At 39.3% G+C, this 571,991-nt stretch overlaps 8 protein-coding genes and 1 long non-coding RNA gene across 26 annotated transcripts; 6 read left to right on the top strand and 3 right to left on the bottom strand.

Annotated features, from left to right (window-relative positions):
• Nucleotides 1-121,985: 121,985 nt before the first annotated feature.
• PRAG1 (PEAK1 related, kinase-activating pseudokinase 1) lies at nucleotides 121,986-162,474 on the top strand. 4 transcript variants are annotated; one of them, XM_058171632.1, is made up of 8 exons: nucleotides 121,986-122,195; nucleotides 131,146-131,213; nucleotides 140,934-141,346; nucleotides 142,732-142,839; nucleotides 143,110-144,317; nucleotides 153,194-153,312; nucleotides 155,082-155,824; nucleotides 160,113-162,474. In XM_058171632.1, exons 3-8 carry the CDS (start codon nucleotides 141,029-141,031, stop codon nucleotides 161,130-161,132), a joined length of 3,516 nt encoding a protein of 1,171 aa, XP_058027615.1. In that variant the 5' UTR covers nucleotides 121,986-122,195; nucleotides 131,146-131,213; nucleotides 140,934-141,028; the 3' UTR covers nucleotides 161,133-162,474. The 4 variants fall into 4 exon arrangements, with proteins under 4 accessions (XP_058027615.1, XP_058027614.1, XP_058027617.1 ...); XM_058171633.1 differs by lacking the exon at nucleotides 121,986-122,195 and adding an exon at nucleotides 130,330-130,593; XM_058171631.1 differs by lacking the exon at nucleotides 131,146-131,213 and having other exon boundaries at nucleotides 160,113-162,473.
• An 11,707-nt stretch (nucleotides 162,475-174,181) lies between these two features.
• On the top strand, nucleotides 174,182-181,999 carry DCTN6 (dynactin subunit 6). The gene is made up of 7 exons (XM_058172763.1): nucleotides 174,182-174,273; nucleotides 176,142-176,206; nucleotides 176,866-176,971; nucleotides 178,123-178,211; nucleotides 178,912-178,959; nucleotides 180,329-180,471; nucleotides 181,724-181,999. Exons 1-7 carry the CDS (start codon nucleotides 174,251-174,253, stop codon nucleotides 181,820-181,822), a joined length of 573 nt encoding a protein of 190 aa, XP_058028746.1. The 5' UTR covers nucleotides 174,182-174,250; the 3' UTR covers nucleotides 181,823-181,999.
• A 23,190-nt stretch (nucleotides 182,000-205,189) lies between these two features.
• Nucleotides 205,190-314,492, top strand: RBPMS (RNA binding protein, mRNA processing factor). 3 transcript variants are annotated; one of them, XM_058173226.1, is made up of 9 exons: nucleotides 205,625-205,688; nucleotides 251,308-251,385; nucleotides 254,925-254,963; nucleotides 262,813-262,875; nucleotides 281,014-281,167; nucleotides 288,143-288,273; nucleotides 306,245-306,314; nucleotides 311,224-311,330; nucleotides 311,988-314,492. In XM_058173226.1, the coding sequence occupies exons 1-7, from the start codon at nucleotides 205,626-205,628 to the stop codon at nucleotides 306,305-306,307; spliced, it is 591 nt and encodes a 196-aa protein (XP_058029209.1). In that variant the 5' UTR covers nucleotide 205,625; the 3' UTR covers nucleotides 306,308-306,314; nucleotides 311,224-311,330; nucleotides 311,988-314,492. The 3 variants fall into 3 exon arrangements, with proteins under 3 accessions (XP_058029208.1, XP_058029207.1, XP_058029209.1); XM_058173225.1 differs by lacking the exons at nucleotides 251,308-251,385; nucleotides 254,925-254,963 and having other exon boundaries at nucleotides 205,190-205,688; XM_058173224.1 differs by lacking the exons at nucleotides 251,308-251,385; nucleotides 254,925-254,963; nucleotides 306,245-306,314; nucleotides 311,224-311,330; nucleotides 311,988-314,492 and adding an exon at nucleotides 290,076-291,117 and having other exon boundaries at nucleotides 205,190-205,688.
• A 4,450-nt stretch (nucleotides 314,493-318,942) lies between these two features.
• GTF2E2 (general transcription factor IIE subunit 2) lies at nucleotides 318,943-364,323 on the bottom strand. The gene is made up of 8 exons (XM_058173223.1): nucleotides 364,169-364,323; nucleotides 360,944-361,110; nucleotides 344,446-344,537; nucleotides 343,394-343,501; nucleotides 342,305-342,487; nucleotides 336,363-336,456; nucleotides 322,427-322,542; nucleotides 318,943-320,269 (listed from the first exon to the last, which is right to left on the bottom strand). Exons 2-8 carry the CDS (start codon nucleotides 361,104-361,106, stop codon nucleotides 320,153-320,155), a joined length of 873 nt encoding a protein of 290 aa, XP_058029206.1. The 5' UTR covers nucleotides 361,107-361,110; nucleotides 364,169-364,323; the 3' UTR covers nucleotides 318,943-320,152.
• On the top strand, nucleotides 349,475-356,270 carry SMIM18 (small integral membrane protein 18). The gene is made up of 2 exons (XM_058173227.1): nucleotides 349,475-349,524; nucleotides 355,871-356,270. The coding sequence occupies exon 2, from the start codon at nucleotides 355,898-355,900 to the stop codon at nucleotides 356,189-356,191; it is 294 nt and encodes a 97-aa protein (XP_058029210.1). The 5' UTR covers nucleotides 349,475-349,524; nucleotides 355,871-355,897; the 3' UTR covers nucleotides 356,192-356,270.
• Nucleotides 364,324-367,352: 3,029 nt separating the features above from the next.
• Nucleotides 367,353-457,158, bottom strand: WRN (WRN RecQ like helicase). Of its 8 annotated transcripts, none has more exons than XM_058173214.1 (35): nucleotides 457,097-457,152; nucleotides 456,441-456,617; nucleotides 449,573-449,684; nucleotides 448,245-448,363; nucleotides 444,988-445,133; nucleotides 442,333-442,481; nucleotides 440,835-440,984; nucleotides 433,752-433,824; nucleotides 432,586-432,700; nucleotides 430,764-431,121; nucleotides 429,078-429,152; nucleotides 427,907-428,027; nucleotides 426,871-426,946; nucleotides 425,763-425,830; nucleotides 415,500-415,608; nucleotides 405,085-405,153; nucleotides 404,785-404,867; nucleotides 402,840-402,946; nucleotides 401,441-401,628; nucleotides 398,665-398,839; nucleotides 396,570-396,751; nucleotides 394,935-395,036; nucleotides 394,559-394,651; nucleotides 392,946-393,093; nucleotides 389,340-389,510; nucleotides 389,165-389,259; nucleotides 385,969-386,041; nucleotides 384,676-384,752; nucleotides 383,672-383,756; nucleotides 382,756-382,868; nucleotides 381,360-381,474; nucleotides 380,536-380,670; nucleotides 370,423-370,515; nucleotides 369,033-369,173; nucleotides 367,353-368,421 (listed from the first exon to the last, which is right to left on the bottom strand). In XM_058173214.1, the coding sequence occupies exons 3-35, from the start codon at nucleotides 449,645-449,647 to the stop codon at nucleotides 368,302-368,304; spliced, it is 3,999 nt and encodes a 1,332-aa protein (XP_058029197.1). In that variant the 5' UTR covers nucleotides 449,648-449,684; nucleotides 456,441-456,617; nucleotides 457,097-457,152; the 3' UTR covers nucleotides 367,353-368,301. The 8 variants fall into 8 exon arrangements, with proteins under 8 accessions (XP_058029197.1, XP_058029202.1, XP_058029199.1 ...); XM_058173219.1 differs by having other exon boundaries at nucleotides 448,245-448,360; XM_058173216.1 differs by lacking the exon at nucleotides 456,441-456,617 and having other exon boundaries at nucleotides 457,097-457,158.
• A 160-nt stretch (nucleotides 457,159-457,318) lies between these two features.
• On the top strand, nucleotides 457,319-469,766 carry PURG (purine rich element binding protein G). 2 transcript variants are annotated; one of them, XM_058166976.1, is made up of 2 exons: nucleotides 457,319-457,723; nucleotides 458,760-469,766. In XM_058166976.1, exon 2 carries the CDS (start codon nucleotides 458,769-458,771, stop codon nucleotides 459,657-459,659), a length of 891 nt encoding a protein of 296 aa, XP_058022959.1. In that variant the 5' UTR covers nucleotides 457,319-457,723; nucleotides 458,760-458,768; the 3' UTR covers nucleotides 459,660-469,766. The 2 variants fall into 2 exon arrangements, with proteins under 2 accessions (XP_058022959.1, XP_058022958.1); XM_058166975.1 differs by having other exon boundaries at nucleotides 457,320-457,723; nucleotides 458,633-469,766.
• Nucleotides 469,767-482,220: 12,454 nt separating this feature from the next.
• Nucleotides 482,221-547,830, top strand: TEX15 (testis expressed 15, meiosis and synapsis associated). Of its 5 annotated transcripts, none has more exons than XM_058171131.1 (9): nucleotides 482,221-482,427; nucleotides 490,734-490,857; nucleotides 496,782-496,947; nucleotides 500,124-500,367; nucleotides 503,165-503,311; nucleotides 504,864-505,026; nucleotides 509,646-515,482; nucleotides 519,369-519,430; nucleotides 547,703-547,830. In XM_058171131.1, exons 2-9 carry the CDS (start codon nucleotides 490,752-490,754, stop codon nucleotides 547,746-547,748), a joined length of 6,771 nt encoding a protein of 2,256 aa, XP_058027114.1. In that variant the 5' UTR covers nucleotides 482,221-482,427; nucleotides 490,734-490,751; the 3' UTR covers nucleotides 547,749-547,830. The 5 variants fall into 5 exon arrangements, with proteins under 5 accessions (XP_058027114.1, XP_058027113.1, XP_058027111.1 ...); XM_058171130.1 differs by lacking the exon at nucleotides 547,703-547,830 and adding an exon at nucleotides 541,458-541,847; XM_058171128.1 differs by lacking the exon at nucleotides 547,703-547,830 and adding an exon at nucleotides 523,594-525,382.
• Nucleotides 544,695-550,481, bottom strand: LOC131192203 (uncharacterized). The gene is made up of 8 exons (XR_009153669.1): nucleotides 550,281-550,481; nucleotides 550,061-550,150; nucleotides 549,675-549,723; nucleotides 549,232-549,293; nucleotides 548,877-549,050; nucleotides 545,886-548,599; nucleotides 545,718-545,776; nucleotides 544,695-545,624 (listed from the first exon to the last, which is right to left on the bottom strand). It is a non-coding gene; the product is annotated as an uncharacterized LOC131192203 (long non-coding RNA).
• Between the last annotated feature and the right edge of the window lie 21,510 nt (nucleotides 550,482-571,991).

Here is a 571,991-nt window from a genome sequence, read left to right as displayed (position 1 = left end):
CGCGCGGGGCTGGCTTAAATTTTATTGGTTTTAAATTTCTATTATTAATTTTAAGGGGTTTTTTAGTTTTATAAATTTTAAAGTTTTTAGGCCAACTATATAATAAGTTTTTTAATTTGTATTTTAATTGTATATTGTTCCGTTTTGTTTTATCTTGGCTGTACACCGCCCTGAGTCCTTCGGGAGAAGGGCGGTATAAAAATTGAATAAATAATAATAATAATAATAATAATAAAGTATTGCCGTACTTCAGGAAACAAAGCAAAGGCAAAATGTAGAGACTGGCACAACCAGATTGAGAAAATCTTTAGAATCTGCATATAGTTTCTAGATCAGAGAAAGTTTCCTTTTTCCCAACATAAGCTGGATCACAGCAAAGCCTTTGAGTTCAGCTCAGCCCTTGGTGACTTCATGAGTCCTACATGAAACTTCATGTAGGGTGGTGTTGTTGTTTTTTGGCAAGTGTACAGAGGTGACCTGCCTTTACCTTCTCCCTGGATGGTTTTGACTTTCCCAGTCTAGCCTACAACCCAGCATTTCATGATGAATGACTCCCATCTAAATACTAATTTAGGTACTAATCCACCCTTGCTTAGGGTCTCTGGATCAGGGGTCTCCAACCTTGGCAACTTTAAGCCTGGAGGACTTCAACTCCCAGTATGCCCCAGCCAGCTTTGCTGGCTGGGGCTTTCTGGGAGTTGAAGTCCACCAGGCTTAAAGTTGCCAAGGTGGAGACCCCTGATCTAGATCAGCCAGATACTGTCACCTAATTAGCACAAGCCCCCATAATTCATCTTAAGGCTGTCATTGGTACTATTCTGCCCGGTTGCTGAAACCGTTGCTAATTTATCCCAACGGGGGTCTTTGTCTGCTAACAGCAATGTGATAAGCAAAAATTAAACATAAACATCATTTCCATCATTTTCATTTCTTTTGCCAAACAAACAAACAAACAAACAAACAAACCCAGAGTCTACTATTAATTGCCTGGGATTGCCAGTCTGGGATTGCCAGTCGAGTTATAATCTAAAATATTTCTATTTTATGTTTTAATCTGCATAATAATAAGCAGTTCTCCCAGCACTAATTCTGTCTCCAAAGTTTAATTGACAGGAACAATATATTGGGGTAGACAGTAGCATTTGTTGACAATTATGGCAAGCGCTGGAACACTGGAAATGGCCTCCAAATACTAAGTTGCTAAGCTTGTGTGTGTTTATTTTATATGGCTCCATCTATATCATATGAAACACTTGCATATATAATACTTGGAAGAAGTGTGTACAGTTGGGTTGAAATCACCCAAAATTAATTACGTGGAAAAAAACGCTGTAGAAAGTTAGCATCCACCCCTCTTCTACAAGAGTGAAATATTCTGAGAAATATTTAAAAAGGCAGAATGTTATATTTCCCTGGATGAGAAATGGAGAAACATGCTCTTAGAAAGCATACTACCCCCACCTTCCTTAATAGCCCTCAGCAGATGTCAGCACTTAAGAGAGAAAGGGATAGCTAGCTCTATCCATAAGCAAATACCCTCACCCAAGATCCAACAAAGGTAGGATTAGCTCCCAGCCATAATAGGAATTGCCCAACATCCTTTCAGAAGACAAGCCTCTTCATTGCACCATCTCAGTTGCATCACCCCCAGCGAACCTCAATCAAACGTAGCTCAGACAAACTCCTGCGATTTGTACATGGCCCCATGGGGAGTCTGACAACAGCCAAGAGAATGCATGTTCTTGCACAGGAACAGGAAGCTCAAGTGCAAGAGAAGGTATAAATACCTCCCACTCTCAACTCCATGTGGTCAGCTGCCCAGAACCACCCATGTGGCTCTGCTTCATCATTAAACCTTCTTTCCAATCAGCCTCCATGTTTCCAGTGTCTTTCTCCAGGCTTGGAACTGAACCAGATGGATATTTTTTCCAACACTCCAAATAGTTCATATTTCTATCATGGTCAGAAGCAGATTAAGCGCATTTAGATGAAAAATCATCCCATCTCTCCTTGCCTTAACTTTGGCTAAATGCCTCTATTTCATTCATGTCTGACTTCTTGTCGCCCAGACACTGAGCTTTCAACACCTCTATTCATTCTTTTTGCTACAGGAAGGAAATTCAGAACGATTTGGGATTAATGGTTGCAATGCTGCATTTTGGGGAGGAGTGAAATCCACTTACCTTTGCTACCAGTTTGCAAATGTGAGAGCGCGCCTCCTCCACCCATGCGCAGAGCCTTCTGGGCATGCGCAGAGGGTCAAAAAGGGGACGTGATGATGTCCGGGCAGGTGGGCGGAGCATCCTGCCACCGGCACTACTGGTTCGTCCGAGCCGGGTAGAACCGGCTGTATTTCACCACTGGGACATGTATAAATAATGTTTATGGTGGATAATGTGGCAGCCTGACCAGTGGTGGGTTTCAATTTTTTTTACTACCGGTTCTGTGGGGGTGGCTTGGTGGGCGTGGCATGATTTGGTGGGCGTGGAAGGGGAAGGATACTGTAAAATCTCCATTCCCACCCCAATCCAGGGGAAGGTTACTGCAAAATCCCCATTTCTTCCCTGGGACTCGGGAGGCAGAGAATAGATTGGGGGGCAGGCAGTCAGAATTTTTACTACCGGTTCTCCGAACTACTCAAAATTTCCGCTACCGGTTCTCCAGAACTGGTCAGAACCTGCTGAAACCCATCTCTGATCCTGACACGAAACCTTTTTCTTTTCTTTTTTTGGCTTCTTCAAGTTTCTGCACTGGTCAGCAGAGGGCAGCAACTGCTGGTAAATAAACAAGGGTGTGGTTGGGCAGTGAGGGAAAGGACAAGAAATAATTTGGGCCAAGTCATCAGGCAAGTATAAACACTGCCCCTGCTTTTCCTCTCCATAGTCACAGCGCTGTTCAGTACAGTATTTCTGTACCTGGAATGTGTACCTGTTGCTAAAGATCAGAGCAACCGATTAGAAACTAGCATGCTTGTGCAGGAAAATTATATTTTTCAAGTAAATACTTGCTTGAAAATATTGACTTTCTTGGTAAATGCACACCTAATTCCTCATCACGTATTCCCGCCTTCTCCAGGCATGTATGTTTGTACGTACGTGTGTGTATTTGTGGTGCAATGTATGCACTACAGATCAGAGGTGGGTTTCAGCAGATTTTGACCAGTTTTGGAGAACCGGTAGCGAAAATTTTGAGTAGTTCAGAGAACAGGTAGTAAAAATTCACCCCCATCTTTTCTCTGCCTCCCGAGTCCCAGCTGATCAGGAGGAAATGGGGATTTTGCAGTAACCTTTCTCTGGACTGGGGAGAAAATGGAGATTTTACCGTATCCTTCCCCTGGAGTGGGGTGGGAATGGAGATTTTATAGTATTTCCCCTGCCACGCCCACCAAGCCACACCCACAAAGCCATGCCACGCCCACCAAGCCACACCCACAGAACCGGTAATAAAAAAATTTGAAACCCACCACTGCTACAGATTGTAATAACACATTTCTGCTTATGATTAGGTAGTTGCCGGGCCCCCAATGCTCTATGTGAATTTTCAGATGTCTTTGCATGTGTGCATATAGTACCGCCTCTCTTCACTGTAGAAAAATACATAACATTATGAAAATAGAATTAGAGACAAAAGCTTATTTTCACAACTCTTAAACTAGATACATTTTGACTCCACCACCACCTAGTGGTTAAATTGTGTAATGTTTCTGTATGCACATAACCCACAGCCTCCCACTACAGCAGTGTTTGTCAACCTTGGCAACTTTCAGACGTGTGTTCTTCAACACCCAGAATTTCCCAGCCAGCATGTGCAATTTTATTTATTTATTAAATTTGTTTGCTGCCCATCTCACTGTCCAAGGTGACTATGGGCTCTAATAGGCAAATTCCCCAGCCAGCATATGCAAATGGCACATAGACATCATTTAGATGTCACATATATATAAATATAAATAAATAAATAAATATTTATATAAAATTTAAAATATATATATATATGCTGGCACATAGACATCATTTAGATGTCTACGTGCGGCTGGAAGTCAATGAAAAAGAGATTATGGCCACGTCAGAACCATATTTCAGTTATGATCAGGCTGCTTCCTTATGCTCAGTAAAGGCATATTCTTCTGTTCCTCAGCTTAAGAAAGAAAATCAAAAAGAAGAAAAAGAAATTAGAAAATGCATCCACTCTCGTTGTAGAAATGTATCATTGAATTAAAACAAAAACTGCAATCCCTGTTGGGTTCCCTTGTGCGACACTTTCTTAAATATCTGTTTTTTTTCCCTAACCTATTGTGTTTAATTTTTTATTGCGATCACAGATTGCATTAGCCATCCTGTTTTGACTAAGTCGCACATTGTTTGGTTCGCTTTCCAAAAGGCTGTGCCTTAAATCATGGCAAATAAATCATTAAACGGCTTAGTGCAAAATGTGACCGGAATCAAGGCCTAAACATGCATTCAAGGAATGCCTTCTGAAACCCTTCAAGGGTATCAAGTATAGCACAGAGCTATATATCAGATGTTCCTCTTCATGGCTTTTGTAGTCTTAAGGAGGATGTTTTCCTACTGTCTCCTACAACAGCCCACTGGATGCCCCTACCTAGGATGTGTTGTCGCCTGTCATATTCTGAGGAAATGCAAAGGCAGCATAAATAAATAAATAAACAAACAAACAAACAAACAAACAAAACTGCAGAAGGCAGCATTCAACTTGTAAAAAGTTTCAGGTTGGTTTGGTTTTAAATAGCAACTCTCTGCTTCGAACTGGAGCAACTTCGACAAGGGGAGAAATCTGGAGAACTAAAAGGGGTTGAGTCTCAGCGTGGCTGCAATTTGTTCATCTGTTAATGTTTTATTATGCGGTTGTCTGTGCAACGTCGTCGTCTTCTCGACTTGCTTTCCATTATTGCTCTGGGAGAAAGAGAAGAGAAACAATTTGATCATTTACTCATTACTTCGGATATTTCACACGGTGAACAGAATGTGACCCAAGAGAAAAACCAACACTTATTAACAATCAAAGGATGGGTTTACAGAACTCCTTGTCTTGCTGGGAGGTTTCTGGGGAAACTGTATCAATTATACAACATTAATTTAAAAAAAAAAAACCACGACATTGGTTGGCTTCTAAAACTGATACAAATCACACAGGTCCACTTTTTCTTTTCATAGAATTTGGGTCATTTTAGTGCAGAACATCTGTTGTTTAGAGGCACCAAATACCCACAATCTCGTGTTCTGTTTTGGAACATGAGAATTAAATGTAAAAGTTTAACAGCAATAGAGAGATTTCATCTTCTGTTCATTCATTTCATTCTTTTTCACACAGAAGTATCTTTCTGCTCTCTAAATCTGCTCTCATATTCAAAAGTTTTGTTCTGCTTTTTAAAAAAATTCTCCCAGAAGCAAAGCCTTGCCATTGTCTTGGTTCATGAACATCTTCATTCTTCTGCAACTTAAAGGATGAATTGAAAATGGCAATTCAAGTTTAACAGGCGTTAATGCCAAGAGAATCTATGAGGATGTCCAAACATGATCTGACGGTTATCCTATGTTGGATTAAGAATTAATTAATAAAAAAGATAATTCTTTTTGTCATTTATTCAGTGAAACATTTTGGTAGGCTGCAGCAAAACCCCTATGGCTTGTTGATGGTATTCATTAAATTAAATGTTCAGTGATTACCAGCAATATCAATCAAATTTTTTATTTCTGGTGCCAAGAAACTTGAGTGGGAATCAAGCCAAGATTATTCGTGTTTGCAATCATGGAATTAACTTGAGGATGGATAGAAGGAAGGGAATGAATGTTGGGTGTCTGGATCTTGATTGATTAAACCAGGGGGTTGGACTATAAGACCTCCAAGGTCCTTTCCAAATCTGTTATTCTGATTTCCTAGGCTCAGGGGAACCAGGAATCTTCTGACCTTGAGAAAAAGATCAGTACCAGCTCCTTTTTAGCCTGAGTCTGTGAGCCCCCTTCCCAATTTATGACATTTTATGGCTGTCCAGCTAGAAGCAAGAGGATATGATCCTGATTGGGGGCGAACAGTTCCAATTCATTTTGAGTTTTATATTCAGATCCGATAACAGCTGAGCAAAGAGTTATAAGTATTTTAGTGACCCTCTCTCCAACCCCAAGTATTGCAAGCAAATTAGCTTATCAGTTCCTATAAAATCTTCCTTTCTCTTTCTCTCCTTCTCTCTTTTCTGGCTTTCGACTTTTCAAAGTCCCAGGAATCCAAGGGCTCGTGTGCAACCTCATCACTGGACAGCTAACATCAAAAACATCATCAAAAAAGCACAACAAAGACTGTTCTTTCTGCGCCAACTCAGAAAGCTCAAACTGCCCAAGGAGCTGCTGATCCAGTTCTACAGAGGAATTATTGAGTCTGTCATCTGCACCTCTATAACTGTCTGGTTTGTTTCTGCAACCCAACAAGAAAGACACAGACTTCAGAGGATAATTAGAACTGCAGAAAAAATAATTGCTACCAACCTGCCTTCCATTGAGGACCTGTATACTGCACGAATCAAAAAGAGGGCTGTGAAAATACTTACAGACCCCTCGCATCCTGGACATAGACCATTTCAACTCCTACCCTCAAAACGACGCTATAGAGCACTGCACACCAGAACAACTAGACACAAGAACAGTTTTTTCCCGAAGGCCATCACTCTGCTAAACAAATAATTCCCTCAACATTGTCAAACTCTTACCAAATCTGCACTACTATTAATCTTCTCATCATTCCCATCACCCATCTCCTTCCACTTATGACTGTATGACTGTAACTTTGTTGCTTGTATCCTTATGATTTATATTGTTTCCTGATTGCTTATTTTTTCCCTATGACTATCATTAAATGTTGTATCATTGTGTTAAATTTGTACCCTATGACTGTCATTAAGTGTTGTACCTTAGAATCCTTGATTAACATATCTTTTCTTTTATGTACACTGAGAGCATATGCACCAAGACAAATTCCTTGTGTATCCAATCACACCTGGCCAATAAAAAATTCTATTCTATTCTATCATACCCTTTAATTATTGGCAGTGATTTTGAAACTCTTCAAAATCTTGGAGTTCTTGGAATCTTGCAAATCACAGAATTCTTTCTCAATAAATCCTCCCTCCCTCCCCCCCCCTCTCGTTTCTCAGCTATGGCTCGATTTCTGTTATCATGTACTGATCAAGAGTTCCAGTTTGGCCAGGACTGCCTCATTTTTTTCAAGATGCAGATCTGATGCAAAAGCACGTCTTGAATCAATCCTGAAACTTCAGGGTCACTACATCCATCTTCTCTGTGCTATGATGAGACACACAGATACCCCTTTAAAAGAAAAACAAAACTTAGCCTTCCCTCTTTTTTTTTTAATTGAAAAAGTTTTAAAAAACAAAAATATTTTTCCCCCTTTTCCCCCCCCTCCCCCCTCAAAACCCCCTTCCCCTCGCTCCCCCCCACCCTGCTTCCCGGGTCAATCACAAGGTATTGTTATACATAAACCAAACATAGAGTAAAATTTTCCCTTCTAATCCAATTAACCTCATCCGAATCTTTTCATTTCCTAACCTCCCCCATTACATTCTAAAATAATACATCCTAATTATTCAAAGCAATCTGATATCTCTTAATCTGATATCTGTTTTGTAAATAATCAATCCATTTTTTCCATTCAATTAAATATCCTTCCTGCGTATTGTCTTTCAAAAAGGCTGAGATTTTAGCCATCTCAGCCAAGTTAGTAACTTTCAGTATCCATTCTTCTATTGTAGGTAATTCTTTTTTCTTCCAATATTGTCCAATCAACAGCCTTGCTGCTGTTATTAAGTTCAAAATCAATTTAATCTCAGTCACTGTACAATCCGTTATAATTCCCAAAAGGAAAAATTGCGGCAGGAACTTTATCTTCTTCTTCAAGACATTTTGAATAATCCACCAAATTCTTATCCAAAAGGCCTTAATTTTCTTGCAAGTCCACCAAATATGAAAATATGTCGCGTCATCACCTTCCCTCTTAAATCACAATATGAGAAGCAGAAAACCAGCCATTTGGTCTGAATGGCCCATTCAGTTGATTCCTCCCCTCTCTCTCCAGGAAAACATAGGGGGAAATGATTGGGTGAGAAACGGTTGGCCCTGCAGGACAATGGGAGTGGCCATGTTAAAAGAGTCAGTTTGGTCTCCTGGTGAAGGCACCAGGCTAGAAAGCAGCTCTGAGTTCTAATCCTTCTTAGGCCCGCAATTTTTTTTTTTTTTTTTTATTCAAAAAGTTTTACAAAATTTTTTTTCCCCCTTTCCCCCCCTCCTCCCCCCTCCCTTCGCAACCCCCCTCCCCCCCCGGCTTCCCGGAACGAGCACAAGGTATAGTTAAAAGAAAACAAACATATGCTAAAAAGTTTTCGTCCCAACTTAATTATACCCCTACAATCATCAATTCCTAACTTCCCCCAAAAGCAATCAAAAATAATACATCATAATCATTCAAAAACAGTCTGATCTCCTTTACTTCTCGTATTTTATCCAATAATGGTTCTAGAGTTAAAATAAACAATAATGGTGATAAAGGACATCCCTGTCTTGTTCCTTTCGCAATCTTAAAAGGTTCTGTTAAGCTACCATTAATTATAATCTGTGCTGTTTGCTCTCCATAAATTGCCCTAATTATTCTTAAAAAACCATCTCCAAATTGCATCTTTTCTATTAATTTAAATAAAAAATCCCAATGCAATCGATCAAAAGCTTTCTCTGCATCGAGAAAAATAAATGCTGCTGGAATAAAATTTTTCTTTTCTAAGTACTCCAGTAAATTAATAATCTGCCTAACATTATTCCTCATCTGTCTCCCTTTTATAAATCCAGATTGATCATTATGAATTCTTCGCTGCAGAATCAACATTAATCTATTAGCTATTATTTTAACAAAAATCTTATAATCATTATTTAAAAGTGAGATTGGCCTATAATTCCCAGGTTTAGAACAATCCTGTTCCTCTTTTGGTATCAATGAAATAAAGAGGTTCTCCATGAGGGGAATTCCTCCTAGTTGTATCTGATTAAATAATTCCTTAAGTGGACCTAACATCTCATCCTGTAAATTCCTATAATAACTAACTGTAAGCCCATCCGTACCAGGAGTTTTCCCCATTTTAATTGTTTAATTACCAAAATAATTTCTTCCGAGGTTATAGGCCGATTCAATTCATCCGTTTGTTCTAAAGTTAAATTTTAACCTTATATTCCTTCAAATAATTATCAATATCCCTATTCAATATATTATCTTTAAGATATAAATTTGTATAATATTCTAAAAAGCTTTTTAATTTTATCCTGTTGATATCTCTCTTGCCTTTGTATTCTATTTTTCTATAGTACGTTGTTTTGTCTTTTCCTTAAAGTGTATGCTAACCACCTACCAGGTCTATTTGCATTACAAAAGTATTATGTTTGGCATATTGTATATTTGTTGCCACCTGATCAGCCATTATCATATTAAATTGATTCTGTAGTAACTTTATTGCATCTTTAAGTTTTTGATCATGTGAGTTATGTATTAATAATTGTTGTTTCTTATAAATTTCCTCTTCTAAATACCTCGCTGTCTTTGTTGCTTATTTCTCTGTCTATTATTAAGATATATTAATACACCTCTCATAAAAGCTTTACTGCAGTCCCAAACCATTTCTATCGATGTTTCATTATTCAAATTATAATCAAAAAATTCTTTCATCTGCTTTTTACATTGATTTACATTATCCTGATATCTAAACAAATTTTCATTTAATCTCCAAGTTCTTCTACCCTCTTTTCCATATTGCAATTCCATCCAAACAGGACTATGATCAGACAAACATCTTGGAAATATCTTAGTTTTCTTCACCCTAAAAAGCAAATCATTAGAAATTAAAATAAAATCAATACGTGAGAAGGATTGATGCCTATCAGAGAAAAAGTATAGTCTCTTTCCTCCAAATTCCAGTCTCCATACATCTCTTAACTCAAAATCTTCTATCATATCAAAAAAGGATTTAGGCAGCTTTGCATGTGCAGGTATCTTCTTGGAAGAAGTTCTCTTGTCCTTTCGTGTATCTATTCCTCCATTCCAATCTCCCAGTATAATCCACGATTTATAATCCCATAGGATCAACTTATCATATAACATTCTATAAAATTTTTCTTGTTGCTGGTTGGGTGCATATATACCAAGCAAGAGAGTCCTTTTTGTTTCTATTGTAAGTTCAATAGCAATATATCTTCCATAAATATCTGCCTCTATTAACTTGGCTGGTATATCTTTTCTCAAATAAACCACTATGCCATGTTTTTCTCCAAAGCTGAAGCAACAAAATGTTTACCTAACTTTGAGTTTATTAGGTACTTTTGATCTGATAATTTAATATGCTTCTTGTAAGCAAATAACATCATTTTAATTGTTTCAAATAATGAAATATTTTTCTTCTTCTGAGCTGAGTTCAAACCATTGACATTCCAAGTCAAGATTTTATTTGCCATTACTGGGCTGCTGAAGCCTTTGGGCAATCAACTGAAGATCGTCCTCCGTATCTTCGGCCGTGCTCCTCCCACCGCTTCTGTAGCAGAGTCCTGAACTTTACTTTGAGTTTGTTGCTCCTTTTCTTTACGCTTAAGGGCTCCCTCGTCAGTCTTTGTTCTTGTGGTTGTTCCTCTGATGGTAACATCACTGGAATCACCTCAGCTTCCACACCCATTTGAGTCTCTTGAATTCTTTTTCTATTATTTCTATTTCAAATTTCAGCACTGTAGAAAGAAAATCTTTGGCCTTAAGCACTGTGTCAATACGATATCTTCTTCCTGATAATACACTGTCAAGCCAACTGGAACCTCCCATCTAAATTGAATCTGGTATTTCTTAAGTTCTTGTGTAAAAATGTAAAGTCCTTTCTATCCCTTAACATCTTGGGAGGATCTCTTTCAAAACCTTCAACTCCTGTTCCCTATTTTCAAGTTTTTCTGAAAAGCAACTTGCAAAATTTGATTCCTCACTGTTCTTTTCAAAAAATAAACCACAATGTCTCTAGGAAGTTTCTTTTGCCTAGCAATCCAAGAATTAACTCTATAAATTTTGTCAATTTGATAAGCAACCTCTTGTGGATCAAGTTCAATAAATTCAGCCAGAGCTTCTGATAAAATTTTTAAATCTTCCCTTTGTCTTCATTCAAACCTCTAATTCTCAGAGCTCCTTCCATCATTCTATACTGCATCACCACCACTTGATCTTCATTTTTATCCAATTTGATTTGCATTCCCCATTCTATTTTCTATTTGTTGATTTGACTGAACAATTTCTTGCACCTCCTCCTCCACCACCTCCAGTCTTTTGCCAAACCTTGAAAAGCCATTAAGATATCTTCTCTTATTTTTTATTATTCTCTTTTATTTCTTCTCTTATTTTCTCATTATTATCCATAATCTCCTTAAACCTTTCTTCAGACACTTTCCTTGCTCTTTAATCAGATCTTCTAAAGCTGGTTCAGAACCCTTCTGCCCCCAGTCTTAGGTGGTTTAGTAGCCATTTCAGTTTTAAAATTCACAAAATATAAGTCTAGAAACTTCTCTTTCCCCTTTAAGTATAGGAGAGCTCAGTTCACTTCATTAAAATCCACACATAACATTTCTTATCTTCTTAGTTGCACAGACTGTTTAAAATTCCATTCGTCATTTCACTCCCGTTCAGGCGCCATCTTAGAGTCAATTAGAACAAAGGAAAAAAAATTCTCTTTTTTAAAAGGTAGAAGTCCGGAAATCAAAAATACTTGCAATCCAATAATCGTCCGCTTGCACTCATTCCGTCTGCTTAAAGAGATCCATAAAGATAAGACAATTAGCAGAGATGGACACCTTCTTTTCCTGCTTTTGCAGACACGCACTGAAGTCGGAGATGGCAGGAATATTTATGGGACCCGTCGACCCTTCGAGGCTCTGCTTAATTAAAACAAAGCCTCTGGGGAGGTCTACCAACATTCCTGCGCTCTTATCTTTCCTCTTTCATCCAGAGAAAAAGATTAAAGCCGGCTTTTCCTGGCTTTTACGATGTTCAGTGCGGAGCCCCTTTAATTAGGGCTCAGCGAAGAGGTGGAGCCACCCGGAAGCCCCTTAGGCCCGCAATTTTAACTCAGTCACTCTCTCTCAGCCCGATGCACCTCACAGGATTGTTATGGAGAAAGTAGGAGGAGGGAGAAGTACAGGTAGTCCTAAACTTACAATCACAATTGAGCCCAAAATTTGTATTGTTAAGTGAGACATTTGTTAAGTAAATTTTGCCCCATTTTACGACATTTCTTGCCAGAATTGTTAAGTGAATCTCTGCAGTTGATAAAATTAGTAACCTGGCTGTTAAGTGAATCGGGCTTCCCCACTGACTTTGCTTGTCAGAAGGTCGCAAAAGGTGATCACATGACTCTGGGATGCTGCAACGGTCATAAATATGAACCAGTTGCCAGGCATCTGAATTTTGATCCCATGATCATGGGGATGCTGCAAAGGTTGTAACTGTAAAAATCAGATATAAGTTATTTTTTTCAGTGCTGTTGTAATTCTAAACGGTCACTAAGTGAACTGTTGTAAATCGAGGACTATCTGTATTAGTATGTACACTGCATTGATTATTTATAAAAATAATAAAGGCAGGTATAAATAAATAAAAGGCATGAATGAACGGAACGTACAACATAGGTTTTCACATTGTGTTGTGCCTCGCTCGCTCCCCCCGCCGCAGCCGGGCCCCTCTTATCTCCTGCCAGATGCTGATAGTACAGAAGAATGTCCTGGCATGCCTCCAGCCCCCAGCCCTGGCACCATGCCCGGACAAACCGAACAAACAAACCTCCCTCCGATAGCATGTGCACCTGAAGCCAGCCACAAGCTGGGATTACCAACAGCTGGAGACGAAACGATGCAATGGATAGATCCACGCTTCCGGAGAATGGAGAGGCGATGTCAGCAAAAGGAAGGGAGGGGCAGGCCTGGATAAGTGCTGAGTCATGGAGCCACACCCCATGGCCTATATAAAGGATCTGCTTTCTGGCATTCTCTGAGTCAGGCAAAGTCTAATCTGGATTGCTGAAGTCACACCTTGGATTCCTGCCTGCCCTGAGGACTCTGATAGGACTTTGGCAGAGCTGCAGAGGCACGCTTGATACGGACTTTCCCGACCCGGCTGTCGGAGGAGGAATGGGACACGACACATTGTGTTCTAGAGAACTTGATGGGATTCCAGAGACATTAAGGGCTTAGATAGAAATAGATATAGATATACAGATAGATGTAGATGATGATAGATAGATAGATAGATAGATAGATAGATAGATAGATAGATAGATAGATAGATAGATAGATAGATAGATAGATAGAAAAAGAAAGGAAGGAAGGAAGGAAGGAGGGAAGGAAGGAAGGAAGGAGGGAAGGAGGGAAGGAAGGAAGGAAGGAAGGAAGGAAAGAAGAAAGTTAACTTGGAACACAGCCAATTTTCTATCATTAGAATTTTGCCCCTTGGCTGGGGACTTTTTTTAATCTACCGTAATTGGTTCTATAGCCTGGAAATATTTGAAAAACTCTTGCTGTAGAGTATGGATGGATAGTTATAAGCAAAAGAAAATTCCCTGAGTGCATCTCTTAAAACCAGCAATTTAAAAAAAACAAAAACAGTATTCCATTTTATGTAATTGATGGATGAAGCCTGCTTACATAAGACTCATTTATTATTTATTCTGGTATTGGGCAAGAAATAGATATACCATTTTCTTTTAATAATTAAAATGTATGTCAAATGAAACTTTATGACAATAAAACTTTTATGACTTCATATGTAAAATAAAATTTTCATGGGCGGAGCTGAATCCAATAAATCACAAAAGCATATATAAAAACTTAAGCAGTTACAACATTCCAAAGAGGAAGCCTACAGAAAAGGTGATAAAATGCTGTACAATCAGGCCAGAAATGCACTAACAAGGGAGATCAGAGCAGCAAAAAGAAGCTACTCTGAAAAGCTAAAGAATCAGTTTTCAGCAAATGAACCAGCAAACATGTGGAAAACTGTTAAAAATATCACCGGCTATGGCAAACCTCCTTCCCAGGCTGAAGGTAATCAACAACTGGCAGATGACCTGAATGAGTTTTACTGCAGGTTTGAAAGGAAACTACAGCCACCTATCTCCACAACCCCCATCTCAGACACACCAACAACAGCCAAGCCTCCTACAACTGACCCCATTTCATTGGGTTCACAACCCCTAGTGATCACAGAAAAGGAAGTGCAGGACCTATTTCACAGACAAAAGCCAGGAAAAGCTCCAGGCCCAGACAAGATAACTCCTTCTTGCTTAAAAGTCTGTGCTGACCAATTGGCCCCCATCTTCACCCATATTTTCAATAAATCACTAGAGATGTGTTATGTTCCTTCTTGCTTCAAACGCTCTACCATCATCCCAGTACCGAAGAAGCCCACCATCAAGGAACTGAATGACTACAGACCAGTTGCTTTAACATCTGTAGTCATGAAAACCTTTGAAAGGCTAGTGCTTTCCTACCTGAAAACCATCACGGATCCGCTGTTAGACCCCTTGCAATTTGCATACCGAGCAAATAGATCAACAGATGATGCTGTTAATATGGCTCTGCACTACATCCTTCAACATCTTGTGTCTCCAAAGACCTATGCAAGGGTCCTTTTTGTAGACTTTAGTTCAGCATTCAATACCATCATTCCAGACATTCTTCTAATAAGCTAAACCAGCTACAGGTACCGGAACAGACTTGTAAGTGGATCACAAGCTTCCTAACAAACAGGAAGCAGCAGGTGAAGCTAAGCAAGATCACATCAAATACCTGTACAATTAGCACAGGGCCCCCCCAAGGCTGTATGCTCTCCCCACTTCTCTTCTCTCTGTATACCAATGACTGCATCTCCAATTATCCATCTGTTAAGCTACTGAAGTTCACAGATGACAGTGATTGGTCTCATTCGAGATAATGACGAATCCACATATAGACGAGAGGTCGAACGACTAGCCTTGTGGTGCAACCAAAACAATCTGGAACTGAACACACTCAAAACTGTAGAAATGGTGGTAGACTTTAGGAGAAACCCTTCCGTACTTCCACCTCTCACAATACTAGACAACACAGTATCAACAGTAGAAACCTTCAAATTTCTAGGTTCTATCATATCGCAAGATCTAAAATGGACAGCTAACATCAAAAACATCATTAAAAAAGGACAACAAAGAATGTTCTTTCTGCGCCAACTCAGAAAGTTCAAACTGCCCAAGGAGCTGCTGATTCAGTTCTACAGAGGAATTATTGAATCTATCATTTGCACCTCTATAACTGTCTGGTTCGGTTCTGCAACCCAACAAGAAAAACACAGACTTCAGAGGATAATTAGAACTGCAGAAAAAACAATTGCTACCAACCTGCCTTCCATTGAGGACCTGTATACTGCTCGAATCAAGAAGAAGGCCGTGAAAATATTTGCAGATCCCTCGCATCCTGGACATAAACTGTTTCAACTCCTACCCTCAAAACGATGCTATAGAGCACTGCACACCAGAACAACTAGACACAAAAACAGTTTTTTCCCGAAGGCCATCACTCTGCTAAACAAATAATTCCATCAACACTGTCAGACTATTTACTGAATCTGCACTACTATTAATCGTCTCATAGTTCCCATCACCAATCTCTTTCCACTTATGACTGTATGACTATAACTTGTTGCTGGCAATCCTTACGATTTATATTGATATATTGATCATCAATTGTGTTGTAAATGTTGTACCTTGATGAACGTATCTTTTCTTTTATGTACACTGCACCAAGACAAATTCCTTGTGTGTCCAATCACACTTGGCCAATAAAATTCTATTCTATTCTATTCTATTCTATTCTATTCTATTCTATTCTATTCTAAGAGCTTGCTTGTTTCTATATACTGTAATTTGTGAACTCTCTACAAGTCAGCTATTTTCATTCATTAAAGTCAGGAAAAATCAAAAGAAAAGTTTCCTTGCCTTTAAAACAGCTTCTCTGGAAATGCTGCAGCCTGCAAAACACTTGGTTTGCTGCAAGTTGCTATTGACCCCCCTCCTTCCTCTCCCTCCATTGTAATTCTATCTTTTCCTTTAAAAGACAGTGGGAGGGAGGGAGGGAGAGAGAGAGAGAGAGAGAGAGAGAGAGAGAGAATGAATGGTCCCTTATGTTTCTTACAGAGCTGTAGATCTGGGGTCTCCAAACTTGGCAGCTTTAAGACTTGTGGACTTCAACTCCCAGAATTCTTCAGCCAGCCATTCTGCTTTAAAAGGCAGGAGGTTAAGCAAAAGAGAAAGACCACTCAGGTTTCTTACAGAGGTCTAGACCAGGGTTCTCAACTCCCAGAATTCCCCAACCAGCATGCTCTAGAGCAGGGGTCTCCAATCTTGGCAACTTTAAGTCTGGAGGACTTCAACTCCCAGAATTCCTGGCTGAGGAATTCTGGGAGTTGAAGTCCTCCAGGCTTAAAGTTGCCAAGGTTGGAGACACTTGCTCTAAAGTCTAGACTCATACTACTTTGTGTTTAGTAGAGGTGTGCATCAAACTGGTAATCCTATTGAAAGGGACATGTGTGAGGAAGGCACTCCATGGCAATGCTTCCTCTGTTGTCTCATGACCCCACTTGTCCAAAAGAATATTTTATTCCACTGTCGTTGTTAGATTCGGGCAATAAAGAGGCAGGAGACCAGTGAGTGACAACAGCTCTTCAGTTTATAGTGAACCCAGCGAAAGACATCCGGCAAAACCCCTCTTTATATACAGTTTTGGCTGAGGCTTCAACCAATCAGCAACGTGCTTGTTCCCGCCCAAATTTCCCTCCAAAACTTTAAAGATACATTACACTCCTTCCCTCCCAGAACGCATTGTACCCACATTTACATAAAATTAGCATCTTATTTCTCTACGTAGTCACGCAAGTAGACAGGGCGTCTCCTAACTCTTTCGGACCTGCGCAATTCATTTTCTGGGAGTGAGTCGAGCTGGCCGGAGGGACTGTTAGTTCCTCCCAGCTCCTCCTCTAGGCCATCCGGCCCTGGATTATTGGCAGAGTCGTCCCTGCTGTCTTCAGGAGGAACCGGTTGGCGTCGCTGGACTTCATCGGACTCAGATAAGTCCCCCGTTCGCCCCGGGTTTGAGTCAGCTGTAAATTCAAACATTTGGTAGTCAGGGCCTGGCTGCTTTGTTTCTGTTTTACTTGCTATTCGTTTTCTTATTTGGTCTATGTCGCTTCCAAACCCGGCCATCCTCCATATCTACTAGATATGATTTGCCCGTTATTCCAAGAATTGTCCTTTTAACCATGTTGGGCCCTCGCTATAGTTGTGCCCACACTGGGTCACCACTGTCATTTCTCTAGTTTTACCGTGCCCCTTGTACCCATCTGGGGTGTAGGTTGGGTTTAGGGTCTAACGGCACCTGAGCTTCCTCATCAATAGTTCCGCTGGCTGCGCCAGTTGTCACACAGGGGTTCTATGTTGGACTGCTAAAAAGGTATCGATTTTGTTTGCCAATCTCTGGCCTAATCCTCGATAGCTTCTTTGCGCTCCGAACGAAACGTTCTGCAAGTCCGTTCGCGGGTGGAAAGGCGCCGAGAGGACATGTCTGATGCCCTCCTCTGCCAAGTACCCCTCAAACTGGGTTGCCGTGAATTGCGGGCCGTTGTCGGAAACTAGGGTGTCGGGCAACCCATGGGTTACAAATAGGTGCCTCAGGACTGAGATGACTGCCTCGGCTGTCATGGATCTCATGAGGATGATTTCTAGCCATTTTGAGTAGGCATCTACTACTATTAACAAGGTTTGCCCGTGGAATGGCCCGCAAAATCGATGTGAATCCTAGACCATGGCCCTGGGGTTTCTCCCACTCTAATTGGGGCTGTGGGGGTAGTGGCCTTGACTCTTGGCAGGATTGGCATTTCCCTACCCTGTCGCTAATTTCCTTGTCCATCAAGGGCCACACACATAGCTCCTCGCTAAACCCTTCATTCTCACGATCCCGGGTGGCCCATGCAGAAGTTCCAATACATTTTCCGTAATTTCTCCGGGATCACCACCCTATCCCCCATAACAGACACCCCTTGAACCGATAGTTCTGCTCGTTTTTCACAAAGTCTTTGAACGCTCGCCCGGTAGCGGCCATCCCCTTTGTACCCAACCAATTACAGTCCTTATTGTAATGTCCTTGTAAGATGCCCTAGCCACCTCCTTGGATGTGACTGGGCCAGAGTCCAAAGAGTCAATTAGCAGGACGGGTGTCCCCGGGTGGGTCTTGATAGTCTCTGGTAGCGGGCATCTGCTCAGGCGTCCGCATGCCTAAGTCCTTTCCTGGGCGGTGAAGCAATTTGTAAGAGTATGCCGCTAGGAAGATAGTCCATCGGGTCAGTCTGGGCGAAAGTGCAACGGGTGTTGGGCGATCGCCCGCCAATAGGCCCAGTAGGGGTCTATGGTCCGTGACTATTTCGAAATCTCGTCCGAATACATATTCGTGGAATTTCTTAACCGCGGAGACTATAGCCAATGCTTCCCTATCTAGCTGGCTATAGTTCCTCTCGGCCGAGGACATTGTTCGGGAATAATATGCTATAGGGGCTTCTGTTCCATTTGGCAATCTGTGGCTGAGCACAGCCCCCACCCCATAGGGAGATGCATCACAAACTAGAACTAATGGCAACGTGCCATTGTATTGAATAAGGAGGCTATCGCTGGACAAAAGGTTTTTCACCCCTTCAAATGCCTTAGCTTCTGCCTTCCCCCAGGACCAAACAGCGTTCTTTGCTAGTAATTTGTGTAGCGGTTCGGCTATAGTTGCCTTGTTCTTTAAGAATACCGCATAGAAGTTGACAAGTCCTAAGAAAGCCTGTAACTCCGTTTTATTTTGGGGAGCTGGGGCCTTCCTGATGGCCCGTACCTTGCTCTCAGTGGGGTGAATCCCTTCCCTATCTATTCGGTAGCCCAGGAATTCTACAGATCCTACCCCGATCTGGCATTTGTTCAGCTTAACTTTAAGCCCGGCAGACCTGAAAATGCCCAAAACCTTCCTTAGTCTTACCCCTAGTTCCTCTAAATTTTCAGCTGATACCAATACATCGTCCAAATATGGTACCACCCTCGGTAGACCCTGCAATAGTCACTCCATTAGGTTCTGAAATAACCACGGAGCCACACTAACTCTGAACTGTAACGGGTGCATTTAAAAGCCCCGTGCGTGACAATTGTCTGCGCTCGCTGTGCTGCTATCTACGGTAACTGCTGATAGGCTTGAGCCAAATCGAGTTTGGCGAAAACCTGTTCTTGTCAGAGTGCAGCAAGTGTTGCACTACTGGGACGGGGTATGCACTCTTCTGCAATGCTTTGTTGAGCGTTGCCTTGTAGTCAGCGCAAATCCGGACCGATCCGTCCGGTTTGACTGGGGTGACTATAGGTGTCTCCCATTTTGCATGGTCAACGGGCACTAGTATTCCCTGGCTTACTAGTTTGTCCAATTCCAGGTCAATCTTGGGCTTTAGGCAATGGAACCCTCCAAGCCTTTAACCTGATAGGGGCAACTTGTGGGTCTAGATTGAAAGAAATAGGGGTCCCCTCGTACTTGCCCAGGCAGTCTTTGAAGACGTCCTCGAACTCCTTCATCAGTTCATCCTTGAGGTCGACTTCATTTCTGAAGACCCCGGTCACTCCCATGCCCAAAGCTCGGAACCAGTCCAGTCCTAGCAAACTCGGTAAGGTTCCATCCACTATGGTGATTGGCAGGGTTTTCTTGAACTGTCCATACTTGACTTGGACGGACGTTACCCCTCGAACAGGGATTCGATTCCCTTGGTAGTCCTGCACTCTCAGCTTCTGGGTTTGTAGCTTGCGCTTCGTGACGGCTGGCAAGTCTCTCACGAGGGTGGCCCAGGACATAATTGTGATTGATGAGCCGGTGTCCACTTCCAGTTGGCACGGCACCCTTCAATGTAAGTCTTGGTAAAATCTTTTTCTAGTCGCGTCGTCGTGGCCCACTCTCACGGTGGTCTGGTTTAACTTCGCGCCCTTTTTGAATGGACCAATCCCGGGCCGCTTCGCTGCTCCCGCACTCTGATTGGTCGGTTTGAATTTTTGGCGGGAAGGTTGGGGGGCTCGACAGGCCTGCGCTATGTGACCTTTCTTTTCGCACCGCCGACAAACCACGTCCTTAAACTTGCAGTGTTGTCGTTGGTGTTGGCCCCCGCAACTCACGCATTCGCTCCGGTCCCCTCTCTCCGGCCTCCCGGTGTGGAAAACCTCTTCCTCTTCCTCACCTTCCGACTCGGCCTGGACTTCCTCATTGTGGACCGGTGTTGTTTTCGCTCCGGCCCCTGGTGCGTTCAGCTTTTGCAGGGTTTCTGCCGCTTTGGTAGACATCTCGTGAGCCCTGGCCTCGTCCAAGGCTATTGCCAACGTCAGGTTGCTTCTAGACAGCAGCCGCCTTTGCAATCGGATGTCCCTGACCCCACAAATGAGTTGTTCGAGTAAGGAGTCCTCCAAATCTCTGTACTCACAGTGGTTTGCGGCTTTTCTCAATGCCGCCATGTACACACTTATCGATTCGCCCTCACGCTGTACCCGCTGCCTCAACTCGAACCGTTGGACGAACTTTGAGGGTACCGGTGCGTAGTGCGCTCGAAGTGCCGTTTGTAGTGTTTGCCATGGTACCGACTGTACTGGCGTTGGCTCTGAAAGTGACTCCGCAGTATCGAAAACTTCTGGACCGCAGTGGCTCAGGAAGTACGCTCGCTTCTGATTATCCGAAACCCCTTGTAGTTCGTTTGCTTCGAGGAAACACTCGAAATGAGCCATGTACGACCCCCATTTCTCCTTTGCTGGGTCAAATGGCGCTGGCGGCGTGTAGCTGGACATCGCTACTTTCCGCCCCTTACTGACTGGGTTCGCAAATTCCTGGTTACTTCAGCTCTTTCTTTTAATCTCGCTGCCTCGATATCCCACCTTCGTCGCCAATGTTAGATTCGGGCAATAAAGAGGCAGGAGACCAGTGAGTGACAACAGCTCTTCAGTTTATAGTGAACCCAGTGAAAGACATCCGGCAAAACCCCTCTTTATATACAGTTTTGGCTGAGGCTTCAACCAATCAGCAACGTGCTTGTTCCCGCCCAAATTTCCCTCCAAAACTTTAAAGATACATTACAGTCGTCTTATTAACATTTTACAGAAATGTAAACCCAAGCAACCATGTCGTGAAACTATATACAGATCTTCATTTCTGCAGAAACCAGCAGATTTATAAAGCTATCCAGGAATATGTGCTTTCTCTAAATTGCTTAACTTTTTAATGTCCCAGCATAGATTCATAATGTAAAAAGAGGCATATAAGAGAAAATGGGGAAGTTGTGCCTTCAAGTCAATCTTGACTTCTGGTAACTTGCCTGGAATAGACGTGATGTTTTCTTGGCAAATTTTCAGGAGTAATTTGCCATTCCCTGCTTCCTGGGCTGAGAAAGAAGGACTGGCCCAAAGTCACCCAGCTACTTTCATTCCAAAGCAAGGATTAGAACTCATAGTTTCTAGTTTTGTACCTTGAACCACTGCACCCAACTGATTGTAGATATCATAATGACAGATTTAAGAAAAGGTAAAACGTTTAAACCAGGGGTCTCCAACCTTGGTCCCTTTGCTTTGCTGGCTGAGGGACTCTGGGAGTTGAAGTCCACAAGGCTTAAAGGGACCAAGGTTGGAGACCCCTGGTTTAAACTATACTGAAGCATTAATGAACTTGACCAGTGACTCTCTGCAGAATGACTGTTTCAGCATTAGTTGACTGTTAGATTGATCTGCAGTATAATTTGCCATTTGTGAATGAAAGTCTCAAAGTAAAGCAATAGGAAATATGGATGAGGAGGCACAACAGCTGGGTATTATCCCAAAAGGAATTAGTGCAAAAGTTCCTGTTATTTAAAAAAAATGCTTTTAATTGAGTTTAATAGTCATTGAACCTTTGTCATGGTCAGATCACTCTCTCCTTCGCCTGGACTTTCTGACCGCTACCCAACACCGCAGGGAGACGGAACCATTACGTTGGTACCGTCCCAGGCGCCTGATGGACCCTGAGAGGTTCCGGACGGAGCTTGGGCCATTTCCTGAGGGTCTGGCTCACGGCACGGCGGAGGAACTAGCTGCAGCCTGGGAACGGGCTGCGGCTGGGGCTTTAGACCGTGTCGTGCCTTTGCGGCCTCTGACCCGGCGTAGACCCCAACCGGCTCCTTGGTTCTCCGAGGAGCTGAGGGGGATGAAACGCCGGAGAAGACGCCTAGAGAGCTCCTGGAGGTCCAGCCGTTCAGAGGCTGATCGGACACTAGTTAGATCCTATACTAGACCTACCTAGTGGCACTGAGGGAAGCGAGGCGCCACGCCTCCTCATTGCATCGGCAGATAACCGCCCAGCTGCCCTGTTTGGGTGACCGCTCCCTCCTTCACCAGGGGAGCGGGATGACCCGTTGCAGGGACGTGCTGAGGAGTTTAACGTTATCTATACGATAAAATCGCTCAGCTGGGACGGTCTGGACCAAGATTGTAGTGATTCGGACGGGATGTCTGAGGCGGTCTTGGTGATGTTGTGTGGGATGAGTTTGACCCTGTGACTGAGGACATGGACAGGTTGCTGGGTAGACTGAATGCCACCACATGTTTACTGGACCCGTGCCTCCTGGCTGGTGCTGGCCACTCAGGAGGTGACACGAGGCTGGCTCCAGGGGATTACGAGTGCTTCCTTGTTGGAGGAGTCTTCCGGCCGCCTTGAAAGAGGCGGTGGTGAGGCCCTCCTCAAGAAGCCTTCCTGACCCGCTGTTTTAGGTAATTATCGCCCAGTCTCCAACCCGCTCGCGAAGGTTGTAGAGAGTATGGTGGCATATCAGTTCCCCTGCACTTGGAGGAAACTGTCTATCTGGACCTGCTCCAGTCCGGCTTCCGCCCGTTACAGCACTGAGACGGCTTTGGTCGCAGGATGATCTCTGAGGGCCAGGGATAGGGGTTGTTCTTCTGCCCTGGTCCTATTAGACCTCTCAGCGGCTTTCGATACCATCGACCATGGTATCCTGCTGCGCCGGTTGGAGGGATTGGGAGTGGAGGCACCGCTTATCGGTGGTTCTCCTCCTATCTCCGACCGTCGCAGACGGTGTTGACGGGGGCAGAGGTCACCCCGAGGCGCCTCACTTGTGGGTGCCGCAGGGGTCGATTCTCTCGCCTTCTGTTCAACATCTATATGAAGCCGCTGGGTGAGATCATCAGTGGCTTCGTGTGAGGTACCAGCTGTACGCTGATGACACCCAGCTGTACTTTTCCACACCGGCCACCCCAATGAAGCTATCAAGTGCTGTCCCGGTGTTTGGAAGCCGACGGGTCTGGATGGGGAGAAACAGGCTCAAGCTCAATCCTCCAAGACGGAGTGGCTGTGGATGCCGGCATCCCGGTACAGTCAGCTGAGTCCGCGGCTGACTGTCGGGCGCGAGGCACTGGCCCCCATGGAGAGGGTGCGCAATTTGGGCGTCTCCTGGATGAACGGCTGTCTTTGAAGACCACCTGACGGCCGCCTCCAGGAGAGCTTTCCACCAGGTTCGCCTGGTGCGCCAGTTGCGCCTTTCTAGACCGGGATGCCTGTGCACAGTCACTCACGCCTTGTGACGTCTCGCCTGGATTACTGCAATGCTCTCACATGGGGCTCCCTTGAGGGGCATCCGGAGGCTACAGTTAGTCCAGAATGCAGCTGCGGGTGATTGAGGGAGCCCTCGTGGCTCCCGAGTGACACCTATCCTGCGCAGGCTGCACTGGCTACCTGTGGCCTTCGGGTGCGCTTCAAGGTGCTGGTGAACGCTTTAAAGCGCCCATGGCATAGGGCCGGGTTACTTACGGGACCGCCTGCTGCTACCGAATACCTCTCACCGACCTGCGCCTCACAGAGAGGGACTCTCAGGGTGCCGTCGGCGACAGTGTCGTCTGGCGACACCCAGGAAGGGCCTTCTCTGTGGGGGCTCGCCTCTGGAACGAACTCCCCAGGACTTCGTCAACTTCCGGACCTCAACCTTTCGTCATGAGCTTAAAACTCATTTATTCATCTGCGCTGGACTGGGTTAGTTTTTTAGTTTATGGGTTTTTTATGGGTTTTAGTTCTAAATTTTAATTCTGGCCAATTTAATAAGGTTTTTAAATTGTATTTTAATTGTATTTATTGTGTATTTTTTACTTGGCTGTGAACCGCCCTGAGTCCTACGGGAGAAGGGCGGTATACAAATTTAATAAATAAATAAAATAAATAAACTGCAACTGACAGGGGTAACAAACTTACCTGCGTATTTGTAACCTTGGGGATTCCAAGGGTTCAGTTAGGAGTCATTTTCTTGATAGCCCTTCAGTTTGGCATGAGGATGATGGAAACATTGCAGGCTGTTTGAAAAAATACCCCCGATTCAGGTTTCAGCTTTGAGAATTGTGTGGCTTGGGATCTCAGCAATACCTCTGGAAGGGCTGGCAATCCTCCAATGGGATTTTTTTACAAAAGAAAGCAACTGGTGAGAAATTGGATGGTCCCGGCTGTGCATGCCATTGAGCACATCTGCAGCTGAATATGAGGCAAAGGCTCTTTCCTTTGATCTACATACTTCTCTGGTAAATCGCTGTTATCATTTGGGGAGGGGGGAAGGGCCAAAAGAAAAGAACTTTTCAAAGGCAACATTTCATTTTGTAACGAACCAGTCAGGAGGTCTTTCAGCCTGCTGTAGCTTGCTGGATAATCATGTCTTGCAAACTTGAAAGGAACCTAAATATCTGAGATAGAACTGATGTTTCATAACTCACTCACTAATGAGGCACAAAATTTAGAAAGCAGGTGATCTAAATATGCAATCTGTAACCTGAAAGAATAAATTAGCAGATACATTCAAGTATTCAGTTATATAAACAACATGCTCTGATTTTGTGTGAATTATATATCCCTATTTGAGAAGTTTGAATGAATTTGCTTAGGTGGGAAACTTTGATTCACAGAATCTTGCCATGATAAAACCACCAAGGAAGACTCCAAAGATAGACCAAGAATTCTTTGTAGAATAGGTTGCATTGCAGCTGCTCAACAGCTGCATCTTGATAGTTATCTGAAATTCTCCAGTTACATATTAAAATGTGGAAATTTATCGCAATATCTTGCTGTACGTGAAAGAAAATATCCCATTCCATGAAAATAGCCCCAGTGTGATCTATTCTATAGTGAGATAAATTCTGAGCTATTCATTGGCAGAAAATATTTAATATTTCAGAGCCAACAACTGGTTTTATGTGGAGTTCATGTGTTTTAAAAAGTTCACAGACATACCTATCGTGTACAGGTAGTCTTCAACTTACAACCATTCACTTAGTGACCATTCAAAATTACAATGGCACTGAAAAAGTGACTTATGACCATTGCATCATCCCCATGTAATCAAAATATGGGCGCTTGGCAACTGGCATGTTTTTAGGATGATTGCAGTGTCCTACCTACGTGTGATCACTTTTTGTGACCTTCTGAAAAGAAAAGTCAATGGGGAGGCCAGATTTAGTTAACAACTATGATAATTGTTAACAACTGCAATGATTCACTTAGCAACTGTGACAAGTATGGTCATAAATTGGGGCAAAACTCACTTAACAACTGCCTTGCTTAGCAACGGAAAGGTTGAGCTCATTTGTGGTCGTAAGTCAAGGATTACCTGTACGTTGAGGAAGTGAGTAAGAATTTATTTTTAACGTCCATTATCCAAACTGCAAGATATCATTTCCAACTCTGCCTATTTTAAAAACATGTTTCCCGCATAACCGTGTATTTAGAAAGGTTCTTTTCAGCATGGTTAAAAATAATACAACAGCTCTTAAGGGAAGTTCAGTAGAAGAATGTTCTATAGCTAGAATATATGTAGAATACATGGGTATTAGAAACAATTTTTGTGCAATGGTGATATGAACTACAATTCTACTGAATCATCATCAGCCACTGATTTAGTCCACAATATAATCTGCAATATATAGAAACTTGCCAAGAATGAAATAAATTTCAAGAGTTTGGAGGGACTGCTCAATGCTCAAAAGAAGAAAAGTGAAACATGTAGAAAAAATGAGATATACAAAAATTATCACTTCAGTTAATACTCAGCTTGGTAACCTTTAGCATGAATTACGGGCTTACAACATCTTCCCATGGAGTGAACCAAGTCTTTCAGTTCTGCAGCTGTTATAATGTGAAACCAAGGTTGAATGATTGCATCTATTAACTGGGTTTTATTGCTGGGTCGCTTCTGACTAACAAGTTTCTTTAGTCGGCTCCATAGATTTCCAATTGGGTTAAGGTCTGGGCTATTCCCAGGCCATTCCAGCTGTGGAATATGATTATCTTCAAACTCCAAAAAAAGAGGTGTTATTAGCCATCAAACCTCAAAAATACACTTTTCCCTTTTGGTTTCCACAATTCTGGCCACTACTGTATATTTCAGTACTGCAAAATTGCAATGGTTATACATTTATCTGAATCATGATGGTACATAAGAATAATATTCAACTCAACTCACTTCATTTTCTTTTAATTACATAACAACTAGCACAGTATTATTTTTCTAAGATTAAAACGAGAAAAAGATCCAAAACAGAAAATGCACTTGGCTTAATGATGCCCAGTATCACACAGTGAGATGGACAAAAAATGATAGGCTCAGCTAAAATATAGTCAACTATTTTCCATCCTCCTCTACTAAAAGAATTTCTTATTTCTGAAACTAAAAAAGCACTTGCAACAATGTGAAGCATTTTTAAGCCTTTCAAAATGAAAAACCATGGTGTAAGGTTCATATCATGTGGACAGGTTGCAAAAATTATGATTGTTTGCCAGTCCCTGCTTACTTTCACCCTAATGGTTGAAACTTGGCAATAAAAAGAAATAATATACAGCAAATGTGTTTTGTATATATTTCATATCGCATATACTTTGATCTTTGGTTGGACCAAGCTGGTGTATGCTTGAGTATCATTCATACCTACTATAGTTCCAAGAATTATGCAGTGTTTTTAGAAGAAAAGCCAGCCTAAAGATTACTTAATAGTATTTGTTCTCCTATGAAAAGCAGATTTGCAGGCCAGACTTTGGACTCTGTTCTTGATTCATTCAGCACAAAGTCTGAGTAGCAAAAGATGGGGGAATAATGGGAGTACTGAGTCCTTGTATTCACGACAGGTAAACTTGATGACCTGTGTCAAAAGATCTCTACTTCCATTCTGAATTTCCTGTGAAGGTCAGAAGTGCTGTTATGTTCCATGCTTTCATGCTCCATGCTTTCATGTTCCATGCTTTCATAATATCTCATTGTTTTATGGAGTCGCCTTCTTGGCAGGCTTTATGTTACAATTATTTAAAAAAATATAATTATTTGTTAAGTACACAGGAGAGCACATCCTTTTTTATATAAATAAGAAAGGTCAAACATCTCCGTTACATCCAGAAATTAAGAACTTTTGGGAAAAACTGGGCAGCCGGCTTGAATATGAAGGAAAATAAAGCTGGAATGTGTCACTGCCCAAGTTGGTGAGGAATTGTCATATTGTCTTTCAGGTGGCAAAATGGGTAGGGTCGACGCAGTTCAGTTGTGCTTTCAAATCCTGCCCTGCTCCTATGCTTTAGTAGCCACCTGAAGTGGCTGGGTTCAAAGACTATTTTAAAAAAAACATGGCTGATTGGCTGTGCCTAAAAATTCATCTAGTAGGCAGCATGCTAAATTATGTATTCAATGACCCGGAACAATGTAATTCAAGAAACCACAAATAGTCCCCATTCATTAAAGACCAGCCATCCTTATGCTTGTGGTTCTCAGAAGGTTCTGCTTTTTGGAGCAACTCCAGATGATGAAATGGTATAAGAGATACCAGAATATTGCTGAAGAGGAACGAAGAGTGAATCCAACCAAGCAGGGATATGAGCCTTCCTTAAGGTCCACTTCATGACAATAAGGCAGCAAAGCACACTTATTTTTCCTTGCTTCCTTCCTTATGGGTGGCTACATAAATCATATAAACACTTACATAAAAAAGTGTTGGATAATACGTCAATCATCGTTGAGATCTTCGTCATATTTGGCAACCTGTTACTTGCTTCCCCACCCCCACATTTTCCCGCACTCTATAACATTTTTTAAAAAGTGCTCCATAATTTGAACAGGATGGGATTCCTCTCAAATGTAATGAAGGGAATTTTCCATTTTTTTCTGTGCTACTTCTGTCTCCAATTTACCTCCATATAGGGCTATGCAAAAAGTAAAGGGAAACAGAGACAGTAGACTGGCACAGACTCATTTAAAAGATACTCAATTTTTTTTCTTGTGTTTGGAAGCCAAAAGGGAAAATTAACTTTAAAATAACCTTTCCTTTCACATCTGCTGCATATATGGAAGCGGCATAGATAAGTTAACTGATAACAAGTTTTTAGTTGCTATGCCAAGATTTGAGTTCAAATAACCCAGAGGTGGGTTTCAGCAGGTTCTGACCAGTTCTGGAGAACCAGTAGTGGAAATTTTGAGGAGTTCGGAGAACCGGTAGTAAAAATTCTTACTGGCCCTGCCCCCATCTATTCTCTGCCTCCCGAGTCCCAGCTGATCAGGAGGAAATGGGGATTTTGCAGTAACCTTCCCCTGGAGTGGGGAAGGAATGGAGATTTTGCAGTATTCTTCCCCTGTCACGCCCACCAAGCCACACCCACAGAACTGGTAGTAAAAAAATTTGAAACCCACCACTGAAATAACCTGTAAGGTCTTCCAGCTAGCTGTCAGTTAAGTAGCATTCAGTCTAAGAAATGTACTACAAAATCCTCATATCATCAACAGGAATTTTGTTCAATGTCTCAGCATCTTCAGAGATTATTCACAATTATTCCCAGATACTTTTCAAGCTTTTCTAGCACCTGACATCAACTATGATATCAAGAGAAGGGAACAGGAAATCTCTTCCCTGGATTTATGAAAGCAGCATTGCTTTTACTTTGCTTCTTTATTTTTTGTTTCACCCCGTCTTTATATTATGACTGTTTTATTCCCAAGTCTAAATGTAACCATGTATTTTATAAAGCAGTAGCCCAGTGGTTAGAGTGCAGTACTGCAGGCTACTTCTGCTGACTGACATCTGCCTGCAATTTGGCAGTTCAAATCTCACCAGGCTCAAGGTTGACTCAACCTTCCATCATTCCGAGGTGGGTAAAATGAGGATCCAGATTGTTGGGGGCAATCGGCTGACTCTGTAAACCACTTAGAGAGGGCTGTAAAGCACTGTGAAGTGGTATATACAGTAAGTGCTATTTTTGTTATAGTAAGCATCTGACTAATCACCATAAAGTAACCTCCCTTCTCCTAACTGCCTATCTTTCTGGGAAACAGATAATGATTAATCCCAAAGGTGCTTTTTTTTCAAGAGGCAACTGGACTTTCTGATTTTTCTTTGAAGACCTTTCGCTTCTCATCCAAGAAGCTTCTTCAGCTCTGACTGGATGGGGGGGAATGGAAGGAATATAAATCCTTCCATTCTCCACCATCTAGTCAGACTGAAGTAGCTTCTTGGATGAGAAGTGAAACATCTTCAAAAAAAACCCAGAAAGTCCAGTTGCCTCCTGAAAAATGCACCTTTGGGACAACCATGACCTGGAGGACTGAGAATCTCCATGGACATAATGATTAACGTTAAGATCTGTATTTTATAAAGCAACATGTGTCCAGTAAAACATAAGTTTTGTTTAGAATAAGGGTTAGTCCCAGCTAAAAGTATATAGCATGACAATCTTATTTCCTACAATATTTATTTGTGAGATGTGTCTACTACCTGAAACTAGGAAGCAAGGTGACTTATAGAACTTACATATAAAATGCAAAATGAATCAATGTACAATGAATAAATAATGGCACAAATGATAACTTATGTTTATTGAACATGGTGCTGTTCAGGGATGAAATTCACTTACCTTTCCCTACCAATTTGCAAATGTGAGTGCACGCCCCTCCTCCACGCATGCGCAGAGGGTCAAAAAATCTACTATTGACCTCACCCCATTCCTAAGAGGTCTATAAGGAGCATGCATAAGAGCACAAGAGTGCCTACCATTCCTGTCCTATTGTTTCCTTTCTTTATATTCAATTAACTTAGTTATTACATACTCATATATATACTTATATACTGTATAGTTATTTCATGCTTACGCTCATATATAATGTGTGACAAAATAAACAAACAAACAAACAAACAAATAAATAAATAAAGGACATAATGATATCCGGGTGGGTGGGCGAGTCTCCCACCACTGGCGCTACCGGATTGGGTGATCCTAATAGATCTGGCTGAATTTTACCACTGGTGCTGTTGGTTATAATTCACCAGATAAAGCTACAACTAGCACCTAACCAATGTTTCTGTGCAGAGCCCTCCCAGTCACAGTTCTTTACCTGTTATTTTCAACAGAAGCTATAAATCCAGGAGAACCCCCATACTCTAAGCATAACCAACCCCCCCCCGAGTCAAAGATGGTACTTTTACAGATTCAGTCCAGAGGTGGGTTTCAGCAGGTTCTGACCAGTTCTGGAGAACCAGTAGTGGAAGTTTTGAATAGTTCAGAGAACTGGTAGTAAAAATTCTGTCTGGCCCCACTTCCATCTATTCTCTGCCTCCTGAGTCCCAGCTGATCAGGAGGAAATGGGGATTTTGCTGTAACCTTCCCCTGGATTGGGGAGGGAATGGAGGTTTTACAGTATCCTTCCCCTGCCGTGCCCACTAAGCCATGCCCACCAAGCCATGCCACGCCCACCAAGCCCATTCCTTAGAACTAAGGAGAAATTTCCTGACAGTTAGAACAATCAATAAGTGGAACAACTTGCCTGCAGAAGTTGTGAATGCTCCAACACTGGAAATTTTTAAGAAAATGTTGGATAGCCATTTGTCTGAAATGGTGTAGGGTTTCCTGCCTCGGCAGGGGGTTGGACTAGAAGACCTCCGAGGTCCCTTCCAACTCTGTTATTATGTTATGTTAAGCCACACCCGCAGAACTGGTAGTAAAAAATTTAGAAACCCACCACTGGTCTGACCTCACTCCGCTAGCCACCCTTTAGATTTACCTGTTCAAGTAGGAATAGAACCACCATAATATCATAATACAGTTCTGTGGGTGCTATGCATCTGGTTCCCAAAAGGGATTTCAGAACACACAAGAGCAGAAAGATAGTACTTGCCTAGAACTCTTTAAAGTGTCTTTTCCTGGGATTCCAGAGTTGCCCTTCTCAGCTTCTCTAAGGTCTTTGGAAAAGAATTATCTATTTTAAAGAGTTGAACATCTATAATTGCCTGGACTGAAATCAGTAGGTTTTTTAATGAGATAAAAGGCTATCCCAGTTAATTGTCTTTCCAGTCTGAGACTGGGTTCATACAATATGCTGATCAATGGTTTGCTTCATTTAATTCACCCAGTCAAAACTAAACAAATCACATTATGGCTTATTGTAATGTTTAAACCAGGTGTCAATCATGCCGAAAACAATACATTTTAAAATTAGCATAGTTTTCTTGGAGTTCTAGAATATAGTTTACTTTGTGTTACAGCTATATATTTTTAAAAATCAAGATATAGGCCATACTGCCCCAGTTTAGAACTTCTAAAGTAGATGAATGTAAAATAATGAAATTCATAAGGAGAATATACAGAGAAAATGTTATATCCCTCTTTTATATCACTAATTGGGTAAAATGGAATGACATCTCCAGAGTTTTGCCGCCCAGTCCAGATCTGAAAGTTAAGTAGAGCAACTATTCAGAAGCTGGGTGCCTTTGCATGTTATACATTGAGATGGGTATATAGGCAGTTGCAATCTTTTCTGGCTTGTTGCTGAGAGAAACTAGATAGAAAGATCTGGTCTTTTCCCCAGAGCAAGCAGTTATTGCTGTGTTGACTTAAGTTTCACCTTTCCATTGTTTACCAAAATAATATGAAGTCTGTAACCTTTCCAGCAACCCATTTACTAACTTCCTGATTTGTTGTGCTTTGTGGGGGTTTTTTACTTGAAAGATTAGTTGTGCAGAGTGGCATGTGGGGGAAAATATTTGAGCAGGACTTTGCACTTTGTCGTTCCTGTTAATGGTTCTCCTAAATCCCAGGGACTGTTCCTGGTCAATAGCAGGGATACAACAGAGAATATCTCCAGGGAGTGGAGATCTTGGTTGTAGAACTAAAGCCAGCTTGGTATGAAGCACTCTTGTGTTGATCAACAATAAGTTGAGTAGAAGACTCTTTAGAGGTTGGTCAAGATGTTTGATCCACTGTGGAAAAGGGGGGTTGGTGTGTGAATATGAACATTTATATTTATCGAATTCCTCACTAACTCATTCATTTTAATCACAGGTAGTCCTCAAGTTACGACCACAATTAAGCCCAACATTTCTGTTGTGTTAAGTGAATTTTGCCTCACTTTACGACCTGTCTTGCCACAGTTGTTAAGTGAATAACTGCAGTCATTAAGTTAGTAATATGGTTGTTAAGTGAATCTGGCTTCCCCATTGACTTTTCTTGTCAGAAGATTATAAAAAGTGATCATATGACCCCAGGACACTCTGTCATAAATATGAGTCAGTTGCAAAGCATCTGAATTTCGATCTTGTGACCATGCTGCAATGGTTCTAAGTGTGAAAAATGGTTATAAGTCACTTTTTTCAGTGCTGTTGTAACTTTGAACAGTCACTAAATGAACTGTTGTAAGTCAAGGACTACCTGTATTTGAAAAAAATACCTCTGAAATGGTTCTCCCATCAAGGAATTCTCTTTGAAGGATTTTCAGGAGCTGTATCTCTCTTTTTAGGTTGCAGCATCTTCTAAAGCAGTGTTTCCCAACCTCAGCAATTTTAATTGAATAGAATTTTATTGGCCAAGTGTGATTGGACACACAAGGAATTTGTCTTGGTGCATATGCTCTCAGTGTACATAAAAGATAAGATACCTTCATCAAGGTACAACATTTACAACACAAATGATGGTCAATATATCAATATAAATCATAAGGATTGCCAGCAACAGGTTATAGTCATACAGTCATAAGTGGAAAGAGATTGGTGATGGGAACTATGAGACGATTAATAGTAGTGCAGATTCAGTAAATAGTTTGACAGTGTTGATGGAATTATTTGTTTAGCAGAGTGATGGCCTTCGGGAAAAAACTGTTCTTGTGTCTAGTTGTTCTGGTGTGCAGTGCTCTATAGTGTCATTTTGAGGGTAGGAGTTGAAACAGTTTATGTCCAGGATGTGAGGGGTCTGTAAATATTTTCATGGCCCTCTTCTTGATTCGTGCAGTATACAGGTCCTCAATGGAAGGCAGGTTGGTAGCAATTATTTTTTCTGCAGTTCTAATTATCCTCTGAAGTCTGTGTCTTTCTTGTTGGGTTGCAGAACCGAACCAGACAGTTATAGAGGTGCAAATGACAGACTCAATAATTCCTCTGTAGAACTGAATCAGCAGCTCCTTGGGCAGTTTGAGCTTACTGAGTTGGCGCAGAAAGAACATTCTTTGTTGTCCTTTTTTAATGATGTTTTTGATGTTAGCTGTCCATTTTAGATCTTGCGATATGATAGAACCTAGAAATTTGAAGGTTTCTACTGTTGATACTGTGTTGTCTAGTATTGTGAGAGGTGGAAGTATGGAAGGGTTTCTCCTAAAGTCTACCACCATTTCTACGGTTTTGAGTGTGTTCAGTTCCAGATTGTTTTGGTTGCACCACAAGGCTAGTCATTCGACCTCTCGTCTATATGCGGATTCGTCATTGTCTCGAATGAGACCAATCACTGTTGTGTCATCTGCGAACTTCAGTAGCTTAACAGATGGATCATTGGAGATGCAGTCATTGGTATACAGAGAGAAGAGAAGTGGGGAGAGCACACAGCCTTGGGGGGCCCCTCTGCTAATTGTACAGGTATTTGATGTGATCTTGCTTAGCTTCACCTGCTGCTTCCTGTTTGTTAGGAAGCTTGTGATCCAGTGTGGATTTCAGTGTGGATTTCAATTCCCAGAATTCTCCACCTGTTATTCTGAAAGTTGAAACCCAGCACTTTGTTGAGAAACACTGCTGTAAAGGACCTCAATCCTAGTCCAGTTTAAGAATGAAGAACAGTAAGGAGGGAACACGGAGCCATTGATTTTTGTGTAGCTCATGATAAACATCCCTGAGACATAATCATACTCAACAATGAGAAACATTTTGGATCTCTAATTAAATGATAATATTTGTTTTCCTAAATCTTCTCACTGTTCATCACTAACAGAGATTCTTGGACATTTTCAATACAATTAAGTTTGTTTCTCCTTGGGGACCACTTTTGGACTTTGTGCTTGAGGTGGAAAAAAAATAAAACTTTGATTTTAGGTTTTATTGATTAGACAGATGGTTGTAGACATGGCGAGTATATATTATTATGTAAAACTAAAAAGTTGAGGTTGTATGTTATTACCTGCACCAAAAAGAGTTGGAAGTCATGCTTTTCTTTCTTCTTCTCCCTTTTACACTACACTTTTTCCTCTTCCCCAATTCCCTCCCTATTTTCCCATAATTTTCATTTTTCTTTGCCTCTATTTATTTTATAAATACATATATACTGAGATACTTCTTGAACATTTTCATTTCAGTAATGTGGAAATGATTATGTTGCCTTCAGATTATATTTCCAACATATTTGTTCTTTCAAAATTTCCAACAATTGATCACAAAGCTGCTAAAGCCATGTTTACTTGCAGAGGAATTTAACGGAACTGAGAAGAGGTACTATTGGTTGCTTTCAGAAAAGGGGTGAAGAGTGGAAATCAGGCCTCAAACCTTTACCTCAGAAGAGGATGGTTAAAAAAGGATGGCTGTTTCTCCTTGTGCAATATTGGTACATTTGCTTTTCTTCCCATTTTCACAAACAGTAAGAGGAGTTGCCAGGAGCTGATCTTATTCTCTGAAAAGAAGAAGAGAAATGGCTTTTCATCAGTTATGGATGGCTGAATGTAGCTTTGGAGTAACTGGAGCACAGGGCCTGCAGGCTGAAAGAAGTGCTTGTTACCAGTAGGCAAATACTTATAGCTGGGGATGGCTTTTTTCTGCAGCAGACATCCTTGATGGGTTTATGCATGCTGAGAACTCTTCTGCTTAGAAACACACAATGGAATGCCTGCTATTTATAATCCTAAAATAAAACAAGGAAGTTAAGGCAGGGGGAGGTAACAGAATGCTGGCATCCACTTTGGAATGTGGAAGTTTGGGTTTCAGCAATAGCAGGAAGACAAGAATAATTGGGGTTTCCTGACAAAGTGCAACCTGGTCATTTGGTGTGTTTTCAGGAACTCATAGATTTCACTGTGACGGCCATGGAATTTCATAAACATTTCAATTTGGAGACATCTGGGAGCATTTCAGTGTGGTACCTCTTGTACTCCCCAATAATAAATAAAATAAATCGCTACCGCCCTCCAATCTACAATTTGATGACCTATTTTGTGCCTTTGGTTGTTTGTAGACAATGCCGTGTCCTTATAAGACCTGCCTGGCTGTAAAGTTGTCATGTTTCTGTGTTGAAGATTATTCTTCTTTTCCTAAGCCCATCCAAGCAAAACAGCGGACAACAGTGGTTGTGAGGAGGAGAGAGATAACTCTGAACATCTAAAATACCCCCTCGCCACCCAGTTGTGGGCTGCTGCCAGTTCAGACCAGTTGGGGGAAACCGATAGTTCTGACGATCAGCTGGCCCTGCCCGCCCATCCCTGCCCTATCCTGTCCTATATTTCCTTCTTTCTGGCTCAGCTTATTTGTGTGGCACAGCTGATATCCATGCCTCCACTGTTCTACTTACCAGGGCTGCCTTAGAAGGTAAGCAGCTGAGCTTCAAATTGCTGTATTTTGAATGCTGCGTGCAAACACATTAGCAAAGCGCACACTGACAGAACCGGTTGTTAAACTGGTTGCAGCCCACCACTTCCCCCACCATTCACTTCCCACGTAAGGAAAAGAAAGGAAATGGCTCATAAGGCAATAACTGTCGTGTCCCACTCCTCCGCTGATGGCTGGGTCAGGGAAATCCGAATCAGGTGTGCCTCTGCAGCTCTGCCAAAGTCCTAGCAAAGTCCTCAGGGCAGGCAGGAGACCAGAAAGTGACTTCCGCAAGGTATGTTTAGACTTTGCCTGACTCAGAGAATGCCAGAAAGCAGATCCTTTATATAGGCCATGGGGTGTGGCTCCATGACTCAGCACTTATCCAGGCCTGCCCCTCCCTTCCTTCTGTTGCCTCCGCCTATCAAGTCTTCTGACGCGAGGGTCACTCCAGTCGGCAGCTGTTGGTAATTGACCTCCCTCAGGCTCACAAGCTGTGGAGGAGAGGGAGGGGTCTAGTTGCTCTGTTTGCCTGGGCATGGAGCCAGAGCTGGGGGCTGGAGGCATTTCTTCCTCTTCAGCCTGTCTGGGCATGGAGCCAGGGCTGGGGCCGGGAGTCATACTAGAACATTCCTCCGTGTTCGGAAGCAGATAAGAAGACCCCGGCTGAGGTGAGATCGGACGAGACACAACAATAACTTGAAGAAAACCCAAAGAGCATGGTTGGTTTTCTTTAATGGAATCTGACTCTGTGCAAAACACATAGAGATGAATGGCTGCTGTGAAGAAGCTCTGGCAAGACATGAAGTCACCTTTCCTCTTAATACATCAGAGAACAGAATGCAAGGACAACGGAAGCCTGCTAATGGAGCCAGAGTTCTCAGCAATGGAAAACAAAGCATCCAGAACATGAAATGCTTCAGCTTTGCAGAGATTCCTTTCTCCTGGTTTGGGTTCTACTACAGATGGACCAGAAATAAAGTATCTGATGAATGAACATAAAAACATGTGACAGGAGAGAATTGCAAAGGTGATCATGGAGCAAAAAGGCTCAGATTCTACATATAAGCTGAAAGGCCTTATCTTGAAGAGCTCTGAAATCTAAGAGGTGTGTTGATAAGGATACAAAGTGAAAATATAACCTGTGGTAATTTCCCAGATGTCTCATAAGAAATTCTTATCAATTGAAAATACTAGAATTACATTCATTTGAAGATCTTTATTGCAATTCTATTATTTACTGATGAATATAACCTATTCCACATGTTTCTGCATGAATAACTCTTCTGAGGATAGAAGAAGATTGGCTTAGCCTTAAAACCATATATCTTGCAGAAAGAAAATGATGGCGAGTCATCTTCAGATTGAGTCATTGCACTCTGCCAGTAAGGATACATAGGGAACATCTGTCTCCAGAAGAGGTTAAAGGCAAAGCTACATCAATGACCCAAACCAAAACACTGTACAGTAGGTACGTTGTTTTGCAAAGATCAACAGTATGTTTCCATATTGGTTCTCCATGGTGTTATCTTGAGTCCATTATTCCATCATCTAACAAAGCAAGACAAAATGTGCTGAGCATGTCTAAGACCATTCATAGCATTTCTTACACTCATTGCATGGTTTCTACTCTGCACATAGAAATGACTGAAGGCACCTGCTTTATGCTGTATGTAATGTATCCTTCCATATTCATGTTTATTACAGAGGCCTTCTAGGAGCTTATGGCAGGACCTAATTAGGGTGGATATGAGGGCATCTTGCATAGTGAAATAATTTTGAACCAACATTTCCAAAGCCATTTCTACAGGCAAAATGTTGAACTTATAGATCATGCAGCAAGTACTCTGACCCAAAACAATTTGGATCTGACTGTTAGGGACATTGAAGGAGGCCATTTTAACTATGTCTTGTCCATCATACATTATTTTGCTGAAGACTCAGGCTTGCTGAGAAATAAAAACAGGATACAAACTACATTGTTGGAGTCTATCGCCTTCCTGCACTGTCTGTTGCCTTTCACACACTCACTTCCTTCCGTTACATAGTATGCCTTTTGTGCATGATTTTGAATGGGGTGCATTAAGACCCTAACAAGGGTCATTTATTAGTGGTTTGGCATCTCTTCACATAAATTAACAGAACAGACAAATAGAGTCTCTCCAGTTGGATTTCCACAGATAAGGTCATCTTCTGGAATGCAATTGAAAGCTTCTGGCCGATGATTTAAAAGTCAGTCTGGCAATTTAAGAATCAGGTGCCATTATAAAAAAAAACGTATATATGGTTTTCTCTTTAACCATACACAAAATATTTGTTCACCATTTTTGGAGTTGTTATGATTCTAGTATCATTGGTCTCAGAGAAGTGAAAAAAACTTGGTCTTATTATTTGGTCAATAGCAATGATAACCACTCTACCTCATCTGGCAAATTCCTGAATATCATGAATTTTAAAATCATATGTTTCTAATGCCTTTTTTATGCAGACAGTATAATGCCTTGCATAATCCTCATGTAACTGTTCCTCAGACTCAATGGATCCTCACTAATTGATTCTCTCCATGTGCCTGAATGTGGTAGAATTGCCTACAATACATCGAGATGGCTTATCCATGTGTTTCTGTGTTGTTCCTCTTAATCTTAATGTCAGGAAGTAAATGATAAAAACAGCAGAGGGTGAAGTGGTTTCAGGTTGCATTTGGGACTCTCACAGCTGCCGGGTTGAAGAAACAAAAAATAAGATTGTCCCCACCCCCCTTCTCATTCTCAGCTTTATATCTTGCTTGAAGAAGAATTCTGGAGAACCAGGAAAATTCTCTTTTATGATCTTGAATTCACATGTTAAAGGTATCTAAGTTGGGTTCCAAAAATCCAGATGAACACTAAAAGACAGCAAAGGATACAGACAACCACTCAGTTATCACTCTTTGATAGAGTGAATGAAATTTTATATGTGATTTGTATTACAGTCTTATAAATAAGGGATTAAATTGCTGAGTATTGAATTTATGTTTTAACGAACAAATACTAAAACTGCAGCTGACATACCTCCCAAGCACAGAGTGACAGAATATGTAACAGCATTGTTGGGATTTTTATGTCAAAGGAATATCACATGTTTTTAATGCAAACAGCTTCTTTTTGTATGAATGTTATTGCCAATCTTGCAAGTGTTCATAACTATCTTCAGCTTGTTCAAACTCTAATTTTTATTCCATTCTTTTATTCATAGCTTATGTATAGGGATTTACAGAATGAACGGCACAAATGTTATTTTATTATTATTATTTTCAAAACATACAGGCCATTTTAATGAGTAAAACAGCTTCCAAATACCAGTGAGGCAAACTTTTAATGTAATTAAATAATAATGCAATAATTAAAATAAGCAAAGAAAACAAAAATGATACTATTTCTACTTGGCATCCCAGCAAGCCACTTCAGGAGAAACCATTCAAAACAGATACATTTTAAAGGAGGCATATCAAATAATAATAAGAAAGCAACAGCAACCAATGGTATCAAAACATTGAATTAAATGCATAAAATTCTTTCCTAACAATAAAGGAGCTACTGATGAAAACACACTGTTCTTTCTATCTGTAAAGTCAAATTGGAAATAGCAAAGCTAAAATTTCATCCTAAAATTATCATGGACCTATAATTCAGTTCAAAGGCTGCAATCAGTAAATAAACCGCAGAAATAAATATCTTCAAATATTAGAAATCCAACAGGGAACATGACAGCCCGTTCCATGTATGGTTATGAAGACCCATGTACAACTTTGGGCAAACTTCTAAATTAGTGTTTGTCAATACTGGCTGATTCAAGACATGTGGACTTCAACTCCCAGAATTCCCAGCCAGCATGATGGCATCCCCATCTGGTGCATACACGTAAGACTGGAAACATGAGGAATGAGACAATTTCTCCGATTTCCAGTGCATCAAGTTCAACTTTCTTTTTTCTGGACTCTTAATTTCTATCTGGTTAGGAGTTAGCAATATAATTGTGAGTGAATTGTGTAGATGTTAAAGAGTTGATTCAGTTGAACTGGAGGAGTCATACTGCATGTGGATATGATCGCAATAATTGGGGAAGAACAACAAGGATAAAATCAGCAGGACCTGCAAGCAATTATCTATATCCTCCCTACTTATGTATATATCATTGAAAAGCCAGTCTGGTATAATAATTAAGATGTTGGGTGGGATCAAGGAGACCCAAGTTCAATTCCCATGGGATTTTGGTGTTTACTGAGGGATTCCTAGCCAGACAGCCTCTGCCCAGGTTTGTTATTGTTTGGATACAATGAAGAGAGATTCTCATATGTGCCTTAAGTTCTCAGAGGAAAGCTAGGCTTAAAAGACAATAAATGTAGCATGTAACGCATAAAGTCAGATCATTGGTTATCTCTGGAAGGCAGTACTTTGTAATGTGATTGCTGGCGGTTTCAGCAGAGATCAGCTCAGCTTAAGGTCCTTTGTGGGTGGGCAACTCTTTATGTCTTTTCCCTTAATTTTTTTTTAAACGTCCAAGCACTGTAGAGGATATTGCTGTGCTATAATGACAGTATCTCAACGCTTAGAGCTAAGGGGTGAGTACAAAATAAGTGCATGAAACCCGTGAGAAAATAAATGCAGGTAGTCCTCAACGTACGACCACAATTGAGCCCAAAATGTATGTTGTTAACTGAGAAATTTGTTAAGTGAGTTTTGCCCCATTTTATGACTTTTCCTGCCACATTTGTTAAGTGAATCACCACAGTTGCTAAACAAACAACTGTAACGCGGTTGTTAAGTGAATCTGGCTTCCCCATTGACTTTGCTGGTCAAGAGGTCGCAAAAGGGGATCACATGACCCTGAGACACTGCAACCATCATAAATGTGAGTCAGCTGTCAAGCATCCAAATCACATGACCATGGGGATGCTATAATGGTCATAAGTGTGAAAAATGGTCGTAAGTCACTTTTTCCAGTGCCGCTGTAACTTTGAACGGTCACTAAATGAACGCTTGTAAGTTGAGGACTACTGTTGTGTCTCGCCCAATCTCACCACAGCTGGGGCCTGCTTATCTGCTTCCAAACACGGAGGAATGTTCTAGTATGCCTCTCGGCCCCAGCCCTGGCTCCATGCCCAGACAGGCTGAAGAAGAGCAAGTATCTCCAGCCCCCAGCTCTGGCTCCATGCCCAGGCAAACGGAGCAACTAGACCCCTCCCCTTCCTCCACAGCATGTGAGCCTGAGGGAGGTCTATTGCGAACAGCTGCCGACTGGAGTGACCCTTGCGTCAGAAGACTTGATAGGCGGAGGCAACAGAAGGAAGGGAGGGGCAGGCCTGGATAAGTGCTGAGTCATGGAGCCACACCCCATGGCTTATATAAAGGACCTGCTTTCTGGCATTCTCTGAGTCAGGCAAAGTCTAAACATATCTTGCTGAAGTCACTTTCTGGTCTCCTGCCTGCCCTGAGGACTTTGCTAGGACTTTGGCAGAGCTGCAGAGGCACGTCTGATTCGGATTTCCCTGACCCGGCCGTCAGCGGAGGAGTGGGACACGACAACTACCTGTACATTCAGAAATAGGCAATTTTGCCACTATGTTGCAGTGAAGCTGTTTGGGAGGACTCTAGACAGTGGTGAACTGGTAGTGGTGACCTGCGTGGCGACTTGCGGGTGGTCACCACTACCAGTTCACCACCTGCCCCAGTGCTATGCTGTCCTATTTAGCCACATTTTCTAAGCCCCATGCATGCGTGCAAGCTGCGCACAGGAGCAAAGCGCATGCGCAGAAGGCACATGTGCCACGAGCGAAGTGAGTGTGCGTGCACATGCTCACATTTTTGGGTGCACGGCGAACCGGTGGTAAAATTATGTGAAACCCACCTCTGATTCTAGGAGCTGAAAAAATAGAGGCCGCCTCTTGCTCATGGACTACACTTTCCTTACTTCTGCTGTGGGAGTGCTTTAGTGCTGGAAAAGATCAAGGCGATCACGAGATAGGAGGAAGAAGCTGTTGAATTCCAGAATGAGGTAAGCCAAACAGATGTGTGTGCAGAATATGGTTTAAAAAGTCGAGTTAGCAACCATAATGGTATAATTGAAACTCCACACCCATTTTTATGTGCAACCTTTCTAAAAACCAAGCCGAGCTTTGATTGCACTGTTGTGGTCACCATTTTGCCTTTTTCTACCACATTCTGCGGGTTCTCATGAACCCATTTATCGGCCTTGTGAGGAAATTCCAAAGCTCTCTGCAACAAATTATTGATATTCTCTCATCTCTGCTAAGCACCAGGGTTCTTTTTCCAGAACTTGTTTGAAGCAATTGAGAAGGGCAAATCCAACACCTTAGAGGTCATTTCTACTGACTCCAGAAGAAACTCAGTCTTCAGAACATGCTTTCCTACAATGTATATTTTCTTTCAGATTTGTGTTCTAGGCTGTTCCAGCCTTTATTTTAAAAACTGTCCAGCCAAATAGACGGATTTTAGAGAAATTATATAAGTTATTTCAGTTATCCTGAAGTTCATTCTTTAAAAGCAATTTTTTTTCTCTAACAAGTAAGGTTTACTTTATCAGTATTGGTACAATAAAATAACAAGGCAGGGATATTGCCAATGATAAATTGTATTTTGCTTTGATCGTTTTATTGTTCTTATGCTTTTTCTAACTTCTGTAACCATAATAAAATTTTGTTGTTGCTACTGGAGATGTCAGACCTTGAACCTAACACCATGTACATATGCAGGATTATTGAATTGTGGGTGTTCTCTGCCCTAGTAGGCAGGACTGTTTAACTGGATCATAGGGAAGTTAGTATGTTGTATGAACAGAAAAACAAAGTCAAACAATCCAGGTAATCCCATTAAGATGGGGGCATTTAGAGTCAAAACTTGCTCTTCTTAAAAATCACATCTCCCAAAGCCTGGGCAATTGTGTGAACTGCTACCAAAGGTTTAGCTAATCTGGATGAAGATGTAGAGAGGGGCCACCAATAATGGGACTTTGTAGGAACTCTGCATAGTCATTTTGGTCCTCATTCCAATCCTCATGGCTCCATACAGGAGGAGTAGAAATAGATGACACCACCCAGATTTGAAAATTGTTCTTGCAGAAAGATTAAACTGCCAGGAAATGATAAGGGTTTGGAAGGTTGGAAAAGAAGGTTGTGTGAACAAAACCTTTGTGTGTGACTCATTTTTTTTCTTCATGAGATGCTTAAGTCTTTATCAGAGAGCAGAGACAGGACAGAATATCTCTGGTAATATTTTTTATTTTTTTATTTTATTTATTTGTCAAACACAACAGTATATGTAAGTATAAGCATGAAATAACCATACGAATTGGATACAATCAAAGGGAACATTAGGACAGGAACGGTAGGCACGCTAGTGCTCTTATGCACGCCCCTTATAGACTTCTTAAGAATGGGGTGAGGTCAATAGTAGATAGTCTTTGGTTAAAGCTTTGGGGATTTTGGGAAGAGACCACAGAGTCAGGTAGTGCATTCCAGGCATTAACAACTCTGTTACTGAAGTCATATTTTCTACAATCAAGATTGGAGCGGTTCACATTGTTTATTAAGTAATATATCTGAAAAAAACCCCACAAAGCACATCTGCACTGATCCTACCATTTTTCTTCTGTCCTTCGCTTTGCTTGCTTGATATTAAAATAGTATAACATTGTTCAGTTTGCTTTTATTGGACCATACTCTTAAGGATACATTCCTCTGGTATCCCAGCCATGAAATAAAAAGGATCCAATATTCTAAAACCAATACAACCAAGTCATGGGGAATCAAGGCCAGCTATTAAACAAATTTCACACAGTTCACTACAAGAACGCATGGGGCCTTTTGTTTAGAATAATAATATAATTGGCAAGCATCATTTACAAAAGAGAATCCCCTCCTGGGGTATAATGTATCCTACCAAGCCCATTTCCTGCTGCCTTCATAACTTAATCTTGTGAACTGTACATGTTTTCTGAGAATGTGGTGTTTGGCAAAGGAACATAGCAATGAAAACAGATTTCTACCTAAAGGAGTTTTCAATCATTGATGATAGAATTTGTAAACTGAGGGTGGCTGGGGTGATTCAACAGAGGCAATTGGTTATCAGCAGGTTATCAAAGATGTTGTATAGACTTATTTCCTTTTTATTTCTTTTATTTCATAAATTTATATCCTGCCTTTCGGTCAGGAACTCAAGGAAGTGTATATGTAGTGCTTCTTCCTCCATTTTTTCCCTATCATAGTGACCCTGGGAGGAAGGTTGAGCTGAGAGACAGTAACTGATCCAAATGTCACCCAGTGAGCTTCTAACACTGTAGATGGACCTGAATTCAGGCTTCCCCATCCTAGTCCAACGTCACCAACCACTACCCCACATTGTACACAATTGGTGGACACAACTAATCCATCTAGCACTAGAAATCAGTTGCCTGGTAGAGATATTGGGTTTTGATATGATCCAAGCTTCCTATATCCTCAGGATTTTCTTGGCATGAGTTGATAGCTAAACTTTCAACCTTTGTGTTGAGCAGAACAACCACTCAGTTTGGCATGATTAACTGTGAGGAAACAGTAGAAAAATGGACAACTTACAGCCAATACCTTTCTAGGTCTATGTGCTCAATAGCAAGTTTTTCTTAGCTTTAGCTCTAGTTCTTCAGCACAGTAATATCAAGGGTAATTTTCCCTTTTATCTTCCCAGAACTGGTGGAGAGATCATCATCATCATCAGGACTGGTGGAGAGAAGGAAAAGCTGAACCTGAATGCTGTTCTAGATTAGCACAGATCAAACCTGCAGAACATATTGCTTAACCAATCCAAGTAAAAATCAACCTTTCCCTGTTCTTTGCTGGATAAAGTCTCCAAATCCTGACTCTGATTCCTTCTCAGAAATTGCATAGCTTCTGAAGCAGACCAAAGGTCATTGTAGCTCGTTTTGAAACTGCTATTTATTTATTTATTTATTTATTTATTTATTTATTTATTTATTTATTTATTTATTTTGTCACAACAATATATGTAGGTATCATACAAAAAGATTATATAGCATATAAACACATATATGAGTAAATATTAGGAGGTATAAGCATATATATATATATAGGAAGAAGAAAAGAAAAACAATAGGACAGGAACGGTAGGCACGTTTGTGCGCTTATGCACGCCCCTTATGGTCCTCTTAGGAATGGGGTGAGGTCAATAGTAGAAAGTTTTTGGTTAAAGCTTTTAGGATTATGAGAAGAGACCACAGAGTCAGGTAAAGTATTCCAAGCACTGATGATTCTGTTACAGAAGTCATATTTTACATATGTTACAGAAGTCATATTGCTGGCCAGGTCTCCTAGACAGATCTAAAGTGACCTCTACCATCATCCCAGTGCCGAAGAAGCCCACCATCAAGGAACTGAATGACTACAGACCAGTTGCTCTAACATCTGTAGTCATGAAAACCTTTGAGAGGCTAGTGCTTTCCTACCTGAAAACCATCACGGATCCGCTGTTAGACCCCTTGCAATTTGCATACTGAGCAAATAGATCAACAGATGATGCTGTTAATATGGCTCTGCACTACATCCTTCAACATCTTGAGTCTCCAAAGACCTATGCAAGGGTCCTTTTTGTAGACTTTAGTTCAGCATTCAATACCATCATTCCAGACATTCTTCTAACTAAGCTAAACCAGCTACAGGTACCGGAACAGACTTGTAAGTGGATCACAAGCTTCTTAACAAACAGGAAGCAGCAGGTGAAGCTAAGCAAGATCACATCAAATACCTGTACAATTAGCACAGGGGCCCCCCAAGGCTGTGTGCTCTCCCCACTTCTCTTCTCTCTGTATACCAATGACTGCATCTCCAATGATCCATTTGTTAAGCTACTGAAGTTCGCAGATGACACAACAGTGATTGGTCTCATTCGAGACAATGACGAATCCATATAGGCGAGAGGTCGAGCGACTAGCCTTGTGGTGCAACCAAAACAATCTGGAACTGAACACACTCAAAACCGTAGAAATGGTGGTAGACTTTAGGAAAAACCCTTCCATACTTCCACCTCTCACAATACTTGACAACACAGTTTCAACAGTAGAAACCTTCAAATTTCTGGGTTCTATCATATCGCAAGATCTCAAATGGACAGCTAACATCAAAAACATCATTAAAAAGGACAACAAAGAATGTTCTTTCTGCGCCAACTCAGTAAGCTCAAACTGCCCAAGGAGCTGCTGATCCAATTCTACAGAGGAATTATTGAGTCTGTCATTTGCACCTCTATAACTGTCTGGTTCGGTTCTGCAACCCAACAAGAAAAACACAGACTTCAGAGGATAATTAGAACTGCAGAAAAATAATTGCTACCAACTTGCCTTCCATTGAGGACCTGTATACTGCACGAATCAAGAAGAGGGCCGTGAAAATATTTGCAGATCCCTCGCATCCTGGACATAAACTGTTTCAACTCCTACCCTCAAAACGACGCTATAGAGCACTGCACACCAGAACAACTAGACACAAGAACAGTTTTTTCCCGAAGGCCATCACTCTGCTAAACAAATAATTCCCTCAACACTGTCAGACTATTTACTGAATCTGCACTACTATTAATCGTTTCATAGTTCCCATCACCAATCTCTTTCCACTTATGACTGTATGACTATAACTTGTTGCTGGCAATCCTTATGATTTATATTGATATATTGATCATCAATTGTGTTGTAAATGTTGTACCTTGATGAACATATCTTTTCTTTTATGTACACTGAGAGCATATGCACCAAGACAAATTCCTTGTGTGTCCAATCACACTTGGCCAATAAAAATTCTATTCTATTCTATTCTTTTTCTTCTTGCTCTCATTCCTCCATTGCTTGTTACCTCCTGGATACACAAAGAGTAGCAGCCAAAGAGATAAGAGCATCCACAATAGCAAGATTCCTGGCACAGAGGAAATGGCTTTATAGGTCGCCTAGGAATGATGTGGAAGAATGGTTAGGATAGATGGTGATAGCTTGTGAGAAAACTGCCTTCTCTCCTTGTCTGAATGCAGATCTATGGAAAAACAGTGGGGGTGTTGATGGGAGGAATGGCAGGAGAGGAGACTGTGTTATGCCTCCTGTGGAGATCACCAAGGATGAATTCTGAAGAAAATTGTCGCTATCAAAGATAGCTTTCATCACTGGCATAAAAGGAAAAAAGTGAACACAGGAATGTTAATTTCAGGGACTCTTCATAAGTTTCCCAGAAGCATTTGGCAGGTCCTGCAAGAAGCAGGATGCTTAATCAGATCACCCCTTCATTGGCCTCATTTTGTGGGACTCCTTTGATGTTCCCAATTTGTTCAGATTCCCAGGGACTAAAGCAGGTGATTTTGCTTTTATCTTTACTTCAACTGCCTTCGTTGCAACTTGACCCACACATATCTGTGTTGTTCCTCTGAGCATTGACCTAAACCTTCTTCCACTTAAGAAGTAGCAGAATTATAGCTGTTTTCCAAAATGTAATTGCTACTCATTAGGGACATGACAAATAGAATGGCCTAATATCTGTTGTGTTTATAAGGTAAGCACAAAGTGCACAGTTCATCACTGCAAGGAATTAGGTGGCCCTTGAGAGATAATATTTTTGGCTATAAATAGCAGGCAATATTTGCTCTTTATGTATTCTTTTTATTTTTCCAGTTTACTATTCTGATTGCCATTGTACACAAGTCCCTTCCTTACTGCAGAGTTAACCTTGGATTTTAAATTAAATACAGAAATTGTTTCCTAATCAAGCATTTCTTGAGCTGATGGGAGCCGTAAACTGGGCATCCCCTATTTCCTGCAAGGGCCGTTTTTGGCAAGTTACCCATTCTATAATTAATTTCACAGTTTTCTCAGTCATTTTTCCTCTTAATGAATTTCTACTAAATTTCATTTGGTTCCAACCAGTTTCAAATGCCTACAGAAAACTGACAGGTCAAGGTGTGTGTGTGTGTCCCCCCAATACATGCACTTTTTAAAAAGAAAAACTTGCATCTTCCTTTGTGGAAGTATTCCATAAATAAATCTGAGAGGGTTGCAATTTTTAAATAGGTTGCATTTGGCTAGCAGTCAGAAATTGGGTAAAAAATGGGGATTTTTGAGAAAATATTGTTATATCAGTGGTGAAATCCAATTTTTTTTACTACTGGTTCTGTGGGCGTGGCTTGGTGGGTGTGGCAGGGGACGGATACTGCAAAATCTCCATTCCCACCCCATTCCAGGGAAAGGATACTGCAAAATCCCCATTCCCTTCCCACTCCTGGAGGAAGGATATTGCAAAATCTCCATTCCCACCACAATCTGGAGCCAGCCAGAGGTGGAATTCTCCAAACTACTCAAAATTTCCACTGTTCTCCAGAACCTGTCAGAACCTGCTGGATTTCACCCCTGTGTTATATCAGTGTTCTGCAAATAAAGAAATCAGCTTCAATCGCAACAATACACGAGCACACAATAGATTTAAGCTTAATGTGGACCGCTCCAATCTTGATTGCAGAAAATATGACTTCAGTAACAGAATTGTTAATGCCTGGAATGCACTACCTGACTCTGTGGTCTCTTCCCAAAATCCCCAAAGCTTTAACCAAAAACTATCTACTATTGACCTCACCCCATTCCTAAGAGGTCTGTAAGGGGCGTGCATAAGAGCACAAACGTTCCTACCGTTCCTGTCCTAATGTTCCCTTTGATTGTATCCAATTTCTTATAGTTATTACATACTTATGCTTATATATATGCTTATATATCGTTTAGTTATTTCATGCTTATGCTTATATATACTGTTGTGACAAATAAAAATAAATAAAAAATAAAAATAAAAAATAAAGACATTTAACACGTTAAGGGAAAATAATATGTGTTCCTTTCCTTTGTCTTCCCAGGCAACACAACATAAGTACCAGCCTAGAGTGAAATGAGAGCTAGTAGAAGATGATGTAAAAAGAGGGCTCTCCACTGTATCACACCATGTACTCATCTATTTTGTTCTAATCTAACCATTCTTTTTTTGATGCACATTCTGCCTTTCATTCAGGACTTCAAGGTGTACCTTCTTCCTGCTTTCTCTATAACCCTGTGAAGTAGGTTGGACTGAGAGAGAATGATTGGTCCAAAGTTACCCAATGAGCTTTTGTGGCTGAGAGGTTGAGGGGGGAACTTGTATTTCTCCCTCAACACCCCCCCCCCAGCTCCTAGCCTGACACCTTGGTTGCTGTAGCACCCTGGCTCCCCATTTTCCTGCCTAGTCATTTCTCTTTCCCTTCCTCTAGCAGCAGGGCAGAAAAACTTTCCTGAATTTTGAACCAAGATAATTCTCACATTAGCTGGATGAAAATCAGGCAGGTTCCTGCTTGACAGTCTGAGTATTTTGGTGGCCTGCTCTTAAAAGAGCTATGTGTGTTCTTTTTTTCCCCCCAGTAATACAAACAAGGTCTACCCTCTTGTGCCTTTTGCCCTGAAGTATCACAATGCCCGTTAGTGTTGGCAAAAAGCATGTAAGCCACACATCGCTATGGGTAAAAGATTACTCTTGGTACCTGGCAATAAATTTTGAAAGCATTATGCTTTCCTTTTCAATATGGCTCATTTAGGGGGTATGTGTGGAACCAAGTGTACTTAGACTGTAACTAGTGCAATTCCAGCTACAATCCCACCAGGAAATCTTTAGCCCTGAAAGTCCTGGAGCCCTATCTTAAATTCTGTAAAGTTTGGAGAAATAAAGAGAGAATCCTGGAAAATAACATTTTATCAATATAGATTTTTAAGGATTTCCCACTTCCTCTCCCCCTATTTTTCATTTTATTTGATATTTGAAAACACAACCAAGAAGAGGAGGAAAGTAAAAAGAAATTATAGCATGAAATAAAATTTTCAAAGCGACATTAGTATACTTCTGCCTTTTAGATCCTCTTCCATCAACTTAGAAATTTACATTATTATTAATATTTTATTTATTTATTTATTTATTTATTTATTTAAATTTTTATACCGCCCTTCTCCCGAAGGACTCGGGAGAAGGGCGGTGTACAGCCAAAGATAAAAACAATAAGATATACAAAGTTAAAATATCAGTTTAAAATACATATTCAATAATGGCCGAATTAAAACCGTCAATTGACCCAACCTAAAAATACCCCATATAAAATTACAAGATTAAAATTTAAAAATTTAAAAATCAGGCCAGTATCAATATACAATAATTCACAATAACCAGTAATAGTAGTGATTGTAATTCAACATGAGAAAATGCAGGTGATCTAAGTAATCTAATCTAAGGTTTCTAGCAGTTTAGCAAATAAAAACAAAAAATTAAGATCATACACGCATTCAATCCAAAATTTGGTTGCAGCACAAGCCAATAGATGGAATTACATTCCAAAAATTAGTTTTGATTTTTTTTTTTTTAAGATTTATTGAATGTAGATGTTTTGTGCGAGTGACCGAGAAAAACAATTTATCTCTGTCTCTGTTACACCATGAGAACCGAGTGCTTCTGAGCATGCAAGGAATGTTCTGGCTCATACTTAGATCAGTGGAATGAGACACTTGGCATCTGAAGAATTGACTCCTGCCTTATTAAAAACAAAAGAGGAACACCACTGTGGCTGGACGCGTAACCATGGCAGGAGAAGGAATGTTACTGGGTCAGTTGTCTGACTAGGGACTGTAGACTGGTAATTCAATCATGTTCCAACCACACACGCATGCATGCACACACACAACACACATGCTAGGGTAGCAGAAGAAAGGAACAATTCACCTTACAGCTGCTTTCTAAAGTATCTTGCCTTATTCAAGTGTTGGTAAGATGTATCTGCGCAACTCTAGCTTCAGATGTCACAAATCAGGGAATGCAGCCAACTTCAGAATGGTTTTGATCTTAGGACCTTGAGATAAAGAATTAGAATCTACTTGTATCACAACATTTATTTTGGAATTAATTTAATATGATTGAGCTGTAACCAGCACATGTTTTACAAGTGGGAGGTTATATGCAATCCTCAGATGAAGTCTCAATGGGTCAGCAAAAAACTCCCAGCTGCAACAGGAATCCCTAACCAATTTTTCTCAGTCAGATGATGGCATGATCATTGGCCAACAGCAAACATACAGATGAATTCCTATTATTGTTAGCAACAATAATAGGAATAAGCATTTTGTTCATACTGACAGGAAACTTACCTGCTGTTTTTCTACTAGTGACTTAACTGGCCTGGTTCATTAACTGGTGGGACACAAGTCAATGCTTTTCCATTGGTAATGGCACCAACGTTTATCTTTTTCTTTTTGGTTCTTATTTTTTATTGATTTTTTTTTGAGGGCCTATGCATTTTAGGATCCATCTCTCCAAACATTTATTGCTGTTTACAATTTACTGAATGTACCTGCCTTTGCAAATCATTCCTTCAAATAATGCATTTTTGCAAATTATTTTTCTAAATATATGAATGTTACAGAGATTCTAATGCACATTTCTTTATAAAAATGACAACTGGTTGGCAAAATTAAGAGAGCTTCAACTTTCCAGTGATGATTATATTTCTGTTTGCATATTAGTTTGTGTATTTGAAAATATTGAAAATACAAAACATTGTAAAGTAACTTTGGATTTAAATACTAATTAGCAATTCCACCCAGCTAACCACCCCCTCCCCAGATCACCCTGCATCTATTTCTAATCTCCATCAGATTTGTTGGGGAGAAAAAAAACAAGCCTCATTGATCAAAGTTCAAAATGGAGAAAAGCTTCATCATGCGCAACCCCTATGATGCTGCTCAGAATTAAAAAAAATTGTATTTTGTTTGCTAGTTTTCTGCTGCTGTTATTTATGGGATATAGAGACAGTGATCACAAATACTGGGTTGTTGTTGTTTTTTTCATCTGAGATGGCTGCAGAGATGTGGGCATGTATAGCCATGATGCAAGCCATGATGAAGGTTTTGGTGCAAGCCATGATGATGTCACACATATCATGAATTATTGGCATCATTTGCACTGAGACATCATTGCCCACATGATCTCTCTTACTCTGTCCCCTTGTCCTCCATAGGTAGAATCATGCACGTTCAACTCATCTAAGTCACATTTTGACTCAGGAGAGAAAGAACGGCATGAAAAATATTTCATACAATCTTGAGAGTTATTATCTTTGAATCATATGCTTTCCTACTCAGTTACTGCAGCTCTCTCGTCTCACACTGTAACTTCCATCAAATCTATTGAAATCCTGCCTTCTGAACCAGAAAATGTTAACTGTTTCAAATTCAGATGACAAATTAAGCCACTGATCAGTTGAATTGCAGAAGCATCTGTAATCCTGTGCACATGCTTGTAAATTCAGCATTTTAGCTTCCTGTGTTGTGCAAACACTCTTTGTGAGATGGAGTAAAGAAAAAGTGCACTTGAGAAGGACTTCAAGCTGCATCCTATAAAAACCAGGGCTTCTTGAAGTGAGAAAACAAAATCTTTAAAGCTTCGTGAGAAGTTGCTTCTTCCCATGACAGCTGAAAGAGCATATGCAAGCTAAGAAAAATGGCAAGGATTGAAGAATTTGGCACCCTCTTTGACTGATTTTGAAGATGAGTGTTATGTCTCAGATATATTTTCCAACATATCTCTTCAAAACAACCATGGATTATAGCTAGCAAGGCATCCTGCCCGTTATATGACTGACTCTGTAGTTTCTTCCCCAAACTCCCAAAATTTTAGCCTTAAAACTATCTCCTGTTGACCTCACCCCATTCCTAAGAGCTCTGTAAGGGGCATGCATAAGTGCACCAGCGTGCCTGCTCTTCCTGTCCTAATATTTTTTTTTACTTACTCTTTTCATGTATTCAAATTATGTTTATACTTTTACCTGTTATCTTATATATGCTTGACAAAATAAATAAATAAATGAATAAAATATCATTGAATCGAAATTGATAAGGATTTAATGAAAAAAGTGTGGGCACATCTGCTTGTATTAGAAATTTCAAGTTCATTTATAAGTTATCATCCTCCCATAAAATTTATCCTACAGTAACCTATCTATCCCTCATGTTCAGCTCTTTATCTCACTGTTTGGGCTGCTTGGAAGCTGTCAAGATATGTTGTCTCCAACTTGCTAGAGCTGAATCTAAACAGTTCTTACTGTATTCACACACTCCCACAAACAAGTATGGCAGGAATTCATATTGCCAAGGTTAACTTACTAGCTAAAATGAAGGAAAATAACCTTGGAGTTACAAGAAACTGCATTGGGAGAAGGGTTTGGGTCAAAGAAAGGAGAACATTAACTTTATTGTCTTTTTGTTTCCTCTCCTTGTAGTCACCCATATTTTTCTCCCACGCAGACACCCCCAAGCAGACACACATACATAACTCAACTACACATTCCAGCATGAACTTACTTTGTTTCATTTATTCATTCATGCAAAACGTTTATGCAACTTTTAAAGCCAAGCAAGCCTTTACAAAATAGTGTGTCACAATGTCACAACCATCAGCTAGATGTACTATTTTAAGATGGAGAAAAAAGCATCATATGTGTATTACACAGTGAAACTTCACAGTTCTTCGTATTAGAGGGAAGAGGGGGGGAAAGACAGCTTTTTTTTTAAAAAAAAGAAATCTATATCAACAGGAAAAATGTTCCAGAATTCAGTCTCCACCACTATGAAGTTCCTGCATGTATAGCAGAAAAATGGGAGAAATTCCTGCTTCATCCGTATATATTCCATTCTCTTTTCCTAGAGGGAAAAGGTTGGATCCCCTTTGTGGACCTACTAAACCACTTATCTGAATATTCAGTATTAATTTTAATAAGTAATTCTTAATTCCTTTTATTATGGGGAAACAAATATGTAGGTAGTGTTCTGCCAAATTGTTAAGTAACCATGTCAGTCTTTATCTTCCTTTAAATCATCCACATTCCCCACCCCCAAGGTTAACTCAACCTACATTCATTTGGTTAAGAGAGGTTCACCCATTGAAACCCACATTTTCTGCTGAATCTTTATGTAATCATTCAGAACAGCTAATAGGTGTGCCACTTTCTCCTACTGCAGTTTACAATACTTATGGAGATAGTTAGATGTTTTATCCTACTTTTATTTTTAGTTATGTCAATACAGTGTATATACCAGGGGTGAAATGCTACCGGTTCGCACCGGTTCGGGTGAACTGATAGCGGTAGCGCGTGGTTCGGAGAATTGGTAGCGGTGGCAGCATGAGGCTCTGCCTACCCGCCCAGACGTCATTACTTCCCGGTTTTAACCAGGAAGTAACCTGTTTTTGATCCTCTGCATATGCGCAGAACTTTGTGCATGCGCAGAGGGTCCAAAAGCGCATGTGACGTGCACACGCTTCCGAATCGGTAGGGAAGGTAAGTAGATTTCACCCAGTGGTGGGATTCAGCCAGTTCGCACCACTTCGGGAGAACCGGTTGTTAACTTTCTGAGCAGTTTGGCAAACTGGTTGTTGGAAGAAATCATTAGGGCAGAGAACCGGTTGTTAAATTACTTGAATCCCACCACTGATTTCACCCCTCGTATATACCTAATGCTCTCCTCTTCTGTTTCCCGTAACCACTCAGTGAGCAAATTGGGAGAAAGAGAATGACTGACCCAAAGTTACCCGGTCAGTTGACCCTGAGAGGACTCATGGTCTTATGTTTTCTAGCCCAGCACTTCAGCCAGTATAGCAAACTGGGAGTTGGCATTAACCCCCTCTACAGTCAAGAGGCTTCTGAGAACTGAGAAACTGATTACCAGCCGTTTCTATTAAAAAGAACTTTTCAAGCTAGAACTTGTTTGAAAAACAGCCTTGTGGTTTTTCTTCTTGGGTGTTTTTACTTTTATCGAAGCCTATCCCAATCCTTTTGAGGTTGCAAAAGGAAAGTGCCTTCCCAGGAGAATCGGATGAACTTTTGACATCTGAGGGAGATACTTCTTGGTTTTGAAATAGTTGGACTGGTGTCTTGAGAAAAAACAGAAGGCTCATGAATGTGCCTGTTAGAGACGATGGAAAGGGAGGGGTGACTTGTAGATCTTTTATTGATCCATTGCAAGAACCAGTGATGCTGCCCTGGAGGGATGAGCGGTACTGCTCCTTCCAAATTTCTACCAAATTGCTGTGATTCCTTTCCCTGATCTGGCCATTGGTCCCCTCCCTCCCACAAACACATTCAAACTGTGAAACCTTTTTCTCTCCAATACCCTCAGCATGTGCGAGTGAGGCTGCCATGGGAACAGCTTGAAGACTCTTCTGTTCTCCTGGTATTAGAAATACACACACACAAGAAAAACAACCTTATGTATCCCGACTCAGACCACTGATGCATCTAATGTTTACATTGATTGTCAGCATCTGAAGGAGGGTTCAGCTTCCCCAACTTTACCTGAAGAAGACAAGAATTAAACTTCATCCATCCAACTTTACATTCAAGTAGTTCTTTAAAAGATGTAGGGTTTTCCGTATCCATACATGCTGGAGAAATCTTGAGGCTCGTCTTTGGCAAGGGCGCTTTGGCTTTTTCCGACCCTGATCCCCGGGGTGGGCATAGGAGGTTCGGTAAGGCCAGCCACCTTTTCCCGCTGCCCTGAGCTTCTTTACTTCTCAAGCTGAGCAGTGCTGGCGGCGGCATTGAAGTGTGAATGGCCTGGCCCTGCAGTGCTTCCTCACTCAGGTGAGGGCTTCATTCATAAGGCTGGCCATGGAATCGGAATTGGCCGGGTGCAGGAACCAATGCCGTCCGTGGCCCTGATCTGCTGCTCGCTTACATGTGCCAGCCTTACATGTGCCAGCCTGTTGTGTCTCACCCAATCTCACCACAGCCGGGGCCTTCTTATCTGCTTCCGAACACGGAGGAATGTTCTAGTATGCCTCCCGGCCCCAGCCCTGGCTCCATGCCCAGACAGGCTGAAGAGGAGGAAATATCTCCAGCCCCCAGCTCTGGCTCCATGCCCAGGCAAACGGAGCAACTAGACCCCTCCCCCTCCTCCACAGCATGTGAGCCTGAGGGAGGTCTATTGCCAACAGCTGCCGACTGGAGTGACCCTCACGTCAGAAGAATTGATAGGCGGAGGCAACAGAAGGAAAGGAGGGGCAGGCCTGGATAAGTGCTGAGTCATGGAGCCACACCCCATGGCCTATATAAAGGATCTGCTTTCTGGCATTCTCTGAGTCAGGCAAAGTTTAAACATATCTTGCTGAAGTCACTTTCTGGTCTCCTGCCTGCCCTGTGGACTTTGCTAGGACTTTGGCAGAGCTGCAGAGGCACGCCTGATTCGGATTTCCCTGACCCGGCCGTCAGCGGAGGAGTGGGACACGACACAGCCTTACTGTTTGAAGGCTGAACAAAGCGTTCAACAGAGTGAGGAAGCACTGTGGGGCCAGGCCCTTCACACTCACATCCAGCCTGCCAGAGTTCGCTGTGCTGGGGCAGGAATGAGAGCAGGGGTGGGTTCTAATTACCTTTACTACCAGTTTGCAGCGGGATTGCATGCATGCGCTTGCTTTGATCGCGCGTGGGAGCTTGCTTCTGCATGTGCGCAGAAGCTTTTGCACATGCTCAGAAGCTTCCTGATGATGTCGGGGTCGGTGGGAGGAGCCTCCCCCTGGTTTTACTACTGGTTCGCAAGAACCGGTCCAAACCAGGGGCAACCCACCACTGAATGAGACCCTGTCCCACAGAGCCTGCCACTGCTTGAGTTGGGAGGACGAGGAGAAAAACAGCTGCTCAGTTGGCTCCCCCCCCCCGCCCCGTGTTGCCAGCAGCTTCAGCGCCCCAACTAAAGAAGGGATCATGCTCTCTCTCTCTCTCATACATACACACACACACCAGGGGTGAAATGCTCCCGGATTGGATGGGATTGCGCGATCCGGTAGCGATGGAGGCTGCTGGTTGGGAGGACCGGTAGCAAAAATCCCTGGCCCCGCCCCCCTGCCTCTGCTGAGCCGCACCATCTGCAGAGTTATTTTTTTTTTTTTACTTTTAAAAGCTGGTTTTGCTTCAGCTGAAACAGGCCTTTAAAAGTAAAAAACAGCAGAACCTTACTTGTACTCTTACTTGTAGAAAACATGTTTTCTACAAGTAAGAAAACATGTTTTCTACAAGTAAGAGTAGAGATTCTAAGGCACTTACCTGATTACTGAGGAACGCATGGCTCTTTTTCCAGCCCGAAAGCAGTTTCAGTTTCAGCCAGACAGAATCAATCGCTCAGCTAATCTATTTCCTCGGTGATCAACTGGCTGGCTTTGCTGGCTGAGGAACTCTGGGATTTGAAGTCCACAATAAAATAAAATAAAATAATAAAATAAAATATTTGTGCAGCTTTCTGAGATTTGGTGTGTTTCTGTAGTGTTTCACTCTAACTACACAAACACACAAAATCTCAGAAAGCTGTATGTGGCATATTGTGTGTGTGTGTGTTAGTTGTGTGTGTGTAAAGTGTGAAAGTTGGTTTTTGAGCTTTTTGTGGCTGTGTGAAGTGTGAAGTGCAGCTGCTTTTACATTGTGTGTGAGTCAGTTGTGTTGTGTTGTGTGTGTGTAAAGTGTTAAAGTTGGTTTTTGAGCTTTTTGTGGCTGTGTGAAGTGTGAAGTGCAGCTGCTTTTACATTGTGTGTGAGTCAGTTGTGTTGTGTTGTGTTGTGTTGTGTGTGTGTAAAGTGTGAAAGTTGGTTTTTGGTACCTCTTATTGTTTTTTTTATACTTTGTTTATTATTTTTATTATTTGTTATTATTGGCCACGCCCACCAAGCCATATGACCACCAAGCCACGCCCACCAATTAAGCCACGCCCACAGAACCGGTAGGGCAAATTTTAGCTTTCACCCCTGAAACACACACACAGTTTGGAGAGCCCCCCTCCTCTCTTTCTGTCTCATTGCAACAGTAGTTGTGGCGCTTCAGTGTCTGGCTGGCAGGGCGCTCAGGAAGCCGGTGAGGGGCATTGGGGGGGCAGCTCTGCACCCCTTCGCCTTGCTTTGTACTTAACACACACATACACCTCCTCGCTGCTCAGGTGTCACCTGTGCCATTGCCAGCAGTTTGGGTGCCCTGGCTGAAGTACGGATTGCTCTCTCTTCCATACACATGCACACTAACACAATTGGATTGCTCTCTTGCTCTCTCTCTCTCTGTCTTGCCCCATTTGCATGCAAGCTTGCTCTGTGGGAGGTCTCATTAAGTAGTTAAGTGGAAAGTAGTTGTGAGGGGAGGGGAGGGCCAGGAGCCCGGAAAACACTTTTCCTACCGAGAATAAAAGTTTCTGGGACCCTGACTCTCTGCAAAAGAGGATGGATGCATGAATCTGCACAATATAGCACCCAGCATTTTCCAGCCAACTCTCCTTTCCCTTCCTCAAAGGCAAAGAAACAGAGAAACAAGACAGGAGGCAGATGTTTGCAAGCTAAATGAGTCCTTGTGGCAGGAAGGGAGGGAGAAGCATGAGGTATCTTAGTGGGTCAGGGAGGCCTTGAGGGCCTGTTCTATCTCTAGGCCCCCCCATGGCCTTCCCCACCCTGAGATACTTCATGTACACATTGATATTCTTGAGTTATGAGCTCTTAGGAAAGTATCTTCCTTGTGTGTTGCAAACACCTATCTCCAGTGGGGAAAACAGGACAAAGCAAGAGGGGAAAAATAGTTTCCTTTGCTATGTTGGAAGAAATGTCCATCTGGGTTTAGTTCCAAGTGGGGAAAAAGACACTGGAAATATGGAGACTGCTTAGAAAGATGGTTTAATGGTGGACAGGATCACATGGTTTGAGTTCCTGAACAGAAAAGGGATGAGATGCTGAGCGTGCCTTGGTTTTATGCTTTCTCTGAGCTTTGAACTTCCTGGGGCACAGGAAGAGTATCCTGATTGGTTGTCAGACTCCCAGGGGGTGGGGGTCTTAGCTAGCCTTGCTGGCTGATGTAATCTTCCCAGGTGCCATGTGGTGAGTTTCTGTTGCTAGATGGGTCCTATTGTGTTGCAGATGATGGTCCATTGACAAAGGTGGGGGTAATGAGTTTCTGTCTCTGGCCCATTGACAAAGGTGGGGGGAGGCAAGAAGCTGCAGGGAGCTGCTTTGTCCTTAAAACATGTTTCTCCATTTCTCATCCAGGGAAATATAATATTCTGCCCTTTTTAATATTTTCTAAAATATTTCATTCTTCTAGGAGAGGGGTGAGTGCTAATTTCCTACAGCTATATGTCCAGTCTGAATTAGACCATGGCAGGGTCCCAACAGAAGAGCCCTTTTAAGGATTATTTATTCATAGAAAAGCAACTAACTTACCTCTGTTCTTAAATGCTAAAGCTGATGCACATAAAAAACAGAGGAGCTCAGAGCCATCATTTTGACAGTTTTGCTGTACTGTAGTCTGTGGAAGCCCCCATGAAATGCAAGCATGGTTTGTTCTCAGTCTCTCAAGTGGCCACAAACTACTAGCAAAAGTGGCATTTGATCACAAGGCGAGGAGGCATCGAGAAATGTTTCCCCTTTTGCATTTGAGCATCCAAGAAGGGACAGGAATGACAAAGAAAAAAAAGGAAAGAGGGGAAGAGAGCAAGGAAGCAAAAAGAAGGAAAGAGGGGAAGGAAGAAGAAAGAATGAAGAGGGAAACAAAAAGAAGGGAAGGAGGTTTTTTTTTCTATCTGTATTTTTTCGAACCAGCTTAACCCTAATTTTTCAATAATTTCTTTATTCCTCCTTTCATTTTCTAAAACTTTTACCGTATATACTCGAGTATAAGCCGAGTTTTTCGGCACGTTTTTTGTGCTGAAAAACGCCCCCTCGGCTTATACTCGAGTCTACCCTTGCAGAGCCGACCCAGGGAGAGGGTTTTTTGCCCTCGGGAACAGCTGGGCGGCAGGGCGAGCAAATGCTGCCGGCATGCTTTGCCAGCTCGGCCGGCTCGTTTTGGGCGGCGGCTGGCCTCGGCGTTTTCTTCGCCGCTTTTGATGGCGGCGGCGGTGGTCGGCGGAGGGGCGGGGCGGAGGGGGCGTTCGACATTTTCGCCCCCCCTCTCACTCGTCCTCCTCTTGCCCGCGGTGGGGGCGGAGGCGTTGTCACTCGCCTCCTCTCCAGCCGAAATTGAGTGCGGCGGCAGTGGGGGTGGGTGGGTGGGGGAGGCCGCGTGAAGTGCTGGCTGGGGGCCGGGGCCAATCCCGGGCTCCCCAGCCGGCACTTCACGGCGGCCTCCTGCCGCCGCACTCAATTTCGCCGGAGAGGAGGGCGAGGTGACAACGCCTCCGCTGGCGAGTGACAAACAAATAGAGTTCTTCTCGCTTGGCGTTTGTCACTCGCCTCCTCTCCAGCCGAAATTGAGTGCGGCGGCAGTGGGGGTGGGTGGGGGAGGCCGCGTGAAGTGCCGGCTGGGGAGCCCGGGATTGGCTCCTGGGCTCCCCAGCCGGCACTTCACGGCGGCCTCCTGCCGCCGCACTCAATTTCGCCGGAGAGGAGGGCGAGGTGACAACGCCTCCGCCCCCACCGCGGGCAAGAGGAGGACGAGTGAGAGGCGAAATGTCGAACGCCCCTCCGCCCCTCCGCCGACCACCGCCGCCGCCATCAAAAGCGGCGGAAGAAAACGCCGAGGCCAGCCGCCGCCCAAACGAGCCGGCCGAGCTGGCAAAGCATGCCGGCACTTCAATCCCGGCTCCCCAGCCGGCACTTCACGGCGGCCTCCCCACCCACCCACCCACCCCACTGCCGCCGCACTCAATTTCGGCTGGAGAGGACGGCGAGTGTGTCAAACGCCAAGGCGAGAAGAACTCTCTTTATTTGTTTGTCACTCGCCTCCTCTTACTCATCCTCCTCTCGCCTCGGAGGCGGAGGCGGAGGGGCGTTGTCACGAATACATCCCAATAAAATGCAAAGGTTTCAAAGCATGTTTTGGAAAAGCAGCGAGGATGGGGAGAATGCTGCCTTGAATGTGAAAGAAACGTGGAAAACTCCAACTACAGTATAAAAAAACATTTGCACTCAGTACTTTTTATTTTATTTTATTTTTGCCAAGTTTTCCCCAGGGTTTTTCCCCCCTATGGAAATTGGGGAGGTGGGGAGAAAGAGGTGAAAAAGAAAAGCCTCTTGGAAAGCGGAGAAATACGGCAAGAACAAACAATTTCTCCCCCCGAGAGGGGGGCAGGAGGAGGAGGAGGAGGAGAGATGGGGGCATTGCAAGCTAGGGTGGGAAGAAGGAGGAGGAAGAAGAAGGGAGGCAAAAGAAACCGACCCTCGCGCAGATCAGCAAATTAGCTTTCCTTCTCCAAACCAATTTTTTAAAAAAAAAACCCGTTCTACCCAGAGCAAATGGCAAATAAGCAGCCCGTTTTGAGTCTGATTATTGTTTCATGTGGTTGCCCTCTCTGATCTCCTTGTACATGACAAGGCACCTCTAACCCAGCGCTTTGTGTTTGTTATTGGTAATTCTCCTCTCCTTCTTCCATTGAGTCCTCTCCTTCCTTTCGAGCAGGCGGGCGATTTACCTTCTCTGCCTCTTTTATTTTCCTGGAGGTGGAGGTGTATTCCTAAGGATGCCTTCAGTGCTGGGGAAGGAGCCGATCCATGGAGGGAGGGGCGGCGCTGCCGAGCCGCTGCTTACAGAGGCGAAAGAGCCAGGAGACCTTGGCATAGGTGGGCGGCTGGTGTAGGCAGGGCAGAACCTTCGACCGCAAGGATCCCGGAGGTGGGGGACGAAGAGAGGCAGAGAAGGAGGAGGAGGAAGGAAAAGAAAGAAAAGGGGAGTGAAAATAAGAGCAGTCCGAGCAATAAATAAATATTGCTGGGCTGCTTTCCAAAAATCCTCAGCACGGAACTAAAAGTTGCAAGTGTTTTGTGAGTTCAAACAGTCCCTTCCAGACTAACACGTTTCATTAAAAGATACAAAGTTTGGTAAACTGAAGCTCGCTCTGTCCAATGCAAAAAAATCATCATCATCATATAATAATAATAATAATAATAATAATAATAATAATAATAATAATAATAATAATAATAATAATAATAATGATGATGATGATGATGATGATGATGATAATGATAATAATGATAATGATAATGATAATAATAATAATAATAATAATAATGATAATGATAATGATAATAGTGATGATAATAATAATAATAATAATGATGATGATGATAATGATAATAATGATAATGATAATAATAATAATAATAATAATAATAATGATGATGATAATAATGATAATAATGATAATGATAATAATAATAATAATAATGATGATGATGATGATGATAATGATAATGATAATAATAATAATAATAATAATAATAATAATAATAATAATAATAATAATAATAATAATAATATTCAGCCGTGCTTCGCTTTGATGGCAGCCTGACGTAAAATGGGGGGCAGGGGGATACATACACGGTTAGGGAAAAATAACAAAACAATGTTTTGGGCTCAATTGCAGTCTTAAATTGAGGACTACCGGTACTTGCAATTTGAACCTTATTGGACACTTCATTCCTGGAGGGTTTTTAAAGAACAGACTGGACAATCCTTTGTCTGAAACAGTATAGGATCTCTTGCTTGAGGAGTGGGGACTGGACTAGAAGATCACTGTTAGTTTGGGATATGTTCAGAGCCCACACATCTGATGACATAAAAAAATTGGCAAAGTCATCTCAAGTCACTTTGGCCGTTATTCCAGGTGGGCTTACATCTGTATTGCAGCCCCTAGATGTCAGTTTAAATAAACCTTTCAAGGACCATGTGCGAAGGATGTGGCATGAATGGATGACATCTGGTCAAGCTCGTCTGACAAAAGTTGGAAATCTGAGAAAGCCAGACATAGAACTAATAGCACAGTGGGTTCGTGATGCATGGGAAGATATTCCAGAGGACATGGTGCAACGTGCCTTCAAGAAATGTGGCATTAGTAATGCTATGGATGGCAGTGAAGACAGCGCATTGTATGAGAGTGACAGCAGTGATGATGACGACTGTGAACTCAGTGATGACGACAACGTATATGCGGATAACATCACAGAAGCTGAAGTAGCTGAAGCTCTGTTTGGACAAACAGATGATGAGGAGGAGAACTCCAGTTTTGAGGGATTTTAGCTCTCGTTAGCTTGGTTGCTGTTACTTTTAAAGATACTGTATTTTTGATACCATATTCTTTTTGGGGACCCCCTTTTGCACTTTTATTGTTTTTCGTTCAAATAAATATTCATGTTATTTTACTTGGCTCTATCTTTATTTTTTACATTGACCAGTAGCTGCCTCATTTCCCACCCTCGGCTTATACTCGAGTCAATAGTTTTTCCCAGTTTTTGTGGTAAAATTAGGTACCTCGGCTTATATTCGGATCGGCTTATACTCGAGTATATACGGTAACCAATCTCTAATAGTTTCTATATTTTCATCTTTAATCACTTCATTACATCTTATATTATTTTTAATCGGCCAATTTTCAATTGTCTTCCCCAAAAAGATTATATCCAGAATTAAAATTTTAACAAATTTATTCCACATTTTACTTAATCCCTTTAACCAATAACTTCTAATTACACATTTTAAGTTTGCTTTATCTAAAAACCACCTTGATCCAAATTTCTCTATATCCCTTAACTCTAAGTCTCTCCAATGATTATCTTCACCTTTAAGTATTTTTACCACTATCCGGATACCATATGCACAGTAATAATTAAATAATTTGGGGATTCCTAATCCACCTTCCTTTTGATTTTGATACCACATTTTCTTCACTAATCTAGGTCTTTTCCCACCATTGCAAAATTTGTCCAATTTTTTCTGATATCCTTCAATATCTTTCTCTGTCAAATTTAACGGTAGCATCTCGAATAAAAAGTTAAACTTGGGCAGCAACATCATCTTACACATTGCAATTCTACCAAACCAAGACAACTTTAACATTTTATATTTATCTATCTTCTTCTCAATTTCATTCATCACCACATCATAATTAAGTTTTTTCAATTCTTTAACCTTGAGTGAGAGCACTATACCCAAATATTTCAATGTATTTTTAATCCTTATCCCAAATTGCTCTTGCATATTCTCACACTCATTACCATTATTATCCATCAATAATTCTGATTTTGACCAATTTACTTTCAAACCTGTCATTTCTTCAAATTCAAAAAAATTAAGGGAAAACTATTCGATAAATAGATGTGAAACTGAATTTGAATATTTAGTATCTCGGATTATGAAAGATGAAATTGGGCTAAAGGGACTCGTTAGTAGGGTTTATAAGATTATAAACTCTGATGAAAAATTACAAAGAGTGATGAGGACAAATTGGGAAAAAGATCTTAATATTGAAATACCAGAGTCAGATTGGAATGTGAATTGGAATAGTAGAATTATGAGAACCTTATCTATAAGGATTAAAGAGCATAATTATAAAGTTGTTTGGAAATGGTATTTGACTCCAGTAAGATTGTCACAAATGGATAAAAAAATTAGTAAAAAATGTTGGAGATGTGAAATGGAATTGGGGACTTATGAACATATGTGGTATAAATGTGATAAGGTTAAAAAGTTTTGGCAACAATTGGAGAAAATGATATTTGAAATGATGGGGAAAGTAATAATATTGAGAGTGGAAACTATATTATTGTTGGTAATTAAGGAAATAGAATTAACAAAATATGAAAAAGAATTGATTAGAATTATGATTATAATAGGTAGAATTATAATAGCTAGATATTGGAAACTAGATGTGATTTTTAGAATAGAAGAGTGGAATTCTGAAATGTGGAAATTAGCTTTAAATGATAAAATGACATGTGATATTAAAATTAGAAGTGGTGTGTATAAAGAAGATATTTTCTGGAAGACTTGGAAACCATTTGTGGACTTTGCGCTTGGAACATTGGACGCTTCCGTACCTGTACCTCGAGAACGTGGATTTTGGCAATCATGAGGATATATCCGAAGACCCAAATCTTCCTTTTTTTTCTTTTTTTTATGTATAGCACAAGGGTGGAAAATGTATTTTTTTTTTGTAACGTTAATAAAAAAAATTAAAAAAAAAAAGAAGGGAAGGAGGGAAGGAGATTATAATGAGAGAGAGAGAGGGTCTGAGATAAATCTTGCCCTAGCACTTGACCACCAGAAGCCCTGCTGCCTTTTGCCATCCCCTTGTCCCCTCTTCCTGACCTCTCCTGGTGGTCTCCCATCCTATCACTGAGGATGCTTTGGTTACAAAGCCAGGTCTCCTTATAAGGAGAGAGAGTGGGCCTCCCTCTGACCCACATACTTTGCCCTCCCACACACACCATGAGCAACATGGCCAAGGAGAGCCAGCACAGCTGGCCATACCCACCATGGCCACACCCACCATGGGCCCCAAAGTCAGCCACAATCCTGGTGCAGCCCTCATTGAAATTGAGTTTGACACCGCTGGAGTAACAGATGACCTGAGTGCTGCATGTGTTGCTCTCAAATTTACAAAGTATGAGCCAAAGTTAGGAAAATTATCAGCGTGCATACAACAGCAGAAGTCACATTAATCAAAAGCATGCCAAATGCAAACTTTTACTTTCAAACCTGTCATTTCTTCAAATTCAAAAAAATTAAGGGAAAACTATTCGATAAATAGATGTGAAACTGAATTTGAATATTTAGTATCTCGGATTATGAAAGATGAAATTGGGCTAAAGGGACTCGTTAGTAGGGTTTATAAGATTATAAACTCTGATGAAAAATTACAAAGAGTGATGAGGACAAATTGGGAAAAAGATCTTAATATTGAAATACCAGAGTCAGATTGGAATGTGAATTGGAATAGTAGAATTATGAGAACCTTATCTATAAGGATTAAAGAGCATAATTATAAAGTTGTTTGGAAATGGTATTTGACTCCAGTAAGATTGTCACAAATGGATAAAAAAATTAGTAAAAAATGTTGGAGATGTGAAATGGAATTGGGGACTTATGAACATATGTGGTATAAATGTGATAAGGTTAAAAAGTTTTGGCAACAATTGGAGAAAATGATATTTGAAATGATGGGGAAAGTAATAATATTGAGAGTGGAAACTATATTATTGTTGGTAATTAAGGAAATAGAATTAACAAAATATGAAAAAGAATTGATTAGAATTATGATTATAATAGGTAGAATTATAATAGCTAGATATTGGAAACTAGATGTGATTTTTAGAATAGAAGAGTGGAATTCTGAAATGTGGAAATTAGCTTTAAATGATAAAATGACATGTGATATTAAAATTAGAAGTGGTGTGTATAAAGAAGATATTTTCTGGAAGACTTGGAAACCATTTGTGGACTTTGCGCTTGGAACATTGGACGCTTCGGTACCTGTACCTCGAGAACGTGGATTTTGGCAATCATGAGGATATATCTGAAGACCCAAATCTTCCTTTTTTTTTTTATATGTATAGCACAAGGGTGGAAAATGTATTTTTTTTTTGTAACGTTAATAAAAAAAATTAAAAAAAAAAAGAAGGGAAGGAGGGAAGGAGATTATAATGAGAGAGAGAGAGGGTCTGAGATAAATCTTGCCCTAGCACTTGACCACCAGAAGCCCTGCTGCCTTTTGCCATCCCCTTGTCCCCTCTTCCTGACCTCTCCTGGTGGTCTCCCATCCTATCACTGAGGATGCTTTGGTTACAAAGCCAGGTCTCCTTATAAGGAGAGAGAGTGGGCCTCCCTCTGACCCACATACTTTGCCCTCCCACACACACCATGAGCAACATGGCCAAGGAGAGCCAGCACAGCTGGCCATACCCACCATGGCCACACCCACCATGGGCCCCAAAGTCAGCCACAATCCTGGTGCAGCCCTCATTGAAATTGAGTTTGACACCGCTGGAGTAACAGATGACCTGAGTGCTGCATGTGTTGCTCTCAAATTTACAAAGTATGAGCCAAAGTTAGGAAAATTATCAGCGTGCATACAACAGCAGAAGTCACATTAATCAAAAGCATGCCAAATGCAAACTTTTACTTTTCAATAAAAAAATGTTTGATTCATTGAAACCTCTGTTATTGTGGGTTTCTTTTTTCAGAGAAAAGACGTTAATCATGTATGAGTTGTTTTTTTAAAAACTAAAACCTCATTATTCAGATTAAATTGCTGTGTTGGCACTTTGCGATAAATAAGTGGGTTTTAGGTTGCAGTCTGGGCCCTCAGTCTCTAAAAGGTTTGACATCACTATTCTAGATGGACCACTTTCAAACCTGGGACGTCTCCTGTACTTGATGGAAGGCCAGGAGAGGGAGATTTTCTATGACAGAAAAAAGAGCCAAAAGTGGGAGATAAAACAGTTAGTATCTTTGCAAGGATCAACTTACACCAACCTTTTCCTTGGCTACCAAATGAGGGAGAAGATTTCGGTAGGAGGGGCCTCACCTAGCTTGGAGAAGTTGGTTTTTATATGGCCCAGGTTAGGCCCATTGTCCAAAGCTTCCCTGTGCCCACAAGAGAAAATTTCACAATATGTTGTCCTGCTCTGCCTGTCCTGCTCTCTTAAATTACATTTATATTTATATTAAGAGGTATAAATCAGGTCATATTCCTGATAAATACGTACCTCATGAAATAAATCTGGAGTTGCTAGAAAATTCATTGATGTCATGCTTTGTCAGAATTAGTTCAAGTGATTCAGGTACATGTCTTTAGGATTGAGTTATAATTATATCCTTTAGAATGTTTTTTCTATGGTTCTTTCTATATTCTGGATCCTTGACTAATATAAATGTAACATTTTTAATACGTTCATTTTGGACTCCACTCCTTAAGAAAAATGAGGCTGCAGCTAACGCAAATAAGCAAGGTTGCTTGTCCTAGTCATACTCAATACTCACTGTTTTTAAAAAAACATGACAATATAAAATAGGGCATTTAGAATTGAATGCCTTCTTCACACAACTCAAATATTGAAAGTGCAAGTCCAACAAAAAAAAATTCTGAAAAATGCATATAATGCTCTTTCTCCATTCTGGTGCACTTAGGGGTATGTTGGGACTACAACTCCCTGAATTCCCAGTCAGTATTGGTGAATTCTGGACATTGAATCTCATCTATTTCATAAGGCTGTCCTCATAACCATTCTGAAATTTGTTGCAGTATCTTCCATGTGTTTTATATGGACCTAAAAAGACTCAGGGATGATCTCATCAAGCCTTCACATTTAAGATAAGCCTTATGTACCTTTAGCTAGATACAGATCCCATAGATCTGAATATCACATTTTTGTGTTGCACTGTATTTGAAGGCATTTCCAAACTTGAAATAGCAACTTATATTTATGCTTATATTTGGCCCAAATTTACTGTAATCTACTGCAAGAAATATGCATTCACTAATTTGTACACTTCATGTACTTCCCTTATTTTACCTTAAGATTTTTGACATTTTCATTTCATTCTGAATGTGGACATTTAATGTAAATGTCGTCATTTAAATTTTTATTAGGGAACATACAAGCGTAACGCTGAACCTGCTTAACTTTCCACTGAATATCTGAGAATTTTGAGAGTTTGGGTCCAATCGTTTGGAGGCCTTCAGTAGGCAGGATAGGTTTATCTTTTGTGGAATCTTTGTCATTAAAAGGAAGTAGCTAAGATGTCTAGTATTCAGCACCTTTGGACAGATACTGGAAAGATACTGGCTAAGGGGAAATAAGATAATGGCAATTTGGACAGAAGTTGACAGTTCTGTAATATCAGAACAATCAGTGGAGCATGTCACTAATCCTTTAATCGAGGTTAGTTGAGCCATGTTCATCTGTGCCAATGGATGAAATAAAAAGCAAATAATAAAACACATATTTCTTGCAAAATAAATTCCATGTGCAGGAGAATAAGATAAGCCTGAAACAAAACAAGGCCTGTGCTGGGCAAATCTGTTCTGAAAATATTTCATCACCATCCTCCATGATTTACAAGATTGATTTGTTACTGACTTAGACTGCATTTGGTTTTGCAAACATAGCTGTCACCACAGCTGGGGCTCTGAAAGGTATGCTTCGCTTCAGGCAAGATTTGGATGATGGTAATGTCTACTTCCTATTATTTTTTTCTAAAAACATAGGATAATTATATATTTTTTATTGGCTTCTTCAATTGGCACAGAAGGAAGTGGAAAAGGATCCACAGATTTAAGGAGAGAGAGAGACAATCTTCCATTGATTTTAGATGGCTACTCCTCTCAATGATGAGAAAGGGAGGCATAGATAGATTCATGGATAATTGAGTAGATAGAGAACAGCAATTGACAGCATGCCATCTTCTCATTATACTTAGAATCACTACATCACTTGTAAACCTCCATCTCAAAAGCATGTAAATTATGTCCCTCATCTGAATTCTTGCAGGAAAGAAATCAATTTACAGATAGTGGAACAACAGCAGCAGATATATTGTTCAGAGGAATATTATTTTAAAATGGAACAAGATCAGCCTTTTAAGAATATTGAGGAAGCATTTCACCCCAGCTTCTGCAGCTTCTAGTCTGTCCTCCCTCATCCTCCCTTGGGAATGGGACAACTTCAGAATAGAATAGAATAGAATAGAATAGAATAGAATAGAATAGAATAGAATAGAATAGAATAGAATAGAATAGAATTTTTATTGGCTGAATGTGATTGGACACACAAGGAATTTGTCTTGGTGCATATGCTCTCAGTGTACATAAAAGACAAGATACATTCATCAAGAATCATAGAGTACAACACTTAAGGATAGTCATAGGGTATAAATAAGCAATCAGGAAACAATCAATATCAATATAAATCATAAGGATACAAGCAACAAAGTTACAATCATACAGTCATAAGTGGAAGGAGATGAGTAGTGGGAACAATGAGAAGATTAATAGTGGTGCAGACTTAGTAAATAGTTTGACAGTTGTTGAGGGAATTATTTGTTTAGCAGAGTGATGGCATTCGGGGAAAACCTGTACTTGTGTCTAGTTGTTCTGGTGTGCAGTGCTCTATAGGGTCGTTTTGAGGGTAGGAGTTGAAACAGTTTATGTCCAGGATGTGAGGAGTCTGTAAATATTTTCCCAGCCCTCTTTTTGACTGGTGCAAACAACTTGCTGCAGCCAATCTGCCATGGCCAACTTGCTACAGCCAACTCGCCATTTGCTTTTGTTTATTTGCCAATTTTCCTGTATTTGCCAGTTTCAACTGCTTCTCTTTTCTCTTCTTCTTCTCTTCCTCTCCCCTTGGAGGGAGGTTAAGCAGTTAGTTAGTTTCAGTTATCCCACACTAGAGGAACTAGCTATTCATATCCTGGACATAAATTGTTTCAACACCTATCCTTAAAACGACACTACAGAGCACTGCACACCAAAATAACTAGACACAAGAACAGTTTTTTCCCAAACACCATCATTCTGCTAAACAAATAATTCTCTCAGCATTGTCAAACTGTTCAGTAAGTCTTCATTACTATTACTATTAGTCTTCTCATCGCTCCTATCACCCATCTCCTCCCACTTATGACTGCATGACTGTAATTTTGTTGCTTGTATCCTTACAATTTATACTGATATTGTTTCCTAGTGTGATTGGTACCCTATGACTATCATTAAGTGTTGTACCTTATGATTCTTGACAAATATATCTTGTCTTTTTATGTACCCTGAGAGCATATGCATCAAAGACAAATTCCTTGTGTGTCCAATCACACTTGGCCAATAAAGAATTCTATTCTATTCTATTCTATTCTATTCTATTCTATTCTATTCTATTCTATTCTATTCTAATCAAGGCGCCTTTCAGCAATGCCTCTGATCTGCCTAATAGAGGTAGGGTAAGACTTGGCTTTGGGGACGGCACATTTTAGGCTGGCATTGTTAAGTGCTGACTCAGAGGTTGGATAACACTTTAATTTAGTCATGGCTTTCCATAAAGGAAAGCTTTACTTGCTCCTCACACTGAGAATTCACCCCCCCTCGAGAACCAAAACTGGGATCATTTCCTCTGACCTAACTCCTAGTTCTTAGAGGCTTAAAGAAACTCCATCCACTACAAAGTACTTGCATTTTAAATCAGGAAATCATTATAAGAAGATGGAGATTTCCACCCTGTTTAGACAGGGTTTCTTGGAGACTTTTAGATATAGAAAAGAGCACTCAGGAACTTGAAATTAGACTTCCCTGTTTCTTGAGTTCTAAAATATTTCCGCATCCTCTAACATGCCATGCAAAAGTTTAGAGAGAAATCAGAGAACCTAAATAAAGGCATGTTAGGGTGTCCTCAATAACCAGGTAGCCATTGGGTTTTGTTTTTTTGTTTTTTTTGCTGTATTTCTGGAGACTTTTTTCCTTTCCTCAGAGCCATAGCCCACTTTGTGACTACTTGATGGAAGCCCCTGTTGTTCATTATGAAATCAAATAACCAGGCTGCTAATCTACTACTTGATATCACAACCATCCTCCTCTCCTTCCTCCCTACCAATCTTCATGCATTGGGAGAATCGGAGGAGAAGTTGCCTATCATTATGGAAGCTCTTCCATTTTTTAATTGTTAGATAAAATAAGCAACAAAAGCTAAGAAATGTGTGTGTGTGTATGTGCATATATACGTAAAATAAACTTTATACCAGAGCAAATGTTGAAATAAAAATGTGAAAAAAGGTTTTTTTTAAAAAATTGAAAACAAACAAAAGGGGAAAGTACATAGGAAAAAGCATTCTAGTAGTCTTACCCTCTCCCCCCAACCCACTCCCCAACTCCTATTGCAACTTAAACATTTCTATGCTATGTTTTGGAAGTCTGCAGTATTCTTTGTTTCTATTTGGAGTGTTTTAATTATTTTTTTAAACAAAGTCTCCTTTCCCCCCCAAACCTGTATTTTAAGTATTATAGTTTGCCTTGATGTGTAACATAGTTAAGGGAAGTTTCTTATTTGAATTTGGCAGACTTCTTTTGTGACTTTATGCAATTAATTCATCTACTGTCATATATTCTTTAGTTTTAGCCTCCTACTTTTGTATTGTTGGCAAAGTTTCTCTTTTCCCATGTTGTGCTAAGTTAATTCTTGTCACTCGCAGCATATAAATTAATAACTTGTGGTACTTTTTATTTATGTCCTCTGGAATTGTACCTAGTGAAAATATTGGTGGTTTTAATTCGGATTTTATTTTTAGAATTTTATGGATCTTTTATGTATTTATTTCCAGTACTTTGGAGTCTTTTAACATTACCATCACATATGGTAAAATGTTCCTTCTTTGCTGTGGTATTTCTAACATTTCATGTATAAATTGTCCACCCTGGCAATCATTGATAGGGTTATATATCATCTATAGGACATTTAGTACCAATTTAGCCTCAAACTGTAGATTGGTGTAAATTTTTATTGATTTTTCCATAGTTCTTATGGTTCCATTGTTATCACTTCCTTAAAATTTGACATCTGAAGCTCTTTATAAAATCAGACAGTCTGTTAAGACTATGTTCCCCAGTTGCATGGAAGATTACTCTGTGTTACCTTACAATGCTAATACTGTAGCATTGCTCAGTAGTTAGAACTTGGGTTGAAGCCACTATGTAAATCACCAAGCTGAATATGGGACCAATTACATGCGTTTCCATCCTGTTTCACAAATAAGGAGAACAATGGGGCACAGCCAATATTTCTGTCTCGTCTCCACTTGTCATTGGATGATGGGTCCCAATACTTCTGTTTTTTGTGGAAATTGACATTTCAGCAGGTGTAGTTTTTTCTAACCCTGAACAAATATGTACACCTATTCAAATGTGAAATTTTGCACAGCTGTTTAAGATACAGGAGCTTTGCCTCTGTTGTTCACCTTACTAAGACTTGAGCCTTTAAGAACCTAGATAGTCTGCCTGCCAATAAATAAATACTTCTGGTAGCCTGGTTGAGTAAAGGGTCAAAGTGGTTTAAGAAAGTAATTTAGGTTAATATTTTACAGATGCCTGTTTGTGAGTCTGGAATTTAGCAAGCTCTTTATCAGCTTTTTAGCAATTTCATGGATGAACCTGTTGGTGTTTTTAGATTTCCTTCTCTGCCAACTTCAAGGTTCTCCCATCCTCTGCAAAACTATTTGCTGTTTACTGAGTTGAAATGCCTCTGATACCCACTGTCAAGTTATTTCATCTGCGGAATGGGGAAAAGATGGAAGAAGGAAGGTAACATAGGAGATAAGATGTCAAGAAACACCCATCAGCTATAAATTGCTTATCTCTTAGATTAGAGTTACTTTTTTGAGTTCTGCTCTGCTGCCTACCTATTATACTCTGGGTTTTTGTAACTCAGACCTGGTCTGATCTGGTCACCAACTAAGAGAGAAGAAAAGAGGTTATTTTCCTTTATCACCTACAGGGTTTGTTCACAATGACATGCTTATCCTTGGCTAACTTTCTCTTCGTCACTCAAAGTAACAGACCCAAAAGTGGGCTTATAATTATAATAGTCTATGGTTCATATATTATATTGAATAACTAAATCATAATTGGAAGAAATAGGAACCAAAAGGTAACCATCCTCATGGTGTCTATATTCTAAGAAAGATATAGAAAGACAGAAAGAATGGAAAGTTGAAGAAAGAGCCCAAAGGAAGAAGATTAATATTGAAAAACACAAAACAAGTTTTGCTTTAAATTGGGCTGCTAATTGGGCTGCTGAGATTGATGATTTTACTATAGGCAAATGCAGCTGAGCAAGCAGTAAAAACTGATCCAGGGTGGAGGTAGGAACTTCAAGAATGAGAAATATTCAGTTGGAAGCCAGCTTTGTAGGCTAATAGGAAAGTCTGGAAAGTGACCAATCAACTTCTGTCCTTTAACAGTCTGAAGTACAAGTCCTTTGCTGAAGCCACTGATCGTGGGAGAATACTTTTCTGTTTGTAGAAAACACCCAAACAGCTTCTCAGTTCTTTATCAGAAACATTTCTAAGAGGCTTAATTAAACACGGTAAGTACAGAAAAAGCAAGCATTGGCAAGCCTAGATGTTTCCTAACAGAATGGGGGGGCTAGATAGATAATACGGATACTTCACTAGGAAAAAAAAATCACTCTCCATATTACCTGCTGAAACACTGTTCAGGGGGAACAGGAATCCATGCTGTTCACTTTATTTGCCGTTGGAAAATTGCTACCATGAAGCCCAATGGTACATGGTGGGTTTCACATTTTTTTACTACCGGTTCTGTGGGCATGGCATGGCTTGGTGGGCGTGGCAGGGGAAGGATACTGTAAAATCTCCATTCCCACCCCACTCCAGGGGAAGGTTACTGCAAAATCCCCATTTCCTCCCAATCAGCTGGGACTTGGGAGGCAGAGAATAGATGGGGGCGGGGCCAGTCGGAATTTTTACTATTGGTTCTCCGAACTAATCAAAATTTCCACTACTGGTTCTCCAGAACTGGTCAGAAGCTGCTGAAACCCACCTCTGCAATGGTAGTCCTGGCTCTTGCCCTGACGAAAAGAGGCTGCAGGACACATAAACTCAGGACTGTTCCGTGGCGCAGAGCCAAAGTGCCACTATTGTCATGTACAATAGCTACTATTTTTCTTTGAAAGCTTAATGTGCAACTCTACTTGCACTGAAGATGGTATACAAGATTGGACCAGGAGTTTTAATATTCTGTAACACATTAATTGACGACTTTATTTGGATTTCACAAATTCTTCAGTCCTTTAAACAGAGTTGGAATACACAAAAGGGGGTGGGATTAGAACATGAATTATGAACCTGGGCACCCATTAACTGTTTTGGACCTATCCCCTTTAAAATCACATTGAATCCTGAAATTCAGCATATTTGTAAAACTTAGGCTGTTGAGCTTCTATGTGTTTTGGCAATCAACCAGCGCCGAGTCTATTTGCTGTGAAAACAAACATGATATCTACAAGCAAAGCTGATTACAGCTTTTTAATTTTCTGAAATGTAAAAACAAGTGAAAAAAGCTACATTGATCCCATGTGCAAATGGACATGGCTATAAGTGACACCCTTTCAGATGTTGTTAAAAAATTTCAGAAAATGGAAAGGATGCATTTCAAAGGAAAAGCCTAAGATATTTTGGTTCAGATAGGCATGCATTTGATGGATACCATGATTAAAGGCCAATGATTGATATCTTAAAAAGTGAAATGACATCATATTGTCACCAGTTGTGCTACCTTTATATCTTCCTCTTCCCACGGTACTACCTGTTACAATCAGGTTTCTTGTTTTTCTTGATAAGAAAGTGTCCTTGTTCCCTTGTTCAAGTACTCTCCAATATCTAAGAAGGTTTCTTGGCTCTCTTTCTTTCTTTTGCTATTGCCATCGAATTACTCCTTTAAATCATTCAAGTAACTTTGCAAAGTCCATATCTGAAGGCGCTATAAAGATTACATGTATGAAGATAATTTATTTTAAACTGGTGTGAGCTTAAATGGACTCCAGAGGATGGTAGAGGACAGGAAGGCCTGGAGGAACATCGTCCATGGGGTCATGATGGGTCAGACATGACTTCACAACTAACAACAACAACAAAACATTTATAGAACATTGACAAATGAGTTACAACTACGATGACCATATTTTCCTGCACAAAACAAAGGACAAACCTGTGAAAGTGGCAAATCTGAAAGAAATTCATAAGGATAAAAAAAAATCTAATTGCTTATGTTTATAACTTTACTTAGGAAAATTCACGAGTAAAACCAAAGAAAATATTACCAAAATGCATACTGAAATAAAAAAGATCTACAGTCAATTATTTTATGCAAATTTACTCAAGAAAGATAATTCATTTTTCATGTTCTTCACATGAATATGAAAGATTATGTGTTAAATTACAATATGGTAAAAGATCTAAATAAAATACAAATACTGAGTTTTTGAAAAATAAATCTAAAGGACTGCTTTCTGAAATATAATTGTTTTGATCATTCACTTTTTGCAGACAATACAGATAATGCTCTTTTTCAATATTTCTCCACTATTTATTTTCGTCTTGCAGAACAACAAAGCAACTGGGAAGAACTGAGAATCCTACTCTTTCTAATAAGTACCATTTTAACATGATACGGTAACAGATGAACTTATATCCATATAGCTACTTTAGTGATCTATATATAACTTTGGTAGCACTTTGGAGTAAGTTAAACATTCGTAACATAAATATAGTTCCCATGATAGTTTCTATTCTATATAGAATGTACACACCTGGGAAACATTTTCAAAAACTCAATATACCATTCTGTAAATTGTGATGAGTACTTCAGTTCTGAAGATAGTACTGTGTTTCCCCAAAAACAAGACTGGGTCTTATATTAATTTTTGCTCCAAAAGACTCATTAGGTCTTATTTTGGGGAAAATATAGTACTAAATGTGTCCATCTGGCTGACATCTTACTGGGGCTTATTTTGGGGTAGGGCTTATATTATGAGGATCCTGAAAAATCATGCTAAGGCTTATTTTCTGGTCGGATCTTATTTTCAGGGAAACACAGTATATCTTTAAAAAGTTAAAGCAGGTGGGGCATGTTTTGTTTGCACAAAGAATTCTAACATTACACATAGCTTTTGACTCAAACTGAATTTTGGATGGTTTCACTTACTATAAATTCTCCTCTCTGGGCCCTTTTTAAATATTTGCACATGCCACCTTTAGTTAATTTGAACTATTTCAGGTTTAAGATATAAAAGGTTAGACTTATCTCATGTCACGATTATACCAGTTCAAAAATTATGGCACACTATTTTTTTGAAAACTGCATTTTGATCTTTTTCATACTAAACTGCTGCTGTGGAGTGATCCAGACCTTTAAACTATTTTAAATGTCTCTTATTTGGGAGATTTGGAAGGATATTAAGACGATTACTTTGTTTTATTATTTTATTATTATTTTGCTTTGTATAATTGAATTATAATGAGTTTTTCAAATTTTATCTATTAGAGGATTGATTTTCTGTTGCTGTCCACTGGAAGGATTTATAATTACAGCATTTGTTAATGTCTCAATTTAAACAAGCGTCATTTGCAGCCTCCGAGACACTTACATTATTAGAAGTGATAACTGCGTTTTATAACCCAGAACATCTCATTCACCTCATGTGAAACCTGTAAGGAAGCCTCAGTACAGCCATAACATAATGAAACAGACTGATTCCAGGTTGGCAAAGGTCACTCCTGACAAGATTGTGTACATATCTAAATTCAAATTCAAATCTTTATTGTCAGTGCACAACATACGTACAATGATATTGGTTGAGCTCCCTCAGTGCATTCCCCCCAACACAATATAACTCACAGTGAAGACAGAAAATCCCTAACTCAATAAATCATATTAACAAAACACCCAGTCCTATTGCACCAGTGTGAACATGTTTCACGTTGCACCAGCCCTGCAGTCCATCATACTACATAGTTATGATGTTATTTCTCATTCAGGAGTCTGACAGCCCACGGATAAAAACTGTTCTTCAGCCTGTATGTGCGGCTGGCTATACTTCTATATCTCCTTCCCGATGGTAGGAGGGTAAAGAAATGATGACCAGGGTGAGAATCATCCCTGAGAATTTTCCTCACTCTTCTAAGGCAATGAGCCCTAACAATCTCATCTAGTGGTATCAGGGGACAGCCCATGATGTTTTGTACTGTACTCACCACCCTCTGTAATGTTTTTCTATCTGCGGCTGTCAGACCAGTATGCCATACTGTGATGCTATAAGTGAGGACGCTTTTTATTGTGGACCAGTAAAAGGAGGTATCAATGTTTGTTCCACCCTGTTTTTACACAAGACCCTAAGGAAATGGAGTCTCTGTTGGGCCTTCCTGACCACCTGGATCGTGTTGTTTTTCCAGGTGAGGTCTTTGCTGAGATGGACTCCCAGGAATTTAAAGGAAGAAACTGTCTCTACACAGCCTCCCTCAATGTAACGTGAGGCAGGTTCCTCTCTCTTCCTCTGGAAGTCCAACACCATCTCCTTGGTCTTGCTGATGTTCAGGTGCAGGTTGTTTTTTAAGCACTATGTGGAAAGTTTTTGAACCTCCCCCCATACGCTGTTTTGTCTCCACCTAATAAGACCCAGTATAATGGTATCATCTGCAAACTTATTGATCACAGTAGATGGGTCTGACGGTACACAATCATGTGTGTACAGTGAATACAGGTAGGGACTGAGCGCGCAGCCCTGTGGGAAGCCAGTGCTTACTTCACAGGGGTGGATATGACAGACCAAATCCTCACTGTTTGTAGCTGGTCTCTCAGAAAGTCTTTGATCCAGTCACAGATGGAAGAAGGAAAATCCAAGTCAGTCAGCTTTTTGATAAGGATGCTCAGCAGAATGGTGTTGAAGGCCAAATTATAGTCTATGAAAAGCATCTTGGGTTTCTCCAGATGGCTCCAGATGGCTCGCTACAGAATATAAAGCAGTAGCTATGGCATCATCTGTCGACCTATTCCCCATGTAGGCAAACTGATATTTGTCGAAGTCCGGTGGGAGGCATGTGTTTTTTTTTTATTATTTACATTTATATCCCGCCCTTCTCCGAAGACTCAGGGCGGCTTACAGTGTATAAGGCAATAGTCTCATTCTATTTGTATATTTACAAAGTCAACTTATTGCCCCCCCAACAATCTGGGTCCTCATTTTACCTACCTTATAAAGGATGGAAGGCTGAGTCAACCTTGGGCCGGGCTTGAACCTGCAGTAATTGCAGGCTGCTGTGTTCTAATAACAGGCTTCTTACCAGCCTGAGCTATCACGAGCACTTCATCACTACAGACATTAATGCGATAGGTCCAGTGGTGGGATTCAGCCAGTTCGCACCACTTTGGGAGAACCGGTTGTTAACTTTCTGAGCAGTTTGGTAAACTGGTTGTTGGAAGAAATCATTACGGCAGAGAACCGGTTGTTAAATTACTCGAATCCCACCACTGGATAGGTCTGTAGTCATTTAGGCAGTAGTCCCTTACTTATTTAACCTGTAAACTGAACACATATTAATGGAAGCTGGATTGAAAGAAGAAGAGGATGTTTATAAAATTGGAGGAAAATATTTGAAAGATTCTTTGGAAATTTAATGTTGGAGAAAACTTCTGAGTATATAAGTCTGTAGAGATTCTCAGTCATCCAGGTCATGGTTGTCCCAAAGGTGCTTTTTCAGGAAGCAACTGGACTTTCTTGTTTTTTCTTTTGAAGACGTTTTGTTTCTCATCCAAGAAGCTTCTTCAGCTCTGACAGGATCTGACAGGATCTGACAGGATCCTTCCATTCCCCACTATCCTGTCATAGCTGAAGAAGCTTCTTGAATGAGAAGCAAAAAAACGAAAAAGTCCAGTTGCCTCCTGAAAAAGCACCTTTGGGACTTCTGAGTAGACACCATGGGTAGCCAAGGAAAAAAACGGAAAAAGATCATTGAAGAAATTAACCCAAATTATCACTTGATCCACTCCCTGGATCAGCATTCTCCATGCCCTTCTGTCTTGCACAGCCTCCTTCAGATCTGCCATAGTCATCTCAGTGTCATCCTTTATTTATAGTATTCACCCAATGGGTACAAGTGCGACCCTTTCTCCTTTTTCTGCTGATCACTCCCAGCATGACTGACTTTTCAAGTGAATCAGCTTGCATGACATGGCCAAATTATAATAGCTTTTGTCTGACAATCTTGCCTTCAAGTGATATTTTTGGTGAGGTTTGGTCTAGGACCATGATGGCGAACCTATGGCACAGGTGCTGGAAGTGGCATGCAGAGCCATCTCTTCGGGCACGCGAGCCGTCACCCGTTGCTCTTCCGGGTTTTGGTGCGCCAGGTGGCTACTCTTCCAGTTTCCAGCATGCGCATGTGCACTGGCCAGCTGGTTTTTGGGCGCACATGTATGCCCAAAACCGAAATACCAGGTGGCCAGTGTGCATGTGCATGCCAGAAACCGGAAGAGCATCTTCCTGGCACATGCATGCACACCAGGTGACTGCTCTTCCAGTTTCCAGCACGCACACACGCGGTCCCGTTTCAGCACCCTGTGCCGAAAAGGTTTGCCAACACTGGTCTAGGACTTCTTTGTGATATATATATATATATTTTTTGCAGTCCATGGGCAAGAGTCACCTCCAGCACCACAATGCCAGCATCACCACTTCTGCTACTACCTTGCCATAAATCAGAAAAATATTCCCCTGCAAACTGCGGTACATTATATTCATTGCTAGAAATGGAATATATGAGAGCAGAGAGAACCATCTCCTTTCAAATGTGGTCAGGCCATTTGAAATCTCTCCCCTGGGAGAATAGCTATCTGCATTATTTTTGTAAAAGAAAAGGAAGCTTATGTTTGTTTTTAAACTCCAGGGTTTGTACCTCTTCGGGTTCATTGTTTATGTTCTCAGCAGAGAGAGAAAAGGATGCATGTTTTTATTATGTTTATCAACACAATTAGCTTCTCCGCTAAGATATACCAGTATAAACTGAAAGTGTAAAACTTGTATTTCCAATGGATACCTATCCAAAACAAATATATTGGTCCAATAGTTGTACCTGACTCAAGAACATAAGAAGCATCCTATTGGGTCAGACTCCTGCCCACTTAGTCCAGCAGTCTGTTCTCAAAGCGGACAGCCACCTGCACAAGGAAGCCCATTTGTCTCCTAGCAGATAGTTTTCAGTCACACTGCTAACAAGGCTAATGGCTGTTGTTCCCCTTGACTTCTATGAATTGGTCCAACCTTGTTTGAAGCCAGCTAAGGTGGCAGACAGCACCACATCTTGTGGTAGCAAATGTCAAAGTTAAATTGTGTGTTGTAAAACAACATTTGCAGTTGGCCTGATTTTTCCAGGATTGCGGGATTCAATTGCCTTGGATTACCTCTGATTTAATATCAGGAGAAAGGGAAAACAAGTTCTCCTTGTTTACTTTATTTACACTTTGCAAACAACTCAATCTTGTCTCCATTCACAAGCCTCCTTTGTAGACTAAAAACATGGCAACCAACATAGCAACCTTTTTTCACAGGAAAGCTGTTTGAAAGCCTTTGATCCTCTTAGTTGCTCTCCTCTGAACCTCCTCTGACTCCTCTACAATTTTTTGAGGTCCAGGTACAGTTGGATCTTAAATTTATACCTTGATACGTTCTCTATGGCTTTCACAATGTCCTAAATTATGTGTTTGATGACAGTCTTTGGACTTAGGACAGTAATTAATAGAGGAATGGGAACCCCTGGCAGTAGCTAGACTTTTTTTCTCAATGGGCATTTTATCAGTGGTAACTTTTTTCCATTGGATGTACAGAGCCACAGGGACCTCTCTGGATAACAAGGTCAATCAACAGGAAGGAAACAAGTTTAAACCTGAAAATTTGGGCACGGCATCAGTGTAGAACAGGGTTGATGCCAGGAAAGCATTTTGAGTAATGGCTTTAGATGCTGGGTGCAGATGCTGGAGCAAGGCGGCAGCTTGATTACCTGGGCTGGATCCCAGTTAAGCAAGAACAAAAAAGAGAAATGCAAGCTTAGCTGTAGCCTTCAAAACAAAAAGTACAAAGAGCCCAATTGCTCTCAGGTTGGATGAAGATGAAACAAAGAACTGTGATGATTTGCCTTTGGGAATTTAAAAAGGCCCATAGGAGCATTCCTGTGTGCCTGAGTTTAATCTGGTTTCATGAACGCTGAAAAGCTGTATTATGGAAGAGCATAAAAGAGAGATGAAAAATTAAAGACACTCTCCCATCTGATATCTTGACTGCCTTATTCTGCAGGGATTGCTACAGGATGTTGCTATATTTGCCCACCAAGTTTCCAGACTGCCCAGTTTACGTCCTCAACATACAACCCTTTGTTTAGTGAATTTTCGAAGTTACAACAGCACTGAAAAAAGGGACATGACCATTCTTCACACCAATGAATGTTGCAGCATCACATGATCCAAATTTGGAAGCTTGGCAACTGGCATGTATTTATGACAGTTGCGGCGCCCTAGGCTCATGTGATCACCTTTTGCCGCTTTCTGACAAGCAAAATCAACGGGGAAGCCAGATCCACTTAACAACCATGTTACTAACTTAACAACTGCAGGGATTCACTTAACAGCTGTGGCAAGAAAGGTCATAAAGCGGGGCAAAGTTCACTTAACAACTGTCTTGCTTAATGACAGAAATGTTGGGCTTGATTGTGGTCGTACATCAAGGACTACTTGCATTTATAGTGTTGATTTCTGGTATTTAAACATATATATATATATGTGTGTGTGTGTGTAGGTCTTTGGTTATTCGGGTTTTCTCCCACGTAAAATTGGAGGTGTCTTGGCGACGTTTCGACGAAATCTCATTCGTCATCTTCAGGCTTGAGCTTCGCGCTTCTGGGAGCAATGTGTGATTGCAGCTGTTTCTTCCTTTTTAACTGCTAGTGGGGGTTTGAACTGATTGGGTGGGAGCTTGGCTGTGCTCTGATTGGATGGGGGGTTTTTTGTGCTCTGATTGGATGGGGGTGTGTCCTGTTTGGGTGGGGGCTTGGTTGTGCTCAGATTAGTCTGAGTTGCAGGGGGATTTGAGCTGGTGAGCTGCATTGCTGTTGTTTGGCTTCGTGGTCGTGCTACATCTTCATAGTGGGTGTCAGTCTGCTGCATGTATGGATTGGAGGGGTTTGAAATGGCTAATGTTGCAGCTGCGGTCTGGCTTCTGGTCCTTGGTCGTGCTTCATGATCAGTGTGGGTTTGGGTCTGCTTTCTGGGTGGATGTGTGGTGGTGACATCCTGTGTGAACCTCGTGAGTGTGGGTCTGGTGTCATTCCTCATGTTAGGGACTCGTTTGTCAATAAGGCCGGGTTTTCAAATGGCTGGTAGGCGGGAGGTATCATCTCGTTTGTTCATGCTGTGTGGGCGTTTTTCTATCTCAATGGCTTCTCTGATTATTCTGTTGTTAAAGTGTTCAGTTTTGGCGATAGTTCTGGTCTTTTTAAAGTCAATATCGTGTCCTGTGGCTTTAAGTGTTGGACCAGGGAAGAAGTTGGTTCCTCTTTTTTGACTGAGTTCTTGTGTTCTTCAATGCGTGCACTTATTCTTCTGTTGGTTTGTCCGATGTATGTGGTGGGGCAGGTGGGGCATGGGATTTCATATACTCCTTGATTTTCTAACTCAATTTTGTCTTTGGGGTTTCTTAGGATGGTGGATATTTTTTGGTTTGTGCAGAATGCTGTCTTGATGTTGTGTTTGTGGAGGATCTTGCTGATTCTGTCTGTGGTGCCTTTTATATATGGGAGGAGGGCTATGCCGTTTTCTTGTTCTCTGTCTTGGATTTTAGTGGGGGGCTCTTTTTGGATTAGTTTGGTAATCTTATTTCTCTGGAATCCATTGGCTGTTAGTACGTTAGTGAGAGTGTGTAGTTCGGTTTTTAGGTGTTGTTCGTCAGCTAAGCGTTTTGTTCTGGAGATGAGTGTCTTGGCTACGGAGTTGATCTGTGCTGGGTGATGGTGTGAGAGTGCGTGCAGATAGCAGTTTGTGTGTGTTTTCTTCTGGTAGATGGTGTGTCCTAGGGAGCCATTGGATTTCCTGTAGACTAAGACATCTAGTCTACAGGACATAAGACAAACTAATAAGACATAAGACAAGGAATGACACCAGACCCACACTCACGAGGTTCACACAGGATGTCACCACCACACATCCACCCAGAAAGCAGACCCAAACTCACACTGATCATGAAGCACAACCAAGGACTAGAAGCCAGACCGCAGCTGCAACATTAGCCATTTCAAACCCCTCCAATCCATACATGCAGCAGACTGACACCCACTATGAAGATGTAGCACGACCATGAAGCCAAACAACAGCAATGCAGCTCACCAGCTCAAATCCCCCTGCAACTCAGACTAATCTGAGCACAACCAAGCCCTCACCCAAACAGGACACACCCCCAGCCAATCAGAGCACAAAAAAAACCCCATCCAATCAGAGCACAGCCAAGCTCCCACCCAATCAGTTCAAACTCCCACTAGCAGTTAAAAAGGAAGAAACAGCTGCAATCACACATTGCTCCCAGAAGCACGAAGCTCAAGCCTGAAGATGACGAATGAGACTTCGTCGAAACGTCGCCAAGACACTTCCAATTTTACGCAGGAGAAAACCCGAATAACCAAAGACCTACATACAAACACCCGTGAAAACCTCAGAAAACATGTGTGTGTGTGTGTGTGTGTGTGTGTGTGTGTGTGTGTGTGTGTGTTTTGATGCTTTTAAAAGACTTTATTGTACAATTCCCAGGGTCTATTAAAGGTATAAATATTGTTTAAATAAATAACAATATCAAATAAAAATACAAAGCACTTGACATGCATATAGAAAGCTATCAGACAGGGTCGCTCTGTAAACCTTTCCCCACACATACACCACTACTACAGTTAACTCTAGAACCAGAATATCTTGGGACACCTTGGCTGGATGAACTATCTTGAGATATTTAGAGTTTAGGTCTCATAACCTGGTACAAAATTTTATCAGATTGTATTCCATGGGGCCTCTAGATTCTAGCAGAAGCTAATTGGGTTTTTTGGAAGTTTAAGGGTGGTAGGAAAGGAGTACAATCATTTAAACACAGGCAATTTCCTATCAGTGATGCTTTGTCTCCTAATCAGTGATTCCAACAATTTTTGTCTTAACTACTAGGCTCTATGACCTGAAAAAGAGTGGAATCTTTTGGCCCAGTGCAGCCTGTTTTTTGTTTTTTTTTACTAAGACAGTTGGAATGAAATGATATGTGTAATTATTGCTCATTATTTCAACAAAAAGGAGTACACACCCAGATTGTTTTAATACATATTTTGAAGAAAAACCCAGTAATTAAGATATATGTAGTACACACAAAGAACGTGTTTCTCTCTCTCCTATCACCATAAATATTGTTGTGTCTTTCAAACTTCTCCTTGGCAGCAGATGACATTTCAGAAGATCTGCCCATAAGATGGAAATAACATTTCCTCTTCCCTTCAGACCCACTCAGAGTATAATGTTAATCAAATGACAAAGAATTTGAAAGAATGCAACCACTTTTATTCTTCCCCTTGGCTGCCCATATAAAGCGTTTCATGCATCTTGCTGCCCCATGATGAATAAAATCAAGGGGAAATACCCTCTTTGAAGCTTTTGTGTTGCATTAAAAAAGACCATAAGGCAGAAGTGATTAGTCTTCAAAGAAGAAAAGCTAACTGGATCTAAAAAGCATCCTTTTTCTCTTATACACGCTAGATTTTACTGGTGAGGTCGACTACAAATGGGCTTCTAAGGAGTATCACATTTTCAGTGTGGCTGCCTGTACAACATAGAACAAATGTGTGCCAAAGATGCTGATTGGTTAATTCTTAACCCTTAGCCTGACAAGTGTCCAGAAATGAGACCCATAACCCAAAACATGATTGGCTATTTAAAATCTACAGGTGAGCTTCATTCGGTTTCGGCTTCTGAGGTCAACACGGATCCACTCTGCTCACTCTTCCTTCAGTTCCATCCAACATACATTTTCTCATATTGAGTCTTCTGATTTACTGGGCTCTCTTCCTCTTCCTCCAGATTTGTAGTTACCTGCTTCTTCTATCCCTCAGCCAATGGCATCCAAAGTTCCCTTGCAATTTCCAGGATTTATTTTATGGAAGTACAGCTCACATTATTTTCCCCTCAGGCTCAGGCTCAGACTCAGTGGAAGCTGCCCAAATAGGTAACATGCTACGGATAGACAAGAGGGTTTATTGTGTACTATGATGAAGCCACTCAGTAGAATTGAGTGCCTTCTGTCAACATGGAATGGAGACCCATGGTATAGCATTTCTATAAAGGGTGTACAGCATTTCTTTTTCCTACTTTTCTCACAGTTTAACAGATATTTAGCACTTGTTGGCTGTTGACATGAGTGACATTTCTGCCCTAAGCAGCTGTAGCTGCCAGTGCAGTTTCCACAGTTCAAAATCAGACTAGCTGCCTTCTTTACACCGGAATGAGGGAAGGGCATCATTTTGTTCTTTGCCTAGAGCGTCAAAATGTCGTCAGCTGACAGGCTGGAAAAAAGATATTTATTTATTTATTTTATTTTATTATTTATTTATTTGCATTTATACCCCGCCCTTCTCCGAAGACTCAGGGCGGCTTACACTCTGTTAAGCAATAGTCTTCATCCATTTGTATATTATATACAAAGTCAACTTATTGCCCCCCCCAACAATCTGGGTCCTCATTTTACCTACCTTATAAAGGATGGAAGGCTGAGTCAACCTTGGGCCTGGTGGGACTTGAACCTGCAGTAATTGCAGGCAGCTGTGTTAATAACAGACTGTCTTAGCAGTCTGAGCCACCAGAGGCTCAGACTGTGAACTTAAAGACTGTGAAAGTGTGAACTTAATAGGATTATGCAAAGATTTGATGAACTATGTCAAGACTTACAAAGACTTATAAAGCAACAATATCAGTTAGTGTAGTAAATAGGAAAGGCCCATTCATTCATTCATCTGATGCAGGTAGGTAAAGCAGGCAAATCCAGTTCTCCACACTCATTCAGTCATGTCTAATAATTTGAATCTTATTCAGACAGGAAAGCAACGTCTTTGCTTCCCAAGTAAAAAGATGCCCCATAGCCCATACACTTTTAGCTGCAGGGAATAAATGTTTAGTCATTTTGGAATCCTCTCCTCAAAAAGGGAGGGAAAAGACAAGAGGCTTGCCTGGGCAAGTTCAGGAAGAGATTTCCCCAGTCTCCTATTTCTGGTTCAAAAGTCTTGAATTTGAGGCTGAGGGGAGGGGTTTTTTGAGATCACTGAAAGACCTAAGTGGAAAAAGAAAAGCAGGAAATGGTTGGAGCAGGCTGGATGGATGAGAGAGCTGGACGACACGGCTTTGAAAAATATAGGGTAGTGCTCCAGGGATGTGAAGCTGCTTTCTCTAGACTAGAGCAATGCTTTTCAACCTTGGCAACTTTAATAATAATAATAATAATAGTAATAATAATAATAGTAATAATAATAATAATAATAATAATAATAATAATAATAATAATAATAATAATAATAATAATAGTAATAGTAGTAGTAGTAGTAGTAATAATAATAATAATAATAATAATAATAATAATAATAATAATAATAATAATAATTTAATTTTTATACCGCCCTTCTCCCGAAGGACTCAGGGCGGTGAACAGGCAGATAAAATAATACAATACATTACAATAAAAACACTACTTAAAAAACTTATTCAATAAAGCCTAAATTTAAAATACAATACAAAATATAAAATAAACCCCAATAAAATCCATGTTTAAAAACCCTATTAAGCCAGTCCTGCTCGGAAGAATAGATATGTTTTAAGCTCGCGGCGAAAGGTCCGGAGGTCAGGAAGTTGTCGAAGTCCTGGGGGAAGCTCATTCCAGAGGGTAGGTGCCCCCACAGAGAAGGCTCTCCCCCTGGGGGTCGCCAGCCTACACTGTTTGGCTGACGGCACCCTGAGAAGACCCTCTCTATGGGAGCGTACCGGCCGGTGGGAGGCATGTGGTAACAGAAGGCGGTCCCGAAGATATCCCGGTCCTATGCCATGGAGCGCTTTAAAGGTGGTAACCAACACCTTGAAGTGCACTCGGAAAATCACAGGTAGCCAGTGCAGTCTGCGCAGGATCGGTGTTATATGGGAGCCACGAGTGGCTCCCTCTATCACCCGCGCAGCTGCATTCTGAACTAACTGAAGTCTCCGGGCGCACCTCAAGGGGAGCCCCATGTAGAGAGCGTTACAGAAGTCCAGGCGAGAAGTGATGAGGGCGTGAGTGACCGTGCATAAGGCATCCCGGTCTAGAAACTTTAAGATGTATGCTTGAAGAATTCTGGTTGAAGTCCACACATCTTAAAGTTGCCAAGGTTGAAAAACACTGCACCAGGGAATGGAGAAGAAGGGAAATCTGGATAGACCTCCAGAAGCCTCTGGGAGACAAAGGAATTGAACTAAATTGTTCCATGGTCTCCGAGTTAAAGTCGCAATCTACTTGAATCAGGGATTATCCAGGAACAGCAAACAGAGAAAGTATGCTGAGGTTAACCTTCAATGCCAAGGATGTGTTAGGCAAGGCTCTGTTCTTTGTTTTAAGTTGGTCTGCTTTATTGACTTTGATATCTTGTTTCTGACAACTGTGCCTACTGAGTAACCTTAGTATCTGAGAAATATTGTATTGTGTAAAGCAGGGGTCTCCAACCTTGGCAACTTTAAGACTTGTGGACTTCAACTCCCAGAGTTCCTCAGCCGGCAAAGCTGGCTGGGGAATTCCGGGAGTTGAAATCCACAAGTCCTAAAGTTGCCAAGGTTGGAGACCCCGAGTGTAAAGCAAACTCAGTTCTTAGTACTTTAGTACTTTGTGAGGTCTATGATTTTTGCCTTATTCTGCCCACCCTAATTAGTTTTTCAAGTGACTACCTTAAAGTTCAAAAGAAGTTTTACATTTTCCCTTTTATTGTTTTTCACAATGTCGTATTTTTAATTATACATTGTGTTTTGGTTTGAACTGTTCAACAAAAGACATAGGGAGGACCTGTTTTCTCTGATGACCTATACCTGTGGAGTACAAGGGTCAAGAGGTGATGCTGTGGAGTTTATTTTCTTTTTTATTGTTGTTGTTGCTGCTGCTGCTATTATTCCCAGTTACTGGAAAGTAAGAGTGACCAGATGGTGAGATCCTTTGTCTGTTTCAGGGACAACTGTTAAGGAAGAAGAGGCCAAGGCAAGGATTCTCCTGAATATTAGTGATGGCAGAAGAAAGAATAGTACTGATCGTTGCACCAAGGTAGGAAGATAGCTGGAGTCATCTTCTTGCCAAAGGACCTTCCTTCTGGATGGGAAGATTGAGATCTTCCACCTTTCACCCTATGGGTTCAGCTTTGCTGCTACAGGAACTGCTACTTTCTTGTTGATCAGTTTTTTAAAAAAATGTAAATGATTTCCTCTGTTTCTGAATAGATTTTTTTATACACTGCATTTAAATAACAGCAAGAACAAAGCCGAGCTCAGTCATAAAGAGATGTGATCTTTCACGGTTTCGTTGCATCACGTCAAGGTCAACCCAAACCCACAAATTTTGCATGGATTATGGAACACATTAACTCTGCCAATGTCTGCTGGAAAGTATCAGCTACTAAAATCTGCAGGTATCTTTGTTATCTGGGTGTTATCTATACATAGATACCCTCATCGCAAATATACCCTTAGATCAATTCACTACTGTAGTCACGGACCAGCATAATGTAACCCCAGAAAATTTTAGAGATGGGGGAAAAGTAGCCTCAGAAATGTAAATCGAGACATTTGGAAATTTCAAGGTCAGCTCAGTATGTTAAATTGAAGGGCAACCATGCAGCAGCATAACACAGGCTCATCACGACCTTACCTATGGTAACTAAATTTGGAAAGTTTCTTTCTTTCTCCCTCCTTCCCTGCCTCCTTTGAACAAGCAATTTCAGATGGGACCAATTTACAAAGAACAAATTTCCCTTACCTGCAATTTGCCTTTTTGAGATTGTTTCCTATCAAAACAGTTTTCCTGGAGTAAAGAGGGGGCTCCTGAGACACCAGTAAATCTGTACCAAAGATAGACAGCGGCAGCAGCCCACAACCTTGAAAATAGTCTGATTTAATGCTGAGGTAAGAGAGAGAGAGCAGTCAGTACAGAAACTCAGAAACAGAATTTTTGCTGCTGGATAGCAATTCTCATTTGCCCTCACAACCACTTTCCAGTGGCAAAATCCTATTTATAAAAAGAATTTCATCTTCTAATTAGTATGTGCCTCATCTTTCCCTGTGACGAAAGGGTTGACCGATGTTACCATATTTTAGCAGGCATTTTCTTCATATCCTTCCCCCTCTTAATTTTTGCTCTTCTGTCTTGTTCACTCCGACATCTCAAACATTATGGTTACTTCTGGCTGAAGAGCATCTGTATGAAAAATTTCATGATTGTGCCTTGTTTTTTACAATATATAAAGTGGAAAGACAACAAATATGTAGAAAATAAAAGTAACGTAGATAACTATTAATCGGGGAAAATTCATCTTAGGACTTTGAGATTGCTAAAATTTAGTCTGAGGTCTTTGGTAAATACGTATTTTCTTCTAACTATAGGAATGGGTTTGCACTGTTTATCAGTGTAGACATTATTAGAACTTCAATTACCGGATAGATCTCCGAATGAAGTTCCAAGATTAATTAAAAGTCCCGTTCCTGACATGAGCATCCCTGGCGAGAGGGAGATGTCAAAGAAGTCAGGATGACAGCACAACCGTGCTATCAAAGAACCAGCCTCTTTTTTTTTTTTTTACATGCCACTTAAAAAGAGGTGTGGATATGATTGCCACAATCTTGACTTTTTGACACTCCTGCCCTAGCTGTCATCTTGCTTCCAAACCACTGATAAATGCAGCTACTATACATACCTGACATTTCAAGCAATCCAGCCCCGCTGTCACCATCTCAGGTCTAAATGGTTTTGGTTATTAATGTCTAGCATACTGAGGCTGCTACAGTTCTGGGTAAAGAATCTGCTCCATTATTAATCTCACTGTGGAGAATCACTTAATAAAATACTTTCCTTTTGCTGGTTATACCTAAAACATGCCACTATTTTTTGCAAAGTGTATTCACAATAGAGCCAGCCCTTCCTTTTTTTCCCCCTATGTATTGTTTAATATCATTATTTATATCCTGCCTTCATTATTTATGATTGACATTAACACTCTGAAATAAAAACACCAAAAATACTTTTTAGTAGGGTTTCTCAATTTGGCAACTTTAAACTGGTTGGGGAATTCTGGGAATTGAAGTCCATCCAATTTAAAGTTGTCACAATTAACAAATGCTGGTTTATAGGACAGAAATAATCCTTTTGGGATCATTCTCAAAGGGCAATTGGTAGGGTGGATAGAAGTTGAGGTGGCCTTGTAAAACGGTCCTGGACTTTTTCCTTTTCCTTTTTCCTTTTTGTGTCTTGATGCCTTTCTTTTGCTATTTGCAAGTGTGGCCTTTTGCTGAAGTAGCTCATTAGATGCCTGCTGTGCAGAAGTTGTTGATGTTGTTAGCATATCTGCAGAAGGAGTACTTAAACTGGATTAGATGTCTTTCCTACTAACAGTCCACAGGCTGATCTCAGCGTGGGGAATTATCAGGCCCTGTTTTCCCACAAGGGGATCCCATCATTTGATATGTTGATCCAAACTTATTCAGAGACAGTTCCCACCTCATCTTTAATCTCTTGAAGACAACAAGCTCAAGGATCGGAAATAAAAAAAACAAGGAAAGGATAGTTTCTTTGAGGACACAAAAAATATGTGAAGAGTCTGTATTTCCCTGCAAACTGTCTTTATGCAATAAACCTCTCAAACAATTCAGCATAGTTGCACACCACAAAGGGGCAATTATAACTTTCCAATATCAAATGTTGATTCTATACATTTTCATAGTGTACATGTGGCATCAGTAGATGAGAAATTGTTAGTGTGTTTCCGTTACTTGAGTCTGCCCAATAATCCGGAAAGCAGATCAAAAAATACTGAGTGCTTAAACAGCCATCTTTTAGCAAGAAGATATCAGTATGTGTGCCTGTACATGGCAAGCCATTTATTTGTTAGATCTTTGTTAGATCTCACTTTTCCTACCAGAGCTGAAACGCCATCTTCCCAGTTTTCTCTACTACATAATCTCGGGGGATGGGGTGTAGGTTGGATTGAGAATGACTGGTTCAAGTCATCCAGGTAGTTTTTATGGATGTGGATCAGTGGTGGGTTTCAAATTTTTTTTACTACGGGTTCTGTGGGTGTGGCTTGGTGGGCGTGGCATGACATGGCTTGGTGGGCGTGGCATGGCTTGGTGGGCATGGCAGGGGAAGGATCAGTGGTGGGATTCAAATAATTTAACAACTGGTTCTCTGCCCTAATGACTTCTTCTAACAACCAGTTCATCAAACTGCTCAGAAAGTTAACAACCGGTTCTCCCAAAGTGGTGCAAACTGGCTGAATCTCACCACTGGGAAGGATACTGCAAAATCTCCATTTCTTTCCCATCAGCTGGGACTTGGGAGGCAGAGAATAGATGGGGGTGGGGCCAGTCAGAATTTCTACTACCGGTTCTCTGAACTACCCAAATTTCCGCTACCAGTTCTCCAGAACTGGTCAGAACCTGCTGAAACCCACCTCTGATGTGGATGAATGTTAACCTGGGGCCAGTCCAACACCTTCATCATCATGCCAGAATGCAGTTTGTTTGGTTCTAGCTTAAAGTCAGTGCTAGAGGAAAGATCAGTTTCACAAGTCAATGCTATATACGTATACCTTTATCGAGCCGCTATAGGAACAGAATATTTCAAATCTGCATGTGCCTCTCTCCTTCATCATTTTATTTTCATTTGAATTTGGGAGGGTCCTATCAGAGGCATATTCTTACATTCGTTTCTTGGAATGGGCTCAAGCCACATTTTTCTGATCATAACAAAAGCAACAGCAATAGCACTTAAGAGACTTATATACCGCTTTACAATACTCTCTGAGTGGTTTACAGAGTCAGCATATTTTCCCCAACAATCTGGGTTCTCATTTTACCAACCTTGGAAGAATGGAAGGCTAAGTCAACCTTCAGCCCCATCGGGGATCGAACTACAGGCTATGGGCAGAGTTTGCCTGCAATACTGCATTCTAACCGCTGCGCCACCAGGGCTCCTTTGCCTTGGTAATAGTCCTTGGCTTGCAATAATTCATTTAGTGACCATTGGAATTTACAATGGCAAAATACAGGGTATTACATCTAACAATTATACGCTAGACTACACTAATTAATCATAATTAGAACTGCAGAAAAAATAATTGCTACCAACCTGCCTTCCATTGAGGACCTGTATACTGCACGAATCAAGAAGAGGGCCGTGAAAATATTTGCAGATCCCTCGCATCCTGGACATAAACTGTTTCAACTCCTACCCTCAAAACGACGCTATAGAGCACTGCACACCAGAACAACTAGACACAAGAACAGTTTTTTCCCGAAGGCCATCACTCTGCTAAACAAATAATTCCATCAACACTGTCAGACTATTTACTGAATCTGCACTACTATTAATCGTTTCATAGTTCCCATCACCAATCTCTTTCCACTTATGACTGTATGACTATAACTTGTTGCTGGCAATCCTTATGATTTATATTGATATATTGACCATCAATTGTGTTGTAAATGTTGTACCTTGATGAACGTATCTTTTCTTTTCTGTACACTGAGAGCATATGCACCAAGACAAATTCCTTGTGTGTCCAATCACACTTGGCCAATAAAAATTCTATTCTATTCTATTCTATAAACTCCCATCCCCCCTTTGGAAACTTTCCGGGGGAGGGGGAAGGGTGAATGGGAGGGGGGAAGGGAGAGGGTGGAGGGTGGAGGGTAGAAGGAGGAGGGGGGGAAATGTTTGTCAAAATGTTTGTAAAACTTTTCTAAAAAAAAAAGTTACAATGGCACTGGAAAAAGTGATTTATGACTGCTTTTCACACTTACGACCATTGCAGCTCCCCTGTGGTCATGTGATCAAAATTTAGATGCTTGGCAGCTGACTCATATTTATGATTGTTGCAGTGTCCCGGGGTCACGTGATCACCTTTTGCTACCCTCTGACAAGCAAAGTCAATGCGGAAGCCAGACTCATTGAACAAGTTACCTTGTTAGTAACTTAAAAACTGCAGTGATTCACTTAACAACTGTGGCAAGAAAGGTTGTAAAATGGAGCAAAACTCAATAATTGTCTCACTTAGCAACAGAAGTTTTGGGCTCAATTGTGGTTGTAAGTCAACGACTACCTCTACTATAGTTCTTCCCACATGCTTCAAGGCGATTCTCTCTGCTGTCTACATTTACCATGATGTTTAAATCTATCCACTATGGTTTACTTAATAATCAGTGGCTAAGAAACCCTGGTTTAAGGCAGCACATAAATTGATTTGGTGACCTGGTTCACATGTTTCACTAAGGTATGATTTTTAAACATGATTTATTGATAAAGTTGAATAGGTTTACACAAGGCAGTAGGCAATAAATTAGTTTGTAAATTGCAAATAGTGGATTCAATAGTATGAATCCAAAATTAAACAAATTACATTATGGCTTTCCATAATGTGTAAATCCAACTGGTTTGTTTGTGTATCTGTGTACTTCTGTATTTTTGGGATTATAATTCCCAACTGAACATAGTTCTCAAACTGCCAATTTGTTTCCGGGTAAACACTGCTTATATGATGGGGTTATCAATTTGATTGTCATTCACTAATCTTGCAGATATATCTTTTATCAAACCCTAACATCCTGCCTAGGATATGATATAGCAGTGGTGAAATCCAAATTGTTTTACTACCAGTTCTATGACCGTGGTGTGGCTTGGTGGGCGTGGCAGGGGAAGGATACTGCAAAATCCCCATTCCTTCCCCACTCCTGGGGAAAGGATATTGCAAAATCTCCATTTCCACCCCACTCTGGGGCCAGCCAGAGGTGGTATTTGCCGGTTCTCCAAACTACTCAAAATTTCTGCTACCGGTTCTCCAGAACCTGCTGGATTTCACCCCTAATATAGCACCTAATATATGTTACCTTTTTAACATATGTTATTTTGATGTGGTCTGTTACTTGAATTGAAGCAGCCAAAATCAACCAAATCTTCTAGAGACTCAACAATTTTTACTTACTTTTTTTTCCTTGACCAAATGGTCTACTAAGAACAAAAGGCCCATGCAGTTGTGTTTCCTTTCTCTTTGCAGATACACACAATTAAAACAGTTCTTGATTTCACTGTTGGCAGTGTCCACAAGAAAGCTCCCTTTACACCAATATTATGCGGGGAATCATATGTGAACAACCAACGAAACTTTATTTTTAGTTGAAATGAATAATTAATAATAATTTCGAATAAGAGATAGAGCCAAACATTTATAAAGCCTATCAATTATTTCTTTCAATAAAATTTATACCTTGACACTCATTTGCTTTGAAACTCATCGAATCTGGTAGTCAACACATTTTTTCCCAATATTCATTGTTTGCTTGTACATATTCAATGTACAAGCTACAACTTGTCGGCTTCCTTGTGACTCACTACATTATTCTTTATGGGAAAAATTTGTTTGGTATTTATCCTTTTTGTGTACTCATCGTGCCTCCCATAATAAATTAATGATGTATACTGAGGTACCACTGTGTAGGGTAATCTCAATTTTAAATCAGGATAAAGAATCATAAAACAGAATATTACAGGATTATATTCTGTCAGGTGCAAAAAAATCAGGACTTCTCTTGAAGTTCCAATTATTTATTATTAATCATGCCTATGCACAAGACTCTACTCAACTAATGGTTAGAACTTGATCTTGGTGTTAGACAAGGGTCAACGGAATACAAGAGGGGTTGGACTTCATCTGTGACTATGTTGAGACTCTAGGCTGATTCCGCTTTTGACTCCTCCTTCAGGTTCTGCCACTCCTTCTCTTGCATATTCAGATATTTAAAAAAAGAAGAGAAGTCATGATCCATGTGTCATGGGATCAAGGGCATCCCTGGAAATTGTGGGAAGGGTAGGGAGGGGGACAGAAAACATTCAAGGTAATGGCTGCCACTGCACCAGAAATGCAAATAAAAAGGGGGCAGGGCTTTAAACATATGATCACCCCAACCCTCTTGACTGTTTTAAGTTCCCTGTAGAGACCCTTACAGAGAATTGTTTCTATTTTGTTGTCCAAGCTTTGAGTATTTACTTCAGTTCCGTGGGAAGAATCTATCAACAATTAACCCTCTCCCTTCCATTCCTAATTCTTCAGCCTTGTACAACTGATGTTAGTCAGAGACCCCCAAAAGGGAACACGTTGGAGAAGCAATTTCTATAGAATAATGGATAAGTGAAATGTGGGATTCATTATTATGGCAAGACAATCATACAGAGGATATTTCTGTGTTCTGTTCTGCTTTAATTGACTCACAGCTCCCCCCCCCCTTTTGTAATTTTGCTTTTGGGGCCTTCAGATGCAATAATATATAGAAATGAATGTGCAGTTAATATATTTCATTAATTAAAATATTTATCAAGACAAGTGTAATGTTTACACAGAGACAACTATGCTATGTTTACATTGGCTCCTTCTTTGTTTACTTAAGTATCAAAGCAGGAGTGCTAAAGACTTAAGCAATACAAAATTAATAGTTATTGTTCGTTGAGAATACAATTGTGTGTATGTTAATTGGAATTTGGGTGTGAGGTTTTTGGCTCTCAGAGCACATGCACTAGGACTAGGTCTAAAATGCAAAGAGGAAGGGAGGGAGAGAGGAAGAGGAAAGGAGAGAGGGAGGGAGGGTGGGTAGTGGTGAAGGCACCAGGCTAGAAACTGGGAGTCTGTGAATTCTAGTCCCATGTCATGTATAAAGCCAACCGGGTGACCATGGGCCAGTCCCTCTCATGCAACCCTGGGAAGGAAGCAAGAACGAGCCATTTCTGAAATCTTCCCAAGACAACTGCAGGGACTAGACCAGGCAATCACCAGGAGCCAACATTGACTTGAAAGAACTGTATAGTTTAACACGGTATACATTTATTACAGATTCTTTATGGGTCTTATAAAGTAATACCAATAGATCGTGGAAAACGTACCTTTAATAACAATATCAAAGGGCAACATGATAAAATACAGAACAAGTCAAAACTAATAAGAGAAAAGCAGTGGAAAGCAAGTACAATTGAAAACTGATAAAGTTGGGAAGAAACATTACTAAAATTCCATTTAATACAGTAGCATAATAACAGTGACAAAGCCAGCTAGTTAGCTTGAGAGAAAAGCCATCACTTCAGCTGGTGTCTAAACATCTCACAGCAGGTGCTAGACTAAATGAGAGAGGAGCCACCCCCTGAGGAAGAGGGTGCCGCACTGACCAGGAATTCACTATCAACTGACTTGAAAGAGGACATTCTAAGTCAGAACATCCTGTTTGTGGAATGTCTTCCTTGCCAGTGTGGCTGAGCTTTGTAAACGTTTGTCACCAGTCTGAAGATCTTCACTCAATCTGATTCAACTAGTTCACTCAATCCGATTCAACTACTTTATGCTGATTTGTGTCGGAGCCCATCCTGTGTTAGGAGATTTTAGGATTTTTTTCATCATCATCATTATAAAAATGTCTGCAGAGAAGTGGTTGTTGCATACTGTGTTTCTTGCTCTTTATTTCCATAATTTAGAGGCTCCCGGGTTGCCTATATTGGAATGCAGATTTGGGGATGCTTGAGTCAAAGCATCTCTAGCTATATGATGCGCCTTCATGTCAAAGATGGAGATAATGAAGAATAAAATGGACAGAAGGCCACTCCTTTAACCACATCTAGCACATGGATACCCTTTTCTTCATGGATTTGCTATTATGAAATGCAGTCAGGGCTGCCAAATTGAATAGCTTTCCAGTTAAAAAAGGCAAATGAATTGAAAGGTTTACTACAGTTTCATGCTTTCAATGCTAAAGCACTCGTGTCCTTTGCTTTCTGCGGTTATTATTAGTTTTTCTACCTTTGCCAATCAAAAATGAGACCTTTGAGCCATCTCGTTAACTGGTGGTCGAATTTCAATACAAGTGGTCCTCAACTTACAACAGTTCATTTAGTAACTGTTTCAAGTTACAATGGCACTGACAAAAGTGACTCATAACCGTTTTTCACACTTACAACCATTTTGGTATCCCCATGGTCATGTGATCAAAATTCAGAGGCTTGGCAACAGGCTCGTGTTTATCAGGCTTGCAGTGTCCTGATGTCATGTGATCTCCTTTTGCAACCTTCTGACCGGTCAGTAGGGAAGCCAGATTCACTTTACAACCATGTTAGTAACTTAACGATTACAGTGATTCACTTAACGACTATGGCAGGAAAGGTTGTAAAACGGGGCAAAACCCATTTAACAACTGCCTTGCTTGGCAACAGAAATTTGTTGTAATTATGAGTCGAGGGCTACCTGTATTCAAATACCATACTGTAGCCATTCATATCTGAAGCACATTGACTTGGGCAAAGAGATTAAAAGGACTCTTGGTGGAACTCAGCAAGACTTTTCTGATATTCTTGCCATTCCTCCGTTATTTAATAATTTAAATAATTCCATGTGTTATAAATGTTCCATTCTGTTTGACTGTGGGACTAATGTATTATTATCTGACACAATCCAGGTCAGGGAAATTTACTATCTTGTCAGCGCTTCTCTTCTGCAAATTTTCACTGTCAGCACTCAGATAGGATCAACAACCATAAACACTGTTGCTACCTCAAAAGAATTGCAGAGAAGCATGAAGCTGAAAAGACAGAGATACAGTATTCTGCTTTTGGAGAACCATATTCTGTATGAGAGAGTGGTTGGATGTAGATAATAAGCCCTTGAAAGTTTTCAGATTCTCAGTGAAGATTAGTAACTATTTTCTATCTGGTGAAAATAACTGGGTTCCAAAGCATTGCACAAGGATAAACAATGAACCAAACTACAGGTAGTCTTTGACTTACTGTCAGGCACGAAACATCAGGACCACATGTGAAGTTCCAATTAAACTCATTTATTGCTAAACATGCCTATGCATAGGAATCTATTCAACTAATGGGTTAGCATTATCTTGGCATTAAATAAGGGCTAAGGGTATTTAACAGAGTTGGATTTAATCCATTTGTAACACTGTAGAGACTCTAGAGCAGGGATCTCCGACCTTGGCAACTTTAAGACTTGTGGACTTCAACTCCCAGAGTTCCTCAGCCAGCATAGCTGAGCATAGCTCAGGCAGCATAGCATAGCTAGCTGAGGAACTCTGGGAGTTGAAGTCCACAAGTCTTAAAGTTGCCAAGGTTGGAGACCCCTGCTCTAGACTGAGTCTTCTTTTGATTCCTCCCCCAGGTGCTGCCATTCCTACACTTACAACAACAAAAGGGATCAAAATTTCAGGTTGTAAATCAAGGTGCAGTCATAAGTCTAGTGACCATGTGACCATTCCCAATTTTATGACCATTTTTTCAATGGCTGTAAAGCGAGTCACCATGGTCATTGTTAGATTCGGGCAATAACGAGGCAGGAGACCAGGATAGTGACAACAGCTCTTTACTATATGGTGAACCCAGCAGCCGGGCTGGGAAAACCCTCTCTTTATATACAGTTTAGCCAGAGGCTTTATCCAATCAGCAACGTGCTTTTTCCCGCTCAGTTTTCCCTCCAAAACTTTTAAAGATACATTACACTCCTTCCCTCCCAGAGGACACTTTACCAATATTTACATAGAATTAACATCTTATTTTTCTACGTAATCACGCAAGTAGACTGGGCGTCTCCTGACTCTTTCGGACCTGCGCAATTCATTTTCTGGGAGTGAGTCGAGCTGACCGGAGGGACTGTTTGTTCCTCTCAGCTCCTCCTCTAGGCCATCCGGCCCTGGATTATTTGCAGAGTCGTCCCTGCTGTTTTCAGGAGGAACCGGTTGGCGTCGCTGGACCTCCTGGAACTCAGATAAGTCCCGCGTTTGCCCCGGGTTTGAGTCAGCTGTGGATTCAAACATTGGATAGTCAGGGCCTGTTTCGTCTGATTCTGATTTACCGGTTATGCGTTTCCTTATTTGGTCTATGTGGCGCTTCCATACCCGGCCATCCTCTATCTCTACTAGATATGATTTTGGTCCTGTTATCTCTAGGATTTTTCCTGCTAACCAGGTCGGGCCCTCGCTGTAGTTGTGTGCCCACACTAGGTCGCCTACTGCCATCCCTCTTGTTTTACCGTGTGCCCCTTTGTAACCATCTGGTGTGTAGTTTGGGTTTAAACGGTCTAGTGGGCACCTAAGCTTCCGACCCATTAATAGCTCTGCCGGGCTGCGGCCAGTTGTTACACAGGGGGTTCTGTGTTGGACTGTTAGGAATGTATCGATTTTTGTTTGCCAATCGCCTGGCCTGATTCTGGACAATGCTTCCTTTGCGCTCCGAACGAAACGTTCTGCAAGGCCGTTCGTCGCCGGGTGGAAAGGCGCCGAGAGGACATGCCGGATGCCCTCCTCTGCCAAGTACCCCTCAAACTGGGTTGCCGTGAATTGCGGGCCGTTATCGGAGACTACGGTGTCGGGCAACCCGTGGGTTACGAATAGGTGCCGTAGGACTGAAATCACGGCCTCGGCTGTCATGGATCTCATGAGAATGATTTCCAGCCATTTGGAGTATGCATCGACTACTACCAGAAAAGTTTGGCCGTGGAAGGGGCCGGCAAAATCAATATGGATCCTAGACCAAGGGCCCTGGGGTCTCTCCCATTCCCGAATCGGGGCCATTGGGGGTAGCGGTCTGGACTCCTGGCAGGCCTGGCATTTCCCTACCCTTTCAGCAATTTCCATGTCCATTAAGGGCCACCACACATAGCTTCTCGCTAGACCCTTCATTCTCACGATCCCTGGGTGGCCTTCGTGAAGGAGCTCCAAGACCTTTTCCCTCAATTTTTCCGGGATCACCACTCGATCCCCCCATAGCAGGCACCCCCCTTGGGCTGAGAGTTCCCCACGTTTTTTCACAAATTCTTTAAAACGCTCGCCCGGCGCAGCGGGCCAACCTCTTTGTACCCAACCCATTACAGTCCTTATTGTAATGTCCTTGTACGAAGCCCGAGCCACCTCTTTGGATGTGACTGGGCTAGAGTCCAAAGAGTCAATTAGCAGAACTGGTGTCCCCGGAGTGGGGTCTTCGATAGTCTCTGGTAACGGGCATCTGCTCAGGGCGTCCGCATGCCCTAATTCCTTCCCTGGCCGGTGTAGTAGTTTGTAAGAATACGCCGCTAGGAAGATAGTCCATCTGGTCAGTCTGGGCGAAAGTGCTACGGGCGTTGGGCGGTCACCTGCCAACAGGCCTAGTAAGGTCTATGGTCCGTGATGATTTCAAATCACGACCAAATACATATTCATGGAATTTCTTTACTCCGAGACTATAGCCAAGGCTTCCTTATCAAGCTGGCTATAATTCCTTTCAGCTGATGACATGGTTCGGGAGTAATATGCAATAGGGGCTTCTGTGCCATTTGGCAACCTGTGGCTGAGCACAGCCCCACCCCATAGGGAGATGCATCGCAGCTTAACACTAATGGCAGCGTGCCATTGTATTGGATAAGGAGGCTATCACTCGATAGGAGATTCTTTACCTTGAATGCCCTAGCTTCCGCCTTTCCCCAAGACCATGCAGCCGCCTTTGCTAGTAATTTATGAAGCGGCTCGGCTACTGTTGCCTTATTTCTTAAAAATAGCGTAGAAATTGACCAGACCTAAGAATGCCTGCAACTCCGCTTTGTTCTTTGGAACCGGGCCTTCCTGATGGCCCGTACCTTGCTTTCCGTGGGTGAATCCTTTTCTGTCTATCCGTAGCCCAGGAATTCCACAGATTCAACCCCGATCTGGCATTTGTTCAGTTTAACTTTGAGACCGCAGACCGGAAAATGCCCAAAACTTTTCGCAGCCTTACCCCTAATTCCTCTAGATTCTCAGCGGATACCAGTACATCGTCAAAGTATGGTACCACCCCTGGTAGTCCCTGCAATAGCCGCTCCATTAGGTTCTGAAATAACCCTGGAGCCACACTAACCCCAAACTGTAACCGGGTACACTTAAAAGCCCCTCTGTGAGTCACAATTGTCTGCGCTTCGGCTGTGCTGCTATCTACAAGCAGCTGTTGATAAGCTTGGGCCAAGTCTAGCTTGGCAAAAACCTGCCCTTGCCCCATTGAGTGCAGTAAGTGCTGTACCACCGGGACGGGGTAAGCACTCTTTTGCAACGCTTTGTTAAGCGTTGCCTTATAGTCGGCGCAAATCCGGACCGACCCGTCCGGTTTGACTGGGGTGACTATAGGGGTCTCCCACTTAGCATGGTCAACTGGCACTAGAATTCCCTGGTTTACTAGCTTGTCCAGTTCCCGGTCAATCCTGGGCTTTAGGGCGAACGGGACCCTCCTAGCCTTTAAACGAATAGGGGCAACTTGTGGGTCTAAGTTAAAAGAAATAGGGGTCCCCGTGTACTTGCCCAGGCATTCTCTGAAAACGTCCCCAAATTCTTTCATGAGTGCGTCTTTGAGGTTGACTTCGTTTCTGAAGATTCCAGTCACTCCCATGCCCAATGCTCGGAACCAGTCCAGTCCCAACAACCTTGGCAGGGTCCCATCGACTATGGTGATGGGCAGAGTTTTCTTGTATCGTCCATACTCGACGTGGACGGCCGTTACCCCTCGAACAGGGATGCGATTCCCTTGGTAGTCTTGTACCTTTAAGTTCTGTGGTTTCAGCTTGCGCTTTGCGATGGCGGGTAAGGCTTTCACGAGAGTGTCCCAGGACATGATCGTGATCGCTGAGCCGGTGTCTACCTCCAATCGGCACGGCACCCCCTCAATCTTTGCTTTTGTAAAGATTTTTTTTTCTAGGCGTGTTGTTGCGTGACCCACTCTCACGACAGTCTGATTCAACTTCGCACCTTTTTTGAATTGACCAATCACGGGCTGCTTCGCTGTTCCCGCGCTCTGGTTGGTCAGTTTGAATTTTTGGCGGGAAGGTTGGGGTGCTCGACAGACCTGTGCTATGTGCCCCTTCCTTTCGCACCGCCGACAAGTCGCATCCTTAAATTTGCATTGTTGTCGTTGGTGTTGCCCTCCACAACTCGCGCAGTCACCCCGGTCTTCTTTCTCCGGCCTCCCGGTGTGGAAGACTCCTTCCTCTTCCTCACCGTCCGATTCGGCCTGGACCTCTTCATTGTGGACCGGGGTTGATTTTGCACCAGCCGTTGGTGCGACTTGCTTTTGTAGGGTTTCCGCCGCTTGGGTAGACATCTCATGAGCCCTGGCTTCATCCAAGGCGTTTGCCAGCGTTAAGTTGCTTTTGGACAGCAGCCGCCGTCGCAAACGGATGTCCCTGACCCCACGAATGAGTTGCTCCAGCAATGCCTCGTCCAAGTCTCGGTACTCGCAATGGTTCATGGCTTTCCTCAGGGCTGCCATGTATACGCTGATGGACTCGCCCTCTTGCTGCCTACGCTCCCTGAATTCGTACCGTTGCACATACTTGGACGGCGTTGGTGCATAATGGGCTTTCAATACGGTCTGTAGAGTCTGCCACGGCACCGATTGTACCGGCGTTGGCTCCGCCAACGATTCTGCGGTGTCGAAAACCTCTGGACTGCAGTGGCTCAGGAAATACGCTCGCTTCCTGTTGTCTGAGACTCCTTGGAGTTCGTTCGCCTCGAGGAAACACTCGAAACGAGCCATGTATGACCCCCATTTTTCCTTAGCTGGGTCGAATGGCGCTGGCGGTGTGTAGCTGGACATCGCTGCTTTCCGCCCCTTGTTTGCTGGGTTCGCGTCTTCCTGGTGACTTCAGCTTTTTTCCTGGCGCTCTTAGCCTCGAGATCCCACCTTCGTCGCCAGTGTTAGATTCGGGCAATAACGAGGCAGGAGACCAGGATAGTGACAACAGCTCTTTACTATATGGTGAACCCAGCAGCCGGGCTGGGAAAACCCTCTCTTTATATACAGTTTAGCCAGAGGCTTTATCCAATCAGCAACGTGCTTTTTCCCGCTCAGTTTTCCCTCCAAAACTTTTAAAGATACATTACAGTCATTACATGAATCGCATGATTGTTAAGCAGGCCCAGCTTCCCCAATGGACATTTTTGGCGGAAACCGGCAAAAAAATGTTGCAGATTGTGATCATGTGACTACAGGAGGCTGCAACAGATCATAAATGCAAGCTGCTTGCCAAGCACCCTAATTACAATCGCATGATCATAGGGGTGATTCAGTGGTTTGCAACAGTGGTAAGTGTGAATACAAATTGTACAGTACAGCCCAATTCTTCTCTGTCTCCCCATAGAATGGGTGTATTTTTTTCTGCCACACAACTCTGAGCTATTCTGTCGGAAAATTTTGTGTCAGCTCTGATCAGAAATGTGAAGCAGAATAGAATAAATTGGGGTTAAGAAAATAGAGAATCGTCTCTATGATTCGGTCCCTTAGATACTTCCAAAGGAACACTTGACTGAAGGGAAGAGTTCGACCCATAGCTTTATTTGGAGGGGATTCAATGACTTAATCGGCAAAAACTTTGCCTTTTTATGTTCGCTTGTTCCCTCTTTGGGAGACTAGACTCTAAACAAAGTGCCCCTATTGTGAGCAGCACACTGGAGCAGCTGCAGGTGTCCGGGTAGTGGCATATGACAAAGCTCACTTGTGAATCAGCCCTTGTCACATGGCCTGCGGTGCCCTGCTCCAGCCATCACTACTGCCTTCAAAAGCAAAATCTACACATTCAGTCAAAAGAGCCATTCTTCTTGGCTTTCTTAGCAACTACTGTCCTTGGTAGGTATGTAAAGCAGGGGGTCTGTCTTTCGCCTGATGCCCAGAACTAAGAGATGGGTGCAGTGTCTGTTCTGGCTTCTGCTCAGTTTGAGGATCCTTTGAAAGAATCTGCATGGAGATTTTTAAAAAAAAAAAAAGATTAAGGCATGCCAAGAGAAGTTATACAAGGATACCAGACTGGCAGATGGCAGAGATGCCAGAAGAATAGCTTTCTTCCAACCTTTTGAAACCTAAGGAACCATTGTCAAAATGTTTGGCAATATTTGTGGCTTTATCTTTTTTTAAAGGCTAAAAATGGATCACAGGAGCTATCATTAATCATTTCCTTTTTTAAAAAAATATTTAATTATATGTAAAAAAGGAGTTAAAAACAGTCCATAAATTCATGGATTACCTATATACAAAAACACACTAATATTAGCCCATCGTTTTACACTACAGAACTATTAGATGAAATAAGTAAGTTATTGACATTTAAGTCAGATCATTTAACCAACAGAAACAGTGGGGAAATTAAGCCTATTAATAAGTAAACACAATCCAGATTTCTAAATGGCCCTCAAAATAGCACTGTTTGTTCAAATGCAGAATAATAAGAAATGAACTCCTGTATCAATTAGTATTTTTTTTTTCAATCTTGGCAACTTCAAGGTGTCTAGTGTTCAAGTTGAATTACAAGCATCTTAAAAGTTGCCAAGGTTGAAAAATACTGGATTAGACTGACCATCACATACTTAACGGCGACAGCCAGTTTGGTCTAGTGGTTAAGGCACCAAGCTAGAAACCAGGAGGTGGTGAATTCTAGTTCCACTTCAGGCACAAAAGCTGATTATGACGTTCTTTCTCAGCCTCAAGTGATAAGCTGGTTAGTCAATTCCTGTCACAATCAGTGGATCAACAACTGGTTGATCTGAAAAAAAGCAGACCCTGCACTAGTGGGGAAAACACAAGGAAGAAAAAAAATGCATAATTGATGCAGAATGATTCCTGGATTCCTTCCATCTATATAATAGTGCATCAATCTTTTTTATAGGTTTTACTGCAGCATGACAAAGTTACCATAAAGTTATACTGTTGGAGGTTATTTTCTGATCTGGCAAAAATATCCAAGCTGCTAATCCCTGAGCATTAGTGCTTTTTTTCCTCACTTTTCCTCACTGTTTCAACTCCTACCCTCAAAATGACACTACAGTTTTTCCCCGAATGCCATCACTCTGCTAAACAAATAATTCCCTCAACACTGTCAAAATATTTACTAAGTCTGCACTACTATTAATCTTCTCATCGTTCCCATCACCCATCTCCTCCCACTTATGACTGTATGACTGTAATTTTGTTGCGTGTATCCTTACAATTTATATTGATATTGTTTCCTGATTGCTTATTTGTACCCCATGACTATCATTAAGCGTTGTACCTTATGATTCTTGATGAAAATATCTTTTCTTTTATGTACACTGAGAGCATATGCACCAAGACAAATTCCTTGTGTGTCCAATCACATTTGGCCAATAAAGAATTCTATTTTATTCCCATTCAGAAAATTTATTTTTCTCATTGTTGTACTATAAATCACCTTCAGTATTGTTTCTTTAACTGAAGGTGATTTATAGTAAAAATGAGAAATAGGAATACAATGTATTGGATTAAATCCAGCTGTTTCTATTCATCAATAAGGTGAACTCCACTGATGCAATGAATTACCCATTGCTATTATGCTTTATATAAAATGCATTTTTTGAATGGGAAGAAAACTGAGATAAAAAGCACAGATGCTTTGGGGATCAGCAGGTTGGATATTTTTGCCAGTTTAGAAAATAACCCAACACTGTCAGTATAGCATTATTTATTGCTGGAAAAGGAGAAATCAAAAGAACATCTTCTGGGACACTGTGAAGTATATACTCTAGGTACCAGTTGGATGAAGTTGCTCTGACCTGCTTGGAGATGGATTCGGATCTTCTCCTGTTAACTGTGTGGTGTTTGGTCCTGTAATTTCTGAAGAAATGGACAGAACCATTGGGATTCTCAATCAGTCACCTGACATTTTCATGCATGTTTCCATTGGCTGTCCTCCTGAGATATTTATTATATACGGTTGGGTATATGCAGTGATGAATTTGAGTGAGAAGGAGGTTCTAATATATCTGAAACCAACAGTTCTGGAAAAATTTTGGCTAGTCTCCAATCTGCCCTTTTTATTTTATTTTATTTTTATTTTATTTTTAGTTTGTCAAACATGTATAAGATAACAGGTATAAGTATAAACCTGGACATGAATATAGGAAATGAGAACAAATAAATGGGGACAGTAGGACAGGGACGGTAGACACACTGGTGCGCTTATGCACGCCCCCTTTACGGACCTCTTAGGAACGGGGTGAGGTCCACGGTAGACAGCTTAAGGTTGAAGCTGTGAGGGTTTGAGGATGTAACAACGGAGTCAGGTAGAGCATTCCAGGTGTTGACCACTCTGTTGCTGATGTCATATTTTCTGCATTCGAATTTGGAGCGGTTTACTTTGAGTTTGTATCTATTGTTTGCCTGTATATTATTGAGGTTGAAGCTGAAGTAGTCATTGACAGGTAGGACATTATAGCAGACAATTATGTGTACTAAGCTTGGGTCGGACTGTAGGCGGCGTAGTTCCAGGTTGTCCAAGCCCAAAATTTTGAGCCTGGTGGCATATGGGATTCTATTGTGAGCAGAGGAGTGGAGTACCCTTCTCATGAAATACCAGTTTGGGGGGAAGTATCTGAATCAGGTCGCAACTTGACTTTGTTTCCTTTCAAATCAGAGAGTGGTAATCTTAATAGGGGTCCAAGACTTGGTTACACAAATTTGTGCAATGGTCACTGCCCCAAAATTGGTGAAATGTTGACAAACATTTCCTGAAAACTTGCAAGATCTTATTCAGTTATTCATTTTATTTGAATTTATTAGCTGTCATATTCCAATGGGCCTTATTTTTGTATGAGTTTCAGCCACATTTGAGCCACATTTTTTCATTAGTAGAATAGAATAGAATAGAATTTTTATTGGCCAAGTGTGATTGGACACACAAGGAATTTGTCTTGGTGCATATGCTCTCAGTGTACATAAAAGAAAAGATACGTTCATCGTATTATTATTATTAACTAGATTTCATTTTGGAATTGTCAATCCAATTTTGCAATTATAGGTGCTTTCTTGCCAACTCCATCCTAAATTGCATAATATGCATGGCTGCCAGGCTAACTGCTGCACCAGTTACTAAGCCAACTGCAACTTCCATACACTTAGCAACATAAAGAGTGTGGTGCAACAGTAAAGCTGAGCTGAAACCAAAATATGAATAACTGTTGCAAACCCAGCTGGCATACAAATCCTCACAATAGGTGTTCTAGCTATAATTGTGGAAATGCATCACTCACTACAATCACTCTGCTGCAAAACCTAGCCCAATTTCCTTTTGGCAACAGCACAACATTTAACCTTAACTTCAGCTTTTTTCTTTGTTCCCTATCCCATTAGCTGGGGTGATATTCAAAGTTATCCACTGATTCTTCGGATTAAATGGTAAGGAACAATAGAGCTGGATACTGTCAGGATCATTATGACTGTTCAATCCAAAGTTTTGAATGATTTGTCAATGCAGTTTCATTCACATGCATATTGTGGTAGAATATGCCTCTCTACCATAGAACCACAGTTCCCAGGAACCGATTATTCAAAGCAGACTGACTCACATCGGCCTGAAGCTGTAGACTCAAGAGGCAGCAATTCATTCACTATTCTTTTCTCCTACCCTTTCTTCTAGTTTGGACTGGCTTCCAAAATCCTTCTGTATTTTTCAAATAATTACATACAAAATTACATAATAATTACATACAAAAACAATATAGCATTCATTTGGTTTTTGGATTGCATGTGTCATTTTGACAGATTACCCATGAAACTGAAAAAAAAACCTATTTTTAGATTTTGCTAAAACAGGCAACTTTCTTTTTCCTGTGCGACTAACCTGCCCCTTTCCTTCCTGCTAAAGTTCTAGAGAAATGCTAGATAGGTTTATAAAATGACATGGATTTTGAAACTGTGAAAACTACAGTAGTCCTCCCTTCCTATTTCTAACATAAATAATATTTGTTAAGTCAGAAAACATGAAAGTAGACTCCTTTGAATTTCTTACTACCATAAATTAACCTGGTTTTCCTCCTATCATATTACTAACATAGAGAACCTAGCCTATAACACAGCAAGAGTCTATAACTAAGAATTCGTTTGTTTGTTTGTTTGTTCATAAAATTTATTGGTCACCCAACTTACCACAGGGTAAATTTACAGTTGCATTGTACTTTATGTCTAAAAATAAAATTTAACAAAATTTGTTTGCAGTTGCGTATATCAAAAACTGATTCCTTTTTCCCTGTTGCATGGTTACTCTTTATAGGTGGGAATTATGGGAACTGTAATCCCATACTCATACAAGACTGACTAGTCTTTCTGATTAAATTAGTTTTGTAGCTTTGAAACAATTAAAATGATATGTATTTATCAAAACTCAAAGCAGGGTAAATATAGAAGCAAAAATCCTTCTTTCAAACTGCCTTAAGTTTTAAGTTTTCTTTTTTTTTTTTTTTTATTCAAAAAGTTTTACAAAAATTTTTCCCCTTTCCCCCTCCTCCCCTCCTTCGCAACCCTCCCCGACTTCCCGGAACGAGCACAAGGTATAGTTAAAAATAAAACAAGCATATGCTAAAAAATTTTCGTCCCAACTTAATTATACCCCTACAATCATCAATTCCTAACTTCCCCCCAAAGCAATCAAACATAATACATCATAATCATTCAAAATCCTTCAAATATTTATCAATATCCCTATTCAATATATTATCTTTAAGATATAAATTTGTATAATATTCTAAAAAAGCTTTTTTAATTTTATCCTGTTGGTATCTCTCTTTACCTTTGTATTCTATTTTTTCTATAGTACGTTGTTTTTGTCTTTTCCTTAAAGTGTATGCTAACCACCTACCAGGTCTATTTGCGTTACAAAAAGTATTATGTTTGGCATATTGTATATTTGTTGCCACCTGATCAGCCATTATCATATTAAATTGATTCTGTAGTAACTTTATTGCATCTTTAAGTTTTTGATCATGTGGATTATGTATTAATAATTGTTGTTTCTTATAAATTTCCTCTTCTAAATACCTACGCTGTCTTTGTTGCTTATTTCTCTGTTTATTATTAAGATATATTAATACACCTCTCATAAAAGCTTTACTGCAGTCCCAAACCATTTCTATCGATGTTTCATTATTCAAATTATAATCAAAAAATTCTTTCATCTGCTTTTTACATTGATTTACATTATCCTGATATCTAAACAAATTTTCATTTAATCTCCAAATTCTTCTACCCTCTTTTCCATATTGCAATTCCATCCAAACAGGACTATGATCAGACAAACATCTTGGAAATATCTTAGTTTTCTTCACCCTAAAAAGCAAATCATTAGAAATTAAAATAAAATCAATACGTGAGAAGGATTGATGCCTATCAGAGAAAAAAGTATAGTCTCTTTCCTCCAAATTCCGCAGTCTCCATACATCTCTTAACTCAAAATCTTCTATCATATCAAAAAAGGATTTAGGCAGCTTTGCATGTGCAGGTATCTTCTTGGAAGAAATTCTCTTGTCCTTTCGTGTATCTATTACTCCATTCCAATCTCCCAATATAATACACGATTTATAATCCCATAGAATCAACTTATCATATAACATTCTATAAAATTTTTCTTGTTGCTGGTTGGGTGCATATATACCAAGCAAGAGAGTCCTTTTTGTTTCTATTGTAAGTTCAATAGCAATATTGGTCTTGAATACTGCCTTGGTCCTATTAGATCTCTCAGCGGCTTTCGATACCATCGACCATGGTATCCTGCTGCGCCGGTTGGAGGGATTGGGAGTGGGGGGCACCGTTTATCGGTGGTTCTCCTCCTATCTCTCTGACCGGTCGCAGACGGTGTTGACAGGGGGGCAGAGGTCGTCCTCGAGGCGCCTCACTTGTGGGGTGCCTCAGGGGTCGATTCTCTCGCCCACCCTGTTCAACATCTATATGAAGCCGCTGGGTGAGGTCATCAGTGGTTTCGGGGTGAGTTATCATCTGTACGCTGATGATACTCAGCTGTACTTTTCCACCCCGGACCACCCCAACGAAGCGGTCGAAGTGCTGTCCCGGTGCCTGGAAGCTGTACGGGTCTGGATGGGGAGAAACAGACTCAAGCTCAATCCCTCCAAGACGGAGTGGCTGTGGATGCGGGCATCCCGGTACAGTCAGCTGCATCTGCAGCTGACTGTTGGGGGCGAGTTAGTGGCCCCAAAGGAGGCGGTTCGCAACTTGGGTGTCCTCCTGGACGGACGGCTGTCTTTTGATGAACACCTGGCGGCCGTCGCCAGGAGGGCCTTTTACCAGGTTCGCCTGGTTCGCCAGTTGCGTCCCTTCCTTGATCGGGATGCCTTATGCACGGTCACTCACGCTCTGGTTACGTCTAGGCTGGATTATTGCAATGCTCTCTACATGGGGCTGCCCTTGAGGTGCACCCGGAGGCTGCAGTTAGTCCAGAATGCGGCTGCGCGAGTAGTAACGGGAGCCGCTCGTGGCTCCCACGTGACATCGCTGCTCCGTAGCTTGCACTGGCTTCCTGTGGTCTTTCGGGTGCGCTTCAAGATTTTGGTAACTATCTTTAAAGCGCTCCATGGCTTAGGACCTGGGTACTTACGAGACCGCCTGCTGTTACCTTTTGCCTCCCACCGACCCGTCGCGCAGAGAGGGTCTCCTCAGGTGCCGTCCGCCAAACAGTGTCGGCTGGCGGCCCCCAGGAGTAGGGCCTTCTCTGTGGGGGCAGTGACGCTCTGGAATGAACTTCCCCCCGGTCTGCGTCAAGTGCCCGATCTTCGGACCTTCCGTCGTGAGCTCAAAACATATTTATTCATTAAAGCGGGACTGGCATAATTAGTGATGTATTTTAATTGGGGTTTTAATATTTTTTAATTTTTTAATTTAAATTTTAATAATCGGCCTTTAAAATTTGCTCTTTTTAATTGTTGTTTTAAACTGTATATATCTTTGTTTTTACTTTGGCTGTACACCGCCCTGAGTCCTTCGGGAGAAGGGCGGTATAAAAATTTAATAAAATAAAATAAATAAATAAATAAATATATCTTCCATGAATATCTGCCTCTATTAACTTGGCTGGTATATCTTTTCTCAAATAAACCACTATGCCATGTTTTTTCTCCAAAGCTGAAGCAACAAAATGTTTACCTAACTTTGAGTTTATTAGGTACTTTTGATCTGATAATTTAATATGCGTTTCTTGTAAGCAAATAACATCATTTTTAAATTGTTTCAAATAATGAAATATTTTTCTTCTCTTCTGAGCTGAGTTCAAACCATTGACATTCCAAGTCAAGATTTTATTTGCCATTACTGGGCTGCTGAAGCCTTTGGGCAATCAACTGAAGATCGTCCTCCCGTATCTTCGGCCGTGCTCCTCCCACCGCTTCTGTAGCAGAGTCCTGAACTTTACTTTGAGTTTGTTGCTCCTTTTCTTTACGCTTAAGGGCTCCCCTCGTCAGTCTTTGTTCTTGTGGTTGTTCCTCTGATGGTAACATCACTGGAATCACCTCAGCTTCCACACCCATTTGGGTCTCTTGAATTCTTTTTTCTATTATTTCTATTTCAAATTTCAACACTGTAGAAAGAAAATCTTTGGCCTTAAGCACTGTGTCAATACGGTGTCTCCTTCCTTGATGATACACTGTCAAGCCAACTGGAACCTCCCATCTAAATTGAATCTGGTATTTCTTAAGTTCTTGAGTGAAAAATGTAAAGTCCTTTCTATCCCTTAACATCTTGGGAGGAATCTCTTTCAAAACCTTCAACTCCTGTTCCCCTATTTTCAAGTTTTTCTGAAAAGCAACTTGCAAAATTTGATTCCTCACTGTTCTTTTCAAAAAATAAACCACAATGTCTCTAGGAAGTTTCTTTTGCCTAGCAATCCAAGAATTAACTCTATAAATTTTGTCAATTTGATAAGCAACCTCTTGTGGATCAAGTTCAATAAATTCAGCCAGAGCTTCTGATAAAAAATTTTTTAAATCTTCCCCTTTTTCCTCATTCAAACCTCTAATTCTCAGAGCTCCTTCCATCATTCTATACTGCATCACCACCACTTGATCTTCATTTTATCCAATTTGATTTGCATTCCCCCCATTCTATTTTCTATTTGTTGATTTGACTGAACAATTTCTTGCACCTCCTCCTCCACTTCCTCCAATCTTTTTGCCAAACCTTGAAAAGCCATCAAGATATCTTCTCTTATTTTTTTATTATTCTCTTTTATTTCTTCTCTTATTTTCTCATTATTATCCATAATCTCCTTAAACCTTTCTTCAGACACTTTCCCTTGCTCTTTAATCAGATCTTCTAAAGCTAGTTCAGAACCCCTTCTGCCCCCAGTCTTAGGTGGTTTAGTAGCCATTTCAGTTTTAAAATTCACAAAATATAAGTCTAGAAACTTCTCTTTTCCCCTTTAAGTATAGGAAAGCTCAGTTCACTTCATTAAAATCCACACATAACATTTCTTATCTTCTTAGTTGCACAGACTGTTTAAAATTCCATTCGTCATTTTCACTCCCGTTCAGGCGCCATCTTTAAGAGTCAATTAAAACAAAGGAAAAAAAATTCCTCTTTTTTTAGAAGGTAGAAGTCAGGAAATCAAAAATACTTGCAATCCAAGTATTTCACAGAAACTGTGAAAACTACAGTAGTCCTCCCTTCCTATTTCTAACATAAATAATATTTGTTAAGTCAGAAAACATGAAAGTAGACTCCTTTGAATTTCTTACTACCATAAATTAACCTGGTTTTCCTCCTATCATATTACTAACATAGAGAACCTAGCCTATAACACAGCAAGAGTCTATAACTAAGAATTCGTTTGTTTGTTTGTTTGTTTGTTCATAAAATTTATTGGTCACCCAACTTACCACAGGGTAAATTTACAGTTGCATTGTACTTTATGTCTAAAAATAAAATTTAACAAAATTTGTTTGCAGTTGCGTATATCAAAAACTGATTCCTTTTTCCCTGTTGCATGGTTACCCTTTATAGGTGGGAATTATGGGAACTGTAATCCCATACTCATACAAGACTGACTAGTCTTTCTGATTAAATTAGTTTTGTAGCTTTGAAACAATTAAAATGATATGTATTTATCAAAACTCAAAGCAGGGTAAATATAGAAGCAAAAATCCTTCTTTCAAACTGCCTTAAGTTTTAAGTTTTCTATGGGGGTAGAAAAGTGCTATGTCTACAGCTGAAGCAACCTATTCTCTTATCTTTTATAAAAGAAACACTATATTCTACATTCTAAATTTAGAATAGAATATAATTTTTTATTGGCCAAGTGTGATTGGACACACAAGGAATTTGTCTTGGTGCATATGCTCTCAGTGTACATAAAAGAAAAGATATGTTCATCAAGGTACAACATTTACAACACAAATGATGGTCAATATATCAATATAAATCATAAGGATTGCCAGCAACAAAGTTACAGTCATACAGGCATAAGTGGAAAGAGATTGGTGATGGGAACGATGAGAAGATTAATAGTAGTGCAGATTTAGTAAATAGTTTGACAGTGTTGAGGGAATTATTTGTTTAGCAGAGTGATGGCCTTCGGGAAAAAACTGTTCTTGTGTCTAGTTGTTCTGAAGTGCAGTGCTCTATAGCGTCGTTTTGAGGGTAGGGGTTGAAACAGTTTATGTCCTGGATATGAGGGATCTGTAAATATTTTCACGGCCCTCTTCTTGATTCATGCAATATACAGGTCCTCAATGGAAGGCAGGTTGATAGCAATTATTTTTTCTGCAGTTCTAATTATCCTCTGAAGTCTGTGTTTTTCTCGTTGGGTTGCAGAACCGAACCAGACAGTTATAGAGGTGCAAATGACAGACTCAATAATTCCCCTGTAGAACTGAATCAGCAGCTCCTTGGGCAGTTTGAGCTTACTGAGTTGGCACAGAAAGAACATTCTTTGTTGTCCTTTTTTGATGATGTTTTTGATGTTAGCTGTCCATTTTAGATCTTGCGATATGATAGAACCTAGAAATTTAAAGGTTTCTACTGTTGATACAAAAAATATAAAACATATTTTTAGGATGAAAAAAATATGTGCCCATAAGCTTCTTTTTAAAATTCATTTGAATAACCTCAACTGATCATGAAAATGATTCAACAGGAATCTGACTCTTGTTGTCCCTTCTTCCCACACATTTTATTGAGAAAAAAATCACACAAAATAAATTTGTGTTTAGCATAGCCATATTAGAGTAACCAAATAAGAGAATAACAGAGTTGGAGGGGACCTTGGAGGTCTTCTAGTCCTACCCCTTGCTCAACCAGGAAACCCTACCATTTCAGACAAATGGTTGTGTAATCTCTTAATAGCTCCTCCAGGAAATTAACTATCCACCCATGAGATCAATAGGCAACTGAACAAAGCCGGATGAGTTCTCAGGAAGGACTTATTTAAAAGACAGACTATAGAAACAGAACTGTAGAACAGCAGAACCCCTTTGCTTGTGTCTACAACTCACAGCTCAAGCTACACAAGATTTCTGTCCTGGAGCCTAGCTGAATAATATGAAAAAATGTAGCTGTTCCATACTCATTAGATAAAGACTGTTCTGCTAACATGATGCTAGAATCAGGGAACCGTCAGGTCACGGGCCTGACCCCTTCCCCATCCAGCCTGCTCAGGGAAGGGAGGAAAGCAGAAGAAAATGGCTTGTTTGGGGAAGCGTGACCTCAGGCCATTGAAGGAACCTAAACAATGTTCCCAAAGAAATCTTTCCCCTCAGTGCTGCTCAGCTAGGAAACCACCAAGGAGCTGTGGGAGGAAAGGAGATTGGTGGGGGAAAGAGTTGAAACCATTTCTTTACGGCACTTTCTCCTAGACTCTACCCTGACTGTTGCTCAACCAACCGGAAACAGGATGGAAGCAAAGCAGATCCAGACCATTGATTATGCTGGCAAAGCCGGGAGGCCCTTGTCTTCTCCAAAGGGATCTCTCAGCTCTGGGTCTGGGAGCAAAAAAAAATGAACACAGCACTTTATTTTCTCACCAAATGGGCCATAGAAGGGGCTCCTTTGTATCACTCCGCTTTTACTCTCCCTAAAAGGCAACCTAGAAACCTTTAAACAAATAAACAGAGTATTGAGCCATCTCAAAGACTAATACAGGTAGTCCTCGACTTACGACCATAATTGAGCCCACAATTTATGTTGCTAAGCGAGTCTTGCCCCATTTTACGACTTCTCTGATCACATTTGTTAACCGAATCCCTGCAGTTGTTAAATTAGTAGCACGGTTGTTACTTTGCTTGTCGGAAGGTTGCAAAGGGTGATCACATGACCTCAGGACACTGCAACCGTCATAAATGTGAGTCCATTGTCAAGCATCCAAATATAGATCATGGGATCATGGGGATGCTGCAATGGTCATAAGTGTGAAAAATGGTCATAAGTCAATTTTTCAGTGCTTGTTTTCTTTCTGATTGAGTAAACATTACTTAGTAGGTGAATGAATGGCTGTAACTCCATCTGTTTTAGGTTGACTCTTCCCACTTTGGGCTTCAGCCATGTCCTCATAAGTCTCTACCTCTGTGATCTCCATAGATTCCCCCATCTTAAGAATCAGAACAAGTCTCCAGTAAGGAATTTCCATATCTGTTTTATAGTATTTGAGGTAGAGACTGGTGATAGTATGGTGTCTTGAAGTTAATTCATTGCAAACTAAAACATAATGCAGGAATTTAGCAAACTTACATAACGTTGAAAACTCCAATATGTCTTTCTCTGGGTACCTTAATTTTCTGTTCCTATAGACCAATATTTTAAAAACTTTCCACCATTTGAAAACCTTTTAAATGTCAAACCACAACAAAAATTCAACCCCTTAGGGAAATCTCTATGGTCTATTTGATCAATGATGCTGTCAACATTTTTTTTTTTTGACATGTACAACAGGGTGCTTGTCATTGCTGATCTTTTCGGGCATAATATAAATCTGTATATTATCTACAGGTTTTTTTCAAACAATTGGTTTTTATATTTACTAATCTGCTGAGATATATATTTCATAATGAAATTATCTTAGAGATCACTTAGTCCAAGTAAGCTGATTTTTCTGGATCTTTCAATAGCATAACTCTAGAGGATCAAACCAAGATAGCATTGTTGAGCTGTTTTGAGATCATTAAATGGGCAACTGTCTGAAACAAAATTGGAAGGTTTATACTATATTACCCAGCCCATGCTGTTGAAAATCTACCTGGAACCAGATAAATTTATATTTTTGCTTAGAATGTCACCCATATAAGTAAACAAAAAATATCTGCTAATATGCATAGATGTTATGCATATGCATAGATGTTTTTTATATTCCCAAGTTTTCAGTGATAAGTCTTTACCCTATACAATATTTTAGACGGTAGAATAAGTATTTCAAATATTTTTTATATACAGTATATTTTAAATGTTTCCCTTGATAAAACATCAAACATTGGGAATAAATATATATTTAATGCCATTGTTGTTTTTATTTTTCCTGTAGCGCCTCTAGTGACCCCTGTTTTTTTATGTCCATAGTAGGTATATGACCAGCTGTGCCTCTCATTTCCATCTTTAATAATGACTAGACAACCCGTGACCCACTGAGTCATCGTTTTAGTTACTTCCTTAGCTAAACAGAGAAAGAGAATGTCCAAAGGTTAAAAAAAAAGCAGTGGGAGCCACTTCCAACTTTCTGCCGACATGACCACAGCTGACTGGCCTTCAGCAGCTGATGGTGAGACTTATCTATCTAGCCTCCGGAAAGCTAGGGTGGGACTGGTGTACTGAATTTCTGGATGGTTCCATGGCAACGCAGCAGCACTGAAGCAACCACAAATGTGCTAATTTCAATTCCACAAGAGTCATGGGTCCTAGATTTAGGGCACATTCTCAAAGTTAGCCCATTGGAGATATCTCTTGGTTCAAAAAAAAAATGTTGGCTTTTGATTCACTGTTTCACCCAGTTAAAAGTTACAGACACAAGAATTTTAATAGCATATATAGATGAGTGGTAAACTGCTGATTCGTAAGAGTTTTGGATGAGTTTAGGACAAAACAAGCATAGTAGACAAGTGATCCAGACAAAATGGAGATTTGACAGCAGCCTGGCATTTCCTACAGTAATGCAGAAGGGGTAGAGTGGCTTTACAGCCACTCTTTAATGAATACTTCTGGAAGCTTCCCATCTTCCTTGGTGCACAGGAGGTGATAGCCTAAATTGGGAGATCTTTTTAAAAGGCATCTAATCTACCACCAGTACAATTTACTGAAAAACATTACACATTCAGTCATTTATAACTTCAGTCATTTTAACTTCCTAGTTCAATTATCCTGGGTGAAACTCTTTTGGAAATCAGTCACTTGAGATCAGATCATAGTTGCCAATGTTTTGACTGAAATCAAGAAACCAGGTTTCTGAAAGCAGCAAGAATATGCAAAAAAAAAAAAAAGGAAGGACACTAGAAAGGAGTTGGACAACTGGATGATGATGATCATCATCGTCATCATTATTCATATTATTAATATATTTTTCCACCTTTTTGATATGTAACTCAAGGCAGCAAACAAAACTAATATGAGTTGACCAACATGATTGGGAGTGGATAGTCCATTGAAGAATTACCCACTCCCCTAACAAAGTGTTAATCAGCTCCCACCAAGACTCATAAGTCTCTACCCTGTGATCTCCGTAGATTTTCCCCATGTAAAAACTTACACAATTTTATCAGTGAAATGTTACTCCAAATTCTGACAGTAGCCTGTGGGCAGGTTTTGCCAGTTCCCACATATAGGTAGTCCTCAACTTACGATCTGAATTTCCATTGCTAAACAACACAGTTATTAAATGAGTCCTGTCCAATTTTACATTTTTGCCCTGGTAGTTAAGCAAATTGCTGCAGCCTTTAAGCGTATCCAGCTTTCCCCATTGACTTTGCTTGTCAGATGTTGGCTGCAAAGGTCACAAATGCAATCACGTGACCCCAGGATGTTGCAACCATCATAATCAATACATGCTGCACCTGAATGTTGATGATGTGACTGTGGGGATGCTGTGATGGTTGTGTGTGTAAGGAACAGTCATAAGTCAGTTATTTCAATGCAGTTATAACTTTGAATGATCACTAAACGAATGGTTGTAATCCAAGGATTTCCTGTTCTAAGGTAGGTTGTTGGGCATTGTGTTCCAAAGTAAGAATGTCTCGTAATCCCAATTGCCTATATGTATATAACTATAATATAGAAGGGCCTCTGGTGGCTCAACAGACTAAGTCTGTCTATTATTAACACAGCTGCTTGCAATTACTGCAAGTTCAAGTCCCACCAGGCCCAAGGTTGACTCAGCCTTCCATCCTTTATAAGGTAGGTAAAATGAGGACCCAGATTGTTGGGGGCAATTAAGTTGACTTTGTATATAATATATACAAATGGATGAAGACTATTGCTTAACACATTGTAAGCCGCCCTGAGTCTTCAGAGAAGGGCGGGATATAAATTCAAATTTTAAAAAAAAATAGTGTAGCTTTGAAGTGAGTTTGTACCTGTGCTTGGTCATGTTCATTTAGTTTTTTTCCATCAATGCTCTATTTTGCTTTATTTCTTGGGGCTCCTTGGCAGTGGTGAAATGTAAAATATGTTACTACCGGTTCTGTGGGCATGGCTTGGTGGGGGGTGGTAATGTGACTGGGTGGGTGTGGCCAACTTTTTTTTTTTACTTTAAAAGCATTTTTTCTTTTCTTTTCGGTCAAAGAGGTTGTAAAAAATGCTTTTAAAAGGCTCCTCTGATGATCCCAGCTGAGTTGCGAGATCGTCAGAGGCTTTTCTTTTCTTTTAAAGGCAAAAAAAAAACGCTTTTAAAAGAAAAGCCTCTGACGATCAGGCAACTCAGGTGGGGTCATCAGAGGAGCCTTTTAAAAGCATTTTTTTACCTCTGGCCGAAGAGGTTGTAGAAAAAATGCTTTTAAAAGCCTCTGACGATCCCAGCTGAGCTGCACGATCTTCAGAGGTTTTTTTTTTTACTTTTAAAAGCATTTTTTCGTCTGAAGAAAAAATGCTTTTAAAAGTTAAAAAAGAAACCTCTGATGATCGCTCAGGTAGGCATGGGGGGGGGGAGCAGGGATTTTTGCTACTGGTTGTCCGAACCACTCACCGCCATCACTACCCGATCGAGTGATCCGGTCCGAATCGGGAGCATTTCACCCTCTGCTCCTTGGTAAACTCAATGGGCTATACATGTCATCCTCATCTTACAACAGTTACTTATGATCATTTTTCACACTTGTGATTTTCATATCCCCATGGTTATGTGATCAAAATTTGGGCACCTGACTCATATTTATGATGATTGCAGTATCCTGGGATCATGTAATCAACTTTTGAAACCTTCTGTCAAGGGGGAAGACTGATTCACTAACAGCCTTGTTACTAACATAACAAGTGCCATGAATCACTTAACAACCGTGGCAAGAAAGGTTGTAAAATGGGGGAAAACCTACTTAACAACTGTCTCACTTAGCAACAGAAATTTTGGGCTTGATTGTGGTCGTAAGTCGAGGACTACCTGTATTTGGATGCTGCCAGCAATAGCCACTCACTGCTAGTATTTTGCAGCAATTATTGGAAATAGAGCTCCATCATTATCAATTATCCTTCCCATTTCGCTCTGATGCCATTGACACCTCAATCAGGCTGCTTCTGAATATGACTCTAGCACTTTTTTAAAAGAGTGCAAACTCATATCCAAAAATAGCATGACTGACTGGTCAAAAAGGACCAGGGTCATCCTGGGAGTGGGGCAGGACCCCAGTACTTCTTACATCCCTTATTCTCCACCTGTGACTCCCAACCAACAGATCCCAGGCCCAATGCTCTTCTGTGGCTGCAAATTGTTAGTCGAATAGCTCAACCGGTAGCCAAAACTGCCTTTCAAAGCATGTGCTTAAACTCATCCATTCCCAGCCCATCCTATATTAAGTAGAGTGATCGGTCATAATTCCACCAGCAGATGAAAGGGGAGGCAAAGCCAGGAAATTCCAACAGTTTCCTTAACTTGTTCTGATTGGAAACAGTAAAGACATATCCACGCACCAACCTTGTTTCTGAGGCAGAATAAGACACATCAGAGCAGTGCCATTGAAACTCATAGTTTTCTTCTAGTTTTAAGATCAGTGGATTGTCCTTTGGCACAACAATAAGCTTGCACCCAAAACAGGACCAGGATGAACCTGGGCAAAACGACAAGTGAAAAAGAAAGGGGAAAAAAAGAGGCAGCAGAAAGGAGGGGGAAGAGAAAGAAAAAAACTGGAAGACAAAAAGGGAGGCAATAGAAAGTTACACTAAAGAAATCTGGAAAAGAGAGTACTTCCCCCATAAGTGGGGAAAGGTAAGACACAATCAGTGATGGGTTGCTCCCGGTTCTGTCCGATTCTTTAAAACCGCTAGTAAAAACAGCGGGAGGCTCCGCCCAAACCGCCCGGATGTCATAATTGACCATCTGCGCATGCGCAGAAGCCGGTAGGAAAGGTAAGTAGAACCCACCCCTGATCACAATGGGTGAAAAGGTGAAAACAAGACTATGCAGGTACTCCCCCACATACAATCATTTGTTTAGCGACCGTTTGAAGTTACAATGGCACTGAAAAAAAAGTGACTTATGACTATTTTTCACATTTATGACCACTGTGGCACCCTTCTGGTCACGTGATCAAAATTTGGACACTTGGCAACTGGGATGTATTTATGACAGTTGCAGCGTCCCCTGGTCATGTGGTCACCTTTGGTGACCGTCTAACAAGCAAAGTCAATGGAGAAGCCAGATTCACTAACCATGAATCTGGCTTCCCGTGAAGCGAATCTGGAACTGTGAAGTGACTAACCATGTTACTCCCTTAAAAACTGCAGCGATTCACTTAACAACTGTGGCAAAAGAGGTTATAAAATGGGACCATTTAACAACCGTCTCCCTAAGCAACGAACATTTGGGGCTCAATTGTGGGCCTAAGTGGAGGACTACCTTTACTGTGAAGCAGTGATTCTCAAACTTGGTTCCTTTAAGACAGGGGTCTCCAACCTTGGCAACTTTCAGACTTGTGGACTTCAACTCCCAGAGGGAACTCTGGGAGTTGAAGTCCACAAGTCTGAAAGTTGCCAAAGTTGGAGACCCCTGCTTTAAGACATGTGGACTTTAACTCCCAGAATTACTTCCCAGCATTGGGAATTCACTGCTTCCCTAGCATGGGGAATTCTGGGAGTTTGGGAATCTCTGCTTTATTTGAAGGAAACAACCGGCCACAGAGCAAAACCTTCCTTAAAAACGACCACGGAGAAACCTGGAGGCAACGGTGATGGCTTGCTACGCCTGCCGTGACTGATGCCACTCTCCTCTGAGTTCCCAGCTAACCAGGTGCTTCGCAGGGAAAGCCCAGGCGTGCTTCCTCGAGTGTCTGGAGGGGGGGCAAGAAGGCGGGGCAGGCAACTTGTGGAGGGGGGGGAGGAGATGGAGGATTCCTTTGCTGCTGCAGCAGCAGGAGGAGGAGCCGCTGGCCAATCTTCCGTGGCTGAGGCGGACACGCGTACACAGCGCCCCAGGTTGTCCCGCTTCCTAGCCACTCGGCCGCCGGCAGGGCGCTTGGGGAGCATTGGCCGGTGGCGAAGCAGGAAGGAAGCCCCGTTTGCCTAGCCGGGCGCCTTGGCTTATGGCGCTGCAGCCGAATGTCTGGGACGGTAAGTTTCCCTCGGCGCTTTCCCTTCTCTCTAAAGCTGGCCGCGGGTGCACCGGGATCCGCCGCCGCCGCCGCCGATCGGCAATGCGAGGAAGGCGAAGTTTCTCCTGCCTGGGTTGGCAGGAGGCAGCTTCCCCCAAATGACGTTTGCTAAGGCAGAGACAGGCGCTCATTCATTCTCGGCAGGTCCGGGCAGCCGCCTCGGGTGCCTGCCTTTTGGAGCGAGACCTTGCCCGAAGGCAGCTGCAGGGAGGGCACCGGACCAAACTTCGCGGCTGGAAAGGAGAGCGCCGGCTCGGAGCCCTCGTGGCAGCGGCCGAGGAGCCGCGTTTGTACCGCGGGAGCTGGCGGGGCAGCCGAGTTTGGAGCTGGGGAAGTGCAGAAGGCGGCTTTCCAAAAGATTCTCCTAAGAGCAGGCAAGGCTGACTCCCGTCTGGCTTTTGTTTGGGGCAGGGCTCTCGCGCGGAGCCCTTGCACGTGCGGCGTGTCTGTAGATGCCTTTCCCGGCTTTGGGGGAACCGAGGATTGAAAAGAGCCAAAGGTGCGGTTGCGTTTCCAAGGGTTTGCCCTGCAGAGAAAGAAAAGCAATGCTTTTGCCCTGCGTTAAAGGACGCCTGCCGCCCTGTGCACAAACTGACAGGGGTCAGCTGTTCCCTTCGGAATCCTTGCGATGCCTTCGTCTTGCCGCCCCCCCACGCCTCCCCCAAGGCTTCTTATAAAGCCAAAGAAACGGGGCTTAAATGATGATCTTTCCAGGGTGTCCTGAGCTTTTAAAGCCAGATTTTCATTAGATGCCCGAACTGAAAAATGGAGAGGAAATGTTACTAAAAGCTGTACAGCCAGAAATTGTGGTGGGAACTGGTACTATAGAACAACCTCTTTTTCCTCTGTTTCAAACTCGGCAAACTTGAAACCTTTTTTTTTCCTGAGTATTTCTGGAATGCAGCATTTACAGCCTTTCTTTGGTTTCTTACCTCTGTATTGCTGAATTATTTTGAAGTTGCCAATTTCCTTAAAGCTTGCTGTATTTAAAATACATTTTAAACTGTCTTTTCATTTTAGCTGAACCCTCTGACCATTTTTAAAATTATCTTTAATAGGCCTCTTCACTGACTCATTTCCATGTAATTTTGGGTTGATGGATTCCCCTTTCTTGAACATCTCTGACACAAAATATTTCAGAGGGAAGATTTTATTGAAGATATTCCTTTCTGACTTCATGCCATAAAGCTTAAAGATACACAGAAGCAAGCAAAGAAACTAATATTTATTTACTCATTTAGTGTATAGCAAAATAAGCTAATACAAATATTGAAATGTCATAATTTTTCTGGACTGATTTGCAAATTTGTCCTAAATCTGACGTAATTAAGGATTTTTTCTTCCGGGCATTTGCCAGAAATCTGAATTATCAGTGTTTTGTCTACCAAACTGGACCTTTTCAATTTGTGGCTTATAAACTAGAGCAAAGCTTTTTTCGAGTCTGGCAGTCCACTAGAACAGTGTTTTTCCACCTCAACAACACGCTGGCTGGGGAATTCTGGGAGTTGAAGTCTATACAGTCCATGTAGCTTGAAGTTGTCAAGGTTGTGAAACACTTTGCTGGAGGCTTGATAAAGCTAATTCTGCTGCCTGCTTGTGACTGCTAAAGTAGTACAAAACGTCAAACACCTGGCAGGCGACAGAGCATGGTTTGTCTGGGCTCCTTGTAATATTTTTAGTCACATGCTACAATTTCATTTTTCTCATATTCAGACATTTCATCTCAGTGAATTTTAAGAACAGTAAAGTAGAGACATTTATACCTGCTCCCAGTTTTATCTTTTACTGGTGGGGATGACCCAGCCAAATTTTAGCCCATTTTAGTTCCACTGATTTAATGGGTTTAAATTTCTCCCACTAAAGTAAATGGAACTGATTTTGTTCATTAGTTTGCATTCTGTCTTTAGAATTTAGCAGTTTGATTCTGGGGATTAATTATTCCACTAAAATAGGCCTAACATATACTGTATAAGGCACCATGTGTGATTTATGGTTCTTTATCAATTATTTTTATTATGTTTTTATCAATTTTATATCTGTGTTGTTCCATGTTTATATGATTTTATGATGCTGCCAGGAACCTTTGTGGCAGTGTTCAAAACTAATAAATAAATTGCAATCATACACATTCCTTCCAGAAACCTACTTATCTCTTTGTGCATGAAATTGTCCCACTTTGGTTGCAGCTGTTGGGTACCCCAAAATAAAAAGTGGGTCCTCTGGGCACCAAAATTATGCCTGTCCCTAATCCCTAATCACCGAATCACTAATTTATTTATAGTGACTAAAGCCCAAACCATTTTTGCTGAATGATCTGCCATAACCGCGAATTATGCCATATGGCCTGTCATTTTGTAACCGCTCTTATATTTCACTGATAGTTATGTGACTTTTCTTACCACAAGGCTTGAATGCAATCTCCTGGGATTTTTTTGAGGGGGGAAGGGGGGTCTCCTTTGACATGCCTAGGAAAGCTGTATAAAAAATGAATGCATCTGTCCATATCCTGTTGCCATTTGCCATTCCAATGTTAGTTAAAGCACCAGCTGATCAGAACAAATAGTAATATTACTGATCCAAGCAATAAAGAATTAACAGACTCAGCTGCCAGTCTAATATCCAACATTTTCTTTACACCTCCAAACCTGATATATCTGTACTTACCTCCCAAGCTTTTCCCTTTTAGAAAGAGAAGATTGTGCACAGCATTGAAAAAAAGTTAATTAACTAACCGAATTAGAGGCAGAAGATAAAAGAAAACGTAAATAAATCTGGTTAAAGTGAGTCCCATTCACCAGGATCTCTCTCTCCATACCTTTTTAGCCTTGCCAAACCATGTTTTCAACACTTCTTCATTCTGCTTCATGCATCACCTTTTGTTATTTTGATTTGTCATGTCCCTCTTTGAGAAGATTGCATTAACTGTATCAGCCACATCATCCTTGGTTTTTCCTTTCCTTTCAACCCGTTCACTTTTCCTTCATATATTTGTTTTACTGTTTGTTCCTCATTCATTCTTTCCGTATGGCCGGATCATGTCAGCCTTCTTTTTTCATACTAGTCACTCAGCTTGGTTCCTTAGCCACATTCCTTCAGCACTCCTTCATTCTTGATCTGAATTCTTCTTGTTTTATGAGACACATTTCCCTTAGTAACCTGTTCAATGAAAGGTAAAGTTTTCTCCTTTCCAGTCATGTCCACCTCTAGGGGTCAGTGCTCATCTTCATTTCTTAGCTAAGGGAACCGGCGGTTGTCTGAAAACCTTTCCGTGGTCATGTTCCGTGACTGTACGCTGAGGAGCACAGAACGCTATTGCCTTCCCATCAAAGTGGTACCTATTTATCTACTTGTAATTGCATGCTTTCGAACTGCTAGGTGGGGAGGAGCTGAGGCAAGCAACAGGAGCTCACCTTGTTATGTGGGCAGTTGGGTCTCAAACCTGGGCTGTCAGCTTTCCAACCGAAAAATTCCACTTCTTTAACCACTGAGCCATTGGGCTCACCCCATCCCCTGCTTTTATGTTTCTCTTTAAGTACTCAAATCTCACTTTCATATAACAAAGCCAATAGAAGTCCATTATCATAAAAAGGAATTTTTGCTTTTTCAGCAAACATTCACACCCGGTTCTTAACTGATGGAATTAAAGAAAGTTTATGAAAGAATTTAATAACTAAATTTATGGGGGGGGGATAAAAAGTTGTATAGCATCTAAAAATCAATTTTTAGATGGGACACAAAATAGTGATGAATGGAAAGCAGAACAGTAATTATAAATAGAAAGGGAGCAATTAATCCAACCACACTGTGGAAGTATGGGCTGAAAGCAGTAGAAGGACAGATGTCCCGGCTGGTTATAGCTGGAAGGAATAGAATAGAATAGAATAGAATAGAATAGAATAGAATAGAATAGAATAGAATAGAATAGAATAGAATAGAATAGAATAGAATAGAATAGAACAGACTTTTTTACTGGCCAAGTGTGATTGGACACACAAGGAATTTGTCTTGGTGCATAAGCTCCAGTGTATATAAAAGAAAAGATAACATTTGTCAAGAATCATAAGGTACAATACTTAATGATAGTCATAGGGAACAAATAAGCAATCAAATCATATTAGGAAACAGTCAATATAAATCATGATACCAGCAACAAGGTTACTGAAATGACCTCGGTTTGAAATGATGCATTGGTTCTTTAGCAGGCTAGCTGGGTTTTCATCATATTGCCTGCAATTAAAATAATTTTATATTTCATGTTTAACATCTTCTAGATCCAATCCTGTATTCCTGTGCTTATGGAGTATTGCTATTCCATATTTGGAAGAAAACAGATGTGGTGTATTATTTTCTCTCTAAGATTGTTGCCCCAGAGACTCTATAGTAATCTGAAATCTGCCCTCCATCCTTTGTGATCCATACTGGTTATGTTTGAAAATAGAGCCAATTTATTTCATGATCAGCTACAAGCTGTTTGAAATCACGGTAAATCACGGTAAACTAAATCACGGTAAACTAAAACTTTCTTTGAAATGGTGCAGCCCTGTGTCCTCATTTGCAGGAACAATTTTTTTGTCAGACTGTCTGTTAGCTCCTTGACATTAGCTGCCTAGATGATCTTTCAATGAGAAATAAAGTTTGTTGGCTGTGCAGTTCCTCTCCTTCATAAGAACTATATCGATGCTTTTTGTGTATGACCAAACATGTGCAATAAAAAATAAGAATATGCTGTAGTAGTATTAGGTGTGCATACAATTCGTTTTATATAAAATAGAAAGGAATTTCTGTTTCATCTGGACCTATGGACAGGGCAATGTGGTCTAAGGGGAGGGGGAGCAAATTAATTAAAATAATTAAAAATCTAAAGGAGTCAACACAGCCTAACACAATTTTTACTGTATGACTTTGTGGGAGATAATTCTATAAATCTCATAAAATATGAAGGGAACTGTATCATGGTAGTTTGTGCCATAGACATTTGTTGGATTTTAATATGATATTACTGCAGTAGGATAATATGGCAACCATCTGGAAACCGTTAAAGTAATTAACTATTGGCTACAATGAGATGTGTGTATTGTAAATGGAGATTCCAGAAATACTGCATTGCATCTGCTTAATAGAAATGTCTTCAAATCATCATGTTAATTATGAGAGAACAGTCTAGAGTTAATCTCTGACTTAATTTTAACAAGTCTTGAAAGCTTATATGGAATTTTCTAATTGATGACAAGATGATCCTAGTAATCAAAGATCAGGTAGTCTTACTTAAATCTGGAATGGAGTAATGGAGAAAAAAATATCTGAAATGGAATTTAACGAATTTATATCATGGGGGTTTAAAAAGAGAAATGTAAAAATGTCAGATATCCTGGGGTTGGGCCACTCTGGCTTCTTAGTCAGATAACCTAGAAACACTTAGAGGCTGTGGTATCTGTATAGCAATAACAACATCGCAATGAAGATCAACCTGGTCTCATTCATCACCAGAGATAATTGTGAGCTTGGATCCTTCTGAGGCCAAAATGGTATCATTCTTGTACAGGAGTGAAAGATAGCATACCCTTGAAGGAATGTCAATGTTTGCAGAAGGTGCTATAGTTCTACTTAAAATAGAACTTCACCATCACCCAAAATAGGCCAAAAAACCCTTCTTATCATACTTATCAGCTATAAATAAAGACGGAATGTTGGGAAGAATGGAATGGAAAGCCCTAAACGTGTCAAAGTGGTAGAAACCCTAAACTGGTGTTTTTCACTTTGCAAGTTTTCTGCAGACTAACTGGTTGCTAATATAACAATTATCATTATTTATAACAGTGGTAGTCAACCTGGTCCCTACCGTCCACTAGTGGGCGTTCCAGCTTTCATGGTGGGCAGTAGGGGTTTTGTCCGATACTGAAACACTTTCCTTTTTTTTAATTTAATTGACTTTTTAAAAATTTTCATAGCGTTATTTTAAAACATTTTCATTAGGTTTTCATAAAATTCCCCGTGACAATTTAAATTTCTGAAAATATACTGTTTATATCACCTGCGCATAAATTTAGTTCACATTACCTAAGTGAAACTAAATGGTGCTATAGTGCGACCGCAAACAAAAGAGCCTCATCCCAGAATAGCTTGCGCATCTCCCTTCACACCACCCAGCTGTAACAGACAAGCAGAGCTGGTAGCTGGCGCCCCACCCCCACCCCAATCACAATGCGTGAGAGGCATGCGCAGATGACGATACACGGCACATTATTGTGGAACCGGTGGGCGGTTAGAAAATTTTACTACTAACAAAGATACAAAAGTTGGCGGTAGGTATAAATATGTTGACTATCCCTGATTTATATAGTCTTCATGCTTGGAGGAATTGAAATGCCACCAGTTGTTGTTGCAAAAAACCTTGTATAAATAGACAGTCACAGATTGGGAGATGAATTGCAACTAAAAGAAAAGGCTAAGACACTCCATTTCTTCTTGGACCAGGTGACATTTTTCAGTTAAAACTCATATCACTGTATGTTATTAAGGAAATTACTATATTTGTGAACCATAACCCCATACCTGCCACACAGAATACCTTAACCACCCTCACAGGGTGCACATTACAAATATTATAAAGTAATAGGGCTGAAGTACATTATTCATTAAGAATATATTTGACAATGTGATTCTTGTGCCAGTACTATATCCCTTATGATTTTATAAATTCTACTAATTCTCTGTGTGGTGTTTTGAATATTTTGGGTGCATAAAAAGATCATGTGATAGTACCACTTTATACTGCACTGGTAAGACCCCACTTGGAATGCTGAGTCCAGTTTTGGTTACTACGATACAAAAAAGATGCTGAGACTCTAGACAGAATTCAGAGAAGAGCAAAAAAGATTATTAAGATGAATGGTTGTGGAAAGTAGGTATGTCTAATCTAATGAAGAGAAGGACTAAGGATGACATGATCGCAATCTTCCAATACTTGAGAAGCTGTCACAGAGAAGAGGGAGGCTACTTATTCTCCAAACTACTCAAGGGCAGGACAAGAAGTAATGCATGGAAAATTATTAAAGAGAGATCCAATCTAGAATTAAGAAGAAATTTCCTAACAGTGAGAAAAATTAATCAGTGGAACAGGCTGTCTCCAAAAGTTGTGAGTGCTCCTTTATTGGAGGTTTTCAAGAAGAGGTTGGACAACTATTTAATTGGAATGGTATAGCATCTCTTGGTTGAGCAAGGTGGTTGGACTAAAAGACCTCCAAGATCCCTTCCAATCCTGCTTATGTTCTATCTTCTATCATTGAAAAATAGGAGAAGTTTTGCTAGTATATTATTAGACAGTAGTCCATTATTTATTTGTTAGTTTATTTCTCAAATCTATAGATTCATCCATCTCACAGTGATTTTGGGTGGCACACAAAATTAAAACACAACAACAAAAACTGAATAAACAATGCAATTAAAAATAACCATTAAAGTACAACGAAATAACTAACATTGTAATAAACACAAGATAGGTCATTCTAAATTTATAAGCAATATAATAATTTTGCAGCTTCTGTACTTCCATGGAATCCCCTGGCCAGCGACCACATCAGATTAAGAGCCTTCTAGAACAGCAAGCTGGCTGAGAAACTCTGGGAGTTGAAGTCCACAAGTCTTAAAGTTGCCAAGGTTGGAGACTCCTGTTCTAGAAAGTTAACAGAGTAGGGACCAATCACACTTGGGATGGGGCAATGATGTTCTAAAGGGTGGTTGCCATTCGATATCACGGCAGCATTGCACTAACACAACAGTGATCACAAAATAGATGCAAATGTTCAAAATATTTTTGTTAGAAAGTTTTCATTTAATATGCAGAATGTTTGCATGTCCTGGCACTAGAAGCAGCAACTGCTGATCCATCTGGGATGGGGGTGAATTACAATTGCTGTCAGGTGACTAAACAGGGACCTTAAAATGTTGGTTCATTTATTTTTCTGTTTCAACTATACATGATATTAGTAAGTTTTGTAGATTCCCGCTCCCCCACAATCACTGCGGATATATAAATTAATTCTTAAAAAATGAGATAAGCCTAAAAAAGCTAGAAAAAATACATGTACAGGAAGTATTATAGTGGGGTTTTAGCAAAGTCTTATCTTTTCACCTCTGTGAACATCTTTAAAAAATAGCTGGTGCTTCAAAATTTGGCAGATACCTGTTATTTATTTAGGTGCTTTCTTGAACTTCCAGATGTTAGCCTTCTGTATGTGTTAGATTCACATTATTTTAGCATTGTTGCCATATTTAGTTACCTAAAACAGGAACTGCTGTACTTCACAGGGTGAGCTCAGCTTCCCTCTGTTTTTTCACTGCAAATGGTATGCATCATGGTGAGTAATTCTTAGAATTGTTTTCCTTCCCTTACACTTTATTTCATATGTTTCTGTAACTTAAAGTTCATTATCTAAAGCATAAAGACATGTGGGCAGAATTTAGAAAAACTGAAAGAAGAATTCACTCAGCTTTGCGCAGTCAGCTTCTGCAGCAGACACATAGAACTATTTCATTTTTTTAAAGAGATTTTTCTGATGAATGAATTGTAACAGAAGTTCCATGATGTTCTGCTACTGTGTTTTTCTGTCCTTCTTGAATAAGGATGCAAAAATTGAATGTCTTGTAAAGAGGGAAGGTCAACAAAATAGAGTGGTGATTTTTCCTATTCTATAGAAAAGAGGTTCCTATTTTTGAGCCATTTACAGAAGAGATGAAAAATCACAATTTCAAGCCATTTTATCCATAATAACTATGCCAATGAACAAGACCAAGCTGAAATACATTATATTAGAGTACATTTATAGCTCAGCTGACAATTTCAGATATTGACTTTTCTTTCTTTTTTTTCTTTTACTCTTCATCTTTTTCCCTTTTCTTTCATTGTATAGTAGAGCAAAGTATTTTTGCTTCATCAACATATGGACTTATTATCAGTATTATGGATCATCGTCAGAATGTGAGTTTCTTAAATTTCCCTTGTGACTAGTTACACGGACATTCATAAACATATGTGCATATGCATGTTTTCTTCTTTAACACGTTTTTGCGAATGAAAAGAGCATTTTTATTCTAGTTGGCCTCCATCATTTAGGAATCTAAAACTATTGTTTCAGCAATTAAAATTCAACAGGCTACAGTATAGCTTAATTGAAGGGAAAGAGGATTTGGAGGTAGCAAAAGTAAGCAAGCATATTTTAAAAGAGTTTTATAAAATGCCTTAATTAAATAAAGTTGTACTGTACAATATTCCTAATTATACCTGTAGAATTTCTTTTATTGTGCCTAAAGAACATCTCTGTGGAAAAATCATTTTACATGAAAGCAGGCATTTTCCACAGAGTGTATAGTATGCTAAGCAATAATTTACTTGAATTTAGAATGATGAAAGTGAAGGAAACAAAAAAAATATTCTGGCTTTCTGTAGCTACTATTTAGTTTAGGGTGTATATGACTGAGCTGAATGTTAATCAGTAGTTTCTTTATAGACTGTTTACTGCCCAGTATGTGGCACTCAAATGACCCTTTTGGGTTGATCAAAATTAGAATCAATTCCGATTTTGTAATACTTATTGAATAATAGTGAATAGTGATTAATTGTATAACATTTCAGGCAAACAAGCTAAATAAGAAGGATTTTAAGATGGTATCTAGTCAGGATTGCCAGCCATTTCCTAACACACTCAAATAAAGCCGGATTCTACACAAAAATATCCAGATTTTTAAACACCCACAATACATCAGTTTTAAACTAAAATATTTTCACCCATTTCATATAGATTGTGTTAACTGTCCTGTTGGCATATTGCAGCAGAAGAAACTCCTGGGACATTGTTTTTCCAATGTTCTATCAGTAAATTAGCTTTACTGATAATTCCACATAGGTGCAGAAGAAGCAGAGCCTGTTCTGAGGTTTTCCTGCGAAAAGCACCCTAAATAAAAAACCCTTTTCCCCTGGGACCACCCACTGTCCATTGTCCACCAATCACATACAATCAGTTTGTTTTGGGAACAGTCTGTGCATTTCAGAGGTTTCCAAGCATTTGACCTTGAAATGTAGAAATTCTCCCAGGCCACAGACGGTGCTCTTGAATTCCTCAATTCCCTCTTGGCTCCTCGTACATTCCAATCACTCCCTTCCCCCCTCCCTAGTTTCTGTTGTCTGGTTGCAAGCAGAGGTGTATTAGAAGTCAACCAGTCTTCAACTTACGACCACAATTGGAACCAGAATTTCCACTGCTGGTCAGGGCAATGGTTAAGTGAGTCACACCTGATTTTATAACCCTTTTTTTGCCATGGCTGTGAAGTGAATCATGTTATTAAGCCAATCCAGTTTTCCTCATGGTCTTTGCTTGTCGGAAACTGACTGGAAAGGTCACTAATGGCAATCATTTGACCTTACAACACTACAACCATCATAAATACATGTCGGTTGTCAAATGCCTGAATTTTGATTACGTAATCGTAGGCATGTTGCGTCAGTTATAAGCGAGAGAACAGGTTGTAACATTTTCCAGTGCCATTGTAACTTTGAATCAGGGGTGAAATGCTACCGGATCGGACTGGATCGGGCGAGTAGGTAGCGAAGACTGGGGCTGGTTTGCTGAACCAGGAGCAATGGCTGGCTGGCCACGTTCCCGAACCGATCCACGGCCCGCAGTCCTGCCATGCTTGCCTTTCTGGTGTCCCGGTGGCCAGCTTGCGAAGGCAGGCAAGCTGAAGCCCATGTGGAAGGCAGGCAACCAAGGCAGGGCTTTGGGGAGAAAAATGCTAGAATAAATACATCAATTCCCATGGCACAAGCCACACTGCCCCACCCACCCCCACCGCTTTGCCACTCCATCTCTTCCTCCTCACCAGCCAATCTCCCCACAAAGTCAGCTGACACTTCCACACCTCTGAGCACTTCCTTTCCTCCCCACTCCCATGACCTCCCCACGGCCGCTCAGCATCTGGTTCTGCAGTAAGGCAGCCGCGGGAATCGCCAACCCATTGGCAGGCACTGTGGGGGGAGCTGCACTTACAAGAAGGGGAGTGGTCCCCTCTTCTTTATGGGGCTTGACTTTGCCAGAGCTTCTCTGCCCACTCTTAACACCGCCAACGCCTGTTGTGTCTCCATCCTCACTCTGGAATAATGAGCTGGCCTTCAGCCAGTGGATACATGGCTCCTATCAGTCCTGGCTGAGAAAAGGCAGCTGCCTGCCAAAAAGTTCAAACAGATTAAGACTTCAGCTCACTTCGACATGGTTCAGCTAATTTGCTTCCCGTGGAACTGAGAGCAGTCCCAAAGCTCCTTATATATCCTGTGGGGTGGGCTCCTGTCCCACCGTTCCCTTTGATGACGCCGCCTCTCTAATCTTCTGAAGCGTGGCTCGATCCAGGCTTGATTGGTATGATGATCAGCTGTGTCTGTAGCCTGAGGAAGGGAGGAATCAGGGGATGTTGGCCTCATTACGTCCTCCGACTGGCCTGGTTCTGGCTCCTGGAGCTGGGCCAAAGGAATCGGTGCTCCTGAGGTAAGCCTTACCGGCCCTTCCCCCTCACTCTCAGACTCACTTTCAGGCATGGGGCCAGGTTCGGAGGCTGGAGCCACAACAATGCCGCTGCTGCTGGGAGACCAGCTGAACATAGTCGAATGGGGCTTGCTCATTACTGCCACAATTAATAGAAAGTGCCTAGGATCCAGGCTTCGGTCAGGATCGCAATGGCATTAGCCCGGATCTGCCTCATTGCGGGACCTCCGGGCTGCCTGGGAGCTCCGAGTCAACTGAAAAAAGCTTCAGTTCGTGGGGAGAATAGAAAAGAGAACGAGAGAACGAGAGAGTGATGGGGAAACAGTGACACCCGATTCTCTCTCCCTCCCTCTCTTCTTTGGCTGGCTCAAGCAGTCACAGCTGTTTGTTGGCACTCTTGTTTCCCGGCTTAGTCCTGCAGAGCAAAAAGAGAATGAAAGAGACCAAGGAAGACCGAGATATCAAGGGCTGCAGGGGAAGGAGCTAGCAGCATAATCCCTTCCCCAAAGCCCTGCCATGCTTGCCTGAAAATCGGGTGTCGCCATTTCACATCGCTCTCTTGTTCTCTCACTCTCTTTTCTCATCTGACCGTAGCCTGGATCCTAGGCACTTTCTATTACTTGTGGCGGGACAGCAAGCCTCATTCGGCTGCGTCCAGCTGGTCGCCCAGCAGCAGCAGCATTGGAAGCATTAAGAGTGGGCAGAGAAGCAACTAGCGAGTGACAGGATGCAGGGCTAGCAAGTGGAGGCAGCGTGAGGCTTCCTGGGTGGCTGGAATGTGGGGCAGTTGACTCTATCAGCTGCCTCCCCACCAAAATGATGAGAGAGAGAAGAAAGGAAAAAAGGGAGAGAGAGGGAGAAGAAAGAAAGAGAAAGGAAGGAAGGGAGAGAGAGAGAGAGAGAGAGAGAGAGAGAAAGAAAAGAAAGAAAGAGTGACGTGAGTGACATCATGTTGGCCCCACCCACCCAGTCACACGCCCACCGAGCCACTCCCACAGAACCGGTGGCAAAAAAAATTAGATTTCACCCCTCCTTTGAATGATTACTGAATGTTGTGTCTTGCCTGCTCTCACAGCAGCCGGGGCCTTCTTATCTGCTCCCGAACACGGAGGAATGTATGCCTCCCGGCCCCAGTCCTGGCTCCATGCCCAGACAAGCTGAAGAGGAGGGGGCACCTCCCGGTCCCAGCCCTGGCTCCATGCCCAAGCAGGCTGCAGAGGAGGGAGCACCCCCTGGCCCCAGCCCTGGCTCCATGCCCAGGCAAACGGAGCAGCTAGACCCCTCCCCCTCCTCCACAGCATGTGAGCCTGAGGAAAGTTTATTTCCAACAGCTGCTGATTGGAGTGACCCTTGCATCAGAAGACTTGATAGGCGGAGGCAACAGAAGGAAGGGAAGGGAGGGCCTGGATAAGTGCTGAGTCATGGAGCCACACCCCATGGCCTATATAAAGGATCTGCTTTCTGGCAGTCTCTGAGTCAGGCAAAGTTGAACTTATCTTGCTGAAGTCACTTTCTGGTCTCCTGCCTGCTCTGAGGACTTTGCTAGGACTTTGGGCAGAGCTGCAGAGGCAAGCCTGATTCGGATTTCCCTGACCCGGCCGTCAGCGGAGGAGTGGGACACGACACTGAATGAATGGTTACGTCAAAGACAACCTGTACACGCAATGCAACATAATGTATAGAAGAAACTTAAATTTTAAAGTAAAAAATCTAGAAATCCAGACAGGGGTCAAAAAATCCAGATCTAGGTTTAAAAACTCAGTTCTGGCCACCCTGCATCTAGTAACTTCCAAACTTTCTTAGAATTCACAACCATCATGGTGTTCATCTAAGTTGGGAAGACTGCTTTAATGGAATTGTGTAAAATCTTTACTCATGGAGTTCATATAGTGTATCACTTCTTTAAAAGTATATACAGTAGAACTTTGGAATATAAAATAATCCAAAATTATGCAATTAAGTCTAATGGGAACATTTGTGAAATTAATGGGTTTCACTCATAAGGGCAACAATAAGAGATTGATCAATATGCCTCAAATGGTGTAGACCTGACAATCACTAGCAAACTCTGCTGACTCAGTCTATCCTGGGTATTATTTACAGCTTTTAATTTTATATTGTACAGGGCCTAGATTTGCTTTGGGATAAATACATGATAAATGAAGTATTTTTAGTTTATTTTACATTCCATCAAGAGCAACAATAATGTTGTCTAATCTATTACATGGCAAGGCTGAGAGAATAAAGGAGCATGGGAATACTATTATATTCTGAATGCTAGTCTGAAGTTATTGAAAGAAAAATTAGACTGAAATTTTTAAAAGGCCTTAGCAGTGACCTACAATCAACAGTTCTCAGATTTTTAAAAAGAATAGAATAGAATAGAATAGAATAGAATAGAATAGAATAGAATAGAATAGAATAGAATAGAATAGAATAGAATTTTTTATTGGCCAAGTGTGATTGGACACAAAAGGAATTTGTCTGGTGCATATGCTCTCAGTAAAAGAAAAGATACCTTCATCAAGGTACAACCTTTACAACACAAATGATGGTCAGTATATCAATATAAATCATAAGGATTACCAGCAACAAAGTTACAGTCATACAGTCATAAGTGGAAAGAGATTGGTGATGGGAACGATGAGAAGATTAATAGTAGTGCAGATTTAGTAAATAGTTTGACAGTGTTGAGGGAATTATTTGTTTAGCAGAGTGATGGCCTTCGGGAAAAAACTGTTCTTGTGTCTAGTTGTTCTGGTGTGCAGTGCTCTATAGCGTCGTTTTGAGGGTAGGAGTTGAAACAGTTTATGTCCAGGATGTAAGGGATCTGTAAATATTTTCACGGCCCTCTTCTTGATTCGTGCAGTATACAGGTCCTCAATGGAAGGCAGGTTGGTAGCAATTATTTTTTCTGCAGTTCTAATTATCCTCTGAAGTCTGTGTCTTTCTTGTTGGGTTGCAGAACCAAACCAGACAGTTATAGAGGTGCAAATGACAGACTCAATAATTCCTCTGTAGAACTGAATCAGCAGCTCCTTGGGCAGTTTGAGCTTACTGAGTTGGCGCAGAAAGAACATTCTTTGTTGTCCTTTTTTGATGATGTTTTTGATGTTAGCTGTCCATTTTAGATCTTGTGATATGATAGAACCTCGAAATTTAAAGGACATATTACTGTGAGAAAATAAAATAAATATTAAATAAATATAAAAATATTAAAAATATTAAAAATATAAAAATAAATATTAAATAAATAAATAAATAAATATTAGGACCAATCAGACATAGCTTCAAAATCTGGACACCCCAGTGTTTATCTTTTTCTACAGAAATGTGTATTCCATACTATTGTTTTGACAAAGGGTCACACTCAATATTAAAATATAATAGACATTTATTTTTCTATATTAATATTTGTAAGTCACGTCCTTTTAAAAAGAGACATCTCCTAATTTTTCAAAATCAAAAGCATTAAATTTTAAAAAAAACTCATTTTAGATTCATTGGTTTTAATCCATTTCAAGTTATAACCTGGTTCTGTATTGTGTGCAAATATAGATTTACTGTTCATTACTGACTTATGAGCTCTGGTTATTTTAGTTCATATTGAAATTGACTTCCTATTCTGAGAATGATACCTCCGTTTGGTTAAATGCTTGTTTGATTCATGCAAAAAGCATTTCTCCAGATACCCAACCCATTTCTGCATGTTTTGTTTTAAAAAAAAAATTCACTATACTAACAGTTCAGGGGATATGAAGGGAGGGAATACCTACTTCCTACAGATATGAAACTTATCTTTACATTGACAATTTGTTTTGCAGGTTCTAATTTCTTATTGCTTAAAGGCCAAAAGATTGAGGTATTTATTTAAAAATAACTTGAATGCTACCCTTGGAAAGTCCTGAAGTCTCCCAGAATATTTCAGCACCTATTTAACAGAACTGTACCATTTTTCAGGGTAAATATTTTGCCCCAAAAGTCTTAAGTCTGAATGGGAAAAGAAAAATTTTCAATATTGCTGCTATGTCCACTTTCCAAACTCTTGAACGCAGTAGCAAAATGACTTGTTCCATGGCCCTCTTCACCTGAAGCGCTGAGATGTGAAGCACTAACACAGGGATCTCCAAACTTGGCAACTGTAAGACTTGTGGACTTCAACTCCCAGAATTTCCCAGCCAGCATGGTTGGCTGGGGAATTCTGGGAGTTGGAGTCCACAAGTCTTAAGAGTCGCCAAGTTTGGAGACCCCTGCACTAAGACGCTCAGTTTTTCCTTGTAGCTATCCAACGGAATAGAGAACACACTCAGCCAATGACCTCCCCATCAGTGATTCTGGTTCACGTTGTGTACATTTGCCTTGTGGTCTTAGAAAAGAAATATAAAAGGGAGATGCAAAGAGAAAATATTTTTTCTGTGGCATTAAAGGCATCTGTGGAAGCAATGCCATTTCAGTGATAAGTGATCATGGCTGAATCTGAAAGGTGAATGAGGAAAGGAGGATTTGGGGTAGAGAAATGGGGAGTTGAAGCAAGCCAGGTCACTGAAGAAATGGCTCACTCTAGGTAGGGATGTCAAACTGGCAGCCTGCGGGGCGGGGTGGGGCCACACCCACCCCAGCTCCTTGAAGGGAAAAACATCATGATACATCACATGACGGCAACGTGACGCGGCAAGTTTGACACCCATGTTCTAGAGCAGGGTTCTCCAACTTGGCAACTTTAAGACTTGTGGACTTCAACTCCCAGAGTTCCTCAACCAGCTTTGCTGAGGGACTCTGGGAATTGAAGTCCACAAGTTTTAAAGTTGCCAAGGTTGGAGAACCCTGCTCTAGAGGCTTTCCTAAAGCATCAGTATTGCATAACAAAAGATTAATTTCATTCAGTTTATAGGGTGGCCTAATTAAAACCTAGATAGATTGACTGACTGACTGAGACAGACAGACAGACAGATGGTTTGGATATCCTGTTATAAATAAGAATCCTGCCTCCAGATACTTTCTGATGATAGCCCCATCTAGAGCAACTATAGTAGTCCTAACGGAAGGTGACCAGGGCATGAGTGACCAAGCAGAGAGCTTCCCTATCCAGGAAGTTGAGCAAAGGCCCTCTAACCACAACTGCTACAAGTGGGCTCAGTTGCCAAATATACACAACCATGTGGGGGTCACACAGGAGCAGAGCTTCCTCTGGCAATGCAAAGGCTCCCAGGTAGAAATGTGCTGGGTGAGGGGAGCGATGAGAGAGTGGAGAAGATATAAAGGAGAAGGGAGAAATGGGAAAGATAGAAGTGATACGTGGGAGACAATCTAGTTACTTGTATTTAGACTGTATTTTTATTTTTGGGTAATAGTTTGAAATGTAGAGAATTCCATGGCATGAAAAAGAAGAGCTCTGTATTACATGCTCTAGCTTTATAATAGCTATCATGGTTTGCCATTTGTTGTTGTTGTTAGTTGCGAAGTCGTGTCTGACCCATCGCGACCCCATGGGCAACTTTCCTCCAGGCCTTCCTATCCTCTACCATCCTCTGGATGTATGTTTGTATGGTTTGCCATACAAACTTGCTAAATTACAGTTGGTGTAACTATAGTCAATGACATGGGTGCATATTTGTGTGCTCTACAAAGAGCTGCCATTTGGAGCACAGGCCCTCAATCTTTTTATAACTGTGTTGTACTTTGATCTGTTGGACTGTAACTCCCATAATCACCAGCTTAAGCACTGTTAAGTGTTTAACCTAAGTAAAGCAGCCACTAAGTGAAATGCAGTTGTGCCTATGAACTTACTCTAGCTTTTCTTTGCTTTAGACTTGCAAAGATTGTAAATGCGAAGATTGATTGCAAAGTTAATGTTCCATTACAGTGGTGACTGTGGACAGTCACTAAATAAGTCACTCACTAAATGAGAACTACTTGTACTGGAAGCAGCAGTAGTTTTTTTTAAAAAAAAGAAATTGCTGTTTGTATTTTTTGAATTAATGCATACAGGAAGTATAGGAAGCATCAATTCTATTGCATAGCTAAATGTCTATGGAAATTCTCAGTCATCCAGGTCATGGTTGTCCCAAAGGTGCTTTTTCAGGAGACAACTGGACTTTCTTGTTTTTCTTGAAGATGTTTCGCTTCTCATCCAAGAAGCTTCATCAACTCTGTTTTTTTTTTTGTTTGTTTACATTTATACCCCGCCCTTCTCCGAAGACTCAGGGCGGCTTACAATGTATAAGGCAATAGTCTCATTCTATTTGTATATTTTTTTACAAAGTCAACTTATTGCCCCCCCAACAATCTGGGTCCTCATTTTACCTACCTTATAAAGGGTGGAAGGCTGAGTCAACCTTGGGCCGGGCTCGAACCTGCAGTAATTGTGTTCTAATAACAGGCTTCTCTACTGCCTGAGCTATCCCGGCCCCTTTGTTGCTGGTCAAAAGTGCCAGAGACTAAGAGAGCGAATGACATTATAGACAACACCACATTGTTAGGCAAACTGTGTAATTTGCATCGTGACATGACTGACCCACATCACAGAATTGGCACCATATGACCAATAACATGATACATGTGATGGAAACATTCATGATATAATAATGTGTAACAGCTGTTTACCCTGATTGTATAGATTGGTATGACAAAGTAAAATGTATAAAAGATTACCCCGATCAGCTTTACTCCACAGTTTGTGCAATAAATGTGCATGTTGTTATTTCCTGCAAAACAGCAACTTTTTGTCATGCCCTTTACACAGACACAGAATCATAGAAGTTCTCTCTATATCAGGGGTCTCCAACCTTGGTCCCTTTAAGACTTGTGGACTTCAACTCCCAGAGTTCTTCAGCCAGCAAAGCTGGCTGAGGAACTCTGGGAGTTGAAGTCCACAAGTCTTAAAGGGACCAAGGTTGGAGACCTCTGCTCTATATGACACATTTGGAGCCTAGAAAACAGATGGGATGGGTGTTGGCAAACTCTTCTCTATTCCTTACTTATGATAAACTGTCTGTGGGGAAAAGCATATAACTCTGAGGAGCAAGCAAAGCTGACATAATCTTGTGTCTAACGGAGAACAGGTGTATGTGAGGGTGCCCAGTAATGGGAGATATTGGAACTTGGGAAACAAATTTGTGGGGGGGAAAGGATATTATTAATATGAATTCTGTGCTCTTTCTTTGCAGTTTGGTTACAAGTCCAGGATTGTTCAGTCCAGCTGTAGAGAGGAGAACAAAATGAACCACCCAGCCCAATACAGAAGGTGCAGAGGGCAGTGGAAATGAAGCAAGAGGGCTTGAAAATGTCTGTGTGCAGTGATTTTGTGGAGCACATCTGGAAGCCTGGCTCCTGCAAAAACTGTTTCTGTCCCAGAAGTTTTCACCAACTGCAGGCACCATCCCTTAATCAACAAGGCTGCAGTGAAGCCTTGCAGGATTTGAATGGAATTGGAGCCAAAGTTGAGAATACGCCTTGGGAAGATGAAAGTCTAATTTCCTTGTCTTACTCCAAGCCAACTATTGCTGTTAAACCAACTATGATAACCTCGGATGCTGCTGGTGTGTGGGCAGATGGAAACTTGAATACAGATGTCTCGCAGGTAAATGATTAATAAGGGGTGTGGTGTATTTTACAAGGTTGCTTCCGTTGTAAAATTTGTAACTGCCTGGGAGCAATCTTTGTATTTGTTATGGCAGGACTTGCAGAAATGGATTCTTTCAATTTCTTGAGCAGGCAGGGAGAAATTTACCAATTAGCAGGCCCCCCAAAATATTTTTCTTAGTAAAGTGGGAGATTTTTCTAGACGTTTATGATATGAGTGAGCAAGATACTTTTCAGTTTAAAAGTCAACAGAAGTGCTCAGATACTTCTTGGTACAAAAAGACTTTATCTGTTGCATTTTGATTCTTCGATTCTTCAATCCAGTTGAGTTTCCACCACTGCACTGATCAATCCAAAGCACCTTCCAATTGCCCAGGGTTGACTTCATACCATCTGAGCTAAGTTCATCTGAGATTCAAATATTTTCCAGCTGGGTCCAGATTCTTTGCAAATCACAATGCCAGTTGCCCTATTCCGAACGTTCTTTATAATACATGAATAGAATTCAATTTGGAAAAATACCTCCATAAAGAGAGGTATTGATTGACACAGCTTGTCTCAGTTTTCCACACTTTTGCTGGCTAATGATGTAAGTTTAAAGTTTCTTGGACTGAAATATGAGAATGGTAAGCAAAACAACATGAAATGATTTTTTTTAAAAAAGAATATCCCATTACTTACTGGAAATAGCAAGCTCAAGTAAAAGGACGGAGATGTACAATTTTTCAGATTCAGACTGTCTCACCTGATTGTTGTAAAATAGCTAAATCTTTTAAAGCATTTGGCAATCTCACCTCAGAATCTGTATGAAAAAAACAAAATCTGTGAACAATATCATTTTAGCATTTGCGCAGGTCTGTAAAGAGTTTCTCCAACATTACTAATAGGATGGATCAAGGATCTACCAGTATCTACAGTAGACAGATCATGAACGTTATTAAAATTTATTCTTTTCAGTAAAATTCAGTAGAACTTAAATGTGCCCATCTTTAGTTTTAGCATACCCAATAAATCTGTATATGAAAGAAAAGTATAGTAAATCTGTAAGGTGATATAAATTGCTAGTAATTTGATTCATTTTATTGATTGCTTTACAGTAAAAAAAAAATCACTAAATAAAGTCATAATCCCATTGATTCCAAAGGAGAGTTCATCCACATACTTAAAAATTGTTAAACAATTTTTAAATCATTATATTTTTGGGGGGAAGATGGATACAGCCAAATTAAAGAAAATTCTAACTGAGTTGCATACAAAGTATTTTTTATTTATTTATAAAATGTATATGCCGTTCATCTCGTGGTATGAGGTGACATATAAAACTCCCATCCCCACCTTGGAGAAATTTCTACCTTTGCTACATTTCATCTTTGATCAATGCAGGGCAACGAGATCAAAAGGAAGCCCCAGAACATCCCAGAAGATCGTCCTTTATTCCTTGGCCCATCTGGTCCTGAAAGGGCAGAAAGAAATATCTCATACAGTAAAGAGGTATGTGTCCATGGGGATGGGTCGAAGCACCCAGTAAGAGGAACAGTCATGCCAGTTTTGAGTCTCGATACCATTTCTGTCACTTTCTGAGAAAAATACTCTTCCATCCACCCAAAGGGAGCAGCAGCACTACTAATGTATTTAATGTCTCCAAGCAAAAGAGTGAAGGTATTGGCGTACTTTCCCTTTAGTGTAAATCATAAAATCTTTGAGAAACTCACTACCAGTGTCGCATGGCCTGATAATGAAAATTGTTTTTCAACATTGCAGGGCCAGGATTCCATGGCCGGTGTATCCAGGATAACAAATTTTGGTGAAGATAAAAGAAGGGTCTTGAACTCATTCTCCAACTTTCATGTGCATGATTCTGTGTATAACTTAAACCCAGAAAGAGACTTTCTGGCACGTCCACCAGATACTGTGCTAAAAAGCAGCAGTTCTTTTGATTTGTCCCAAGGAAGTCCTTACTGTCTTCTGGTCAGAACCTCAGATCAAATTGAAAACAAGCCTACAGATAGCAGAGGAAATTCCAGAGAACAACAGCCTTCCTTTCAAGGAAAGAGCCAAAATGAACCCATCTATGCCGAGAGTTCAAAGAGGAAAAAGATGCAGCATAATAACACTAACACATTGAAGAGTGGCACCTTGACTATTAGCCCAAGTCAAAATCAGCATGATGGGACGAAGACTCTCCATTTGAGCTGCGAGAGGAATTTTCAAGATCCTGGTTCACAAAGAGCAGCAACTATTACTATAATGGCCCCACAAACAGAAGATGACCATCGAGCGTTTTTTCTTAGCAGCCCAGACTCAGCAGTTGGAGTACAGTGGCCATGTGTTAACCCAACTATTAGCCCAGACACTGAGAAATCATCCTCTTTCTTTGAGCCTAGGGGATTGCCACAAGAAAGATGTGATAGGAATTCAAGAGGCAAAAGTCCAGAGGCTGAGTCTCCAATGTCTAGTAAGAATATGATTGATAGGAGTCCTGCTATTCCTCCAAAGATGTCCAAAGGAAGCCCTCCTAGACTTGAAGAGTCTCTTCCACAATCAGTCAATTCTTCCATTAAAGCTAATTCTTCCGTTGCTGAAACCTGGGATGCTAGCATGCCAAGGGATGAGACAGATGGCACTGTGATTGGGCCTTTGTCGCCCTTCTGTTCCCAGATGAACAGCATTTCCCCAGATGACTCCAGCAGAGGTCCTTTGCCCTCAGGCTCTGAGAGGAGACCAAAATACTACCATGCCTCCTGGCATAGGCCGTGTAGGATTGAGGAGGAAGAGGAGGAAGAGCAAAGAAATGCAGCAGAAATGGAGAATGAAATAACCATTTCTCCAAGTTTTTCAGTTCAGATAAAACCATGCCCTATTCAAGCAGTTGAGACCGGAGAAATGAATCAATCAATGACATCTGCTTTTGATGAGCCTGGACCTGAGGAAGTTGTAACTCCTCGGCTGCCTCCAAAGAAACCACCCAGGTAAACATTTGTTTAAGTTGCTTATAAATGATCAAAGCTAGGTAGATAGGATAAATGATATAATTCAGGATGTTCCAGTGATGATTCTCTATTTCCCCTATTCCTGCTTTCTAGTGGAAATTTTTTTGAGTTTCCTAGGATAAAACTTTTGCATGTATGTATATATGTATATGTGTTCTTAAGCATTTTGTAATTATTTCTAGTTGAACCAGGATTTCGGAAAACCATTAGCTGCAACTTAATGGAAATGAAATTTTGCTAATGTGTTTTTAAATAGCTTCTGTATTTCAAGCATAAGTTGAAATCAACCCTAATTTTTTCTCGTGTCGGAGACTTTTTTTTTTTACTATAAGCTGATAGACAAAAATAGCATTTCAGATGATTGAGCAGTGAATCAGTCATTTTTCTGGAACAGTCTCTCTTCAAGTGCAAACAAAAGCACATTGCTGGTCAGAGGAAAACAGATGTGTCTGAATTTCTCCCTCTTCTGACAAGAACTTCATTGTGTTGCTCTGAGTAAGTTCCTCCTCTGAATGACTATCTGTAGAGACCAAGAAGAAATTGTAAGGAAAGGCCTATGACTATTTATTTGCAAAATCAGAAATTAACTGTTGTGAAGTATTTTTTCCAAGAGAAAAATTAAAATTGAAGGCAGGGGTGAGTTAGAGTAGGCTCCAACCTGGGTTTTCCAGATGTGTAGAACTAAAATCCCAGTTAGCATCCACGTTGATTAAGAATTATGGAAATTGTAACCCAGTGAAAGGAGGAAGTGGGGAGAGGGCACTAAATTAGGGCAAGCAAAATTATTAAAATATGGTCCTCTTATTTGGTCCTCTTTGTTTTCTACGGGTAATTCCCTAAATTTCTGCACACTCCTGGATGAGTAAAAGCCAAAGAAAAGGCTTTTTTCCTTTGAGCTGATCCAGGCAGAGAATAGAGCACAGGTTCAGTCACTAAGACTGAGTAATGAATATTAACATGTGTAACAGCACCTTGTTTATGCTGTCTGGGTGAAAATACAGTGAAAAGGTTTTTATTTACATTGACCCAGACACTGAAAGAGGTGGTCCTTGTACAACAACCACTTGTTTGGTGATTGTTCAAACTTATGATGGGAATGAACAAGTGGTAGTTACAACTGGTGTTCATATTTATGGCCATTACTGCATCCTGTGGTCACATGATAATGATTTGAGATCCTGCCAGCTTCCAACAAGCAAAGTCAATGGGGAAGCTGGCAGGGAGTTAACTCTACATAATATCAATTAGGGTGGCCTCATCCATCTTACCACTGTTACTATTGGAACATAATATGATTATTACCTGTACCACATCAATTGTCTGAAATGATTTGTTGACTTGGTTTAGTGTTATATATGTATTCAATAAACCACGGTTAACCCAACAAGGACTTGGGAAACAACTTTGTTATAAGTTGCTGCCTTTGAAAACATCTGGAACATTCAGAAATGAAGGCATTTGCATTTCATAAGACACTGCCTCCAATTTGAGAGAGTTGTAATAGTCTCCAGTAATTTTTTTCAAGTTCAGTTAAACTTTAATGACCTAGGTCAGTGGCCAATGAAAATGCATCAGGATCAAAGGTTTATGACTCTTCATCATTAAACATTAGTTTCAGAGTTGACTCCTGTTGAAGGGATTAAAATTGATCCCATTAGCGTGGTGTTGGCCCATCTGTAATCTAAGAATATAGATTTGAGACATTTTAAGAGAAAACATTTTTCCATGATTCTCCTCATGGGAAAAAGATGGGCCCTGCTTCAGATACTGGCTTGTGAATAGATAGAAGGGACTCATTAAATTAGCCCCATTACGTGTCTCAGAAAAGCTGCTTGGCTGTTTATCTCGAAATTCAATTTAGGGAATGCTTAAATAAAATGGAATTAAAGTTTCTATTTTTAGAGGCTGTGTTACTTCATTTTTAAACTCTTGCGCAGGGTGGCAGAAGGGATGAGCAGTTCTTTGTTTCAGTCAATAGTCAGCAATCAATTAACCTCACAAAACATAATCATCCTTTATCTGTTATGTCGAAGGAAAATAGATCTTTGTGCATCATTCAAATGTGCCGCAGGCAAGACTGGAAAAGAAGACTAGAGTTGACAGAAAAATGTAGTAATTTTTAGCACTTAAAGCCAGAACCCTTTTTGAAGAGGGAAATACAGAACGGCCATATAAAATCACATTGCTTAGGAGGATGGAGAGAGACAGGGAGCAGTTTGTAACCTATGTTGAACTCCTGTTCCAATTAGCCTTGCCAGTATGGCCAGTAGGGAAGGTTGATGGAACATCTGAAGGCATAAAGCTCTGTTAGAAGCCACAATCACATTAAAATGACATCTCGCTCATTGTCTCATTGCAAAGTTAATGCAATTACATAATTTGCAGCTGGCACATCTGTGGCTGACACAGATTGCATGAGTGCATCATTTGGGCAATGATGTCATGATGTGTTTGCTGTCATTTGCCCGCCAGGATACCTACGTCTGGCATAATTGCTTATAATGCAGACTTTTTCTCCATCTAAATTAGGATGGAGAAAAAGTCTTAGGAATCAAATTGTGCTGATATCCTAAATTAAGGATATTGAACATTAAGGCTGTAATGTATGAAAATAAATGAATAGAACTTGCTTACTCTTTCACACACATATGGGCACAGAATATACATGACTGCGTTGTGCATCTTTTCCTAGTGTATATTCCAATCATAAGTCATTTTTCTGTATTTTGAAGAATGTTATTCCAGATGTCCTAAAGGTGCTTTTTTCAAGAGGCAAATGGACTTCCTTGTTTTTCTTTGAAGATGTTCCGCTTCTCATCCAAGAAGCTTCTTCAGCTCTGACTGGATGGTGGGGAATGGAAGGATTTATATTCCTTGCAAATCCTTCCATTTCCCACTATCCTGTCAGAGCTGAAGAAGCTTCTTGGATGGGAAGTGGAATGTCTTCAAAGAAAAACAAGGCAGTCCAGTTGCCTCTTGAAAAAGCACCTTTGGGACAAGCATGACCTGGATGATTGAGGATCTCCATAGACACTCTTCCAGATGTTATCTCCCGCCTCATTATATCTACATGTTTTTATTTTTTGAAAATACGTTTCATTTTTGCAAAAGGAAGCACTACCATTCAATTAAACATGGAGTCTTTCCCTTCAATTGTAATTAGGGGACTTTGGTTTCCATTTTTAAGTGAAGCAGTTTAATGTGCCAGTGAGAAGCCACCTTTCTTTTGTATCATTCACTTAAGTTCTGGAACAATATCCTTGACTCCCTAACTAAATGCATGATGTAAAGAAAGTGAAATTAAAATATTTGCACAATCAGATTTTTAAAAAATATAACCACTGTGGACAGAACTCATTTGTGACCAAATACAGGTAGACCTTGACTTATGACCGATCATTTGAAGTTTTGATGACTCCCCACCCAAAAGCTACCTACAACCCAGTTCTGAAGTTCTTGTAGCTTCCCCCTCCCCATGGTTATGTCTCATTTTGGGTACTCAGCAACTGGCTTGTATTTATGGCTATTTGTAGTGTTCCACAATCACACAACCACCATTTATGATATTTTGCTGGAAACTGGTGTTTTGCTTCCAATTTCCAGGACAAACTGTCCCATAGCAAACAATGGGCGTGCTTAATAACTACCACAGTCGCTTAATGACCACCTCACAAAAGGTCATAAATCACCAGTCACATGATCATCACAACTTACAACCATAATTGCCAGGCTCAATTACCATCGTGAATTGAGGAGTGCCTGTAATGCACAGTTGAGCCAGACTGATTGATCCAACCAAGTTTGACTTGTTCTCAACATGAAGGAGAGACCATGGACTGATAACAGAAAAAGGTTTTTCTATTCTCCTTTGCTGTTTAGTCCTGATAGAAGATAACTTCTTATTTTTTAGCAGGTCTCTCAATAGCCCTGGAGGTTTTTTTGGTGAAGAATTGTATATGCTCTTTAATGGGACTGCCAATCTCCTCTTAAGTTCTTTTTCAACCACAGCATAATGGAGCTCTTTATCTATGTTTTTCTTGGAGAAACTGATATTTTTTTAACTTCAACTATTACCTTTTTAAATGGATGAATATTGAAGTTTTCATTTATAGGTACAGAAAAAGTGGTGCTGATGAAGGTTATTATTTCACACTTTCAATCCGATGAGCTCAATTGCTATTCTAAGACTAGCACAAGACTATTCTTTGGGTTGTTTACTCATTTGCACCTGCCAAGGACATTACTTCAAAGCTGCCAAATGTCCCAATTCTTTCAAATATTACCTTTGGCTAAAGCCTTTGCAGAAACATCCCTCTATTCCACTGATCGGGACAGCAAAATGCAGGAACAAAGGAGAAAGAATATCTTTTTTCGGTTTCAATATTTTTCAATAGAGCAATGCTTCTGTGAACTGTGACTTCTTCAAAGATCAGTGTTTGGGACTTTCTCAGAATGTTTTTTTTGGGGGGGGGCATAACTTCATTGTTGTAGTGGTACTAACAGAATAGTATTTGGTTTTCTTCTGCATTTATAAGTTTTATGGGCAGGTTCAATCTGAAATTCAAAGAACATGCAAGTAAGATGTGCTGCTTATGGCTGGAAACCGGAAAACCAAACTTGAAAATCGTGAGTTGTAAAACTTATGACCTAGGAATTCCCATGGTTTTTTTCATTGCTAATACAATTTTCAGACAACTAGCAGACATCACCAGATGGAGTTTCCAGAAATCCATTTGACTATATTTTTGGTAAAAAAAAAAAAATAGATTGAAGAGTTTGGTTGTAACAGCAAAGATGTAATCGAGCTGACTGTGGAACAGATCAAAAACTGCTTATGTGCAAGTTCCAAGTCAAAAGAACAAAGCCGATCAGTTTCTGCAGTATGGGAACCAGAGGAACTATGGAACGAAATCAAAGAAATCTTAAGGATGAATGTAAAGGGAGACTGCCAAAGATCAAGAAATAGAAGAAAGCAAACTGGATGTCAGAACAGTTGGTAGAAATTGCTGAGAAGAGAAGCCAATAAGAAAACTAGAGTTTAAATTAAGTTTTCAGAATGAACTTAACCAAGAAGTTCTGAAAGCTGTTAAAAGAGACCTGAAGCAACATCATAATGACTTCTGTAAAGGCAATGAAGATGAGAACAGAGATGGAAAAACAAGGGATGTCTTTTTGAAAGATCTCTGAATTAAACTCAAATTAATATGCAAAAAGATGCCAGTGGACAGAATCTGACTTCAAAAGATCAAACAAATATGGAACAGACTGAAATTAAAAAGGAGCTAAATTTAGCTAAAAGTAGCTAAATGAAAGCGATCTTAAAAAATATTCCCTATTCACATTCACAAGAATCTTTGGTGCTAGAAGATTAAGTTATATCAGAATTCCAATTAGTACCAAGTCACAGAGCTACAGTGATTGATGAAATATCTATAAAAATATAGCAACCAACAGAAGAAGAAGCGAAATTGCTGCTGAGGCACATTGGACATTGGACAATCAAGAACCAAAAATACCAAAAAAAAGTCAATGTGTGCTTAATTGACTATAGAAAGACTATTTATTTATTTATTTATTTATTTATTTATTTGTCACAACAGTATATATAAGCATAAGCATGAAATAACTATACGATATATAAGCATAAATATAATCATAAGTATGTAATAACTATATGAATTTGGATACAATCAAAGGAAACATTAGGACAGGAACGGTAGGCAGGTTGGTGCCTATAGTGTTGATCACATCCAGTTGTGGACTATCCCTAGAAAAACAATCATCCTAGAACATCTTATTGTCCTCATGCAAAACCTATACACAGAGCGATAAGCCACAATCAGACAGAACTAAGCATGGAAAATCCAAAGCACCAGAAGGACCATGAATACGTAGTCATTCAATCTTGTCAAGATTAAGCCTGTTCCTCCCCAACAATCTCCAATCACTGGGATAAGACTTTGACAGCACCACTTGTTCTACAGAGGGTCTAGACGTATAGATGGGAATCTTCAGCTGATTGATAATACCTGACCTTGCAAGGATGACCTCATCAAGCAGCTTCATGCAGATATTAAAAAGAAGGGGGCAAGAGCTTCAAACCTGTGTCATCCTATACAAACCAGGGACTTCTGACTCACTCACTCCTTTCCTATCTATTTGACTAGAACCAAATTCACTAGGCATAGTGAAAAGAGTGGTATCACCTATCAGCCTGCCTCCCAATCTTCCAATCTCAATCTCCACAATCAGAAGGATATTGTTATCATTGTACTGCAAGTAACTAAGAAATCTAGGAGAACTAAGATGATTGCATCACCCATCCTGGATTAATAGTTAATAGTTCTCAGCAAATGTTATCAGTGCTATTTATGCCCCAGCCTGAAAGGAACTGAAAAAGGTCCAGATAATCTTCCTCCCAGGCTGTCTGAAGTTGCAGCCTAATTATTGTCTCAACAACCTTTTCTCAAAAAAGGGTAGGTTGGAGACCAACCAGAAACTTTCCATAACAGTTTAATTCAAGCAAATTGAACCTCCTCCTCCTCAAATATGAATTCATCCCTGGGTATATCCAATCATATATAATCTCTCAGGAGGACTTAATCAGCCAGTAAAACATGCATCAAACAAACATGCTGATTAACACTGTCCATTTTTTTTAAAGACATACAGGATCAGACACAATGTCACCAAAGGTGGTCTTCTGACCCCCTCCCTTCCCACCACTGAGAGCTCGGGAGTTTATTTTCTAAATTAACAAAAATATATCTGAGCTGTGTTCCCCAAGCAACAATGCTTTTACGGTATACATCACTTTTATTCCTATTTAGAAAATGCATTTTATATAAAACATAACACAATGGGAAAAAATAAACTCTTCCACAATGACTTCCTTCAATCAGTGCTTGCAGTGCTTTGCAGAAGCAGCTAGCTTGCTTACGAAAAGAATTTCCACTCCTGAAATGATGCCGTTAAATAATGATATTCTTTTGATGAAATTCATGTATTGTCAGATTTTTTTGAACTGAAGTCAGGTCTTCTGATTTTATAGCATTTGATGATAGAGTAAGGGATTGTTGAGTGCCAAATAAGTGACTCTGCTGATTTCTCCTATTCATCCAGTTATTTGGTTTAGTTCTATTGGGTTATGTTGGTATTATTTTTTATATTATACTTTCATGTTTATTGTGGGTTTTCAAATTGACATCTTCTTCTGTGGATGGAAAGGATAGGTTACTCATGTTGCACAGGTAATAAATTTATGTTAATTTTAAAAGGTAAAAGTCAATAGACCTTGGCAGTCCAGAAGATTAGCAAACAAAGTAAAATAATTCCTGAATAAACATACATACTGTATGACTGGATTGTTGCTGCACCTTTTGAAAAATCAGAATCAGATGGACATGGATTTAAGTTTATGGCATATATAAAAGGTTTAGGCAAACTAGTTATTGTATAACTAAAGTGCGTGATAGACTTTAATTTTTAACATAAAATATAAAAATCTTAACAGACTTATACTTATTGAATATTTTAATAACAAAACATCAGAGACCAATGGACCGTAACGATATTTAATAAACCAATCCTTTTTTTAAAAAAAAAATTGTGAAATTCTTGAGTTTTAGCTTCATGTGTTTGAAATGTGTGAATCAACTTCAAGCAATAAACTATGTTTATTTTTATTCCAAGAGTTCCACCTGAAGCCATGTTTTCATTCTTGTTTATGTTATAGCCATGGCTTGCAGTGACAGACTCTGAATCCAAATGCTATGCAAGAGGAAATGCCCCCATGCTTACCCATTGAGCTTTATTGCTCTTTAACAGAAGAATTTTAAAAACATTTATATAAAAAGATTTTTATAACAACTGGAAAGCCCAACCAAACATTTAATATGCTGCCCTGTTTGTAACATCTTTAGGGAGGGTTGACTTCTAAGAAGGAACAAATAAATCCTTATTTACACTAAACTCTTGCATTCTTAGTGGACAAGACCCTTTTTGGGATTGAGTACATTCCCAAAGGTTTACAGATGAGAATTAAAATTGCAAGAGCTTCAGGAGGTGACTTGGGATCAATCTTTCCTGTTGAATGAGACTTTAGGAATAGCTGGGGATGCAGGTCTTTGTGTTTAATACATGGTCAAGATATTTTGGACTGAGAAAACAGAAGTTCTACTCCTGTACTTTGGGGGAAGAGGAATGCTATATATTTTCTCTTGGAGGGAGTGAGGGAGGGGGGAGGGAGGGAGGGAAGGAAGGAAGGAAGGAAGGAAGGAAGGAAGGAAGGAATTCACCACTAATTATGTCATCCCAAATCTACTCTGCCCTGTCCAAAAATAAAGTGGGTAGTAAACTTGGGCCAGTCACTTTCTTTCAGTTCTAAAAAAAAGGCAATGGCAAAACAATTTTGGGGGGAGGGGGGAAGTTGCCAAAAAAACTGCAGGGATTTGCCCAGGCTATCTCCAAAATTCAGACAAAATTGAACAGGAAAAAAACCTCGCTCAGAGTTTATATGATAGTCCCTAAACTGTCATCTATCCAGAGACCGACAAATTTAGTATTTACTATGTTAATTTTATAATGAAGTTTATAAATATACCACTACACCTTTATCTATCTGTTTCTTTTTATGTCTTGTTGTTAGAGGCAACTTTGTTTGTATGAACAACTTTGCTTGCCCCTATTTTGTTTGAACAAATAGGGGCAAGAGAAATAGACAGATACAAACTGAAGCAAATCTAGCAAAATCGAGGGGCTCTCAAACAGACCTACTATAATTCTTCAGAAACAACTTATTTATTGCATACACTTACCGTATTTTATGGCATATCCCCCCCTCCCCCAATTTCTAGGCGCCATCTACAAACCATAAAAAATGGTGAACTGGAGCAGCTCAACAGTGATTCTACTGAGAGCCTCAGGGGATCAACGGCCAGCTTGAATTTGGATACAAATCCACTCAGCGGTGGAGGTAGTTAAATTTTGTGTACCAGTGTGGGATTGTGATGATTATATAAGAAATATATTCTGTGGATGAAATGATTTGTACTTTGCATCTCTTCAGTTGATCCAAAAACAAACCTGGCCTATAAAATCAGCTTCCCACTTTTCCAAAGAATCTTGGGAGCCATCTTCTTGGGAGGACTATATGCTTATGGTAATTTATAAAGCTTATTGATTCATGAGTCTGGAAGCTATTGCAGGGATGCAAGAACACCAGTCAGTAGTGAAGTAATATATTAATTGTTTTTTTAAAAACGCCATGCTTCAGCCAACTTTGGTTTTTCAGTATGTAACACTGAGCAAACACGCTTTTTACCAGGTTGTCATATGGCTGACTTTCTGCTTAAATATTTACCCTGTTCCAGCTTCATTTCTGTAAGGCAGTCAGCAGTTCGCCTATATGACAAAATGTCGGTGATCTTCAAAACACTGTGTGGCATTGACTTCTACCTTTCAGTAGGGTTTCTTTATTATGCTTAGTGATTCATTTCCCATAATAGTCAGTTTATTATAATCTTAGATTAGTACGCCCATATGAATATACAGCATGTGTTATTCTTAGTTTCCACTACAGAATTTCTTGGAAATGTACTTTGAGGACTATCCTCCACACAAAAACTCTAGTTTTAAGGTTGTTGTTGCTACTAGTTTGATTTAAAAATATATGATCTCACCACCTTCTCCAAAACCTTCTCCCCAAAAATGAAATGTGAGCGATGAAGCAACAGTTATCCAAAATGACTGAATCAAGAAAAGATCCCATCAGATGGCCCATCCCCCTTCCTCAAAGAAATGTTAACCACTTCCTAAATCTAATCATACAGAGTGAGCTTAACCACCCTTACTAACCAAATAGGTCTAGATCTGGCCTATGGGTGGCAGAACTTTTATACTATAGAGAGCCCTATCTAAATCCTTGGCCTCCATAGGCCCCCAGACATAAATACTTGAAGAGCCTGTCAACCTAAGTGGTCTTGCTCTATTGATCCCATTTCTTCTTCCACAAAAATAACCTTGCTAGAAGCATTATATGCCCATGATAATATGTTCACTATTGATGGAGAAATACTCTTAAAGAGCACTGGTATGGTGAATAGTTCTGTCACAAAATGCAGTGATATTTACCTATTTCCCCCAAAGTCAGGGGATAGAGTCAAAGGGTATGTGATATATTTACAAGGAGGATCAGCAGCAAAAACAAGAAATATGAGATCATTTTTGTCTATTTTGCTGAAGTATAAAAAAACTACTGACAGCATTATGATTTCAAAAATCAAGTGAGTCAACTTTGGGGGAGAAATGGAATATAGCATAAACATGTGCTGTACAGATCACGTGCTATATCTGTGTAACATGTGACAGAAACAATGGTCCAGTTTGTGACCGATCTTGTCATATGTAAAATGAATTGAGCCCTGGGTCCATTACTGTTGTTGTCTTCTGATAGTCCAGTTGGGTGCCCAGAAAAGCTTTGCTGCACCAGGGATCAATGGTGGTGGTTGCTTAACAGCTATTCTTGCCCAGGTCAGTGATACTGATATATGGGAAATCATTTGTTCCCATACCATATTTGGTAATAAAGATATTCTCAGTAAGTGATTCTGTTCTTTACTTCTGTGTTTCATTTTCAGATAGAACTTTAGAACCTGATACTATGCTCATGCTGCAAAATGTCTTTATCTGCACTGCCAAGATTTTCTGGCTTATAATTATCTTACTTGTCTATTTATGTTTTAGGAGAATTGTGCAAAGTGAGTCTTCATTCCTCCAACCATACCGAGAAATCTGCCTTGCCTTCCGTTCATTTTTCCTCATGGTTGACTGAAAACACGGCACCGTGCAAAACTGTGGAGCCGCCTCCTCTGCCCCAAAAGAAAACTGTCAGCCGAGCTCTTTCATCACCCGATGGATTTTACTGGGGCTCATCCTCTCCATCCAAAGCAGCTGTCTTCCCCAGCTTCAAGTTGAACTCCAGTCAATCAGAAACTAATGTCTGTATCCAAGAAAAATCTCTCTTTTGCTCTAACTTGGGAATCAACCATCATACAATTTCCTCCTCTGAGTCTCTGGGGAAAAACTTCATAGGGTCCACCACTACTCCATTCCCAAATTCTGCTAAGAACAGCAGCCTTTGTGGCTTTCAGGATAGAAACCTTCCATCTCGTTCTTCCTCTCAGCAGAGTATATCCACCCAGGTCTCCTCAGGTTCTAGCCTTCAGCTCCATAACCTCTTCAGCAACATCAACAGCAAAGAAGGCATGTATACCAAGTTAGGAGGACTCTATGCAGAATCCTTGCGCCGCCTGGTCTCCAAATGTGAAGAGTATTTTATGCATGATCAAAAAAGTGAGCTGCGTTTTAGTGAGAACTACTGGCCTTTCTTCAAACTTACGTGCAACAAACCATGCTGTAATGCGGGAGATGCCGTATATTTCTGTGCAACGTGTGCCAAGGACCCTTCTAGCACTTATGCAGTGAAAGTAAGTAGTTGAAGAATATCGTTTTGTAATGTAGGGATAGGAAACATTTCTCATTTCTTATACCCCCCCTCCTCCAGGAAATGTATCAAGCAAAGAGTTCATTCAGCTAAAGCCAGAGCCAAGAAGGAGCAAATGCTCCCATCCTGCACTTCAAATAACTTTGTGACACTTCAAATAACTAGAGGAGGAGACAACTCTCCAGAAGCAATGCAAAGGTCCAGAGAGCAGGTGCCAGAGAGCAGGTAAACCTAGAACTAAGGAGAAATTTCTGAACAGTGAGAACAATTAACCAGTGGAGCAGCTTGCCTTCAGAAGTTGTGGGTGCTCCATCACTGGAGGCTTTTAAGAAGAGATTAGACAGCCATTTGTCCAGAATTATATAGGGCAGTGTTGGCGAAACTTTTGCGTTCTCACGTGCCGCCCGCATGCCGGAAGTGGCATGCGAAACCGTCCCGAGGCAAATGCACGGCCTCGCCGGCTCCCATCGTGTTCCTGTGCTCAAATGTGCGTCGGCCAGCTGGCCATCGCGCACGTGGTGCTAGCGACCCCAGAAGTGCGGCGGTCCATTACGCATGCATGTTGGCGAACCTATGGCATGCATGCCATCTCACACATGCGTTTTGGTGAACTTATGGCACATGTGCCGCCTCACACATGCGTGTTGGTGAGCCTATGGCACGCGTGCCACCTTGCGCATGCCCGGTCCGCCGGCACCATGAATGTGTGACAGCCAGCTGACTGGTGTGCATTTGACCACAGGTACGTGACAAGGAGCTGGCAAGGGCGCACATTTGCCTCGGGACGGTTTCACGTGCCGCTTCCGGCACGCATGCCATAGGTTCGCCAACACTGATATAGGGTCTCCTGCCTGAGCAGGGGGTTAGATGAAAAGACTTCCACAGCCCCTTCCAATTCTGTTATTCTGTTATCTTGAGGTCTGCATGATGATTAAAAAAAAGTTCTATATGATTACCTAGGTGGAAATTCTCAGCCGCAGAGGCTTTTAACTGGTAGGAAAACACATCCTGTCCTTAGTCTGGAGAACTTTACTAGCTCTTAAATGTATCTCTTAAAGTCATTGTTGAGTGGCTTTGCTTGAGGTGAAATATAGGCAGATCATGAGACCTTGAGAATATCATTAGTTTCTTTTGCTTTGCCTTGCTTTGCCTGTGTAATTAGTCAAAGAATTTTCACTAGTCTGATTTACATGCTCAGATTAGTTCGTCTCATTCAAAATTCCTCAAATAAATGGCCTGAAAAAAAATCTCCTATTTCTGGAACATAAGGGCAAAACAAATATACCATCAACCTTTTTTCTAGTCTGATCAAAATACTTTGGGCTTCTGTTTGAGGTCTTTTTGGAGATTTTACCTGGATTAGACAATTCCTTTCAAATGGCAAAATTCAGGGGCAAATAGCAGCTAGCAGGATCAAGCCCACTGAGAAACTAATGTGGATTAAAAAGGTGAGCTTCAAGGAAAACAGAAGTACAGGGAATAATTAATTCCAAAATGCCAAGTCAGAACAAATAGATTTTTAAAAAAAAAAATATCTCTCGGACACTGTCATCAAAAAAAGGAGAATTTCTGGGCCTCTGCCAATGTGCTTGGCACTAACGTTCTCCGTCTTTTAACAGGAAAGTGAAGTGTCTGGAGTCAGGCCAAGAGGGTGTGTAGCTGGGATTGTTGTCCTGGCACCCCTTTTAGTGCCAGGAGAGCAGAACAATCAGGAAGTGAGTCTTGACCCTTCTAACATCATTTGAGCACGAACTGGTGCCAAGAACTTCATGAGGCCTTGAATTCCTGTGATTCACGAGAATCCTCAATGGGTGCAAATGAGTCATCCTTTCCAAGGCATTTGGCCATGTAGGGCAGGACTTCCAGAATTTTCTGGTGCTGAAACCCATCAGAAAGCCTGGGGCTTCCCTGGAAATTGCCACCTTTGTTCTGGCTTTTTGGTTTTGTAAGTTTTTAAAGGGTGTCCCGGCATAATTGCACACCCTTAAGAAAAAAAATGCCACCATCCTTGAATTTTCCAAAAGGAAAAAAGGATATTTTCAAGTTATTTCACTCACATAATTTTGATTGTCGTTTCCTGATCTTAGTTCAAGATATGGTTACATCTTTTCAATCCAAAGAGGCTGGAGATGGTTTTAGTCATGTTATAAAGAAGTCAAAAACCAGCATTACTTTAGTTCCGCTGATCTCTTTGCCTTTTGTGGATTGTGGCCTTAATTTTCAATGCTGTGCACGAAGTGTTGTCTGCGTGGATGGCAGTCTTACAAAAGGAAAGGGCTTGCTCTCCTGTCAGTCAAGCAATCACGCGGCGTTTATTCACAATGGGTGTTTAAAATAGTGTGTGCGATTGCTAGGAAAGGAAATAAGCCTTTTTTGTGTGTTCATTGCAGACCACACGTGTATATGCCTATGTTACAGAATGTGTCTTTATTGTCTCAGGCCCGCACTCTAGCATCATAAGGCCGAGCCCAGAAAACTAAGAACTAAGTTAGGCTGCTGTGTGGGAAAATTTAGTTAAGCGGTTTGGGACAATCCTTTCATTTGTCACTGATTAAATATTTGATTGATTGACATATTTCAGGACTTAGTCACTGAGCTAAATAATTTTCCCATGTGTCTCTCTTATGTTGCAAAAAAGAAGACACAACTCATAAAAGAGGAAAACTACAACATCATCATTACTTGAAGTCAGCCTCAATTTTACCAGCAGTTTCAGGCCTGCTTGAAATTTTGAGCTAAAATGTGGATCTTGTTATGAAATAACATCATTCCAATTTATTTAAATTAGTCATTGTGTTGAATATTGGAAATCTGGAGCATTTCACATAATATCCAAAGTTTTTTCTTTCTGCCCTTTGCAAGAGGTGGATGGGATAGCCTTGCATAATTTGGGGTTTTTAGCACACAACACAAGGAGGACCACAATCTTCATCTGTATTTTCTTAATCCAAGTTAATAATGAGACAGGTTCTTTGAGTAAATTGTAATCCAGGAAGAGATATAAAACAATCCTCCTTTTAAAAACACAGTTGGGAGATCTTGTAGTATAAATAGTATAATATATTATCCATATTAAACTTCATTTTTTGTGGATGTTCCCTAAAGTTTTAGATCCTGAAATGTGTGTGTCTGCTTGAAACAAAATAATTTATATTTGAAGAAAAAGATAAAAAAAAACAATAGCAGTGAAAATCTTTTGCTCATGGGAGTCCAACAGAAATGGAACAATTAATAATAACAATTTAAGGAATATTAATTGTAGTAGTAATAACAACAACAATATAAGAGTGTCAATGTGTATTACACTTTTTTTTCTGTTCTGTTGTGTCAAATTCTTGGAAACTGACTAAACAAGTTGCTGCAGTTTTCTCAGCAAGGTTTTTCAGAAGTGATCTGCCATTGCCTGCTTCCTAGGGACAAGGGGGCGTGATTGGCCCAAGATCACGAGCTGGCTTTGGGCCCAAGGCAGGACTAAAACTCACAGTCTCCCAGTTTTTAGCCAGATGCCATCACCATTACAGAAAACTGTTATTTACAGCAGCGGCCCACAACTTTTTAGGCACTAGGGACCGGTTCTATGGAGAGAGGTTTTTCCGCGGATCGGAAGGGCATGGTTTTGGGTGCGGCCTAGATCCTGCTGATGGGGCTTTGGTTTTTTGTGCAATCCAGTTTCTGGCATGCTGCAGCCCAGTGCTGGTCCACAGACCAGATGTTGGGGACCCCTGTTTTACATAGTATCCTAAGGGGGATGGTAAATAGTCTAGAGACAGGTTGTCTCCATTTAGATTAGATTTATAGAAAGGGAATGGGGGTGAGAAAAACCTAAGAGAGTAAGCCAGTACCAATGGGTTCACGTCTAAATTACTCAGTAGAGGTCAAGTAATATGAAAACTAGGAGGGTTCCTCTAGTTCTGATCCTTCTTCACCTTCTGCTCAATCATAACTCCCTGCCCTTGATATTTAGCAGTGATTGGCAGCTCATGCTGTAAAGGTATTTGGAATTCAGTTTATATCAGACCCAGTAACCATGATACAAAAGCTAAAAGCTATCTGGGAACCCTAGGCTAAAATGTCTGAAATTGCTCTTTAGTTCATAACTTTTTTAGGTACCTCTTTCATGACTCAGCTGTTTCCCATTCAGCTGCATGTATATCTCTTTGCTTGCTAATTGCTTTAGGGAATATCTTTGCCTCTGTATCCACCTCTGTTTCCTAATCAGTTTCCAGATCTTAGTGATATTTTCAATCTTTGCTTGTACTTTTTCCTTCTAGATATGTACATACCAAGACAATAAAACTGCAGCATCCTGTATTAGCCCTTCTATTCCCGTTCACTTCAATATCCAGCAGGACTGTGGGCATTTTGTAGCCACTGTGCCCTCCAGCATGGTGAAGAATGCTTCCATGGGCAGCCAGTGTCCTTCCCATGTTGGGACTGAGCAAGAGTGTGTGGTTGTCATTACCCGTGAAGTGCCACACCAGACTGCTGCTGACTTTGTGGGAGTTGCTGAAACTTTCCATAAAGATGAGCCGGACCAGTATGAGAGGAGAGTGTGTTTCCTGCTGCTACAGCTTTGCAATGGGTTGGAGCATCTTAAAGAGCACAATGTCATCCACAGAGATCTCTGTCTAGAAAACCTGCTGCTGGTGCGCTGCAAACCTTTCATAGGCTGCGGCAGGACCAAAAATGACAAGCATCTGCCAAGGCTCCTCATCACGAATTTTTTAAAAGCCATGCAAAAGCCAGGCACCGGTGAATCCAAAGCAAAGAAGAACCAGGCCCGGTTAGCTCCAGAGATTGTATCTGCCTCCCAGTTCAAAAAGTTTGACGAATTCCAAACCGGCATTCTCATCTATGAGCTTTTGCACCAGCCTAACCCATTTGAAGTTCAGACCCGTCTCAGAGAACAAGGATACAACCAGGGTGACCTCCCTGCCCTTCCCAACCTTTCCATTTATTCCAGTGGGCTCCAGAAACTTGCACATTTGCTCCTGGAAGCAGACCCAATCAGACGTATCCACATCACAGAAGCAAAGCGGATTCTTCAGTGTCTGCTTTGGGGTCCTAGAAAAGACATAGCGGATCAGCCACTAAAACACAAGGATGCCCTTCATGGAGCTCTTCAGAACTGGATTGACATGAAACGGGCCTTGTTAATGATGAAGTTTGCCGAGAGGGCAGTGGATGCAGAGCACAATGTTCAGCTGGAGGACTGGCTTTGTTGCCAATATCTGGCCTCTGCAAATCCCTCTTCTCTCTTTAAGTCTCTGAAACTTCTTCATCTCCTCTGATCTCTGTAGCGTTTTCAAAGCTGGCATTGGTTCTGGCAGAATCTGCCTAAGAGGGCACTTAGTTGGCTCTCTTGAAAGTGGGTGCACACCCCACATTTTTCCTTTGTGTAACATTAACTGACCAATTTTTTTTAAAAAAAAAAGAAAATGCATTTTATGCAGTCATTGTGAATGTTATAAAAATGTAAACAGTGTTATCTAGATTCCACCTCTAAGTAACTCTTGAAAGCCCCCGTTAAAGTGTTTCCCCCCGCCCCACAATTTGAAGGAGTTTGTTCTTGTAAGATGTTTTGTTGTTATTTTCATATGAAATAGATTTAAGTTAAAACAGCATTGGTCTTTTGTTTTATTTTTGTGGGTTAAAGAAAAAAATTCAGGGAGAACTGTGCAGCCGAGTCCCAACAATGCTGTCTTGAAATTGCATCTTACTAAACCACTGAAACCAGGCCTTTCAGTCTTGTTCCAATTCCATCCTGGCTGTTTGGGTTGAGATGTGCTTAGTGCAGTATTTTTCAAGCTGATGCTGGCTGGGGAATTCTGGGAGTTGAAGTCCATACGTTTTAAAGTTGTTAAAGGTTGAGAGAGACTGGCTTAGAGAATACGGGGCAGGGGAATGATGGGATCTTTCCAAGGAAAGAAAAATGGAAAGTTGAACAATAGGAAAATCTCTTCGGGGTAAGCTTCAGAACCATATTCAGCAGTATTTCAGGCTCTTGTTCAAAAGCAGTCCGTGTACACTGAAATATATTGATCCCAATGCAAGGTGACACTATAATAGAATTCCTGGGGTGGTGGGGGACAATCTCCTGACACTATCTTTAGCTCCTGTTTAGACAGGAGTGGAACTGTCGTAAAACGGTGCCTCTGATCCCCATATCTGCAAGCGGAAGAACATTCTGGCAACACGGTACCTTCCCCACAGGTTTGGTTTTATATTCTTAATTACTCTGTGTGTATTTCTTTGGGATTGTTCTCTTCTTGTTAAACAAGATTCTCTTCCTGTCTTTTTGTTGAACATGCAAATAATCTCTTGGCATGGCAACATTTCCCCATCTGACTGAGTTTCTTTTACTGAGATTCTGAACACGGTAATCATTGCAAGGGCAGAAGAAACCTAATCTGCCTGATTCCCCAACTTCTTTTGAACCAACTCCTTCATTTATGCCTCGTTTGAAACCACATGTGATTATGTTGGGCTTGCTTAGCAATTTCGGGTTTATATATAGATTATCTATTTCTAAATTTCTTGAATTGGGATCCTATAAGTTTCAAAGTATAAGGCAGAGATGGAGTAGTGCTGTGTATAGCTGCCCAAGCCCATGTTTCAAAAACCCTATGGCCTTCTCATCAATTTCTAGCTACAAATGCTTATGATGCATGGCACAGTTTCCCATATAAATTGTGATGTATTCTCCAGAAGCCAAAGGATAATAAACTGTCTCTATAAATCACCTCTCTTTTTTGTTCATATGCATAATGTAGGTCCATCAATTTCATGTCGTGGAACACAAATTGTGGTCCTCACTGCCACCAGCCAGCGATACATACAGCCTCTGGTCACCAAATTTTGCTGTCCCCTGAAAAGTTCTAACAGTCTTCTCATGTGCATTATGCCCAGAAAATGGACTTCATGGGAGAGATTTTGCAATTATTGAGGCTATTCTCTGTAATAGAAAATGCAGATATTTGTTATGCAAATAGCATCTGAGCTATGTGAATAGTACAATCTTGCTGAGTATCTAGAGTGAATGAATACCTATGATCTGATACACACAGTAACATCTCTACAATATCCGCCCTGAGATCTTTGCGGAAGCGTTGAAGCCCCAGCAGCCATATTGTTTACAGAGGGCAGTGAGGAACAATGTAAGATTTATATCACCAGCTTTGTAATGTAAAGAACGGCAGCATCTGGTTTCTTAGTCATACTAGGATTGGTTTGGATATCTTCCCATTTTCCTTTACTGATCTCGTATAACTCAATACTGGAAGGGATTGAAAAGAAAAGCCATATTGTAAAGGTTATAAAAGAGATGATTACAACTCTTATTCCATGTTTTTTCTTCCGGGGCCAAAAGTAGCAACCAAAGGCAAGTGGCACCAAACAGGGCCTTGAGGGTACTTCTTGTTGAACTCATGCTATAATCCTGTCATTATAACACATTATCTCTTTTCTACATTTATTTTAATGAATAAAAAGTTGTAATAAGGATAACACCGAAAATTGGAATAAGTTATCCTGTCAATGACAAAAAACCCCAAAATAATTTGCTTTCTTGTCCTGCTCATCATCTTTAAATGGTGCAGAAGTAATATTAGAAGGGACAGAAACAACACATTGGTTGTGATGATACAAGGTGAAATCCATGCCTAAACCAATGAGCTTTTTCATCTGACGCTTTGTTTTCAAGACAATGGATATTTTTTATATCGGCAAAGTGTTTACAGGTAATCCTCAATTAATGACCACAAATGGGTCAATTGTTATTTTTTTTAATTTTAATTTATTTATATTTATTATTTTTACAAATAACTCAAGGTGGCAAACATGCCCAACCCACCTTCCTCCTCCTATTTTCCCCTCATGAGTTGGGCTGAGAGAAGGTGACTAGCCCAAAGTCACCCAGCTGGCTTTCATGGCTAAGGTGGGACTTAAACTCACGATTTCCCACTTTCTAGCCTGTCATGTTAACTACTAGAGCAAGTTGGCTCTCTTGTTTTTCTGTTGCTAAGTTCTGTTCTCTCTGTTTTTTCTGTCTTTCTGTTGCTAAGCCAGGTGTTTGTTAAGTGTGTTGCGCCTAATTTCACAACCTTTTTTGCCACGGTTGTTAACGAATCATTGCAGTTGTTAAGTGAATCACACAGTTGTTAAATGACTCTGGCTTCCCCCACTGACTTTTCTGGTCAGAAGCTGGTCTGGAGGGTCGCAAATAGCAATCGCATGATCCCAGGATGCTGCAACCATTGTAAATACACGACAGTTGCCAAGTACCTGAATTTAGGTCACATGACCACAGAGTTGCCGCAACAGTTGGATAAGTATGAGGAACAGCTGTAAGTCACTTTTTTCAATGCTCTTGTAACTTCAGACAGTTGTAAACAGATGGTTGTAAGTGAGGACTAACTGTATTGTCTTTACATTTTATCCTTTATTAGTTTCTCCCATACTGTGAAACAAGGAGAGAAGAAGGGGGGGAAAATCTAAGAACCAGATGTTCTTAGAGACACAAGAGAAGCACCAAGATAGTGGTGCATTTATTTTTAAGGAGGTCTATCTGGGTGGATGTGAAAAGCCAATCAAAGAAAGACTGTCTCAGTCCTGACTTGACACAGATTCTGGTCAGTGGTTGTCACCATTGGCCAGAGAGTTATGTGGGTATTTTCCCTACATTTTACAGAGCCAGTCCTTTTGGTTTTTCTTTTTGAACAGAGTCCGTTATAACCTCTTTTTCTCCCATTAGCTACTGCTGCCAATACTCAGAAACTGATATCCTCCAAGATGCCACAACTCCTCTTAACTGTCTACAGCAGGGATCTCCTACCTTGGTCCCTTTAAGACTTGTGGACTTCAACTCCCAGAGTTCCTCAGCCAGCTTTGCTGGCTGAGGGACTCTGGGAGTTGAAGTCCACAAGTCTTAAAGGGACCAAGGTAGGAGACCTCTGGTCTACAGTAAACACCGTCAGATCTTAGAATAAGGAACACATGTGTGTTTAAATCTCCTGGCTACATCTCTTATTTTATTTATTTTAACACAGTCATATTTCACTCAACCCCAATGACTCTTGGCGGTTTTCACATTTTTAACAGGAGTAAAATTCAACTTCACAAAATCATAAGCGCAGCCAACCATAAAAAATTTAAACATCCTATGCATGTCTACAAGAAGGAGGGGAAGTCAGCTCCCAAAACTCTGGGTGGCTCACAGTTAAAATTATTGGTACTATTAAATTAATGAATGTACTTGAAATATTTAATTTACTTAAAATAACCAAGCATTTAGAGCCGTGTACTTTGGAACTGTAACTCCCCTTTGAATGTCCCTTCTTTACATTCTTGTCCTATGAACTTTAATCCTTAAACTTCTAACATTTGTTCTATACTCTAAATTCAAGATCTGCAGGATAATTGTGCCAGAAACCACAATAAAAGTATCTTACTGAAAGATTTCAATGTTGTGCTTCAGCAGTAAATGGTGAGAACTGATGTACAAAAATATTTTCTTAGGAATTCTCTCGGCAGTGTAGGACTTGGGGTCATAAGGAGAAGAGGATATTGTTCCTGAAGAAAATATTTGAATGAGATCCAACAAGCAAGTATTGTGTTTGCTTAGATACTCGGGCAAAGATCAAACACTTGCATAACAAGATGACCCATGGCCTTCTGAAGGCAAAAGAGAGCAAAGATAGATAGAACTGGAGTACAAAAATTAGCCTTCCTTGATATTGGTGCTTGTTTGATCCAAATCATGCCAGGTAGTTTATGTCACAATGTTGTTATTTGCAGCACATCTAAGCAGCTTGCTTCTTGTTACATATTCCATTATGGGGATATATAGAACAGAGAAATTGCCTCTTCTTGGGAATTCTGATCAATAATTTGTGCAGTCCGTCCGTCTGTCTGTCTATCTATCATCTATCTTTCTATCATCTATCATTTATCTATCTATCATCTGTCTAATATATATGGCTGCTCAACTCACACAGATAATTTGCAGCATTAAAATATCATAATGTAAGAAGCCACCCAACCCCAAGAACAGCAATCATACAATCACAACAGTTCTGTATCAACCTGGGGTCCCCAGTCCCGCTGGCAAAATCACATCTTCAGTTTTCTTGGCCATTATACTTTAAGAAAGGCAATTTATAACTGTTACACTCTTTGACCTGTTACAAATTCAGATTGGTCAACAACTTCAGTTCTGCCCCCTTGTCATGCTTCATGTATGTTTGCAATGAACACATAGCCACACTCAATTTTTAGATATACACCTAAAACTTAAATCAGAGGTGGGTTTCAGCAGGTTCTGCCCAGTTCTGGAGAACCGGTAGCGGAAATTTTGAGTAGTTCAGAGAACCGGTAAATACCACCTCTGATAAACCGGTAAATACCACTGCCCCAATCTATTCTCTGCCTCCCGAGTCCCAGCTGATCGGGAGGAAATGGGGATTTTGCAGTATCCTTTCCCTGGAGTGGGGTAGGAATGGAGATTTTACAGTATCCTTCCCCTGCCATGCCCAACAAGCCACACTCACCAAGCCATGCCACGCCCAACAAGCCACACCCACAGAACCGGTAGTAAAAAAATTTGAAACCCACCACTGACTTAAATGTATCAAAGAGATCCTTAGAAGAGGAAAGAGAGTAGTAAACATGTCTGCCAGTAAAACATATTTGCAGTCCTTCTTCATGCATGCCTGGGCCAGGGAATACAGGTAGTCCTTGATTTACGACCACAATTGAGCCCAAAATTTCTGTTGTTAAGTGAGACATTTATTGAGTTTTGCCTTATTTTACGACCTTTCTTGCCATAGTTGTTAAGTGAATCACTGTAGTTGATAAATTAGTAATCTGGTTGTTAAGTGAATCTAGCTTCCCCATTGACTTTGTTTGTCAGAGGGTAGCAAAAGGTGATCACGTGACCCCAGGACACTGCAACAAATCATAAATATGAGTCAGCTGCCAAGCATCTAAATTTTGATTACATGATCATGAGATGCTGCAAATATTGTAACTATGAAAAACCGTCATAAACCACGTTTTTCAGTGCTGTTATAACTTTAACAGTCACTAAATGAACTGTTGTAAGTTGAGGACTACCTGTACTTCTTGGAGAATTAAATTTGTCCCTCCCTTTTCACTTACTAACTTTCATCTCTGGATTCCTCACCAAAAGTGGGTGATTCTCAGCCTTTTATAATTTGCACATAATTAGCTTGTTGCCTATTGAATGTTGAACTACCGTAATGTCATAAATTAATAACTCATAAATTAATTCAAATCCACAATTGTTTCTTTGTTTGTTATTTCATTTATATGGCCACCTATCTCAAATTCATGCCTCTGGGTAGCTAACAATATAGTAGTCCTCCTTTTGTGACTGCCTTGTTTAGCAACCTTTCACAGTTGCAACGGTGATGAAAAAATACCTTTGCAACCAATCATTGTATTTACAAACTTTGCAGGTCTGTAATGCAAAAAAAAAAAAAAGAAAGAAAGAAATATAAAGGAAGATTGTAAAATCATGATGTTTCAATTGTTGTAGGGGTAGAAGAAAACTAGCTTATGATCCAGCCTTAATCAGCAGTGAATTAGCGCATTATCATTCTTTTTTATTTGGAGGCTTGGACTTCCTGCAAGAAGAATCCCTGTAGAAATATATAAAATATTTTAGAATAAACTAGAACCTTGGATTGTGCTGCCACCTGGTGATTTGTAAAATAAAGTGCAATTTGCTGTTTGCCTGTTTTTAGGTATGCTGTTAGAACATAGGGGATAAAGCCGATTCTCTCCTGCATAATGCTGCTAATTGTGAGTTTTCAAACTATATTAATTATTGATAGGTCTGACACTAAATATTCATATTCATATTCAAACATGACATGTTTGATAGCAGCTGGGGAACGACAATGAAGGGAGAGATATTGTTCTTTTGACATGTTTGTTAATTCCCTTTGGATGAATTGTTTAGATCAGCAAAGCTCACTGAGGAACTCTGGGAGTTGAAGTTCACAAGTCTTAAAGTGACCAAGGTTGGAGACCCTTGGTTTAGATGAAGCTTTGGGGGTAACACACACAAACACACACACACTTTTGATTCCAGTAGATCTCTTGGTGGCTTTTGATACCATGACATGTAGTATCCTTCTGGGTTACCTGCAGAGTTTGGAGACTGGAAGCTATGAGTCCAGGACACTTAATTTATAGTCCTGCTACTTTAGGGAAACTGTGATCCCTAGAGAAACATTGGAGCTAGCAATGAATTGGCACATTATTTCCGGGAAGGGAAGAAATGTGGCACACTAATGTCAACATTACAATATTGCAGCACAAGACTCAACTCTTTTCTATATATGTTGTGATGTTAAAAACGTAACTCAAAGGGATGCCACTTAGGTTCAATTTTGGACTGTTTCATCCCATCCAAACTTCAACAGCCATATTCTGTTCAGTCTAGAAAAGTCTGCTTTATTTAATAAGAAATAACATACTTTCTTCGATGTTTGAGGGTGGTGCTTGTGGAAATAAATAAATATGGAATAAAATTGATTACCAAAATGTTAAACTTAAGAGATTTGCTTGTTGCTTTGTTTAAGCAATGCGATGGCTCAGGGGCTAGGACGTTGAGCTTGTCGATCGAAAGGTCGGCAGCTCAGCGGTTCGAATCCCTAGTGCTGCCGTGTAACGGGGTGAGCTCCCATTACTTGTCCCAGCTTCTGCCAACCTAGCAGTTTCAAAAGCACGTAAAAATGCAAGTAGAAAAAAATAGGGACCACCTTTGGTGGGAAGGTAACAGCATTCCGTGCGCCTTTGACATTGAGTCATGCCGGCCATATGGCCATGGAGACATCTTCGGACAGCGCTGGCTCTTCAGCTTTGAAACGGAGATGAGCACCGCCCCCTAGAGTCGGTAACGACTAGCACGTATGTGCGAGGGGAACCTTTACCTTTACCTTGTTTAATTAGGATACCTTTTTTTAATGGTTCTTTTCTTAGCAACATTTTATCTTTCTCTCACATCAACCTCTTAAGTCAGTAACCTTTATTTGGTCAAAACCTTTATTTGCATTTCTTAATTGTTTTGATTCATTTAAACAAATTTGTCTTTGTTGTTTTAACTTGTGAGCCCACCATACTCATGTGAGGTAGGGGAGGGCTATATAAATTCAGTGAAATAAATATATAATTTCCAATAAAGTAACAACCCATCATTTCAACACAGGCATAGCAGGGGTGAAATCTACTTACCTTCCTTATTGGTTTGGAAGTGCACACGCCACACATCACATGCGTGTGCAGACCTTCTGCACATAAAAAATGCGTAAAAACCACATCATTTCCTAGTTAAAACCAGGAAGTAATGATACCAAGGTGGGTGGGTGGAGCTTTGCTCCGCCATCGCTACCAGATCACACGATCCGGTAGAACTGGGAGCATTTTACCCCTGAGGCATACACAAATGTAAAACACACAAACGTTATAATTCAAACCAATTACGAGACCTCATATGGAGAAACAGAATCACTCTGAAGTAATCTGTACTAAATCAGGACCATGACAAATAGTATGAACAATTTCTAGAAGTAATATATCTGAACTGCAAAAAAAACAAAAAAACCCACCGCCAATAAATGGCAAAAACAAGATATAGAAAACTCTAATTCTTTGCTGCCGACTCGTGACAGTCCATAACTCTGCAGTCAAGTTACTGTATTTTCAGCAATGTAATTCTTTGGAAAACTGTACAAAGATGGGCATAAAGTTTGATGGGAAAGTATAACTATTTTCATGTTTCCTTCTCTAGCCAAGATGGAAATGAATAAATGGCGAACAATATGGCAAGCTCATCAACCATTGAATTTGAATGACAGTTTGTTTGCTTCCTTTAAAATGTCCTCTAATTCTATCCAAAAAAGGAGAAGGGTCTGCTTTTAATCATATCAAGTAATAAGCTTACAAAACAGTTACACCTCTCCTCAGGCAATTTGGCAGATGTCTTATTAATAATAATATTAAGTCTGTAATGTTCATGATTTCTGTAGAAATTGCCTTACTGTTTGCACCCTTTCAAATTTTGAAGACAGCCACATTAATATAGTTATTAAGGCATTAGACTAGAAGCTGGAAGACTGTGAGTTCTAGTCCTGCCTTAAGCACAAAGCCAGGTGGGTGACCTGAGACTAGTCCCTCTTTCTCAGCCCTAGGAAGGAAGCAATGGCAAACCACTTCTGAAATCTTGCTGAGAAAACTGCAGGAATTCCTCCAGGTGGTCACCAGGAACCAATATTGACACAATGGCACACAACAAAACAAAAACAATTTTTGCAAGGTTCCCTTAACACAACATCATAACAAAAATATGGGAGCATATTCTCTTTTTAAAATTCACTTTCATTTTATTTTATTACAAGTTTTTAAAGTACAAAACCATATTAAAAAAACAATTAGTTACAAAAAAAATTCAATGCCCTCAAACTATTTAACAAACATTTTAAAAAGAAATACATAATTAGCAATAATTTAAAAATGGGGAAAAATGGAAACAGAAAGATACCACCAATCTAAATATATCACCTGGATCTGAAGTGTTAAGCAAAAAATTAAAAATACCTTCCTGATTGCCAATTTCATTCCTTCTCTTGGAAAAAAAGTGTTGGGTGCTTCCCTGCTAAGCCAATGCGAGGCAGGAAACATCTGTTTCCTGTAACTTCTGCCTTGGAGAGAAATCCAGTTGGACTACTTTCCAATGTCCAAATCAGCTCATACACTCACAAATATATAAACACCAGCAACTTTTATTTAAAAAAAAGAAAATAAGAAGCATGCGCTCTGCATGAGAGTAGGAGGATAATGAATAATTAAATCATAATTAGATTTCATTTAAAACTAGACTTTTAGCATTAGAATATTTCACATCTGCAGAGACAATTATAACTTCCCCTCTGCTTTGGAATAGTGAAAAAAAAAATAAAGCTGTGTTTCTAATTGTATGAAAATAGGATCAATGCTTCATCTTCTTTGTTGCTGAAAATGCGATGCGCAGTGCCCAAAATGGCTACCCGGAACAACTGCAGCCTTCTCCTACCCCTTCCGCACTTCGCCTGCTTTAGTCACTGGAGCTCCCTCCAACAATCAGCTGTTTTTGAAACTGTTTTTCAGCCCCAATGCGGAGCTTGCGAGTGAAGCGATCTTCTGCACTTTGCCTGCTTTTCTCATTGCTGACGATCAGCTATGCTTTAGAAGCTGTTTTTTAGCCCCAACAAGGATGCACGCTCAAAACTAGTGAACTAATGTGCTGAAGCTGACCAGGCTAAGGACGCTAGCCAGACGAATACCTTTTCCTATTTTCCTCCCCCAAAACTAGGCTGCGTCTTATACTCCGAAAAATATGTAACTTCCTTCTGCTGCTTCTCCTCACCCACTTGCTCTGTTTCTGTTTCTCCTGGGCAGATTTCTTGGTCAGATAGTTATTTCAAAAGAACCTAAGGTAACTAAAGATAAGAGTTGTTGGAAGAAATGTCCATCTGGGTTCTGTTCCAAGTGGGGATAAAGACACTGGAAAAATGGAGACTGCTTGGAAAGATGGTTTAATGGTGGACATGGTTTGAGTTCCTGAACAGAAAAGGGGTGGGATGCTGAGGGCACCCTAGCTTTATGCTTTTCTCTGAGCTTTGAACTCCCTGGGGCACAGGAAGAGTACCCTGATTAGTTGTCAGACTCCGGGGGGGGGGGGATTTTAGCTAGCCTTGCTGGCTGATGTAATCTTCCCAGGTGCCATGTGATGAGTTTCTGTTGCTAGATGGATCCTATTGCAGATGATGGTCCATTGACAAAGTTGGGGAGAATGAGTTTCTATCTCTGACCCACTGACAAAGGTGGGGGGGAGGCAGGAAGCTGAAGGGAGCTGCTTTGTCCTTAAAACATGTTTCTCCATTTCTCATCCAGGGAAATATAATATTCTGCCCTTTTTAATATTTCCTAAGTTATTTCATTCTTCTAGGAGGGGGGTGGGTGCTAACTTCCTAGAGTTAAGCCATAAGCTAACAATTTAAATCATTACTTGTAAATTAATAAATTCTAAAACAGCAGCATTAATAATAGATAGCAGCGATGCATGTACTTGCTCCGCATTTCTTTCCTTCACACATGCGCACGCACACACATGCAGACATACAAATAAATCAATTAAACAACTAAGATCAAGTCAGTAAAAAGATATTTACAATCCAAACAACTTCCAAAAATAAATATGTTCCCCATCATCCCAAAGACCATTACAAAAGAGATGAAGTAGATTTTGCGAAGAGGGAAACAGCAGATTGCAGAAGAGAATAATTCTGAAAAGGCCATTTTTCTTTTTCCAAAAAGATCTACTTCTGGCTTCTTTGGAATCTAGCTAAAGGTTTTGAAAACTGCACCTTTGTCCTAAAAATTTGGTTTCAGGGTTGTGCATGTAACCATTTAAAATATTGTTAAATATTGAAAATAAATACTAATAAAAGCAAATGGCTGAAGAGTTAAGCTCCTAGTAACAAATGTAAGGATTGACCAATCCTGGAGCAAGTTTTTTTTTAAAAAAAGAGTTTAGTCTGGTGGCGAAAGATATGCAGGACCAAACATCGCTTTATTGACAGTGCGTTTAAAAATTAGGGTGCCATTCTAGACGAGGACTTTGTTGTACATCTATAATGTACTTCTTACATACCCAGCACTTAAAGAAGTGCAGTCTGGTTGATAAAAAAAGCAAACAGAAATTTGGCTGCACCTTTTCCAACTAATAAACTTTATTTTAAAAAAGCTTTCATGCCAGCCAGTCTATGCATTTGAGAAAGCAAGCCTGCTATTCATAAAGTGTGTGCCTTCTAATAAAACATGTTAGCAGGAAAAGGTAGTGATTATTTTCCACCATAGATTAGCTGGCTCTCCTCTTATAAAGCCTGGCTGATGATTCAGATTCCACTCTTAGATTGTAAGTGCTACAACTTATGTCACAAAGAAATTGGGAGCTTTAGACTAAATGGTCAAAAAGCAGACAGGAAAGAAAGATTTCAGTAAAAGTGAGATAATCAGGAGAAAGTTGAAAGCATTCCACTCTTCCTGTTTCTGCTTCTCCTAAGTAATTTCCTCCCCCTCAACTGCACAGTGGTGACATGCACTCTACACACTGTTGAGAATCTTTGTTGTTTGGAATGTCTCATTGTGTTCCAGCCATAGACTGAAACCCTATTAAATTTGCAGTTTGGTTCAGGGTGATTAAAAATAAGCATATTAGTTGTCTCGAAGTTTTTCTATATGAGTTTTCCTCTGCAGGTAGTCTAAAAGCTTCACCTGGTCCAGAATTCTAGTAGTTTGGAGGACAGGTGGTAGAGACAGAGTTGCCATTTTAGAACTGGCATGCTTCCCAAAACCATAAGTGAACCCAGGAGCCATGGTGACACAGTGGTTAGACTGCTACTTCTGCTGCCTGCCGGCTACCTGCAATTTGGCAGATTGAATCTCACTAGGCTCAAGGTTGACTCAGCCTTCCAGGTCGGTAAAATGAGGACCCAGATTGTGGGGGGGGAAATGTGCTGTAAACGATTTGGAGAGGGCTGTAAAGCGGTGTATATACTGGCAATTTGTATTGAAGGGTGATAGATACTGTAAAAATAATTTTATGCAATTTGGAGCAGACATTTATGGTTACTGTAGTATTGCTTTATTTTAATAATTTATTAAATACAGTATGCATTTTTATAGCAAGCAATAATTTCTGTATGTATTAATTTGGTAAAGTTATAATTGCATAAACACATAATTTTTTATTTATTTTTTTTTAATTTGAATTTATATCCCGCCCTTCTCCGAAGACTCAGGGCGGCTTACACTGTGTTAAGCAATAGTCTTCATCCATTTGTATATTATATATAAAGTCAACTTTATTGCCCCCAACAATCTGGGTCCTCATTTTACCTACCTTGGGCCTGGTGGGTCTTGAACTTGCAGTAATTGCAAGCAGCTGTGTTAATAACAGACAGACTTAGTCTGCTGAGCCACCAACAATAAATGGTATTACATAATTATGCATTTATATAGTTATATATAAATATATAGCACAATCGCTTAGACTTAAGAGGTCTGTAAAGACAATGCGCTATTGGCTATTGCTATTATGCGTCGCCTCTTTTTTTCGTTGTAATTGCAATCGCGTTTCGTGCCCTGTTACTGCTTCTCAATCGCCCGCTCCTTCCACGGCTTGCAAAGAGAGCACGCACCACCAGCGCCACCTGCTGCTCGGACGACTGAGTGCAAGGTCTGACGAGTTGATTGCCAGCCGCGCTGCCTCGATCCGCTAAAGGCCGCCGCATCTGCAAGGGCGCCTCGCCGCAGGTCGAGTGATGGATGGGTGAAAGGAAAGATGGCGGAGAAGGTGCAGAAGAGGTAAGGGGGCCTCTGGGCAAGATTAATCTCTGGGTCCTTCTCCCCCCGCCCCCCAATAGGTGTTGTTTTCTTTAGATGCTCCTTGGCTCCGTTTTTTCAAGGCTACGTTGTCTGTGAGGGTCCAAAAAGGACGCCCAGTTCTTTACGACGGACCGTTGTTGCTACTAAGCAGCTGCTGCTAAGTTGCTGCCATAAGGGTAGCCTCTCAGAAGGAAAGAGGAGGTCGGACCTGCCGGTAAAATTCCGCTTTCAACAAGCCCGCAAGTAATTCAGTCCAGTCGGAAAGGGCGGTTTTGAGCAGGGATCTCCAACCTTGGCAAGACTTGTGGACTTCAACTCCCAGAATTCCTCAGCCAGATTTGCTTGCTGAAGAATTCTGGGAGTTGAAGTCCACAAGTCTTAAAGTTGCCCAGGTTGGAGACCCCTGATTTTGAGGATGGAAAGCGGGATATTGCTACTCCCGATGCCACTGGAGAAAGCCTTACTTATATCAAAGGGGGGAAATCCAGCTGTTCATTCCGTGGTTTTATTTTTCAGTTTTGGATGTCACTGTGTACAGGAGCATTGATGATTTCTGGAAGGTTTCCACAGTTTGAATGAGGCTTTGCATTGATTTATATTATTATTATTATTATGATAGTATACACAGCAATGTATAACTATGAGATAACTATGCTGGATTTCATATCACAGATCACTAGTCGAACACTTCCCAAGTGATGATGATGATATATTATTATTATTATTATTATTATTATTATTATTATTATTATTATTATTATTATTATTATTATTATTATTATTATTATTATTTGTTAAACATGAAACTCAGTCAACTGAACATTCAAAAATGCATCACAAATACCATGGACTGATGCTAATGGTTGATATGGGTTGCTGCCAGCGTCTTAGGTATCAACCAAGTACCTTCTTAAGATATACGATGTTCCAAGCAGTTTTTTGCAGTTCCACTGGTGTTATTGCAGGAAGCTGCAATTTGTTGATGTATCTTATAAAATTCTTGGACATGGTACCAAGTGCCCTGATGACAATGGGTATCACTGATATTATTGTTATTGTTATTATTTACGTTTTACTGAGGTCCTTTATATTAAAAGAAGCCAAGCCACTTGTGGATATTCCTAAATAGTTCTGGTGGAAAATGAGGAATGAGAATCCCAAAAACCTGACTGTGAAAATGTGTTGTTGTTTTCCTACTTATTCAACGTTTTTCCTAAAAAAAATTAAGTGCTCTGCATTCATCAGCTTAGAAATTCTTTAAATGACTATTAGGCCTGAGTGTTAATACTACAGGTGGCAGGTGGAGGCTGTGGAGGCTGTGTGAGCTAAAGCTTCACATTGGTTTAGTAACTGACAACATTTTGATAGTGTGAGACCAGGAGCTGTTTTGTTAATCACAGTATATCTCCATGTCTTCCTAGCTCTCTGGTCCAGTGTTTTGACTACAACTCCAGCTAAGGCAGTATTGTGGTTTCTCAGTAACAACATAACAATGTTTTATTAATGACAAAACAGCTTCCTGCCTCAAACTGTCTAATTAAACTTAAACTGTCATTGCAGGCAGTTATTGGTTAATAGCTGTGATACAGAACCACAGAAAGTTACATAATTCCTCCATGTGGGGAGTTTTAAACTTTTACTGAGCACTACTGTGGCTCAAGATTAAGTCTTCTCATCACTTTTGCTTCATACACTTCCCCCCACCCCCTCCAGGTACAATCCAATAAAGAGCTTTCTCTCTATCCTTTTTAAAAAGCATTTCCAAGGATCTGGGACTATCTGACAGATGAGCAAATGCATGAGAAAAATGCCAATCACTGCTACTGTTTCTGTATATGTTTTTCTAGCGTGAAGATTGCACCTGGAGCTGTTGTTTGTGTGGAGAGTGAAATCAAAGGAGATGTGACTATTGGTAAGAGAAAATAATGTTATAGAACAATACAATTGGGTTAGCCTAACACACTTAACTTGATTATTGAATTAACTTAGATATCACAATACCGTTAAACTATTAACAAATCGGCTATGGTTATATAGTGTGGTAAGCCACAACCAAAGTTAAAATCAGCAAAGCTTAGAAAGTTAAAGAGTTAGTACTCATTTTAGGTATGTAAATAGCTAGTGGTGCTCTAATAGTTCAATCAATTGTTCAAGAATGTGGATGATCCCTTGTTATTTTAGTGAAAGATGATGCTGGTATCTGCACTTTTCCCCATCTTTGCTTAATGCTGCTGCCATAATCCTAGTTCTAAACCCTGTTTATTATTTATGTTATCCTTTCAACAAATGGAGAGAACTATCTAAAATTTTAAAAAAACGTTTTTGGTTCAAACATAGGATAATAAAAATGTTGATGAAGTAAGTTGCAACAAATGATTGTATGATAATGATTGTGATTCTTCTTTTAATGTGTAAATATTACACCCATTTAAAATGCACAGAGAGGGCTGACAGCAGTCCTGTGTTGACTGAAGCAAATTGGTATTTTTAGATAAATTTGTGCTCAGAATAATACATTTCAAGAAATATTTTGATTATATATAAGATTAAAGCAATAAGTATTTTTTATAGGACCTAGGACAGTGGTGCACCCCAAAGCCCGAATTATTGCAGAAGCTGGACCAATTGTGATTGGGGAAGGTAATCTCATAGAAGAACAAGCAATTATAATTAATGGGTTAGTATAATTTAATCAACTTTCTTAAGATATTTATTCATTCATTCCACTTGCATGGCTACTCAACCTATAGCAATTCTGGGCAGTATACAAACAAAAACAATCATAAAAAATTAAAAGTAGAACAAATTGACACTAGAGATATGAATCCGTATAACAGCACATTTTCTACTCTGGCCAAATGCTCCAGTATTGCCAAGTCTTAAGAATCTTATGAATTTCAGTTGGGTCGGGGCTATCTGAATCTTGAGAGGCAGTCTGTTCCACAGGGTTGGCACTGCAACATAGAAAGTATGATAGAAGAGATCAGGAATATGCCATCTCTGTTGGAACTAATAACTTTTTCCTGGGGCATCATATATTGATTGTATTCACTCAGGTAGAAATTAGCAGCATGCAGCCATTGAAATAATTTCATACTACCTTCAGTGTAAATATTTTAGTTCAATGTTCAATGTTCAGTAGATGTTCAGACCTGTGATCTTAACAGAGAAATTGGGAAATATTAATTGTAATAAATACCAATTCAGTGAAATTGTAAATGCTAAGGATAATAATTATAATGAGTTCAGTGAATTTGTAATGCAGAAATTGATCGCTGAAAATTTAATATGCTTTTTCTATTCATTTGATAACTAGCCATTTTTAGTATTGTCATCATGAATTGCATGCAAAAGGAAAAACATATTTGAAAAGATAAGATAATCATTTGAAGCTTTCCCAATTAGTATAGTGAATATTAATGCATAGATATACTTGTACTCTCCTGTCATCAATTTACATAAAATATGTAAACATTATTCACTTTAGGGAAGCATTTTGAATCAGTCTATTGAATGAGGGTTCATAAATTTGAGGTTTTGTTGTATTTCAGATTTAAATTTTCCTGTAAACCTAAGTTCAGTTTTCCATAGCATATCCTTGAATCTTTATATTATTATGATTATTTTGTCAAAACATTCTTACAAAATGATCTCTGTATTCTGGAACAACCTTGATTGACAGTTGGTAAGTGTTTGATGTAGAATAGCAGCTTAATGAAAAGGTTCAAGTTAGTATCAAACTTTAAAGATAACATTCTTGGTTTTAAGGGCCTGACATGCCTGTTTGTAAACACAAAAATGCTAAAACACCTTTTCCTGCTCTTACAGCTATCCTGAAAACATTATTCCTAATACAGAGGAAGTAGGAAACAAACCGATGGTCATTGGCACTAATAATGTGTTTGAAGTTGGCTGTTGTATCCTTTTGAAGAATAAATTGAAAGATTAGAAAGATATATGTTTGCATCAGACAGTAAGTATCTATGATGTTATCTTAGATCCCTAAATTTGTGGCTAAAGAGGATTGGTTGGGATGTATGTTGTTTGCTGTTAAGCACTTATTAAGTACATCTACTTCAATAAAACATAAAATATTAGTTTAATTGCAATTATTTTCCAAGCTTTGCTAATTTAGTAGAGAGAAAAAAGTCTCATTGATTCATTGCTGCTGAATAAAATTCAATTTGTTATAACTGTAATGTCATAACATTACACTTGTAAGTATATTGTCTAGGGTTCATAGTAGTTTTTGGTCAAATGAAAAAAATAGGGGATATTTCAGCTTTTTAAAAATAACATATTATGATGTTTATTGGAATATTTTGCTAAAGAGAGAGGTTTCACTAGTTTACTATAGTTGCTTTTTAACTTTATTGCATGTGATCTAAATCACTTGTCTGGAATGATAAGGGTCTCCTCCTGAACAGGGGATTGGACTAGAACTCCTCCAAGGTCCCTTTCAACTCTGTTATTCTGTATCCAAAGATATAAAGTTAGGATAATGGTCTCCCAGGATCTTTCCTGAAGGCAGTAGAGCTGCAAAAGATCTCTTGCTGAATTAGGGAGAACTGAGGATATGGAAAACTTGCAGACAAATATTCTTAACCATGCTTGCAGATTCTCAAGCAATGAAAATAGGAGATAACAATGTAATTGAGTCAAAAGGTAAGTGTGTGATGATTATTTTGTACAACTTAAAAATAAGTGAGAAAATGGCAATCCTTTTCATTAACTTTAGTTTTTCAGTTATATGAAATTTAAACATAATTACAAAAGAGTATAAACAAATATTATGATACAGCAATATCAGTAAAAACTTAAAAAACATTCTTGCCTCAGTGGTTGAATACAGCCAATCTTCAAAGCCTTCCAAAAGAATAGGGTCCCTCATTATCATTTGCAAACCTATAAGAATAACCCTCCCCCAATGCACTTCACTTTGAGGGTGGGCAATAGTTAATCATGGAATAGTGCAGCAGAAGAAAGATATAGAAGTATCTGCTTTGCACTGGCAACATATTGGGAGATCCAAACTGAGTATACTGTAAAATGATTCTGGGCAGCCCATTTAACAAAGGCTACTGCAAATGGTACCATCCTGGCACATTTCCCAGAACAAAGATACCATATTTTTTGGATTATAAAACACACTCCCCCCGCCAAAGTGGGTGGAAATGTCTGTGCGTCTTATAGAATGAATATTGTGGTGGGAGGGAGGGGGGTTGGTGTAGCGCCAATCAACTGTTCTAGGTGGCGAGGATCGCCGCTGCTTATCGCCACTGCCACTGCCCGAATGGGCCATAACAACGAACGGGCTATGGTGGCGAAGAGGCCACAGCAAATGGGCGGTAGAGGCAGAGGCAGAATTTTTTTTCTTGTTTTCCTCCTGTATGAGCATCTTATAATCCAGAGCGTTTTATAGTCCGAAAAATACAGTAATTATTAATTTATTTAATTTGCTGCCCATCTCACTACTGAAACGAAGGCATATATGCCTCCTGGAGGCCCCTTAATCATCTAATTAGTAGTCTGCCAAGAAATACATATGATTACTGTACTTTTTGCATTATAAGATGCTCTGGACCATAAGACGTACCCAGCTTTTGGGGAGGAAAACAAGAAAACAAAAAATCTGCCTCCCAGACCCAGCACGTGATTTGTCAAGGCTGTGCTCCATTGTGCCTACCACCAGTCATCTGAGCAATAGCTGGTTCCCTGCCTCCCATAGCCCCGCCAATCAGCAGGCTGGCTGACCAGAAGCAGCGCTATTGCTGCCTCCTCTGTGTTTGCTGCCTCTGCCAGGGAACGCTGGAACCTTTGCCAGCATTCCCTGGCTATCGCTGCCGCCTGTCAGCAGTTGGATAGCCCTTCCAGAATACCGCAAATCAAGCTGTTCCAGGCGATGGGAATTGCCGCTGCCTATCGTTGCTTGTTGCTACCGCCACATTCGCTGGTGAGTGGCGGTGGTGGCAACAGGTGCCTGGCTCTTGCATTTCTCTGTCAAGGTCACCTTTCTTACTCTCTACATCTACAGCATTCGTTGGTAGAAATGTGATCCTGACAAGTGGCTGCATTATTGGTGCCTGCTGCAATGTCAACACGTATGAAGTCATCCCTGAGAACACTGTCATCTACGGAGCGGACTGTCTTCGTCGCGTGCAAACTGAGCGGCCACAGGTGAGTAGGCAACAAGCATGCGAGGCAGCTTGAGTTCTTCAGTCACCAGATTGCCTGATTTATGGGGGGCGAGTTTACCAATCCAGTCAGTGAGCAGAGCCCTGAAAAATGTGCACTTTGTGATTTGTATCCCATTAATATCCTGTTGATAAACTTTTACTACTTTGACCTCAGATTTAACCAAATTGGGGGGAGGGGAGTCAAAATCTTGGCAATATAAGTAGCATTAGATAGAGAAGATTTGTGACCAAATAGTTTGAGATAGGACAGAGGTGCATCTCTTTCTTGCCTTTTCCTTTACAGAAATCACTGTGTCTTTTGTGGATGATCAATCTCCATTTCTCCCAGGATAAGGGTCGCACTGTTCGATAAAAGAATTTGTGACTTTTGTTAATGACCTATGATTTCAGATAAACAGGCAAATTGAGGTTAAGTCGGGGTACATTGTCGCTTTGCAGTGATTATTTTGTTATAGTGCTACTCTTATCACTATAGTTTGTAAATTCACATGTAATACAAAAACAGAAACCTCCTTTAAAATCATGATTCTGGTTTCCTAGCTGGTTGAAGAAGGAGCCAGAGTAGCCAAGGATCAGAAGATGAATGACAACTGACATTCATGTCCATATTCAGACCTAGCTAACTAGCTTTTCAGTCTGATTTTCCTCAGCGTGAAACAATGGAGAAGGGCTTCAGCATTTCCTCAGTTACTGCATAAGGTGTGGTGAACTGAAGTAATTTTGGGAATATTGCTGAAGCTTTCATTGCTTTATGCAAAAAGAGTGGTTTAAAATACGTTTGCCTTATATTTGTGAGGAAGACATTTGTGATGTGTCATTTGAGAGAAGGAGAAATTGGGAAACAAATTTTCTTAGGAATTACCTTAAAACAAGTCAGTCCCCTGATCCATCTAACCTAATGATTTCAACACTGATTGGTGACAGTAATCATACATTTCAGGGAGGAGTTTTCCAGTTTGGAAAACCGAATCTCCGGTGTGACATTGTCCATGAAAGAGGCTATCACATCTTTTACTGCTGAGTTAAAGCCTTTCCTTCAAGTCATTAGAGAGCTAGATACGTTGCATTTAAGCAATTGAGTCTTCCTCAAATCTTTTGGATCACAATTTCTATAGTCTGTGAGCATTAGCCATACTGATGGAGATATATAGAAGTTGTGGTCCAACTGCTTCTTTTAAGTAGATGGGTTTAGATTTATGTATATTTTTCTAACATTGTGCTTTTCATTTTAGCCACAAACGTTGCAGCTGGACTTTCTCATGAAAATCCTCCCAAACTATCATCATCTCAAAAAGATGATGAAAGCAACATCAACACCTGTGAAGAGCTGAAAGCCTTCCTGGATCATGGTCAAAATTACATCGGAGATGTACTACTTGCTTTCTGGCCTTTGTGTTTGCAAGAAATAACTTTTTTTGTGTGCTTAATCTGGAAATGTAGTCATGCAATTATGCAGCTTAATTTTATTTATTAAAATGTAAAAAATAAAATGCACCATTGATAGTTTATATTTTTAGTGGACTTCATTATCTCTATTGCCTCTTGTTTTTTTCTTTGTTAATGAAGTCAGGGAGCTGTCAAACTCATCTTTCATACTGATACTATCTTGGATGTCACCTTATTTTCCAGTAAACCTGACATTGAGCTCTGTTGATTGGAGACGGTGGGAATGGTCCAGTTCATTTTGAAGGCAGCAAACAGAGTTACTGCACAAAAAGAAAGATTTTTTTCAGACTTGTTAATTTCAATGGATATATTTTAGATTATTGCACATCCTTAGTGCTTTCCTTAAATAATTGAAGCTGCACATGTAACTTTAGACAAGGTCAAACAAATACGTAGCTCAGTATCTCATCTGGAGTTGATATTGTGAAGGCTTCATGTTGTGGCTTCAGTCCAGACTTGTTTTTATACATGCTGCATGTAACAGTGAAAAAAGGTTCTGCTGTCAGAAATACAACATGCGGTGCTCCCCTGTGCCTAACGTTGCAGTCCTACACTGCCTTGGGAATAAGCCTCACCAAACATAGTTGGGACTTCACTTTTGTATAACCTCCAGAGGTAAAACTTTGTTAAAACATTTTAAACAATATCATAGTCTTCCTAAGCCTCTTGTTATGATTACTGTCCCTGTGACTGTTCATACAACGTATTAAACCATGAAATAATACAGAAAAAAATTAAGCATTTATAACCAGGATAAAAACATCGTTAGCATTTCCTCTAAACATACTGTGTGTGCAAACAAAGCTGTCGGCTGTCCCCTTTTGACATGTGAATGTATGGAGCTATCGGACCTAGATTTTTCCTACAGTATATTCAGTGGTAGAAGAAAGCCCAGGAGATTAGCACTTCTCAAAGATGTTGAATGCCTTGTATTTGCACTTCCCAATACTTTTCCCAAAAGCTTTTTAAACAGAGTTGTAAACAGTGTTTACATTTTTCAGTGTGTAGCAATACTGCCCTAGCTATTTCTGAAGCTAAAAGTCACCTTCTATGATTCATTTTCTTTTGGGAACAACTTGGAAGCATTTCTTAAAGCTAATGTTTTCAACATGCAAAATGCATCTGAAGACTTCTAGTCAAATCACATCTGGATTATGGTCAGTTAAAAAGCATAAAAGGTATATCGGAGTCTAAAATTTTCTAAAAGCTAAAGTATTAAAAATATATAAAAACAAGTCTAAAAAATAAATGAAGGTTTAGGAGCGTAGGGGGGCATAAAGTTTAGTATACAGCACATTACAGAATATACTAGTGTGATGAACTAGGTGCTCATGTAGTCTTAATTTATGGCACCAGTTATCATCCAATGTATTTTAAATGCTGCTCCACAGAACCTGACAACATTACATTTTGGGATAGGATTGGTATCTGAAAACAGCAGAGAGGCAATAGATTTGCGCTCTATGCTCTTAGTATTTGTATAGTAATGGTGAAATGTGACTAGTACAGTCTCAGTAATACAGGCACTGGAGAAGCACATGCTTTGTTGCTTCTGACTTCTGTCCAGAGTCATAGGAGCATTGTCTCTCTTCCTGTCTCAGCTTTCAAGCACAGCTGAGGGGAGGGTATGACATAAGGCCAGAGTAAAGGCCCTCTGGTGTTTAAGTACTTTGAGATTAGATAAGTATGTCATAGGGGAGGCAAAGTACCTGCTGGTTTCACTGGCAATAAAGATGGAGGACCCGACTAGATCCGATTGATTCTGGGTACTTGTATATGCTCTGTGCTCACAAAAGGCGAGAGGCTGAGAGGATTGCAATGTTAAGTTCCAGAGTCCATGGTTCTTTTCCAGTGAACACTTCTTTGCATAACCCTCATCTGCACAACTACCAGGTGGGGTTTGGGGTAAACAAAATATTTTTTTTAACATAATGCATAGTTAAACTTTGGAATTTGCTATCATAAGATGTAGTGCAATTCATCAAAGTCATGGGAATCAATAGCTATTATTAGAATGTGATTAAACCATAGTTTATTTCAATATTCCTTTTTAAAAAAAATAAACTGCATATATGTGTGTGTGTGTTTATATTCCATTTTTTTTTAAAGTCTCAGCTCATGATCTTGTCCAAGCATGAAAATGTAAGCTGATCAGCATGAGTGTAAAAGGCTGAGTTGTAAATAATTCTTTAGGAACTCTCTGTCTACTTTGGTCCACGTATTTAAATAGGGATTTAGATCAGTTGCTTCACTTAATCAGAAACAAAGACCAGAACAAATAGCATGCTGACGAAGTGACCTGTTGACCCCAAAGAGATCAAAAAGGGGTTAGCATCACAGAGACAATTATCCAAAAGTAGAGTTTTCACGATCTTTAACTAATGTCCCCTCATCTCCAGTAAGAAACTACACCACTATAAAAAGAAATTTGAACATTGCTATTGTAATATTACTGTTCATTATTAATAAAAGGCATAGCATTACTAGTATGAAAAAAAAAACCTTCTTGCATTGAGTAGCAAACAAGGGGCCTCTGGTGGCTCAGACTGCTAAGACAGTCTGTTATTAACACAGCTGCTTGCAATTACTGCAGGTTCAAGTCCCACCCGGCCCAAGGTTGACTCAGCCTTCCATCCTTTATAAGATAGGTAAAATGAGGATCCAGATTGTTGGGGGCAATAAGTTGACTGTATATAATAAACAAATGGATGAAGACTATTGCTTAACTGTAAGCCGCCCTGAGTCTTCGGAGAAGGGTGGGATATAAATGCAAATAAAATTTAAAAAAGGAAAGCCATTTTTTCACAATTTCTTATGAAATTTCAGTGGCACATGTCTTGTCACTGCTGAAAGCAGAAGGGTAGATTAGGTAGACCTTAGTAGTCTAGTTTTAGCAAGTAACTACATAATATTTTGATTGGCCCTTCAGATGCTTCTGGTCTATTGCATCTGGTGCCTTAGAGACATGGTGTCAGTTCCTGAAAATTCCAACCTATTCAGCAAAGTTCATACTCCTACTGGCCAGTTCTTCCAATTTAGCCCATAAGGCCCAGTGATATGGGCTCTTTAAATCCCACTTACTCCCACTCATGAGGGTGATCAAACTGGCTCTCATAGTCCTGTGTGTTGCAAGAGACCGCTGATGGAGCAAGAGTCTCAAAACCTCATGAGAGCCCAGAACAAATTGCCTGGTTCTATGGTTTGGATCCTGGCCATTTTCTCCGAGGACATAATCACGTATGTGCTCTCAAACAGGCAATAGCCAGCCGCTATCTCCTGGAAGTCACCTTATCTTTCCAATAATACACACATCTGCTATTCATAATTATTTCTAAGGAACCTGTGCAAGCTTGCAACAAGGCTTCCAAGATATCAAATGAATGCAGAGTAACATCTCCCTCCCCGCATTCCAATGGTAAAAAGTCATTAGAGGAAAGGCTAATGAGTCAAAATTGCTCTGATAAGAGAGCTGGTATAGCTAGACCCCTGGGAGGCCCAAGGGCTTAAAACAGACTGGGTAAATATTTTAAACAATGCTGAGAAAAGCACAGGAAATTGTATGGTAAGGGAGTCGCCCAGGCTGCAAAACCTTAGAAATTGCCTGAAGGAACTAAACTGCCCCAGCCCTGCTCTTCACTGATCCTAGAAAGCTATATTGCAGCTTCATCAAGCATAGCACATTTTCACTAGATGATCCTGCCAGAGTGATCCTGCCAGAGTGTCAAAAGGAGGGCCCCTACCTGGACATTGTGATATATTTCTGAATACATAATAGCTGTCAAATGCTTTCAATGGTCTCATAATTCTCATGCTCAATTAGGTAACATGTTCTTTTCAGACTGGAATCAACATGCTTGTTTTCAATTGGCATGAGAAGGAAAATACGGACATGGGTATGTACTGTAGCAGGCAGGCACAGCTAAGCTGGGTAGGCAGAATGGCACAATTCCACTTTCTCATTGGCTTTGTGCCTGCATCCTGACCCCTGACTATTTATTCAACAAGTGGATATTGCTGACAGGATGGGGGATGAGAAGTTAATCTCTATCCAAGCTGCTTTTCAAGACAAAGAATGGAAGAAAAAGGAACATCAGCCTTGTGGTTGACCTTTGGCAATTAAAAACTGCAGAACAGAATGAGCAAACACATTGCTAGGATGGTCACTGGACTCACGGTCTTTTCACTCTGCTGAGATTTATTCTGTTTCTTTTAAATTATGTAATTAGTACTAAAGTTATGGTATGCAGGTCACATGCGCGCGCACACACTCCCTATGTACATGTGAGGGTTTTGCAAATCCAGTGTCCTCTCTGATGCTTCTGTTGAATCCGTACGTGAATGACCATCTCACCTTCATCCTCTAGGCATCCTTAGATAGAGAGGTGAGACAAGGGGTGAAATCCAGCAGGTTCTGACAGGTTCTGGAGAACCGGAAGCAGAAATTCTGAGTAGTTTGGAGAACTGGCAAATACCACCTCTGGCTGGCACCAGAGTGGGGTGGGAATAGAGATTTTGTAATATCCTTCCCCTAGGAGTGGGGAGGGAATGGGGATTTTGCAGTATCCTCCTGGAGTGGGGTTGGGAATGGAGATTTTGCAGTATCCTTCCCCCGCCATGCCCACCAAGCCATGCCTACAAAACCGGTAGTAAAAAAATTTGGATTTCACCACTGGGTGACTCCCAGATGGAAAGGTTTTGCTGGCAACAGGGGTAATGGCAAGATAATCAGCCATTTTTTTCTCTGTTGCTTTGTTTTTGGTGGTGTCAAGATATGTAATTCATGTATGTAGGTATATGTAGGTATTTTAACAAAATATCCTGTATGGTATTCGATCAGTACAAGATCTGTTTTGGATACCATCAGTTGCTACTAACAACCTGAATTTCTTCCACTGTTTGTCACCATTGCATTAATGGTGCAATGGTATAATGAATAAACAATAGATTCATTTAGCAGTAATGGAAAATGTAATGGAAACTAAATCATAGTTTTTTAGTTTTATAAGATCCTATTTTACTATCAAGCCTACCATCACATTTTCGTCCAAAGACTGTGTTTGGTAAAGCAATCTTGAATATAACGGTGTAGGGTTTGCTGCCTGGGCAGGGGGTTGGACTAGAAGACCTCTAAGGTCCCTTCCAACTCTGTTATTATGTTACGTTATGTTATAACATTTGGCATGGGAGAGAGGGGTTTTAGTCTCTCTATAACTCCTTTTTTTCTGATCATACTGTGAAATATTAGCAAGCAATTGGGTTGTAATGTTTCTACCATGCCTCTAGCCTAGCGCTGCTCTGAGGAAGTCGCTAGCAAAGCTGATTAAGCTTGTAATAGCTCCTGATAGAGAAGGGGCCCCACCAGGAAACATTTTACTATCCTCCTCAAGACATACGGTAAGCTGTTTTTTAGGGATAGTTACTCTACCTTAAGTTCAGACATGTCCTAATGTGTAATTGGCCAAGTGAGAAACCATCAGATTTCATATTGAGTTTCTCTTCCCCATCCTGTCTGGTCCAATAGAATGTTGATTTGTTTTGCTTGTTTCTTTTTGACACATTTTTAGACATTTACCAGTGTGAATAACAACTGCCATGGGATCAGAGGAAAAAATATCATCTCTCTCTCACACACAACGCTGTTGGCAAGATGGAACAACCCTACCATCTTCAAGCATTTAAAAATGTGTTCCGTGCACATAAACTCAGGGGCCACCTAAATATTTTGGTTCCCTTTGGTGTTTCCCCAGGCCTCTAGTTATGTCCAGCTGTCTATTTGCTGATATTACTTGCTGTTCTTTCATTAGTAATCTTGACTTTTACCAGCCCACCTCCAGGTCTCTGGTGTGTTCCACATCACTTTGACAGCTTGTCTGACTGCCAAGGAGACTTTTCATCTCTGCACTGTATTACGTGTTTTGCTTTGCTTTTTTATCCAAATTGGCTTGGTTTGAGTCATCTAGACATGCTGTTTATGTGGCCAATTTCCTTTACAAAGCAAAACAATGGGTAGCACTTTTAATTCCCACTCAGGCAACACACAGCCCCACCTATGAAGTGCGGCTGTTCCCTCCTTTGCCTGAATGTGGTCAAAGAGGAAGCTGAAGCAGGGGTGAAATGCTCCTGGTTCGGACCAGTTCACCCGATCCGGTAGCGATGGTGGGTGGTTTGGAGAACCGGTAGCAAAAATCCCTGCTCCACCCCATGCCCAGATGAGCAGCGCGATCATCAGAGTTTTTCTTTTTTACTTTTAAAAGCATTTTTTCTTTGGCAGAAAAAATGCTTTTAAAAGTAAAAAAAAAAAATCCTCTGATGATTGTTCAGTTCAGCTGGGATCATCGGAGCCTTTTAAAAGCATTTTTTCTATAACCTCTTCGGCCGAAGAGGCTGTAAAAAAATGCTTTTATAAGGCTCCGATGATCCCAGCTGAGTTGCCTGATTGTCAGAGCCTTCGGTAGAAAAAATGCTTTTAAAAGGCTCTGATGATCCCAGCTGAACTGCCTGATCATAAGAGGCTTTTTTTCTTTTAAAGGCAAAAAAAATGCTTTTAAAAGAAAACAAAAGCCTCTGATGATCATGCAACTCAGCTGGGATTGTGACGTCCTTTTAAAAGCATTTTTTTACAACCTCTTCGGCCAAAGAGGTTGTAGAAAAAATGCTTTTAAAAGTAAAAAAAAATTGGCCACACCCACCCAGTCACATTAACGCCCACCACCAAGCCACACCCACAGAACCGGTAGTAACAAATTTTACGTTTCACCACTGAGCTGAAGGTACTAAAAAGCAAGATGTTCGAAATTTCAAGATGCTCAGAATGGAGTCACAGAGTGGAGGGGACCAACCTAGTCTTCAAAGCACCTGAGAGTAGGACAAGAAGTAATAGATGGAAGTTTATCAAAGAGTGATCCAATCTAGAACTAAGGAAAAGTTTCCTGTTAATGAGAAGAATTAATCAGTGGAATGACTCGTCTCCAGGAGTTGTAGATACTCTGTCAATGGAGGCTTTTAAGAAGAGATTGGACAGCCTTTTGTCCAAAATGGTACAAGGCAGGGATGAAATCCAGCAGGTTCTGACAGGTTCTGGAGAACCGGTACTGGAAGTTTTGAGTAGTTCGGAGAACCGGAAAATACCACCTCTGGCTGGCCCCAGAGTGGGGTGGGAATGGAGATTTTGCAATATCCTTCCCCCAGGAGTGGAGAGGGAATGGGGATTTTGCAGTATCCTTCCCCTGGTGTGGGGTGGGATTGGAGATTTTGCAGTATCCTTCCCCTGGAGTGGGCTGGGAATGGAGATTTTGCAGTATCCTTCCCCTGCCACACCCACCAAGCCACACCATGCCCACCAAGCCACGCCCACAGAACCGGTAGTAAAAAAAGTTGAATTTCAACGCTGGTATAGGGTCTCTTGTTTGAGCAGGGGATTGGACTAGAAGACTGCCAAGGTCCCTTCCAATTCTGTTATTCTGTAATTCAATAGTTTTGTATTAAAATATGCCTAGCACTAGGGGCCAAGTGTTCCTGTGAGGCCATTCCCATTCTGTACTCATGATAATGTCCAGGAGCTACTATGTGGCCTCAGTCAGAGCTACGTTTGTATTGATCATGCTCCAAGTAACAGCTTCTTTCTTAACATTTGAAATTGAGTTTATAGCAATTTATTTTAGAGAGATAGGATTGCAGTTCCAAAAATTCCGTGAGAATTGGTCTATAACCTGGTCTATACCAGAGTGGCTGTGGTTTCTAGGAGCAAAAGCTTCAGTCAACAAAACTGAATATACATATCTGTATCTGTTAATTTGAGAAATTGGGATCAATGTGGATTAAGAAAACTGGGCTTACATCCAGGTGGAAGGACAGACAAGAAATCAGGGCTATTCAGAGAAGAAGGGTGGGGAAAGGGTAGATTCAAGGAGGGTGGATTTGTGGTTTAACAGCATGCCTAGAGATAAAAATCTCAGGATCCCTAAAAGAATGATAACCACAAGGGCCTCTTGATCATCAAGTCTAGAGATGGATGGAGCAATTTAAAGTTGCCCGTCTACCTTAAAACAAAGAAGTCCCAAGAAGTTTACTTTAGAGAAAGGAATGTGATTAGCTGAAGCTTCATAACTTGAAGGAATTCTAAAACAACAGTGATATTGTTCTCTAACGGCAGGAGGAAGAGAAACCTGTTTATCTCTTTAAGTCAGATAAGGGGGGATGTTGAAGCACTGTTACAGTTAAATAGGATAAAACATAAATAACTGAGGCAATTAAAGGAAAATTTGCTTGATTAGGGGCAACAGCCATCTAGTTCCCCCTTCTATTCCAAGCAGGAGCCCTCCTAATAGCATATCAAGGTCAGAAGCATTAGATGAAAGGGAGAGTGTTCTTAAGGATATCTTCCCCAACTTGACATGGTCAAAAGGTAATGGATTCAATTCCCATCCTTCCCTGTCAATATAGCTATTGTTTGGAAATAATAATAAGAGTTGGGACCCTATGCAACATCCTAAAATCCCATTAGGTTTAGCCTGCTTTATTTTTTATCCTGTTTCTATTTGGAGCCATTCTATTATTTGATTTATAAATATATACTAATATATCACCATATTTATTACAATAACTATATGATAATTTTCAACCTAGTATATCTGAAGAGGTTTTTGATGAGAGAAACCTCTAATATATCGTAACATCTTGCAGAACCCAACCTATTTTTGCTGCTCTACCTCCATATATAATAAATTAAATTGTCAATAATTTTAACTTATCTTGCATTTTATGACACTGAATTTTCTATATAAACTGTGTTTTGAATACTTCGTCAAACTATCACTGAATCTAATATAAGAGAGAAAGAAGAATTATTTTTCTCAGAACATTCTCCATATCAACCATTATTAAAATGTTTTTTTTAATCTAAAGCTTCCAATATTTTCTCTGATTGTACCTTATAAAACTCTTTGTATGGCATTAATAGAGACATACAGTAGTATCTTACATGAAAACCAAGTTTATAAAATAAAATGGAGAGCAAAATAAACAGGCAAAAAATATAAAGCAATAACTTTAAATAAACATTGTCTGGCTTATAAAGAGATAAGTATTGGAAATACAGGGCTTCATTATAGAAACATGGAAAAAACTGTTGGAACTTAATCATATGCCGTAAGTTTTATTGGGTTCTGAAAACCTTTCAGAAGTATTTTTTTGTCTCTAACTCAGTTTAGACTGGCCTCTTATGTGCATGGAATTGTCATACTTCATAGCACACAAGAGAGCTGCTTCCTAGGGGAGCTTTTGCTCTTTCGGTCATTACCAGAGCAAATATTAGTAAGCTTTTAATTAGGAAGCTGTTCATATAAATACATGGTCTGTATCACTGTAAGTGAAAGGTCTGCTCGATAGCTAGGGATGCTGTTGACATAAGCAGCATTAAATACTGAGAAATTTTCCCTAAAGGGTAGAAGGGAAAGACAATTTCAGTCTTCAAAAAGCTGTTAGTCTGCAAATCTCTGCATGTTTGTCATTTATAAAGTATGAAGGAATCTTCAGTGACCAACTTACGGCATCTTCGTCTCTTGGGCCACCATCCCAGTTCATTATCTTGACCAATGGATATCATGCTGTAGTCTTGGTAGCCTTTATAATGCCTTGGTAAGATCACACTTTAAATACTGCATCCAGTTTTGGTCACCAACAATGTAAAAAAAGACACTGAAAATCTAGAAAGAGTGCAGAGAAGAGCAACAAAGATGATTAGGGGGCTGGAGGCTAAAATATATGAAGAACGGTTGCAGGAATTGGGTATACCTAGTCTAGTGAAAAGAAGGAGTAGGAGTGACATCATAGCAGTGTTCTAATATTTGAGGAGCTGCCATAATAAGTGAACCTATTCTCCAACGCATCCGAAGGCAGAACAAGAAGCAATGGATGGAAGCTAATCAACTAACTTAGTAATAAGGAGACATTTCTTGACAGAATAATTAATTAGTGGAAAGGATTGCCTCCAGAAGATGTGTGCTCCATCACTGCATGTTTTAAGAAGAGACTGGACAGCCATTTGTTGGTATAGGGTCTCCTGCTAGAGCAAGGGGCTGGACTAGAAGATCTCCAAGGTGCCTTCCAACTTTGTTATTCTGTATTCTGTAATTCTGTTAAACCATCACACATAGAGCATGGCTCATGCCAGCCAGGAGAGGTTTTTCTACTCCCAGGAGTCACAATGGGATCCCAGCACTATTCTTCAACAAACTTCTTCCTTCCCCTCTTCTCTCCCATCAAAGTGGAATGCAGTTACAAGGCAAAGGACGAAGCCATGAGATTTCTTTTTTTCCTGCCAGGGACTCAAAGCAGGATGCTAATTTCTTGCTAACATTTTAGCAGCAGGAAACTAGCAGTCTAGTTGCTGGACTTCCTATCTGCCAATGTGAAATCTGTGGTCATCTGTGGACATTGGAGAAAGTGTTCGATATGCTACTTATGGATTGCTAGATTGCTAGATATTTGTACATCATATCTGTTTACCTTCTTATTTTATGTCAGCAGATTCCAAAAGCAAAAGCCCTTTCAAAACAGCGTGTAGAGATTAAAAAATAAAAAATGTAACACTGAAACATGAGCAAAACCAATAAACATCCATAACTTAAACCTTCTTCCAGAGGACAAATATCAGACCTGCCAACAGTTACCGTAATAATCCAAGAACAGAAATCCAGGTGCAAATTGGTAAGACTATAGTAAATGAGTCTTAACAGTATTCATTAAAAAATGGAAATGATGGGATTTGATGTACACAAAATGGTAGCAACTGTTCTGTAGGTATTGCATCACTGCAGAAAAAGAAGCTTCTTGCAGAAGCCTTCACCAATGAAAGCCTATGTTTTGTTAGCTGCCTTGTTTACCAGCCAGAATAGAAAGATGGTATATAAATCAAATAAAGGAATAAATAAAAATGCAAGCAATTTGTTAGGTTGAACAAATGATGCAAAAATTTGATCATCTAGTTTGGGCTATTAATTTCCCTCTATTTTACCAGTGAATAAACAGTACTTTATCAGTAAAACATTGCTCTATCTGATTTCCGTATATAATATTGGTGTGTATTCATATTTGTACAGATCCTACTTTGGTTCCATTCCAATTCACCAGATTATTATCCGAAGTAATCCGCTAGTTTTAACTTCAAATTGAGCATATCTTGGTTGTGCAATGTGGCTATTTTCATTTTCTGCCCTGTCCAGCTATGTTCTGCAAATTTTAATACAAGCAGGCTCTTAACCCAAGGCCTCTGTTGTGTCTCGGAACAGCTTTGATTAACTGCTCAATTTCTCAATTGTTTATCTTCCATACATACCAGTGGGAGGCCCATTCCCCATTGGAAAGAGAACAGTATTGCAGTAGCTAGAATAACAAAGGTGGGGGGGGGAATGCTGTAGAGCAGTGGCCTTCTTTCAGGGAATAGACAATTTTGTCAAATGATTGCTTTTTATACAACAAGGGAAGGACATACCAGTAGGTAGGTGAGCCTAAGAGGGACTTTAAGCTTCATTAAAATAGTGTTGTGCATAGGGGCTTCATTTCCTCCAGGTCTATCCAGCCATGGGATAATGCTTGTTTTGTGTCTTTTGCATTGATTGATTAAAGTATACATACTTTCTCCAGCATCCAATAGTTTAACATAAGGGCATTCCTTTGTACTTGTACCACCTCCAGTTGTTTCCCCCCTTGGTATAGCAGAATAGGCCCTTTTCTGCAGCATATAAACATTTCATATCTGTTTGCCTCTTTTAAATACCTCAGCCAGTTTGCTTAAGTCCGATCGGTGACTGCCAAATTTCGGGGCTGATTTTTATAGCCCTTCTTCTTATGTACAAACAGAAAGTACCCCCATTTCCCAAGCTTTTCCTAGACTCTGTGACTGCCTTCCATTTTTTAAAATTGGGTTCTGTTGATGGCATATAGCAGCTATGCACAATAAAATTATGTTTTGATAATGCCAAGCACTTATATAATTCCTTGCAATTGTCTGGGGATAGGGGAGATACCTAGGGAACCATCTGATAAGAGACAGCAAAACCCACCTGTGCAAAATGGGTGAGGCAAGAGGCTCAGAAGAGACCCTCCCTAGTTTTTTGGGCTATGAAGGAGATGGCAGGATAATTGTACTTTCAGACTTGCAAGATTATGTTAATATAGTTTTACAATACAGTAGAATTAGCTTATCTGGTCGTGTAAGGCTGATATAGTGATCTGTCTCATTTTATTGCTTCACATATTACTAATTATTGGTTACTTACTTATTTTTAAATTTGATCTCTTACCTTATTTTGTTTGCAAATAACTCAAATTACTAACATTTTACAATATTTAAAACTCTTCAATAAGCTTAGCCACTAAAAAAACCACTGGGTCAAACCCATGAAATTTATGTGAAAAATAAATATGCATTGAATGCAACGGTGCACCCTTTTCGATTCAAAGATTCTTTGGTGAGTGTGCAGTCCCTGGGAAAAATCATAGCTGCTTTTAGGAATTTTGGGCAGATGCTACATTTGTACTCCCATGAGCTCTAAAGAACCTTTTTCTTGAAACCTGAAGTCCTGCACAGCCCTAGTACTTACACCCTTAAGTTCTTCTTTGCTTTATGCTATATATTTAAATAAATAGAAATATCATAATTTCTAAGGTGTGAATAAATCCATCATTGGTTAATGTAGCCTGGGCGTCATTCAGAAAGTAAATTGTAGGTGATTTCAAGATTATTCAGAACTGGGATTGCCCCCACTATACACTAACCAATAAGGCACTCCCAGCTGAGAGTGAATAGTCTGGAGAGGGAGATCAAATCTATAGTAGCTGTCCACAGACTGCTTCTATACTGGCTCAAGACATGACTTGGAGACATGACTTGGAGAAGTCTCTTTCGGTATCTTTTGTGGTGTAGTGCTTGACTGGGCAGTGGGCACAGCTAGTTTTCTCTTTCTGTTGAAGTATGACAGTTGCTATCACACTCTGTCAAGAGAGAGAATTGCTAAAGGCTAGAATGGCAGGGCTGGGAAAAGTATCTGTCCTACCAAATCACTGCCTGACTGAGACTGATTGCTTTGGCCCGAGCACAGTCATGAATGTCTGAAGCAGACCTAACCAAGCCCATTGCCTTCCTCCCAACTGCTATGACCCCACATCATAAGAAAAAAGAACCTGGCACTTTGCACAGGAGAAAGCATGAGAAATGGAGATACCCAGTAAGATCAAAACAAAGAACAAAGAATGACAAGATCTTATCAGAGCTTTTCTGGGGCATACTAGTTTCAGCACTCTCTAAATATCGCTCACATAATTAAAAAAAAATCACAGTCATTGAAACATATAGGATTCTCCCTGTTGCTCTAGTACAAACTATCAAAAAGGTTCTTTTACTTTTGTAGCTGGAAAGATTTTCATCGTTTTTCAACTCAGTTCCCCTTCCAATGATCTCCAGTCTTTAAATCTGAAGAAGGGAGCAATAAGAGGCTGCACAGTTGGATTCAGTTTGTCCATAATGTGATGCTAGCCTTCCCTATAGCTAAGATCTCCTATATAAGTAGTCCTTGATGTACGACCACAATTGAGTGCAAAATTGAGGTTGCTAAGTGAGCCAGTTATTAAATGAATTTTGACCCATTTAAGGAACTTCCTTGCCACAGTTTGTTTATTTATTTATTTATTTATTTATTTATTTATTTTATTAGATTTCTAGACTGCCCTTCTCCCGAAGGACTCAGGGCGGTGTACAGCCAGGATAAAAATGAACAATGTACAATTAAAAATTAAATTAAAAGACTTATTATACAATTTGGCCGAAAAATTAAAATATTTAAAATCTAAAAAACCCCAATTTAAAACTTAAATAAAATTTAAATTCAGAATCTAAACAGTCTAAGAAAGCCCCGCGCGAACAAACAAGTATGTTTTCAATTCGCGGCGAAAGGTCCGAAGGTCCGATATTTGGCGTAAACCAGGGGGAAGTTCATTCCAAAGAGTAGGAGCCCCCACAGAGAAGGATCTTCCCCTGGGGGCCGCCAGCCGACATTGTTTGGCGGACGGCACCCTGAGAAGTTCTTAAGTGAATCACTGCAGTTGTTAAATTAGCAAAACAGTTTTTAAGTGAATCTGGCTTCCTTAACGAGTTTGCTTGTTAGAAGTTCAGAAAAGGTGACCACATGACCCCGGGACACTGCAACCATCATAAATATGAGTCAGTTGCCAAAGGTCTGAGTTTTGATCACTTGACTATGGGCATACTGCAATGGTCATATATATCACTTTTTTCAGTGCTGTTGTAACTTTGAATGGTCACTAAATGAACTATTGTAAATTGAGGACCACCAGTATAAGAAAATAATCAAATTAATTAAATTCCTTTAATTTCTCTTATCTCTGGAAATCTTCCACTGTTAAAATTCCCCGTCTCTAATAATAGCGTCACATTCCTCAAAAATGCAAAAATAGGTGTCAAGTATAACAGAAATGAAGCAGGAAATTAAGCAAAATCTTCTGACGAAGAACTTTGCATTGGAACTTGGTTGTTGCCACTAGCAGAATTACGAGCAAAGCAAACATTATATAATACACTATTGTCTAGAGAAGATGTCAGTTGTGGATTTTATTTTGTTTTGTTTTAACTCAAGGGAAATAACTATTTGTCAGCAAACTTTCCTTTCACTTGGATAACTGCAACAATTCTATTCTTGCTGGAAATGTAAATTTATTCCATCCTTGCAGGTTAAAAAATATGAATGTGCAGCCAATCAGATGAAGAATAATAATCAGATATTATTCCTCAACACTGCTAGTCAGTCACAGCTCCAGCCTGCATTCTGGCCAATCATAGTGTTTTAAAATTTCTTTCTCTTTTCTGCTTATGAGACCATTAGGATCTTTTCTGTTTGGGCTTCCACATTCCGGGCAACGTTTAACATTTGGATTTGAACGTTCGGAGTGCATTTCAAGCTTTCTCCATGTTCTCTGTCTGAGGTACTACAATAGTTATATTAATAAGCATTCATGTATCTCATTAAATGGCTCTTTAGGGTTTTCAGTGTCAGCCAAAATCAGCCACTTATGATTTATTTAATAAAGCATAGTTAAAGACAATGGCATATATGTTGAAGCCCAATTGGTGACTTCAGGCACCAACTCATATGTCACTGTTATTGTGCTAGCATTGCAATCTTACATTGACAGTTAACAATTCAACCTGTTTTGTGATCTATTTCCTATTACCTAAGAACATTCCTTTGTTATTCTCAACAATTATTTCCTGTCTGGCATATACAAGATTACAACAGTACAAGAAATTAACCAATTTCTCTTGCTGCCTTGGCCAGCACTGAAGTGTTGAATGAGCTTATATTTCTGGCTAGAGGTCAGAGATCCTTCTCCTCTCCTGTACTTCCAGGACAATTTACTCATATTTATTTCCTTTGTATTTGAAAATAAAAATAATGAGTAAAGCAAAAAAATATTTTTAAATTGCAAAAACCTATCTGGGGATTGGTGAATATATTTCTAATAAGAGCGACAGTAAGTATTATTCACAGTGAATTGGAGGATACAATATTTTCACATTTAACATTTCAAAGGTTATTTAACTTAGATTAAATATAATATTATTCTCTTCTTTCTTTTTTGGTAACAATGTCAAGCCTGAGGGAGTAAACAGGATATTAAAGAGGATTTGATTGATCAAATGATCACACAGTCATTACCTGTCCTTTATTTTAACAAACTATTTACTAAATGTGCACTACTATTAATCTTCTCATAGTTCCCATCACCAATCTCTTTCCACTTATGACTGTATGACTGTAACTTTGTTGCTGGCAATCCTTATGATTTATATTGATATATTGACCATCAATTGTGTTGTAAATGTTGTACCTTGATGAACATATCTTTTCTTTTATGTACACTGAGAGCATATGCACCAAGACAAATTCCTTGACAAGACAATCACACTTGGCCAATAAAAAATTCTATTCTATTCTATTCTATTCTATTCTATTCTATTCTTTATTTTATTTTTCACATTTTTGTACTCCCCATCTCCCTTAAAGAAAGACTTTGAGCAATGTACAATTATGGTTTATTACATATAACAATAAACAATTATGGTTTATTACATATAACAAAAAGGGATGTGGTGGCTCAGGGGCTAGGACATTGAGCTTGTCGATCGAAAGGTCAGCAGCTCAGCGGTTCGAATCCCAGTGCTGCCATGTAATGGGGTGAGCTCTGGTTACTTGTCCCAGCTTCTGCCAACCTAGCCGTTTTGAAAGCACGTAAAAATGCAAGTAGAAAAAATTGGGACCACCTTTGGTGGGAAGGTAACAGCGTTCTGTGCGCCTTTGGCATTTAGTCATGACCACAGAGGTCTTAGGACAGCGCTGGCTCTTCGGCTTTGAAACGGAGATGAGCACCACCCCCTGGAGTCGGCAACAACTAGCACATATGTGCGAGGGGAACCTTTACCTTTACCTTTTACATATAACAAAGAGAAAATAGGTGGCTGGGTTCAGGAAGTATTCAACCCCTCTTTAAAAATAGAAAGTTTATCTTCCAGAAGAAATATTTGTTGGGCCTAAAAAATTTTAATGCTGTAATAATAAGGCAACTACAATGGCTCCCTTCTCAGTCAAGATGCTTTGTAAAGTGATAGACTAAGTTTAGGCAGTCTTAGGTAAGATTACTTTTCTTATCTCATTTTAGTGGGACTTTAGATTTGGGCCTAACCTAAGATAGACAAGGAGACATGTGACATCTATTATGAGAGGGACAGCAAATTTGTTTATTCTCTTTTGCATTTACTGATTATTGAAACCATCAACTACAATATTCTTTTGGAGCAGTGGTTCAAATTGGTTATTGGTTGGATTGCTGTTTATTTATATAAGCATATTTTTTGGAGCCATGCATGCTAGCTTGGAATCTGCCCACAGTAATAAACCGATTGGAAACTAAATCTCTATGCAGGTAAGACAAGATAATATTCAAGGTCAGTTGTTTGGTCCAGATGACAAAAGGAAGAATTCTAGGAGGAATTTTTCTAGAGGAATTGTTCTCTCTATGAAAGATCAAATATATAGCTTGAATTTATCAGTGGTTATGGGATGCTTCTGTTCTGGAGATGATATAGTCATCATATTTGGTAATCATGAGTAGCCTAACAGTTGATTAATTTTTCTAATAATCTTTTAACACCATCCAGATGTCCCAAAGGTGCTTTTTTTCCCCAAGAAGCTTCTTGCATGAGAAGCAAAATGTCCTCAAAGAAAAAACAGAAAGCCCAGTTGCCTCTTGAAAAAAAAAAGCACCTTTGGGACAACGATGACCTGGATGACTGAGAATCTCCATAGACCATCCAGTTGGTTGCATCAATTACATTTTGTAATAGTGAATTCAATATGTACCGCAAGACGAAACCATTATTCAATGTTCACCATTGAAGTGAATTATATGATACTGGAAGTTAATATTATGTAAGACAGAAGGGGAGAAACTTATGTTTCTCCACACCACCACTTTTCTGGCCCTCTGTCATGCCTGTTATTTGCCTTCCATACTATGCTAAAAAGGCTTCAAAGCTTTTCTGTTTTTTTCCTTCCATGAAGTCCTGTCCAATTGTCAGAGGCTGCTGGATGAGTTCTTGCAGTTTGCTCAGCAAAGTTTTTAATAAGTAGGCAACTTTTGCCTCCTTCCTAGGGCTGAGAGAGAGTGAGTGGCTCCATGCCAAGGTAGGACTAGAACTCCCAATTTCTGGCCTGGTGTGTTAATCCATACACCAAACTGGCTCTCAATATTGGCAGGGAAACTCTTCTACCAGTCCCTCGATAATTTTTAGATCTCCATTTCTGCATTTATTATGTTCTAAAATGTGATTACCAGATTTAATATAGCATTCCAAGTATGGCCATACCATATAAGGTACTATATGATGAAATTGGCATTGTTCTTTTCAGTTCCTTCCCAGTTAATCCCCGAATTTGTCATTTTCATAGTATCAACATATATGCATTGAATTTTTTTCTTCAACGTTCTCTTATTTATGTTAAGAAAAATTAAAATAACTTCTGTGGTTTTAGTATTAACTTTACTTGAAGGAGATGTAAATGAGAAATAAAATGAATCCTGCAACAACCTCATAGAATAGATATATTGAGGCTAAGCAATAGTTTCCTGGCATCATTTTTTTTCAGGCTCTCCAGAAAAGAATGACACGAGACAATTAATCCGGAAGGATACCAGCTATTGCCTCCTGCAAGAATAAATGTTATCTCAGTAAACATACATTGCCTGGAAAAGTACATGTTGAATCTCCTGTCTTTTTCTTAGACTAGACTAGAGCATTAATTATCAAGGTAGTTGTCTCATCTACTATAGATGTATTACCTAGTATAGTTTTTATTTGATGTTTCACATCTTGTTGTTAGCTGATATATCATTTGTGGTTTTAAATTATTTCTTTGTTTGGAGATGTATCAAAACATGCATAAAACATGGAATTCATAGCAACATTAGGCACTCTGCTACAAAAAAACAACAACAACACACTGTTCCATTTTGCACATAGTTGAGTTTTGGACTTTTCTTTGTTCTTTAATGAGGCAATGATTTTGGGAGACCTGAACACGACATGCCATTAGCATCTAATCAAGTTCAGCTATGTGAGAGGGACAGAGAAAATAGACTGTAACGACATTTATTCAGACAGAGCCTGGGAAACGTACCAAATCTATAACTGTAAATACTATAACTTACTAGACAAGTGTTTGGCAATTATATAAATATTGGCAATACCCAAGCAAAAAAATGGAACCACAGTACAAGAAATTGTCTTTTAGCTATTAAGAAAAACTAGCCTCACTGTTGACTTCCTTATATGGTCTACCCCATCAGACTGCTGAAGCCTTCCCAGCATGACATTGTCCATCTCTGAAAAGGAAAGTCCTATCTATATTCGTAGCAGTGGTGGGATTCAAACATTTTTACTACTGGTTCTGTAGGCGTGGCTTGGTGGCCGTGGCTTGGTGGGCGTGACAGGGGAAGGATACTGTAAAATTTCCATTCCCTCCCCAGTCCAGGGAAAGGTTACTGCAAAATCCCCATTTCCTCCCGATCAGCTGGGACTCAGGAGGCAGAGAATAGATGGGGGTGGGGCCAGTCAGAATTTTTACTACCGGTTCTCCAGAACTGGTCAGAACCTGCTAAAACCCACCTCTAATTCACAGGGATTACCCCTCACTTACTATAGAATCAGATGCCTTTTGTCTTGATCAGGCTGTTTGGCATTACAGTCCAAGAATTGGGCACTTGTTCTTTATGTTCCTAGACAGAATCCTTATAAACTGCTGAAGTGGATGACCAGGAAGTGCCAGTCTTATCAATGTTCCCCCTTGACTCTTTTCTGATCCTGTTATTGTTCTTTTTTAAAAAAGCCATCAAAGCATTGGATCCTGGATTATCATTTAGTGCTGGTTAGTATCTCCCCTTGCAGTTCTGTTTGACATGTGCAGTGATTTGCCATTCATTTTTTACTGTATATGGATCTGATTTATTTGAAGATCTCTAGTACTTTTAGCAATCTTGAGATGATTACTAAGCATGTGGTGCCTTGCTTGAAATGCCACTTTTGTATCATGACCAAAGAATCTTGAGGGAACTTTCATTGACTTCCTTCCCTAATTTCTAGAATTCTGGAGTGTACAAGTAAATGCCTGTCACATGAGGACAACAGAAGGCTTATCTGGCTTCTGATGCATCACACTTGAATGAGGAATATGGACTAAAACTTAGCCAGTATTTTTCTGTGTGTGTATATACAAGGAAGATGTATATCTAGGCAGAAAATGTGATGTAGGTCATCTGTTTTGCAAAAATAGAACAGCCATGGTGAGTTCAAAACTGGAACTGGTTTAAATTCTTCCACCTGCCTACATCATTTTCATAATAACCATGATTGGAATATATATATATACACACACACACGCGCGCATATATTTCACCATGTGGGACAAATAACTTTTCTAAAGGGAGACGGGGGATTTGGAGAGGGAAACGGCTAAAATCTTCCTCTACATAGAAAATTGTTCTGAAATTTCCACTTCCTTCATGGTGGCTTTTAGTAAAGAACAGTCAAATTTCCAGTTGTGGAGTCCAATGTCACACCTCCTAGGTCTCTTTTAACTCTTAAAAGAGCCTATTTTAAACACTCTTTTGATCCATAGTAAAATATTGTGAAACTGAAGTGCCTGCATTTAAAATAGGTATTCCAATTTACATTTTGAATGTGCATTCTCCCTCTCTCTCTCTCCTTGCTTCCCAGCCCCCCATAAGGCAGCTGAAGATATTAAGATGCAGCTTTCTTTCACACACACTGAATTTACAAACTGCAAGGATTTCAAAGGAGCTGTGTGTTCTTTCCTATCGATGCATGAAAGAGTCCCAGAGAAATGAAGAATCTCCTTTCTAATCATCTAGTTTTATTTTTAGTGATGAAAAGACAGGCATCACATTAATAAACCTCAGTGTGAAGCAGTAGTGAAATCTGAACCAGTTTACTACCGGTTCATTGGCTGCACATGTGCGCTGCATGCGCGCATGTGCAGTGTGCACCACGCACCAAATGCAAGATGCACACATGCGCAGTGCACACCAAAAGGAGGCATGGGGTAAGTAGAACAGCGCACGGGGGGGTGATCAGCTGTAGCATATGATTTTTTTTTACTTTTAAAAGCATTTTTTTTACAACCTATTCGGCCGAATAGGTTGTTAAAAAAATGCTTTTAAAAGTAAAAAAAAAGCTCTGATGATCAGGCAGCTCAGCTGGGATCATCAGAGCCTTTTTTTAACCTTTTAAAAGCATTTTTTAAAAGAAGCTGCAAGCAGGGAAGCGGGCGAATGGGCATTGGGTGGCATGGGTGGGGGGCCAGGGATTTTTGCTACTGGTTCTCCGAACCACCCGCCGCCATTGCTACTGGATTGGCCGATCCAGCCCGAACTGGAAGCATTTCATCCTTGGTGTGAAGTCTTCTAGAGCAAAAGATTTAAGCAAAGTGAATAATTTTATTTATTGGAATGTTTAGAAATTATAATTAAAAATAACAGGAAAAGTCATGAACTTAACCTAACCAACATGATTATATCATTGTTTTCTAAGCATCACATCTTATTTGGATTTTTTCTGAATTGGAGTCATACTTTACTCTTGTTCAGGGAGAGGAATATATATTTGAATATGTATAGATTATGATTTACTCTTTCTCAAGGGCATCTCCCTCCTTATGTTTCTCTGTAAGTTCCTGATCTGGATATATCCACTGATTGGATAAAGACATGCCCAAATAAATTATTCTCAGGAACAGCCAAAAAGGAGATCATGTCTGAGGATGAATAATTGTTCTACATGCCTACATTGCCAATGTTTTGAATTATTCATCATGTTTTATGTGCTATTGCCCAGAAACTGATTAGAAGGCAGGGTCATGAATTGTATAAAGTTGCAGTGGATAATCTCTCCTGTGGGGGGACATTCTAGGTTCATGCCTAAATTTACTACTTGAACCAAGTTAGCATGTTCTGATGCATATTTTGGAAATAATTACTGTAGCTTCTCATTTATAAATGACAGCTTTAGAATTGGTTCTAATTTATCACTAAGAAAAAGTATAAAAGTCATCAACGTCACTTGAAGGACAATCCTAAGAACTACTGATTGAAAGAAGTGTGAATTGGTAAATTCTTTTTTAAAAAACCTATAGATAGTCCTCGTATAGTGGCCATAACTGGGACTAGCAACTCAATTGTAAAGTGAAGCAGTTACTAAGTGTGTTATGATTTTACTTCAGTTTTCCTTTGCTAATAAATACAAAGATTGATCACAAAGCTACTTTTTCATCACTGTCATAACTGTGATGAAAACGGTCGCTATATGAGGCAGATGTTAAATCAGGACCACCTGTACTAATTTTTGCAAACCAAAGCAGGAAGTGTTCAGGATTGAACTCTTTTTAACTCCTGCTACACATTTCTCAAATTCAGTTCACTTTGAAACAATGCAACATTGTATGCATGTCAAATGTTAAGTGGGACTTCTAAGCAAGGCATGATTTTCCTGCTGATAGGACTGCTTTTTCCTTTGCAGAAAAAAATATTGACTAAATATAAAAATATGTGGTTTTCTTACATGAGATTGATTTACTTTGGCAGCATAAACTGATGCAAAAAGGGAAGACACCTAGGCCACTTTTCTTATCATCAGTTAGGTTCTCTGTTCACCTTATTGAAAAAAGGAATAAATAATTTTTTAAAAAAGTTGGGAGTTGCCATGCAGCAAAACCAAAGCTCTAGCACCGCCTTGATAAAAATGAATTATAAAATAAACACCAGACGCCTTCTTAGAAATTAAAAAGGGTGGGCAGCTGCAATTTTGTTTAGAAATATGTCCACCTGCAAGAGCATTAACGGAGGTAATCCGGGTGACAACAAGCAGTGCAGGAAGGAAACAGCCTTGAGTGGGTAGCAGGAACAATGTCACACGCTCGACTCTCAAGAAGCAGGAGTTTTGTGACTGGCCATGTTCCCAAGGCAGCCTTTTTGTGAGAGTACAGGTGGTCCTTGATATACAACAGTTCATTTAGTGACCATTCGAAGTAACAACTGCAGTTAAAAAAAAGTGACCTATAACCGTTTTTCAAACTTAAGACCATTGCGGCCTCTCCATGGTCACATGATCAAAATTCGGATGTTTGGCAGCTGACTCGTATCTATGATGGTGGCAGTTATCCTGGGGTGATGTAATCCCCTTCGGTGACCTTCTGACCCGCAAAGTCGATGGGGAAGTCAGATTTACTTCACAACTGTGTTACCTAACCATTGGCATCGATTCACTTAACCCACCGCACCGTGGCAAGAAAGAAAGATGATAAAATGGGGTGCGTGTGTCAAACTCACTTAACAACAGAAATTTTGGGTTCGGTTGTGGTCTCGTATGTCAAGGACCACCTGTATGCCATCATGGCATCCAATCAAAATTTGTCCCCCTTTTTCCAAAAGGCCTGAAAGGGCCCCTCAGAGAAGCAGGCAGGCTGGGTGGGGGAGAAGCCAGGACAGCTGACAGGCTACTCAGCCTTCAGCAAAGGCAGGAGGCTTCCAAAGTTATCACCCTTCGAAGCGCCTCCTCCTCCTCCTCCTCCTCTTCCTCCTCCCTTTTTTTGCTTTGCCAAATCTCCAGCCTCGAGGTCGCTTCACGTGCTCTGGCCGCGGGGGGCTTTCAGAGGGGGGAATCTTTTCCACGCTCCTCCGCGTCGTCCAAAGAAGTCAGCGCCAGGCGAAGGGAGGCACCCACTCCGCCAACTGAGAGCAAAGGCGCGCAAAAAGGGAAAGCTTGGGACTCTTCCCCACCTCCTTCCAGAGGGAACCAGCAACGACAACCGCCAGCCGCTCTCCGCCTCACGCTCGGGCTCCGCCATTCCGCCAGAACCCTCTGCATACTGCTGAGGGCAGCTGGTGGTAGCCAGGGCGCGAGCCCCGCTGCTTTTCCCCCTCCCTCGCCGCGCCTCGCCTCGCCGCGCTTGCCCGTTTGTGACCCCTCAGCCTAGACGCGCCGCGGAGAGGAGAGGCGAGGCGAGGGCGAGGCGAAGAGGGCATTTGGGGCCGGCGGCGGAGACAATGAACAGCGGCAAAAGCGAGCAAGAGCTCAACCCGGCCGAGGCGAATTTGCAAGAGGAAGAGGTACCTGCCCGAAAAGCAGAGGCGGTGGTTGAATTGGCCGCCTTGGGGTGGGGTGGGGTGGGGTGGGGTGGCGGGGGTGGGTGGGACGGACGGACGGACGACGACTTTCTTTTCCGAGCGCGGTGTGAAGGCGCGCCGCGGTGACATATTGGGGAGCCCTCGGCAAAAGTTTCGGGGCATAAGAAGTGGCACTTCTGAGCTTGCAGCCTCGTTGGTGCTGGCTTTTTCTGACACACACACACAAACACACACCCGCCTGTAAGAGTCCATTGACACTTGGCTCAGTTTTGGAGTTGAGAGAGATTGCGCAACCTTTGCAAAAAGCGAAAGGAGTTTCGAGTGTTCCAAACAGCATAGCTGGGGGCTTGGGACATGTATCCCGGAAGACTGAAACGAGGGGAATATATATATTAATCGTGTGTTTCTTTCCCTGGATCTACTGTCCGCAGCAATCGGCTGGTTTTAAAGCAGCGTATTCCTTTAAAAAGCCAGGCGCCCAGATTAATAGATAACGTATCGAGCGCATTCTTTTCCGATGAGTTAAGATGCGGAAAACTTGTAGAAGAACTTGGGTAAATTTTAATCCGCAATGTCATATGCAGAGGGGAAAAAACTGCAATAAAACGAAATAAAAAGGAGGTTAGTCATGGATCATTTGCAGCTGCAGGTTAGCAGTATCCCGTGATTTAGCATCCTGGGTTCTGTACGTGTTTGCTTTGCAATAAATATTTCCAGGGAGGTGCGTGTTATCTAGGTGTGCACTCTGCAGTCTTGCACATGTGTGTTCAGAAGTAAGGTTTGAGTTAAATGGAATTTATGTCCATATAAGTAAATAAATAGCGTTTAAACTTATGTAATTTTGTAAAGGTAGACAGAGTTGCGTTTCTTTAAAAGTTGTACATTTCTATGATATTTAATAAATTCACAATCAGCTTAGATATCGTGTTTTTACGAAAATAAGATCTTGTCTTATATTTTTTTGAACCCTGAAATAAGCGCTTGGCCTTATTGCCATGCGCTCAAAAGCCCAATTGGGCTTATTATCAGGGGAAGTCTTATTTTGGGGGAAACAGGGTATATGTTTGGATAGTACAAGCTAATATTATGAATATGAAATTATAACATAATATTTGTCTTTGTAAAATGCAGTTGTTTAAACTATAGAGTGACAGACGTTCAAAAATCAATCTTGGAGTACCCGGGGACCTGATGTTGATTTGTGAGAGAAACTTTGCTTTTCCTTGTGACTATGTCAGACAAAAACATGTTACTCATAGTTTTGGCAAGTTAGTAAAACAGTTGCAATTAGCTACATTAACAATACACACAGGCATGTTCAGGAAGAGAACAATTTTATCTCGGGAAAAATAATGCTTCCATGTAAATAATATTTCTAAAGCATATCTGTAGGTTTCTTCATTGATTGCTATAGATAAAATTTGACACACTAACTGGTTACCAAGTGATAATAGCATTTAGATAAAAAAAAAGAAAAGGTTTCTATAACAAATTGTAATCTACAGCATAAGAACTATTTTTTAAAAAAAAAAGCTTTGAAAAACTAATCTGGATTTATTTTCAGAACTAGTACGATTTGATATCTTTATAGGTATTTATTTACTTCACTTTTTTATCATATCTGGGAAGAGAAAGCTCATAATATTATCATCATGAAACCTTTCTACACTCTGAGCAGATTTCATGGTTTTATTGTGTAATGCTAATGTTTTTTATTGTGGAACTCTGAAGTTGTGAAACAGGGTATTGTTACAGGATATATCTGTATGGCTATCAGATAAGGCATATCCTTTCTTCTAGTAATGCCAATTATGGGGTATGTTTGCTTTTAGAAGCAAAGCGAAGAGCATTTTCAGAGGACCTAGAGGTAGGGAAATTTGTAAAAGAACACTATTGCTCCAACATGATATTGAATGATACTCAAACACAAATGATATTCAAACACTGACTCTCATTACTTTTATAGTAGCAGGAGATAAAGCAGGCAGTTCTGTTTTAAGAGCCCCTTGTTTTATAGACAGTGTTGTTCTTTAATATTTGTGTTATGTAGGGTTGACTTGAATGTTGACATGGTTTCCAGGAAAAGAGCCACTGCTTTAAAAATTGCACGCTGAAACACTACTCATCCCCATGAATTCTACAATACCTTTTTGGAATTGAATCTGAAGTGCTGTCTGGTTCTTGACAACAAAACCAATTACTAAAAAAGGAAGGAAGGAAGGGGAAGGGAAGGGAAGGGAAGGGAGGAAGGAAAGGACCATCCTTTCCTTAAAATATCTGACCCTAGTAAAATTTGATGGAGATAGTATAGAAAATTAAATGTGCTTCTAAAGTGAGCAGAAGCTTGACACACTCTACCAAGAGGGTTCCCCTCCCAGATATTTTAAAATGAGACATATGTTCATATTTAGCTTCCTACAGCTGCACAGTCTACAGTAATAATGCTCAACCTTGGCAAATGAAAGTATGGTATAAATGAAAGTGAAAATAATTTAAGTAATGGCAACTGTATTGTCATCCAATTGACTTTGGGTGATACCAACCAGCTTGGTAATTTAATTGACTAGTATTCTTGAACGCTCCTATTGTTTTTACCCTATAGAAGTGTGCTTACTTCACTGACATACTCAGTACATCATATTTTGTAGGGATTCTCCCATAGAATATACTGATATTCCCACTGACAATATTGGGAATGGAAACTATAGATCAAAATCTAGGTAATATTTTTCTAGGATATATTTTTCTTTAAAGCCTGGTGACCTGGTCCAGTGGAGGGAGGTGTTTCACCACCCTCCACTGTTTCTCCAAAACTATTTTTCAAAATGCGCTTTTTCCTAAGGTTCCTGTAGTAGGATAACAGTACAGTGTCCATGTCTGCAATAACAAGCTAGATAAGTATGTTTTAGCATGTTTTGTAAACAGCCCCGGTGGTCAGTTTATGATTCAATGAGGTATGTGAAACTTGAACAGTGAATTAAGCAAGTAACCCATGAGTGAGGAAGTGGAAACCATGTCAATACAACAAACCAACATAGCTAATTCTCTGCTTGTTTTTTGACTTGGGGCATTAACGCTGAGTCTATGTAACACGAGGGGTTACATGCCAGTATCCTAGAGCCATTTCAGTAATCCAATGAGGAATTCTTAGAAATCAGAAACTGCTAAGATGAGGTAAGGAAAAACATTGCAACATACTGTATCTTGTCTAATTTTACAAAAACAAATAAATCTGTGGCTAAAGTCAGACATCAATCCAAGTTTCCATTTCCAGAGTTTATATCTTTCTAATATACTATCGTATCTTCAGGATCAGTTACAAGCTGAAGTGTCTTCATGATTAGTGGGGATGCGCTTCTAGTTGAATTATATGAAATGTAGATTGGCTAAAACTGATTGTGTAAACAGGATAATACATGTACAGAAAAAAGGCCATGAAAGAATATTTTGTTAAATTCCCCAAACTAAAATCCATGCCTTTGTTTCTTAAAGCTTGGAAACTCCAACCTTTCAATTATTCCAACAGTTTCAAAAGAGTATGGCTATTTCTAATAGTGCTAAATGAAACAGCTGAAACTGTATTAAATGAAAACAAAAATGCATAGGCTATTTAAGGATTTGATAGTAAGTTTTGACTGAATTAGTGCTATTCAAATTCAGTTTAATTCCAGTTCTAAAAATTATTTTACTTTTAGCAGACAGCTTAGAAGGATATGTTTAATTTTTGAGGACTAGACAACTGTGCCACTTTCATAATATTACTGAGGGGATACTAGTAACTATCTTTACTTAATATTTCTTGTTATTATACCACGGGCTTTCTTGGATTTTTGAGTTATTGTGCATATAATATAGATTTTGCTACTATACTGTAGATTCTTGGTGGTGAATCTAGGATGATTTGCAAATGGGGCTTTCATGCATTTCTGGATATAATGAAGTAGCTATCTGTTCTCAGGTCAAGTTTATTGATGTTGACTACCAATAGAATCAATCCTGTTTATATGCCTGGACTATACATTTGTCTCATTAATTATACATTAGCATTTGAGGGAGTGAGGGAGGGGGAGAAATTTATTTGTGATTTCAAGTATTCTAAATTTTATTAGTCATGATCAGAGAAGATTTGGGGGTGTTTGTACTTATGTGGTCATATGGTATTTCAGTAATAGGGATTGCATAACATGCTACTGTGATTTGCTTGATTTTATTATTTATTACTAATTTCATCAGTTTTCCTTTTAATGCAGCCTAGAGATCAGCACAAAAGTTCTCTACCATAAATTAAATGTTATAAAAGTATAGAAGCAAGAATTATGCAACATCAAACCATACAACAATAAAAGAAAATTAATTTAAAAGTCACCCAGGTAAACAAGTACTGTTTGTGTTTAGTTGTTATTTAAAATCAGTGTGGAGATTATTAGCACTTTTCTTTGAAAAGAATTCCCAAATTGTGCCACCACTACTGAAAATTCACTAACCTTGGTTCCATACTAAGAGCCAGAACCACTTTTGAGATCATGATCAGGACCTCTCCAACTGATTAGAAGAGATAAAAATAAAAAATGGTTGGTTCATACTGCTTTTGCCTTAATTTGTTGTGTGAATTCAGTCAATATGGCTTGTAAAAATCGTTTATAGTTTAGTATATTGTGAATTTAATCAAATCCCAACTTAGTATAAAATCTTAGCGCAGGCAATATGTCCCAAATTGTTTGGCAAGTGTGTGTGTGGTTGGCAAAAATACCATTATTTCATCATTATAATTTTACATTGATTGACAAAGAATGATCTGTTTTTGGTATGGCTTTAAAATCTGATCATTGTAGAAGTAGCTTATACATCAAAGCATGTTGCTATCAAATGATATACCTGGGTCACTTACAAAATATTAAGGAGCACTAGAATGCTTATGGATCTCTTATCTGGTTCTCTCCAGGCTTCATGCCCTAGATCAGGGGTTTCCAACCTTGGCAACTTTAAGACTTGGGGACTTCAACTCCCAGAGCAAAGCTGGTTGAGGAACTCTGGGAGCTGAAGTCCCCAAGTCTTAAAGTTGCCAAGGTTGGAGACCCCTGCCCTAGATAACTCTGTTGAAACTATTCATAAAGCTTGGACACTACCTTTTTTTGTAAATAGGTAACTCTACAACTTCTCCCCCTCCCCACAAAAAGATAGTTGCGGTCTCAAAATTCTCAATATGGCCGTTTACCACAATTCTCTCTTTAAGTGTCTTAGCAAAATCAGAAAGTGCTTCCCTCACATAGGTGCATCTCACAGATAACACCCCCCACATTTCCAATGTATGGATGTCCATCAATATAAAGTAAATGAAATTCAAAAATAACAAACTGCCCTACATACATATTTGATTAAAGTAAAACAAAACAAAAATTTATTACTTTCAATTTAAAGAAGTGTATGTTAATTTAATCTTGAAAAGGAGCTATTAGAATGTATTAAAATGTATTCTCAAAAGCATGTTATATGCGTGCAAGCATACATAGATATCCTTTTTGGGTTTAGTAACATTAGCAAAATGTGGAATAAAAAATAGAATAGAAAAATATTGAAAGTAGGAGATAAGAAATCAAAGAGAAGCCTAACTAAATCTGGTTTGCATCAACACTATTTTACTTATATCTTTTTGTTTTGGGAAGCTATCATTGCTTCCACTATGTCTGTACATTGATTTTATTCTTTAAGTTTCTTTTCAGTTTCTCATCAACCCATTCAACCACAACTTTCTTGGTCTTCTTTCCTTTTCACCCATTCCTTTTCACATTGTATAGTTTGCTTTACAAGTAATTCTTTTTCACAATATGTCCAAACTATTTCAATTTACTTCTTTTTTTCATACTGTTTATTCACTATTGTATTCAAGCCACATCCATTCATGATTCTCTTTCTTTTTGTTCTGCCACAGATATTTCTTAATTTCCCCAATCCCACTTCGTTCAACTTATTTTTATGCTTCTCTTGACAAATCCCAACCCTTGCTCCCACATAATAAAGTGAGCAGAACAGCCATTTTTGCTTCTTTCAACATTCTTTCCTCACAACAGACTGTATGTTGCCCACTGCCTTTCTTCGACCATCCTGTATGTCTTTTAATTTCTTCAACCATTTCCCCATCTTTAATAAACATTTTTTTCCAAAATATGTAATTCATCTGTTTGCTGTATTTTTATTTATGGATAATTTAAAATAGTTCAATCTTTTCAAATACCTTTAATTAAAACACTGCATGACATTGCTGTTTCTTACTGTAACTCTGTAATGAACATTCATTAACTAATACAATTCAGAACCAATAATACTTTTATATGTCTTAACATATCAAAAGTGAATACAATTTATCATGGCCTAACAGAAGCCTGATAAATACAATATGATTACCTCCAAAACCCTATGAAAGGAATTCATTTTTGCATTACTGTGCAGGTACTCCTTGAGTTACGGCCATAATGGAGTCTACTCCATCAAACGGCCTCACTTAATGACCCCTCACATCCCTGCTCTCCCAATGCAATTATGAAATGAACACACCAGTTGTTAAGTGGAACATGGGGTGTCTTGGGTGGGGGAGATCCTGAGAGGCCTAATGTTGTAGTGGTTAACTTGACACCCGAAAGTAAGTACCTTTGGGGGGAGGATTATTGCTAAGTAACTGGTCATAAGTCAAGGACTGTACTGTATTGTACTTCAAAGGATATCTCATAGATACAGTGTAACTGCTGTGAAGACCAGATGGCATTGCAACAAGTTGCAAAGTTAGCAGTGATAAATTGAGGAATGGGCTCTTGTAAGGAAGGAAGAGAGCCTTTAAGAAATTATGATTACCAGGTTGTTCAATGCTTTAACTATCAAACACTCAGAATTGGTCCTTGAAATAACCTGGCAACGGGTGCACCTGGTATAACATAAAAGACAAGTTGGTAGCTCTAATAGCTAGCCAGTTGTGATGAGAACAAGAATCCTTTATAGAAGAAGAGAACTGTAGAAATGAAGCTTCAAGGGACACCCCACTCAATTGGTAGCTCTGTATAGGAGAGGACGCTTATAATTGCATAAATCAACTCTTAAATGTTTGCACAGGCATTTTATAGTCTCAAATACAACATAAACTTCATTAAATTTTCTTTTAAAAATATTTGAAATAAAACCGTGCTTGTATGTACTTAACATGGACATTTACTAGTTTATTATGCCACAGCATAGGCATCTTTAGAAGCAAATGATGTGAGTTATTAAATTTGTATTACTTGCATTATGTCATGATGTGAATGCTCTACAGCAGGGGTCACCAATCTTTCGGATCTCAGGGACCACTAAATTCATAATTTTAAATCCCACGAACCATAATATGAATTTTTTAAAAGATAAACAGTATTTAGTGCAAAAGAAAGAATGCAAATAATTTTTCTACAGACTGCCAAAATTTTCTTGTGGACCACCAGTGGGTGACCACTGATCTACAGGATATCATATGTGTCATTTGAACAATAATGTTGTGTCATGTGTGAGATCACTGTGCAGTGCAGGCATCTGTGTGCCATATATCTGTTGTAACCCAATTATATGAACATTTCAATAGAACTGTAAGTATGTTCAGTGTATTTTACTCCCACATAAGCAGGTATAACTAAAGCATAATAGAACTAACTAATTTTACTAACGATGTTGTTTCCTTTTGCCAGTCTTGCCCAGAACATTGTGTGTTTACAAACAGAGGCAGCCCATTACTTGCTTTTGGCCTTTGCTGTATTGGGTCTTGTTTTTGTTCTCTAAGATACTGGAAAATATTTGAAATGTGTACTACTTTTTAACCATGCTTAAATGAGCCCAAGTTTTTTATAGTTTGATCTATGGTGTATGCTTTATATAAGGTAAAGTTTCCCCTCGCACATATGTGCTAGTCATTCCCGACTCTACGGGGCGGTGTTCATCTCCATTTCAAAGCCAAAGAGCCAGCGCTGTCCGCAGACATCTCTGTGGTCATGTGGCTGGCATGACTAAATGCCAAAGGCACACAGAACGCTGTTAAAACCATCCCACCAAAGGTGTTCCTTATTTTTATACTTGCATTTTTTACGTGTTTCGAACTGCTAGGTTGGAGTAATGGGAGCTCACCCTATTACATGGCACTAGGGATTCAAATCGCTGAACTGCCGACCTTTCGATCAACAAGCTCAGCGTCTTAGCCACTGAGCCACCGCATCCCTATATGCTTTATATATAAGATCTTTATAATATATTTAGATTTTTAATAACATTTTTCTTAATCTAGAGGGCTTACTAGGACTGGGGAGAGCAATGGACCATTTTCAGCCATAGATTGCCATGTGACTTTGGGACTGGTTTTCTCAGATTAGCCTTTTTGTTGTGGACAAAAAATAAGATGGAGCATAGTGGAGGCCACCTTGAACTTCTGGAGGAAAGACATAAAATAAATCTAACAAACAAACAACATTTTCAGGGTTATTAGGATTGGTGCATCTGTTGATACAATGATACAATCCAGAATGGTCTTTCTTTGGCCCTTTGAGTATTGCATTAATCCACCACATGGTGCCCACACTACATATATGCTCATAGGCACTTCTGTTGGCTTCTTCACACTGCCTGAACCATCTGATTTCTTGTATTAAAAATTTTAATTAAAACCCTTGGATTTAAAAACAATGAGAAGTTACAGTAGTTTGCTTGGCAGTTATGTCCACCTTCCCAGAAACGGGACAGAGATAAGCAGAGGTAGGAGTGTGCCATAGAGCAGGGGTCTCCAACCTTGGCAACTTTAAGACTTGTGAACTTCAATTCCCAGAATCCCTCAGCCAGCAATTCTGGGAATTGAAGTCCACAAGTCTTAAAGTTGCCAAGGTTGGAGACCCCTGCCATAGAGGGAGACTAGTGTGGGTAGTAGGTAGCATTGTAGTAAACTGGTGCTTTGTAAGTGTTTGTGTTTCCACTGAAGCATTTTGTCCATAGTTATTTTGTCAGAATGTTCTCCACATTTGGAATCTGTCTGTCACTATCCCCAAATTGTTATCCCCAGCATAGGAGATAGTTCGATTAATCTACCCCTGATGCGAAAACTTTCATTTTATTAGTAGCAACAATAATTCCTTCCCTTCCTTCCCTTCTTATTATTCATTTATGTATATATTTCACTGTGTATGATTTCTGCCAGATATTGCTGAACTTCATTTACTCTCTGCCTAATTTCCTGGTCTATTAAGATAATTCTTTTTGGTCAATCCCCTGGACTCATGGACAATGCAAGGGAAAACAAATCATTTCTAGATGTACCCTTGAGGACATTTGCCTTTCCTTGCATTTTTCCCATGAACTGAAACATTTATTTATATAGCCCACTCTTAAACTTGATAGAACATTTCTTTACCACTGGTTGTAAATTTTGTTTAGTTTGGGGTTTTCTCAGAAGGATATCCAACTTTTGTGAAGCAAGAACAGACTAAGCATAATCTTTAATGTACTAAAATCCATCAGTTGAATGAAGAATTACCCTCGTTTTGCAAATGTGTTTTCATGGATGAAAATCCATCAATTGCACGAAGTCTTAGTCAGTTGGAAGATGTATGTGGCTGTAGAGGAATTGTAAGCAGTGAGGTCACTTATGTGGCCGTGAAATGCAAACAGTTCTGCATAAAACTTTAATAGGTAGGAAAAAAGCATAGTGATTATTCACATAAGCAGTAATTAAATGGGAAATCATCACATCCATTCAAGCTCAAACAAAATCAAACTTTTTGATGTGATCTATGTGAAATTGTTTATCACCAATAACTTGTGTTCTAGTGCTTCAGGAAATGGCTCAGTTTATGAAAGCATATACTGCAACACTTTTTGATGTGTTTAAAAAACTGAGTACTTCCTCAAGTTGAGTTTAACTCCTACTAATGTCACAGACATGTGAATTTCTTGACAGTTAAAATAATTAATCAGTAGAATGGCTTGCCATCACTGGAGGTTTTTAAGAAGAAATTAGACATCCATTTGTCTGAAATGGTAAATAGTCTCCTGCTTATGCAGGGGGTTGGAAGACCCCCAAGGTCCCTTCCAACTTTGTTATTCTGTTATTCTATTACCTTTTGGGCAACAATGAGAAGTGCTTTGCTTTATTTATTCCAAAATGCTTTTTCTGCTTCCCAATCTAGCCTATAGCCTTGGTATTTCTAAATAAGCATTAACCAAATATGATCCTGCTTAGCTTCTTATAGTCAGCCAAGGTTGGCTATGTCCCACTTCTTCTTGAAGATCTGCTTGATAACTTTTAGATACCCTTTTTTTCAGTCAAGAATTATTACTAATATATGTATATGTTAGGATTTTACGAGTGGAAACCTAATTTAAAAATATTTGTTCTGTCAATCCCTTAAAGAGTGTTCTTGTTCAGGATTCAAATGGCTGGCTACAGGACTCTTACAGTAATGGTTGGAGATGGCAGAGAACACTTTTCCCTCCGCCATTCCTGAAAGGTTTCTTGGTATGTACACAGTGCAAATGGACTTACTACTCACCATCCGCTTCAAATAAGAATTGAACTGATCTATAAAATAATACGGAAGTGACTTCCTCCCTCCCCATCCCATGGTACGTATCCTCTTCCATACATGCCAATGTTTGCCTTTCATGTGTTTTAAGCCTCCAGAAGTTGGAAACTTCAGCTTCTGTCAGCTCCAACCAGCATAGCAAGATGGGAATTGTAATTGAAAATATCTGGAGGGCAATAAATTACCTTTCTCTTCTCTACTCAGTTAGAGCTCAGATTAGTTCTACTTCCCACTCTTCACAATTGTTAATGTCGGGACTTCTCCCAAGATGGCTGCTAAATGGTAGGAACTTTTCTTTTATTTGGTTTGAATGGGAGCACTTAGGAATGAACCACAACAACTTTCAAGCAGCTTTGGCCCACCTGGGAGGGGTCTTGAAGATTCCAGTTCCCTGTGGGAGTGGTTGGAAAGCCACCTTTCATTCATTTTCCACATTTTCTTAAGCATGCCTGGCTTTTAACTTCACTTTTTGAAACTTATGTTTCATTTTATTTTTTATCTTTAAAAGTTGACTGACTAGTTGAATGTTGATTTATTTTAACCCCATGCTGGACTTTATCTGTTCTTTTTCTCTTTGATTTATACTGTTGTTCTGAATAGCTTTTGTTTTTCTGTAAGGAAAACGTGGGATGTTCTTGAGTAGTGAAAGTGTTTTCATTTGATTTACATCTATATTCGACTCTTACTATGAGTTTTTTGCATCTTACTAATTTGGAAAATCTTTGGAGCTTGTTTTTTTTAATTTTTCTTTTAACTTTGGTTCGAAATATTTAGAAAATATCTTCCCTGTTTTATCTATTTTTTTTTCACTCTGTGAATTCCTGTGTTCTCTTATCTATTGTTGCTAAATTACACAGAGCAACAATGTATCAGATTACAGGCAAGCAAATGTGGCCAACATTTTAAAAAATATTGTTTGGTAATATGCAATCCAAATTTGAAAGGTTTTTTTTTAAAAAAGATCGATGAAATAATAATGGCTGTGGAAAATATTCAGATGTATGTAGCTGTAAATAAATTAGATTCACAAAATGAATGTGATCTGAAAGCAGCAGATTTGCTGGAAAGAAATATGGATTTTACAGACTTAGACTTTACAGACTTAGAACTGAAGATTGTATGGTAGATACATACCTAAAGTTTAAGCCTGCATTCTTCTACAATAGCAAAATCCTGACTTAAGTGGAGAAGTGATAAATTGGTTTTCCCGAAGAAGATTGAAGGAGATTGAGGATTGGATTTATCACATTTAATTGGAAAACAATTTCATCTGGACTTTTTGAGAAGACAGACCAACTTTGGAGTCTTATTATATTTAACCAGACAGCAATTGATAAGAGATGGTATTAAAAAGCAAATGTGGAATATTTGATCCAGGATGAATCATTCTTATTATTATTGTAAATTTTCTACGAGTTGATCACAATAACAGTTTGTTAACAGAAGTTTTTTAAACTTTAATCTTGCTTTTTATTATTATTGTTATTATGTCATTAGTATAGTATATAGATGACAAGTTAATAACTTGCAACTGGATTTAGTAGTTTAAAATTTGGAGGATCTTTTTTGCAAGGAGCAGGAAACTAATATGTTTGTAATATATTAACCAGTAGTTAACTAGGGTGGTGGTGGTAATATGTGTATATCCATTAGTATTTTTAATGCACTGTTTAAATGACTTGTTTTGTGTTTTTTCTTTGCTTTTTAAAATTTTGGAGTTTTATATTTGTATTTTAACCTTTTTTTTTAATAAAATAAAAATAGAATTAAAAAAAACAATTGCAAATGTCAGCATGATGTACTTCAACAACTTTCAGCTGCAGACTTAGTTCCTAGGCTAAGGACTGGATCTAGAAAAGAATAAGAGACATTCCCACAGTGATAAATTAATAATAATAACAACAAAGTTGGAAGGGACCTTGGAGGCCTTCTAGTCCAACCCCCTGCCCAGACAGGAAACCCTACACCATCTCAGACAGATGGTTATCCAACATCTTCTTAAAAATTTCCAGTGTTGGGGCATTTACAACTTCTGCAGGCAAGTTGTTCCACTTAAATAATTGCTACCAACCTGCCTTCCATTGAGGACCTGTATACTGCACGAATCAAGAAGAGGGCCGTGAAAATATTTACAGATCCCTCACATCCTGGACAAAAACTGTTTCAACTCCTACCCTCAAAATGACGCTATAGAGCACTGCACTTCAGAACAACTAGATACAAGAACAGTTTTTTCCCAAAGGACATCACTCTGCTAAACAAATAATTCCCTCAACACTGTCAAACTATTTACTAAATCTGCACTACTATTAATCTTCTCATTGTTCCCATCACCAATCTCTTTCTATTTATGATTGATTGACTGTAACTTTGTTTCTGGTAATCCTTATGATTTATATTGATATTGATTGTTCCTGATTGCTTATTTGTACCCTATGCTTATCATTAAGTGTTGTATCATTAAGTGTTAAATTGTACCCTATGACCATCATTTGTGTTGTAAATGTTGTACCTTGATGAAGGTATCTTTTCTTTTATGTACACTGAGAGCATATGCACCAAGACAAATTCCTTGTGTGTCCAATCACACTTGGCCAATAAAAATTCTATTCTATTCTATTCTATTATTAATTGTTCTGTCAGGAACTTTCTCCTTAGTTCTAAGTTGCTTCTTTCCTTGATCAGTTTCCACCCATTGCTTCTTGTTCTACCCTCAGGTGCTTTGGAGAACAGCCCGATTCCCTCTTCTTTGTGGCAACCCCTGAGATATTGGAACACAGCTATCATGTCTCCCCTAGTCCTTCTTTTCATTAAACTAGATATACCCAGTTCCTGCAACCATTCTTCATATGTTTTAGCCTCCAGTCCTCTAATCATCTTTGATTACATCTTTGATTACATCTTTGATTATCTTTTTACAATAAATTATTGTACTTTTTTGTTGAACAAATATATGAAAATGTTGTCTATCCTGGAAGCCCATAAGACATTAAATTTTGATGTTTAAAAACACTGCTTTCTCTTTTAATTTACACATTTATACACTTCTGTGTACCATTTTTAGAATTATCCAACTGTTTTAATTGAAAGAATAAAGACGATAGTAGAAAAAAATGTGACAATCCTAAACTCCATTTACCCTCTGTGGGTGAGATAAACTGGAACCAAGTTACCTTACAATAGTTAAAACATATAATATGACTACTGGCTCAAAGGGAATCTGAATAATCTCTTACCTGTATTTTAGTGTCCCTTATCCACCTCATTATTGAAAATCCATATTTCTCTTTACACAAATTCCAGTATGAATATGTCTACAGCTATTATGAATACAGTCAATAGTCTTTAAAGTGGGGCTGTTTCATTCTGAAATAATGACAAAATAAAATTTGAAATACATTATTGTGACTGTCTTTCCATTAATACATTTTATTTATTTTTTATTTTTAACATTCTCTCAAAGAAGGACTCTGGGCAGTATGCAATAAAATGTTAAAATATAAAACAGTATATATTGTTGTCTTAACTATTCAATTGAGTCTGATTCTTGGCAACTTTATAGGCAAGTGTTCTCCATGCTACCTTGGCAAGCACAGCTTCTTTCAGAAATTGGATGTTCATCTTTGTGTCAACTTTGATGTTGTCACGCCAGTGTGTTCTTTGCTTGCCCCTTCTTGTTCCACTAACCATTCCTAGCATCATTGACTTATCCAATGAATTAGTACATATGACATAGCCAAAACAAATCAGATGTAGTTTGTGATTTGGGCTTCTAAAATTTAAAAGCAAGAGATTAACATTAGTTAAAAGGTGATGGGTGGGCTTTCAGGGGAGTAATCAGCCCCATGGCTCCCTACGTGATGCTGTAGAATCATGCCTTAACTCCTTATTGGAAAGCCAGGGTAGTGGGGGCCTGTTTCACTACTGGGGGAAGAATGTTCCATAGGGTTGGGCAACAGCAGAGAAAGCTATCTTCCTAGACCCTACCAGTCAGAATTCCTTAATTGACGGGGTCTGCAATATTTATTTATATTTCACATTTCTAAACCACTCACCTCCCACAAAGACATATCTTCCCTGCCTGACCAGGTGGGATAGAGTGAAGAAATGGGACAAAGACCCATAACCTGCATGTTTTCTTGTACCTTTCTTTATGACAGGCATATATATCAAAATTCATTTATTTGGTTATCTATTAATTAAATTTTTATGCTGCATTTATTATTTTTTATAAATAATTCAAGACAGCACAGATACCTAATATTCCTTACTCCTGCTATAATTCTGCATCTGTAAATGTTCTGGTTGATTGGGCTGCACGTCTCCATCTTCAGTGTCTTATTATATTGTTGGTTTGATTCCAATGTTGGGCCTCCAGTGCTGCTTGTATGTATAGACTGTGTTTGTATTGCTTAAAGGAGATGTGAGGAATAAACAAAGAATTTTCTTTTCATAACTCTATTCACCTGTTTCCTGTAATATTATGTTTACCAAATCCAGATCTTCCTGTAGTTCTTGTAATAGAGAATTTTCCCCCATCTTTTGTATTCTAATGACTCATTAGTAATATTTCGTCTTTCTTAACATTGTATTTGACACTAATAATTTGCAATAGAATTCCCTGATGGTTTCCACCAGTGTCTCTATAGTAGGTTCATACATTTATATAATACTGATGTTCAACTGGCTATCCAGTAATTTTGATAGAGATGAATGTGACATGTCCATGTACCTACCCTGTTTTCCCCAAAATAAGAAATCCCCAGATAATAAACTCAATTGGGCTTTTGATCACATGACAATAAGGCCAAGCACCTATTTCAGGGTTCAAAAAAAAAAATAAGACAGGGTCTTATTTTCGGGGAAACACAGTACTAAATTGTATTGAATAGAGAGCATCGTTGTTATTCTTTTGTATGATCTTACTATCTAATCATCTGATCCATTTGTTCCTAAAACATATAGTTAAGTATGTTTTATTTCTGATTATACCCTTTCAATTTTTTCTTAGGATCCTGTTTTTCTTAGGATCCTGTTGCAGATGTCTTTGTAAAACAAGGAACTTCTCTTTCAATACTGGCACTGTCAGTATCAGACTTTCTTTCAGCTTTATTCTGGTCTTGTCATCATCTCCAAATCTTCTCATGAGCATTTGATGTTCTTCTCCAGTAACCCATTTTAATTCATGCTTTTATTATGCATTGATGACTTGACTTGCAGCTGGCTGCAGACAGATTTAATTAGATACTGTGTTTTCAGTCCTAGTTGAAGACAACCATTTGGCTATCCAGTTCTTGAATCGTGTTCCTGCTTCTTGTTGGTGATTCTTGACTCTTCAACTGACTGACTACCATCTTATAATTCTTGGAACATTTTGGATGATGGATTGTGTTTAGCTCCTTTCAGGCAAACTGTCTTTATTAGGCATTAGAATCACATTCCTGTCTGCTGTTATCTTCCTAAACTGAAGTAAATATTATTCTAAAATACTGTGTTTGTGTGTATGCACATCAGCAATCTTGAAACAGAATATTATGTTTTAGAATTAAAAGATTCAGCCACCAATTTATATGTATGCCAGAATGCCCCTTACCATTATCGGGGAGAGATCTGCTGTGCAAAATGTGAGCAGATTTAACATTTGATGAGAATAAAATGACACTGGCTGTGCCAGTGGGTCAGGAATGGAGGGTGCAAGTGGCTCTTTTGCAACTTGCTCAAGTTGAAAATAAAATACCAACAGACATATTGGATGTTATGGTTCCTTGGAGGTGGGTGAATGAAAAGCCAGGAAAAGCAAAGTATGTGATCCCAGTTCAAGTAGATTTCCAACTTGAAATGGGAAACAAGGCAGGGACTTCAGTTGAGAGGTTTACCACTTACGGGTTAATCTGGAAGTTTAAATTGGCTTTCAACACCCCAGTATTACCAGTAAAGAAACTCCACTTCACTGAATATTACTGTATGCAAGATTTAAAAGCAGTAAATCAGATTATCGTTTCTCCAGTTACTTTCCAAAAACAGAAGTTGATGTCTTATTTTGCCCTGGGTTTGCCTGACTTGACAAAGCCTTTTCAGCTGTTTGTATATAAACAAAGGCGGGTGACTGCTGGAATACTAACATCAATGCTGAGCAGGTGGCAATGCCCTATGGCATATTTTTCCAAAAAAGGTGGACCCAGAAGCAGCAAGATTGCAGTTTGCCTACTAGCTGCTGCTGACATGGGTATTCTGGTAAAAGCTGCAGAAAAATTAACTCTTGTCCAGCCAATGATTGTATATGTGCCACATTCTGTATTAACAATGTTGGAACAGAAGGGAAGTCCCTGGTTTACTTCAAGCAGGATGAGCAATTAGCAGACAATATTCCTGGACAATTCTATCACCTAGCCACTACTGCAACACTTAATCCAACAAACCTCCTGGCACAAAACAAGCAGGAGGAATTTGAACATGACTGTGTACATGTGATTTAAATTACCTACTCCAGCTGCCCTGATCTGAAAAGTGACCAATTACTCAGTGAAGACCTGGAATACTTTGTGCATGGCAGCAGCACTATATAGTCTAGGGAGGAGGAGAGCAGGGTATGTAGTGGTCACAAAGTGTGTATGTGTGTGTGGGGGGGGTAGTAGAAGCCAACCCTTTATCCCCTCACACCTCAGGTCAAAAAGCAGAAGTGTTTGCAAAGTTTCATGCTCTCACAGTGTAGCCTCTGATAAGACTGTCAATATTTATACAAATTCTGGTACGTTTTTGGAGTATTGCATGCACATGGGGCTTTGTGCAAAGAGAGGGCATTGATGACTGAAGCTGGTAGTGGTATGAAGAAATTTTGATGCTTCTGGAAGTTATAACCTACCAAAACATGCAGCGGTTCATACATCGAAAAGGAAGTGATCCCATCCCTAAAGGAAATCATAAGGCTGGTGAGATAGCTAAGGTAGCTGCCCCAAAAGACATTTCTAAACTCAAGATTGAAATGTTGTTGACTCAGGCTACTTTACTGGATCACCCACAGTACACTGTAAAGCAACAAGCTGGAGCAGGAAGGATCTCTAGTGTTCTGATGGTTGGCTAAAGTGTTATTCAGGAAAAATTGTGGTGCCATAGGTCCTCACATGACAAATGATACAGGACCTTCATCACTCTGATCATCAAAGTAAAGCTGTAATGGGGGGCAGACTTACTATCCAGACAAATCGTGATCCTGGGCTACATCCGGAAGCTGGGTGGGGGTGCAATGTGACATCTGCTTAAAGAATAATCCAAAAATTGTAAGGAAACGTTCACTGGGTTTGCAATTCCAAGGAGCAGGATCTGGGAACACCTAGCAAATGAACTTTACAAAATTATCTAGCACACAAGGATATGGATACCTGCTTGTTTTTGTGGACATGTTTTCAGAGTAGCCCAAAGCCTCTCCCTGCAGGAACAACAAAGCTAGAGAAGTGGCCATGCAGAAATCATTCCAAGGTCCCAAGTGCCTCGAACAATAGGGTCAGATTACAGGCCATATTTCATTTCCCAAGTGACCCAGCAAGTGTCAAAGGCCTTGCAGATCAGTTGGAAGCTACATTCTGTTTGGGGGACCCTATAGCAGTGAGCAGATTGAATAGATGAACCAGACCTTTAAATGCCATTTGTCCAAGCTGTATCAAGAAGCCCAATTAAAATGGCCACAGGCTCTGCTGTTAGCCCTGATGAGAATTAGAGGTAGAGGTAAACTAGGAATTAGCCCTTTTGATATTCTAAATGGAAAAGTCTATCCGGTGGCTTCACTAGGTACTCAAATGTTTTGAGGGAAATGAAATGCTTAAACAGTGTATGATTCACTGACAACCCATGCATCCTTAAAAGTAGCAGGAGTCAAGCTGTGGATTCACAACACCAGTAAGATGGACAGCAGAGCCAGACGCTCTGCCAGGAGAAAATGTCCAAAAACAATGGACAATTGAACTTGTGGGGTAATTGAAGTTTTAACCAACTGGTGTATGGGCAATGATCAAGGGCCTTACCCATATTTTATGGTAGTATAATAAATCTTTTTCAGCCTTCTTTGTGTATAGAAGAAGAAAGAATGTGTATTACAGGTTTATTGAGATTTAGTTAAAATAGTTTATAGAATATTTTGGTATTTAGTCTTTGAAATTAGACAAACCCCTTTAGACAGATTAATGGGAGAAGGATTAAAATACCAGATTCAAGTTTCATCAACCACTCCCATTAGGGATAGTGATTTACCAAAAAAGAAAATATTCCTCAGAACAGTAGAAGGTAATCTACTAATCACGATAGGATTCCAGGTCCTAAGATTTTGTTTTGATCTACATAGCCTGGATGGGATGTGGTGCTAAGCTCCAGCTAAGGATCTGCTTAGACCCCTATGCACCTGGATTCTATTACAATCCCACTTGGCAATAAGGAAGGGCTTAATTGGTCTTCACAAAGATGTGGGTCATTTGATAAAATCCAACCAAGTGCTTTTATTGCTAAAAGTGAAATTGTTTTTAACTCCCTTACAGCAGTGCTTCTCAATTATTTTCTGTCATGCCCCCTAGGAAGAAGAAAACATTTTTCGCACCCCCTGCGCGACTGTAAATAGTATCATTATTAAAAAACACACACTAAAGATGGCTCCGACAGGCTCGTGTCACAAGGGTTTTGGACAGCCAATCAGATGCTCCCGTTGTTCTCTTATTGGATACAGAGACATAAACACGGGGCTTAGCTTGTTATGACAGTGTTTGCCGAGGTCAAACGTGCCCCCCTTTACGGAGCCTCACGCCCCCCCTGGGGGGCGCCCCCCACTATTTGAGAAGCACTGCCTTACAGCAATGAGAAATATTGACTTAACTGATGGTGAAATTTTTGGCTTATTGGTATGTGCCTTATGGAAAATTTGTTTCTGCCCTGTAATATTGACAAGCCTTTTGCATTAAAACATCCCATCTCTGTTTGCCCTAAAACATGTCAAGATGAGAAAGCCACCATTTGCAATGCCCTGAGTCTAAAACTGTTACTTGATCATATTACAGGTTGCTCTCAACAAGAGATTTGTGGCCACAGATTTGAATAGATGACTCCATCACATTGCACTTTCTTCCAGGACAGGGAAGCATGTCTTAGAATGCATAGCCAACATAGATAAGAAACTCTTTCTTGCAAATTTCTTTTCCTCATTGATTTTTAAGTCTCCCACAACTTCACTGGAAGCCCAAGTGGGAGTTATTTCATCATGAGCTCAACTGGTGAGACAGTTTCATTGTCAATATGTCATTTGAAAGAGGCGGTGGTGAGGCCCCTCCTCAAGAAGCCCTCCCTGGACCCGGCTGTTTTAGGAAATTATTGTCCTGTCTCCAACCTTCGCTTTGTGGCGAAGGTTGTTGAGAGTGTGGTGGCACGTCAATTACCCCAATACCTGGAGGAATCTGTCTATCTAGACCCGTTCCAGTCTGGCTTCCGACCCGGGTACTTTTCTTTTTATACAAATGTTAATAAATATAAAAGTTGGCTTTTAAAATGATCACAGGGCTATAGTTAACATTAAATGATTTACAATTGGTAATTCTGATGATAGGTTAACCCTAGGAGAAAATTTGTCAGAGGGGGGAGAAGCTGGTAGAATAAATATAAAATTTGAAAATGAACTAGAACAGACCAGGAAAGAAAAGTCCAGAGACAAAAAATCTCCCATTGCCATTGATGGGAAAGACAGATCAAAATGTTGCCAATTGTTTTGTTCTAAGCATGACACTAAGAGCAGCACAAGTCAGAAAAAGTTTCAATGGCCTGCACTGCATGCTTTCTGTATCTTGTCTATACAATACTAATTGGAAAGAGAGAAAAGCAGGTGATGGGTTGAATAGTGAATTTCTATATTCTAGATTTCAACCAGAAATTCTCCATGTCTGCTTACCAAGGCTTGTTTTATATATATTAAAAGGAAAAGTAATGTCTCAATTTTCTGGAAAATTAAATCACATTAAATAAAAAATGGAAGACTGAGGTATTCTGGGTTTTGATACACCTGATTTGTTTGGGAAAGACAGGACACGAAAGACCAAAGTTCTGGGTTCCCCATCAAAGAATTAAAAAGGAAGATATCATCAAAGAATTAAAAAGGAAGATATCTGTCTTACACATTGGAAAAAAGAATCTAAACACTAAATACAAACTTACATTACCTTACAGATGACCCCCACCCTGTTAAAGACCTTGGAGTTTTCATATCCAATGATCTAAGTGCCAAAGCCCACTGCAACTACATCGCAAAAAAGGCTTTAAGATTTGTAAACCTAATCTTATGTAGCTTCTTCTCCAGAAACACTACACTACTAACCAGAGCTTATAAAACATTTGCTAGACAATTCTTGAATACAGCTTGCCTGTCTGGAACCCATACCACATTTCAGACATCAATACAATTGAACGTGTTCAGAAATATTTTACAAGAAGAGTTCTCCACTCCTCTGAATACAACAAAATACCTTATGCCACCAGACTTGAAATCTTGGATTTAGAAAACTTAGAACTCCGCCGCCTTCGACAGGACCTGTGTTTAACTCATAGAATCATCTATTGCAATGTCCTTCCTGTTGAAGACTACTTCAGCTTCAATCACAACAATACAAGAGCAAACAATAGATTTAAATTCAATGTTAACCGCTTCAATCTTGATTGCAGAAAATATGACTTCTGTAACAGAGTTATTAATACTTGGAACACACTACCTGACTCTGTGGTCTCTTCTCAAAATCCCCAAAGCTTTAACCAAAAACACTCTACTATTGACCTCACTCCATTCCTAAGAGGTCTATAAGGGGCGTGCATAAGAGCACAAACGTGCCTACCGTTCCTGTCCTATTGTTTCCTTTCATTATATCCAATTAATATAGTTATTACATACTTATGCTCATATATATGCTTATATATTATATAGTTATTTTCATGCTTATGCTTATATATACTGTTGTGACAAAATAAATAACTAAATAAATAAAATAAAAATAAATAAATATTCTGGAAGAAAAATGGTAAACATAAAATATTGTGAATCAATAACCTTGATTGTAAATAAATCAATAATCAAGAAATAAGTAAGCAAACTGAATATTCCACAGATTTTTTTTTACTTCTCTATAAATCAGTAAGTAACTTCCATATTAGTTCAAATGTTAATTAACTTGATTTTTAAAAATGCATTTAAATATATATTTGTTAATCAGTGGGACATGGCTGCATATGTTGGAGATACAGAAAACATGTATAAAGTACAGGATAATTATGAAGTGGAAATCTGGAATTGGAAAAACTGATTCAAATATCTGATATCATTTCTTTTATTTCTTTAAACATTTTATTTCTTTTCTAAATGCAAGACATTTCCAGTAGAGCTAACATTAGAATGACAACCAGTCAAACTCAAAGTAGAAGGCTGACTTACAACAACTGAGCCCAAAATTTCTGTTGCTAAACAAGTCAGCTGTTAAGTGAATTGCACCCTATTTTACAATCTTTTTGCCATAGTTGTTAAGCTGCAGTTGTTAAGTAAATCATGTGGTTGTTAAGTGAATCTGGCAATAAAAGCAATATCTAAAAAATAAAAGCATGTTAAAATACTCTGAAATTTTGGTACTTTTTCATATTGGCATATTTTAAAACATTCCTTGTATCAGAATATGTTAGTTACACATATTTCTGATTATTGTGGATTGAAAACCTTAGTAAATATTTTTCCAATCCTATCTTTGGCTTTCCTGTTTTGTTGGCCTCTCTCTTCTTCGGCACCCTAACACATGAAATTTCAAATCAGATGTGATATTGTTTTCTGGGTTCCACTTATAAATAGGGAAAGGAACAAGACTTGTAAGGAGAAGGAGATCCATTATGCATCCACTGGAGGGCTCCGTTGGGAGGTGTTTTAAAGGTGATCCTCATCTGTTCCCCAGCTTGTGCTCACGTCAGTGGTTGCCCTTGTCCAAGGAAATATATATAACATAAATATTTGCAAATCTGCTTCTTGAGCAGCTGTGTTTTTCAGATCACCAGCAAAAAGACTATCCAGTGTTTTTATGTGTTGCAATTTTATCTTAAAACTAGTCTGCTCAACTGTTGCTCTTTAAAAAAAAAAAGCTCCTGTTTGCAATCCTAATTTCTGGAAGAAGGTTACAGAAAAGTATGAGTGGAAATGGTCAGCCTGATTTTAAAACAGGAATAGGGAAAACAAGGCTCTCCAGATGTCCCTACCAGCCCTCCTAGCCAATATGGACAGTAATGTGGGATGCTAGATTTGGACCTCAACAACATCTGGAAGGTCACAGGTTTTCCACCTTTGCTTTCAAAGAAGAAACTAAATTCCTTCAGTGTCTTATACAAATATTTGAAGGGAAAATGCTTGATTGTTTACCTTTTCAAAAATGAAAAAAAACCCTACAGACTTGCCAGATGTTTCCACAAATACTATTTTCTGTCCATACTTCTTACAAATGAGACCACAAAAATCTAACAGCTCACATATTCTGGTTTGCCAGCTCACGGATCTGCAAGTATCAGCTGTTTTACAAAAGCCCTTTTTAGTCACCTGAAGATTCTGTTTTTATTAATAATGGAAAGTAAGTTGTTAGTGACACAGAATCCAAGAATTTTGGAGGCAAGATGAGAGCTCAGACATCAATAAATAAGGTGAGAAAATAGCTGACAATGTTCTTTATCCTGAATAGAGCCATGACTCTTTTCTGCTGTTATACAGGCCAGCCAAGTGAGGCTGTCAAGAGTCTCTCCCAGTGCCTGCAGGCTGTATGGGCCTAGATGGGGAGGAACCAGCTCCAATTCAATACTATGGAGACTGAGCAGTTGTGGATATTAATCTTCAAATATGGTTTATATAATCCAATCAAATCTTTGTTACAGTCCAAGACCAGCAAAAGGAAAGTGAGATACAAACAATTTTTTTAAAACTAAAAAATATTAAAACCTGGGTTAGGCTTTTGATGTTGTTGGCCATATTTGCCATCTTGTTCTTCTTTCCAGTTTGTTTTTATTTACCTTGTTCTTACTAATATGATGTTGTTGTTTTTTGTATGTTTATTGTGAGCTTCCCAGAGTATTTCAGAAATCGGGTGGCATCTAAATCAAATAAGAAAGAAATAGCTTATGCCTCTGTGTGTTTACATTGTTTTTGTAGCTTTGAAGTTCTACTTCCTGTGCAGGTAGAATGGGATCATGCCATTTGTCTAAGTTTTGAGACAAATATGCTTGTGTAAAAAAAAAAAATCTGAATGCAAGATCAGCTTTGTACTTGCGAGCTAGTAATTTTTGTGGGTTTATTTGTCAGGCTGATTGAGATAGCTTTATAGCATGGGCAGACAATTTTGTGATGGCAAGGGATCACACGTAATGTGAAATCAAAGGCTGTAATTTACAAGTGGTGCTACAAGTCATGCCAATGATTATGTTTCTGGGGTTTGGAATGGAGAGTTGGGGACTTTTTTTTTCTTTTTTGAGAAAAAGTTAAATGATCTATTGTACAATGATTGTGAATTTCGTGCCCCAAAGTGTCAGGGAACCATGCCATCACAGTTTTCAACCCATTGGTCAGAGAAGACTTCAGAAAAAAGGTTGTAGAGGCAGATTGTCCATTAGTTTTATATGGATAAAATTTAATCTTTTTTTTTTTTAAGAGATAAGCATTCAAAGTAATCTGTTTGGGGCCAGATTTATTAATGAACAAATTATTAACTATGTAAAGACGCAAGGATGATTTAGTACCATCAGTTTCTACTGAATTTCAAGCAGAAGGTTTTAAAGATCCTTGTGGTGCTCACTGAGTACATGATAATGCTTCTATAATTTAAACACTTCTATCTAGGACATGCATTCAGAGATCAAACATTTATGGAGGGATTTAGAGTGTCAACTACTTGGCATATATGCCTCTATATTTGCAGTTATAAAGGGTGATCTAAGCAATCCCAAAATCGGGATTGATGATTCAGCCTTTATGCTTATCATTATAGCTGGCTCACAAATAATGAAGATGCTCCAGGCTTAATTAAAGAGTTCTGTCTTTTTTAGTGTCAGGAAAAGCTTGAATTGTTCGGTTCAGATAAATCTATATACCCCAGTGGTGGGTTTCTACTGGTTCGCCCCGTTTCAGGTGGGGGTGGGAGGCTCCACCCACCCACCTGGATGTCATCACGGACAAAAGTTCTGCACATGTGCAGAAGCACCACGCACAAGCATGCACACTCATAATTCCGAACCGGTAGCGAAGGTAAGTACAAACCACTACTGATATGCCCACAAGCACTCCAAATTGCACTTTCTCAATGGTATCTATATCACTGCACAGATTTACCTTTATCACATAATATATATATTGGTTTGGTATGACCTCATAAATACCTTACAGCAGGATTCAAGAATGCTATGTTATATGACACTATCTTCCAAATAATAGCAGCCTTTTTATGCTTTCCTACTCAAAAACAGGTCATTTTGTCCAGCAAGTATGACATTAATCAGTAGCCCAGCTATGGAAACATGCTAATGCTATCTTCCAGTTGCACCAAGCTTGCAAGAGTAATATATGAATTTTTCAGATTTTTCTGTCAAATCCTCAAATGTGAAGAAGAAAAACAGAAATTTATCCTTTGCAACTGGCAAATGTTATCTATCCCACATCCAAGCTTTTGCATGATAATGGATTGCTGAGGGTTGAGGATGGAGTTTGGCTATCTGTGATTAGAATAGGTACAGGAACAGAAAGAGGAATAGGAAGAGAAAGAGGAGCAGGAACAGGAACAGAACAGTACAGAAAAGTACAGAACAGAATAGAACACTTTATTTGGCCAAGTTTGATTGACACAAGGAACTTGTCTCCAGTGCAGCAGCTTTCAGTATTCATGCAAAGCAACAGAGTAATAATAATCATAATAATGATAAAACCAATAAGAGGGAGTAGTAAAACAGATAATAAGAATAATAATTCACAGCCATACTACATGGTTAAATATACATAGACATTAGTAATGTGAGAATTAGCTGTTCAGCAGAGTGATGGCATGAGGGAAAAATTTTTTCCTTTGGTCTAATTGTTTTGGCATGCAATGCCCTACAGCAGCATCCTGAGGGGAGGAATTGAAGCAGTTTATGTCTAGGATGTGAGGGGTCTGTATATATTTTCTCAGCTCTCCTTTGGACCCGCTCAATATATAGGTCTTCTCTGGAAGGCAGGCTGGTTGCAACTTTTCCTTCTGCATTCCTCCTAACTATCCATTGGAGTTTGTACCTGTCCTGTTTGGTTGTAGTAGAAAACCAAACAGTTCTAGAAGTATAAAAGAAAGATTCAATACAGGTAATCCTCGACTTAAAACGGTTCATTTAGTAACTGTTCAAAGTTACAAAGTTAAGTCAAAATGACTTATGACCTATTTTCACATTTACGACCATTGTAGCGTCCCTGAGGTTATGTGATCAAAATTCAGACTCTTGGCAACTGGTTGATATTTATGATGGTTGCAATATCCTGAGGTCATGTGACCTCTTGTGACCTTCTGACAAGCAAAATCAATGGGGAAGCCAGATTCATTTAACAACTATGCCACTAATTTAACAACTGCAGTGATTCACTTAACAACTGGGCCAAGTTGAAAAATTCACTTAACAAATGTTTCACTTAACAACAGAAATTTTGGGCTCAATTGTGGTCATAAGTTGAGGACTACCTGTAATTCCTCTGTAAAACTGCATCAGTAGCTTCCTGTATTGATCAGGTAGAACATTCTTTGTTGTGCCTTTTTAATGATGGTTCTAATATTAGGTGCCCATTTCAAGTCCTGGGAGATTATAGAACCAAAACACTTGAAGGATTCTACTGCTGCTGCTTTAAGTTAAATGAAACTACTGCTTTAAATTTTAAAAAATTCCCAGATAGTTGGCTTCTGTCGTATTTACTGATAATTTGGACTAAGGTCTTTTTAGGAAAACTGCTGTCATCATGCTATCTATGAGCTATGAGAGGCCTATAAAGACTACGCGGCATATTTTGGATTGAGAAAACAAATATTTTAAGCTGAATCTCCAAAATTTAAAACCTTGAAGTTGACCAGGAATTAACATTATCTTACTATTTTAATTGTGGCCAATATTCTAGAAAAGTTTTAAATATCCTTTTGCTTTGTTAAATGGCAGATTTCATAATGCACTTTTTAAGGAAAGCTTTTGTCTTGATGACTACATAATTGTTGAAATGGTCATACTTTCTTATATTGCATTTACTATAGAGATATATGCAGTGATTTTTGTTAATTACACCTTTTATCTGTCTTTCTGGACATTCAGATGATTTTGACGTTTCTTATATTTTATCAAATAAACAGGCTGTGATTAGTTATAGAGCAACTAGATCCTCTATACTACTTAATAAGAATTGCCAAATGATTTACTTTTTCTGTTTTTCCTATATTTAAATTTTTTTTAAAAAATAATCTGTTTTAACATTTCATAGAATAGGAACACTAAAGGAGGACAACAACAACAACAACAACAACAAGAGTTGGAAGGGATCTTGGAGCTCTTCTAGTCCAGGGGTCGACAACCTTAAACCCTCAAAGAGCCACAAAGGTCCTAACTGGAAGCCCCTTGTTCAATTCTGGAGCCGACCGGAAGTCTGGTTCCCCCACCATAGAGTCTCCTCCTAGTTCGGTGTCCTTTTTCCTCTACCTGTCCTAACCAAAAGCCCTATCAATTGTGGAGCCAACTAGAAAACCTGCCCCTTGCCATAGAGTCTCCTCCTAGCATGCCATTCTTCCCCCCCATGACCGGAAGCGCCTCTCAAAATTGTGGCTCTGACCAGTGACAGGGAGTCGCAGCAGAGGGATAAAAGAGCCACATGTGACTCCAGAGCCGTAGGTTGCTGACCCCTGTTCTAGTCTAACCCCCTGCTCAAGTAGGAAACAATATACCATTTCAGGCAATTGTTGTCCAATCTCTTCTTAAAACTTCCAGTGTTGGAGCATTCATAACTTCTGGTGGCAAGTCATTCCACTTATTAATTGTTCTGTCAGGAAATTTCTCCATAGTTCTAGATTGCTTTTCTATTTGATTAATTTCTATCCATTGCTTTTTGTACTGTCTTCAGATGCTTTGAAGAATAAGTTGAGCCCCTCTTCTTCGTGGTAACCTTTTAGATATTGGAACACTACCACCATGTCACTCCTAGTCCTCCTTTTCATTAAACTAGACATACCCAATTCCTGCAACCATTCTTCATATGTTTTAGTCTTCAGTCCTCTAATCATCTTTGTTCAATGTTTGATCAATGTTTAGGTATCAGGTTTGTAACCAGAGTGATGTATTGGTAGGCTTGTGTTTGATGATGTAATTGATTATGTTAAAAATGATTACCATCGGTGGTTCGATTAGGGTCCTTAGCTAAAGCTTTTGGTTTGTGATAAATAAGAATAAGAATAAGAAGAATAATTTAATTTCTATACCGCCCTTCTCCCGAAGGACTCAGGGTGGTTTACAGCCAAGTAAAACACAATGAAAACGTACAATATACAATTAAAAACCAATTTTAAAAAACCTATTCAATTTGGCCCATTAATTAAAATACACATTAAAACCATAAAAAACCCCATTAAAATTACTAGTAAATTTCAATTTTATGCCAGTCCTGCACGGAAGACGTCTTCAGCTCGTGGCGGAAGGTCCGGAGGTCAGGAAGCTGTCGAAGTCCTGGGGGAAGCTCATTCCAGAGGGTAAGTAAATAGACTTGTGAAATTCCAGAAAGTATAAACAATTTTAGATAAACTAACCAAGAGAAGGGGAAAAGCTTTCCATTAATGGAATTAATATTTATATGATGTATTTGAAGAGACAGAATGTACCTCCTTTTTAAAAGCAATGACAGAACTATTTCATTTGCTTCCTATGTCATTTGTGTGTTATGCCTGTTTCTTCACTGTGAGTTGTATTTTGTTGCGCGGGGGTTGCACTGAGGGAGTTCAACCAATCTCATTGTACGAATGTTGTGTACTGACAATAAAGATTTGAAATTGAAATTAATTTTTTCTGGAGAAACAGAAGGTTGAGGAATAACGTTTGATATCGCTTACAATCTGTTTTGTTTCCCAAAATTTTAACATGAATTTTGTTTTATATGATGAAAAAGTGTAGGTCACACTTCTGAGTGAACTTATAATTTTAACTTTCATAAACTATACATTTTGTGCTATTAAGTCAATACAATCCACATTTGTGGACAATATACAGTAAGAATAAATTGTATGTATCTGCTTCATTCTGAGGAACTTGATGTTTCTTCCTGTAGCTTTAACAAATGAGAATTTTAAACTTATTTGTAATGTGCATTACTGTATTTAATAGCTGCTTCTTTGTGATGGGAGCCATCCAAAAGTTTGTAGCTTGCAAAAATGTGACAAGATTAAGGACAGCAAACTTAAGTTTCTGAAAATGCGGAGTGACAAGGGAGTTTTGTTAGAGGGTCAGTCAGGTGTCACATACTATACTTACTAATTGACAGAGCTTTTTGTATCGGAATGTGCTGAGAAAATTTTTGTTACAAAGGGAATCTGTGGCATGCAAGCACTAGAACATCCTTGAGAGCTATTAAACTTCAGCTATATTAACTTATTAATCAACAAATTCAAAAATGTCTCTGAACTTTGATCAGAGACCATTCTGTTTCATGATCCAAATGTAGTTATGGGCTGATATAAAGCATAATTTATTTATTTATTTATTTATTAATTTACATTTATATCCCGCCCTTCTCCGAAGACTCAGGGCGGCTTACATTGTGTAAGGCAATAGTCTCATTCTATTTGTATATTTATATACAAAGTCAACTTATTGCCCCCCCAACAATCTGAGTCCTCATTTTACCTACCTTATAAAGGATGGAAGGCTGAGTCAACCTTGGGCCTGGTGGGACTCGAGCCTGCAGTAATTGCAGGCAGCTGTGTTTAATAACAGGCTATCTTACAGCCTGAGCCACACCGCGGCCCAATAATGCTCATTGCTTGATGACAGTAGGTAAAAAATAGTGATTAACAATAACAACAACACAGTTGGAAGGGACCTTGGAGGCCTTCTAGTCCAACCCCCTGCCCAGGCAGGAAACCCTACACCATCTCATACATGATTACATGTATGTATTAACAAAAATGTCCTCGTTGTCATTTTGTCAAAAATGACAAAAAAAAATACGTTGTCCCTTATTTCCAATCTTTCTTGACACTTTTTTGGATCTTGTCTTAGTTTTTAAATCTCTTTAGTGGAATTATGACTTACTTTATTTTGAATTTATTTTGAATTGATTATTAATAATAGTGATTAAGTAAATTAATTAAAACTTGAGTAGGATTTGGAAAATAATTTAGGATTACTGCTTAGTTCATCTTTGGGTTGCATTTGAACTAATGTTCTGTCAATTTTTTGAAATTTTTATTTCAAAATTAAAAAAAATATTTATCTTTAGGAATTGTTTGGGTTTTGAGCATTAATAAACTTTACAACTTTAACACCGTACATTGATGCAAAAGCCTCAAGCATTCTTTTTTCATAATTACTACAAATTGATTCTAATTGAAAATAAATTGTTCATTTGGGGTGCAAATTGAAGACTTATCAAATCCATTTTTAACTTTTCAAGTTAACATATGTTCAAAATAATCCATCCTTTTGTGTACAGATCTGCTAATATGGTATTTATTCATGTAGGGGAAGGAGTATCAGAGCAACAAAAACTGACTTCAAAATTCCTACTTTTTTAGGTAGTTTTCATAGTTCGTTGGATATTGGCAGCAACATTATGGCTTAATTATTCTAGATTGGTGATGTTGCAACATAGTCCATTGGTTGCATGTAATTCCTAAACACTCAGGTTGTATTGTGACAATTCAGTATCAAATCACAGTTTATCAGCAGTTTGTTTATTTTGGGTATGAAAAATAGAAAATGTTCTCTTAAACTTACCAGACTGCTCCCCAAAGAATTAACAACGTTTTTTCATGGCACTTCCATCACTGACATCCCCTTGGCAGACTGCAGAAGCACAATACAATTACTACTATTAAGCTTAGCAACAGCATTCATGTTCTTCTTCATCATATAGCCTGTATGGTTTTCCACTACAGTCAATGAAGGAAGAGTGCTTTTACACACAGTCTTCTTGATTTCCATTGTGATTTGGATTCTAGACATTGGGGTTTGCAAAGGCATGTGCCCCCTACTAGAAAAAAGCAGTAGTTGCAAGGAAGCATAATCCTGACTGTGAACCCAGCGTGGACAAATCTTACCAGATGTTCAACAAAATAGTAAGATAAATAGGAGAGCATTAGATTCTTCCAACGGGAGGAAGTCTTATGTAAAAAGGCCTGAATAAGGCCTGAAGGAATAAAAAACAGGGCTTTGTTGAAAATGCAAGGAATATTTGAAGGGAAAATTTTTGTTTGTTTTTTGTAGTGATGTTGGTAGATAGTGACACTGGTTGAATTCCAGAGTAATCAAGCAGTTTCTCTGGAGGAAATGTATAAACTTCTACTAGGCATGTCAATTTCTTTTGTCATTCAGTTATATATTTTTATTTTTTCATTTCAAGACTGAAAGCAATGTATGGGATGTAGAGCTAAGGCTTTTAAAAAAGAGTTGCTTGTTTTAATTGGACTTGCCTTATTGGTGAGATGGGAGGCATATAAATTTAATAAATAAAAAATTACATGACCAACAAAAATGCCTTCCTTAATGTTGGCATCAGTTATTCTTGGAAACATCCGTCTCAAGTAATGAAAACTTTTACCTTCCTAGTTTATCTCTTTCACAATTTTTTTTCATCAGTCTGAGTTTTATGTGAAGCTGAGGCAAAAATACCATTGTCAGATGAATAAGTGGTTTATGTTTTCTGTCCTCCAAATTCTTTTGGATTGGCCGTTTCTTTTTAATATAATGTGACTTTATTGCACAACTGTCCCATTCACATATGTAACAACGACACTTGGTATTTCTGAGCTGCATTTCAAGCAGCAGAGCCAGTACTTTTAGATCTCCACAGATATTCCAGTTGTGGTTGATATACTGGATGTGCTTCAACAACAGTTCCATGTTTTCATGTTTCTTTCAGGTGTGCAGCAAAACCAACAAATACTGAAGAGTGTACATTTACATTGTACAAAAACATGATTTCAATAAAACAGTCCATGATAGGTTAAATTACAGGTTATTTTTGTGAAGCCAAAATTTTATAAGATAATACCCAAAAAGGAAGCAAAATCTTTGTTATCCAGTGTTATCCTACTTTGAGCACATTATTCAAAGACTTAGCTCTCTGGAGAAATCTGCAAAGCTGGGAAGGTTAGAAAAAAGAAGATGATGATGACAACAACAACCAGCATGGATGGAATTAATTACAGTGGCCATTGGTGCACCATTGGAAGAACTGAAGGACCAGGTTAGGGATAGATCTCCTTGAAGAAAATGTATCTTTGTGGTTGCTAAGAGTTGACACCAACTTGGTAGCACATCAACAAGAAAACCCATTTATCTTTTTCTTGAAGAAGTGTAAAATATAAACCAGGATCTTTTTTTCAGAAGAGGCATTAAAGTAAGACTTTCACAGCTTTTGTGGCTTCCAGATGTATAATTTTAATATTTAGAAATTTCATCAGTTGTCATATAAGCTAATGCAGTGCTTCTCAAATAGTGGGGCGGGCCCCCCAGGGGGGGCACGAGGCTCCGTAAAGGGGGGCGCGTTTGACCTCGGCAAACACTGTCATAACAAGCTAAGCCCCGTGTTTACAGTCGCGCGGGGGGGGGGGCGCGAAAAATGTTTTCTTCTTCCTAGGGGGGCATGACAGAAAATAATTGAGAAGTACTGAGCTAATGTAAAGGCTGGATGACAGGAAAATGTACAATTTATTCCTAGTTTACTATTAAGAAAACTAATTGTCCTTATTTTCTGATCATGTACATAACTTATATGGGGTAATCATCTGTAACTACAACTCTCTCATGTATTGAGTTTCCATAGCGATTTCTTAGCAGCCAATGTACATCTTTAAAGCATCAGCAACACTTTTTTAAAACATCACGATCCTATACTGAGTTATTCTCTTAGGCCTAATACATCTGTTTTCTTAACTAACACTCTTTCAGTCTAGATCTGGGAAAACATGGGATCAGAGTAGTTTAGATGGAAGAAAGAAGAGGATAATTTTAATCATGGCTGGGGAAATTCAAAGCTTATAATGCTTACTTAGTACCTGATATGCTGTATCAGTTCCAAAAACTTGTAATCATGTATCCAATAATACAAATCTTGTTATATTACTGATAAGACTTGTTATGATTTGTTACTAAGCAAGAATATTTGTAGCTTTTGCAACATAAACATCTGTCCAATATAGGGTTGGTATATGCCAAGACAATACCTAAAGCAGAATAGAATTACAACAAATGCACTGGATTCATTTGGTAATTTTAAGAACTAAGCACTTACAACCTAATATGGAAGAGTTCTCTGACTACCAAGATAACCTGCCAAATTCTGAACCTCAGTTGGTACTAAGAAGTAAAAGTATATCTTGCTTCTATGAATTGTTATATTTTTTGTAAAGAAAAGTTGTCTTTATTTCTATAGTAATAAGTAAACCTCTAGTAATGTTCAAAAAGGTAAGGAGGGAGTGTAGGAAAATAGAAATTGACCTCTGAATTGGGGGCTGTGGTATCTGTGTTTACTTCTTGAGTTATTAGTATCTTGGAGCTGGAAAAGGAGAAAGCTTTTAAAGATACTCCTCAGATTCTTTTATTATTTCATTATCACTGTTGTGTATTCCTCTTGTAATAATACAAAACAATTTTCCTTAATCTGCTTGGAGGTAAGGAGACAGTCTTTTCAGGGTTCATATATTGAAATCACAAAGGCCTATTAAATCTATAGTTGTGACACAGAAAACGTTATAAATGAAGAACTATAGGAACAAACTGGAATTGTTGCTTCCTGTGAAATATTACAAGCATAGGGTGACTTTAGATTTTTGAAATAAATTTCTAAAATTGAAGTATTTTTTTCCTAGGATTTGTGCTGCTGTTTCAGGGGTAACCATTCTAAACCTTGGGAAAAGCCTTGATGGCTTTAAGATGTTGGAGACTGAAGCTACATTCACATCCCTCCAAAGGAGCTTTCTGCATTCTGATTTACAGGGCTGGACAGTTTGTTTGTGAAGAAATAACTTTTCTTTCAATAAATAAGGCAAGAAAGAAGATGGTTAGGGAAATTAAAAAGTGGTATGTCCTTTCCTTCTGGCTTATGCCCTGGCTCACCCTTGACTTGATTACAAGTGCAGTAATATTTTATAGTTTAAGAACTGGCTGACCTGTGATTGAACTTTAAAGAAAACAAAAGTAATTTCTTATTGAAGCCTGTTTCTGGTCACTCCTTAGAGAATTAACGTACCTGTTTTCTTCCCAAATACAAACACATAATCGTGCACTTGGATTTTAGAATTAAGTCTATGCTTCTAGGTTTTTTTAAAAAATATCTTAATTCTTTGAAAATTGGGATGGAAAACCATGGCAGCATTTCCATATAACTATTAATCAAGATTTCTGACTTTCTGTCAACTCTACAAGGTAGACCATATTAGGAAATGTACTGTAGAAGATGACTAGAACCATACTTTATTGAGACATGGTAACTTTATGCTACAGAAACAGAAGTTTACAAGTCTGCCTGTGTTCCCCTTCCCTCCTGCTTACAGCCCACGGAATGGGGGGAGGCAGTCTGAGTCTCTTTCTAATACCTTCTGTTCCCCCTGGGGTTAACATGTTTCTTCTGCACCTGTACCTGTTGTCCTAACGGTTTCTGGATGCTATCACCAAGGGCATCTGCATGGTTCCCTATAATTTCCTAGTTTACTATAAACAAGCAGGAATTTGGAGAATACAGTTTATGGTTTTCTGTTTCATCTGAATTTGGGATTATGATTTATTGTGTCAAAACAACCTAGGATTCTTGAAATAGCTTTGAATCTGGACCTCTTACTGACTTATGACTATTGGGTTTGTTTGGCAGTATTAAACTTATCATAGTATTTAGATCTGACATTATGGTACAAGAGTTTCTGGTTCATTTACTTTCTTATATGAGTGGCAAAAGTAAATAACAGGTATTCCTTGACTTACAATTGGGACTAGAATTTCTGTTGCTAAGCAGTGTTAAGTGAGCCGTACCCGATTTTATGACCATTTTTGTCATCGTTTTTAAGCAAATCACTGCAGTTGTTAAGTGAATCATGTGGTCATTAAGTGAAGCTGGCTTCCCCCATTGACTTTGCATCAATTGTACCCTTTCCTGGATCAGGAAGCCATCCCACCTTGTGTGGAATACTGCATTGCTCTATACATGGGGATACTTTCAATATAGCCTCAGAGTTAAAGCTGATTCAAAATCAGGATGGATAAAAATCAATGATTTTTTTAAAAAAAATAAATCTGATCTTTTAAAGTTTAAATCTGATTGTTTTGATTTTTATCAAATTTATTTTAATAAAATGCTTTTGGAGTAAAAATCTATCTAAAGATAGTTTTGTATTTAAGATACATTAATAATTTAGTTTATGCAGCATGAAATGGAACTTAGTTATGTAGCATGAGGCTATATATTCTGCAATATTGGGACTGTCGGTGAGTCAACAGCAGGTCAGAGGAGAAGCTGCTGAGGGACAGAGATGATAGTTGCTCTTTAAAAATTATGATTTAAATTGAGTTGATTTAAATCAAGCCTTTTTACTAGTGATTTAAATTGTGATTTAAATCGACTTGAATCCACCCTCTTCAAAATGTAGTAATATGCCCATTTGACACCTCTACTTCCCAAGCTGAAGAACTGCCATTTGGTTTCTGGGTGTAGCACAGTTCAGAGTATTGATAGAAACTGATAAAGCTCTTCAGAGTTCAGGATCTTGTTATTTGCACACCATCTTTCACCACTTACCTCTACTTGCCATCCAACATGCTCCAGGTCATCTTGGTGAACAAATGTTACCTTACAGGATCCTGGCGTGCCTTCTGTTACTGATCCTGTTCTCTAGAGCAGGAGTCTCCAACCTTGACAACTTTAAGACTTGTGGACTTCAGCTCCCAGAGTTCCTCAGCCAGGAAAGCTGGCTGAGGAATTCTGGGAGCTGAAGTCCACAAGTCTTAAAGTTGTCAAGGTTGGAGACTCCTGCTCTAGAGCAGCATTTCCTCCTGTCGTCCATGTTGTCCTGACCTTGCTACCTTTAGGAAGGCACTAAAGACCTGGCTCTCCAGCAGATCCTAGGCCAGAGTGATCTGTGAATTTGCTAATATACTGTGGGTTTTAAATTTCCTTTTCCTGGCAATTGTTTATCAGTTTGTTTTTCATATATAGTGCTTTTAGCTTTTTTGAGATGCCACCTGAAGTCACATGACAATATAGTGGCCAACAATAATAAATAACTATCAGCCAAAGAAGTAGTTTCATTCATAAGGGGGAAAAAAGAGTTTGTATTACTAAGCTAAATCAAATTAACTGAATTAACACATAACTGAAAGCAGTAAAAGTGAAAGGAAAGAGATGAAAATCCTTCCTTCCCACTTAGAAAGATTAAGGGTTTTTTGATCCGAGGATTATGGGTGAGTTGAAAACTAGTTCAGATTTTAGTCTTGTTTTCTTCGAAGTCACAAATGGTTACCTGTCCTGTGGGCAGTAATATACAAAATGTTTTTGATTTCTATTGACTATTAGGTAGTCTTATAAATTGTTCTTAACAAAAAGCATCTTTAATCATTTTCCTCCTTGCTTATAGTACTGGACAAAATTGTGTTCCTCATGCTAAATCTTTCTCCTATTTCATTCAGATAATCTGGCTGGTTGTCAGTAGGGAGTGAATAGTGCAAGTTTTTCTGAAAATATTGTGGCCAAACTGTAGGTCATTAAGGAAACTGTTTGCAGAAGTAATTTTCATGTATATAGAGTATCAGTGTAATTGGAAAACACATATCTAAATAATGCAGATAAAATGAAACCCCAGGAATTACTTCTCATTCTGTTGGATATTTTATGTGCGGATGGAGTACAGCAAGTTAGATTGATTTGGCCCCATGCCTATGACTCTTGGAAATTCAGCATCTCGGATTAGTGCTGATATACAGATGCCCTGGCATCAGTTTCTTTCTCCATTTATGGGGATTTTGACATCTTGCTCTAATGTTCTGGTCCCTGGCCAAATAAATTATAAGATATTATGCAGTTCCTGCTTCTCTTAGTCCTAGGAATTTTTCTGCTGGGGGTTTGTTTCCATTGTCCCCTGCTGAACTTTACTGATAATTTTTTCCATCAGCTTTTCTTGGCAGTATGTGGGATAAATTCTATTTATGCTAGTGAAAGTAGATTTGCCAACTTTTTATTAACATTGTGGAATATAGGTATGAATTAAAAAATGAAAAGCATCCAACTAAAATACATGGATAAACACAAAGAAAACAATACTTATTTTATTGTTCAAAGTATATGAATGATGGTAGAGACTCACTGCATACATATACTGTATGTTTAATTCAGTATTCCCAATACTTCTAAAATTCTTTAGCTTATTCTTCACTACTTATGAAGCGGTGGCAGAAAATGGCAAATTAAGTAATGTGTCAAAAATCTGCTTGCTAAAATTACTGCTTGTTTTGTGACACTCCTTATGTCATCCTTTCTTTTTGGACATCTATGGACAAGTTGGTCCAGATTGTTCTCTTGCCATGCAGCTGGAGATTGGGGGTGAAATTGACAAGAATTGTGCATTTTCACCATAAAGGCATCAACCTTTCTTAAAATATAATGACTTGCTTGAGCTCAGGAGCTGCAAAGCACAGAGAAGCAAGAATTCCTGCCCAATGAAGGATGGATAGAATAGAAGTTCCAGCACTGCAAAAGAAAAGAAAAGAAAAGAAAAGAAAGAAAGAAAGAAAGAAAGAAAGAAAGAAAGAAAGAAAGAAAGAAAGATCAATTTTACTTCATTTTCAAAGTGATGCAGTGTCAGGAAGGTGGGAAGCCAGTTCATTTCTCACAGTAAGCCCATGTCATCTGATCAGATAGACCAGGTGGTATTTTTGAAAAGGCATAAAATCCTTATGTGGAAGTGCTGGTACACAGGCAAGTGATGAGGTAGGTTGGTTGTCACTCTCACAGTACCCAGAGAATTTGTGGTAACCAGTTCAGAATGATTCAGGAAATAGCTCCCAATGCTATCTAGCACAGTGGGCACTGGATGGTAGAGTGTTGTTCATATGATATGTGTGTGGAGCCAAGGGGTGAAATGCTACTGGTTTGGGCCAGTTCACCCGAACCAGTAGTTAAAAATGCTTTAAAAAGTTAAAAAAAAAAAAAAGCAGGAAATTCAAAAGTGTGTGTTTGGAGTGGACTGCGCATGTGCATGCAGTGTGCGTCTGGTGCGCATTGCGCATGCACATGCAGCATGCATCTGACATTTATTTTTTATTTATTTTTTATTTTGTCACACAGTATATATAAGCATGAAATAATTATACGATATATAAGCATATATATATATAAGCATAAGTATGTAATAACTATATTGATTGGATATAACGAAAGGAAACATTAGGACAGGAACGGTAGGCACGCTTGTGCTCTTATGCACGCCCCTTACAGACCTCTTAGGAATGGGGTGAGGTCACTAGTAGACAGTTTTTGGTTGAAGCTTTGGGGATTTTTGGAAGAGACCACAGAGTCAGGTAGTGGCACATGCACACACCGCGCGCGTTTGGTCCCCCCCCCCTGCATGCGCAGGCAGTGAACTGGTGGCGACCAGTGGAGGATTTCACCACCGATGGAGACCCTCTGACCTTCTGCAGTTTTCAGTGTGGCTTGGAAAACATTTTTACTAAGGAAAGAAATATTCAATGTTATTTGCGTTGGGGTTTTTTACAGCTCACACTATCCTACTTCACTGTGCTCAGCATTTTAGGGTTACTTTTGTCTGCAGTGGATGTTTTGTTTCTGTATCAGAAAAATTTGAGAGTAAGACATTGATATTTTAATATTTGGATCACTCCTTCCTCCTTATACTATTCTTTACTGAGATGCTGTAAATAGAGATTCCCTAAGTTTGTTTAGGAGTTTTCCAGATGGCAAGATATATAGATCCGGTTGATTTTTGCTAAGTCCTTGAGTCCTACTTGCTTCCACGCACCCATCCCCCCCATTAGTTATTTCTGTTTCAAGAAACCAAGAAGCATTAAAAATAGTTGGTTTTCATGTGTAAGAAGAATGAAGGAAAAGTATGGGGAAGAATTTTCCTTAGTTGCCTAAGTAGATCCAGAATCCTTTTGCAATAAATTATTGAATGATATGGAATGATATGAATTTATCAAAATCCAGATCTCTTTGAAGCTAACAACATTCAGCATGGTTTTTATTAGGTCTGAAAGAAAAATATTTTCTCTAATTAATTTATTGCCCACAGTACTTTCAAGTTTCTAACAGAAAAAAATCTTTGAAGTAAGATTCCTCGATTGTTACAAACAGCAAAGGGAAGGAGGGATTTTTAAAATCCCCATCTGACACTGCCTGACTTAAATCAGATAATCTTTATTGCTGTAGTCCCTGATCAGCATTTTGTACAATTAATATAAAAAAATTACAAGGTTCAAATCAAAAATAAAAGTAAAGGAAATAGCTTGTTGTAATGCTGTAAATAGAGTAGGAATGTAAAAACATTGAATAAAAAACCCTAAAAAAATAAACAAAACAAAACAAAAAACTTTAATAGTGCGATTATAAAACCAAATCAAATACCCAAAATGCGCTTAGTAAATGCTGCAACCCTAGGCAGATATTTATGTACATGCCTTTATGAAAAGTACAGGAATCAGTGATTAGTGAGGTGTAAATTGAGTAATGGTAGGATCTTAAAGGCTAAAGGAGTAATTTTCTGCATATAACAATGTGGCTGAATTTTTCTTTCTTCTTACTCTTCTAGAGATGTTAGGATTTCGGTCCAAGAATAAAAAGTAAACATTTTGTTTCAAGGCCCTTTCTTTGATCTGTAGACTGTGTGAACAATTATCTCATGATTAGTATTGTGAATGTTTGTAATATATTTTAAGATATTCAGTTTTTGCTTTTCTGTACCTGACCCTGAATGTCTTTGACAAGAAATATGCAAATATTGCAAAATAATTAATTAAATAACATATTAAATGTTGATTATAATAGTTTTTCTACATAAACTATTTTCATAGGTTTGATTAAACTATATTGCTCAAAGTGCTTCCCAATATGGATTTCAACTTTCTTTTTAAGGATTATTTTAAAAGACAAGTTGATTGATGGGAGATGTGAAAGACCTGGAAATAATCTTTTGTCTGTAGATCAGGGGGGTCAAACTCAAGGCCTGGGGGCCAGATCCAGCCCACAGGGCTACTCTGAAAACAGCAAAGGACTGGTCCACGGTACCTCTGCCAGCAAAAACAGAGCTCAGGAGAGCTGCATGCAGCCCTCCTGAGCTCCATTTTCACTGGCAGAGGGCTCGGGCCATCACAGGCGCCCCCGACACAAGTGACATTAAGTTGGCCACACCCACCCTGGCTGTGCCCACTCCGTGCCCCCCACCCGAGATCAAACACAACCCTAATGTGGCCCTCAATGAAATCGAGTTTGACACCCCTGCTATAGATAGAGTGATCTACAAAGTTCAAGCAAGAGTTATAATCCCTTCGTTCAGCATCATCATAATTTCAAATGGTTACCAAACGGATGGTCATAAGTCAGATACAGATAATCCTCAACCTACAACCACATTTCAGACAAAAATTTCCATTACTTAAGGAAGGTGATTGTTAAATGAGTCATGCCCAATTTTATGAACTTTTTCCCCCTAAAATCAGTGCAGTTGTTAAATGAATCTAGGTTTCCCCATTGACTTTGCTTCTCAGAAGCTGGCTGGGAAGATAGCAGATGGTGATTGCATGACTCCCTGATGCTGCAACCATCATAAATACATGCCAGTTGTCAAGCTCCCAAATTTTAAACATAATGCATAACTGTGTGATGCGGCAACGGTCTTAATTGTGAGTATTGATCATAAATCACTTTTTTGTAGTACTGTTATGACTTCGAATGGTCACTAAACATAGGATTGTAAGTCGAGGGCTGCCTTTACTTGTACAAAGGTCTTGTGGAATTCCAATGTAGTTTGTGCTTAAAGTACTTCATTAATACCAGAAAGAAATGCAAAAGAACAAAAATGCCTTTTTAGTGTGAAGAAAGTCATTAAGTCTTTACAAAGTCATTTTGGAAGGCTTTGAAATTCTTTCCATATACCAGGACCTTTGGGCTTCAACTTCATTACTGTGTACAGTACCATGAAGCTGTTGGATTTAGCTGCTGGCGTATCTCTCTCTGATTGTACCATAGTTTGAAACAATGCACTTTTCTTTCGGGAGATAGTGAGGGTAAGTCAACTCCTGTGTAGGCACTTTGGGTTGTAGATGTAGGTTTCTGATTCATGTGCCTTGATTATTTAACACAGGAAAATATGGGTTGGAAATTATTTGGCAGCAACAAATCAGTTTTACTTTCTTAATGGAAATAAGCAAAACCCACAAGAACATAGATAATAACAGAGAAAATGCAAAATTGGAGAAATTCACTTATGCATAACCAAGGAGTGTAAAATAGACAGGTAATAAAATAGACAGGTCTTATAGATAATAGGTTTTATAGGTATAGTTAGCTAGATCAGCTTAATAACATCGGGGGTAACACACTGGACTTGATTTTCATCTCGGGACAGTGGCTAAATGATCTGGAGTTAGGGGAATTAATATCTCAACCCTTGTCATGGTCAGATCATTTACTCCTTCAGTTAGACTTTCGGACCGTTACACCTCACTGCAGGGAGACGGAACCGGTTCAATGGTTCCGTCCCAGGTGCCTGATGGACCCTGAGAGGTTTCTGACGGAGCTTGGGCCATTTCTGAGGGAGTTAGCCCACGGCTCGGCTGAGGAGCTGGCTGAGGAGCTGGCTCGGCTTCTGACCCGGCGACGAACTCGACCAGCTCCTTGGTATAACGAGGAGCTGAGAGAGATGAAGCACCGGAAAAGAAACCTAGAGAGCGCCTGGAGGTCCAGCCGTTCCGAACCAGACCGAACACTAGTGAGGTCATATATTCAGACCTACCTAGTGGCGATCAGGGCGGCGAAACATAACTATTTCTCCGCACTCATCGCATCGGCAGATAATCGCCCAGCCACCATGTTTAGGGTGACCCGCTCCCTGCTCACGCAGGAGGCTTGGGAGGACCCCTTACAGGGACGCGCTGAGGATTTTGTTCAGTATCTGTCTGATAAAATCGCTCAGATTCGGGACGGCCTGGACACTGATTGGATAGATTCAGGTGGGATGGCGGAGACGAGTCTTGAGACTGTTATCTGGGCTGAGTTTGATCCTGTGACTCCTGAGGACATGGACAGGTTGTTGGGTAGGTTGAACTCCACCACATCCTGCGCGGCCTATACTGGCTACCGGTAGTCTTCCGGGTGCAATTCAAGGTTTTGGTTACCACCTTTAAAGCGCTCCATGGCTTAGGACCGGGATACCTTCGAGACCGCCTTCTGCCGCCGATTGCCTCCCAACGACCTGTGCGCTCCCACAGAGTGGGCCTCCTCAGGGTGCCATCGACCAAACAATGTAGGTTGGCGACCCCCAGGGGGAGGGCCTTCTCTGTGGCGGCACCAGCCCTGTGGAACGAGCTTCCTCCGGGATTACGACAACTCCCCGACCTCCGGACCTTCAGACGTGAACTGAAGACTATTATTTCAGCATGCTGGACTAGCCTAAGAATAAAATGTTTTAGCAAAATTTTAATGGGGTTTTTACTGGTTTTTACTGTTTTAGTGATCAGGCCATGATAATATTTAGTCTTAACTGGGTTTTAATGCTTATTTATTATATTGTTTTAATATGCCTGTGAACCGCCCTGAGTCCTACGGGAGATGGTGCGGTATATAAGTATGATTAATAAATAAATAAATAAATAATAAGTTTTATAGGTGTTATGTGTATAATTGTTATGCTACTGTATCTTAAATTAATTTTATTCATATATGTATGCAGGTAGTTCTTCACTTACAATCACTCACTTGTGACCATTTGAAGTTACAGTAGCACTGAAAAAATTACTTATAACCAGTTTATAAACTTAGGACTGTTGCAGCATGGTCATGTGATCAAAATTTGAGTGCTTGGCGACTGGCATGTATTTATGAGAATTACACTGTTCTGGGGGGGGTGTCATATGATCACCCTTTGTAACTAGCTGGCTTCCAATAAGCATAGTGAGTAACAACTGCAGTGATTCACTAACAACTGTGGCAAAAGAATCGTAAAATGGGGTAAAAGTGACTTAACTCTGCCTTGCTTAGCAACAGAAATGCTGAGATGAATTTAGCCATAACTTGAGAAATGCCTGTAATGTATTACATACACACACATACACATTTCACTATATTTAATGGTCCTTCAGTAGAGAGAGATAGGACAGAGGCAGACCCAACAAAGAAAATTTCTGTCATGTTTATCTTTTCTATAGACTGCACATCTAGCTGACTTCTGATGAAAACAGAATGCTAGATTAATAGACTTCTTTATTTGATCAAGACTAAATCTCTTTGAACATTCATTAAATATAAGAAAGCTTGTGTATGATACTAAAAACTATGGAAGTGGAGTGCAGTTTTTGATCATATAAAGGAGGCTTAATTGCTGATTGCATTTCTTTTTAGTAATTTTTCATTGAATTTTTTAGCCTTGTAGACATCAGTTCCAAGAGTAATGGAGTTTAAATTTGCCCTCTGCCCTTTATCGTTATTTACTGAAAAGAGAATTTGGGTAATTTCTTTGGACCAAGATTATCTCACATTAGATGACTCAAGCGCTTTGTTGCTTAATTTAAGTGCTTTACTTATTAGTTGATTGAAATAAGTAAGTTAAAAGTAAATATCCTGTTTAACTTACTTAGAAAGTAAAGAAGATGAAAGCATTCAACGGGAAACAATGTCTTCAGCTGTAGTGGAGTTTTTCTGTTTAAACAAGTCTGTCTTTTCTACTGTTTACATTTTTCAGTTACTCCATACTTGGAGGAGTTGGCTAATTGCAAGATTGGAGACAGGGATTTTTTTTTTGCTCGTGGTCAAACGACTTTGTAAAATTAGAGGGGGGACATATGAAAAACTGCCAAATTTGTCTTGGCAGAGATAACTCTGTTAGATGTACATGCTATCAGAACCAATTACTTTTTTAAAAAAAAAACCTTGTTTTTCTCTGGGGGAAAAGAAATATAATACTTTTAGCCAGTAAATTGCCTTTCTGAGTTCAATAATAACCTTTCTCAGTCTTTAGCAAGTTAACTTAAAAGTTGTCAGTAGGAACACTTTTATCCAGATTTGCATTTAAATGTCTATCTAGAATGTTTTTATGCCTCTGTGCTTGCACAAATTCTGATCAGCTGTGTTTGCACAAATCCTGATCTAGACTTCTTTTGTGCTGGATATCTGATTGATAGATATCCAGGCTGATGGGAATGTAGAGGGTTGTTGTTGTTTTGTCATAAATTGTTTTCTGATCTACTTCGTAATGATTGTAGACCTGGGTCTTTCTCTAATCAGGGCCCTGTTCACAAAGAGTTGCTGTTGGCTTTCCTTTTTCCTGTTGTTGTTGCAGGGGGAGATATGAGGATATGGAAGAATGAGGTGGAAGGCTAAGCAAAGCAAATATATTTCATGTAGAGCAATTGGCTGAAAGCAAGAATGTTAGGCCTGGCTGAAATTACTTCTCTCGTGATACTGAAACTTGTGTGTGTGTGTGTGTGTGTATGTATGTATATTTATTTATTTATATTAAAGCAGCACCAATTAGGTCAAGACATTCAACATAATGTGTAGATATGTACTAAATGAAGCACTTTCCTAATGTTGGAGGACATCTGGCATGCTGCAGAAATAATGCTTGATTTGGTGAAGCATAGGGTACACAACAAATAGTGGGCATTTTATCTTGCACAGTTTGATATGAACAGAGTTGGAAAGGCCTTTTAGGAGTTTGGAATGTACTTAAGGGAGATAGTAGCCCAGATTCTGCAGATCAGTTACTAACTGTAGAAATCATAAGTCAGGAAATGAACTGGAAGCCTGACAATTTCCTTTCTTAAAGCAGCTGCAGATCTTTTGTGTACGGTAGAGTAAAATAATTGCAGAATGCAGCAAAGTAACATTGAAAAATCTTATAAATAAATAATAAGTAGGAACATCTCTACTTATTTATGAAATATAGAGACTTATAATGGCGGTAGTACTCAGTACTAGATAGCACCACACAAATTCACATATTCATGCTAGTTAAAATCATTTCTAAATATTCAGAAAAAAATCAATTGCGCAAGATAAAATATATTGCTTCAAATAATAAAATGTAAAGGAGAGTGAATACATATGGGAAGATATATTCAATATTCAATATAAATTCAACAAATCTGCTTAATTGTCCTGTGAAAGTTTATTGAATTAAGTTGTGGAAACATCATTTGTTAATAAGCCAAGATAGCTTAAAATACAAAATATGTCCCCAATTATTGGGGAGTTTAAATTTTTCAACCTGCTTACTTATGTGAAATGCTATAGAAATACAAGAGAATGTAATTAGAATCATAATAATTGGAGATAGCAGTGACTGCCAATCTGTTGCTTGGATTTTATTTATTGGAGTCAGCAATTTAAATATATGAAAGTCATTTTCATAAAGAAATTCAGGTTTAGCGCATTCATTTATAGTAAGAACGTATAATTGCAGAGAGAGAAGCTCTAATAAATTGGAAGAATTTACACCTTACTGTTGATTATATGGAATAAATTTGCAGAAAGTTGCTTTCATGTTCTTGATGTGGATCTTTTCTTTGTTTTTTTAAAGGTACGGACACTCTTTGTCAGTGGTCTGCCCCTGGATATCAAACCACGAGAGCTCTATCTCTTGTTCAGACCATTCAAGGTACTTTCTTTGACTACCAATCTTAGAAGACAAAACTGAGACCAAGAGCCTTGGTGTGCTTATTTATAGAAACATTGTGATTTGTATTGTTATTATAAATGGCATATTTCCACAGTAATGTCTGACAGGTTCTCCTGGAGGAGAATACAATATTCCTAGTATTCGGATTTTTAAAAGTTTGGAATACAGTTAATTGTAATATCTTATTTCAGCTGAAAACTTGGCTAGGAGGATTTTCAAAGAGACAGAAAGTTGGCCAAACATTCCCAAAGTAAATGGCTATAAATATTAACAGTGGTGTGAAGAAGGCTCCAAGTTACACATATGAGCCTCTACTGATGATAAAGATTAGGTAGAGTTCATAATGTCTGTAAACAACATGCCACATATTGTAGGTGCTTCCATATATTCTTCCAAGGCATATTTTACTGGGTTTTTTTTATTATTTTCTAATACCAGCAATGGAAATGTACTAATCTAACATGTTTTTTTATTTGTTCTGGGCTGATATACCTCATTTTCATTTATAGAAAGCATACTATTAGCCTATATATGTATGAAATCTACCTTTCTTGGTAATGACATCTTTTAATCCACTTCATTACATTTCCCCACCCACCCCCTTTGAACTGGGTGTCATGGGAAAAATTCTTTTTTGTGTCATTTCTGTTTGACATCTTGATTATACGCATATTATTATGACTGTGCAAACTGCAGAGCATTTGAAAGAAGTGTTTCACCAAATGTGTTGGAAACAACAAAGCATCTCTGTTTGAAGTGTTAAAACAGCCAGGTCGTTTGCAAGACATTTAGCTTGCAGAAAACTTGACTTCTTTAACACTTCACAGAGAAGTGCTTTGCTTATGCTCACCTACTTTGCCAAACATCTCTTCTGAATGCTTTGCAAATCCCTAATACATATCCCATTAACAGTTTCTTAGTACTTGAGGTATCTTCCGTTGTATCTTCCAAGTGGTACCTTCTAAATCATTTAAACACTGCTTTTTATAATTTTGCCTCAGGAAAGATGGAGACCAACAATATTTATTTCTGGGAAGCCCCCAAATGTTTTTCCCTGTAGGCTGATTCAGAAGTGGCATTACTTGCCAACTTTAAAAAAACAAACAAACGTGGGTGCCCTTGTCCCAAAGATGCTTTTTGAATAGGCAACTGGACCTTCTGGTTTTTCTTTGAAGACATTTCGCTTCTCATCCAAGAAGCTTCTTCATGTAACATGGGTGCCCTTGTTACCTCAGCTATTAACTCTAATACCCATTCTCAGCTCAGCCTAGAAATCGGGACACTAAGTTCTAGTTCTATCTTGGGAATGAAAGCCAACTGGGTAACTTTCAGCCAGTCACTTTCTCTCAGCCCAACATACCTCACAGGGTTGTTGTGGGGGAAATAGGAGGAGAGAGGAATATTAGGTATGTTTGCTGACTTGAGATATTTATAAAATAATAAAGGTGAGATAAATCTAATAATAAATATTGATATTTTTAGCAGACATACTTTTTATTAAGGTTTGAAAACAGAATCAGACTTGCCAGATTCTGTTAATGTAACCTTACAATAAAATAGAACAGTTTCATCGGGTGTCTGGACTACCTCACAAGCTGACATCAGTCCTGCAAATCTGACAATACATTTCTCCTTGTCATCTTTACAGCTCAAGAAATAGAGAGAATCCCTTCTGGCACATTCACCATGCCCACATTCCTTCTGTCGGCTAAGCTGTGTCTTACCTGATCATTCCTCTGGCTTTCCCCTTGTCTCTCAAGGTCATTCCCACATACGTTTACCCTTGGGGACAATTTGCAACAGTGGTGAATTACATGCTAGGAATGAAAATATTAGATTGCTTCAACAAAGAACTCTATCATAGAATCTTTCTACCCAGAGGGAAAGGGTAAAGGGAAAGGCTACTCAGATAGCTGTCAAAATGCAGAAGAATTGGCAGTTCAGTTGGTGCCCCCAGCCTCATTGTAGTTGTTTTATCATCAGTGTTTGCAGAATGTGGTGGTGGTGGTGGGGGACTCCTTAGATATTCTCTGGGTGGACAGCAGTAAAATTGCCCAACTGATCATACCTAATAATGGTGAATTAATGCCTTGACTTCACAAAGGAGCTATCAGATATGGCAAAGCAGTTGTTTACACCAGCAGGCAAACCTTTGCCCTAGAACGAGGGGAAAAAAAGACTGCAACACTCTCTATGCGGAATTTCTGGAATGGAACTGACTCAGTAGTTCACAGTGTGGAGAGAACCCAGAGGAGCAGCACCAGTTTCGGAGCAGTAGAATCCTGCATTATAGAATAGTCCTGAATACATGAGCGTCTTGCTGTGCAAATTTCTGTGCATTGCATCATGATATAAGTACATAATGGTGGAGCTCATGACAGTTGGCACACATGATGTCATTTTGGCACTTTTTAGTTGTGAGGAATGGATGCCCGTGTTAAGCACGATGGTATAATGTCTTATTTGTGTTACTCCAAAGCAAACATGTCTTTGGAGATTCTCAATCATCCAGGTCATGGTTGTCCCAAAAGGGCTTTTTCCAAAAGACGATTGGTGTGTGTTTTTTTCTTTAAAAATGTTTCCCTTCTCATCCAAAAAGAACTGAAGAAGCTTCTTGGATGAAAAGTGAAAAGTTCTCAAAGGAAGAAAAACCCAAGAAAGTCCAGTTGCCTTTTGAAAAAAGTACTTTGGGACAAACTTGACCTTACTTTTATATATAGAATTGAAGGATTATTATTTTTTTCTGTATATTTTACTCAAAATACGGTACAGATAATCCTCATTAACTGACCACTCATTCAGGAACGGTTCGAAGTTATGATGGTGCTGAAAAAGGAGACTTATGACAGGTTTTCAAGATTCAGCTGTTGCAGAGTCCCCTCAGTCACATGATGATGATTTGGGTACCTGGCAGCTGTCCTGCATTTATCAAGATCGTAGTGCTCTGCAGTCCCATGATTGCCATTTGTGACCTTCACAGGCAGCTTCTGACAAGCAAAGCCAAGGGGAAAGCCAGCAGAAAGCCAAAAGTTGCATCACGTGATGTCGCACTTAAAAACCCACATTCACTTAGTGACTACAGCTGGAACTGCCAAACTGTCATCAGGTGCGGTCACATTGGGCAGAGTCATGTGATTATTTTTTTCATTTTACAAATGTACACCTAGCAACAGAATTGCCAGCCTCAATTGCGGTTGGTAAGTGAGAAGGGTCTATAGTTCCAACAATAATGAATACTTTTTAAGTAATGGTATATAACTTTAATACTTTAACTCAATTTTTAATCCTAATATTGAATAGAAAGTTAAGTTCCTGTTATTAATCAGTTGTCTGCCTTAAGGCCGTATGAAATAATTAGGGTTTTTTATGAATTATGGTTGCTGTTCTTTTAAAAGAAAGCCAAATGATAAAGAATGCTGTATATTACTATGTGACAATGTGTTGATACATTTAAATGTACAGATCTAAAGATCTTGTATATTATTTTGTACATATATAGTTTTTATTTTTCTCTCCAGGGGTATGAAGGTTCTCTTATTAAACTCACTTCAAAGCAGGTAAGGCTAACACTGAATAAATGCTTTATCATAACCATCATAGGAGGTTATTAAGATGCTGTAAATTAGAAATGGTAAAGTTAGTATAAAAGTTTAGCACAGAGGTTTAAATATCAGTAATCTTTATATTTCTTTTTTTAAAACAAAAGTCACTGAAGATGGTCAGAATAACTGGAGTCACAGTTTTAACCCATTACAGTCTTTCTAGTTGATTCAGTACTTATCTTTTAAATACAGTAATCATTGTGTTAGAGATGTATGTTAGATGTACTTGAAAAATTTAAATTGTATCCAGCCCAGTTCATCTTCAAAATGTGATCACTGACATGGAGAAAGGATGATTGTGATTACGTTATGTATGCAAGTCTCATTTTTAAAAAATATGATTTTATTGAAGAGATTTTAACAAGATAAAAAATACAAACATATTAGAAAAGAAAAGAAATAAGAAAGAAAATAGAGAAATACAAATAGAAAAAAAAGAAAAAGCAGGGAGGAAAGAAGTGATTTCCCATCTTTTTGACAGCAGTTATAAATGCATTATATTCCACCTTCTGTCTCTAAGGTTACATCATAATTTCCTTCTTTTCATAAGCTTCCCTTTCTAATCTTCAAACCCATAAATCACAAACTTTTTTCAGCAAAAAGTCCGTAAGAGATTTCTAATCATTGATAAATGTAGTTGTTGATCTTTTTCTAACCAGACAGGTTAATTTTGTCATCTGTGCTAATTCTGTCATTGTCTAGTTCATCCATTCCTCTGTTTGGGCATGTCAATCTTTTCATTTTGCACATATTTATTGTGCATTATTGTGGCAATAATCATATATTAAAATAATCTTCCATGGATCCTTTCTAACTGATTGTCCACTAATCCCAGCAAGAAAAGTTCTGATTTTAGAATGTTGGCTTTAAAATTTGTTGTTTATTTATTTTATTTTATTTATTTATCAAATTTTTATACCGCCCTTCTCCCGAAGGACTCAGGGCGGTGTACAGCCTAAATAAAACACAATATATATACAATTAAAATCAAAGTTTAAAATAAAACATATTACAAAAAGGCCAATGTTTAAAAATTTAAATTTTAAATTTTAAAAATTTAAAACCCCACAACAATAAAACCCAATTAAAATGTTAAAAAACCATTATGCCAGTCCAGCTTGAATAAATAAGTATGTTTTTAGCTCACGGCGAAAGGTCCGAAGATCAGGCACTTGGCGTAGGCCAGGGGGAAGTTCATTCCAGAGCGTCGCTGCTCCCACAGAGAAGGCCCTACTCCTGGGGGCCGCCAGCCGACATTGTTTGGCGGATGGCACCCTGAGGAGACCTTCTCTGTGAGAGCGTACCGGTCGGTGGGAGGCATAAGGTAACAGCAGGCGGTCTCGTAAGTACCCGGGTCCTAAGCCATGGAGCGCTTTAAAGGTGGTAACCAAAATCTTGAAGCGCATCCGAAAGACCACAGGAAGCCAGTGCAGACTGCGGAGCAGTGATGTTACATGGGAGCCACGAGCGGCTCCCGTTACTACTCACGCAGCCACATTCTGGACTAACTGTAGCCTCCGGGTGCACCTCAAGGGCAGCCCCATGTAGAGAGCATTGCAATAATCCAACCGAGATGTGACCAGAGCGTGGGTAACTGTGCATAAGGCATCCCGGTCAAGGAAGGGTGAGTAACTGTGCCGGCATCCACAGCCACTCCGTCTTGGAGGGATTGAGCTTGAGTCTGTTTCTCCCCATCCAGACCCGTACGGCTTCCAGGCACCGGGACAGCACTTCGATAGCTTCACTGGCGGACCAAGCGAACTTGGTAAAAAGCCCTCCTGGAGACGGCCGCCAGATGTTCATCAAAGGACAGCCGTCCATCCAAGAGGACGCCCAAGTTGCGAACCACCTCCTTTGGGGCCACTAACTGCTTCAACAGTCAGCTGCGGGTGCAGCTGACTGTACCGGGGTGCCGGCATCCACAGCCACTCCGTCTTGGAGGGATTGAGCTTGAGTCTGTTTCTCCCCATCCAGACCCGTACGGCTTCCAGGCACCGGGACAGCACTTCGATAGCTTCATTGGGGTGGTCCGGGGTGGAAAAGTACAGCTGAGTATCATCAGCGTACAGATGATAACTCACCCCAAAACCACTGATGACCTCATTGTTATCATTGCATGTATTTGAACCCAGAAATTTCTGACTTTTTTACAAGTCCAGTTGTCATAATAAAAATGATACATGTTGTCCAACATGCATTTAAAGTACCTATATACATTCTAGATAATTTTTTCTGGAGTCCTATACCAATGTTACATCATTATATTAAAAACATCTTTTAGATTATAACATAATATAAATTTTAGTCCTTTTAACCACATATTTTCCCACTGTTCAGTGTATTGTGTCCAAAGTTCTTATCGCAGTCTTTCATTTGTTCTTTTTCTATTTCAAAATTTCAGCTAAATTACATTTTAGCAATTACCATACATGTTCATCATTTGTACATAGTTAAACTTCATATTCTGTCATCTGTTGTCAATTCCAAATGTCCTATTATTAACCTTAAATCTTCCTCTTAACTATGCATATGAAAACCATTAAAAACTAAATCCCTCTTCAGTCAATTACTCTTTGAGTTCATCTAACCATGTTCCTGTTAGAAGAGCTCTTAATAAGTTAACCATTTTTCTCTTTCTACTGTTTCATTCCTGTAAAACACTTCTTATGCTGAGACTCATAAAAGCATTTTCAGGCAGAGCCTGGGTTTATATCTGTTTCATAGTCTCATTATGGCATTTCTAACATAAAAATTCTCAAAATCTACATTAACTTTTATCATACCATACAAAAATTCATACCATCCAAAGCTCCAATTGTGCTTTTCTAATTCTAAAATTCTCTTTATTTCTCAGAAAAATCCATTCTTCCATCCCGACTAAGCAGCAGACTTCAAACTGTAATTTCAAACCAGGCAGTCCTGTCCTCGGCCCTTTGCATGTTAAAATATTTTATATTTAATTCTTCTTCTTTTTTCATTGCCATAAAAATTTAGATATATCTTTTTGCCATTGTTTAACTATTAATCAGTTATCATAATAGATATTATTTGAAAAAGAAAATATTATTCTTAGCAAAATTTTCATTTTTATCATATAAATTCTCCCCAAAATGATAAAACTTATCATGTCTTTAATTTCATTTCATGCCTTAAGATAATTATTCTGGTATTACATACAATTCATGTTTTATATTCAAGTATTTCACTTTTTTCTTATTCTTAGAACTGTTTTTTTCCCATCAGTTCCATTTGATTTTCCAGTTTCATATTCCTTGTTAACATCTGTGTCTTTTATTTATTTTAAAATCAGTTAACACTCCAAATGCTTTAGTTTTTCTATAAATATTTCTGCTCCTTCCAGGAGGTTTTTCAAAATTATCACCGGGTCATCAGCAAATGCCAGTAATGTATGTGTTTTTCTTTTAATCTTCATTCCAGCATTTGTCTCATCTTATATCTCTGTTTTGAATACATCCAAAGCTAAAATAAATAGCAATGGTGACAAGGAGCATTCTTGTTTAGTCCCTTTCTGTAACTCACAAGTTTTGTTTATTCTAAATTCACGATTAACTATGCTTCTTGTGATATATAAATTGATTTTACCTGTTTGATAAAATTCTCTCCAAAGTCCCTATATTCCAAAATTGTAAACAAAAATGTCCAATTCAAAATTGTCAAAGGACTTTCTGCATCAAGAAAAATCAATGTTGTTTACTTTTCATAATGTTGTAACTATTCCAAAATATCCTATATGTTTCTAATATTGTCCCTCAGCTTTTAGGTGAAAATTCAATCTGATTATAGTCCTGTAAAACCATCTTCATTTTCTCAGCTGAAATCATCATAAGTAACTTGCAGTCATTCTTCAATAATGATATTGAGAAATAATTTTTGGTCAGGTCAAATCTTGACTTTCTTTAGGTATTAATAGTATATTAGCCTCTATCAAACTGTCTAGTATCTTTCTGGTCTGTAAAATGAAGTTCATTATCTTTTGCAATGGTTGTAGTCATTTGTCTTCAAAATATAATAACAAGCTAGTAAATCATCTGGTCCAGGTGCTTTCCTTGCTGTAACTTTTTTTTATAGCTTCATAAACATTTCTTATTGTAATGGATCCATTCGTTAATTATTTCTGTGATTTTTTGAAATTTTTGTTTCTTTAAATATTCATCAACTTTTCCAGGGGAATTTCTTTTCCTTTACATTAATTAGAGTAGTATTGTTGGCATTTCTTCTGTTAATATAATATTTCTATGTTTTAATTAGTATTTTTTTCATGTTCCCCAATTTATATGCCAACAATTTCACCAGCTTATTTGCAAGTTAAAAATTATTTTTGTTTTGCATAATTTATTTTTACTTTTATTTCTCCTACTATTAACGAAGACCACTGCTGTTGTAAAAATTTAATTTGGTGTTACATAATTTTATTTTGGGGGGATTGCTTTAATTCTTTAATTTTTATCTAACCTAAAATCGTGTTTTCTTGTCTCTTTTTTTACTTTAATATTATGCTGTATAAAATATCCCTTCATAAAAGCTGTTGTTGTGTCTCAAACCATTATTAGTCTCTGCCTTTATTTAAAATTACTAAAAAATGCCTTTAACTTCTTTTTACAATTTTTCATTACTGTTTCTTTCTGCAGCAATGTTTATTTATTTTCCATCTGAAAGAATTGGATTTCCTTTTAAATATAAAGTTTGAAAATATCTTTGGCAGTATATCCACTTATAAACACTAATAGCCAAATTCTTGGATATCCAAAACATATTAAGAAAGATCTATGTCTTTCAGAATAATAGAATAGAATAGAATTTTTTTTTATTGGCCAAGTGTGATTGGACACACAAGGAATTTGTCTTGGTGCATATGCTCTCAGTGTACATAAAAGAAAAGATATGTTCATCAAGGTACAATATTTACAATACAAATGATGGTCAGTATATCAATATAAATCTTAAGGACTGCCAGCAACAAAGTTACAGTCATACAGTCATACAGTCATAAGTGGAAAGAGATTGGTGATGGGAACGATGAGAAGATTAATAGTAGTGCAGATTTAGTAAATAGTTTGACAGTGTTGAGGGAATTAATTGTTTAGCAGAGTGATGGCCTTCGGGAAAAAACTGTTCTTGTGTCTAGTTGTTCTGGTGTGTAGTGCTCTATAGCGTCGTTTTGAGGGTAGGAGTTGAAACAGTTTATGTCCTGGATGTGAGGGATAATGTGTATTCTTTTGCATCCTGATTTTTGTATCTTCATGCATTTACAAGCGCTAGATTATTCAACATGTCAAAAAAAAAATTGATAATTTATCTTGTGCTGTTTTAATATCTTTCTCAGAGGTACTGTCCTTCGGTGGACAAATGTCAGGCCCAAAAAATCAGTAACACTTCAAAGCCCTGAAGAGTTTATTATTGTTACCTATACACAAGAATCTAATGGTCAAAGTTAAATTAGTGTTAAATAAGGGTGAATGGAATTCATGGGGAACTGGACTTAGATCTTGGGTGGCTGTGCAATGATTCAAACTCATGACACATTTAACCTCGTCTTCCATCTCAGGCTGCTCATCTCTTACAACAAATCACTCTATTCCAATTTTCCTTAAATACCAATTTTCATATGGTTAGTTTGTTTATAACTCATTTTAAAATTTTATCCTCATTTGAAGCATAAATTTCCATTATCAAAATTTTGGCCCCATGGAAATAGCTTCCAACCCTATATATTTACCCCTACCTATTGCCCAATTGTTTTATAGTTTTTATACTTTAAGCCACCCAGAGTCATTGACTATAGATGGGTGGCTTAAAGAGATGGGTGGCTATAGAAATTGAATGAATAAATAAATAATTATCAGTCAACATCAGTTCTGGTTTTAATTGGGGTTTATATACAAAACAATTCATTTTCTCTTTTTAATTCTAACTGAAATATATTTTGCAGTTAGAGTATTTTATACTTTTTTTTCTACTATGCATTTCTTAAAGACAAACTATACCTCGTTTGAATTTTTTGAAATAACTTTCTTCTTGTTTGAGGAACATTTGCTCCATTTATATTTACATTAGGCTTTTAAAATTGATGTTTATACCAAAAGCAAAATCAGTCCTGTCATTACCTAATGTTGTCTCTTCCTCAGTTTTTCGTTTTAGTTTTTTAAGGTACCTGCTGGGGCTCTTTGTTACTTCCATTTGCATTTATTCCAGTTTATATTTAAACTTTCCTAGAAATTCTCTTGCTTTTTGGGTTGAGTTCAGTCTGAACCCCTATGGTTTAAAAGTGAAACTGTCATGATTTTATCAATAGCTGCCATTGGAAACCTATGACTGCAGATTTTCTTCTTATAGTTTGATTCCCTGAAAGGGACAGATGACAGTGGAATGTATACAGTATAGGAATTTGCTGTTGCTGCTGCGATTTTAAAAAAGGATAAAGATCTTCAGAGTTGTTCATTTGGTAGCTAATCCAAATGTTAAAGAAATAGATAATTTGAAATTATTGGCCAATAAAACCCAAATCTATATTTAAAAACAGAATTGCTGAATCTTGATTAGTTTTCCAAGTAAAATTCCTGTATTCAGCATGACACATTTAAGGAAGGATAAATTATTGCATTATTATCTAAGTCCGTTTTTCATATTAGTGATTATTTTTGCCTGTGCACTAGTATCCTGTCATACTGAAAGATGGGAAAATATATTAACAGATAAATGTAATTTCAGATTTTTGTCTAAAAATTTTATAAGAAACCTAGCCTAAACATTTTGATTGTTTGTTAGGTTAAATCTGTTTACATACTTTGAAAGTAAAGTGTTTAATAAAGACAACAGAAGTAAGGGTGGTTCTGTAGTTTCTGCTAAATTAAGTGTTCTAGTACAATTATTTTATAAAGCACTTCATTGCTTTAATATTTTTATAGATAAATTAGTCTAAACTAATTGTTAATTGTATTTATAGTGTATTGTGTATTTTTACTTGGCTGTGAACCGCCCTGAGTCCTTCGGGAGAAGGGCGGTATACAAATTTAAATAATAAATAAATAAATAAACAACAGTCCTGTTGTAATTCTTGGTAAATGCAGAGTGTAGATGAAGCATTTTGGAATAATTAAGTAATCATTTTCTTCTTTTAATCTGTTTTCATAGCCTGATTCTTTTGATATTGGATAAATGATTTTCCACAGATGGGATATCTCACAATCTTTAAGATTCATTTTGGAGGCATGATCTCTTAAAGTTTTCAAGAATGTGAAATAAACAAAATTAACCATGGTCTTTTAAAATTGTAACTTAATATATAGAATGCAACATTGAATAGAATTGTCCAAAATATTTATTTTTAAATATGTCAAGTATGAGTTGTTGAGAAAACCATCATCTTAAATGCAAAATTCAAAATGCTTTGAGTATTTTGGGAGAAGCTTGAGCTTGAAACAAGAGGAATTCCAAATTCAAGACAGTGAACTTCACCTTTCAAAACGTTTGGAAAGTCCCATGTGGCATTTGGCAAGGCATATTTTGTGAAAATTCACCCTAAAAAAAAAATCAGAAATGAAATGTTTAGACATTCCTAGAGCAGAACAAAGTTTAGTCAACAAAAGTCTACACAATGAAAAATCAGTACCATCTTATGAACTAAAGATACTAAAAATAATGTAATCGTGTTTAATTTGGGCTATCATCAATATTTCAATTGAGATTTTTATGTTTAATTTTTGAATTAAAAGTAGCATATGAAGTAATAGAAAATTTTGACTGTGAATAGTACAGAAACATTCTAATTTTTCTCTTCTTTCAGCCTGTGGGTTTCGTTAGCTTTGATAGTCGCTCAGAAGCAGAAGCTGCTAAGAATGCCTTGAATGTAAGTACATAGTATTAGTCTCAGTTGACTGGGTTGCTTTCTAAGTATGGTTAAATACTTAAATACAGGGATGTAAATACATACAGAGAAGAGGCACTGGACTATATTAAAATGGAGCTCTATTTACAGAGTCATGTACTGCAATTCAAATTAGAATTTGAATTGAAATTTCAAATGGGACTGTTGCTTTGAATACTTATAAAAATGCATTTGCATGTAGAAATGATCAACTTTAGCAGAATAGAAATGAAACCAAAGGGGAGCTAGTTATATAATGTACTGCATATAGAGGATTGATTTATATCTCTGTGCTATATCGACTTCATCTTTCAAGTGTCCATGGAACAAATGAAATGATTTTGATCTGCCAAATACAGTGATGATTGATTATGGGTCACTAAGTTGCCAACTCTTAGTGACATATAGATGGACTTTATCCAGGATGATCTGTCCCCAGTCTGGTCCTTCATGGTTTCCAACAGTGCACTTCCATGACTGTAATCAAGTTCATCCAGCTCACTTCTGTTTTTTTTAATTTATTATTTATTTTATTTATTTATATTCCTATTTTTAAATGGCCCATCTCCCTTGGAGATTGGTTATCCTGTTCTTCTGTTTTCTTCCATCTCTCCCAAAATTATGGCTTGTTTGTTTATTTAGATTTATTTCTCAAGGGAGCTATGTTTTACATAAAATGTCAAAATTTGATAATTTTAGCCTGGTCACTCATGCGTTCTTTCATTTGTTTGTTTACTTGGGTTTTCATAGTTACCTTGGGAGTCTTTCCCAACACCACAGTTAAAAAATCTCAATGTACTTTCTATCCTTTTTTAAAATCATATCCCATTTTAACTTCCCTAATCCATCACAAGAAAAACTATTGCTTGCACAATTCTTGTCTCTGTAAATATAGACATATCATAACATCTGAATATCTGTTCCAAGGCCTTCATTACCAGCATGATGAGGAGGAGGATATAATCCATTCAGTCGATTCCTACTCTTGGCAATTTTGTGGGCCAGGTCGCTCCACATCTTCCAAACTTGAGTTTTGTATGTTCTGGCTGGTTTCAGCTTTGATGGTGATTACCAGCCTACTAAGTACTAATCTGCAACATATTTCTTGATTGATGATTCCTTTTCTATGTAGTTGATTTTACATAAAAAGCTATCCACAACTTCAGTATCTTCAGTGTTGCTGGTTTCTGTACCCGTTGTTATTAGTTTGGTCCTCTTTACATTTCATTGTAATTCCATTGACAGTCATTGACTGTCTTTAGTAGAGTTTCCAGATTATTTGTATTTTCATCTATCAAAGTACCATTGTTAACATAAACCAGGTTATTAATTTTCTTCCAATTTTAAAACCATACTCATTTTCTTTCAGACCAAATTTCCTCAATATACAATTCTGCTTATAAGTTGAATAAATGGCAGGAGTGACAACTTTGTCTCACTCCTTTGCCAACCTGGAATCAACCTGTTTTGCCATGTTCTGTCTGTTCTGTAGTTTCCTGATCTGTGTATTGGTTCTGTATTAGGATAATATGGGATTCCCATTTTTCTAACCTATAGGGCCGGTTTAGCTCTGCCTGGTAAGGCCTGTTATTAAGAACACAAAGCCTGCAATTACTGCAGGTTCGAGCCCGGCCCAAGGTTGACTCAGCCTTCCATCCTTTATAAGGTAGGTAAAATGAGGACCCAGATTGTTGGGGGGGGGCAATAAGTTGACTTTGTAAATATATACAAATAGAATGAGACTATTGCCCTATACATTGTAAGCCGCCCTGAGTCTTCGGAGAAGGGCGGGGTATAAATGTAAACAAATAAAAAATAAATAAATAAATAAATATTGCTTACCATATTTCTATAAATGTTTCATTAACCCCTGTTGTTTTCCAATTTAGTAATAAACATCTTCTATCATTAGAGGTTCTTGAAAATATAGGGAGCATCTTCTAAGGCAGGGATCCCCAACCCTCAGGGCGAGGCCCACTACTAGGTTGTGGCCTATTGGGTGGGCTGGTTCAAGAGGTGGGCTGGTTCATGTGTGCAGCTCCACTCATGCAAGCGGCACCCCAAAGGCTTTTCTTCTCCCTTGTGTGAGTGCAGCTGCACCTACATGCTGGCTTGCTGCTTGTGCTGCCTGGCTCCCCTTCCCCCCCATCCATCCATCTGCTCACAATGCTCCCAAAGCAGAGAGGTGAGAACGGAGACTGAGTGGGACGAGCACGTTCTATTCAGCTTCGTTGACTCACAGAGGCTGCCTGCTCAGGACACCTGATCCACTTTTGGAGCATTGGGCAGCCTTGGTGACTCTGAAGAAGCATGAGACCACGTCCCCAAAGGCTTCTCTTCTCCACACCAAAAGCTTTTGCAAATGGTTGAAAAGCTTCTGGGGAGTGATCACGCACTGCTTCAGGCCTTCTGTCCCTTCACAAAAGCTTATGGCATGGAGAAGCCTAAAGGAGCATGAAACTGCACCCAAAAGGCTTCTCTTCTCTCTTGTGGGATTGGAGTTGTGTATACACACTCACACTTACACACCAGCCCACCTCTCTTTGTGGCCAAGCCACAAAGGTTGGGGACTGTTGTTCTAAGGTATCTTGAATGTTGACATCTCTACTGTGAAGAATTTCCTATCTTTGTTTGATCTTTTTTGAATAATTTACTGCTTGCTTATAAGCATCCTTTAACATATCAGTTTTAGGTTGGAACTTCTCTATGAGTATGAGATCTTTTGGGAAATGTTCCTTGTTTTTCTGTCTTTGTTTCCATCTTTGATGTCTTCACAGATGTCATTGTAATATTGCTTCTTGTCTCTTCTAACAGTTCTCCAAAATTCTTCGATAAGTTACTTCTTGAGATTTTTGTTTTTCTTGACTTTGGCTTCTTCTCTTCATGGCAATTCCAAAATCTGTTCATACAGCCACTTTGCTTTCTTCTGATTTTATGATCTATGTTGTCTATTTTCATATTCATCCTTAATAACATCTTTGACGTAATTCCACAGTTATTTGGTTTCCTATCAATGAGGTTCAGTACTTCAAAGTGATTCCTGATGTTCTTGAAAGTGATGGGCATATGCTCAAGATATGTCATGGAAACTGGTTGGCTTTGTTCCTCTACTTTAGCTTGACTTGGCACTTGCTCATGAGCAGTTTGTGATTCTTTTCATAGTAAATCTCTGGCCACATCTTTACTGTTAATAACAGAGTCTTCCACTATATTACTTGTACCAGTAATGCAGCCAGTTTGATATCTGTCTATTCCACTTGATGAAGCTCATGTGCTGTATATAGCATTGGTTGTTTGAAGATTGCAATGGAGATTAGCAATGGAGAAATCATTGGATTGACAGATGTGATAATCAGTCTTGTGCTTCATTTCTGTTTCCTAGGTGATAGAGTCCAACTATGTTTTTTATTCTTTTATTTCCAACCGTTACATTCCAATCTGTAAGCATAAGCGATACATCTTGCTTATATGTTCTGCCAATTTAAGATTGACCTTAATTTTTCAACTCATTAACTTCTTTTTCTTCTGCATCAGAATTGGAGCATAAACTTAGATAACCATCATATTAAAGGGTAATCTGCAAAGTCTAATTAATATTATTTGGTCATTTACTGCATTGTAGCCAAGGAAGATCCTTATTATATTTTTTCTGACTATAACAGCAATGCTATTTTTCATTGTTTTTGATGTCCTGATTAGTAAGCAGTATGATTTTCTGAATGGAAGTTTCCAATTCCACTCCATTTTAATTCTCTGAAGACTAAGTTTTCAATGTGCAGTTGATTCATTTCAGTTTTTACTACATTGAGTTTTATCACGTTCATGCTTCTTATTCCCATGTTCCATGAAAATTCTGTTTTTTTAGTTACAGAATCTCCCTGTCTGCATTTCAACATCAGCAGTTCAACATCCTGAGGGCTTTTATGAAATTGCATCATAAAAACCATTAGTACTTTGAAAGATCCTCAGTTTTCCTTCATAGCATATTGAGTGCCATTTAACCTGAGGGGTCCACCATCTGGCACAATGTCATAAATTATTTTATATTATCTATCCATATAATTTTCTTGGTAAAATACAAGAGTGGTTTACCATTGCCATCTTTTGCACTGTATGAAATGATATTTTTGCCATTGTCTCTCTTTAGATGAGCTACTCCAGTATCTTCCTATACTGCTGCAGTCTGATATAAGTACCTACTTCCATTAATTGAGCAGCTGAGTTGATCTTCCTGTCTTGTGTGACCTTCTTTGGAAGTGTATGTTTTTAGTGCACATTCCAAGTGTTTTTTATTCATCCCTCCCAGGAACATCCCCTGTCATGATACAGCAAGATAGTAGGATTTCAGAGGGAAAGATGCAGAGGAGAACGTACAGTCCAAACACTATTATGGTGTGCAGAGAATGGAAGAGCAGTGTCCTTCATTCCTGCCTGTATAAAGGAATAAGATTTATTTCCAAAGAGGGTAAACATCAGGGGAACTTTTGAGAAGTCAAGGGGCATTAAAATGACATGACTGGGCAATTGAAACCCCATCTTTTTAATGGGCACAGCAAAGCATGAAGTGAGATAGGCCACTTTTAAATTCAGCCTATATTACCAACAGGCAGTTCAACACACGCATATTTATTGATGGAAGACACTGGTGGATTATTTAACCCTGGTGGCTAAATAATTATAATCTCAGTTATTAAGAGCTATTGTTGAACATTTCTTGTCGTACACTCCATCTCCTTCAAACAAAAGATCAGTCTAAGGCTTCGTAAGGGTTCCATTTAGGGCAATGTTGCATACAGTCCTAATCATACCATCAGTGGTTAGCAACTGTGTAAAATCATGTTGCATCAACAGGTCCTCCACATAAAACAGTATGACTATTTCCAATGGGTGATACCATGGGATCTCAGATTCTGATAATTCAATGGTGTCAGTGTAGTAAAATTATCAAGAACTGTTACCAGGTGGGAAAAATGCTAATACATAGGTAGCCTAACTAAAAAAATTGCCTACAGCTCATTCACAGGAATTCCTAATGCTTTTAGTACATGTAACACCTTTAATTCTATTGGCAAATTTATTTAGAAAGGAATTAGTAAAAAAAAAAATTCCATTTCAGCACAGTAAACAAATTGCTTTCTGTGGATATTCTAATTTATAATTCAACGATCCTCAACTTACCACCATTCATTTAGTGACCCTTCAGTATTATGATAGCACCGAAAAAAACAAAAACAAATTGTGACGGGTCATACAACCATCGCAGCATCCCTGTGGTCACATGATCCAAATTTGATTGCTTGGCAATCAGCATAGATTTACAGTGGTTGCATATTCCCAGGGTCCTGTGATCACTGTTTGCAACTTTCATTTCCAGGTTGCTTCAGAAAAGCAAAGTCGATGGGGAAAGCCAGATTCACTTAATGACTACACAATTGACTTACTGACCACGTTCGTTCGCCTAATGATCACAGCATAAAAGGCTGTAAAATGGGGCACAACTCACTTAGCATTTCCAGTCCCAGTTCTGGTCATAAGTTGATGGCAACTTGTATAAATCTTACTGCTGGAAAACAATTATAATTTAAATTAGGTGATGTCATTTGTTTTCCGTGTAATATAATGATTAAATGACATACTTTATTTATTTTATTTTATTTATTTATTTATTTATTTATTTGATTTTTATACCGCCCTTCTCCCGAAGGACTCAGGGCGGTGTACAGGCAAGATAAAACCAACAATACAATATACAGGTTAAAAAATACAATTTAAAAAACTTATTTAAATTAGCCTGGAGATTAAAATTTGCCATACTAAAAAACCCCGTTTAAAAATTAATCAATTTAACATTAAAATTCCAATTTAAGCCAGCCCCGCGCGGATAAAAAGATGTGTCTTCAGTTCGCGACGGAATGTCCGAAGGTCAGGTATTTGGCGTAAACCCAGGGGAAGTTCGTTCCAGAGTGTGGGAGCCCCCACAGAGAAAGCCCTTCCCCTGGGGGCCACCAGCCGGCATTGTTTGGCGGACGGCACCCTGAGAAGTCCCTCTCTATGGGAGCGTACGGGTCGGTGGGAGGCGTGTGGTAACAGCAGGTGCAAACTTTAGTGCAAAGGTGTCAAACTCACGGCGTCACATCTTCATGTGACATTGCAACTTTTCCCCCCTTCGCTAAACCGGGGGTGGGGGTAGCCAGTGCATAATGCATCCAGCCCCCGAGTTTGACACCCCTGCTTTAGTAGCACATACTTCTGAATCCTATAAAAATGGTATTGCTAAGAATACAGTTCTTTGCAATGTTGAGACTTGAGAAACAAGAATACAAGGTTTTCCCACTTGAGAATGGGAGAATCTATAATAATCCAAATTCTAAACAGCCTCTCTGCATTCAGAATAAACACTTTCAAATAGGAAAAAAATGGGTACAATCAGTGGTGATGATTTTTTCAGAAACTTTTTAGCAGTTAGAAAACATAAGAAACTTACGAGTGAAAGATGTATGGAACTTACATTATTACACAATAGAAGCCTCATCTTTTTATCTAAACATGTTATTCTGACTTAGGGCACCACATTTTTCTAAAATAGTCTGCCCAAACAAGCAGACATTGATGTTTTGGTCCTTTTTGCAAACAGACCTAAATTTGTTTGTCTTCAGGTTTGCATAACCAAAAAATGTGTGACGCATGAAGTGAATAAAACAATGTTGCAAATGGTACAGTAACTCGACTTCTAGAACTTTTATACATAATGCATATTAAAATCACATTTTTCTGCTGCATTTTGCTTGGTGGTATAAATGCATTCACCATAATGTAGCATTTTATAGAATAACATGAAAAGGAGGTTTTGTTCTATAGAAGTTATAGTCAAAATCCTGCCAAAACACATGAGAAGAGAGTAAAAAGGGTAAAAAAAAAAGAATGAATTGCAGTTCAAAATTAGAATTAGACTACAGTTTAAATTCCTAGGCTTTTTATTATTTAGGGATGAGAGTTAGCTGGTTCTGCAGGCGGCTTTATAGGAATTCTTTTCCTGGCTGTTTTTCTGTAGTAGGCACATAGGAATTGCCCTTTTTCCTTTATATCATAGAGCTGCAGGGGGATGTGGCTATGGAGTGAGATAGCAATTTTGCACATTTTCTTTTTTATATTACAAAAAGTTGACAAGGGCAACCAAGGTGGTGTAGATATTTGAGTAAGAGCTGTGTGAAGTTTATTTGCAAGCCTCTCCTTCTCTATAAAAGAGATCTTTGATAATTGGTAGCCTATAAATCTTTAGACAAATGAGTAACAACTCCCTTTTTTCCTCCTTCATCTCTAAACCATGGTGTCAGCAAGCCTTTTTCTTTTTTTCCTTCCCCTCCACCTTTGTACTGCTTATCTTTCTTCTCCCAGGCTGACACATATGTTTGTGGTGGAGATTCATTACTACAAATGAAATACAGCTCAAGATGAGACAAGCTTGCTGTATGACTGGGAAAAGACTTATGAGTATTGATATCGCTTATGCATGATTAAGTTACTCTGGCTTAGGGCCACTGAATATCACATGAGAAGTGTATCAGACATTAGTATGGTACACCATGAACATTAGTTCCAAAAAGACAGCCATGCAGGAATTTTGCTATCAAGAAATGTTTCATTCATCCTGTCATCAGATTGCAAATCCAGATAAATAAGATGCAGCTGACATGCTTTGAAAAAGTAGTTGCTGTTAACACACTTCAGAATAATTCACATACAGATCAACTGAGTGATCTAAATAAATATATATTTAATTACTTCTTTTAATTAACAGTACTGAGCATGTTTAAAGAAGGGGTTGGCATCATGGTAGCCAGGCACAATAGTGCATTCCTGAACATCTCTGATGCCCATCAAGTTTCTAGCTTCAGTTGATTTGTAATGTTTTTATTTTAGAACCTTCTTAAAAGAGAAGATGGATAGCTGCAAAGCCACGTCTTTAACATCGGTTTTATTTCCAATAACTGCTCTGGCTTATTGTAAAAAATAATTGTATAGTTTGGGCAAATCTACATACTACCCTTGCAGCAGTATGAGGATGGTTTAGAGCATGGGTGTCAAACTCAATTGCGTCACATGATGTATCAGGACATATCGTGATGTTTTTTGCCTTTGCGGAACTGGGGTGGGTGTGGCCTGCACGTGAGACACCCAGCCCGCGGATCATCAGTTTGACACTCCTGGTTTAGAGGATGTATCTGTGCGCCATCAACTGTATCTTATCATCCATCTAAATTGGATGAAGCCTGAGGGCAGTTTGATTGCTCTATTCTGGAAATGGTATTTTTCCTCTTATCTGTAGAATGTGGCCAGTGTAATGTATATAGCTGCTGATGGGAGAGGTAGCCTGAAAAGATATATTCCATGTTGACAAACATGTAGCTCCAATAGGTTCTGATAGTTTCCTGTGGAACCAGTTCCTCCTTCCATCCTCCAAAAAGCCACTTTCCCTATCCATTTACCTTGGATTCCATAGCCCTCACCCATTTTTTTTTCTTTTTAAAATGGATAAGCCAGCTTGTCATCCTAGAGAATGCAAAGCCTTGAAATTGACTTGTCTGCCATTGCTTAAGTCAGGGGTCTCCAACCTTGGCAACTTTGACTTGTGGACTTCCACTCCCAGAATTCCTCAGCCAGCTTTGCTGGCTGAGGAATTCTGGGAGTTGAAGTCCACAAGTCTTAAAGTTGCCAAGGTTGGAGACCCCTGACTTAAGGCATGTAATTGGAAGTATTACTGAAAGGACTTGTCTCTTGTATATATCTTCTGGCCTCTCTAGCTGGGAATCTACTTCTTAGTGGCCATTGCTCCCAAAAACCATGTTTCCTACTTCCTTTCTACATGTAATGTTCTTAGAGTACTTTGCAGTTCCCACACTTTGCCCCAGCTAAACTCTTTCCTCAAACTTCAGCTAATCAATAGCACTCACCTAGCAGCCACACTAATTCAGAGGATCAGCAAGTGTCAGACAACAGGGTAAAAAAAAAAAACCCTCTTTGCTGCCTTCTAGCGGTCACAAGGTCAGATGGGTAATCATAGTTTCAAGAATTTTTTTTTAAATCAGATGACAGAATTATGGGGAAAAAATACAGCGCATGGAGAGTGTTCTGCGTGGAGATTTTTTTACATGATTGAGGTTTGGTGGGGCTGGAATTTCAGTAGAGATGACTATCAGTCATGATCTTTTGAAGCCTAGAATGTTATGCATTAAAACTGCATTGATAGAGTATGCAACGAGAGCATGTTCTGGGAGCCCTTTAGGGCAGCATGATTCCCTGCGATGGGCCCGAGTATAGTAAAATGGCTTTGTAGTTCTCCTCTTTAATTTTGGAACAGCAGATTAGCCACTGGAAAATACAATCTGTGTGTACAGATTTAACCTCAACATAGACGGTTATTAAGATGGTTATTTTTCCTTTTTGAATTCAGAGAGTAATCTTTTCATACTAGAATAAAAGTCTACGGCAAGCACTCAAGGTTTTAGTCTTCATTTTTCTATCTTCATTTTTAATGCGCAATCTGTTTGGCTCTGGTAATCTCCAGGGATATGAGGGAACAGAGCAAGATACAGACTACCTTATATGGTGCTGATGCTAAAGATGTTTAAGGAATGTGACTTGCTGTAAAGCCTATGGCCCCAGATTTTACTGCCAAATAAATTAGGTCATTTAAATTTCTGAGGTTTTAAAGGACGTTGAGACTTTAATTTGGAACAAGGCATTCTGTATTGTTATTTTTTTGTTCAAGGGCTCAGATTCCCACACAGTTTAGGCTTGAAGAAGTATTGTATGTTTCCAGGTGCAATTTTTTGCTGCATTAAAATTAACTGGAAAGATGCAATGTAGATATCCCCAATGTACAGCCCTACTGGGTGCATAAAACACAATTTGGATTGAATGAATTGAAAAGTGAATTTAACACCATGAAATGCGTGTTTTCTTCCCAATTGATTTCAAGGTTCTTTCCACTGGACTAAAAGATCTTTGCATTAGTCATATTCTGCAGGATCAGAAAGTAAAGCTTCTTCCCAGACTATATAATTTCATTAATTTTTGTTTATTTACATTATTTCTATACCACCTGATCATATCAACTTTGGACAATAAAACCACAATTAAAACAACTAGAAATAACCCCCCTAACAGCCACATTAAAATAACTCACTATAAATCAACTTAACAAGTCAAAAGAAAAAAAAGATGCAGATTTTTTTGTGTGGCTAGGAGTCAGAAGCCCATTGAAACAGTTCAAATTTTAAATTAAATTGAATGAAATTATATGTTGTATGAGTCTTCTGTTATACAAGTATATCCTTCTTGAGGGTGATAGTGATAGTGATATGACTTCATGCATCTAGAACAGTGGTTCTCAACCTTTATAGTGCTACGACCCCTTTAATACAATTCCCCATGGTGTGGTGACCCCTTTAATACAATCCCCCACGATGTGGCGACCCCAACCGTAAAATTATTTTTGTTTTGAATTTATCGCGCCTGAAGCCATATTGGCTAGCGATCTGAACTGCTTGCGATTGCCTTGAGGACAGAGGCATTAAAGCGGAGACTCCTCCCCTATTAAGTTTATCGCGCCTGAAGCCAGATTAGGCTAGCGATTGGGAGTGATTGCAGCTGGCTTGAGAGGGAGACATCAGAGCAAAGATTTCTCTCTTTTTTAATTCATCGCGCCTGAAGCCGAATTCAGCTAGCGATTTGAAGAGCCTGCAGCTGGCTTGTGGAGTCAACCATTGGAGCGCAATTCTTCGACTCGCAAGTATACTTCCCATATTTCCGATGGTCTTAGGCGACCCCTGGCAAATCGTCATTCGACCCCAAACGGGGTCCCGACCCACAGGTTGAGAACCGCTGATCTAGAAAGTCAGCAGTCAAGGAGAGAGCTGCTGTAACAGTCAGTTGGAGGGAGAAGATGCCTCTTCATTAATCTGATTGGAACTTCTTGTCACAAGGCTTCCTCATTTGTGGGAGCTGTACTAACTAATATCCATCCAGCTATTATGATGTCCTTGTTTTCTTCTTTGACATATTATTAGCATTCTTGACATTTGCACATCCCAGAATCCTCCTTGAACTGTGGAGGATTTAACTGATGACTAACTGAAGCATTCATCAGATAAGCACTGGACAAATTTCTGTCAAAAACATGGCCAGAAGTCCTGGCTGGGGAGGATTGTATGTGACTACAAACAACCTGCTCAAGTTACAGCAGAAAATACTGAATAGGAATTTCAGTGTTTTTCTCCCCACAATTTATGTGTCTCTCAGTTGCTGCTTTCTTTTTTTTTCTTTTCTTTCTTTCCTTTTTTTTTTTTAGCAGAAAAACTCTTACGGATCAGTGCTTGTGCCTTGTATATTACTTTATAATTAATAACCCAGTATTTTTGTTTTGCCATTTCCTGCTCTTAGCCTGTTTTCGTGGAAACAAAAGTTGGCAATACTGTGCTAAGTATTTATCTCACTCTACCTCCTTAAGGGCTTTGAACATCGCTAGTGTGCCTCTATATGCTCCTTATTGGCCCTTTGCACATGAAACTGCCTAAACCTAGAATGGCTCTACTTATATATGCCCCCACAATGCTAGGGAGCTTGTGGATATAACCAGAAGTTCAGTCCATCGATTTTTTGCTCAACTGCTGCCAAGAAATGTCACACAGATTGCTTGGCAGTTTTTACTCTGAAGCTACAAAGAGGACAGTTTCTCAGTGGTGGGAAGGAAGTCCTTGTCATCTGCTCAGAGATACAGACTTCCTGCTGTAGCTCTCTTTTTTTCTGCCATCATTCTTGGCTGTTCTATGAGGCTGCTTGGTCATTCTGTGGCACATAACTGAAGTTCTTACAATTACTTTTTCTCTCTCTAAAAAAAAAAACAAGCACAGGAGGGAAGGGCAAGGGTGGAGCATGGCACTTGCTGCTGCCATCTTATGTGGTCCCCCATTGGTTACCGCAATGGAGCACTTGTCAGAGCCAAGGAAGCACAGAGGACAAAGATGACAATAAGAAGGAAACTCATACATTGAATTAAGAGAGTTGCTGGGCACTTACAGGGGAAAGCCAGCAGGGTCTGAAATGGCCTTTATTAAACAATGTCACATGCTTATGTTTTGGCTCTGTATGCTCATGGCCTACAGTGTTTGCCTGCAATGAAAGTAATGCTAGGATCTTCATGGTTTGGGTGGGGTGGGGGGGAAATCAGGAAGAGTCTGGTAGCTCCTTTTCTGAATAACAAGTTTTATTAAAAAGCACAAACTTTTGTGAGCTTATGCTGCACTGCTGCAGCAGACAAAAGTCTTATGTCTTCTAATAAAATGTATTGGTTATGAAAGGCAGTGCCAGACTCTTCCTGTTTTGTTTTTGTTTCCTAACAAAAACATAGACTAACAAAGCTCTCTTCCTTCAATGTCCCTAGCTTATGAAAATATTATATCAAGTCAGATTATTTGACCATCCACATAGATTGATTGATTCATTTGATTCATATATGTGCCCATCTCACATATGTGTAAGTCACAGAAAATAAAATGCATCAACAAAAAAAAAAAGCAGAATACAAGGGAAAAGCCAGCAAAACATATAAAAATATTTTTAAAACCAAGTTTTTAAAAACTAAAAATCATATTTAGTAGGCGCAATAGAAAACACAGCCTTCATCATAACCATTGAATAGGCTTTGCATCAAAACTGGATCCCTAGGAGTGTCAGGGCCAATTTCTAGGGCAATGTTTCTCAACCTTAGCAACTTTAATATGTGTGGACTTTATCTCTCAAAATTCCTCAGCCAGCATGATTTTTATAAAAGTTTAAATGTTTAAACTTTATTTTTTTCAGTACTGTGTTTATTTGTGTGTGTGTGTGTGTGTGTGTATGTGTGTATGTGTGTGTATATATATATGCGCAGACTGCACTGGCTACCTGTGGCCTTTCGGGTGCGCTTCAAGGTCTTGGTTACCATCTTTAAAGAGCTCCATGGCATAGGGCCGGGTTATTTACGGGACCGCCTACTGCCACCGATCGCCTCCCACCGACCCGTACGCTCTCACAGAGAGGGACTCCTTAGGGTGCCATCCGCCAGGCAGTGCCGACTGGCGACACCCAGTGGAAGGGCTTTCTCTGTGGGGGCTCCCACCCTCTGGAACGAGCTTCCCCCAGGGCTTCATCAACTTCCTGACCTTCGAACCTTCTGCCGCGAGCTTAAGACACATCTATTTATTTGCGCAGGGCTAGCCTAGGGTTTTAGTTTTTAAATTTAGTTTTTAATGGGGTTTTATATTATTTTATTCTAGTGATATTTTTAATTCGGCCTAATTAATAAGTTTTTTAATTGTTTTTACCTGTATTATTTGCATGTTTTTATCTGGCTGTGAACTGCCCTGAGTCCTTCGGGAGATAGGGCAGTATAAAAATTTGAATAAATAAATTATTTATATATATATATATATATATATATATATATATATATATATATATATATATATATATATATATATATATATATATATATATATATATACACGCATTAAGTAAGTTGTCTTTAAGCAGAAAGACACATAAAACAAGATTAAATATTGATTGGTTGACAAAAATATGTGACCAGAGGCTCTAACCAGCATAAATAATAAGAATTTACTGCAGTTTGAAAACTCTCCTTGTCAGCACAGCCAATCTGTTAAATTATTTATTTTAGATCTAAATCTCATGCAGGTATATAGCTACTCTGTTTGCAGATGGCGGCTGATAGGATTTTACACTCCAAAATTCTAAATCATAGGAAGGAAGATCCTCTCTTTGTGATTAAGATTTCCAGTAAGGTCATATTCAGTTTCTCCCCTCCCCCTCCACTGTATCCTTGGGTTATAGTAGTTGTACTATAGTCCTATAGTAGGACATGAACCAGGTGGCAAAGGAAATGGGGAGGGTAAAGTTAAGCAAAGCAATCTACACATCAGTGCTTGATATTTCCTTTATGTTGCCATACCTGAAAACCAAGATGAGTTCATAACTCCCGAAAAAGATGGCCCTGTCATCATCACAGGGAAAAAATCCCCAGTGGCTTCTGTAAAGAAGGAGGAGGCTTTTCAGCACAGGGAAATGGTATTCTCTTATTGTCTGATTTTTCTTCACAGGGTAAATGGCCTTGATAACCTCTTTGAAGATTAGCCCTGCTGGTCTTGGAGATGGGAAGTTGCAATAGACAATAAAGTGCACGCGTTTTATTGAGGCTTGCTAAATCTGAGGCTCAGATAATGAGGATGTCTAGCCTAAGTTTTGATGGCTGAATATTTAGCCCAGAAGCTTCTCTTTCTCAGTGCTAATAATTGCCATTTTAAACAAGCTTATTAATTCTAACTTTTGTCTTTAATGTGTTTGAGGGGATTTAAAACGCTGTTGACTAGATTGATATACTTTTAATTATAAATGAGGAAGATTCAAGCTTAATTTGCTGCTTGCTTATATTTCCCCTTCCCCCTTTCTCTGTTTAATTTTGAGGATCCTCAACCTCCTTATGATTTACATGGCATTGCTTTTGTTTTGTTTTCTTACTTCCTTTGCATGATTAAGAAGGAGAAAGGGAATGATCAGTTGCTTCTGAAGAAACAAATCTCAATCAACTCTGTCAATTTATGATCTCCCACATATTTACAACATAATGCTGGAGCTGAGATCACGGTTCCTAAAATAAAGCAAAATCTGTCAGCTTTATAAGGCAGTCCAGACGAGAAGTACCGTATATACTCGAATATAAGCCGATCCGAGTATAAGCCGAGGTCCCCAATTTTACCCCAAAAACTGGGGTAAACTGGGGACTCGAGTATAAGCCGAGGGTGGGAAATGAGGCACCTACCGGTTGGGGAAACCCTCCCTCCCTCAGCTGAGAAGGCTGGCGGCTCCCCGCCCCGCCCTCTCACTGCACCGGCAGGGCTTCCGTCCGGTAAAATGTGAAAAAAAGAAAAAAAAAAAACTCGAGTATAAGCCGTATATACTCGAGTATAAGCCGAGGGGCTTAAAAAAAAAAAAAAAACTCGAGTATAAGCCGTATAGACCCGAGTATAAGCCGAGGGGACGTTTTTCAGCACAAAAAATGTGCTGAAAAACTCGGCTTATACTCGAGTATATACGGTATACCCAGAAGTACTAACTTTATTGGACTTTAACACCTGACTGCAAAGGTCATTCCCACATTCCAGTACAAAATCTATACTGCATTTGGCTTCACTAATCCAAACCTGTGGTCTCATTTCTTGGAACTCAACCCAAATTTCTAGATGACGGCTCTTCTTTTATTATCTGGCTTGTAGCCAAGCACAGAAAATTCCCCCACCTCCTGTTCAGAGAAAGAGGAAGGTGAAAAGCAAAATTGCTCAATCAAGACCTCCTGGCTGCTTCTGTAAATGTGTGGAGCATAGTGAGTTTTAATTACCTGTGTCTTTTGTCCCTTGTATATGTAAATGCAGCTCTCTAGTTTACTTTACGGTCCAATGTATTGTGTAAACTCACAAAATGGATTAATAACAATATCTTGTACATACTTGGTTTTTATGGTATATACTCAAATAAGTAACCATATACACTAAACTAAACACAATAATACTTAGATGAACCATACTTTGTAAAGGGATACCTAAGCTTCATCTATTCCAGAGACTTCAAATATTGCATTCTTGTATTTCATCCAAGGGCAAAAACTTAGATATTATCTCTCAACAGTGAACTCAGTCCAACAGAACAGCCAACATAACTCTTGTCAGCCAAACAAGAGAATATCTCCAAAAAAACCAGAAAACACAGAAATAGAAGAAAAATTATTTTGTTCTTTGGAGTGTACAATATATAAAATATATTGCAAAGATATATGTAACATTTATTTATTACAATCATTTACATGTTTACTTTAAATATATAACAGCTTTCACCAGTAGATGAAAAACCTCCCCAAAATCCAAAATGCAACATCTTAAAATTATAAGACATATATAATATACTACTATATTGTAATATATATAATACACTATTATATTGTAAACACATTCCTGAAAAGTGCTGTGAAAGAAGGAAGTCAACACTTTGAGGTCCAACTAAAAAGAGAGACAGAAACAGAGAGTGAGAGACAGAGAGTGTTGAGCTCATCAACACATTCCAAAATTAAGAAGAGCACCAGGAATCAAGCTGTCTGTCTGTATTGAAGAAACATGACTCCACAAATTAAGTCAAACTGGTAGGAAAAGACACAGCAGCTTGACTGCTTGTTGGTACAATCAATATTCCATCTCCTTGCTTTCTCCCCCCTCTGTGTTATGGTTTGGATTTTGTTGATCTATCTGTTTGAAATTTGGACTAGGAACCTGTTTTCTCTGCTCTTTTTTGGATCATTGCTGAATTGTCTCTCTGTGCTATCTGAAAAGTAACCTTTTGTGTTTTCATTCTTTAAGCAGAAGATTGTAGTTTGCAACATGTTTTTATTCTTACAATTAAGGATTTATGACTGCAATAAATATTTTATTCGTTTGTAATTGGTCACTTGGGAGCAATACCAGGGAATTGACAGCCATTAAGTTCACAGTCCAACTAAACTGACTGCACATTTGCTTTCTTATAACTCAGAAATTTCCCAAATGACTGCTGGAAAAAATTCAAATCTATAAGGTGCCTGGAGGCATCAATTTAATGGGTCTGTCCCAGCAATGAAATCTAAATTTTTTTGCTACCGGTTCTGTGGGTGTGGCTTGGGTGTGTGTGGCTTGGGGGGGTCATGTGACTGGGTGGGCTTGGCTGTGTGACTGGGGGATCAAAAGACAGAAACTCACTAACAATGTCCTGCTGGAGCAGGGTTGGATTAGATCAGAGGTCTCCAACTAGCCCTTCTCAGAAAAACTCCAGGTTTTAGCCTTCTCCCTTCTCTCCCTCAGAGGAGACACATTTACACCCCAACTCTTATTCTCCGAACTACTTCCTCATGCATAATTTGAATGACTTGACTAGTTTTTAAAAGTAGTTGATAAAGAGGCTCCTTCTAGAAGAATATTTATATGCATCCATTATTACTCAGTGATGTCTTATTGTTAGAGTAGCATTTGCTAAAAACCTTGCATATGCCTGCCTTTGATCCCTGATCTCATTTGTGACAACTGAAATTTTCACATTCTTAGTTCTTTTGAAGATGATTAGATTGTTGTCCTTGACATATTATGGTTCACTTGGAAAGAACAAACATGTAGTTGATGATGTTTGGATCTGTTTGTTCATGCCAGTGCATATTTTATGAGATGTAGTTTAAGGATAACTTTTATATGCTTATTATAAATTCAGTTTATTTGTTTGTAAACATTAAATTATTGTTATGATCTATCCTGAATACTTTCATTTTTTTTGGTTTTGTTTTATCAAAATCCTTTTCAATTGAATTTGGCTTGCACCCAATTTAAAACTTCTTGATTACCTCAGTAGAATTTATGATAGTGCTCTGGTTAAAAGTAACAGTCTTTTTATGCCGGTATCTCGGGAATTGGTCACATGCATTCAATATTATCTTGGGTCCTTCTACCTAACTGCAGCAGTTTCAGCTTATTTGGTAAATTTGGGTCTTCTCAATAACTTATAACTTTGCGATGGTCTTTTCAAAAGTGTTTGTTTCTTTTTCTTATACAAGTTATCTGTTTTTGTCATACACAACATATTTATTGTTTGTGCAAAGCTTTATGAATGTTTGTACATAATGAAAAGTGATTTAGAATTCTGTTAAACCAAATATTTCATCATTAATTTCCTCCTCTCCTTGGTCTGGGTTAATATAAAACAGTAATAGTTCTATAGTATAATATTATAACATGACATAATATTAATGGTAATCTGTGCTGTCTATCAAGTATTTTATTTGGCAAAGATTACAGAGCCTTTAAATGCATGCTGTTATTTGGTGGAGCTCAGAAAAATGGCATCTCTTTCATCTTGGATATCTTTACTTTGAAGTTTCTGCTTTGTTGTAATGCTGTTGCTAGCCTTGTCAGTCAGTTTGAGTGTACCTTTAGTGCAAAATTCAGTTTAGTTGATACATCAAATGATTCTTCTTGTTTTATTTCCTTTCTGCAAAAGGGAATTCGTTTTGACCCAGAAATCCCTCAGACGCTCCGACTAGAGTTTGCAAAGGCCAATACGAAGATGGCTAAGAGCAAATTAGTGGGAACTCCTAATCCCAGCACTCCTGCCACCCCCAATGCAGTACCTCAGTTCATTACCAGAGAGCCATGTAAGTGATGGAGTTTCATTGTTAAATTAGAAGACTGATATGTGAATCTTCAAGAGCAGAATGCTTAGCAAACAGCAGCACATTCACGCTTAGCTTTAGAAGTTTATTTCTGTTTTCCTTGTTGCTATGAAATTGATGAATATGGGGATCTTGGTTTGGGTTTTTTTCAGTCGATGGATCATTTGAATGCTTTTCTCAATGCCTATGCAGCTCCTCCTTCAACCTCAAAACAAAGCTTTGGTTCTCTGAAGAAATCTTGTCATTTAATCAGGCAACGATTCACATTCCGTAACTTGTGTAATATTTATGGAGCGTTTCTAAGGAAAAAACTCTACATTACAGTAACAATTTGTGTCTTAGAATGAATTGCACCATGATGTGTGATGGAAATGTGTACATTTGAGTGGGGTGTGTATGTTTTCCTGGTCATGGGTGTCCACAGAGGTTTCTTACTTTCATAAAAATGCTGGGTGAGGCTTACAATGCAACACAGACTTCGTCAGTTTCACCTTCCTTCTGTGGACATTGCTGCCATACACAGTCATGGCATTTCCTTTAAATCTTCGGTTAAATTGTTTTTTTCCTCCTAAACACCTCCTGTTTAGGAGGAAAAAATGTGTACATGTCAGGGAATAAAAGAAGAATATAGAAGAGTAACTAATAAAGCAAAGATGTAGAGGCTAAGTGTTTATGAATTCTTCTTGCATAGAAACGTCCTTGTATATACCCTGGATCAGAGCATTGCTCACAAATTATCTAGAGTCCGAAATGTATAATCAAATGACCAAGCTTGCCAGGGATGACAAATTATTCAAAATGGCAAATTGTTTCTTATGAAAATATGCTTGCAAATTTGCATGACTTGCAAAGAGAGCATGACCACACTGCATTTCACTTTGCTGTATTAGCTTGTTAAGTAGCTTATTAAGATGGAGCAGCTAAGGATTTTGCTGTTGCTTCAGGTGGCAACAAAATTGCATCCAGCGCACCAACAGCATTTTTTGTTTGTTTCAGAATGGCAAAATAAGGATGATACTATGGTGTGTTGTTAATTAATAGAACTGTGGAGTTAGATCAGACCTCTGCAATATACAATATATGAAAACTAATTAAACCATCTGGGTTAACCCACTTCTTAACAACTTCTAAAGGTGGAGAATTCATAACCTCTATTAGAAGTCTGTTCTATTGTTACACAGAATTTACAGGCAGAACATTTTTCTTTAGATTTAAATGAAATTATACCCATTATTTCTGGTCCCACTTTCTGTAGCACTGGAAAATAGTTTCTTTGTGCCTGAATATTGATATCATATTGATATTGATATCATGTCTCCCCCCAGTCCTCTTTTTTTCCACAATTTGAAGAACTCCACATAAGGCATGTCCTCAGATCTCCTTTATTATCTCTGTTGTCTTCCACTGACCTTTTCTAACTTGTCAATATCCTTCTGGAATGTGGTACCCAGCATTGTGAAAGGTACTTCAGGTGTGATATCACTGCTTGTCACTTAACCTCCTTCCTGAAATTTATTTAGGAATTTTTTCCTATATTATTTTTCTTTATTTTATTAGAAACTATTTTTTCTCCTGCCTAAGATAATCTCATATTCTGTATTTAGAAATATTGATTTATGATCAGCTCTGACAATTATCAGGGGCTACCAAATTTGCTAATAAAAACGTCTATAAAACCATATCCCATATGTTCATTGGCTGGCTATTTGCTGCTGTGTATAGAGTATACAGTCATATGGTGTGGAATTATGGGGGTTCTGAAAAGAAAATTTGAAACTAAGCAAACAGATCTGGTATATGTTTATGTAATCTTGCATATTTTTCAGGTTTATAGTTTGCTTGTTAGAATTGTGAAAGAAGTAGCTTGAGAAAGCAAATGAAATGTTCAGACATTTAGACTTCCAGTTTTGGTAAAGATTTTATTTAACGGAATGACTGAATTGTTATCTTTGTAACTGGAATCAAAAAATAGTTCTTGCTCACAATATGCTTGTTTGTTTCCTTTGTGGCAGAATTGTCCCTGAAGGAGTAGAATTTTGCATGACTTTAGTTTTGCCAGAAACAGCAGTAGGACAAAATAAACAAGAGAACAGACCATAAATAACAATGAGTTTTATCATGCTTCTTAAATTCTCTTAAAACTATCTTCTGTCTTAATAGATCCATGCAGTTTAAAATCATAATAGAGAATGTGCACCTTGATCTGACAATTATGGTTTTGTTAATGTCAGTGTAACCTTTTCAGAGCAGCTTTGAAAACTTGCACACCCCAGTCTCTTTTATTTTCACAATTTAGTTTGAAAGTTCCCTTAAGAAGCCTAAAGTTAATATTTAGTGTTGTAGCATCCATATTTTACTCCATCTTTGTAAATTGCACTGGATAGGTTTTCTGCTTCCCCAGAAGCTTACAGCTTAAATGTCAGCAGAGGAAAGACAACAGAGAAAGAATGAAATGCTAGAGGCAAAAGTAATAGAAGAAAGTGTGAGTACAGCTGCATTGTTTTGAAAGTTTCCAAAAGTTTTATTGGAATAGAAAAGAGACTGGGAGCTTGGTTGTACAAAAATGCTCCTTGGTGTTGCTTTTTTGTTAAACTCCTCCCATGTGACATCTTATGGATTTAGGGAATGATATGAGTGTATTTATAAGCTTGTTCCCTTCCCAACCTTAGGAATGACCACAGGTCTTTGGAATGGATGATAAAGGGAAGGTTGTTTGCTTTAGCTCTTGCCAACCTTTTCTTGTTTATCTTACTTTCAAATTGACAGCATGCACACTTAATCTTTTATATAATTAAAATGCATCTTTGTCAGCTCCACTGAAATGAAGCTCTTTAGGCTATTTTTGAATGTTTCTCAGTTGTTGGCAATAGGGTGTGAAAAGAGAGGATTTTAAACAAGTGATACAAAGCTGGTTTTAAATGAAGTCTCTTGCAGTGAGTTTCTCTTTTGTCTGTAGACAAAACACTTGCCATCACATTAGGGATACACAAATTGTTAAGCTAATAGTATTAAGAAGGATCAGGGAAGGCAGCTCCATCTGAAAGAGAAAAAGAAGGCGAACCTGCCACCGGCCAATACCTATTCTTGAGCTGCTGCTCTCAAAAGTGTGAGTAGTAGTTGTAACAGCAGCTTTTTCCCATCTGCTACTTACTGTCACTGTTGTCTCCCCCAGTTGTTCTGTTTCTTGGGATCTCTCGTGGAGGGTTTCAATAGATGCTGTACTTTATAAGTCATTAATGGCAGATTTGTTAAAAAGTCATGTTCAACTGTTTTGTATCAGTACAGAAATGCCAAAAGTTTGTGATAAAGCAAAATTGAGATTGAACTAAAGCTAACTGAAGATTCTTTTTCTAGTCAATAGATTACAAAAATATATCTTAGTACCTCTCAGAAAAGACAAGCAAACTTATGTATTCTATCCTGATTCTTACGTGTTTTCCATCTTTGCTTGTGGTATTTGATAGAGACGTTTGTTAGATGGTGCATTGAAAATAACAGGCTCAGTGATGGAAAGGGTAAATTAGTGCCAAGGATTATTAGGGAAGGACTTGATAATAGGCAGAGATACTATCATAACTGACAAAATTGCATTTGAGTTACTGCATATTGTTTGCCCCATGTCAAAAAGTAGATCAGAAAACTGGAAAAGTTGCAGAAAAGGGCAGTTACAATGATGAGTTGGTTATAAAATCTTCTGTTCAAGGAAAAAATGAAAAAAAGTAAACTGATATCATGATTCATTGTCCCTACTTTGTGTCCTTGTTTCTTAGAGAAAAACAAAGCAAGTAGAAGCATTGGCTTTAAGTAGTTGGCCCTGATAAATAGCTTGAACATGAAGGTTTAATATTGCAAAATTAGAACCACATAAACGTATGCCTTGCTCTGTGATTAGCACTTTGTATGCATTGTTTTGATAGATCTAGATTCCTTCCCACTTCCTCCAGATTCTTAATAGATGATTATTTTCATTAGGTAGCTGACACAAAGTAGATATTGATTCAGAATGAAAGATCTGTTCCTTTCAAGACAACTGAACAGATTTACAATAACAACACCATTGGGGCTTTAAAGGTTTAATTGTGCCAAATAAACGATAAACAACCAGACTCAATGCATTAAAGGCTGCTTGTATAATGGATGCAAATTTTAGATATAATGATATAATACAATAATTAATAAACAATGACAGGAATTTTAATAGAAGAAAAACATACACATTGAATATTAGGGAAAAATCTGGTTTTATTGCTGCTATATTAGTATTGATTACTAAAATAGATAATTCGTTGTCCAATAATTGTTGGAAATGTAATGACTGGGATGGATCATAGTTCTCTATTGGGTTTCAAAATTCAACAATTTCTGAATGTGATTTATAAATAACAGAATGAAACAAAGTTTAAAAGCTGATTTTCCTTTTCCACGTGATACTTTTAATTAAATATTACTTTTCCACAAAGTGCATTGAACTAATTTTGTGCATGATAATTGCTGCATGGATACTTTATGCCTCCTAAATAGAAATGCCTACAATTCTTAATCTCATTTTATGATTTTTGTGATGTTTTTGGTATTGATATTTAATGTAGATATTTGGTACTGATACTTGGATTTTGGCAATATGTTGTAGTTTTAAACATATAGTAGTATATTTAGTTATTTAAAACTAATCAAGCAAATACTTTCTCTCATGCCTACAAATTCCCTTTTTATTCATCTTGTGTACATTTGTGTATGGTTGATGTATGCCTTTCCCCCACTTTTCCTTTTTTCTCTTCTTAAAAATGTTTAATAAAATAATTTCTGAAAAATAGTGCAAAACATTTTGGTCTAGGCATCATTGATCTTTGCATTTTATGCCAACTGCAATTTTTAAAGAGTTTCCTAATGTATCCATGTAGAACAAATTGCAGTGATAAAAATGGGATGTAACTGAGGTTAGATAATCTGATTAGTGGAAGAAGGATCACAACTAGCCAAAGCATTACTGACAAATCCAGTGATAGCTGAGAACCTTTCTCTACCATGGATCTGCTCATTAAGGGGAATGAAGTCCAATCCCAAACAGACTGAACGTTATGAGTCCTGCTTAATATTTAATAAGTCAATGTCAGTTTATTCTCCCTCAGCTAGTCTATTATTGAAATTAGGCAACATTCAAAGATATGGCCAAATTTCAACAACAACAATTGTGGGGCTTTTATGGAATGGATTTAAGGATGAAAACTTCCCACTACCTTATCAGCCTTAATCCCTAGCAAAAAGACAGCTGCATGCATTCAGAACTGGGGGACTACTGGATAGAATGTCTATTGTCTAGTAAGCAAGACGAAATTTCTAAAGATGAAGGTCACGCTGCTTCCTTAACTCCCAAACTGAGTTTTTTAGAGCACACATTAACCAATGCATAGAGTTTCCCTCTTTTCTCTCAACCAGGTCTCAGTGATGTATACCAAGTCAGATCACCACTTCCATCTGAGATTAAATCTTGGATAATGGATAAAGTTGTAAAGTGCACAACTTTAAGAATGGAGGTCCAATTCATTATTTATTTCCTTGATTCCTTTATTGCCTAAACTGCCATATAAAAGAAGAGAGGCCAGTCAGCCAGTCATCTTAGATGGCTAGATTTCAATCTCCCATCATGTCTCCTTATAGTAGCTATAACTTAAATAGGCTGATCTATTTGCCTAGAATTTTGTAAGGATTTGAAAAATAAGTGTACATTTTATATAATGTAACATGCTACAAAATGCCAGGACCTATAATTTTATATCTTTTGTGAGAAATATTTCTGAATAAATTTTTAGCTTCTGTCACACTGAATATTTGATACTATTTTTGGCTTAACCAATTCATTCTATATCCTTATGTCTTTTTTGTTTACTATTAATTATTTGATCATGTGTTTCAAAGGCTCTGACATTCTGAATTATGTGAGAGTGATGTAGACTGTGTTACTTATCCTGGATATAAATTCCTTATTTCTTAATATAAAACATTTTCTAAGTAAACCTGCATTAGATTCTTGTATTGGTAGAGTTATTATAATGTACCCAGTCTAGGAGTAACTATCAGGAAGAGGAATTATCAGGAAGAGTATTTTTAAAACTCTCCCTTCATATAATATATTTCCAGATGAACATATCTGCTAATGTCTTTCATTTACCAACAGTTCTTGGGAATATTATAGGCTACATGCTGCGCTCGTCTGAGGTGTCTTGTATGGTGTTCAACAGCCATCTGGGTATTGACTTATGCTGCCCTTCAAGTGATTTATTGTCCAGTGACAGGATGATGAGTGAGTGATGAGTGAGGGAACGATGGCTTACAAAGGATGCAATTGCTTTGGCAGGTCATCCCAGTCAGTCCCCTTTACCCAACTTTCCTGGTCTATGATCATTCTTTAGGAACCTATATATTTCTGCTGTTTATGAAATAATTTAGATGATGTGACTACATACACTGATGCATTGATCTGCATTTTAATGTGTAATGAAGCAAACAGTAGATAGTTTTCTTTCAGAAACTTTCCCAGTTGAAGCATCAAGTATAGTTTCAGCTGTTGATTTAAAAAATGTACTACAGTCTTTCCTGACGTGGTGTTCTAGGGATGCGTTAGACTATGATTCCCATCATCCACAGTCAACCTGGCTGATATTATAAATGTTTTCGTTGATTGCTCTTAATTGGTAGAGTAGCTTAGTTTGATTTTCTCTGTCTTCTGTTATGCCCCTGTTCAAAAATGCCCTTGTTTTTTAGTGTAAGATATAGATGGTGATTTTTCATAGGTTGTCTCAAAGCAAACTTTTATCCCTGGTTTTCTCCATTTTTGCTTTTTGAGGAAAGAGGAATGGTCAGAGAGACCTCTTTATTTGGCGGTGGAGACAACTTGCCATTTTGTTTTCTGCATTTATTGTTTTTTAACGATGACCTTTCCTTATTCTTCTCTTGCAGATGAACTCACAGTGCCTGCACTTTATCCCAGTAGCCCTGAAGTGTGGGCGCCGTACCCTCTCTACCCAGCGGAGTTAGCACCTGCTCTACCTCCGCCTGCTTTCACCTACCCTGCTTCACTGCATGCCCAGGTAATTTATATCAATCAGTCACATCTTCACCCACGTCATTCCTTGATCCTCTTCAGAGCTCACCATACAACTAACACTTGTCTGCCTAATAGGGTCACAAGAGCGAAATTAATGATCACTCCTCAATCAAACTGACCCAACCTCTAGGGATCACTGGACTCATCCTTGGTAAAATGGCAGCACCCCTCTGCCTGATAGAACACCTTTCTCTTCTTGAGCAATTTCACCTCCATTCACTTCAGGCAAATAGAAATATCTGCTGGGTCTTTGTACACATATATATTTTCTTATATATATATATATATGGACTGTGCTCTGCAGACTTGTCTTTCAGTGGTTTTAACTTCCAAGGTTCACAGGTCTTGAAGTAGATCCAGGCAAAGTATTTAAGAATATACTTATAAATACATATATACCTGTAGCTTAAGAAGACATATGGAAGCAAAACAATACCCAATGGCAGAGGAAATTTACATGTAACGATGATGAGTGGTAAGTTGGGAAGATCTCCAACAGCAAATTGTTTAATAATAACAATTACATCGTTTTCCTTATTGAAATAGCATTGTCCAATCAGTAGTAATTTAGATGCAGCTCATCCTAGTGTGTGCATCTTAGTTGCAGTGGACAACCATATCCATCACTGAAGTCACCATTTTGTCTCAGTAACCGTGGTAGTGGGCTTTAAAGCTGGCTACTTCTGAAGATATTCTAATCCTAATGAAGTGAGTATTAATAGCCATTTGCCAAGTGAAAATGTGCTTGTAATTATTTACTATTCTAGTTGTTTGTGTACTTTCTAGTGATGAGTAGATGCTTGGCAAAGATGATTATCTAAATAAACATTAATGAACTGAAACATTAGAACTGAACAAAAATGTATTTAGACTACTTTTAGATTTACAATTGTGTGAAAGCAAATATGGGTAGTCCTCGATGCGTTGTTTAGTGACTGTTTACCATTAGGATGAAAATTGATGAAAAAGTACTACAACTTTACTACCAATCTTCACATTATGCCCTTTGCAGATCTGTAAAGCAAAGGGAAGCTGAAGTTATGATGCTAAACAAGGACTGCCTATATATTCTTTTAATTCTGTGATAGTTAATTAATTCTTAATTGTTTGGGGTAATAAGGAGGGCCTTCTATCCAATTCTGATGCATTAGCTTTTTTTGGGGGGGGGGAGAAATATTAATTTGGCATGTTGGAAGATGCAGTGTCCCTATGATTCTGAGATTCTATGGGACAATGTCTAGATTAAATATTTCTGTGTGTTTTAAATAAAGCTACTAAATAGAGCTACCTTTGCATGAATATCTGAAAGCTTCAGCTGTCCAAAGTACACCTTGTAAAGTGCTACAAAAGTGGAAGCAGACGTGGCATGGTTTTTATAAGAGCAGGAATAGTTGTCCATTTGTCAGAATGCTGGTGTTGAGTTTTACAGTGAAAGTGGTACCTGTACTACCCTCTTTGTACATGTGTCAATGTATATAAAAGGGGCAGGGTTTTGTTTAAATGCCCTCCCCCTCAATTTAGTAATATAAAGTTCTAGTAGCAACTAATTAGGCCTATTTTATAGGAACTGAGAACAATATTCACACTAGTCCAACCTCCAGAGATACTGGAAATTTGGGTTGCTTTTGTTATATGAAATCAATACTGCTCTCCATGAAAGAATATTATGCTAACTAAATCTAAGCTAGATAATGGTCATATTTCTTCTGGCATGCAGGGTGGCTTCTAATTTTTCAATCTAATGGAAATTCTGATTTCTGTATCATAAACTCTTTTATGCTACAGGTACAAAGGCCAGGCTCAGAAAGGCACGTCTCTTTTATACAAGTCAACCATGCGAATATCAATGAGTGTTTCCTGTAATCCAGGTAGACGTTATCTCTTAGGAATGTTAAACAGTCTGAAAACATCCAGCACTAAGTGTTTAAGCGAAGTGAGGTGGGCTGATGGGAAGCTCTTCTGAGCCAACTGGGAAAAGCATGGAAAGCACACATGCCAGAAACCGAAGTTTTGCCAAGTTAGCCTAATCTGTCAGGTAACGCTATTGATTAATTGAATCATAAATTAGGGTTAAGGTTAGGGTTCAGGTTATGTGGTAAAATGTTTGCTTTGTATGTTGAAAACTCCAGGAATCAATATCTGATGTCTCAGCTATGGATATTCCAGGAATGACTTTCGTAAATCCACATAATTAGATTTCCTACTCTGTTCTTTAGGTACTAGAATTTGAGAATCATAGACATCCAGCTGCAATTCTTGGAGAGGCAGCCTCTTAACTTGGTTTTCTCTTTAAAACACTTGATTAATATGTCAGTTCTGTTCAGCTAATATTTTATTTTTCATGCTCTCAAAAAGTGATTGATTTTTTTTTTACTACATCTCCTTGTGGTGTGCCAGCCCCCCCACTGACCACATTCCCAGTTTTTAGTTTGCTAGGAGGCATAGAATTATTCCTTTCTGGCATTGGGATCCCTTTTAATCTGAATCAATACATTTCACAACTGAGATCTATCTTTTCTGGGGGGGAGGGGGAAATGGACCAGCTGAGTGTTATAGGCTGGTACTTGGTTATTTGACATAATAAAACCACAAATAACTATTTTGCTATTCAGTATCCATACTTTCTATACAATCAGAGCTCTCAAAGCAGTTAACAATTGATAAAATCCAATGTGCAAAAATAAAAATCCGACATCATCACTGCATAATGCAAATTTTAATAATTAAATGCCTGGCAAAAGAGATCCATCTTGACTGCTGTGAAAATATCAGGAACTTATGCAGTCTCCAAGGCATCTTCAGAAAGACCTATCCTGCAGATTACATGCATTGTTTTATTTCTTACAGGTTTAGTTAAATTTTGAAGAGACGACCACTGTTTTTATCTTCTTACTACCTATGAAGTCATTACAGCATCTTTCCTGGGAAATATCTTGAGGCATACAGGGTGCTTGACATGTATTCTTTTTAAATATTTCACAGTTAACATAGTGCTATTATTAAATAAAAAGTTAAACACGTCGAATGGAGTGTGTTAATGTTTCTTAGCAAATGCATTTTTGCCAATATTTCCCCTAAAAGATATTGTCTAAAGACTTGTGGAAAGTGATTGAGAATATAAACCATGAACTTGAGGAAAACAGTTTGTGACAGACAGGAAAAGGAGAATTAGGTTGGAATGGAAAACTATCTTTTATTCACGAGTTACAACAGGGCAGATTGCATGTGAAAATCTCCAAATCCATCTGGCCAAGTGGGAGATCACAGTGCCCAGTAATGTACTGTATGTTCTGTCACAAACACTTTTCCTGCTCCTTGAACCTTGCTGCCTGAAACTCCTAATGTTTTCTGAAAGCTGGTGTAATCTACTTAAAAATTAACCAACAAAGGGGAAAAGTAATGAAACATGGATGGCTTTAATCACTGGGGACTGCCTGGGGAGCATGTCTGGTCTGTAATCCTGCATGCTTGGATGCTCCTTTGTAGCCAAGAACATTCAGCAAGTTTAAAAGAAATTGGTGTGAGCTTTTGTTGGAAGTATTGCTGGCTCACAACTTCTGCTGGTTGGGATGGCCCAAATGTCCCTGAAGACACAAGGAGATACCTGAAGACACAAGGAGTACACTTCCAGAGTAATGGAATGCTGATTAGCTTTGTGGAATTAACTTGAGGAATTCAGGGGACAGATGTGCTTGTTTGTGTTGTCTTTGCTCAAGAGGAGAGCTGTCATGGTACAGTGTCCCTATCCACTTTCTTGGAAATTGTGTTAGCAGCCATGATAGAATGGACTCCTTACACTGGGGTTGTCCTGCCACAGGGACACATTATTTAAGATTTAAAATCTTCTCTAATACAAAGGTTTGTTTAGCCTCTTTTAATGTTTTTCCGTTTTCCTTATTGTTCCACCTTTGTGTTTCTTTTTTAAAAGAGCTCCTTTTTCCCAACCATTTTTCTGTCCATTTCGTTATTTTTACTCTTGCCCTAACCTTAATCCTTATTCTCACAACAAACAAAGGATACTTAATCCACAGTTACCAAATTCAGGTAGTATAGATCCCCATTCATTTGTTCTTTTTATATTTGTCTCTCCCCGCCTCAATTTTTTGGGTATAAAAAAGTAATTTTAAAAACTGATCTCAAAGAAGATACAATTTTTGCTATGAAAGTTTTGAACTTTCTGACTCTGCAAGTGTGCCTAGACTAACAATACATAGTATATCAAAGGATTAATGTTTTAATTTGTTGATAAACTTTAAAAAAACAGTAGGGTTTGTCCGTGCAAAGTCAGTTTAATTTACCATGAGTGACTAGCTGAAGCACATGAAGGTCTGTTTGAGATTTTAAAAAATTCTGAGGTAGTAAATCCAGCCAAAGTTAATCATGACTAATTCCCTTTCAAGACAACAAAGCAGATCTAATTGAGACTAATTTGCATTGAGCACCCGTTATAAAGTTCTCAGGATCAGGCATTCTTTCATAAGATTTATTTATTTATTTATTATTCAAATTTTTATACCGCCCTATCGCCCGAAGGACTCAGGGCGGTTTACAGCCTAATAAAAACATAAGAATAATGCAAATTAAAAACAGCATTTAAAAAATTTATTAAATTAGGGCAGATTTAAAACTATCATTAAAATAGTACAAAACCCCATTTAAAAACTAAATTTAAAACTAAAACCCTAGGCCAGCCCTGCACAAATAAATAGATGTGTCTTAAGCTCGCGGCAGAAGGTTCGAAGGTCAGGAAGTTGGCGAAGTCCTGGGGGAAGCTCGTTCCAGAGGGTGGGGGCCCCCACAGAGAAAGCCCTTCCCCTGGGTGTCGCCAGTCGGCACTGCCTGGCGGACGGCGCCCTAAGGAGTCCCTCTCTGTGAGAGCGTACGGGTCAGTGGGAGGCAATCGGTGGCAGTAGGCGGTCCCGTAAATAACCCGGCCCTATGCCATGGGAGACTCTTGAATAACTTAAGCAGTAAAGGCTTTTAATTATTTTAACCTGGTATTAAATTTTGCAGTCTGCCAGAGTGGACAGCTATAACAGACTTACTGAAATAATAAAATAATAAATATTCTGCCTCTAGGAGAATTATGGCTATAGAAAATAAAAATGCAATCCAATTGTTGAATTAAGATGTTTTTCAATTAAATATATATATATATAGGTAATCCTTGTTTTACAACCACAATTGAGCCCAAAATTTCTGTTGCTAAGTGAGACGATTGTTAAGTGAGTCTTGTTTCATTTTACGACCTTTCTTACCACTGTTGTTAAGTGAATCACTGCAGCTCTTAAGTTAGTAACATGGTTGTTAAGTGAATCTGGCTTCCCCATTGACTTTGCTTGTCAGAAGGTCGCAAAAGTCGATCCCATGACCCTGGGACACAGCAAGTATCATAAATGTTGGCAAGCATCTGAATTTTGATCATGTGACTAGAGGGAAATGCTGCAACGGTCATAAAATTTCAATTTTAATTTTACTGGGTATTTTATATGGTCAATTGGACGGTTTTAATTTCGGCCTTTATTGAATAAGTTTTTTAATTGTTATTTGAGTGTGTATATTAATTGTTTTAATGTAGGCTGTACACCGCCCTGAGTCCTTCGGGAGAAGGGCGGTACAAAAGTTTAATTTAAAAAAAAAAAAATAAGTGTGAAAAAGGTCATAAGTTACTTTTTTCAGTGCTGTTATAACGTTGAATGGTCACTAAATGAATGGTTGTAAATGAAGATGGTGACAGGTTTAATTCGTCACCATTTTATTTAAAAGATTATCAGATCATGACTGAACTATATTAAGATGGATCAGTGACTGGCTGATAATTAGCATCTGGTAGAGGTGCAAGGTTAGACTGAAAATATGTTGTTGAGAACAGAGAAGGTACTATAGGTCTATCCCTGCCCAAAGTTCCTTCTAAAATGAAGGATGAAAAGAAGTTTGTACCATACAATAAATGTATGACTTCATTCCAGCCTCAGGATCAAGTATGTCATTGTGTGAAGATGAAACATATTCATCAGCTGGATCAAACAGTCAATTGCCTCACTGGGTCACTGTGACTGTTTTGAAACATGAAACCTGATTTTAATCAGTGTTAGTCAGCAAATTCACTTCCGTTGCTTCCAGTGGATTAAATCATGTGGCAGTCTAAAATCCTGGAGAACGTTCATCATCCCAAGAAATCTGCAAATGTTTTCTGACCTGCATAATTTAAAACTGCATCTTCTCTCTAATGTGTTTTATGTTCTGCTTTCTTGACAGTGAGTTTTCTAGTTCACTTTGACCTTGCTGAACAGGTTATTGTATTTTGTGCTTTCAAAGCACACTGTCAGCACACTGTTAATGAGCCCCACCCACCGCGAGCTAAACAAATCTGGCCTGTTGATCCTCCATATTGCTCCCACTTTTGTTGTTTTCAGTCGGCTTGCAAGGCAAGAAGCAAGGCAGAGAATCACCCTCTCCAAATTACAAATAAAGAGCCACACACCAGCCACTGAAGGCACATTCTTCCAAAGATGTCAGGCTTTATGCCTCTTTCTGTTGTGCCTCCGCTGGACTGCAGGCATGGAGGTGAGAATCATTGAGGATAACTCCAAGAACAAAGGCAGATTCTTTCCCCGTATGGCAAGATTAGTCCCGCTTTAGGCATGAAAGTCAGCCAGTCACTCTCTCAGCCCAATCACCTCGCAAGGTGGTTGTTGTGGGGAAAATAGGAAGATGTGGTAGTATTAGATACGTCCACTGCCTTGAGTTACTTTTAAAAACAATAAAATCTTTGTTTTTGTCTATCAGTGTGTATTCATTCTGAATTAGGACTGATTAATCATAGAAAACATGTTAGGGTTCTGGTATATAATTCTTTTGAAATACCATTCACAATATAGTCACAGTTAAATTAAAAGGGCAAATTCTGTGCTTAGAATTATAATGAACAGAACTGAAAATAAAATCCAGTATCTTCATTTGATGTGGCTACATTTGGAACACAGTCGGTGGTACTGATTACCCTATTTCAAAAATTCTGATTACATTGTCCTGAATCTCTCTTTTAGAAGAAAACTAAGAAGGATTAAGAGTTTCTCTTTGAAGAAACAGCAGTGTGTGTCAGACTTTTGTTCTGAAAAATACTGGCTAAGCTGTTTGAAAATATTTATTTGTATCCCGCCTTTATTGTTTTTACAAATAACTCAAGACGGTGAACATATCCAACATGCTTTCCTTCTCCTATTTTCCCCATAACAACAACCCTGTAAGATGAATTCGGCTGAAAGCGAGCAACATATATATTATAAAATTATGAATGGGTGATAAAATCAGGTCAGATGAAAGAAGGTATCTCATACAATGACTGAGTTTGTGAAATTAGTAGAGTTTATGAATGTGTGACTTAATACTTTTTCATTGTTTAGGTGTTCCCAGTAGCTAGAAGGCAAAAGCATGAGAAGGTTCATGTCCTCTTTGATTTCATATTTATTTATTTAAATTTTGTGTTTCTCGACCATACATCTCCCTCAATGAGGGACCTGAATGATGTATAGTATATTACTTTCTGTAGATGTTGGTTAGTCACTAATGGAGGAAAATGTTGAACTAGTTAGGTCCTTGGTATAATCCAGCCTGGATTGTGCAATTTATATAAATTTAGCAAATGAAGCCATTTTTTTTTGGTTTATTTTATTGACGACATGATACTTATGCTTGGGAATCTGCAGGGTAACAATATCTGACCTGGAAAAAATCCAAATTACTGGATACATACAAAAAGCTCTAGCACCTTGCTTTCTATGTAGAGATTAACTTGTATGGAAGCTGTAGGGCTTTTCCTCACACAAACATGTTAAAATTTGTTAGCGAGCCTTGTCTTGGCACAGGCATGATGCCCATAAATGATGAATGATGATGACAAATCACATTTACCCTAGAAATAGGGCACATTAAGGGCAGGGAATAACAATTTCTCCTCCCACCAAATATCACCACTAGTAAGAAAATACGTATTGATTATTTTTCTTACTATGGATGGAGAGAGGGATTGAGAGGCAAATTAATGGTTAAATTAATGTTTCTCAACCATAGCAATTTTAAGATGTGTGGATTTCAACTTTCAGAATTCCCTTGCTAGCATTCTTCCTGGGAAATTCTAGGAGTTGAAGTCCACATATCTTAAAAGTTGAGAAAAACAGCTAGATTGATGGATCTAGAGGAGGAAGTACTTGCCCATAGCAGTGGACAATACTACAATGTAAGTGCTAGCTGATACCACCCTTAGTGGCTACCTGATTGTAACACCATCTGAAGGGTTGATAAAGTACATCAATTTGTACCCATGACAAAACTGTTGTGGTTTATTGCCTGATGGAAGGGGAAAACAATGCTCTAATGTGGGAACAACTAAGGATGACTGTAAACTGTCTCAGAACTGCACTGGAGGTAAGATGAATGTAATGTCACGAGGAGTTGGTAGAAAAAAAGAGATTATTTGAAATATCTGAAATGTACTGGGCTTCTTTATTTCAAAACCCCTGTACTGAAGGAATACAGAACTGCAAAGAGAAGGCCATTAACCCCTGTGGAATGTGTGCATTGTGAACATTTAAGGCTGTCCATTTCCTGGGTTGCTATAGACTGCCAATGTGTGCAAGTGTAAACATGTTTTTGCTGCTGCGTATGTGAACTTAATCCAATGCTTTATGAGCCAAAGAGTTTTTTTAAGGTATTCTATTGTTCCATCCAAGCTTGCAGGCAATTATTTGATCAACATGGAGGTGGGAACCAGGGCAAACTCTTACATTCAAATTCTAATCCTGAGTAGAATTTAGAGCAAATAAACATTGACTTTGGAAAAGTGTGGGTGCCAGGCAGTTGTAAGAATTAAAATGGATCTGGGCACTCAGATTTAGTCCAGATCTAATAGTTCAACTAATATAACTCTCTGCCTCTTTGTCTTTCCTTTTTTCCCCATACTGTCCCTGTCCCTCTTGCAAAGCATTCAACTATCAGGACTATAATGTATTTGATTAAAACACATTAATTAAATTTAATTACCGTATATACTCGAGTATAAGCCGAGTTTTTCAGCACATTTTTTGTGCTGAAAAACGTCCCCTCGGCTTATACTCGGGTCTATACGGCTTATACTCAAGTTTTTTTTTTTTTAAGCCCCTCGGCTTATACTCGAGTATATACGGCTTATACTCGAGTTTTTTTTTTTCTTTTTTTCACATTTTACCGGACTGAAGCCCTGCCGGTGCAGTGAGAGGGGGGGGCGGGGGAGCCGCCAGCCTTCTCAGCTGAGGGAGGGAGGGTTTCCCCAACCGGTAGGTGCCTCATTTCCCACCCTCGGCTTATACTCGAGTCCCCAGTTTACCCCAGTTTTTGGGGTAAAATTGGGGACCTCGGCTTATACTCGGATCGGCTTATATTCGAGTATATACGGTAATTAAAATTAAATTAAATTACATTTAAACATTATTTGAGCTTTAAAAACATCTTAAATTCAAATACTAATAAAACCATCCATATTATTCCCCCTTTCTATTGCAGATAATGCTTCTCTTGAAGATTTAATTAGTGCAGATTGTTGTGAAATTACAGTAAATAGCTAAGTTTTCTTTAGTACCAAAGTGTTTTGCAGCCAAAGACTTACTTGGCATTTCAGTGGCTTATAAAGTACCAGAAGAAAAATACATTTGATTAAATTGCTTCCAAACCTAGAATCAGTATGAGCATGTAGACAGCCATATAAATATCCTAAATAAATAAATATAATCAACATATAAACTGAGCTAAACTTAAAAACAAATTTAAAATTAACATTGAGCCTGTTTGGTTTATGAACCACTTAAGATTAGAATTTGGTGACAAATTTAGGATTGGTTCTGGAAGTGACAACCAAGACTTTTTGGCATCGCATTAAGTTTGGAGTCTTCTGGTTTTGCTCTCCTGATAAGATTCTGTGCAAGTTGGTGGAGAGCATATCATGAGAGTCCAGGATTTGATTCACAAGAAGGACCAATGGCTGTGCGAAAGGTGCTTTTCAAAAGGCAATTAGACTTACTTGGTTTTTTTTCCTTTGAAAACATTTCATTTCTCATCCAAGAAACTTCTTTAGGTCTGCTTAAATGGTGGGGATTTTGTTTTGTTTTATAATGTCATGTCTGGAACACTGGCAACAAATCCTGGCCTTTTGTGCTAGAATCCCAACATCAGTTGCAAATTTATAAGTCACATAATGCGTGTTGTGTCATTTGTCTCTCTGATGATGCACACAATTCGACAGACTCAGGGTTTTTCTCACCATTGCCTTGAAGAGCCCTCTGCCCATTCCTGAGTTGGCAACACATTTCCTTCTTTCTTTTTTTGGTCACTGCTGCCCCCGACTTCCCCCAAAATTTATGGTGATATATTTTATATAAATTAAAGCTATCTTTAGATAATATTGAATTTAACACTGGCACAGTGAAGGATAAATTAATGCTGTTTCACTTATCGGCTGGGGATGAAATGAAGAGAAAACCAGGCCTAAAAATATGTTAAGGCACGTTTAGACTATTATTATTCTAGGTGTCAGTGGGGGAAAAACCTGAGAAGGACAAAGCAAAAAGAAAACAAAAGATGTCTCGTTTTTTGTGTACGTTTTGGCTGAAATTAATAAAACAGCTATGATTTAGATGGATTAGTTTCTAGTAGGATCATTTATTTTTATTTTATTTTATTTATTTGATTTTTATACCGCCCTTCTCCCGAAGGACTCAGGGCGGTGTACAGGCAAAATAAAACCAACAATACAATATACAGTTTAAAATGCAATTAAAAAACTTATTTAAATTAGCCTGAAAATTAAAATTTGCCATAAACTAAAACCCCATTTAAAATTAATAAAATTTAACATTAAAATTCAATTTAAGCCAGCCCCGCGCGGATAAAGAGGTGTGTCTTCAGTTCGCGACGAAATGTCCGAAGGTCAGGTATTTGGCGTAAACCCGGGGGAAGCTCGTTCCAGAGTGTGGGAGCCCCCACAGAGAAGGCCCTTCCCCTGGGGACCGCCAGCCGACATTACTTGGCGGACGGCACCCTGAGAAGTCCCTCTCTGTGAGAGCGTACGGGTCGGTGGGAGGCATGTGGTAACAGCAGGCGGTCTCGTAAGTACCCAGGTCCTAAGCCATGGAGCGCTTTAAAGGTCGTAACCAATACCTTAAAGTGCACCCGGAAGGCCACAGGTAGCCAGTGCAGTCTGCGCAGGAGCGGTGTTACGTGGGAGCTACGGGTAGCTCCCTCTATCACCCGTGCAGCTGCATTCTGGACTAACTGAAGCCTCCGAGTGCACTTCAAGGGGAGCCCCATGTAGAGAGCATTACAATAATCCAAGCGAGAGGTAACGAGCGCGTGAGTGACTGTGCATAAGGCATCCCGATCAAGGAAGGGGCGCAACTGCCGAACCAGGTGAACCTGGTGGAAGGCCCTCTTGGAGACGGCCGTCAAATGGTCTTCAAACGACAGCCGATCATCCAGGAGGACACCCAAGTTGCGCACCCTATCCTTTGGGGCCAATAACTCGCCTCCAACAGCCAGCCAGCAGCTGACTGAATCGGGATGCCGGCATCCACAGCCACTCCGTCTTGGAGGGATTAAGCTTGAGCCTGTTTCTCCCCATCCAGACCCGTACGGCTTCCAAACACCGGGACAGCACTTCGACAACTTCATTGGGGTGGCCCGGGGTGGAAAAGTACAGCTGAGTGTCATCAGCGTACTGTTGGTATCTCACCCCGAAACCACTGATGATCTCACCCAACGGCTTCATGTAGATGTTGAACAGCAGGGGCGAGAGAATCGACCCCTGAGGGACCCCACAAGTGAGGCACCTCGCGGTCGACCTCTGCCCCCCTGTCAACACCGTCTGCGACCGGTCGGAGAGATAGGAGGAGAACCACCGATATACGGTGCCTCCCATTCCCAATCCCCCCAACCGGTGCAGCAAGATACCATGGTCGATGGTATCGAACGCCGCTGAGAGATCTAATAGGACCAGGGCAGAGGAATAACCCCTGTCCCTGGCCCTCCAGAGATCATCCACCAATGCGACCAAAGCTGTCTCCGTGCTGTATCCGGGTCGGAAGCCGGACTGGAACGGGTCTAGATAGACATCTTCATCATCTTTCATCATCTTTCATGCATTATGCTTCCTATGCCTACCTTTTATATTTTAAAAATCGTAAATAAGACAAATCAGAGTATTGGGCGGTTGCCTTTATTCACCCGTGAACCAGGTTGATGCATTATGTTGACTGCCAAGCATTGGGTTGTTGCAATGTACAGTATAATGTGGGAATAACCTTAGAGTATCAGGCAGGAAGTGACAGATTCTGTCAGCTTCTTAATTAAGGCTTTTAAAGGTAGTTTTCTAAGGATGCTTCCTCTTTTTCAAGGAAGACATTTATTTGGAATGGAATCCCTTCCTCCCAAAAGTGCTTTTTCAGGAGGCAACTGGACTTTCTTGTTTTTCTTTGAAGACGTTTCGCTTCTCATCCAAGAAGCTACTTCAGCTCTAACTGGATGGTGGGGAATGGAAGGATTTATACTCCTTGCAGACAGCTGGTCATTTGCATTCTTGTTAGAGAGTTGTTGAGGCCTTTTGGAGGTTTATCTGTGTCCTTAGGGCAGTGGTGGAATTCAAATTTTTTTACTACCGTTTCTGTGGGCAGGGCTTGGTGGGCATGGTGTGGCTTGGCATAGTATAACTATGGCAGGGGAAGGATACTGCAAAATCTCCATTTCCACCCCACTCCAGGGGAAGGTTACTGCAAAATCCCCATTCCCTCCCCACTCCTGGGGGAAGGATATTGCAAAATCTCCATACCCACTCCACTCTGGGGCCAGCCAGAGGTGGTATTTGCCGGTTCTCTGAACTACTCAAAATTTCTGCTACTGGTTCTCCAGAACCTGTCAGAACCTGCTGAATAGCACCCCTGCCTTAGGATAACCTGAGTAGTGCAAATGGGTATGGAGCCTTGGCTACACTATGTTTTCTGCTATGGGTCCTTTCACTGTTGAAGACAGGCACAGGCTGTTGGGGATGAGTCTGTGTTGTCTACATCTCAAACAGAAGCACAAATGGTTCCTGCAGTCTGCAGTTTTTCTGGGAATCCATAGATCCCTTCCTCCTCAGAATTAAAACTTGATCTATCCATCTAAAGAGTTTGCCCTTGTACTGGAGTGCATATCTGGAAGTACATTCACTAGTTACAAGGATGTCTTTTTTGCACAACTTTGATTTTCAGGTCATTTACTTGACTGCTCTGATAGGTCTGCTCTCCTATCCTGCTACTTTGGGGTCCATCTAAATACTCTAAAGTGTTAGAGCTTTTTCCTGATCTCTTGGCTTTGGTGTTGTGGGGAGTTGAGGGGAATGTAGTACAATACATCTGCAGTAGAGGAAAAAATGTATGGTAGGGCATCAGCAACAGGATATTCACAGGGAGAATGAAAAAAGGCAAGATGGCAGCTGTAGCAGTGTAAGCGAAGCCCTATCCCTTTATATGTTCATATCGTGATGACAAGTACAAATGGGGTGGGTCTTTGTGCTGCCGCCATCACCATCTTGGTTTTATTGGACTCTCCTGCAGATGCCACCACCTGTTAATATGGAAAAACTACTCATTTTTGTACCCTCTTGTTCAGAACTTTCTGCAGACGTGAGTGATTCAGATCCAATTTATTTAATCTGAGCTTTTCGTAACATTTAGCAGCAATGTAGTGGTTTATCTTTTTATCTGATAGTAGATGTCAAATTGCTTCATTGGCTGGCTGCTATTATTTTCATTTGGTATGGGTTGTGTTCTTTCTTGTTTTTGGTAAGTTTTTTAAAGTGGTCCAGAAGATTTTTAAGCAAGATATATATATTGATGTAGTGGCTTCCATGTAATGCTACATGAAGCAAATGAACATGCATTGTTTTGCTAGCAGCACCAATTATCGTGTCTTTATATTCAATTCATTGTTATGACCCGGGACGGGGCACGTAAGCAACAGCTGCGATGCGAAGAATGGAATCCTCTTTTATTAAACCAACCTTCCCCCAAAACCCCACTCCTCACTGTAAGCCCACTGTAAGCCCAAGAGCAAAACTTTAACATATGCACACACCTCAAGCAGTTCCTCAAAGCAAGAAGAAAAAGAGAGCAGCACAGTTCTGAGAATGAAAACAGTTCAGAACACTTTGTCACGTGCATCGTCATTGCACAGAGTGTTGTGACTCCAGCCCCCGAACCTGGCCCCATGCCCAAAAGTGACTCCAAGAGTGAGGGGGAAGGGCCAGTAAGGCTTACCTCGGGAGCACCGATTCCTTTGGCCCGGCTCCAGGAGCCAGAACCAGGCCAGTCGGAGGACGTAATGAGGCCGTCATCCCCTGATTCCTCCCTTCCCCAGGCTACGCCTTCAGACCCAGCTGATAATAATAATAATCAAGCTTGGATTGACCTGCACTTCAGAAGATTAGAGAGGCGACATCATTAAAGGGAAGGGTGGGGCAGGAGCCCCACCCCACAGGATATATAAGGAGCTTTGGGACTGCTGTCACTCCACGGGAAGCAAAAGTTTAGCTGAACCGTTTCAAAAAGAGCTGAAAGTCTTGCTACGTGAGTCATTTGTTTGAACTTTGGCAGTTGAAACTTTGCGATTTCTCTGCCAGGACTGATAAGAACCATGAATCCACTGACTGAAGGCCAGCTCGTTAATCCAAAGTGGGGAAGGAGACAGAACACAGAGTTTGCTGGGGTCAAACTGGAGCCGAGCTGGGTTGTTGCAACCTGCACACAGCAGGCAAGGCAGGCAGGGCAAGGCAAACAAGCTGAGCAAGGCAAAGCAAGGCAGCGAGTCATCAATAACAGCAAGGCTTCTTGAATTGTGGCAAGTGTTGCTGGCAAGTACCACACTTGATCTCAACAAAAGCCCCTCCTCCCAGCATCTCCTTAAATCCTATTCTCCAGGTGAGCCTTGTGAAGAGGGGCGGGGCGCCCTCCTCCCGAGTAGTCAGGTCACTCTGCACTGACTCTGCCTCCTCTCCATTCTCCACACTCGAGGATCGGGTGGGGAAGGCAGTTGCTCGTCTCCAGAGTTCTGATATGTCTCTACTCTGCTGCCTGCCCTTTCCATCTCCTCCCTCCTTACTCGGTCATCCTGTGCCCTCTCTTCCTCTCTGGTGCCCATTCCAAGGCCCGAGGAATATGGCACTGCTTCGTCCTGCTCCTCCGGTCATTACTGCTGGGCCAGAGAAGCTGCGCCCTCTTCCCCCATCGGCCCCAGCTCTATGTCCTCCTCTTCCTCAGAACCAGGCTCTGACGGGGCAATGACACTCATGTTCAGCCGAGCAAAACACCCATAACCAATTACTTACCAATATAATGAATTCATTACCAATTTAATGAAAAGAAGGACTAGGGGAGACATGATAGCAGTGTTCCAATATCTCAGGGGTTGCCACAAAGAAGAGGGAGTCAAGCTATTCTCCAAAGCATCTGAGGGTAGAACAAGAAGCAATAGGTGGAAACTAATCAAGGAAAGAAGCACCTTAGAACTAAGGAGAAATTTCCTGACAGAACAATCAATAAGTGGAACAACTTGCCTGCAGAAGTTGTGAATGCTCCAACACTGGAAATTTTTAAGAAAATGTTGGATAGCCATTTGTCTGAAATGGTGTAGGGTTTCCCGCCTGGGCAGTGGGTTGGACTAGAAGACCTCCAAGGTCCCTTCCAACTCTGTTATTATGTTATGTTATTATGTTATGTTACTGACAACTACAGAGATGTCAGTTCATAATTTTTTTCCTATTTAAATTATTTGAACATTTATAAAATTGTATTACATCTCAAGGATATAAAACATGTCCCCTGTAGAGTTACCCTGTATTTGTCTGTGACCTTTATTGTTATAGCCGTAATATTATAATCTCTTACTGTGTTGGTAATTAGATGGCAAACTGAAGTGTGGTTTTGGATTCATCTTGGAGGAGGAAATTTCATTTTCATGTCAGCTGGAAAAGAAAGGGATGAGGTGAGGAACTGACTGAAAGAACTCCCTCTTGTGGAGAACCAGGCTGCATCTTTTGGGAACATCTGAGCCCCAAGTGATGGAAGCATGAGCAATTCTACCAGCATTTTCACCAATATTTTTTGTACGCTGTCATTTCTGATTATATTCCATATTCAATTAGGCTTTTAAATGTTAAATGTGCAGTGAAGAAAGAACTTTTCATGTCTGTCTCATGATTGCATACAGCTCTCTGTGGGATAAGAAAAGATCAACTTAGCAGAAATTTCTGACTTTCCCTTCTCCCTGTTTGGCTTCAGGCCCACCCATCTACCCAACGAGTTCAAAAATAGACAGCTGCTTGATCCATGCGGGAGGGCTGGCTCTGTGAGGCTGGGAATGAGATGACACAATAAGTTAATGAGCCTGCTAGTGACTTTAAGCCATTGACCTATAGGGCAGGAACTGAGTAACTCCCCCCCCACCGCTCTTCTGCTGGTTGTCATTTCTCACGTCAGTCTCTCTTCAGTCTCTTCTGTATTGTATTTCCAGCAAGGAGTTTCCTCTGTAGTTTATTTTCTGAAAATAGTGATCATTCCCCTCCAATCCCAGCAGATATGATCCTTCCTGATTGAAGCCCTTACCTGGTAGCTGAGTAGAGTATCCCACTGACTGGTTAGTGCTTTCTGATAAACATCCGGAATGAGTACTTAACAATCTCTTAACTGTTCTGCTCTGTCCTTAGAATTATCGGAAGTCTTTATTACAGTATTTGACCAGCTCAAAAAATAAAATAGCAAATTGTGACACAGCAAATATCAAACATAGCAAAAGGCAATAATTATAAAACCCATGAGGTCAAACGTGAGGAGTGGAGGAGGGAAGAGGAGAAATTTTCAAGCAATGCAACACTTGAATCTGTTGGAATAGTTGATTTCAACTGTCAGAGTTAAAAAGATGGTTTGTGATAGTTATGATGGACTGAAGATATTATTTAAGAATGTAATGGTTGGTGAAATGGCCAACCATTGTATTCTTCAGGATCAATTTATTCTCTTGAATGTGAGCCAGAATTTGAAGTGATTTTCGTTGTAAAGGCTGGCCCTCTACAAGTGGCTTATCTCCATAGTAATATTGCTTTTTGCCATATATACCTAGGAAATTCACATTCTGTTTTCCTTTTGGATTTTACATACAGTAAAGGGTGATCATCTTTTACTATAACTTAAAATTATGTTGTGTTATTATGTAAATATGATTATGGAACTCCCTACCACACAATGTCTTGATTTTTAAATCTCCTGGTCTCCCAGGCATTCCCTCATTTTTAAATACGAAATAGTCCCCTCCGATATATGAAAGGAGGCAGTGCATATATTGATAATGACCACTAAATTCAAGTGGGATATGCAAATTGCAGGAGTAAGTTTATGCTTACAAGTCCCCTGCTCTCAATAGTCAATGCTCCACTGCATTATATAGTATTCTTTGATATAAACAGAGTACAGTGGGGCAAAAATCTGCTCTTTGCTCAGAGTTCTTTTTTAAAAGTGAAATTCTTTAAAAAAGCTAGATTCATAAGTGATCTCAGTAGGTTAATCAGGTAATGCAGATCTATTCTCTTTTAATGCTCTTTGCATACCCATTCTTCTTGTTGATTCACTTTTGTTTTTATCTGCTCTTTTGCTGTGTGTAATGATTTAGTAGCAAAGGTACTGTCTTTATTAGTTACCTTGCAGCAGTCCCAGGATATAAAATGTAAAGCTAATAAGTGAAACAAATGAAAAGTAGGTCCAACTTGAGAAACAAGGAGATACAAGGAGATACAAGGAGGAGTCCTAGCTCCAAGGAACTAGAAGGAGGACATTGTGCAAAAGCATTGTTCATTTTTGCCTGAGTCTCATTTCTCACTTGTGGGCTTTGGTCTTTTTCAGATCCGCTGGTTCCCTCCCTCAGAGGCTACTTCTCAGGGCTGGAAGTCCCGTCAGTTCTGCTGAATCCTGTGTGAGTAGATCACAAGCACCGCTTGCAAGAGGTTCTAGCTGATCACCAGGGGGAGCACAAGGGCTGTGGCTTCTGTTTTTTGTGGTGTGTGTAGGATAAATGTCTGAACTTGTGATTATTCTCACCCTTGCAGCAGTTCCCTTTCCCCTATCTCCATGTATCTTCTCTCTGAAAAATAACCCTTTGACAAGAAAGGAGAACTCTCTTATGCAATTTGGAGGGGACAGATTTGTTGTCCTATGGCATAATTTTATTATTAGTAATAATATTATTATTAATATTCTGGAAGCTCAAACCAGCATACAGTGGAGTCCTGCTAACTGTTAATTAAGAGAAACTGGACAGGGACAGAGTGATGATTGAAAATCATGGATTCAAGTGGGAACTGGATTCTGCATCTCTTCAAGTCCAAGTTCAAGACTTTAACCGTTGACTTAAAATGAATTGGCTGAAATTAGAAGTTGTAACACCTTCAAAATGACATACATAAGAAAAAGTATTTTTTGTACATTTTTTCTCATGTATAAAAAAATGGGGGAACAGGGCTAAACCTTATTTTAAACATAATGTTATTAATCAGTTAAAAATGGATGTAGGAGTGAGCTGAGTTTGCTGACAGTAATAAAAAATAAATTATAAAATTATAAATTAAAGGTCCCAATCATGTACGCTAGTGGGTATTTTTGGAATGTTAAGGCCATTGCAGTGAATTAAATCTGATGATGTTCCTCAGATACCACAACAAAAGTCAAAATATATTGCTTTCTAGTTGCCCACTTGCCTGCGATGGAAGCTTTCCAAGCAGGGTCTTTTGTAAAGATTGCATTCCAACATGAGGACCTCAAGATATTTTCATATTTCCAGTGATTAGTTATCTCCCATTCTTTTAGGGATGTAAATAATATCTTCCCTGTATGAGACCCCGGTAATACATTGGGTAATGGGTTGGGAAGAAGGGAGTGCTATTTTGCCTGGGTTCAGGACAGGTAGAGAGCGGTCTTCAGATGATCTGAAATAGCTATAGCACTTAGATTTATATGCTACTTCACAGTGCTTTGCAGCCCTCTCTAAGCAGTTTACAGAGTCAGCATATTGTCCCCAACAATCTGGGTCCTCATTTTACCAACCTCGGAAGGATGAAAGGTTGAGTTAACCTTTACTCAGTGAGAATCTGGCAGTTGGCAGAATTAGCCTGCAATACTGCATTCTAATCACTGCGCCACCATGGCTCTTACTTGAATGTCAGAATAGACAAGTGATATATACTTACAATGTCGAAAGTTCATGTACAAACTACAAACAATTCCATCTACTCTCCGGATAAAAAGAACCCAAACCAGCCTCTCTGACTTTTGCAGCTTTTTGTTTCTGAACCAAAGAGGATTAATTCACCAGTTATCTTTCTCTATTTTTAAATTATTTTTAGCCAAATAAAACAAATCTGCTGTTTTTTTAAAACAACAATAACAAAAAATAAAACTTCACTGGCTGCACTTCAGGGTTGGAAAGCTGTAAATCAAAGGTGCATGCTTACAGGACTATTGAAGGACAGAGGCCACAGGTGAAAAACAAGAAAAAAATGCAAGCTGAATTTAGTTCTATAAATAAAATGGGACAATTTAAGAATGCAAAGCAGTATAGCTGCCCTAATGGGCAGGAAGTAGGAGGAAAATTTTCTCCTGAGGATTTGCTGGTCTAAGTCAGGCACTGGTCAAAACTCAAATCCCCCCCCCCCCCCGTTTGGAGCTCTGTTTTTCAGACCTCCTACAGATAGATTATTCTTTCTGCATACTATATCTCCTTCCCACCCCTGAAGCTCTGTGGATCTGGGAACTTATGCATATTCTCACTTCAGCCCTGGGAGCTGAAACTTTTAGGTTTCATTATCTCATGGTGTAGCCTGGTAGCACTCCAAAATGGATCTGTTGCTTTTCTTGCATCTTTTGATGTCAGAAGACATGTGACAGAATACAAGCTGTTGTTCAGGAAAAGGTATAGATGTCCATGATGTCAGATACATAGTTGTGACAATTGCAGAGAATGGTTTTGGAGTTGAAAGAGGGAGGTGTCAGCATGCTCAGAGGAACAGACCAGATTTACAGGGACGGCAACATAATTAGGTTAAAAGAAAAACCCTAATGAGCAAAACAGCTCTTAACAGCAGTAAAATAGAACTAAACATGAGCAGTAGGTTGAGATGCTTGCTGACTGTCTGCAGGAAAAACAAAATGGCTGGGTGTGAGAATGTAATGCAGTCAGAATATTCTGAAAATATTCTTGGCAGCTTGGTGGAACTTTAAAAGAAGAAAAGTGTTTTGATGGGGATCACATACTGTGCTGTCAAAATATGGTTTCTTGATTATGGCTTAGTGTGTTATATAAATCTAGATAGTGCGGTTTATGATTTAATATACATTTAGACCCTAATTGTGACTTACTGAACCATGACCATGACTTAGCATGACATATCAACCCAGTCTTCGTTGCAAATTCCCCTTAGGCACTATTACTCATTTTCCCCTCACATAAGAACACGTTCAGATTCTATGGGACAATCTCAAAACCACAACACCAGAGTATTTCTGATGCAGCTTCTGTTTAGTCACAAGTCAAAAACCAGTCAGGCAAACTTCAACAATGGTAATGGCTCAATAGAGCCAACCGAGAAAAATACAGTAGTACAAAAGTGGGCTACCTTTTCCTATTCCTTTACATTTGAGAATGTGGCTGGTTATGGATTATGTGACAAAGGGCCTCTGTGGCTCAGACTGGTAAGACAGTCTGTTATTAACAGCAGCTGCTTGCAATTATTGCAGATTCTAGTCCCACCAGGCCCAAGGTTGACTCAGCCTTCCATCCTTTATAAGGTAGGTAAAATGAGGACCCAGATTGTTGGGGGCAATAAGTTGACTTTGTATATAATATACAAATGGATGAAGACTATTGCTTGACATAGTGTAAGCCGCCCTGAGTCTTCGGAGAAGGGCGGGATATAAATGCAAATTTAAAAAAAAAGCAACTGTGTTGGCTGGGGATCTGGGAGTTGAAGGCCAATATACCTGCAACCATCTAGTTGCAGATGGTTTTGAAGAAGCTCTGTGATGTTCCGTGGCAGTCTGTTGAACATCATAGCGTTCAGGTGAGTTCTCTTCATGCTGTGCTTATGAGCACCCAACAGACCAGTCTTTGCTGGAAATTCATCACGCAACCTTTTAGTTTGCCAAAGTTTTTTTTATCATGTATGAAATGGTTAAAGCACCTCCGAACAAGTTAATTTTTATGTCTAAATTTTAATCATAGTTAGCCCAGTATTGTATTACATTTGGGAGAAGAGATGCTGTTCTCTTCATTTTAAATCCAGCAATTTCTATTGAAGTTGCTAAGCTTCGTAAGAAAGTAAGTCAAAATGAATACATAAAGGATTGTTAAAGAAGGTAACTTTCTAATTCCAGTAACCTTTTCTCCTTCCACCAAATCTATCCAGCTTACTCTTGTCACATTTGAAAATCGCACCACAGCTTCGTTAGATAGCATATAATGATTTGCACTGGCATTCTCTTTGCAAACTCAGTCAATGTATTTTTCCTAATATAGCAACTTTCTTTTCCCAAGCCTAAATAATTTAATCATCAGTGACTAAATGAGAATTGGCTGGTGTTTTTAAGCACAGATACAATGAGTGCAGCAGTAAGTTATTTTCATACTAGCATATTTGTGTATGAGAAGCAGAGATGTAAAAATAAGATTGGAGGACTTGCAGATTTTTCTCTCCAAAGCATTATGCAAACATAACCATATTTGGGAACAATTCCTTAAGTTATTGCAACAGCAAAACCACGGAACATCTGTATGTAAAGTTCATCTTCCATAACACATATGAAACTTGAGGCATCAAAAAAGGAACCAGGCTCCCTCTTTAAAAATCAAGACCATAAAATGGTTATTTCATACACTAAAAGTACACCTGCTGGCAAAGCAGCCCAGCAATGGAAAATGGCTACATGGCCTGATCCTACTTCGGGCTGATATTTTACAACGGCCTGTTCCTCTTTGGACGATGAGCCAATGCTTCAAGTTCATCATTCTTGCTGGCTTACATCATTTTGAGGAAGAGATCCTTGGACTCCACACATCCAACTTTTGCCAATAGGAAAGCTGCCTTTTATTGATTTCAGTATCTATCTTTGGGCAAGCAATTATTCCTTATCATAGCCTATATCTCTAGGCTGGTTGTGTGGATAACAGAGATTCATTTTTTTGATCCTATTCCACAGTTGGACAAAAGGATGGGTAACATACATTGTTGACTAATGATTATAAAATCAAGCTAAATGTCAGCATTTCCACTGATTTTTAACAGGATTACAGTTTTCATTTTGCAAATAGATACCATGTAATTATAATTAATTGCTTAGTAGATTCTCCAAATTGTTTCAATCACTAAAAATCTACATCATCCATAAACAGGAACAAATTTCTTTAGATAAGTTAATTCACATTTTTGTGATTCAGCGTGACATTTAGCAAGTTATCATTTCCTAGTCTTGAAGAGGAGAGAGGTACCAATTCCTCAAGATCTTCTTCTATTGCTCTAATAGCCAAATAAAATGGCCTATCTCCCATACTTAGAAAAGGTGTAGTTCAAATGTTGGGAAACAACAGGATTGTAGCCTTTGTGTCTTTGGAAGAGCAGTTAAGATGCTACTTGTTCAAAAAGCCTTCAGAGATTAAGGGTGGAGTATAAAACTGCAGTTTTCTTGGCAAGGTTTTTCAGAAACTATTTGCCTTTGTCCATGTCCTAGGACTGAGAGAGAGGAACTGGTCCAATTGGCTTTCTGCCTAAGGCACTGGAACTCAGGTCGGCATATAATAAATGGAGTTTCTGATGACACATTTATCTCTGCCTTAGGTATCAGGTGTGTGATGGCGGCTACACTCTGTCTTGTGGGTATTAATGCATTCTTCCAAAATCGCTACTGATGTCTTACCTTCATCTTCCAAATTGCAGTGTGGTCGGTAAGTCAACATCTACTGCAGTCATAAAAGTACACTTTATTTTGACTGAATAAAAAATGTTGGAAACAGGCTTTTACACTAATACAGTACATAGCTTTAGATCACTTTGTTTCACAAATAAGTGGATAGGTATTTTTTTACTCAATTGTTTATTTAGATTCTCTTTATCTAGTTTTAGGGCTTGTATGAAGAACAGATTGTGTTTTAGATGATATTTATGCAGAAATATTGAAAATTCAAAAGGGTTCACAAACTTTCAAACGCCACTGTATTCCATCAGCAATAATAAGGATCAATATGGTTGTTGTTGTTGTCATTATTATTATTATTATTTTGCTATTGTGCTTTACACATTAAAGCATTACACATTATAGTCCTAGATTGTGGCTTAATTTACTGCATTTTCATGGCAAGTACTCCAGCAGTTTAACATGGAAGTATAAACTATCTCCTTACCTCCATCCAATATCCAGTTCCTTAGCATTAGCCTTCACTATCTCTTCCCATTTTGGCATCCACTATATTCTAATTGTCATTCTCTGAATTTCCCTTTAACAATGCCCTCCAGGTTTAGGAAAACTGTTCTCGGCTTTCTGGCCATTTTGGAGCTTTGATTGTGTTGTTGTTTCCTCATATGCGTGTCTTTTCTTTTTACAGGCTTAAAATAAAACCTCACACAAGCGTGGATTCCTTCAAGACTTTGCCACAGCCTCTATCACACATCTTCTTAAAAATAAAATAGAAAGTATTGAATAATAATGGTAATGATAAAAATGCCATATCCAGTCTAAACATCTGGCTGACTACGTGATGAACCATAATAATAATATGTTCCTCTTCTACATTGTATAAAAGTTTAAGAGTTTAAATTCTATAAGCATGAATGAATTTCTTGTTTGAAAAAAATATTTTCAAGCAGAGCAGCAAAGAGAATAACTATTTTTTATACCAAGCATTTTAAGTAAGAGGACTGTACCTTGGGTGGAAGAACTGATTACTGTATATGTTTGATTTTTAAATATGTATAATCTCTTTTCCTACCCTTTTAAGATGCATGTTCAAGGCATGTTTTTAAATCTGGTTCAGATTTTTTTAAAAGTGTATTGTTTGAAATGCACAGACATTTTGGTTATCAGGTTTTGGAGCCTGATATGGTTGTTTTAAATATATGAAGTGTATTCCTGTAGCAGTTATTTTCATGTTTCGCCTAATTGTGCCAAATTATATTGAGCAAGACAATCAGCAATATAATAGCTTTTTCATGATTGTAACAGTTGGTGTGCTGTACATTAGCGGTGCCTGATCGCTAGTTCCTGCTGTATTTTTTTTCTCTATATTTGGATACGCAATTGCGTGGAAAGAAGTAGTACACTGTAGAAAGTAGAAAAGCAATTTCTATTATGAATGAAAATGTGCAGTCATAATTATGAACATTTCTGCAACTGTGTCTATCATAGTATACTTCTCTTCAGACAAATATATCTCATGCAGTTGTGTGTATTATTTGGAAAAGGAAAAAGAAAAAAAAACCCTGGTATTTGTGAGAACCCATCCTGGATGACCAAGCTACCCAGGAAGTTATTTACTCTAAATCAAGTTTCTAACATCTACTTTTATAACAACTTATACACTGTGTGTGTATGTGTGGGTATCTTTGGAAAGTAGTTTAGTTTTGTGATTTCGTTCCGGATATAAAGTGAATTGGTTCTGGTCATTTATTGCTAATCATATTCTTGGGGAAGGTAAGGGCTGACTGGACCATTGATCCAGAAAACTGAACTTCAGTTGTTGATCCCAGCATCTCATGCCTATGAAAAATGCCAAAGGTTTTTGCTGAATCTGATTCTAATGAAATGGCCATCCTTGGGATATTTGCTTGCCAGCTATTCTTGATTTTTCCCAGGTAATGTTTTCCTGAAAATAAGACTCTGAAATATTTTTTGAACCCTGAAATAAGAGCTTGGCCTTATTGCCATGCGCTCAAAAGCCGATTGGGTTTATTATCAGGAGACGTCTTATTTTGTGGAAAACAAGGTATCAGTAGCAGGCATATGTAGTCAGCACCAAATCTATGCACTGATGCCAGATGGTGATTTTTGAGGTGGCAGCAGTAGCAGCCCCATGTAAAGAATTGCCCTCATGGCCAGAACTCCCTGCTGGGGAGAAATCTTCAGGTGCCCACTTTAAATAGCTATTCAACTTCACTTACTGTATGTTTGTGCTTTTGGGAAAAAAAAGAGGATAGATAAAACTGCCTCTCTAGGAACAGAGCAATACTGGGAATGATTTCAGGCACAGCGTGCCAAGGAAAAGCTACTTCAAGCTTTCCACTTTCTTGAAGGGGTTTATCTTTAGGAGCCAGATAACAGCTGTAGCCATATGACATTACCCAGTCTAGGTGGACTTTAGTGCTACAATGGGACTCTGGAACATTGTGTATTTATTTTTTTTTGAAAAAAGAGTTGTTTTCTTTCTATTGAAGAAAACTCTCCCACAGATCAGTTTTAGCTCAGGTGTAACTCACAAATTCATCTGTAGCCAAAGGGTGCACCCAGGGGTGAAATGCTCCCAGTTTGGACCGGATTGGGCGAGTAGGTAGCAGAGATTGGTGCTGGTTCACCAAACCGGGAGCAATGGTTAGCTGGCCACGCCCCCAAACTGGTCCATGGCCCACAGTCCTGCCATGCTTGCCTGCCTTCCACGCTGCGTTCCACGCTGCCTTCCCGGTGTCCAGCTTGTGAAGACAGGCAAGCGGAAGCCCATGTGGTAGGCAGGCAAGCATGGCAGGGCTGCGGGAAAGGAGCTAGCAGCTTACTCCCCCCCCCCACTCAAGCAGTGGCTTCCCTGCTCAGCCCTGACAAGCTATGCATCCATAACAATGGGAATGTTTTGTTCGCTGCGGTGGTGCTTCCGGAGGGCAGGTGGACATATTCATTATAGTTGTCAGCTGCAGACATCTGCCTGACTTCCCAAAGCACCACCACGGCTAACAAAACAACCCCATTGCGCCAAACACGCCCAGCCATGCGTGCCCTTTCCTCAAATGGGCTACCATCTCACAGTTCTCCTCGCCCCCACCCCACTCAAGCAGCAGCATTTCTTCTCTGCTTCTCTCGGGATGCTAGTATGGGTACTATGGATTCATAGCTTGTTGGGGCTGAGCAGGGAAGCCGCTGCTTGACTGGGGTTGGGTGAGACAAGGGGAACGATGAGACTCAGGGAGTAGGTCAGGTGGAGCTGGCTGACTCAGGGCTGCTCAGAAGCCACCCCCACTGCTGCCAGAAGTTTGGGTGCCTCGGCTTCAGATCGCTCCCTCCCTCTTTCCCTCCCTTACATAGGCACGAAAACAGAGGTTGGAGAGCTCTCTTATTCACTCTCTCTCCAAGCGCCCCATGCACAACCCATTTGAGGAAAGGGCATGCACGGCTGGGCACTTTTGGCTGCAGGAGGCGGCCTGGGTGGAAGGCAGCTTTTTCTGCAGCATCCCCCTCCCCTCTCTGGATCGCCCTGCAAGGGAGGGGCTATGCCTTTGCAGAAACGGGATGGGCGGTTTGTACAGAAGATTGGCGGGGGGGGGGATGCATGGCCCTCTGGGATGAAGAGCAGGCCAAGAGAAGACTCCAAGGTTCGCTTGGCCAGTCAAGCCAGAGGGAAACTCAAAGCGTTGGGGGCTTCAGAAAGGCAGAATGTGTTTTTGTGCAGCTCCTGGCTTCTGTGACATTCTGTGAAAGACAGAATGTGCGTCTGTGTCAGAACGTGGAGCTCCTGGCTCTAACAGTCACATGCGTGATGTCAAGTTGGCCACACCCAATCACATGACTACCAAGCCACGCCCACAGAACTGGCAGCAAAAAAAATTAGATTTCACCGCTGGGTGCACCTCTTAGACGTTAATGACCTGAATTACTGAATTTTTAAAAATCTGCTTCCTGTTTTCAGTTTACGTGGATATGTGGTCTGTTGAATTGATCAGGACTTACTTCTGAGTGCATAAGATTGCACCTGCTGTTCTTTGGACAGCTAGGAATGCAACTACCTAGGGCAGAAGAGTTCTTAGATCAATCAATCGCGTAAAATTATTCTTCCCTCAATTGCTGAAGACTGCCAATGCCAGAAATCCCTCACTGTTCTCCCTCCAGCTGCTAGCCCAGAGATTTTACAATAGTGGCAAGTCTGGCTCTGCTGGCCTGCTTAGTAGGGAAGCCAATAGGGTTAGTAGGATCAAATTTTCATGAAGCAGCTTCTCTGCCAGGATTATCATCATTTATCCTAAAATAAGATACATTATTTTGTAAGAAATATAAATTATATGTCAATAGGTAAAAGGCTTTAAGAATGCAAAATTGCAAGAGGGTTGCTTGGCTTGTTCTCTGGATATGATCCAACTGCTACTCCTGAAAGTTGTACTCCGAACACATCAGAAAAGCCCCAAGTTGGAACTGAAAAATGTGCATTACTAAGCAAACAATATGGATAAATTGAACAAATTTAAAATGTAACTGTAGGTGGTTAAACAACCCTAAAAAGATTTGTGCTGGATTGTTTCACAAAACACTTGACTTTTCTCTACAGCCTTTTACTGGCAGTTATTGAATTATACAATGCTTCCAATTTGTCTATGATTTTTTTAAAAGAAAAAAGTTGTTAAAAGATACTTTTCTATTATAATTTTCTAAAAATAAAAGCAATGAATAAAATAAAAATATGGTCTATGCTATCACGTCTGTTTATTTACTTGTATTCATTTGAAGAAATCAGAATCTCTGACAATCAGTGTTAATAATTAATACCTTACCGCTAAACCCAGTTTTCATTTATACTTCCCTCATCAATAGTTAATTGGAAAAACCTGAACATGTCTCAATAGTAGCTACAAGTCTGTGTTGGCACAGGTACCTCCTTAAGATTACCCCAGATTCCGAGACTCATGACAGGTATAGTCTCCACAAATCATACAACTCACCCTTTCAGAACTTGTCCTTAACTTTCTCCTCCCAAATCCTGCAACTTACTCCTACAGAATAAAATCACAGAAAAAAAGAAAACCGTAAGAAAAAAAAAGAAAGAAAACCTAATCGTCTCCGTTAGGAGATTAAGAGAAGTTCAAATAGGAGAGGCTAAGAAAAACCTCTCCAAAGTCCCATCTTCAATTTAAAAAGGACTTCTACCTTATGACACCCTCCCAATGCTAAATACCCCATCCTATTGACCATGGCAAAAAGGTGGGTAGAAGCTTGGCCCCAAATCAACTGGACAGGATTTGAAGAAGCTTCTTGAATAAGAAGCGAAACATTTTCAAGAAAAAACTAAGTCCAGTTGCCTTTTGAAAAAGCACCTTTGGGATAACCATGGCTTGAATGACTGAGAATCTCCATAGACATACAACTGGAGAGAATCCACTATATTAGTTCCCAAATTAGTCAGGAGTGATCTCCTGCACTCAACAAGGTAAGAGCACAAGCTTATACAGATGTTATATAAAATGTTAAATGCAGCATGGGCATGCATATGCACTGAAGAAGATCCACAATACAGGAATAATTGTTTTACAATGGATAACAAATAGAATGACTACATAGGGTATCCGTCATGGTATGAAATTATTACAGACACATTCTTAGAAAGAACACATTGTAGCGTTGATATTGAACTGAGCGCAGAACCTGTTCTTCCAACAGACTGGTCCTGCATTTATTAGGGAAGAGGGAAGAGATAAGGAGGCATGGCATGGATCCCTGAATCCTGCCTTTCAAGACAAGGACTCTTACTATCAATCAGTCACTACCAGGCACAGATTGGCACAGAAATGAAATCCCCTGCTTAAGGATGCTACAGGAAAGATAAAAAGGGCACCTACAGATGAAAAAACATGAATGTACACAGGTAGCTCTCAACTCACAACCTTTTGTTTAGTGACCATTGAAAGTTACAATGGTACTGAAAAGAGATGTGACAGTTTTTCACACTTTAGGACCTTTGCAGCATCCCCATGGTTTACATGATCAAAATTTGGTTGATTGGCAACTGGCTCATATTTATGACAGTTGCAGTGTTCTGCATCATGTGACCACTTTCCCGACCTTCTGACTAGCGAAAGCAACAGGGAAGCCAGATCCACTTAACATACTATGTTACTAACTTAACATCTGCCATGATTCACTTAATAACTGTGGCAAGAAAGATTGTAACATGGGGCAAAACCACTGAATAACTGTCTCGCTTAGCAAAAGAAATTTTGGGCTCAGTTGTGATTATAAGACGAGGGCTACTTGTACATGTACAGTGTATCAGTAAGCATAAATATAATGGATTCATCCCAAGTTCCTATTCAAATCTCCATGCAGGTTATTTGCTTCTTTCTTATTTGCAAATACTTGTGTAACATTTGTGGGTTAGTTTATAAGGCCCACAGACCATTTTCAGTTCAGTACAATTTATAGAAGTTTGGCAGGTGAAGAAACTGAGGTTCAGTTGCTAGAAAAACTCTTTCTTTTATATATGTCCCCTATTTTTAAAGCAAAATGACTGAGGTATTGTAGCAATAATAATGAACAACAGGACTTTCCAATTTCTGAATTCTAAAACCAAGATTTAATCGTCTTCTACCTGACTCCGTAATAGAAAAAGGAATTCTAAAGTACCTGGTGGTGAAATACCTACATTTATTTTAACCAAGCCAAGCATATGCCTCTGCTGGTCTCCGAGCAGTAGGGTAGTAAAAGATTCATGCCCACACATTTGCAACTACCTGACTCTGAGTCTCAAGATGGAAACAAAATGTCACCATTATGCCTCTGTGATTATTGCTACTTTCAAATCTTTTTCCATCATCAGTCCTGAAACCTTGGCATTCTCTCGTGTCCTATCACCAAGTTCCTTGTGCTACAGAAAGTGACAATAAGAACCAAATGGGCATTCTTCACATATTTTCTCCAAATTCACTTGCTTTTCTCTATTCTCTAGAAACTTGGAAGGACTAAGATGAATATATCAAATGCATTACAAACAACTTTATACCAGTGCTCTCTAGCAAACATACAGAATCTTGCAACAGTAGTTCTTCCTTTAGATGACTTACTCCATAAAATTATAATTATTAGCAGAAGAAATTACTGTTACTAATTTGCTCAGCAACAGCCAACCGATCTGTATATTTACCACCAAACTAATCCAATTAAAAAATTACGCTCTCATTTTGTGAAGCCAGGCTTTTTTCAGTGAGGCTATCTATGCTCAAGCCATATTCTTCCAGTTTCCTTGCTCAGTTTAATCTTTAAAGCCAAAAGAAAATGCATACTTAAATTTCCTCTCCACATTTGATAAGCTCATGGCCAGACCTCGCTTACTGTCTAATTAATAACATCATTATCAATTACAAAAACTATTTCTACCCTAGAGTAGCCGTTTATTTCACTATTTTTCACTTCTCTAGAACAAGGTATAAATACACAATTTGTTCATATTAAATCAATTATCCATATTAAATGAATTATACATTCTAATAATTGGAAAGAAACATATTCTTACCTTCGCTTCCCCCAACTCATGCTCTCTTTTTTTTCTTTCATCTCAGCTAGCAGTCATATAATGAAAGGTCACTCTATCACTAGGCTTGTCTCAATTTTTTTTTAATTCTAAAGTAACTCACAAACAATACAAATATACTCATGTGCAAAAGTTAGGCACCCTTGGTCAAATTGTACACTTCAATAAATCCTTAAGCAAACAGAAAATGGCAAAAATTCTACATGATACAAAACGACATAACAGTGTTCTACAAATTTCAATGCATACTTTACAATTTACGTGCAGTTATTTACAGATTCAAGGTAAGAAGATACACAGGGGCAGAGGTTTGGATAATCTTTCAGGCAGTACTTTGTAACACCTCCTTTGGCAGACATTTTCTGTAGCCAGCCGAGTTGTTCTAGCTTTGCTTTTGGAATTTATTCTCACTCTTCATTAACACAACTCTTCCAACTGAGAAACATTCTGAGACTTCTTGGCCTGCATTGTACTTTGGGATCTCCCCACAGATTTTCAATAATAACTAGGAACTGGGAAGACCATTGCAAATCCTATGTTTTCTTGTAAGTTTGATTATTTATTTGGAGGTATATTTTAGCTTAAGAATTTCTGACATAAATGGAATGTTAACACAATTTAGAAGATGTTGCATGGGCACCGTGATGTAGCTGGTACCTGCAGAAACAACCAACTGAAACAGTCTTGAAAATTCAAATGGAAACTTCAGGATAATACAAGAAATGTCACTTTGTGGAAAAAAATAAGTATAAAAAAAGAGTTTACATTTCTAAATAAAGGCTTCATCTTAAACTATTAGCTAAAATAATATCTGTCTATATCTAAATGGAGTGTCACTTTTAGCTGCTATTCAGTCAAAAAGCATGGAAAACATGTAAACAAAATCTTCAACCTTTTTGAATGATTTTATTATAAACATGTTTTCTTGACAACAAAAATCTCAGATTTATCTAGGTTAGCCCATCTGAATAAAATTCCCATAGAATGCCAAAGAATTCTTCAAAGAAATTTTAACTGATGAACATGAACCTCAGCATTACATGCTAAATATATTTCAACCCCAATATCAGAAGTCTACTGATAATGAATGGCTCTGATCCAAGTTTATATTAACCAGTAAAGTAAATGTTATGATGAATAGTTTATTCTTGATCCCAAAAGTTGTTACTTTTCATCTGCTACAGAAATGGAAGATGAAAGAACCACATCAGATATACAAAGGACATCTGTGTCCTAAGCATCCACATCAACATAACAGTTCAGTTCAGAAGATCAATTTATTTGCCAGGAGCTACATCGGAATAATCCTTCAATACACCAGCCAAATGATCATTGTGAGTTTTGAACCTCCGTTTCTTCTGAGATGCTGGCTTCTTCCTCTTCTGGATAGGAACCTAAAAGAAGAAATAAGTCACATTCATGAGAGCCCTATTTCCCAAAGGATTTTCCCATAATAGAGCCTTCTCAATTGTAGTCTCCCACCTGTGGAGTATCTTGCTCCTCACTATTCCTATGATGAGCTGCCACAGAAAGGGGAAAACTGGCTCACGGAAAGAGCACTGGAAAGGAATCTTTAATTTAGAGTCTGCTTCTTTCGACTCTTTCAATTATGGTTAATAGGGTGTTTTTTTTGTTGTGTTAATTTTGTTCAAACCAAATCACAATTTGATTATGGCCAGCTGCCAGCAAGAAAAAATAAACACACTTTAAAATTCAAAATGCTTCATCTGTTGCATTCTTTAAGTTAGATAATGAAACTGATATATTGTAAGTGATCTGAAAATTCCTGCTTGTTAATAGAAAGGCTGCATAATAATCGTCTGACCTTCCTGCTATTATTACTAAAAAAGGAGAGATTAAATTTTGACACAAAGCCAAATAAAATCTAAATGCAAAAGCATGTGTAATCATTTCAATCTTTCTCCTGGTGCTTTTTTAAAATTTTGTTTCCTGCTGTCACAGCTGCTCTACTTGGGAGTAGACAGCATAGAAATATCAGAAACAAACAATGAAACCTATTTGAGCCTTTAGAGGATTGTACATAAACTATACAGGTAAGCCATCCACTAATACACAGGTGTTTGATCCAGAAATAATTGGAAATTACCCAACATCAGTTTTTGAAGCAGTGTGGTGAAATGTTTTGGCTATTACTCATGAGGGCATGAGTTTAAAAAAATGCTCCAAAGAGGTCCTGAGCAATCCCACCCCATCTCAAGACTGAAATTTTCCATTAGGGGATTAAGGGACAAAATGAGTATCTTAAATTAGAAAGTTTAAGACATCAACTTTGTTTCTGTCCAATCCCCAAAAGATTTTGATATAGAAATGAATTAAGCAAATAAGTAAACAAGTATATGTGTCTTTCAGAATTGCAATGATTTTATTAAACAAATCCAGTTCTACACAAAGCTATATACACTAACTTCCCATTGGAGCTCAGCTTTCTAAGGTGCACACAAGCCCTACAGTTGTAAGGACCGAAATGTTTAAACTAAAAGCACTCACCAGTCACAGATTCTTGCAAAAAACTGATTGATAGTACTGAGCAAAGGCACAAAACACAGAGGAAAAGTGAACCGCTTCCCCTCTTTCTAGTTCATAATTTACAACTCTTGTATTGCCAAACACTCAGCTCACTTTCTAAGTATGCAGTCTCTGTTTGTTTTTTCGAAAGGGAAAAGCCAATTCTTTGTCTTTATTGTGGAATAGGGATAAATTAGAGCTATATAGAACTTACAAGTGCATCCCATTCCAATCTCAAAAGAATTTTCATTCTTGAAGACTGAAGGCCAGACCAGATATTATCTGAACAAATGTGCAAACTCAGTTGCTCTCACTTCAAGGCTTAGAATTTATACATTAATTTGGGTGGTAGTGGGAGGACAGTTAAGCACTCCTGCAAATGTCCCCATTTCTCCCATATTAGCATTATTTTAAAAATGGCTTTATGATCCAAGTTTGTTCTTGTACCTCTTATTTTTCCAAGAAGCCAAGGCACTTGCATGTGGTTTCAAATATACACAAAGGCCAGATTGTACAGTTTATTAAGCACTTGCTAAAGAAATCATATGACAGTATTTGAAAGGATTTGTAATTCTGCTCCTTTTGAATTTTAGGGAATTTTCTTCGTGCTGGACAGTGAGAGAAAGACAGATCTCTATGTGAAGCCATATTTCAGGATATTTTTGAATTTCTGTGCATGTAACACACTCGCCTCTCTTGTGGGCAGTACACATATGGGTCAATATTGGTTGATCTTTGTCTTAGGAATCTATGCAGTCCAAACCAAGCAGCAGTAGGCAAGAAGGAACCAAGTCATTTTTCTACAGCAGCAGTGGATTGCTATCATGGGTACCAGTGAAGCCTCTAAACTAAGACCCAAATGAGAGAACTGCCTCATTTAGTGTTAGGAAAATGTATCCAGTCAATTGCCTTGTAATCTCATTCTCTTAAGCAACCTACTCATCTTTCCCTCTTGCATACTTAATTTCCTATAAATTAAGTGTATTAATTCTGATGAAAGAAAAGGCTTATAGAAAGTTGCTTACTAATTTCTTTGGGCCTACATCTTGCATAGAGGAAATACCCTGGCGTTTCAGATAGTCTTGTATCTTGTCTTCATCCATAGAATCCACAGGAACACTCCTCCAAAGTTTTTGAAATTCTAAAATCCCAAAATGAATACTCATTAGTTTCCTTACTCCTTTCATAATTATACTACTCAACTGATATCCCACATTGACTGCAATGCTATATAAAATAGTAACAAGAAGCATAACCTTTATTATGAATTGTACAGAATAAGAAAAGGGGGCCAAGATAGGTAAATATTAGCATACAAGAATTCTAAGACAGAAGAGCTAAAATTAGATAATTACAAAATGATTTAATGTTTAAATATATGCAATCACAATTACTATTAAATATTTGTGCCACAGTGAATAAAAAAGGGCAAAGTAAATACCAATTCCCACTCTCAAGAGTTCCATCAATCTCTTGGGATCTGCTTCTGCTCCCAGACTGGGGTTATGTTTAGTATGTATATGGAGGCCTTGTTGTTGAAGTGGTCATGTTTATAAGAGCCATGGTGGCACAGTGGTTAGAATGCACTACTGCAGGCTATTTCTGCTGACTGCTGGCTTGCCTGTAGTTTGGCAGTGCAATTCTCACTGATTCAAGGTTGATTCAGCTTTCCATCCTTCCCAGGTCAGTAAAATGAGGACCCAGATTGTTGGGGGCAATATGCTGAACCGCTTAGAGAGGGCTGCAAAGCATTGTGAAGCAGTATATACAGTCATGGCCGAAATTGTTGGCACTCCAGAAATTTTTCCAGAAAATCAAGTATTTCTCACAGAGAAGTATTGCAGTAACACATGTTTTGCTATACACATGTTTATACCCTTTGTGTGTATTGGAACAAAACAAAAAAAGGCAGGAAAAAAAGCAAATTGGACATAATGTCACACAAAACTCCAAAAATGGGCTGGACAAAATTATTGGCACCCTTTCAAAATTGTGGATAAATAAGATTGTTTCAAGCATGTGATGCTCCTTTAAACTCACCTGGGGCAAGTAACAGGTGTGGGCAATATAAAAATCACACCTGAAAGCAGATAAAAAGGAGAGAAGTTCACTTAGTCTTTGCATTGTGTGTCTGTGTGTGCCACACTAAGCATGGACAACAGAAAGAGGAGAAGAGAACTGTCTGAGGACTTGAGAACCAAAATTGTGGAAAAATATCAACAATCTCAAGGTTACAAGTCCATCTCCAGAGATCTAGATTTGCCTTTGTCCACAGTGCGCAACATTATCAAGAAGTTTGCAACCCATGGCACTGTAGCTAATCTCCCTGGGCGTGGACGGAAGAGAAAAATTGATGAAAGTTTGCAATACAGGATAGTCCGGATGGTGGATAAGCAGCCCCAAACAAGTTCCAAAGAAATTCAAGCTGTCCTGTAAGCTAAGGGAACATCAGTGTCAGCGCGAACTATCCATCGACATTTAGATGAAATGAAACTCTATGGCAGGAGACCCAGGAGGACCCCACTGCTGACACAGAGACATAAAAAAGCAAGACTACAGTTTGCCAAAATGTACTTGAGTAAGCCAAAATCCTTCTGGGAAAACATCTTGTGGACAGATGGGACCAAGATACAGCTTTTTGGTAAAGCACATAATTCTACTGTTTACTGAAAACAGAATGAGGCCTAGAAAGAAAAGAACACAGTACCTACAGTGATATATGGTGGAGGTTCAATGATGTTTTGGGGTTGTTTTGCTGCCTCTGGCACTGGGTGCCTTGACTGTGTGCAAGGCATCATGAAATCTGAGGATTACCAAAGGATTTTGTGTTGCACTGTAGAGCCCAGTGTCAGAAAGCTGGGTTTGCGTCCGAGATCTTGGGTCTTCCAGCAGGACAATGACCCCAAACATACGTCAAAAATGGAGAAATGGATGGCAACAAAGCACTGGAAAGTTCTGAAGTGGCCAGCAATGAGTCCAGATCTAAATCTCATTGAACACCTGTGGAGAGATCTTAAAATTGCTGTTGGGAAAAGGCGCCCTTCCAATAAGAGAGACCTGGAGCAGTTTGCAAAGGAAGAGTGGTCCAAGGTTCTGGGTGAGAGGTGTAAGAAGCTTATTGATAGTTATAAGAAGCAACTGATTTGAGTTATTTTTTCCCAAAGGGTGTGCAACCAAATATTAAGTTAAGGGTGCCAATAATTTTGTCCAGCCCATTTTGGAGTTTTGTGTGACATTATGCACAATTTGCTTTTTTTCCTTTTTGTTTTGTTTTGTTGCAATACACACAAAGGGAATAAACATGTGTATAGCAAAACATGTGTTACTGCAATACTTTTCTGTGAGAAATACTTGATTTTCTGGAAAAATTTCTGGGGTGCCATCAATTTTGGCCACGACTGTAAGTCTAAGTGCTATTGCTATTACCTAACAAAGAAGGGTTTTATTCAATGAATTTATTTTAAAGCTAAAGAGAATTGGAGCCTAAATGCAGTCCAGATTCACCTACATCTGAATGGATATAGGACTACGAAATACAAAGGGCATTGAAAGTTACAGCAAACCTGCAGAGTGTTGTTATTGCTGAATTTCATAATTAGAGCAAAATGTGGCTGGCTGATTGAGAAGGCAGATAATTTTCCCCATAACCTCTTTCTGAGAATTAAGTCAAATGCAGACTTAAGGAAGGAAACATTTTCTCTGGAGACAGGAAATGCCCTTCAACCCTAGGTATTGCTCACAATGCTCGGCAGGCTGACTGGGCAAGTTTGCTGGACTTTCAAAATTGTTGTTTTTCAATATCAGAAGTATAACGATTTACACCAATTGGCTGATATTTGAAGTGTGCAATGCATAGATGTGAATAGTTTAGCCAAAACTAGAGCCCTGTCAATCAATATTTGATGCTGAGATTTCAGAGCAGATTTACTTTTTTTGGGCTAAGAGAGAAGTTTGGTAATTTCAAATAACCACTAAAGTCCAACTTATGTGCTTTTTAGATCGCTGTCCGAAGCTGACATGCAGCTGGTGTAGTCTTATTTGGAGATATGCCTACACACTGGAAGAGGGTTTTTTTTTTGTCTTTTGTTATTTTCTATTAAGGACAATACAATAGTCCTTGGCAATTGGACTGGATTTTTTTATCATAAGCAATGCGGATGTAAAAATGCAGTGCTAAGTGACCACCTCGGTTAGCAACGTCAGTCCTGGCAGTCCTGGCTGCTGTTGTTAAGGGAGGACATGATTGTGAACTGAGAAGAGGCAGGAGTCCGACATAAGCAAGATGGCGGGTGCTATGGACCTGTGTCAAAACTAGCACTACAGATCATAGGCAGGCAGATACTATGGGAAGGCTCTATAGGGTGAGGGTGGATGCTATGGGCAAGCACAATGAAGTGTGAACAGGTACTGCGGGTAGTTCTATAGATTATGGACACATAGGCAAAAAAGCAGGAACAGGAATGAGATGCAACCTCCTCCTAGCTTCCCCACTGACTCTGGCTTGTGGGAAGCTGAGAGGGAAAGCAGAAGATGGTGATTACATGACGATGAGATGCTACAATGGTAATTCAGTGACAACTGCCGAGAGCCTAAACTATAATCACATTTAGTGTCATTGTTAAGTCTCAACTGTCTCTGAATAAGTGGTTGTAACTCACCCAAGGATAACCTGTACCAGGAGAGTGGCTATAGCCTGTGGATTGGTAAAACTTATAGATTTTTGTTATTCTGGACCAAGTTACAGTACATTGTTGTTTGAATGAGGACTTAGCTTATTGGGTATCTATATTGTTTTGTTTTTTTAACCCAATGGGTTTTAACTAATGGATCAAATTCATTTCCTAATGAACTTATTGTCATTTTGGCAAATGGAGTCTCTCAGCCTAATCACACTATTCAAGTCAATGAAAGATACATAGATAGTTCTCAACTTATGACCACAAATGAGCTCACAACATAGGATCACAATTGAGTCCACAATCCTGGTCGTGTGGCAATCATGTGACTGCCTTGTCAATAACTGCAATCCCAGCTCTCCCCATTGCAGTTGAGACAAGTACCTGTTTTTACAATATTTCTGATGGCTAGAAAGAGCCTCAGAAACATGACAAGCAAAATGCCATCTGTTACAATGTTCTGAAGCTCTTTCCTCTTTTGGAAAAATTGCATTGCTTAGTTTTCTACAGTAATTGCGCCTAATGTTGTTCAGCCACCCTTGTCAGTAGCTGCACGGAAAGAGTAGGTAAGAAGACCTATGTGGCGGGATGGAGAGAAGGCCAAAGCTTCTGGGAACGGTGGAGAGGGGAAGTGGTGTGGTGGGGTAGAGAGGCCCAGTCTTCCCAGAAGAGTGATGGAAAGGGGGAAAGGCCTATATGCTTGTGTGCCTAGCCGGCTGAGGCCTCCCAGCCTGCAATGGGGAAAACTTGAGTCACTCCTGTGGTAGTAAGATCAGGTCCACTGCCAAGCACCCACATTTTTGTCATGAGACTGCAAAGCGCTGCAATATTCAGAACTTTGAGAGGGGATCATAGGTCCCTTTATTCAGCACCATCATAATTGGTTATAAGTCAAGGACTACCTATAAAAGCATCTGCTGTTTCTCAGTTGATAAACATTCTATGATTGATACACTGGTTTTGATTTATTTATTTATTTTGGTGGGTTGTATTTTCATCCTATCATTCTTTTACGAGGCAATAATAACAACAATAACAACTTTACATGGGTTTGAGAATTTATTTCACAATACTGTGGGGTTTTTTTTTTACTTCTTGCTATCAATGCATTCTTTGATATATTTGTGAATATTAGTTCAGTATATTTGGATGATTAATATTAAGCAGCCATTGGACCTGACAGTTTTAATATTTCATCCAACTGTTTCTCCTTAACATCAAAAGAAAATATAACATCATTATCTTCGATGCTTTCTGATCCCCAGTGGCAACATTATGTAGCAAAGCCAGAGAATCCTGAATACAATGACCTCACCAAACTGGAAAGAAGTTGGCCATCGGGAGCCACGTGTTCACTACGTCACTTATTTTGGATCCAAAGTATAAAAGATTCATTGTACTGTATGCAAGTTTTTAAAATTGCATTATAATACAAAGTGACTTTGAAATAACTCCCAAATTCCTCAAGCCAAACATTTTGCCTCTTGATCACAGAAAATAAAGGGGACAAGAGAACTCAGATAAACTGCAGGCAACCTGCCTCCATATATCTTTTCAAGTGCTTTCCTGGAATGCCTTTATCAAGGCTGCGGCTGGTACAATTTCATTTCCCTTCATTCCATACTGATTAAGTCAGACAGGGTCTGTCAATGGGCCTTGTTCACAAGCCATAAATAAAATGTAAAGTATAAATTTAGGAAGTTCTTTCAAGTATTTCTACCTATGCAAAGATTTGTTTTGGTGTACTGAATAAATAATTTGGGCAGCCTGGTGCAAGCCAAAGCAATAATCCATAACATTTTTTCTTTTATATTGGTTTTACAGAGCTCTGCTCAATACACTGATTGCCAGTTCTTGGATATTTCTTCTCAAGTCATGAAAATTCTACTTCAGACTTCAAAACTACTCAGGACCAAAAGCAATCTATTGGAAATACTATATTGATTTTAAAAGCAAATCCTGGTGTAAACATGTGTTTTATGATTACAGAGAACACCAATGAGTGCCCAATGTCGACAACAGTTGTGGGTTTCTACCGGTTCACCCCAGTTCAAGCGAACCGGTAGTGGCAGCGGTAGGAGGGTCCATCCACCTGTCCGGACGTCATCATGGACCTCTGCGCACGCTCACAGTTCCGAACCGGTAGCAAAGGTAAGTGGAACCCACTACTGGTCCACAACCAAGTGATCCCTGGTGCTAGAGTTGGCAAAACATAATCTCTGTATCAAGAAAGATGAAGTGCCCCAGGGAGCTGCCATGCAAGGGCTCCCATTGATCCCATCAGTCATCTGGCTCAAACGTCCATCCCTCACTACACAGAAGTTGTTCTTTTTCACCCTTGCACATTTCTTGTACAGTCTTATACTCTTATGGTTTCATATACATTGTGAGTATGCAAATTCACATTTATAAAATAGAAATATTGCAAATAAAGCATATTTTAAAATAATAATTAGAATGGCACTATATAAAAAGTATTACATTGCTTCAATAGTCTCTGTAGAAAAATTAATTATTGCATTGTCCTCTCATGACTGGGAAAAACTAAAGCAGCTGCTGGCCCTTAATTATTATGGTAATTCTACTAAAAACAGAGATAGTATAAGAGGAAGTATAATACTTGAAAACTACCTCAAACATGCAAAATAAAAGTGAATATAAGCAATTTTAATAATTAATTGTCCTATTGACTCAAAATAGTACCTTAATGAGGTGCAAACTGTGTATTTCACTGAAATGAAACATCAAACACAGAACAAGAATTACAGGGTTGGAAGGGATCCTGGAGGTTTTTTAGTCCAACCCTCTACTAGAGCAGGAGACTATCCATAATATCCTAACATCCAGAATATTATAATGGCTCTGGTCTTACATACTACTTAAGGAATAAGTAAAAGCCTCAGTAAAAAGTCTACAGTATTTAAAGTCAAAACATTAGCAACTTCAGGTTGTTCTTAACTTACCCAATTAAGTATTTTGATTAAGACAAACTATACTTAATGCTTTGAGGCCAGAGGTAGCCCAATAAAATCTTGTTTGCTACATATCCTTTCCTGTATATTTTCAACTATATCACATTTATTCAAGCATTTTTTTTCTCTAAAACCTTCCCAAAGTATTTGGTTGATTAACCCTAATTGCAGGGGGAAAAGCTTTGGCTCAGAAACCTCAAGTTTATGTTTCCAGAGGGAGAGTAAAACATTCCATGACAGTTCTTTTAACTATTGAAGTAAAAACAAAACTGGATATTTATGATATACTTTAAATCAATTTTTAAAGGAGACAAAAATGCATATAATAGGAAGTAGCCCAATTATGAAATAAGTGTACTTGCTACCTGACCTGATCATAAGTATTTCAAAGAGGGAGCAGAGAAGCACACTATCTTTTAACTGATTTAAATTTGTGTGTAGTAACTAACAAAGTTCAGGATTATCAGAGTCCCACTTGTTTTCAGGAAAAGGAGACTGCAAAATTAAGTAAAAGAAAGAGGTACTCAATTATTCTTAATAATGCCTAGGTTTATAACCTTCATTTCCTTAAATTACCCAAGAAAGGAAGAAAGATATTTCATTCAGTTACTACTCATTTGTCAATTGCTGAAAAAGGGATTCCCTCAAATATATTTTCCCCTGTAAGGAAATAGACATACTGAAATACTAGAATTAATAGAAACTTGCTAATTGTTTCTTGCAACATATATATGTATGATATATGATGTCTTTGTATACCTGCATGCTGTAATACAATTTGTTTCCTGTGACACTGACATATATATTATGCCCTTTGTAGTTATAACACAAACATGCCACATTGACTAACTTCCTGGATTGTTATTGGGGTCCCTTGTGAAGTATCTGGCATTTGTCAAACTATGTCCCACCATTTGATCAGAGCCTTATCTCTCCCCATCTTGCCTAAGAACTTATCTCATCTTTGATCTTTTGAGTTCCCTCCACTCCAGGGGGCCAAATAGCCAAGTGTGAACACAAAGAAGATGATCAGGAAAGAGATAACGCTATATGTGCTCATTAAGAGGCTCTACCCTGTTTCAGGGGACATACAAACCAACTTCCAGGATACACAAATCAAAGATGCCAGAATTGAAGGCTTATGACGTTCCTAAAGAATATAAAAGGCATTCGGATTCCCTCTCTTGTTTTTAGTTCTTCCCTGCATGTATCTTGTATGTGTTTGGAACAGCTAACCATTTAAGCTTGATCAAGATTAAATGCTATTTTACTCAAGCCTCTGTTTAAGTTTCTTGTTTGGCATTTATGAGCTTAAACATATTAATATTGGACCTTACACCCCAAAGGGAAAAGATAGATAACGTACAATCAAGTATTGTCTCTTGCTTAATGTGAATGTTCAACCTTCCTATTTTTAACCTCCCCTATATTCCAACATTATGTTATCGGGTTTTTGTGCAAACAATATTCAAACATATTAATAAAAAAGCTACATATGAGGTTAGTGGAAGACTCCTCCCCCTCACTTCCCCCAGATATTGCACACTGCAAGGGAAAAGTAACGATAATTAATCAATCACTTAGAGAGATACTGTGGACTGCTGAAGCTGCAGCAGAAAGATGAATGTTTATACCATTTTTCTCTCCAGTGATTCCTTATCTATTTCTAAGCATTTCTAAATATTGTGATTTAAGTTAAAGAAATAAAAACAAAGAAATGATGCTCCAACCAATTCTTAGAATATAAAAATGGATGGTAAACAAACTCCAGTGTTTGTTTAGCAAGGGAGATATGGGATGATCTGATGATAGGGACTGCCTTAGGGGTACTGGAGGAGGTTGTGGGAAACAAGAGTGGTCTTTTTGATGTGCTGTGCATTCGTATTATTTAAAATGTAGGCCAACTTTTATTGTTTCGATGCAGGGCATGTTTTGCATGTGATAAACTTTATTAGTGGTATGTGGCATTAATGAATATATGCATTGATATTTTGACATATGTGAAATCAGTGTTTTATTATGCTTTTGAGAAGATATGCAAGATGGTATTTGGAGTATAGGCTGCACTTTTTGTACTCGGCTTCTTAGAAAACTAACTTGTTTCTGAGCTTCATTTGCTAAAACAGAAAATAGGTTTAAAAAGCAGTTTTGTACTTTGGGAATCAGATCGTGCCTCAGTCATGTTTTCAAGAAAATTACATCTCTTTTAACCCCAAATTTGCCATTTAAAAGCCATTTTTGAATAAGTAGCACTTATTCCATTATAGCCATTTTTAAACAGAATCTATGACTTGTTCTCAAATTTCCCGATATGTGCAGTAGTCCAAAAAATATTACTTGAATGCCTCTCTTAACAGAGAGTTATGTTTTCGGGCGTCTATAGGAGGGCTTTCTAGCACTTATTGTAAGACATGCACTGATTGATACAGAAAGAATGCCACCAGATGTTTAAAAAGAGAAATGCACAAGGTAAGGATTTCCTTTCCTTTTTTGGCAAGTAAGAAAAAATGAATGCCAAGATGGTAAAATACTACACAAGGTATATATATATATTTACATTCTAGAAGTGTAGTGCTTCTTTTGGGCCAATTTGCAACTAGAAACAAGGTTGCAAAACTACTATATAAACAGTTAGGGAAACAGTTATGAGCCCAGTTGAGGGCTCCTTTGGATGGTCACCCATGTATAGTATAGTAGTTAATAACTTGATTGGTCTTTGAAAACTATTGTGTGTGGACTTCATTATATCAGTGCAACCAGTTATTTTATAGATATATTGGAAACTGAGCAGCCGATCTTTCACACCTTGGACCTGTCCCAAATGTATAGTCTCCTTAATGGTTTTGTATGTGAAATTCTTTTAATGGTGCTTTGAGTTCTTCTTCTCTTTGCCAGACACTAATAGACTATGGACTCCTTATCTGCCTCATATGCTGGGGCCAGTGGGGAAGATATTAAAAGAAGTAATTCCCCAGGAAGATGGGTGGTAACCTTCACGGCGAAGGTTGTAGAGAGTGTGGTGGCATGTCAGCTGCCCCAGTACCTGGATGAAGCTGTCTATCTAGACCCGTTCCAGTCCGGCTTCCGGCCCGGATACAGTACGGAGACAGCTTTGGTCGCACTGGTGGATGATCTCTGGAGGGCCAGGGATAGGGGTTACTCCTCTGCCCTGGTCCTATTAGACCTCTCAGCTGCTTTTGATACCATCGACCATGGTATCCTGCTGCGCCGGTTGGAGGGGTTGGGAGTGGGAGGCACCGTTTATCGGTGGTTCTCCTCCTACCTCTCTGACCGGACGTAGACGGTGTTGACAGGGGGGCAGAGATCGACTCCAAGGTGCCTCATGTGTGAGGTGCCGCAGGGGTCGATTCTCTCACCCCTTCTGTTCAACATCTACATGAAGCCGCTGGGTGAGATCATCAGTGGCTTCGGGGTGAGATACCAACTGTACGCTAATGATACTCAGCTGTACTTTTCCACCCCGGGCCACCCCAGTGAAGCTGTCGAAGTGCTGTCCCGGTGTTTGGAAGCCGTACGGGTCTGGTTGGGGAGGAACAGGCTCAAACTTAATCCCTCCAAGACGGAGTGGCTGTGGATGCCGGCACCTCGGTACAGTCAGCTGCAGTTGCGGCTGTCTGTCGGGGGTGAGTCATTGGCCCCGATGGAGAAGGTACGCAACTTGGGCGTGCTCCTGGATGGTCGGTTGTCCTTTGAAGATCATTTGGCAACCGTCTCCAGGAGAACTTTTTATCAGGTTCGCCTGATCCGCCAGTTGCGTCCCTTCCTGGACCGGGATGCCTTATGCACAGTCACTCATGCTCTCGTTACCTCTCGCCTGGACTACTGCAATGCTCTCTACATGAGGCTCCCCTTGAAGAGCACCCGGAGACTTCAGCTAGTTCAGAATGCGGCTGCGCGGGTTATTGAGGGAGCGGTTCGGAGCTCCCACATAACACCTATCCTGCGCAGACTGCACTGGCTACCTGTTGTTTTCCGGGTGCGCTTCAAGGTATTGGTTACCACCTTTAAAGCGCTCCATGGCTTAGGACCGGGCTATCTACGGGACCGTCTACTGCCGGCCTATATCTCCCATCGTCCGGTACGTTCCCACAGAGAGGGACTCCTCAGGGTGCCGTCAGCCAAACAGTGTCGACTGGCGGCCCCCAGGGGGAGGGCCTTCTCTGTGGGGGCTCCGACCCTGTGGGATGAACTTCCCCTCGGACTTCGACAATTACCTGACCTTAGGACCTTTCGCCGTGAACTTAAAACTTATTTATTTCGTATGGCTGGACTAGCCTGATTTTTATCTCTAAATTTTAATTGAATTTATGGGTTTTTAAAGTTTTATAATTTTATGCGGGAGTATGTTATTTTAACATTTGGGCAAATTTAAATTAGTTTTTTAAGGGATGTTTTTAACTATTGTGTGTATCTGTATTTTATCTGCCTGTTCACCGCCCTGAGTCCTTCGGGAGAAGGGCGGTATACAAATTAAAATATTCATTCATTCATTCATTCATATTCATTCATTCACTAAAACCAACCCAGAAAGTGGAGTCAGTGTGTATAATCCCAGAGAGTTTCAGGGAAATGAATTCTGACATCTTAAAACTCTTAGACCATGAGCTCAATCCTGTGGTTACATCCACTCTATGCATAATTAATTCTCCCTGTAACCATTTTCATAAAGTAAAGAGTTCCAATATACTTTCCCCCCTCTAAGCTTCCCATAGATAGCCTTTTCTGAACAACCATACTTTCAAAATGTATTTTCCTTGCAGGTTTATAAAAAAGGCACTTTGATACTGGCAGTTCTAATCTTCATGCTTTTCTTTACATGGAACCGACCTACAGATTTACAAATTGCATGTAAAAGTTTGGCCACTCCAGTCAAATTTTATGAGCATCCCTAAGCATGTGTACAAATTTCAGAAGGATGTTAGGTTTAATTCTGAACCATGCAAAAATTGTAGCTGCTCCTCTTCTTTAGGGATTTATCATCAAAAATTGACTAAGAGAATTTAAAACTTCCCATGCAATATTATTTACCTCATCTTCAAGATCCCTTACCTGCCTAGTCATCATCAGCTCAGACTTAACATATATATAAAATGACATTAGTGACTATTTAAAATATAAATTAACTAGAAAACATATTTTTATAAATCGACATGAAAATATGACAACTAAGTAAATAAAAATAATTAAATACAAAATGTAAATACTAAAAGCCAAATAACTATAGAGGCAACACAGAGGACCTATAAGATAATACTGCCATCTAGAGTTCAATTTAAGGAACTTCCTACCTTCACCGTGATATTCATTTGATAGTATAGTTTTAAATTAATCTGCAAATGTATTATTTTGTTATTTATTATATATTAATTTAATTTGAATGGTTCCCACTCACCATGCAACTCCTGATCCAATGCCTGAGGAAAAAATAGATCTTCAGTATCCAGACTCAAATCTCCACACAATTAGGAAGCTCACTAGGTGATTTTAGACTAGCTATTTTTTCTCAAGTCCAATCTATCATGGGTTTGAGAGTAAAATGATGTGGTCCCATATACTAACTTCTTTACAGGAAAAGTAAGATAAGCAAAAAACAAACAAATAAGCAAACATTCCTACTTAACTTACCACAGTTTGTTTAATGACTGAAGTTACAATGGCAATTGAAAAAGTGACATGACTGTTTTTCACATGATCATTGCAGCATCTCCATGCTCAAGTGATTAAAATTCAAACACTTGGAAACTGACATAAATATGACAATTGCAGTGTCCTGGTCCCATGTGATCACCTTTTGTGTCTTTCTGATAAGCAAGACTCACTTAACAATCATATTAAATTGCAGTAATTCACTTAACAGCTGTGGAAAGACAGATTGTAAAATGAGGCAAAACTCACTTAACTGTTCTCAGTTACAAAACAGAAATTTTGGGCTCAATTGTGGTCATAAGTTGAGAACACATAAATTGAGAACACAAGCAAGTAGGGCAGTACAACAAAATATTATACTGTAAAACAAGCTTCTGTTCCAGAGTCAAATCATTCTGTTTCATTGTCTGTCACTATAATTTTCTCCCCCGCCCCCACAAATACTAATTGGCTATATTTTTCTCTTCAAAATTCCAACTGCTTCTGTTAGAAACTGTTTTCACTTCTTTTCACCGCAACAGAACTTTATGAACAGAAAACTTCCACAAGTTATCATTCTGTTCTTGCTGATCACCCTTCCTCAGTCCTTATTGAGCTATTTTAGATTCCTGCCTTTTTCTTTTCTGCTTTGGTTATATTCTGTAGGATACAGTTAACATTCTTATAGCCATCCTTATAGCAAAAAAGATGTTTATTTTTGTTTCCTATGTTTCCCTTCTTTAATGCAAGGTATAAATCATTATACCTCAGTTAAAGAGGGACTTAGCAAAGACATTAGACTCACTGATGTCTTCGGAGATCAAAGGAAGAAAATAAATAATCTAATCTAAATGCAGAACATTTGTTTAAAGAATTTGGGTGAAATCTGTTTCTCTCAAAGGGAAAGAAATAAATTATAATTCCTAGATCATAACTTAGAAATTTTAGAAAATCAAATAAAAGAATCTATCAAAGATCTGTGAGTTTGTTAGTGATTTCTTTGCAAAGAATAGAGAGTATTCAGACATTAGAAACTAGTTTATCAAGAACACTGATGACCAGGTAGTCCTCAACTTACAGCAGTTCGTTTAGTGACTGCTCGAAATTACAAGGCACTAAAAAAGTAAGTTATATTTTTCACACTTATGACCATTGTAGCATCCCGATGGTCACTGATTTACATTCGGGTGGTTGAGAACTGGTTCATATTTATGATGGCTGCAATGTCCTGGGGTCATGCGATCATCTTTTGCAACCTTCTGACAAGCAAAGTCCATGGGGAAGCCAGAATCACTTAACAACCATGTTACTAACTTAACAACTACAGTGATTCACTTAACAAATCCGGTTAAAAAAGTCATAAAATGGGGAAAAACTCACTTAACAAATTTCTTACTTAGCAACATAAATTTTGGGCTCAATTGCGGCCGTAAATTGAGAACTACCTGTACAACTCTGCATATTATAATACAACATTGAAACTCTCCACAGAGTTTAAGGAAAGGTAGACTCTTTAGATAGCATATTCAAATTCAAGTTATTAAATGTTAAATGAACTGAGACACAACTAAAGAATATTTTTGGAATTTCAAACAATAGAATTAGCACATTTAGCATATATATTTATGACACAAATGCAAAGTTACAATTGAATGAAAAAAACTAACCTTCATCCACTGTAAATTGACAGCTCTTATCATTGTAGAATAAAATTTTCTTCTTATCAGGACGGGTAACAAAGATGATCTGGTCTCCTAAAGCCTGCCTCAAATATAAATACAGAATGGTAAGTGTATATCAACTGTAATTTCCAGAATGCCAAGATTTTGCACAACTTTGTCTGCAAATATAGATATAAAAAATGTTCAGCACTCAGAGCCCATTTTAGAATCAGATTGAAGTGGAAACTTGCAGTTGATTTGCTCCATTTATACAAGTAACAAATCTGTATCATTTGCAAGCATTTTATGGCAGATTGGACAAAAATACTGTATTCATAATGTTCTCCATTATATTTACACATTTTTAGTGTTTATTTCAGGGCTGTCAAACTCCCAGCCCACAGGCCAGACGCATCACGTGCTGGCCAAACCCACGCCTGGTTTAGCAAAGGGGAAAAAAGACCCGATACGTCACGTGAGGGCAACATGATGATGTGAGTTTGACACCTCTGGTTTATTTCTATCCCGCTCAAGATGATATACCTTATATTTCTTCCTCTTAGTTATTTTCTCTCTATGAGGAAGACTGATCCAAAGCCATCCAATTAGATTCCATGGCTGTGGATGGGCTAGAACTTGGGCCTCTCCACCACTGAATGACGGATTAGCAAATTAAGAAAAAGTAACTATTAAAGTAACTTACTGTTTGATTTAGGTTTTGAAAAACTTATTATGTAACATAGCTTTGCCATTATCTCTAGAAGAATAGATAATAGACATCAAGATTATTGGCAAAGATTAGCTCCAGGAGATAATTCTTCCCTTGCTATATTGGACAAGGAAAGCATAATTAACTGCCTTGTCAGTTACCCTTTGAGTATGTGTAATAGCTTCATGTGGCTTTGAGAAACTGTGCCACAGGGGAACAACTAATTTAGAAATACGTTTTTTAAAAATAGGTAAAATTTATTTTCATAAACATTTTTTTGAAAAAAGTTTTTTATTTCTCATAAAAATATTGTAAATGCAGTCTCTTATCCATTGTTAATCATATATATACTCTTTACACTTCATATTAATTCATTCATCATCCTAAGAAATTTTTTAAAATATAAATAGTTATATATATATATATTTGGGGCTGCTCTTCTACCATTTCTTCTCCCTTATTTTACAACAATCCTTCTTCTCCTTCTTCTCTTTCCCTTCCCTCCCTTCTTCTATCCTTTTCTACTTTCTTCTTTCCTCCTCTCCTTCCTCTTCTCTACTTCCCCTTCCTTTCCCCCATTCCTCCCTTCTTCCCCCCTTTCTAAGTTTCTCTCCTACTCTTTTCCCCCTCCCTTTCTTCCTCTCCTTTTCCCTTTCTTCCGTTCCTCTCTCTCCTTCTCCCCCCCCAATCTTACCCTCTACTCTTTCCATTCTCTCTCCATTGTTGTATTTATTTTCAATTCAATATTTTCCCTATTGGTATCTGAGCAGCCCCAATTTTTTATTAATATGTACTTTTTCAATTTCTTTTCCATTTAACTGATTTCATATATATCATTATAGTTGTACATTTATGTAATAACATTTTTTCCTTTCCCCCCCACCTTTCCCCTTTTCCATTTACATAGGTGTCATCGGAGTTTCTATTCCTTTTTTGTCTTCTCTCATTTACTTTTACTCTGTCTAGTTTTTTTAATCTGCCATCTTTTATTCATATTTCTTTTCTAACCATGCATAAACTTGTCCCCATGTCTTGAAATACACCAACTCCTCTTTAACTTTTATTCTTAATGTTAGTCTATTCATGTCTGCACATTCTAAAATCTTCTTTATTACTTCACCTTCTGACGGGATTTTTTCTGTCTTCCTATTTTGTGCAAATACAATTCGTGGCCCTCTTATTATGTGAATAATTAAATAAGTATCTTCTTTACTATATCTCTCTGGTAAAATATCCAATAAAAAATTCTCTGGTTTTAATTCTATACGCTGATGTACCATTTCGTCTAACTATGCCTGTATTATAGCCTAAAGTGAGCAAATATGTACAAAAATATAATTCAATACCTGCCATTTTGTGAAAGAATGTGTTATCATAAGCTTTTGGCTTTAATCAAAATAATAATGCATCTTAGATGTGAAAAGCCAAAATTCAGAATCTTTTGCAGCCACTAGGAGGAACTTGTCAACTCTAGAAATCCTAAGGAATTACTGTCAGCATCAGTTTTATATTTGCAAATTTGCTACATTTAAGCTGTATTGCTATAATTGTTTGGATGTAAATTTCACTGAATTAAATACAAGTTTTGACAAGATGTACAGTATATAAGCAGTGTAACACTGATTTGATAAAATAATAATGGCAATAGCTGCAATTTTAATCATCTCCATTTTAATGCTGATTTTTCTATTTTTTTATGTGTTCTTTTTAGTGACTGCTGTATCTAGCCAAAGTTACTTCTCATGAGATATTCAGCAGCTGCATAAATTTCTTCCAGAATTTCTTCTGTATTGCCAGTTTTTTACAGAACCTGGAAAAGCTCCAATTACTTCACTCCTGATTAGAAAAACAGGATCAATAATCAACACTATAAGCAACTTCTATTTTCTGACATCAATCATGAAATAACATGCAAACCAAGCAACGAATAATTAAGAAATGAATCTGCGTGATATGAAATGGCTCACTCTTAATATTAACCATTGGCTTTGAGGTGAATATGCTATGTCAGCTATACATCTTCTCAGGTGTAACAAGGTTCTGTAAAATAAGTTTATAATTCTTAAATCTCTTAGATAATGTTATTATTTCATTTATTTATTATTGCATACGTGTGTATGTATGTGTATGAAAGAGCAGAGAGAGAAAAAGAATGTATGTATATGTGTGTATATGTATAGTTATTTGTATTTTAAACTGATACAAACATACAAATATAGCAATAGTACTTAGATTTATATACCGCTTCACAGTGCTTTACAGCCCTAAGCGGTTTATCAACTCAGCATATTGCCCCTAACAATCTGGGACCTCGGAAGGATGGAAGGCTGAGTCCACCTTGAGCCGCTCAGAATTGAACTCCTAGAGTGAGCAGTGAATTAACCATGCAGAATGCATTCTAACCACTGAGCCACCACAAAATATATTAAAGTATACAAATACATATACCTATACACATGGTTTTTTTAAAATACAGATTAGTGGCATGGTGGCCTAGTGGTGAAAATGCTCACCTCCCACTTGGAAGGTTGAGAATTCAATCCTAGGTAGCAATAGATATTTCTCTCCTCTAGGGCGCAAAGAAAAAAATATCTGCTGCGAACTCCATGTGGCGTCAGGAAGAGCATCCGATCAGTAAACACTCAGCTCCATTCAGCTGCCCCAATTCTATCCTGAATTAAGGGATTACAGTGTCGTAAAAAGGGAGTTTTTTAAATTTGTATTTTATACTGATATTGCAACTTTTTATTATCCAGATTGCTAATTTTAATTTCTTCTTTCTTTCTTTATTATTCAAATTTCTATACCGCCCTATCTCCCGAAGGACTCAGGGCGGTTTACAGCCTTATAAAACATAAAGTATAAAATAAATACATGTTAAAACAACATTTAAAAAACTTATTCCATTAGGCCAAATTTAAAACTATAGTTAAAAGTACAAAACCCCGTTTAAAATTAGTTTTAAAATTAAACCCTAGGCCAGCCCTGCACAAATAAATAGATGTGTCTTAAGCTCGCGGCGGAAGGTTTGAAGGTCTGGAAGCAGACGTAATCCTGGGGGGAGCTCATTCCAGAGGGTGGGGGCCTCCACAGAGAAGGCCCTTCCTCTGGGTGTCGCCAGTCGGCACTGCCTGGCGGACGGCACCCTAAGGAGTCCCTCCCTGTGAGAGCGTACGGGTCGGTGGGAGGTAGTCGGTGGCAGCAGGCGGTCCTGTAAATAACCTGGCCCTATGCCATGGAGCGCTTTGAAGATGGTAACCAAAACCTTGAAGCGCACCCGAAAGGCCACAGGTAGCCAGTGCAGTCTGCGCAGGAGTGGTGTCACATGGGAGCCACGAGGGGCTCCCTCTATCACCCGCGCAGCTGCATTCTGAACCAACTGAACCCTCCGGATGCTCTTCAAGGGAAGCCCCATGTAGAGAGCATTGCAGTAATCCAAGCGAGATGTGACGAGCGCATGAGTGACCGTGCATAGGGCACCCCGGTCTAGGAAGGGGCGCAACTGGCGAACCAGGCGGACCTGGTAAAAAGCTCTTCTGGAGACGGCCGTCAAATAATCTTCGGGATAGTTTGGACCAAAATTCGATTCTCTCGCCCCTTCTGTTCAACATCTATATGAAGCCGCTGGGTGAGATCATCAGTGGCTTTGGGGTGAGATACCATCTGTACGCTGATGATACTCAGCTGTACTTTTCCACCCCGGGCCACCCCAATGAAGCTATCGAAGTGCTGTCCCGGTGCCTGGAAGCCGTACGGGTCTGGATGAGGAGAAACAGGCTCAAACTCAATCCCTCCAAGACGGAGTGGCTGTGGATGCCGGCACCCCGGTAGAGTCAGTTGCAGCCGTGGCTGACTGTTGGGGGCGAGTTATTGGCCCCGATGGAAAGGGTCTGCAACTTGGGCGTCCTCCTGGATGGACGGCTGTCTTTTGAAGATCATTTGACGGCTGTCTCCAGGAGAGCTTTTTACCAGGTTCGCCTGGTTCGCCAGTTGCGCCCCTTTCTAGACCGGGGTGCCCTATGCACGGTCACTCATGCGCTCGTCACATCTCGCTTGGATTACTGCAATGCTCTCTACATGGGGCTCCCCTTGAGATCATCCACCAACGCGACCAAAGCCGTCTCCGTGCTATAACCGGGTCGAAAGCCGGACTGGAACGGGTCTAGATAGACAGCTTCATCCAGGTACCGGAGAAGCTGCCATGCCACCACACTCTCTACAACCTTCGCCAAAAAGCGAAGGTTGGAGACTGGACGATAATTACCCAAAATAGCTGGGTCCAGGGAAGGCTTCTTGAGGAGGGGTCTCACCACTGCCTCTTTCAAGGCGGCAGGGACGACCCCCTCCAACAAGGAAGCATTTATAATCCCCCGGAGCCAGCCTCGTGTCACCTCCTGTGTGGCCAGCACCAACCAGGAGGGGCACGGGTCCAGTAAACATGTGGTGGCATTCAACCTCCCCAGTAACCTGTCCATGTCCTCGGGAGCCACAGGATCAAATCCATCCCAAACAGTCTCGACAAAACGGATCTCTGACATCTCACCTGGATCCACCCAATTTTGATCCAGGCCATCCCGAAGCTGAGCGATTTTATCGTATAGATAACCACTAAACTCCTCGGCACGCCCTTGTAATGGGTCATCCCGCACCCCCTGTTGAAGGAGGGAGTGGGTCACCCGAAACAGGGCGGCCGGGCGGTTATCTGCCGACGCAATGAGGGAGGCGACGTAGGAACGTCTCGCCTCCCTCAGTGCCACCAGGTAGGTCCTACTAAAAGACCTAACTAGTGTCCGATCAGCTTCCGAACTAATATTAGTGTCCGATCAGCTTCTGAATATTCTTATTGTATATGTATAACCTGAAGAAGCCATTTAGGGTATTCTGATTTAATATTGTGCTTTAGACAATTTTTGGGTCTGTATGTATTTTTCTTAAGTATTCTGATATTGTTAATTTAGTTTTTGACATTTTGAATATTTTAATATCCATTTTCTTGTGCTGGTTAATGACCATAATAAATTTGAAAAATAAATAAATACATTCAAAGAAATTCAAAGATCTATTTTTTTTCCAGATTCAGAAGCTGCCAAATAGTTTAAGAAGAGACCTGTGAATTTGACATCAGGATTTAAAAAAAAAGAAAATTTGCTCTACATTATAATTGAAAAAACTGTTACTAATCCAAATACCTTGTAACCAGTTAACAACTTCAAAAGATGCAATGATAAGTATTGCTTACCTTAATTGCTTTTTGTGCATTAGGAAGACCTTCCTCAATATCTTCCAAAAGTATTCCTCCTAATCCTCGTTGATCATGCTTATCCAAAAGCCTCAACAGGGCCTTTTTATCTTTTAAGTTATACTTAGGCTTGAAAGCATATTTCCCATCTATAACTTCTATTTTAGGATTGCTGACAAGGGCCTATAATGAAAACAAAACAAAAAAGAACTCAGCTGATAGGAAATAGCATACCATTTTCTATACATGGACTTTGTAAAATTAATATTGAATTGTGTGTGCTACAGTTTACCACAGTATGAACAGAAGACTGAATAATTTTGAGAAATTAACAACAAAAACGAATCTGCCTCGGGCATATCTATATGAATCACCTCTGATCAGTCTCCTTAGAATAGCATTTTTTGCTGTATCTGTGTATGACAGATAGAGATGACTTAGTCAATCACTCTCAATGTAGGGGTAAGTAGTACTGATATACTTTAAAGAGGGCTATTTTCATATTTTACTTTGTTATTAGATGTATTAATTTAACTTAAATATTTTTTAAATGTGTGTGAAAATAAAATACTGAATTTTAATTGTAAAAAGCATAAAATATTTTACATTTGAAAAACATAATCACACAAAAATATATGAGAATACAAAGTGTGCATGTGCGTATACATATATTTATGTTTGTGTGTGGATAGATAGAGACAGACAGACAGACACATACACACATATGCAAATATAATGCACTATTTGTTTATACAATTCCAACATAAAAAAAAATCATATATAATACCATACAAATGAAACTTTATGAAGTTTCTATTCCTTGACAATTCTTGTAATGTATTTTCTTCATGTAATTCGTTGACACTATATACAGTACGCTTAGAAAACAAATTTTTAGGGCAAAGTAACCTTAAAGTTAATAACATATATAAATTGTATACCAGAAAGCAATACACTTATATTTGATATATCTGCCTTCATTGCCAGTTTTAGGCATGAGACTTGATAACAGTTTCTTATTAAATTATTATTTATTATTTGTTCATCATATTTATTTAAACTAGTACCCTGAATAGCTACTTTTGTTACCTCTCTCATTAACCACTGTTTCTGCTTCAGTCCAATGTCTAAGTGTTGTGTTTCATCTAATATTTCTTCTAGAGTTAATGGATGGGTATCACCACGTTGATGTCGTGTCTAGACAAAAAACAACAATAATTGATTTTATTATCTTTCAAAACTATAACATTAGTTACTTTAGAAGCTGAAAAAATATGTGCAAAAATAATCTTGCTTAAATAGCTGAAGAACCTTAACTGTTTCAATTTCAATAGTTTACTTTTCTAATTCTGCCTATACTGCATTTTCAGTATTAACCCAGATATTGAAAATGATGTGAACTACCTAAATAAATTACAACAGTATTAGAGCAATATTATATTACTAGACAGCAGACCACAAATCAGAACAATTCAAAAGGACTTTATCACAAGTAGCTTTTATCCCAACCAACTTGCACCAGGATGTTTTCACTCTGGATAAAGTAAGAGAGGCTTCTTGGCACAAATGAGTTTGAACAATATTACTGAACCACATTTTTATGAAGTCTATTCAATTTGTATGTCATCATGCCATACAATTCAGACTTGGCTTTCTTTCTACAGTTTGCAGGACTGCATTATATAACATCGCTCTATTCATCTTCAGCACATGCCCACATTACCATAGGAAGATTAACCCTGGGCAAACGTGCTCCTCACAGCAATTCCATCTAGCCTTTTGTTAGTTTGAAACTCATGAATAAAGGGGGATTATCCAAATAATTATTAACAAAAAATCCAATCCAAAAACTATGCATAGTACTGCATTAATTTTATTTACTATAAATAAAGAGACCAGAGGGGAACTATATTGTAAGTGCTGTGTTTACATAAAAATGTCAAAACCCAATATCAGTGTTCATTGGCTTCAATCTAACGATAGTTCATCTGGGAGAACGATATATTGTCCCAATTAGCAAGCACAGGTCTGAAATTCTTTTTGTACCTATTTTTTGTGTCATCACAAAATATTTAAATATTGTTGCTGAAATATGGTAATCATAAAAGGTGCACATAGTAAACTTGGTAGCAAAAGTATACCTTCATATAGTTCACTATCTTTGCAAGCACTCCAAACTTGTAGCCAGAGCCTCCAGAAAGAGCTTTCAAATTAAAAGTTCCATTGCTGTGGTCTGTAAAGGAAAAAAAATGGTACAGACTCTCATTCTGTAGGTCAGGCATATGAAATATATACTTGTGTAACCAAACCTATGAAAATATTAATCAATATACTTTACTGGGCTATTAATAAAATTGGGAAGTTTTATTATAAATTTATTAGAATGTTATTGAATCCTAAAAAAAATGGAGAAATCGGGATTTCTTAAAGCACAATTCATTTTCAAATTCATTTGAAAGCACAAGACATTTTGAAGTCAACAAATTAAACATGCTACTCTAAAAAAATATAAATCTACAAATGTCTTCTTATTGTTCTTTTTTTTATTGAAAAAGTTTTACAATAAAATTTTTCCCCATTGCATCCCCCCCTCCCCCCACCCACCATCAACCCCATCCCCCCCCCCCGACTTCCCAGAGCAGAATACAAGGTATACGATCTAACAATCATAAGCTAGAATACCCTAATTAACCATAAATTCCCATCCCTACCCTAGAACCTCAACTCCCCTTCTCCATAAAGAAAAACAAAGAAGGAAATGTTCGTTCATAAAATATTTGATGTTTCTTCATCCAATAATTATTCTAAATATACTCAGTCCATCTTCCTCATTCCGGTATATTTTCTTGTGGGTTTTCAGTCTGATACATTGAAGTTTCCAACAAGTTCAATATTTCCAACCTCTAGTCTTTGATAACAAGCATATAATCCATCTTCCAATGTTACACTAGCATCATCACAATAAGTTACAAATATTTTATAACCATTTTAACATTTTAACCTTAAACAACTCCCTTTCTGTTTTAATTTTTATTTTAATTTTCCCTCCAACACTTTAGACCCAACATCAATTTTTATCCAAAGTAACTAAATCCACCATTAATAAAATATCCTCAATAAAATATATCTTCCTCATTTTACTTGCAAATTAAAACAAATACACCCCAACTTAATTTCCAAATACCATCTATAAAACATTTTATATAAAAAAAGAATTTAAATTATCCTTTCAATTTTTATCCAAAATAGATAAATCCACCATATATAATAATAACATAAATGTAATACACTCACATTTGACTTACAGATTCAAACAAATGCACATTATCCTTTCTATTTCTTTTATATTCAGAAACTTTTACTTACAGTTTACCCTTTCCCATAAAAGGAAACACTTTTCATTTGACAATGTTGCTTCTTTAGTCCTTGTTCTTTTTTAAAGATTACCATCCTTTGCTTCTCCCCTGCTATTTTCTATATTTCTTCTCCCAAAGTTACAGCCCCAATTTCAAATTGTGTTTGCTTTACTTCCTTCTCCCTTTTTTTAACCATTTCCACTTCTGCTCCCAGCTTAACTTCTAAATCTGGTAAACTTCCAGCCTTCAATACCTCAACATAAAAAGCTCTTGCTTTGGTAACTAGATTAAGATAATACTTCCCTCCCATATAGTTTACTGTTAATCCGGGTGGCACATTCCATCTATACCATACCTGGCGGTTTCTAAGCTCCTTTACCAAAAAAGCATATTCTTTTCTGTCCCTCAAAATTTTGGAAGGAATTTCTTTCAACACCAAAACCTCTTGACCCAATATTTTTTTACTTTTATAGGAGGCTTGCGAGATTTCACTCCTAATCTTCCTAGATGTAAAATAAATCACTATATCCCTTGGCAGCTGTCTCTGCCTTGCCACCCATGAGTTGACACGGTAAATTTTCTCAATTTGATTTTCAAGATCCACTGATGTCAGTCCAATCACCTGTGAAAAGGCTTCCGCAAACATCTTTTTTAGATTTCCTTGTTTATTTTCTTTTAAACCTCTCACCCTCAATGCAGATTCCATTGTTTTATATTGTAATAAAACCTGTTCTTCATCTGCTTTCGCCACCTTGTTCCAAAGCTCCTCTATTTGACTTTTTAAATTCAAATTAATTTGATCAATCTCATGCACTTTTCCATCCAGCTTTTGTATAAATTCAATCATAGTCATAAAGGCTGACTTCACTTCTTCTTGTAAATCTTCATTCTCAGCTGTAGCAGAATTTTTAATTTCCAATAATTTCTCCTCAATTTCCTTAAGTTTTTTTTCTCGAGCAGAAATTTGAGCCTTCAGAAATTCTTTCAACTCCTCTTGTAGTTTGTGTATTTGAACTAGTGAGGCAGCTCCCTTTGACTCAGCAGGCTGTATTTGTTTAAAAGCCATCTTACTTTAACTTTATAAATTGCAACAAAGTCAAATCTTTTCAAGCCACTTATTTGAAATGGGTAAATCAGTTCTATAGACCTTCGGCTTTTCTCTTTAAGATTTCTTCACTTAGATATAAAATCCATCAAATTTAAGCAAAGTTAATAAGGAGCTAACGATGTTAACAAAGACTTCCTTAAGTTTCGTTTTCACGCCTCATTAACCAAATCCGCCATTTTCCTTCTTCTCAAATACCTTTCAAAGATCAAGATGAGGTCTAAAACAAACATCTACCCTGCCTCTTGCCTCTACTCCGTCTGCTTAAAGTAATTAGAATATCTTCATCTTGATAGCAGAGATGGTCATGAGCGCTTTGTTCTGCAAAAATGCAGAAGCTTCCCGGATCTGGAGCATTTGCCAGGTTTAACAGGGAGCTCTCACCTTTCGAGCCCCAGGAGTTATTCCTGGAGCTCTTAGGGAGCTCTACCCCCACCCGGCTGCTCACCTTTCCTGATTTACGCTGTCTGAGCTGATTTACGCTGTCTGAGCGGCTTTAACAGAATCACGAGGGCGGCGGTCCGAAAGGGCTGTCTCCAACACGTACGGAGCCACCGGAAGTCTATTTTTATTGTATATTGCTATACATCTCTTGGACTTAAACCAGCAAAACTATTTATTAAAAAAATGAATTAATGCATTTTAATCAAAATTAACATCCTAAAAAATACACTTCATGAAAAATAATCACAATAGATCTGACTCATACACAGACAACTGAAAATCTCTATAATAATAATTGTGGGTTTTTTTAAACTTTCTTAAAACAGAATCACAAAATAACTTTGTGTGAAAACTGTTTCTCTATTTACAAGAAACAACTGTTTCTTGAATTACAAGAATTATATTTTTCTTCTTATAGGAAACTGCTATCAGGACAACTCAGAATTTAAATCAATTGGTTAATCATAAAAAATACGGAAAGCAATTTATGGAAGTTACATTGGGGAAAAAAACAGTGTCCAAGAAAACTGCCTTAGTGGTTTTTTGGTTAAAACAGTTGCAATCAAATGAAAATACAAAGGATTCTAAGTAATCAATATTGTTTGAAAAAAGCACAGAATGTAGACAACAGGAAGAACATTAAAAAAGCTTTGGGTAGATTAGGATTTTAAATATTATATTAAAAAACAATTTCTGGAAAAAATGATGGTCAACAGGAAAAAAATGGCAATGATCATAATTTTGTATTTGTTTCCTTTATATTGGCTTCATTTTAGTTCCAGTTGAAATGATGTATTGAATCAAAATAAATTGCAGTACCTAATTGACTAGCTGGAACTGGAAAAAATAAAAAAGGGTTTATTAGCCTGGTTGGTACTGGGATGGAAGATCATGAGGAAATTCCAGAGTTGTAAACTAAACAATAAATCTTAAAAAAAAATCTTACACGGTGGTAATGGCATATCACTCCCATACCCATGGTAAGAATTTGTCAATGTATAACATGTCTCGTAATATTCTCTTAAATTCATTTTATAAGCTACCGTATATACTCGAATATAAGCCGATCCGAGTATAAGCCGAGGTCCCCAATTTTACCCCAAAAACTGGGGTAAACTGGGGACTCGAGTATAAGCCGAGGGTGGGAAATGAGGCACCTACCGGTTGGGGAAACCCTCCCTCCCTCAGCTGAGAAGGCTGGCGGCTCCCCCGCCCCGCCCTCTCACTGCACCGGCAGGGCTTCCGTCCGGTAAAATGTGAAAAAAAGAAAAAAAAAAACTCGAGTATAAGCCGTATATACTCGAGTATAAGCCGAGGGGCTTAAAAAAAAACAAAACTCGAGTATAAGCCGTATAGACCCGAGTATAAGCCGAGGGGACGTTTTTCAGCACAAAAAATGTGCTGAAAAACTCGGCTTATACTCGAGTATATACGGTAATTTTGAGATTTCTTTCATAGTTTCAACAAATAAGAAATCCAATTTATTTGCTTGGTCAAGAAAATCTACTGAAAATAATTTTGAATACCAGGAAATATCAGTATATATCCTTTTTTCAACTGTGTTTTATAGTATTTTATTATATAACCATTGCATATATATTTTTGTGCTTGTTATTTTTGTCAGTTATGCTGAGCTACTAAAAAGCAGTTTACAAATGTAGAAATATATAAATCTAAACAAAATGTTTAAACATACTGTGTCTTTTACAACTATCGCCCTATTAAATGACAAACTAGAATTATAGAAGTAGGCCTGAAGACAATGGAAATTGGAAAATGAAATCTTTTTAAGCCAATTCAAAAATCACTGCTTTAATTTCACAGATTTCAATAGCTTATATCATAAAGTGAAAGACAAAGAATAATGGTAAATCATAAGGTATCTTTATATTTAAAAATATGAATGTTTGTGTTCCAACATGCATATATGTAATTCTCCTCTATTAAGATCTTGACTGTACATATGTATGTTTCACACCAGCTTAATCTTCTATTGAAAAAAAACCTGAATAAATTAAAACAATAAATATCAAAGCAAACTAAAGCAAAAAAGAGCACATTGTTTTAAATATATTCCATTGTTAAATAAGCTTTTAAAGAGGTTAAGAAAGTAGGTAGAATGTAATCTGATATTTTATATATTTCAGATTTATGAATGATTTCCTCGTTGGGTAAGGGTCTAATGCAAATAAGCATAAAGGAAGCTGTCAGCTGCATTCTGCTTCAGCCAATAGTAGCAAAGCTCCATCTTAGCTGTACCAGAAGCTGTATTAAACAGCAGATCAGCACTGTTCCAGCATCTTTTCAGAAAAGAGGTACGTCTATATCTTTTTTAAAAAATTAATGTCTTATAACTATTGTTTTCTTTGCAAAAAATGATTACATTTCAGAAAATCAGAATATGCAAGACCCTTTACTGATGCATTTTTAAATTATAGTTGTTTTTGATTTTGAAGCTTATGAGCATGGTGGTTAAATGCAGAGGTGCTTGTCTTGTGATAATAGAGAATCTTGCCATCTGTGCATTCATGAAGAATTGATGACCATCCATTTTAAAAAGAGACTAACGTACCCAGTAATTGTAAACTAGATCTGAGGTTCTGTGTTTCCTAATAATTAATTTCATTTTGGGAGGTAAAATTTAATAAACAGGACACTATATTTTTAAATGCTAGCAAGATTTTAATTTTTTTCCAAATTTATACAATCACTAAATTGCAAAACCTGTCTTATTAATCAAGCCAGTAAACTGATCTCTTCATCTAGCCTTGCCATCTGGCCATTGTATAAGATGAATCAGTAAGTTTATTTACATGGACACTGCTTTAAAGAAATTAATTGGGTTTGTAGCCATTTAATAAATAAACTTCCCCAAACTCAATTCCATCTGAACTAGCCACTGTAAGTTATTATATATACACAAGTCATTTGTTTTATATCAGCTGATAATAGTGCACAGTTATGTATTCAGACATAAGACAGAAGGTTAGTGAGGCTTGCCCCCTCCCCACATATATACAAATGATTTAAGATTGCAACCAAATTTACAGAAGTTTATGGATTTTATTCAAAGCTTTCTTCTAAGAATTCTAATAAGGATTATTTAAAGCAATTCAGTGAACTTCATAAATACCCTACTTTTATTCTTTGTAAAATTTCATTCTTATAATAACCAGTCAGTAAATAGTACATATTTTATTTCAAACCATATGTCTAGCTAGCATTCAGCTGCATAGATTATACTGAAATTTCTAACTCTGACAGAACATGGTTTGTTTCAAAATTTTAAACTCCCAGTACAAAAATTGCCATCATGGACACAGAAACATATATTAGATATTTAATTAAACAAGGACAGAAATCCATTTATTTTTATAGTTAAATAAGCATAAGCGACCTTGAATACAAACTTTAGCCTTGAGATTCTATAATACATGTCTCATCCTATTGAAGTAAGATTTAAAATAAAAATGTGTAATGATTATCCTTAAGAAAAACTGCCTATTTCTGAAGTCAGAAATATTATATTTCCTCCTTAAATACTGAGTTCTAAACATTCTGAAATATGTTGTCTTTTCACTTTTGCACTTGTAGGGCTTAATATTGCAATTAACAGTAATATTACCACCAAATATCTGTGTCAAACAATTGTACACTGTCAAAAACTAATATATTCTACCTTTTCAACCCAAATTAAATTTCAATATTCAGGGATCTGTTTCCCAGAAAAGCATTCAATATTTTTTTAAAACCATATTTTATTAATTTTTAAACAAACAAAAAGACAAAAACGTAAATACAGCAATACAAAAATACAAAAAAGAATTTTTTTGTGCCGAACTGTGCATTTGTGCATTCAATATTAACAGTTCTCTTGTATCTTGAAACAGACTGGTTTCTCTTATTAGAAAAACATGCCTGAAGACAGCTGTTGCCTAGATAACAACACAGCTGTAGAAGTCAACTTGAAGGAGACCTTACACTAGCTAACTTACAACTTTCTATATTCCCTGACTCAAATCTTACTTTAAATATATTCTAAATATTTTGACACTTATCAATGTTGCTTCTAGTAAATACAAACTATATCTGGAACATATGCAGTTGTTCTGTCAATTCTATAGTAAATTTATTGTAACTTTACAGTAAGGAAACTACTGTGGCTAAATGGAATACATGGCTATCAGTGCATATTACTGCTACCAAAGAGGGAAAGAACCAGTTAGGGAGTTACAAGTAAACATACACGGTATTCCTGTCCTATAATTTTATAAGATTTTTATATATCCTTTATAGTGTATATCTAAAATAGTTGAATATTGAGATTTTTCTTTGGGGATTAGTTGACAGTTAGAAAGAGCCATGGAACTTTCTTTTTATATATGACAATTTCAACAAGATTACTATATGGTCAAAACTGGAAAAGTTTGACACTGCCCACAATATGGGGATCATTGATGAAGATGATGGCATTTGCAGAGATGATTACATTAACTTCCTGATTAGAAAAAAGATAATATTTATATTTATGGCTATATACAAGTTTTTGCATAAAACTGAAAAATCCACTTATTATTTATGGTTTTGATTAGGAAAAAAAGTGGATAGTAGGAAAAAGTGAGCTTTTTAAAATCATAGTAAGTTAATTTTCTACTAATACCTTTATTTACTATAGTGAAAATCAGAAGCTTTTTCTTTCTATTTTATTCCTTTTGTTCTGCACTTTTGTCTTTTCTTTGTCTTTGTCTTTCTTTGCTTTCTATATTCTGTTATTAGCTTGTGTTTTATTTTGTTTTGTTTTGTTCTCTTTATAAGAAAATTTAAATCAAAAATAGAATAACAATTCATATTTTTGTTTCAAGGTAGTTCAAATATAATCATCTTAAATGCCATGAAAATTCATACATGTTCAGTCTTCCCAGAACTCAATATTTTTGTTCTTCCCCCACATAGAACTCTGTGCCAAATCAAGATTGTTACTTGTGAATGGAAGAGGAGAAAAACAACAACAACCTTCCCCATAAGTTCAAACCTAGGGTTACCTTATCTGGATGGCAGAAATCTGGATGACCACTGAATAGAAGCATTCATGTTTTCTATACTTTTCTTTGTTATATAGCAATTCTTTTGCTTTTTGCGATCCAGATATTGTAGCTCATTAATTTTCAATGGAATAATTTGAATTATTCCATTTGAATGGAATAATTAGTTTGAATGGAATAATTCCTGAGTCCCCTTCAAACTCAATTTGTTTAGAAATCTAATATAGTTTTGGAAAATTAGTTTAGAATTGATTGGCTATTGGTTTTACTCCACAAGTGTATTTCCAATGATCTTTGACTAGAGATTAGTAATCATGTGGAGTTGGGTTTCTTCCCAGGATAATATGAAGAACTATCTTTAATTCACAGCTTCTGTTGGTGTCATATAGAAACTTGATTCTCAGAGAAATAAATGCATGAAATGTAGCATTGTAATGATTTTCCCCTGCCTGTTCTTTATATGCAAGATGATTCAGAAGAAGCTCTGAACAAAGCCACTACTTTGGATTTGACATCCACAGGATTCTTCTATCACACCGAATCTAGGTTTTTGGGTTTTTTTGGTTACAGATATAGAGCTGTATTACTTAAATTGTAAAGTGCTATCTAACTTGATCCAGATAAATATTACACTAGTAGAGGATGAATCTACACCTAAGACAGTGGTTCTCAACCTGTAATCTGTGGATCGGGGGGGGGGGGCACAATGCCACCACAGGGGATTCACATAGACATGAAGAAATGTTATGATTTAAATCTTGAGTTAAGTCTTGGGGGGGGGGTGTCTGTGGCCCTGGTCCGTGGCCAGTTAGAACAATTAATCAGTGGAACAAGTTGACTCCAGAAGTTGCAGATGCGCCAACACTGGCAGTTTTTAAGAAGAGATTTGACAACCATTTGTCTGAAATGGTATAGGGTGTCCTGCCTGAACAAGGGGTTGGACTAGAAGACCTCAAAGATCCCTTCCAACTCTGTTATTCTGTTCTGTTATTCTGCCACAAAAGGTATTTAAAAGGGGTCCGTGGTGAAGAAAAGGATGAAAATCACTGACCTAAGAAATTAACAGAGCTACAACAGAAGCATTAAACTCTCTGTGTAGGATAACTTCTGACATACAATTTTCTCAGTCCCCAGTTAATGACTTTGTAACAGTTTAGCTGGAGTTTTTTACTTATCACTGCGTGGCAGACTGACTTTATCATAAAACAAAGCTTTAGAAATTTTCTAGCATTTTCTTTTGAAGGTATTAGCTTGGCCCTTGAGAGAATAATGAGTGGAATAGATGGTATCTATCTATTCAGTCATAATTATTAAAGCTTTAGACCATCATGCTGTGCATGTATCCTATTTATCTTCCTGACTCAAATGGAGGAGATGCAAGCTATGGCTGGGAGGCTTTCCTGGGAGGAAATTCTACCATAGGTTGCTTTCTTGCCCACCCACCATCCTATTTACAGGTTTGCATAGACTTTAGAGCTACCTATATATTGTCCTAGACTGTAAAAACAATCTAAGACACATCTAGAAATAGGATCTGCTCTAGAACATTCTTCCCTTAGGAAGTTGCAATTCTTGCCTAGTACAGTAATTGGAAATAATAAAAACTGGAAAGGAATCTACTTACATTACAAAGTAATGTTTAGTTTCTTTCTGAAAATTTGAATTGTTTTTGAAAAACACTTCCATGGTCTGTAATTCAAATCTAAACTTTTTAGGAAAGGGCAAATATCAACTTGTGATAGCTTTCTTTTTTCCCTTTGAAACAATTCCATGATCCTACATGGCTTTTCATTCTGCTGTGAGTGGGCAGCTCCTTCCTCGGTGTTATTTTTTCTCAGAGCTTCTAGTTGGAAAAAAAAGTGAAACAGCAGGGTAGGCGTGGTTAATAGGGCACTGAACCAGACTAATCTGGGACCTCGCAATTATATTACATTCCTCAGGCACTTAAATGGACTGCTTAAAACTCTCAGCTGTCTTATAACAATGTGGCTTGATACGTATCCGAAGAGGTCATACTGGGTGAGACATCCTCCGGCTCCTGGAATTGGGAAAAGACATTTGGAGGGCCAATACTCACAGCATCATCTGGATGCCTGGGATCAGAATTATTTATGAAAAGTAAAATACTGCTAGAAAAAGCATCTTTATTGAACTCTTCTATATACTTTCTTTCAGGTATAATAAATTAAGGGGCTTGTATGTAGCTTTCAAAGATTAATATGATTTGAGCAAGGTTTGTCAGTTCCACCCAGTTCTTTTCCCTGCTCTGTAGTAAAAGGAAATTGTTTCCCATAAATTACAAGGTTTTCTAGGAACTGAGTAGAAACCCCTTTCTAGATCCAATTAAATTCTGCTTTCTCAGTTTCAGAGTTTCATTTTACCTTTTCTATTCCTCTTTATCGTTTTGATTTAAATAGTAGCTGGAAAGGGGGGAAATTATGTTATTCGATATGAGTGACACTGATCTAATGCTGCTGTTATTGTTCTAGCAATGAGTCCATAAAAAGTTAAGTACTGTAGTTTAAGCTGAAGTGAGCAACTTATATGCATCCTCCCAGTAGCCTTTTATGTGACCTTTGTTGGTACCCACAACATCCCTGTCCTCTTCCCACATGCCTGTCCCTCCTGGTATTATAATGTTGCCAGCACTGAATTGAAAGGCAGTTTCTGCAAGCCCAGCAACATAGCATCCTCTCAGTATAGCAGCCTTAGAGCATTGCTGGCAAACTGAGATTTTTCAGAAAATCAGCATAGTGAACGTTTAGCTTTATCAATGCCAAACACTTTGGCTTTATCAATAAAGATGAAACCAGAAATCAACAATTGCAATACCGCAGCATTGGTAAGTCCATTTACATCAGCAAATGTCTTCAAATGCTTCTTCAAAAAACATTTTGAAAACATAATTCGATACTGTAATGATTTATCTGGGACTAATTTCAATAAATTCAATACATTTGAGTATCACATATACAATTATGCTGTGAGCTATAGATAAAGAACCACATTCTCAACTAAAACTGAATTGCAAATGATTATTCAGAAAGAGTATGACTGGCATATCAGTCAAACACTCCAAAATGAATGCAGGCAGCAGCTTGAAGGTTTTATGTTATTGTGATACCATTTATAAAAAAGATCAGAAGCAGAGATGGTTTATTATCTAGTTCTTCAGGAAAAAAACTTTCTACTGGTATTTACTGCAACAGCATACTCCCAGCTTACTTGCTAAATGAATCAGAAAACTGATGATCTAAGAAAAAATTAGTTTGGTGACCCTTTAGCGCCACCATTTTAAAAAGCAGGGCTTTTGTTTTGCTGTTTTTAATGGCTGTATTCTATTTGTTTATTCTTTGGGAACCCTGCACTACCAATCTAAAAATTGCTCAATATGGCTAAAAAACTAATTTTGCCCCTTCATTGTCATTGTCTTTCTGGTGATGCCATCTGAAAACCTCCCCAGAAGGGAATTATGGCCATCGACCCTGGGAAAATTGTCTACTTGTGTTTTATAAAGAAACATTGATGACATGTAGTAAACTAAAAATAGCTTTCAGTTTTAATTTGTTAGTAAAGAAGAAAAGAACCCTAACTATTTATATATTTTAATTTATTGCAGAGGGAGAAATCAGAGGAGTTTCCAAACATGGCAACTTTCAACATTAGCCGCTGGAATGAAACCACATCCCTCTATCAGTATCTTGGCTTTCAAGTGCAGAAAATTTACCCTTTCCATGACAACTGGAACACTGCCTGTTTTATCATCCTGGTCATATTTATATTTACTGTAATATGTTTGGTGGTACTAGCCTTTTTATATGAGCTGCTTGACTGTTGCTGCTGTGTTAAAAACAAAACCATGAAAGACTTAGATAATGAACCCAATCCTGTTAGATCTATGATGAACAGCTTCAGAAAGCATGAAACGGAAGTGGTGTAGTCGTGGAATGATCTTCAGCATTGGAAACAAACAGATGTTCAACATTATATTGAAGCCTCTTGTATTTTAGGACCAAGCAATTCAGATCCTGTTTAGCCTTAAATATCGCTATTAGCAGTCCCTTTTTTGCCAATGGGTAGAAACCTGAAAAGGTTACAAAATACTTGCTAATGGTTAATGTCACTGTGTGGTGTGAAAACAGAGGGTTGTTTTGTTTTATAATGAACTGCTGTTGACTAGTATTGATTAAATAAATTTTTGGTCATCTAATGAATTGCTTTTTGCTTTATTTAAAATGCAGTCAGAATAAATGAAAGCATATTAAGATACCACAGAATATAAAAATATCATTTGCTATGCAATTAATTTGATTATATCTTTAATATATCAAAATAATAGTTTGATACTCCTATTACCTCAAACAATAGACTATGCTAACACAAAGGGTTCAAAATAATATTTTACAAACCTGTTAAATATTAAATAAGTAAAAGATATGGATTATTATTAGTTGTACATCAAAACACTTTTTCTCAGTGCTTAGACATTTCCTAGTTTCTTAGCAATTATATTCCCCATAGTTAATTATACAGTGATCATGTCAGCCCTACACAAGTACTGATGAAGTCAGCTAAAAAGCAGAGTCAAAGGAGATGTTAATGCTTCCTTATTCAGTCCAACTTCTAATTTTTAATATTTAATCCAATACATTAAAAACCTATAGCAAATATGACAGTAATCTTGTTCCCTTATTTTGATTTAAAGTGAATATTAAAAACATGGGATCAAAACAGTAGCTATACATCGAGTCCTCCATGCCAAAATCTATGCTATATAGACTATCAAAATTTGGGATCATAAAATGGGGCGGCAGTCCTTTCTCAATCTTAGTCAGCAGAAATAATTCTTATCAAATCCTTATAATTCCTTGGTCACATTATTCTATATCACGTCTACCACTTATGTTGCTTATTTCATCAATCTTGAATAAGATCATCAGCATGAAGATTAAAAAATGGAAGGAGAAAGCCAGCAAGCAAGCACATTTATGCATTATGAAGTGACAATGGTAAAGCTTGGTTTTATTATATAACAGTTATTTAATTTGTTTGTGCTACTGCAAAAATCAGCAGGACTTTTGACTCACTGCTCCTACATCAATTACAAAAGACTTCATCAGAAATCCCAAGATCCGGAACATTCCCAAAAAAGAAAAGACACATGCCTAAAGATATTATCTTAGAAATAGAAAGTTAAGTTAGTGTTAAAGGAACTTTTAAAAAACACTAAAAATATAATCAAATGCAAATTGTTTGACCATTTCACTCATTGCACAGCTAGAAAGAAAGCCCACCAAATAAATAAGTATGCACAACGTAAAAACATGGGTAGTCCTTGCTTAATATCCTTGCTTGTACATTAGATACATTGGTTCATAATTACCTTGTTTTTTTAAGCTCCACACTTCTCTTTTTGAGCATCTCACCAACTGCATCCAACTACAATTTTCTGCTAATTTTCTACACATTCATCTCTTCCTTCATATATTTATTTCTTTCTCTCTATCAAACCACTTCAATATGCTTCTTTCATACTGGTTATTCAGTGCTGTATTCAACCCACATTAATCAGCACCCATTTGTTCATGTTTCTTCATGTTTTGAACAAATACACTTAAATAATTCCTATCCACTAAATTTAATTTTGTTTTCTTTCATGCAAAAGGTTCCATAATTCAAATCTATTCATGTTATTGCATGCAATTTTCAAAATATGCATGTAATAAAATATGCAAATAAACTGTCTTCCTACTGAAGAGCACAGGTTTGTTCTGGAAACCCTTGTTCAATATAAAATTGAACTGCCCCTCCCAAATTTGTCACCTGTCCAAGCAGAATTCTATAATTTTAGCATTTATTCTTGGTACTTTTCCTTTTGTCTAGAGCAGGGATATCAAACTCATGGCGTCACGTTGTTGTTATGTGACATATTGTAATTTCCCCCTCTCGCTAAACAGGGGGTGGGGGTGGCCAGCGTGTGATGTGTCCGGCCAATAGGCCGTGAGTTTGACACCTCTGGTCTAGAAGAACGATTAACAGCATTCCCCAACTACCAGACACAGATGCAGTCTTCACCTATGTATTAAACAAATCCCGCAGCCACACCATGAGCAAGTCACATCCATATTTTAACATTTCTTCAGTTAGAGCTACCAGACATGTAGCCTTACCATTTTCAACTTTCTTATGCATTTATGACTTCATTTTTATTATTTTTGCCTTGGTTAGTTATATTGTTACTTGTCGGCCGTTGCCAGGGGAGCTTTTTATTAGGTTCGCCTGATCCACCAACTGCGTCCCTTCCTGGACCGGGATTCGTTATGCACGGTCACTCATGCCCTCGTTACCTCCCGCCTGGATTACTGCAATGCTCTTTACATGGGGCTCCCCTTGAAGAGCACCGGGAGACTTCAACTGGTACAGAATGCGGCTGCGCGGGGGATAGAGGGAGCTTCTCGGAGCTTCCATATAACACCTCTCCTACGCAAGCTGCACTGGTTGCTGGTGGTCTTCCGCGTGCAATTCAAGGTGTTGGTGATCACCTTTAAAGCGCTCCATGGCATAGGACCAGGTTACTTACGGGACTGCCTATTGCCGCCAATAGCCTCCCATCGACCTGTGCGCTCCCACAGGGAGGGTCTCCTCGGGGTGCCGTCACCTAAACAATGTCGGCTGGCGGCCCCCAGGGGAAGAGCCTTCTCTGTTGGGGCACCTACCCTATGGAACGAACTGCCTCTGGGACTACGCCTTCTTCCCGACCTCCGGGCCTTTAAGCGCGAGCTCAAGACTTTTTTGTTTCAACGAGCAGGGTTGGCCTAAGAGTAATTTTTAATTGAGTGATTTTATTTCTTGTTATTTTAATATTCGGCCTTATGGTTTCAGATTCTTAAATTTCAAATATTGTGTTTTAATTTTTGTATATGTCTTTTTAACTTGGCTGTAAACCGCCCTGCGTCTTCGGAGAAGGGCGGTATAGAAATGTAAATAAATAAATAAATAAATAAATATGTACACATTCAGCTCAATTCCACACTTCAAAATATCACTGTTAATTGCAATGCAAATCACTTATGTATTGGTTCATTTCAGTTTCATCACAAATCATTTCATCGCTTATTTTTTTAAATCTTATTCACTCTATTGGAAATTCCATGTTTAGCCGTCTTCACCCATTTCCAGCATGTATTATTTCTGTTATTCCTCTTATGTGCATTTTTTTATCCATAGCTTTTTTCATCATTCCACCAAGAATCCTTTTCCTTACTTCCTATTACCATAAGTATACTTTATTTCTTGGCACTCAATACCACAATTCTGATTACTCTACAGCAGGGATCTCCAACCTTGGCCACTTTAAGACTTGTGGACTTCAACTCCCAGAATTCCTCAGCCAGGGATTCTGGGAGTTGAAGTCCACAAGTCTTAAAGTGGTCAAGGTTGGAGACCTCTGCTTTACAGAACTTCTACAAGAACTTTTTTTATTGCTCCCTTCCACTCCTTCTATTTTTATAGTGTACCATATTTGTTCTCTTATAGCTATTATACTTTTACTCTTGTTATTTTCACTTCTTTCTTTTTCTTCCAGGACACTTCTTTTCCGAGATCCACTATGGGAAATGCTCTATTCAACATTCAGAACTTCTGATCTATTTTACACCCTTAACTCAGTCTTTCAATTTTCATCATAAATATTCAAACCAATCATGCTTGTAGATTTATATTCTTTATTTTGCCATATGTGGCTAAATATTTATATAATTAAAACAAACATATATATTTAAACAGAAACTGACCCAGAGCGTTGGGGGCAATATGCTGATATTGTAAACCACTCAGAGTGGTGTAAAGCACTGTGGAGTGGAATATAAGTCCAAGTGCTCTTGCTATTCTTGGGTCTCTGAATAGTCCTCTTTTTCTCTACTTGTTTTTCTCCCATCTGTCCAAGTCACCTTGCAGAGTATTTTTTTTCCTGGATTCATGTGCAATGATTTTTTCCATAGTCATTTCTGGTTCTTCCATTAGCGTTACACACTGGAGAACATACAACTATCAACAATTCATGGATTCCAACTTTTATTTGTATCCATAATTTAGTTGACATTCATCTTTTGACATACATTTTAGCTCTTTCACTCATAAAGCTGTATCTTCATTTCACTGCAAACGTTCATCAGTTCCACTCCATAAAATCCGATTACCTTCATTCAGATTATTACATCCTTCATTTTTCTCTTAGTTTCAATACAAATTTATTTTTATACAATTTACAGTATTCATTAACTCATGTTCTTTATGTTCTTTAGATTTACATACATTCCCAGTTGTAATCTTCCAAATTTCAGACTTGCCAACTGATGACATATTTATCTTCATTACCTATTGTGGCCAATTAAGACTTTCACGTAATGATTTTAGATATGTTAAATGAGTAGAGTAAGAATAGACTATGTTACCAGCCACAATCACAATCATGCTACACGCAGCATTCCCTAAAACAGTAACAGCAATGGTTATCAGTTTTCACCTGCATTTTGGTCACCATGCCACATCCAAAAATTCAGTTTTAGGCCAATATGTTCACTTTATTCTATGCCAGCTATCTATGCAAGTCAACATGCTACTACCTGCACCTGTCAACCAAGAGGTACATGCATCAATTGCTTATTTCAAATTTCCCTCTGCCCCCACTAACCTGTATTTGGTTTTGAACTTGATGAACCACTCTGTTCTACTTTGGCTTTCTTCTTTTTAGAAGATGAGGAATCAGAAGAAGGTGCTGGACGTTTCTCTACAGCAGGTGTACAGAGTGCTCGTTTTTTGAAAAGTTCTCGTTCTCGTAACAAGTTTGGATCCATAATTCTGTCACAGAAAAAAAAAAGACACAAATATTAACACACCAAAATCATTCTTAACTTAATATTGTATGCTTAAAGCCCGAAACAAAAATGTTTTATTTTTAGACCCTGACAAATCTATGTTGCAAAAAAGATAACTGAATATGCCACCTTAAGAGATGTAGCGTTCTCCAACTGTAATTACACATATTTATCAAGAAACTCAACTTGGTACCCACCAGCAATTCTGAATTGATTTCCATTACTTTACTTTATTGGCTTTTCTGGCAAGAGTTGATCTGCATCAAAATATGCAAAAGAACTTGCTATTTAAAATTTTCTCTCATTATCGCCAAACAATAAGAGTAGGAAATTTTAGAAGCCAAAGTTAAACTTAAAAAAAAATACTAAGAAGAAAATTAAATTATTAAGTTCTAAAATCCAACAAAAAACTGAATTGGGTAGCAGGAAAGGGATTTTTATTTATATTAATTAATTATTACAGCAGTTATACCAAAGTACCGGATGCCTTTTTAAAAAGCAAGATGCAAAATAGAATGAAACAGACAGACACAGATACACACACACACACACACACACACACACACACACACACACACACACACACACACACACATCTTATGTGGTGCTTTACTTCATTATCTCCAAGCTCCAAGTTAAACTAATTGGGAACAATTATAAATGTATATATTTGGTAGGCAAATGTTCTTACTAGCCTATTTTCTTTGCACTTTCAGAAAGATAATATAAAACTATAGTAATTAAAGTAAATAGATAAATGTATAACCAATTATGCTTAGCATTAAGTGTTTTTCAGGGAAGCAAATTTTTGCTTACTGTAATTTTGACTCTAAACAGTATATTATGTTCATTTTTATCACACATAATAAAAACCAATTACTTGAAAACAAGCAAAAACTTCATAACATTTAGAAAAAGGCAACTTATGAACAGATTTGGAAAATTCTGGATTGGAGATATTTTTTTCTTTAAAACAATTCTGTACAGTAGATCTGCAATAATCACAGTCAAGTTGAAAGCAGCATCACAATGGAAGCCATTTGAGTTACTTCCTTAAACACTACAATGCATCTGTTGTATTTTTAAGGCATATATGATCATATTTCCATATTTTTAAGCAAGTTGTATAGATTCAGAAGAAAATATCTACATTAATATACTGCATTAAAGCAGTATATTAAGGGGGGGGGAACAACAGTAGCCTGGCTGACATAAAATATTAAGATATAAATCATATTTTATATATAACTGAGATCATATATGATGCTTAACTTGCTTTATCATGATTTGTAAATTCAAGTTATATATGTTTTTCATTCCAAATTTCATTGAGACATAGAACCTTCCAAAATCTGGTGGATTTGCTCTATCTGTAATGCTAGAAGTTATGAAAATAAAGCTGATTTATAGAATTTAAAAGCTGCATAACACCGCTGTTGAATAATTTTCATAGCTACAGTAGATTCATAATGGGTACACAAACTGTAGCCTTTAAGGTGATAATGAAGCCATTTCCAACAGGCCAGCAAGCAAAAACAGTAGTGATTGAAGCTGGGAGATCAGTGCAACGGTATCCAGAGGATCTATCTATTACTATCTGTAACGAGGATAGTAATCTTTGAATATAAACACGCTTTCCCAAAATAAAGAATTGCCATGAAAGATAGTTACAGTGAAGTACTTGTTCATTAGCACAAAGGACGTTTTTTCAGGAATACACATTTCAAACAAGTGCAAATGTATTTGGTAAAAGCAGTAGTGTAGGATAGGCAAGGCTTAGTTTGAAAACTACATGTGTATATAGACTAGACATTTTAATGTAACAAGTTTTATTTGTATAATGTTTATGCCATATTCATCTCAGTGGCAATCAAGGAGAATCTATCTTACCAATACCACACAACTACTACAAAACATGAATGCAGTTTTAAACTGCATCAGTAGAAAGGTCTGTTTACATTCCACTCTTGAGTATTGAGAATGTCACCCGTAGCATAAGAAACCGATGATAATAGTGCTTGTTTCAATTTATTATGCTTATGCTGCTTGGATTGTAAGGAAACAGGAAATGTTAACAGGTTCAGAAATAAATCTAAAAAGGGACAAAAGGTAGTCTAGAAAAAGGGAAACTGGGCAAAAGATGGGGAGACAGATTAAACATGGGAAAGTTCATGGAGAGGGGAAACAGGTGTTCCAAGAAGATTGTGACCCTGTGCAGTCTTTGTCTGCAGGGCCTGCAGGAGAGGAATTTGTGCGTGTGGTGGAGGGAATAAAAAGCTGGAGAAATGTATTTCTGTGTGTGCCTACTTGCTAGCTACCTGCTCTTGCAAGAACCTATTTTGTAATGAACTGCTGCTTCACTCCATGACTCTGACAAATTTCTGGCTGGTGAGTCCGTTTCTCACAGTAGTTCTTAGGCAACTTATTTTAGGCACAGCCAAGATCTGGAGTATATCTGAAAGACTGCCCTGCATAAACGTCTGCTGCTCTGGGGGGATGGGCAAGAAGCAAAAGATGGACATTTGATTTCGGCTGAACGCCCTACTAGTCGTTCAGCTAGGGAACAAATTCTCCTTCGCAAAAAATATTTAAAGCAGGGCTTGAGCCACCGTCTGTCGGGAATTCTCTAAAGAGAGGCATCTTGCTGAGGGAGCTGCACTGCGCGAGAATCCTTTTAAGTCTCTAATCAAGACTTCCACCGAGATAGTCCCGGCCAGAAAGGATCTTCGGCCGCTTCGTGGCCTCCTCTCACGAAACTACCCCGCCGCACAGCTCGAAGGCTCCCGCGAGCCTCCCGTGTTTAAAATGCGAAAGCGGCGTTTCCTCGTTGATCTGCCCAGAATTCTCCCGTCTTCCGCTTTCCCCGTGGACCGCCCCTGTTTCCGAGGGGCTGCCGAACTCCTCGGCCCCCTGAGGGAGTCGAGCTACGCAACTCCGCACCCGAGGCGGCGGCACAACGTCGCCACTCGTCCCTCCCCTCCTCCCGAACGGCTCTCAATCCCGCCAACTCCATCCCCGAGACTTCGCGCCAAGCCACTCACCTCGCGCATGGGGAGACTCCAAACGGCAAGAAGGAAGACGGGCGAATCCGCGGAGCCCACCGGCTCCTGCTTTCCGATTGGCTTAGTAGTTCCTATTTAAGAGCGCCCATCTTTCCTGTCGCTGGTCCATTGCATTTTGCGTCAGAGTTAAAGGAAAGGTCCGGAAGTAGGACAATTGCTATGGCAACAGGAAGTCATCTGCGGAGCGAAGTACTGCCCTCCCCTCTCCATAGGAGAAGGAATAGAGCTTGCTGAATTTATGGTTTTAGCCACGTTTCTCAACCTTAGTAATTTTAAGAGGTGTAGACTTCAACTCCCAGAATCCCCTGGGCAGCAACGCTTGCATAGCCTGCGGAAAGGAGTACAGTAAGAGTGCAGATTGAGTGCTCTAGATCTCAGAGGGAAGCAAATTCCATAGGACGGGTCTCCAACCTTGGCAACTTTAAGACTTGCGGACTCCAACTCTCAGAATTTCTCAGCCAGTTTTGCTGACTGAGGAATTCTGGGAGTTTGAAGTCCGCAAGTCTTAAAGTTGCCAAGGTTGGAGACCCCTGCCATAGGTAGAATTCCCAGAACGCAAACATTTTGGGCTAGAGCTACTAAAATGTTGCTATACAAAATACAGTATTTGGCTTGGCGATGGCTAAATCCAGTCTGCTTCCTGCTGATCCCATTCGCTTCCATGAGTACTCTACAACAGAGGTATCCAGTCTTGGCAACTTTTAAGACCTGTGGACTTCAAATCCCGGAATTTTGGGAGTTGAAGTCCGCAAGCCTTAAAAGTTGCCGAGGTTGGAGACCCCTGCTCTACACCATACTACTATACGCTAAATGCACAGAGAGGCTTTTATCTAAACCTCCAAAGCTATCTAAATTTTGGAAAAAGTGATGAGAACTGACTGAAGTCTCCAAGAATAACCTGGCATGTTTAAAAAAAATACAAAACATCAAAATGAGCTGTGATGGCGCAGTGGTTAGAAATGCAATACTGTAGGCTACTTCTGCTGACTGCCAGCAGTTTGGCAGTTTGAATCCCACCAATTCAAGGTTGACTCAGCTTTCCATCCTTCCGAGATGGGTAAAATGAGGACCCAGATTGTTGGAGGCAATATGTTGACACTGTAAACCACCTAGAGAGGGCTGTAAAGGACCATGAAGCAGTATATAAGTCTAAGTGCTATTGCTAAAATAAAACTCTGAACCTAAGTTACATCATTTGAAAGCTTCTTTGTAATCAAATATGTTAATCATGGACTGGCAAGGGCTTGAAGGTTACTTGGTAGCATCCATTCATTTTAGAAAGTCCATCACAATATTCAGTGGGATAACTTTGTAGAGAAGTTTCCTTATGAGACACCCCATGTATGTATCTTGACTGCACCCCACTTTACTGTAACTCATTTTTTCATAGATATTATTGTTAGTCAGATACTAAGAATTTCTAAATGTTCTAGGTTGTTTTAAGCTAACTTCTATAAAGTTGTTTTCAGACAAAAAAATTAACTATGAATAATTGTGATAGGGGGTGTCTTCCCTACAGCCTTGAAAGAGGCTGTGGTGAGACCCCTCCTCAAGAAGCCCTCCCTGGATCCAGCTGTTTTATCGAACTACCATCCAGTCTCCAACCTTCGTTTTGTGGCGAAGGTTGTTGAGAGTGTGGTAGCGCATCAGCTCCCTCAGTACCTGGACGAAACTGTCTATCTGGACTTCCGGCTTCCGGCCTGGGTACAGCACTGAAACGGCTTTGGTCGCGTTGGTGGATGATCTCTGGAGGGCCTGGGACAGAGGCTGTTCTTCTGTCCTGGTCCTATTAGATCTTTCAGCGGCTTTTGATACCATCGACCATGGTATCTTGCTGCGGCGGCTAGGGGGGCTGGGAGTGGGGGGCACCATTTTTCGGTGGTTCTCCTCCTTCCTCTCTGTCCGGTCGCAGACGGTGTTGACAGGGGGGCAGAGATCGACCGCGAGACACCTCTTATTTGGGGTGCCCCAAGGGTCGGTTCTCTCGCCTCTCCTGTTCAATATCTATATGAAGCTGCTGGGCGAGATCATCCGTGGTTTTGGGGTGCAATGTCATCTGTACGCTGATGATACGTAGTTGTACATTTCCACTCCCAACCACCCCAGCGAAGCCATTGAGGTGATGTCCCATTGTCTGGAGGCCGTGTGGGTCTGGATGGGGAAAAACAGGCTTTGACTCAACCCTGCCAAGACTGAGTGGCTGTGGATGCCGGCGTCCCGGTATAATCAGCTGAGGCCATTGCTGTCTGTGGGGGACGAGTCATTGGCCCCCACAGAGAAGGTCCGCAATCTGGGCGTCCTTCTGGATGCACGACTGTCGTTGGAAGAGCATTTGATGGCCGTCGCCAGAGGAGCTTTTTGCCAGGTCAGCCTGATACGCCAGTTGCGTCCTTTCTTGCACCGGGATTCCTTGTGCACAGTCACTCACGCCCTCGTCACTTCTCATCTGGACTATTGCAATGCTCTCTACATGGGGCTTCCTTTGAAGAGCACCCGAAGACTCCAATTAGTTAAGAATGCGGCCGCGCGGGTGATAGAGGGAGCGACTCGTTGCTCCCATATAACACCTCTCCTGCGTAGGCTGCACTGGCTTCCGGTGGTCTTTCGGGTGCAATTCAAGGTGTTAGTTACCACCTTCAAAGCGCTCCATGGCATAGGACCGGGTTACTTACGGGACCGCCTGCTGCTACTGGCGACCTCCCATCGACCAGTGCGCTCCCATAGGGAGATTCTCCTCAGGGTGCCGTCGGCCAGTCAATGTCAGCTGGCGGCGCCCAGAGGGAGGGCCTTCTCTGTGGGGGCACCAACCCTCTGGAACAAGTTACCACCAGGTATCCGTCAACTCCCTGATCTTCGGACCTTTCGATGCGAGCTGAAAACATTTTTGTTTCACCGTGCAGGACTGGCCTAGTGGGGTTTTAATAAGGGGTTTTATTGGTTTTAAGATCTTAAACCAACTCTAAATTTTCCTTTTAAACTGGTCCTAAAAATTGTACTAACTGTCTTTACTTTGGCTGTAAACCGCCCTGAGTCCTTTGGGAGAAGGGCGGTATAGAAATTGAAACAATGAATGAATGAATGAATGAATGAATGAATGAATGAATGAATGAATAAATAAATAAATAAATAAATAAATAAATAAATAGTTTATTCATGAGCCATATACAGAACAGATAGGATAAATTTTAACAAGGGAGTGGGAGAAGGATGAAGATGAATTGTCAAGCTTGAATTTTTTAAGGAGTCTATCATTTAAGGATAGCAATTTAAAAAAAAATCTATTTACTTCACCCAAGCAGATGGCAACAAAAAAACTAGCCTGAAAAAAGCTAAACAATCAAACTGGATGATTGCTCTTATCTCTCTTGGATGAGAGACCACCTGGAAATCCCAGGATACTATAGTGGATAAGGATGTCAAAACAATAATCACAGAAGGCAACAATGGCAAATTACTTACCGGTATGTATTTGGTCAAAAAAATGTCCATCCAGTCATCAAGAGCTAATCATCTCTTCTGAACACAAACACCAAGCTGAACCACAACTTTTAATGATAAACAAGTTTTATTTTTTGTAGAAAAGTGCCAAAAGTAATTGAAAGAGAAGGAAAAAAAAGTTAACAATTAAAAAAAATTAAGTAGCATTGCACATGGTATCCTGCTTTTTAATGTTATTTTTCACCGGAATGTCTTCCTTAAAAATAGTGTATTACAAAAAAAATATGGGCATGTCCATTTCCTGAAAACACAGTTCTCTTAAATGTCAACATAGTATTTGAAGTGGAACCATATGTGTTACACATATTTTTGAGAATTCAGGTGCTTCTGAATACAGGTTCCAATATCCTCCTTAATAGGTGATTAAATCTGAGAAGGAACAATTCACATCAATACATAACACATACATTCCGTGCAATGTGCACTCTGATTTAAACTATTAATCTTTTTCTTCTTTCTTTGCCTGGGCTCACTTTCACAGTTTGATAAGTCCCCTTAATTTTTCTAGAAGGGCTGTTAATGGAAAACTCACTTGAGTGAGACACAATAAAGTAGAAGAATGTCATCTTCATGAAGTTGTTATGTATAAATACATTGTTGTGCCATTTCCAGTTTCAACTGAAGAGTCCTTTACTCCCTCCTCTGGATTTTTTAGATACTTTAACAGGAGGAATTATTTCCTTTGATGTTCCAAACCACTCTGGTAATTTCCTCTTTGAAGGCTGATTTAACAGCTAGAAAAAAAAATCATCAATTTATTCTTTCATTTAACTATGTAATTGTTACTCAGACAAGATATACATCAAAAGACAATCTTCCCAAGTAGTGACATTTTTACAATACTTTATTCCACTTTTTAACCTGTTGGATGGATTTATGAGTTTGGGGTGTGTGTGTGTGTGTGTGTGTGTGTGTAGGTAAAGGTTCCCCTTGCACATACGTGCTAGTTGTTCCCAACTCTAGGGGCCGATGCTCATCTCTGTTTCAAAGCCAAAGAGCCAGTGCTGTCCAAAGACGTCTCCATGGTCATGTGGCCGGCATGACTAAACACCAAAGGTGCACAGAACGCTATTACCTTCCCACCAAAGGTGGTCCCTATTTTTCTACTTGCATTTTTTTCTTGTATATAAGTGCTTTCCAAGATAATTCCCCCCCAAGCAACTTAGAAAGCAAAAGGAAGCCAAAAGTATAGCTTCTTGGGATAAGAACTTACATATTATTTGATATTAAATGATCACAGAAACTAAGAAAAGTACTAGAACCTAGTTGTAAAATCAAATAAAATACATTCAACATATCATTAAGTTTGCCTAAGTCTGTTTTGGATGACATGAATAACAATTACCTCTGACTGGGAATCAGTAAACAGATCTTCCTCAACATTAGCTGAATTCTGGTTCCATGAAGCCAATTTGATAGCACTCTCATGAGTGCTCTGGACATCCTGTTTAGGATTAAGGACTTGCTCTTCCTTATTACATTGTATCTTTGGAAAAAGAGGAACCAGTTATAATTGTTCTACTAATCTGCTGGATACAAAAGACTGACAAAATAGACTATAATTACAGTTAAAAGCTTAGTGTAATCCTCACATACCAAGGCAGATACAAACACAGTATGTTTTTTAAGGCGGTTGAAATGTTTATAAATACTATAAATTGGTTGGAGTGTAAAGGGGAAAGTTATATATTTTTCTAAGCAGTTTTCTTTGTTTTGTTCTTTTCTTCTTTTTAATATTTATAAGCAACAAAAAATAATATCTCAATTATCCAGCTCAAGATAAAAATCCTTATATTACATAATAATTCAATGCATTTTGCAATAATCTATTAACGCCACTGCCAATGCTTTAATTGTACAATTCAAGCAACTTTTTCAATGATTTAACACCATACTCTCCATGACACTGGAAAACTATTTTAAAGATCCACTAGCCAAATCTTTTGTGCATACAAAATGGACATGTAATATAGGAAACACTTTTCATTTATTCCAACTTTCATAATATGAGGTATTGAGTATTTAAATAAAGATTCTTATGCAAAAGAACAACTTAATCTACTTTCTATTGTCCTGAAAATAGTTACAGAAGCAATGGATTAAACCTACAAAAAAGAGAATTAGTAGATATCAAGAAGATTATGTTATGTGCCATGTTAAGTGTTGATTTTTTTTTACTATAAGTCTTTACCAGAGGCTAGAAAGTCTTCTTACAGCTCTATCTCATAGCTCTGCCTTCATCTCACAGCTTGTGGGAAGGTTTGTTGCTCGGCCTGTGCCAAGATGGCTTGTGAAATTGTTGCCAAAATGGCCACTCAAAGAAGTGATGGCTGCACACTCTCTCTCTCTCTCTCTCTCTCTCTCTCACACACACACACACACACACACACACACGCATGCACACACACAAATCAACTGAATATATTCCTTTCTGAAACTATGGGTTGGATGAGCTGGGTGGCAAGTCATATCTGGCCAGTGGGCTGTAGGTTTGCTAACCCCGACTCCAATGGATCCTGCATTGAGCAGGGGATTGGACTAGATTACCTCCAATGTATTTTCTCACTACAAATTTTATGATTCTAAGTTTGCATTGTATATTACAATCTTAGCTTAGGTATTAATATGAATGTTTCCAAAATTACCATTAAAACAAATTCATTGATGGAGGCTCTGCAATATTTTTAGTATTGGTTTGTTTGGTATAATCAATGGATGATATACTAGATAATTACCCAGGATAAAGAATCTGTACATGAGGCATTCTGCTTTATATTTCTATAGGACTCAGAATTAGATTCCTGAATAAGCGGCTTCACTGAATCCTCCTGAAAGTTTAAAGCAAATTATATTAACAGATCAAATTTAAGTTAATTGTTATTAACATTAATATAAATAGCAGTGCATCAATTGGAAGACAATATTTGAAAACAACAATTGCAGTTACTTTTATTTCTATATTCATAATTTGCACTTGTTTTAAATTGGACAATAACACATGCATCTTTTCATGATTAAAAGTCATATAATCACAAAAACTATTTTACTAAACAATGAATAAAGCAGAAGGAAGCTCAGTATTTTTTTTGCTGTAACTAAAAGCCAGAAATAAAACAGTTCAATAATAGAATATTTATAACAGCTTCATCTGAATTGTAATCTGTGCACTCAGATTGGGTTTGAACTGGCTCAGTATCTTGTTCCAAAATTGAGAGAGAGGACAGACATATATTGTAATGGATCATTGAACAAAACAATTCAGAGTTCTCATTCAAGACACGAATGATCAAGCTCAAATTATTCTACTTCACATATATTAGATGATATAATCTATTGCTGGGAAAAGTTGAAGGGAAGAAAGAGAATGACCAGCAACAAAGTAGATGGACTAAGTAACAATGACAGTAGGTTCAATGTTGAAACACCTGAAAACCAGGTTAGGGACAGATCACCATGGAGAAAATCTATCTGTGGTTGTTAGGGATTAAAAAAACACTTGATAGCAGATTATCAATCAGTGCAAAACATACCCTTTAACTAAAAAGCTGGTAGTCAAAGGCAACAAATTTTAAATTTTATGGGTTTTTAATGGGTTTTTATTATTTATCCTAAATTTTTAATCTCGGCCAATTGAATAAGTTTTTTAATTGTATTTTAATTGTATTTATATTGTAATATTTTGTGTATTTTTATCTGGCTGTGAACTGCCCTGAGTCCTTCGGGAGAAGGGCGGTATAGAAATTTAAATAATAAATAAATAAATAAATAAACAAGGAATTCTATGCAGGCAGTAAATGGTCTCATTTGGTTTCTGGGTTGACAATGGAGGAAAGGAACTTTCCTTTCTTTGCCAACATACTTGTCTCTCACAGGCTTTATGTACATGTTTGAATAAGCAGACTAAATATAAAAATTGTTTCTTTCCTAATATTTCATATTCCTTATGTAGCTAAAAACACAGTCACTTTTCCAATACTATATACAAATGCTATAGCATTTTTCTGGCTATATTAGAAGGTAAAATTAAAGTTATTTCTCCTACCAATAGGTGATACTGTTGTTCTGAAATCATGTTTTACAATTCTTCCAAAGAATTCAAAATGTATTATTCATATATCAGCAGCAGCAGCAACAACATAAACTCATTTTGATCCTCTATGGATAGCCTGATGATATTTTGGCTGTTCATTTTAACAAATATCAATATATTAAAAAATAAAAAGTTTAGGATGCATTTTAGCTCCATCGATCCTATGTACCATGGATGCCCTAAACTTGCTCTATGGGATAAGTAGTAAGATCTATGAAATAGAAGAAGCTAGAGGTCAGACAAGGTTTGTGTAAACTGGTAAATGTTTTTTAATCTTGGGAAGTGATGTTCGGTTCTTTCAGAACAGGCTATACACTCCTGTTCATATATGTGCTCATGTATATGTGTGGGAGAGAATGCAGGTGGTCATGGTAGCAGCAACTTATTTCATCTTTGTTTTGCATCAGCTTAATGCATTAGCTCTACACTAATTATTATACATGATACAGTAATTTTCCAGTACATGCATGGTGTTATTCTTAACTTAATATGTAGTGCCTTAGTTGTGCTTTAGTAATTACTTGTTCACTTCCAGAATCAGTATACAGTACTCTTTTTGACTTTTAAAGACCTTACTAGCTTTGAGCATCCTTCTACTCTTAGGCTCCCCACCCCCAAAATATTATTTAATTTACAAGCAAGGTTTTAGGCAGAAGAATGTGGCCTTTCATATGTTAATAAGATTATTGAGGTCATAGTAACTAATAGAGAGATCTTCTCAGTTGATGGTACCAAATTTGTAACCTAACAATCTCAATACTGCTTTCTTGCCAGATCAAATTCACTAGTTTTCCCAAGTTTTGAATGATTAGTTTTTAAGATATCTGATGCTCATTTTAAACTCCTTTTCTTTAGCTAGGAAGTTTATGAACATCACAAGCTTTATTACTGTATGCCTCAAAATGATGCTATAGAGCACTGCACACCAGAACAACTAGACACAAGAACAGTTTCTTCCTGAACGCCATCACTCTGCTAAACAAATAATTCCCTCAACACTATCAAACTGTTACTAAATCTGCACTACTATTAATCTTCCCATCGTTTCCATCACCCATCTCCTTCCACTTATCACTGTATGACTAACTTTGTTACTTGTATCCTTACGATTTATATTGATATTGTTTCCTGATTGCTTATTTGTACCCTATGACTATCATTAAGTGTTGTACCTTAGAATTCTTGATGAAGGTATCTTTTCTTTTATGTACACTGAGAGCATATGCACCAAGACAAATTCCTTGTGTGTCCAATCACACTTGGCCAATAAAAAATTCTATTCTATTCTATTATTTAATACCATGTTTCCCCGAAAATAAGACCCCGTCTTATATTTTTTTGAACCCTGAAATAAGTGCTTGGCCTTATTGCCATGCGCTCAAAAGCCTGATTGGGCTTATTATCAGGGGATGTCTTATTTTGGGGGAAACAGGGTATGTAGTTGCAAAAGTTAGTCATATTTATTAAGCTGTCTCAAAACGTATATGACATTGAAAGATACTAATTCCAATATAAAAATCAAGGTACAAGGATATGAAAGGACACCTGGGGACCCAGATGGATAAGGAGGTATTTCTGGCTCTATATGTATCTTTGATGTATGCACAGACAAAGATATATAAATAAAAATATAGATAGAAAGAATACTAATTTATTGAACATACTGACATCCACTTATGAATATTTTACAGCACACAAAGACCAAAGCAGCTCTGGTTCCTTCCTTTTGGTCTCTCACTAGCAATTGAGCAATGTTATTGTAAATAGTACTGTATAAATAATTTCAACTGATTAAATCAGCAGATCAACCAACTAAACATTTAGCTGATGAATATTCTGACAAAGCTCATTTTATGCAATTCAATCTATAAATCAAAAGCATACTTATTTTAGAGGCCATTTAGGTTGTGCTACAATGGCAATAAGTTCTTTTGTTAAATTCTTAGAGAAGCAGTAGTTCAGTGACTGAAGAGAAGTAGACAAGTATTTTAGTCATTCTAGGCAGCTATGGAGTGATGTAGTAAAGGTAAAAGTGTTACTACAGTTTATGAATGGGGAAAAACTTTTTTTTTTACTATACTATGCTAATCACATCAAGTAGCTTTTTAATATATCTTTGTAACTTTGCCAATTATTTTCTTCACATAGAGATAACTGCATATTTTGTTTGCTGACTTTCTCTCAGAAAACAGACACGAGTGCACATTATAATCAATAGTCATTTGATACAGGGCATCAAATTACCAAGCCTTAATTGTATTATTGCTCCTTGCTAATTAGTCCTTGGGTATTTTAAAATTTGTTGGCTATCTAATTTCACATGCTCTTGGGAGCAGCAAACTGAGAAGCAAACCTAGCATTAATATACAGAAGCAGTTTGTTACAGTTGCTTTTTTTATTTTTTTTAAAAATAGTGTATCAAAAAGTTTGGGTATTTTTAATTAAAAAAAACCCCCAGCAATCCTGAGATATGTCCCTCTCTGGGCAAATTTTGTACAGCTACTCTGGAAATAGAGCAAAAAAAATTATTTAATTAGACTGACAATATTACTAGAAGAACTTATGTAACTTAGCTTCAATAAAATCACTACATAACCAAATCTGATTGATTACATAGCACTATGAGGCCATTATATCAGTTACCCAATAGCAAACATAATATATGCAACTATGGAAAATATCAAAAGGGGGAAGGAAGAAATTAAACAAAATAATTAACTGGGGGAAAAGTACATCAAACTATTTAAAAGACTGGTTAACTATTTTAGTACTTATCCCTCATTCAAAAATAATATAGACAAAACATGGCATAGCTTTAACAAATGAGTATTTCACAACATTTGGGGAATGTGACACTTATCAGTCAAAGCAATGATTATTTTAAAAACTCCTGTCGAATACATGGTGGCATCTTTCTTTACTCTTTACTTCATAAAATATCTCTGTGGACCCTGAAGCTTTTTTCTTTCTTTCTACGACCCTTTCTTTCTAATTCGGGGTAGGGTAAAATGAAGCTGTTAGCCTCTAAGACTAACTGATTAGTTATGCAAGAGTTATATTAAATGGTGTACTTCAAGGCTACTACTGTGATTGTGAAGTAAGGCTGAATGTTATTAATGTTTCCATGGCAGTATATCACTGCAGCTGTTTTTTTTTTTCAAAAAACATGTTTTTTTCCCCATAAAGATTCCATACATAAAAAAAAATTCTGCCCATGACAGAATTCTGCATATTCTGATGTAACGATACAAAGATGCAAAAATGTAGGAGAGCCAATTACGTTTTGAGGAATGCTATGAAGTTTTGATATAGGGGTTCTTATCTAAGCCAGGTAAATATGAGAGATTAAATATTTAAACACTTTGTCAGGGTCTCTCAAACTACAGGTAGTCCTCGACTTAAAACCAACCATTCATCTAGTGACTGTTCAAAATTACAACGGCACTGAAAAAAGTGACTTACATTCAGTCCTTGCGCTTATGACCGTCATAGCATCCACATAGTGCTATATTTAAAAATTGGATGCTTGGCGACCAACATATATTTACAACAATTGCAGAGTCCTGGGCTCATATGATCACCATCTGTGACCTTCTCAGTTGGCTTCCAACAAGCAATGATGGGGGGGAGTCAGATTTGCTTAATGACCATGTGATCCACTTATTTATTTTATTTATTTATTTATTATTTAGATTTTTATGCCGCTCTTCTCCCGAAGGACTCAGGGCGGTGTACAGCCAAATTAAAACAATACAATATACAATTTTAAAACAACAAATTAAAATAACATATTCTATAATGGCCGAAAAATTTAAAAACCGTCAAATTTGACCCAATAAAACAGAATACCCAATTTAAAATTATTAAAATTCAAAAATTCAAAAATTAAAAATTAAGAATTAAGCCAGTCCCGCTTGGATGAACAAGTACGTTTTCAATTCACGGCAAAAGGTCCGAAGGTCAGGTATTTGACGCAAACCAGGGGGAAGTTCGTTCCAGAGGGTAGGTGCTCCAACAGAGAAGGCCCTTCCCCTGGGGGCCGCCAGCCGGCATTGCTTGGCGGACGGCACCCTAAGAAGGCCCTCTCTGTGTGAGCGTACGGGTCGGTGGGAGGCATAGGGTAACAGCAGGCGGTCCCATAAGTACCCGGGCCCTAAGCCATGGAGCTCTTTAAAGGTGGTAACCAACACCTTGAAGCGCACCCGAAAGACCACAGGTAGCCAGTGCAAACTGCGCAGGAGCGGTGTTACCCGGGAGCAACGTGTGGCTCCCTCAATCACCCGCGCAGCTGCATTCTGGACTAACTGGAGCCTCCGAGTGCACTTCAGGGGTAGCCCCATGTAGAGACCATTGCAATAATCCAGACGAGAAGTGACTAGAGCGTGAGTGACCGTGCATAAGGCATCCCGGTCAAGGAAGGGGCGCAACTGGCGAACCAGACGAACCTGGTAAAAAGCTCTCCTGGAGACGGCCGCCAGGTGGTCTTCAAAAGACAGCCGTCCATCCAGGAGAACGCCCAAGTTGCGCACCCTTTCTGTTGGGGCCGATGACTCGCCCCCAACAGCCAGCCGCGGTTGCAGCTGACTGTACCGGGGTGCCGGCATCCACAGCCACTCCGTCTTGGATGGATTGAGCCTGAGTCTGTTTCTCCCCATCCAGACCCGTACAGCTTCCAGGACAGCACTTCGACAGCTTCGTTGGGGTGGCCCGGGGTGGAAAAGTACAGCTGAGTGTCATCAGCATACAGCCACTGATGACCTCGCCCAACGGCTTCATATAGATGTTGAACAGGAGAGGCGAGAGAATCGACCCCTGAGGTACCCCACAAGTGAGGCGCCTCGCGGTTGATCTCTGCCCCCCTGTCAACACCGTCTGCGACCGGTCAGAGAGATAGGAGGAGAACCACTGATAAAAGGTGCCTCCCACTCCCAAACTCTCCAACCGGTGCAGCAGGATACCATGGTCGATGGTATCAAAAGCCGCTGAGAGATCTAACAGGACCAAGGCAGAGGAACAACCCCTATCCCTGGCCCTGCAGAGGTCATCCACCAACGCGACCAAAGCTGTCTCCGTGCTATATCCGGACCGGAAGCCGGACTGGAACGGGTCTAGATAGACAGCTTCATCCAGGTACCGGGGAAGCTGCCATGCCACCACACTCTCTACAACCTTCGCCAAAAAGCGAAGGTTGGAGACAGGACGATAGTTTCCCAAAATAGCTGGGTCCAGGGAAGGCTTCTTGAGGAGAGGTCTCACCACCGCCTCTTTCAAGGCGGCGGGGAAAACCCCCTCCACCAAAGAAGCATTTATAATCCCCTGGAGCCAGCCTCGTGTCACTTCCTGAGCAGCCAGCACTAACCAGGAAGGACACGGGTCCAGTAAACATGTAGTTGCATGTAACCTCCCCAGCAACCTGTCCACGTCCTCGAGAGCCACAGAATCAAACTCATCCCAAATAATCTCAACAAGACGCGACTCTGTCATCTCGGTCGGATCATTGCAATCTTGGTCCAAACTATCCCGAAGTTGAACAATTTTATCGTATAGATAACCGTTAAACTCCTCAGCTCATCCCTGTAAGGGGTCATCCCGTCCCCCTTGGTGAAGAAGGGAGCGGGTCACCTGAAACAAGGCGGCTGGGTGGTTATCTGCCGATGCAATGAGGGTGGAAACGTAGGAACGTTTCGCCTCCCTCATTGCCACTAGGTAGGTCTTAGTAAAAGACCTCAGTAGTGTCCGATCAGCCTCGGAATGGCTAGACCTCCAAATACTCTCTAGGCGTCTTCTCCGGCGTTTCATCTCTCTCAGCTCCTCAGAAAACCAAGGAGCCAATTGAGATCTGCGCCGGGTCAGAGGCCGCAAAGGCACGACACGGTCCAAAGCCCCAGCCGCGGCCTTTTCCCAGGCCGCAACTAGTTCTTCGGCCGTGCCGTGGGCAAGATCTTCAGGAAACGGCCCAAGCTCCGTCAGAAACCTCTCGGGGTCCATCAGGCGCCTGGGACGGAACCAACGCATTGGTTCCGTCTCCCTGCGGTGGTGAGTGGCGGTCTGAAAGTCTAGGCGGAGGAGAACATAGGTTCCGTCACTAAATCTCGTAATACCAGATCATTAAACCACTGTCCAGAGATATAAATCGTCCAGTGTGGACCCCACTATGTGTGTAGGGCCATCAATTACTTGAATCAGGTCCAAGGCCGTCATGGAAGCCTGGAACTCCTGGACCACCGTTGATGACAAGCCGGCCGATGGCAAGTTGAAATCCCCTATGACCAAAAGTCTGGGAATCTCAACCACCACTCCGGCAAGCACCTCCAGTAGCTCAGGCAGGGCTGTAGTCACGCACCAAGGAGCCAGGTACGCGATCAACAGACCCATCTGATTCCTATGGCCCCACTTCACAAGGAGGGATTCACAACCGGCTATCTGAGGCACAGTGGACTCTCTCGGCTCCAGACCTTCCCTCATCACAACCGCCACCCCTCCACCCCTACCCTGGGCCCTCGGTTGATGGAATGCTCAGAATCCCGGAGGGCACAGTTCAACCAGGGGTACACCCCCTTCTGTGCCCAACCAGGTCTCCGTAATACCCATAAAGTCCGCGGATTCCCCCTAAATAAGATTGCAGATCAGGGGGGCCTTATTGACCACGGACCGGATATTGCACAGCATCAACCGGGGGCCCAAGCTCTGAGGATCTTGGCCTTCCGGGGAACGGAAAAGGACTGAGGGGCTGGAGCACGTGATCGCTTTTAAGCAGCGAGCTCGTGCTCCCACAAAATGATACGGCCCCTTGCTTCCGCCATATCTGCCCCTCCCATTTACCGTACAGATGGAATGACCCTCAACACCTGGAACACACCCCTCCCCCCCCGCCCTCGGACCAGATAAGAAAACGCCGTGAACTGACCCCGGGACTGGACATTCCCTCCCCGACGGGTTTTTCCCCTTACCCGTCTCTTCCCTCCCCCACCCCTCCCATCCCTTAAAATCCCCATTAAAACTCCCCTTAAAAAATCTATTAAAACAACTAATTAAAAAAACCCTAAGCCTCCTATTTTTAGCATGCCACCTCTCGGGGCTCCAAAGCCCGTCCTCAAGGTAGGCCCTCGATAATATGGAGGGCCAAACCCGCAAGAGAGGGGAGTCTCGCAGGGCAAGAAGGTCAGTCGCTGTAAACGTTTGCATAACAGAGAAAATCCGGCAAGAAGGCCCATCCTGGGCTGGTCAAGATGATAAAAGATCATAAAGTGACCACGACCAGTCTGTCCTGATGGGAAGCAATTGATGGTAATCCTTATGTGGTAGATGACCAAACCGCTATCTCAGTCAATTCACCACCCCATATATACAACCAGGGGTAGACTATGGAAGAAGGGGGAAGGAACGATGGTAAAGATGTTGAGATATTAGATGATAAAAGGGGTGTCAGCTGGGCCCATGGGCATTCCTCAAGGTAACCAACAGGCATCCACCGGGCCAGTTGGCGACCGCTAGGCCCAGCCGCCAGGCCGCCAAGCTACCTGGCCGCTAGGCCGCGCGTTCGCCCACCAAACCAGGCTGCTCACCCGCTGGGCCAAGGCTACTCCCACGTCGGGCCTACCAGGCCATCCGCAGCCTCGGAGCACCGCGGCAGGCCGCCACCGCCGTTCACCTCCGCCTGGCCATCGCCGCCGAAAAAGCCCCATCACCGCCGCTGGGAGGCCGCCGAAATCCCCACCATCCAGAAGGGACGCCAGCCGCCAAATCCCATCAGCAGCCCGAGGCCCCACCGGCGCCGACGCCGTTGAGGGGAACCAGGCTGCCGCCGCTGCCGGGAAGCCGAAAAGGCCGACGGAAGCCCGGGAGGCCACCCGGATCACCGCTGGGGCGCAACCACTCCGGGGCTCCTCCCATCGCCCCACGAAGTCACCCAGCTCCAAGTCACCCCTCTTCCGAGCGACTGGATCTTCCTTCATCAGGGCGGGGGCCCAAGATGCCACAAAGGCCCCCCCTGACCCGCCGCCGGAAAACCGAAAAGGCCAACGGAAGCCCGGAAGGCCACCAGGATCACCGCTGGGACGCAACAGCTCCGGGGCTCCTCCCATCGCCCCCCGAAGTCGCCCAGCACCAAGTCACCCATCCTCCGAGTGACTGGATCTTCCTCCATCAGGGCGGGGGCCCCAAGATGTTACAAAGCCCCCCCCCCGACCGGTCGAGGCCCGAAAAGGCCCACCACCGCTCCCCCGTTCAGCGGAGTGATGCCATCTTGGACATGCTTAGTAAGCTCCACTTAACAACTGCAGTGGAAGTTCTGGTCCCAATTGTGGTTGTATGTTGAGGGACTGCCTATAACATTGTTATTATTATTCACAACTCATTTATTTGGGCTTCAGGTACTCTATCCCTATATTGAAATCCAGTTTACTGGATGAGAAAACAAAAGAAAAAGAAAAAAGGGAGACAGAATGAAAAACAAAACGAAATAGTCCCATCCATGACTCCTCCCTCATATGTTGCCTCCTACAGAACACAGCCATTAGCAGAAAAGGGTCTTCTTCCATAGCTTATAAGGGGAACTTCATTTAGCTCATCATTCTGCCTTGAAACAGCAAAAGAAGACCAATTCAAAGTAAGTTTCAATACAGATCATCATGAACCAACAAGATGTAGCACATAAGCAGTAGTCAGCTATTTATTCCTTTAAATTGAATTATTTTGATAGACTGCAACCCAATAAAGAACTGTAGCTTTGCATATAAGGAGACGTTAAAAAGCTTACCATGGACCTACTATTATCTTGAAATGATGAGTAAGTTTTATGTTCTTCTGATTTTGTTGGGGGGTTGTATTGACTGTCCACCTGAAGAACTGCATCTGGCTGATCTCTCATTCCAGAATTCTTAAAGATGTCTGTCTGCAGAGCATCACAGAAACTGTTATTTTTTAAAAAACCTGAAACACTGAAGAACATCACTGAACAAAGGAATAAACAACACTAGGAAGGAAGGTGGGATACAGATAATCCTCACTTAATGACCAGTCACTTAACAAATGTTGAAAGTTATGATGGCAACCCAAAAGCTACTACTTACAACGCATCTTTGAATGCTTCACTCCTGCATCAACCCTCCCCCGGAGTCCCATGACCAGATTTTGGGCGCTTGGCAATAGGCTTGCATTTTACACTGGTTGCAGAGAGATTTGCAATTTTTTTGCTGGTTTCTGACAAAAAGCACCCATTCAGAAAAATGGATTTGCTTAACAACCACATAATTCATTTAACAGCCACAATGAGTCACTTTGCAACTGTTGTTAAAACGGTCATAAAACCCAGGAAGGTCACATAGTGACTCACTTAACAACTACAATATGACCAAAATTCCAGGCTCAATTGTGGTTGTTAAGTGAGGAGTACCTGTATATAAAACATCCTTGTACTGAACAGCTAGTTCCATGTTACATGTTTGGACTAAAACATCTGTTTGATCTGGGCATAGACTATAATTACACATGTTCCAAGCAGAGGTATGTCAAACATGACATTGGGTCTCCTTCTTAAAAATTAAAAAATTAACTGTTTAATTGAATTTAATGATATCTGACCTGTAAGTTATTTGCCTGGGAGAATTCCTTGATTATGTTTAGAAGAGGAGACAACATGGTAGATTTTGCTTCAGAAATGCCATCAATTCTCTTCATAATTTCCACAGTTGTAGGCCTGAAAAAATGTTACAGCTGTTACAGACATTCTATGATTTTATTATTTTAAGTTTGATATATGAAGGTAAAAAGGAAAAAAAAAAGATGCAGAAGGAGGGAGAATATGAAAGTACTTGCTGAAGAACCTGAAAACAGAAATTACAACCTAGATAAGCTAGCAAAATTTACAATCCATTCCAAAGTTACATATATAACACTGTAATTATTTTAGGGAGAATTCAAGCATACGCAGATGTGAATATTGTGTGAATGGATCACAGCTGACCAATGCCTAACCACAGTTTCACTATGAATAGTGTATTAACATTATGCAATGTTTCACTGCCAGTAAGAGTAAGATTACTGGCTTCTGGTCTGCTTGACCACCTTTTATTTTACCTATAATATTATTGCAAAATGAAATTTAAATTAATATTTAGGATAATTTTGGTATTTTATTATTTATTTTATGGAATTTAAATCTTTTTTACTTTTCAGAACAAATCCCAAGGTGGCAAATTTAATAAATGCAGTTATGGTGTAAAATTGGCATCAAATTAAGGCTACTGATCTCAAGCACATTTGCTAAAGTAAAGCAAAATTTCCAAACTTGTGCCAGTGTGAATCATTTGAATAGATTTAAAAGGATGAAATGTTAAAAAAAACCATTCTAATTATTTGAAATGTTATCAAAACAGGTGGATCTAAATTCTCATTAGTCAAGAGCAACTGCATGAGATAAACATGAAAAATCTAAAATGTTTGGAAATCATTGTAATAATTCTCCAGTTAGAGACACAAAGTAAATTCTGTAGAGCTAAAGGTGAAAATGATAAGACAAGCCATCAATGCTTGTGATATATAAACTCATTTCCCCACTTTCTGTTATATTGTGGTCAAAGATTTTTTTATTTTTGGGGATAATTACTTAGTTCAGGAATTCTCAAACTGGGACAAGTCATTCCCAGCAGGTCAAGAAAAAGGAAGATAACAATTTTGTTGAGCAAATGAAGGCTGTTGTGTGGCAAGAAAAAAGCTTTAAAAAAAACCCAATATGTTCTCAGTTTTGATGATTGTAAGTTTGAGTTAGGATGGAAACAAATGGTTTAATTTATTATTCAATCCTAACTCTAATGAAATTATTAATTTATTCATGGGGTGGAGTGGGAAGATGAATTCATACAAATTCATTTAATATTTTAGGAGATGAGAACCCCTGACGTTTCCCAAGCAAAATGATTCCTATTCTCCAACATGTATCAAATGAGATTCATTCACTCACTTCAATGAAAATTCATACCTTATCAGAGTCATATCAACCAGCACTTTATTTGTTGCAAGCACAGCTGGAGGGATATCTTTTTCACTGGCAAGTTTCTGCCTGGCTGCCACTAATTTGCCATAAAGTACAGTCTAAAAGAAACAAAAAATGTTTACAAATTATTGCACTGAAATGAAAAGGCAATATTCTTTTAAAAATACCAATAAACAAACTTGCTACTCCATTTAAAAGATGTCTTTTTATTTAAAAAAAAAGGATGCAAATATAAACAAGAAACAAGAAGTAGGCTATCTATCGGGAGCACTCTTTCATTTTAATTCAGAATGGAATGTCGCATCTAGAATGGCATTTTTAAATGTAGGCCTTTGTGCCTCTGAATTAGACTTGCCTCCCGGCAACTGCCTAGGCAAGTCCCTGGAGTTTTCTGGCAATATTTTCAAAAGTGGCTTATCCTTCTTCCTAGAACTAAGAGAGAATGACTGGCCCAAGGTCAACCAAATGGTTTCATGCTTGAAGTGGGATTAGAATTCACGGTTTCTAGCCTGAGGCCTTTAACCACTATGCCAAACTATCTTTCTTAGATGTGAGTACATCGTTCAGAATCATTACTCTCCTCTCTTCCAAACTATTAAGTCTTACTCAGATGCCATCCTGAGGGAGTCAAACAGATTAGCATGATGAAAGCAGTGTCCCTTTATATCTGTGCCATGATATTGCAACAATCTTCCAAAGCAGCAGAAATCATAGCACAACAGTGTAATAATATTTTCTGCATTTTGACAAAAGAAACAGGGATCAACAAATGCCCAGTGAGATATGAGTTAGTTTTCACTTTGATTAAAATTAAATCAATCCATTCATTATGATTTCTATTATCATGAAAAAAAACCTGGTTCCCATATGAATCTAATCACCAAACACTGGGTATACTAACCTGCAATTCCTTCTCCCTTTTAGATATAACAGTTTCTGTATCACTCAGAGAAGTGCAAGACAGTGATAACTGCACAGGGCCACTACTATTGAAAGAAAAACAAATAAGAGCAAATACGAGCACATAAACGCTTGCATTTTCCTAGAAGGGGCCAATGAATGAGGAAACCAAAAGCCTTGTGAAATGCTTATTGCAGTGATGGCTAATCTTTTTGCCATCGCGTGCCAGGAGGGGGAGCAGGGGATTGCGCGTGCGCGTGCCCACACCCATAATTCTATGCGCCCTGCCCCTGTGCATGCGACCCCCCCCCCGCTCCTGGCATGCAATGGCCCAGTAGGCCTGTTTTTCTCTCACCTGGCTCCAGAGCCTCTCTACGAGTCTGGGGAGGGACTCCTAGAGAGACCGGGGAGAGCAAAAAAGTCACTTTCTGTCCAACCAGAAGTTGGAAAATGGGCCGTTTCTGGCCTCCAGAAGGGGTGGGGAAGGCCGTTTTTGCCCTCCCCAGACTCATAGAGAGGCTCTGGAGCCAGATGAGAGAGAAAAACAGGCCTCCTCCCCAGGCCCTTCGGAGGCAGGAAACAGCTTGTTTCCCTACTTCTGGTGGGCCAGAAGGCCCAAAAATGAGCTCACGTGCCCACCGATATGGCTATGCGTGCCACCTGTGGCATGAGTGCCATAGGTTCACCATCACGGACTTATTGGATCAAGTATGAAAGACATGCTTATGGCACATGCTGGAGAAATAGATGCTGCTATTAATCTTTCCACAAGAAACCTACATATTTTGTTTCTCTGGGAAAATTACCACATTTTAAAGATATTCAGTGAAAAAGACATTCCTAAATTTAAATTGGTGACAGTAGCATCAGCAAATACCGTACAAATGTATTATAGAGTATTCCAACTTCTATCCACCCAACATTCTCACAAACATTAATATGAAGAGATACAAAAAAAAAAAAAAACTACAGAAAAAGAAAAACAAATATTATTTTCAGAAATACCTTTTATCTGAAAGTATACTTTGGCTGGACCTCTTACTAATTTCTGAATAGGAAAACATTTCATGCAGAGGAGTGTTCTTCAGTAACGTAAAATTAAAAAAAAGAGAAAATGGATATGCATCTTATAATGTTTTTTGGATACATTTAAATACAAAAGTTTTAAGAATATATAACTTTACAAGTAATTTAACAGGATTAGGACAAATCACATCACCACAGTTTGCTTGGGTTTCAATAACAGGAAGCATTATTTTGAAGAGTGGAGAAATGTAAAGATAATACTGAACTAAATATAATATAAAACTAATTATGTTACAGTTCAGCAAAAATGCCAATGTAGCCACAGTTGGCATCATCCAAGACAAAATACAGAACAGCCTCTTGACTTCTTGGATAAGAATGAAAGCCAGCATCATTTCAGAACCTAACTAGTTTAAAGTTCTGAGTGTAAATCCTTATTTCAACATGTTACTGATTTTTCTACCCCTTTTATTGAGGAACCAGAAATAAAGATGTACATATATCTTTTTTAGATCAACTGGATTTTGTACAATTTCATCTGGCTTTCTGATGCCTGCTCTGTGAAATATCCTCCCCACAATTCCAGCAGGCCTTAATTTTTTTTGCCTCCTGGAAGGCCTTAAACTGCTGGTTCTTTCACCAAGCACTCTAATCAGATGAAACTGTAGCCCAAAGACTGGGAACTGTTGGCTGGTCACTGTTTTCTGGATGTGGCTTTTAATTATTTCTTTTATGTTCTTATTACTGTTTACAGTGAGCTACACAGATCTGTAATAAATGCTTACTGCTGATTTTATAATGAAACATTGTTCTTTAATGAATCTCACAAGTAATTTGTCATTTACTTTCTTTTGTCACAAATAACATTTCTTCTTTCAATAGTATCTTACAGAACTATGGTTCATTTTATCAGGTAGCTTCAATTTTAACTCACAATTAACAAATATGCTAGATTCCTCTGATCATCTATATACCAGACACATTTCATCTCAAACCCACAAGAACACTGATTTCAACTGATTAATTTATTCTACCAGATTTTTCCTCCAACTGGAGGAATGCATGCAGCTATCAGGAAAATAGTTTCAGTAAAGCTCTTTCAACCATTTCTAAATTCAGCAATTTTGTTTCCATAAGGAACTTGTCTAACAATAATTCCTCTATGATAGATCTGTTATGTATAATCTATGCTATTCATGCTGCTACTGCCTCTGACTAAGAGATAATATCTCTAGGTTACCAGAAAAGATGTATCTCTGATATAACACAGACCTGTTTCCTGAGTGTTGACAGAGGTAACCCAGCACTGGAAATATGTCCTGCTTCTGCAGAGATTTGTTTATTACTGCAAAGGGGAAGATAAAGGAATTTAGACCTCCTGAAAGCAAAAAACAATCCCACAGTAAACATTCTTTGCAAAGCATTCCGATTCAACCAATTCTGAATTTGAAGCATATTATCTCAAGCAACTTGGAAGCAGTGCAAAGTTCAAAACACAAGCTGAGCTCAAAACAGAAAAAGAGATGGCTACAATCAAATTAATTCTGCATATACCCAGGCAAAAGAGCTATGGGTTTAAATGTACTACGTTCACACAATATAAAGCTCAACATGTTAAAGAAGGTAGCAACTACTTAGTTACACTGTCTAATTTTTGTCACAATATTTACAAATAAATATTTGTCATCGACGGCAGCTCGGGAGTTCATGGCTTCCATGACGGCCTTGGACCTGACCCAAGTAGTTGATGGCCCTACTCACATTGGGGATGGCACTCTGGACTTGATTTTTGTCTCTGGTCAGTGGTTGAGAGATCTGGACTTGAAGGAAATAGTCATTGAACCTCTGTCATGGTCAGATCACTCTCTTCTTCGCCTGGACTTTCTGACCGCTATTCCCCACCGCAGGGAGACGGAGCCGATACGTTGGTTCCGTCCCAGGCGCCTGATGGACCCGGAGGGGTTCCGGATGGAGCTTGGGCCATTTCCTGAGGGTCTGGCTCACGGCTCGGCTGAGGAACTTGTTGCGGCCTGGGAACGTGCCTTTGCGGCCTCTGACCCGGCGCAGGTCCCAACCGGCTCCTTGGTTCTCCGAGGAGCTGCGAGGGATGAAGCGCCAGAGAAGACGCCTAGAGAGTTCTTGGAGGTCTAGCCGTTCGGAAGCTGATCGGACACTAGTGAAGTCCTATACTAGGACTTACCTAGTGGCATTGAGGGAAGCGAGGCGTAGCTACGCCTCCTCCCTCATTGCATCGGCAGATAACCGCCCAGCCGCCCTGTTTCAGGTGTCTCGCTCCCTCTTACATCAGGGGGAGCGGGATGACCCGTTGCAGGGACGTGCTGAGGAGTTTAACGGTTATCTATACGATAAAATCGTTCAGCTTCGGGATGGTCTGGACCAGAATTGTAGTGACGCGGGTGAGACGGCGGAGGGCGGTCTTGGTGACATTTTATGGGATGAGTTTGACCCTGTGGCTCCCGAGGACATGGACAGGTTGTTGGGTAGGTTGAATGCCACCACGTGTTTACTGGACCCGTGCCCCTCCTGGTTGGTGCTGGCCACTCAGGAGGTGACACGAGGCTGGCTCCAGGCAATTACAAGCGCTTCTTTGGTGGAGGGAGTCTTCCCGACCGCCTTGAAAGAGGCGGTGGTGAGACCCCTCCTCAAGAAGCCTTCCCTGGACCCGGCTGTTTTAGGTAATTATCGTCCGGTCTCCAACCTTCGCGGCGAAGGTTGTAGAGAGTATGGTGGCATATCAGTTTCCCTTACACCTGGATGAAACTGTCTATCTAGACCCGTTCCAGTCCGGCTTCCGGCCCGGTTACAGCACTGAGACGGCTTTGGTCGCGTTGGTGGATGATCTCTGGAGGGCCAGGGATAGGGGATGTTCCTCTGCCCTGGTCCTGTTAGACCTCTCAGCGGCTTTTGATACCATCAACCATGGTATCTTGCTGCGCCGGTTGGGGGGATTGGGAGTGGGAGGCACCGTTTATCGGTGGTTCTCCTCCTATCTCTCCGATTGGTCGCAGAGGGTGTTGACGGGGGGGCAGAGGTCGGCTCCGAGGCGCCTCACTTGTGGGGTGCCGCAGGGGTCGATCCTCTCGCCCCTTTTGTTCAACATCTATATGAAGCCGCTGGGTGAGATCATCAGTGGCTTCGGTGTGAGGTACCAGCTGTACGCTGATGACACCCAGCTGTACTTTTCCACACCGGGCCACCCCAACGAAGCTATCGAAGTGTTGTCCCGGTGTTTGGAGGCCGTATGGGTCTGGATGGGGAGAAACAGGCTCAAGCTCAATCCCTCCAAGACACAGTGGCTGTGGATGCCGGCATCCCGGTACAGTCAGCTGAGTCCTCGGCTGACTGTTGGGGGCGAGTCATTGGCCCCGATGGAAGGGGTGCGCAACTTGGGCGTCCTCCTGGATGCACGGCTGTCTTTGAAGATCATTTGGCCGTCTCCAGGAGAGCTTTTACCAGGTTCGCCTGGTGCGCCAGTTCGCCTTTCTGACCGGGATGCCCTATGCACGGTCACTCACGCCCTCGTGACGTCTCGCCTGGATTACTGCAATGCTCTCTACATGGGGCTCCCCTTGAAGGGCATCCGGAGACTGCAGTTAGTTCAGAATGCGGCTGCGCGGGTTATAGAGGGAGCCCCTCGGGGCTCTCGTATGACACCTATCCTGCGCAGACTGCACTGGCTACCTGTGGCCTTCCGGGTGCGCTTCAAGGTCCTGGTAACCACCTTTAAAGCGCTCCATGGCATAGGGCCGGGTTATCTACGGGACCGCCTACTGCTACCAAATACCTCTCACCGACCCGTGCGCTCTCACAGAGAGGGACTCCTCAGGGTGCCGTCAGCTAGGCAGTGTTGTCTGGCGACGCCCAGGGGAAGGGCCTTCTCTGTGGGGGCTCCCACCCTCTGGAACGAACTCCCCCCAGGACTCCGTCAACTTCCGGACCTCCGAACCTTCCGTCGTGAGCTCAAGACGCATTTATTCATCTGTGCAGGACTGGCTTAGATTTTAAATTCGTAGATTTTAAATTTATAGGGGTTTTAAATTTGGTTTTAAGATTTATATTTATATTTTTAATATTTGGCATTAGAATAAGTTTTTTAATAGTTATTTTAATTGTATATACATGTTTTATGTGCCTGTGAACCGCCCTGAGTCCTTCGGGAGATAGGGCGGTATATAAATTTGAATAAATAAATAAATAAATAAATAAATAAATAAATAAATAAAATCTAATTCTTAACTAGCAACCTTGGAAAAACATTCAACCCTAAATATCCAGAGATTTGAAAGCACAAAATATATTACTTTGGCTGGCAAAGGATTCTGAGAATTGTAAAATCCAGAAATTTTGACTAATCTAGAAACAAAACAAAACAAAACAAAACGTCTCCTGGACAGACTGACAGTATGGCTTGAAATGCACGCACTTCAGAATCAGAAGATATAATCACCTTGGAGTAGGTTTCTTTAAGCATAGTTCCTCATCAGATGGAAGTAAAAGGCTTTGCTCCTGCCCTTTTCTTGATTTACTGAGCCAATCTTTACCCTGAGAGCAAAACAAATTACTTAATACACTGATGCCCCAAATTGTCACTTAACTGAGCACTTTGATGGCTACAAACCTACCTTCTCAGTAAGCATGCACATGACTGCAAACTTGTTTTGACCAGAAACTTCTTTAAGAAAACCCTCAAGCATGAGACGTCGGCCCAATGCCTTCCACGAGTGCTCTGGCCAATCCTTCCCACTTCCAAACAGAGCATAACTCCGAAAATTGTCTGGGAGACGCTTAGAAGACTGGTTTAAAACAAAAAAACAAAAAAGGCTAGTAATACACTCAAGAATACAGTATTTAAAAGGCATAATTCTCTATTTGCTTCTGCACAATTCTATACAGTCATCACTTAACAATGCAGCCTTTCCATTATCCCATCAAGAAATATACATCTTTCTAATATACAGAAAAGGACTGCCTGTTCACAGAGAACCAGTGTGATTAAAGGTAAACAAGCTGTATTAGATTTCTTTGGAAAAAGGAGTTGCGTAAGGGTTTATATATTTATATTGATACTTTCTGGAAAGGAAGACCTCTTTTCCAATATAGGCTAAATTTAAAATAGGAATAAAATAGATTAAAATCAATTCAAAATACATCACTGGAGGCAAATTTGTTTTTTATCTAAGCTTTTTTTTTTAAAGAAAAGATTATCTGAAATGAAAAATTGTATATTTAACTATTAATATGCTTAGCCTAACTGGAAGAATAAGGCGGCAGATCAGATTTTAAGAAACTGGATCCTAAAAGCAAAGGCACTGAAACAATTTTTGTGACACAACCTTCTCTCTTCCCCTCCCACCCCCCCAACAACTCTATGTTTATATCTTCAGGAATCCTCAAATCTTCAGTTGGATCAGGGAATGGTTTTTGCTTTGTCTACTCAACTGTACCCGGATAAGGAAAATTCTGCATCTCAAACCTTGGGCTAAACTGGGACAAAAACGTAGTCTACTCAACAGAATATGCCTCTCGTCATTTTATTCCCTGGATTGTTAATGACTTTGCTAAAGTCTTGAGCAAGGACAGTATGGTTATCTATTTGAATCCTGTTTACCAGAAGCACATTTTGTACTGCAGCATTTTCACTATAAAAATCCCTTTGGTGAATTTGTAGACTACTACAAATGCCACTTGGCCACATTATTCTTTCTCCCTTCTCCCCTTTTTGACAGTGTTAACTTACGTATTCAAGGCATTTGAAATCATGACTTAAAATTTCAATTTTAGAAAGTATGGTATCAGTTTGACTAGAAATAACCAGTATCTCTTAGTTACTGGGCAAAGTATGTTAATGCTCTTTCACGTTTTGTATGGATTGTATCCTATTGGTAACCTATGGATGAAATGTTAAAAAGGAGTAGCGAGAGCTTGATGTGTTTGATGACCTATTCTCCCAACAATCCTTTGCACCATCTCTCCAGATGCTCCAAGATCAAATTTTTGATCAGGCTATGCATAGGGAAGATGAAGTATCCGTATTCTACCTCAGGGGTCTCCAACCTTGGCAACTTTAAGACTTTAAGCAAAGCTGGCTGAGGAATTCTGGGAGCTGAAGTCCACAAGTCTTAAAGTTGCCAAGGTTGGAGACCCCTGTTCTACCTTCATTAGAGGTTTCGGCTGGAACAAAGAGCATTTAGTTGCTGGAGAGATGCCAGATGGATATCACTTTCATGTAGTTATTATTTTCTCTGTTAATATCTTTCTCTTGGACTTGTTCCATTATTTTTGCTCTGGTTTGTAACTCAATTTGGGGCCGTAATAGAATGATATGCATCATTTCACATGTCCACAAACACAAAGTGTTGGAAATTGGCATCCTCAAAATGAAACAAACAAAAAATCTCACAACTGCAGAAGCCATATTTTAAAAGTTTTAAACCTTCCTTGTCTTAATAGGGATAGTGTAGGATTTCAGCTGAGGCAACTTTTTAATTTGAAAGTTCCCAAGAGAATTTGATCACCACTGAAGATGGATTCAAATTTCAAATAACAGGTGAAATCTGATCTCTCTGGTGACTCACTTGAAACTTGTTTAGGAACACACCTGTGCTTATTTTTACCTAAAGTCTACTAGGTTGAACAAAGCTGATGATAAAACAATTCTTCACAAACCATGGGTGAATGTGGTGTAAACTATTTATATCTGGACATATGCTTTGTAAAGGACATTTCTAATTATCTTATTATTATCAAACCATTAAATACTTGTTATACATACAAATAAAAGCTACATAGAATAATATAGTAGACTTTACATCTGAAATACTGTTAATTATTCAGTAATTATTATTTATTCAGTAAATATTCAATAAAACATAAAAAGCAAAAGTATAGTTTCCTGTTATAATAATTAAAACAGTTTCTTAAACCATAACTGCAGAAGAAACTTTCTGACATATTCTACGGTTAATACAGAAGATTAACTGAAAATTAATTCTTTTCCTAAGGCGTTTTTCAATTTCAGTTGAATGAAACAGTGAGTAGCTCTTAAAATAGCCAATTTCATACATACTGAATGACCTACCTTAAATAACTAATAGAAGGAAGTATTGCCACAGCACTTTCTGACTATTCAAAGTGATTTTTATACTTTTTAGTACTGCTATATACTATAGAGGGACGCGGTGGCTCAGGAGCTAGGATGTTGAGCTTGTCGATTGAAAGGTCGGCAGCTTGGCGGTTCGAATCCCTAGTGCTGCCATGTAACGGGGTGAGCTCCCGTTACTTGTCCCAGCTTCTGCCAACCTAGCAGTTTCGAAAGCACATAAAAATGCAAGTAGAAAAAATAGGGATCACCTTTGGTGGGAAGGTAACAGCAGTCCGTGCGCCTTTGGCATTGAGTCATGCCGGCCACATGACCACAGAGATGTCTTCGGACAGCACTGGCTCTTTGGCTTTGAAACGGAGATGAGCACCGCCCCCTAGAGTCGGCAACAACTAGCACATATGTGCAAGGGGAACTTTTACCTTTACTTATATACTATAGACTGCTAATAGAAAGGGCTCTCAGTCATACATAGTATTTTTAGAAAAGAAAACTGGCAAGAAATCAAATAAAGCAGGGTTTTATTTGAAACCATACCCAGTGCACATGGGGGGGGGAGCACAAAAGCTGGATTATGGAATGCCAAGAGAGGACATGAGAGATGATAGCATTATTTCACTTAATCTGTCCTATGGTAGGGCAGATAAAAAGGTGAAAAGTAAAACATATATTGTATTTATTAAAATTAAAACAACATTTAGTCAAATATGAAAGCTCTACAGAATGCACAAAAGTTGTGAAAGAAAGTTTGTGAATATTTAGCAAATAAAGGAATGGGACATAATCTTATGTATTTTTTTAAAAAATTTGTTTTTAATTGTACATTGTTTATTTTTATCTTGGCTGTACATCGCCCTGAGTCCTTCGGGAGAAGGGTGGTCTAGAAATCTAATAAAATAAATAAATAAATAAATAAATAAATAAATAAATAAATAAATGTATACTCTTTAACTCACAAACTTTCTGTTACCACAGTAAGTAGCACAGAGCTTGTTCTTTCATATGTAATGAATAATACTGAATTCATAAGAAGTAGAAAATCCTAGAATGCTTGCACTCCCAGACCCACCATTTGCCCCACTACCATGCAAACAGCATTACCAAATTTGCATCAATTTACCATACTTACAGATCCTCTGAGAAACAATATTGGAACCCCCATGCCAAATCTCTCCTTTAAAACAGATACTGCAGACATCAGTTTGCATGCTTGCGGACCAAAATCTTCAAAAATGTGTTGAGGGTTAATTACCGGAGCACAATGAATGTTCCTAGAACTGCATCAAAATGTATACATTGTTTATAACTGGCATCAAAAAAATTTGGTGGGTGGGTATTTTTCCCTTTCTTATACAGGTATACACAGTCAAATCATTAACATTACAACCTCACATAATTGGAAAAGCAACCTAGAAAATGCTTCTTTTCTAATCACTGATGTCATCAAGACCAATGGGCAAATTAGTCTTCACCCTATTTATGCTTCTTGACACAACAGTCTTAGTAAAATACCTTCAAACCTATCTTTTTCAATATTCTCACAATATTATGACTCTCATTTCATCATTTTTCTTGGACATTAGTATGTTTGTTTCAATTACATTTGTTGATGTACCATTATCTTTCCCATATAAATCTCTACAATTTTCAATGTTCTCTAATTTCTCTTTCATCCTTAAGAATGTTATTACTTTATTTTCTATTTTCAAGTTCAAATGTTAAACTTCATTCAATTTGCCATCAAACACAAAAAACACACACACACACACTATACACACAAACATTTAAATGTCTCGTCACTCTGAGATTACTGTTTAAAAGCAGACATTTTTATAAGCAGACATATTTCACATTTGTTACTAGTCTCCAAATATCCCAATCACTTTTTCTTTATTCTCATCTCATTCCTACTCATACATTCATGTCATCTAATAAAAATATTCCTTCTGCCCCATAATTGCATTGATGCAGAATATTGCCCAATGGTTTCTAAACCAATCTCTGCTTGTCTCTCAAACAATAAAGCCTAAAAAATTCAGGGCTGTAAATAGTGACGCACCAACAACTGAAAATCAGTAATTAACTTTCAATCCGGACAGGATATGGACCCAGGGATTTTGCACTGGTTGAATGTCCACCTACGTCATTCTATACCAATGAAAGCATCTAGGCACTTTTCAGTGATAACTTCAAATTGAATATTTTGCAATATTCTAATTGCAATGCTATCAATGCATGGGTTGATGGGTGCCAGGCCTGAGTGATTTAATTGCAATCTTGAGGCAGCCTCATAAACTTTTATCATGTCTTCTGTTTGGTCAGCTGCATTTTCCCCAAATTAGGAAATTCAAGCTTGAATGAAATGGGGTAGGTGCCCAATGTAAGATCAGACAACAACAATATGGGTTCAAAAACTTTCATGTCCCTAGATAATTCTAGCTCTGACTTATATTAACTGATCTCACAAATTTATTGTGAGAATAAAATATGGAAAATCTAACTTTGGCACCTTAATTCTTTAGATTATAAATGTAAAATAATAACAGTGAAACTAAAATAAAATTATATTCTGTGAATTAACTTTTGGCAGTGAATGACTGAATGGTATACCATACACTGATATATTGTTTATGTTAAAAGTAATGATGGTTTAAGAATACTTCATTAGCAGAGAGACATTATCCATTTATCTGCTGAGGAAAGGTGGTTCCAAACTTTAAATCTTTTGGGTGCAACATTTACCTCGATCTGCAATTATCACAACATTTTTCTGTTCCCATGATACCTGTCGATGCCTTTCGGAGTTGTTTGTCTTCAAAATGAGACAAGATGATTCTGCCCAAGAGAACGTTGGGAATTAAATAAAAGAACAAGAATGTACATGTTAAATTCATTGAAGAAAACAATGGGCTGAAATCATCATCATTAATTAATTCACATAGGAGCTAATTATTTGTCCTTGAATTATCCTGAGACAGACATATTTTTTTCAAAGTATGAAACTGATGGTACAAGTGCAAAAATCCAATAGAACCCTCAATGACTTTTCAAAATTTCACTTAGCTTTACTGAAAGCTACTGTTTGTCACTTGCTAAAATGTACAAAATAAATGACTACCTTCGCCTGCAGCTGTTTAAGCGTAGATATTTCTCAATCTTGGCCATCATCTTCAGTTTGTACAGGCGAAAGTTTTCATCTGGTATCTCACTGATTAGGTGTCTTAAAAAGGAAAAGAATAGAAAAAAACCTGAAATACTGATAAGTCATCTGATTTTTTTTCTGCTCCCTTCCTCCCCCCAATTATAAATATGTAACAGGCAATATATAGGAATGTATGATGTTATATAACATCAATCATCAATTTGCTACAGGTATATACATAGCAAGAATATATCGATATGGTGGTGGCCATAGCATATGGAAGACTGTGACTTGGAAAAATGAGGGGGATAAATAATAAAGAGAGTGAATTAAGAAATGAAATGAAGGAAAGAAAGAAAGAAAAGCAGATTATGTTGTACATTTGTGAAACTAAGAAAAGAGTAAGGCATGTATGATGTATTATTTACATGTATGTATGTATGTATGATTGTATGATTATTTTCAGATTTTGAGGAGTGCAGTGGCTGAATAAAGGGAGTATAGGGACTTTGTATTTCCTAATCCTTGAACCAGGTTTAGAATAAGCCCATATAATAAAGGTGTTGTCTTAAATATTATTCTGTTAAGTGTCATAAGTGGATGGACTAAAACATGTTAAATGTATATAATGAGTGGGGTCATTCAGAGAACCTGTTTCATGAGTATCTCCTTAAAATAATGGTAGTTTATTTTAAATATATATTTTAAACAGAAGTCCATTCATGGCATATTCTTTCCCATTCATGGGAAAAGAATAAATATAAATTTAAAAGATTTATTTTAATTGTTATTGTTTATGATTAAGTTAATTAGTAAAGGCTAGAAAGATAACAGGCTCTCAACAAAGGACAGGCTGTCATTTCATAGTGTCAAGAATAGATTTTGGGGGTGGGGGAAGGACATGGAAGAAAAGGAAAGAATGAAAGAAAGAACTGCAGAAAAAACTCAGAAAAAGTACAAGGCAGATTAGAATGAACAGAAAGAAAAATGGAAGCTGCTTGAGCCACAAAAATCAATTTACATTATGAGCGCTACATGAATGAAAAGAGCTGTGTTAATGAGATATAAAACTGCCTAGTTTCATACCTCATTAATACCTCATTCTACAATGCTTAGTAGAAAAAGTAAATCTCTGGATGAAAAAAATACATATAAAGTTACAAAAATGCTGAAATAAAAATACAATGTAAGGTATAAAGAAATAAAGATGCACTTGCACAAAAAGTAAGTAACAAAATTAAGATTAAATGAGAAAAGGCAAAATAATTTCCACTGGAATAAAAACATTTGGATGTGGGTGAAAAGGAGTTTTCACAAAGTGGATGGAATTAAGAATTAAATTTATGAATTGATCTGGAATGAAAATGAAATGGGAACGTGTACGGTCTTCCTTCTGTTTTCAGCTTTTATTTGCTTTACAAATCTGCCAATGATGTAAATGTGAGTATTGGTCACAATATTACTTTTTCATCACATTCATAATTGTGAACAGTCACTAAACAAAGCAGTTACTAAACAATGGCTACTTGCAAACGTTTAAAATATTCAGCATGGTTTTATATCTATTGTTTTAATATTTATACATACAAAGCAAATCAGAATTGCACTTACCTATTGAAGCTCATGTCAGCTGGAGTCCACAATGCATAGCAAGAGGCTGGAAGCCCATCACGACCAGCCCTTCCGATTTCCTGGTAGTATGATTCCATTTCCTTTGGGGCTCCATAATGTATAACTGTCCGAATGTCTGCTTTATTTATGCCCATTCCAAAGGCTATAGTAGCGACTATACACTGCAGAAAAGAACCAAAATCCCCAATATCAAAGTTACATTCATCTCAATACTTTTCAGCACTTTTCAGTATTAATGTTTGAGCTGCATAGAGTATTTTTATACTATGATTTGTCAATGCTTTGCCAGACTCAGCTTAGAAACACAATATTTGAATTCCAAGTCATTTATATTATTTACTAAATCCAATACATACGTTAAAATGCCACTGCTGAGGACAAGAATCCCAATTAAAGTGCCCCCAAATGTTTCATCTTCTAGGAAAACACATGCAGTGATTTGAACTGTATAGGAGATGACCAGGCTGAGGCCAAGAGCGGGGTCAAACATGTCATCAGTCTCAAGCCCCTTCACGTTAGTATTCTGTGATTCTTATCTATCGCCAATTTGTTTGGACCCTTAGTAGGTCAGATCCTTTTAGAGAGTTTAAGCCTGCAATAAATCTTTATACCCATTTAAACTGTCTGGACCTTCTGATTTCCCGGGTTTGACAATCCCACTGTCAAAAAAGCTCTTGGGAGGTTAAATCTTGTTTTAAATAGTCAACCAGAATCTGCTTTCCTGATTTGGGGAGAGAACCTCATTTAGGTCTGCAAGAATCAAAACATATCATGCAATGTCAAGAAGTGACTTGGGGAGGGGAGCAAGCATTTAAGTAAGCTGTTAAAGACTCAGTTGTAGTGATCGATTGTAGCATAGATTTAACTGTTTCAAGCTTCCACACACAAATATTTTATATACTTTTGGGTCATTTTCCTCAAAAAATAAAATGAAAAGTATAATGTTTTAGACTCATTTGCTTAATGTGTTCTCTATCTATCAGTACCACATTCCCCCAAAAATAAGGCCAGGTCTTATATTAATTTTTGCTCCAAAAGACGCATTAGGGCTTATTTTCTGATTAGGTCTTCTTTTCAGGAAAATACAGTAAATGCATCCACCTGGCTGACAATCTTAACTTGGGCTTATTTTACGAGCATCCTGAAAAATCATACTAGGGCTTATTTTTTGGTTAGGTCTTATTTTCAGGGAAACACAGAAGTTTTAGGGCTTGATCATGTTTAGATATTTATGCAGAAATACTAAAATTCAGATGACTTCATAAAAAGTACCACTATACATATTGGTTTATGTGTTTACACACACACACACACACACACACACACACACACACACACACACACTGGTTTGATTAAAACATGAAATATGACCAAGTTATTCCAAATCATGGACTAAAATATGAATAAAATTGTATTAGATAGACCATCAATTGAACAGATTCAAGGTACCCCTCAGAAGTTCTATATTAAATGTCAAAACTTCCTGATATTAGTTAGACTGACTAGTTTGTCTGTTTTTAAAAAACGGGAACTATACTCAGAATATTAATATATGCATAAATGTCATGACCTTTAAAAACAACCACATAAATTAAAGGTTACATAAAACAAGGTTTGAACATAAACTATTGGCACTTACATAGCATATCTCCGATGTAAATAATATACAAACCTATTTTGCTTCAAAACTATATGTAACTATACTATTCATATTTCATCAAAAATTTTGAAATAATCAATTAAAAATGCTAGAAAAAACATTTAGCCAGATCCTATGAATAAAAACACTGAAGTATTGTTGAATTCAATAAGGCATTGTCTTATTCAATAAGGCAACTCGAGACCAGACCAGAAATGCTTTGCGAGTTGACAAGTACACTATCAGGTAAATATGCAAAGAATTAATATATCAACTTCAATAAGACATTCATAATCAACTTTATTAAGTAGTGGGTCCTGATTTTGAAAAGGAAAACAATACATTTATATGGTACCAAAAGATTATTTGTAGCTCAGTAGCTTCTTCTGTATATTTCATTTGCCTAAACTAGATACAAGTGAAGTGGTTCCATACCTGAATTTCATCTCTCATGAATTTATGGTGAATATCTCTTCTTGCCTTGATTCCCATGCCAGCATGGTATATACCACAAACTAGATTTAATTTTCTTAGCTCTGCAGCTACTTGTTCAGTAGTCTTCCTTGATGGACAGTAAACAATGGTGGGGCCCTCAAATTCGTAGGTAGACCTAAGATTAGAAAAATAAGTAGAAATCATTTGTATGTTAGGTTTTTCCAGTAATTATTAGAATAGCTAATGAACTGATTAGGCAATGATAAATCTCAATGTCAATTTACATTACTTTAAAATTGCCTTTCTCTCAAACACAGGTTCATATATCAGGCCTTCAATAGGTCCAATTAGGAAACTAAATTCATATAACCTAACCCTAATTTTATTGTAAAGTTATAGCAACAGAATCTTACAAGTTTGAATGTGTCTTTCCCCCCCTTTATTTCTGTGTGAACAGGGTCTTGTCTGAGACATTTGCATACATTGCATTTCTGCTCCAGACTCAGGTTTATTTTATCTATCTGTTGCCTTGGCAGCAGCTTTCTTCTGTCTCTCAAGGCCATTCTCTCCCTCCGTATCACATGGGTAAAATACTGACTAATAATATGACTGAAATATTTGCAAGGCATTTGTAGAACTAAATTAATCTTTATTTTATTAAAAAAAATTATGTGGGAGCTTCAGTTGACAAAAACTTGATGGGCATTTGAAATCAAAACATATGGATCCATCTGTGGATGATCATGCTACATGAAAGGTTATTTGGAATCAAAGAGAAATTAATGTAAAAAGAACAAATATAATGTCATAATAAGAACAAGTGAAAACTTTAAATAGATATGAAACTAAGAAAGGTGAACAATGTAATAAACCTGGATGAAGGTAGTCTGAGCTTATGAAGCAGAACTGATAAATATATGCAGGAAAGCGATGCTAAAGGTCAGAAAATATGAACTAGTTTGCTATGTGCTCATCTTACTTGCTCTTTGAAATTAGCAATATAGAGTTGGTAACAACTGCAAGTTAAACTCCACTAACTATAATAATGAAAGACTATGGAAAATGTTGGGGGAAACTATCCAAAATACTAAGGAATGCAATCTAGAGCAATCTACATGACAATGCATGGATGAAAACAATATCAAAGTACAAAAATATTTTAGGTCATTTGGAAACCCAAGAATGAATAAGAATGCTACTTGGTGAAGATCTGTCCAACACTCTCTTTCAAATATAGATTTTTATGCATGAATCAAGGAATGCTTATGACAAAGGAATAAAACTGAAAACATATGACAAAGGAAGAACAAAATTTGTATATGACTAAAATTAAAAGAACTGGTAAAGAATACAAAATGAAGGCTTCTGAAAATGTGACAAACACTTTTTTGGCAATGTCAAGAATTTATGCTTGTGGTGGAAAAAAATATTTTCCTTATTATTTCCTTTCTTTCTTTCTTTCTTTCTTTCTTTCTTTCTTTCTTTCTTTCTTTATTTATTTATTTATTTATTTATTTATTTATTTATTTTGCTCACTACTTTTTATTCTTTTTTGCCTTCAATTGTGTCACTCATATCAAGCTGTGGAAAGTACTGAGAAAAATAAGAATCCCAGAATATCTCATTGTCCTAACTCATATTTGTTTTTATTTATTTTATTTATTAAATTTATTTGCTGCCCATCTCATTTTGAAGTGACTCTGATTAAAAGCATTAAAATCATAAAAGATAAATATACAAGTCAAGAAGCCACAGTACACACAGAACATAGTGAAACAGACTGACTCCAGATTGACATAGTAGTACAACAAGACTGCATACTTTCCCACTTCCTTATTCAACCTATATGCAGAAAATACATTAAAGGAAGCTAGGTTGGAAGAGAAGTGTGGTTTTAAAATCTGAGAAAGGAATATCAATCAAAGACACAATTAATGACATTATCCTGATAATCTAAAATGTAAAGGATCTGCAAGCTGTGTTACTAAAATAAAAAACCACAGTGAAAAAATGGAGCTAACAATAAATATAAAAAACAAACTAATCTGTCCCATAAGGGGTAGTTTATGTAAAACCTTGTACATAGAGGTATGATATAATGTTACACTGATGTCTCTCTTTGACATTTAAATTGACAGATTCAAATTATTTAATATGACCCCCTTCTACATCAACAGTATTTTCTCTCCCAATTTAAACTCCATCCTGACAAGAATAGATACCATATAATGCCTTGCAGAAAAAAAAAATGCTCACCAGATATTATATTGGCGCTAGATGTCTTTACACTGTGTTAAGCAGTCTTCCCCAACAAATACACAAATAATTTCTTGCTCATGTGGAGCACAGACATAATTTAGGAAGTGAATATACAACTTTACTACCAATCTGGCCTCTGTAACTATGTTTTAAAAGCAGAAAGAAAAGGATCGCAATGATCAGTAACATTGCATTTACACAACAAACTTTATAGCAGGACTGTTTGCCAATCCATCTTCTGCTGTTTCTTTAATGTCCAAGCTCCATTCCAACCTCCACAATTAAGCTCTAGTTTATTGATTTATTGCATTTCTGTCTGGTATATACACTACATTCTTCTTTCAAGTTTGCCCTCATAAGAACATTTTCTGAGGTAGATTATATTAAAAGCTAATAATTGACTCCCATATGCTCAAATAAACCAAACAGGGTTCTAAAAACTGTTAAAAAGATTTATTCCATGAAAATGATCTTCTAGTTGAGAACAAGTTGTCAATATATCTCAGAGCTTGCTTACCTGTCTTTCTTAATGAGGAACTGCAATAGATCCTGGATTATATTTCCCGATTTTCGCCTAACTTCTAGGTATAGATTAGGTCGGTCAAAACTGGTACAAGTAATGTGAGGAGTTCTTAAATTCAAACAGTCTATTATATCCTGCCTAATTGAAGAGCTTGCTGTTGCAGTCAATGCAATAATAGGAACCTAAAAAGAAAAAAAAAAGAAAACTATGATAGAATAAAAAGCTGAATTTACTAATTATTTTAAATGACAATACAAAATTAAGAAATGGAAAGTTACTGGAAGCCTTTGAATTGAGTACAGTATTTAGTATGCATGCACATATCCTGGAAACCTTGACCAGAAACAACTAAAGCCCCACAAACACATGGAGTATATTCACATAGCAGACTAAGTCTTGCAAATCAAACTGAAGCCAAGCACACAGTGATATTATTTTTAGCCTTAATCACCATGTGTAGCGATGGTCTTTTCCTGGGTTTACAGATTCAATCACAGATTCCCATACAGTTTAAAATAAGACATTCACTGTTATCTAGTGCAGTAGATTGTTTGTTTGCTTGCTTGCTTGTTTATTAGATTTGTGTGCCGCCCATCTCATCTAGAGGTGGCTGTAGGCAGTTTACAAACATTTATAAAAACAATGGCTAGTCAGTATGGAAAGTGATATGTAAGGTATCTGCAGAATATTTAGCCAAGTATTGTAGCTAAGACATCCACAAAACATCTCGCGAAGGCTAATGTAGGATGATGAACTACCCATCCTTTAAACCAGCGGTTCTCAACCTGTAGGTCGCGACCCCATTAAGGGTCGAATGATGATTTGCCAGGGGTCGCCTAAGACCATTGAAAATATGGGAAGTATACTTCCGAGTCAAAGAATCACGCTCCAATGGTTGACTCCACAAGCCAGCTGCAGGCTCTTCAAATCGCTAGCCGAATTCGGCTTCAGGCGCGATGAATGAAAAAAGAGAGAAATCTTTGCTCTGATGTCTCCCTCTCAAGCCAGCCGCAATCACTCCCAATCGCCTGCCTAATCTGGCTTCAGGCGTGATAAACTTAATAGGGGAGGAGTCTCCGCTTTAATGCCTCCGTCCTCAAGGCAATCGCAAGCAGTTCAGATCGCTAGCCAATACACTGTATTGAATACGGCTTCAGGCGCGATAAATTCAAAACAAAAATAATTTTACGGTTGGGGTCGCCACACCATGGGGAATTGTATTAAAGGGGTCGCAGCACTATAAAGGTTGAGAACCACTGCTTTAAACCATATGGGATTAGTTGCTGAAAGTGAAAACCAACAAAGAAATTCCAATGCTCATTGCGCGTGCGCACACACACACACTTAAACATTTAAAGTGCAGAAAAAAATCAATATAAATAAGCTTTTTTACCTTAGGGAGGTTTTTCTTTAACAATCCCAAAGACCTGAAAGAATTTCTGAAGTCATGTCCCCACTCAGAAATACAGTGAGCTTCATCAACCGCTATTAATGTGATACCTAAAGAGAAATAAAAATAGTCCTGTATACCGTATATACTCGAGTATAAGCCGAGTTTTTCAGCACGTTTTTTGTGCTGAAAAACGTCCCCTCGGCTTATACTCGGGTCTATACGGCTTATACTCGAGTTTTTTTTTAAGCCCTCGACTTATACTCGGTATATCGGCTTATACTCGAGTTTGTTTTAAGCCCCTCGGCTTATACTCGAGTATATACGGCTTATACTCGAGTTTGTTTTTTTTTCTTTTTTTCACATTTTACCGGACGGCGCGGGGAAGCCCTGCCGGTGCAGTGAGAGGGCGGGGCGGGGGAGCCGCCAGCCTTCTCAGCTGAGGGAGGGAGGGTTTCCCCAACCGGTAGGTGCCTCATTTCCCACCCTCGGCTTATACTCGAGTCCCCAGTTTACCCCAGTTTTTGGGGTAAAATTGGGGACCTCGGCTTATACTCGGATCGGCTTATATTCGAGTATATACGGTAGTTTGTTTTCATTTTCAGAATTTAGAGCAAAGAGCTGTCTGCAGAACATATAGGAGCTGAAGCGATTTACCTATTTTTCTATACATAGAGCATTATCTCTGGTAAAGAGATAATGATCTCAAAGATCTTAAAGATCTTTGATCACAACTATTTTTTTAAAAGTACACAATGCACAGTTAGTTCTGAATTAGTTCTAAAAGGGAACTTGTGTTGCCAATAATCTGGAAAAACTGAGTAAAGTTTGTGAGAAAGCAGAAATAAGCATTTTATAGTTTTTTAGTTTTATTGTGCTTCTGCCTGAAAATGGTAAAAGAAAATAAAACCCATGCCAGTGGTATTGAGCATCAAAATTCTTCCATGCAATTAGAAGATATTCTGAAGGCAGCATGGTGGCCATGATGGTGGAGTGGTTAGAATGCAATGTTGCAGGCTAACTCTGCTAACTGCCAGCAGTTTGATCCTCACTAGCTCAAGGTTGACTCAGCCTTCCATCTTTCCGAAGTTGGGAAACGAGGACCCAGATTGTTGGGGAAAATCTGTAAACCGCTTAAAAGAGGGCTGTAAAGCCCTATAAAGTGGTATATAAGGCTAAGTGCTATTGCTATTGCTATTTAGGTTTGCCTCTGCAAACATTTTTTGTTTTGTTTTTGTCACATGTAGAAAGCCAATGATTTGTAATGGTGTGCACAGTTAATTAAAACTGAAAATATGCTAGAAATTCCTGTGAAATCTCAGAAGCCACAACCTAAAAAGAAAAAAATTAGGTTAAGAGAAAAGAGAATCAATCCTTCATTTTCCACAAGATTTATAGAATGTGCACATTGAAATAAATTGCGCCAAATTGCATAATTTATACATTCTGCAGAATTCAATGCACTAATGTGCAAAGAATATATAGCATAAGAAGGTTATATAGATATTTTTGCATACCCATAAATTAGTTTACCATTGACTAGCAGAATTGTGCATCCTCGCAAGTCCTTATTGAGGTATAAATATATAAAGACAGAATTTAGACATTCATTAAAAGAAATATATAAACACAAGACACAATTAAATAGGCTTTCAAGTTGTTTAACCTCACAGCAATGCCAAAGATTACAACACTGTCTAAATGTTTTCATGCTATCAAGGTTCTAGGTTAAATCAAAGGAGTGATTTTATTTAAGGTAGTATTGCACCTTAAGAAAGTGATGTGATCTACCTTGACTCCTCCAGTCCCACCAGAGAGATCCATCACTTTGCTTTAACTGAAAATGGTGGCAGAAGGGACTCCAACCACACATTTGAATTTGAGGCAGAATTCCAGTGGCTCTTAAAGAAAACGTTCAAGGTTTTGCACATCAACTATCAGCACTTACCAATTGCTTTGTCAATTTGCTGAAGCCACAAGAGGTTCCCTGAGCAGAATTCTGGAGTTAAATAGACAACTCTATACTGGCCCCTGTGTAAAGCAAAGGAAAACAGAATTAATTTCTGACAAAAGTAAACTAACATTCATATTACATACAGTTGAAGTGTTGGTTAAGATTTGGTTGTGATAGAATTCTCTCCAATAAGTCCCACTGAGTTCAGTATGATTCATTTCAACAACGTAATAATATTTATTAAGAAAAGTGTTTTTTTCACTACTATAAATACAGGGCTGGAATAAAGCTTACGCTTTGATTTCCTCTCTGACATTTTTTGACTGTGCTGATCCAAGCAGGCAAGCTGGAACTCCTGACATTCTGCAGGGGGGAAAAAAATCAAAGTAAAAATTACTTCATGAACCCTGCATCAGTTTTAAGTACAACTTTTCCTAAAAAAAGTAAAAGCTAGATTTAGTATTATATGTAAAGTACAACAATTCTTTCCTTCCTCTGTCCATGTCCAAGATGGCGCCGCCCTGCTGATCGGGGGAGCGGCGGTGGGCCTTTTCGGGCCTTGTCCGGTTCTGGGGGGGCCTTGGTGACATCTTAGGCCCCCGCCCTGATGGAAGAACATCCAGTCACCCGGAGGAGGGGTGACTTGATGCAGGACGACTTCGGGGGGCGTTGGGAGGAGCCCCGGAGCGTCCTTGCTGCAGCGGTGATCCTGGCGGCTTGCCGGGCGGCCGCGGCTTGCCGAGTCGCCGCCGGCCTTTTCGGCGTTCTGGCGGCGGCGGCGGCAGCGACGGCGACAGGGGGTCTCTGATATTCAGGGCGCCCCTTGGACCCCGCCTGTGGGAGGAAGCAGTGGCGGCCCTGGCAGCTTGCCGGGCGGCTTGCTGGGCGGCCTGCAGCTTGCCAAGCTGCCGCCGGCCTTTTTGGCGTTCTGGCGGCGGCGGCGGCGGGGGCCTCTGACACCTTAGGCCCCCTTAGATCCCCGCCCTGATGGACGAGGCTTCAGTCGTTCAGGAAGATGGGTGACGGGCGACTTCGGGGGCGAGGGGAGGAGCCCTGGAGGAGTTGCGCCCAGTGGAGATCTGGAGGGCCTCCCGGGCCCCCGTCGGCCTTGTTGGCTTCCTGGCGGCGGCGGCGGCCTGGCTTTTCTTCGTTTGGCGCTGGCGCCGGTGGAGCCCCGGGATTGCTGGCAGGATTTGGCGACTGGCGTCCCTTCCTAGATGGTGGGGATGTCGGTGGCCTCATGCGGCGGCGATGGGACGCTTTCGGCGGCGATGGCCGGGCGGAGGTGGCCGGCGGCGGCGGCCTGCCTCGGTGTTTCAAGGCGGCGGACGGCCTGTTTAACATCTTTATCATCGGTCCCTCCCCCTCCTTCTTCCTTAGTCCACCCCTGACTATTTATAGGGGGTGGTGAACTGACTGAGTGAGCGGTTTTGTCCTCTACCCCACAAGGATCACTATTGACTGTTTCCCATCAGGACTGACTGACAGACTGGTTGTGGTCACTGTATCATCTGTTATCATCTTGACCGGCCCAGGATGGGCCTCCTGCCGGACTTTCTTTGTGATGCGAACGTTTACTGCGGCTGACCTTCTTGCCCTGCGAGATGCCCCTCTCTCGTGGGTTTGGCCCTCCATACTATCGAGGGCCCACCTTGAGGACGGGCTTTGGAGCCCCGAGAGGTGGCATGCTAAAAATAGGAGGCTTAGGGGCTTTTTAATTAGCTGTTTTAAGAGATTTTTTAAGGTGAGTTTTAATGGGGATTTTAAGGGTTGGGAGGGGGGGAGGGATTCGACGGGTAGAGGAGAGAACCCGTTGGGGAGGGATCCAGCCCCTGTGCTTGTTCGCGATATTATTACATCTGGTCCGAAGGCAGGGGGGGAGGGTTCTGTTCCAGGACTAAAGGGTTGTTCAATCTGTACGGTAAGTGGGAGAGGCAGATATGGCGGAGGGGGGGGCCCGTATCGAGTGTTGGGAGCACGTGCTCGATGTTTGACGGCGATCACGTGCTCCGGCCCCTCAGTCCCTACCCGTTCCTCAGGCCATGATCCTCAGAGCCTGGATCTTCGGCTGATGTTATGTAATGCCCGGTCCGTGGCTAATAAAGCCCCCCTGATTTGTGATCTTATTCAGGGGGAGTCCACGGACCTTATGGGCATTACGGAGACCTGGTTGGGTCCGGAGGGGGGTGTTCCCCTCGTTGAGCTGTGCCCTCCAGGTTTTCGAGCATTTCATCAGCCGAGGGCCCAAGGTAGGGGTGGGGGGGTGGCGGTTGTCATTAAGGAAGATCTAGAGCCGAGGGAGGCCACTGTTCCTCAGATTGCCGGTTGTGAATCCCTCTATGTGAGGTGGGGCTATAGGAATCAGTTGGGCTTGTTGATCGCGTACCTGGCTCCTTGCTGCGTGACCACAGCCCTGCCCGAGCTGTTGGAGGTGCTTGCCTCCGTGGCGGTTGAGACCCCCAGACTTATAGTCATGGGGGATTTCAACTTGCCATCGGCTGGCTTGTTATCGACTGCAGCTCGGGAGTTCCAGGCTTCCATGACGGCCTTGGACCTGATTCGGGTAAATGATGGCCCCACGCACATGGGGGGAGGCATACTGGACCTGATTTATATCTCTGGACAGTGGTTAAATGATTTGGAATTAGATGACTTAGTAACCGAACCGATGTCATGGTCCGATCATTTCCTCCTTCGACTAGACTTCCGAACCGCCATCCACCATCGCAGGGAGACGGAACCTATACGGTGGTTCCGTCCCAGGCGCCTGATGGACCCTGAGAGGTTCCTGACGGAGCTTGGGCCATTCCCTGAGGATCTGGCCCATGGCACGACTGAGGAACTAGTTGCGGCCTGGGAGCGGGCCGCGGCTGGGGCCTTGGACCGTGTCGTGCCTTTGCGACCTCTGACCCGGCGCAGATCTCGTTTGGCCCCTTGGTTCTCCGAGGGGCTGAGGGAGATGAAACGCCGGAGAAGACGCCTAGAGAGCACCTGGAGGTCCAGCCGTTCCGAAGCTGATCGGACACTAGTTAGGTCCTATTCTAGGACCTACCTAGTGGCAATGAGGGAGGCGAGGCGCTCATATACCTCCACCCTCATTGCGTCGGCAGATAACCACCCGGCCGCCCTGTTTCGGGTGACCCGCTCCCTCCTTCATCAGAAGGTGCGGGATGACCCGTTGCAGGGACGTGCCGAGGAGTTTAGTGGTTATCTATACGATAAAATCGCTCAGCTCCGGGATGGTCTGGACCGAAATTGGGATGATCCAGGCGAGGGAGAGGAGACACGTCTTGTTGAGTCCATTTGGGATGAGTTTGACCCTGTGGCTCCCGAGGACGTGGACAGGCTGTTGGGGAGGCTTCACGCCACTACATGTTTACTGGACCCATGTCCTTCCTGGCTGGTACTGGCCACTCAGGAGGTGACACGAGGCTGGCTCCAGGAGATTATCAACGCTTCTTTGTTGGAAGGGGTTTTCCCTGCCGCCTTGAAAGAGGCGGTGGTGAGACCCCTCCTCAAGAAGCCCTCCCTGGACCCAGCTATTTTGGGTAATTATCGTCCAGTCTCCAACCTTTGCTTCGTTGCGAAGGTTGTAGAGAGTGCTGTGGCGCGACAGCTACCCCAATACCTGGATGAAGCTGTCTATCTAGACCCGTTCCAGTCCGGCTTTCGACACGGAGACAGCTTTGGTCGCATTGGTGGATGATCTCTGGCGGGCCAGGGGCAGGGGGTATTCCTCTGCCCTGGTCCTATTAGACCTCTCAGCAGCTTTTGATACCATCGACCATGGTATCTTGCTGCGCCGGTTGGGGGGATTGGGAATGGGAGGCACCGTGCATCGGTGGTTCTCCTCCTATCTCTCCGACCGGTCGCAGACGGTGTTGACAGGGGGGCAGAGGTCGACCGAGGGACCTCACTTGTGGGGTGCCGCAGGGGTCGATTCTCTCGCCCCTTCTGTTCAACATCTATATGAAGCCGTTGGGTGAGATCATCAGTGGCTTTGGGGTGAGATACCAGCTGTACGCTGATGACACCCAGCTGTACTTCTCCACCCCAGGCCACCCCAATGAAGCTGTTGAAGTGCTGTCCCGGTGTGTGGAAGCCGTACGGGTCTGGATGGGGAGAAACAGGCTCAAGCTTAATCCCTCCAAGACGGAGTGGCTGTGGATGCCGGCACCCCGATTCAGTCAGCTGCAGCCGCGGCTGACTGTTGGAGGCGAGTTATTGGCCCCAAAGGATAGGGTGCGCAACTTAGGTGTCCTCCTGGATGAACGGCTGTCGTTTGAAGATCATTTGACGGCCGTCTCCAGGGGGGCCTTCCACCAGGTTCGCCTGGTTCGGCAGTTGCGCCCCTTCCTTGATCGGGATGCCTTGTGCACGGTCACTCATGCGCTCGTTACCTCTCGCCTGGATTATTGTAATGCTCTCTACATGGGGCTCCCCTTGAAGTGCACTCGGAGGCTTCAGTTAGTCCAGAATGCAGCTGCGCGGGTGATAGAGGGAGCTCCGCGTAGCTCCCATATAACACCGCTCCTGCGCAGACTGCACTGGCTGCCTGTGGCCTTTCGAGTGCGCTTTAAGGTGCTGGTTACGACCTTTAAAGCGCTCCATGGCTTAGGGCCTGGGTACTTACGGGACCGCCTGCTGTTACCACATGCCTCCCACCGACCCGTACGCTCTCACAGAGAGGGACTTCTCAGGGTGCCGTCCGCCAAGCAATGTCGGCTGGCGGCCCCCAGGGGAAGGTCCTTCTCTGTGGGGGCTCCCACACTCTGGAACGAACTTCCCCCGGGTTTACGCCAAATACCTGACCTTCGGACATTCCGTCGCGAACTGAAGACACATCTTTTTATTCGCGCGGGGCTGTCTTAAATTGAATTTTATCAAATTTTAAAATTTTTATTAACTAATTTTAAATGGGGTTTTAGCTCACTGTATATTTTAATTTTCAGGCCAATTTTAAAATAAGTTTTTTAATTGTATTTTAAATTATATATTGTACTGTCTGTTTTATTTTGCCTGTACACCGCCCTGAGTCCTTCGGGAGAAGGGCGGTATAGAAATCAAATAAATAAAAATAAATAAAATGCCTTCAAAATCATCTTGCACAGCTCTGGAAATGTTATATATCAGAGTAGAAGAAAAAAAGCTTAAAACTTTCTATGCAACTTTCAAAAATTACACTAGTAAAAGAATTTGGAAGTGGGAAGAGTGACATGCACATCTAAATTACAAAGAATATAACACGTACGTTACACCAGTGGTTGTCAACCTTTATAGTACTGCGACCCCTTTAGTACAATTCCCCATGATGTGGTGACCCCTTTAATACAATTCCCCACGATGTGGCGACCCCCAACCGTAAAATTATTTTCGTTTTGAATTTATCGCACCTGAAGCCATATTGGCTAGCGATCTGAACTGCTTGCGATTGCCTTGAGGACAGAGGCATTAAAGCGGAGACTCCTCCCCTATTAAGTTTATCGCGCCTGAAGCCAGATTAGGCTAGCGATTGGGAGTGATTGCAGCTGGCTTGAGAGGGAGACATCAGAGCAAAGATTTCTCTCTTTTTTAACTGATCATGCCTGAAGCCGAATTCGGCTAGCGATTTGAAGAGCCTGCAGCTGGCTTGTGAAGTCAACCATTGGAGCGCAATTCTTCATACTTCCCATATTTCCGATGGTCTTAGGCGACCCTTGGCAAATCGCCATTCGACCCCCAACGGGGTCCCGACCCACAGGTTGGGAACTGATGTGTTACACAAAAGCTTTTTTATATATAATAAAAGTGTGTTTTTATAAATGAAAGGCTACTTTCTAAATTAAGAAGTGATTTCACCCTTGCTTCAAATCTACCACCAAAATTGCTTTGTGATTTTTTGTTTTCTTTTGGCAACCTAGCCAAAAATTTGAAATTTTTGATTTTCCAGGAAAAAGAAAGGATGTATAACAGAGGAAAACCTATGTGTAGTTTATAATTTACTGTAACCAAATACTATTTCCCACAATATAGTCTTATGTTTTTAAAAAAACCATTATGTACAAAGTACCATGTAAACTAATATATTCCAGTGCATTTTTAATTATTAGAAGAGGCAGAAATATACATGCAATAATACTTTCAAGGTTTCTTTACATTTTTTAGTCAACTCCCAATCCCTTCCTATTTAAGCCAAAATAGCAATCTGAGCATCAAATCTAGTTAGCAAGAAATGATTAAATACTTAAATAATCATTTGGCTCAATACTTTGTCTGAAATATACTCACAGAAAACAAGCTAAGATAAAAACCTTATATGCCTTATACACTGTAAGCCGCCCTGAGTCTTCGGAGAAGGGCGGGGTATAAATGTAAACAAATGTAAACAAAAAAAAACAAAAAACACTTCCTTAGGAATAAGGACTAACATGAAGCAAATTGACCAATTTGGCTTCTGGTATATAGGCTATTATATGAGCACCTAAACAAAATCTCAACATTTCACATTTTGCAATAACGGAGAATGTGTGTGTGTGTGTGTGTGTCAGAGTTAAAATGTTGGGTTCTTCACATTTCCTAACCTTGGCTTTCTTATTGCAGATATTCCATTATCAGTCTAAGTAACATCATGAGAGCTAAGGCATGAAGTGAGTTTAGGGGGCTGTTGATAATACTAAATATATTACCAGCTTCATGTGAGTATTGTTTTGCACCAATTGCTGCTTTAATTGAGTCTATCTAAGGTGGGTTACTAAAGTAACCTGAGACCCTAACAGGCAGGCCTGTGTCTGTAGGCCCTAGAGACATCTTTGGTCAAGCAAATAAAAAGGCTTGTCAGCTGTAACAGAGAAGACGCTTGCGCAATAGACCATATATCCATGTACCACCCAGAAATGTGCTAGGCTCGGATAACCACATCCTGCTGTGTTGCAGAAATTGTACTTTGCAATAATGGTAAACATGTTTATGTGACCCCCTGATATGATATCGGTTCCCCATTTCTGTTATTCCTGGAATTATACCCATATATGGAATGTAACTTGCTGAGACAATGTATTTGCTGCTTGCACGTAGCAATAAGGTATATAAAGCCTTGCTGGAAAGCCCCTAACTCGTTCAGACTCACAGCTTTGTTCTGTATTTGAACCTGCGCATATAATAAACCCTTCCTTCCCAGAGGAGCTGGCTTGTGTCTTGTCATTTCTACAACAGCTTCGTGGCGACCGCGGCAGGACTACAAGCGAGACGACATCTCGTTGAGGGCAGCCCGACCCCTCGGGCCCACCCAGGGGTCACTCCTGAACATTCTCCAGGCGCCACGGGGGCCCATCCTCCGGGAGACGGCAGTGACACCTTGGCGGGATCGACGGTGCTGACGGCTAGTCCAAGAACCCCTGCGGGAAGGAACGGTGGTCGGAACCGAATCCTGGCCAGGACGTGTGTGTGAAGACGCCGCAGGCGAGTATATGTAAACTGTTTGTGTACCTGTCTCAGTTGAATTGTATGTACCTATGGCAGGGCAACCTGGGCCGAAGATGGATCTTGGGGCTACCGCACCCCGGTCTATCTGCTCAATCGTCTTATACGATTGCAAGCAATTTTGGATATGGCTGGAGTACGAATCAGTACTGCCCTCAATGTGCTATCTGATACTACTGATAGGTTAAGAACAGCTGTATACCAAAACAGACTGGCCTTAGACTACATCCTAGCTAAGGAAGGTGGAGTATGTGGGAAATTCAACCTTTCCAATTGTTGCCTACAGATCGATGAAACAGGTAACGTAATAAAGCAACTAACCACTGAACTAAGACAGCTGACGTATAATCCTGACCAGGTATGGCACAAAGGACTAAATCTCAAAGAAGTGTTTGGGAGCTGGTTCCCTAAGTTACCCGGACTTCAAGCAATCATGGCCCTCATAGGCCTCATTGCGGCCGGATGTGTTCTCATACCTTGTGTATTACCTATTTTTGTACGCACTATATCTAATAGCTTGTCTCTGTTAGCTGAAAGGAAAGCCACGGCCCAGGTTATGGCTATGTGGCAAATGGGGAATCTGGCTTCCGAGGAATCGGATTCAGGATATGTTACTCTTCTGCCTTGAGATGAGTAACAAAGGGGGGAATAAGGTGGGTTACTAAAGTAACCTGAGACCCTAACAGGCAGGCCTGTGTCTGTAGGCCCTAGAGACATCTTTGGTTAAGCAAATAAAAAGGCTTGTCAGCTGTAACAGAGAAGACGCTTGCGCAATAGACCATATATCCATGTACCACCCAGAAATGTGCTAGGCTCGGATAACCACATCCTGCTGTGTTGCAGAAATTGTACTTTGCAATAATGGTAAACATGTTTATGTGACCCCCTGATATGATATCGGTTCCCCATTTCTGTTATTCCTGGAATTATACCCATATATGGAATGTAACTTGCTGAGACAATGTATTTGCTGCTTGCACGTAGCAATAAGATATATAAAGCCTTGCTGGAAAGCCCCTAACTCGTTCAGACTCACAGCTTTGTTCTGTATTTGAACCTGCGCATATAATAAACCCTTCCTTCCCAGAGGAGCTGGCTTGTGTCTTGTCATTTCTACAACATATCTACCCTACTGCTAGCCATCCTCTTTTTCACCTTTCTTCTATTCTTTTCCAGAATGTTGGGCTTCATAAAAGACTAGAGCTTTTGCATAATGTGTCAAAATAGAGTACTTTGAGCCTGGTTATTTGTGCCTCAAGTGAGAACTATGATCCTATTTGTTTGTTTGTTTGTGCTCTCCACCATATTCTCTCCAACACAAGAGTCAATAGTCTGTATGCTGCTGCTTCTAGTACTTACTTGATCTAAAATGTGTATAGTATTGGTGATGTTATCTAACCTGGTAATGACATGTCTGAAGAAAAAAACGAAGTTCACAGTACACCAAAAATTCCAAATGTGCCTAAATGGCTCTGAAGAGTCCCTTCTTCCTGGCATATATATGCATATGTTACAAAATAAAATAAAAATAAAAATGCTCCATTGAGAACATTGCTTAATTCAAAATGATGGTCACATTTATTCTGCAATAATGTTTTTCTTTTCATAAAAAATTTACTACAGGAAGTCCTCAAGTTACTGTGACAATTGGACCGAATTTCTGTTGCTAAACAATATGGCCATAAAGCATGATCACATTGCTTAGCAACAGCAGTCCCTCCACTCCCAACTGCTGTTGGTAATAAAGGTCTCTATGTCTTTAAGTGAGTCCCTCCTTGCAAACTAATATCACTGAGGAAGTTGCATGTCTCAGGTGCTTTGCAGGCAGGGACTTGAGGGTAGTGCAGGCAGACACAAGCACACTACTTGGGGCACCCAAAACTGCTCATGCCACCACATTCTGCATCGGCTGCAAGTTCCAGATAGTCTTCAAGGGTAGCCCCATGTAGAGCACATTGCAATAGTTAATACAGGAGATAAGCAGGACATGAGTAATGGAAAAAGGACCTCTTGATCCAGGAAAGGGCATAAAACTATTACTGCCCAGGGATAATGAAATAGGTTTGGTCTAATTACCAAATCTATTTCTATGCATTAAGCAATTATTTAAAATAATTCATAACCTGTCCAAAGCAACATCAGTGTATTTGATTCTACGCAACTTTCCCTTTGGTAGCTTGACAAAGAATCATATTATTTATTTACAGATCTTGTGGGCCAAGTCTGAATAGCATACAATTCCCTTGGTTTATAATTCAGGATTAAAACAGGCAGATAAAGAATCTAATTTTAAACTTAAAATCATATATTATGAAATCAGGAATCAATAATCAAAATACAAAAACTTACTATTATTAAAATTAATATGAAAATATTTACAGATTCCTCACATCCAGGACATAAACTGTTTCAACTCTTACCCTCAAAACGACGCTATAGAGCACTGCACACCAGAACAACTAGACACAAGAACAGTTTTTTCCCGAAGGCCATCACTCTGCTAAACAAATAATTCCCTCAACACTGTCAAACTATTTACTAAATCTGCACTACTATTAATCTTCTCATAGTTTCCATCACCCATCTCCTTCCAGTTATGACTGTATAACTGTAACTTTGTTGCTGGCAATCCTTATGATTTATATTGCTATATTGACCATCAATTGTGTTATAAATGTTGTACCTTGATGAACGTATCTTTTCTTTTATGTACACTGAGAGCATATGCACCAAGACAAATTCCTTGTGTGTCCAATCACACTTGGCCAATAAAAAATTCTATTCTAAAAAATTCTATTCTATTCTAATTCATTGGAACAGGCACAATAAGTAACTATTTGAAAACAGGAAATGGAGCCATTTAACTATCTGGAAAAGGATATTATCCCAGAAGAGTGAGGTAGTGATAATCTCTAATCAAGGAGGCTCAAAGAAAGCCTACCCTAATAGATCTTATCAGGAGAAGGCAATCCCACATAATTCTTTGTCCATGATGTATTTAAAATTGACAACTTGGACTCTAAAATGCATCTGGAAGTCAACTAATAGTAGTAGCCAGTGCTTCTTTCAAAGTAGATCTGCCACATCAGATACATCCATAATTACTTGAGTTATTGCATTCTGGGCCAGACATACTTCCAAATGCTTATATTCATGCATTGGAATGGCTTTAACTAAATAGAGCAAACATGGAGCATTTAATTTATATTTGAATCCAACTTATCTACTTTAGAAAGTTTTACTATACTTACTTGAGTTGTAGTACTTGGTCCTCCATCAAAGAAATAAGAGGGGAAATTACTATACCGGTACCTCCAGTGCACACAGGTGGAAACTGAAAGCATAAGCTCTTTCCATATCCTTAAAAAAAGAATACATTTTAAACGTAAAACCAAAGAACATATCAGTTTTTCCTATACACAGCTTCCAAAGTTGCTATAAATGTGTGCATGAGAGAGATTTGAGTTATTGGACTACAGGTAGTCCCCAATTTACAACAGTTTGTTTAGTGACCACTTGAAGTTACAACAGCATTGAAAAATGTGATTTATGACCATTTTTCCCACTTATGATCATTGCAACATTCCCATGGTCATGTGATCAAAATTTGGGTGGTGGCAACTGGATCATACTTGTGATAGTTAGTGTCCCGGGGTCATGTGATCAGCTTTTGCGACTTTCTGACAAGCAAAGTTAATGGGGAAGTGAAATTCACTTAACAACTATGTTACTAACTTAACAACTTCATTCTTCTGAGCATGCGCGAAATGGCGGCGATCTGATCTCGCGGAGATGGCAAGCGGGGCATTCCCTGGCTGAGGCGTTGCTTCTGCCGACCGCCGGGCTGCTTGGATCGCTGGCTCCAGATGAACAACACGTCGGCAACCGAGGGAGAGGTCTTCGGGCCTTGGAAGACCCTCGGTTGTTGAGAACGGAGCCGCGGACGAGCAGCGGATGGCGGCGGCCATTTTCGGGCGATGGGGGGGTGTTCCGGCCTGGTTCCAGCTCCGGGAGAACAGCGTGTCGGCAACCGAGGGAGAGGTCTTCGGGCTTGTGGAGACCCTCCGTTGCCGAGAACGGAGCTGTGGACGGACAGCTGTGGACGGACTGTGGACGGACTGTGGACGGATAGTGGATGGTGGCGGTCAGTTTTCGGGCGATGGGGGGGTATTTCGGCCTGGTGCGGCCTGAGGCCTAGCCGCGGTTGCCATCTGCGGCGTTTAGGTCGCTGCTGCCATTAGTGGCGTTATGCGGTTCCCATCAGATGATTCCGGACTTTGGACCTTCGGACTTTGTATTGGCCTGGACATCGGCCGACCCCCTAGCCTGCGCCGCGGCTACCATCAGCGGCGGTATGGTGGCCGACTCCGAACTGAGCTCGGACTTTTTAATCGGCCTTGGACATCGGCCGACCCCAGCATGTTCGGCGCGGCTGCGAACTTTAACTACAGCGGAGGTATGCTAGTGGCCCGTTAAGCGGCCACGATTTCCATCGACGATATCGGCGATCACCATTAACAGCTTGGCGAGTGATATGTGGCGGCCTTGGTTTTGGCGCGTTTACCCTCTGCTGCTATGTCATCTTGACGCGTGTTTCTAGTCGAGGCACGCTGGTGGCTTTTTGGCGCGTTTTCAATCTCTTAAATTCTTTACATCTTACAGCGTGTCTTGACGGGTCATCTGAAGGATTGTGATGCCTTTACCGGTTAGGGATGGACCCCTTTTCTGCCATTTATTATTTCTTCTCCATGAGATACTCGCCTATTGACCTCCTTCGACTGCGAGGTTCCCCGCAGGAATGGCCTCAAGTTATCGAGGCCTACCTCAACGAAGGGTTTTGGGACCCAGAGAGGTGGCATGCTGCTAAGAAGAATGTATGGGGTTTTTAAATAGATTTTTAAATAAGGGTTTTTAAAGGGGAGGGACAAGACGGGTGGGGGAGAACCCGTGGGAGGATCCAGCCCCGGTGCCAGTTCGCGGCACTATTACACCTGGTCTGAAGGCAGGGGGGGAGGGGTTTGTTCCAGGACTAGAGGGTGGTTCAATCTGTACGGTAAGTGGGAGAGGCAGATATGGCGGAGGGGGGGGGCCGTATCGAGTTTGGGGAGCACGTGCGCGATGTTTGAAAGCGATCACGTGCTCCGGCCCCCTAGTCCCTACCCGTTCCTCGGGCGGCCGTGATCCTCAGAGCCTGGATCTTCGGTTGATGTTATGTAATGCCCGGTCCGTGGTAAATAAGGCCCCCTTGATCTGCGATCTTATTCAAGGGGAGTCCGCGGACCTTATGGGCATTACGGAGACCTGGTTGGGGCCAGAGGGGGGGGTGCCCCTCGTTGAACTGTGCCCCCCAGGTTTCCGAGCATTCCATCAGCCGAGGGCCCAGGGTAGGGGTGGAGGGGTGGCGGTTGTAATTAAGGAAGATCTAGAGCCGAGGAGGCCACTGTTCCTCAGATCGCCGGCTGTGAATCCCTCTATGTGAGGTGGGGCCATAGGAATCAGTTGGGCTTGTTGATCACGTACCTGGCTCCTTGCTGCGTGACCACAGCCCTGCCCGAGCTGCTGGAGTTATTTGCCACTGTGGCAGTTGAGACCCCCAGACTTATGGTTATGGGGGATTTCAACTTGCCATCAGCTGGCTTATCATCGACTGCAGCTCGGGAGTTCCAGGCTTCCATGACGGCCTTGGACCTGATTCGAGTAAATGATGGCCCTACGCACATGGGGGGAGGCACGCTGGATCTGATTTATATCTCTGGTCAGTGGTTAAATGATCTGATACTAGACGATTTAGTAACAGAACCAATGTCATGGTCCGATCATTTCTCCTTCGCCTAGACTTCGAACCGCCACCCACCATCGCAGGGAGACGGAGCCTATCGTTGGTTCCGTCCCAGGCGCCTGATGGACCCGGAGAGGTTCCTGACGGAGCTTGGGCCATTCCTGAGGATCTGGCCCACGGCACGACTGAGGAACTAGTTGCGGCCTGGGAACAGGCGCGGCGGGCCTTGGACCGTGTCGTGCCTTTGCGGCCTCTGACCCGGCGAGATCTCGTCCGGCCCCTTGGTTCTCCGAGGGGCTGAGGGAGATGAAACGCCGGAGAAGACGCCTAGAGAGCACTTGGAGGTCCAGTCGTTCGAGCTGATCGGACACTAGTTAGGTCTATTCTAGGACCTACCTAGTGGCAATGAGGGAGGCGGCGTTCCTCGCCTCCACCCTCATTGCGTCGGCAGATAACGCCCGGCCGCCCTGTTTGGTGACCGCTCCCTCCTTCATCAGGAGGTGCGGGATGACCCTTACAGGACGTGCCGAGGAGTTTAGTGGTTATCTATACGACAAAATCGCTCAGCTCGGGATGGTCTGGACCAAATTGGGATGATCCAAGCGAGGGAGAGGAGGCACGTCTTGTCGACTCTGTTTGGGATGAGTTTGACCTTGTGGCTCCCGAGGACGTGGACAGGTTGTTGGGGAGGCTCCGCGCCACTACATGTTTATTGGATCCGTGTCCTTCCTGGCTGGTGCTGGCCACTCAGGAGGTGACACGAGGCTGGCTCCAGAGGATCATAAATGCTTCTTTGTTGGAAGGGGTTTTCCCTGCCGTCTTGAAAGAGGCGGTGGTGAGACCCCTCCTTAAGAAGCCCTCTTTGGACCCGGCTATTTTGGGAAATTATCGGCCAGTCTCCAACCTTCGCTTTGTTGCGGAGGGTGTAGAAATGCTGTGGCGCGTCAGTTACCCCAATACCTGGAAGAATCCGTCTATCTGGACCCGTTCCAGTCCGGCTTCCGACCCGGCTACAGCACGGAGACAGCTTTGGTCGCATTGGTGGATGATCTCTGGAGGGCCAGGGACAGGGGTTATTCCTCTGCCCTGGTCCTATTAGACCTCTCAGCGGCTTTTGATACCATCGACCATGGTATCTTGCTGCGCCGGCTGGGGGGATTGGGAGTGGGAGGCACCGTTATCGGTGGTTCTCCTCCTATCTCTGACCGGTCGCAGACGGTGTTGACAGGGGGCGGAGGTGGCCGCGAGGCCCTCACTTGTGGGGTGCCGCGGGGTCGATTCTCTCGCCTTCTGTTCAACATCTATATGAAGCCGTTGGGTGAGATCATCAGTGGCTTTGGGGTGAAGTACCATCAATGCGCGGATGACACTCAGCTGTACTTCTCCACCCCAGGTCACCCCAATGAAGTTGTTGAAGTGCTGTCCCGGTGTTTGGAAGCCGTACGGGTCTGGATGGGGAGAAACAGGCTCAAGCTCAATCCCTCCAAGACGGAGTGGCTGTGGATGCCGGCATCTCGATTCAGTCAGCTGCAGTTGCAGCTGACTGTTGGAGGCGAGGTATTGGCCCCAAAGGATAGGGTGCGCAACTTAGGTGTCCTCCTGGGTGGGCGGCTGTCGGTTGGAGGCCATTTGACGGCCGTCTCCAGGGGGGCCTTCCACCAGGTCCGCCTGGTTCGGCAGTTGCGCCCCTTCCTTGATCGGGATGCCTTGTGCACAGTCACTCACGCACTCGTTACCTCTCGCTTGGATTATTGTAATGCTCTCTACATGGGGCTCCCCTTAAGGTGCACTCGAAGGCTTCAGCTAGTCCAGAATGCAGCTGCGCGGGTGATAGAGGGAGAGTCGCGTACCTCCCACATAACACCTCTCCTGCGCAGACTGCACTGGCTACCTGTGGCTTTTCGGGTGCACTTTAAGGTTTTGGTTATGACCTTTAAAGCGCTCCATGGCTTAGGGCCTGGGTACTTACGGGACCGCCTACTGTTACCATATGCCTCCCACCGACCCGCACGCCTCACAGAGAGGACTTCTCAGGGTGCCGTCCGCCAAGCAATGTCGGCTGGCGGCCCCAGGAAGGTCCTTCTCTGTGGGGGCTCCCACACTCTGGAACGAACTTCCCCCGGGTTTACGCCAAATACCTGACCTTCGGACCTTTCGCCGCGAACTGAAGACGCATCTTTTTATTCGCGCGGGGCTGGCTTAAATTTTATGGATTTTATAGTTTTTATTATTAATTTTAAACGGGGTTTTAATTTCTATATATTTTAAATTTTTAGGCAAATTATAATAAGGTTTTTAATGTTGTATTTTATAGAATATTGTCTTGTCTGTTTTTATTGGCCTGTACACCGCCCTGAGTCCTTCGGGAGAAGGGCGGTATAAAAATCAAATAAATGAAATGAAATGAAAATGAACAACTGCAGTAATTCACTTCACAACTGCAGCAAGAAAAATGATAAAATGTGGCAAAACTCACTTAACAAATTTCTCACTTAGCAGCATAAATTTTGGGCTCAATTATGGTTGTAAGTCAAGGACTACCTGTACTAAAACCCTTTGCAAATGCTGAAAAAATGCAAGTTGCCTTTCAGATTTAAACTTTGCAGAAAAGAAAACAAGGTCAAGATTGGTATCCAACTTAATAACCCATGAAAATGAGTAATGTAATTTGGAAAGACAGCATGTGTTATCCAAGCCAACATGCAGACATGCATGTATACAATATAAATAAACAATTATCCTCCCTTCTGAAGGGAATTTAACAGTGAGAGACAATAACAACAAGAGTGCCTTGAATGGTACAGCCTGTTCTTAGTACAAAAGTTCAATAATACTAATCCAAATATTCCCAAGTAAATAAAGAATTCTTAGGATATATAAGGTAAATTTGAAATTTAGAATTTATAAGCATAATAATCCTAATGATTTGTAGACACATTCTTTACCTATCTGAAATTAAAGCAAGGGATCAAGAGAGAACATGCATAATCTAATCCTTCAATTGCCACTTTCAGTTCTAATTACTCATCTTAATAGTCTATGGTTCTGATATTGCTCCCCCCCCCAGAAAAGCCTGAAATGCCCTTGCCCTTGCTTTTTGTTTGCTAAAACTAGGATTAGGAATGATGCTAAAACTAGGATTAGGAATGACAACAGAGTTAGGTGTCATGTAGTTTATTGAGTCCAAAGTCCTTCTCAGTTCAGGAATCCAAATTTAAGTATTGTTAATAGATGGATAGCAAGCTTTACTTGAACACAAATAACAAAGGCAACACACCGCCTTTTTTTAAAAAAAAAGTTATAGACTTTTTTCTGTGAGATGCAAACTCTTACTATTTTCACTCTAATGGTACATTTTGGGAGATTCTAGGGAGTGGCTTTCCTTACTTGTCTCCTATTAAAACGGGCTGCCTCGTCTTGCTCCCCTTTCTGAAAAGTGTTCCTTCCTGGGAAATTGCTACTTCACTGTAGTCCATCACACCAGCTCTCCTTCCATAGGAACCATCTCTCACATACTTCAAAGGTACTTTAATATGCCTATAAGTGTCTGTCTCAATGATAATAGCCAGTTTCAGCCTCTCCTCCAATGACTCATCCTCACTATCCTAATTTGCATATATTCCAGTTTGATTTTTTTTCAATTGGACACATTTGGACACATGACTTCCATGATTTCAGAACTACAGTATATTTCAATTGATAACAAAACAACATAAATAGCTTTTCCTCCTCCTTTGACTACACAATCTGGCCTGAGATGTAGGTTGGGCTGAAATATAATGCTACATTTGTACAACATACTTTAATGTGTTTACGAAATTAACCACTTTCTGAGTTCAGACAACACATGAAACTATAGAAATATTATCTATGTTAACACTGATTAAGCCCAGCAAGTTGTGTAAACGCATCATTTTATGTCTTTACTTGACCTGATTACATGTGTTGTGTGATAGGCCCAGTCACTCAGTGTGTTTCCATGCCTAAAGGTTAAACTGAGATTTTAATCTCCCTGTTCCTAGGCCAATATTTTAAATGTTACACTATACTAACTCTTTGGTTAGGCAGTTATAGCAGGCATAAGAAATCTCCATTTATTATTTATTTATTTATTTATTAATCACATTTATATACCGCCCTATCTCCCGAAGGACTCAGGGCGGTTCACAGGCAATTAAAAACATATGAATACAAGTTAAAATAACAATTAAAAAACTTATTCTACAAAGCCAATTATTAAAAACAGTATAAATAATAAAACCCATTTAAAACCAATAAATTTAAAATCTAATCCAGTCCTGCGCAGATGAATAAGTGTGTTTTAAGCTCGCGACGGAAGGTTCGGAGGTCCGGAAGTTGACAAAGTCCTGGGGGGAGTTCGTTCCAGAGGGTGGGAGCCCCCACAGAGAAGGCCCTTCCCCTGGGTGTCGCCAGACGACACTGCCTCGCTGACGGCACCCTGAGGAGTCCCTCTCTGTGAGAGCGCGCAGGTCGGTGAGAGGTATTCGGTAGCAGTAGGCGGTCCCGTAAGTAACCCGGCCCTATGCCATGGAGCGCTTTAAAGGTGGTTACCAGGACCTTGAAGCGCACCCGGAAGGCCACAGGTAGCCAGTGCAGTCTGCGCAGGATAGGTGTCATACGGGAGCCACGAGGGGCTCCCTCTATCACCCGAGCGCGCATTCTGGACTAACTGCAGCCTCCGGATGCCCTTCAAGGAGCCCCATGTAGAGACATTGCAGTAATCCAGGCGAGGCGTCACGAGGGCATGAGTGACCGTGCATAGGCATCCCGGTCTAGAAAGGCGCAACTGGCGCACCAGGCGAACCTGGTGAAAGCTCTCCTGGAGCGGCCGTCAAATGATCTTCCAAAGACAGCCGTTCATCCAGGAGGACGCCCAAGTTGCGCACCCTCTCCATCGGGGCCAATGACTCGCCCCAACAGTCAGCCGTGGACTCAGCTGACTGTACCGGGATGCCGGCATCCACAGCCACTCTGTCTTGGAGGATTGAGCTTGAGCCTGTTTCTCCCCATCCAGACCCGTCGGCTTCCAGACACCGGGACAGCACTTGATAGCTTCGTTGGGGTGGCCCGGTGTGGAAAAATACAGCTGGGTGTCATCAGCGTACAGCTGGTACCTCACACGAAGCCACTGATGATCTCACCCAGCGGCTTCATATAGATGTTGAACAGAAGGCGAGAGAATCGACCCCGCGGCACCCCACAAGTGAGGCGCCTCGGGCCGACCTCTGCCCCCTGTCAACACCGTCTGCGACCGATCGGAGAGATAGGAGGAGAACCACCGATAGCGGTGCCTCCACTCCCAATCCCTCCAACCGGCGCAGCAGGATACCATGGTCGATGGTATCAAAAGCCGCTGAGAGGTCTAATAGGACCAGGGCAGAGGAACAACCCCTATCCCTGGCCCTCCAGAGATCATCCACCAACGACCAAAGCCGTCTCAGTGCTGTAACCGGGCCGGAAACCGGACTGGAAGGTCTAGATAGACAGTTTCATCCAGGTGTAAGAAACTGATATGCCACCATACTCTCTACAACCTTCAGCGAGCGGGTTGAGACGGACGATAATTACCTAAAACAGCGGGTCAGGAAGGCTTCTTGAGGAGGGGCCTCACCACCGCCTCTTTCAAGGCGGCGGAAAGACACCTCCACCAAAGAAGCACTCGTAATCGCCTGGAGCCAGCCTCGTGTCACCTCCTGGTGGCCAGCACCAGCCAGGAGGGCACGGGTCCAGTAAACACGTGGTGGCATTCAACCTACCCAACAACCTGTCCATGTCCTCGGGAGCCACAGGGTCAAACTCATCCCAAACAATGTCACCAAGACCACCCTCAGACGTCTCACCTGAGTCACCGCAATTTTGGTCCAAACCATCCCGAAGCTGAACGATTTTATCGTATAGATAACCGTTAAACTCCTCAGCACGTCCCTGCAACGGGTCATCCCGCTCCCCCTGGTGAAGGAGGGAACGAGTCACCCGAAACAGGGCGGCTGGGCGGTTATCTGCCGACGCAATGAGGGAGGAGGCGTAGCAACGCCTCGCTTCCCTCAATGCCACTAGGTAAGCCCTATTATAGGACTTCACTAGTGTCCGATCAGCCTCTGAATGGCTAGACCTCCAGGAACTCTCTAGGCGTCTTCTCCGGCACTTCATCCCCCTCAGCTCTTCGGAGAACCAAGGAGCCGGTTGGGACCTGCGCCGGGTCAGAAGCCGCAAAGGGACGACACGGTCTAAGGCCCCCGCTGCGGCCCGTTCCCAGGCCGCAACAAGTTCCTCAGCCGTGCCGTGAGCCAGACCCTCAGGAAGTGGCCCAAGTTCCGTCCGGAACCTCTCCGGGTCCATCAGGCGTCTGGGACGGAACCAACGTATTGGCTCCGTCTCCCTGCGGTGTTGAATGGCGGTCAGAAAGTCCAGGCGAAGGAGACAGTGATCTGACCATGACAAAGGTTCAATGACTATTTCCTTCAAGTCCAGATCTCTCAACCACTGACCAGAGATAAAAATCAAGTCCAGTGTACTACCCCCAGTGTGAGTAGGGCCATCGACTACTTGAGTCAGGTCCAAGGCCGTCATGGAAGCCGGGAACTCCCGAGCTGATGTCGATGACGAGCCGGAAGATGGCAAGTTAAAGTCCCCCATGACTAAAAGTCTGGGGGTCTCAACTGCCACCCCAGCAAGCACCTCCAGGTGCTCGGGCAGGGCAGCTGTCACGCAGCAAGGAGCCAGGTACGCGACCAGCAAGCCCATCTGACACCTATGACCCCATCTCACAAAGAGGGATTCACAACCGGCAATCTGAGGTACAGTGGTCTCCCTCGGCTCCAGGCTCTCTCTAATCACAACCGCCACCCCCCCACCCCTGCCCTGAGCCCTCGGCTGATGGAATGCACGGAAACCCGGTGGGCACATTTCAACAAGGGGCACACCCCCTTCTGTTCCCATCCTACCATGTTGGCCCTCTAGCCCTTAAGATCTCTCACTTGAGGCAAAAACCCAAATCTTCCAACATCACAACAGTATCACTTGCCAAACTACATAGAACTTATCTTGGCTGTTCCATGCTTTGTCTGCAGTCAGAAGCCTGGAACATTTAAAACAGTGATAACACTTAAAAGACCCACAAATTCTGTAACAAAGTAAAGTGTCCAAGGCAGTCAAAGATATTCTATCCAGAATAACGCAAAAACTGAGCAGAAAGAAGCTCACAGAACTTTGTACCTTGGCAAGATACTCTCATGCCCCAAAAGTACATTTCTTCCTATTAAAGTTTGTACAATATTTATTTCTTATTGCAATTTCTTGTTTTTAGAAAGGCCAACTGAATACTTTTAGTGTGTATAAAGGGAGAACGGTGAAGATCAGACAATATTTCTCCAATATTAATCTACCACCAATCACAATATGTTACTCTGTCTGTCTGTCTTTTATTTTTATTTTTTACTATTATTATTGATTTAATGCTTTTATTTGCTTGTCTTTGACCATAATAAAAATTGATTTTTTTCCTGGCAATGAAAGGAACCTTATCTTATGCTTATGTTCCAATCCATTTTATTGTACCCAGAAGCATACACAATGAAAATATTCCTGCAGTTCCTTTTCTGTGGGGAAAAACACCTGATACAACTACATCTGATAACATTATCAGAAAATAACATTTTATGAAGTTTTTAAGAAACATTTAAATAATATTCCAAGAGAAGTCTATATAACTCACCAGTTGCCATAACAACTAGATTATCTCTTCTTTCTTGCAAAACTGAGGAGATAACTTTCCACTGGACCCTTGAAATTAAGGGAAAAAACTATGATAAAAATGTTCCATTTCAGCTGTAACACTTGACAAAAGCTAAATCTCAGAACGGGAGACAAATATCTGCAAATAGAGACGCTTCTTTTAGTGACCAATTGTTGATTTTCTTTTCCACATACGGGTAATCCTCACTTACTGGCCTTTCGTTCAGTGACTGTTCAAAGTTACAATGGTGTTAAAAAATAACACCACTGACTGTAGCTCAGTCATATAAGCACCATTGCAGTCAGTATGTGTTGTTGTATGCCTGACCTATTTTTCTCTCTCTCTCTTTCCCCTTCCAGAACAGAGAGATTGGAGAGAAAAGGATTGCAAGAAAGTAAGTGGTATTCTCTCCTACACATCAAAAACAAAGCAATCAGGCCAGCATCATGTTACACAAAGACCTTATAGAACTCTCTTGAAATCTAAAAAAAGTCTGGGAAAGCTTTTGAAATCTTCACATAGTGGAGAGATTAGAAATTTTTTTTAAAACAGTACTTTTGTAGAGCCTCTGGCTCCCAGCCCAGAGTTACAGTGTGATTGCATTGCTTCAATAGGTACAAGATAATAAGCAGGCACCTGAGCATTCCAAAGGGCTGGAAGTGGTCAGGAAGCAAACAAAAATAAAAAATGTGAAACTGAATACTCTTGTCTGTTTCCAGAAGGAAAGCACGGTCGGGTTGTGATTTCCCACTAAGTGACTGCTTTGCTTAGCAGTTCCAATTAAGTAAGGACTACTGTATGTATTCTGAATATGAATATGTTTTCTTTTATGCCATGCAATTTATACATCGGCTGAAGACTCAACATCTTTGAGGCAAAATCCCCACATATTTTATTTAGAAGAAAAACATGTTTATTATTTTCTCTTTAAAATGAGATGTGCATCTTAAATAAGCTGAGAATAAACTGAGAAAGGAAGCAGATTTTTCTTTTCTTTATGAAAGAGATTATCTTAAATTCACAGTTTTCTTCTTTTTGGAAAAGTCTTTTAGCCTATTTTTTTTTTTTTTAAAAAAATACAACTTACGGTTTAAAACTTGAGTGACCAAAATACATCTTGAGACAAGCAATTTGTTTACTGCTGGGTTTAGGTAAGCTGGAATCTTTGGAGAAAAAAACAAAAATATTGAGACAGAGAAAATACAAAAAAAAAGCTATAAAAACAATTCATGTAATTGTTTTTTTACGATTTAAATTTTAAAAATTTAACTGTTAATTTTTTAAAAGTTATGCCTACTAAAATACTATCAAAGTATAGCTTCCTATCACAGGGATATTATTGAAGAATACTAGATACTTATAATGCAATAATATAACTAGAGGTTAAAAAATTTTTAATTCTTTCCTCAGAAAGTCAACATACATGCTTAATTTTCCCACTGACAACATTTAAATTTAAAACTGGTTTAACTTGAGTGCATCAAGCCCATAACTTGCTTAAAAAATTATGAGCAAGGTCAGATCTGAAGAAGCTTCTTGGATGAGAAGAATAGAATAGAATAGAATAGAATAGAATAGAATAGAATAGAATAGAATAGAATAGAATAGAATTGTATTGGCCAAGTGTGATTGGAACCACAAGGAATTTTTCTTGGTGCACATGCTCTCAGTGTACATAAAAGAAAAGATACATTCATCAAGAATCATAAGGACTTAATGATAGTCATAGGGTACAAATAAGCAATCAAATCATATCAGGAAACAGTCAATATAAATCGTAAGGATACCAGCAACAAGGTTACAGTCATATAGTCATAAGTGGGAGGAGATGGGTGATAGGAATGATGAGAAGATTAATAGTAATGCAGACTTAATAACTAGTGTGACAGTGTTGAGGGAATTATTTGTTTAGCAGGGTGATGGCATTCAGGAAAAAATGAAAAAAGCAAAACATCTTCAAAGAAAAACCAGAAAGTCCAGTTGCCTCTTGAAAAAAAGCACCTTTGGGACATACTTAATAGGATCTTTAGAGATATACTTATTCATCTGTACCCATATATGTGAACATAAAAGTACACTCTAGTGTGCCGATATGGAAATTTGGATCACAATTTAATATTTACCCCAACTTTCCTCTTCCTCCTCAATGCCCTCTTCTCCTTCATCCTCGGCAACATAGTCACTTTGCTTCTCTAAACTCCCCAGGTTAGAATTCAACTTGCTCTTGTCTGTGTCTTCTAAAGACTGGAGTTGAAAAAAATAAGTTAACATACTTTACATCTTCTAATCTAAAAGAATCAGGGCTAGACAAAAGTTCTTTTTATTTTTAATACAAAGAGATCTTAACTACATTAGCCATTCAAGTTAAAGTTACTTTATGAATATAATTTGTGAAGATCTCATAGCTCCCATAGGTTTTCCATATTACTGTTAAAAGCATGGGAGAGTGAGAGACAAAGTTACACAATAATCCCCCTTGATTGAAAGGCATTTTATGTCAGGCATTTATTAAAAACAATATTAATACCTATTTTTATTAAATCTCATGAACAGCGTTAGCTTATTATAACTAGTCCAGTTTTTATTTTTAATATGCAAGTCTGCTCCCCTAGCTTTTTTCCTCTCAGGCCTTCTCTGCTGTGGCCCCTGCCTTATGGAACATTCTACCTTCTGAAGCGAGGTCAGCTTCATCCCTTCAATATTCTGTAAACCCCTTAACACCTGGTTAGGGTGCTTTCATTGTTGTTAATATCAATTCTCTCCTGTGCTGATGGCTTATATTTTTTTAATAATGACTTTTATATTTTAATAATGATTGTTTATACATATTTACATATGGCATGGGACCAGGTTACTTGAGGAACTGTCTCATTCCAATGGGATTGGCTCACCCCACTCATGCTAGCAGATAGGGCATGCTGCAGACCGCATCAGACAAGGAATTCAAGAGCCTTTTCTGCTGTGATTCCCACCCTTTGGAACACTTTCAGCCTTCTGGAAGGGCTTGAAAACTTGGTTCTGCTAATTGGCCTGATGGGGGCAAGTCGTACCAGAGGTAGTTAATGGACTAAGATAATACCCCACCTCCATCCTGTGAGCATTTTGCCTCCCTTTCCAACTTCGATGATTTTTAATCTATGTTAATATAAATATTTATTATTTTAATTTCCTTGTGTTTACTTGGTTGTAAGCTGCCTATACGAGATGGGTGCCATGTAATTCTAATACAGAACTATATATAAATTTGATAAATAAATAAATAAATAAATAGAGGGAAGGAAGGAAGGAAGTTACCTTAAGCATTTCCATTTCAAGTTCATAATCATTTTCCATGGTGGCACCATGATCATCTTCTATAGATTGTAAATCCTAAACAGAACATTTCAAATTGATTTTTTCTTTCGTTTTAATCCCAATGCTCTGTTCCCTAGCTTTTCAGTGGAAAAAGACTAACTAGTAATCTGAGCTTACCTTCTAACCTATATAGACCATTAACATTTCTATGCATAATAAAAACATATAAAATGTATAAAACCACATTAATAATATAAAAAACTACATTAATATCTGTGGGCCAAGAAAGTGTTGTAGCTCCGGCCCCCGAACATGTCCTCATGGAGGAGAGTGACTCGGACAGTGAAGGAGAGAAGCCAGCAAGGCCTCCCTCGCCAGGACTCTCCTTGCTGGCACCACCCCAAGTTCCAGCTGCAGGCCAGGAGGAGGAGCTGACAAGCCTCCCTCTCCCGCACCCTCCTCCTCCCTGCCAACGCCTCAAGTCCCAGCTGCTGACGATCAATCCTGGATTGATCCGAGGCAGCGACGAAAAGATAGGCGTGCACAGCAGAGGAAGAGGTGTGGCAGGCTCAGAGATTGCTGAGTCACTGAGCCACACCCCACAGGGTGTGGGGTGTGGATGGAGCTGCCATGTGGCCCTTGTGACAGACAAAAAAGCTACCAAGGGTGCACTGCAGCTCGGTTGTTGGAGGGTTAAAGGACTTTGTCAGTGAGTTTTTGGCAATGGATCTTGGACACGAGATAACGGACTCAGAACTTAGCAGGCCTTTGCACGGTCACTACCAAGTATTTCCTCAACTGAAGAAAATCAGGTCTGTAGCAAATAAAAAGACTGGGAGACACGCGTCTTTGCGTTTGCTCTGTGAAATGGGGAGGGGGAACAGAACAGAAAGTTTCTGTTTTGCAGATGAGCAATTTAAGAAACATAGAATTAAAAAGTCCATCTGATCCTACCACAATTTTCTTAGGATAAAAGAAACAACTTGTGTCGTGTCCCACTCCTCCGCTGACGGCCAGGTCAGGGAAATCCGAATCAGGCTTGCCTCTGCAGCTCTGCCCAAAGTCCTAGCAAAGTCCTCAGAGCAGGCAGGAGACCAGTAAGTGACTTCAGCAAGATAAGTTCGACTTTTGCCTGACTCAGAGACTGCCAGAAAGCAGATCCTTTATATAGGCCATGGGGTGTGGCTCCATGACTCAGCACTCATTAAGGCCTGCCCCTCCCTTCCTTCTGTTGCCTCCGCCTATCCAGCCTTCTGATGCGAGGGTCACACCAATCAGCAGCTGTTAGAATAAACCTCCTCAGGCTCACATGCTGTGGAGGAGGGGGAGGGGTCTAGCTGCTCCGTTTGCCTGGGCATGGAGTCAGGGCTGGGGCCGGGAGATGCTCCTTCTTCTGCAGTTTGTGTGGGCATGGAGCCAGGACTTGGGCCGGGAGGCATACATTCCTCAGTGTTCGGGAGCAGGTAAGAAGGCCCCGGCTGCTCTGAGGGTGGGCAAGACACAACAACTTGTTTCTTCATTGTTGGAACAAACTGATTTTCTCTAGACTTTTATCCATGTCATTTGGCAATCCTAACATACAATATTTTCTTAGCTGTTATTTCACAGCCAAAAACTGGAAAAAGACCAGGTGGTTGATCAATTAAACATCACATCTTTTCTCAAAAAGCAATTACCTATATTTACCTCAGGCATACCAGCTGCTTCAAGTCGCATTTCTTCCTCAGCCTGATGTTCCATCATTTGAAGTTCATATTCAGTTATGTCTAGTGGCATTGAGAATTCTTTTTCTGTAGATTTTGTGTCTGAAGCATCCACTGTATGCTTTTTCTTACCAAGTTGTTCTTCATTTTTTATATGGGGGTTTTGAACACCAGCTGTTTTGTCGTCAATATCATGATCTGACTTACAAATGATCTTGGAAGTAAATTTAGATATTCCATCGGCAGCCTCTTCCAGCTCCATTTGGCAATTAGATTTAATAAGTAATATGTCCCTTAGAGCTTTAACATTTTTTGAAATATCAGCCAATATTTCCGTTGCACTATGGAAAAAATATGAAATGTTTTTTTTTATCTACACCCCAACTTTCTACTTATATAAATACTCAAGATCACTTACAACATTCAAAAGAATACAATAGTTAAAAATTAAAATTAATGGAATTAAAGCTCAAATAATAATAATTTGATGGACAAGGTATGTCTTTATAATAATTTCTTTTTGTCTATTCTAAACCACTGTCCAATTGACTTTATTGGATCCTTTTAAAAGGGAAAAAAACCTTTCCCCTGTCCACTTTCTCCATTCAATACATGATACTATACTGTACATTCATATCCATTAGGTTGTCTTTTCTAAGCAGAGGATCAAAGCTCTTCACATTTCCTGATCACATTTATTTGCCCTCTTTTATTTTTCCAATTCGATTATGTTCTTTTTCCCATGCGGAACCCAGAATTGAACTCGGTATTCCAGATATAGACGTACACACAGATTTGTATAAGAATATTATAACATTGGAGTTTTCATCTCAACACATTTCCAAATTATTCCTAACACAAAACTGTCTTCTTCATAGCTACCATAATCCAAGTTGTTATTTCCACTGAACCCAAGCTCCCTCTTTTGGGTAGTTTCAGATGGTTCAGATCTCACCAGTGTATGTGTGAAATTGGGGCAGGAGTTGTCTTAATATGCACTGTTTCATTCTTACTTCAACTGAACACCAATTATTTGTTTGTCCATTCACCCAACTTAAAACAATTTAAACTGTTTTATCCCCGAAGATTTGGTGAAAACCTTTATGGGTCTGTAATCATCTCCAGCTCAATCACTTTGGTTCAAGAGAATGGACTTGCTCATTGAAAGTCAAGAGTTCATACTATTACTTCACTCACCTCAGTCTTTAAAGCAGGAGATCACACTAAACTCCTATTCTTGTTTACTTTGTTTGCTGATCTCTGTTGTAACCTCAAATCAGAAAGCAAGCAAATGGACCAAATCTTCACAAACTGACTACTTCCTTCAAATAAATACCACTGTCCACGAGTTTCAACTAATTGCAAAAGAGTACAAACTGGGGGACTAGGAGTTTAAGAGAATTGGGTGGCTGGAAGTTTAGAATATAGTATGAAAAAAGGCTTATACATTTACTTATTATTTCTATACCCGCCCATCTCACTGGGTAACTTTAGGTGGCTTACAATTCTAAAACAATACTATAAAATGTTTCAAACCAATAAAAACAGTACAAATCAGATATACAGCAGACAAAGCAATTATTCAATTTAACAGTAAAACCAAGAGATGGGGCCCTTAACGTATTCAGAGCCCCAGCCTCAAGTAAAGTTCCTGTCCAAGCAAAGGAGTCACTACAAACATGGAAACTCTGTACACTATTCTTTCAGTTACATCCACTGAAATAATAGTTCTTTTACACATAAATCTTCTGAATTAAATATTCATATTCATTTGAACTGATAGATTAAAATAAACAGCATCTAACCTTTGAATATGTATAGATTGGTGAAAAGTAGCAGGAACACAATGAGCCAAATCTAGCACCTCCTTGGACAAAGATGTCAATTCATTTTTAATTTCACTCAGCAGCAACTTTCCATCTGTTTAAAAAAGGCAGAACATTCTATTAACTACTCATTCATCTGTGTTTTAAATATTGAAAAGGCACTTATAATTAAGGAACTAAATCAGTCCATTTGTCTTTAAATTTTGATCTGACACCCTAAATTAAAGTTAATTAATGGATTGTTAAATGGGATTTTACAATCTTTGGATTTTTAAGGAGGGATTTCTATCATGTTTTCTGCAGATGCTAATTACATTTGAACTCTATTCACTAACATCTGCTCTGTTTATTCATTAGTACAGTCATAATGAGAGCCAGTTTGATGTAGTAGTTAAGGCATCAGCTAGAAACCAGGAGATTGAGTTCTAGGCCCACCATGGGCAGAAAACCAGTTGGCTGTCCTTTGGCTAGTCACTTTGTCTCAGATCTGAGAAGGAAGCAATGGCAAATCACATCTACAAAATCTTGCCAAGAAAACTGCAGGGACTTGTCCAGCCAGTAGAGAATTAGATAAAATTGAATAGAAGACACCCCCCCAAAAATAGTCCTAATAACCTCTATGATGGATTACTGCATTATTTAAAAAACCCAGTTAGCCAGGATCATATAAAACAAGATGCAAAACACCATCTTATCCACTGAACTCCAAATTAAAAAATGTATGTGGTCTCAAAGTCATAAGAGAATCATGTCTTGAAAGATTTATGCATTCTCATATGCCTGTAACATTTTTGCCATACTTTAATTTTCAAAACGTTTATTTTCATTATCTGAATCAATTCATGATAGGATGAAGGGTTATGGTTAGGGACTGTAATCTACCCTATCTAAAGCTGAGAAAGAATGACTGATCCAATATTAACTAGCCAATTTCTAATGCTTAAGAGAGGGAAACAATCTGAATTTCTCCCCTCCTAGTTCAGCACAATACTGTGCTGAATAACCTACATAATATGGCCTTCAATAGTGTGTGCATATAAAAATCTGATTTGTGTATGTGTACATGTGTGTATGCACCCACCCCCATATTACTGTGCAATTGTGCCTCCTGTATGAAAAAGTTGCTGTTCTCTGATTTAGCTCACCTGTTTTTAAACAAATATGCATCTGCTTATCATTACTCAAATTTATTAGGTTTTGGTAAATAAGGAAGCCTGCCTATAAAAAAAAGAAAAGAAAAATATTTTAATGTCGAGACAATAAGAACATCTTCCTTTCAACATAAAAAATTTAAGGCAATCTTTTCTAATCTTAGATGTGCTGTGATCTCAGTTCCCAAATTCCTAACAAAAATGGCTGAAATCTGGGAGCTACGGTCTCAACACTTCAGCAGTGCACCAGATTGGGGAATCTGAGGTCATCAATCCTGATTATTTAGAAGAAAGACAACACATCCTCAAAATTATAAACAAAAAAAAAAAAAAGTATCTATACACAGCAGAGAACCAGTGTTCTGTTTCCCTCCCCCAATACTCCCAACAAAGAGTCAGTCAAAGGCCTCCTCTTCTACTTTATTTACATAGATAAATGTCCTGGCCACGTCTACCCACGGGCCTGCCAAGTTTCTGGAGATAATAAGGAAATTATAGATAAGGCCAGAATTACTCACAAATATATTCTTCCCTCCATTGATAGTTTGCCCGCGCAAATTCATTGCTTTGTCCAAGACAAAAAACCAGGAAGTCCCGCCTCCTATTTATAGTCTCTGCAGATGTCACTGCATGACCATCATTCCTTGGCTTTATCCCAACGCTTCTTCTGCTGCGCGCACCAGTCACATCTGCGCAGTCTTGCATCACTCCAAAACTGTTCTTGGGGCGTTGCCAAATCAGAAGAAGGCTCGAGAGAATCAGGCCTTGCCGGCCCCTCCTCCTCCCTTTGAGTGGGTGCCAGGGAGGGAGAGGGCCCAAGAGAAGCAGGGCTTGCCAGGTCTTCTCCCTCACTTTCTGAATCATCCGAGTCCAGGAGTCCGGGTCCAGGAACCTGGGTCACAACACTATCCCTCACCGCAGGGCCCTTCCCCCAGGGCTGACGATCGGGATGCGGTCGGGCTGGGTTCTGCTCATGGAAGGCCTGCACCAGGTCAGGGGCATGAACGTTGGAGGCATCTACCCAGGAGAAATCAGTCCCGTATCCCTTCCACGCGATCAAATATTGGAAACGACCCTTCAGCCAGCGGGAGTCTCGTACGCTGTGGACTTCAGATTCCTCCGACCCGCCTCGGCGACAGTGACGGGTGCTGTTGGGCACCGGCGACTCGTGTGGCCTCAGGAACCAGAAGGGACCGTGAAAGACGGGTGGATCCGCATGGATCGTGGCAGGGTCAGTCGGTAGGCTACCGGGTTGATGACTGCCTCGACAGGAACAGGCCGATGAATCGGTGGTCCAACTTTTACCGGGCGGTCGGACGGGAGGTGTTTGGTGGAGAGCCACACCGGTCTCCAACTGCCAGCGGGGCGCCGTCGGGAGCGGTCGGCGGACCGCTTGTAGTCCTCCTTTGCCCGATTCAGCTGCTGATGTACCAACTGTTGGACCGCATGCACCCGGCCAGGAAGGTCTGCGTTTCGGGAACAGGAGAGTCCGGTGGTGCCAGAGGGAAGAGCCGCGGATGGTACCCCACATTGGCAAAGAACGGGTTCATCTGAGTAGAGGTGTGCTGACAGTTGTTAAAAGCAAATTCCGCCAGAGACAGGTAATCAGCCCAGTTGTCCTGTTGCTGGTTGATGAAGCAACGGAGATACTGTTCCAGGATACCGATGACCTTCTCTGTACCCCCGTCGGTCTCCGGATGGTGCGATGACGACAGACACACTTGCACCTCCAATGCGGCCATCAGGCTCTTCCAGAAGCGAGCTGTGAACTGAACTCCGCAGTCCGAAACCACCCTATCCGGTAGACCATGGTGGCGGAAGATGTGCTGCAGAAAGAGACGGGCCGTTTTTGCGGCTGTGGGCAGTCCGCGACATGGGATGAAGTGTGCCATCTTGGTGAGCATGTCCACCACCACCAGCACCGTGGTGAACCCAGAGGACGGCGGCAGGTCCGTCAGGAAGTCCATGGAGATCGCCCCCCAGGGTCTGTCGGGTGTCGGCAAGGGCTGGAGGAGCCCGGGAGGGGCCCCCGTGGTGGCCTTGGCTTGCCGGCACGGTACGCAGGATGTCACGTAGGCATGTACATCATGCTGCACTCGGGGCCACCAAAAGGTCCGTGTCACCAGGTGGAGGGTCTTGAAGAACCCAAAATGTCCTGCTGCAGGGTTGTCGTGGTACTGGGTCATGATGAGGGCTCGAAGTAGTCCTGTGGGCACATATAATCACCCCCAAAACTTGAGTAAGTCCTCCTCCAAGGTCCAAGGAGACGCGGGGCCCACCTCTGCTCTCCTTTGCTGCGACCAGGCGTCCTGGCGCTGTGCCTCTCGCACCTGGGCCCGCAAGTCCACTGGTTCCCATGCTGCGGCCAAGGCTTTTGCCGGCAGCACCGTCCGTGGAGGAAGGGGGTCCTTGGCGCAGAGGTACTCTGGCTTGCAGGACAGGGCATCCGCCCTCCGGTTGTGACCGCTGGGAATGTAGGTCACCCGGGAGTTGAACCGGGCAAAAAACAACGACCACCGGATCTGCCGCTGGTTCAACTTCTGAGCTGTGGTGAGGTGCTCGAGATTCCGATGGTCCGTTCGGACCTCCACCTGATGTCGGGCCCCCTCCAGATGGTGTCGCCAAGCCTCGAATGCAGCCTTGATAGCCAGCAACTCTTTTTCCCAGATGGTGTAGTTGCGCTCGGAAGGATTGAGTTTCCAGGAGTAGTAAGCGCAGGGGAAAAGTGTGCCGCCATTCTTCGGAGCCTGTAGCAGCACCGCTCCCAGAGCCATATTGGACGCGTCCGTCTCCACCACAAAAGGCCGGAGCGGGTCAGGATGCCTCAGGACGGGTTCCGTGACGAAGGCTTTCTTGAGGGCTGTGAATGTTTCTTGCTGTGGGGAACCCCACCGGAACGCGACCTTCTTCCTGAGGAGCTGGCTAAGTGGAGCCGTCAGTGTGGCAAAGCCCGGGATGAAGGTCCGGTAGTAGTTGGCGAAGCCCAGCAGGCGCTGAACATCCTTCACCCGATGAGGGGCTTCCCAGCTACACAAAGCTTCTACTTTGCATGGGTCCATGGCTATGCCCTCGGGCGAGATGATATGCCCGAGGAATTCTATGGAAGTCCGGAAGAAGACGCATTTTTCCAGCTTCGCATTGAGTTGTTGCTCCCGCAAGCGTTGCAGAACCAGACCGACGTGTCGAAGGTGGCTTTCCCTGGACCGGGAGTAAATCAGGATGTCTGCCAGGTAGATCGCCATGAACCGATCCAACATGTCTCAGAACACGTCGTTCATGAAGTTCTGGAAAACGGCGGGAGCGTTGGTCAACCCAAATGGCATGACAGTATATTCGTAGTGTCCGTATCGGGTGCCGAATGCCGTCTTCCATTTGTCTCCTTCTCGCATCCGCACCAGGTTGTAGGCCCCCCGGAGATCGAGCTTGGTGAAGATCGTGGCCTCCCGCAACCTCTCCAGCAGCTCCGGGATGAGCGGCAGGGGGTAGCGATTCCGCTCCGTAATGGCGTTTAGCCGGCGGTAATCACAGCACAGGCGCAAGTCCCCTGTCTTCTTCTTCACGAAGAGGACTGGGGCCGAGAGAGGGGACTTTGAAGGCCGGATTTTTTTCCAGGAAGTCCCTGAGGGAGGCCAACCCGGGCTCCGACATGGAATACAGGCGTCCCACAGGCAGTGGTGCATTGGGCAGAAGGTCCACGGGGCAATCGTAGGGCCGATGCAGGGGTAGTCGGTCCGCCTCCTTCTCGCTGAATACGTCGGCGAAGTCTGTCAGCTCAGGAGGCAAGATGATGGCAGCGGTGGGGACGTTCTGGCCAGCACAGGTGTGGCGGATGTGGTCGACGCACTGCAGACTCGGGAAAGAGATGGCGTTCCGCGACCAGGCCACCTGAGGATCGTGGGTCCGAAGCCAGGCCAACCCAAGGACCAAGGGAAAATGAAGGTCCGCCGTGACATAAAACTGGATCGCCTCCTCATGGTCCCCAATAGCCAGGTGCAAAGGCTGGGTGGCGAATTTAATGGGGCCAGACACCAGTTCTCGTCCATCAATTGTCTCTACCCGCATCGGAGGGTCCACCGAAAACACAGGGACCGCAAACTGGGTCACAAAGGCCTGGTCCATAAAGTTTGTTGTGGCCCTTGAGTCCACCAGCGCATGCACCTGGAGCCCGTCCGACTGGTTCCCCAACCATATCCGTGTGTCCAGAATCAGATGCCGAGGGGGCCCAGAGTCTACTTCCGCAACGTCCAGTGGGGGCTTAGTACGTGCCTGACCTAGGGTTTCCCCGAGGTCGGGCCTGCTCCGTTTCCCGATTGGTCACGCTGTGATTCGGGGACCGGCGTGCGTGCCCCACTTTGCTTTCTGGGGCAAGAAGCGGCGAAGTGGCCGGGCTCCCCACAGTACAGGCACAATCCCCCTTGGCGCCTCCGGTTCCGCTCCTGGGCTGTCAAGCGAGGTCTGGCCGCTCCCAACTCCATGGGCTCTTCCGCAGCAGTTACAAAATGTGGGGCGACCCGGGGTGCTGGTGGCGCAGGAAGTGGGGGTGCAGATGTCGACGGCGGGTCCCGGGGGGCGCGATGGGACGGTCGCCGTTGCAGACGGGCGTCGAGGCGGAGACAAAGGGCACCAAGTTGTCAAGGGTCTGCGGCGCCTCCACCCGGGCCAGCTCGTCTTGCAGTTCCTCTGAGAGTCCCTCCTGGAACGCGTCCACCAGCGCTGCATCATTCCAGTCAGAGTCCTGGCACAAAAGACGAAATTCGGCGATGTACTCCTGCAGGGGGCGTTTCCCTTGACGGAGTTCCTTAAGGCGCCTGGTTGCCATCAGCATCTGAACGGGGTCCTCGTACATGATGCGCAGGTGCTGCCAAAAACGCTGTTGGTCCGCCAGAGGGGGCTGTCCTGGAGCAAGAGGGGCGTGGCCCATCGAGCAGCCGAGCCGGAAAGAAGGTTAATCACGAAGGCCACCTTAGCCCAGTCGTCTGGGAAATCCTCTGGCCGCATAGCCACGTAGAGCTGGCACTGTCCCAAGAAGGTCAGGAACATCTCAGGCTGCCCAGAAAACTTATCCGGCACGGTTATCGGGCACTTGTGACGAGGAGGAGGAGTGGGAGGATGGGGAGGGCTGCAGGCACATTCCCGGCAGCAAGTTGGCCTGCCAAGTGAGCCACTTGCTGCTGGAGCTGTTGATTAGCCGCTTGTAGCTGCTGTAACTGCTGCTGTACCTGCTGCTGGTCCATCTTTGGTGGAAGATGGTTTAGTTGGGGTCTTGGACAAAATGTTCTGTTTCCCTCCCCCAATACTCCCAACAAAGAGTCAGTCAAAGGCCTCCTCTTCTACTTTATTTACATAGATAAATGTCCTGGTCACGTCTACCCATGGGCCTGCCAAGTTTCTGGAGATAACGAGGAAATTATAGATAAGGCCAGAATTACTCACAAATATATTCTTCCCTCCATTGATAGTTTGCCCACGCAAATTCATTGCTTTGTCCAAGACAAAAAAACTAGGAAGTCCCGCCTCCTATTCATAGTCTCTGCAGATGTCACTGCATGACCATCATTCCTTGGCTTTATCCCAACGCTTCTTCTGCTGCGCGCGCCAGTCATGTCTGCGCAGTCTTGCATCACTCCAAAACTGTTCTTGGGGCGTTGCCAAATCAGAAGAAGGCTCGAGAGAATCAGGCCTTGTCGGCCCCTCCTCCTCCCTTTGAGTGGGTGCCAGGGAGGGAGAGGGCCCAAGAGAAGCAGGGCTTGCCAGGTCTTCTCCCTCACTTTCTGAATCATCCGAGTCCAGGAGTCCGGGTCCAGGAACCTGGGTCACAACAACCAGCATAAAATGGCACAAACATGGGCTTTCTAGGATAGGCATGGCAAACTAGAGATATCTCTGCAAAAGCAGAGCCAATGACTACTGCAAAGACCAAGGAACCGGTGAATAGACTGGTTCCTTGGAACTGCTCTGGTTAAGAAGAGGATGGGAGATCACCTACATGTGCTCGGGATGGCTGTTCCTCATAGGTTTAAGAAGGTGACACTAGACAATGACAAGACTACCCATCTTGCCTGCAACTATGGCAAAGATTTTTAAAAGACAAACTTCACTTTCTAAACAGTTCTGGAAATTGCTCATTAACTCATTAGCTCATTAAAATATTAGAGCAACAACTTTGACTTTGAAGCAACAACTTTGACAACACGAGGCGAGTCTGCCTTCAATCCTGAATGGAAGAAAATTTTAATCATAAAAACTTAAAGAATTTGAAGTAAAGAACAAAAAACTAAATAAGATTTTAAACTTAGAAAGCTATAAACAGTGGCATTTTGTCTAATAGAAATTAAATTAGCCGTTGCTTATATCACAGTCTACCTTCGTTCCTATGTTATAATTAAATCCCAAACTCTATTGCATTTGATCCAAACTAAGCAAGCCTGGACTTTAAACCATTTAAAACCCCACGTTAACCTAACCCCCACTTGTTCTGGTAACTATACATTACTGGTTCAGACAGATTCTGCAATTATTTGCATAGTAAATATGGAAAACTAAGCAGATTATACATATAATCAGCGGCCTTTTTCCATAGTTTATAAGATTGAGATGTAATTTTATCAATGGCTAGATAAAAATATATGGTAATGAAGTTTGGTAGAGCTCTTTATAATACAAGAATTGTGGAAATATACAAAATATAATATAAAGATATACTATTATGGGATTGATTTAGGACGATGAAATAAATGATACAATGTAAGCTAACTAAAATTTTTAGAACATTTTGTATGAAGTGAGGGAAGAAATAGCCAGAGCTAAGTAAATGATTAATGAGGATAAAAATATTTGGATATATACTAGATTGATAATATGTGAAATTAGGTAAAACTATAATCTATGAATATGGTGAAAATGCACAAAAGATTAGTAACCAACCGACACACTATTTGTATTTACAATTGAAGATGATATGTTTTTATGTATGTTTGTTTAAAAAAAAATAAATTGAGATGTACTAAAGTAAATAGACCAAAGCAAGGTTTTCAGATTTAATGTAACCTAGAAAAATACAAGCTGCTTTGTACTTACATATGCATCTGTAGCTGCATACAGCTTTTGCTCCTCGGTTAATGGAAAGCATTCCCAGTTACCACAGCGGACCAATTTGTCTTTCACAAGCTGTTTGTGGAATAGGTGTTTGACAAGGCCATTTAAACTCCATATCTCCTTACATTTTAGCTAAAAATGAGATTGCAACAGTAAAACATAAATTACTTCTGAAACGTGGTAATACTGACCCATTTCTAATAAAACTGACAAAATAAGACAATTTTATTGGTAAATGTAAGTCTATATTCAGAGCACACAATAAGTCTTTAAGCCATTTTTTATTCTGCTAAATGGTTACAGTAACAGCTTCCATAATAAAGTTGGCACCAAGAAGTCCATTAGTAGTACTAACGGTCCACTGATATGTGACATACCTCTAAATTCAGTAACATACAGTATAAATGTAACTTTCAAAAAACAACCTTGTTGAGAACCTAAGTCTAGGCACATCTTTTTTGAGATTTAATTTGGTGGAACATACAATACACTTGCTACAAATTCAAATTATCTTATCATTCAAAATTCAGAAAACATATTACAGAAATAATATAATATAATATAACAACAGGGTTGGAAGGGACCTTGGAGGCCTTCTAGTCCAACCCCCTGCCCAGGCAGGAAACCCTACACCATCTCAGTCAGATGGTTATCCAACATTTTCTTAAAAATTTCCATTAAAATTAAAAAAATTTTTATTAAAAATAAAAAATAAGGAATGCAATATTCAGTTTGAAAATTAATCAATGATGTGTGCCTGAGTAAATCCATGGAATTTTACCATGGAATTTTTAGTTCCCTATTTCTCTTATATTGCTATCATTTTGCAGTCTATTTTTCTGATTAACAAATATTTGCTGTCTTGTGTAACTGACTAGCTATTTTGCATTCTCCCCATACTCAAGTTTCTAGAATCCAGACATTGAAGTTTCTGGATTCTGTAATCTCCCAGGATTTGAAATGGAATCTAACATTAGAACCATCGTTAAAAAGGCACAAAAAATAATGTTCAGGAGAGGTTACAAACTTCAATGGAGAAAAAATGCAGAAAAAACAACTGCAACCAGACTCGCCTTCCATTGAGGACCTATATACTGCGTGAGTCAGAAAGAGGGCTGTGAAAATATCTACTGACCCCTCACATTCTGGACATTAAACTATTTCAACTCCTGCTACTATAGGGCACTGCATACTAAACAACTAGACACAGAGACAACTTTTTCTCCTCTGCCATCGTTCTGCTGAACACCTAATTCCCACAGCACTGTCTAAGGATATAGATCCATATAATAGAGCTGTATTATAATTATCCTTTACTACTTTACATCTTTACTACTACCTTCTCCTATAGGTAACTTATGACTATATTACTTTATTATTTGTATGTACACTGAGAGCTTATGCACTGAAGAGAAATTCCTTATATGTACAATCATATTTGGCCAATTATTCTATTTCTGTTATTTCTATTTTTAATTACCTTTTCATTAGCAAGATCGCCCAAATCCACAAGATTCTCCAGTCTGATTTCAAAATCTCGCATCAGCTTCCATTTATCCCCTTCAATACCAACTCCAGCTTTTCTAATAGTGTTATTTTCAAGCAACCTTTTCAGTCCCCCAGGAAAACCTAAAGGGGATAAAATATGAGCACAAAAATTATTTATATAATGAATCCGGGCCTACTCCATATAATAAAAGGCTGCTTAGCAATTTCAAACCAAAATGGGAGAATCTTACAGCTTCTAGGATAATTTTATATTGATCCTAGCACTCAGGACTTTATAGCCCTAACCCACTCTTACTCTCCGGAATCTGCTTTCTCTTCTGCTTTATGTAGGTATACATGTGATGCTTGTAAACAACTACTCATTCAGTATTTATTCATGTGCTGAAAAAGTGGTACTTAGGTCTGGCCCTAAAGAGTTCTGGCCTGCACAATTTTCTTGTTCAGGAAAAGTAGTAAAACATGATGGGAACAAGGCACAATAGTTAGACTATTTTCAAGCATACGGACATATAACTAGCTACCACATCTGTTGAATTCTAAAATTTCTAAAAGGCAGGATATTTCTTGCTATAAAATAAATTCCAAAGTCAGATTTCCCTCCACTATTTCCCTATGCCCTAGAAGCCTGCCAGGTTCAAGAGGTGGTAATGGCAGAAACCTTGAGTTGAGTAGGCAATATTTGTAGTCTGGCATGTTAAAAGCTTCTTCTGGGTTTCTTTAGCATTACTGTACTTAGGCCACCTCATCTGTCCCTAAATGATTCAATTTCTTTGGGGAAGGGATAATTGACTCCATATTTTTTTTTCAAACACCATGGGACAATGTTCCTATATAGAGAAAGCAGAAAACAGCTGAACATGTTTAAATTTTGTTTAAACACATTCAGCGCTTTTGGGGGCAAATGTGAACAATGAAGGGTCAAGATTCTTTTTCATAAATATACAGCAGTATATTTCCAGGTCAATGGATTTGCAAACTAACATTATTTTTAGTCATTAATCCAATTTATATGGCTACTCATTTATCCAAGAAAACTAGGTGGTTGACAAAGGGGGGGAGGCGGAATCCTATTAAAACAAAGCTGACACAAAATAGATCAAGGCCAATAAAATCTGCATTACCAAGAAATGGTCTGTGTCTGATCTCCCATCAGCCCCAATTGCTGGGGGAAGGCCCAACAGAACAGTGGGGAGGGGAAACTGTGACAAAGGGCAGGGACTATGTCAGAAAAAGCATGCTTCTGGAGGTATTGCTTCTGTGGCTCAGACTGCTAATGCAGTCTGTTATTAACAGCAGCTGCCTGCAATTACTGCAGGTTCTAGTCCCACTAGGCCCAAGGTTGACTCAGCCTTCCATCCTTTATGAGGTAGGTAAAATGAGGACCCAGATTGTTGGGGGCAGTAAGTTGACTTTGTATATAAATATACAAATAGAATGAAGACTATTGCTTACATAGTGTAAGCCGCCCTGAGTCTTCGGAGAAGGGCAGGATATAAATGCAAAAAAACCACAAAAAAACCCAAGGGAACCCAGTGCATGCCTACCCCAGCAGATCTGATGGGACAGGATGAAACTACTAGAAAAAGGTGATTTCACAAGAAGGCTGATTCAATGCCACGCAGGGCTTTAAATGTGACAACCAGTACCTTTATTATTTATTTATTAAATTTGTTTATTTATTTATTTATTTATTGCCGCCCATCTTGCCACAAGGCAACTCCAAACAGCTTACATTAAAAGCAATAAAACCATAATAAGGATTTCTAATAACAATAAAAATACTAATTATAATTAAAAGATGGAGAGGGATGGAGCAGGAGGGAAGGTGGGATTTTTCTATTGGTCCACCAACCATCTCTAGTGTAAAATTCCCCCGTTGGGGTGCCAAGCCATCTAGCAGAGCCAGGTCTTCAGGCCCTTAAGGAAGGTCAGGAGAGTGGGAATTTTTTTATTTTTTTTTTATTTTTAGTTGCATTTATATCCCGCCCTTCTCCGAAGACTCAGGGCGGCTTACAATATGTCAAGCAATAGTCTTCATCCATTTGTATATTATATACAAAGTCAACTTATGGATCTCATCCCAGAGGGTGAGATTTTCCAAAGGGCAGGAGCAACGCAGAGAAGGCTTTTCTCCTGGATCCCACCAGCTAGAATTTCTTGACCAATGGGGTCCACAGCATGCATGCTCTGCCATTGCAAATAGGGTGGGCCAGCCCCATTGTGGTGAGACAGTTCCTCAGGTAACATGGATCTATGCCATACTGGGCTTTAAGATGATAACTAATACCTTGAATTGCACATAGAAGCAAACTGGCAACCAATATGGACCACTCTAGGGGCCCCAAAGACTTCCCACACCCCGCACTCTACATCAGTTATAGAGCTTCCAAAAGCTTTTTTTTCCCCCATACGGAACAGAACAGAATAATTCTTCAAGTGTAGCCCCCATATACAGCACATTGCAGTTTCTAGGCATGAGATGACCAGGACTTGAGTGACTGAGCACAGGGACTCCTGAGTCATTATAAAATAAATGTTTGAAAACAAAAGCAAATTAACTGAGAATTTATGCAAAAAGGCATCATAATATTGATCATGCTTAGAGATCAAATAGAATAGTACTGACTTGTCATAGAAGAGATGTGAAATAAGTAGCACTTGGTTTCAGACTCGCATAACTGGACTAAGGCAACTTTTCCTTCCTTCCCTTTAGCATAAATGGTTGGCCATTCAATGTCAAATCCTAACACAGCTCCAACAGGCAAGGTATTGCTGCAAGATATAAGTGCATCTGAGTCATAGTAATATATTAATGACACAACACAAAAGAATGGCTTCTTACAAATCATCATTGTCAAATGAGAAACTAAATTCAAGAACATACATTCCCTTCCTTTCTCTCCTTTTGAACAAAAATGTTCTCTCTCCCTCTTTCTTTCCTTCCACTATCATTTAAAATTACACTATCACTTTCAAGTAATACTGATGAAATAATCAAGGTTAAGAAAAATAAGGGAAAGAGGGACTAGAGAGTAAAACAAGGGAAAGGAAAATACATGTGATCGAGACTGGATTCCAATTTGCAAATAATAATTTTTACATGTATACCACCCAGAATACATCAGAAATTATTAAAGAGCAATAAGTAGAAATATGAAGCTCTAGCGATTATATATCAGGCCACATGCAGCCCTAGCTAGTAATGTGGCTTCACAAGATTGTAAACTTTTAACGTTATTTATACATATATACATGTATCCATATATATTTGTGCGCACACACACACTCACACATCTTTTATATGCGGCCCAAGACAATTCCTCTTCACTCACTGTGGCCCAAGCAAGCCGAAAGGTTGGACACACCTGGCCTATGTGTTTGTGAAGAGGCATATATGTTGTTTGTGGGTTTTGGGGAGGCTGTTACGATTTTTATGCAGGAAGTTACCTATATGCATGAGTATGTTTCTCTGACCATCCCTTCTTTTTTATTTTAAATGAATATCAAATGAATATCTTAAATTTGTTGTCAGGAAATGATATGATTTGGAATTTATTCTATGTATTTAGAATAAATTCTCACCTCTGCTTTATATTTAGGGTAAAGCTGGGTATAGAAAAAAGATCATGGTTGAAATGAATTAAGAATTTCTGAAAAAAGCAATCTCTGGGGAATTTTTTAAAAAAACTGCTATAGATTTACATTCTGTAGAATGGTGTATAAAAAAAAACTAGGAATGAACTAGAATTCCATATTAGGAGGCAATAAATTCTGGTGAAAATAAGACAAAACGTATAAACTAACATCCAACTATGTTTTCAAATTGTACTTTGATGCTAAAATATGGTTTATTTTAAGAGATCCAGCTTCAAATAAAGTATAATTAAAGAAAACAAATCCTGATATGGTATTCTGGCCTGGGTCATATGGAATATCAAACAAGTCAGAATGGAGATCTTACAACCACATTTAAGAACAAATCTACTGAAGCTGACCGACTCTGCAAATTGTAAAGTTGGGTTTTTTTAAACAAACAGGTCCTGACAAATTATGTATGAATATAGACAATATGATTTGCTTTTAAATAAACTTGCAAAATCTTAGGCTGTAAGATTAATTTAACAGGGGTCGGTTTAGCTCAGGCTGGTAAAGCCTGTTATTAAGAACACAGAGCCTGCAATTACTGCAGGTTCAAGCCCGGCCCAAGGTTGACTCAGCCTTCCATCCTTTATAAGGTAGGTAAAATGAGGACCCAGATTGTTGGGGGGGCAATAAGTTGACTTTGTAAAAATATACAAATAGAATGAGACTATTGCCTTATACACTGTAAGCCGCCCTGAGTCTTCGGAGAAGGGCGGGGTATAAATGTAAACAAAACAAAACAAAAAACAATTTGATCTAATCCATGCAATGCCTGGGGCACCAGTGCACCTGCCTGGAGTTTGATCTTGATGAGGCTCAGAGCTGACTCTGCCTTTCATCCTTCCAAGGTTGGTAAAATGAGGACCGAGATTGTTGAGGGTGATATCCTGACATTGTAAACAACCCAAAAAGTGCTGAAAAGCACCATGGGAGGTATGTAAGTCTAAGTGCTGTTGCTATACTAAGTCATTTTGTGATTAGGTTTAGCACAGGGGTCTGCAACCTGCAGCTCTGGAGCTGCATGTGGTTCTTTCATCCCTCTGGTGCAGCTCCTTGTCACTCAAAATATGCATCACAACCACCAATGTGTGACACCCACCAGCACATGATTTATTGAGCTTTTTGACCCATCTTTTTTTTTTTGGAGTTCAAAATGTTTTTTTGCATGCAGAAATAAATATTTGTTTTCTCTGTAGCAGTTCATTGATTTCATAAATGCAACACATTATAGTTTTTTTATACATAGCCTAAAGGTAAAAAACGATATATGCAGTGTTATCTTCATTTCAGATGTCAAAAGGGTTTTGGGGCTCCCAGTGTTTTCTTTTCTGTGGGAAACGGGTCCAAATGGCTCTTTGAGTGTTTAAGGTTGCCGACCCCTGGTTTAGCATATCAATCAAAGACCAGTACAGACAATCTTAGCAACAAATATTTGAAGAACGGCCTCTTTCCAATTATATCTACCACCAGAGGGAGAAAGCAGGGTATGTTGTAGATCCCATCTATCAGAGAAGTACATCTAGTGGAATCATGTTGCTGCCAGGGGAGTGTGGGATGGGGATTTATGAGTTTCTGTCTGTGGATTTTAAATTTTATAAGCTGCCCAGAATCAATGTGAGTTAGGGAGCCATATAAATTATTTTAATAAATGAATAACCATAATCACAGCTTATTTTTAGTTCACAAATAGTATTTATAGCTATCTTTTGTCTGGACTGGGCAGGGTCAACAATATACTGTTGACCCCATCCTGTTGACAAGTTACAAACGGTTCACTTCTCCTTCCAATCTTCTAATATAATAAGGACTAGCTTGAACGTAGTTTTAAATTTGGGATTTTAAAAAAAAGGGTTTAAATGAGGTTTTAAATTTGTATTTAAAAGTTAGAGCATCAATTGAATTTAACTGTCTATTCTTTTAGCTTTTTATGTATTACATGTTTTTCTGTTGTTTTTGACTGTGAACCGCCCTGAGTCCTTCGGGAGATGGGCGGTATACAAATATAATAAATAATAATAATAATAATAATAATAATATAAACCTGGTTAATAAAATCCTGAAGACATAGATATAAATAATATAAATGGACCGATTACTATGAAAATGCTATGAATTGCTATGAATAATGATAATAATGATAATCAAATGAAGACATACATATACTGTAGATACAACTGGGATATACAATATTTTGAAAGATCACACTAAAAAAAAGGAAAATGCAAGTTTTTATTATCTTACAGAATATCTTCCGAGAGCAAGGAACAATCATCAGCATAATAGCTGTAGATGATAGAGCCGTTGTAGTCTAAGAATGGAAGGTTATTTTCCAGGACACTTGGTTTGAATGAATTCTTCTGCTTCATAAAAATGTGAAAGACAATTTGTTTTATAATTTGAACACTATGTAACACTAACATAATTTGAACACTATGTAATAACTTGCTAATATTACCATACATACATATATTAGTCCTTTCCAATTTAGTAGAAAAATACCAACTTGATTATTAAGTTACTGGTAGCCAAGTGAGAATTGATTTAAGAACAATTTTAATATACAACAAAGATACAAATTTATTTTTAAAGCATGTTTGTATTTTGGATACTGTTTACGCAGATTAGGAGTTTAACAAAAAGAATGGATCCACACACATTTTACCAAAAGAAACTTCTTTCTCAATTGCCATATTTATTAGAAATTGAAGGACACTGTTAAAATATGGCTAATAAAATGTATCTTGGCTAAAAAAGAAATTACTTGATCAAATACCCCTATAAGGACAGTTTAAAAATCGATCTAAATACATAATGTTTAAAACCTCCCTACAAAAATTAGCAACCCAATTAAAACTGGATATAATTTTGGATATTCTTACACCTTGAACATACAGCATCAAGTATTCCCATTTAATGCCATCAAGCTAAAATCAACAGAACTATAAAGAACTAAATTAGCAGTTCTAAAAATTTCCATGCAAAGACTTGTCTTTTTTCATGCTTTAAGTCAGTGGTAGTCAACCTGGTCCCTACCACCCACTAGTGGGTGTTCCAGCTTTCATGGTATGCGGTAGGGGTTTTGTCTGATACTGAAGCACTTTCCTTTTTTTAAATTTAATTGACTTTTTTAAAAAATTTCATAGCATTATTTAAAAACATTTTCATTAGGTTTTCATAAAATTCCCCGTGACAATTTAAATTTCTGAAAATATACTATTTGTATCGCCTGCGCATAAATTTAGTTTACGTTACGTAAGTGAAACTAAATGGCGCTGTAGTGCGACTGCAAACAAAAGAGCCTTGTCCCAGAATAGCTCGCGCATCTCCCCCCACACCACCCACCTGTAACAGACAAGCAGAGCTGGTAGCCGGCGCCCCCCCCAAACCCAATCCATGATGTGCGAGAGGCATGTGCAGACGAAGATACATGGCGCATTACTGTGGAACTGGTGAGCGGTTAGAAAATTTTACTACTAACAGAGATAAAAAAGTGGGCGGTAGGTATAAAAAGGTTGACTACCCCTGCTTTAAGTTATTATAAGAGCCAGGCATATATTCCAATTTTCTACCTTTTTGTCATCAACAATATCTTCACTGTTTGGTTCTGTCATCCACAGGGGAAGTTTATTTGGTGGAGAATCCATATTTCTGTCAATTTATTCCTCTACAAATGCACATGTTCTGTAACAAGAGACATTTTATTACTTTTCCTGGAAGCAATAAAAATATCTTAATTGCTAAAAGATACCTGTAAGGTCTTGCCTCTCCAAATCTTTGCAAGAAAGGACTCTTGAAATTTGAAGTTGTTCCAAAAAGAGCTTTTATTGGCAGGAACTACAGGTGAAATTCAAAAAATTAGAATATCGTGCAAAAGTTCACATATTCAGTAATGCAACTTAAAAGGTGAAACTAATATGAGATAGACTGATTACATGCAAAACGAGATAGTTTAAGCCTTGATTTGTCATAATTTTGATGATTATAGCTTACAGCTCATGAAAACCCCAAATTCACAATCTCAGAAAATTAGAACATTGTGAAAAGGTTCAATATTCTAGGCTCAGTGTCCCACTCTAATCAACTAATTAAGCCATAACACCTGCAAAGGGTTCCTGAGCCTTTAAATGGTCTCTCAGTCTGGTTCAGTAGGAATCACAATCATGGGAAAGACTGCTGACCTGACAGTTGTGCAGAAAACCATCATTGATACCCTCCATAAGGAGGGAAAGCCTCAAAAGGTAATTGCAAAAGAAGCTGGATGTTCCCAAAGTGCTGTATCAAAGCACATTAATAGAAAATTATGTGGAAGGGAAAAGTGTGGAAGAAGAAGGTGCAGAAGGCCATTCAAAAGTGTTGGGGACTTTCATAAAGAGTGGACTGAGGCTGGAGTCAGTGCATCAACAGCCACCACACAGACAGATCCTGGACATGGGCTTCAAATCAACTGCAAACCTTACTATTCGCCTCGTGAATTTTCCTCATTTCTTCTAATTGCTGTTTATGTCCCACCACAAGCCTGTGTAAACGAGGCATTACGAACTCTAGCTGACCAAATCATGGAGGCTGAAGCCAAACACCCTGACTCACTGGCCATTGTTTTGGGAGATCTAAACAAGGCAAACTTAAGGAAAGAACTACCAAAATACTTTCAGCATGTCAATTGTCCCACCAGAGGCAAGAATACTCTAGACCACTGCTACACAACATTAAAAGATGCCTATCGGTCTTTACCACGTGCAGCTGTAGGACACTCTGATCATTGCATGATTCACCTTGTACCTGCTTACAGGCAAAGACTTAAAGCCATAAAACCAATAATTAAATCAGTGAAAACCTGGACGGAGGAATCAGAATTAAAGCTACAGGCATGTTTTGACTGCACTGATTGGAATATTTTTAAAGATACCTCTGCAGACCTGGATGAACTCACAGATACTGTAACATCATATGTCAGCTTCTGTGAAGACCTATGTGTACCTACAAGGAACTTGCGAATACACAGTAATAACAAACCTTGGTTTACACCTAAACTTAAGCAGCTACGACATTCCAAAGAGGAAGCCTACAGAAAAGGTGATAAAATGCTGTACAATCAGGCCAGAAATGCACTAACAAGGGAGATAAGAGCAGCAAAAAGAAGCTACTCTGAAAAGCTAAAGAATCAATTTTCAGCAAATGAACCAGCAAACATGTGGAAAACTCTTAAAAATATCACATGGCAAACCTCCTTCCCAGGCTGAAGGTAATCAACAACTGGCAGATGACCTGAATGAGTTTTACTGCAGGTTTGAAAGGAAACTACAGCCACCTATCTCCACAACCCCATCTCAGACACACCAACAACAGCCAAGCCTCCTACAACTGACCCCATTTCATTGGGTTCACAACCCTAGTGATCACAGAAAAGGAAGTGCAGGACCTATTTCACAGACAAAAGCCAGGAAAAGCTCCAGGCCCAGACAAGATAACTCCTTCTTGCTTAAAAGTCTGTGCTGACCAATTGGCCCCATCTTCACCCATATTTTCAATAAATCACTAGAGATGTGCTATGTTCCTTCTTGCTTCAAACGCTCTACCATCATCCCAGTGCGAAGAAGCCCACCATCAAGGAACTGAATGACTACAGACCAGTTGCTCTAACATCTGTAGTCATGAAAACCTTTGAAAGGCTAGTGCTTTCCTACCTGAAAACCATCACGAATCCGCTCTTAGACCCCTTGCAATTTGCATACCGAGCAAACAGATCTACAGATGATGCTGTTAATATGGCTCTGCACTACATCCTACAACATCTTGAGTCTCCAAAGACCTATGCAAGGGTCCTTTTTGTAGACTTTAGTTCAGCATTCAATACCATCATTCCAGACATTCTTCTAACTAAGCTAAACCAGCTACAGGTACCGGAACAGACTTGTAAGTGGATCACAAGCTTCCTAACAAACAGGAAGCAGCAGGTGAAGCTAAGCAAGATCACATCAAATACCTGTACAATTAGCACAGGGGCCCCCCAAGGCTGTGTGCTCTCCCCACTTCTCTCTGTATACCAATGACTGCATCTCCAATGATCCATTTGTTAAGCTACTGAAGTTCGCAGATGACACAACAGTGATTGGTCTCATTCGAGACAATGACGAATCCGCATATAGACGAGAGGTCGAACAACTAGCCTTGTGGTGCAACCAAAACAATCTGGAACTGAACACACTCAAAACCGTAGAAATGGTGGTAGACTTTAGGAAAAAACCTTCCATACTTCCACCTCTCACAATACTTGACAACACAGTATCAACAGTAGAAACCTTCAAATTTCTGGGTTCTATCATATCGCAAGATCTCAAATGGACAGCTAACATCAAAAACATCATTAAAAAGGACAACAAAGAATGTTCTTTCTGCGCCAACTCAGTAAGCTCAAACTGCCCAAGGAGCTGCTGATCCAATTCTACAGAGGAATTATTGAGTCTGTCATTTGCACCTCTATAACTGTCTGGTTCGGTTCTGCAACCCAACAAGAAAAACACAGACTTCAGAGGATAATTAGAACTGCAGAAAAAATAATTGCTACCAACTTGCCTTCCATTGAGGACCTGTATACTGCACGAATCAAGAAGAGGGCCGTGAAAATATTTGCAGATCCCTCGCATCCTGGACATAAACTGTTTCAACTCCTACCCTCAAAACGACGCTATAGAGCACTGCACACCAGAACAACTAGACACAAGAACAGTTTTTTCCCGAAGGCCATCACTCTGCTAAACAAATAATTCCCTCAACACTGTCAGACTATTTACTGAATCTGCACTACTATTAATCGTTTCATAGTTCCCATCACCAATCTCTCTCCATTTATGACTATATGACTATAACTTGTTGCTGGCAATCCTTATGATTTATATTGACATATTGACCATCAATTGTGTTGTAAATGTTGTCCCTTGATGAACGTATCTTTTCTTTTATGTACACTGAGAGCATATGCACCAAGACAAATTCCTTGTGTGTCCAATCACACTTGGCCAATAAAAATTCTATTCTATTCTATTCTATTCTAAATGTCATATTCCTCTTGTCAAGCCGCTTGTCAGAAGCATCTTAGCTAGGCTAAAGAAAAAAAGAACTGGTCTGTTGTTCAGTGGTCCAAAGTCCTCTTTTCTTATGAGAACAACTTTTGCATCTCATTTGGAAACCAAGGACCCAGAGTCTGGAGGAAGAATGGAGAGGCACATACTGCAAGGTGCTTGAAGTCCAGTGTGAAGTTTCCACAGTCTGTGTTGATTTGAGGAGCCATGTCATCTGCTGGTGTTGGTCCACTGTGCTTTATTAAGTCCAGGGTCAACGCAGCCATCTACCAGGATATTTTGGAGCACTTCATGCTTCCTTCCGCAGACAAATTTTATGGGGATGCTGACTTCATTTTCCAGCAGGACTTGGCACTGCCCATACTGCCAAAAGTACCAGAACCTGGTGCAATGCCCATGGGATTACTATGCTTGATTGGCTAGCAAACTCGCCTGACCTGAACTCCATAGAGAATCTATGGGGCATTGCCAAAAGAAAGATGAGAGACATGAGACCGAACAATGCAGAAGAGCTGAAGGCCACTATTGAAGCATCCTGGTTTTCCATAACACCTCAGTAGTGCCACAGGCTGATAGCATCCATGCCACGTCGCATTGAGGCAGTAATTGATGCAAAAGGGGCCCAAACCAAGTACTAAGTACGTAGGCATGCCTATACTTTTCAGAGGTCTGATATTGTTCTATGTACAATCCTTGTTTTACTGATTTCATGTAATATTCTAATTTTCTGAGATTGTGAAGTTGGGGTTTTCATGAGTGTAAGCCATAATCATCAAAATTATGACAAATCAAGGCTTGAACTATCTCGCTTTGCATGTAATGAGTCTATCTCATATATTAGTTTCACCTTTTATGTTGCATTACTGAAATAAATGAACCTTTGCACAATATTCTAATTTTTCGAGTTTCACCTGTAAACTTCCCACTTAAAAAACAGCAATTTAAAGCAGTGCAAACAAAACCCCTCCCATAGTACAGCAATGCAGGAAACAGAAACAGAAACAGAAACTTCATATATTCAATCCTCCCCCCTCCCATCAGAATGGCAGCATCCCAAAAGAAATATATAGGACCTGACATGCTGCCCCCCCCTCCCCCCCCCGCAAAAAAGGGAAGTCCACCTGAAAGAAAATGGAGAGGGAGAGGGAGAGAAAGAAAACATAAAAACAGTGAGGTTTGTTAGGGTACAATTGATGAAATATACGTATTCATTTAGGCCCCCGCACATATTTTTTGTGAACCCATTCATTGTGTGAGAAGGGAAGGTGTTTCCAAGCCACCAGGTACTGAGTGGCTCCGCAGAATTTCCTAGAGTCTAGAATTTCTTGAACTTCGAAATGTTCTTTGCCCTCTACCATAATAGGGGGTAGAACAGGGGTAGTAGCTGGACAAAGGTCAGAGGTGACTTCAGGCTTCAGCAAGCTACAATGGAAAACGGGGTGGACTTGCTTTAATGACTTAGGGAGTTGCAATTCCACCATGACACAGTTAATAATCAGTCCAGTTTCCGACCCGGTTACAGCACGGAGACGGTTTTGGTCGCGTTGGTGGATGATCTCTGGAGGGCCAGGGATAGGGGTTGTTCCTCTGCCCTGGTCCTATTAGACCTCTCAGTGGCTTTCGATACCATCGACCATGGTATCCTGCTGCGCCGGTTGGAGGGATTGGGAGTGGGAGGCACCGTTTATCGGTGGTTCTCCTCCTATCTCTCCGACCGGTTGCAGTCGGTGTTGACAGGGGGGCAGAGGCCGCCCCCGAGGCGCCTCACTTGTGGGGTGCCGCAGGGGTCGATTCTCTCGCCCCTTCTGTTTAACATCTACATGAAGCCGCTGGGTGAGATCATCAGTGGTTTCGGTGTGAAGTACCAGCTGTATGCGGATGACACCCAGCTGTACTTTTCTACACCGGACCACCCCAACGAAGCTATCGAAGTGCTGTCCCGGTGTCTGGAGGCCGTACGGGTCTGGATGGGGAGAAACAGGCTCAAGCTCAATCCCTCCAAGACAGAGTGGCTGTGGATGCCGCATCCCGCACAGTCAGCTAACCGCGGCTGACCATCGGTGGCGAGTCACTGGCCCCGATGGAGAGGGTGCGCAACTTAGGCGTCCTCCTGGATGAACGGCTGTCTCTAGAAGATCATTTGACGGCCGTCTCCAGGAGAGCGTTCTACCAGGTTCGCCTGGTGCGCCAGTTGCGCCCCTTTCTGGACCGGGAGGCCCTATGCACGGTCACTCACGCCCTCGTGACATCTCGCCTGGATTACTGCAACGCTCTCTACATGGGGCTTCCCTTGAAGGGCATCCGGAGGCTACAGTTAGTCCAGAATGCGGCTGCGCGGGTGATAGATGGGGCCCCTCGTGGCTCCCGCATAACACCCATCCTGCGCAGGCTGCACTGGCTACCTGTGGCCTTCCGGGTGCGCTTCAAGGTTTTGGTGACCACCTTTAAAGCGCTCCATGGCATAGGGCCGGGTTATCTACGGGACCGCCTACTGCGACCAGATACCTCTCACCGCCCCGTGCGCTCTCACAGAGAGGGACTCCTCAGGGTGCCGTCAGCTAGGCAGTGTCGTCTGGCGACGCCCAGGGGAAGGGCCTTCTCTGTGGGGGCTCCCGCCCTCTGGAACGAGCTCCCCCCGGGACTCCGTCAACTTCCGGACCTTCGAACCTTCCGTCGCGAGCTCAAGACACACTTATTCATCTGTGCAGGACTGGCTTAGATTTTAAATTTACAGGGGTTTTAAATTGATTTTAATATTAATATTTTTATTTTTAATAATAGGGCATTGGAATAAGTTTTTTAAAGATTATTTTAATTTTGTATATTGATGTTTTATATGCCTGTGAACCGCCCTGAGTCCTTTGGGAGATAGGGCGGTATATAAATTTAAATAATAAATAAATAATAAATAAATAAATAAATAATAATACAAACGATGGGGAAAGGCCCAATGTATTTAGGGCCCAGTTTTTTAGAAACTTCATACAGAGATCTCTCCAAGCAGGAAATAGAAACAGAAGCTTCATAGAGAGATCCCTCCAATCCTTCCCCCTCCCACCAGAATGCCAGCATCCCAATAGAAATATATGGGACCTGACAATACCATTCATAATGATTTTTCTTATTATAAATTCATTCATGTTTTCTTATTGTAAATTCATATTTGGCAGAAGGACACCTGATGGAGCATTGTCTTTCACTTTCAATAATAAGAACGAGAAAAATTGGAAAAGTTAAGAAAGCAAAGAATGCAGCTATAAACAGTAGGTCAATCATCCAGAATGCTGTGTATGGTATAAATTGGTCTACTTTGAGGGGAAAAAAGGGTATTCTGGTTATTATCATATTTTTATCCTACCTTTTTTATATATAACTGAAGGCAGCCAATTTACCAAATATTCCTTTCACCTATTTTCCCCACAACAACAGCCCTGTGAGGTGGGTTGGACTGAGAAACTGACCCAAAGTCATTCATCCAGCTTTCATGTCTAAGGCAGAGCTAGAACTCATTCTCCTGGTTTCCTGGCCAATGTGGCTAAAAAAAAGGGAAAAAATATTTTCAGAAGAGCCTCTTCTGTTAGTTTTGGTTGAACAAATACACTGAAAATGACAACCAAGTGCTACTTTAGAATATATATTGTGCTGCTGGAGTCAAAACAATTTATCTGTCACAATCACGTCTGTCACTTAGAAAACAAATTTAGATTCCAGATGCAGGCGTATGCCGAAACCATCACATTCAAAGGCAATTACAGGTCAATGTAAGAACTGCCTTTCCAAAAGTTTTACTATCAAGGGAATATTTAGAGAGGTGTGGCCTTATTGTGAGGCGATTATATTTATATTAGTATATAAATATAGAACTAAGTCCCAGAGGAAAAGCTGGATATGAATGCAACAGGAGTAAGCTGGATATGAATGCAACAGGAGTATTGATGGCTACGGATGCCAGATAGTTTCACAAGCAAATAGCTATCTATCCTAATAGTAGCGCTGGAAGTAAAAGAAACTCACCTCACCCCGAAATTCCCCCACCGCCCAGTGCCATAGGAAAAAAAGTTCTCTCTCGATCTCTTTCCCGCCAGACGCACGAGAAAATCATCACCCATAGCCAACACTTATTCGTCGCAACGAAAATACGTCACGAGCCGCCATACTCCTCCTCCCTTCCCCCCCCCGCCTTTCTTTCCGGCCGCTGTCAACTGTAGAAGGTGAAATGAGGTGAGGTGCATGCGCACAAAAGCTTCCGCGCCCGCCAGCCGCCGGCAACGCAGGACATTCTGGGGGATGTAGTTTATCGTTGTTGGAAGAAAGGTGGGAGGGAGACGAGGCGCTTCAAAGTTGGAGGGAGAAAGGGATTCCTGCTCTCAGGCCGCTCGGCACGCTGTGGTTGTTTTTTTCCCCCCCTCTCGTTTTCTTTGCGGCTGAGGCGGCTGACGTTGGCTGGCGCGCGCCGAAGCTGAAGCAGCGCCCCGGAGGAGGGCGAAGAAGCGAGCGGCAATAGGACCCGCCCGATCGCGGAGCGCTCATCCCTCTTTCGGAGGCGGCCGCGCGGGGAAGGCGAGCGCTGCAGGGGCCAGGGCGGATAGCGGCCGCGGCTGGTTGAGAAGCAAGTCGGCGAGAGGCAGTTGAAGGGATGGAGTAAGTGTCGGCCGCCCTGCGCTTGTGGGGTTTTGTTTCCCCCCCCCCACTCCTCTGGCTAACCCGCTCCTCCCCCCCCCCCGCCCCGGCTCAATTGCGTGTCATGGCGCCTGGAGGGGCCGTCGGTGCAATTTGTACGGGCGCCCATAGGGTGTGCGTTGGGGAGGCGGGGGAGCCACGGGTGGAGAACGGGAGGACTCCCCTGGAATTAGGCTGTCCGTTTATAAGGGGGAAGGAAGACGCTCTTGAAGGCGAGAGGTCTTTTGACCCGATCGGGCTTTGTGGTGGCGCGAAGGCCCGTTCGGGAAGGTCGGGGCTGCCCTGTTTCTTAGACAGGTCTTGCCTTCCCCACCCCCCCTCACGCTTCCCCGCGCGGGCCACAGGCAGCAGAAAAAGCCTGACGTTCAGCAGCTGACGGAGAAAAGGCTTCAGTCGCGGGATGGGGGCTTTATCAAGCGAATCCCCAAGCACAGTATTGACACCGTAACACAGGATACATTTAAAAAAAATTTTTTTTAAAAAAGAACTCTCCTTGTACTCTAGCTACGTTTTCGTGGCAGGAGAAGCTTCCCCTGCCAACGGTTTAACGTTGCTGATGTAGGGATGTCGCTGATGTTGTAGGAACAGGGTTAGTAAGGGTGGAAAAGGCTGTTTCTTTTTTAAATGGATTCTGTGCCTTTAACATCGGCCAGACATTCAGCAATTTAGCACATGATTTTCTACAATAACTCCTCCCCGTTCCACCGCCCCCCCCCTTTCTATGTATCAGGCTAAAAAACAAAAGTGTTGGTGAAATAACTTTCTTGGGGAAATTAATTATGCGCAGTGAGGCTATTGCCAGGAAAGCGAAATGGAACTCCTGGATGTTTATGGTGTTATGCATCTTTGTTATATATTTGTTATTTTCAGTTGATGGTTAAAGATGGAGAGAGGCAGAGGAGGAGGAGGAGGAAGGAGTGTGGGGGGCTCTGGCCTACACAGGAGCATTTACTCCCAGTCCCAGCAGCAGTATCATTATCCTGCCTCCTCTTCTCAGGCGGGCTGCATGGAAATCCAGGAGCTGGCGTCCAAAAGAGTGGACATCCAAAAAAAGAGATTTTATCTGGACGTGAAGCAAAGTTCCCGAGGCCGTTTTCTGAAGATAGCCGAAGTCTGGATAGGAAGAGGCAGGCAGGACAATATCAGAAAAAGCAAGCTGACCCTATCTTTATCAGTAGCTTCTGAGCTGAAAGATTGCCTGGGTGATTTCATTGAACACTATGCCCATTTGGGCTTGAAAAGCAGCCAGAGTCACCGGAATGACCATGCTAATGGCAAAGAACAAGATTCAAGAAGGCGGCAACACCATCAACTACCCTCGCCTCCAGCTTCAGTGGGATCTGAGGAACATCTTCACAGCGTCTTAAAAACTGAATATATCGAAAGAGATAATAGGAAATATTACCTAGACCTAAAGGAGAATCAACGTGGACGTTTCTTAAGGATTAGACAAACCTTGATTAGAGGACCTGGCATGATAGGATATTTTGGTCACAGTTTGGGGCAGGAACAGACTATTGTCCTTCCAGCACAGGGAATGATTGAATTCAGGGATGCTTTGGTCCAACTTATTGAAGAATATGGGGAAGGAGACATAGAAGAAAGGAGGAGTGGAGGGGATGATCCTCCTGAACTCCCAGAGGGGACTTCCTTCAGGGTAGACAACAAGAGGTTCTACTTTGATGTGGGATCTAACAGGTATGGTATTTTTTTGAAGGTAAGTGAAGTGAGGCCTCCATACCGTAACACCATAACTGTCCCATACAAAGCATGGACAAGATTTGGAGAAAACTTTATCAAGTATGAAGAGGAAATGAGGAGAATTTACAATGGCCATAAAGAGAAAAGGATGGATATCAGAGGGGACAGTGGAGAAGAACAAGAGGGTCTTGATTAGAATGTTTTTCAATGGGCCAAGAATCAAAGCAGAGAAATGCCAGGAGGTACTGATATGTAATGGCTGGAAGAAGTTGCCTTTCTTTTTGTAAGTTCTTCCCTGTTATTAGATAATTCCAATATATGGGTCTGGTTTTCATGTTAAATTACACCCAGCAACTTCTCTGGTTTCTTATAGGAACAATTAATTATCCTGTGATTCTGATTCTTAACCTCACAAGTTTATCAAATATGTATAATACCACTAACTCTGTTGTAATCTTTAAAGAATATGTATAAGATTTGTGTTGCAGTGTAACATGATGCAAATAAGCCAGATGGAATTGATGTGTTGTAATGGTAACCAAGAGCATTTATGACCAAAACTGACCTTTAAATTTTAAATGATCGTATTGGGAAAGGTATATTTAACTAAGTAAATCTGCTAATTACATTATGATAAAATATTTTTAAGGGAGGAAGAATTGGCCAGTGATTAATTTCATCATTGATTAGGTATGGGTACCTAATCATAGGATAACCCAGTAATTTAAGTGACCCCTCCAAAAGATATATCTATGTTAAATGTTGATCATGTCATCCCTTCTGTATGGATTGTTGACATCTTGTGAGGAGAGCTTATTTAAATAGTATAAATCTCAAAACTATTTTTATATTTGTGGGGTTAAGTGGTTCTAGCAAGTTGCTGTGATGTGGGAATTTGGTAGATGAATAATGGTTGGAATTAAAATTCTAAACAGGAAGGTTAAATGTCTACAGTGTGGAAAAACATTAGAATAATTTCTGATTTATCTTCAAAAAAAATACTTTGAGAGATTTTGGTGCATCAGTTAGTTGGTATCCCGCAGATCAGATTCCACATTGGTGCAATTGAAGTATTCAGTAATAGCTATTGATCTTATATTGAAATCTTAGCTCTTAAATATTTATTCCAAATTATAATCTGTATTTTTATTTTACTAAACATTAACCCATGTTAAAAAAATATCAAGAAAATGACTGGAGAAGCCTGTGTTGGGCAGCTAATAGATAATTTATCATGAAACAGAAATGAAATATACATTTTTTTTGTTTGGCATCATTTAAGACTTCAGTTATCTGTATTTAAATGGGAACATAATGAACTGAATACAGTGAAGCTAAATACAGTATTGCATCAACATGGCAAGGATTGTGCTGTAAATCACATTTTAAATTGGAGTTCAGAGTGCCAAAGCTTTTGCTTTTGACCTTGATACTGTGTAAGCTATTTCTATGTTGAAATCTAGTACTTTTTCTTTAAAAGAACTAAATTGGTTTGTTCAGGCTCAGTATTCATTTCTTTTTCATATCCAGGTGCTCTGCTAGCCAAGGAGCATGATTTTCTAATTTCAGTTGTATTCTTCTTGGTATTTCCATTTCAGCACCATTTTAAAACTGCTGTGACCTCCTTTCTCAAGGACTGTTAGTAAAAGTGGAGATCATAGCCTTACATTTAATTTGGTGTGAAAAGTTGCCCAAATGCTTTTATTTAGAAAGAAAAGAAAAAAGATTGCACCAAAATCATCAAAGGAACTTTAGAAATGTGTGCTCTAGTTGTGACAAAGGAGAAGGAAACTAATGTCACTGTTTTAGGTGATTTACCCAATATTTGGAAATTTGACCTAATGACTATTTGGCTGTTTCAGAAATAACTAATAATGTTTAATTTCAACCTCAAATCTTGTTTTAATTTTTCAATTACTAATGGTCTGTGGGCCAGAGCAAGTCATGAAAGATTCTAAGTAAATACTGGCATGAAAGTATACGTTCTAAGGTGGAAAATTAGAGGTCTAATGCGCTATTATTGATTTGATAGCAGACTTGTAGTAAATTGTCTAAGTCTAAATTACCATTCTGCTGATTTGCTGATGCACATCCCAATGCCTGTAGTAATAGTAACGTCCAGTTATACAACATGGAATCCATGAATGTATGAATTCCTGATGCTCACATTTTCCCATCTCTTGCCTTTCTATTTTTCCTATTTCATCATATATAACAGGTTTTGTTTTTTAAAAAAACTTTCATTAATTAATACATTTTTATGGAAACTTTACCTTATCAAATTTAATAGAAACAAACATATTAATATTCTATTTTTGGTGTTTCAAGAATGCATTTCTTCTGCAGCTTTTGTTTAGCAAATAGATAAACTGTTATTTACCACTACAGTAAAAATGTATATTAGTTAATATACTGGCTTGTACAAGTTTGCACTACTTTATCTTGTTTTTGTATTGAGCCAGATAGTCAGCAGTCCCTGTTTATATTGCTGTCTTCCCCCATCCCAAATTTGTGTATTCCTGTGCCACTAAAGGTTCTGTTTTCCTCTGTATATAGGCACACATTGCCATGTTCTTCAAATCAACTAATGACTTAAACACAGATAAATACGGATGTGAGCATCTGAGAGGGATTACACATGAGCCTTAAAATTTATATATATAAATTGTATATATATATGTGTGTGTATATATATATATACAATATATGTATATATATTCATCTTATTATTGGACATAACTGGATGTGTTTATATCTTTAAACCCAAGGATTATATGATCCAATTTATAATGGTAATAGTTGAAATGGTCATTTGGGAAAAAAGTTTCTCTTTACATCTGACAGTACATGCACTTCTTTGGAAAGTGGCAATAACTTGTTAAAAGCTTACAGAAGGATCTGTTATGATGTAAAGAAATATTCTTTGCATCCCAAAAATGCCATATCCCTTAAACTTGAGGAAAAAAAAACTCTAGCTTATTTGCACTAAAAAAGCGTGGCCAAAAACAATTCTAGGAGGGCAGGGTGGACATAATCAATTTGTACCTCTTGAATTATTTTATGTTAAAGCCCTGACCTCTCTTTTAAAACTGTATGGTCCAGACAGAAAGTCTGTCAGTTTTGTGATTTCATAATGATGCACTTTATATTTTAAAAATAATAGAAGCACATTTCTGATACTGGTCTGGTACAGTGTGTTTCAGTATAATATAAAATGGTCTTCTGCATGCATGTCTGTCAGTGATTTGTTACAAGGAGTAGATCAAATTACATGGGCATGATCAAGAAGAATAGGCACTACACTACAACAAATTATGAGATATCAAGGGCATGTATTTTTTTAGAATTGTTGAGTCCTGCTCTCTCCGGATTTACATAATCAACATTCCTGAAACTCAAATACTTCAGTGTATTTTTAAAGATTCCTGCAGCCTATGTAGTTATTGGTTAAATAACTCTGTCTTATCTTTTAAATTGTTGCTGCATAATTCCTCTCTTCCTGAAAGAATTATTAGGGATCTAGATTTTTGTGGCAGCTAGGTCAGTTAGTAGGAGGCAGTGTGTATGACTGTACTTCATATAATGTAGCCTTTCCCCCAAACTTAACTTAAAACATAACATTATCTAAAGGCTATTATGACAGACTACCGGTATTATTATAATAAAATTTCCATAGCATAAATTCAATTATCAGAAAATGAAAAATTTGCAGAAGGATTATTTAGATCATTTATGAACTATTTAGGTTCATTAGGTTATGAACCATTTAGATTCATAAATATAAGAAGCAAATATACAGTGCTTCATAGATGCTATTTCACCTTAATAATGTACACAATTGTTGCTAGTGTTAACGTTGCTTTTTCTTAATGTTTTCTTTTAAAATATCAATTATTTTCTTTTATGCACTAATAGTTTCACCTTCAGCATCAGGTAAACAGGAAGTGCTATTAATTCCTTTTCCTGATAAACAAGAAACATCATAAGTTAACATCATAAGTTAACAGAAGACAACCTATGTCCCTTGACTTCCTTTTTTGCCATTGTTGAAGTATGCTCTGACAAAGATTGTTCAAGACTGAAAACATAATTTCTTAACTTTTTCCATAAAGAAATTTATGAAAACTGCAATCTAAGCCCTATGTTATTTTACTTATAAAAACTATTATTAAATATGTTTAGTATATGCCTTCTAGATATGTAGGCTTGCAATTCATATCTTAATTATTCTTAGGAGAATTCGCCTATATAATTTTAACCTCAGTTTATCTGAAAAACATGTCCATTAATTATTTTTATTATTTATTTATTTATTTATTTATTCTGGCTGAGAGAGGGCTTAGTAAATAGACCAGCTTGAACCATCTTTGTCCAGATACTTGCTCAGTTCCAAAAATGGAAAAGAAACTATATACAAGATACAAAGCATGCTTATAGTTGTTTTAGTCATAACATCCCTTTTTCCAATCATTAAAATCACTGCTAGCTGGTCCTCCATATACCTATTCATGCATGTTTTTCTAGATGTATCAGTACCCAGCATTAATAGCCAATTTGATCTGTATACGTGTCATTATACCTGCCTGCATCTAGCAAAGGACAGTGTGAACTTGGTCAGAAGCCTTAATACATTTGTTTGTTCAAATATTATTGACTGTATTATAAATGTGTTGTATGTGTGTGTATACACACACACAAACACACACATATATATACATAAACACACACACCCAAGAAGTTTCCATGAAGTTCATACCCTTTAGTTTCAAAAAGGCATGTTTGAAACAGCTGCTATTAAACAAAATTTATGAGATTTAGTTCACTGAGCTATGTGGTTTGTTGTTTGAGACTTTAATATGTTTTTAAAATATGATTGAATTTTGGTACAAAACATGGAGTCCATAGTCTCAGTGGAACTGAAAAATACAATAGCAGGAAAAAATAAAAGTGGTCTTAAAGTAGAAAGGGCAGTATGAAGATTAAATCTTTGACATTATACGAAGCATTTGAAGGCAGGCTTCACCAAGTGTACTGACAAAGTATCTTCACTAAGTACTGAAGCAGCTGTTATCGTTTAAAATACAAAGCAAAATGGCTGTGTCTACACATGGGAAAGTCTTTGAAACAGTCCTGCTGAACTTTCAGCTGCCTCAGTTTCTAAAGCATCAGTTTATTTTGCATATAACGATGGACAAAACAATTTCTTTAATGCTTTATTGCAGAGTTAAATTATACTGGTTTATGTGAAATAAATATAATCCCCCAAACAGAGAATAAAATACCCCTCTTTAAATATCCATTTGGAATGGGAATTATACATGATTATGACAGTATGTCCTTGGTAGTACAATTGTATTTCCCCACACACAAAAAAATAATTAGCATAGTTCAGGGCTATTAATTAACTTCATTAAAACCATCAATTTGGATAAATGAATGTAATTCTGTATCCTATCATAATTTTATGACTGGTTATGTTCATAGCATGTATAGTAACATTTAAATGTTTTTCATATTTTCTGCTGATAAGTAGAATTACATTAGCAACATCGCTGAAACTTAAGTGCTTCATATTTTTAAAGATTCCTGCAGCCTGTATAGATTTTGGCTAAATATCTGTCCTATCTTTTGCAATGTTGCTATAGAATACCTCTACTAAAAATATTTTGGGGATCTAGATGTTCTTGGCAGCTAGGCAAGTTGGTAGGAAGCAATGTGTATGACTATATTGTAAATAATGTACCCTTCCACACCCCAAAGCATAACTTAAAAAGCTATTATAGTTTTATTGAAACTGTTAAATGAAATTGTTTTTTTCCATCTCATAATTTCACCATCATCTCTATTTTATAAATGCATTTAAAATTATAAAATGAAATATGCTATTTATATTAGACTAGAAATCATTTGTCCATGGGGGGGATGTATGCCAAATTTCTATTATTAGAACTGAAAAGTTGCCCATCTAGCAACAGTATGACTTTGCTAGTTCACTATTCTTTTTAGCTAAAGTGCTCTTAGCTAGAAGGTAAGCTTGATTCAAATATAGTCATGGGCAGGTTTTCTCCCTCCAATGATTCATAATGTGGTTTGTTTGTTTGATTTTGACTTAGGGTGATTATGTAGTGAGTCATTATGGTTTATAAATTATGATATAGCTTAGCATTATTTGATCCTGTGCATTATGGCATATTCAATAAGTCATGGTAAAAATAAATCATGGCTTAGCGTGTTGTAGACCCAGTCAATATTCCCTGTCTTTCAAATCATGATTCAGACTACAAGAGGCAACCTGATACACTCAGATACACCTTGGCTCACAATTCCCATTACTAATGTTGTCCATAATGACTGGAAAAAAGCCATCTTGGATTAAGTTTAAAAATTTAGTGGGATGCTACTTGGGTTATCTTTGATTAATTTGCTTAATATTTAGTTAGTAAAAAGGGTTCTAGTAAAAAGGGTAGTAAAAAGCCTTTATGTATACTAGTATTCTATCATAATGCAGCTTGATTATTCAAAATTCTTATTTCTGGCAAAAAGTATGAGCTTGGTTTGAAGATACGAGGTTGTATAAAATTAAATGTAATTTTCCAAAACCAAATACCAAAAGCATTGAGAAAGAAGTACATGGAATATTGATGAGTCAATCTTGTAAATCATTGCTTAAAGCATACCTAGTGCCTTTCATATGCTGCTGAATGCAACTCTGACAGTCTCAGTCATTTTGGCCAAGAGAAAAGGATGTTGAGAGTTGTTTGGTAATATATGAGGACTATAACGTTTATAGGAATTTTAGAGATTCAGAAATGTTATAGCTTTTCTTACAGATGTCTGAATCTTAAGCTTTAGCACAAACTAATTTAATATTAGTTTAATAATAAAACACGTAATCCTTCATCTAGCTGGGATTTCTGCGAGAAGATGAACTCTAGACATTAACTCCTTCAGTAATAATATATGCTCTTTAAAATATAGTTTCATATATAGGGAGTGCTCATTTAGTGATTGTCTTGTTTAGTGCCCATTTGCAGTTAAGACCATGATGAAAATATAACTTCATGACCAGTCCCCACATTTATTACCTTTGCAAGTCTATAAAGCAAAGGAAAGCTGAAGTAAGATCATAAACACAGTTGCACTTTCACTTGGGAATTACTTTGCTTAATGACTGAGTTCCCAGTTCTAATTGTGGTCACTAAACAAGGGATACCTATATTAAATATACACATTTTTTTTAAAAAAGATGCAAGTACAAATCTTGAGAAAGTATTCATATTTTTCATATGAAACCTGAAAAACAACTCCAGGTAATAGGCTGAGTTAATTTAGAAATGAAAGATGGGACTTCATATTAAGTTACAGCTACACAATTATTTAAAATTTTTCTTTGAAACTAAATATTTAGCTTCTCATTTCAATTTCCTTCATTTCAGAAAAAAAGGTTTGTTTTAACACAGCAGTACCAAGATAAAGAGAACCTGCTTCAGATCCAAAGCATATGACAACAACCAAGGCCTTGGATTACAGTAGTTTTGTTTTTAGTGAGGGTTGTTTTTGTTTCTGTTTTTTCATTGATAAAATCTGGCCCTGACTTGCTGAGCTGTGGTGATGATGATGCAGAGGCTGAGCCAGGATATTTCATGCTGAGCAGCAGAGGGTGGGGGGGGGCTTAGCAAGAAGGAGCTTTCAGTCAATTCATTGAAGATTTGGGGAGAGAAAAAGCAGCAGGCTATAATCAAAATCAGAGGGAAGGGGAAAAGTTTATGAGGGGAAAAGCATATGGACAAGTTGGATCAAAAGAACCTTAGAAGACCTAGAACTGACAGAGGAAAAGAAGATAGAATGAGGGAGTTCTCTTGAAGGAGAAGCAGAGTATGTGGCAAAAAAACCCACAAGTACAGAAAAAGCAGTGACTTTATAAAAAAGATAAGGTGATGCTATACTGAAGGAAAGTGGAGGTTTCCTGAAAGAAAATGAAAATAACTGGCTACAATTATTAGTTTAGTTCTCTTAAACTAGATAATCTTAGATTTGTTATAAAGAAAAATTAAGCTACATTTGCTCTCTCTATGATATGAATTATTAAAGTACCATAAGCATAGGCTAGGATATACTGACCAAAACAAAACATGAACAGAGTATTGCTTCCAACAGGGAGGCCCTCTCATAATCCATGGCTAATACTCTTAATAAAGAGTAGTTGCTACCCACAATTAGGGTAGAAAGCAGTGGTGGGCTGCTGCCGGTTCGGACCGATTCGGGCAAACCAGTAGTTCTGATGTTCAGCTGCACCTGCCCCCGCCCTATCCTGTCCTATATTTTCTTCTTTCTGGCTCAGCTGATTTGCGCTGTACAGCTGATTTCCATACCTCCACTGTTCTACTTACCAGGGCTGTCATAGAAGTAAGCAGCTGAGCTTCAAATTGCTGTATTTTGAATGCTGCGTGCAAGTGCATTAGGTGTTTGTACGTGTGAAGCACACGTACGCACACAAATCGTGTGCTCACAGAACTGGTTGTTAAATTGGTTGCAGCCCACCACTGGTAGAAAGTGACTATTGGTGAATTATTGCTACTTGAAGAATCTTGCAGTGAAAATAGACATTTACAAAAAGGTTTGCTAGGTTGTATCTTTTCCTCTCATTTTGCATGTAAACTGATTGCCTCTGTGTAAACTGAGTACATGTTAAGTAATATTACAGTTTCCTCATTAGATTTCTTTAATGTGTATTGCAAGATGCTTAAGTACAGTGGAACAGTACTAGGAAAGAAGGCTGCTTATTTTTCAGTTCATACTTATTACCAAAGTATAGTATTTTTTTATTTTTCAAAAGAGGGTATAAGATTTTACAAATGTAAGTCAGATTCAGTTTCCCCTAAATAGGTCTGATATAGCAATTGGAAAAAGTGAAGGAAATGTCTATTAAGAAAAATCTGCAAAATGTGGAAGTCTTAGTGAAAGAGAGAAAACTCATTCTCTTGCTTGGTAGTCAGTACTGTGCACACACTTTTATTACAATAGAAAGATACTGTGCTTGTCAATAGATAATCAAAATAATTGCAGAGATGGCAAGGTATCTTCTACCTGCATATTTTAAGATAGTGCTGTGCCTGTAATTGGGAACATAGGACTTGGCTGTTCTTGCATCAGAGTTTGCTATGCTATCACTTGATTGATCATCTCAAAGCAGCTATGTCAGTATCAGAATAGTTTAGATACATAGATCAGATATCATTAGATAAACATCTTAAGGCAAGATAAATTTCCAGAATTTTCAGAATATTCTTAAAGGGAGTTTGTAAACTTGCCAGTTTAAAATAAGGCTAAATGTAATAATAAACATAGATAAAATCCGGTCTTTATGGAAAAGAAATGAATGGGAAGAAAGTGAGTGTGTTAGCCTTACAGCATTGCCATTTAATCCAAGATATCGGCATAGGCTACTGTGGGAAGCAAAAGAAACTAGGAACATACTTGGATCTTAGGTCATGGCTTTCAAAGGAGAGTATGTTCTTTTACACAGTGTGCAATACATTTAGCATTCCCACTTTCCAAACTATCGGCTGTCCTGATTCTAGATGTGCATTAGGCTGATAAAAGCAACTTTAGAAAGACTTGGAAATAGGCAGCTGCATTGATAGAAGATTTTTTCTGATTGCTTGGGGGAGGTGCAGCAAAATATTCATCCTATATACCTTTTGTAAGCTTAACAATATTTCCTTTCTGGAAGTTTTTTCAGAATATAGGAAGAATCATATTCACAATGCAGTTGTTAGTTTATTTCTGCATGTTTACCCTGCACACTCTTTCTAAGAGTTACCAAGCCTGCAAAAGAGATCGTAACCATTCATTACTTACTTACACTGCACAAATCTTTGTCACAATAAGTTTTGTTGAGTTTAAATAGAGTTGGCTTGTTGCTCTTCTTAGTAGATTTAACAAATTAATTCTGCAGAAGCAATTGCCCAGTAACAAATTATCCAATTTCAGTTAACAGATGGGAAATTTCCATTTCTGAAAGTTCTCGCCCACAGCAATTCTTCATGAAAATCTTTGTTTATACTTCAAGATAAAATAGCCACCAAACCTCTACCAAGATTGGGCCTCTTTTGTTAGAGATGGACTGTAATTGAACAATCTTCCCGCCAGTCCTTCATTAACTATCTTTCTAGGAAACTGAATACTCTGGCAGACAAAAAGATTTACAATCATTGCTATTACTGGCATTATTGAAAATATTTCCCCCATCAGAAATTATAGATTTCAATTTTCTGTGCAGAAATATATATTTTAGCAGAAATTTTTTTAAAATGAACTAATATTGCATCAACTACCATAAGCATTGGAAGATGGCAACTTACCCACCAAAAAGAAACATTATGAGCCGTAACATCTGACTCCAGGATAGGATGCTATATTTTACATAATTCTTCAGTTTAACACCTCCAACATCTTATTCTATAACAGATGATTGCAAAAAAAGGAGGGGAAATAGTTGGGCGCTGTAATGTGCAGGGTAATTTTAAATTTTAAAATAGAGCACTTGAGCGGTGATTATAGAGCAGTACTGTACTACAAAAGTCATTGAAGTATCAAAGCTAGTGCTGCAATATAATGACCTCAATTTTTTCAATTTTTAGAAGAATTTTAGAAGAAGCTAAAAACTATACTTGGCTGATGCACTGCTTGTTCCAAAAGGGAATAATAAAAATGTCAACACAAATTAGTACCCACAAACGACAAGTACATATAAAAAGATAACAAAAAAATTAAAATGCCTTGCCCCTATGCACCTCACCTTAAGCTATAGCACAGTCTCCTCCCTATGTAAGACTTGTGGCTGTATGTGTAAATTGAAAAATGTATTTCAGTAGAAAAGCTAGTAAGAATGTGGAAGTTTCACAGTTATATTTTCAATAACCATTCACATATTAAAGATTTATTTATTTTCAAATAAGACTGGTGCATCATGCCATTTTGTAAAGCAAACCTTGTAATATTTCCTTTTGTAGCATAGCAGGTTTGATATAAGAAAAAATGTTAAAATAAAACTTAAATAGAAATTTTAGGAGAAACGTATTTATTTCTGTAATTTTGACATGCAGAGCCAAGCTGTTGCAATTCAAAAAACATGCATAAATTATTTTTTAAGGATGCAATTTTACTAGTCTTTATAGACTCACTCTACTTTTAGTTGGTTCTTACAGTGGTCATTTTGGGTAGAGATGTTACAAAATACATAAGAAATTCTTAGTCATTAATTCTCAACATTTATCCGTTAAAATCTGAACAAGTAACTGGTACTCTGTACTATAGAAACAATAGACATGTCTGTTACAATCAGTCTGTTTGCCTATTGAGCATCTAGATGTTTTTGTATTGTAGTTGGCATTTCTAATAACAGGCCGTCTGTTTCTTTTACATTATGAAATAACATCTTGATTTAACCCTTCTGAAAGAAATTAAAATGTTGGTATGGAGTGTGTAGAAGCAAAGAGACACACTAAGATCTTCATAGAATTTCTTGTGCTTGCTGGATCAGCTTCTAATACGTTTATGGAGTAAAAGACAGGAAGTATAAAGAAAATCCTTTCTTATAAGAAAGTGTTTCCATATTTTTTTTTACATGAATGAAAATACATTAAGTTCAGTAAGAGTGCACTCATGCAAGTAGTCTCAACTTAATAACCACAAGAGGGACCAGTTAATTTGTTGTTAAATAATGTGGTCATTAATGTGACTTGCAACATCTCTCCCAGCTTCCCATTAATGTTAGTTGTCAGAAACCAGCTGGGATATTACAAATGGCAATCACATGACCATGTGATGCTGCAACTCTTGTAAACGCCAGTGTCTGAATCACAATCATGTGCCTGCAAGGATATTGCAATGATTGCAAGTGCAAGGACCAGTCATAACTTTGAATGGTCACTAAATGAATGGTCCAAAGTCGAGGACTACCTATAATGCGATATATTCACTATTCATTATTCTAGTCATCAGGAAGAACCTTAATGTATAAGCAAATAAGTGTTTTGTAAGGATAGACATGGGACCGTTCTTTAAATAGCATAGCCTTATAATGGCTTTTCTGCAAATAATATGAAGCCAGTTCATTAGTCTCTTGCTAATGTTTGGCAGCCTGCAAGGACTTTTCAGCTAGAGGTCTGTCTTCATAATAGCACAGATATCAGAAAGGTAATAAATCATCTACTTTTGTTTTCTGTCTTCTGTGATGGTTTATGGATGTGTATTATATTGTAATGTAAGTGTGTACATAATTGCAGTCTGAACATATTTATTTAAACATAGCAAATTGTAATGTGGAGCACTTTTGCCATGGCATGTGCAGGATTTGTGCTCTTGGATTTTATTTTCTTTCTCTTTAAGTCCCATAACAGTTTATGTTTGGGATACTAATCTAAATTGTGATTGAAAGCTAGCACTTTAAGTACTTGTAGTCACTTTTCTTCTTACTATATGGAGCACTGCACTTTTATAAATACTATTAGCACTGAGTTTTCAACATATAGTTCCCTGACCCCCATTTTTGTGTAGTCCTTACAGGGTGTTTGTTTAAAATAAATGGTGGCTGTATGAAGATACCTTTTCATGAATGTGGCCACTGCCTGGTGCCTAACTTGTATTTAGTCATATGCTAAAGAATTACATAAGTTAATGAAAAGAAGGCAGGATAGATCTGAACCATTTTTAACTTTAAAAAATATTAAATTGTTGACATCTAGAGAGGTTTTTTAAGACAAATATGTGCATATATAATCTACATATCCACAGATTGAAAAACACCAAAGACATTGGACATTTAAAATGGGCAAGAACAGCACAAGAGGTTATTTTTAGGTTTGTGTTAAATTCACAACAGAGGATGAAGTAATTAATGTGATTTGTTATAGAATTTGGGGCATATCATGTGTTGTTATGTTTTTTTTTACCATGATGGATGAAATGTGTCAATATAGGTAGATAAGAAAGTAAAAACTGTCATTCAGCTTACATATGCTGCAACACAACTGCATCGATACAAAACTTGCTTCAGCCAGATCAATATAATATAGTATTCACATATGTAAATTAGTTTAACTTATTGTAGTTTTAACCATATTAAAGTGGAAAAGAACCAAGATGCTTTTAGAAGAACAGGTATAACATTCATTCACTTACATATACATCTCCAGTTGCAGAATGCTGTTATATGAAAAGTTCACAGGGCTGGAAAAAGGTTTCTGGAGAATTTTCACACTAACTATTAGTTGGCTACAAGAAAAATTAATTTGATAGATGTTTTATCTAACGATGAGTCTTGCCATCAGGCGTCAGTATACTAGCTCTACCTTACTAGAAGATCTTAAATATGGTGTTCAACGTTCACTTCATATTGCTAAATTCCACAGGAAAAATTAAATACCAAGGTCAGAGCAATTTTCAAATAATAAAATAATTTATAGACATAAATTTTATCTCTGAATACATACACTATCTAGATTTCAGTCTATAAATGCTAATGAGATTATTTGTAAGAACCCAAAAATATTTTTAGTCTTTAATACACTCCTGAATCCTGATCTAGCTAATTACCATGCATATACTGAAGCTGGCTTCTGTGTGTGCATCCTTTGTTGAATTAAGAAATGTACATATAAACAGCAGCATGGAAACATCCAGCTTTTTAGCCTGCCATATAAAGTTCCCTTCTCTGTATCAAATAATATGAGTGCAGACCCAGTTAAATAATTGATGTTCCTGCACTGATTGTTCAGGGATAAGGAAATGTTCATTGGAGGCTTCTGTTATATACGAGATCTTGTGTTTTGCATTCTGTCTGAATGAGCCCATTCTGAAATAACCCCGATTAAGCAACTTTCAGAATCAAAATATTTCTTTTCGATTTAAATATATCCACTATTCCAGTTGCATAGAATAGCTGCAGCAGTGACATCTTTCTGAACAATCCTCAATTCTGCATATTTTTTCCAGCTAAGCATTCTATTAATAAAGGTATCAGTGTCTATAAACATAGAATTAAGCTAAATATATTTAATCATAATAGCATATTTAGACCCTTTGCGAATTGTGGTGACAAACGTATGCGTGTGGGTGTGGATGTATGCACATATATGAAGAGCTGCTTCTTGAGTGAAACAGTATAAACATAAAATCTATTAGAAAACTAGCAATTCCCCTCGCCCATAAATGTATAATAAAAACATAAAAATATGTTTGACAAAGATGATAAATTAAAGATAAAGAGCAGGATTCAAAGGGCCAATCATGGTAGCAGTCATACTACTGTCTGCCCGGTAGTACCATCTTACTACAGCTTCTGTAAAGAGCTGCTCCTGGGATTGGAAGGTTCCATAGTACTGTATCTAGAAAGATGCATGTATAAGCTTTTTTGGATCCAATCAAAAATAACTTGATCCAGGACAAATTTGCCAACTTATTTTTTGTAATTTCTATAGTTAAATTATCTTCAGATTGTATTTCATTTTAGAGTGTTAATAGAAGATAAACTAAACGTTTTGGAAGTCTTATTCAACTAGATATTACATCCTTTTTTTAAAAAAAAAGTTAAAGTTTTCTTGTAAAAGTATTTCTAAAAACCAATGTGCTGCTTTTCCTTTATACATTAAAAAAAATTGTAGCGGCACACAGGCAGTGTTTAACAATAGTCAGTGATGTGGTTTTTTGGGTTTTTTTAAACAGCATGTGGAGTCCTTTTAATCATAATTTTAGTATTCTTCCATAGATGTGTAAAGGTATTTTCACAATTGCATCTATAATCAGAGTACAGCATTACAACCATCAAGTTAATGAAAATCAATCATAACAGGTAGCAGTTTATCCTCTGTGTGTATTCTTCCCGAATGGTACTATTTTTCAGTAGATATTCTTAACCAAAAGGTGTGTTAAAGTCATGGCATGAAATTGTAAATGTAATTGAGTACATGTAATACTAATTAAAGGAATTTTCTTAAACTTATATGATGCTTAATATTTTCCTTAGAAAGTTTCGTTTTAAAGGTAGATCAGTGTTCTGAAGAATGTTGGTCCTATGGAATAAAATAATGGAAATAAAATGCATGTGTTACAATTGTAGACATGGTAAAGAATTAAATGTGAATTTACTGTACAATACTGACTCTGTTTTCAAACAATCTGTTTTGCTGTTTTATTGTTAACATATATTTAAAAAGCAAATGTACTGTAATTTAGCACTTTTTTTCCTATGTACCCTGTTCTCTCAATATACTAGAGATATGAAATGGCATAGGTGTGGAATATGTAATCATGCCTGCATGAATACTTTAGGGTATATACTTTTCTTGATGTGCAAGATTTGTCTCTATAGACATCATTTTAAGTGGAAAGCCCTCTCTATCTATTGGCTTATATTATTATTAATAGAATACCAGAATTCTTTTTGAATCATTTTAAAAATTCAGGGTCTCTTTACATGATTGCTTTACATAATTGCAGTTCCAGAACAGACACCACAAAGTTCAAGTTAAGGCCTAGCTACTTTGGGAGATCATCTATTTGAGCCATTATATTCTTTACTCAAGATGGATAATTCATTATGCCTTTAACATGGAAACATACAGGAATTCTACTTACGTGGTGTCTTTGTTTGAAAGGGGTCCATCACTATATAAAACAGATCATGTTTATACAAAGTATCCTAACTGCATTACCAGGAACAACCACATCGCTAATTGGCCTAAAGAGAAGGTTTCTGAATTTTAAAAAAAATGTAGATATTAAAATATATTTGAATGTACCAAAACAAATCTATTTTGAAGTGACATAATGAGGGAAATGATGTAAATAAACAATAGTAATAGCAACAATGAGTAAATTCTACACTTTGCTATCTCTGTTTTCTCAAGAAAGAACTGGTTTCAAGATATTTTCAGTGCTGACAGTTATAAAAATGGAAGAGCAGGCACATGTAAATAAATATTTTGAAGAAACTACTGACTAGAAGAGGAATGTATTTTCCACAAAACAAGATACAAGTGAATAGGATACATAACAGATTTATATTCAACTGTATCAATTTGGGTTATATTACAATAAAAATAGTTTTAAATATATACTCACACATCCATGCATTTAGTATGATCTTGGAGGTGATTGGTATTTACAGATTGCAAGCAGTTTTATTAAGGTCTTATATGGGGATTCTGCCTTCGTTGGACCCAAAATAGCTATATTATATATTTTCTCTGAATGAAATCCCAGTAAATCACTGCAATGATATACAGTGTGAATTGCTTCCACTGAAAATGAAAGTTCTTTACTGATTTCCAAATACACCGATTATTGCTTGGGTTGATTTGTAATTAGCCTGAGTTAAAAAGTTAAGAAAATCTAGGAAATTATTGTCTACTGTCAGAACAGTAATTGTGTATTATAATGACAAGCTGAAGATGAAACTTGAAGACAAATTAGTTTTTTAGCTGAGAATCAGAAAAATGAAACATCAGTTAGAATATATGAGCATATTACTAGACTCTTCAGAAGAAGGTAGGGCAAAACAATAAGAAAGTAGAAGTGTGGGGGGGGAAATACTCCAGTCTTGCTGCCAATCTTATGCAAAGTTATTGCTCAATGAGTATCATGTTGAAGGCAAAACAGATGAGTTGTAAGTAGTGGCAATGAGATATTTACATTTTATAAATACAATTAAAGCTTGAAAAATATCACATGAAAAAGGACATAACTTCCCATCTCAGTTCAATGACAAGGTTAAAAGAAAGTAGAACTAGTGCGCTTCCTAGGATGAGGAGGAATAGGAAAATTGAAAAGGGTTGCATGGGACTAATATGTGATGGAAGAAACCAGAAGATTAGAATGATACTAGCAGTAGTCACCGAAGTAGAAAATATGGGTTGGAGGCAAGCTTTTTCAATGAATTTAAGTGTTCCTTCTTTGAAGATCCTGGTGATGAAAGGGGAAGGTCAATTACTATGTTCCACTTTGTTCTGGAGAGTCCTGCAATGAACATTCAGAATATATATTAAGAAGGCACAAACGATTATGGGAGAATGTTTGGGTCTCCTGTGCTACCCCTTTCAACAGTAGGATAATTTTCTCTGCATAATTGGGAATGCAGAGCAAAATGAGCCCCAAAATTGTGGCTTTTGTTTTCGCTTTTAAATCCTAAATGCATAGAAGTTCATCCATTTAAAATGTTGCTGTAACAGGAAAAATAGGGTAATTTCCATCTCCCTTTTGATAGTATGTAGCCTGATAATGTCAAATTTATATTTACTCCTGTAAAAGCTGCTAGCCCCTAAATATTAAACTATTCTGTTGATTGCTACCAGACTGATTACTATACTCTTCAGACATCGCTTAAATTCTTCCACAACATTTCTTTAATTTCACAAAGAAAAAGGAAAAATTTAAGAAAAAAGCCTAAACTTGGGTATCTGACATTCTGTATTCCCTAGCTATTGTTTTCTTCTTTAAATATATCTTTTAGAACTGGTTGACTATTTGGCATTGCTTTCAACCAGCCATACAATGATTGGAATGTTCCTATCAAGACCATGTAAATATCAGACCCTGAATTTCAAAGAGGAATGAAAATCAGCCAACAATGAAGTCCTTGTGGTACTCTCAAGATGCTTCTAACATCTATAGCATGCTCTAGTATTAACAGGGTGTTCAGATGTGACTTGTACTGTATTCAAAGGTTCATTGATCAGTGAGTGTATTGTACTGTATGGATAATCATAAATCACTATGTATTGTTTATAATGACTGTACCACACAGATTTCCATGTTTCAGATTGTCAGCAATGTACCAGTATGTTGCCAGTTAGATCCTGAAAATATATGGTGCTAATTCTTCCATATTTAATGGTGCTTTGCAGAGGCTAACTGCTGACATGCTGTGGGTATGTGGGGAAGTTAAGAAGTGTTTCATCTCATAGAAAAAAAACAAACAAACTTGAATTGTTTTACAGTATCATCAAAGATTCAGTGTTTTATGTGTTGTACTTTTTATTGAAGTTTTCAGTTGGTTTCTTCAAAAAGCAGCTCTCTTCTGCTGTAATAATTTCTTCCTATAAATTTGTTTTTAAATGCTGGACTTGCTCATGTACTTCAACAATGTTTCTCAGAATTTAGGGCTTTGGTTTAGTCATAATCTGGAAGAGACCTTAAGGCTGTAAGAAAAGTCTTTATGAAAGCAAGATCTTGCATATTCTAGTATCCATAATTCTGATAATCTTTTGTATAATTAAGTTCATACATAAGATACAGTAAGATGTAGCTTTATTAATTAATAATAAGCCACAGGAACATCCAATCATAGCTTATTGTGTTTCATCTGTTGTATGCTTAACAATCATTTAAAGTGCACATCTAAAAATACTACATAAAGAAGCTCATAGTAGAACATGAAAAGCTGATCAAGATAAAATCACTGTTTTATGCCGCCAAAGATGATATTTTAATGAATAGAGAGCTACATGTCTGAGACAAAATAATGTTTAATTTATTTAAAATAAAAAGTACTTTAATGCTTGTTTTGTTCTTCATTTGGAAAATGCTACAAATCATAATTGCTTAAGAAAAAAGAATGATTTTGTTTTTCTCATCTTAGCAAAGTATCAGAAAAGGAAACATTGTACTGTAATTATTTTCTTTCAGTGACGAATAAGAGGAAGGGAATTGTTCACCAGCATATGAAAGAAACTGGAATATTCCTTAGTTGTCAGTTCTTTATATATCACTATATAGTTGCTTCATGTTATCTCAGTTGTTTCGGTAGATTATAACTTTTTGAAAGATAAACCTCTAAAGACCACATCAACTTTTAAGTATGAATAATTATATCTTCAATATTTATTTCTGAAAATTGAAGAAAATTTAGAAGTTTTTCAGTAGTGAGTTAGGGAAGAGGTAAAGAAATAGTCTATGTTCCAGGAAAGAAAAAAAGTCTTCAAACAAATTAAATGGTGCCTAGGTACAGAAACCAGTTTACTTATGGTATATCTGAGGTTATTCATTGTATCATTTTGCATGCAACTGGCATGAATATTTTTGAATGTTACTTCGCATCAAGAAAGCCCTGAGTATACAGTACTGATTAACATTTCAGGAATACACTCCCTTTCTTCTTGGTGTACTTTGTGAAAGCTTGTTTTTCCTACTTAATTTGAAACTATTTCAAAACTACATTTTTCCACATGCAGGTATTCTTTATTTTGTGAACGAATGTATCTTCATGAACTCCAGAGTTAACAAATAAATCATAGGAAAGAATGAATAAGTGCAATACAACAAAATGTGTAAATGTAAATTTGAATAAATCTCAGCACTTTAAAAAATAGAATTTCATGTCTCTTCTAGCCCTGTGGGATTTTTAAAAATTCCTATTTACCTTGCTGTTTTTTAAAAAATGAGCTGCTTTTTGCAAGAATTCATATAATGCATATTTGTTACTTCAAGAAGCTTATTTTCCCATTATTGACTGAATTTACTGTTACTTGCCACTCTTTGTTCTGTCTTACAATAAATGGCTTACTTGTGTAGTCTTAAGCTTTTATTTTAGCCTAAGTTTGAACAGAGAGATTTTACTGCCGAGTATAGAAGTACATAGTTACTTTTCCCAATTGATACAATTTCAAATTAACTGAGAGTCTTATCTATCATTTGTTTTTTTGAAAAACAATTATATTGGAATTATCCAGTATTTTCTTATTTCCAAGTGATCTCGTTATACTGAAACCAGTAAAGAACTGTGTTGTCCTAATAATAAAACAATTGAATCTAAGCTCAGGAATTTTTGATATAAACTGTTACTTGTTGAGTAAAGAATTTTACACAATCTTAATATTAGAAAATATTTTAACATTCACAAAATTATACACCAACAAATAGCTTCTAGATCACAGCATGGCCTTGTGATGTCTAACTGGCTTACCCAAGAAAAAGAAAAAAATGATAATGTGCCTGAAGTTTTTTCATGTGACTTTGTCTGAGGCATGCTGATAGATCTGGAAGTATCTACATGGACTAGCAAAGGTAGTACTGTATTGTCTGTGTTTTTTGTTTTAGTTCAAGAGAATTTTGTGATATCTGCATAACCATATTGCTGCAGACAAAATATATAAATGTTTATTTGAACAAGAAGGGCCATTCTCCTTCTAAACCTGAAATGCAAAAGAATGATTGCTTCTTAATCCTTCACTAATACAGAACAAATGCACAATAACAAGGACACTTCACTTATGAATGCTACTACTGTAACAACCAATAGTAACAAAGGGAAATGGAAAAATTGGCAGTTCTGGCAAAAATTGGCAGTCCTTCTAAGGAAATCTTCAGGATATCGTGGAAGCTACCACACCACACATAGGCATATGTTACAAAGCAGAAATCTTAATAAAATTATTTGCACCAAATTTACAGTTGAAATGAATCTTGTCTGTAGCATTTAGAGAATTTATACAATAGGCATTCCCATTTTTTCCTCAACAGAAGAGGCTCAGAACTATTCAAAGTAAGAGAGATTTGGGAACTAGTAAATCATCAGGGCAAAATATTTTGAAAGATATGCATTCTATGGGCTGTTGAAGACTTTAAAAACAAAATTCTACATAGAGGCAAATATGGAAAATGCATTACAAACATGCCACGGATGTTTTTATTTTTATGTGATGACATTTAGCCATTGTGAAATTGTGACTTTGCTAACACTTTTCTCCATTGTACTACATAGAAGGATGTGAACAATACTTTTAAATTTTGTTTAAAGTAGACAACTCTGGCGAAACTTAATATTTGCTGTGCAAGACTGTCCTGAGTCTATGACAGGAGGGAAACCTCTTGTATTCCGTAAGACAAAGCCTTCCCTCCGTTTGCAAATGCCCAGGCCTCAATTCGCAGAGAATAGAGGCCTAAAGTGCAAGATCACACGACATCAGTAGAATGAGGACATCAGTAGCATGAGGTCTCACGGTAGTTAGGCCTCTTCTCTGCGAATGCACCGAAAGCCTGAAGCAATGAAGCAGGCAAAGAAACTGCGATAGAGAGATCTTCACAAGGTAAGGGAGTCTCCCCAGGCAAAGTGCCCGTGAAGACCCGATTGGAGTATGGGGAATAGGTGGGGTGAATATTGCAGAGCCTCTGTGGTCATTCATAAGAGTGAACAACTTCCCTGGTGCTGCAATATTCATAATTTTGGGACTTGTTCGTAAACACTGGGGGAGCTTATGTAAATTTGAACGTTCACTAAGGGAATGCTTGTAACCCAGGGATTACCTGTAATGCTTCCAAACCAGACAGTAATGCAATATGAAGGATGCTGTCGACTGTCCCTCTATAGAAAGTGGTAAGGACAGGTGAAGGAAGAAGCTATCTTATTTGTGAGTTGAGGATGAAACAAAGGCAGTTTCATAGAGGCTAAGAAAGGGTTGCCAGGGAGGATTCATACTGTGGTTACAGGGCTCTTGACAAAATATCCAAATCACTGATATACAGCTTCCAGGCTCAGAAAGACAGAAAGATTGAAATGGAGTTAAACATCAATATCCATACTTAAGTTTGATTTTAAAAAGGACAATCGGGAAATGATTTTGCTATCCTACGCAATCTCATTTTATCCTAATGAAAGATGAACTATTGGAAGAGAAATGACAGCAATTGATGCTGGTCACTGATCAGGTGGATCAGGTCATCTGATTTTAAAATCTGTCAAGCACTATAGATTGTACATCTTGTTGTGGTAGAACTCTAGCAGTTTTAATCCAGAAGGTAGAGTGGCAGTAGAAGATTGATTAAATTCTGTACTGGGAAGTAGTTGCAGCCAGAACTAAGCAGCATTATACAGCAGCAGGTATATTAAAGCTAAGTTAAGCCAAAAGCCGGGAAGGAGCTGCCCTACAAACTGAATCTTTCAGCTACTTATCAAAACACCAGAAGGTTATATATGTAGTCACCTTTGAAGAATGCATATGAAGCACCCAGAATATTCGTTATACAACGATCACCAGTCACACTGTATGTTTAGTATGACGGGCAAACTTAGCTACATAATTCACTCCACAATTGAAATTCAGGCAGCATCATTGTTAGGAATAGCCAGGTATTATTACAGAAACTTGGAAGTCAGAAGGAAAAGGATGGGCTACAATCAAATATTATATATACCGTTTAGTTTAAATGTAAAGTAGTAGAGTTGCATTTATTAAAAAACACTTTTTTCATTATTCGATTCTGCGAGAGATATGTGATGTACCGCATAGGGCATCTTTTATGTCAGAGCAATTGTAGTCGGAAAGTAAACCGACATTAAACTAAACCATGATCTTGTCGTTCGACTGTGGCTTACTAGAAAATTCTTGAAGTTTCTGACGCGAGGCGTTCTGTTAAAGGCGATCACCTCACGTGACGTCGTATCGCGACGTTTTTTGCCTTTGCTGAGCCGGGGTGGGCGTGCAATGCGCGTGATGCATCCGGCCCGCGGGCCGCCAGTTTGACACACCACATACGGCGAAAAAGAAACTTCGCGTGCTACAAGCGGGAGCCCAGCCCGTCACGGAAACCACAGGTCCTTTCCCGAAGAGAGGAGAATTAAACAGCTGGGCCGGAAAAGATCCCGCCTCCACTGAGAGCGGTAAGATGCTTGGCTTGGCCTCCGCCCCGCCCTGATCCTGAGGAGCCTATAGAGGGCTGCGCTCGGGGCTGGCGCTGCAGTTGGCGTGATGGTGGCGGTGGCGCGTCAGCAGCAGGAGCTTAGCGTCCGCCCGAGGCAATGGGCACCCGAGCGGCTTCTTGGATGCGCCGCTCAGACAGGGATAGCGGAGCCCAGCCTGGCGCGGCGGCAAGAGGAGTGCTGCAGGGAGCGCGATGGAGGCGAATCCAAGGGGAGTTCTGAAGACGCTTTATGTAGGCGGGAGGATGCTAGTGGTCACGGATGGATCGTGAGTGACTAGCTGATTATTCCTTCGCTTTTACTCGGGGTGGGAGCGGAGGTGGCGAAAGTCCCTCAGTGCTCGGTTCCCAGGATCGTTGGATCATTGTAGCTTGGAAAAGTTACAATGTAAAGTAAACTCGTTGCTCCCTATCCGATCCCGGTTGACCTCGTTCCCAAGTAAAGTTTCAGTGCTGGCGCTGTTGTTCGGCGAGAGGCTCGCCGCTTGCAGCCGAGACGGAGACCGAGGGTTGGACCCGTTTCTCTTTTCGGGGCCAAAATAAGCGAGTGGACTCCGCTCCGTTCAGCAGCGGGTAAACTCCAGGTGTCTTTTAAAGTTAAAGGAGGGTTTGAAAGCAAGGACCCTCCCCCCCCCGCCCCGTTCTCCTTAGCTTTGCTCGTTGCTGAGCCATTGGAAGTGCGCGAGTGTAGTTTGAACGTGAAGGTTCCATTTCGTTAATGGGGCAAATAGCCGTTAATAATTCGTTACAGCCCCACCCCCCACTTCGCCCTTTTGGTTGTGAATCAAGTATTTCTAGTACAGTAGGCTGTGGGACTGAGGCGATGTAACGAGCTGACAATCCGCAGTTGCCCTTTCTTTTGCTATAAATCCAAGTTTCTCTTCTTGCCCCGGGTCCTCAGCTGTTTTCACAATAGGAACATTTAATACCCGTTATAACTAGTATTTTAGTACTCTTCCTCTAGTTCCTGGCTTGTATGATTGGTTTTAGCCTTGAGTGCTGTATCTGTTCAATCCTATTTAGAGATTTATTTGTGTGCACTAAAGAGATTAAAATCTAAATGTCACCCATCTATACAGATTGAAGTCTCTGTTCCTTGCTTTTATGTTAGGAACAGTCTATGTAGAAATATGCTGTAGTAAATATTTATCAGTCAGATTATCCGTAGATTGTTAGCAAGTACTTAAAGCTTTAAATTATACATTAATAACTTAAGTATTAAGGCTTTTTTGTTAAAGTATAAAATAGTCTAAGTGGAAGGCAGATATATATACATTGAAGTTTAGATAATAAAAGTTATTGCTTAAGTATTCTTTAAACATTTTTACCTGGGTATTCCAATGAAAAATACTTCTTTTCAAAAGTTATTATTCTTAATATTAAATCAAGCAAACAAGAAACTTACACCCTCTCCTATCCCTCTTATTTGAGGATATTGTGAATGCGGATAGTTGTAATAACAAGTGAAACAAATAAGACTGATTATATTTGAAATTAAATTCTTTGAAGTCAGTAATATTTATTCTAAAATGAATTTAGAATAGATCTTAACAAGCCCTGTAAGTTCTCTCTTTTAAAGTTTACCATGGTCTAATTTGTACTACAAGTCTACAATTGGATTGCAATATATTTAATACCTGTCAATTCCATGGGGCTTTTATCAAATCACCAAAAAAGAATTATCTGCAATTCTTTGTTGATAAGAAAGGGAAGGGTTAGATTTTAATATTGCTTATGTTTGGCTATGACTTTTGCTGCTAGCATTATTCATTATGCCCCTTCAGAATAGTTTAGTTACTACTGAAAATTAGTCTGAAGAACAGTAAATAGATCTGAACACAATTTTTAATTTCTACTGGATGTTATAAAACGTACTGGAAGCATATTGCACAACTTTTTAATAATACATTTTTTACAAAAATTGAATGCTTCATTTTATATCCTATTTAATAAGAGACTCAAATTATCGGATTGCCTTTTAGGACACTCAGAAATAGATGTAGATCATGTAGCCCTTTAATTGTGCAATTTATTAGGAAAATTATCAACACTTCTCAACAAGGACAAATGTGGCTGAATTCATAGTAGAATTTTAATCAGTGAGTAGGTGATATGGTTGAACTGATAATAGAATTTTAATAAATGAATGTTTATGTAAGTAGGCTTTTAAACATGCTATGTAGTTTTATGTATTATGAAACTTCTATAATAGCTAGTAAATGATACTTATATAATTAACTCACAAGCTATTGGTTATTTTATTTGAATTACAATGAGCTTCACAGTACAAAGTTATACTATTTCAGAGCAGTAAATTCTGTTCTAGCATTATGAGATTCTCAGTTGAGGTTACAGTAATACATATTTTCATTATTCCCTTTACATTTATTGAATATATTTTATGTTTTTTGTTTTCTCAACATTGTTGCTCCGCATCACTCACTATTAGACGTTCTGGTTGAGGTTGTTTGAAGATTAAATTTCCTAATGTATGAAAGAATACAGTTTGCCCATTCCTGGATAAGTGTTTCCAATTTAGTTTGGTAAGAAAGTGTGATGGAATTGAAGAACAGTATTAGGATGGAATAATGCAATGAATTCTTCATCTATATTAACTAACTAGAGAAAATCCAGAAGCTAGATAGGTTTTTCAAATGATGGTTTAATGTACTTTTCAAGGAAGTTAGTAGTAGAAAATTCATAATATTCAGTTTACATTAGATATATGTGTTATTTGCTCTATTCTAATATTCAGGAAATGAGTGGGAAGCTTAAATTTATTAAATAGCAACTAATTTATTGACTGTATGAAGAGTACCTCTTGATCATCTATATGGCATCTTAATAATTGGAGCATAATAGAAGCCTTTGCATGTTTAATGAAAAGTTAGTTACATTGTAGCGTTAACTTGTAAAATGGTAAACAGTTTGAGACCTAAAAATCCCAAGGCAGGGATGCACTGTACTTGTCCTAATGTAGGAAGGAATTATAGGAAGAAAGCTGTATTACTCATTGTGTATGAAGTGAACTGCAGCTCACAATTTAATGCTTTTTAATAAGATTTGTAGGAAGAGATGTTCTCACACTCTTCCTGCTTTGGAAAGAGGGAATGAAAATGTTAATGGATGGGACGATAACACAGAATGGGAAAAGCAAACTGAATGGGGTAGTGTCATAGATATGGGGATTTCTTTCCTGGGACGGGCAAATTTATAAGTTCAACAATGTGAATTTGTAAACATTGGTGATGTAGTTGGAGAAAGCTCTTTTAGCAATGAAAAAAGGCCATAGGAGCTAAGTTGTGTTAAATATTACCTGTATCCTGATAATATGTACCTGAGCATTTGGATCATCCTAATTCACATCCCTATTTTCAGTGATAACATTTGGCTTTGGAAATACCCTTTGCAAAACACCATAGTAGAGGTACTAAGATATGGGCTGCTAAACTTCCACTTCTGCTCTCTCTGTGACTTTGACTAGAACTCCGGTAATACCATTGCCAATATTGTTTAGCATGGTAAGGTTTGAAGACTGAAAATAGACTGAAAAGCCTATCATAAACCAGAGTGTTTAGATATTTGAATCCTTGACTTTAAAAAAGTTGCTGTCTTCTATATAATATACCTTTTTGTCAGTTTTTTCAACCAAAAGAATTCATTTTTTTCTTTAAAAGCAAATATGCATGACTGGATGCCTAAGTATGAAAGTTGGTTACCCAAAAAACAAGGTAGCAATTTCTGTATATTCTGGATGTAAATTTAAACTGTGGATGTATATGTTAAACTGTGTTTAAAAACACCCTCTTCAAAAGTAAAGGAAATTAATCTTTTTAACCCTCCAGTAATTGAGAATAAACATGGTAGAGAAATTATGGTAGGGGAACCTGCATGCTCTTAAGTTAAAACAAAAAACCTGTCAGCTTTGGAAGCCATATTAGATGCTTGCTTCAGAATTTTACTTGGAGTTGGGTTTTTTTTTTTTCCTGGAACACTGACAAAACCCTTGAGTACATTATAGAGGGATCGAGCAATTTCTGAGCTAACTACTCATCAGCACTGTAAATTTATAAAAAAATAAGATTTGCTGTATAGCACATAATGAGGAGGGGGCACAATGGCTCAGTGATTAAACATGCTGAGCTTGTTAGCTGGAAAGCTGACATCCTGGGTTTGATACATGAGTACCACGCAACAGGGTGAGCTCCCATTGCTTGCTCCAGCTTTTGCCCACCTAGCAGTTTGAAAGCATACAAATTTGAGTAGATAAATGGGTACTACTAAGGTGGAAAGGAACAGGGTTCCATGTACCTCGTCGTATAGTCATGCTGGCCACATAACCATGGAAATGTCTTCAGACAATGCTGTCTCCCTTGGCTAAAAAAAAAGAAATGAGCACTGCCCCCTAGAGTCATACACAACTGGACAGTGGAAAACCTTTACCTTTACATTTACCTATATCTGGGGACTAGCTGAATACCTGTGCTTCGCTACTTATGACCATTTTTCACAATTATGACCATTGTAGCATCCCCATGGTCTTGACAGATTCTCATTGTCATCATCACCAACAAAGTATATCTGGAGAAATGAAGGCTTCTGCTGAGACCCCGCTATGATACTCCCTATCCTGTGGTAGACCTGCCCCTGCACTTCGAATGTTGGCATAAAAATTCCCTCCTTCACCTCTCTGGCTCCAAAAGATGTTATTTTGAAGCATCCGTTGTACTTCTGGGCAGCAGAAAGACCATCTTTTCCCTTTAACTGGTGTTACAGTAGAAGGAACAGATTCATCTGAACTGAGGAGGTCAGTGTAAGAAGTGAGTTGGGGCTGGGACACTATGCAGGGGAAATTCAGTTCACAATCCGTTGGCTCAGTGGTGGTTGGTGATTGAAACACATAAGGGAATATCTCTCTTGCCCCCTTGAGTTCAGAAGCAGTTCCATAGGTGAAAGGTGTAGACATTTTGGTCAGGTACTGACTGTAAGGAGCCCCAGACCGCTCCTGAGTGAAGGAGTGGAACGTCTACCAGTTTGATCTGAGGTAACGGAATGTGAGGCAAGTGGCAGCTGGAACTTTTCAGGTGGGGAGAGGGAGTGGAACGTTTAACTCCTTAGCATCAGAGCGTGTTAATATGTATATGTATATGAATATACTGTATATGAAATGCTAATGATCTGATGATCATTTCGAAAAATCCTTTCTTAGCGAGCACCTGGAAGCCAAGAGGAATGTACATGCCAAATTTCAAGTTTGTAGGCTTTACTGTTCTGGAGATTTCATGATGAATCGCTTTTATAACAGGCTCAAGCTCAACCCCTTCAAGACTGAGTGGCTGTGGATGCCGGCATCCCGGTACAGTCAGCTGCAACCGTGGCTGACTGTCGGGGGCGAGTCATTGGCCCCGATGGAGAGGGTGCGCAATCTGGGTGTTCTCCTGGATGGACGGTTGTCTTTTGAAGATCACTTGGCGACCGTCTCCAGGAGAGCCTTTTACCAGGTTCGCCTGGTCCGCCAGTTGCGCCCCTTTCTAGACCGGGATGCCTTATGCACGGTCACTCACGCCCTCGTCACTTCTCGCCTGGACTACTGCAATGCTCTCTACATGGGGCTCCCCTTGAGGTGCACCCGGAGACTTCAGTTGGTTCAGAATGCGGCCGCGCAGGTGATAGAGGGGGCCACTCGTGGCTCCCATATAACACCGATCCTGCACAGGCTGCACTGGCTACCTGTGGTTTTCCGAGTGCACTTCAAGGTGTTGGTTACCACCTTTAAAGCGCTCCATGGCATAGGACCGAGATATCTTTGGGACCGCCTTCTGTTACCACATGCCTCCCACCAGCCGGTACGCTCCCATAGAGAGGGTCTTCTCAGGGTGCCGTCAGCCAAACAGTGTAGGCTGGCGACCCCCAGGGGGAGAGCCTTCTCTGTGGGTGCACCTATCCTCTGGAACGACCTTCCCCCAGGACTTCGACAACTTCCTGACCTCCGGACCTTTCGCCGTGAGCTGAAGACATATCTATTCTTCCGAGCAGGACTGGCTTAAATAGGGTTTTTTAAATATGGATTTTATTGGGGTTTATTTTTATATTTTGTATTGTATTTTAAATTTAGGCTATTTTGAATAAGTTTTTTAAAGAGGGTTTTATTGTAATATATTGTATTATTTTATCTGCCTGTTCACCGCCCTGAGTCCTTCGGGAGAAGGGCGGTATAAAAATTAAATTATTATTATTATTATTATTATTATTATTATTATTATTATTATTATTATTATTATTATTATTATTATTATTATTATTATTATTATTATTATTGATAAAGGAAGTGTTTTACTTGTTCACTTCTGCCCCCACTCCCATGCACACTCTTTAGAAGGTGCGCAAGCCTCATATTTGAGACAATTTCTCTCTTCTCTCCTTATTTCTTTTTTCTGGTAGTAATAGTGTTTTGGGTACGGAAGAGCTGTTGTAGTCTATCTCTGATTTACTCAGAGGAGCAGTTTATACAGTGTTAAAACTTTACAGGAATAACTTTGTGGGAACTGATTACACAAGATGCAAGTTGTTTTGGCTTAGGGATACAAATGTCATAATTGTTAACACATTGCTAGTTGATTTTCTGACGGAGGCCACCAAGTTCTCTCTCTTATATATCTTGATATTGTTGATTTCCTTGCCCTTCCATCTTTCAAGTTCTCAAGTTTTTTTGCATTCCTTACATTTTCAGTCCTGCCATAATGATAAGAAAATGCTTGTTTATTTCTTTACTTCTGCTAACATAGCAGTATCCTTTCTTCACAATCTCAAAGAACTAGTATCCTATTTAAGAAGAGTAGCTTTTATCCTCAAGTAATTACCTGAAGGGTGGGTGGGGATTATATTCACAGACTAGAGGTAAATAGTTTTGAAAGGATGCTGACTATGGGGAGGGGCCACTTTTCTCTTATTGGAGATAAGGACTCCAGAAAATTCATACCATGGATGTCCATGGATGGAGAATCTCCTCTGACCCTGGATCCCATTTTTTTGGAGTTCTAACTCAGTGAAACAGGAATGATGGCCATAACTTTGTCTTAAGAATATGTTGCCATTTGGATTACAAGCTTTGACGTAGCTTTCAAGTAGCATGTTTGTTCTAGAGCAGTGGTCCCCAGCCTTTCTGGCACCAGGGACCTGTTTTGTGGAAGACAATTTTTTCATGGACTGGGGTGGGGGGCATAGTTTTGCACACAACCTAGATCCCGCGCATACACAGATGAAGCTTTGCTCACTTGCCCACTGCTTGCGTGGCTCAGTTTCTAGCAGGCCATGGACCAGTACCAGGCCATGGCCTGGCGGTTGGGGACCCCTGTTCTAGAACGTTCTGCTGTCACCTTCTTAGCTCAAATATATTCCTGGGATTGCATAACTATTCTGGCAAGCTCAGAGTGCAGTACATCTTTGGTTTGTCCCCTTTCCCATCACACCACACCAAGTTTTCCTTTACACATGAAGAGCATAGAGTTTTTCTCCCTTTCCTGTTCCACTAACCCTTTCACATTCCACCCAGTTTTATTTCCCCCCCTACTATTTCTCTTCCAATTTCATTTCAACCATCCATTTCCCTGCCCCAATGCACTAAAAAATATCCATCATAAGTTTTATTGCTCTTATTAATAAAGTTGTGCAGTGCTTTCATTAAAAAATAAAGGCTTCAGAACAACTATCTGCAACAGGTATGGTAGCCCTGAAGTTTCATCTTTTCCAGAGATTCTGAAGATAGAAGTTACAGTTTTAAAAGAATTGCAGATGGATGCTACATCACATGGTCCAATGAATACAGCTGGCAGGCTTCTCTCCTCCTTCACCAGCCACCTGTTACGATGACCTTGGTTCCCACAGGAAAACTTTTTATTTTAACTGTAAGCTGGGCTATCTACTCCCCCCCTCCCCTTCCTTCTCAGGCACCATGACAACTTTGAGGCAGCATAAGATGGGTTCAGCCAGGTTCGTTTCAGAGTTGACAAACTATTCCTTACACTTCATCCTTAAAGCCTCTAAAAATGTTTTTATAGTATAATAACAAATAAGTTTTCTCCACAAATGTATAGCCTAAAAAGCTGTGATACTGAAGAAAAAACGGGATAGAAAGAAGAACACAAAGTATATTCTGACTGATAAGCACGTACTTTATCTCCCTCTAGTGACTGGTTAATATAGGTGCATTCACAAATAAATCCTTTAGCTCAGTACATTTATTAAATAAATAAAATGTTTTGCTGAAATTTTATTCTTAACTTAAACTACAATTATACTGAAGCATTGTAATTTGATTTTGAATTTGAAAAAGATTTAACTGATGTCCACTGTAATTATAGCTACCTGGTTGTGATTTGTGATATTTCAAAAAAGCAAAACTTAAGTATTTTTGCTTTTTTTCCAATTTTTGTTATGGGAATTAGTTTGGATTAAATCTGGAAACAATTGAGAAAGATGAAACACAATTCAAAAGCAAAGCAATTAAACAATATTTAAAAAGAAATCAATTAAGCATACAATTTGATACAATTTCTGCTTTTTGTCCTTAATTTAGGTTGAAAACAAAATAGAAATGGAACCAAAGATGGAAGTAATAAGGAAAAATATGAAGGGATTATTTTTGGTGGATCAAAATTGTCTGAAAAAATTTACAATTCCTAAAAAACCTCCTGATAAAGGTACAGTAAATAAAGCAACATACACAGTTCCATTTATAAACTATATTATGGTATGATGTATCATGATCTAAGTTGGCTAATGTTAAGAAAATTAATCTTTATAGCAGAAATTGTGCCATGTTTAGACACTATACTAATCCTCATGTAGCGACTGCCTCAGACAGTGACCATTTGCAATTATGATGGTAATAAAAAAGTAACTTCATCAATTTACAACCTTCTCAACATGTATTTCTAAATCACATATTCACCGTGACAATCATTTAGTACATGTGGTCCTTTTTTTCTCTCCCCCATATCCATAGAATGGAGAGATGGCCTAAAGAAACACTCTTCTTCAGCAGCTTTTTTCTGCAGTACAGATAGTTCCTCGACTTACAGTGACTATTTAGTGACTATTTGAAGTTACAGTGGCACCAAAAAAAATGACATGACCATTTTTCACATGACTTTGGCAACATTCCGATGGTCATATGATCAAAATTTAGATGCTTAGCAACTGGTTCATTTTTATGACAGTTGCAGTGTCCCAGAGTCATATCCATTTTCGTGACCTTCTGACAAGCTAAGTCAATGGGAAGCCAGATTCACTTAATAACCGTGTTACTAACCTAAAAACTGCAATGATTCACTTAACTATGGAAAGAAAGGTCGTAAAATAGCAGAAAACTCACTTGACAAATGTCTTGCTTAGCAATAGAAATTTTGGGCTCAGTTGTAGTTGTAAATCGAGGATTACCTGTATAGCACTGTCTAACCATGAGTTAACAAGCTCAGCTCTGTGATCTTACTTCAGGGGTGTCCAACTCAAGGTTTGCGGTTTGGATCCAGACCGCGATGTGGTCGGATGCGGACCAAGGGACCATCCTGGTCTACCCAACCCGAAGAGGAAAGATCAGGCCAAGCGTGGCCTCAGCCAGGTCTACCCAGTGCAAAGAGGAAAGATCAGGTCCATGTGGCTTCAGCCCAGTCTGCCCATGTGAAGAGGAAACATTCTAGCAGTTTGGGGAGAGGCGTCAAGCTGGGCATGCCCACCCAGTCAGGCACGCCCCCCCCAACACCCCTTCAGGTCAACCATAGCCCTGATGTGGCCCTCAATGAAATTGAGTTTGACACCCCTGCCTTACTTAGTCAATTGACAGTTGCTGCCTATAACTGATAAGACTTTAATCACTTTCACACTAAAGGCTTTTCTTTGCTTCCTAAGTGATTACTGACATAGGTTCGAGCAGGCTAGGCAAATAAATTGGCTAACTGGTGCCACTGCATTCATTTTAATGTATATTCCCCATTGTGTGCCTGCTTACTCTTTTATAATCCTTTCCTCTCCAATGAATTTAAAACACAAACATCAATTAAATTCTTGCTAATTATCTCAGCACTGAGATGTCTGTTGCAAAATGCTTGGAAAGAGTGGGAGAAGGATTTATAGGGTTTGTCTTCTACAGGATTTCATCATGAGTCAAATTCCAAAAACCTTCCTTGCCATTTGGGCTCACCCAGTTATTGTAATTGACTCCTGATGCTGCAAAGCAAAGGAATGCTGAAATAAAATCCTAAGCACAGTTGTAGTCATGTGATCTTCATTTAACAACTGCTTAACCAGTCCCAATTACAGCCCCTAAATGAGGACTACTTGTATTTTGTAGACGTAGGAGTGATTTTATTCGGCATATATATTTTCAGTTGTATTCAGTTTTTTACTACTGAGTTCACTATCTGCTCCATTGTTGCCAAATTTGAGGAACATTGGTCTAGTCCCATGATGGTGAATCTATGGCACGCATGCCAGAGGTGGCACGCATGCCAGAGGTGGCATGCAGAGCCTTCTACTGGCACGTGCACCGTTGCCCCAGATCAGATCTCCATGGCGTTTCTTTCGTAAGCTTCTGATTCCCTGCAAACAATGAAACAGAAGCTCATGAAAGAAAAAGATCTTACCTCTTGCTTCGCTGCTGGTGCTGGGATGCCCTGCCTTCCTCCGGCCAGCTGGTCTTCAGGTCTCTGCTGCGCATCTCCGTGCATGCGCATGTTCCCACGTACGTGTGCCCATGCATGCGCATGTTCACACGCTCACCTTTCAGTTTGGGCATGCATGCACATGCAGTTTGGGCACTTGGTGTCTAAAAGGTTCGCCATCACTGGTCTACTCTTTTACTCTAAAATCATAGAAATGTGGAATTGGAAAATATACAAGAGTAATCTAGTCCAACCCTCTCCAGTGTGCAGTAAATCTAATTGAACTCTTTGAGCAGTGATTATCCACCTCTGAAAAACCTGCAGAAACGGAATTAAATCATAGGTCTTTCATGTTCAAGGATTCTCCCCATCCTAACTGAAGGCTGTTTCGAACAGGTGTTTTTTTTAAAAAAATTAAAATGATGAAGTATGGATTTTTCCTTGTTTGACATTGCTTAAAAGTCTAAGCATTGTAAAAATACTGTTTTCAGCAGGCTTTCTGATGTAAGTTTCTGCTAAGTTTATCCTTATATTGAATGTAAGAAAGCTAGTTTGGTGTATTGGATAAGATGCTAGGCTAAAAATTGGAGACTGTTGTATTTAGTCCTCCTTTGAGCATGACAGCTGACAGACAGTTGGTCCTTTCTGCCTTATAGGATGGTGATTGTGAGTAAAATAGGTAGCGACAATAAGTATATATGTCACCTTGAATTAACTACAATAAGGTAGAAATCAAATCAATCAATAAAATAAAATAAATTGTCACGTCTTTACTTTTCATATCCCAGTAAATGAAGAGACTTGAATCCAGAGCAGGTAGCAGCACATAGCTGATGCTGGCTGTTGTAAAAACAATTTTTAAAAGATTCGTATCAGGTTAGTAATTTGAAGGAAAACTATTGGGACATTGCAGAACTATATGCTAGACTGAGATTGAAAAATCTCGTTCTTGTTTTTTTCTTTATTACCAGAAAAATGTAATGGTAAATCATCTCTCTCCAGACAGAAAGAGAGATAGGCTCATCTAGTTACCAAGAATTGAGTTGACTGGAGGAAAGTGTGTGGTGGTGGTGTTTTGTGGCCTGGATTAGTCTTTGCTGTTTTCTTGACAAGATTACAGAAGTAATCTTACAGAAGTAATCTTGCCTAGAGACTGGCCCAAAGTCACCCATCTGGCTTTGTGCCTCATTTATGGGCTGCAGGCAAGAAAAAGGCAACATGGGGAAGATAGTAAAAAAACGTTATTGCCAGGGCATATTTGAACCAAAGAGGAAAACACTCCTCAAACAAAAATTCTAGCCATATTGTCAGCACCATTGGATAGGACAAACCAAGAAATCTCCACAGAAAGGATAAATTCATGTTATTTATTAGCTGCAATAATAGTATCTTACAAGTCTGATGTGCTCTATCTCCTCCCCTTCTTAAACATTGGTGAATCAGGGAAGCATTCTACCTGAGCCATTCTGAATGTTATTTCTTTGCTCTGAACTTTAAAAAAATGCTTCATGCCCCTTTTGTCTAGGTAACAGTTCCTGTAAATTTCCATCAAAATTATTTTCCTTACTCTCTACATAGACCTATCCAGAAGTATTGTACTACAGTACTTCTACTGTAGCTGCTGTTTCAGTTGGGTTTTTTTGGTCTGATTTTGGACTTGGATTACAAGCTTCCTAATTCAAATACTGGAGTCTCTATGGTCTTGCCCTTGATCATGGCCTTGATTGGACTGTGTGTTTTTTTAATTGCAAAGAGGTTTATTCAAAGAACAAGGTAAAACATAGTTAAAGAGTAAAACAGAAGGAACGTTCTGTGTGCAGAAAAAATAGGAGCAGCTAAAATGTGAAAATACTCCCATCAAAGAAGGAACAATATGAAGCAGAAAAGGTAAACTGTTTGGAGACCATGTGGTCCCATTAAGAAAAACATTGTTATTTTATATGATTGAATTTGGCTAGCTCACACCTGCAAAAAGAATCTGAAGACTTAATCTGAATAAGTGTCCATTCCTGTTGTAGAAAGTGGTAGATTTATTTAATTCTTATATATTCTTGTAGAGGCTTCACAGTTCAACTGATCAATGTGGAATTAAAACCTGCTGCAGTTTTTTTTAATGCAGGGTCTTAGCTGAGGAAGAATCAAGTTTCAAACTAGAGTCTGGTTCCTTAATTGAAATGTATATTCTTATAATATAGAAAGCATATGTCATGTTAAAAGCAAAAATATAGCCAATGATGAAATCATTGCAAATTTCTTTGGTTGAAATAAGATTATGTATTTTTAAATCATGATAAAAATATTTCCCCTATTATTTCCCCTCCTAACATTTATTGCTAGAAAAGTATTTTTTCTGGAAATTTTCCAAATTAACAATAACAATAGCACTTAGATGTATGGGGCACTTAGATGTATGTCCCATAATGCTTTACATGTCTGGATAATTTGCAATGACAGCATATTTCCCCCAACAATTTGGGTCCTCATTTTATCGACCTCGGAAGGATGGAAGGCTGAGTTAACCTTGAACCAGTCAGTATCGAACTCCTGGCAGTGGGCAAAGTTAGCCTACAATAAAAACCACTGTGCCACCATGGCTCTTATTAATTTTGAAATATTTAAAATTATCTTTGTAGAATTAGAGTACTCTCTACCATGGTGAGAATACTTATTTTTTATATTCTTGTAGAGGCTTCACAGTTCAACTGATCAATGTGGAATTAAAACCTGCTGCAGTTTTTTTTAATGCAGGGTCTTAGCTGAGGAAGAATCAAGTTTCAAACTAGAGTCTGGTTCCTTAATTGAAATGTATGTTCTTATAATATAGAAAGCATATGTCATGTTAAAAGCAAAAATATAGCCAATGATGAAATCATTGCAAATTTCTTTGGTTGAAATAAGATTATGTATTTTTAAATCATGATAAAAATATTTCCCCTATTATTTCCCCTCCTAACATTTATTGCTAGAAAAGTATTTTTTCTGGAAATTTTCCAAATTAACAATAACAATAGCACTTAGATGTATGGGGCACTTAGATGTATGTCCCATAATGCTTTACATGTCTGGATAATTTGCAATGACAGCATATTTCCCCCAACAATTTGGGTCCTCATTTTATCGACCTCGGAAGGATGGAAGGCTGAGTTAACCTTGAACCAGTCAGTATCGAACTCCTGGCAGTGGGCAAAGTTAGCCTACAATAAAAACCACTGTGCCACCATGGCTCTTATTAATTTTGAAATATTTAAAATTATCTTTGTAGAATTAGAGTACTCTCTACCATGGTGAGAATACTTATTTTTATATATTCTTGTAGAGGCTTCACAGTTCAACTGATCAATGTGGAATTAAAACCTGCTGCAGTTTTTTTTAATGCAGGGTCTTAGCTGAGGAAGAATCAAGTTTCAAACTAGAGTCTGGTTCCTTAATTGAAATGTATGTTCTTATAATATAGAAAGCATATGTCATGTTAAAAGCAAAAATATAGCCAATGATGAAATCATTGCAAATTTCTTTGGTTGAAATAAGATTATGTATTTTTAAATCATGATAAAAATATTTCCCCTATTATTTCCCCTCCTAACATTTATTGCTAGAAAAGTATTTTTTCTGGAAATTTTCCAAATTAACAATAACAATAGCACTTAGATGTATGGGGCACTTAGATGTATGTCCCATAATGCTTTACATGTCTGGATAATTTGCAATGACAGCATATTTCCCCCAACAATTTGGGTCCTCATTTTATCGACCTCGGAAGGATGGAAGGCTGAGTTAACCTTGAACCAGTCAGTATCGAACTCCTGGCAGTGGGCAAAGTTAGCCTACAATGAAAACCACTGTGCCACCATGGCTCTTATTAATTTTGAAATATTTAAAATTATCTTTGTAGAATTAGAGTACTCTCTACCATGGTGAGAATACTTATTTTTTATATATATTTTTTTCCTTTTCTTTATGTTTAGATTTTTTAACAGAGTGCTTTGCTAATCAAAGGGACTATAATGAGATTAAACAACGTCTGAATGAAAATTGCCTTGATATACAGTGCCATTTGGAATCTTTATGGCAATTTCATAAAATAGAGATGGTTCATAATAAAGATTTGGAAGAAGAATTCATTGCAAAAAGGTGAATTATTGTAATATAAAAATACAGATCATTAACGATTTTACTGAATGGACTTTTTGCCCATGATTGAGTTTTTCCTCATGCATCGTCACAGCAAATTGAGATAATGATCAGCCCAAAGTGATCAGCCTACTTGAATGAGGATTTCAGATGGTGTCTCCTCTGGTCTAAATCCGGTGTACTTGTCAGTGTTACATGTTTCTGTGAGGAAAAATGCACATGCACATACAGATGTAATACAAAAATGCACATACACATGTAATCAGAGATCCCAATTAACTAATCCCTCTTCTGGTCACAAACCATACACTAGGCTTCAATCAATTGCTATTCATCAAGACTCTCATTACTTCAGATAATTTCTCTACTATCTTGAACACATCCTTTAATCCTTTTATATACATACATACATAGATATGTAAAAATCTGTATGATCCTATGGAAAATATGCAGTTACCATGAGGTAAATATTCTCGATTTTTGCTTGAGTTTGGCCAGTTTCAGAGTAAAATCAGACATTAAATTCTTTATGTTTTGTAGGCAGTCTAATTTCTACTTGGGTCTCTAACCTAGTGTTAAAATCAGTCCTAATCTCTAAACTCTTTGTGCAAATTTATGGCATTCTGTGTTTATAACACAGATAAATATAATCACAATAAAATCACCTTTTTCTGTTTATTGCTTTATTGCATTTTATTTCTATCACTTCTGTTATCAGGGTGTGTATGTGTGTGAGAGAGGGAGGTATGAAGTTTTCTGCACTAAAGGCACAGAAATGTATTAATGTATTAACAAACTCTAAACCTCTAATTTGTTTTGAAAATTTATCTTCATGAATTACATAAGTAAGTACTGTATTACATAAGCAATCTGTGGGCTTAAATGTACTCCTTATTTTTGCACAAGCTATAATTTGAAAATTGGAATATAACAGCAAGCTATAGTTTATGGATGCCTTCTAAAATAGAATTAAATGACAAGGATTTTCAATTTTTGTGGTATGTTTTAAGCCAATGTAGGTAGTGCTGGAGCAAGCAGGTGGCAAAGCAACAAGTAGAATGGAGTCATCTATTCTATTTTCCTCCTTACATAGTCATTTAAAGACCATTCAAAGTTACGATGGCCTTGGAAAGGGTGCTTTCTGACTTGTAAAACACTCCTGGTCATTATAAAATGTCCCTCACCCTTATAGTATGCGATGCATTTTGGGCACTTGGCAACCAATTCACATTTACAACCAGTTGCCGAGTGCCTTGCAATCATGTGATTGCCATTTGTAATCTTCCTCAGTAAGTCAGTGGGGAAGCCAGCAAAGAAGATTGCAAGCAGTGGGGATGGAGGGGAGCTGAAATCCTTTAGCAGGCAGTTCTTTCACTCCATCTGCTTATAGACCTAGGAAATCACTTAACTACTGCAATCAGGAGTGCTGGGACTGCAGTTGTTAAGTGAACTAGTCACATCAGTGTATCGCTTAATGATCCTTCACTCAACCAAAATTCTGGTCCCAATTGTGGTCATAAGTCAAGAACTAACTATAGGTTGTTGGAGAAGGTGTAGATCATTCTTGCTGAAGATCATTTGCTTTGAAATTAAGATGAAAGAAACAGAAAATTAGGCTGAAGGCTAAATAAGTTGCCTGGGTAATACATGACCTTGGCATCATCACTCTTAATAGTGGACTAAAAACATACAAGTACTACATCTGGTATCTATTTCTATTCTAACTCTCTTGTCCCTACCCTCTGGGACATCAAACTTCATCAAGAGAAAGATGTCTGTTAATTATAGTGTTTAATAAATGTGGAGTATTGTAACATGCAAGACATTTTATCTTGAAATTCGAAATGTAATAGTAATATTATTAGTGGTATTCAATTGTTTTCCATATGGAGAGCAAAAAAGCATTGTTTAAGTTAACCAAACAATATACTCCAAAGAATATGGTACTTTTAAAAATATGCTCCAAAAATGCATTAACTGAACCTCTGGAAAAGTTTAAAAGTTTATTTAAAAGTTTATGTCAAATGTAAAAAGTATATTAAATGTCAAAAAGTAATGGAGTAGAATCCATATTTGTGGAAATCTCAGGTGATCTGTTGGTTGAAGAATATTCTACACAGCTATTATGGCTATTAATCCATAGAGCCATAATTACAAGAGCCTGCCAAGCCTTATAAAAAGAACAGTAATAGTACATAGGAGATTGATTCTATTTCCCCACTTGACAGGGACAGAGATGCTTTTGCATTGGGATATCATTAAACTTTCCAGCTATGAAGGGGTAAAAGAATGAATATAGCATGTGCAAGAGCGATCCTGTAAACTGGGCATAGGATATTGGCTAAATAACTAAAATTGGAGAAAGTTCTTCCAAGCAGAACAATCTCATACAGTCTGGATACAGTAAATTATCTAGATTTTTTCAGGTGCCAACTTAATTAAGGATTCTCATTCATTCATTAAAGTCAATTGAGACTACATGCTGAACTAATAAGTTATAATACAAATCCACAGTCATGCCTCCCTCCAAATGTGGACAAAAATATTATGTTGTAAGGTCAACTAGGGAACTGTCTGAAAAAACAATATATAAAATGAACATTTCTGATGGCAAAGTTGAATTCAAATTCCTATCCCTAGAATCCACACAATTTTACACAATAGGGAATTCTTAATAACATCCCTAGAAAATTGTACTGGACAGATTCAAGAGATCCTAGTCAATTATAAATCACCTCAGCATATACCATAACCTTTGCTTTGAAACTTTCCCCCCCAAGTTCAATTATAGCATCCATTCCAGTGGGTTAGTTGAAGATATAAATAATTGTAATAAATAAAAACATATGATTTGTATCAAATGTTAAGACCATGAATGCAGAAGAAATGAAGTTTATTGGGCTAATACTTCAGTTATGGAGTGACCTGGCATTTAGTAGGAAGTCCATAATTTGATAGCAGCAAGAATATAATAAAAGTAAATATGAAGTTATTATTTCAGCTACTGCAATAATGGATGTATACTGAGATGCTTTATATGGACAGGCCCAGACACATTTCTCTTAAAAGGGGGAATCTAGAGTATATTACTAGGAAACAACAAAATTGACTGCTATCTTTTTAAATTTATTTGCATAGAGTGGAACATGCCTTGAAAACATCTTTTTTATTGTTAGGACTGAGTTGCGTGAAGAAGGAAAGCAAGATAAAGAACTCTCTAGCTTTTTAGTTGTCTCTAGAAATGAAGTGCCACAAATTTGTCAGAATGGCCTATGTACCAGTGATTTCAAAAGAGAAATAAACATTATGAAAGAACTAGGAAATCCTCAACTTGGAGTTTACTTGTTCCGATATATTGATATTGCTTTGAATTATGCATCCAAACATTCATTTCCAGTAGAAAATATCATTATATTCAGGGTAAGTCTTCATATATCTATATATTTTAAAACTGTAAAGCAATTACTCTGTAATGTGGGGAATCATTGGTCTGGCTTCTGAAGTAGCCTTTATTCTGTAGAAGGAATTTGTTCTAAACAGATTTAAAACTTAGAATATAAGTTTAAAATGGGCATTTATAAAGATATGTGAAAGCTGAAAAAGTATAATTACACATTTTTTAAAAAACATAAGTGGAAATCGGGAGAGCAAAGGAAGACAAATGATAAAGCGCTCACAATGTCCTCATGCAAACACTTTCATTTACATGTATTTGAATTTGATATTACATAGTGATGACATCAATTTGTGTCTGTATGTGAGAGTGTGTTATTTTAATGCCTCTGTAGTTTAATGCAGACACCTGATTGAAACAAAGTCCATGATTGTTCCAAGGATTATTTCTAAAACTGTTTACCAGAATCTGTAATTATTATTTAGCCAACTATATGGTGAGAAGATTTCAATTTTAAAAAAAGCCTCATTAGGCAAAGGGATTAGTGTAAGAATCCAAGGAAAAAAGGGAGAATGTGTCTGAAATTCAGACTTTATTTAGGGCAGCTTCCTCTGGACTGTTAATTTATAAGATTCTGTCCAGCAATCTAAGAATTTCATCTGTTATAAAAATTACTTCAATATCTTTTTCCCCTTCCTTTCCCTTCCCCCAGAAAGACATTCTGTAGCTTATTTGCAATACTGATAATGGTGGCAAACCTATTATAGTATTTTGCGGAAACTCAGACTTAAGCTTTGCATGATATTTGCCATCATCATGGCAGAGTAGTGGTACCACTTAAATCATGGTGTTTTACTTATTCCTTTCTCAGTCCCAAGGACAGGCCAATCCTTGAAATTTTTGGATTTTTGGCAGAATATCGGAAAGATAGGTGGGAAAACACAAGCAGAGTTTTTAAAAAAAGTCAGTATAATTAAGGGGATCTACACATTTTTCTAACTAAAGTACCCAGAGAGAGTCTTCCTAATAATGAGCTTAGTATATGTTGTGTCCCCCTCCCGCTCCGATGGCCGGGTCTGGGAAGTCTGTATCAAGCGTGGCCATGAAGCCTCTGCAGCTTTGCCAAATTCCTTTCAGAGTTCTCAGGGCAGGCAGGAATCCAAGGTGTGATTTCAGCAAGCCAGATGAGACTTTGCTTGACTCAAATTGCTTGACTCAAGCTGGTCTTTTATATAGGCCATGGGGTGTGGCTTCATGACTCAGCACTTATCCAGGCCTGCCCCTCCCTTCCTTTTGCTGACGTTCGCCTCTCCATTCTCCGGAAGCGGGGATCCGTCCACTGTGACTTTCCGTCCTCCTGATCTGCTGCCGGCAATTCTAGCACGTGGCTGGCTTCGTGCTCAACCGCTGTAGAAGGGAGGTTTGTTTGCTCATTCCTGACATTCTGTCCGGGCATGGTGCCAGGGCTGGGGGCTGGAGGCATGCCAGGCTGTTCCTCTTCATTATCAGACTGACTCAGATAGCAGGAGATGGGAGGGGCCGGCTGAGGAGAGGAGGGCGGGCGTGGCACAACAGTATAAGTTGTAATATTTTGAGCCCAAAAGTCACCATCTTCATGTGTGCTACTGCTTTTTAATAGTATGATGGAAAGGTCTTATAAATGGAAGATGGTATGTAGGTTGTATGGGTTGAAACTAAACCCTGACAAGACTGAGTGGCTTTGGGTCTGGGATTCGTTGGCTGAGGGAGAATTGCCTTCTTTGGTCTTGGATGGGGTGGCACTATCCCAAACAGACCTTGTGCGTAATATGGGGGTTCTCCTGGGCTCACGACTCCTGCTCAAAGAGCAGGTGATGGTCGCGGCCAAGAGAAACTTCGCACAACTGCGAGTTGCCCGCCAGTTATGTCCTTTCCTGGACCGGCAATCCCTACTCAGTCAGTCATGCCTTAGTCACTTCCCGTCTTGACTATTGCAACGTGCTCTACATGGGGCTGCCCTTGAAGAGCATCCTGAAGCTCCAGTTGGTGCAAAATGCAGCAGCCTGCATGGTTTTGTGCAGACCCCGGTGTGCATATATATATCACCTATCCTGCATGAGCTGCATTGGCTGCCGATTTGCTTCCAGGTGCCATTCAAGGTGCTGGTTGTCACCTTTAAAGCCCTTCATGGCTTGGGACCAGGTTATCTGAGGGACCATCTCTTACTGGTCATATCTACCTGACCCATTAGAGCAGGGAGGCAGGGAATGCCTTGGGTCCCATCCCCAAGGGAGATACACCTGGTGCGAGCCAGAAAAAGGGCCTTCTCTATGGCGGCTCCCTCTCTCTGGAACATCATTCCCGCAGAGATTAGAACGGCCACCCTAATTTTCTTCTGGAAGGCACTAAAGACCTGGTTCTGCCAGCTGGCCTGGGGAACCTAGAGCGGGATGGAGCCTATTAAATGGCTTGTGTGATCGGCTGTCACTGGGCGGGAGGTGGTGGTCGGGGTGATTTTATTACATTATTTGATTTTTTATGAGTTTTACTGTGTTTTAAATGTGGTATGTTTATATTCTGTAAGCCACCTTGATTGGCCATGGGTGAATAGGCAGCAATATAAATCTAATAAAATAAATGTAGTCTACAGAATGCCCATATTAATTCTAAACGTAATTACTGGGAATAATTTAAAACTATAACATTCTGGTATACAATAAAGCACTTTATTTTTCAAGATTCCTACCACCAAAAAAGCTCAGTTGAACTGCGTTGCTATTAAGCTAGTGTAAATATATATATATATAAAACACTGAAAAAGTTTTTTTTGCTTTGTATTTCTAGGTTCTTTTAGGAAAAGTTAAAAAGGTTCAACCACCTAAAGGCCAAAAGAAAATTTTACTGGATCCAACTCCAAACTTCAATTGCCATATGTCTAGAATTCATCCTTCACTTAACGATTCTTTGGAGGATCAGGCTACTAGGTCTTTGGTAAGTAATGCTTTAGTGATTTTATTATTGACAAGATACAGCATAATGTCCTATTTTTTCTATTTTTTGAAGTTATTTCATTTTTTAAAGTTTATAATGAATTTAGAAACAATATATTCAGAAATTATATCTTGAATAAAGTTTTATATAACATTTAGTCAAACAAAAAGTATTTGGTGAGAAAGATGTCTATTTCTCACTTCATTATAAAGAAGACCCTCTTTCTGGGCTGTTCAACAGGGATAAAATCTAGCATTTCATATGAAGAATCAAGGGCTGGTATTTTCAGTAACTAATTGTGCTAGAGATTAACATTTGGAAAACTGGAAATCTTATCCTGGCCTATGGTGTGATTCAGTGGAGGAGAAATTTATCATTAAAGTACCTAGAGTTATTTTTGTGGTTGGGTTGTTTCTGTTCATCATTCAGCCATTGTTGGTATGAAAATGTCCCAGTTTTCTCCAAGCTTAAGAGCCACAATAATATTTTACTAGTCAGGACAGGTATAATAAAAACTTCCTCTTTACAGGTTGTCCATGACTTAAAACCACAATTGAGCCTGGAATTTTGGTCCTAAATCATTGCAGTCGCACATTGAGTCACCACATGGCCAGATTCGATTTTATGACCATTTTTAGACTGTCATGAAGGGAGTTACGGTGTGGCCGTAAATCTGAATCCAACTTATCCAACATGCATTTTTTGCCAGAAAATGGCAAAAAATGTCACAAATTGAAATCATGTGTCCATGGATACTGCAACCAGTCATAAATGCAAGCCAGTTTCCAAGCACCTGAAATATGTTCATGTAACCATAAGGATGGTAGGGCAGTCATAATTCTTCAAGGAAGGGTCCTTCCACAAAGCAGGGACTACAGCAGAAAAGACCCAAATTTCTGCCAGTCGACACTTTTTGGCTGACAGGATCTGCAGCATGCCCATATTGAGCTGCTGGATCGAACTGGATTCAGTTGTCTGCTTCTGCAAAAAAGCAAGAAACTATATATACTGTATGGAGCAGTACATGTAAGAGAGGATGAATATTGTCACAGATCTGATAGATGAAGGGGGATTTTTAATTCTGCTTCACTTCTGAGATGTTATTAAATATTCTACAGACATTTTATCCTGAATTTCCTAAATCTTCAGCAAATAATTTTATATTAAAACTAGAAACATGTGATACAAATTGTCATATTAGATCAGGCCTGGCATCCCATATTAGATCAAATTGGTGGCCCACGGGCTGGATATGGCCCGCGCGGGCCATTCCTACCCCGGCTCCACAAAGGCAAAAAACGTCACGATCCGACCCGCGGCATGATCAAGATTGACACTCCTATATTAGATATTTTAATATTTTTACAAAACAATACATTTTGCACCTAGTTTGTATGATACTTTTTATAAGAGAGATGTGCTGCAACATATTAAAAGTTTTACCCCTCATTTTGTTGATATTTGATCACAATGTGGTCACTATTTTTGTCTTTGTTTAAAGTTAATTATCCATGTACTTACTTTTATGTTCTTACAATACTTCCATTCACAGATATATTTTTATGAATATAATGAACATTCAAAACCTGTGGATAAGCCTAGGCAATGTCTTCCATATGCTGTAATACATGTAAACTCTGTTAATCAGAAGGGAGGGGCTGATTCCTTCCTAACATCTTTGAAGTGCAAACTTAAAAGATTACCCAAGCACACTGGTAAGCTTTCTTGAGCTTTTATGTTAATTCTATTGTATTCCCCCTTGATTCTGTTCAGTTTTTCATGTTATAGACATTGTTTCATGTCTTCTTCTTCTTAGCTTCTGCATTTAACTTTAAAAAATCAGTATTTTTTTAAACTTGGTAAAGTTGTATAGACTTCATGCTAGCTGGGGAATTCTGAAATTGAAGTCCACACATCTTAAAGTTGCCAAGTTTGACAAAACACTGCAGCAGATTTAAAGCAGAGACATGTGTTTGGAGCACTTTGTTACCATCTACTGGTCATACAGATTTTTATAGCACATTTCTGATTGTCATTTGATGGGTGCGTGCATTAGTTACAGGCTGGATATCCAACTCAGCTGTGGTTTCTTTAGTCATGGCTTAAAAAATAAAGTTGGTAATAGTATTTGAGTCTTAAGCTACAATGCCAAAACTGAACAAATCAACATATGGTTTAACATAATGTGTATGAATAAGATCACCAGCAGAGTTCCCAAAATCTTCTGTCCATTTCATTGTCTAGTTGTTCTCACTTGCTGCAGCCCAGTCTGCTTTTTCACTACTTTCCTGCTTCTCTACCCTTGTCTCATCTTTCTTCCTGCCAACAAGGTAACAGCTTTTTCTGTAATATGAAAAAAAAAACCCATTCTGCTTTTTTTGCCTCCTTGATTTCTTTGAATTGTGTTTCAGTTGATTTGAATTCTGAATAAATATAGACACACATGCCCTTTAAAAACTGCTGTTTTCTCTCACATTTCTATTCGTCTCTGGCCTTTTTCCCCTTCTGCTCATTTGTTTCCGATTTTTCCAGAGGTTAGTCATCCAGTGATAATCAACCAAAAATAGAACTGGATGAATACAATTTAATAAGATGTTTCTATTTCTTATAGTTTTATATCTGCATAACAATGCAAAAGGAGGTGCAGGTTTACACAAATGAAATGTGCAGCTTCTAATTTTGTTTAACTAAGTCTTTCTGAGTTGTAATTTCTGGCCAGCAAATTTCTCTTTTCAGATTTAAATACTCCTTCCTCACTACAGTGCTCTTGAAATTGTTCATTTATGGGTTTCTGAACAACCTGCACTCTTTTTCTCCCATCTTAATATTAAAAAGCAGCAGCTGGATTCACATAATTATGATTTGTTTGATTTTTGTTTGATTTTCTTCATCTGAGCTCAGCTAGTTAACTCAGTTTGTTAAACTGTGGTTTTAGGCATAGGCATGCAGTACAAGCCATGATAATATAACATTTTATTTATTATTACATTTATTTGCCATCCATCTCACAGTCTGACACAAGATGAGTAATTTACATATATCATGGCAACATTAAGTCATTTACATTGTGTGCAAAGTGATGTGAAAAGGCAAATGATATCTTTTGTTCCCATATCTCCTTCCCTCAGAGATAATTATGGCTTAGTCAGATGTGTAAATCCAATCAAAGTATTAAAAATGTTTTTTTTGCAATTGTACTTGAAACTTTAAAAAAAAAAGATACTTGCTAGTTTGGTACTGGACAACCATTTATGCTGATGGATTTACTGGACAACCATTTATGCTGATGGCACAACCTGGACTGGCCAGCAAGAAAAAGGGAGTATATAATGCGGAGACTAGAGACTGCATAAGTGGAAGGAAATAAATCCTCAAGGGACAGCTTTGGCAAAAGTATGACATTGAGATCCCAAACCCTCACCCGGCTTCTTACTGCTGTCTTTAGAACTACTGTTCTTTTTTTATCCTAAATCAAGCCATTCTATACCCTCAGCACAGGATCAGACTTTTTAAAAAGACTTTCTAAAATAAATTTGCTGATCGGACACTAGTTAGGTCTTTTTCAAAGACCTACCTAGTGGCACTGAGGGTGGCGAGGCGTTCTTACGCCTCCTCCCTCATTGCGTCGGCAGATAACCGCCCGGCCGCCCTGTTTCGGGTGACCCGTTCCCTTCTTCATCAGGGGGGACGGGATGACCCCTTACAGGGACGTGCCGAGGAGTTTAGCGGTTATCTATACGATAAAATCGCTCAGCTTCGGGATAGCTTGGACCAAGATTGCGATGATCCAGATGAGATGACTGAGGCTCGTCTTGTTGATGTGGTTTGGGATGAGTTTGATTCTGTGGCTCCCGAGGACATGGACAGGTTGCTGGGGAGGCTGCATGCCACTACATGTTTACTGGACCCGTGCCCCTCCTGGCTGGTGCTGGCCACTCAGGATGTGACACGAGGCTGGCTCCGGGGTATTATAAATGCTTCTTTGATGGAGGGGGTCTTTCCCGCCACCTTGAAAGAGGCGGTGGTGAGACCCCTCCTCAAGAAGCCTTCCCTGGACCCAGCTATTTTGGGTAATTATCGTCCAGTCTCCAACCTTCGCTTTGTGGCGAAGGTTGTAGAGAGTGTGGTGGCACGGCAGTTCCCTCAGTACCTGGAGGAAGCTGTCTATCTAGACCCGTTCCAGTCCGGCTTCCGGCCCGGGTATAGCACGGAGACAGCTTTGGTCGCGTTGGTGGATGACCTCTGGAGGGCCAGGGATAGGGGTTGTTCCTCTGCCCTGGTCCTGTTGGATCTCTCATCGGCTTTTGATACCATCGACCATGGTATCCTGCTGCGCCGGTTGGAGGGGTTGGGAGTGGGAGGCACCGTTTATCGGTGGTTCTCCTCCTACCTCTCCGACCGGTCGCAGACGGTGTTGACAGGGGGGCAGAGATCGGCCGCAAGGCGCCTCACTTGTGGGGTGCCGCAGGGGTCGATTCTCTCGCCTCTCCTGTTCAACATCTACATGAAGCCGTTGGGCGAGGTCATCAGTGGCTTTGGGGTGAGTTATCATCTGTACGCTGATGATACCCAGCTGTACTTTTCCACCCCAGGCCACCCCAGCGAAGCTGTCGAAGTGCTGTCCCGTTGTTTGGAGGCCGTGCGGGTGTGGATGGGGAGAAACAGACTCAGACTCAATCCATCCAAGACGGAGTGGCTGTGGATGCCGGCATCCCGCACAGTCAGCTGCAACCGCGGCTGACTGTTGGGGGCGAGTCACTGGCCCCAACGGAAAGGGTGCGCAACTTGGGCGTTCTCCTGGATGAACGGCTGTCGTTTGAAGATCACTTGACGGCCGTCTCCAGGAGAGCTTTTTACCAGGTCCGCCTGGTCCGCCAGTTGCGCCCCTTTCTTGACCGGGATGCCTTATGCACGGTCACTCATGCTCTCGCTACTGACTGGATTATTGCAATGCTCTCACATGGGGCTACCCTGAAGTGTACCCGAGACTGCAGTTAGTCCAGAATGCAGCTGCGGGTGATTGAGGGAGCACCGCTTGCTCCCGGTAACACCACTCCTGCGCAGTCTGCACTGGCTACCTGTGGTCTTCCGGGTGCGCTTCAAGGTTTTGGTTACCACCTTCAAAGCGCTCCATGGCTTAGGGCCCGGGTACTTACGGGACCGCCTGCTGTTTCCACATGCCTCCCATCGACCCGTACGCTCTCACAGAGAGGGTCTTCTCAGGGTGCCGTCCGCCAAGCAATGTCGGCTGGCGGCCCCCAGGGGAAGGTCCTTCTCTGTGGGAGCACCTACTCTCTGGAACGAACTTCCCCCCGGTTTACGCCAATTGCCTGACCTTCGGACCTTCCGCCGGGAACTGAAAACTTATTTATTTATACAAGCGGGACTGGCCTGATTTTTTAAATTTTAAATTTAAATTTTAAACTTTTAATGGTAATTTTATTGGGTATTTTTATGGTCAATCGACGGTTTTAATTTGGCCTTTTATTGAATAAGTTTTTTAATTGTTATTTTAATATGTATATTAATTGTTTTAAATGAAGGCTGTACACTGCCCTGAGTCCTTCGGGAGAAGGGCGGTATAGAAGTTTGATAAATAAATAAATAAATAAATAAATAAATAAATAAATAAATAAATAAATTTTCAATGGTCTGTTCCATTTGCTACCATTAAAAAGGTACTGTGCTGCTATGTTTTCCCCAACCCGGTAGATTTTTGACAGAAGGAAAAAGATGTGAGAAATGTTGAGAAAGCATAAAAAGGCTACAAATACGAGCTTCCACTCCAATAAGATTCTGAGGGTCATTCTGTAATAAAACTCTTGGCTGGAAGTGGTCAAGAGTTTTTAATGTTATGCTCAGAAAGTATTGCTAGATTTGCCTCTTTATGTCACTGCCCTTTGAAAAAATAGAAAAATAGCAAGAAATCATACAGTAAATGCTGCTACAGAAATTTGCTATGCCTCTAAGTTTTTTAATCCTACTGGTCAGTCTTCATTTTTTGATAATACAACTTGTTCTATCTTTGGATTTATATAAAATTGTTTGCAAGCCAAACTGAGTTTGTGGAAAATTTCCCCTTAGAATAACTGTTTACTGAAACTTAAGAAACATAGATATAAGTTTGCTTCCTAAAGTTACATTGGCTTAGCAGTTAGAATATTCCTGGGTATTTTAGCTATTGTAAAAACTTGATGAATGGTTAGAAAGACCGCATTAGCACATCACCTATCAAGTAGTCAAAAATAACTATCTATTTGGTAAAAATACGTTTTTTTCTCCCTTAGATAAAATACTATAACCTTCAAAAATCATATCTCTCTTTCATTAACAGGAGGAGTTATCCCTCTGGAAAACTGTACACGTGTGACAAGGATAGGTAAAAGCCAACTCATCTACGAACATTTCAGAAAACCATTAGAAACGTATGTATCTGGAGAAGTTTCTTCTTTTTCTAAAAGCCTACAGAACTGGAATGATTCTGAAGACAACAATCACTGTGAAAAAAAGAAACACAAGCCAGCTACAAGATGGGATTTAACACAAACGAAAGCAAATATTCCATGTAAATCTGGTATGGAAGCCAGTAGAAGTATCAGAGGTGAACATGTGGGGGATAATAACACTAGTTTAAAAATAAATCCGGAAGATTTTTCTGACTGGGAAATTGGCTCGAGTACTGTAACTACTTCAAGGTTAATTAAAGATCCAAGATTAACAAGAAGAGAACAGAATGTGTTAAAGCAAAATGAAGAACTTACTATGAAACCATCTTTTTGTAATGACACCAGTATAAGCACATGCAAACTAAGTCCTGACAATGTAACATCTAGCAAAGACAAGAAGCACAGTCAAAGGGAAATAGATAGCCAGTTTCAAGGGGATAATATTTTTCCTTCTGAAATAGAGCATTCTATTCAACTTGACACCAAATGTGCTACAAACAATTGTACTTCATCAAAAGCAAAGGATTGTGGTAATACTTCTCAGTCTGCCTGCTGTAAAAAAGTGTATGCTTATGAATGGCCTTCAAATGAAATCACATCAGAGAATTTTGAACAAAATAAGCGTCAAGCTCTGAAAATTTTAAATCTAAAATCTAAAAATTCCAACTTGTCTGAAAACAATCAAAAAGATAAGCAAAAATGTTCAGCATCTGAAAAAGCAAATAACTCCCTAGATAATGATTATACAATAAACAGTATCAAAGAAAAATCTTCCAAAAGAATTAGCAATATAGAAAACCTCGGGTATCATCCTTCTGATACCTGTATAACTGATACTGTTGTAAGAGGCCTTAGTGAAAAAAGTATGTGTCTTTCCAAGCCAGAATTGTTAGGCACAAATAATTTTGCGGATAGGATATGTATTTCCTTATTTACTGAAGGACAAAAAAACTGTGAAGCAAACCACACAGAGGAAACATGCTTTAATGAAATACATGTAAACCAATTAAAGGAGAAGGTTCCATGTGAACAAGAAGGCCAAAAATATAAATCTGCAACAGAAACTGCGTTTAAAAATGCAACAGAAAGCTCTGCAAGAAAAAAGCAAGAACCTGATAAGGTTTTGAAGAAATTGACAGATAATACCAACAATTATGTAGAAACATCAAAAAATTCAGATAGTTTAGATTTAGAAAGCACAGATTTTGTTTTTAACTTGAATCTTCAAAGAAGCTCATTAATAGAAATGGAGCTAATGAACACAGAACATTGCAAAGAGAAGTTTGAAGAATTGCAAACATTGCCTACTAAAAATAATGACTTGACAGATCATGAGAAAGTAAATCACACAGTGTTACTCACATCAGTTCCTATATCTTTGGGGAATATGGGAAATACAGAAATCAACAAACAGTTTGAAAATATATCTTCAAATGCCAGTTCTGATAGCTTTTGTAGTCACGTTCCTGAAATATTTGGGCAAGATTTAGAGATGAAAAGTGATAATGCCCACAGCTTAGACATTTGTGGTGAAAATGTACTAGAAGAGTGTAAGAAAGGTCTCTCAGTGTGGCACAAGCCATGTAATCATGGAAATATTAGTGAAGAGAATGTCTATTATTATTTACAAACACGTTTAGATTGGGATAATCTGTTTGGCAAAACTGGCTCAAACGTAAACCTTTCAAAAAATCCAACTTTGAAGACGAATAAAGATAATTCTTTATATAGGGAGAAATCTGGGGAGGAAAAAGGAACTGAGTTATTGAATACATTTCCATGCCCTGATTTACAAATTACAATAACCAATATAGTTCAGTCAAAATTAGAAACTAAAATGGAAAAATGTACAACTAAATCTTCAGCACCCAAAAAATGTATTAAGTGGTCAAGAGGGGGAAAAAAGAAAAAATACGCAAAGGGACAGCAAAATTCCAAACAGTATCACAAAAAGAAAGAACTCAACATACGGTCTTCACCCCAGATTTCTTCACTATCCAAGGGACGGTATAAAAAACCTGAGCAGTCTGAAAAACACATTAAAAATATTTTAAGTGCCCTTGACAACACTGAAGCATTGCTATGCAAAACCAAATGCCCATCTCAAAAAATAATTGGTGCAATGTTTCAGCTAAGAAAAGCTCGAAAAAGTGTTCAGAGTTTAAAAACAGTGACAAAAGCTGGAAGAAAAACTCCAGGTAGTGTATTCTCCAAAGGAGAAAACATTTTACCGAATGGTATCTTAGTGTTAGATTCTTTTGAAACATCAGATTGCAGTACAGATATATCTTTTAGCAGCGATTGTGCGAAAAATAAAGCAATAAAAACAGTCTCTGAAAAAAATGCTATCTCAGATACTACAGAAATTAAAAGCATAGAGCCACTTAGCACTGAGCCTTTCATATGCAACAAGAAGAGATTTGCTGGGGAAGGCCTTTTTGAAAATAGACAAGAAAAGATTCAAGAGAATATAATTACAGCCATGGAAAACAAGCGCACTTTGAGTTCTGACACGAATAGCTGTAGAAGCAAAACAGATGGAAATCAGTTTAACCCTATGACAAGAAAGGAATTAACTGTCTGTCAAAAAAGGCAAACAAATGATGATAAAACGTTCAAATCTCATGTAAAGATGAGTACTGTTAAAATTGCTACAGCAATTCAACCAACTTTTGAATCTGCTGCAAAAATAAATGTGTTTGGGTCAGATATTGTTTCTGCACCTTGTCCCAATTTGAAAAAAGTAAGCAATGACAAAGAAACTGTGGAAATATCTGCATTACAGGAAGAAAACATGATTTTGAGTGCTGGAAAGTGTCATGCTTCATTGGCAAGTTGGCCTTTAACAGAAGAGAACCTTAAGGCTAAAACCTCTGTGGAAAACCATAGCAACAGGTCATTGTCATTAAAAACAAACAATTCATCAAACAAAAATATAGGTATAAATTGCTTTGAAATCCCAGCAGGATCCTCCAGTAGACAGAAGCAAAAACTAGATTCTCATTGTAAACAGGCTTTTTCAGAATCAGAACATTCCTGCCTTAATACATTTAGTCAAACAACTGAACAGGAAATATATACTGCAGAGAATAGGCATTGTAAACCATCGAGCAAGTCAGTTGAACACCAAGGAAATACTAACAAAATACCATCTAGTGATGATCTGCTATCTCCTATATCCTTCGAAGATAATACTTTATGCCAATCATCTCATCATTGTGTACTACAGAAACTTGTAGAGGAAAATGTAAAGGAAAGAGAACTATCAGAAACCATGATTGACTCTGCAACTGAAAGACTAGATATAATCCATGACACTCCTCTGAAGTCATTAAATAATTTAGATTTAAGGCAGAAAAACTTGAAACAAATAAATGATACCATACTTAGGGAATCCACATGCAGACAGACTTCCTCAGGCAGTGCTTCTAACTATGACCAGTTTCATTTTAATTCTCCACTAACTGCAGTTTATCATGTCATGCCTGATAAAACAAACCAACCCTTCACTAGCACCAAGGCCAAGCAAAAAGAACACTATTTTTCAAGCATGTCTTCTGATCATTGCAGCGATTTCAGGAATCACATTGAACTTTCCAAAGTAGGAATCAGTTTAAAATCCTGTGATTTCAGCTCTAAAATATCAGAGATCTTACAAAAGGCAGATAAAACTTCATCTCTGAATATACTGCACGAACAGGTTTCATATTGCAAAAGTGCTCTTCCTTTGTTCATTACGGCTTTTGAAAAAAAGCAAGGTTGTTCTTTTGAGCATGCTTTGATTTCTAGGGAAATACTTGGAAGCTCTAATGGAAATATGCAAGCGAGTCAGAAACTAAAACCTTGTGCTATAGAAGCATTAGTTGAGCTGCAAATTATAATGGAAACGATGGAGTTTATAGAGAATAAGAAAAGGTTTTTAAAAGGTGAGCCAACTTTCCGAAGTTTGCTTTGGTATGATGATTCACTGCATAGTGAACTGTTTGGTGGGCATTCAGGTTATCAACAGCAATCAAATTTATATCCTGCTTTTCAGATGAGATTAAAATACAATGCCCTTAATGAATTACAAATCTACCACAAGCAGTTAATGGAAGCTTTTGAAAACACTATAGCTGAGAATAATTCTTATTATTGCCTGTTGAAATTTAGGCGAGAAATAGAGGAATGTGAATCAGTAATGAAACAGATTTCCAATTTATCTGATTTTTTTTTATCTGTGCCTTTCACTTGTGGAGCTAACTTTGGAGATTCTATAGAAGACCTAGAAAATTCAAGAAAAAGTACAATGGATTTAATAAATATATCTAAAAGCCTTCCAGGCATGAATTTGAGTGCTGAAAAAGATAATCATCTCTGGATTATTATTGAGATTATTGGTAAAAAAACAGAATTTGTAAAAACGTGTACCAATGAAGAGTTTAATCTTAAAACTTCATTATTTGGTCTGGAACATGTATTTTTTGATGCTGCTAAAAATCTTGTTTGGCGAGAAAGAAATACATCTTTAAATAACAATTCAAAGAATACGAAAGAAGTGCTCCAAATATATGAAATTGCTGTGGCTAAGCTCTTTGATATTTATGAGCGTATGATGGAAGATTCTGGATGTGGAAATGATGTTAATAGAACTTTTGGAGGATATACTGAGAAATGTGCAGAAGAATCTTGTAACTGTAAAGATGTTTGCTCTCAAGACAGTGCAGATTGCTTCATTGGAAAATCTCTAACTTTACAAGATAGTTGTAATATAAGTGAAATCTTGGATGAAGCACAGTCTGCCGATATTGAAAGACTGCAACAGCTCATGGGCAAATGTATAGTGCAGATGGAAATGCTGAAAAAGTATTTTCAGATTTTACAAGAAGAGGATATAACCATATTGATAACCCAAGAAAATATATTGAACTTCATGAAGACTGGAGGAATTAATCCTGTCATCCTGAAGCCGGAAGCTGTTGAAGTATATACTGAATTGGCAATGATGTATGAAACTATTTTTTTCCTTAAAAACTCAATAGCGAAACAAGGAGATAATCCGCGATTTCGTAGTTTACTGTGGTTTGATTTATCACTTCTACCTGAACTTTTCCAGTGCCAAGAAAAAATGGCTTTCCTGTCTTATCGGAAAGAAAAGCTTTTAGAAACAGTGGAGGCTTCCGTCTTTGAACTTCAGGAGGAGTTGAACATTATTTATGACTATACAGAAGCCTTAAATTGCTCATATGCGGTTCATATTCTCACAAGAGAATTTGCGGAATTTTCAGAAACAAGAAAAATGTTGGGAACATCCAAGTCTCCTGTCTCCATGTGTGTAGATTTGGTGCCATATGCTATTGCTTTAAATTATGGAAGTACCGTTTCTGAATTAGACTGTAACTATAACCAGTTTTCTTTACTTCTTAAGAAATTGATGTTGTCCAAAAAGAAGGATTTAGGAAAAATGGCTCACGTTATGAAGGTGATGAAAACCATTGCACATATGAAGTTTGTCTGTTCTGAACAGGGGAAATCACCTCTTCCTGTGGTTATACATCAAATGCTTAAAAACTGGAGAAAAACTTGTCGGTTGAAACGGCAGCTTGTAGGAACACGGTTGGATCACAGTGACCAAAATCTTCAGGCTTCCCAAACCCTAAATAAAAGACCATTTAATGTAACTTTAGAAGACGAGCCCAGCCCATCAGAAGAAAAGATTGATGTCTCACATAACAAAAAGAAAAAGGTAATGTCATCAAAAACCTTCTCTAAATGGTGCTTTGTATAGTCACTTATTTATTTATTCAATTTACATGTCACCCATTTCCCTCATAGGGCAACTTTGGGTGGCTTACAGAACATGATATGCGAACTTAAATCATGTATTATGTAAATGATAGATGAAACATTTTAACAAGCAATGAGATTGGTGATAGTGTACTTTTTGGAGTGTCTTTTCTATCCTACATATTATTGTATTTAACAACTTTCAGATATAATTTGGAGGTACAGTATTTTCCATTATTTGAGTCTTAATAAACGGCGCAGTGGTTAGAGTGCAATACTGCAGGCTACCTCTGCTGACTGCTGGCTGCCTGCAGTTTGGCAGTTCAGATCTCACCAGGATCAAGGCTGACTCAGCCTTCCATCCTTCCGAGGTCAGTAAAATGAGGACCCAGATTGTTGGGGGCAATATGCTGACTCTGTAAAACCACTCAGAGAGGGCTGGAAAGCACTGGAAAGCTGTATATACCATATTTTTCGGAGTATGTAAGATGCATACCCTAAAAGTGGGTGAACATTTAGGTGGGGTTTATACACTGAACGTAGCCCTGCCCACCCACTGGCCTCTGCCTCCCAGCAATTTACCTCCTTGCTGCAAGAAGCAAGAAGAAACAGCCCATTTCAGCTTCAGCACAGCCTAATTACCACAAGTGGATTGTCCTTGGATCGGCCTCCAACTCTCAGCTGTTTCAGGCTTCAGGGATTGCCATTGCCCATTGCTGTGTGGGCCTCTGCTGCTTGCTGCAAGGAACTAAATTGCTCGAAGCAGACTTTTTTCCTTGTGCTAATCAAGCTATGCTGAAAACGAAAATGAAAGTAAAGGAGGCTATTTGCTGCCACCTGGCAAAATTGTTGGGAGGCAGAGGCAGATTTCTTTTTCTTGTTTTCCTCACCAAAAAAGGTATACTTTTGTATTGGTCTGGTCTGTTATTTGAGAGTAAGGAGGCTTATAAATTTAATAAATAATAATAATAATAACTGCATAGAAATATTTGGGTGATTCTGATTTACTTTCCTTGACAATTCCTGCTTTGTACATAATTCCATTCTTGAACTTAGAAGTAATGTACCAAGCACTGCACATTATTTGCATTAATATAAAAAGACTAAACAAGGAAAACTCTGCTTTACAATCTCAAAGTTTCATAAATGGAATAGTACAGGCAGTCCTCAATTTACAACAGTCCATTTAGTGATCGTTCAAAGTTACAACAGCACTAAAAAAAAGTGACATGGCATTATAGCATCCCCATGGTCATGTGATCAAAATTCAGCCACTTGGCAACTGATTCAGATTTATGATGGTTGCAGTGTTATAGGACCAAATGATCACCTTGTGCAACCTTCCAACAAGCTAAGTCAATGGGGAAGCCAGATTCACTTAACAACTAACTTAACAACTGCCATGATTCATTTAATCGCTGTGGCAAGAAAGGTCATAAAATGGGGCAAAACTCACTTAACAACTGTCTCCTTAACAACAGAAATTTTGGGCTCAAGTGTAATAGTTTGAGGACTACCTGTGTATATGGATTTGATTTTAAAACACCAGATGATTTTTCCTTTTAATTTTGTGTACCAGTAAGTAAAATGTCTTAAGTCTCAAAAGTTTGCTTTAATGACTACTTGCATACTTTCAGACTAGAATTAATCTATTGTACGATTAGTGATATACAGATTGAAATAAACCATTCCCAGAATGTTTGGGGATGCACATCACAGCATTTCCTTCCAACTTTCTTCTCCAGGACCCTAGATCTTGTTTTACGGCAGAGAAAGAAATGGAAAGACAGTCCCACTGATATTGACAGAGCAACTGCTTGTCATTAGAAAATGGAGGCATAACTACATCAAGATTGAGTCAGCCCCATCCTTTCAGTACTCGTGACTTTTCAAGATAGTGAGCTATTAAAGAAAATTATGGAAAACCTGTTGTCATTGTTCCTTGTAAACTGCTTTATTGGAATGCTTGAGCACTTGTAATTGGATTGCATAAACTCAGTGTTCCCTTATCTGCAGCTGCTGCTTTTTCAGGAATGCTACTCTTTCTATTAAAGAGTCACTATTAGTATATACAGGACACTTTCTAATCCATGTATATTTTGCCACTAAACTACTTTATTAGCAAGAAGTTTCAGGAAGATTATCACAAAGAGTAAATACAAGTCTGGTTTTTTTTAATCATTTCAGTTAATGTGGATTTTGTAGAGAAGGAAATAAAAATATGTAACTAATGATCTGGAATGTTATTAGTTTCTGTTGTTTATATCTTGCCTTTCAATCCTGTGGCCTCATCAGTCCCAAACTGAGATTTCTATTCAACTTTAAAAAAGCAGATAAAATAAGCAAATAAGGTAAAATAAGCAAATCTGAACCAAGAATCAGCATAGTAGTTAAGACACCAGTCTAGAAAGCAGGAGACCATGAGTTCATGTCCCACCTAAGGCATGAAAGCCAGCTGGGTGACTTTGGGCCAGTCATTCTCTTTCTCAGCCCAAGCCACCTCATAGGGTTATTGTTATGGGGAAAATAGGAGGAGGAAGGTATGTTGGATATGTTCACTGCCTTGAGTTATTTGTAAAAATAATAAGGGCAAAATACAAATAAATAAAATATCCAGGTAAAGCAAGAAGTAAGACAATGAAACTTAAAAGATTAGTTGTGTATAGAAGTTCTAATATACCAAAGTGAACTGTAGTTAGGATCCCCAGAGTATTATATCATGGCTAATTATATCTGTCTATTGAACAAAGTCTCTGATTATTGCACTAGGCAGGCAAAGATTGTCCCATTATCCATACAGTATTCCAAATCATTTTTGATTTCACTGATAATGGCTAATTTTTTGAATTGGAGCAGTGAAACCAATGAAGGGAGACAAATGATTCTCTAGAACAGAGATGGACAAGTTTCAGATTTTTAAGATTATACTAGGTACGCTAAATAGAAAAACAGGATTATTTCTGTTATTATTCATTATTTCTGCTTAACAACAGAAATTTTAAGTATTTTAAAGCATACCCTGTAGTAGTAAACCTTATGTCTACACACCTTGCCTAAATCCTTGACTTCTATAACTCGAGAATACTGTTTTGAGATTCTGAGAAATCCTTTCTTTGTTCTATCTTAGAGAATATGCTTTCCAGAGGCATCAAGCTACATCCATAATTTTCAGAATGGCAGTTTTGGAATTCAATTAGACTGAAAAAAGTTGATACTTTTCCCCCTTTTTTTTCCTCAGAAATTCTACACATTCCTTGAAATAAGTTGTTTAGATTTCTTTGTTTTGAGGTAATTTATGTTAGACCTACAATTACCATACTAAGAATGGTTCCCAGCATTCTCTGTGAAGTGAAAAGCATTGTGGCTTTATTTTCAGTTACATAGGTTTCTTGTTATAATTCATTCCCACTATCTTTTACTGGCTCTATTTCCATCCATATGCAGCATATGCACAGATTTTCTTAATTGTCCTGACCCTGGAAATTGTACTGCCAACGTTCTATATAAACATTTGTTAACATCCATTTTTAATCCTGAATAGGTTTCCCAAAGGTGAGACCCTAGAATGTGTTTTGTTTTTTTAATTTTACCATTAATTTTGTATCAGCGCTTCCTTTTACTCATGATACAATTTAGAATTTCCTTAATCACACAATATCGCCAATTATTACAGCTTTTATGTTAAAGAACTTGTTAACTGCTGTGAAGATGTGTTATTGCAACTCCAGGAAAAACAAATGCTACAAACTTAGTTTGCAGCACAAATAAGCGTATGCGGAGCATTGGTAAAACAAAAACACATAACATATTTAATTCAGTTTATATTGATATTTTTAATCTCTTAGGTAGATGCTTCATTGATGACAACTTCCAAGATAGATGAAAAAGAAGCCAACAGAAACATGAGGTATACATAATAAATATAAATATTGATTTAATACAAAAAAACAGCTGGTGCATTTGTTCACATATTTTATTATTTCACTTTTAAACTTTTGTTCAAAAAATGTGCTTGGATAAGACTGAAGTCCAACAATACGTCAACAGATTTTTCTTCCTGCTGCAGCCTTTTTATTTCCTTCCCTCTTCCACCTTTGCATGGGAATAAAAATCGCCAGTTTGATAGATGAATTTCATTAGTGAAAATTGCATTGTACTAGGAATCTTGGTATTAGTTCCCAATAAGTTATTTTTATTCCACTTTATAGTATAAAATTCCTAACATAAATGGGTGATTCACAAATACATGCCAGATGGTTGGAGGAGAAAATAAAGAGATTACTGACCTTCTATGTTAAGCCATTGCACCATTTAAAACATACAGACAGTAGTTCTTTATTTTAAAACTCACATTTAGGATTTTTTTCAAATTTTACCATTATTGTATAATCTTAAATATTCTTTATTTTTGGGTGGCATGTTAAGCATGTAGCTATAGCAAATTTTGCTGTATTTATTATTCTCTTTCAATCTAGCTTCAAAACTAGTTCTAGAGCTAAAATGATCTTCAATACTCTCAATAATGACTTATACTGGGGAAAATCAATCTGTGATTTGTTTAACTTCCTGATGGTGTTCACTTACATCAACCATAATGCTGATATCCCTGAGCAATGCCCATTACAATTTGTGTTTTACCGTAAGAAACATCTGAATTGATGCTTGTGGTTTGGTTTCTTGAAATCCTCCATGGTTCTGTTGTCTCCTTTATCAAATCTAGATGAAGCTTCTGGAATGTAGCCATAAATTTGGAATATGGTGTCAGCAATCTGTATCCATCTCTCCTCCTCGGGAGCTTCCAAAGAAGTAATGGGCAAATTAAATCATTACCTGGAAGCTGTGAAGTATTAGAAAAATGCTTATAAATAAATTAAACTTAATCCTAAAAATTTGTAGGCAATGCTTGGTTGCTTTCTGTCAAGGCATAGAGGTTCTCAGGCATCCTAGTCATGGTTAGCCCAAAAGTGCTTTCAAAAAGGCAACTGGACTTTCTTCATTTTTCTTGAAGACTTAACACTCTAGAGCAGTGACGGCTAACCTTTTCGGCACCGAGTGCTGAAACTGGAGCCCAGAAGAGAGCAGCTGTCTGGTGCACAAGTGTGCTGGACCAGTTGTCCAGCGCACATGCGTGTGACCAAACCTGGAAGGGCAGCTGGCGACAGCGTGCATGCCCACAGAGAGGGCTCTGCGTGCCACCTCTGGTATGGATGCCATAGGTTCGCCATCACAGCCCTAGAGTGTTAATAACTGGCTGACTACAAACAGTATAGATCTTTTCCATTTCCCACCAGTTAGAGCTGAAGAAGCTTCTTGTATGAGAAGTGAAATGTCTTCAAGAAAATTAAAGAAAGTCCAGTTGCCTTTTTGAAAGTACCTTTGGGTCAAGGCATTATGTTACACTGTATGCAGAGTTCATTCCCTTAAGAGCTAGGGTTACTGTTTGGTTTTATTGTAGAACAATGTGGGTAAGCCAGTAGTGCTATATTTTGCAGTCTTGGCTACTTTATTATCTTCATAAAAAGAAACAGAATAAGAGTGCTGTACAAATAATCTGATCATACTGAAGTTTGTTTACGTTTATTTTTTCTTTATGGAGCAGAATGAGATCTACTCTGTTGATCATGGTGTACCAGTATTATATATTGATTGCTATCCTTTTCCACAAACCAGCTCAAGGGAAATGTACACACAACAAATTCAAAATGTAATTTGTTTAATACAATGTGCGAATTCAGTCAGTATAGTTTATAAATGATGGTATGGTAGATTGTGTTCTTTTCCCTAATGGCAGCCCTGTAGAATTCCCTGTCTTGGAATATTTAGTAATCTATTTCACTTCGCACTTCAAACAGACAAGGAGTAAGAGGATAGGAGTACGAAGTTGCTTTTCTTGCCATTTGAGTTTCCCCAGAAAAAGGCTTGTAACTGACCAGCTATCTTAGCGATTGCCTCACAGAAGTTATAGAATATAAGCTATAAAGAGTGTAAAACAGATGATTGCAAAATACTCTTTGTGTCTTTGCTTTTAGAGGCTGAGTTGTATATATTCTAGAGTTCTGACATGGGGGAATGGGGTTCTTCCAACTCCTGTTCCCATTTCTGGAAAAGCATTTGGCTATCCTGCTGCTAAAAATTCCAATTTCCTTTGAGTCCTCCTGAGTCCAACATTTCCTCATGAAAAGATTCTTTAGAGACAGTCCTTACAGCGGGATTTGTTTCTGTATTTGATTTTTTTTCTTTTTGAATTTTATTGATTAGTATTTATTTATTTATTGCATTTTTATCCCACCTTTATTCCTTTATAAGTAACTCAAAGTGAAATACATGACACATACATTTTAAAAAATATTATATTGCACAAATTGTAAAAGTTCCAAATAAGTATGGGAATAATTAGCAATATGAAAAAGGAGAGTGCTAAATATTAGGTAGTGAACTATGTCTAAGATGCATTTGGGGTGTACTAAATTTATTTATTATTAATTTGTATTTATTTCTTATTTAGGAGAGCCGCTTTAGTGTAGTGGTTGAGGCATCAGGGTAGAAACCAGGAGACTGCAATTTCTAGTCATGCCTTAGCTATGTAGTCAATTGGATAATCCTGTGCCAGTCTCCTATCTAAGCACTGGGAAGCAAGCAAGGGCAAATACTTACAAAATCTTACAAAGCAAATTGCAAGAACTACTCCAGGCAGTCACCAAGAGTCAACACTTACTTAAAGGCATAAAAAAACATTCTGAAAACTGTTAATTTTTACATCTTCACCTGTTTTTGTTTTTGTTTTGATTTATGATATAGTTAAATAGTGCAGTAGTATTTAAAATTGAATTTATACATGATATAGTTTATTTTGCTTTGGCTTAAGTTGTACAGTCTCAACCAATTGCAATTTATTCAGCAAACCATAAAACAAACAAGAGTATATAGTCAGTTTAAGATCATGAAACAAAATATTCTTTGAGTCTGCTGAACTTCAACACTCAAATTTCTTAAAATCCTTTGTTAAAGATTCCTTGTCCATACACCAGTGCTGGCTAACTTTTTTGGCACCAAGTGCCAAACGCGGGCACAGACACCCATAATGCAATGCATGAGTGACCTCCCCCCAGCGACCCCCATGTATGCATGTGTGCACCCCCTGTGTGCACCCCCCCATCCATGCATGCCCCCGAGGTGCGCCCACGCATGTGCGCCCAGTCCCCACACATGCGCATGTGAGCCTGCGCATGCACGGCAGAGACCCAAAAACCAGCTGGCCGGTGGGAGGCCCGTGCACATGCACAGCAAAGCTGAGCTGGGGTAACGGCTTGCGTGCCCGCAGAGAGAGCTGTCTGCCACCTGTGGCACGCGTACCATAGGTTCACCATCATGGTTATATACCACACCTATTTTTTGTTCTCCAATCTAAACTAGAATAAAAATTGGTATATTGCACTTTAAGCAAAATCTTCACATTATTTTTACTACCATATTATTTAGTTTTTGTACACCTACATGAAAAAGCAATGATCTTTGAGAAGGATTACAGAACAGCTAGCCAAAATATTTTTAAAGTTTACTTTAAAAATACTTCAGATGGTTTTTACTTTTAACTTATTTTTAATAATCATGTTTCTGTTTTCATAAGATATAAAGGTGTTATCTTCACAAAATGAGTGATGAAAACATGACTGTAATAATTTAAAGATCTCTCGGAATGGGATTTCATGTACTATATGTACACATGCTTACAGCAAGGAATGTGTGCTGATTATGGTTACATGTATGAGGCTCAGACCTTAATATTTATAGTCAAAATTTAAAAAGCAACTTATATAGACCTGATATTCACTACTTTAATGCCTCATTCTGGGTTCATAAATATAAATATGACAGCAGGTTTGATGAATTCCAGAAAACCCTATAGTTTTAATGTGTTGTATTGAATTCTTTTCTTCATAGAACTTCTGAGACATTTGGAGAATTGAGAAACTGATTTTACAATGAAGGATATTTTAACATTCCATCCTTTTGATATTGTAAAAATTTCTTCAAAAAATTTAGGAAATTAATCTGATGTTTGTTTTGCAGAAACAATGGAAAGTGTAAATCCTCAGAAGGTGAAGGACCACAGTTAAAAACTCCACTGGAAACCCATTATAGAAACAATAGGAATTTGAGAGAGAGAAAACCAATCACATTTTCACAGTTAAAAAATGCTTATCCCTGTGAACTTATTCACGCTTCACCAAATACCTCAGAACTCAAATTGAATAATGCAGATGCATTTTTAATTGAGCAAAATTTACAGGATCTAAAAAATGTCAAAGAGGGAAGAAATGCCAGTCAGTATGCAAAAGAACATGATGAATATTTCTTTTCATCCTATAGTGATGTAAATAAATGTATACCTGTATCGCCAGTGAAAGTTCAAAGAACTCCTGAAGAAGCTATTAGCTCAGTGGAAAAATTAGGTGAAGGTGATTTTCTATTGGCCACAAAAAATGCACAGCAAAACTTAAAATTTGGTGGTTTTCAAAATCATTCAAATGTAGAGTCTGAATGCAGCATGGATATCAGTTTATCCCCAGACAATAGTGCAAATAGTGAAAAATGTGAAATTCCCAAATACCCACCCCCATATAACTCAGAATCCTCAGTGGTGACAGAATTAAATAAATTAATGGAACAGCAAAGTTTCCAATCTGAACATTTCAGTAACAATATCCAAAATTCTGATGAATGGTCTGCTATTAGTCAAAATGAATATTTTGAGGGAGCATCTATGTACATTTATAGGACTGCCTATCCTTACTATTCCTGGTACTTCTATCAAACTAGTAATTCCCATTTGGTGACTCAGACTTACCAAGAATTAAATTCCTATGAAATATATCCACTAAATCCTGCAGTGTCTGCAACTGTATGTACAGTGAATACTGCATACTCCGGTAGGTTTCACACAGAGACTGTTAGTCACTTTGATGTTAGAGAATCACAAAGTTTTAATATTGCACAGGCCTATCCAATGCATGAGTACTTCAGTTCTATAGCAGCTTATCCATATAGTTATCAGCAGCAGCAAACTCGGTATGAAGTAAATTGGCCTTTGTCGCATACTGTTTTTCCATATCCATCCACTATTGGTTGGTGAAACAATACCATTTCAATAAATACTAAATCACCAATATTTCTGAAGGTGATATATTTTTTTTTATAAAAAAGTTTTATTTTTACATTCATATGAATGACAGTTAATGGTTGTCAGTATCTTTTTGTCCGACAAAGATAAAATTCAGTTAGTTTCAGTTATAACACAGGGATGGTGAATTGCTTTTGAGCTTTTTAGGTTTCTTCTTACATATTAACACAGCCATGACAGTATGGAAGAAATAATACCAACTCAATATATTTGTTAAATTTATTTGTCGCCTGTCTCACCATGGCGCTATTCTGGGTGGCTTAAAAACAATCAAAAGGAAGAAATGAGTCAGGTCCTATAGATCATTATTGAGACACTGCCGTTCTGGTGGGGAGGGAGCCTGGAGGCATTCCTCAGTTTATTACCACCTTTCTGGTGCCAATCGAACCTCTGCTTTGATTTACCTTCCTGGGAACAAGAGTGAGGGAGGACCATCTGTTTTGTCTCAGCTCCGGAGCCTACAGCGAACAACGATGCTGAGAATAGCTGCTTATCACCTTCTCAGCCTGCAATTCTCAAAGTATCTTCCTACCTGCGGATTGGCTTATTTGACACAGGACTGAGGGGAGGGGTCTCTTAAGTGTTTTATATAACGGAATTGTGGAGGAATCCTCAGATCCTGCTTTCTTTGTTTTGCTATCACTTTTCCTCAATAAAAGTTTCCTTTTGAAATGTCAATTGTTTCAAGAGTTCTACTTTCTTGAGCGGAGAGGAGAGGCAAGTCCTTACAAAATGAAGAATGTAAACAGAAATAAAATAATAGAACAATAAAATAATCAATGAAAAAGAACAAATACAATGGGTATACAACAATATGATAGTCCTAATATATGAATGGTTACAAGGACCATTTCCCAGCAATTATTTCAAAACCAGACAAACCTCATTTATGAGTCTTCAACTAGGAACCGCATTTGATACCTCCAGTTTACTATTCTGAATCCATCTTGCAATGTTAATAAAGCATCTGCAGGGGAGGGGAGGAGACTAATAATATATTTATTAATTCTGCTCCAGTATTTTGCTCTACATATTTGTATTTAACCTTCTTTCCATAAATCGGGGGGGAAAAATCAGGATCTGAGAGAGTAGCCTGATAACTAGAGAAAAAAAATAACCTACACCCATCATTTTGATTGTCTCAGCAATACAGGCTTGAAAATGCAACAGATTTACTAATGTAGCACATAATTCTGCTCTTAAAATCTATCCCTGTGACTTTAATGTCTCATTTGTTATGAGATGAATTGCAAATGTTCTTTCATTTAACTAAAATATTAGCCATAGGATGAGAGAAACATAGAAATGAAGGCAGAATCCAGCATTAGGTAAGTTTGTTTTGCACTGAAATGCTTATAGAATCTTTAAAGAATTTTCTGTAATACAATACTCTAGACCACTGCTACACAACACTAAAAGATGCCTATCGGTCTTTACCACGTGCAGCTGTAGGACACTCTGATCATTGCATGATTCACCTTGTACCTGCTTACAGGCAAAGACTTAAAGCCATAAAACCAATAATTAAATCAGTGAAAACCTGGACGGAGGAATCAGAATTAAAGCTACAGGCATGTTTTGACTGCACTGATTGGAATATTTTTAAAGATACCTCTGCAGACCTGGATGAACTCACAGATACTGTAACATCATATGTCAGCTTCTGTGAAGACCTATGTGTACCTACAAGGAACTTGCGAATACACAGTAATAACAAACCTTGGTCTACACCTAAACTTAAGCAGCTACAACATTCCAAAGAGGAAGCCTACAGAAAAGGTGATAAAATGCTTTACAATCAGGCCAGAAATGCACTAACAAGGAAGATAAGAGCAGCAAAAAGAAGCTACTCTGAAAAGCTAAAGAATCAATTTTCAGCAAATGAATCAGCAAACATGTGGAAAACTCTTAAAAATATCACCGGCTATGGCAAACCTCCTTCCCAGGCTGAAGGTAATCAACAACTGGCAGATGACCTGAATGAGTTTTACTGCAGGTTTGAAAGGAAACTACAGCCACCTATCTCCACAACCCCCATCTCAGACACACCAACAACAGCCAAGCCTCCTACAACTGACCCCATTTCATTGGGTTCACAACTCCTAGTGATCACAGAAAAGGAAGTGCAGGACCTATTTCACAGACAAAAGCCAGGAAAAGCTCCAGGCCCAGACAAGATAACTCCTTCTTGCTTAAAAGTCTGTGCTGACCAATTGGCCCCCCATCTTCACCCATATTTTCAATAAATCACTAGAGATGTGCTATGTTCCTTCTTGCTTCAAACGCTCTACCATCATTCCAGTGCCGAAGAAGCCCACCATCAAGGAACTGAATGACTACAGACCAGTTGCTCTAACATCTGTAGTCATGAAAACCTTTGAAAGGCTAGTGCTTTCCTACCTGAAAACCATCACGAATCCGCTCTTAGACCCCTTGCAATTTGCATACCGAGCAAATAGATCAACAGATGATGCTGTTAATATGGCTCTGCACTACATCCTACAACATCTTGAGTCTCCAAAGACCTATGCAAGGGTCCTTTTTGTAGACTTTAGTTCAGCATTCAATACCATCATTCCAGACATTCTTCTAACTAAGCTAAACCAGCTACAGGTACCGGAACAGACTTGTAAGTGGATCACAAGCTTCCTAACAAACAGGAAGCAGCAGGTGAAGCTAAGCAAGATCACATCAAATACCTGTACAATTAGCACAGGGCCCTCCCAAGGCTGTGTGCTCTCCCCACTTCTCTCGGTATACCAATGACTGCATCTCCAATGATCCATCTGTTAAGCTACTGAAGTTCGCAGATGACACAACAGTGATTGGTCTCATTCGAGACAATGACGAATCCGCATATAGACGAGGGGTCGAACGACTAGCCTTGTGGTGCAACCAAAACAATCTGGAACTGAACACACTCAAAACCGTAGAAATGGTGGTAGACTTTAGGAAAAACCCTTCCATACTTCCACCTCTCACAATACTTGACAACACAGTATCAACAGTAGAAACCTTCAAATTTCTGGGTTCTATCATATCGCAAGATCTCAAATGGACAGCTAGCATCAAAACATCATTAAAAAGGACAACAAAGAATGTTCTTTCTGCGCCAACTCAGTAAGCTCAAACTGCCCAAGGAGCTGCTGATCCAATTCTACAGAGGAATTATTGAGTCTGTCATTTGCACCTCTATAACTGTCTGGTTCGGTTCTGCAACCCAACAAGAAAAACACAGACTTCAGAGGATAATTAGAACTGCAGAAAAAATAATTGCTACCAACTTGCCTTCCATTGAGGACCTGTATACTGCACGAATCAAGAAGAGGGCCGTGAAAATATTTGCAGATCCCTCGCATCCTGGACATAAACTGTTTCAACTCCTACCCTCAAAACGACGCTATAGAGCACTGCACACCAGAACAACTAGACACAAGAACAGTTTTATCCCAAGCAGAGCCCCGAAGGGTCGACGGGTCCCATAAATATTCCTGCCATGCTCCGACTTCAGTGCGTGACTGCAAAAGCAGGAAAAGACGAAAGTGTCCATCTCTGCTAATTGTCTTATCTTCATGGATTTCTTTAAGCAGACGGAATGAGTGCCAGCGGACAATTACTGGATTGGAAGTATTTTTGATCTCCTGACTTCTACCTTTTAAAAAAGAGAAACTTTTTTTCCTTTGTTCTAATTGACTCTTAAAGATGGCGCCTGAACGGGAGTGAAAGTGACGAATGGAATTTCAAACAGTCTGTGCAACTAAGAAGATAAGAAATGTTATGTGTGGATTTTAATGAAGTGAACTGAGCTCTCCTATACTTAAAGGGGAAAAGAGAAGTTTCTAGACTTATATTTTGTGAATTTTAAAAACTGAAATGGCTACTAAACCACCTAAGACTGGGGGTAGAAGGGGTTCTGAACCAGTTTTAGAAGATCTGATTAAAGAGCAAGGGAAAGTGTCTGAAGAAAGGTTTAAGGAGATTATGGATAATAATGAGAAAATAAGAGAAGAAATAAAAGAGAATAATAAAAAAATAAGAGAAGATATCTTGATGGCTTTTCAAGGTTTGGCAAAAAGACTGGAGGTGGTGGAGGAGGAGGTGCAAGAAATTGTTCAGTCAAATCAACAAATAGAAAATAGAATGGGGAATGCAAATCAAATTGGACAAAATGAAGATCAAGTGGTGGTGATGCAGTATAGAATGATGGAAGGAGCTCTGAGAATTAGGGGTTTGAATGAGGAGAAAGGGGAAGATTTAAAAAAAATTTTATCAGAAGCTCTGGCTGAATTTATTGAACTTGATCCACAAGAGGTTGCTTATCAAATTGACAAAATTTATAGAGTTAATTCTTGGATTGCTAGGCAAAAGAAACTTCCTAGAGACATTGTGGTTTATTTTTTGAAAAGAACAGTGAGGAATCAAATTTTGCAAGTTGCTTTTCAGAAAAACTTGAAAATAGGAGAACAGGAGTTGAAGGTTTTGAAAGAGATTCCTCCCAAGATGTTAAGGGATAGAAAGGACTTTACATTTTTCACACAAGAACTTAAGAAATACCAGATTCAATTTAGATGGGAGGTTCCAGTTGGCTTGACAGTGTATTATCAAGGAAGGAGATATCGTATTGACACAGTGCTTAAGGCCAAAGATTTTCTTTCTACAGTGCTGAAACTTGAAATAGAAATAATAGAAAAAAGAATTCAAGAGACTCAAATGGGTGTGGAAGCTGAGGTGATTCCAGTGATGTTACCATCAGAGGAACAACCACAAGAACAAAGACTGACGAGGGGAGCCCTTAAGCGTAAAGAAAAGGAGCAACAAACTCAAAGTAAAGTTCAGGATTCTGCTACAGAAGCGGTGGGAGGAGCACGGCCGAAGATACGGGAGGACGATCTTCAGTTGATTGCTCAAAAGCTTCAGCAGCCCAGTAATGGCAAATAAAATCTTGACTTGGAATGTCAATGGTTTGAATTCAGCTCAGAAGAGAAGAAAAATATTTCATTATTTGAAACAATTTAAAAATGATGTTATTTGTTTACAAGAAAAGCATATTAAATTATCAGATCAAAAGTATCTAATAAACTCAAAGTTAGGTAAACATTTTGTTGCTTCAGCTTTGGAGAAAAAACATGGCATAGTGGTTTATTTGAGAAAAGATATACCAGCCAAGTTAATAGAGGCAGATATTCACGGAAGATATATTGCTATTGAACTTACAATAGAAACAAAAAGGACTCTCTTGCTTGGTATATATGCACCCAATCAGCAACAAGAAAAATTTTATAGAATGTTATATGATAAGTTGATTCTATGGGATTATAAATCGTGCATTATATTGGGAGATTGGAATGGAGTAATAGATACACGAAAGGACAAGAGAATTTCTTCCAAGAAGATACCTGCACATGCAAAGCTGCCTAAATCCTTTTTTGATATGATAGAAGATTTTGAGTTAAGAGATGTATGGAGACTGCGGAATTTGGAGGAAAGAGACTATACTTTTTCTCTGATAGGCATCTATCCTTCTCACGTATTGATTTTATTTTAATTTCTAATGATTTGCTTTTTAGGTGAAGAAAACTAAGATATTTCCAAGATGTTTGTCTGATCATAGTCCTGTTTGGATGGAATTGCAATATGGAAAAGAGGGTAGAAGAACTTGGAGATTAAATGAAAATTTGTTTAGATATCAGGATAATGTAAATCAATGTAAAAAGCAGATGAAAGAATTTTTTGATTATAATTTGAATAATGAAACATCGATAGAAATGGTTTGGGACTCCAGTAAAGCTTTTATGAGAGGTGTATTAATATATCTTAATAATAGACAGAGAAATAAGCAACAAAGACAGCGTAGGTATTTAGAAGAGGAAATTTATAAGAAACAACAATTATTAATACATAATCCACATGATCAAAAACTTAAAGATGCAATAAAGTTACTACAGAATCAATTTAATATGATAATGGCTGATCAGGTGGCAACAAATATACAATATGCCAAACATAATACTTTTTGTAACGCAAATAGACTTGGTAGGTGGTTAGCATACACTTTAAGGAAAAGACAAAAACAACGTACTATAGAAAAAATAGAATATAAAGGCAAAGAGAGATATCAACAGGATAAAATTAAAAAAGCTTTTTTAGAATATTATACAAATTTATATCTTAAAGATAATATATTGAATAGGGATATTGATAATTATTTGAAGGAATATAAGGTTAAAAATTTAACTTTAGAACAAACGGATGAGCTGAATCGGCCTATAACCTTGGAAGAAATTATTTTGGTAATTAAACAATTAAAAATGGGGAAAACTCCTGGTACGGATGGGCTCACAGTTAGTTATTATAGGAATTTACAGGATGAGATGTTAGGTCCACTTAAGAAATTATTTAATCAGATACAATTAGGAAGGGGAATTCCCCCCTCATGGAGAACCTCTTTTATTTCATTGATACCAAAAGAGGAACAGGATTGTTCTAAACCTGGGAATTATAGGCCAATCTCACTTTTAAATAATGATTATAAGATTTTTGTTAAAATAATAGCTAATAGATTAATGTTGATTCTGCAGCGAAGAATTCATAATGATCAATCTGGATTTATAAAAGGGAGACAGATGAGGAATAATGTTAGGCAGATTGTTAATTTACTGGAGTACTTAGAAAAGAAAATTTTTATTCCAGCAGCATTTATTTTTCTCGATGCAGAGAAAGCTTTTGATCGATTGCATTGGGATTTTTTATTTAAATTAATAGAAAAGATGCAATTTGGAGATGGTTTTTTAAGAATAATTAGGGCAATTTATGGAGAGCAAACAGCACAGATTATAATCAATGGTAGCTTAACAGAACCTTTTAAGATTGCGAAAGGAACAAGACAGGGATGTCCTTTATCACCATTATTGTTTATTTTAACTCTAGAACCATTATTGGATAAAATACGAGAAGTAAAGGAGATAGAGGGAATTAGAGTTAGACAATATGAATATAAGTTAAGAGCTTTTGCAGATGATTTGGTGATTACTTTAACAAACCCTATAAATTCTAGTAAATCTTTGTTGAAATAATTGATCAATATGGGAATGTCTCAGGGTTTAAGGTAAATCAGAAAAGACAAAAGTGATAATAAAAAATATGGCCAGACAACAGAAAGAAAAACTAGAGGAAGTAACAGGATTTGAAATTGTAAAGGAGGTTAAGTACTTAGGGGTTTATATTACATCGTCAAATGTGAAATTGTATAAGAATAACTATGAGGTTTTATGGCAAAAGTTCAGAAGGAGTTGATTGTTTGGAAAAATTGCAATTATCTTTGCTGGGAGAATTGCTGCTATTAAAATGAATGTTTTACCTAGATTTTTATTCCTCTTTCAGATGATACCAATAATTAAGAAAGATAAGAATCTTGAGGAATGGCAGAAGGGAATTAATAAATTCATATGGGAAGGTAAAAAAGCTAAGGTTAAAATGAAAATAATTCAAGATTCTCGGGAAAGGGAGGTTTAAAATGCCTAATTTTAAATTATATTATGAAGCAGCTGCTCCCTCTGCAATAAGTGATTGGTTTAATTTATCAGAGGACAGAATTTTGAATATAGAAGGTTATGATTTGCTATATGGATGGCATGCATATTTAATTTATGACAAAAAAGTGGATAAGGCCTTTAAAAATCATGTGCTAAGAAATGCCCTTCTGTGTGTTTGGAAAAAATACTCTTATAAACTAAATTATAAGGTTCCTATATGGGCAAGTCCTAGACATACAATAGAAAATATAAATATAGAACAGAATCAGGAAATGATTACATATAAAGATCTTTGTATACTGAAAGAGGTAATTTGCAATTAAAATCTCTGCAAGTATTAAGAGAGGAAGGGAAAAATTATACTTGGTTTCAATATGAGCAACTACGTGCTAGATGGAAGGGAGATCAGAAAATTGGAATAGAGCAGAACGAGGGAAATTTGGTAAAGCAAATTAGAAATCAGTCTCAGGAGCATATAAAGAGATTGTATAATGTGTTACTTGAAATAGATTCTGAAAGGGACTTGGTAAAGGACTGTATGATAAAGTGGGCACAAAATTTTCAGGAGCCAATATTATTGGAAACTTGGGAAAAAATTTGGGTTAGAAATGTTAAATTCACGCAGGCACAGAATCTGAGGGAAAATTTTTATAAAATGTTTTATAGATGGCATCTAGATCCTAAAAAATTATCGTGTATGTATCCAGATATGCAAGCAAAATGTTGGAGATGTAATTGTGATGACGCTACATATTTTCACATTTGGTGGACTTGTTTTTGAATGATTATGATGTATTACTTTTGATTGTTTTCGGGGGAAGTTAGGAATTGATGATTGTAGGGGTATAATTAAGTTGGGACGAAAAATTTTTAGCATATGTTTGTTTTATTTTTAACTATACCTTGTGCTCGTTCCGGGAAGTCGGGGAGGGTTGTGAAGGAGGGAGGAGGGGAAAGGGGGGGAAAATTTTGTAAAACTTTTTGAATAAAAAAAAGAACAGTTTTATCCCGAAGGCCATCACTCTGCTAAACAAGTAATTCCCTCAACACTGTCAGACTATTTACTGAATCTGCACTACTATTAATCGTTTCATAGTTCCCATCACCAATCTCTTTCCACTTATGACTGTATGACTATAACTTGTTGCTGGCAATCCTTATGATTTATATTGATATATTGATCATCAATTGTGTTGTAAATGTTGTACCTTGATGAACGTATCTTTTCTTTTATGTACACTGAGAGCATATGCACCAAGACAAATTCCTTGTGTGTCCAATCACACTTGGCCAATAAAATTCTATTCTATTCTATTCAAAATTACCACTGTACTTGAAAAGGCAAAACAAAAAGATGATTTAGAAATAGCTGAACTTCAGAAGAGATAAAAGGTAAAGGTGTCCCTGCAGAATTTACTCCACTAGTTCTAGCCATCTTAGGGGTGATTTCCTCTTTCTTTTTAAGCCATTTGAGCAGTGCTGTCAAGATTTTTCCATGGTCTTGTGGCCAGCATGACATGTCACAGTGTGAAACATGGAACGCTGTTGTCTTCCCACCAAAGTGGTACCTGTTTGTCTACTTGCATTTACATGCTTTCAAACTGCTATATTGGCAGGAGTGAGGCAAGTGACAGGAGCTCATTCCATCACACAGTGGTAGGATTCAAACTACCAGAGTATAGACCTTTTCCAGCATCTTTTAAGCCACCATGCCTCCCTTTCAAAAAAGGTAGAAGTAGAATTACATAGAGCAAGAATTAAATTACAAGTATGGACCATATCTATTGTACTATTGAACTGCAGAAAAAAGATTTGTGCTGTTACAGCAAGAATAACATCACTTAACATTCATATTTTTGCTTTATTTTCAAAGGTTTAACAGTGGTCATTTTTTGTTCCAAATTAAATCTTTTTTCATGACAACCTTTCTGTCCAAGCTTTTGAATAGTTTATTACCATATTTTTTGGAATTAAGGCTTGGACTTTGTGAATGACTTCTGACTACCTTTTGAACTCTTGGTTGCTCCAGCAACGGACTACAGATATGCTGACTCCTGTTTCTAGAGGTGATAAGAAACTTGGCAGACATTCGGAAAGTAGCTGCCAGCACTTTTATCTGCTAAAGGGATTCAGGTCGGCTTGTAAAAATAAATTACTGGTAGACGTCGTTTGCTCGTGTGTCTTCCTATGTGAGGTGGAGGAACAGAACACAGAGTTTGCAGCAGCAATCACATCCAGAAAGCACACACAAGTAACTGATTCAGCAGGATTCAGTAACTTCTCTTTATATATAATATTTTATACATACATATATAATGTATATTGCTTTATTGGAAGTCAGTTCCATTTTCAATTCATAAATTGAAGATTCCGCCCTCACCCGGTTGCATATTAGTCATTTTTAGCAAATTCTTAATTTTAATGTTGAATCTTTTCATGGTTTTCCTCTTCCTACAGTTTCATATTGAATTTTTATTAATTGATACTGTTTATCTATTGGTACATTGGAATTCATAGGCAACTCCCATCTACATTCTATCAAAGCCAAAAGCTTATAGAATCTGAAGAATTTTGTGTAATACAGATCAAAATTACCACTGTACTTGAAAAGACAAAACAAAAAGATGATTTAGAAATAGCTGAGCTTCAGAAGAGATAAAAGGTAAAGGTGTCCCTGCAGAATTTACTTCACTAGTTCTAGCCGTCTTAGGGGTGATTTCCTCTTTCTTTTTAAGCCCTTTGACCAGCGCTGTCAAGATTTTTCCATGGTCTTGTGGCCAGCATGACATGTCACAGTGTGGAACATGGAACGCTGTTGTCTTCCCACCAAAGTGGTACCTGTTTGTCTACTTGCATTTACATGCTTTCAAACTGCTAGGTTGGCAGGAGTGAGGCAAGTGACAGGAGCTCATTCCATCACACAGTGGTAGGATTCAAACTACCAGAGTATAGACCTTTTCCAGCATCTTTTAAGCCCTTTGACCAGCGCTGTCAAGATTTTTCCATGGTCTTGTGGCCAGCATGACATGTCACAGTGTGGAACATGGAACGCTGTTGTCTTCCCACCAAAGTGGTACCTGTTTGTCTACTTGCATTTACATGCTTTCAAACTGCTAGGTTGGCAGGAGTGAGGCAAGTGACAGGAGCTCATTCCATCACACAGTGGAAGGATTCAAACTACCAGAGTGTAGACCTTTTCCAGCATCTTTTAAGCCCTTTGACCAGCGCTGTCAAGATTTTTCCATGGTCTTGTGGCCAGCATGACATGTCACAGTGTGGAACATGGAACGCTGTTGTCTTCCCACCAAAGTGGTACCTGTTTGTCTACTTGCATTTACATGCTTTCAAACTGCTAGGTTGGCAGGAGTGAGGCAAGTGACAGGAGCTCATTCCATCACACAGTGGTAGGATTCAAACTACCAGAGTATAGACCTTTTCCAGCATCTTTTAAGCCCTTTGACCAGCGCTGTCAAGATTTTTCCATGGTCTTGTGGCCAGCATGACATGTCACAGTGTGGAACATGGAACGCTGTTGTCTTCCCACCAAAGTGGTACCTGTTTGTCTACTTGCATTTACATGCTTTCAAACTGCTAGGTTGACAGGAGTGAGGCAAGTGACAGGAGCTCATTCCATCACACAGCTGCCTGCAATTACAATTACAGCAGGCTCGAGTCCCACCAGGCCCAAGGTTGACTCAGCCTTCCATCCTTTATAAGGTAGGTAAAATGAGGACCCAGATTGTTGTGGGGGCAATAAGCTGACTTTGTGTATAAATATACAAATAGAATGAGACTATTGCCTTACACAATGCAAGCCGCCCTGAGTCCCTAGGGAGATAGGGCGGTATACAAACACCGTGAAAACCTAAGAAAACATATATATATAATATAATAATATGACACATGAAGTAAATATACAATACCAAAAGCAGGTTTTCCAACGTGGTAGTAAATACAAGCAGAGGAGAGGACTTTGAGTTTCAGTTTTGAGCAGCAGACTGCAATATCATAATCATCATCGTAAGTGGGTGCTATGTGTCTGGATTGCAATCATATGACCATGGGAATAATGCAATGGCTAAACCTCTCAAGGTTCAGTAAGTCCCTCTGGTTCAGCACTGTTGCGAGTTTGAACAGCCATTGAACCCAAGAACGTCTTATACGATTAAGGCTACATTGGACTCTTGACATGTTTAATCAAATGAAATAGAAGGTCAGGTTTTAGACTTGACTGTTGTCCACACAATACAGTTTTGCATTTTAGTGGGTTTAAATACTGTATATATACACTGAACAGTGCCCGGAGGCTGTGGAAAATGAACTGGTTTTGGTTTTGGTTACCAGGTTGCTTCCGGATCCGATTCAAGGTGCTGGTTTTAACCCTTAAAGACCTTTATTGGATTGGGGTGGGTTATTTGAGGGGGAGAAAGATGAAGGAGAGAAAGAAAAGGAGGGAGAATTTGTTCTGGTAATTGGTTTAACAAGCATGGCACTGAAAAAGTGACTTATGACCGTTTTTCGCACTTACGAACATTAGGGCAAAGAAGCTATGTCACATGACCATCTGGCCACGCCCACCCAGTCACATGAAGCACCACAGTTGTGACATGTGTGACACGGTTATTAAAAACGCTACAAAAGGCATAAATGATGACCGGTCATAAGTGTGAAGACCGGTCAAAAGTGCGAGAACCTGTCAGAAATTACTTTTTCCAGCCCTCTGGGTAGGTCCTATGCTCATAGGGACTACTCAGAGGGCTGAAAAAGTTATTTTTGACGGGTCCTCACACTTTTGATTGGTCCTCACATTTACGACTGTCCTCACATTTACGACTGTCCTCACATTTACGACTGTCCTCACATTTTACATTTCACCCCTGGTGGGGTTGCTCTGCAGGCTCTGTGACGGACAAAAACTGCATATCGTGAGTTTCGGACGGGATATTTTTTGGAATTAAGGCTTGGACTTTGTGAATGACTTCTGACTACCTTTTGAACTCTTGGTTGCTCCAGCAACGGACTACAGATATGCTGACTCCTGTTTCTAGAGGTGATAAGAAACTTGGCAGACATTCGGAAAGTAGCTGCCAGCACTTTTATCTGCTAAAGGGATTCAGGTCGGCTTGTAAAAATAAATTACTGGTAGACGTCGTTTGCTCGTGTGTCTTCCTATGTGAGGTGGAGGAACAGAACACAGAGTTTGCAGCAGCAATCACATCCAGAAAGCACACACAAGTAACTGATTCAGCAGGATTCAGTAACTTCTCTTTATATATAATATATATTAATATATATATGTTTTCTGAGGTTATTATAATATACCTAATATAATATAACCTAATATAATATAATAATATGACACATGAAGTAAATATACAATACCAAAAGCAGGTTTTCCAACGTGGTAGTAAATACAAGCAAAACACAAGCAGAGGAGAGGAGAGGACTTTGAGTTTCAGTTTTGAGCAGCAGACTGCAATATCATAATCATCATCGTAAGTGGGTGCTATGTGCCTGGATTGCAATCATATGACCATGGGAATAATGCAATGGCTAAACCTCTCAAGGTTCAGTAAGTCCCTCTGGTTCAGCACTGTTGCGAGTTTGAACAGCCATTGAACCCAAGAACGTCTTATACGATTAAGGCTACATTGGACTCTTGACATGTTTAATCAAATGAAATAGAAGGTCAGGTTTTAGACTTGACTGTTGTCCACACAATACAGTTTTGCATTTTAGTGGGTTTAAATACTGTATTTATACACTGAACAGTGCCCAGAGGCTGTGGAAAATGAACTGCATTGGTTACCAGGTTGCTTCCGGATCCAACTCAAGGTGCTGGTTTTAACCCTTAAAGCCCTTTATGGGATTGGGGTGGGTTATTCGAGGGACCAACTCTCTCCAAAGGTATCTGCCCGTCCCATTAGATCAGGTAGAGAGGACATAATGCAGCTCCCATTTCCTGGGGAATTATGCCTAGGAGATGGGCCTTTTCTGCCATCTTCTCCACCCTCCGGAACACACTCCCCGGCCCCAAAGTCAGCTTAGCTCTATTAGAAATCTTACCAGGTTCATTTATGAGCTAAGAATAAAATACGCAGGCAGAGGGGAAACCTTGCCTTTGTTCCTTGAAAGTGTGTGCAAAGGTAAGCCCTTCAGAAATTCCACAAAAATGTATTTATTTGATCGAAGAGAACTCATGTTAAACTCAGATTGGGAACAATGTTCACGGGATTAGATTGGCACTTCCTGTTGCTTTTTAATCTTTGTCTAGAATCTATTGATAGACTAAGATTGAGGGCAAAAGAAGAAGGGGATGACAAAGAACAAGGTGACTGGATGGAGTCACTGAAGCAGGAGGCCTGAGCTTAAATGGATTCCAGAGGATGGTAGAGGACAGGAAGGCCTGGAGAAATGTTGTCCATGGGGTCGTGATGGGTTGGGCATGACTTCGCAACTAACAACAACAGAATCTATTCTAATTTGTGATTTTGAAACTTTTCTCCCCTTTACAGAGGAAACCTTGCCTTTGTTCCTTGAAAGTGTGTGCAAAGGTAAGCCCTTCAGAAATTCCACAAAAATGTATTTATTTGATCGAAGAGAACTCATGTTAAACTCAGATTGGGAACAATGTTCACGGGATTAGATTGGCACTTCCTGTTGCTATTTAATCTTTGTCTAGAATCTATTGATAGACTAAGATTGAGGGCAAAAGAAGAAGGGGATGACAAAGAACAAGGTGACTGGATGGAGTCACTGAAGCAGGAGGCCTGAGCTTAAATGGATTCCAGAGGATGGTAGAGGACATAATGCAGCTCCCATTTCCTGGGGAATTATGCCTAGGAGATGGGCCTTTTCTGCCATCTTCTCCACCCCGGAACACACTCCCGGCCCCAAAGTCAGCTTAGCTCTATTAGAAATCTTACCAGGTTCATTTATGAGCTAAGAATAAAATACGCAGGCAGAGGAAACCTTGCCTTTGTTCCTTGAAAGTGTGTGCAAAGGTAAGCCCTTCAGAAATTCCACAAAATGTATTTATTTGATCAAGAGAACTCATGTTAAACTCAGATTGGGAACAATGTTCACGGATTAGATTGGCACTTCCTGTTGCTATTTAATCTTTGTCTAGAATCTATTGATAGACTAAGATTGAGGGCAAAGAAGCTATGTCACATGACCATCTCACAAAAATTACACAACCTCAAAAACCAGTTATCAGCGCACAAAATCTCACAAAGCTTGCACAAATTTGAACATATGAAAGCAGCTAAAATTTACAAAATTTTATGTGACTATTTTCCTCAAAAATCCATTTAGTAAAAAGAATGACACTTCCTCCAAAATCCATTTTTTTAAAAAGCATATATAAAAAAACCCAGCCACTTATCAAACTGATAAGTGGTATATAAATGCCAGTTTTGCATTTTAGTGGGTTTAAATACTGTGTGTATACTGTATGTATACACTGAACACTGCCCAGAGGCTCTGGAAAATGAACTGCATTGGTTACCAGGTTGCTTCCGGATCCGACTCAAGGTGCTGGTTTTAACCCTTAAAGCCCTTTATGGGATTGGGGTGGGTTATTCGAGGGACCAACTCTCTCCAAAGGTATCTGCCCGTCCCATTAGATCAGGTAGAGAGGACATAATGCAGCTCCCATTTCCTGGGGAATTATGCCTAGGAGATGGGCCTTTTCTGCCATCTTCTCCACCCCCCGGAACACACTCCCCGGCCCCAAAGTCAGCTTAGCTCTATTAGAAATCTTACCAGGTTCATTTATGAGCTAAGAATAAAATACGCAGGCAGAGGGGAAACCTTGCCTTTGTTCCTTGAAAGTGTGTGCAAAGGTAAGCCCTTCAGAAATTCCACAAAAATGTATTTATTTGATCGAAGAGAACTCATGTTAAACTCAGATTGGGAACAATGTTCACGGGATTAGATTGGCACTTCCTGTTGCTATTTAATCTTTGTCTAGAATCTATTGATAGACTAAGATTGAGGGCAAAAGAAGAAGGGGATGACAAAGAACAAGGTGACTGGATGGAGTCACTGAAGCAGGAGGCCTGAGCTTAAATGGATTCCAGAGGATGGTAGAGGACAGGAAGGCCTGGAGAAATGTTGTCCATGGGGTCGTGATGGGTCGGGCATGACTTTGCAACTAACAACAACAGAATCTATTCTAATTTGTGATTTTGAAACTTTTGTCCCCATTACAGAGGGAAGAATGTGTGGTGGGAGGACTCCATTTCTTTTTACACAGTTCCATCCCGATTAATGTTCAGGAAGACCCTCAAAATATGGCTTTGCCATCAGTCCTGGAGGTATCAGGAGAGCAGTGAAATTCTAATGGGGCTCCCATACCGTGGTCAATATTTGCTTGTGCTTTGCTATGTATTTTTTTCTTTTAATAATGACTTTGATATTTTAATAATCATTCTTACATATTTATGGTTTTAACTAACTGTGTGCTGCTCAGAGTCACTTTTTGCAAATTGAGCAACCATATAAATTCGATAGATGAATATTATTTAAAGTTGCAGTTGTTACATGACTGGATAGGTTGCTACCAAATTGCCAGCGAAGCCCATGAAGTGCTAAACAAACAACCTCTAATTCTGGATAATAGGTGAAGTTGACAGAAAGAGGATAAATATTACTAACCTGTAAAGGACAATCAATAGTATAGCCTAGTAATAATAATAACAGAGTTATTATAATAACCTAATATAATAATATAATATAATATATACTTAATATATATATATATTAATATAATATATCTTAATATATATATATTAATATAATATATCTTAATATATATATATTAATATAATATATATATATTAATATAATATATCTTAATATATATATATATTAATATAATATATATATATATATTAATATAATATATACTTAATATATATATATATATATTATAATATATATATATATATAATAATATAATAATATGACACATGAAGTAAATATACAATACCAAAAGCAGGTTTTCCAACGTGATAGTAAATACAAGCAAAACACAAGCAGAGGAGAGGACTTCGAGTTTCAGTTTTGAGCAGCAGACTGCAATATCATAATCATCATCGTAAGTGGGTGCTATGTGCCTGGATTGCAATCATATGACCATGGGAATAATGCAATGGCTAAACCTCTCAAGGTTCAGTAAGTCCCTCTGGTTCAGCACTGTTGCTTTTATTTTTTAGCTATTACGATTGGCATCCTTCAGTCTCAAAAGACTATGGTATCGTGCTCTGGAAACAGCATCTAGTGTGGCTAAAAAGGCCAATTCGAGAGTGGCAATCCCTTCCACACTGAGGGCAGATACATTCTGTCCCCTGCCCAGCCCCCAGATTTCGCTGGTTCCGGGACTGCCTCTTTGCCTCAGCCTGCTGAACAAATGTCTCTTCGAATTGGAGAAGGCCATGCTGCATCTTTAGCCTCCAAGCTCAACGATCGGAGGTCAAGGTTTTTCAGTTGTTAATGTCCATTCCCAGGGCCTTTAGGTCCCTCTTGCAGATATCCTTATATCGCAGCTGTGGTCTCCCTCTGAGGCCTTTTTCCTGCACTAATTCTCCATACAAGAGATCTTTCGGAATCCGACCATCAGCCATTCTCACAACATGCCCAAGCCAGCGAGATCCCGCTGTTTCAATAGTGTATACATGCTAGAAATTCCAGCACGTTCCTGCTGCGCTATTTGGAACTTTGATCCTGCTGGGTAATGCAATCTCCCCAGGTGCCATGCAATCACCTCCCCAGGAGGTGACTTCTGTTGCTAGATGGGTAGAGGGCTAATCCTATCTTTGTTAGATCTTGGGGCAGGGCAATTCCTACTACGGTCTGCCTGCAGGAGTGTCTATAAAGTGTTTTCCTAAATTTATTGTATACATGTTGTACAATTCTTTATCATTTTATCCACTGAATACTATACTGATAGCTAAAGGGAAATAATTGTAAATAATGAACAACTTTATTTAACTGTTGCTTTTATTTTTTAGCTATTACGATTGGCATCCTTCAGTCTCAAAAGACTATGGTATCGTGCTCTGGAAACAGCATCTAGTGTGGCTAAAAAGGCCAATTCGAGAGTGGCAATCCCTTCCACACTGAGGGCAGATACATTCTGTCCCCTGCCCAGCCCCCAGATTTCGCTGGTTCCGGGACTGCCTCTTTGCCTCAGCCTGCTGAACAAATGTCTCTTCGAATTGGAGAAGGCCATGCTGCATCTTTAGCCTCCAAGCTCAACGATCGGAGGTCAAGGTTTTTCAGTTGTTAATGTCCATTCCCAGGGCCTTTAGGTCCCTCTTGCAGATATCCTTATATCGCAGCTGTGGTCTCCCTCTGAGGCCTTTTTCCTGCACTAATTCTCCATACAAGAGATCTTTCGGAATCCGACCATCAGCCATTCTCACAGCATGCCCAAGCCAGCGTAGATCCCGCTGTTTCAATAGTGTATACATGCTAGAAATTCCAGCACGTTCCTGCTGCGCTATTTGGAACTTTGTCCTGCCAGGTAATGCAATCTCCCCAGGTGCCATGCAATCACCTCCCCAGGAGGTGACTTCTGTTGCTAGATGGGTAGAGGGCTAATCCTATCTTTGTTAGATCTTGGGGCAGGGCAATTCCTACTACGGTCTGCCTGCAGGAGTGTCTATAAAGTGTTTTCCTAAATTTATTGTATACATGTTGTACAATTCTTTATCATTTTATCCACTGAATACTATACTGATAGCTAAAGGGAAATAATTGTAAATAATGAACAACTTTATTTAACTGTTGCTTTTATTTTTGGCTGTACACCGCCCTGAGTCCTTCGGGAGAAGGGCGGTATAAAAATTTAAATAAATAAATAAATAAAAGTTGGAAGGGACCTTGGAGGTATTCACAACTTCTGCAGACAAGTTGTTCCACTGATCAATTGTTCTAACTGTCAGGAAATTTCTCCTTAGTTCTAAGATGCTTCTCTCCTTGATTGGTTTCCACCCATTGCTTCTTGTTCTACCCTCAGGTGCTTTGGAGAATTGTTTGACTCCCTCTTCTTTGTGGCAACCCCTGAGATATTGGAACACTGCTATCGTGTCTCCCCTAGTCCTTCTTTTCATTAAGCTAGACATACCGAGTTCCTGCAACCGTTCTTCATATTGTCCAGTCCCCTAATCATCTTTATTGCTCTTCTCTGCACTCTTTCTAGAGTCTCAACATCTTTTTTACATCGTGGCGATCAAAACTGAATGCAATATTCCAAGTGTGGCCTTACCAAGGTATTAACACTTCACGTGTTCTTGATTCTATCCCTCTGTTTATACAGCCCAGAACTGTGTTGGCTTTTTTGGCAGCTGCTGCACACTGCTGGCACATATCTAAATGGTTGTCCACTAGGACTCCGATCCCTCTCACAGTTACTACTATTGAGCAAGGTACCATATATACGGTACCTGTGCATTTTGTGTGTTTTTTTGCCTAAATGTAGAACCTTACTTTTTTCATTATTATTGAATTTCATTTTGTTAGATAGTTCAAGTCTGTCAAGATCCTTCTGTATCTTGAGCCTATCTCCTGGAGTTTTGGCTATTCCTGCCAGCTTGGTGTCATCTGCAAATTTGATGAGTTCCCCATCTATCCCTTGTCCAAGTCATTGATGAAGATGTTGAAGAGTACTGGGTCTAAAACAGAGCCTTGGGGTACTCCAATGCATACTTCCCTCCATGTGGATGTAGCTCCATTGAGGACTACATGTTGAGTGCGGTTGGTCAGCCAGTTACGAATCCATCTGGTGGTGGTGCTGTCTAACCCACATTTTTCTACTTTATCTAGTAGTAGGTTATGGTCTACTTTATCAAATGCTTTACTTAAGTCCAACTAAATTATATCGACAGCATTCCTCTGGTCCACTAATTTTGTCACTTTGTCAAAGAATGCAATAAGATTAGTCTGGCATGATCTGTTTTTGACAAACCCATGTTGGCTTTTGGTGATGGTTAAGCTTTTCGGTACCGAGTGCCGAAACTGGAGCGCACTTGTACTCACATGCACACGCCAGAGCACCGGAACCCGGAAGAGAGCGGCTAGCTGGTGCGCATGCATGTGGCGGCCAACAGCTCTTCCAGGTTCCGTCACAAACAGGATCACATGGCTTGAGTTCCTGAGCAGAAAAAGAGCCAAGATGCTGAGAGTGCCTTGGTTTTATGCCCTCTGTTGGGCTTTGAATTCTGATTGATTGTCAGACTCCCATGGGGCCATGCAAGGGCAATTCTGTAGTCTGTCCGTGTGGTTGGTTTGGTTGATCCTGCTGGGTGATGCAATCTCCCCAGGTGCCATGTGGTGACTTCTGTTGCTAGATGGGTAGAGGGCTAATCCTATCTTTGTTAGATCTTGGGGGAGGGCAATTCCTACTAGGGCTCTGCCTGCAGGAGTGTCTATGAAGTGTTTTTCTAAATTTATTGTATACATGTTGTACAATTCTTTATCATTTTATCCACTGAATACTATACTGATAGCTAAAGGGAAATAATTGTAAATAATGAACAACTTTATTTAACTGTTGCTTTTATTTTTTAGCTATTACGATTGGCATCCTTCAGTCTCAAAAGACTATGGTATCGTGCTCTGGAAACAGCATCTAGTGTGGCTAAAAAGGCCAATTCGAGAGTGGCAATCCCTTCCACACTGAGGGCAGATACATTCTGTCCCCTGCCCAGCCCCCAGATTTCGCTGGTTCCGGGACTGCCTCTTTGCCTCAGCCTGCTGAACAAATGTCTCTTCGAATTGGAGAAGGCCATGCTGCATCTTTAGCCTCCAAGCTCAACGATCGGAGGTCAAGGTTTTTCAGTTGTTAATGTCCATTCCCAGGGCCTTTAGGTCCCTCTTGCAGATATCCTTATATCGCAGCTGTGGTCTCCCTCTGAGGCCTTTTTCCTGCACTAATTCTCCATACAAGAGATCTTTCGGAATCCGACCATCAGCCATTCTCACAACATGCCCAAGCCAGCGTAGATCCCGCTGTTTCAATAGTGTATACATGCTAGAAATTCCAGCACGTTCCTGCTGCGCTATTTGGAACTTTGTCCTGCCAGGTGATGCCAAAAACTATGAAGGCTACAAAAAGTGGCTGTCTTTGTTCCCTGCATTTCTCCTACAATTGTCTAAGGGAAAATAGCATGTCATTAGTGGACCTGTTGGCTCGAAAGCCACACTGTGATTCCGGATAGACTCTCTCTGCAAGCACCTGGAGCAGGGGTGAAATCTCAAAATTTTCGCTGCCGGTTCTGTGGCGTGGCTTAATTGGTGGGCGTGGTTTGGTGACCAGGTGGGCCTGGGTTGGTGGCCATGTGACTGGTGGGCGTGGCCAAGTCGACATCACTTCTTTGGAGCTACAAAAATAAGATATACCAATTATTTCATGCAATCAATATTTAAATAATAAGCGAGGTACACAAAACTGTAAGAGGTACACAAATACTTACAGAAGAGCAATAAAAGTGTTGTCTTCAACGACGCTTCTTGCACCGAGGATAATAACGACCTGCAAGGAGATATACCATGATAGACAAATTTAGCCATTTAATATGTAAATAAGAATAACAGAAGTACACAAAACAGTAAAAAAGTAAAAGAGGTACTTAAATACTTACATAAAACTGTTAGTCGTCTTTAGCTAGGAGATGTTTCCAAATAGCTATTTCAGTGGCACTCTCCTCGCTTCCACTTTTCTTACACCTGATGCGCGGATCATTGGCTGAGCGATGGTGTTCTCTGAACCATTTTTTCACTGCAGAAATAGGGTCCCATTTTGGAAGAGGTAGTCCAGTAACGCTGATGGTCATGAGGCTGGTTAGATTGGAAATGGCTAGGCGACTTCTGCTCTCTGAACATATCAGGTTCATTTTAGAAAAACCCCTTTCTGCTTCTGCAGAACTCACTGCAATTGTTCTGACAATATCTTTTGCTTTTTTGATACTGTCAGGAATTGCACACCTCTTCGAATCTTTCAAGACATTCTCCACAAAATCTCTGTAGTCACTGATGTCCATTTTGTAGTTGAAAATGTCACTGAATGTGCGCAGTTGTTCTTCACCTGCTGCCCATGGCACGACTATTTCCTCAACATCTCAGTACTCTGGCACCCAAAAACTGTAGAAACTGTAGTACGTTTGTGGTGTCTTGCCGTTGGTTCCCAGTTTTTAAATGCTCACAGTCCATCAGTCGTTTAGGCAAATTTTTGATGATACTTTGTAAAAGTCTTTCTCGATGAAGACCAACAAATCGATCGTTTTCTATGAACTTTATATTCTTGAAAGTTTCTGAGGTAATTAGTCCCTCAACTTTTCTTTCGTATGGGCCCTTTCCCTTTGTTAGTTGTTCTAATCCCTTTATTGATCTTCTCACCAGTTTTTCAGCTTTTATTATGTCCGTATTGCATGCTTGCAGTGTAGTTGAAAGAAGTGAAATTTCTTCCAAAATGTCTATCATCAACGCCAAATCATTTAAGAAATGTTTATTTTCCAGACAGGCAGCCATACCCGAGTATTTTGCATTCGCATGAAAATATTGATGTAGCACAGGAAAGCACGCCACGCAGCTATGGTTGCCCTTAAAGTACAGGCAGCCCATCTTGGCCCAAAAACCCAACCAATCCTTATGATGTTAATGTCAAGTTCTTCAGATATTTTGTCTAGTTCAATCCGGTTTTTATTCGATTGCTGGAAAATGGAGCATATCTTATCAATAAAAAATGTAAAATGAGTTACTTGCTTTATTTCCTTTATGGCGTCATCTAAAACAAGTTGGAGGCGATGGTTCAAGCAGTGCCATATGATGATGTTTGGAAACTCTTTGGCTATTCTGGTGCTCACTCCAGATTTTCTCCCAAGCATAACGCTGGCATCATCAGGGCAGAACGCTATTACATTTTTTTGAAGGTAGTCCCGGGTAAATCCAACCTTATGTAAACTTTCAAAAACTGCAGAACATATTGTCTCTGCATCTTGTTTCTTCAATTCAACCAGCTCGGCAAAAATTGTTGGTGGGTCCTCTGAGTCCTCAACTTTTAAGAAAACGATCAAAACTGGTTTGCAGGATACTGTTGAGGCTTCATCAATGATCAGACATATTTTCAGATGCTGAGCAACGATGCTGGAAAACATTTGGGTTTTAATTTCGTTTGTAATGCACTCAACTATTTTGACAACTGTTGGTCTTGAATGCAACCCTATTCCCAGATCTAGTCCATTTTCAGTTTGTAATTCTATCAGTTTCTCGATGCTTGGATTGGTCTGCATGCTTTTGCCAGGCTGTAAACAGTTTTGAACATTTTAGAAGTGGTGGCAAATTGCATTTCAGAAATCTTGTCCTTTGCTTTTGTTATGGCTTCCTGCTCAGCTTGTTTGACGTTGTCTCTACAAACGGTGTGAGATTTCGATACAAAATGTTCTCTCATTTTCTTGCATAGAGACGCCTGGTGCACTTCCTTGTTTTCCCAGCTGGCTCAATCTTGAAAAGCTTCCACTCTTTGCTAACATGAATATCGCTCTCCATTGCGAAGCCATATTTCGCACAGGATTTACAACCTAGCTTCTTGTTTGAAACTTCCAACCCGTCTGTTGTGTCTCGTCCGCTTTCCCCACAGCCGGGCCCGTCTTATCTCCTTCCGAACGCTGAGGAATGTCCTAGCATGCCTCCAGGCCCCAGCCCTGGCACCATGCCCAGACAGGCCGAGGAAGAAGAAGTGCTTCCAGCCCCAGCCCTGGCTCCATGCCCAGGCAAACGGAGCAACTAGACCCCTCCCCCTCCCCCACAGCATGTGAGCCTGAGGAAGGAGTGACCCTCGCTTCAGGAGAATTGATAGGCGGCGTCAACAGAAGGAAGGGAGGGGCAGGCCTGGATAAGTGCTGAGTCATGGAGCCACAACCCATGGCCTATATAAAGGATCTGTTTTCTGACATTCTCTGAGTCAGGCAAAGTCTACCTTATATTGCTGAAGTCACTTCCTGGTCTCCTGCCTGCCTTGAGAACTTTGCTAGGACTTTGGCAGAGCTGCAGAGGCACGCCTGATTTGGATTTCCCTGATCCGGCCGTCAGCGGAGGAGTGGGACACGACACCGTCATATTGGAAGAAGCTGTACTGTTGCAAGGTCCAGCAGTCTGGAAGAATGTTTCCGATTTCAGGTGCGGTGGGTGACTCTATACTTGCTTTGCTGTTTTGTCCAGTTTCAAGTGGTGGCACTTGTGGCGCTGGGGATGGTTCTTGTTCCACTTCTGCTGGTGGTTGTTCAAGTTTTGGTTTCTTGGCCAAGAAACCCGTCAAAGTCTGTTGCCTTTTCATCCTTCCTGTTAAAGGCAGCAGCTACTGCAAAAAAGAAAAAAAGGAGCTTTGTTAGCTGATGACACACAATGTAAAAGCACACAAAATCCAAAAAAATGCCATATACAGCTTTGTGAGATTGTGCGTGTTTGTGTAGTTAGAGTGAAACACACCAAGTCTCAGAAAGCTGCACAAATATTTATTTTATCATTTTATTTTTAGATAAAAGCAGCTAAATTTAAAACTTCCTAAACTACAAATGGAAAAAAAAACACAATTAACTATATTTTTTAACGTTCCCCCCAAAAATAAAGAAACTTACCCAGTTGAAGGGACAGGGCAGGCAGATTCAGTTGCTCACTGATGAGATCAATTGCAGGCAGGCAGATTCAGTTGCTAGCGGATGCAATCGATTGTAGGGCTTGCAGCAAGCGAAGAAAGGCAGATGTTGCAACCAGTGGCTCGGGATTCGGTCCGAAGAGCGAAGGTAAGCAAGCTGGAGGCACAGGGGAAAGGTGGGTGGTTAGCCAGGCCGGGCAGGCAAGCACGGGGACTCAGGGATCGGGGTGGGGGGGGTAGCACATGGCCCGCAAATGATCCCGGGCGGCTGTGCGAACTACGCGAGCCTGGGGATTGGGGTGGGGGCGGCAAGCTAGGCCGCAACTGGCGATCCTTACCTTTTTCAGCGAGCAGCAGTCGGCGAGGCATCCAGGCAAGGTGAGGCGAGGCAAGCTGGAGGCTGGGGGAGGAAGGTGGGTGGTTAGCCAGGCCAGTCAGGCAAGCACGGGGACTAGGTCTTCTAGTCCAAGCCCCTGCTCCTGAACCCGTTCCCAGCATCGCTTCTGTCTATCTGCTGTGCAAAGTAGCCAGCTTCTGGTGCAGCTCATCAAGAATGGCAAGGCTGGCTTCTCGCAAGTAATTGAGCTGATCTTTGCTGCTCCTGCCTTTTCTCTGCCCTAAGTGTTCTTGGTTCAGGTGCAGAAGGCAGTTGCTCCTCCTCATCACTAACCAGCTGGGAGCTGAGTGCTTTCCCCACCTGAACTCTCAGGGCTGTCCTGCTGCAGCTGTTCTTTCAATCAAATCACTCCAGCAGGCTGCTCAGAGCCATTGACCAACTTACCTCCCGCGGTGCCTGGGGCTGACCTCTGGAGTGGAATCTGAGGAAGCATCTGGGGAAGGAATCAAAGACTATTATTAGTACCACTTTAGTCTTTCTGGAGCTACTTGTAATTGCCCTCCGCTCTTCCCACGTAGCATATTGGACACCTTCCTATCTGAGGGGCTCATCTTCTGGCATCGTACTTTTTAGTCTTTTGATACTTTTCCTGGGGTTTTCTTACTAAGGATACTGGAGAGGGTAGCCATTTCCTTCTCCAGTGGACCATGTCGTGTCAGCACCCTCGACTATGACCTGTCTGAACTAAATGGCCCTGCACAGCATAGCTCATTGCTTCATTGAGCTTCGCAAGGCAAGACATTGATCTGTGAAGAGGGTAAAATAGATACCTCTTCTCATTGGAGAAGGCGCTCCAGGGAGTCCAGGATGTCTTCTTCCAGGCTACTGACATCCTCCAGAGTGTCGTCCTCTGGAGAATCCTGTGAAAGAAAGAAATGATTCCCCTTTAGCCATCAGAGAAAAGAAACTCAGAAGTACTAAAAGAGAAGGCCTATTGGGACCTAGAAGGACTCTATCCCTCCCCAACCAAAAACACTTTGTCTTTCTTACCCATGGACTGGAAGAAGGGCTGGGCTCTGAAGCCTCTGCATCCTGGTCCCAGCTATCCTCAGATTCCTCCTCCAGAAGGGAGTCCAAGTCCCAGAGGCTGCTGGTCCTCGAGCCCATCAGGACCGTCAGCGAATCCTGCAAACAACAGTAAGGTTAGGATGGATAGCAGAATTTCTCCCACTTCCCATTGCCAAAACTTTCTTACCTCTGAAGACAAGGACTCATCATCAGGAGCGCTCCTCCTCCACTGGCTGACCTTGTGGTTCCTGAAATAGAAAGCCAAAAATCCCATCTGTTGGCATCTCAAGAAATGCACAGAGACAGGGCTTCTTCTGTCGACATGGGGAGGATCTGTCCAGGCCTTACCAACTCAGTGGAGGTCTCCAAACTGGTGGACAGTCGCGGCCTCCAGTGCTCTTGTCTTTCCTCTCTGGGGGGGGGAAACGAAGGGGCCAAAGATCAAGAACCGTTCCACCTGGCCTGCCAAGGGGCTTGGCCTGCCAGTGGGATTGCCCTAAGGCCTCCTTCCTTTAGCAGAAGCAGAGGCAGAGATGCCTCCCCTCTGCAAAAGTTTCACCCTCCAAAGTGTTACCTACCCTGAAAGACAGGCACTGTCTCCTCCTGCACGTCCCTCCTCCACGTCCCATGGTCTCTCCATCGGACATTCTTCCGATGGATCCTGAAATAAGAATGCAAATATTCCATCTATTGGAATATGAACAAATCCACAGAGACAGGGCTTCTGCCATTGCTATGGGGAGAAGCTGCTCTGGCCTTACCGACTCAGTGCAGGTCTCAAAAATGGTAGATAGCCGCGGTGTCCACTTCAATGCCCGCTCATTTCTGGGGAGAGAACAAAGGGCCTAGGTCATCCTTCTTTTAGCAGAAGTAGAGGCAGAGGGTAGAGATGCCTCCCGTCTGCAAACCTTTCTTCTAGCCCTTCTCTTTAGGGCTTCAGAATTCCTCAGCTGAGAACACTAACCTCCTTAAAATGAGACGGGGCCGGACATCTTCCTTCCTGGGACTCCGGGCAGCAGCAGGAGCACCCATCACAACCTGCAAGTGACAATTGTTCAATGAAGGTATTCATTAAAAGCCCTCTGCATGTGGTGGGAAGTTTATCTTCCCCAGGAGGGAAGGGTTGCATTACAAAGGGCAAAGAGACAGCAAATCATGGGAAATGTGGCTGATAGGAAGAGGCTCAAACTGGCTCTTCCTTAGCATTTCCCAGGATTTTCCCTTCCAAGCCATCAAGTTTTTCCCATGAATCCAAGGAGCTCTTCTTCAGTTTTCTAGGCTGGCCAGGTTCCCCCCAAGTGGGAATTCCTCCCTTCCTCCACCCGGTTTTGAAGCATAACCACCCACTGCCCATGTTGCAGAAGCATCCTTACCCCTGGAAAGGAAGATGTCCCTCCATCAGACACATGAAGATGTGTCTCCAATTCTCCCCGCTGGTCCTCCGGTTCCTGTGCCTCATCAGTCCTGATCAAAAGAAGAAGGTGACATGTCAAAGAACATCCATCTAGCTGAGCCTCTCCTTTCTCAGCTGGGAGCTGAGTGCTTTCCCCACCTGAACTCTCAGGGCTGTCCTGCTGCAGCTGTTCTTTCAATCAAATCACTCCAGCAGGCTGCTCAGAGCCATTGACCAACTTACCTCCCGCGGTGCCTGGGGCTGACCTCTGGAGTGGAATCTGAGGAAGCATCTGGGGAAGGAATCAAAGACTATTATTAGTACCACTTTAGTCTTTCTGGAGCTACTTGTAATTGCCCTCCGCTCTTCCCACGTAGCATATTGGACACCTTCCTATCTGAGGGGCTCATCTTCTGGCATCGTACTTTTTAGTCTTTTGATACTTTTCCTGGGGTTTTCTTACTAAGGATACTGGAGAGGGTAGCCATTTCCTTCTCCAGTGGACCATGTCGTGTCAGCACCCTCGACTATGACCTGTCTGAACTAAATGGCCCTGCACAGCATAGCTCATTGCTTCATTGAGCTTCGCAAGGCAAGACATTGATCTGTGAAGAGGGTAAAATAGATACCTCTTCTCATTGGAGAAGGCGCTCCAGGGAGTCCAGGATGTCTTCTTCCAGGCTACTGACATCCTCCAGAGTGTCGTCCTCTGGAGAATCCTGTGAAAGAAAGAAATGATTCCCCTTTAGCCATCAGAGAAAAGAAACTCAGAAGTACTAAAAGAGAAGGCCTATTGGGACCTAGAAGGACTCTATCCCTCCCCAACCAAAAACACTTTGTCTTTCTTACCCATGGACTGGAAGAAGGGCTGGGCTCTGAAGCCTCTGCATCCTGGTCCCAGCTATCCTCAGATTCCTCCTCCAGAAGGGAGTCCAAGTCCCAGAGGCTGCTGGTCCTCGAGCCCATCAGGACCGTCAGCGAATCCTGCAAACAACAGTAAGGTTAGGATGGATAGCAGAATTTCTCCCACTTCCCATTGCCAAAACTTTCTTACCTCTGAAGACAAGGACTCATCATCAGGAGAGAGCTCCTCCTCCACTGGCTGACCTTGTGGTTCCTGAAATAGAAAGCCAAAAATCCCATCTGTTGGCATCTCAAGAAATGCACAGAGACAGGGCTTCTTCTGTCGACATGGGGAGGATCTGTCCAGGCCTTACCAACTCAGTGGAGGTCTCCAAACTGGTGGACAGTCGCGGCCTCCAGTGCTCTTGTCTTTCCTCTCTGGGGGGAACCGAAGGGGCCAAAGATCAAGAACCGTTCCACCTGGCCTGCCAAGGGGCTTGGCCTGCCAGTGGGATTGCCCTAAGGCCTCCTTCCTTTAGCAGAAGCAGAGGCAGAGATGCCTCCCCTCTGCAAAAGTTTCACCCTCCAAAGTGTTACCTACCCTGAAAGACAGGCACTGTCTCCTCCTGCACGTCCCTCCTCCACGTCCCATGGTCTCTCCATCGGACATTCTTCCGATGGATCCTGAAATAAGAATGCAAATATTCCATCTATTGGAATATGAACAAATCCACAGAGACAGGGCTTCTGCCATTGCTATGGGGAGAAGCTGCTCTGGCCTTACCGACTCAGTGCAGGTCTCAAAAATGGTAGATAGCCGCGGTGTCCACTTCAATGCCCGCTCATTTCTGGGGAGAGAACAAAGGGCCTAGGTCATCCTTCTTTTAGCAGAAGTAGAGGCAGAGAGTAGAGATGCCTCCCGTCTGCAAACCTTTCTTCTAGCCCTTCTCTTTAGGGCTTCAGAATTCCTCAGCTGAGAACACTAACCTCCTTAAAATGAGACGGGGCCGGACATCTTCCTTCCTGGGACTCCGGGCAGCAGCAGGAGCACCCATCACAACCTGCAAGTGACAATTGTTCAATGAAGGTATTCATTAAAAGCCCTCTGCATGTGGTGGGAAGTTTATCTTCCCCAGGAGGGAAGGGTTGCATTACAAAGGGCAAAGAGACAGCAAATCATGGGAAATGTGGCTGATAGGAAGAGGCTCAAACTGGCTCTTCCTTAGCATTTCCCAGGATTTTCCCTTCCAAGCCATCAAGTTTTTCCCATGAATCCAAGGAGCTCTTCTTCAGTTTTCTAGGCTGGCCAGGTTCCCCCCAAGTGGGAATTCCTCCCTTCCTCCACCCGGTTTTGAAGCATAACCACCCACTGCCCATGTTGCAGAAGCATCCTTACCCCTGGAAAGGAAGATGTCCCTCCATCAGACACATGAAGATGTGTCTCCAATTCTCCCCGCTGGTCCTCCGGTTCCTGTGCCTCATCAGTCCTGATCAAAAGAAGAAGGTGACATGTCAAAGAACATCCATCTAGCTGAGCCTCTCCTTTCTCAGCTGGCCAGTCAGCCTGCCCATCTTTTTGCCCAAAGCCCCTTCTGGACAGGAAGCCATTTTGAGGAGAGGCTCTTACAGACTCTGCAGTCCCACCATAGTGTCCCACCATGCCCAGGGTCTAAGAAGAAGTGGGTGGTACCTGACAGGAGGCACAGGAGGGTCTTCAATATTCCTTTTCCGGCAACAGAAAAGGTGCGAACACCTTTTCCAGATGTTCTGTGAAGAGAAATAGACATGAGTCAGTCAGAAGAGTTGAGAAGCATGATTTCCCCCTCTATCAGGGGTGAAATGCTCCCAGTTTGGACTGAATCGTCCGATCCGGTAGCGATGGCGGCGGGTGGTTCGGAGAACCGGTAGCAAAAATCCCTGCCCCACCCCCACCCCAGCTGAGCCGCGTGATCATGAGAGTTATTAATACCTGGAACACACTACCTGACTCTGTGGTCTCTACTCAAAATCCCCAAATCTTTAACCAAAAACTGTCTACTATTGACCTCACCCCATTCCTAAGAGGTCTATAAGGGGTGTGCTTAAGAGCACAAACGTTCCTACCGTTCCTGTCCTACTGTTTCCTTTCATTATATCCAATTTATATAGTTATTACATGCTTATACTCATATATATGCTTATATGTTATATAGTTGCTTCATGCTTATGCTTATGTATGCTGTTATGACAAATAAAATAAATAAATAAAATAGAAGAAAGAAATAGAAACAAGCAGAGAAGTCACATTGGTTGAACTACAAGAGGCAGAACTGTTAGGGATGATTGGAAAAGAAAAAGGCGCTGTGGGTGGCAAGGTGGAAGGTAAAGTCCTACGTGAGCCAAGATCGACCAGAGCTATAAATCCCAATTATAAAGTATGAATATGGAAGAGAAAAAACCGATAACAATAAATATAAATGGACTTAATTCAGCTACCAAAAGAAGGAAATTAGAGAAATTAAAATTCCACATAATCTGTCTACAAGAAGCACATATTAAAAAGCAACATGAACAATTACTGGTACAGCCAAAGCTGAGGGAAATATTTACTTCATTGCCACAATGTAAGAAAAGAGGAATAGTTTTATATAGAAGAGATACAATTGTGGCGAAGCAGATATACACAGATGAAAATGGCAGAATTTTGATGGTGGAAATAATAGATAATCATATGAAAATACTTTTAATAGCAATATATGCTCCAAACGACAATCAAGAAGATTTTTGTAGAAAATTACACATGAAAATGATGTGGATTATGATTTGGATTATGCAAATAACTGTATGATAGGAGATTTTAACCATATAGTGGATGAAAATTAGATTACAAATCACAAAAGGCAATGAAGCAAAGGAGAAAGACTCTTCCGAAATCCTTTTTTGAAACGACAGAGGAAATAAACCCAAAAGATGCATGGAGAGAAAGAAACATAGAAAATAGACAATACACTTTTGATTCAAATAGACATTTATCACGGTCTAGAATAGATGTGATATGGATGACAATGGAATTGACTTCTAATATAGAAGAAATTGATATAAAAACCAATACTTGGGCAGATCACAGCCCTATGATGGTTAAATGGAAAGGACAAAGGAGAAGAACTAGATGGACTTTAAATAGCACAGTATTAAAAGATAAAGAATTTGCACAGACAATGGAGAAGGAATTGGCTTTTTCCTTTAAAGAAAATAGAAAGGAGGATATATCATTACAAAATCTTTGGGATACAATGAAGGCCTATGCAAGAGGACTGATAATAGACTATACAAGGAAAAGAAATGCTAACAAAACCCAAGCCTATAAAACACTAGAAATTAGTTACAAGAAACTTGAGGAAGAACTACAGAAATCACATCAAAAGGATATTAAAATAAAAATGGAACTAGTTAAACATAAAATGGGGCTAATAGATAAGGAGGACTTAGCGCAAAAAATTAGAGGTGTGAAACAGAATTACTTTGAAAATGCCAATAAACCAGGTAGATGGTTAACATACAAATTGAAAAAAGAGAAAGAATCACAAAAAATAACGCTCTTAATGGATGACCAAGGACAGACCAGATATGGGAATGAAGAGAAGAAAAATATTATACAAGTCTACTATAGAAAATTATATGATCAAGAGAATATAGAGGAGGAAAGTGTTAAGCGCTATCTGCAGAAAGCAAATTTACCTCAGATTCCCAAAGACACGGAAATGATACTAGAAGGTAATATAACAATGATGGAATTAACTGAAGCACTGAAAAAACAAAGAAATGGGAAAACACCGGGCCCTGATGGATTACCAGCGGAGTACTATAAAGACACTCCAGGAGTCATTGAGTCTCCTACTACTAGAAGTTATGAATGATGTTGTGTTAAAGAAGAAACTACCCAAGTCATGGTCAGAGGCTTATATTACACTTATTCCAAAAGAGGATACCGACTCACAGCAACTTAAGAACTATAGACCCATATCTTTGTTAAACTCAGACTACAAAATCTTTGCTACAATATTGGCAGAAAGACTCAAAAGATACTTAAATAACTTTATACATTCCGATCAAAATGGATTTGTGCCAAAAAGGCAGATCAGAGACAACATGAGGATAATTCTGGATACCCTGGAATAGTATTGAGGCAAATCCCGAAAAGCAAATGGCTTTGATATTTCTTGATGCACAGAAAGCTTTTGATAACATGAATTGGCGATTTATGTTACTACAGTTGGAACAGATGGGCTTTGGTAGAAAGTTTATCCAGGCTATAGAAGCTATATATTATAAACAAACAGCGAAAGTAATGATCAATGGAGAATTGACAGAATCGATCCAAATAAAAAAAGGAACAAGACAAGGTTGCCCACTGTCACCTCTGTTGTTTGTATTAAGACTAGAAGTGTTAAACAGAAATATTAGAGAAGAAGAAAGAATAAAAGGCATGAAAATTCAAAAGGAAGAATACAAATGACCTGGTTTTTATACTTGAAGATCCATTAGAATCAATAACTATATTGATAGATAAGATAGGAGAATACGGAAAAGTCGCAGGACTGAAAATAAATAAAGATAAAACGAATATTTTGACAAAAAACATGTTAATAAAATAAAAAATAGAATTGGTGGAACGATCAGAGATGCAGGTCACAAACAAGGTTAAATATTTCGGAATAAATCTGACAGCAAGATGTAATACGCTTTAAAAGAACAATTACAGTAAACATTACTGTGCGTATGGTATCCGGATAGTGGTAAAAATACTTAAAGGTGAAGATAACTATTGGAGAGACTTAGAGTTAAGGGATATAGAGAAATTTGGATCAAGGTGGTTTTTAGATAAAGCAAATTTAAAATGTGTAAGTAGAAGTTATTGGTTAAAGGGATTAAGTAAAATGTGGAACAAATTTGTTAAAATTTTAATTCCGGATATAATCTTTTTGGGGGAGACAACTGGAATTTGAATATTTAGTATCTCGGATTATGAAAGATGAAATTGGGCTAAAGGGACTCGTTAGTAGGGTTTATAAGATTATAAATTCTGATGAAAAATTACAAAGAGTGATGAGGACAAATTGGGAAAAGATCTTAATATTGAAATACCAGAGTCAGATTGGAATGTGAATTGGAAGAGTAGAATTATGAGAACTTTATCTATAAGGATTAAAGAGCACAATTATAAAGTTGTTTGGAAATGGTATTTGACTCAGTAAGATTGTCACAAATGGATAAAAATTAGTAAAAATGTTGGAGATGTGAGATGGAATTGGGGACTTATGAACATATGTGGTATAATTGTGATAAGGTTAAAAAGTTTTGGCAACAATTGGAGAAAATGATATTTGAAATGATGGGGAAAGTAATAACATTGAGAGTGGAAACTATATTATTGTTGGTAATTAAGGAAATAGAATTAACAAAATATGAAAAGAATTGATTAGAATTATGAGAACTTTATCTATAAGGATTAAAGAGCACAATTATAAAATTGTTTGGAAATGGTATTTGACTCCAGTAAGATTGTCACAAATGGATAAAAATTAGTAAGAAATGTTGGAGATGTGAGATGGAATTGGGGACTTATGAACATATGTGGTATAATTGTGATAAGGTTAAAAAGTTTTGGCAACAATTGGAGAAAATGATATTTGAAATGATGGGGAAAGTAATAACATTGAGAGTGGAAACTATATTATTGTTGGTAATTAAGGAAATAGAATTAACAAAATATGAAAAGAATTGATTAGAATTATGAGAACTTTATCTATAAGGATTAAAGAGCACAATTATAAAGTTGTTTGGAAATGGTATTTGACTCAGTAAGATTGTCACAAATGGATAAAAATTAGTAAAAATGTTGGAGATGTGAGATGGAATTGGGGACTTATGAACATATGTGGTATAATTGTGATAAGGTTAAAAAGTTTTGGCAACAATTGGAGAAAATGATATTTGAAATGATGGGGAAAGTAATAACATTGAGAGTGGAAACTATATTATTGTTGGTAATTAAGGAAATAGAATTAACAAAATATGAAAAAGAATTGATTAGAATTATGATTATAATAGGTAGAATTATAATAGCTAGATATTGGAAACTAGATGTGATTTTAGAATAGAAGAGTGGAATTCTGAAATGTGGAAATTAGCTTTAAATGATAAAATGACAATGTCAACTGCGTATAAAGAACAATTACAGTAAACATTACTGTGCGTATGGTATCCGGATAGTGGTAAAAATACTTAAAGGTGAAGATAACTATTGGAGAGACTTAGAGTTAAGGGATATAGAGAAATTTGGATCAAGGTGGTTTTTAGATAAAGCAAATTTAAAATGTGTAAGTAGAAGTTATTGGTTAAAGGGATTAAGTAAAATGTGGAACAAATTTGTTAAAATTTTAATTCGGATATAATCTTTTGGGGAGACAACTGAATTTGAATATTTAGTATCTCGGATTATGAAAGATGAAATTGGGCTAAAGGGACTCGTTAGTAGGGTTTATAAGATTATAAATTCTGATGAAAAATTACAAAGAGTGATGAGGACAAATTGGGAAAAGATCTTAATATTGAAATACCAGAGTCAGATTGGAATGTGAATTGGAAGAGTAGAATTATGAGAACTTTATCTATAAGGATTAAAGAGCACAATTATAAAGTTGTTTGGAAATGGTATTTGACTCCAGTAAGATTGTCACAAATGGATAAAAATTAGTAAAAAATGTTGGAGATGTGAGATGGAATTGGGGACTTATGAACATATGTGGTATAATTGTGATAAGGTTAAAAAGTTTTGGCAACAATTGGAGAAAATGATATTTGAAATGATGGGGAAAGTAATAACATTGAGAGTGGAAACTATATTATTGTTGGTAATTAAGGAAATAGAATTAACAAAATATGAAAAAGAATTGATTAGAATTATGAGAACTTTATCTATAAGGATTAAAGAGCACAATTATAAAGTTGTTTGGAAATGGTATTTGACTCAGTAAGATTGTCACAAATGGATAAAAATTAGTAAAAATGTTGGAGATGTGAGATGGAATTGGGGACTTATGAACATATGTGGTATAATTGTGATAAGGTTAAAAAGTTTTGGCAACAATTGGAGAAAATGATATTTGAAATGATGGGGAAAGTAATAACATTGAGAGTGGAAACTATATTATTGTTGGTAATTAAGGAAATAGAATTAACAAAATATGAAAAGAATTGATTAGAATTATGAGAACTTTATCTATAAGGATTAAAGAGCACAATTATAAAGTTGTTTGGAAATGGTATTTGACTCCAGTAAGATTGTCACAAATGGATAAAAATTAGTAAAAATGTTGGAGATGTGAGATGGAATTGGGGACTTATGAACATATGTGGTATAATTGTGATAAGGTTAAAAAGTTTTGGCAACAATTGGAGAAAATGATATTTGAAATGATGGGGAAAGTAATAACATTGAGAGTGGAAACTATATTATTGTTGGTAATTAAGGAAATAGAATTAACAAAATATGAAAAGAATTGATTAGAATTATGATTATAATAGGTAGAATTATAATAGCTAGATATTGGAAACTAGATGTGATTTTAGAATAGAAGAGTGGAATTCTGAAATGTGGAAATTAGCTTTAAATGATAAAATGACATGTGATATTAAAATTAGAAGTGGTGTATATAAAGAAGATATTTTCTGGAAGACTTGAAACCATTTGTGGACTTTGCGCTTGGAACATTGGACGCTTCAGTACCTGTACCTCGAGAACGTGGATTTTGGCAATCATGAGGATATATCCAAGACCCAAATCTTCCTTTTATGTATAGCACAAGGGTGTAATAATGTATTTTTTTTGTTTGTTTGTTAGTAAAAAGTAATAAAAAATAAAAAAGGAACAAGACAAGGTTGCCCACTGTCACCTCTGTTGTTTGTATTAAGACTAGAAGTGTTAAACAGAAATATTAGAGAAGAAGAAAGAATAAAAGGCATGAAAAATCAAAAGGAAGAATACAAATGACCTGGTTTTATACTTGAAGATCCATTAGAATCAATAACTATATTGATAGATAAGATAGGAGAATACGGAAAAGTCGCAGGACTGAAAATAAATAAAGATAAAACGAATATTTTGACAAAAACATGTTAATAAAATAAAAATAGAATTGGTGGAACGATCAGAGATGCAGGTCACAAACAAGGTTAAATATTTCGAATAAATCTGACAGCAAGATGTAATACGCTTAAGAAGAACAATTACAGTAAGCACAAACAACAGATCGTGACAGACTTGGCAAAATGGGAGAATTTGCAATTATCAGTGATAGGGAGAATATCAACGATCAAGATGAATATATTGCCTAAAATCTTATATTTGTTCCAGACAATCCCAATTAGACTGAGGAAAGGATACTTGAAGAATTGAATAAAAATAGTCTTGAAATATATTTGGCAGGGTAAAAAGCAAGGATAAAATTTAAATTGTTACAAGATGCTAGAATACGAGGAGGGTTTGGATTGCCTAATTGGGAATTATACTATCAAGCAACAAATCTGATGTGGATCAAGGAATGGATAAGATTAAGAAATACTAGAATATTGACTCTAGAGGACATGATTTGTTATTGGGATGGCATGCCTTTTATGGTACAAGGAAGCAAAACGCAGGGTATTTCAGAAGACATTTTATAAGAGAGGCTTTGTTATTAAATTGGGAAAAGATCAAGAGAATATAGAGGAGGAAAGTGTTAAGCGCTATCTGCAGAAAGCAAATTTAAAATGTGTAAGTAGAAGTTATTGGTTAAAGGGATTAAGTAAAATGTGGAACAAATTTGTTAAAATTTTAATTCGGATATAATCTTTTGGGGAGACAACTGAATTTGAATATTTAGTATCTCGGATTATGAAAGATGAAATTGGGCTAAAGGGACTCGTTAGTAGGGTTTATAAGATTATAAATTCTGATGAAAAATTACAAAGAGTGATGAGGACAAATTGGGAAAAGATCTTAATATTGAAATACCAGAGTCAGATTGGAATGTGAATTGGAAGAGTAGAATTATGAGAACTTTATCTATAAGGATTAAAGAGCACAATTATAAAGTTGTTTGGAAATGGTATTTGACTCAGTAAGATTGTCACAAATGGATAAAAATTAGTAAAAATGTTGGAGATGTGAGATGGAATTGGGGACTTATGAACATATGTGGTATAATTGTGATAAGGTTAAAAAGTTTTGGCAACAATTGGAGAAAATGATATTTGAAATGATGGGGAAAGTAATAACATTGAGAGTGGAAACTATATTATTGTTGGTAATTAAGGAAATAGAATTAACAAAATATGAAAAGAATTGATTAGAATTATGAGAACTTTATCTATAAGGATTAAAGAGCACAATTATAAAGTTGTTTGGAAATGGTATTTGACTCAGTAAGATTGTCACAAATGGATAAAAATTAGTAAAAATGTTGGAGATGTGAGATGGAATTGGGGACTTATGAACATATGTGGTATAATTGTGATAAGGTTAAAAAGTTTTGGCAACAATTGGAGAAAATGATATTTGAAATGATGGGGAAAGTAATAACATTGAGAGTGGAAACTATATTATTGTTGGTAATTAAGGAAATAGAATTAACAAAATATGAAAAGAATTGATTAGAATTATGAGAACTTTATCTATAAGGATTAAAGAGCACAATTATAAAGTTGTTTGGAAATGGTATTTGACTCAGTAAGATTGTCACAAATGGATAAAAATTAGTAAAAATGTTGGAGATGTGAGATGGAATTGGGGACTTATGAACATATGTGGTATAATTGTGATAAGGTTAAAAAGTTTTGGCAACAATTGGAGAAAATGATATTTGAAATGATGGGGAAAGTAATAACATTGAGAGTGGAAACTATATTATTGTTGGTAATTAAGGAAATAGAATTAACAAAATATGAAAAAGAATTGATTAGAATTGTGATTATAATAGGTAGAATTATAATAGCTAGATATTGGAAACTAGATGTGATTTTTAGAATAGAAGAGTGGAATTCTGAAATGTGGAAATTAGCTTTAAATGATAAAATGACATGTGATATTAAAATTAGAAGTGGTGTATATAAAGAAGATATTTTCTGGAAGACTTAGAAACCATTTGTGGACTTTGCGCTTGGAACATTGGACGCTTCAGTACCTGTACCTCGAGAACGTGGATTTTGGCAATCATGAGGATATATCCGAAGACCCAAATCTTCCTTTTACGTATAGCACAAGGGTGTAATAATGTATTTTTGTTTGTTTGTTTGTTGTAAAAAGTAATAAAAAGGAACAAGACAAGGTTGCCCACTGTCACCTCTGTTGTTTGTATTAAGACTAGAAGTGTTAAACAGAAATATTAGAGAAGAAGAAAGAATAAAAGGCATGAAAATTCAAAAGGAAGAATACAAATGACCTGGTTTTTATACTTGAAGATCCATTAGAATCAATAACTATATTGATAGATAAGATAGGAGAATACGGAAAAGTCGCAGGACTGAAAATAAATAAAGATAAAACGAATATTTTGACAAAAAACATGTTAATAAAATAAAAATAGAATTGGTGGAACGATCAGAGATGCAGGTCACAAACAAGGTTAAATATTTGAATAAATCTGACAGCAAGATGTAATACGCTTAAAAGAACAATTACAGTAAACTCAAACAACAGATCGTGACAGACTTGGCAAAATGGGAGAATTTGCAATTATCATTGATAGGAGAATATCAACGATCAAGATGAATATATTGCCTAAAATCTTATATTTGTTCCAGACAATCCCAATTAGACTGAGGAAAGGATACTTTGAAGAATTGAATAAAATAGTCTTGAAATATATTTGGCAGGGTAAAAAAGCAAGGATAAAATTTAAATTGTTACAAGATGCTAGAATACGAGGAGGGTTTGGATTGCCTAATTGGGAATTATACTATCAAGCAACAAATCTGATGTGGATCAAGGAATGGATAAGATTAAGAAATACTAGAATATTGACTCTAGAGGGACATGATTTGTTATTAAATTGGGAATTATACTATCAAGCAACAAATCTGATGTGGATCAAGGAATGGATAAGATTAAGAAATACTAGAATATTGACTCTAGAGGGACATGATTTGTTATTGGGATGGCATGCCTTTTTATGGTACAAGGAAGCAAAAACGCAGGGGTATTTCAGAAGACATTTTATAAGAGAGGCTTTGTTATTAAATTGGGAAAAGATCAAGAGAAACCATTATTTAAAAATCCCAGTCTGGTTATCAACCGTTGAGGCATTCTCATACAAAATAACATTTAGAAAGGAACCAATTGTTAGATATAGTGAACTGCTGAATGAAAAGGGTGAACTTAAAAACATGCAAGAATTAGACGCACAAGGTATAAAAATGAATTGGTTTTCTTACTTGCAAATACACTCCAGATATGATAAAGATTTCAAGACAGAAGGTTTCTGTAACAATCTGACTAATTTAGATAAAATATTAACAGGTACTGATGAAAATTTAATTAGAAAATTATATGGATATTTATTAGAAGTTAAATTGGAAGAAGAACAAGTTAAAGAAACAATGACTGCATGGGGGAAAACTTTGGACATGGAATTGATTTAGAGGTAGGACAAAAACTGTGGTCGCAAAATTATAAAATGACAATGTCAACTGCGTATAAAGAACATTTGTATCAGATGTTTTACAGGTGGCACCTACCCCCGACAAGAATAGCCAGAATGTTCAAGAATAAATCTGAAAAATGCTGAAAATGTCATCAGATACCTGGTTCATATTACCATATGTGGTGGACGTGCGTAGAAGCTAAAAGATACTGGACTAGAATCCACACATGGTTGGAAAAAAATGATTAAAAAAAACACATAGATTTTAAATCTGAGGTTTGTTTATTGGGGATCATACCCGAAACCTATAATAGAGAATTGGGATATCTGATTGTGAATGTCGTAACAGCGGCTAGGATTGTGTTTGCTAAAAATTGGAAAAATGTAAAATAGCAACACAAGATAAAATTATCAAGAAAATAACGGAATGTGCAGAAATGAGCAAATTGACATTTGAAATTAGAGAGCTGGAAGATAAACAATATTATAAGCTATGGGACTTATTTTATCATTGGTTAGAGAGAAAAACATGTTAATGAAGTCTGAGAGAGGTTTTTATAATGGAAAAATGGTTGAAATACATATTGATTGAAGATGAAACGAATGATGTAATATGATTAACATAAAACCAAGAATACTTTACATGAAATGAGGGGGGAAAATACTTATATTTAATCAGATGATTAAACCAATACATTTGGAAGATATCAGAGTGATAAAATGTAAAATTAGAGAAATCATATGTTATATATTTGCTGAAATTGCACAAAAGATTTGTAATCAACCAACCGACACACTGTATTTGTACTGAAGATGTTTTAATGTTTGTTTGTTTAAAAAATAAAAAAAAAATCCAAACAAAAGAGAGAACCCTTTAAAAGCTTTTTTTCCTCTGGCGATCCCAGCGGAGTTGCCTGATCATCACAGGCTTTTAAAAACATTTTTTACAACCTCTTTGGCCAAAGAGGTTGTGGAAAAAATGCTTTTAAAAGTAAAAAAAAAAAGTTGGCATGCCCACCCAGTCACATTACCCCCACCACCACCAAGCCACGCCCACAGAACCGGTAGTAACAAATTTTACATTTCACCCCTGCCCTCTACTACCAGTTTCTTGGTAAGCTGACACTTACTCTGAAAAGCCTTCTGAGAGCCATGACCAACTGGATGCTTGCGCTTCACGGCACAAAGGGAGAATGGGCAGCTGTGCAGTGGCTGGTGGCTTTTCAGGGCAAATGACAACCTCGTTCCCTCGGCAACCAGGTAAACAATGGCCACTTTTTACACCTACACAAGGAGGGCAGCTCACCTGGGTCTAGGAGTGGCCGGTGGCTGGCTCCTTTGGTGGCCTTTTGGCCTCTGCATTTCATGGTGAGAAGCACAAACAAGTCTTGGAAACACACTGTTCCACTGCTTAATGGTTGTCACTGTGAGGAAATTCCTCCTTATTTCCAGGGTTGGATCTCTCTGATGAGCTTCCACCCACTGCTCCGTGTCCTTCCCTCAGCTGCTTTGGAGGATCAAGACCCTCTTCTCTGTGGCAGCCCTTCAAGTATTGGAAGACTGCCATCATGTCTCCCCTTGGTCTTCTCTTCAAGAGGCCCCGGAAGCTCACTTGCTTCTCTGCTGGGCCCCTTGGGCAATTTGACCTTCTTTTACCCATTGGGCAGCACAGCCTGGCATCTCTTGCTCATCTGCAAATGGGACCCAGTCCTGTCTGCTCAGAGGAAAACATCCTTTCTTTTTGCTAATATAGATTTTCAGATTTGTGAATTCTTTACACAGAGTGCCACTCAACCCAGGAGAGGGGTGAAGCATTAGGAGGATTTTCAGAGTTGCAACTCCTTAATTCGGTCAGGGACACCAATGGAGGTGAGGATTACTTGGAAAGGCTCTGCAAATGTTGTCACCTTTCCACTGCAAGCCTCAAAGGATTTTCCAGCAATTCAACGCACACAGAGACACACACACACCGTGATTCCCCCCCCCAAATAAGACCAGGTCTTATTTTCTTTTGGGCCCCAAAATAGGGGCACCTCAGGGCCCCCGCAACCAGGCCATCCATTATTCAGCACCTGCTTCATCTCGCGGTCGTGGCACCACCACACCATTCGGCTTCCTGCTCCATTGAGGCTGTGAGCAAGTAGAAGAAGTGGGCTGGCAGCCACGTGGGCTCCTGGTGCACATGGTTGTTGGTGCTGCTGCTGCGAGGCAGGTGTTGGGGCAGGGATAGCCTGGCTTCAGGGGCCCTGAGGTAATTCAGTGCAGAGCGTGTGAGGCTGTTCCACCATCCCTGCCTCTCCTTGTTGTTGCGGCATCGCAAAGAGCCAGATGGAATAGGCGGGCAGCTGGCATTGCAGGCTCTTAAGTATGGTATACTTTGGGGGTAGGGCTTATATTAGGTACATATGTAAAAACATGCTAGGACTTATTTTTGGGATAGGTCTTATTTTCAGGGAAACAGCATGTGTGTATGTATTTGTGTATACGCACACAGACACACCCTTCATCCATCCATCCATCCAGTGGTGAAATCTGAACCGGTTTGTTACCGGTTTGCTGGCCGCACATGCACGCTGTGTGCCAAGTGCGCGCTGCGCATGCGCATGAGCAATACACACCAAAAGGAGGTTTGGGAAGGTAAGTAGAACAGTGAAGGGGAGGAATCAGTTGTGCTGCACAATTTAGCTTCGCTAGAAGATAGCTTTTTTTATGACCGGTACGCTCGAACCGGTAGTTTTTATCACTACGGGTTCGCCCGAACCAGAGTGAACTGGGAGCATTTCAACCCTGCATCCATCCATCCATCCGTACACATATATAATGTATATTGCTTTATTGGAAGTCAGTTCCATTTTCAATTCATAAATTGAAGATTCCGCCCTCACCCGGTTGCATATTAGTCATTTTTAGCAAATTCTTAATTTTAATGTTGAATCTTTTCATGGTTTTCCTCTTCCTACAGTTTCATATTGAATTTTTATTAATTGATACTGTTTATCTATTGGTACATTGGAATTCATAGGCAACTCCCATCTACATTCTATCAAAGCCAAAAGCTTATAGAATCTGAAGAATTTTGTGTAATACAGATCAAAATTACCACTGTACTTGAAAAGACAAAACAAAAAGATGATTTAGAAATAGCTGAGCTTCAGAAGAGATAAAAGGTAAAGGTGTCCCTGCAGAATTTACTTCACTAGTTCTAGCCGTCTTAGGGGTGATTTCCTCTTTCTTTTTAAGCCCTTTGACCAGCGCTGTCAAGATTTTTCCATGGTCTTGTGGCCAGCATGACATGTCACAGTGTGGAACATGGAACGCTGTTGTCTTCCCACCAAAGTGGTACCTGTTTGTCTACTTGCATTTACATGCTTTCAAACTGCTAGGTTGGCAGGAGTGAGGCAAGTGACAGGAGCTCATTCCATCACACAGTGGAAGGATTCAAACTACCAGAGTGTAGACCTTTTCCAGCATCTTTTAAGCCCCTCGTGGCTCCCATGTGACACCTCTCCTGCGCAGACTGCACTGGCTACCTGTGGCCTTCTGGGTGCGCTTCAAGGTTCTGGTAACTATCTTTAAAGCGCTCCATGGCATAGGGCCGGCCTATTTACGGGACCGCCTGCTGCTACCGAATACCTCTCACTGACCCGTGCGCTCTCACAGAGAGGGACTCCTCAGGGTGCCGTCTGCTAGACAGTGTTGTTTGGCGACACCCAGGGGAAGGGCCTTCTCTGTGGGGGCTCCCACCCTCTGGAACGAACTCCCCCCAGGACTTTATCAACTTCCGGACCTCCGAACCTTCCGCCGCGAGCTTAAAACATATCTATTCATCTGCGCAGGACTGGATTAGATTTTAAATTTATACGGGTTTTAATGGGTTTTATTATTTATATTGTTCTTTTTTAATTATTTGGCTGTGTAGAATAAGTTTTTTAATTGATATTTTATTCTGTATTTATATGTACCTGTTTATTTGCCTGTGAACCGCCCTGAGTCCCTAGGGAGATAGGGCGGTATACAAATACGATAAATAAATAAATAAATAAATAAAATAAACCATGCTTCCCTTTCAAAAAAGGTAGAAGTACAACACAACACAACACAACACAACTGACTCACACACAATGTAAAAGCAGCTTTATTTCACCCTTCACACAGCCACAAAAAGCTCAAAAACCAACTTTCACACTTTACACACACACAACACAACTCACACACACACACACACACACACACACACAACTGACTCACACACAATGTAAAAGCAGCTTTATTTCACCCTTCACACAGCCACAAAAGCTCAAAACCAACTTTCACACTTTACACACACACACAACACAACTCACACACACACAACACAACTGACTCACACACAATGTAAAAGCAGCTTTATTTCACCCTTCACACAGCCACAAAAGCTCAAAACCAACTTTCACACTTTACACACACAACACAACTCACACACAATGTAAAAGCAGCTTTATTTCACCCTTCACACAGCCACAAAAGCTCAAAACCAACTTTCACACTTTACACACACAACACAACTGACTCACACACAATGTAAAAGCAGCTTTATTTCACCCTTCACACAGCCACAAAAGCTCAAAACCAACTTTCACACTTTACACACACAACACAACTGACTCACACACAATGTAAAAGCAGCTTTATTTCACCCTTCACACAGCCACAAAAGCTCAAAACCAACTTTCACACTTTACACACACAACACAACTCACACACAATGTAAAAGCAGCTTTATTTCACCCTTCACACAGCCACAAAAGCTCAAAACCAACTTTCACACTTTACACACACAACACAACTGACTCACACACACACAACACAACTGACTCACACACAATGTAAAAGCAGCTTTATTTCACCCTTCACACAGCCACAAAAGCTCAAAACCAACTTTCACACTTTACACACACAACACAACTGACTCACACACAATGTAAAAGCAGCTTTATTTCACCCTTCACACAGCCACAAAAGCTCAAAACCAACTTTCACACTTTACACACACAACACAACTGACTCACACACACACACAACACAACTGACTCACACACAATGTAAAAGCAGCTTTATTTCACCCTTCACACAGCCACAAAAGCTCAAAAACCAACTTTCACACTTTACACACACAACACAACACAACTGACTCACACACAATGTAAAAGCAGCTTTATTTCACCCTTCACACAGCCACAAAAAGCTCAAAAACCAACTTTCACACTTTACACACACACAACACAACTGACTCACACACACACAACACAACTGACTCACACACAATGTAAAAGCAGCTTTATTTCACCCTTCACACAGCCACAAAAGCTCAAAACCAACTTTCACACTTTACACACACAACACAACTGACTCACACACAATGTAAAAGCAGCTTTATTTCACCCTTCACACAGCCACAAAAGCTCAAAACCAACTTTCACACTTTACACACACAACACAACACAACTGACTCACACACAATGTAAAAGCAGCTTTATTTCACCCTTCACACAGCCACAAAAGCTCAAAACCAACTTTCACACTTTACACACACAACACAACTCACACACAATGTAAAAGCAGCTTTATTTCACCCTTCACACAGCCACAAAAGCTCAAAACCAACTTTCACACTTTACACACACAACACAACTGACTCACACACAATGTAAAAGCAGCTTTATTTCACCCTTCACACAGCCACAAAAGCTCAAAACCAACTTTCACACTTTACACACACAACACAACACAACACAACACAACTCACACACAAGTAACTGATTCAGCAGGATTCAGTAACTTCTCTTTATATATAATATTTTATACATACATACATATATACATATATATATACATATATATATATATATATATATATATATATATATATATATATATATATATATATATATATATATATATATATATATGAAATATATATATATATATTATATTATATAATAATATAATATATATATATTAATATAATATATCTTAATATATATATGTTTTCTGAGGTTATTATAATAACCTAATATAATAATATAATATACCTAATATAATATAACCTAATATAATATAATAATATGACACATGAAGTAAATATACAATACCAAAAGCAGGTTTTCCAACGTGGTAGTAAATACAAGCAAAACACAAGCAGAGGAGAGGAGAGGACTTCGAGTTTCAGTTTTGAGCAGCAGACTGCAATATCATAATCATCATCGTAAGTGGGTGCTATGTGCCTGGATTGCAATCATATGACCATGGGAATAATGCAATGGCTAAACCTCTCAAGGTTCAGTAAGTCCCTCTGGTTCAGCACTGTTGCGAGTTTGAACAGCCATTGAACCCAAGAACGTCTTATACGATTAAGGCTACATTGGACTCTTGACATGTTTAATCAAATGAAATAGGTCAGGTTTTAGACTTGACTGTTGTCCACACAATACAGTTTTGCATTTTAGTGGGTTTAAATACTGTATATATACACTGAACAGTGCCCAGAGGCTGTGGAAAATGAACTGGTTTTGGTTTTGGTTACCAGGCTAAATGTAGAACCTTACTTTTTTCATTATTGAATTTCATTTTGTTAGATAGTTCAAGTCTGTCAAGATCCTTCTGTATCTTGAGCCTATCTCCTGGAGTTTTGGCTATTCCTGCCAGCTTGGTGTCATCTGCAAATTTGAGTTCCCCATCTATCCCTTGTCCAAGTCATTGATGAAGATGTTCAAGAGTACTGGGTCTAAAACAGAGCCTTGGGGTACTCCAATGCATACTTCCCTCCATGTGGATGTAGCTCCATTGAGGACTACATGTTGAGTGTGGTTGGTCAGCCAGTTACGAATCCATCTGGTGGTGGTGCTGTCTAACCCACATTTTTCTACTTTATCTAGTAGTAGGTTATGGTCTACTTTATCTAGTAGTAGGTTATGGTCTACTTTATCTAGTAGTAGGTTATGGTCTACTTTATCTAGTAGTAGGTTATGGTCTACTTTATCTAGTAGTAGGTTATGGTCTACTTTATCTAGTAGTAGGTTATGGTCTACTTTATCTAGTAGTAGGTTATGGTCTACTTTATCTAGTAGTAGGTTATGGTCTACTTTATCTAGTAGTAGGTTATGGTCTACTTTATCTAGTAGTAGGTTATGGTCTACTTTATCTAGTAGTAGGTTATGGTCTACTTTATCAAATGCTTTACTTAAGTCCAACTAAATTATATCGACAGCATTCCTCTGGTCCACTAATTTTGTCACTTTGTCAAAGAATGCAATAAGATTAGTCTGGCATGATCTGTTTTTGACAAACCCATGTTGGCTTTTGGTGATGGTTAAGCTTTTCGGTACCGAGTGCCGAAACTGGAGCGCACTTGTACTCACATGCACACGCCAGAGCACCGGAACCCGGAAGAGAGCGGCTAGCTGGTGCGCATGCATGTGGCGGCCAACAGCTCTTCCAGGTTCCGTCACAAACAGGATCACATGGCTTGAGTTCCTGAGCAGAAAAAGAGCCAAGATGCTGAGAGTGCCTTGGTTTTATGCCCTCTGTTGGGCTTTGAATTCTGATTGATTGTCAGACTCCCATGGGGCCATGCAAGGGCAATTCTGTAGTCTGTCCGTGTGGTTGGTCAACCAGTTACAAATCCGTCTGGTGGTGGTGCTGTCTAACCCACATTTTTCTATTTTCTACTTTATCTAGTAGTAGGTTATGGTCTACCTACCTACTTATCTAGTAGTAGGTTATGGTCTACTTTATCTAGTAGTAGGTTATGGTCTACTT

The sequence above is a fragment of the Ahaetulla prasina genome, chromosome 2, assembly GCF_028640845.1.
Source record: "Ahaetulla prasina isolate Xishuangbanna chromosome 2, ASM2864084v1, whole genome shotgun sequence".
Taxonomy (NCBI): Eukaryota; Metazoa; Chordata; class Lepidosauria; order Squamata; family Colubridae; genus Ahaetulla; species Ahaetulla prasina.
The sequence above is the reverse complement of the archived record's forward strand: the minus strand, read 5'-3'. Positions and strand labels throughout refer to the sequence as shown.

Excerpts from the sequence above, each read along its gene's own strand:
- PRAG1 (XM_058171632.1), top strand. The coding sequence starts at position 141,029 with ATGAAGCAAGAGGGCTTGAAAATGTCTGTGTGCAGTGATTTTGTGGAG. Across the intron at positions 141,347-142,731 it reads TGAATACAGATGTCTCGCAG|GGCAACGAGATCAAAAGGAA; the intron begins GTAAATGATTAA and ends TGATCAATGCAG. Across the intron at positions 153,313-155,081 it reads AAATCCACTCAGCGGTGGAG|GAGAATTGTGCAAAGTGAGT; the intron begins GTAGTTAAATTT and ends TTTATGTTTTAG.
- DCTN6 (XM_058172763.1), top strand. The coding sequence starts at position 174,251 with ATGGCGGAGAAGGTGCAGAAGAG. Across the intron at positions 176,207-176,865 it reads CAAAGGAGATGTGACTATTG|GACCTAGGACAGTGGTGCAC; the intron begins GTAAGAGAAAAT and ends TATTTTTTATAG. Across the intron at positions 178,212-178,911 it reads TGTGTTTGAAGTTGGCTGTT|ATTCTCAAGCAATGAAAATA; the intron begins GTATCCTTTTGA and ends CCATGCTTGCAG.
- RBPMS (XM_058173226.1), top strand. The coding sequence starts at position 205,626 with ATGAACAGCGGCAAAAGCGAGCAAGAGCTCAACCCGGCCGAGGCGAAT. Across the intron at positions 205,689-251,307 it reads CGAATTTGCAAGAGGAAGAG|GTACGGACACTCTTTGTCAG; the intron begins GTACCTGCCCGA and ends GTTTTTTTAAAG. Across the intron at positions 281,168-288,142 it reads GTTCATTACCAGAGAGCCAT|ATGAACTCACAGTGCCTGCA; the intron begins GTAAGTGATGGA and ends CTTCTCTTGCAG.
- SMIM18 (XM_058173227.1), top strand. The coding sequence starts at position 355,898 with ATGGCAACTTTCAACATTAGCCGCTGGAATGAAACCACATCCCTCTAT.
- GTF2E2 (XM_058173223.1), bottom strand. The coding sequence starts at position 361,106 with ATGGATCCAAACTTGTTACGAGAACGAGAACTTTTCAAAAAACGAGCA. Across the intron at positions 343,502-344,445 it reads AGATAGTGAACTATATGAAG|ACACGACATCAACGTGGTGA; the intron begins GTATACTTTTGC and ends TTTTTTGTCTAG. Across the intron at positions 336,457-342,304 it reads ATGCACAAAAAGCAATTAAG|GCTTTAGGAGACCAGATCAT; the intron begins GTAAGCAATACT and ends TATTTGAGGCAG.
- WRN (XM_058173216.1), bottom strand. The coding sequence starts at position 449,647 with ATGGATTCTCCACCAAATAAACTTCCCCTGTGGATGACAGAACCAAAC. Across the intron at positions 448,364-449,572 it reads ATATTGTTGATGACAAAAAG|CAGAAGAATTCATTCAAACC; the intron begins GTAGAAAATTGG and ends ATTTTTATGAAG. Across the intron at positions 415,609-425,762 it reads TCTAGTTGTTATGGCAACTG|GATATGGAAAGAGCTTATGC; the intron begins GTGAGTTATATA and ends TCTTTTTTTAAG.
- PURG (XM_058166975.1), top strand. The coding sequence starts at position 458,646 with ATGGAGAGAGGCAGAGGAGGAGGAGGAGGAAGGAGTGTGGGGGGCTCT.
- TEX15 (XM_058171128.1), top strand. The coding sequence starts at position 490,752 with ATGGAACCAAAGATGGAAGTAATAAGGAAAAATATGAAGGGATTATTT. Across the intron at positions 515,483-519,368 it reads CACATAACAAAAAGAAAAAG|GTAGATGCTTCATTGATGAC; the intron begins GTAATGTCATCA and ends TTAATCTCTTAG. Across the intron at positions 519,431-523,593 it reads GAAGCCAACAGAAACATGAG|AAACAATGGAAAGTGTAAAT; the intron begins GTATACATAATA and ends TTTGTTTTGCAG.